This window comes from Pinus tabuliformis, chromosome J (genome assembly GCF_031772625.1).
Source record: "Pinus tabuliformis cultivar Carrire ecotype Pingquan chromosome J, CPIR1, whole genome shotgun sequence".
In the NCBI taxonomy this organism is placed as follows: domain Eukaryota; kingdom Viridiplantae; phylum Streptophyta; class Pinopsida; order Pinales; family Pinaceae; genus Pinus; species Pinus tabuliformis.
In genome coordinates, this window is record NC_142295.1 from 78846310 (window position 1) to 79423025 (window position 576716).

The window sequence follows — 576716 nt, forward strand, 5'->3', positions numbered from 1 at the left end:
GCTTGTCTATGATAGTTTTCTTAGTACAATACTCCTTGATCTATTGTATAACTTATATTGGAATGCATATGTTATGATCTCTCTTGTTGTTGTCTTTTGATCTCTCTTGCAGGTATTCAGACGCAAGGAATAGTGCAAAGGGAGCTTGGGAACTAAGGGATCAGGATCATCATCAAAGGTCGACTGCATAGGAGAGAGGCAGGCCATCTCCCTTTCTCATTTGTCATTCTGGTCTAGGTTAGGGAAGTCTGCTTGTTTTGTCATGGTTGTTACTAGACCCACACATTGGGTTAGAGGGACCGCTTCTATCTATAGAAGGGATTGCCTTGTTAACAAATTAGCGACTCCACTGGGGACTAACAAGTTTCATGAGGATAGTTATTTTACTATGTCAACCTCGTTAAAAAATGAAATAGGTGTCATGAGGATAATTCTTTTACCATGTCAACCTTGTTAAAAAATGAAATAGGTTCCCATGAGGATAGTTCTTTTACTATGTCAACCTCATTAAAAAATGAAATAGGTTCCCATGAGGATAGTTCTTTTACCATGTCAAACTCATTAAAAAATGAAATAGGTCCCCATGAGGATAGTTATTTTACTATGGCAACCTCGTTAAAAAATGAAATAGGTCGCCATGAGGATAGTTCTTTTACTATGTCAACCTTGTTAAAAAATGAAATAGGTGTCATGAGGATAGTTATTTTACTATGTCAACCTCGTTAAAAAACGAAATAGGTCCCTGAGCACAATTCCTTTTCTTGTGTCAAGCTCATTTAAAAACGAAACAAGGTGTCAGAGCAGAGTTCCTTTACTTGTGTCAAGCTCATTAAACGATAAAACAAGTTGTCATGAGCATAGTTCTTTTCCTGTGTCAAGCTCATTAAAAAATGAAACAAATCCCCTTCCAATTCGAGTCTTTGATTAGATCTCGTAAAATCTTAGTCGAGTTTTTCACTTGATCTCATAAGTGAGCCTTCATTCCATCCACCTATTAGTCTCCAGTAGTCTACTTAGGTGAATGAAATGAAGCTTGGGGGGCATGTATCTCGAATTAGGTCATTATTCTAGGGGCATGCAAACTTATCTCAAACATAGTTTATCTTTGTTTCAAGCTTGTGTAAAAATGAAACCAAACTCAAGCATAGTTTATATTTGTTTCAAGCTTGTGTAAAAATGAAACCAAATCCAAGCATAGTTTGTTTCTGTTTCAAGCTTGTGTAAAAATGAAACCAAATCCAAGCACAATTTTTTCTCATGTTTCAAGCTTGTGATAAAATGAAACTATCTTCAAGTATACTCAAGAATAGTTTCTCATGTCTCAAGCTTGTGTCAAAATGAAACCATTCCCACTTTACCTTTCGTGATTGTCATTTTTATAAACCTATTTTTGTTGGATGAGCCTTGGCTTTTTCATTCCATCGTCACCATATCTTTGGCTGATCATACGCTTTCACTTAGTTGTTTTACCTTTGCTTGAGGAACATATGCGATGAGTGGTCTTATTAGCTAGCCTCTTGACCTTTACATGTTTTGAGTAGTTCCATCGTCACCGGAACCAATTGCTATCCTTTTATACCACTTGTTCTTCCAAGTGAAGTCATCTTTTAGCTCTTTTCAGACTCCAAAAATATGAAAAGATTGTCAAGCACTTGTCTTTTTGAACTCGTAAAAGTAAATGAAAAGACGTATACTCAGTATAAGTTTAACCATTTTCCAAACTGAGATAGACTATTGCACAAAAAAGGAATACCTCGGTCACACGTTGCTAAGAGGTTCTCTTAAATATTGTTTTCTACATTTTCAGATTCGAGAGACTATCTACGAAAAGGGACCTTTGGAGTTTCCTTTTTGCCTCTTTTTCAAACTCTTTAAACATGAAAAAGACGTTGAGTTACCTCTTCGTCAGACTCGTAAAACTTAAACGACGCAAGACTTGTCACCATGACGAGACCGAGTTACTCCTTCCTAGGGATCGTTAAACTTACTAGGATGGATTCATCCAAAGGATGAACTTATACAACAAGCATATGGTATCCTCTTCAATCTTGTGATTAAAAATAAAGAGGTACTCGCTAGCAATAGCGGGGGGGAAATGGAAGTAAAGTGTGTTTTGTACCTTGTATAAAAGGCAGCATGTCACTCTTGAACATGACACTCATCTATATCTCATGTCGGGTTTGGGATATCCTCTCTTTTCCACTTGCCTTCCTGAGTTTGGGAAATCTGTTTGCCTCTTATTCGATCACCCATGTTGTCACCATGACCTCTAATCCCATTTTGAGTCAAATGCTGCCAAACTCCAGAGTCGTGTCGTCGATATGTTCAAGAGAAATCCTATCTGCAAAGTCAAACTTCCTATACTTATTTGACCCTCTCTGTAACAATACTAAATCACTCCTACCATTTTGAGATATCCAATGTTTCGTGTCGATGATGTGGGAAACTTTATGGCCCTTCCTTTGACGAATCACTTCATGTTGACTTCAGATCTTTATCTAGGAAGATGATTTAGAAATGCCCTTTCAATGCCTTGGAGCTTGCATGCCTCAATGGAAAGTTCTTCATGTTCAACCACAGGCTTACATCATTGGCCTTTGATCGAATGATTCTGTAAGTGTTCGACTTCAACGCACCTATTCACACTTGAAGATTGTACTAGTGTACCTTGAGGGTCATTGTCATTATTGGTGGTTTCTCTCGTGCCTGTTAATGGTTTACATTATTGACTAGTAATCAGGTGGTTTCTACCATGTTCGACGTCAACACATCTATTCACATGGTTAGATTCGTACTTTGGTCGGGATAGAGATGAAGACCCTAGATCTCATCTGTTAAAATCCAGGTTGCGAGGAGTTATTGAGTATTCATGATTGTATACATGATCCTTTTCATACGGATGGTTGTGTCCATGTTGTGGATCCTTAGACATGATCCTTTTCATACGGATGGTTGTGTCCATGTCGTGGATCCATAGACATGATCCTTTTTAGATGGATGGTTGCGTCCATACCATGGATTCATGTATTATATTTTGATGCCTATTCAGATGTATTATCAGGCATATGTATATATCAGAGATGTCATATATTGTATCATGTTTGATTTGCAGGTCTCCTGATGGTGGTCTTCCAAGTTCCTTGCCTTAACTGATAAATCACTTCAACCATCACTTCATGTTTTGCTTTCATGCTTTAGGGGGCATCTATTACACAATATTTTATCACATTCCCAACTTTGTACCCGAAGTGTCATCCTTTGTGCCACTGCCATCACAATGTCGTATAGCGACAAGAGATGTGTAAATTCATTCACCATGAATTATATGCTAAACACATCCCTGAAGAGATGGAGAACTAATGTCTTGAAGTAATTCTAGAAAAACTTGTGAAAAAACCTAATTTGCAAGACCAACACTACTTTTAGTAGGAAAATCCGTGTTGGTAACCTTTTTTCTAACTAGTGACTAGCGTTGGCAGTGCGACTTTTGATAGGAAAATCCACGCTGATCCTCTTCAGGCAGTTTCTCCAAAAATGGAGTAGAAGCTTCTCTTACTAGAAGCCTCGAGAATGATGAGATGGTAGTTGTTGGATGAAGATATGGTCGAGTACTCCCATTTAGAGCCCTTGATCCTACCTTTAGGTATATTACCTTTGGAATAAGGACCTTATTCCCCATTTGGTGGATCTCTAACTCCCTCTCCCTCACTATAAATCCATTCTTCACTTTCCTCAATGGGTTGGTCATTGCTAGTTGCCATTCTTCTGCTCAATTGTGCTTAGATGCTGCCATTTTGGTGAGAGAGGAAAGGAGAGCTTGTTAAGTTTGGCTTGGACTTGGAACCATATTGAAGGAGGCCTTCAACATCAAGGCACCGGTTGTATGCTTCCCTCTTTGATTTAATCATTATAAAGCATGTTTTACTTCCCATAAGCTTGTCTATGATAGTTTGCTTAGTACAATATTCCTTGATTTGTTGTATAAATTACATTGGAATGCATGTGTTATGATCTCTCTTGTTGTTCTCTTTTGATCTCTCTTGCAGGTATTCGGATGCAAGGAATAGCAAGGAGCGAGCCTAGGAGCTAAGGGATCAGGATCATCATCAAAGGTCGAGCGCATAGGAGAGAGGTAGGCCATCTCCCTTTCTCATTTTTCATTCTGATCTAGGTTAGGGAAGTTTGCTTGTTTTGTCACGGTTGTTACTAGACCCACACATTGGGCTAGAGGGATCGCTTCTATCCATAGAAGGGATTTCCTTATTAAACAGGGAAATTGCTGCAGCCCTAAACTCCTCCAACTGTCCACAAAAAGTCCCCTAAATAGTTGTGGCAAACCCTTGAAGGACACCACTTTAGCTACGTTGTTGCCTAGGATGGCTATCAACCCTTGAACTGCCCCTATGCAAGCCTTGTTGTGGTGTTATGGCCTGCAACCTAGCACACATCAATCTTGTAGCCTTTGGTTCCCCAAAACAGTGCCCAAACAAGTGTCCAAACCAGCAATGTTTAGCCCTTAAGTGCTCGACCTAACAACTAACAACCTCGGCCTTCATGACAGCAACACAGACCCCTGATTTAGCCCATAAATAGTCCCTCGTCTCCTCGTTGTTCCTGTCTCCTTATGTTGTGTCTGGGGCAAGAGATGTCCTCTTCCTCAACGAGTCCTTTCCTAGAGATTGCGATATTTTGGCAAACCTCAGATCTTATTGCAACAACTGATGTTAATTCTTCAGATTGTTAATTCGATTAAGCAATTTACTTGTTGTGTGCTACACAAATATCGAATTAAATATAGTGCAACCTTCACAAAATAAATATTGCGCGAAAGAAATAAAAATGTTGGAAGAATAGATGCACACACAAATACACAGTTATGTTTGGGCTAAAGTCCCCAGAAAAACCCTAACTCGAAAAAATCGGTGCAACAACTGAGGGTTTTAATATTATGCAATATGAAATATGAGCACAAGACTATGGATGCTCATATCTAGCAATCCATACAGAGAAATGATTGACAATAAATCTAGTGAGAAAAATCTCTCTCCCACTGGCGATTTGACACTCACCTTAGCTCATGTTGAGTTGCTCTTTGCTGCCTTTGCGCAGTCACTATGTTAGCCTGCGCAATACTGCATCCCATAACTCGGACCTACTTCTCTCTCGCTATCTGATCAGCTGTTGTCTGGAAGATGGATCCTCCTGGCCTCCAGACTCTCTCTCCGACTTCTAGCACTGAATCACTGCTTCTCCCCAACAAAATATGGAATCCCCTCTGAAGCACTACGTTGCCTCTCTGCAATGCACTCACTAGAGCTGGAAAAACTTCCTCCGACCTTGCTATCCATACCCCTCTCCCACTACTTCGAGCTCACTATCTTTCTCTTTGGCAACTCAACGTTGCTATTATGGAAATCAATTTGCCAGTGAAATCGAACTATAGGTGTGTTTTCTCCAAACCCCATCTAGTTTCTTCTTATAATCTCTCGTTAAGACATCAACGACCATGATTAAAACTTAATCGATGGCTAGATTAATTAGAACTCAATCCAAGTACTTTTCTAGAAGATTCTCACCATGACTTAATTAATACCCTTTAATTAATCATATTTCCTAAGTTTAGACTTAGGAAACATTAAAAATTGATTAATTATTTTAATTAAGTCATCTCTAGGTGGAATTTCTAGAAACGATTTATGGGTTTCGGAGAATACATGCATTCTAACCTCTCCACCAAATTTCGTGGCTAAAACACATATGATGCTACAAAACATAACACTCCCTCTTAGCAAGGAATGTGTTCTAGCGCTGCAACCCACTGAAGCAACACCCTGTCTCTACATCACCTCCCGTCACGTTGTTGATGTCTGGCTATTGCGGCCCACCAACTACAACGCAACTATGATATACGTTGCATCTGTGTTTCTATTGGCCTTGCATAACTACCGCTAACACTACATCTGCACTATAACTCCCTCTCCATCTATTATTGTTGCAACTGCAACAACTGCAACTAAAAAGCATCCAAATACTGAATCAACTGTGATCAATATGCTGCACCTATCTCCTGAGTCTCTTACTGCTACTAGTCTTTGCATTGTCACTGAAGCCTCTATGGTGGTGCTGACTTTGCTCTGTGCAACTCTGCACTGCGCTACCCAGTATCTGAGTGCTACTAGCCATTACTTCTGTCACTCTGGCATCTGACTACAACATATGTCACTGATCCATCCTGCTATTGAAATATTGTGGGCTCCTGTAGCAAGGTATTTATTCATGAGGTGGACCTCCTCAAAAATCCTACCCATCCTGTAACTCCATGGGGCTATAAAATCAAATCACCCTACCTCACCCCTAGAGGTATATCAGTGACCATGGAAGACTCTTCCTCCAATCTAGAGGACATCCTGTTGATCTCCGCGTATGTAGCCTACCAATCCTACTTATCCTCCTTGTCCTTTTTTAGAGGACATTGATTACTGTAGTGGCCAATCTCACCACATCTGAAGCATTTGACCTTCTAAAGGTCCTTCTTCCTCCTCAGCTGCTGCTGTTGCCCCTTTGATGTGAGGGCCACATTATCCTCTTCTTTCCCTTGCTTTGTCCCACTGCTGCTGTTGCTGTCACTGATGGTACTCTTCACCAAATCTCGCCTCGTCTCCTCTTGCTGCAGATCAACCCACACTCGATCCGACTCTGGAAACTTGTCTTTGCCCATAATACTCTAGATGAAGACCTGCTAGTGTTCATAAACGTTGTTTAGAGCTAACCACACGAATTTTGTAGGCTGGGGTGTTGACCCTACTACAGACAGATGGTCTCGGGCATCCTGAATCTTGGTGAGGAAGGGGTCTATGCACTCCCCTTTATGAATCCTTGTACATTTGAGATTCTCCTCAAGATACATATTCCGTTGCTCGGAAGATCCCTGGTATAGTGTAGCGAGAGCTTCCCATATCTACATGGCAACATCGTTGCTAGCTATGCGAGACACCACGTGAACTCAAACCCCATCGAGAATCAGCCTCTTTTCTTTCGCCATATCCTTGTTGTAGGCCTTCATCTGATTTGCATCCATGGGTATAGCTACCACGTTATCAATGTAGGCTTTGAAATCATCTCCATCTAGAAGATAGGAAATTATTGCCTTTTAGATCACGTAGTTGGAGGCTGTGTCCAACCTATCCTGATCTCTCAGCCTTGTTGATGCGATTTTTGCAAAAACTCGAACTCCTCCTCTTCTCGTCTACGCATTCCTTGCTAGAGTGGGCAAATCTGCTCATAACTACTGCTGCTCTGCAGTGAAAAATCAAACTTCTGGACTAGAAGTTCCCTGAGGAAAGAATTCCATCAATGTGTGTTCTTCCTTCCTCCTGACATTATTAAGCACTAGCAAATTGATGCAAAATAACTGCATCCTAGCTGAAGATCTACTCTGCAAGGAAAATACGACTTCTTCCTCTGACTATGGTAATCTTTGATTTGGAAAATTTCTTCTTTGTCGACTCTTTCAAAGAAATAAACTTTTCCTCAAAAAATTGACCCTCCTGACCAAGGATTGCGCTGCCTTTGAGGGTTTCGAACTGTTGCCTACGCAGAGCTTCGAAATTTCTCTTCCCTTCTGCTACTGAGCTCTCCGACTTACAATCTGTGCTCTGATACCATGTGAAAATTTGGCAAACCTCGAATCCTATTACAACAATTGATGTTCATTCTTCTAATTGTTAATTTGATTAGATAATTTACTTGTTTTGTGCTACGACAAATATCGAATTAAATACACTGTAACCTTCACAAAATAAATATTGCGGAAGAAATAAAAATGTTAGGAAAATAGATGCACACAGACAAATACACAGTTATTTTTGAACTAAAGTCCCCAGAAAAACCCAACTCGGAAAAACCGGTGCGATAGCTGAGGGGTTTTAATATTATGTAGTAGTAAATATGAGTACAAGACTATGGATGCTCAAATCTAGCAATCCATATAGAGAAATCACTGACAATAAATCGTGGGAAAAATATCACTCCCACTCGCGATCCAACACTAACCTTGGCTCAAGTTGAGCCACACATTGTTGCCTCTGTGCAATCATTGCGTTAGCCTATGCAATAATATGTACCAGAACTCCGAATTGATTCTCTCTCACTATTTGATCAGTTGTTGTTTGGAAGATGGATTCTCCTAGCCTCTAGACTCTCTCTCTGGCTTCTGGCAGTGAATCGCTACTTCTCCCCCGCAAAATACGAAATCCCCTTTGAAGCACTGTGCTACCTCTCTATGGAACTCACTGCCTCTCTGCAATGCACTCACCGAGTTGGAGAAACTTCCCCCGACCTTATTATCCCTGCCCCTCTCTCATTACTTCTAGCTCACAAGCTCTCTCTCCGGCAACTCAACGCTGCTACTTTGGAAATCGAACAGCTGGTGTGTCTTCTCCAAGCCCCATCGAGTTTCTTCTTATAATCTCTCGTTGAGACGTCAACGACCATGATTAAAACTTAATTGACGGTTAAGATTAACTAGAACTCGATCAAAGTATTTTTTCTAGAAGATTCTCACCATGACATAGTTAATACCCTTTAAGTAATTATATTTCCTAAGTTTAGACTTAGAAAACATTAAAAATTGATTAATTATTTTAATTAAGTCGTCTCTAGGTGGAATTACCAGAAACGATTTTTGGGTTTTGGTGAATACGTGTATTCTAGCCTCTCCACCAATTTTCGTGGCTAGAACACATCTGATGCTACAAAAACTAACAAAGATTGTGTTGCACAAGATGGATGATGGAATGACTCCATATCACCTCTTCTTTATACACATAAAGAGAGCTCCATGAATTATATGAAGAGTCATGTCTATTGGATGAATTCCTCAAACCGACATGACTTTTCTTGTCCAAATATTAATGACAACTTCAAAAATTCATAACTTCATTTCTAGAGCTATGATTTGAGCGACCTTTGGAGCGTTGGAATCGACACGCCAAGCTCTATCACCTCAATTTTTCTCATGCTCAAATTCTTCATGGTTTTGGCCCAAATGTCGTTGGGTGAAAAACCCCTACCTTGGGTTCCAAGCCCACAAGTGACTCTTGTGGCGCTTTGTCCTCCAAACCTTGAACCCTAGGACTTGGAGTACCTCCCAAGCTACTCAAAATCAACACTCCGTCTTAGTGAGGGAGTTATTTCCAAGACTAGGAAGTAACTCATCATCATCGTCACTGCTCGCAACACTTGCCCAACTCTTAGCGCTCACAATCACAACAATCCTTGTACGGTGAACTATGCCCTTCTCGGAAGTGTCGTTGTCACTAGAAGCATCCTGCTTCTTCTTCTTCTCCTGTATCACTTTCCAATCTCTCCATGATTCCTTCTTGGCAGTTGTAGGAGCACCCTTGCTCCCCAATGACCACGCACTCTTCTTGGGTTGTAAAGTCTCCCTCTAAACCTGCAAGCTCCTTCTCAAACTCGACTTCCTCTGAGTCTCTGGAACTTATACCTTCTTCTCGGGAAAGTGTTCCTTCTTCTCAGGAACCTACACCTACTCTCTGAAGTCTGCACGTGCACGTGCACCTGCTCCTACTTCTTTGGAACCTGCACTTGCTCCACTTCCTTCTTTCCATGATCCACAGGGTTTCCCGTCAACCTGTAGAGACCATGCTCTTTGACTCCAAGTATAATATCATTGGAGTTAGAGCCTCTCAGCCTGAGTCTTGCCTTCCCATCCTGGAACAAGACCTCAAACCCCTTCCTCTTGATCTTCGGCATAAAAATCACGCTATATGTGAGTCCTGGTACAATAGTACATCCTGGACTTGCATCACACGTCCTATCTCCATCCTGAATGGCACAAAAAACGATCCTCGAATATCCAAGTGACTCTTGTCACCCAACACCATGTGCAACTTCGAGTCCCATTTAGCTAGAGTCTCAAAAACCTCCCGTGAGTCTGTCATATGCTTTGTCGCACCATTGTTCACGTACCATCCATCCTCATTAATAGTACCCTTCGAGAAATGAGAAATCATAACAAAGTCCTCCTCTTCCAATCTTGGTGAGATCATCTATCTCAGTTGAAGTGGCAACACCAGTGACTTGCTTTCCTTTCCTCTTCTCATCATCTCCCTTATTCTTCATCAAACATCTTGAAAAATAATGACCCATCTCACCACAGTTGAAACATTTGACTTTACTCAAGTCCGTCTTTTGCTTACCCTTCATTCGCATTGCAAGTGCCATGTCATCATCGAAAGAATTCTTCTTTGGATGAAGATCCTCTTCTTGCAACTCTTCCTCAATAAAGTCATCCCGCAACCTATCCCAGTCTGACAGCTTTTCTCTAACAATGATTCCTTTTATGGAGGGCTTCCATTCCTTGGTCAACCATTTCAAGGAAATCCTTTCTATCAATTCCATTTCCTTAAAGTCACCAAGGAGGTTGAATCATATCATTGTAGCCTCTTGTCGCACGTTTACCCCGATTAGACAGTTACTTGGGTAGATGTGGGAGGAGGGTGGTTACAGATTTGTATCAAAGCGTGGTTGTGCTCTCCTTTGGTGAATGTGTTTGTCATGCATTCATGTCAGTTGCATGGGTGTTAAACATTCTTGTGGTCTAAATGCTTGTTGCATATGCATGGTGTCCGCCATGGTCATAGTGATGTCACCATGGGAATAAGGATGTCATTGGGTGAAGTGCATTGTCATGAGTGTATGAATGGTTACATGGTTTTTGTGCTTGCGTATTGTCAATGTACGTTGGTATGTTTGTGTTGTCATGCATGAGGTCATGGTATGTGTAGTTGATATGTTCATGCATTAATGACCGAACTCTAGCTAGGCTAATGGTTACATGCTTATGTATCATATGTATATACATTGTTATGATTATGTTATACACGTATCACGTTGATTTGATGATCTTGCAGATAAAGTATCCTCCTTGAACTATGCTAAGGTACGTTGGTTTATTGTGATTTGGTTTAGCTTACATAGTATGCCTTATAGGAAAGAGATCAAAATGGCTAGCAAGATGGTAGACTACAAAGACTCTCCCTATGAATCATATGAGTGGCATGGTGTTGGCCACTCTTCTGATTTGGCAGACACATTGAGAAGCTTGAAGGAATAAATAAGGAGTTGTAAGGCGGACAATGACAAAATCATGCAGGCACAAGAGAAACAAGCAGAGGTTAATGCAATACTACTTTAGAGTTTGTGAGAACCGTAGCGACAAGGACCACTTCGGATCAGCCATGAGTAGGAGGACAAAAGTAATGGGGCATATGGCAATAGGTTTTATGGTGGTCCGACTGCAGCAGGTCTTATGGTGGTCACAGGTCGGATAGAGACAACACGATCAGAGATGGCAGGTTGTTGGATACTCCGGATAGGAGAGATCATGGACACCAGTACTATTCTAGTTCAGGTTCTGACATTCATTATGATCGTCATCGCTATCATCCTTAGAAGAGGAGTGATAGGGGATACTTGTCAGATGAATTTAAGAAAGCAAATCCACCTACCTTTAATGGAGAGATGAAGAAATCATAGGATGCATATGCATGGTTGCTTGGTATGAGGAAGTTTTTCAGATTGCATGATTATTCAGAAAACATGAAAGCAAAGATAGCCACTTTCAGTCTCAAAGGTAAAGCATATATTTGGTGGGAAGATGTGAAGAATGTTAAAGGCATACATGAGGATGATCTGACTTGGCATGAGTTTGAGAGGCTCTTCAAGAAGAATTATTTGTCAGAGAGATACTTTGATGACAAAGCTAAGGAGTTTTATGAGTTGCAGAAGGGTTCCATAATAGATGATGAGTATACTAGCAGGTCCTTGGAGTTGTTGAGATATGTGCCTTACCTCAAGGAGGAGAAGGACAAGGTTCATAGATTCATCAGTGGATTGCTAGTAGCATGCAGAGACCAGATTGAGTTTGATGAGCCTAGATCATTGGAGGAGTCCATCCAAAAGTTGAAACATTATTATGAGCAGTCGAAGTGCAAAGTTGAGCCTAAGCGTGACTTGAAAGGAAATGAGAAAGCTAAAGGAAAATGGCCACCAAAGTGAGGAAGACCTCAAGATGCAAGTGAGAAAGAAAATGTAGTCCCTTACAAGAAGTTCAATACAACTAAGAGGGGACATGGAGAGCAACATACTAGAGGCGGTGGTAGAGAACCATTGCAGTGTTGGATATGTGGTAAGGATCATCGTAAGAGGGATTGTCCGCAGTATCAAAGTGGTGGTAGAACCTAGATCTATAGTGCTCATGAGGCACATACAGTTGGTGATGTTGGTCATAACATTCCTTGGATTTATGCAGTTGTGGACAACAGGCAGGCAGATCATCAAGCATCTATCATTGAGATGGATGGTAAGCTTTGTGATCAAGTTGTTTCTATTTTGATTGATCTTGGATCTAACTATAGTTATATTAATCCTGACCTGGTGGATAAGTGTGGTTTGAGAAAAGAAGTGCATGCAGAATCTTGGTTGGTACAGTTGGCTACAGGTACAAAGAAGAGAGTTCACCATTGGGTAAGAGATTGTGCATTTGAGTTAAATGGTATCCCTACTGTTAGCACTCAAATCTGCCTCAGGCTGAGGAAGGCAAAACTCGAGGCCACATCAAACCAAGCTCAGCCTCGTAGCTAGCCCTACGAGGACAGGAGAGGGCTCTCTTCGGGTCTATCTCGGCAAAAGGTCTTCAAAGGGGCTGAGATGACCTATAGTGAATGCTGATCTTAGGCTAGTAAAGAGATATGAAATGAGGTTTTAAATAAATGTTTGGGTTTTCTGGGCTGCATGGAGCAAAGAACAGCTTGAACAGAGAAATATAATAAAAAACACAGATTATCTCTTGAGGCAAGATAGGCAAGAAATTAAACATCAAGTTTGAAATAATGTGGAGTGGGTGAACTGTTTGAGAGGTTGACAAGGGCATAGAAGATGAATCCTTGTCAAACAGAAGAAAACATTTAATATGAACACTTCCTCAAGACAGAGCAAATAATTTGAATTCTGCCTTTCTCACTTAACAGTATTCATTTAGAAACGATTATGAAATGAAATGAAGACACAACAGGCTACATATGAAACAAAGGATGAGACAAATGTTAAATTTCATACCACAAGAATCTCAGGGGTCAGAGCTGCATTTTTTATTAAAATCCCTGTCAAAACTGTGCAATGAAACTCTGTCTTTTTCCTCCACCAGCTCTCAGAATTATCTCCCACCTTTTACAAATGATTTTTAATACAATATAAAGCTCAGGAGAAAACCGATCCATGAAAGGATGGAGCTGTTTCAACTGACATGATGAAAAATAGTAAAAAGCCACTCATCGGTTCTTAAAGAACAACGCTACATTTTTCATTCGAGACTTTCTGTGACCAATACAAAGGCGGAAGCTGTAGTGTGAACCCTCCAAATCATAACTGAAGACTAAGATAAGCAATCTGTCCCTATTTTTCTGCTCAGGTTGGTAATCTGCGTTTAATTTGGGTTTGACTTTACTCTGCCTTTGAATAAGAACTAATCTTTAATAAAAATAGCGCAACATCTTCTCCAATATCAGCGCATACATATCCAGCCATTCATAATTTCCCATAGTCATCCGCATGATCACCTTTGGTTGCCTAACCGATGTCACTAATGCGCCAGTTTGACCTTTCAATACACCGCTTCAGCATGGGAAACATGAGGAAAATCACCGTGAGAAACACTCATGAGAGTCTCACGATGTGTCCTAAGAATAGACAGTGTTATTTCACAAACTCTCAAAAATATACCCTCATAACCAGTAATGCCAAGACCATCAAGCATATTCTGAGTGAGTAAAAAAGGGACAAGTTCAGGTTTCTGTAACGGCAAACCTTTGTCAAAAAGACAACTGAAATCGACATGTACACAATCACCTATCGTCAAGTCAATATTTTCACCATGTCTATCCCCCAAACCAACAATATGACCAACCATGAACCAGACAGCAGTTATGTGAGCATAAGCAACCCTTGCCCGAAACCAAGATGCTGGTTCAGAAAATGTGTTCAAAAACCACTTATGGAGGAAATATTGGAAGAATCTTGATCTTGGACATTTCCACTTCTTGATTGTCGTGTACATTTTGTCATATATCTGTTTCATAGTCTGATTTGTCTTTTGCTTGTCAAACTTGCGACATGCAATGTACAAGTCTTGTAAAATATGCCTTAGACCTCGGGTATGAAGAACCCATTCAACCATTCCGCAATCTTCTGTAAGTGGAATAACAACAAAAATACGAATATAAAGCTTTTGCCTACGACTTTTTGGATCTTTAGACAATAAAAGATTGATAATTGTCGTGAATTCCATCATACGAGCATCTTTCCGCAGATCATCTTTTGGTTTGCAGAGAACAGGGTGGTCAGCTCCATCACTACCATGAAAAACAATTTTCTTTGGCCTCTGAGACTGTATGGGTAGCGCGCAAACCCAGTGCGTAGCGCACCCTTCTATGCGCAGCGCCTTTGTAAATTAACGCTGGCCAGTGCTGCCCAATGCGCAGCGCACACCTCCAACGCGTAGCGCACATCTCAACTCCGGTCTACAGTCCTGAAAACAATCCATCGCCCTTCTAATCTGCAATTTCGATGTCTGCTTCACACCTGCTGGTCTTTCCCACATAACAACGACTCATAGATTGGTGGAGTCTCTTTTGAAAGTTTCTCCACCATATACCTTCAACGATCAACGCTTTTCACATTCACGCATTCAAAATTTATTTATTGTCAAACTCTCCACCACCAGAACTACAACGATCAAGTGGTTTGCGCCTAAACAGAGTGTGGCACTACTATAAAACGCATCCAAACAGGGGACTGTTATAATGTTTCCAATGTAGGCTCACAGGGCTCGATTCTATAAACAAATAACGCTTCCTTCATGTTCCCATGAACAGTGCTATGAAAACCAGAATGATTGATAGGTTTTCGACAAAAATACCCACAAGCTTGACATCTAACCTTACAATAATGCACAACATTTGGATTTAGTGTGTGGAGATGCACACCATCATGGTATCTTTTAAAAGGTGGAATGGCAATGCAACAGTCCTTTTGCAGACCATTTTGTTCAGATAGATGTATATACTCAAAGGAACCTCTTTGGCCCTGAAATGAGCGTGTCTGTCGCATGAGTTCGGTGAAAATTTCACAAATGCCATCCGCTTCACATTTCTCAGGACAGATATGTTCATTACTTGTCAATTCATGGAAGTGATCTTTGTAACCGCAGCTTCTAGGACACCCCTCAATGATGCAATCTCTGGGACAAAACCTTTCATCACAAGCATGTTTTTCATGATCCCCAAGTTCAATCTGTATAACACACATATTTTTGCAGCTTGGAAGGGAACACTTTTTGTTACACAAATGTTGTGATGAACTGCACTTATGAGTACCTTCATGTCCAATTTTCAAACAACAAGATTTGCTGCAATTGGATGATTTGCCAAATAAAGAACATATCTCCACACATGTATGATTTTTCTTTTTGCAATCATGATTTCCTTCATGGCCTGCCAAATTCGTACATTTCTCCACTTCATTTTCTTGGTCTTGGTGTAATTCAAGAGAACAATACGTGCACCTCTCAGCACAGACATGGTTACCCATCCAAGAGTGATCAGAGGAATGACCTTTCTCTAAAACACATCGCCAAAAATAAACAGAACATTTGCAACCACATACAGAGAGGCCCTGTTTCAGTTCTGCAAGGGCTAAAACCGCCTCCAGCTGCAACTTTTGCACATCATCATTCCCAGAAAATTCTGCAGTGTTGCAGTGAAGCCATTTTTGAACTCGATCACAGCGTCTATCAGCCAACGCCTGATAGACGCTTTTCTACCCAGGACGCTTTCTAGTCTTGATCTAAGATGACTCAAAATATGATAATTCGATGTAGATTCTGTTTGTGCTTTTGCAGGGATAGGAGCTGCAGAAGTTGTTGCCATTTGAAGAGCTAGAGAATTTTGAAGCATTTTGACAAATTACATATTCTAAAAAACACATTTAATGATTTCTTCTTCAAAACAGGGTTTTGAAGAAGAATCAATCTCACATTATTGACGATGACATTCCTGAAAAACTTACTGCGTTATTTCACACTTCTGCAGACAAAACCCTGGACTCAAGACATAACATGACTCTTCTAATCAAAATGGCTTTTAATGACTGCCAGTGACAGGAAATGAACCTTGGTGAATTTGACTGCAGCGGGTTGACAAGACGGAGTCTAACACCTACATCAGCACATTTGAATGTACTGTCATTGGGATCGTATAGTATGCTTTTGGGTATGGATTGGTTATACCTTCACAGGACCAAAGTGGATTGCTTCGAGAAATCCATTGAGTGTGTGGATGATAGTGGGGAAAAGATAACTTTGCAGGGGAAGAAGAAGCCTATATCAGTGAGGATGGTTACCACTATGTAGGCTAAGTGTAGTTGCATAAAAGTTTGTTTGATGTTCGCAGTGCATATATCTAGTGACAAGGGCAGAGATGTTGAGAATGCAAAAACCTTCAAGAGGTACCCTGTATTGTAGCAGTATCAAGATGTTTTTCCAGCAGAGATTCCAAAGTTACCTCCTCACTTGGAAGTGAATTTCTCTATTGAGTTGGTGCCAGGGTCAACACCAGTATCAAAGGCACCTTCCAGGATAAGCACCCCGGAGCTAGTAGAGTTGAAATTGCAGTTAAAGGAGATGTTTGACAAGGGATACATTAGGCCAAGTGTATTGCCTTGGGGTGCACCAGTGTTGTTCGTAAAGAAGAAAGATGGTACTCTCAGATTGTGTATTGATTACAGGCAGCTGAACAAGGTAACGATTAAAAACAGGTGTCCATTACCGAGGATTGATGATTTTTTTGATAAGTTGAAGGGAGCAGTAGTGTTCTCTAAGAACGAATCGAGCTTGGGATACGATTAGGTACACATCAAGGAAGAGGATATCTTCAAGACTGCGTTGAGGACCAGGTATGGGCATTATGAGTTTGTTGTAGTTCAACTCAGTTTGACTAATGTTCTAGCTACATATATGTGTTTGATTAATAGTGTGTTACGTCCTTATTTGGACAAGTTTGTTATTGTATTCATTGATGACATACTAGTATATTATAAAAATGAGGAAGAACATGTCAAGCATTTAGAAACAGTATTGAGATTGCTAAGAGAGTATCAATTTTATACTAAGCTTAACAAGTGTAGCTTCTTTCAAATAGAGATGCATTACTTGGGACATGTTGTTTCCAAGGAAGCGGGCAGCTCCTAAGAATGTGGATGAGGTGAGATCATTCACGGGATTGGCAGGTTACTACAGGAGGTCCATCAGGAACTTCTCATGCATCGCATATCCTATCACATCATTGTTGAGGAAAGGTAAGAAGTTTGAATGGACAAAAGAATGTGCAGCTAGTTTTGAGTAGCTTAAACGGTTGTTGACACATGCACCAATACTAAATATTGCAGATCCGGACAAGGAGTTTGTAGTGTGTACAAATGCTTGCAAGAGAGGACTTGGTGGAGTTCTCATGCAAGAAGGACATGCAATGTTTTATGAGTCACAGAAACTAAATGAGCACGAGTAGAACTATATGACGCATGATCTTGAGCTAGCAACGATCATACATGCATTGAAGATGTGGAGGCACTATCTTCTTTGCAAGAGGTTTGTATTGATGAGCAATCACAGTGGGTTGAGGTATTTGTTTGACCAGTCGAATCTAAATGCCAGGCAAGCTAGATGGTTGACCACCCTCAGTTTGTTCGACTTCAAGATCATTTATATCAAAGGAAAGGAGAATTGGGTTGCAGGCGCCCTTAGCAGGAAGGTACAGGTAAATCATATAGTAGCTATGAGCTCTTATGGGACAGAGTTACAAGATAGGATCTTGCAGGAAAGACAACGGGATGACAAGTACATGGAGATCATGCACAGGTTACAATAGAGCACAGGTATAGGTACATGTACAGGTGATCAGGATGCAAACTGTCATCTCAAGACAGATGGTTTGGTGAGATTTAGGGACAAAATCTATGTGTCGAATTACAATGAGTTCAAGAAGCTTATCTTGAGGGAGTTTCATGTGAAGCCATACTCGAGTCACCCAGGATATCAGAAGACATTAGCGACAGTGAAGAAGTTCTACTATTGGTCTAATATGAAGAAGGAAATAGCAAATTTCATCGCTAGATGTTTAGATTGTCAGTAGGTAAAGGCAAAATTGAAGCATCCAGGTGGTCTACTACAACCTATTGTGATTCCAGAATGGAAATGGGAGGTCATTTCCATGGATTTCATTACAGGTCTTCTGAGGATAGTGAGACAACATGATTCTATTATGGTCGTGGTCGACAAGTTGAGCAAGGTAGCTCACTTCATTCCAGTGAAGACTACATATTCAACCAGTGAGGTGGCACAGGTTTTCATCAGAGAGATAGTGAGATTACATGGTGTTCCAAAGAAGATTGTGTCAGACAGGGATGCAAAGTTCACTTCCAAGTTCTAGAAGGAGCTATTTGCAGGTTTGGGTACAAAGTTTGCCTTCAGTACAACTTATCATCCGCAGACAGATGGACAGACAAACAAGGTCAACGGGATCATGGAGGATATGATGAGGATGTACGGGATGCACCACTAGAGGAGATGGGAGGGGTATATTCTATTGGTTGAGTTTGCATACAACAATGGTTATTAGGAGTCATTGAGGATGAATCCTTTCGAGGCATTGTATGGACGAAGTTGTAATACTCCCATCAGCTGGAGTGATCTAGTGAACATGGTACTTATTGGACCGGATATGTTGGTAGACATGGAATAGGAAATGCAAGTTATAAAGAAGAATCTAAAGGCATCACAAGATAGACAGAAGAGTTATGCGGACCAACACAGGGTATTTAAGGAGTTTCTGGTTGGGGAGCATGTGTATTTGTGCATCAAGCACAAGAAGAGCTCTTTGAGGATTGGATCACGTGCCAAGTTGGCACCATGATATTGCGGGCCTTTCAAGATACTTAAGAGGATTGGACCAGTGGCTTATCGACTTGCACTGCCTTCAACAATGAAAGTCCATGATGTTTTCCATATTTCATTGCTTAAGAGGTATATAAAGGATGTTGATCATGTTATTGATTGGTCTGTATTACAGGTGGAGCAAGAAGCGGAGTTCCATTCGAAGACTCAATGCATATTGTAGCGAAAGCTTCTCATGCTCAGGAACAGAACCATAGAGCAAGTTAAAGTGTAGTGGAAGTAATTTGGGCCCGAAGAAGCTACATGGGAAATGGCGGATCAGATGCGGGCCATGAATCCTTCATCGTTTGCCGGTTGAGGCAAATTAGTTTTGGTATCGTGTTTTGGTATATGTTTATATATATATATATATATATATATATATATATATATATATATATATATATATATATATATATATATATATATCTATATATATATATATATATACTGCCATGAGATAAGTTATAAAGCTCCAATATGTGGTGTGGTTGTTATCTTGTCATGTTGTCATGATGTTTTGCTTTTGAGCAGGTATTTCATTGTAAATATTGCAACAAGTTAAGTTATAAAGTTACACGGGTAGTATGTTTGCTTTTCAGCGGCTTTGTTGAGGTCTTGGTGTGGTTTAACACCGAGGGCGGTGTTCCCCGAGGGGGAGGGTTCTGTAAAAACCCTGGTGAAAGTTCATGTAATAAAAGTTAATAAATGCAAACTAAGACCATGGGAAAGGGACACATATTCCAAGCTGAATGTTGGGCAAAGATATCCTAGTGGGCATCACTGGATGTGTTCATGGCTAAGGAAATTGACAAAGGCTAAGAAAAGGGCATTAAAAGGCCAAAAGGAATTTTTGGCACATTTGATTATGAAAATAAAGGAAATTAGGAGAAAAGTAAGGTGAAAGGTCAGAAGTTGCATATGAGGAGGAAATTGAAGGAAAATAATCGAAAAAGAAGAAAATAGAGGCCTCATTAATAAAAACGCTTCTAAGGATTAGTTGGTAACCCTCTTTTTTTTTAGTTCAGTTTTAGAGCTCTCCCATTATTCTCTCTCTCTCTCACTCTTGGTTACTTAGAGTTTCCTTGGAGCACTCTAGCATTGGATCAAGGAAGGAAAAGGAAGGAAAGCAAAGATCAAGCAAGGAAGAGCATGATCAAGGAGCTTTAGCATGAATAATTGCAGGTAACATATTACAAGTGTGATTTCCTAGCTGGTTTTGACATGCATGGCTTTGCATGTTGGTGTATGGTTTTTTTGTTGTTGGTAGCATGGTTTTGCTGGGTTATGACAGTGGTTTTCAGTCTAGCCTTGCCTTTTCTGGATGCCATGGCGTGTTCATATGTTTTTGAGCTTTGGATTTGCTCGATGGATTTCAAAATCCAAGGGGGAGGTGGTCTCAAGGTTTATTCCCAAAGGCCTAGCAATCCCTTGACCGATTTTGGCGGGATACATGGTAAAGATCGAGGAAGGAGTCTCAGTTTAGGGCATAGTGATCCAGGTTTGGATTGCGGTAACGCTTGAGAGAATTGTCTCGATTTAGGGCCTAGTGATCCGGGATTGGATTACGGTAACCTGAGAGACAAGGAGACGAAAAATTCCTCAAGGATAGTGATGGATTATGGATGACATTCCAAGCTCGTATCGGTTTTGTGATCGGAGCACCAGTTTTGGTGTGATCATGGTTTGGTGAGGGTGGAGGTGGTTTAACCTCTGGATTCCCTTGGTTGTTTTTGGATTGGTTTATCCATGAGATCCCATATTCATGCTTGGAATATGACACGGGGGTGACTAGTTGAAAGAAAGATTTGGTTCAGCCATGTCTACAGTCGGGTGGTATGTGGAAGTCCCGAACCTGGTTGAATTTGCATATGATTAATGAAAGTTAAGTTCTCTTGCTTTTGTACTTATTTATATGTAGATTTAATGTCTATTATATCTATGTTATTTATATGGATTTTTGTTGGTTATAAGCATGGTTAATTGACTAGTTCATGTCACAGTTATTTCATGTATTTACTTGTAATTGTTAAAATGATGGATGCAAGTCATAATTGATGTCATCACAGTTCAAGGGAGAAGGTGGTGATCATTCTTGTCATGTTTCAAAAGAGTTTTCAGTCATTCATGCTCTGTCTTGTATCCTAGACCTATAGGTTGCATTGATGCCAAGTGTTTGGCAAAATATCAGTCTCGATTAGGGATGGTTAGGCCTAGTCGTGAAGTTTATTTTTGGTTTATTAGTCTTGTCTTCATGTCTTTGATGGATTCTGAAAATTACAGCAAGTTCTGGGTAGTGGCCGAAATTGTGGGTTAGAAAAGTGCCTTAAATTCTGCGGATGCTAGCACAGGTTTACTAAGAAAAGTCCCTGGACATACGCATGCAGGCCTGTGAGAGCCTCCAAAGGTCCCTGGACGCTGGCATGCCCATAACATGAGAGCGTCCAGAGGTCAAGAGGTCTAAAAGGTTAGTGGGACCCAGGGGAAAGATGTTTGAGTGGTTGGGATGTCTCCTGGGGGTGTTGTTGTTGATGTAGAATGTATGGTTGATGTGTTTCTGTCAATTCCATTTCCTTAAGGTCACCAAGGAGGTTGAATCATATCATAGTAGCCTCTCATCGCATGTTTACCTCGGTTGGTCGGTTACTTGGGTAGATGTGGCAAGAGGGTGGTTACAGTTCTCTTTAGAATTGAACTAATCCCATACAATTTGGATCTTCCAAGTGAACCTTAAGGTGGAACTATCAAAATCTGTTATTCTTACCCTACCTCATGAGAGTGAACTTGTATGGCCCCTATCACTATGCACTTGTAGCACTTCAAGGAGTAAACTTTAGATCATTAATACTCCAATTCATCCACTTTTTAATGGCATTTTTGTTACTTTAATTATACTTCTCAATATCCAAATATGGGTTTTTTTTGTAGAACCTATGCTTTGAGCAAGGTTTATAGAACAAGAAAAAACTCTAACTTGTGTGGTTTGTACTATCGAAATTTTAGAAAACCAAAATTGAATGCTTTTATGAGAGATACCCAGATTTTTGTCTTTCCAAGCCCATAAGTCCCATGACAATCCAATATCCAAAAGTGAAATAAATCATAATTGTTGCTACAAGGACTCTTTTTGAAGAATCCAAACCAAGGATCATTGACTATAATATCAAATGTTACGATCTAGTTAGTTGAAATAACACAAGAATAGAAAGAATAAGTAATGTAACACCTTGATAATGGCCACAAAATGAATGAATAACATCGCCACAAGAGGGGTTGACCTCGTTTACATATTAATATGTTTAAATAGCAAAGCCACTAAAGCAAGTGACCTCCTTTGCACCTTAACATGTTTATAAATAATGCTTGATGGTTTTTAAAACCATATCTCATTAGTTTACATAAGAGATAAACAGTACAATTACAGATAATGAGCCCGCCACTAATGATAATATTAATATAACAATAGTAATGTAATAGCCTAAAACCTAAAACTTAACTTCTCAACCATGAAAACTTGAGGAGAGTGATGTAAAAGAGAATTCCTAGATCCAAGTTGTTATTGTTATAGGTATTCTTCTTCTTAATAATAGTAATAATAATAATAATAATAATCCTTTAATATTTTGTTCAAGAAAGGTTGTAAAAAATGATTTCTTTCTTTTGTAATTAGTCATTAGGGAAATTTGTTAGAAAATTATATATTATAGAGCAATGGAACACATAAAATATTGCAGAAATATAAACACAGAAAATGCATAAAACAAGAGAGACACAGATATACGTGGTTCACCCACTTTGGGCTACGTCCACCTCGAACAACCAGTCCTTCCTTTTTATTATCGAGCGAAGTGAAGAGACACAACCTACAGCAGATCCATTGTAATATCCTTTGTTTTCTCTCACAGTCTCACCTATCTATTTCTCGCTCTGAGAATACACATCTATATCACAGCCTTAGCACAATACCCTCATAAAAAGAGAGGGGTTTCCTTCTAGGGCAAATAACCCTAAACTAAACATAAATTCTACCGTTAGATCATCCGCCTAATGAACGGCCCAGATTGACTAGAAATTACTATACTTTTACAAGGCAATTTTTACATCTGTTTTTAGCTTCAGGGGCGTTGCCCCCAAAACCCCCACCGGGGGACCACTGGCCCCCAGACCCCCCAGCCGGGGGGGATGGTCCCCCCCCCCTGAACCCCCACGGGGGGACAAGTCCCCCCCCCCCCCCCCCGCACCCCCCCGCATTTAGGGGTGTACAATCTTCCTGGGGTATACATCCGGCTGAAACAAAGACCTCTAAATTAGGATGATAATCATGCTCCACACCCAACAAAATTTACGAGTAGTAGGTGCGAGCAGGGTTATTTATAAACCTAGGGTAACAAAAGTGTACTCCTATACTTGGAGCCTTGGTACAACAACCAACAATGCGGCACAGGCTTGTGCATTACTTCGAGGTTTGAATTTAGTAGTGGCTCTCAACACCCCCAAAATAATCATGATTTGTGACTCTTCCCTAATAATCAAGTCCCTTAATTTCAACCTCGAGTCTCTAAATCATAGGCTTTATTCCATGTTGGAACAAATGAAGTAAGTGAAGGAATCACTGGCCCAAGTCTTTTATTTTCACATCCAAACATACTTAAATCATGAAGCTAATAAACTAGTTAATCAATTAGTGACACGAAAAATGTGATGTATTATGATTAACATCATGGATTATGATCAACTATTATCAAATCCACTCATCATTGTACATGTTTTGCATTGGCACACAGATCACAACATGAATATTAAACATGGAAAAGTTTTTGTCCTCCTCACATGCTCAATCCTGACTCCACTTTTGCTCATAATCCAATGTGTCTTGAATAAATGGGATGTGGGTGGGATGGAAATTATGGCACAAGGTGGCAAGTGGTGTCGCTGATCGAACCAAGCATGCCTAGATAAATATTGCTTTACAGGAAATTTGACTTTGGAGCCTCCTTGTTCGCTTAGACTCTCTTTCTCTCTTTGAATTCATCTATTCTCATTAGTCTCAACCTCCCCTCTCTCAATTGGGGTTGCCCAGGAACCCTTGGTCGATGTCTTGCCCTTGTGGTTATCAATCTCTCTTTAGCTCTGGTTGGGGACCCAACTGCGCTCGAGAATCACTTCGTCCTTTCGTTGGTAGAGGAATTCACGTGGAAGAACTCAAAATTCTATGAATTTCCCATCTTCTCTAGAGAATAATGACTTAAGGTATCTTAGAGCTCTACAAGGGAATTTCATGTAGCAATAAATTTCTCATAACTGAGAGCAATGAGAAGAACCCTAGCATGACATGAATATAACATAAATATACTAGACTAAGGTTTGTAGGACTTAGGAGTCATGGCAAATGAAGTTGTCATGACTATCCTTGTTCAATTAACTTGGCAATCTCAACTATGGGAGCAAAAAATAAAAATATTTCCTTCCTAAAGGACATTTGCTCAACTTTATCGTTTTTCAGTTAAAGGAGGCATCCAAGACCACAAATGACTAGGAATATCAGCAAGAGGTGTCTCCTCAGCATCAAACTCCTCTTCAACACCAATTCCTTCCTTAACATCATTCCCGTGACCAATTGGGATTTAGACCAATAAGCCAAAGCAATTATGATGAATGAACCTCCCCACTATAATTTCTAATGCATTTCAAAATTTGCATAATGTTAGGCATCTTTTGTAGAATCCATGTATCAAGGACTATTAGAAATATAAAACCTTGTAAATTGCCAAATGCCAAAATTCATAGATATCTGCACAGGAATAGAGATGTAGATAAGTTGTAATCTTGCCATGATAAGTTGCAGATGATTTATCTGATACTAATTCTCTAGCTCTAGTTATACATATCACCAAGGAAAGCCTCTAGTAAGCTTGACAACTCGGTATCCTTATATTTCAAAATTCATGTCGGGATTTAAAATGATATAATCTTATGTTGTAATTTCAAGATATTCCTTGTGGTCATGATTATTGAAGTAGTTTATGGCTTCACACAAAATCCCATGCATGCTTATATGTGTCTAATTCATGTTTTGCATCAAATTTAGCGAGTTTGTTTGATATTTATATGGTGCTTTGTATATTTAGTGCTTAAGTGTTTATATATAATAAAAAAAAATGTATGAAGTGTTGGTTTAGGGATTGGCATATAGATTCATGCATAATTCAATTAGTGTATATAAAAGTATTAGTTAACAAGTGCTACAAGGCAGCAGAATCTGTTAATTTATGGTATGTTCTATGCTTATCACAGTTTACTTCTTTTCTTATTATATTCCACAGATTAGCAATCATATGTACATAAAGTAAAGTGCAGATAGAACATTAAACGATCGACAGAAAACAAGCCAAGACAAGAGACACAAGATGTGGTGGCTAGCTAGGGACAAACCCCACAATGTGTGGGGAAACCCTTTGATCAAATCTTCTTTTATCTTCAATAATTCAGCAAAGAGAAATAGTACAACAAATCTGATTTATATCAGCAGTGGCAAACCCTAGATCAGCAGCATCAGCATTAGCGGCTTCATCATCAAAACTAGGGCAGTCGATATCTCACAAACCGACTATTGGATCAGCTTGATTCCACCACCAAAAGTTGTAGCCTTCAAAGGAGGTTCAAATGAACCTACATTGCAATTCAGAAGAGGAAGTTTGATGGTCCACGTTGGTCAAACTTTGGATTTGCAGTTGCAGCTTCAGTTTTGGCAGCTTCCTTCAAACTAGGGCAGTCGATATCTCGCAAACCGTCCGTCAGATCGACTTGATTCCACCACCAAAAGTTGCAGCCTTCAAAGGAGGTTTAGATGAACCTACAACACAGTTCAGAAGAGGAGGTTTGATGGTCAACGCTAGTCAAAGTTTGGATCTGCAGTTGCAGCAGCGTCCGGCTTCCCATGTGTGAGAGAGAGACCCTTTTCTGCGCAGTAGAGAAGAGACTCTTTTCTGCGCAGTAGAGAGAGAGAGATGTGATGAGATGAGTGAGTCCAAATGAGGAAAAGTCCTCCTGTATTTATACACAACTTTGGTGTTTGAATAGATGCGACTGTTGGGCTTCTGAGCCTATATGAATTGTAGGTCGGCTTGATAATAATTCCATAATAAAAAAAAATTCATATCTCCATGAATACTTATTGCAATCGGATGATTCTTTATATCAATCCTACACCTCTCGACGAGAGGAATCTAATAAAAATATTATCAGCCATGAATAAGATGACCCACATGAAGTTTGGCCCTAGTTGCCAATTTTAACAGAGTCCCTACCAAGTAGACAGATTCATAATGTAACCCATGAATCTTTAATTTATGGTTTTGAGATTATTTTACAGTTTTATAAATATGGTTTTATCCCTGTAAACTAAAAGTTAGAAAACTCCAATGGCCAATGATATATTTGTTGCAGTTGTTATTCAATATTATGTTTATACAAGATTTTTATGTCTTATCACACTCTATTTAATATTATCAGACATAGTTTTCAATGTAAAACATATGTGATCCGTTGCTCACGTATGGAAAGTCTTTCAAGTTAATCATCGTTATCAGTGTTTGATGTTTCAACAATGTCTTACTCGAGCTATTCAGGCCTATAATCCTAATAATAACTTCATCTTGTCATCAAAATGACTAAATAAATAATGTCAAAAGTGTTGTAATAAATTAAATAGTGCAGAAAGTACTAAAAATGAAAATGTTTGACCAAAAAAAGGTCATGAAATTTGTTGTTAATGCATTATATTTGTTGTTTGAATCAATATATTACCTTTGAAGCAGCTGGCATATCTTAAAAATTCACAATTTAATTATAAAACACAACAATTTGAGTTTTGCACTGATGCTTCTAAGCTTTCGTTGGAATTGATATGTTGTAATAATGGAAAAAACACAAACTTAGCATTGTCCATCATTTAAGCTCGTGAAGTTATTAAAAATTAGCAAAATATATTAGATTATCAATGTATGTAGATGAAAATACTTCGAAACCAAATAAGTTTCACCTATTGCAAAAGGTACAGTGTTATTATCTTCTGTAACTCTAGTGTTTGAAGCGAAAATTGTGCTTATTGGAAGTAATTACATCGCATGACTTGATGCCTCAAAGGTGCTTGTGTGTGTATTTCATTCAACGCAACATTATTGTGTAACCTAAATTCATAAGAAGATTGAAATTATTGTGGAACTAGGTAGTTTACACTTGGGCACACATGTTGAGAAACAACCAAGAACAATCATGATGGAAATGATTCATCATATGATTTTTCGATCTTCCTCATATGACCCTCTACCTTATCAATATCACTTGGAAAATGTGACAATTATACCTACGATTTAGAAATACATATATCTTTAATATAAAACTTATCTACCTAGAATTTTTGCAACAAAATTTGAAACCTAAAAGTGGTCAAACACCTTAAATACTTGTGTGTGTGTGTGTGCGAACTTGTTACAACTAGCACCCCCATTCATAAATGCACAATATGGAACCATAGATTGACATGAAATTAATATTTTTATGAGATAGGTCCAAGTAAAAAGGTTAAGCGGCACTAGGTCCACGTGAAAATGACATCAAGTCGCAATAGGTCCATGTGAAAATGAGGATTAAAATATGAATATTTTTATATTTATGCCTGCAGACATTGCCATTGAAAATATGTTCATGCTTAACAATTTTATCTTTATTGTAATTAGAAATTATTGTATGAAATTATGGTATGAATATTGCAACCGAATCCAAAAATTATGGCAGAAAATTTGTGAGGCACTTATCCACATGGCATTGGATTGTGCAAAGGTTGCAATAAGACCTACAAGTTATTGTCCAACCACATGTTTGAGAAATGACTTTTTTATTTATATTGAAAAATGTTGAAAATGCAACAAGAAAATCCTAATTTAATTTTGTCGACTTAAATTGGGAATAAAATTGTAATTCCACATCTCATGACAACTTGTATTAGTTAACTAAGTTAATTTGACTTAGCTGGCTCAGTTAATTCGATCAGTTAATTCGAGTTGATGGTCTAATTTGAGTCATGTAGAGTGTCTCCTACTTTATAGGAGCCCTGGATGAGTTTATTTTGAGTTGTAATTAATTAATTCATTTTAACTAAGTTAAATTTAGTTAAACTAATTCCAACTGTTGGAGGAACTAGTGGGATGCCTAGTAGTGTAGTGTGGTGTTGCACGCAGTGATCAACCAATAAAATGATGATTCACTCATAAATAAATCATGCTTATCATATTTGAGAGTTACCCAGTTTAGATTGGAGTTTAGGGAGAATGTACTGTCAGTTGTATAATCATCCAAATTGTACAGGCGATGCATGTAGAGAGGAAGGCCTATGAGGATTGTGCAATTCCAATTGAGAAATTTCCCTAATTAAAAGGGGGCTAATTCCCAAGGAAACAACGCAAGGAAATAGGGACTTGGGAAAGCGAGAAATTGGTTAAGTATTGGCCTATGTTTGTCTAGGAAGTTGTGAGCCAGATAGAGATAGTGCAAAGGTTGCTCGGGCTTGATCAAAGCATTGTAATCTTCTCATATTTTCTAACTAATGTAATATACAGATAGTAGGGGTTTTTAGCCGTGGCTTTCCCTAGGAAATCATTGTGTAATGTGTTGATTGAATTCTCTCTTGTATGCTTTGTGATTTCACATCGTTTAATTGTTTCCGTTGATGAGTAGAGTAGAGTATATTCAAGTCTTTTGTTTTAGCATATTACATAAGCAATTTGAATCTACAAGGAATTTCTACATGCCATCAGAGCACAAATCAATATAGAAGAGGAGAATATGAGTTTGTCTTTCGTAGGTGAAACTGAATATGTAGTATCATAATTCAGAGCCAGTAGGATGTTGTTCTATGGATTGAGATTTGAATATGCCCTTGAGGTTAGTTCGAACTATATTGCTTGGAAGGACAGGATGCAAGAAGTATCGGAAGACAACGAGCTTAAGGAATTCATAGACAAATATATTACTAAGCCTCCAACAACTGATGCTCAAGATGTGGTAGAATGGAGAAAATGTGTTGCAAAGGCGAGAAGGATTATCCTAGAAGGACTTCGAGATCATATTGTCTCGAACCTCCGCGGTAAGAGACTCCATATGCAATGTGGAAGGCCTTGACAAACCTGTTTCAAAAGAATAGTGACCAAAGGAAGTTGGCACTGAAGGACAAGCTTAAGAAGATAAAGATGGAGAAGGGCGACACAATACCAAAGTAATTGACCAAGTTCACCCAATGTCGGGACTAACTTGGAAGTGTCGGTGTTACAATTTTTGAAGATGATCTGGTCAGCTTAGCACTTCTAGGCCTTCCCAAGAGTTGGCACAACTACCAGGACTCAGTAAATGGGAGGGAGAAGCTACCAAAGTGGGAGTGTTTTTGGTTCGACTTGGTGCAAGAAGGGATTCGATGGAACACCAGAGATAGATCCTCATCCAAGCATGATGATGAGGAGAATTACGCCTTAGTTGGAAAGGCAAAGAAAGAGAAAGGGAATTCATCCCATTCCAAATTAGATTCCAGTCAGGGTGGCAAGAAGAAGGACACGTTGAAGATTAAATGCTTTCACTGTCACAAGTTGGGACACTATGCCATGAAGTGTGTGCACAAGAAGGCTGGCAAGAAGCCCTCAGGAGGAGCATTAGGTGAAGCTCTTGCTTCACAATTCGAGCTGAATTTCACCCTCGTCATTTGCATGGTGACATCAGTGATGGGTAGTGTGTGGTATCTGGATAGTGGAGCCTCATTCCATATGACCAACAACAAAGAATTATTCAGTGATTTGGAGGAGAAGGACCTCCAAATGCACATTGAAATGGGAGATGATGGGAGGTATAGCACGACTGACATTGGTACTGTTATCTTTCAAAGTGAGTCTAGTTCTCCTCTCACATTAAAATATGTCATGTATGTTCCAGGTTTGAAGAAGAATTTGGTTTCAGCTGCCATGTTGGAGGACCATGGCTAGGGTGTGATATTTAGCAAAGGCAAGGCTTTCCTTCATCACATAGCCTCTGAACAAGTGAAGCAGATCGGGGTTTGGGTGAATAACCTCTATAAATTGGATGTAGAAGATTGTGTTGCTTTGAGCATAAAAGAAGAGAAGGTCCAGAGTTGAGACATCAGTGAATTATGGCATAGAATATTGGGTCACTTGCACGATAGAGCTTTGAAGATCATGCAACAAATTTCTATAAGAATTCCCAAGGGTACACTAGAGTAAAGAGACATATGCACAAGGTGTACATTGGGGAAGTACACCAAATATACCTTTCATGATAAGGATAGTCAAGTGCAAGAGATCCTTGAAAGAATTCACTGAGATGTGTGTGGACCATTCTCGACAACCTCCACAACCAAGCACAAGTATTATGTAATATTTGTAGATGATTTTTCTCGTAGGTGTTGGATTTTCTTCATGCAGAAGAAAGATCAAACATTCACTAAATTTTGTGAATTTAAAGCATTTGTTGATAAAGACACTAGCAAGAAAGTTAAAGCTCTTAGGAGCGATAACAGTGGAGAATATGTGTCCAATGAATTCAAGAACTTATGTGCATCAGGAGGAATTCAACGGAAGTTAATAACACCCCATAACCCACAACAGAATGGGGTGGCTAAAAGGAAGAACAAAAGAATTGTGGGAGATTCACATGCGATGTTACATGATCAGGGTCTACCGTTGCACTTGTGGGCTGAAGCATGTGTTGTATGTGTGCAGAACAAGAGTCCTCATCAGATTCTCGAGATGAGTACACCAGAAGAAGTTTTTTTAGGTAAGAAACCAGATGTGGCACACTTCAGGATCTTTATTTCATCAATTTATTGTCATGTTACCAAGGATGCACGAAAAAAACTTGAGCAAACAACTGAGTTGGGTATATTTGTGGGGTACACTAATACACCTCACAACTATTGGGTGTACCTGTCATCTCATAGGATGATAATGGTTCGTAGATATGTGAAGATTGATGAAGAGAAGGCCATGAGATGTTTCCTTGAGAGGGATCTTCAATTGCATGGAGATGAGGAGCTTTTAGCTCCAAATGAAGAACCACGGGATGATGTGGAGAAACCACATGTAGAGGAGCAGAGAGTGGAAGCACCCACTCATGCAGAGACTTCCAGAGATGGGAGGAAGCACACCAGAGAGCCTAATAGATTGATGCATGGTGCTCAAGAGAATGTGGGAGCACCCACATCACAACACAGGGAGAGGAGGTCACCAGATTGGTACATTGGCTAAATGGCTCTAATGAGCGAGAGTGTAGAGATTAAGCCATCCTCATTTGAGGAAGCAATGCAGAAACCAGTATGGGTTGATGCCATGGTTGAGGAGTATGACTCCATTATTAGAAATAATGTTTGGGAAGTGGTACCAAGACCAGCGGACAAGTCAGTCGTGAGTTCTAGATGGCTTTACAACGTAAAACAAGCAACAAATGGGAGTGTGGAGAAACACAAGGCCATATTTGTGGCCAAAGGGTTCTCTCGGGTGGATGGAATTAATTACAAGGAGACCTTTGCTCCGGTACAAAGGTACTCTTCAAACATACCTATTCTAGCACTTTTAGCGCAAATGGGATGGAAGATACATTACATGGATGTGAAGACAACATTCCTCAACAAAGTGATTGATGAAGAGGTGTACATTGAGCAACCATAAGGATTTGAGACCTTCAACAGAGAGTCGCATGTGTGCAGACTCAAGCAAGCGTTGTATCGATTAAAATAAGCACCTCGTGCTTGGTACACCAGGATTGACAACTATTTCACCAGGTTGGGCTTCACCAAAATTGAAGCAGATGCAAACCTTTACCATATTGTGGTTGAAGGTAAATTGTTTATTATAGTATTATATGTCAATGATTTAATTCTAACTGGTGATGAGAAGCTGGTAAAATCTCGCAAAGAGGACCTTGCAAGAGAATTCGAGATGAAGGACCAGGGGCTCATGCATTATTTCCTTGGTATGGAAGTATGGCAATGATATGAGGAATTGTTTGTCTCTAAGGGCAAGTATGTCAACGAGATACTGAAGAAGTTCTACATGGAGAGCAACAAACCCATGGAGACTCCTCTAGCAAGAAATTGGAGGAAGGAAGATGCTACTTTAGGTGAAGTAGTGGAGGCTACTATTTATAGGCAACTTGTGGGTTCACTTATGTATTTGGTGAACACACAACCAAACATATGTTTTGCAGTTAACCAGCTTAGTCAAGCAATGGTTAAGCCAACCAAACTCTATTGGAAGGAAACTAAACATGTGTTGAGATACCTCAGAGGCACCACTCAGTTTGGTCTTTGGTATAGACGGATAGAGGGAGTGAAGCTTCAAGGCTTCATAGATGCAGATTGGGCAGGGAGTCCATCCGACAGAAAGAGCACATTAGGGTGAATCTTCAGTACCAGGTCAACAACAATTTCTTGGTAAAGCAATAAGCAAAGGTCAGTTGCACTCAATTTGGGAGAAGCAGAGTACATGACTGCTAGTCAAGCAACTTGTGAGGATATCTAGATGAGGAAGATCCTTTTTGGGTTATTTGGTTAGCAGATGGATCCTACAGTGATTTACTGTGACAATAAAAGTTGTATCAAACTCTTTGAGAATCCAGTTTTTCATGATCAGTCCAAGCATATCGACATCCGATATCACCATCTACGAGATTGTGTGCAGAGGAGAATCATGTTGTTGGAGTACATTCCTACATAGGAACATGATGCAATATTTTGATAACAGGCATTGTCAAGATGCAAATTTGAGTTTCATAGAGGCAATATCAAGGTAACAAATAATCCCTTTCTTGTTGAGAGGGAGTGTTGAAAATGCAACAAGAAAATCCTAATTTAATTTTGTCCTTGAATTAAATTAGGAATAAAATTGTAATTCCACATCTCATGACAACTTGTATTAGTTAACTAAGTTAATTTGACTTAGTTGGCTCAGTTAATTCGAGTTGAGGGTATAACTTGAGTCATGTAGAGTGTCTCCTACTTTATAGGAGCCCTGGTTGAGTTTATTTTGAGTTTTAATTAATTAATTTTGTTTAACTGTGTTAAAGTCAGTTAAACTAGTTCCAACTGTTGGAGGAACTAGTGGGAGGTTTAGTAGTGTGGTGCTCAACCAATTAACTAATGATTCACTCATAAATAATTCATGCATGTCAGATATGAGAGTTACCCAGTTGATATTGGAGTTCAGGTACAATGTACTATCAGTTGTATAATCATCTGAATTGTACAAGTGGTGCATGCAGTCAGAGAGGGGCCCATGAGGATTGTGCAATTCCAATTGAGGAATTTCTCTAATTGACAGGGGCTAATTCCGAAGGAAACAACACAAGGAAATAGGGACTTGGGCAAGCAGGAAATTGGTTAAGTATTGGTCTAGGCTTGTCCAGGTAGTTGTGAGAGAGATAGAGATAGTGCAAAGGTTGCTCGAGCTTGAGAAAAACATTACAATCTTCTCATATTTTCTGACTAATACAATATATAGATAGCAAAGGTTTTTAACTGTCCCTTTCCCCAGGAAATCATTGTGTAATGTGTTGATTGAATTCTTTATCTTGTATACTTCGTGATTTCGTGATCATTTAATTATTTCGCTGATGAGTAGAGTAGATTCAAGTCTATTTTTTTAGTAAATTACAATTAGTAGTTTGAATCTACGAGGAATTTCTACAATATCAACATGTAATGCCATAAAAAAATGCTCAACATATCTTGTTTTGTAGGCTAGAGATAAAGCCTTGATGTATATCTTGAATCCATTGCCACATAAAGTTGGTGGAACTTCTAGTGTTCTTTGTCCAAAGATGAAGGACCTGTCATTCTCCCAATCGAAAACTGGTTCATAAGTAGGTAGTGGGGATGCATCAAAATGTTCAACACTTGACTGGTGACATGAGCCATTTTTTGTCCTTATTGTCCAACTTGACATTTTAGCAGTTCATCCATGCACTTCTAATAGGTAGAGATTTGTTCTTTCGGTCATCAATAACAACAATGACATCTCAACAGGCTTGACCAAACAAGAAACATTATGAATCTTTATTAAAAAACTAGAAATGCATGATGATTACTAAGCTAAGTCATATGACAACTTGTTCACATCAAAGGGGAGAGAATTGTTGGTTGATCTGTTGATGATAATGTTAAGCTCATAAACATTATCATCAAGCTTCTCCTCCAATTCTATTATTCTAATATTGTTTTCATGTTGAGTGTTGCTGTTGTCAGTGAGAATGCAACCCATAAGAACTTTAGTGTGCCAATATACATTGATAGCCTATATATATATATATATATATATCTTGAGAAGTGCGAGTGGGTGGAAGTCCTAGTATTGAGAATCCAATCTATGGTCTTGGCATTGACATGATAGCCTGGAGTGCAACACCTCTCATGACATCCCTAGGCTTCGATTTGCTTGATTTCTTATCGAACTAGTTTGGGATAAGTTCCTCATAGGGGGCCATGGTTTCTTGCACTTATGCTTGAGCGCAAAGCTCCAAGGTAGATATGGTTGGTAGCCAAATTAGAAGTAGTAGAATGTCCCTCGCCTTTCCTTTGACGAGTTACAACAAATCTCCCATGCAACATAATTGGATAAGGGAAAGGGGCGACAGGGAGGTGACAGAGAGGAATTGCGAGAAAGAGCGTGGGGGAGAAAACATTGAATGCAATTGCAAAAAATAGGATGAACTCGAGTGTGATAGCTTTGGTGAGGCTGGGGTTAGGCAAAACAATGTATGGATTTAAAAACACAAATGAGGGGAGGAAAAATAGAGTCGTAGAGGAGAGAAGACCAAGCTGAAAAAAGTGTCATAACAGTAACACGGGGCATAGGAGGCCAACCTGGACTAGAGAATTCACAAAAGAAACACAAATTCAAAACCCATAGAAACCAAAGTTTAACCAATTTGTGTGCATAAAGACATGGAAGAAGTAAAGCTTGTTTGTAAAGATGCTTACCCTGAGTGTTAAGATGCCTACAACCGGGGCGACGCTACATGAACTTAGAGAAGCTGAAGAAAGACCATTAGTAAAAATAAAGACATTGCCAAAAAAACGCAACATGATTAGGGTTGAGTCATGTGCATGCTTTGGTATGCACAATATTACCCAATTTGAGTGGGTTCGCTTCGCCAAAACAAAGGAGGTGTCGGCAAATATAAGAGATGCAGGAGTGCCCTGAGTAACTCTGATAATAACACAATGTGCCATCAAGCTTAAGGGAAGGAGTCCCCATGATTACCATTTCCTAGGAAGAGTGAGCAAGAGTGCCCAAGAAATCTACAAGTGTGATCACGATGTGAGGATTATGGAGAGTTGCCATCGTTCATAAGTCATTATTGAAATTAGAAAATGTTTTTTCATTTTTTTTTATTAGGAACAAAAACTATTGGACTTTATTCATAGTTGATTACATCTAGAGTAGCTAGGTGCTCTACAACCTAGTAAGGGGGAGATGTTGTAACATAACAATAAATGTCAACAAAAAACTAAATAAACAAAAAAACAATTTAAATAAAAAAGAAGATAAATCCATCTTAAACATGTATCTATTAAGCACCAAGAGGAATCAAATTCTTTAAGGTGTACGCTTTTTTATAATTTAATATGAAGGAATTAATACATGATTTGAGATGAAATGATAAAAATTTTGATCCCTCTTAATGTTTAATAGATCCAAATTTAAAATGTATCCAAACTTGTTATTTTTTAATTATATGTACAATTGTGTATAAATGAATGGTAAATTTAATTTATATGTCTATTTTATCAACTTTATTTGTTACTGCTAATTTCAACTCATTGAAGATGTATCCAAACTTGTTATTGTTTAATTATGTGTAATTGTGTATAAATGAATGGTAAATTTAATTCACGTGTCTATTTTTTTAAGAAACAGGGAGTATTTTATATTAGAAGGAAAATCTAGATTTTGGGTGAGAACCCTTACATATTTCTTCATGATCCAAAAAAGTACTACATTATGAGGTCCAAAATATAGAGAGTTTGTTATTGTGACAAATTTTACCAACTATTCTAAATAAATGCATGTTATATACTCGACAAAAAGCTCCTAATAACAATATATATCTACATAACATCAAAGGGTTCATAAACTATTAGATTATTTGTCAGGAAGGTCATGATTCATTAGCTTCTTCATGTAGCTTGAGTCCCCATCCTTATCCCATTCTTCCTGCCTCCCGAGCACTTCTAACCTTCTTCTTCACAGTTCGTTGCTAGTCTCTTTCGCTTCCACAATGAATTTGATGTTGCTGCTATAGTTTCCCTCAAGCTCAACCACCATGATATCCAAGATTGTTAATTCATAGCTAATTTTTACTTGAAATTGATCCATTTTACTCTGCGGTAATTCATCTTTTGTATCCATGAGCAATTGATATATCTTTCGCTTTTTCTCCTTCAGAGAGCTCCTCTGCTCGAGGGTACTCAATATGTTGTGAAACCAGCTCAAGAAAAGATAGATCAACGCCTTAGAATTCAGCCTCTTCGAGAGGGAAACCTCCTTTACATTACATAAATCAACAATTCTTGGATGATACAAATGAAAAGACCTCCTTTCTATATATAGGAGTCTAAGGGTCATAACATAATCAGAGCCGACATAACAATAATAATGTAAGGGCACAATAATAACAATAGTGGGCTTCTATGGGGCATAATAGTAACAATATGGGCACTACATGGGTACATCAATATAATAAATGGGTTATACTAATAACAATAAGGGGTTACACTAGTAGTATAGGGGCCTAACATGCCCCTCTCTTTCAAAAAGCATTGTCCTCAACGCTTGAGTATTTCTTGATGCTTCTGTATAAAATTATTGTCCTCCCGTGTGGAATCTTCAGCGGGTAAGTTCTTCCACTTGATGAGATACTCTGAAATTGATTGATTCCGTAGCTGTCAGGTTCTTGTTTCTGTGACTGCTCCAGGTTCCAATATGATTTTTCCTTCCTCTTCAATTTCCGACAATATTGTTTCAATTGGGATCTTTTGCAACTTTTGAATAAGTGGCCATACTTCTTCGTCCTTCTTCCATTCATCCCTTGCTTGGTTTATCCAATCTGTTTGGATAATAGAAATAGCACAAAACAATGCTTCCACATCGTCATCCTTGAAGAGTCTTCCCATTCGGTAAGGTCGCCATTTTTTAAGTGCATGTAGTATTGCCCACATTTCCTTCTCATAAATAGCTTGCTTGAGATGTAGCAATAAAAATACCCAATCACCTACATCAAAACATTTTTCACTACGATGTTGATCTACCTGTTGTTTCGTTTGATTTTGCACCGAAGTGGCGTTATCCTTTAAAATTTGGAGAACTTGTTGTTGATGCTCGATGTGATATTTCACTGCTTCAACCTTTTTCTTCTTGATATGTCCTTCTATCTCTAGAGTTTTAGGAGTGGTAATTTCTTCCAATCCTTTACAAGATATGGTTGGATTCATTTCTTGATGCTCGATGTGATCTTTCACTTCTTGAACATTTTTCTTCTTGATATGTCCTTCTATCTTGATAGTTTGAGGAGTGGTAATTTCGACCAATGAATTACAAGATATGGTTGGATTCATTTCTTCTTTCTCGATGTGATCTTTCACTTCTTGCACCTTTTTCTTCTTGATATGTCCTTCTATCTTGAGAGTTTTAGGAGTGGTAATTCTTGCCAATGCTTTACAAGATATGGTCTGATTCATTTCTTCTTTCTCTAGGGTGGTGTCCTAGCGTATATCTTCTTTTTTTGATGTTTCTCGATCCTTTTCTTCCTCCTCTTCATATTCTATGCAAAATAATTTCTTCTCAGCATACTTATGACCTTTAGTGCATTTGCTATCACAATTGTAACAAAGCCCTTTTTCTCTTTTTTCTTCCAATTGTTGGGGTGTAACCCTTGTAGTTTGTGGAAGGCTAGAAGAAACAACACTTCCATCTTTATAGTTATGAGGGGTATGCTTCCTGGTTTCCATAATTTTGCTTTCCACTGTGTCACAAAGCCCTTTTACTCTTTCCAATTGTTGTGGTGTTGCTCTAAAGAAGGTGTTGCTCTTTGTATCCTCATAATGTGCTATCATTTCCTCCGTGAAAATTGACCACGTAACAAGTTGTTTACGAGAACAAAGCCCTTCATACCATAAAAATTGATTCGGTTCTAAATATGAAGATGCAATACATACCTTTTGTAACAGTGGTACACCATGTAGATCAAAATATTGCTCCATCTGAAGTATCCAATTTACCGGATCCTTGCCATCAAACTTCCTCATCTTGCTTTTTCTTGATTTTAGGAGCTTGATCTTGAAACCACTGTAACTCTATACTTTCGGATCTTTAAGTTCTGAAATTGCGACCTGTAATAGCCCTTTGTGTCCTCTTTCCAATGCCACCATTATGATCCAAATTGGATTCTCCAAGAAAGAGTTATGCACAATCTCCCAAGATGACCTGATTATAGACCTTTCCAGAAGAGCGAACTTGTATGAAGTGCCACGTGTCACTGTTTTGACCTTTGGCTCTGAAAACTATCTACAAGAAACTACAATCCGTCCTCTTTCTGTACCTTCTTACGAAATTTCAATCCGATGCTCAGAGAGAAAGTTATGACGATTTTCCCCTGGTCACCTATTTGTAATGTAATTCAGGAGTCTGCAAAAAGACCAACTTCCTCAGATCATATCTCCGCAAATATAGCACGAAAAGCTCTGAAATTCAGACCCAAGAGTCAGAGCGATTTCTTCTCAAATGGGTTTTTTTTTAGCTTCTGAAACATCGCAGAAAAAAGTTGTAGCGAAAATGCCACGATGATCTGTTTGGAGCAGCGAAACCCTAGAATCCAAAGATCTGATACCAAAATGTTATGAAACCAGCTCAAGAAAAGATAGAAAAGATAGATCAACACCTTAGAATTCAGCCTCTTCGAGGGGGCAACCTCCTTTAGATTACATAAATGAACAATTCTTGGATGAAACAAACGAAAAGACCTCCTTTCTATATATAGGAGTCTAAGGGTCATAACATAATCAGAGCCGACATAACAATAATAATGTAAGGGCACAATAATAACAATAGTGGGCTTCTATGGGGCATAATAGTAACAATATGGGCACTACATGGGTACATCAATATAATAAATGGGTTATACTAATAAGGGGTTACACTTCAACAAATTTTAGCAAATGTGCCAACAACCTATTTGTTTTGACTTGCTCATCCTCCTAAAACTGATCCCCCAATTATGTTAGAGTGGGACTATGGTGCTCCATGCTTTGGGCGTCAAGAGTTAAGAGCCCCTCTATCAACAATTTTGAACATTCGGTAGCAATGGAGAGTGGGATTGAAGAGCAATATAGAGCCATATATAACCTTGTCCATCTTTGAAATGCCAACCCAGATCCTTGAATTGCGAAGCTTTCAAACCCATGCCTGAATCACGTCAATTTCCTTGGAATTTTAATTGAATGATACAGAGAAGGAGAAGTATTAATGCCATTTTGATATGAATTGAATGCGTTCGCAGTGCCGAGGCTCCCCTCGCTTGAGTTTATTCCTTCTAGCCTTGAAATATTAAATCTGTATGCCACTTTGTGTACACAATTGACATCCTCCGGTCGCTAGATGTTAAAATGATTAAGATAGAGGTTCATCGCATTTGATCTATGTGGCTGAAAAATCAATATTTGCCACCATTCCTTTCATGCGAGCATTGAGTTATGAGTTGGGATCTGTGTGTGTGATGGGACAAATGTTAGGGCGAGATATTCCTTGAGAACTTGATCAATTTTTCTACTGAGGAAGCCTTTATAATCACAATTAAGGTAAAATGTAATAATATTACATTTTAATTAGTATTTCCCCCACCATTGACCACTTTTTATTGGGTAGGGGTGGTAATAAATATTGTAAGAAAGAAAAGAAAGAAAATTATTTTAACGTCCACGAGGCTAAAGATAGCCTATGGGACAAATTGCTTCTTCATCTAGTTGATGTATTCAACCCTTTTCTTGTGAAGCCTCACGATAAATGCTCCCAACTTCTCAATAAACCCCTTGCTAAATAGATTATACCAAGAACTAGCTGCCAAAATATCTGCATAACTTTCCCTGTTGTCTTTGAAGGCCTCACGTTCTAAAATGAAATGCTTTTCTGTAATATTATATTTTATCTTAGATTTCCCCTCACCAAATTCACGTTTTATTAAAAGTTTTCTTTATATTTGAGGTTCATAAGTAAACTTGACCCCTATGTAAACATCTGATCCCATTATGTTAGAGATGTTGTAATCTTTAACATTTTGACTTGGTAAAAATAAAATAAACCAGCTTAGATCCATCTCAATTCCGGATCTATCAAGCCGAGAGGGACCAAATCTGTTGAGATGTAAAAATATTTTAGAGTGAAAAGTGATTTGATCCCTCTCGGCGCTTGGTAGATCTGAAATTAAGATGGATCTAGGCTGGTTTTCCTCATCCTCAAATTACCTCCAATGTAAAATAAATATATTTTTCATTTAGAAATACCTAATTAAGCAAAACAAAATCAAACAATTAACCTATTCCAATATTTCAAAATCTAGTTCACTTAAATTTAATTTCCATATCGGTTAAACATATATTCTCCCAAAACTTATCTCATTCTATGAAATATTTCCTCCATCAAAAAATTCCTCAAATTATCTATAGTGCAAGGTAAGTGTATATTTCTTGAAAGTCCACTAAGTATATATTCCTCAAAGTTTATCTCAATTCAGTGTTATACATCTCTCTCAAATTACCTTAATCTTTGAATTTACACCTCGCTTAATCCGACACACCACATAAACCTGGGCCCACCCTTAACAACTTGCCCTCAACTTTGTGTACTTACCATCACTTCATGTAATTAAGGTAAAATATAATAATATTACATTTTAATTAGTATTCCCCCCACCCTTAACCACTTTTTATTGGGTAGGGGTGGTAATAAATATTGTAAGAAAGAAAAGAAAGAAAGAAAGAAAATTATTTTAACGTCCACGAGGCTCAAGATAGCCTATGGGACAAATTGCTTCTTCATTTGGTTGATGTATTCAACCGTTTTCCTGTGAAGCCTCACAATAAACACTCACAACTTCTTGACAAACCCCTTGCTAAATAGATTATCCCAAGAGCTAGCTGCCAAAATATCTGCATAACTTTCGTTGTTGTCTTTGAAGGCCTCACATTCTAAAATGAAATGCTTTTCTGTAATATTATATTTTATCCAAGATTTCCCATCACCAAATTCACTTTTTATTAAATTTTTTCTTTATATTTGAGGTTCATAAGTAAACTTGACTCCTTGTAAACATTTGATCCCATTATGTTAGAGATGTTGTAATCTTTAACATTTTGACTTGGATAAAATAAAATAAACTAGCTTAGATCCATCTCAATTCCAGATCTACAAGCCAAGAGGGACCAAATCTCTTGAGATGTAAACATATTTTAGAGTGAAAAGTGATTTGATCCCTCTCAATGCTTGGTAGTTCGGAAATTGAGATGGATCTAGGCTAGAACACTCAGCCGGCGTTAAGTAGGATTCATGAACACTCAGTCGACATTAAACATGGGAGGACCCGGTCTTCTGCCCTGGTAGAACATGCAGAAAAAACTAAACATCACGTATGCATTGAAGAGGCCCGTGTTATTGCCAAGATTGCCCCCTTTCATCACCGAAAGTTTAGGGAGGCCATAGAAATTGAAAAAAGGCCTAGAAATCTAAATAGAGATGACAGATGGAAGATTAACAGATGTTGGATCCCTACCCTTTCATCCTAGCCACCCCTGCCCTCCCCCGCTCCTGCCTTGCCCCTACCCCTTATTCTGTGATCTTCTCTTGTCTTTTGACCTTGGATTATCCCTCATCCTATCTCTGCTCTTGGATTTTAGTTTTATTTAACCCTTTTACTTTTTCTCTTATTATGATAAGATAACCATATATAAGGATAGTAATTTGATTCCTTTATCTAGTGCAGACAACATATAAGAACTCTATCATAATTTTACTACAACCCTCTCATATTCTATTAACAAGTTCTCAATTGAAGTTTCAAGTAATAAAAGAAATAGCAAAACTAACCCATGGTATGACAAAGATTGTAAAAGTGCGAGGAGAGCAATTAAGGAAGTTGTTGATGAATCTCTTAAAATTGAGAAGATAAAAATATACAAAGCCCTAACTAAAAGGAAAAAAAGGCAGTATATTCGTAAAAGACAAGATAATATCTTACACCTCTCTAAGGTAGCTCCTAAGAAATTTTGGAGGTAGATTCTAACTAGGAAAACTAAAGATAATAATAAAATGTCTTTACACGACTAGAATTCCTATCTTAAAAAGCTTTATGAATCTCCAAATGTCATGGATAACTTTGAAACCCTGCTCACTAGGAAAGAATTTTTCTCATTAGAAGACATTGATTTTGGTATTAATCGCTTGGCTAATGGGAAAGCCAAGGACATTGAAGGTTACCAGGCAAAAATCCTAAAAATTGGAGGTCCTGTCCTCATCCCCCACATCCATAAGATTTTCAATCAAGTGGTCGAGCAACGGTTCCCTAAACCATGGACTCAAAGCCTCATTATCCCTATTTTTAAAAGTGGGGATACAAATAACCCCTCTAATTATCGGACAATTATGATCAACCCTCTCCTAGCCAAGTTATATGGTATTATTTTGGAAAAGAAGTTGAGCATATGGCTTGAAAGTGAAGGTAAGCGGGCTAAAGGCCAAGTGGGTTTTAGAAGGTAACACTCAACAATGAACCACCTCGTTACGCTTAGGATCATTGTGGAGGAATGTTGCAATGATAAATCCAATCTCTTATGTTGCTTTGTGGACTTTAGAAAGGCTTTCGATACGGTTCCTAGAAACAACCTATGGAATAGATTAGAAGAGATAAAGGTTCCTTTTGACTTGAGAGCTGTCGCTATAAGGTTATACGAGAATGTAATTGCCAAGTTAAAGAGCAATGAAGTGTGGTCGAAAGATATTAAGTGTAATATCTGAGTTAAACAAGGTTGCCCCCTCTCCCCTACCCTATTTGTCATTTACAACGACAAGCTAGAAGGTTGTTTAGAGGAAGCAGGATGTGCTGGCACGATCTTAGCTGGGATAGTCATCATCCTTCTTCTCTACGCTGACGATATTGTTCTTCTCGCAAGGTGCCCATCTGATCTTGATAAGCAACTTAGACTTCTTAAGGATTTTTGCTCTACCATGGGTATGATTGTTAATATTGACAAAACAAAAGTTATGATTATCAAATCTAAGAAGGACACTTACGCTAATTTTATGTATGACAATAGTAACTTGGAGGAAGTGTCTTCTTACAAGTACCTAGGAATTGATATTCATCACAAGCTCAACTGGAACTATAGCATTGAGAAAAGGATTAATGGGGGGTGGAAAGCTTATTTTGGTCTTGAAAATAATTGTAAAACGACAAACCTCGTAATGTGGGATAGAAAGAAGTTCCTCTTTGAAACTTTAGTCACTCTGGTTATCTTATATGGATGTGAGGTTTGGGGTTGTAGCATCTCTAGAGAATCCTGGAGAAAGATTGAGCAAATCCAGAAGCGTTTTATAACGTATAACCTCAAAATTAAAAGCAACACACCTTATCCTATTCTCCTTATAGAAATGGGTCTTTCCCCTATCGAGAGCCTAGGTATGACTAGGCTTCTGTTGTACAAGCACAAACTCAATAACATAGGAGACCATAGACTTCCTAAGCTAGCTTTAAATTCCAGCCAAAACCACCTAAGGCTCAAGCGAGGCTGGTATAAAGACACCAGGGCCTGGTTAAACCATTGGGAGATCGACGAGAATGTTGCATTGCAAAACATTAATAACATTAAAAATATTGTTCCTTTAAGTTCAAAGAAAAAATGTGGTGTGAGAAAGATATAGCAACTAAAAGAAAATTAAGATATTATAAGGAGGTCATCAACCCCACCCTAGAAGATCAAAAGTATCTTTCTGTTTTAACTAGCTCAAAGAAGAAAATTAATATAGCCAAGATTAAAACGAACTCTCATGAGCTCCATAGTGAAACGGGTCACTGGGCAGTTCCTAAAACACCATGGATGGAAAGGTTCTGCCATCTTTGTGAGAATACGAACATCGAGGATGAAAATCTCTTCCTCTTAGAGTGCCCTACGTACAACCACATTAGATCTTAGTTTCAAAATCTCTGTTGCAATAATGACCTTCCTAGCCTTTTACGATGTCAAAATTATAGTGAGCTCGGAAGGCTTCTTTCCAAGCTTTTTGAGCATATGAATAAAATCTTAAATCAAACTAAATAATTTGTTTCTTTAGGTCCAATAGACCAAAGTTTGGTCTCAGTGGACGTTAACCATCATCATCATCATCATCATCAAGAGTCTCTTTAAGCCTTAGTTAATTAGCATTATTAACATGTTATTTTATTAAAGGATGATAAACTTTATTAATAAATATTCATTTAACCATTTAGAATTTCTCTTTAGTCCCTTAATAACCTTAAAATAATAATAATTGTTTAATTGTTTAGTAGAGTGAGCCCTTAATAAATAATCTTAATTTAATTAATATTTAACTGTAATAATATTTAGTTTACTCTCATTAAATAATAACAATTAAAAATTTAATCGAATGTAGCCTAATAATTTTAATAACCTTAAAATAATATATTTTTTAAGATATTGCCCCTTTCCTCTAAGTTAGACCCTTATTAGGTTAACTTTTTAATCTTTCTTATTATTTCCTTTAATATTAATAATATTAATTTAAATTTATACAACTTTAACATTAATAATATATATATTATTTTATACTCCTTAATTATATGAAGTTAAAACTAAGATTTAGTTAATCAATAATGTAATATAATAGGCTTCAAACTTAATAAAAAAAGTCAAAGAATGGTAGTTTCTTGAATATAAATATATTAGGATTAAAAAAAAAATTAAATTTACTCTAACTAACCAATTAAGTGAACCTTCTTGATTTATTATTTTACTCTCATAAACTATTAAATTTAATAATAAAATTAACCAAACTAACTTTTGAATTTCTCTATCCCTATCTCTCTGTCCAAGTACAGTTTCTTGGTCAAACTTAGTCGTTTCTTGGTCAAATATAGTCTTTCCTGGTCCAATATAGCGGTTGGATGATCTGCTCTCTCTATTTAATTTGCTGCCTTAGTCTGGTTCTTCAACTTATCACCATGAACCACACTTGTTGGTTCTAAATGCGTCAACAAATATCTCAGGATGTAATTTCGCAAAAAAATCTTCTCAACATTAATATGGATCACAAAAGCCTCAATAAATATATATTTGATTTAAAAATATCTAATTAAATAAAAACAAAATCAAACAATTAACCCATCAAAAATTTCCAAAATCCAGTTAAATTAAATTTAATTTCCATATCGGTTAAACATATATTCTCCCAAAACTTACCTCATTCTATGAAATATTTCCTCCATCAAAAACTTCCTCAAATTACCTCTAGTGCAAGGTAAGTGTATATTTCTTCAAAGTCCATTAAGTATAGATTCCTCAAAGTTTATCTCAATTCAGTGTTATACATTTCTCTCAAATTACCATAACCTTTGAATTTACATCTCGGTTAATCCGACACACCACGTAAACCTCGGGCCCACCCTTAACAACTTGCCCTTGGCTTCATGTACTTACCATCGCTTATGTTGTTAACATGTAGCGAATTTACCGCATAAACGCCAGTCAACCCTAAACCAGAAGAGGACAGAGACAACACTTGGTTTTTCATTATTAGCTAAATGGCGATTTCTTATTAAAAAAAATCCATAAATGTCTCCTCAACTCCCAGAAACAGATCGAAAACAAATCAAAAGCGGACCCAGAAACACAAAGCACAGCACTGATAACGGAATATAGTTCAATTCCTTGAATTTTTCTTCATCCCCTCAATGGAAAAAGCTTTAAACCATGTGGGCATCCCTATAATTGAGCTCCCACGTCTACTTTTCCTATTCTTCCGGAGCAGGACTGTGCCCGAGATCTTTGAGTGTGTTTTATATTGAAGAAAATACTGACAACTCTGCCATCTTATTTAAATCTCTGCTGATCAACTCGGGTTTCTTTCTCTCATTCTATTCCTAGGATCAGAGTTCATGTTGCACGAAATTAAAAGACTTGGGTTTCAGTCGAAATCATATCCGGTTTTGTTTTGTATGAAGTTTGGGAAGATTGTGTTGTTATAAAACTCGATATCATGGACACTAATCCAATGGGTAGCAGAGCTTTGGCTCCTCCTGCTTTCATGTCCAGTTTGAACGAAGTTTTGAATAGCAGGAAGCAGCATCGGGCAACAGGAGGTGAAGACACCGAGAAGAATTGCCGTGGTGGGAATGTTGTTAATGAAGGCAAGGATGATATGAGGCCTATTGTTCTTGTGACTAATGATGATGGCATTCAAGCTCCCGGATTGAGATGCCTGGTCGAGGCTCTGGTTAACGGAGGAAGGTGCAATCTCAATGTCTGCGCTCCTGATCAGTGAGTTCTCTCTAATCTCTTTTTTGTATTAGTTCAATACACACATATATTTGAGGGGTTTATGTATAGGTGACCGTAGAAAGATACCTTTTTTGGGTTTGGCTGAAATCCATCAGTTTTGTTTGGTTTTAAAGGTCACTGTAAGCTCTGAAAATAATGGATATTTCTTTTATTTTACCTGGATGATACTGTCTTTTATTTAGCCTGCGGTACACACATGTGTGTATGCAATTTTGGAAAACATCTACATCAACAAGAGAAAGTTTGACCAAGCTTGGGTATCTTTGCATCATTTCAGACTCAGTAATAGAAGATCCAGGGCACCCAAAGTTAATGGGAGTTAACCTGGTTTCAACTTGTTCTCTCGCTATAGAATTGAATTGAATGATTACTTAGGATTAATTTTGTTCTTATCTTATGTAAAACAAGGGGTACCTGCAAGATAGGAACATCAGAGGCAGTGACAACAAAGGGTACTGACAAAAGAGCCTCTCTTTGGTTGTCAATTAAAACTTTTCTGCACGTTTGGTTATCAATTGAAGAGTAGGACAATAACCTTAATGCAAGCCCTGATGAATTAAGCAAAGATAAACAGAAAATCTTGACAAGGACTGCATTCGTTATTCAAGGACACCGACTAATGCTTAAAATAAGCTAGAAAAAACAAGTCGATTTTGTCACAAGGAAAAAAATGCTCTTTTTCCTATAGTAATCGCAGATTGGATTTGGAATTTAATGTGTAACCTATAGCTTCCCTATTAGCAACGTGCTTTGGGTAGATGATTCAAACGATTGAACTAACCCTTGGGGTAAGCGATACTATCTATTTGTTTATTTTTTTCCAAGGAAGTCCTAGCGGGGAAATCTCTTGCCAGTTCAGCATTGTGTGGATGGTACCTTTTTTCAAGGAAAACCTCATGGGGAAACTCAAGTGATGTGTCCCCACATTCATGGATTGCATACCTAGCAAACCTGTGGGTGTAGATTAGTGCACCTCATCCAAAGGGATTTGAAGTTTGAACTGGGCACTTGCTGGCGTAGAAGCAGCCAAATGTCCAGACACATTGGTGACAACCAGTTTAAAAAAGGTCTTTAATATTTATATTCAGTATTTCCATTGTGAAATCGAATTTACATTGTTCCACCTTTTCAGGCACTATGGACATATATCTATTCTTAAAAACAAAACTGAAAGGCAAACTTTATTCATCTTAATAACATATGGTCTCTTACATAAATTACAACTTTAACATTGTCCCAGTATGATCAGAAATAAAAAAACAGACTCATCAAGCACTCCGGGAAATTTCTGAATATGAAAATTGATCTCCTACTCTGAACTCTTGTGCAGATAAGGCTTCTTCCTGAATCATCACTGCTTCCTTTGAGAGCTGATACTTTTTTGAGTTGAACCCTCTATAAATATGCGAAAGGAAATGTCTTCAAACCTTTTTTTCCTCCAAGACTTGAATCATGATTGGCGTTAACATTAACTTATCAATTCCGTTGTTATTGTTTTCCCAATCCACCAATAACTTGGAGTCTCCAAATACCTGCGAATATTTAAATCTTTCTCTGCTGCTGTTTTTGTTAGAATCCACAAATCATAAAATTTGGCTCAATTATTGGTTCCTTGCCCAGCAGCATATTTCAGAATCATATAATGAGGTTATTCGAAGAAGAGAATGGCTTCTGCTTCACATATTCCTGAATCACCCTGGCATGCTACCATTGAAAAAGCCCCATGTTTTTTTCATAATGATAATGGGCTCCTTTAGAATTATATGATGTCAGATGATTATCTTTCAGAGGTTTCCAGCGGCCTTTAAAGGTTGACCTGATTTTATGAGGAACCTGTGAAGGTGTCAAATCTAAAACTTTGAATAACATTTTGGTTTTTGATAACCAAAATCCTATATAAAATAGCAACGAAGAGCTATAAAAGCTCTTTCTGGTTTATCAGTTATCCAAGAATAAAGACACTCAACCAGAGTTAGCAGTTCCCACTTATTTTTCCCTGAAGAGATTTGTATCATTTCATTCCAAACAGATCTAGAAAAGGGGCAATTGACAAATAGATGATACACTATCTATTTACTATTTTTACATAAAGAACATCTACCTGGTGTTGATTTTACAAGTACAATAGATACAAACACTTATTTCTGAAACTGATAATTACTTCCAATGATATGGTGATTATCTTTAGCACTTCCAGTAAATCATTAAGCAATTATACTTCAGAATTTCAACCATAAAGCAGTAGGACAGTAGAGATCACAATGAAACAATGATACACAAAGACAACACAAGAATTACCCTGGGAAAACCCACTTGGGATAAAACCCAACAACCTTTTCCTTAGAGAAATTATTCAATTCAACAAGAGATACAACTGATCTTTTCTAGTCAAAATAAAGTCAAACAGACCAGCAAGAGAACCCTGGTCAAACTGTTTTTCTTATCAAGTCAAAATACTGCCCAATAGATTCGGCCTGGTCTGCTCTGCTAGGGCCGAATTTCGGCCTCCTTCTGCACTTAGAATATTCAGACCTGCTGCCAGATATGCCCAGAAACTCATCCACACGTGCGAAGTCAACAGAGAGAGAAAGACACACATGTGAGGTCAAACTAGAGGAATAAGATGCTGGATTTGTCTTTGTCCTTCTTGTCCTTTTTCTCCTTTGCTTAGATCAGAAGATGTTATGTCTTATGTGATCGAATGGTGCCAAGAGGAGGAGGTTGAATGACATATATATAGACTTCTTGGGAGGCTGAATGGGTGCCACAACAAGCTGGGCCGACTTGATCATGTGGAGGGCCGACTTGACTTTCTTGATGCCAAAATATTCAAATTTAAAAATTCAAATTCTTTCTTTTGAAAATGACATGAAGAACATGTCTTGAATTTAGTATTGCATATATATTTGAAGGGCTAAATTATTAAATATGAAGATCGACCATGTTGAAAAATGTAACTAGGTTTGGTCTTCATCACGGCATATGTAATCGTGATTTTATGTATTTAATGAAAAGAGAAAAAAAAATTTATTGTTTGTGTTCTTGAGGCATGGGTTTCATGCTCAAGGATTTTTTTTTTTGGTCAAGCACCCATTGAGTGCTTCTATGTTTGTCATAAAGTCAATTGAGTCATTGTCATGTATTGAAGACCCATTTGGGCATGTTACATATTGTAAAGAAAAATTTATGGAGTCAAAATAGAGTCAAAAGACCCCCCAAGACCTTGTCATGGCACAAAGATCAAGTCGGCCTACATGAAGGGACAAGTCGGCCTCAAGATAGCAATTTGTACCCCTCTCAAGCCTATAAATTAGAAGGAATTCAACCTCATTTGCTCGCTCACTCAAACAAGTTCAATCTCCTCAAGATAGAAGCTGGAAGAGGATGAAGAAGAAGAAGAAGATCAAGATCGAAGTTTTTGGGCCTCTCTCTCTCTCTTTTGTTAGGGTTTCTACAGTTTCTGGACTAGGCGAAATACTAAAGCTGCACCAAAGCTGTGAAGCTACAAGGTCAAAGCTATGAAGCTACAAGGTTGAAGCTGCAAGGTTGAAGTTGTGAAGCTCCCTCTAGATCGAAGCTGTGAAGTTGTTAGTTCGAAGTTGCTGAAGCTGCATCAAGGTAGAAGCTGCTAGGTCGAAGTTGCAGAGATTGTTGCTGGGGTCGAAGTTGTTGGGGAGTTGTTGGAAGGTCGAAGTTTGTTGCTGGAAATAAAGCTTATCAAGAAGGAAGGATGACTTGGTTTTGGAGGGTCTTGGTCAAGAGTTATAAGTCTTGGAATTCATTAATTGAAGTTCTATAAGAAGAGAAGGATTCCGGTGGGTTTTCCTCTCAGTTGGAGAGGTCTTGGCCCTGGCTGATCGCCTATATCTTGTGTCTTATTGTCTCATTGTTCTTTATGATTTGGTAGCTATTTGATGATAGAGAACACTAATAATAATAAAGGAAAGAAATTAATCAAGTAAAGTAAAAATACATCACAAGCAGTTATCAAAGTAAGAGAAATCACCTACACTTGTTGCCCCCTAGATTTCTCAACATGGTATCAGAGCTAAGGTGACTACATCAAGGAAGGGCAACACAAAGAAGGATACTCGAGGGCCAAAGTATAAAGAGATCATCTTGGAAACATCAAGAGCATCAATCATCAAGAAGGACTAACCCTCTCATCATATTGAAAGGGAATAATTAAGAGCATCAAAGAAGACCTCAAAACCCTAGCTCATCCAAAGAAGGGTTCCACACTTGAAGCGTTCTTGGGAATCTCACACATTCTACAATCATTATCACAAGGAAGGAAGAGTGAAGCACTTTTGGGTTTGTTTTTCTGGGCTATATTCTCCACACATGCAAAGTATTAAGACATCCTTCTGTAGCAACAAGTATCGAATTGTAGCCACCATCAAGGATCAAGTTTTGTGCCAAGAAAGGTCTCCTTTGCAAGCCGAAATAACAAGAAAAAGAAGTCAAGTCAAGCGAAGTAGAAAGGAGGCAAATTTGTCCATCTTTTAGCCACACGTATGATCTAGGGTTATTGCAGAAAAGGCCAAAATTGCATAACTGCTACAACAAGCCGAAATTTTGAAGAAGGGCCGAAATTTGAGGTTGTGAAACAAGTTTAACTAGCGTTGTCTTAAAGGAAGAAAAGCAGGAAAAAGTGTTGTCATCATCATTAAGGAATCAATGTGATCTCCTTTTGAGCCAAGGGTCACTTTTGAAGAAAGACATCTTCACCAAGAAGACATCTTCTATTATTTACATCATCATCAAAATCAAGAAGGCATCAAGTTTGAAGATTTCATCATCTAGGAGTATCTTCACTTGACAAGTAAGCATTTTATATCTATATTTGAATATGTCAAAATGACTTCATATTGCAAGGAGAGCAACAAATTGGTTGGGTCGTCACACTTTCTTGCATGGAGGAAAACGATAGATTTGATCCTCATGGAAAATGAAGTCGTTGGTCATGTTAAGGGTTTAATTGTCGAACCGTCGAAAGAAGAAGCTCAAGTTCTACAAGATGAAGATATCAAAAGAAGAAGGAATAACCTCATACTTTATGAGGGTGTCAGAAATAAGAGACCAACACCAAGAGTTGGGAAAAATAATGTTTGACAAGGAAATGACTACCATAGTGCTCATTACACTACCGGAGGAATGGGGCAACTTCACATCAAGGATCCACGGAAAGAAGGAAGCTACTCCATTCAACGAACTATGGTCATTGTGCAAAATTGAAGAAACCAGGCTGAAGGCAAAAATCGATGTAGGATCAAGTGAACAAGCCCAAGCATTTTCTTCCATGGCTAGAAGAAAAGGGAAGTTTGGGTCCTGGGAAGCTAGGTCCTCAGAACAAGAAGAAGAACATGTCAAAAGTTTGATGCTATGGTTTTCATGAATATAGGCACTACAAGAGAGTTGTCCAAAGTTCAAAAAGGAAAACAACAAAAGAGGAAGGGAAGAAGCCCATATCACTGAAGAAGTGGAAGACGTTGAAAAGAAGAAATCCAAGGAGGAAGTAAAAGATCTCTACTATGATTGAGATAGTCTTCCTCACCTAGTTCTTTTCAAGTTTTCTGTTGTAAAGTATAACTATCATGGTAGGAATCATTAGAAGCATGATATGATGCATCATGTTAGGAGATGGCATCATAGAAGCATACGATTGAAAGCAAGAGCTCGTGACATCATCATAAAGAAGCATGAAAGATAACTGAAATAGAAGTCTATGGTTGTCACCTATAGAAGGATGTAGCTCTTGGTAACCTCATTAGAAGCATAAGTAGTACTTATGGGAAAAAGAAAGTCATCTAGTATAGAGCTCATCATACATCATTCAAAAGGAGCATTTGCAAGATGAGGATGATCAAGATCATCTATTGGAATCTTCATTGGAAGGTTCACCTACTGCAAGACGCAAGTATCTCGTCAGGAATTCCAACTTGTATGGGATTCATGGGATGATAGTATGATGTCAAAAGAAGTGAAGCAAGTCAAAGGATTGTAGTTCTTTCAATCAAAGAAGCCGCCGAAGGAAGTCTAGATGACCAAATGAAAGGGATGAGATATGTATGCATGTACTCGATAAAATAGAGTCATGTCATATGGTTGTAGATATCATGAATGAGTGCTCTACCTCAAGAGCATGATCAAAAGAAAGGATCTCCTCTTGTGAAAGGATGCATGAAGGTATGGTTCACACATTGACTAGATGAAATCAACATTTCTCATATGAAATATGAGGTGCTTGACAAAGTTGAAGGAACTATGATTGGAAGTTCTTGGGAGGAAATGTGTGAATAAAGAAAAGGAAGAGATCATGAAAAATGCAACTATGGAGAAGGCAATCAACATCCAAGGACTAGAAGATTTGACTATGATATCTCCATGGGAAAGATATGAAGATCTTGATAAAGTCTGAAAAAGAAAGAGACCCTTGACGTTGTATATCTTTTTGGAGATGTGTTAATATATATGCAGGATGCTGATGCAAACAAGGATATGTCATGATGAAAGACCATCACAAAGGTATTTTTGATTTAATGTTCATTTTCTATTTTTGAACAATATCTGGATGGGCTAATGCAGGGTTACAACTAATAAAAGAAGAGTTGTAGCTGTCATCTACAACTAACACTCATGTGGTAGGATGAAAGATCTTGAAGGAAACATGATGCGAAGAAGGTAGCAAGGTATGAAGGAAAGGTCAGATATGGACTAATGGATCACTTTCCAATGAAAGAAAGGATGACATGACTGACACGATTCATGAATGAAAGAGATGGATGGTGATGCCCTACATAGAAGTCCCAAAAAGATGAAGACTCTTGAATAAAGAAAAAGAAGTTCATGACATTGAAAGGAGGAGCTCTTCAAGCAGCTGGTTGTCCCATGATCTCCACCTAAAGAGCTGCTGGAAGCAAGTCCCTGGTCAAGAGGGAGCTTGGTCAAGTCCCTGATTAAGAAGGAGCTTTGTGTACCTTCCTTTTATAGGAATGGATACATTCCTTCATTGGAATAGGCATATCCTCCCTAATTGAGATGGAGAGGTAGACACATCATTCTTGTCTTCACCTGGGAAGATATAATGGAGGATTGGGTAAGCATCTGGCATCTGATACTCTTCGAGGATGTGTTAGGGCATCCAAGATAAGAGTAGTTATGGAGTACTGATTTTCTTTGAGGACTGGGAATCTAAGATAAGAATAGTCCTGGTGGAACATACTCTGAGAGAACCCGGGTGGGGTATGTTCCGAGAGAGACAATGATGAGGGTGTTTATAAATCATTGTCTTGCCAACATTTTGCTCTGATCTTGTGGAGAGATAGAGCTGATAGTCAAGGCCTTGCTATGTGACAATGCTGGATGATATGATGCTATCCAGATAGGTTACCAATCCGACTCTTCTTATGAGAATTCTTTAGATTGAGAATGTCCAAGCACCTTTTATGAATTATGAATACCTCCCTAGTTAAGAGGGAGTGTTGAAAAATGTAACTAGGTAAGGTCTTCATAATGGAATATGTAATCGTGATTTTATGTATTTAATGAAAAGAGAAAAATAAATTTATTATTTGTGTTCTTGAGGCGTGGGTTTCACTCTCAAGGAAAATTTAATTTTTTGGTCAAGCACCCATTGAGTGCTTCTAGGTTTGTCATAAAGTCAATTGAGTTGTTGCCATGTATTGAAAACCCATTTGGGCATGTTACATATTGTAAAGAAAAATTTATTGAGTTAAAATAGAGTCAAAAGACCCTCCAAGACCTTGTCATGGCACAAAGATCAAGTTTTGCCTACATGAAGGGACAAGTCGGCCTCAAGATAGCAATTCGTACCCCTCTCAAGCTTGTAAATAAGAAGGAATTCGACCTCATTTGCTCACTCACTCAAGCAAGTTCGATCTCCTCAAGATAGAAGTTGGAAGAGGACGAAGAAGAAGAAGAAGATCAAGATCAAAGTTTTTGGGCATCTCTCTCTCTCTCTCTCTCTTTCATTAGGGTTTCTGGACTAAATGAAATTCTGACGCTGCATTGAAGTCATGAAGCTGCAAGGTCGAAGCTGCCTCTAGTTCGAAGCTATGGAGTTGCTATGTCGAAGCTGCTGAAGCTGGATCAAGGTCGAGGTTGCTGAAGCTGGATCAAGGTCGAAGCTGTGAAGTTGCTAGGTCGAAGTTACTAAAGCTGCTAGGTTGAAGTTGTAGAAATTGTTGCTGGGGTCGAAGTTGTCGGAAGGTCGAAGTTTGTTGCTGGAAAGAAAGCTCATCAAGAAGGAAGGATGACTTGGTCTTGGTCAAGGGTTATAAGTCTTGGAATTCGTCAATTGGAGTTCTATAAGAAGAGAAGGATTTTGGTGGGTTTTCCTCTCAGTTGGAGAGGTTTGGTCCTGGTTGATCGCCTATATCTTGTGTCCTATTATCTCATTGTTCTTTATGATTTGGTAGCTGTTTGATGATAGAGAACACTAATAATAATAAAGGAAAGCAGGCCGATTTGAGTTCAGTTCTGAGTTCTTAAAGGAGCCATAGCTCTCGGGGTTGGGCCCAACCTGAGAGCCTAAGGCCTCCTTCCTTTGTATTGTTATCTTTCTTTCAGCATCGTGTTTTTGTTCTTTTCCTTTACATGCATTTGGAAACGTAGTTTGCTGAGTTAGATTTCTTGGTGTGGTTAAGTAGGTAAATTTTATGAGACAGAGTTGCTTCAGCAGTTTTAGAATAGAGTAAAGAGATTTGAGTTAATAAGAGTTCCAAAAAAGGTTGACTGCACACTCATTTTCACCTCTGTTTAGGGGCTGGAATTGCAGACAGTGCCACCCACCAAAAACAACGTTTTACATGTTCATGCAATCTTTGATACAATGTTTTCGCTGTAATAGTTGTCCATGCGTTCAGATCTTGTGGAATGATTCTTTGCTTCAGTACCATGCATGATTTTCCTTAGAAATAACGTTGCTGTTCTTTGGTTTTATTAAACAGTTAGAATAGGATCATGATATTTCGGTTATGTGCAGGACGTGGATGATTTGTTTCGTTTACACTGTGCAGTACTACTCCCTCACTCTCTTATCCTTCTAAACCGTGCCTAGGCCAACTACTCATCTCCCAATTAGACCCCCTGTCTCTCAGCCATTCTATCACCCTCGTTATTCTACCTTTTCGGCCTTCCATTCCCTCTACCCTCTTCAAGACAACCTAGCTTAGCACACCCCCTCTTCATCTCATCTCTCTGTCACTGAGTCACTACAAACTCCTCCCCTACCTCCCTATCCATCCATGCAGCCTCTTCCACTCACCCATCACCCAAAAATCCGATTATAGGACATCCTGTAGGAATTACTGAACTTCCTGTAGAAATTCTGAACATCCTGTAGAACCCCTGCAGACTTCCTGTAGAAGCTCATAAACACGGTTGCGTGGCATCCAAACTTTGTGAAACTCTCTGAAAGGATGTTAGGGATTCCTTAGCTAGGGAGGTATTCATACAAACTTTTTTTTCTCTAAGGAAAGGTTGAATGAGCTAGCTATGTTGATGTGTCAATCCACTACCTATTGAAGGCATCCTTCATCAACATACTCAACAAGTCGTCACTTGGAGCAATTCACCAACTATCCAAGTTGTCACTTGGAACCTGGTCAATACCTATGACCTATGGTGAAATTCTGTGCAATTACCATTTCTGCATGCTGATTGAATGGTAACTCTCCTTCGCGATGCTAGTGGCACTCACTCGCCTACCTGGCCATTCTCCCTAGCCACATTTTATGGCCCCTGGTCAATACTTTGACTTGTCTATATCCTGACCTAGGGAGAATGTATGCCCCTTGATGCAACAACATCAACAGTCCCTCTCAACGAGGGAGGCATTCTCAACTACTCCAAGCTTGTCCCTGAAGTATACAAACTTTGCCCTAGGAAGAGGCTTGGTGAGAATGTCAACAACCTGCTCGTCTGTAGAGATGTATTGGAGCTTCACTGCTCCCTTCTATACCATGTCTCGGATGTGATGATACTTGATCTCGATGTGCTTCGACCTGTCATGAAAAACTGGATTTTTTGAAAGCTTCACACAACTTTGATTGTCACAATGAATCACAGTCGGATCTTACACCTAATCAAGCAATCCTGTAAGTAGCTTCTGAAGCCATACTGCTTCACAACTTGCCAAACTCGCTGCAATGTATTATGCCTCTGTAGTGTTGAGTGAAACATATGTTTTCTTTCTTCTTATCCAAGATATCATAGCAGATCCCAAGCTGAAACAACATCCTGATGTGCTTTTCTTGTCTTCCGCACTCCCTTCCTAATCAAAATCTAAGAATCCCTGTAGTTGTACTCCACTGTTTGAGACATATCTCAAACCATAAGTGACTGTGCCGCGTAGATATCTCAATACATGTTTTGCTGCAATCCAATGTACATGCCTCAGTTCCACCTTGAATTGACCCATAATGTTTGCTACAAAGCAAATGTCTGGTCTGGTATTAACTAGATAGATCAATGAACCAATCAGTTGTCGATATATAAAGGGATCCACCAAATCTGACGTAGAGTCTCTTCGCTTCTTCAGGTTCATCACCATGGGAGTAGACATGGACTTACATTCCATCATTCCAAATATTTGAAGGATTGTAATAATATATTTTCCTTGACCAAGAAAGATCTCTCATGGCTTCTGCCATATTTCCAATCCCAAGTAGTAATGCATCAAGCCTAGATCCTTCATATCAAACTCAACAATCAACTCCCTCTTACACTGATCAATGAGATTCTTTGCTCCTGTCATAAACAAGTCATCAACATATAATAATAAAATTACAGGCTCACCTCTAAAAACCTTGTAGTAAAGGTTTGGATCAACATCACTCTTGGTAAAACCAAGACTCAACAAATATCCATCAATTCGAGAATACCAAGCTCGAGGTGCCTACTTGAGTCCATACAAGGCTTTCTTCAGTCTGTTTGCCTCTCATGTACCTCAAAACCTTGAGGTTGTTCTATGTACACTTCTTCTTCAATCACCCCATTGAGGAAGGTTGTCTTCACATCCATTTGATGCAATTTCCAACCCATAACAAAAGCAATAGAAATGATAGTTCTAATAGAAGTGTACCTAGCAACTAGAGCAAATGTTTCCTCATAATCCTCTCCCTCTTTTTGGGAGAACCCTCTTGCCATAAATCTTGCCTTGTACTTCTCTATGCTGCCATCCACTACATGCTTGATCTTGTATATCCACTTGGAAGTTACCACTGACTTCCCTTCAGGTCTTGGCACAATATCCCACACGTCATTCTTCATGATGGAATGGTATTCTTCTAACATGGCATCTTTCCAAACATGCTGATTTGCTACCTCCTCATAGTTGGATGGCTCAGAATCAATGACACGACTCATTAATGCAACATATCCTTAGTAGTTCTTAGGACATTTGCTTTCTATGAATGTGCCACGAGGAGCTGCATGTCCTTCTGCTTCCTGTAAAGTACTGTTGAATGGTGTTGTCATTGATACCAACATTGGTCTTTAAACACTCTTAATATATGTCATGGATTACATTAGTAGGGAACTCCAATAGATAAGAAGCCCTAAAATGAAGCAAGGAAACCCTAGAAGCCCCACTTTTGATGACAAAGATGACTAGGCAATTCAAGGTTTTTGGGACCAAGATCATTATCATTTGATAGTCCTTGTTGTGTCGATTCCAACGGTATGTGGCACGCCACGAGGCTCCTCACGGTTTGAAAGATATATCTCTCAAAAGGTCAAAGTCCTTCCTTGTGGTCAAAGTCCCCAAAAGGAGATGACGTGGCAACTTATCATTAGCTAGAAATTTAATCAAATTGTGAGGCCAATAAGGACCATTGAAGAATTAATTTAAATATTTTATGGTGAAAGGAACTTTATTTTTGTGGCTCCTAATTAATGTAAGGCTCCAAGGCAAGTTAGTCTCCAAATTAAAATAATTTTGGCTCAAAAATCAAAATTCAAATTTGTGATTAAAAGGTCAATTCCCTCCAAAATATGCAGGTCCTGGTCGGCTCACCTCCCCTCTAGAAACATCCTCGACCTCTATAAATATAAGGTTGGTCTACCATCAAAATGCAACTTCAACAGACATATCTAGATACATCTACGACCTTGCGTAGTCCTAGAGATCTCAAGATTGGTCGAAGATTTGAAGCAGTGTGTGGGTGTTTTCTGTGTTTGCTTGGTTTAAGGGTTTCACTGGCTATTTTCTTTTTGTTGTAGGCATTCAACCCTCTAAGATGGGCATGCCTGTGCTGATTGAGATATGTTTTTTTTTGGAAGAGATCCATGCCCAATCACTCGAAGACACACAGACTGATCTCCGTAATTCTGTGGCAGCATACACCTTCATTTGTTGATCTATTCTATAACACATCCTGTCAAGAAGATATTGCATGATCTATGGTTTAAATTTGGCTTCTCTGTAAATCTAAGTCTGATCTCTGAGTCAAACAACATTAAGGGCACGAATTGGAGACACATTTTGGTGCATCTGAGGACTGTGACAATGGCGTCTTCTTGATATTTCAGAGAATACTTGAAGCATCTTGTGTAGAACATGTGATCTGTTCATTGGACGAATTGAGGAGTAAACATTGATTGAGCTCATTTCAATATCTAGTGCAAACTCTGCTCAGTAGAAAGTGCGATTGGAAGTACACCACTGTGCGTTGAATTATTTATGTGTTATATACCTAGGGGGGATAATATGGGGTACCAAGGGAGGTACCCAAGGTAATAATGTAATAATGGATGTGCCATAGTAATAAATAAGGTGGTTAACCCATATCATGTAAGGGACCACAAGTAGTTAGTAATAATGTAATGGGCCCATGGTATTAGTTTGATGGTATGAAGGAACCATGGTACTGACCCATGGTATTGTATGTATGAGGCCTATATAGAGGCTAGAGACTCCATGTCAAGGAAGATAGTGAAGGATTATTGTATGAACAGGCATATGGCTTGTGAAGTGTTCTTCTTCCTTAAGGAGTGAATGTATGGTGTTGCCCTACCTTAAGGGTTTGATAATAAAGAAGCATTTCTATCTATTTCAATCTTGTTATTCTTGGGTTTATTTCTAATATCATATATTTTTTGGGTTAGATCTATAACAAGTGGTATCAGAGCTATAACAAGTAGTATCAGAGCACTTTCTTGGGCACAAAAGTGGAGAATTTTTATTTTTATTTTATTTATTTATTTTTTTAATTTTTTGCAGGATTATGGGGGCGGCGAGTTTGCAGATCAGATCTGTACGTTTTGGTGCAAGATCTGCAAAATCTAATTGTAGATCTGGATTCTTTGTGAAAAAATAGCCAATTTCAAAAAAAAAATCGGTTGAATCGGAGTCCGGATGAAGGAGATATCGTTGATCTAAAAATCAATGGTGTTGTAGACAATTTTTAGGGGCAGCGAATTTGCGGCGCAGATATGGATGTCCTGGCACAAGATCTGCAAAATCTAATTGCAGATCTGGATTCTTTGTGAAAAAATACCCAATTTCAAAAAAAAAAATCAGTCGAATCGGAGTCCGGATGAGGGAGATATCGCTGATTTAAAATCAGCTCTTTTTTGCAGAAATTAGGGTGACGGCGGGAGAGTAGCAGCGCAGATCTATCCATTTTTTTTTCTTTTGGTGATGGCGGGCCTAGGTCCGAATTTGAGGGACTTGTATAATTTTGATGGCTCTCATCCAGCCAAATGGCTAGCACAAATGGAGAATTTTTTTAGATTGCATTACATTTGGGATGATGAGACTCAGCTGCGTATGGGAAACATATACTTGGACAATGAAAGACGACAATGGTGGCAATGGCATCAACGTTGCTATCAAAGGCCCTTGACTTGGGACATATTCAAAAAAGCTATTATGGACCACTTTGACCGTAAAACTAATCTTGTGGATAAACTCACACAGACAGACACACAGCCTAGCAAAGATTTTATTTTTACAGAAAAGAAGGAAACCAAGGAACCTAAAGGGTTATTTTCTGCTCGTATCTCCTTATTGCAGGTTCATGGATTGATTCAGAAAGAGAAGATCATTGTTTCTATAAATCTTAGTTGCAAACATAATTTCATCAATGTTAATTTGGCAAAAAAATTGAAAGTTCCAGCAAAACAAATTGAAAATACACAGGTTGATGATGAGGATGTTCAAATTTATAAGGATTTGAAGCTTTCTATGGATAAGTATGTGTTGCATGGTGATTTTTATACTTCAGAGATGGATAATATGGATGTTGTTTTGGGATATCCTTGGATGGAATCTGCGGGTACTATCAATATTAATGTGCAGAAGAAATTCTTGAAGCTCTGGTATAAAAAGAAGAAAATTACATTACAGGGTATTTCCATCAATAAACAGGCAGAGTACATGGAAGCTGAAGCAGAAGATGTTCCAGGGACTGACATATCAGATGATGAGCCTTTGATGACCGACAATCAAACACAAATAGAGGCTAAAGCAGAAAAGGTTACAGGTACATCAGATGAGGGCTCAATGGTTGAAGTCATATTGGAAAAGAAGACACCACAACAGCAGGGTGAATTAAAGAAAAAACCATCGTGGGTTAAAACTTCAACATATCATCACCCACATCAACCCGCAAGAAAACAACCAACAAGATGGCAACCAATTAGCCACAAGGACAACAACCCCCGTATGACGGATAGCGAGGAGCGAAGATCCACCTACTACACATCAACACAGAAGAGTTGCCACGATCAACTTCCATCTCAAGCGAGTGAGGCACCAGCAAGATCGAGGGTTCACCTTTCTCTTGGATGGCTAGATGCACGTGCATGGTACCAGTGGACTACTCTTTTGAGTAGATCTTATTATTTTTGTTTTTCCCATGTTTCGGGGACGAAACATGCTAAGGGGGGTGGAATGTTATATACCTAGGGGGGATAATATGGGGTACCAAGGGAGGTACCCAAGGTAATAATGTAATAATGGATGGGCCATAATAATAAATAAGGTGGTTAACCCATATCATGTAAGGGACCACAAGTAGTTAGTAATAATGTAATGGGCCCATGGTATAAGTTTGAAGGTATGAGGGAACCATGGTAATGACCCATGGTATTGTATGTATGAGGCCTATATAGAGGCTAGAGACTCCATGTCAAGGAAGATAGTGAAGGATTATTGTATGAACATGCATATGGCTTGTGGAGTGTTCTCCTTCCTTAAGGAGTGAATGTATGGTGTTGCCCTACCTTAAGGGTTTGATAATAAAGAAGCATTTCTATCTATTTCAATCTTGTTATTCTTGGGTTTATTTCTAATATCATATATTTTTTGGGTTAGATCTATAACATTATGAGTCTTGGACAAACCAACTAATATATCCATGTAAAGTATTGTTCGATCAAACATAGATTCAAATGAAATTTGCTTTGTGAACAAGTGAACAATTTAATTCCAAATTTCAATATTTGGTCCGTCTGATGAAGAGCAATGAGTTGAGAACTGGTATGTTTGCAGCCTTTAATAGCAGAAGGCTAAGTTTTGCAATTCTAGTTAGTGGTAGTCTTATTCAGAAGCAATGACGAACAATTGTTGATTGGTCTTTGTATGGGTGTTTGGCGAAGTCAAAAAAGCTATACGCACAAGAGCCCGGGTCCTGCATTAGATTTGTTTTGAAGTCTCGCGAAATGAATAATGAATGACCCTAATATCGTTCCATCGAATTTGAATAAGTATAGCTATGCCATGCGACCAACTATGAGTTCTTATGCAATTCTCCCAAGCATCATAAAGCATTGAAATTGCTAGCACACATGTATGTGTTGGGTCTTTCTGAACTTCTTTTGATCGACAACTCAATTTTTTATTATTTAACATAAGTTTCATTTTGTTGCATGGTTTGCAATATTTGGTGAGTATTTTGTAGCACAGACACCAACATTTGAGTAATTTGTAGAACAATGCCCAGGAAGTGTTATTTTGTAGAATGTTTTATAGTACTATATGGTCATAAATAATTTTGAGGGCGTCTAGACACAATTTTTGAATTCCGCAAGAAATGTCACAACTAAGGCTCTAGTCTTAGAGAATAAGAAGTCTTGATGTTTTGCTTTGATGATCAATAAATTGTTGTGAGAGCTTGTCATGCTGCAGGGTTTGCTAAGCAACAACTACTAGGGTTTTCATTGAGATGCCAATGCCATTAAATTTTTGTCAGTGGAATGTTTTGAATTGTTGAGTTGGAGATTGCATTGTAGAGAGGTAGTTGGCTTGGTATAGGACAAACATTAAAGTTGCTGCCAGTTGTTGAAGAATTCCAAGGCTGCAACATAATGCTAGTTTTGTACTATCATTGATCATAATTTTGATAAGCATTGCTGCTAGGGTTTTTGCTTAATGTTAAAGATGCCAAGACTTGATTGTATCAACACTTAGGGCTTTCTTATGGCCATAAGTTCTAGTGGTTGTAGATGCCCTCATCAAAGATAGACATTTGGTTTGGTGCTATTGTATGCAGAGAGGTATTTGATGTTATTGTAACTTGAGTAGAACCATTGTGGCAGTGCACCTAACGGAGCTCTTATCCTTGCAAAGGTGGAATAACAATATTGATAACATTGTTTTTGGTTAGTGTGGGTAGTTGATGAATGCCAAGGTTTTCAGTGCTTGGGTGGATGGTCGATGACAGGTTGATGTAGCTTGAGCAAAAGTTTTGTGAAGCTAGGGTTTGATGCATAGAAGTAGATTTGGTTGAGTAGAAATTATATTGTAGTTTGTTTATGTATTGATATTGAGCCTAGGTGGATCCAGTTTGTGTTGAAAAGTCTTGCGAAGAAGGTCCTTCTTGACTTATGCCTTAGTCAAGAAAGACCTCAAACAATCTTCCTTTAGCATGCACGAGTTCCTAGGAAATAGGACGAGTCATGGTGCAGTTAACTCATGTGCAGGTGCCGGAGGCTCAATTTTGTTTGTCTCCAAATGTGAGTTTACTTTTTGGAAAAGGACGAGTGAGAGTCTCACGATTTAGTTGAGGGTAGGATGAGTTACAAGAGTTAGTTTGACTCAGCTAACAAATCAGTGACAAGATTGAGTTTTAAATTTAAACTTGCCCGTTATAGTCGAGTCAAAAAGCTTAAAAGGAGGATGAAGGCACCTTGGTAATTCATTCTTGTATGCACATGTTGTTTGGGTGAGAGCATCTTGCTAGTAATGCATGTAAGGAGCAACCTATACACAGTTTTGAGAGAAGAGAATTTCCTTGTGTTATGCACTAGGATTTAGGGGTTTAGGTTTGCGCTAGGAAATAGGGATTTATAGCGCTAAGGAGTAGGAGCCAGATTGCACAAGGAAAGAGGAGTATGATCAAAGGTTCTTGCAGGGAGTTTCAACTAAGTACTAGCAGAGAGAACACTTGTGTTTTTCTATTGAAATAGTTTGTAAAAAAATCTGATTGCTCAAAACTTTTTCTCAATAAAATCTACAAGTAGAGGGTTTTCCCAGTTGGGTTCATTAGAATTTTTTTTGTGTCTCTTGTGTAATTGTTGTCTTTATCTCAGTGTGTAATTCCACTGCTTCTATTGTTGAGAAATTCTATGTCTTGGTGAAAAGAAGAGTAGTTTTAGATTGATCATCATAGCAGTTGTAGAATTTGAAGGAAATTCAACATGGTTTCACAAAGCAAACTTGTATAAAGATCAACACACCCACAAGAGCATTTCCTCTCAAGAGAAAACAGAGCCAAAGGAGTTGTATACCTCAGGGTCTGAGTTACAGGACAAAGGAGGAAGTTTGGTCGAGTTTTGTAAGGGTTATGTGGGTGATTTCTGTGCGTACAACCTATGAAGAATCACTGGAATAGGGTCCGAAGTTTTCTGTGCACAAATCCTGTCCTAAGGCTGAGCATATACTTCTGTTCAGAGGTTTGTATCTCCTTGTGTATGAGGCTGAGGAAGGGTCTATACTGTTGATTATTAGCTGAGTTCATGAGGAGGGGAACAAAGGAGTATAGGGCCATATACACAGGGTTCTGAGCTGTTGCAGAGAAGGTACAAGGGCCGAGTTTCCTGTGGACGTGTATAGAAGTTAGGATCAGTCTTGGACTGAAGTTTCTCACTGAACTGAGTTTGTTGAAAGGGGCTAGTGGCAACATTTTTCAAGGAAGAGGAGTGTTGGGTGGAAGGTTGTTCATAAGTCTTATGAACAAAGTTTTGTTTAGCAGGTTAAGTACATAATTGGAGGATTGTTAAAAGTTGCTATATGTGTCCTAAAGGACAATCCTTGTGAAGGACTACAAGGTAGTTAAGAGGGCAATTTTTTTTGAAGAGCATAATTGATAAGATTTGTGAAGAGCAAAGATCATTTTGTGAAGGAGAGCTCTTTGGGTAAGCAGAATGGCGTTCCAAGGGTTGAGATCAGATCATTGTTTAGAGGGAGCCTCTAACTTCGTTCCACGGAAAGGGAAAATCATTATAGTATTGGAGAATAATGGGGTAGGAGATTTTGTTAAGAACGCTATACCACCACCACAAGATCCCCAACAATTGACCCAACATACTAAGAATGATATCAAGGCAAGGAGGATTATTCTAGAAATGGTCATAGATCATATAGTTCCTCATATCCATGAGAAGAAGACAACTTTTGAGATGTTTAAAACTATTTTAGATCTATATCTGAGTACTAGTGATACCTAGAGGCTTGCAATTTCTGAAACAATGTAGGAATAAGAAAATCATCCCTCCTTTTGCTAAGATAAATCATAGACTATTTAATCATTATAATAATAAGTCGTTCTTGAAATTAAGTCTGGCCCTAATTCGAAGTGAAATTAAAAGAACCAGGGCAGCGTTAGACAGGCTCAATCGCTTGGCCCTTTCCTCCCATCTTAAACTAACTATGGAAATCAGCTTTGATCTTTGGAAAATTATTGATGCGAAAGCAGCATTGAAGGCCCAGTCAGAGGGTAGAATCGCCAGGGAAAGACAGTCCAGGAAGCTGGCCAAGTTAGAGGAAGGAGTGGGTTTATCTACTGTGGAAAGAGAAAACGTATATTCAACAACAGAATCAAGAAACAATGCGGACAGCGCTGAGAATGTTAGAGCTGAGAATGTTAACACTGTGAGCAAAAAGGAGTTAAACATGCCAATCTCCTGCGCTGTTCAAACCTCCTGCGCTGTTCAAACCTCCTACGCTGTTCCCAACACCAAAGAAAAAGCAGCAAAACAGGTGACTGTTTGGGCTACCTACGTTGATCAACCAGTAACATCCTACGCTGCTCCCTACAACAGCTGCGCTGTGAATGATACAAACTACGCTGTGGAGCATGCAGGCAGCAACAACAGCATCGTGGTTGATATTAGCTGCAATGAGGAGCACGCAGGCAACAACAACATGAACATGGGCTCCTGCGCTGTCCCTTATGGTGAGTCCAGCAGCAATGAGATGAAGCGCATTGAAGGCTGCCCTAGCACTATTAACATTGCCATCACTTCAGAATTCGTTGGTAAGGATGTTGAAATTAAGGATACCAAGATCATTAACGTGGATGATAAAAGAATCATGGATGATTATAATATATATAAGAACGGAAGCAACTTAGAAGGTAAAGATCTTGATGCTGGAACTAATACAAGCTATAGATTTATTAAGAATGATAATGCTACCAGTGATAATTCTGATAATGATAGGTTTGCTATTGGGAACCCCATTGCTCCGAATAAGCATGATAAGAGAGTCGTGAATCTCTCATCCATAATGCTCAACTCTGAAGAAATCAAAATCCTGAGCAAAGGATTGGGATTTGCGGTCTCACCTAAGAACATTCCTTTTGAAAGCATCATTTGCAACATTGAGAATGGGACTCAAGGTCTTTCAGCAAACGACAGGGAGATGTTAAGACAAGAATGTTCCCTAGCTATGTTGAGGTCTAAACACCCAAAGAGTAACCTGAATAAAGAGGGGCGAGAGGCTCTTAGATCCCTTCGAAATAATGATAAGATAGTTGTTCTTAACGCTGATAAAGGTGGAGCCACCGTTGTGTTAAATAAGGAAGATTACATTCATAAAATGAATGAGCATTTGAGTTGTGGAAGTTACAGAAGAGTCAACTCCAACCCTATTCCCAAGGTGATAAAGCAGGTCAAGAAAGCCATCATGGAAACCAACCTGGAGGATAAAATAAAAAAGAAGCTGATTCCCTCCTGTGAGGTTATTCCTAGAATCTATGGATTACCAAAAATCCATAAGGAAGGGGTCCCTCTTAGACCAATTGTTAATACCATTGGTTCCCCTACCTATGAATTAGCTAAGTATGTAGCTAAGATCCTAAAGCCTCTGGTTGGTAACACAGACTCTTTTATAAAAGACTCAAGTGATTTTGTAAAGCTTATTAGGAATAAAAGGGTCGATAAAGATGATATTCTAGTAAGCTTTGATGTCGTATCCTTGTTTACAAAGATTCCTCTTGATGAAGCTGTTCATGTTATAAAGATGGCCACCGACCCCGGAACAACGAAGCTTGCAGAAATCTGTTTGCGGTCCACTTTTTTCAGTTTTCAAGATCACTATTATGAACAAATTTCTGGAGTCGCCATGGGTTCCCCGCTCTCACCTATTGTCGCCAACCTATACATGGAGCACTTTGAAAGAAAAGCCCTTGACTCATTCCACTTGAAGCCAGCATGGTGGAAAAGATTTGTCGATGACACCAACCTAAATTGGACTCATGGTAAGGCAGAGCTTGAGAAGTTCTTCAATCATCTTAACTCTATATCTTCCGAAATCAAATTTACTATGGAGCTTGAGGAGAATGGTAAGATCCCCTTTCTTGATGTTCTGATCAGTAGAAAAGAGGATGGTACTTTGGGACACCAGGTCTACAGGAAGAAAACTCATACTGATAGCTATCTTCATGCTGACTCGTATCATCATCCATCCCAAAAATTTGGCGTCTTAAACACCCTAGCTGTGAGGGCTTTCAGGATTTCTGACCCTGATCACCTAAAGGATGAGATTGATCACTTAACCAATGTCTTCAAAAACATTGGATACAGGGAGTGGAGTATCAAGAGAGCTATAAGAAGGGCTCAGGATAGGGCCCTCTCTAAGCATCCCCCTAAAGACAAGAAAGAAAATCATGGGAAAGTTTACCTTCCATTCATCCAAGGGGTTACAGATAAGATTGCAAAATTTTTAAGGAAGAATAACATAGACACTCAGTTTACAACATGTGGAACGATAAGGCAAATGATGAGGTCGGTTAAGGATAACATTGATCGTCAACAACTCAAGGGCGTGTACAAGATTGATTGCTCATGTGGCAAGAGTTATATTGGGGAAACAGGTCGGTCTCTGAAAATAAGACTTAAAGAGCACGCTGCTGACATAAAGAATGAAAGATCCCGTACATCAGCCCTTGCTGAGCACTCGTCCAAGACCAAACATCATGTGTGTTTGGAAGACGCCAAGGTAATTGCTAGAGAGGACAACTATCATAAAAGAAAAATCAGAGAGGCCATTGAAATTATGAAATTCCCTCAGAACCTCAACAGGGACAATGGGAGTGAAATCAGTGGAAATTGGCTTCCCCTGATCAGACAAATAAACCCCTCCGGACCCTTCGAAGCATAAAGAAAAAAAGGGGTCTTTCATTTCGAAAGTTTAATTAATTAATTAAAACATAGTAATTAATTTAATTTAATTAATTATATTAAGTTAAGTTAATTAATTAATCTAATTTAATTTAATTAAATTTAATTAATTATATTAAATTAAATTAATGATTTAATCATATAATTAATTATATTAAATTAGAAACAAATTAATTAATTAATTAATTAAATTAAATTAAAATTAAATTAATGATTTAATTATATAATGAATTATATTAAATTAATTAAATCTTAATTAATTGACTTAAACAAATTAATTGATTAATTAATTTAATTGAATTATATTAAGTTAATTAATTAATTAATTTAATTCAATTTAATTAATTATATTAAGTTAATTAATTATATTAATTTAACTTAATTATATTAAGTTAATTAATTAATTAATCTAATTTAATTTAATTATATTAAATTAAATCAATGATTAAATCATATAATTAATTATATTAAATTAAATCAATGATTTAATCATATAATTAATTATATTAAATTAAAAACAAATTAATTAATTTAATTTAATTTAAATTAAATTAATGATTTAATTATATAATTAATTATATTAAATTAATTAAATTTTAATTAATTGACTTAAACAAATTAATTAATTAATTATATTAAATTAAATTAATGATCTAATTATATAATTAATTATATTAATTAATTAATTAATTAATTAAATTAAATTAAATTAATGATTAATTATATAATTAATTATATTAAATTAAATTATTGATTTAATTATATAATTAAATAAGATTGAATCAATTAAGGATCCATGATGAAAATAATTAATCCTGAACTAATAATGAATAATTAAATAATTAATTAAAAAGTTTTTATAAAACACTTAAATTAAAAAATTTAAGGAAATTAATTAATAAATAAGAAATCATGTGTCGGCCCTTACAAAATTAGGGTTCTTGGTTTATTTATATCCAGGTCGCAAGGCTCCCTTCTCTCAATAATCGTTATTCATTTTCTATCTGATTTGTCCTGATGATGGACCCCCTTTGGGGTTTGAAACGTCGGCAGAATGAACTAGAAACTGTGGGTAATCCGGATCATGACTCTACAAAAAACTTCCACAGAAGCCTGAAATCTAACAAAGCTAAGGAGTATTCGGATCAGTGTTAGAGAGCCCATCGTCACATATTTTTCAAAGTTCACTCACGTACGAGATGAGCTGGGTGGTGTGGGCGTGACTGTACCAGAGCATGACCTTGTGAGTTTTTCTCTTCTAGAACTTCAAAAGTCTTGGTATGGTTTCCAAGATGCAGTAAGTGGCAGAGAAAATTTTCCCATTTGAGAAAGGCTATGGACTGATTGTGTTTAGGAAGAGATCCGGAGAGGGATCAAAGATGGTAGATTGATGAAGACAGAGGATGAGGAGAAGTTTGCCCTGGCAGGCAAGAGCAGTAAGGTGAAGGGCAAGGAGGACCAAGGAGTGGTTGAGTCCAGTCAGAAGGGCAAGAAGAAGGATCTAAGCAAGATCAAGTGCTTCCATTGCCATGAATTTTGGACACTATGCCACTAAGTGTCCTAAGTGGAAGAAGGAGTACGATAAGGATCATGTAGCTGTGTCAACAGAGGTAGATGCATTTCCTTCCCAGTTCGAGAAATATTTCTCATTGATAGCTTGCATGGCAAGCTCAACATACAACAATGTATGGTATATTGATTCAAGAGAATTCTTCCACATGACCGGGAACAAGAAGAATTTCAGCCACTTGAAGGAGGACATGTAGTTTTAGATTGAGCTAGGAGATGATGGCATGTATGCAACTAGAGGAGTTGGTATTGTTAGCTTTCAGTGGGAGTCAGGTAATCATCTTCATCTCAAAGGTGTCCTTCATGTTCCAGGATTAAAGCAGAATCTTGTTTCGGTAGCTACCCTTTAGGACAAGGATTATGATGTCACCTTCAACGAAGGTAAGGCTTACCTCTAGCACTTAGCTTCTGGATGTAAGAAGCAAATAGGTGTAGGGAAGAAGAATCTCTACAAGTTTCAAGTAAAGACAGGTGCAGCCTAGAGCACAAGGTAGGGAGAGCTCAGAGTAGAGAAGTGATGGTTGAGGAGAGAAAAACTTAGAGGAAGTCCTTAGAAAAGAGCAAATTAGAGTACCTGAGAAGAAGCTACTCAAGATTGAGCCTCAACAAATATCTCAGTTTGAGTCTAAGCTAGTTGGTAGTTGGGCCGACTAGCAGGATGATGAGGAGCATAGCCCAGGGCAAGTGGAGGCAGCCACTCAGTCAGTGACTCCCAGTATAGGGAGAGTTCGAGCCAAGTGGGCAAAGGATTTGTTTAAGGGAGATCAGGAGAGAGTTGGATCTTCCAGTATCACCTTCAGCTAGAGGAAGTAGCCACAGAGGTACACAGGATACATGGCACTTATGACTGAAGTGATGGACTCGCAAAGCATGGTTGGAAAGAACAGGTCTTCAAATCAGATTCTGCAGAAGAAAGCAAGGAAGTATTCTAGTTCAGAGGAAGCAACTGAATCAGTAGAGAACGTGGTAGTGTTGGAGACAGATCCAGGTGGACGAGGTTCTTCCAGAAGCACCTTCCTCGCTAAGAGGGAGTGTTGTAAAGTGTAGCAAAGAAGGTCATGTTACCCACCACCAGTGGGTGACCCTTATTAGAGAAATTTCTTCTTAGAGTTGCTTCAGTCGACAGCCAACAGGCCCTTGTAGCCACATGATAGCTCTATGTGCTACTCTTATCCGTCGTTTGAGCCAGTCATTATGTGCCCTTGTTCATTTGTCGTGATCATATGTGTGATGGTGGGCCTTCCAACCCTGAAGTTATGATTTTTCATTATGTAATTGGGTGTTTATGCTTGCTTTTCTTGGGCACATTTGGGCATGGATTAGTGGGGGGATTTGGCGGAAAGAATGATTTTGACTTGTACTCTTGTTCCATTATCTCACCCTAGGGGTTAATCTCGAATTCTAGTCCCGTGGGATCTCCTCTATGAGCTATTAGCTTTAGGGGTAGCACTACATGGGAAACCCTGGTTTTAGTTGCATAGTCCTGCTTCCTGACACCATATATCTCACTCCCCTCTGCTCATTACAAGCCCTTTTTCACATTTCCCCATTTGCGTCCACATTTGTCCATTGGGTCCACAAGGTGTTAGCCACCCCCTCCCCTTGTCCACACCTTGGGTCGGGCTTGAAACGATGCCCTAGAGGTTGATGCAGCTAAAAGAAAGATAAATAGCATAATATGGCCACATATACCAGGAAATGTACCACAAAATGCAAAATATGGTTGGGACAAAAGAATTATTACGTGGGAAAAAGCCAAATATGTGCTCTGCCCCCTATCATTATTGCCATCACCCTGGTTCATAGGGCCCTTATGAGTGCCCCCTTGCATCATTAAGGAACCCATGATTGTCGCAACCCTTGGTGGGCAATGAACCGCCCCACCTTAAGGGGGTATTCACTGCTACATCTTACACATCATGCTCTCATCCCCTTGAGTCCCGGGCAGAAAAAAGAAGAAAAATCAATAAAAGGCAAAAGGCATATGAAGAGGGGTGGAAAAACAAAGGTCGGGGTAACTCATGTACCATGATTGCTCCCTCTTACATTCATACACCGAAGGTGCAAACTTCCTTTATCATAGTTACCCTTGTACCGTGGCATGTGGCCTGGAGCCTTCCCTCTTGCCCCGTTCCGTTCCACCATTATTTCACATGACACCTGCCATCTAATGGATGGACCATGGACTTGTCACTCCATTAGAGGTTGAAACCACCTAATAGGGTTCTTCATTAACTCCCTTGTCAAGAAAGGTAACATTAGTGCATGTCCAAAGCCCATTTGGAAGGGCATGTCACGATGAATAGTCCATCTCTGTCGTTGATTAGCAAGCTTATTTACTCAATTATACTAATGAATTATTGTACTTGAAGATGAGGAGATGCATTGGGTCTTATACAAGATTGCAGGTGGGTCATCATCTTGGACTCGACCTTTCTATACAGGAACCAAGCCCTCCAGAGGGTCATAATGGCACCTGTAGGGTGAGCATTGAGAGCCATGGGCGTCCACCCTTGCAGAGCATTGATTGCCACACCATGGGCTTCTTCAAAACCACCACATTGCTTGTTTGTGCCCTGATTATACAGAGATGATGATACACTTGGACCATGTTGCCTAGTCAGCTACACATTGTTCCTGACACTTCGCATCTGATCCAGGGCCCAGTGGAGGTTTTGTCTCACTTAGAGAGACATGGGAGGGCATCTGTCATCTTCTAGCCCTCATTGATGGAGCATCGACTTGATCTTGAGCCATTTGGAGACCCATGAGACCATTTGGAGCCCACTGAGCCCAACTTGGGGTTTGGAGATGTTTTGCAACATTTAGAGGGCATCCCCCTCTTATTCATCACTTTGGAGGCCCTCACCCTCATTCTTAGCACATGAGGCCTTAACGTTAACATTGGAGAGTACTTCGCATTAATTACATGGGCTGAAGGACAAATAAAATAATAATTAATGTAAAGCTATCTCGGTTGGCTTGTAACCTGTTGAATTTCCACGACCTTGGTGTCTAGGATAGAATCTTAAAATATTTGACTTTGCCAAACCAATAATCTCAACAAAGCTACTTTGCATAGCGGAATATAAACAACAGTAAATCAGACATGCAATATTATATACAACTTTTTACAAAATATTGTACAAATATGTACAACAACCCAATCTTCATTATCTTAAACCAACTGAATAATAACAATTGTCTAGGTCTCCCGTACTAGGGATAGTGGCCCTCAAATATCCAATGGTACAAGAATACAAGACACAATGACAATCTCACTGCTCTTGTGCATAATTAAAACCTCTATGTTGTATCTCGTCTTGCTGGTCCTTCGCTCCCGATCTGCAGCAACACAACTCTACCTCTATCAATGAAACAAGTCCATCTTCCCACTGAACACGACTCCACCTGCTCTAATGCTAACCGTAAGTCCATCTACACATCAATACATCCAGACTCTGTTTGAACTATTCAACTTTGTTTGTGAACGACTCCCTCTGCCCATTGCTGCTCCTCAGCTACTCAAGGTCTTCTTCACACTATAGCCTTCCACTGGTGCTATATGAAGGCTAACATAGGGTAGGAGGTCTGCCTCCTATCACTGCTACATGTCACTTTTGCTAGAATGAACATGGGCTGATCATCATCTGCTCATCTAGAGTGGCCAATCCTTGAGCTCTCAAACTGCCTCCTTCTAGTAGCTTCTTCTGTCCATCAAAGAGATACACATAGTCTCAACTCTTCACCCAACACACAACTGTCGAAGTCTGCTGCTTCTAGGGCTACTCTTGGGTCACCTACACGCTGCCTTCCAACAATCCACAAGGTACCCAATCCAAACTACATCCACATAGCAACAATTTCAACATAAAATCAACATTACCATACGTCAAATCTGGTGTCACTCTACTATAGGATAGGCTGGCTGGTTAGGGCATGATAACAGTCCACATTAGCCCTTTCTACCTTCTCCAAATGACCTCCTAATAGTTGCAACTGCCTCTTTCTTAAGTTTTGTCCCAATGTTCTTGAATTTTGCGCTCTTCTAGCCCTCCAAATAGGGCTGCAACTCCTTCACAATTGTGATCTAGGGCTGCGACCCTTCTCTGTTCTCAAGTACAGACTTGCGACACCCTGAAATGGAGACAATTTGCCACAAAACACATCCACAACCAACCCAGATTTGCTCCTTGAGGCTGCGGCCTTCCTCTGCTCCAACTCGGCCCCTGGGAAACACAAGTTCAGACCCAAAACTCTCCCCTTTTCCAAACTTCGGCCTCCTTTCCTGAGCTGCGGCTACCTTAGGTTGATTTACCATGAAATGATGCACTTGGATGGTGAAAATAACATCACATACACCTTCTATTTATATCCAGAAGAAGGGCTCCACAAATTCTCTAATAGACATGTCTTTTGGACATAACTATCTTCAAGCCTACATGACTTGAATGCCCAAAAATCAATTATTAACTTCAAAAATTCATCTCATGTTCTACAACTCATATTGCGATGATTTTCGTTGTGTTGGATTCTTCTCAACGTCCTCTATCATCTCCATCCATCACATGTAGAAAATGCCTCATTGTTTGGCCCAAACATCAATGGGTGCAAAACCCCAACCTTGGGTTCCAAGCACACAGATGACTTTTGTGGTGCTCCAACCTCCAATCCCCAAACCCTAGGGCTTGGAGTACCTCCCAACCTATCCAAAACTCAACACTCCCTCTTAGTGAGGGAGGTACTTCCAAGACTAGGAAGTAGCTCATCATCATCATCATCTCTACTCGTAACACTCGCCCAACTCCTGGCGCTCACAACTGCAACAATACTTGTAGTATAAACCACGCCTCTCTCGGAAGTGTCGTTGTCACTGTAAGCATCATGCCTCTTCTTCTTCTTCTCTTGGAATGTCTTCCACACTCTCCATGATTCCTTCTTGGTAGTTGTAGGAGCACCCTTGCTCCCCATTGTCTACACACTCTTTGTTGGGTTGCAAAGTCTCCCTCTGAATCTGCAAGCTCCCTCTAGAACTTGACTCTCCCCGAGTCTTTGGAACTTGGACCTTCTTTTTTGGAACTTGTACTTGCCCCTTTGAAGCCTGCACTTGCACCTGCTTCTCTGGAACTTGCGCCTGGTCCTCCTGCTTCTTCCCATGATCTATAGGCTTGCTTGTCAGCGTGTAAGACCATGCTCTGTAACTCCAAGCACAATACCTGCAGAGCTAGAGCCTTTGGGCCTGAGTCTTGCATTCCTATCCCGGAATAAGACCTCAAACCCCTTCTTCTTGATCATTGAGACATATATCACGCTATATCTGAGTCCTGGTAGAAACAATACATCCTGGACCCGCATCACTCATCTTGACTCCATCCTGAATGGCACAACTCCCGATCCTCGAATCTCCTTTTGACTCGTGTCGATCAACACCATGTGCAATTTCAAGTCCCACTCAACTAGAGTTTCGAATACCTCCTATGACCCCGTCATATGTTTTGACACAGCACTGTCCATGTACCATCCATCCTCATCGATAATACCCTTCAAGAAACGAGAGATCATAGCAAAGTCCTCCTCCTCCAACCTCCTGGTGAGAGCATCTATCTTAGCAGAAGTGGCAACACCTACGACCTGCTACCCTTTCTTCTTCTTGTCATCTCCCGTCTTCTTCTTTATTGGACATCTCGACGAAAAATGACCCATCTCGCCACAATTGAAACACTTGATCTTACTTAAGTCCTTCTTTAGCTTACCCTTCATTCGTGTTGCAAGTGCCACATCATCATTTGAAGCCTTCTTCTTCGGATGAAGATCCTCGTCTCGCAACTCTTGTTGAATGAAGTCGTCAACCTATTCCAGTCTGGCAACAATCCCCTTGATGAAGAGATTCCATTCCTCGGTGAATCCTTTCAAAGTAATCCTCACCATATCAGAATCTGAAATAGTCACATCAACAACAACAAGCTCATCTTTGACCTGAGACAACCTCGTTAGATACGAAGTCACTCCTTCACCTTGTATCATCTTGGCGGACTTCAACTTATCCTCCAATACCAATACTCGGTTCATGTTCTTATTTTGGAGCAAATTCTGAAGAGCCATCCACATCTCATGAGCGAAGTTCTTCTTAGACAAATGAGGTATTAGGGGATCCTTCACACCATCAAGGATGATCAATCTCGCCCTCGTATCCAATTCCTCGTACACTTCCAGCTCCTTAGGGTCGGTTGGATTCTTGATCTCTTTCTCGACAAACTCCCAAATCTTGTTGACTTGCAATACCAACTTGATCCTTTCCTTCCAAGGACTATAGTTGGACAACCCTTCCAACCTGTCCTCATACTGGAGACCAACCTGCAACTTCGACATTGTAGTGAGCCCTTCACCTACAATGTGACCAACTCCCTCTTAAGCTGTACTTCGTTGTGCACTCTTTGATTCACTGTCTCCCAAAGTAGCTTAGACACACTTTGATACCATGTTGAATTTCCATGACCTTGGTGTCTAGGATAGAATCTTAAAATCTCTGACGCTACCAAACCAAGAATCTCAACAAAGCTACTTTGCATAGCGGAATATAAATAACAGTAAATCACACATGCACAAATATATACAACTTTTTACAAAATATTGTACAAATATGTACAAAAACTCAATCTTCATTATATTAAACCAACTGAATAATACAACTGTCTAGGGCTCCTGTACCAGGGATAGTGGCCCTCAAATATCCAATGGTACAAGAATACAAGATACAATGACAATCTCGTTGCTCTAGTGCACAATCACAACCTCTATGTCGTATCTTGTCTTGTTGGTCCTTCGTTCCCGATCTGTAGCAACACAACTTTGCCTTTATGAATGAAACAAGTCCATCTGCCCAGTGAACACAACTCCACCTACTCTCACGCTGATCGTAAGTCCATCTACACATCAACACATCGAGACTCCGTTTTGTTGTTCGTTTGTGAACAACTCCCTCTACCCACTCCTGCTCCTTAGGTACTCAGGGTCTTCTTCCCACTATAACCTTCCACTACTGCTATATGAAGGCTAACATAGGGCAAGAGGGCTGCCTTCTATCACTGCCGCACATCACTTCTGCTACAATGAACATGGGCGTGATCATCATTTGCTCATCTAGGCTGGCCAATCCTTGAGTTCTCAAACTGCCTCCTAGTAGCTTCTTCCGTCCATCAAAGAGCTACACATAGGCTCAACTCTTCACCCAACACACAACTGTCGAAGTCTGCTGCTTCTAGGGCTACTCTTGGGTCACCTACACGCTGCCCTCCAACAGTCCACAAGGTACCCAATCCAAACTACATCCACATAGCAACAATTTCAACATAAAATCAACATTACCATACCTCAAATCTAGTGTCACTCTATTGTAGGATAGGTTGACTGGTAGGGCATGATAACAATCCACATCAACCCTTTCTACCTTCTCCAAATGACCTCCTAATAGTTGCGACTGCCTCTTTCTTAAGTGTTGTCCCATTGTCCTTGAATTCTGGGCTGTTCTAACCCTCCAAATAGGGTTGCGGCTCCTTCACAGCTATGATCTAGGGTTGCGACCCTCCTCTGTTCTCAAGCACAGATTTGCGACACGCTGAAATGGAGACAGTCTTCCACAAAACACATCCAGAACCAATCCAAATTTGCTCCTTGAGGTTGTGGCCTTCCTCTGCTCTCCAACTCAGCCCTTGGGAAACACAAGTTCAGAACCAAAAATCTCCTCTTTTACAAACTTTGGCCTCCTTTCTTGAGCTGCGGCTACCTTAGGTTGATTTACCATGAAATGATGCACTTGGATGGTGAAAATAACATCACATACACCTTTTATTTATATCCAAAAGAAGGGCTCCACAAATTCTCCAATAGACATGTCTTTCAGACATAACTATCTTCAAGCCTACATGACTTGAATGCCCAAAAATCAATTATTAACTCTAAAAACTCATATCTCTTCTTCTACAACTCAGATTTCAATGATTTTCATTGTGTTGGATTCTCCTCAACGTCCTCTATCATCTCCATCCATCACATGTAGAAAATGCCTCATGGTTTTGGCCCAAACATCGATGGGTGCAAAACCCCAACCTTGGGTTCCAAGCCCACAAATGACTTTTGTGGCACTCCAACCTCCAAATCTCGAACCCTAAGGCTTGGAGTACCTCCCAAGCTATCCAAAAATCAACATAGCCAAGGGTTTGTTACCTTGTTTTAACACTTTATGGGCTTCATAATTAGAAATTCAAACCTATGAGTCTTGTATAAATATGAGAGACTCACTCTCATTTGAATTCATCACACTTGGGATTTTCGACTACCTCATTAGAGGATTTTTAGCTTGCAATTTTGTGGAGAGATTTGGATGAAGCTAATGCATTTTGATATTTGGAAAAGTTCGTTTTCTATCTTGGAGCTTCTTTTTGGCATTCTTGTGGATGGATATACTCTTCATTGTCTTGTAAGTGCCTTTTAATGCTATATCTCTGGAATAAGGAATGTCTAATGCATGGAATTTTATTCTTATGGTTATTATTGTGCCCTAACTAATGAAAAATTATATCAGGCCTTAATACTATTGAAAATTTTGCATGTGTTACTCATAAGATGATTAATGAATGATTGTTCCTAGAGGATAATTTGCATTCTTGAAATTCCATAACAATTGCCATTGAAGTATAAAAGTCTAAAGTTGCCGTGTAGCTGCATCCATAGATAGTGAAGCTGCTTCTTTAGGCCTCCTTGAAGATCGAAGTTACCAAACCAAGATCATTTTTTTGACTCCAATCCTCCCAATTTCTATGCACTAGTCCTAGATCCTTGGTGATCACATACAATTGAAAAATCATACTTATTTCACCTTCTTTTACCTTTCTTTTTGGTCCCTTTAAGGATAAGGAAGCCCATTTAGGGCTTGGTGCAAAATTTTAGGGAAGAGGAATTTTTTGAATAAAGTCCAGATAAGACTCTTCCGTGGTGTCTCCTTGCATCCACGAGTTTTGAATGAATTCCGACAATGGAATTTCAATATAATTGATGCCCTAGCTATCACACCAAGTGGGAACCCTAGAAGCCATCCTTCAACTTGGGGATTCTTTGAAGGTTTGTACTTTAGTACTTGTTGAAGTATATCATTTGCAACCTTTTCTCTTATCTACCTTGACCTTGGATGAACGCTTATATCATAAAATTTCTCAACCCTAGGTCTAGTGTAATCTTTCTTTCAAGGGGTTTTCCTTGGAAAGTCTTCCTAGCTTCTCCCAAAGCTTTCCATTGAACCTTTCCATCGAATGAGCCTCCTTGCCACACTTACCAAACTTGGATACATCTATCACAAGTGAGGGATACTGGGACTCCTCCCATCGGTGAAAATCCGAGAAGGGGACTTAGGCTGTGGTGACAGTGGGCCTTTGTCCCAAATTGTTATTGTGCCCTCTAGCTTTAGCCTATTTACTAGGCCTGCTAGTTTGTGCAACAACAGGTCCTTCTGAATTGTGCCTTAGTCAAGAAAGACCACAAACAATTTTCCATTAACATGCACGAGTTCCTAGGAAATAGGATGAGTCATGGAGCAGTTAACTCATGTGCATGAGTTGGAGGCTTAGTTTTGTTTATCTCCAAGTGTGAGTTTATTTTTGGAGAAGGATGAGTGAGAGTCTCACGGTCTAATTAAGGCTAGGACGAGTTACAAGAGTCAGTTTGACTCCGTTAACAAATCAATCACAAGTTTGAGCTCTAAATTTAAACTTGCTAGTTGTAGCTGAGTCGAAAAGCTTGAAAGGAGGAAGAAGGCACCTTGGTAATTCATTATTGTATGCACAAGTTGTGTGTGTGAGAGTATCTTATATGCAATTTTGAAAGAAGAGAATGTCCTTGTGTTGTGCGCTAGGATTTAGGGGCTTAGGTTTGCGCTAAAAAATATGGATTTTTTTAGCGCTAAGGAATAGGAGCCAGATTGCGCAAGGACAGAGGAGTCTGATCATAGTTTCTTGCAGGGGTTTCAGCTAAGTACTAGAAGAGAGAACACTTGTGTTTTTCTATTGAAACAGTTTGTAAAGAAATCTGATTGCTTGGAATTTTTTCTCAATAAAATCTATTAGTAGAGGGTTTTCCTAGTTGGGTCCGCTAGAAATTTTTTGTCCCTTGTGTAATTTTTGTCTTTATCTCTGTGTGTTATTCTATTTCTTCTATTGCTGAGAAATTTTATGTCTGGGTGAAAAGAAAAGTAGTTTCAAATTGTTCATCATAGCAGTTGCAAAATTTCAAGGAAATTCAATAGTTTGAAAATTGTGAAACGTGTTGAAATTCTAATGTTCTATGCTGTAACAATTACTTATTACTTATTGCTGCAATCTCAATTAAGCAATTATAGATAGAACATAAACCAAATGCACAATAGAAGACAACCAAGAACAAAATGAGACACAAATAATTTAGGTCCAATGACCAGGGCAAAAATCCACTAGGGAAAGACCAAACCAGATTCTTCTTCTATTAGATATCAATTGTTCAATAAAGATACATAGTACGATGAGAGATCAAGAGAACAAGTAAGTTAACCAAATCTAAACAAGCAACAACATAAAGATCACTGGTAGCAACAACATATGCAAATATTGAATCAACTTTCATTTCAACTGAATCAACATTGAAACATTGAAACGTTGAATGAACCTTGGCTCACCAAACCCTGTTCTCACTCTCCAAGTCTCTCTCTCACCATCTTCTTCAAGTCTCTCAAACTCTCCCGCTCAAGTTCAAATTCTTATTTCACAATGCACAAGTAGTGAGGTGAGATGACATGAGGCACATATATATAGGAGTTGCAACGAATTCATGCCATAAAGGAAGTACAACTCGCATGCCATGAGGTAGGTGCAACACATGCCTTTTTGGGAAGAGTAACTTATGCCATTATGGAGAGGAAACACATGCCTTAGAGAAGTGTAACTTATGCCATTAAGGAGTGTGATCATTTTAGGAGAGAAATGTATGATGTAAATGAGGAGAGTGTAACATATGCATTAATGAGAGTGTAAGAGGAATCTTTCATGACATGCCTTTAATGATTGTGTAAGAGAGAGTATAACGTATCCATTAAGAGAGAGAGAGAGAGAGAGAGAGAGAGAGAGAGAGTAACGTAGTGCTATGTGAGTCATCTAGGAGAGAGGTGCGAAGTGATTGAGTGTCATGAAGGAACGGGGACTTGAATTTCCTTTTGATAATATCATAGTATCATAAAGGATAATAGTAATAATAATATTGATGATTAAGTTGAAATTGAACTATTAGGATTGATTAATGATAAGTTTATTTCCTTAAACTATACTTGATTACCCATTGACGCAAGTTAATTTACTATTTTTGGAAAGTCATACTTGAGATGCTAGACATGACTTTCTAATTTTAGAAAGTCACTCCAAAATTGTCAGGAATGAATTTTTATTTAAAGAAATTCATCCCTGAGATGCCAATTTTCAACACTCTTTGTTAGGGAGGAATTTCTGTCTACAACAAAAATCTCTGCTTTCTCTGTTCAACTCTGCTTTGGAACAATGCTATTTCAATCTAATGAAGAAGAATCATCATAGGGGAGATTCATCTATCACCCTATATCCATTGATCTTCCCACCTTGACACATACTTGGGGGGTTACCACTTGTCAACACATGATAAGGATCACACACAACCAAGTCTCATCTCATGACTTAAGTGGTAGAACACCTACATCCCCAGAATTTGTCAACATATGACAATAAGCAAGTCGCATCTTTGCTTGGGGGGATTATCACTTGTCAACACATGACAAGATCACGCACAACCAAGCTTTATCTGACCCATTGGCCAAATGAGTGGCAATCCTAACAAGCCCAACTTGTGGGTAGGATACATACTGGGGTATATGTCAGTTTTTGTAGCATAGGATGCGTTCTAGCCTTCAAATTTTGTGGAGAGGCTAGAATACATGAAATCTCCAAAACCCATAAATCATTTCTGGAAATTCCACCTAGAAATGACTTAATTAGATTATTAGCTAGTTTTTAAATATTTCCTAAGTCTAAACTTAGGGAATATGGTTAATAAATCAGAAGTCAAGGTGTGAATGTTCTAGAACTCACACAGATTGACTTCTAGTTAATCCTAGCCATTGATTAAGATTTAATCTTGGCCGTTGGAGTCCCAATAGAGGATTATAAGAAGTCGATGGGTACTTGGAGAGCACACTTGAGCAGCAGTTCCTTGTGCTGATCGAGCTAGCAGCAGTAGAGTTCGAGCCAGAGAGGGACGCAGTGTTAGTGAGGGGCAACGACAGTGATCCAGAGGAATATTTCCAGATTTGGAGAGGTAGTAGGAAGAGGTTGAGTTATTCCCAGTGCAGGAATGCATGGGTGCCAGGGTTGCTTAGGGAATATCTTTGCCAAATTTTCTTGCTGTTTGGATTGCCAGTTGGGTGTTCATAGATGTACTTAGATTTTGCTGCTGCTTAATAAAATAAAACCCTCATTGCTGCACCGGTTTTCCCAAATTGGGTTTTTCTGGGGACATTTGTCCAAAAATAACTATGTAAATTTATGTGTGGTTGCTAGCATTTCTTCTTCCGCAGTTTTATTTGTATAGGTTGTAGCTGTATGAAATAGTAAATAACTTGTTAATTAAAATAACAATTAGGAGAATAATTTCCCATTGCTGCAATAGGATTTGAGTTTCTGAATTTTCACATGGTACCAGAGCACAGATGATCAACCAGAGAGCTTAGTAGCGAAGACAAAAGGACTTTCGCTATTCTGAGTGGACAGTAGGTTGAAACCCCAGAGACAACACATTTACTTTGCCGAGAGGCTGAGTTTCTTGAGGATATTCGATTTTTCTGAGTGAGGGACAAAAAAATTCGATCTCTCTAGATTGAGTGATTCTAGAGGCAGAGGGAGCAGCCTAGTATTTTCATAGAGTAGATCTCTAGCTGGACGCAGTGGTTTTGCAACAGTTTGCTAGAGCAGAGCTAGCGTCGGGTGGAAGGAAGAAGAGCACACACTAAGGGAAAATTTTCCTCAGGGAACTTCTAGTCTCAAAAGTTCGATTTTCCTTGCAGATTGGCAGTTGCTGTGAGTAGATTTTCTCATTCCAGAAGGGAGTGCCAATAGCAAATTCAACAGCCGAGCAGAGGGAAAGAGGGAGATTTTTGAGGTTTATTTCTCTAGTTTTGAGTTTCCAGATTTTGCAGCTCTATAGGGATGGTTGTTCGAGATTGTTAGAGGAGGCTGTGTGAGTTAGCCATAATGCAGATGTGGGTAGCAGATCGACTTCTAGTTGCCAGAGGAAGTGTGAGCTGTCTAGTGTGAGTTGCAAAGGAAGGAAGGGTCCTAGCCAGTGACTAGGCTCGAAAGGAGATAGTGGGGCACCAAATCCAAGTGGAGGAGTATGAGACTCCGGTGTGCCAGACGGGCAAGGTCCAATGTAGATGCAACAAGGAGATCAACCAAATAAGTTCCAAATTGTTGCAGCGGGACCATCACCTTTGCTACAGGAGGCCACAATATCATAGCAACAGGTTCAGCGTCAACAGACGCAATCTGTCATTAGATAGTTGCAAATCTAGTTGTAGTAAGTACCCGAGAGATAGTTGCAGAGCTAGATGTAGTGGCACAGGCAATGCGAATTGCCCAGTTGCAGGATGCAGGTGTAGTTCCAGCCAGAAGATTCCTAGTGTAGAGCTATGCAGTCCAGTTTCCAGTACAAGAGGACAGTGCGAGTTGCTAGGAGGCAGTAGAAAGATTTCCCATAGGGAGATCGAGACTCAGAGGGAGTCTAGTTTCAGAGGGAGCAATCCTATGGAAGCTAATGCTTCAGGATATGAGAGATCAAACTCATTATTGCAGTAGTTGCAGCAGTAGTGTAGAGATAACAACAACAATATGAGTAGATCAGAGTCCCATAACTATAGAGATGGGCAGGCTCCTTGAGGAAGTCCACCTATTGGATCAATACCTTGTTACGAGGGCCCACAGTATTTAGTAGTAGGATGGATCAGTGAAAGTAGATGCAATCAGATGCCAAAGTGATAGATGCGGAGTTTAGTAGCAGTCAAATGTTGAGGAGCGCAGTGCAGAGTTGGCAGCAGTGCAAGTGGCACAGTGCAGAATCAACAACAATGCAGATTCTTCAGTGACAACGCGGATATTAGTAGCAGTAAGGACTCAGGTGAAAGATGCATCATACTGATCACAAATGATTCAACATTTAGGATGCTTTTTGTTAGCAATACAAATGCATAATTTGCTGTAAATTGATAATTAAACACTAGGTAATTCTGAATGTAATATGTTTATATATATCTATATATATATATATAAATTAGATAGTTGCAAATCTAGTTGTAGTAAGTACTCTAGAGATAGTTGCAGAGGCGGTGATTGATAAAAATTGAATGATGTTTACAAGGTTGAGGCGGTGCTCCTTAAATAGGAGTTGACTGGCCATGCCTAATCAGAGAGACATGTCCCTTGGGGACTGATGTCTCTTCATTTAACTAATTATTTGCTAATTAATTGATTATAATTAATAATTTATTTATTTAAATAATATTTTAATATTTTATTTAATTGTTATGATTTTAAGTTCATAACATTGCCTTTCCCTTAAGATGCTTTGTCCTCAAAGCATAGGTAGGCCTGGGTGTTGATGCACGAAACATTCTGATTCCCAAGACGAATCTTCCTCTGGTAACCTCTTCCATTTGATGAGGTATTCCTTTATTGTCTTAGATCGTAAAACCTTTTCTTGGGTAGCGAGTATACCTTCAGGTTCAAGGACTATTCTTCCTTCTTCATCGGTCTCTGGTATTTCTGTTTGTGCTGTTTGATTTTGCCCTAATACTTTTTTGAGACTTGATATGTGAAAGGTTTTATGGATTCCGCAGTTGTCCGGTAACTTTAACCCTTAAGCTACACTACTTATATTTTTGTTTATCTGGTACGGTCCATAATATTGAGGTGACAGTTTATTCTTCCCTTGTTGTTTTAGTGATAGTTGCTTATAAGTTATAAGGTTGGAGTCTAACAAAGACCCAATCTCCCTCGAACTCTCTTTCAGAACGATGTTGGTCAGCTTGTCGTTTCCTTCTATTACGGGCCATGGTTAGATTTTCTTTTAGTAAGTTGATGATTCTTTGACTTTCTCCTAAGTGGTCTTTAACTGCTGGTACCCTAGAATCAAGGAGTGCAAAGTCCTTCCACCTGGGTGGCTCGTAACCATATAAGGCTTGGAAGGGTGTCATCTTAGCTGACGTGTGGTATGCGGTATTATACCACCATTCGGCTAGGTGTAGCCACTGTGTCCATCTGTTTTGTTTATCTGTAACGAAACAACGAAGATATGTTTCCAAGCATTTATTAACGATTTTGGTTTGCCCATCTGTTTGGGGGTGATAGGCCGAACTCATATTAAGGGATATTCCTGCTTGATGGCAGAAATCCTTCCAAAATTTCCCTTTAAACCTTACATCTCTATCGTTGACTATGACCTTAGGAAACCTGTGTAGTTTGTAAATGTTTTTACAAAACACATCAATGATTTGTTTGGTTGTGTTAGTCTTTTTAATAGCCATAAAGTGGGCATATTTAGTGAGCCTGTCGACTACTACAAATATTTTATCCTTTCTGTCAGATGCAAGTAGTCCTTCAATAAAATCCATCGAAATCTCCTCCCACTTCTGATTTGGAATGTGTAATGGATGTAGCAATCCTGGAGTTGGAACATTTTCGCTCTTGTTTCTTTGACAAATATCACATTTTGCAACATATTTATGAATTTCCTTGCTCATACCTTTCCAGCAGAATGACTGTCGGACGTTGTAGTAAGTCTTGTAGAATCCGACATGTTCGGCTGCTGGTGAATTGTGAGACTCCTTTAGTATTTTCACCTTAAATTTGGATGCAGGTGTTAGGTAAATTCTCCCCTTGTACCATAAGATGTCATTTTTCCACTCAAAGTTGGTATATTGACTGATATTGTTAATCATGGAGTCACAATCCTTATCCTTGGCATATTCGGCTCGTATTTCGTCCAACCATTCCAGAACGACTATCATGGCAGCACATGTTGTGTGATCGTCATCTTTACGTGAGAGTGCATCAGCTACGACATTCTCCTTTCCCTTCTTGTGTAATATTTCTAAATCGAAAGCTGACAACTTCTCCATCCACTTCTATTGTTTTGTTGATAATGTCTTTTGCTGAAGTAAGAATTGAAGACTGTTGTGGTCGGTTCGGATTGAGAATTTACTTCCAAGCAAATACTGGCGCCATTTCGTCAGAGCGTGTATGATGGCGAGCATCTCCTTTTGGTATGTTGATTTTAAGCCTTCTTGTTTATTAAGTTTCCTGCTCTCAAATGCTATAGGGTGGTTGTCTTGCATCAATATAGCGCCAATTCCAAACCCAGAAGCATCACATTCGACTATGAACGGTTTGGAGAAGTCAGGAGTTGCTAGTACTAGTGTGGTTGACATCACTTCCTTTAATTTCTCAAAACACTTGTCTGCTTGGTCATCCCACTTAAAAGCATTTTTCTTTAACAAATTCGTCAGGGGTGCTGTCAGATGTGTGTAGTTTTTTATAAATCTTCTGTAATACCCTGTTAAACCCAAAAATCCCCTCAACTTAGATATGTTTTTGGGTTTGGGCCATTCTTTGATTGCCTTGATTTTGTTGGGATCCACTTGGACTCCTTCCCTTGATATAATATGACCTAGGTATTCAACTTCCTTCTGCCCAAATGTACATTTTGATAGCTTGGCGTAAAACTGGTTCTTTTCCAAAATAGACAACACTTCTTCTAGATGTTTGAGATGTTCTTTCCACGTCTTACTGTAGACTAAAATATCATCGAAGAAAACTAATACGAACTTCCTAAGGTAAGGGTGAAAGAGCTCATTCATGGTTGCTTGGAAGGTGGCTGGTGCATTTGTTAATCCAAATGGCATGACCTTGAACTCGTAATGCCCTTCATGAGTCCTGAATGTTGTCTTTTCGATGTCTTCTAACCTTACTCGTATTTGGTAGTAACCTGATCTTAGATCTAACTTGGAAAAATATTTTGCACCGTGTAATTCATCTAACATTTCATCAATGAACGGAATCAGAAACTTATGCTTAATAGTGATTTTGTTTAAGCCTCTGTAATCTATACATAATCAGAAAGATTCGTCCTTCTTTCTGACCAATACTACAGGTGCAGCGTATGGACTTCTACTCTTTGTAATGATTCCATGCTTCAGCAGGTCTTGAATTAAGCGTTCTATTTCTGTCTTGTGGTGATGGGGATAACGGTATGGCTTAACATTAACTGGAGTTGAGTTGGGTTTGACTTCGATAATGTGTTCAATTTGCCTTTCCGGAGGTAACTTCATTGGTAGATCTTGGAAAACCTTCTCGTATCTCTGGATCAAGGATGAAATCTCTGATGTTTGATGAGTCCCTTTTGTCGATAATAATTCCAAGTGCTGACATTGTGCAACAAATGCTGGTGCCCCCTTGCGAATAAGCTTCTTCATCTGTTGAGTGGAGATGACTTGTGTTGGTGGTGCCTGAAACCCGAACAACTGATATTTCCGTCCATCCCATTTGAATCTAATGAATTGTTTTATGTGATTTGCTGAATAAGTGCCTAGTGTTCTTAACCATTGTACACCTAAAACAACATCTACTCCTCCTAGGGGAACCGTATAAAAACTGGACTCCATTGCATAGTCGCTTAATTGCAACTTAACTTTATGGCACTTGCCAACTCCATCTATACGCTTTCCATCTGCTACCATAACTTTTAAGTCTGCTACTGGGTAAGCAAAGATGTTCAATCTTTTTGCAACATTGACATCTACAAAGTTGTGCGTACTTCCTGAGTCCACCATCACAATAACACTTTGCTTCTTGATGTAACCTTTAAGCTTCAGTGTCTGTGGTTGAGCTATCCCTGTGATGGCTGCTATGGAAATTCGTGGCATATCGTCTTCTGATTCTGGACTAGGGTTTGCATTTTCTTCATTTTCCTCTTCGTCGGAGCTGTCTTCTGAGGATTCCTCTTCTTGTTTAGCTTCACAGTTGTACAATTTTTGTGTTGCGCATTTGTGTCCTGCATAATACTTGTCTCCGCACTTCCAGCATTTGCCATCCTTTTTTCTTTCGACATTAGATTGTTGTTTTCCTTCACTTCGTAATGGTGGTGGAACGTACTTACTAGTATTTTCTAACGAGGGTTTACTTGCCTTTCCCTTGAAATAGCTGTTAGTCCTGTCGTTACTGACATACGGTGGTTTGTGAAGTTTATATTTTCGCTCGATAATTATGGCTGCATGTCTGGCCTCCTCAATAGTTTTGGGTTTATGCAATTTTAATTCTTCGCGAATGTAATCTTTAAGGCCACAACGATACATTTTTAGCAGCTCCTCATCTGAAAACCCTCTCTGCCTTACTGCTAATACTTCCCATTCGTGAGTGTATTCACTCACTGATCCTTTTTGCTTCAGGTGAACAAATCTCTCGTAGACATCATCCTCCTCCTCATCATGAAACCTTTTTAACAGAGCGTTTTTAAGGTTTTTCCAATTGAATGAGCAACCCATGCATTTAGATGACCACCACAAAAACCAATCGTATGCTTCTGCTTCTAAGTAGTTGGATGCAGTCACGACTTTTTCTTGTTCGCCGAGTGGAGGGTTTGCTAAAAAAATTGCATCCATCTTATTTACCCATACGACAACGCCTTTAAAGTTCTTACCATCATACTTCGGTAATTCATTTTTGATTTTAAGATGGTTTTTTCCGGAAGAATGAGTATAATATTGGCTTCCTTCGAAGTGAATTTGGGGTATTTGTTGCTTCTCACGCCTCAAGAAGTCATGCTTTAGAGAAGTCTCCCCTTCTGGAGTCTTGGGGCTATGTGTAACTGAAGGTGGATCGGTTTCTCCGAAGCGCCGACTCATCAAGTTTTTTAAGAAATATATATCGTCAGCCCTTTGGTCCTACTTACTAATTGACTTCCCGACATTATCCAGACGTTTATTCAGCTTGCTGATGTCCTCTTGAACCTTTTTCATATCGTCACTGTTGTTCGCCGCCATTTTATTATGTTTTTTTTTGAAGACCCAATTTTTTTGTTTTGTTTTTGTTTTTATTTTTTTTAAATATTGTTTTGTTACTTTGTTTATTATATATATCTTAATTAATTAATTGATTCACAAATATATAATATCGATATATTTCATATATATATATATATATATAAATTCTATATAAGGACTAATATATATATATATATATATATATATAGTTTGTCTTTTTTTTTTTAAATGTCGATTTGCGCGGAATTTTCTCGAACCGTTGTGGTCGCGTCCCCTGGTCACGCCTGTTGACCTGACCTCACCACGATGTGGCGTTTAAACACCGCGTCTCTCTGTTACGTCAACCCGTTGACCTCACCACGACCCTTCAGTGTTTAACCACCGTGGCTCTCCGGCTACGTCAACTTGTTGACCTCATGATGACCCTTGTTGCAGCGTTTAAACCCATGGACCTCACGACGACCCTTCTTGCTACGTCAACCTATTTCACACGTAGACGTCTTCCACGACAATGGAAACCGACAGCGGATCTTGGGGCTCCGCTTGCCAGCAAAATCCAAGCCACACCCACCGTGGCCTTCCTTCATTCAACCTGGAACCTGCGGTCACAATCCGTTTAGTCCGCAACAGTGACACAACCAAACAGGCTGGAAATGGGAGGCCAGTAGGGCCTAACGGCCAGCAAGCTATCATGGGTGTCACCAGACGGAGTCTGGCTCTGATACCACTGTTAGCAATACAAATGTATAATTTGCTGTAAACTGATAATAAAACACCAGTTAATTCTGAATGTAATATATATATATATATATATATTGATAAAAATTGAATGATGTTTACAAGGCTGAGGCAGTGCTCCTTAAATAGGAGTTGACTGGCCATGCCTAATCAGAGAGACATGTCCCTTGGGGACTGATGTCTCTTCATTTAACTAATTATTTGCTAATTAATTGATTATAATTAATAATCTATTTATTTAAATAATATTTAAATATTTTATTTAATTGTTATGATTTTAAGTTCATAACACTTTTCAATTGCAGATGTTGTAGTTGTAGCAACAACAAATGAGAGGGAGTTGCAATGTAGATGCAGTGTTGGCAGCAATTCACTAGCAGCACAGATGCAACGTATATCAGAGTTGCGCAGTGGTTGGTGGGCAACAGTGCCAGACATTAGCAACGTGATAGGAGATGATGCAGAGATAGGGTGCTGTCACAGGTTGTGCAGTAGAGCATTAGAACACAATCCTCGCTAAGAGGGAGTGTTAGTTTTTGTAGCATCAGATGTGTTCTAACTTTGAAATTTTGTGGAGAGGCTAGAATATATGAGATCTCCAAAACCCAGAACTCCTTATGGAAATTCCACCTAGAAATGACTTAATTAGATTATTAGCCAATTTTTAAATATTTCCTAAGTCTAAACTTAGGGAATATGGTCAATTAATCATAATTAATTAAGTCAAGGTGTGAATGTTCTAGAAACTCAGATGGATCGACTTCTAGTTAATCCTAGCCATCGATTAAGATTTAATCTTGGCTGTTGGAGTCCCAATAGAAGATTATAAGAAGAAGTTGATGGGCACTTGGAGAGCACACTTGAGCAACAGTTCCTTGTGCAGATTGAGCTAGCAACAATAGAGTTTGAGCCAGAGAGGGATGCATTGTTAGCTGGGGGAAGGGACAGTGAGCCGGAGGAATACTTCCAGATCCGGAGAGGTAGTAGCAAGAGGCCGAGTTATTCCCAGTGCAAGAACGTGAGTGCAAGAACGCGCGAGTGCAAGAACGCGTGAGTGTAGGAATGCGAGTGCAGGCAACACGAGTGGAGGAAGCGAGAGTGCTGAAGGATAAGAGGTTCTCCACTTGTCAAGATTAAGTCATCAACATATAATACCAAAATCAAAGGCACATCTTGGACTGTTTTGAAGTAGAGATTTGGATCAACATTGCTTTTGGTAAAACCAATTTTCATCAAGAAGCTATGAATGCGGGTATACCAAGCTCTTGGGGCTTGCTTAAGTCCATAGAGGGTTTTCTTTAGTCTACACACGGGTTTTCCTGTCATGTTCTTCAAAGCCTTGTGGTTGCTCCACAAATACTTATTCTTTGAGGAAGCCATGCAGAAAATCAGTTTTCACATCCATTTGGTGAAGTGTCCATCACTGGCTAGTAGCTAGAGCCATAATAGATCGAATGGTAGTACATCGGGCAACAGGTGCAAAAATCTCATCATAGTCTACTCCCTCTTTCTGAGATAAACCTCTAGCCACAAATCTAGCTTTATATTTTTCAATACTTCCATGTGCACTATGTTTAATTTTGTACAACAATCTAGAAGTCACAACAAACTTATCTTTGGGTCTTGGAATTAGTTTCCGTACATCATTATGTATTGTGGACTCATATTCTTCGACCATTGTATCTTTCCACACTTGATCTTTCACTGCTTCTTCAAAAGTGCATGGTTCATCTTGTATAATGTTGCTCATGGCTACAACGTATCCGTGGAACCGACACGGTTTCTTGCTTTTTGTAAGAACCCTAAATTCAAATATCATAATATATAATTTAAGCACAGAATTTAAATAATTTAACTAATGAATACCAACCTGTCTGCTCTGCTGCGAAGCTCTACTGCAATTGTTCAGCTGTAATTTTGTCCTGGCTGCAATTATTGTTCCGGCTACGTTACCAAAACGGCCAAAACCACTTTGCCGAACTGGGTACAACCTGGGTACACAGTGTCAGAATTTTTTCCAATCGAAGCAATCTGATCCCCTGTGCCCAAAAACTCTAGTACAATCAAGACTCAAGAGTGTCTGTATCTCTGTGTTAAAATTGTTCTCTGTTTTTCCTCCTCCCCCTTCTTAAGATTTCCTTCATCTTAATTCTTCGTCCACCGCCTTCCTCCCATTTCAGTGTCATTATTTTGCTACGTGTAATTTTATAAAATCAAATCTTATTTTATTTTGTTGATTTTATTCGGATATGGATATTTGATAAAAGTTTATTTATTATTTTAATAAATTAATTTGATTTATTTAATTTATAATTTTAATTAATTTATATTATTATTTTATTAATTTATATTATTTTTACTTTAAATTTAATTTGTAAATTAAAATTAACATTTTCTTTTAGTTTACGGATTTATCACATATATGATATGCTGGTGAGGCATTAATTCATTACTTTAATATATATCTTTTCTTGTAGTAACCATTTTATATATAGTGCGATACATGCGGGTCCATGCATACGTAGCTATCGTATGGAGGTCTTGTATGTATGCTAATATTCATATTTTATTTATAGTTATAGGTGGGTCATTACATACATCCCTCCTTCCAAAAACTTCGTCCCAAAGTTAGGGTTTCCAAAATATATTAGTGATTAGTGTGAGTATATAAGTCTTTGTATTTCGGGATTGAATTTGTTTTATATGGGTACTTAAAATTTGTTTTCTTGAATATTTTAAGATTTTACAACTATAATATTCATGTTCTGCCCCTGTCGGGTTCCCAAGCTATTCTAGAATCATCCTATCCTTCCTAATCTCTTTCACTTCCATCCTATCCGTCCTCTACTAGAATGTGCCATGGTGTCAGCTATACTGACTAACCATTCATAGGTTCTCAAGGGTATCAGCGTCGATTATATCAACCTGATTGCCTAGTAGGCATTTGGTAGTCATCATCACACGTCTAGGGGAGCGTGATTCGCACAGTCCTCCCATGACTCCAGGTTTTGGAGGATAAACAGTGGGTAATACCTCCACCCCTCCTAGTGGGACCTGAGTCAATGTTCTTTCATGGAACCTCATTGAGCCTTAATTGTACTGAAGTTTTTGTTATCACGTGGTCATGTTGGTAACCTGCAATGTAAACACTTGTCCATATATTATAACATATGCATCAATATTTATAAAATAAACAGTTTCTATATAGCTCATACATGTTGTTATCTACAGTATAACATACTTGGTCATGTCCTGCTCATGTTATTGGCTTTCATATTGAAATTGTAATCATTCTTTTATTTCTATCTCATTAATCGTATCAATATGCACAAATGAAGTAAAATTATAATATCTTAATTCATGACTTAGATTTTATAGGAAGGTTAATTTAAATAACATATTTCATCTTGGTATCCACGTACCAGTAGAATTAAGCAGATAACATATATCATATTTCAGTAACATAAAAATTCACGTTTATATGTGATCCTTCCAAAAATGGTTTTGAGTATTTGATTTAAAGTAAAGTAAATATATACAAAATATGGTTTAAAGTTTTTCAAAATTGACCCAAGTTGGGGTATTTTTGACATATGATTTCTGTATCTTCCCAAGTCGCTGATCCAGGGCTATACTTGTCCCACTGGACCTTAACTTGGTCTACCAGACGATTCCTGAGTTATCGAACCCTATGTTCTAGTATACGTAATGGTTCGAGCAAAATGATTCCTTCGTCCGATACCTGCAGTTCCTTCCATTAAAGGTTATGAGATTTGTCAGCTATGTAATGCCTTAATATAGTTACATGAAATACATTATGAACTTTATGCAAGTGAGGTGGCAGTGCAAGACGATAGGCGACAGGTCCAACTTTTTCTGTGACTTTAAATGGTTCGATAAATTGAGGTGACAACTTTGTCCCTTTTCTGAATTGGATAGTGCTTTCATTTGGTTTGATGCGGATGAAAACTTGATTCCCTACTTCATATTTCCTATCAATTCTGTGAGCATCAACATAACTTTTTTGTCTATCCCGTGATTCTTTTAACCGTTGTCTAATTTGTTACCTGTTCCTCCATCTCTTGGATTAATTCTGGCCCTACCATCATCCGATATTCTAACCTGTCCCAACTTAACGGTGTTCTGCAAGGTCTGCTGTATAATGCTTCAAATGGAGGCATTCTGATTGAACTATGGTAACTATTATTGTATGCAAATTCGACTAAGGATAAGTACTTTTCCCAGTGTGATCGCTGATCCATAACGTACATCTTCAACATATCTTCTAGTACTTGATTTACCCTTTTTGTTTGCCCATCAGTCTCAGGATGATAAGCTGTTCTCAAATTTAGTTGGGTTTCTAAGGATGACTGCATGCAAGTCTAGAATCTTAAAGTGAATCGTGAGTCTCTATCTGATATGACCTTTTAAGGTACTCCATGAAATCTGATAATTTCATTTATGAATACTCGAGCTACATCAACAACTTCGTAAGTATCTCTTATGGGAATGAAATGGGCGCTTTTTGTTAATTTATCCACTACCACCAGAATGGCATTGTGCTTTTGTGGAGTGAGAGGTAGTCCGACGATAAAATCCATAGAAATTATCTCCCATTTGGTCATAGGAATGTCGTGAGGTTGCAAGAGCCCTGCTGGGTGACAATGATCAACTTTCACTTGCTGACATTCAAGACATTTTGCAACGAATTGAACAATATCGCGTTTCATGCCTGGCCAGAAGAAGAGTTTCTTGGTATCAGTATACATTTTCTTAATCTCGGGATGTGCATAATACATTGCTTTGTGGGCTTTCTTAAGGATGGTGTCTCGGAGATTCCTATTATCAGGAATATATATTCTTCCATGAAATTGCGAGATTCCATTATCTTCTAATTCATCAAACTTAGGTTCTTTTGAATTTTTACTATCAAGACTAGATTTTACCTTTAAATACGAGCTATCTCTTATAAGATGTTCTAGTACTCGTTGCCTTAAGTCTACTTTGATAGGTATAAGGGAAAATATTCGAGGCCTTCTGCTTAAAGCATCTGCCACTACGTTTTCTTTTCCTTTAATGTATGATATTCCAAAGTCATACTTAGGAATTCACTCCATCGTTTTTGTCTAGCATTCAAGTGTTTTTGAGTAAACAAATACTGTAAACTTTGATGGTCGCTTTGAAGCATAAAACTCTGCTCTACTAGATAGTGTTTCCATATCTTTAAAGCTAGTACTACAACGGCTAACTCTAAATCGTGAGTGGTGTAGAGTTCTTCACGAGGCTTTAACTTTCTTGAAGCATATACTATTACTCTATCCTGCATTAATACTGCACCTAATCCTTGCTTGGATGCATCAGTACATACAATAAAATCTTTGTCCATATCAGGGACTCGTAAGATTGGTGCATTGGTCAACAGTCTTTTGAGTTCAGAGAATGCTTTATTACATTCCTTAGTCCATTCATACTTAACACCTTTACGTTGGAGGGTTGTAATTGGCTTTGCAATTTTGGAGAATCCTTCCACAAATCTTTGGTAGTAACCGGCTAGACCCATAAAGCTTCGCACTTCATGTGCATTTTTCGGTATTGGCCATTCCATGATTGCCTTTACCTTCTCGGGATCTACTGAGATTCCTTCACCAGATATGATATGACCTAAGTAATGAATCTTTTTCTGAAAGAAAGAACACTTGGATAACTTTCCATATAACTGGTGTTTTCTGAGGCAAGATAATACTATCCATAAATGGTTTTCATGCTCTTTCTCATTCTTGGAATAGACAAGAATATCATCTAAGAAAACTTGTACAAATTGATCAAGATATTTGCGAAAAACGTTGTTCATAAGGATCATGAATACTACTGGTGCATTAGTCAACCCAAATGGTACCACTGTGAATTCGTAATGCCCAAAGCGTGTTCGAAATGCAGTCTTAGAAATATCGCTTTCCGAAATCTTTAGCTGATGATAGCCTGATCGTAGATAGATTTTTGAAAAGACAGCAGCTCTTTTCATTTGGTCGAAGAGGTCATCAATTTGAGGCATTGGATACCGATTCTTTACTGTAGCTCGATTCAAGTCTCGGTAATCTATGCATAACCGTAAGGGACCATCTTTTTTCTTGACAAAAATTACAGGAACACCCCAAGGTGAAATACTGGGCCGAATGTGTCCTATATCCAATAGTTCTTTCAATTGAATTTGCAATTCTTGAAGTTCTGGTGCTGTCATTCTATAAGGTGTTTTAGAGATTGGTTTTGTACCAGGTTTCAATTCTATTGTAAGATCTAGGTTTCTTTGAGGGGGTAATCCTGGTAGTTCCTTTGGAAATACATCTGGAAATTCGGCTAACACCGGATATTGTTTTAAGGATGGTCCTTTTTCCTTGCTTACTTCTTGAACTGCATATGCCTGACAACCTTTCCTTAAGCAACGCTTCATTTGCATTGCTGATATGTAGCGTAAAGATACTTTTCTCTTGATACCTTGAATTTGGATCGTCTCTCCTTCATCATTTATACCGAGAATTCTTTTCCCATAACAGTCTACCCAAGCTTGATGAGCTTCTAACCAATCCATACCTATGACGAGGTCATAAGTTCCTAGGGTTGTGACATAAACTTTCAATTTAGTCGAACAGACCCCTAGATCAATTTTGCATTCCTCCACACTTAAGTCTATGGATTGGAGTTCTCCTGAGGCCATTTCTACCTGTCTGAAATCATTTTGTTTGCGAGCTACCAACCCACATTTATTTAATGCATATGACGAAATGAAATTATCCGTGGCACCAATATCAAATAAGATTTTGAATTTTATACTATTAATAATACTTGAGGATTCCACTACAGTGGATTGATGTGCTGCCTGATTGTTGTTGACTACTGCATGGATTTTATGATTGCCTTGGGTATTTGGTGTTGGTTCTTTTCCTGCTCTATGCAATATACTTGATGAAGCTTATGGACAATCACGTTGAAAATGCAGTCCTCCACATCCCCAACAACTAACTTGGGTCGATCCTCTTGAATCAAATTGTGAATTCCTAGATAAAAGAACTTTGTCCTCTCATGCCATTTCCTCTCACATTTCTTCCTCTATTAGCAGTTCCACGAGATTTCCATGGACTTGTGTTTGATGATTCAACAACTATAGTATTAACTGCCATGGGAGCTCTTGCTCCTACTCCTCTTGGGGTAAATCTATTACCATAAGGCGGTGGTCTTGAGCTACCTCCTTTGAAGAAGTTTTAGGGAGTCTTTCGTGGAAATCCTAGTTGTAGAGATTCTGTTGGCCCGACATCTTTTTTTATTCCTAGATGCTCTTTTGCATAACGACCACATTCTACTGCCTTGGCTATTGATGATGGCTTCCACATCCTAACCAAGGCCCTGATGCGAGGGTTTAACCCATATATGAAGCGTTCAACTTGACGTTCATCAAAATCTAAGTAGTGAATGTATTTCACAAGCTCCATAAACCTTATTTCATATTCTTCCACTGTTTTATTACCTTGGATTAATGTATGAAAGACCCCGGCTTGTTGTTCTTGAAAATATGGAGGTAAATATTTAGCACAGAATCTTTCCTTGAACAATTCCCAAGGGACATTATCCGTTGTGAGATGTAGTTGTTTTTCCAGATTTCCCCACCAAATCAAGGTGCTTTCCTTCAATTGAAATACGACAATTTTTGTTTTTGAAGAAGAAGAGTACTCTCTTAGTGTAAAACATCTGTTCATTCCTTCTAACCATGCCTCAGCACATTCTCCAGCTCGTCCTCCTGAAAATTCTGGGAGTTTAATTTTCTGCAGCTCCCTAGAAATATCTTCCTTTGATTGTCTATACTCAGAATTTTTTGGTTCCGCTGGATTTATTTCTTTGGGTTGAGGTTTCTCTTCTTTGGTTTTAGCCATTGTCGACCCTTTTAATGTTTCCAATATGGCTTCCAATGAGTGCATTATTACGGTCAACTTCGGTGCTGGAGCGATTGGCGTTGATGATGGTCTTGATGGTGGTGGTGATGGCGATGGTGATGGAGATGGTGATGACGACGGTGGTGGTGTTAGTGATGGCGATGCTGCTCGATCACGTCGTCGTCGTTGATATGTCCTTACCATCGTAGCTTTTCCTGTACATATAATTATAATTATGAGAATCTGAGGTATACTTTTAGATTTAACATGTATAATTTTGCAAATTCAAGCTCACAAATGGGTATATTTTTTTGCTATTTTTACCTGCTAGGCAGGTCTTACTGGTACCGAGGTCAAGGAGGGTGGTCCCACGACCTCCTTGTCCTAATGCAGGGTATTCTATCCTAATGCACAATAATACTTATTCTAATGCATGGGTTTTTAAATAGACACTTCAATCTATATAATAAACTAAATTTCTTTCAACTAGCATTTATTAATCAATTCAAAATTATGCTATGTTACAATGATTATAATAATAATCTAATTTGAATATAATGCTCCTACATTTACATAACATAATTATTGAAAATGATTTTTTTTGTTGCTCTTTTTGGGTTAACTACTATATAATTAATATAATCTACTCATTCCACTTTAAATTATATTTTCAAAAGTTGGTGTTTCGTAGATGACCATTAAAATGTTAATTAATTTATTAAAATGACTACTTTATAGAGAAGTCTAATAATATATATATTAAAAGAAATCCAACACTTTGTATACCACCTTCATATGTTTGGTAATTACACTTGAGCATGCTTTTTATTAAAGTTCCATTCACATGGACATGTCGGTAGCTCATTTCATTTCTACTCGTAACATATAAAAGTATTTAGTTTAATGTGTAGAATATTTAATTTATCATTCTGTAGTTTGCTTTTTTTGTTTGTTTGTTTATGACCTGGTATTCAATATAATAACAATAATTTAATATAACTTAAATTGATATTAAGATCATAACCTGACATTATTATTTTAGAATACATTTATTTGATGAATTCAATAATTCCATTTTAAACTTTATTAAATCAATAATTAAAATATGTAAAAATATTTAATAAATTTAAATGAAACTTATAATTCAAAAATAAGTTCCAACAAACGACAAATAAATAAAATACTCAAAATAATAAAACAAACATAAAATCTTATTATAATGAAATTTATTTATACCGACATTTAAAAAAATAAATATTTTAGTTCATGACATATTAATAAATTGTATCTGCTGGAATTTGTCCATAATAAATTCCGTCAATCAAGAAGATTCGATAAATAATATATGATATGGATTTGCCAACTTCATAAATAAATACAAGAGCTTTGGGTTAGATGAATTTGAACATAGTAAGCGCTTGGCCCAGGTCACGAAGTCCAAAACCCACCCACGCCTATTACATAACATATCCAGGTTTTGATCGATATCTGCGGAGTTGATTATCCCTCTCGAAAACGAAGTTTTGAAGCAGTTCATAATTTACAAGAAGTCGGTATAATCCACGCATTCGTGTACAAACCCGTGTGGACGAAATAACATGATTATCTCCGGTAGTCAGTCCATTTCCTTCAGCCGGCCGGTGGGAGTGAGAAGTATGGGCTCTGTCTGGTGTTTAATCCATCATTCATCCGGATCTACGTCGTATATTAACGGATAATGGTTTCGAGGGTCATCCATTACGGAAAGACTTCCCTCTGCGTGGATATGTAGAAATAATAATCTACACCGCTGTCACTATAATAATATAAAAATAAGTGGGAGGCGTTGCGTGGCATCGAATATATGTATGGATTAAAATTTAACTGGCGGACACGACTAATACCTTGCTGTCATGACTAATGCCTTGCTATAGGTACATAATATCTTATACCCAAATCGTATTAATCGCAATCCTTTCTTTATTTATATATATATATATATATATATTAATTTACTTGCAAGCTGTTTATTGACTCCTACAGAGTTATGCTATTGCTGCTGCAGGGCCGTGAGGATAGAGCGAAAGGAGGATGCAAGTTTCCTCCGTTGTTTAGATCAAAGATGCTGACATTGCAGTTGCTGAGCCGGATTCCTATCCCGTGCAAATCTTTTAAGCGTTTTTCGAACATCATGCCCTTGTGATTTAGAAGAGTGGTTGACCATTATCAGAGTAGCGAGGTCTCTTGATTACACCATTAACAGAGAATCATAGTCACCACTATCTGATCAGTTCATAAAGCGTGTTGATGAAGTTTGGTGTCACCTCCCAACAATATTTCTTTAGCTTTTATGACCTTCATCAGTAACTTCATCCGCCCACAACGATTCTTTAGCTTCTATGGTTTTCCCCTTTTCTTACATGTTACTGCGTCCATCCATGGTCGACAGTGACAGAGAGATTGATCAGATAGGTTACAAAGTTTTCATTTTTGACATGAACATCGTTAACCTCAACTGAGATGACTCATACTCTCGGAGTTAACACAATAGAAATTGCAATACATCAAAATCTAGCATCAAGCTACTGAATCCATGATTATATTACACTGTATAGGTTTGATTGAGGTTATTGGCATTTGCTTATTTAATTCCCGGTCCTGCCTCATTTCAACGAAAGAAACAGGAACAGAGGATTCATAATTTTAGATATCTGAATAGTTATGCAGTAGCAAGCGGACTACGGTACATTTGAATTCATTCCTAACCAATTTATATTTGAGAACTAGCTCACATTCTATCGAAAAGAATTAAATAAGAGCATTAAAACAGAACTACTGAAACTATGGTGAGGTCTGAGAGTTTGAACCTTCCCTCTAATACCAAATGTAAGAACCCTAAATTCAAATCTCAAAATATATAATTTAAGCACAAAATTTAAATAATTTAACTAATGAATACCAACCTGTTTGCTTTGTTGCGAAGCTCTACTGCAATTGTTCAGCTGTAATTTTGTCCTGGCTGCAATTCTTGTTCCGGCTACGTTACCAAAACGGCCAAAACCACCCTGCCGAACTGGGTACAACCTGGGTACACAGTCTCAGAATGCTTTCCAATTGAAGCAATCTGATCCCCCGTGCCCAAAAACTCCAGTACAATCAAGACTCAAGAGTGTCTGTATCTCTGTGTTAAAATTGTTCTCTGTTTTTCCTCCTCCCCCTTCTCAAGATTTCCTTCCTCCTTTTAATTCCTCGTCCACCACCTTCCTCCCATCTCTGTGTCATTATTTTGTTACGTGTAATTTTATAAAATCAAATCTTATTTGATTTTGTTGATTTTATTCGGATATGGAGATTTGATAAAAGTTTATTTATTATTTTAATAAATTAATTTGATTTATTTAATTTATAATTTTAATTAATTTTTATTATTTTTATTTTAAATTTAATTTATAAATTAAAATTAACATTTTCTTTTAGTTTACGGATTTATCATATATATGATATTCTGGTGAGGTATTAATTCATTACTTTAATTTATATCTTTTCCTGTAGTAACCAGATTATATATAGTGCGATACATGCTGGTCCATGCATACGTAGCTATCATATGGAAGTCTCGTATGTATGCTAATATTCGTATTTATTTATAGTTATAGGTGGGTGATTACACTTTCTTTGAAGGTTTCTTTGGGGGTAGCATGTCTATCTGCATCCTGTAAAGTGTCATGAAGCCATAATGGTCTCTTTCTAGCAGGGGGATCACATGGAGGAGGATGCAAGGGGTCCATGGGTTCATCAGCAAGATCAGGCTCAAGCTCAGGTTCTTGTGTATCCAAGGCATCATCCTGTCTTTCAATATTAGCAAGAGGAGTGTCTCAGGGTTTTCCAAGAGCTGCATCTTCATCAAATGTTACATCCCTGCTAAACTCTATAGTTCTTTGACCAGGCACGTATATTCTGTAAGCTTTAGAATTTTCACAGTAACCAACAAACGTACCTTTCTTACCTGAAGCTTCCAGCTTGGTCCTCTTTTCCTTTGGCACATGAAAGTAGACAGCGCACCCAAAGATCCTCAAGTCCCCAACCTAGGGCCTTTCACCAATGAAGACTTCTTCAAGAGTCTTGTTGTTTAAGGCTCAGTGTGGAGATCTTGTGAAAATTTCAACTACTGGAATTATTTCTTCCAACTGTAAATTAATTTATCAGTTTATTGTTACGACAACAACGAAATAATCACACTGCAATCTTCACCAAATTAAATTCAACGAGAGATAAAAATAGGAACTGAGAAATGCTAGCACACATAAAAATTGACACAATTATTTTTGGACAAATTTCCCCGGAAAAACCCAACTTGGGAAAACCGGTGCAACAACTGAGGGTTTTATATTATTAAGTAGCAGTGAAATAATCTGAGTACAATTTGGATGTCGAAAACTGGTAATCCTGTAGAGAAAACACTGACAAAAATCTAGTGAGGAATTTTCCTCACCCTAGAAGCAATCCATCACTGACAATTGGCCTTTGAAACACCTCCACGAATTGCCCTGCGTCACCCTCTGAGCTGCCTCTTCAGCTTGCCACTAACTTTGGAAATGTCTCTCCTAGCTTCTACGAAATTCTTCTGCCTCAAGAACTCTGAAACGACTTCTTGAATCTGCAAATCGAACTGCCTTGTAGAGGCTTTTGCACAATCCTTGCACAACCTCTCTATGGCTATCTCTGCCTCTCTACAAAGTACTCTTCGGATCTGGAAAATCTTCCTTTGGATCACTATCCCTGCTCCTCTGTCTCTGCTTCCCTTCTCTGGCTCGAACTCTTCCGACGATTGCTGCCGCTCTCTGGAAAATGAAATTGCCCAAGGAAAATCGATCTCAAGTGTGTGTGTCCTCCATCTACCCATTGACCTCATATTATCATCTCCAGCGGGGACTTCAATGACCAAGATTAAAACATAATCAATGGCTGAGATCATATTTGGATCGATCCGTGTGAACATATGTTGTGATAGGGCCTAGATACGCTTAAATTCAGTTTCTCCATGACTTACTTGTTCATGACATTTGATGAAGCCCTTGAATCAAGCATGCAATTGTGTAAAAGACGATCATTCACTATCAAAGAAACATAAAATGGTAGATGATCTTCGTTCTCCACTTAACAATTCATACTTTTCAATACAATTTCCTCATCTTCTGGTTCATCATTAGGCTTTTCTTCCCTTTGAGCAACTTCAATGGCACTTAATAACTCGGCCCTTCGAGATGGTATCTTTAAAAGTTCTGTCACTAGAATAGAAACCTTTGCATTATTCACCAAATTGCCCAAGTCAAAATTTAATTCTGAAGTAGGAGGATTTTTTTTTTTGTGATTATTCCAGTTTTGAATACCCCTTCTCTGATAAGTCATCCCTTTGTGTTTTTTCATAGCAAGAATCTGTCCAGATGTAGGCTTTTCCTCAAAAATATTAGTGATTTTGTCAAAATTTGCAGTCATATTGTCAACCCTAAGATTATTAGGCCTTATGGTCAATCTCTTGCTTTCTTTCAATGGTGTATACCTGATCTTCCATGGGGAACATATTGATTTGACCACTTGTTCCTACATGTTCATCTCCCAACATGCTATCTTCCATAATTCTCTTTACATATGGGCATGTGCCCTCTTCATGGAACTCATTACATGGCCTACAAAAATGGGGGATCTGATCTACCACGTTGGTGGATTCCAATGGATTTGGAGGCCTATAATCCTATTGAGGGCCTTTATTCTTTTGCCATCTATCATTTTGCCTTGGTTGGAATTTTTGCACTTGTGGTCTTTCCATGGCCACCAACTTGTTTTGCATGGCTTGCATTTCTTTAGTGTGATTTGCTTCCATGCTCTTGATGAGTTGAGTTAATTCTTTAATAGGATCACGTGTAGTCTCTTCCTTGGCCTTGCCTTTGGAATCATTAGATTTTGATGGCCCTCTATTGAAACCAGGAATTTCAGATTTTCCTGATTGCTTTCTAGCCCTTTCCATCTTCAAGGCCTCAGTTTGAGCTATACCCAAAGTTGCAGGCTCTTTCCTCCTCAACTCATAAGCAGTGTCAACACAAAAAGCCTCCAAATATGAGCATAAGAGAAATTCATCATGAGGTTTAATAGTATTTAAGCCTGCTTTTTACCAATTCATTGAATCTCTTATTAAACTCCTCCATGGTTTCATTCTCATTTTTCTTAATGTTGCTAATGGCACTGATTAGGTGACAATTTTTTCTCTTCTCTCCAAATTTTCTTATGAAAGCAATAATGATTGCTTGTAAAGAGTCATAAGAGTTAGCAGGTTGCTCAGTGAACCAATCAAGAGCATCCTCTTCCAAAGAGAGAACAAAAAGTCTCATCTTAACATCCTCATAGTCAACAACGTTACACCACTTAAAAATGCAAACATTAAAGTTCTTTACATGTGATGCAACATTAATGGCATTGTTACCTTGAAAAGAAGACAACCTTTCAATAGCCTTGTTAGGGATATTGTGAGGATAACCATTTATGTTAGTAAAATTACAAGGAGAAAAAAGATCATTCATGATGCTAGGCTCTACTTGTTCTTGAAAAAGCAAATGAATATCAGAAATAGCCTCTTGCCCAAGACTAGCAAGACTTCTACTATGAGATAGTCTATTTAACCTCTCTCTAAAAAGCCTTTCAGGCTCAAGAGTGGGGCTAACTAGACCACTTGAATTTCTCCTAGTAGAAACTCTTGCAAAATTTGAATTGAGTGGAGTCGCCACTTGAGCAAGAATCTAATCCTAAAGTTCCAATATGCTAAAACCAAAAGTTAGTCGATTTCCCAGGTACAAGAAAGCTTGTCCCCGACAACGGCACCAAAAATGTTATTCCTGCCACCTACGCCGACCTATAGGTTAGTGAGAAAATCCTTCAACCCCACAAGGTGTGGTTGGTGGCAGGGAACTCAGAGAAGGGGCTGTCACACTGTTCCCGACTCTCTCTGTCTAAGCTATCTCCTAGGTTAGCTAAAGGGGTGGTCCCTAATGAAAAGTTAAGTTAAAAGTGATATGAGGTTCTAGGAGAGTGTTATAGTGAAAATGGATTACTTTTAATGATCTATGAGCAAAATATGATATGAGCAATAACAATGAAAATCATTAACATGAGGAAACCATAAAACCAGTGCCTTATAAAGAATTTGCTCAACAAAATAAAAGATACATTTGCTCAAAGTAAAGATGGAATGCTTCCAATAATGAAAGAAAAGTAACCCTGAAATGCAAACAAAAGATGTTAGCACAAGATATTTGTAAGATATAAAATCAATTCATGAATCAAAACATATCTTGCCAAAACTCAACAATTAGAAAATTTACTTTAAAAAAAAAAGTAAAATAGGAGATGCTAAATGCCAAATTAAGATGTCAATATGGAATTAGTTTTGAGTATGAAATGAAAACACTTACTACCAAATTGAAGAATCACAAACTTGTTTTGAAATGTTTATTGAAAATAAACTTTGCAATATAACAACTCAAAACATCAAGGGACAAGTAAATGTGATGGAAGTGCTCTTGGTTAATTTTATTAGTTATCTCTACAACAAGATTGCAATTGAACTCATCAATCTTTAGGCTTCACCATTGCTCAAAAATATGGATCTCACAGTGAAGAGTCAATAGAGGAGTAGAGGTTCTCTAAGATGTCTACTTCAAACAACTTATATTGGAGGTAAAATTTTAATGAGACTTGTGGTCTTCCTATACTCAAATGCCTAGATGAAGTGAAAATTGTGTTAATTCCTCAATTAAAATAATGCTACATGCAAATGTTTGAAAGAGAAATAAGATAGTTGCAAAACTTGAGAGACTAGAATGTAAGTGAGCTCATATGTGTTTGCACCATTAAATGGAATATAGACAAGTAAAATGGAATAGATTGCTTTAAACTACAATTTGTTTCAAATAAATGATAGTGCTCCAATAGTTTCCTTGACATATAACATAAATTGACCAAGTAGTGAAGCATGTACTCGAAGAAATTATGAAACCAATAAAAATTGTCAAAGTATGAAGTGTTTACACATAAGATAAGATTTGCTCAAGTTTAGAAGTTTGAAGCTTATGCATGTGAGAATTGTTTTAAATACAAGATTAAGAAAAATTGCATGCAGAGTGAAATGTGTTAATTTTAAGCATGCACAAAGTGAAATTAAGTGCTAGAAAGTCAGGAGAATTAGAAGCAAAATTAGTCCACCCACAAGAATCTTTCCTCTAAGTGAGGAAGGGGGATGCCATGGGAAAAATCCCAAGCTCTCTCAAACAAATCTTTTATCTTTTATTAGCGTTTGAAAGGGGTAAAAATACTTCCAAGAGGGCTGCCCACAATATGAGAGAGATCTTTACAATGGTAAGAATTTAACAAAGCTAGATTCTCTCCCAAAAAATATAACAAGAAGCTTGAAGATGGAAAAACTCTCCAAAAGAGATTTACAAGGCTCAAAAGGCCCACGACCTGGATGAGTTTGCAAGACTTCTACTATGAGATAGTCTATTTAACCTCTCTCGAAAAAACCTTTCAGGCTCAAGATTGGGGCTAACTAGACCATTTGAATTTCTCCTAGTAGAAACTTTTGCAAAATTTGGATTGAGTGGAGTCGCCACTTGAGCAAGAATCTAATCCTAAAGTTCCAGTATGCTAAAACCAAAAGTTAGTCGATTTCCCAGGTACAAGAAAGCGTGTCCCCAACAACGGCACCAAAAATGTTATTCCTGCCGCCTACGCAGACCTACAGGTTAGTGAGAAAATCCTTCAACTCCACAAGGTGTGGTTGGTGGTAGGGAACTCAGAGAAGGGGCTATCACACTGTTCTCGATTCTCTCTGTTTAAGCTATCTCCTAGGTTAGCTAAGGGGGGTGTTCCCTAATGAAAAGTTAAGTTCAAAGTGATATGAAGTTCTAGGAGAGTGTTATAGTAAAAGTGGATTATTTTTAATGATCTATGAACAAAATATGATATGAGCAATAACAATAAAAATCATTAACATGAGGAAACCATAAAACCAGTGCTTTATAAAGAATTTGCTCAACAAAATAAAAGATACATTTGCTCAAAGTAAAGATGGAATGCTTCCAATAATGAAAGCAAAGTAACCCTAAAATGCAAACAAAAGATGTTAGCACAAGATATTTGTAAGATATATCTTGCCAAAACTCAACAATTATAAAATTTCCTTTAAAAAAAAGGTAAAATAGGAGATGCTAAATGCCAAATTAAGATGTCAATATGGAATTAGTTTTGAGTATGAAATGAAAACACTTATTACCAATTTGAAGAATCACAATACTTGTTTTGAAATGTTTATTGAAAATAAACTTTGCAATATAACAACTCAAAACATCAAGGGACAAGTAAAGTAAATGTGATGGAAAGTGTTGTTGGTTAATTTTATTAGTTACCTCTACAACAAGATTGCAATTGAACTCATCAATTCTTAGGCTTCACCATCGCTCAAAAATATGGATCTCACAGTGAGGAGTCAATAGAGGAGTAGAGGGTCTTTAAGATGTCTACTTCAAACAACTTATGTTGGAGGTAAAATTTTAATGAGACTTGTGGCCTTCCTATACTAAAATGCCTAGATGAAGTGCAAATTGTGTTAATTCCTCAATTAAAATAATGCTACATGCAAATGTTTGAAAGAGAAATAAGATAGTTGCAAAACTTGAGAGACTAGAATGTAAGTGAGCTCATGTGTTTGCACCATTAAATGGAATATAGACAAATAAAATGGAATAAATTGCTTTAAACTACAATTTGTTTCAAATAAGTGATAGTGCTCCAATAGTTTCCATGACATATAACATAAATTGACCAAGTAGTGAAGCATGTACTTGAAGAAATTATGAAACAATTAAAACTTGCCAAAGTATGAAGTGTTTACACATAAGATAAGATTTGCTCAAGTTTACAAGTTTGAAGCTTATGCATGTGAGAATTATTTTAAATACAAGATTAGGAAAAATTGCATGTAGAGTGAAATGTGTTAATTTTAAGCATGCACAAAATGAAATTAAGTGCTAGAAAGCCAGGAGAACTAGAAGCAAAATTAGTCCACCCACAAGAATCCCTCCTCTAAGTGAGGAAGGGGGATGCCATGGGAAAAATCCCAAGCTCTCTCAAACAAATTTTTTATCTTTTATTAGCGCTTGAAATGGGTAAAAATGCCTCTAAGAGGGCTGCCCACAATATGAGAGAGATCCTTACAAAGATAAGAATTTAACAAAGCTAGACTCTCTCCCAAAAAATATAACAACAAGCTTGAAGATGGAAAAACTCTCCAAAAGAGATTTACAAGGCTCAAAAGGCCCACGACCTAGATGAGTTTGCAACTCTCCCTCAAATGCTTACAACCTCCCTAGAAATCAGTGCTTGAATAGCATGAGGGGGTCCTGCATGCACACAAGTGAGTAGTTTTCCAATGCTTCTCCTCAAGCTCCTTGCTGCTCAATGCTCAAGCCTATGGGCTGCAAAACAAAACCAATTGTCAGTGTGAAACTAGGAAAAAGAAACGAAAACTAAACTACAATTTAATATACAAAATACTAGCTCAAGTAATGGGAGTGAACCCCCATACTTGCCTAGCTTTGGAAATGACTCTTGAATAGCAGATATAACTTTGAAAGAGCTAGAATCAAAGAAGTATTTTAAATTTAAATGGATGATCAAGTAGCTATAGAGTAAGAAAACTCCCTCTTGCTCTTCGTTGGATGGAAGACTTGGAGCGAAAAAATGGCTGAGTCTTGGATCGCTTTGACTCTAGGAGTGAGTTGATCTAATTGAGATTTCTCCCATTTCTAGATGGATTCTTGCACACAATACAAAAGATTTTTCTTACACACTTGAACAAGTATTAGTTTGCAAAGGATTATAGCAATATAATGAATAAGATAAACCAATCATTCCTCCTAAAATGAATTGACAAGCTTATTCTTAGAACACTATTCTAAATCAGTAATATGTGCGAGATAGCTTGCACACATCAATCCAAGCAAGATAACAAGTATAAACTAATATCAACCCAATATGCAAAAGAAATTAAACACAATAGCAATAGCATGAAACAACATCACCTCATAACGCCAAGAGAACACTAGCAATAATGCATGTGAGGATTGAACTTGGAGCAAATCCCAATGAAAGATAGGTCAAGTTCAATGTGGAGAAGATAGAGACACCAGAGCAAAATCGAATTCCATATGTGCACCTCAAGGGAAATCAAATTCCATATATGGCATAGTAAACTCATCCATGAGTGAATCCAAGCGATGAGACAACTCTAGTCCACCAAATCCAAACTCGAGCTAAGTGCTGACAACCTTAGATGATGATCTCAAAGAAAGCTCAGTGTAGACTCATAGGAACTGCGTGATCTCCTCCAAGGGAAACTCGTAATCCTCCAAGTGAAGTGCTAAGAGTAGAAGCACCCAAAATAACTGTGAGATGAGGCCCCACATAATCTTCAGTCCAAATATTCCATAGAATATTCCTTCAGTGCATGAGCTCCTCTAATAAATTCGATTTTCCACATGTGCAACTTTTGCTTTATCTTTCGGAAATTTGATTTTATGAAATAATGATGTATTTATGATGCGGTGTGCTCAGTCATCTTTCACATGTCCTTTGACTTAGGATAATTTCCAAATCATTTCCATGTCATTCTGTCACATGGAATAATTTATCTCTTTATTTTATTTAATTATAGCCTAATTAAATGCCACAATTTCCACTAAACTTAGGAAATGTGGGTTTTGAGAGTCCATAACTGTAATGGCCCACCTGCACTTACAAACAAAATACGAATATTAACATGCATATGGGACATCCATATGATAGCTGCATATGCATGGGCCCGCATGTATCGCACTATATATATACTGGTTAATACATGGAAATGTCTAGAATGAGCAAAATAAATCCCTATCTCACCAGAATATAATGGGTATATCAAATTAGATATTTGATACGAATACCACCTTATATACATGTATATGATAAATCTTTAATTAAAAGAAAAAGTTAATTTTAAATATACAAATTATATTTATATTTATATTAAAATTAATAAAATAATAATATAGTTTAATTAAAATTATAAATTAAATAAATTTATTAAATAATATAAATCTTAAATAAAACTAAATCCTACGTACTCAATAAAATCTTTAAAAATCAAATGAGATTTGATTTCATGAAAAGTTCCACGTAACAGAAATAAGGACACGAAGATGGGAGGAAGGCGGTGGGAGAGAAATAAAAGGAGGGGAATCTTGGGAGAAGGGGGAGAGTGCAGGGAGGAGAAAATTACGGAGAAAGTCACAGACTGAGAAGAGCCTCAATTGTTCTTAGGTTTTTGGGCACGGGGGACCGGATTGCATCAATTGAGAAGCATTCTGGAACTGAGTACCTAGGTTGTACCCAGTTTGGCTGGGAGGTTTTGGTCTTTTGGTAGTGGGAACGAGAGCAGGAACAATTCTGAAGCATCTTCAACTACAACAAACCAGGTAGGTACTCAACAACAAATTAATGAATTTTGATGTTATGAATTCTGGTTAAACTTTAAAGCAGGTTTCATATTCTGTTTAGCGTAAATATCTGATTAAATTGTTTAGAGTACTACAATAACACATTATTAACCCCTCAAAATGTGTCATAGTAGAAAGTTGAGGGTGAGAGGTGTAATTTTTATTACTCATACCCCATACAACTTCTCTAGACAACACTTATTACATTACATATACAATTTTTATTGCGATTTTTGACCTGCGGGAAATCTAAAAAATTAAAAAATGACTACCTAGACCTAACCAAATTCCACGTTTTTTTTTGTGTGATCTAGTATGGTAATATGCATCGACTCTAGACACTAGGACTCACCCAAGGCCTCACCATCAAGCTGTACTTTGACTTTGGGGTAAATTTGGAGGAAAAAACTCGATTAATTATTAAGTCTTGGTAGGGAGATGATAATTAACCAAGTGAAAAAAACCTTCCAGAGTAATACTCACTTGTTGGCAAGGTCCCAAGCTACCTAGGCCTGTTACAAACTCAAAACTCATCATTATTAGTATCACTTATTATAATTCCCCGCAGGGTGTGGAATTTGGGTACAAGAGAAAATGATGAGAAGTAGAAGTAGAGTTTAAAAACTCTGGTGATCCGATGATATCTAATGGTACAAGTGTCCTTTGGTACATGCTTGGGCATGGAGTCTTCATATAATCATCAGGTGCCACTCCAGTGGTCAACAGGGCCAAGTGCAAATCTTGGACGACTTTGATCAAATAGAAATTCCCCTGTTGTGGCCTCTTATCATAAGGGTGACATGCATAGCATGGTGGCACATGTCTGTCCTTTGAAAATCCAGAATAGAGTAGTTGCTGCTTCATGTTAACTGGAAGCACTCTGAAAAATATTTAAGGGCCATGAGCACATAGTCTAATGGATAAATGGCCCAATCGCTGGACACAGATTTCGATGTCCATTTTTGTACATTCCACTCTTGCAGTAGTGAATATCAGGATGGTCGCCTTTTCGATCTTGTGAGTGGGGGTAGTAGTTACCATCCAGGCTGGATACTGCTTGGAACTTGTGCCTAGGTTCTCCACATAAATATGTGTATATGTGTAGGCAATGCAAGTCTAGTTATATACGGTGCATGTTATTTTTTTGTAATTTATTTAAGTTTTATTAATAATATACAAAAAGAGTTACATGCAGTCCCTGATGTAACCTGTTTTCAGAGAATACAGGGCCACAGTACTTCAAAAAACAGACTATGGCTGTTCTGAGATTTGTCCTATCCCATAAAAGGAGTATAAAAATGTTGATAATAGCAAAAACTAGGAGCATAGCTTTCTTGAGTCAGAGGAGAACTACTTATGGCAGATAACATCCATGCATATATGTCAAAAGAAAACATAACTCAGCACTGAAATCTGGATTGACAAAGGCTAATCATCAGAGGCTGAGCCAATGTTGATGAAGTCGGTGTGCCCTCTTATTGACCCTGGCAGCTTCTTCATATTGAACTGCGGCCACATTGCCCTACTCTTCATTCAGCCTTGCAGGCTGCCCATTCGTATCCAGATCCACACTCCTTGCCTCAGACACCTGAGTCACATCCATACATATATGTCAAAAGAAAACATAACTCAGCACTGAAATCTGGATTGACAAAGGCTAATCATCAGAGACTGAGCCACCCTCAAAACTCCAAATCACATTGATCAAGTTGTTCTATTTCTGGTCCAACTGGTTCAGTCTTCATATGCCAATACATGTCCACCAGCTTCAAGAATTTGGTATCTCTGCTGTGAGAAAAGTCAGTGTCTGGAACTCATGGGAATATCTTCTCATCAACCTTAGCACTGGATGTCATACTGGTGTTCTGTAACCCTACTTTCAATGTTCTCAATTCTCTTCTTTACTTTCTCAGAAAAGTGACTCATATAGGCTGCTGCTACTTCCATTGCCAAGGACTGCGCCCTTTTCCTTGAATGAATTTGAAGTGGGGCTGAGTTCTCCTTACATTTCCTTGGCCTGCCTCTGCAAATTCCCTTACTGATACCACCTTGCTCCAGCTGCCTTTTGCTTGCGTTCCTCTCCAGCCAAAGATTTTGTGCTGAATCCCCCCTAGACAGATCGCGCGGTGCACCTACTGAACCTAGATTGATGACCAAAGACTAGGATGCTGAGAGTGCAAGTCAAATTTCAGAGAGCCAAATTCAAATGACCAAAATCAGGGCTCTTGACTAGCTTTCCAAAGATACAAACCCACCTTCATAGCATATCACCTTTTCCCTGCATGGTTGACCCAGCCCAGTTTCTGTGATGAATGCCAAATTTCCTGCCATAGGCCATCATGAAATCAACCGTGTCCATGCCACTTTACCATAATTATGTTGGTAAAGGCTTGTCCATACTTTAGTGTATGGAGGGCGAGCCATGAGGGCTCCAAGCTTCCACCATCCTCTCTGCTATCTCCTCATATCCTTCTCACATGCCAGATGTTGCCTCCTTCTGTACCCCCTCCAGACACACGTCATCACCAAGATATTGCCTCCCCGACACCCCGTCTGGGGGCTAAGTTACCGTGTTCGTGTTCATGTTCGAGTTTGGTGACTTTGAAGTTCGAATAAAGTTCGACACTTGAAATTTTGGCGATAAAGTTCAACATTAATTTGAATATATATATATATATATATATATATAAAGGATAACCATTACACTATATTTCCCTCACACAAACATTGTACTAGTTTGAATTATTTTCCTTGAATACCATTGTTTAGCTGCTAGCTAATACAATAGGCTTTCCATCTTCGAAGTGAAAAGGTGGCTTAATGAATTTACTAAGATGATTTGTTTTGGCGTTTCTGTCCTTTGGGTTGTTGAGAACATTCCAGTGAAGGGACTGGGATACAATTTCGTATATCTAATTAATGTAATTCATATGGAATTTATTGTTGGTATCTTGGTATCATGTTTATTCATGTTGTTAATATGATAATTATATGCATCTCATTGCATAGTCATCATATGCGGCATTGTATGAAATGTCTTAGAGTCAACTTTCAAGAGAATGCATTGTGGTCGCTGGTCCGCAGTTCAGGTAGATTCTGCAACAGTCTGCTGAGTGCTGTTTGGTAACTTTGTAATCTGTCGTTGTGCGGCTGTGCCTGTGGGCTAAGCGTTGTTATCGTCCCCATGTTACATCGATATCACTATAGAAATCTGCATAAACTCTGGGAGATATAGCTGTGCAGAACTGTCAGGGCGCAAGGGTTGAGACTCGAGTGTGGAGTGTGGATGCAGGCGGCTGTAAGATACCCCCTTGGAATACCTTGAAATTTCCCCTTTAATTTTCTTAGTTTTGTCTGAGTTTCCAGTGGGACATTTCGTCAAACAGTTTGAGTGTAGATGGCTGTAGGTGAACCTTTAATAAATTTTTACTCCAACAGAAATTCACAGTGGCAAATATACACCCAAACAAAGTTCTAAACAGCAGTATGATAGATTATATTGAGTTCAGAAATACACAGCCCCTGGTATATACATTTGCAACCACAACAAATTCAAAGGAACATAGCCATTTCATTAACTGGAAATTAAAGTTTACAGTGGGTGATATTTTAGAGGAACCTGATAAGTGTTTCAGCAGTACACATCAAGGCATGGTCCTCTTTTGACAACACCGGCAAGGTAATCTATGCTAAAGCCAGCACCCTTTTTCTCTCATGAATAACTCAACCTCAAGAATGGTGGTTCAAATTACCAGTAAGCATATAACTCGGCCCAGAAAAATGTTGGACTCAGCCCCACAAGATGACTGTGTATATCAGTCCATTCGATCAGCAAGATGAAGATGTTCGTGGTCTTTTACGCAGGTGAAACTCAGCCCTTTTGATGACAGCTCTCAGCCCGAACACAACAATCAACATGTCCAGCTTACCATGAAGAACTCGACCTCCTTGTCTATTACTGAAGTCGGCCCCTTTTTGACTGGTAAAACTCAGCTCTGAGATATGATGAAGCTCGACCCTTCTGAGGAAGCGGAACTCGGCCAGCCAAGAGAGAAACCCTTAACTTCTTGGTAGGGTAGTCTCAGCCTGAGATAAGAAAGGAATTCGGCCCCAAATCTACAGAGGGAAACTCAACCTCTAACCAACAGAAAACGATCAGCAGTATGGTGGTAATCTTGGTCTCAATGATGCACCAAGAATTAGTGGCTCGACCCTCTAAATGTGGCTCAAGAGCTCAGCCTTTTGATGGGTATTCCCAGCCTGTTCTGCTAATATCTTCTTCTCCGCTGAAGCACAATGGCGAAATATAAGTGATACAACTCCCAAACTAGCTAAGGTGTATAGTTTCAACACCGAAACTAGCAACCAGAATGAGGGTTTCCAAAAAATCTAGACTCTTTCTCAAGAACTCTCCAAATTTCTTTTTCTCAAGTGAACAAATGTAAGAATGAGGAGAGATCCCCTCATTTCCCTTTTTTATAACTCACTTGACTCTTTTGCCACCCTTTTTACCTTTTCCCTCCAATTAAATAATAAAAACACTTTTCCTTTCTTTATTTAATAAAGTGACTTTTATTAACTAATTAAAGTCACTTTTAACCCCAGAAAATGCTTAATTCGCCTCCATGATCACACCGGCCACCCAAAGCCCCTTTTCATCATCCTACCTTGTAGATTTTTTCATCCCAATTCCAACAAGCTATTACACTAAGGTGTTCCTCCAAATAATCAGACCCAAATAGCACCTTAAGTGTAAATAATTAAAATTTCTCTGTTAATAACCTCTTATACGGGAATCGTTGGAATGCAACGAAACAAAGAGTAAACCATGCAGAATTGATCCCGATGATGAAATATGGTAAGCGATCCCACTGGGGCCCCATAAAACGCCTCCAAACTTGTTAGGTTTGCCAGTGGTGTAATCTTGCTCCTATGATTTGGATGGCACATGCTTTGGAGATCTCACTTGACCATATCACACAAAAATCCAAAAATTTGGGACATTACAGTCCTCCCTCTCCAAAATTTCTTGTCCTCAAGCAATGTCATCACCGACTGACCCAAATTGAAGATAAGACTAGGGTTCCAAATATGACGTTGAACCACTCTAGAGTCTAGACTACTGTACTATTGCAACATGAATGGATATCATGATGTTGGTGTCCCAAACCATCCTGACCATCGTGAAACATTCCTTGCTCCCTCACTTCCCAACAAAACATAGACACCAGAGGCCTTGTGCACACTGTCAACAAGTAAAGCATCTCGATAATGCAAAAATTTGATCAACTCCTCGAGAAGCTACTCTCTTAGAAAACCAATCCCATGTACCTTAAGAGTGAACTCCTGAAACTTTGAAAGTACAATCCAACTTCTCCTGAAAAGGATCCTAGTCCACATGAACTAATCATGGCCTCTTCTCACTGATCACATTTCCATACGAGTGAGGCGCTCCAAAATATGAACGAATCACTGAGAAGTGAAACGCTCTCTGTGAAATTGAGGTCCAATGGAAGATCTGAGTGATCTCACCCTATAAAAACTAGTTCATCCCTAATGGTAGCTGAACTGCCAAGTCTTGTAATGTCAGGTGTGAAAATTCTGAAATCCTATTGCAGCAACTGGAAATTATTCTCCTAATTGTTAATTAAATTTAACAATTTATTTACTGTTTGCTACAACAAATACTGAATAAATCACACTGCAACCTACACAAATAAAACTGCGGAAGAATAAATCTAGAAGAAATGCTAGCACACACACATAAAATAACACAGTTATTTTTGGACAAAAGTCCCTGGAAAAACCCAACTTGGGAAAACCGGTGCAATAGTGAGGGTTTTATTTTATTATGCAACAGTGAAATCTGAGTACATCTATGGAAGCCCAACTAGCAATCCAAACAACAAGAAAATTTGAGCAAAACACTGAAGGGAATTACCCTTCTCCCACAAGCAATCTCTGGCTCAGATTTCCCTATCAAAACTTGGCCTCTTGAAGCTTTGCATCAGCCTCTGTGCTGCTCTGTGTAGCTGGCTGGACAACTTGCTTCGGATTGGCTCTGATGAAGTCGTTCTGCCCTTGGATGTTGAGAAAATCGTCTCTGTGGCCTTCTGGGACTCATTCTCGGCCTCTGGAACTGAGAACACATTTTCTTCTCTCCAAATTGAATTGCCTGATTGAAGCAACTGCACTGCCCCTCAATGCTGCGTCTCTGGAATAATTCTGCTCACTTGCTGTTGCCTCTTCGGATCTGGAAAATCTTTCTTACGGATCACTGTCTCTGCCCCTCAGTCACTGCTTAGATTTCACTGGCTCTCTCTCCGGCAACTGACTGCTGCTACTCTGGAAATCGATCTACTCATGAAATCAAACTTCTCAAGTGTGTTCTCCAAGTGCCCATCGACTTCTTATAATCCTCAGTTGGGACTTCAACGACCAAGATTAAATCTTAATCGATGGCTAGGATTAACTTGAAGTCAATCCGAGTGAGTTTTTAGAACATTCGCACCTTAACTTAATTAATTATGATTAATTGACCATATTTCGCAAGTTTAGACTAAGGAATTATTTAAAAACTGGCTAATAATCTAATTAAGTCATTTCTAGGCGGAATTTCCATAACGATTTATGGGTTTTGGAGATCTCATGTAGTCTAACCTCTCCATAAAATTTCAAGGCTAGAACACATCTGATGCTACAAAAACTGACACTCTCTCTTTGCGAGGAATGTGTTCTAGTGCTCCATTGCACCCTGTCTCTTTATCATCTCCTGTCACGCTGTTGATGTTTGGCCATGCTGCCCACCAACCACTATGCAACTCTAATATACGTTGCATTTGTGCTGCTGTTGACACTGCCATACTGCTGCCAACACTGCATCTGCATTGCAACTCCCTCTCATCTGTTGCTGCTATAACTGCAACAACTGCAACTGAGAAGCATCCTAAATACTGAATTGATTGTGATTAGCATGATGCATCTGTCTCCCGAGTCCTAACTGCTACTAGCTTTGCTTCGTCTACTGAAGACTCTGCGCTGCTGCTGACTCTGCACTGTGCCAATTGCATTGCTGCCAACTCTGCACTGCACTCCCCAACGTCTGACTGCTACTAGTCTTCTTATCTGTCACTCGGCCTCTGACTGCATCTGCTGCCACTAATCCATCCTGCTACTAGAAAACTATAAGCCCCCATAGCAAGGTATTGATCCATGAGGTGGACCTCCTCAAGGATCCTGCCCATCTGTAACACTTTGGGGCTACAACACCAAATCTGCCCACCTCACTCCTGGAGGTATGTTTGCAAGCATGGCGAAGTCTTCCTCCAACCAGGAGGACAACTTATCAATCTCGGCATGAGCGGCCGCCTTGTCCCGCTTCTCCTCTTCGTTCTTCTTCCTGAGAGGACACTGTGTACTGTAGTGGCCTAACTTGCCACAACTGAAGCAGTTGACCTTTGACAGGTCCTTCTTCTTCCGTTGCACCCCATGCCCCTGATTGGGACCCTTAGACGTGAGGACCACATTCTCCTCCTTCACCTGCTTCTATCCACTGTTGCTGCCACTGGTGGAGCTCTTTAGAAGAGATCCTCTCAACTCCTCCTGCTGCAAATTGACCCAAATCCTGTCCCACCTTGGTAAGGTATCTCTTCCCAAAATACTTTGGACAAATACCTGTCACTCCTCGGAGACACTGTTTAGTGCCAGTAACACTAGCTCTGTGGGTTGAGGCGCTGCCCCAACAACTGACAACTGGTCTTGGACCTCCTGAATCCTGGTGAGGAAGGAGTCTATGCCTTCCCCCTTCTGCATCTAGATGACCCTCAGCTTTTCTTCTAAGTACATCTTCCACTACTCGGAAGTTCCTTGGTATAGTGTGGAAAGTGTATCCACATCTCTTTGGCCATTCCCTTGGCCGCTATGTGTGATACAACATGATCCTGGACACCATCTAGGTTCAATCTCTTTGCCCGTGCCATCTCCTTTCTGTACTCCTTCAACCGATCTGCATCCTGGGGTACTGCTACTAGTGCAACAATATATGGCTTCAGGCCATATTCATCTAGAAGGAAAGATGTCCTTACCTTCCAGATGACATAGTTGAAAGCTCCATCCAGTCTGTCCTAATCTCAAAGTCCAATGGTGGCCATCTCAATAAATGTCGAAAATCTCCTCTTCCCTTCTGCTCAGCGATTCGCACTTCCTTCTGGAATGAGAAACTCTGCACACAACAACTGCTGATCTACAAGGGAAATCGAACTTCTTGAGACTAGAAGTTCCCTGAGGAAAATTTTCCCTTAGTGTGTGCTCTTCTTCCAATTGACGCTAGCTCTGCTCTAGCAAACTGCTGTAAAACTATTACGTCTAGCTAGAGATTTGCTCTGCGAAAAATATTGGGTTGCTCTCTCTGCCTCTGGAATCCCTCGATTTGGAGAGATCAAATTTTTCTGCTCCTTACTCAGAAAAAACCGAATCTCCTCAAGAAACTCAGCCTCTTGGCAAAGACTGCGCTACCTCTGGGGTTTCAAACTACTGTCCACATTGAACAGCGAAACTCCTTCTGTCTTTGCTACTGAGCTCTCTGGCTGATCATCTGTGCTTTAATACCATGTGAAAATTCCGAAAATCGGAATCCTATTGCAGCAACTAGAAATTATTCTCCTAATTGTTAATTAAATTTAACAATTTATTTACTGTTTGCTACAACAATTACCGAATAAATCACATTGCAACCTACACAAATAAAACTGCAGAAGAATAAATTTGGAAGAAATGCTAGCCCACACACATAAAATAACACAGTTATTGTTGGACAAAGTCCCCAGGAAAGGCCAACTTGGGAAAACTGGTGCAGCAGTGAGGGTTTGATTTTATTATGCAGCATTGAAATTTGAGTACATCTATGGAAGCCGAACTAGCAATCTAAACAACAAGAAAATTTGAGCAAAATACTGAAGGGAATTACCCTTCTCCCACAAGCAATCTCTGGCTTTGCTTTCCCTATCAAAACTCGGCCTCTTGAAGCTCTGCGTCAGCCTTTGCGCTGCTATGCGTAGCTGGCTGGACGACTTGCTTCAGACTGGGCTCTGATGAAGTCGTTTTGCCTCTGGATGCTAAGAAAATCATCTCTCTGGCCTTCTGGGACTCATTCTTGGCCTCTGGAACTGAGAACGGTTTTTCTTCTCTCCAAATCGGATTCCCTGACTAAAGCAACTACACAGCCCCTCAACACTGCCTCTCTGGGATAATTCTGCTCACTTGCTGCTGCCTTTCCAGTTCTGGAAAAGTTTTCCTCCAGATCACTGTCTCTACCCCTCAATCACTACCTCGATATCATTGTTTCTCTCTTCAGCAACTGGCTGCTGCTACTCTAGAAATCGTTTTGCTCATGAAATCGAACTTCTCAAGTGTGTTATCCAAGTGCCCATCGACTTCTTATACTCCTCTGTTGGGACTCCAACGGCTAAGATCAAATCTTAATCGATGGTTAGGATTAACTTGAAGTCGATTCAAGTGAGTTTCTAGAACATTCATACCTTGACTTAATTAATTCTGATTAATTAGTCATATTCTCTAAGCTTAGACTTAGGAAATATTGAAACACTGATAAATAATCTAATGAAGTCATTTTTGGGCGGAATTTCCAGAAAAGATTTCTGGGTTTTGGAGATCTCATGGATTCTAGCCTCTCCACAAAATTTCAAGGCTAGAACACATCTGATGCTACAAAAACTAACATCAGGGTTTGATGCTAATCTAAAAAAAAAGATTGCCATGTTGTCGCTGCATCACTTTGGCCATAAATAAGTGTCCATTATGGTCATACTGAATCCTCCTCACCTAGAACCACATGCCAAAGTATCTGTAAGGTTCGAATCCACAACCCTGAAGCAAATCTTGCCAAGGCATCTTAGCGATGTTAGAGTTTATAGGTCTACAACTAGACTCGATCCTGAGCAACAACAGTGAAAATCTGCATCGCACGTGGTGAAGGCCTTCACAATTCTCCATGTGTCAACCCCGACATCAACTAGATCTCTCGCTATCATATCCTTGCTCATCGTGAAGTGGAGTGATCTAGAAACCAACTGAATCCCTGGTTCCCATTCTCTACTGACTATTGCATAGTACTGATAGCTTTTGGAACCCATCCGTGTTTCTCGTCTGATCCCTGTAAGCAATCAACAAATGGACACCATGTATTGATAATCAACCTGGTGCATGCTAAATCGCCCCGCTCCTGCTAGATCACATGGATAAATTTGTTGGCCCGTCTCCTGATGATGCGCCCCAATATTGCTTGTGGAGCCCCATCCACTATACCTCATGCTCATATAATGCCTCAGAATGTCCCGCTGAAGGTGTGTCATGCAACTCCCTCATGATCATCTCCCCAAGTATGTACTCAAGGGCGAAACATATGTTGCCTTTGTAGTAGGTCACGCCATCCCTAATCCTGTATCTATCAACTCGTGCACCGACCATACACCTCAACTAGGAAGTCACTTTCCTTTCCACTATGCACTGTGTCTCATCCAACTATCTTAGGTGACCCCCCTGTGTCCTGCTATATGTGATGAGAGCATCAAAGAACAACAACAAAAGCCTCTGCAATAGTATGCAGGATTGGAAAGTGATAGATGTGTGGGTCAATCCCAAGGGCATGATCAAGAACCCATACAGATACCCAAGGGCAGTCTCTTCGACTCTGATCAAGTGATGTTCCAATCGAAGATCAATCTTCAAGGAGTGCAATGCTCCATGATGCTCATCTGTCCACTCATCGATCCTAGGTAAGCCAGACCCAATGGTATGCCTAACATCCCAATCATTCGGTCTCCTCGGAAGCAATGCTCCAAGATCCTGCTGTGCAACACCATACACCATTGCATACAACCATGCATCCCTGTGCTCCTCGTCATACCAATGCACACCGCGACATATTTCTATACACCACTAGATATTACCGCTTGCTGATGTACCACCCTGTCTCGTTTGGTATCTTGCATATACTAATGTATCTGTCACCCCACAAGTGAATCATCCCTCCTAACCTTCCCTGATAAATTTGAGTGGCATAACTCCTCACATGCTAGTTTGGGTGTCACTACTGCGCTGATCCTCAGTCTTGTGCCCAATATATCAGTGGAAGAACATCATCTCCATACAATGTCTTGCCTGGTGGCATATCAATGCCATCCCATTTGAATAACTCCTGCCAAGGCATACTGACCACCGTGCAACCCCATACATGGAAAATGTGCCACAACAACTCTCGGAGCCTGTACACTTCCATGTCAAACCAACTCACCACTAGGGCTAGCCGAAACTTTGATGGAAGTGTAAAGGAATGTGTGCACTTGGTTGCTGGGTTAACCACCCCATCAATGCCGTAGTCATCCTACATCTCTGGTATATGATGGAAAGCCCCACCTAGATCCCAATGCCAGCTTGGGCTTCCAGTATCCACTCCACTCTTGTCAATTGAACTTTGATCCCAAATGGATGTGTCCTCATCTGAAATATATCAGTCCCCACATTCTATGCATTCATAATTAGACCTCTGGGACATACCTCTCCACAAGTGCCTGTTCACCTGGGTGCTATGTGTGTTCAAATATCATAGGAGGTTCCTCTATCAAATCATGAGTGCCCCTAACATCCTCTTGTGTGATAGACTGTTGCCATAATTAACTAATTGTTTGCTATGGAGGATGAAGAATGTCCACAACTCAACCTTGTAGAAAGCTGCTCAACCTACAACTTTAATCCTTGAAGGGCCATTTGAGTGCGCTTCAAGGAATCTTGGGTAATCTCAAGCTCATGGGTAAGCCTGTCAACTTCCTCCTCTTTCCCTTCTAGCGCATCATGGTATATCTCAACAAGCATGAGTAAGTGATCTCTATTTGAAAGAAGGTGTAGATAGTTAGATTTCATCTCTACTAATGCCTCTTTGAGTGTTTGAAAATCTGTATGGAAGGCTCTCCTCCCAAGCTATCACGTGTCACTGCCTTTCTCCAACAACAATCTGCCACCAATGCCTGTGTATCATCAAAACACCTCATGACTGCAACAATCATGTCTTCACCTACTCTCAATTTCCCTAGCAAATGATGGGACTCGTGAGAACTGTTGATTTGTGGTAGCATCGGATGTGCTCTAGCCATGAAAATTGGTGGAGAGGCTAAAACACATGAGGTCTCCAAGACCCAGAATTAGTTTGGACAGATTGTATCTGGTTTGGGAGATATTAAAATAATTAATATTTTTAATGGAATTCCTAAGTCTAAAATTGGGAAAAATAAAATATTAATGGGTATTAATATAAAACTAGGTTAGAAGGTTCCAAAAGTCATGGATCAAGCCAAATCTAATCTTAGCCGTTGATTAGAGATGTAATCTCGATCGTTGAAGGACCAACGAGAAAAGTATAAGAGGAGGCTTGAGGGTCAGTTGGAGAACACACCAGAGTGATCAATCATTCATTTTGCTAGAGCGGGGTTGCTAAGCAAAAGTGAATCAATGATCAACAGCGAGGGGCAGTGAGTACTGGACAGAGAGGCAGAGACAATACTGAGAGACTAGCGCAAAAGTAGGGAGAGCAAGGGTAGCAACCAATTCAGGCCACGCAAAGCCCAACAGAGACAGCGAAGAGGCCAAAGGGACTGCGTCATCCACGCAGAGGCTGCTGGAGTGACGCAGAGGGTCCTAGAGGCTGCGCAGTGCCTCAGAGGGTTGACGTAGAGGGTCCTGGGGCTGACACAAGTCAGCAGGAGGTTGACGCAGATGCGAAAAGGGCCAACGCTTAGCTTCAGAGTCGCCGGAGAGGGTTTCGTGGGATAGGTTTTCTGAATACTTGTTTCTGAATATAGAGGTATTGCTGCCGTGTATTTTTCTCTGTCAGGTGAGCTGGTTAGGCACCCAATTGTACTCAAGGAATACTGCATAATAATAAACCCTCAGAATAGCTGCATCGGTTTTCCCGCATTGGGTTTTTTTGGGGACATTTGTCCAAAAATAACGGTGTCACTTGTGTGTTTGTTTTCTTTCAGCTGATGATCTGTATATGTTGTGACTGTATTGTGTTTATTTCGGTATTTAAATGTTTTAAATAACTTGTTCAGAATTCACAAGTAGAAGAAATAAACCAGCAGAATACAGATTAATTTTCTAACGGATAGACTTATAAAATTCAACATGGTAGCTAAGGTCATACCAGATGCAGAAGGGAGAGCAGATAGATGTCTTCCTTGGCCAGTTGAAGGAGATTCGTGACCAACTGACTTCCATAGGGGCCACGCCAAATCAAGAGTTGATGGTGAAGACCGCACTTAACGCAGTCTCCGAGGAGTGCGAGATATTTGTCCAAAGCATATTGAGCAGGGCGAGTCTTCTAGATTGGGAAGAACTGTGAACAGCTCTTCGTCAAGAAGAGATCAGATAGCTGACCAAGACGGGAAGCAGCAGCAAAGGGGTCAGGATCAAGAAGGAAGAGGAAGAGGATGTGGCTCTGGCATCTGCAGGAAAGCAGGAGAAGAGGAAGAAGAATGACCTCTCTAGGGTCAAGTGCCTCCATTGTGGGGAATTGGGTCACTATGCGAACTAGTGTCCGAGGAAGAAGAACAAGGGAGAGGCTTTTGAGTCTAAGGCAATGCCAGCGAAGGCGGAGAAAGAAGTCAAGGAGGATGACGATTGTGCCATGAGTGCTCATGTGCCACTTGAGAAGAAGTGGGGAGACATCGAGCTGTAGTCAAGAGGACTACAGGCGATGAGGGGTAGGATCCTTGAGGTACCCAACCTCTTGGATTATACCTTGCTACGAGAGCCCCGAAGAGGAGTAGCAAGACTAGCGGATGTAGGTAGAGACGGATGCGGATGAAGCAACAGAGAGTGCTACAGTGCAGGAGTCCCCGGGCAGTGCGAGGCTAGCAGGCTGCAACAGTGCGAGAGGCACGAGAGTGTTGCACCAGTGTAGGATGGCACAGAGAGGTGTGCAATGGTGCGAGATGCAGGGAGTTGTTGTAGCAGCGCAGAGGTTAGTGGAGGGAGCACTTGTTAGCGACAGAGAGAGCTTCAACATCGAGAGTGTTTCTAGCCTGACAGGGATGTCAAAAGTTGGGTGGATCAGTTACTTACTTCTTAGTAACTGAGTTGCAGTGCAATAGCAGTTTGCAGTAGCACGATTGTTATGAACATAAATTATGTAAAAATAAATAAAAATAGATAATAAATAATAATCATAATAATATAAATATAATAATAAATAAAAGTAAATTAACTAATGGTTAGTTAGTTAATAATGAAAAGGCATGTCTTAGAGACATGCCTGTTTGTGAAAGGGTACTTACTTGGCTATATATACAGGACCCTCATTCTCATTTGTACTCATCCTACATCAATTTTTTATATAATATACAATTTACATTTACTGTCCTACAATGGATGTATTTGTCTACAAAGTATTTTAATATTTACGTTGCGTATACGACTTTTGGTCGTTACATTGGTATCAGAGCTGTTCGATCCTCTGGTCGCTCAACTGCTGCACAGAGTCGTGTTCTCCAATCTAGGTCTTTGATCGTCAAATTCATCAACATTGTTGTCATTGAAGCGTTTCGCTACAAGAATTTGGAGTTTCTCCATTTCGCTATCAAGCATTTGGCCATTCAAAATATATATATATATATATATATATATATATATATATATGGAGAGAAAATAAAAAGTAAAAAAAAAAGGTAAAAAAATATAGAAAAAAAATCAAATTCAAAAAAAGAAAAAAAGAAAAAAGAAAATAAAATAAGTACATATAAAGATTAAAAAAAAGATTTAAAAATAAATAAATAAATATAGTCCGATGTAAATTTTGAAGGAGAACATTCATATATAAAAAAGGTTATACATTATTGATAAAAAGTGCATAATAAAGATAAGAGGTAATCTTTCCAAATATATTTAAAACTATACGTAAGAGAAGGAAGAGTAGATAATATTATCTTGATTCTTCATTAAGTGGTTTACAAGCCTGTGGTTATAGAAACCCATGGTAATTGTTCATGGTATTTTAAAAGTAAAACAAAAACAAAAGGAATACAAAATCTCTTTATGTGAGTTTTACTTTTTATGTGGAGAAGCCCGTGGTTTTAGAAACCCATGGTATTTTAAAAGTAAAAGAAAAACAAAAGGAATACAAAATCTCTTTATGTGAATGGTAAATTATACTTTTTACGTGAAGAGTAGATAATACTATATTGATTCTTCATTAAGTGGTTTACAAGCCCGTGGCATTTTAAAAGTAAAAGAAAAACAAAAGGAATACAAAATCTCTTTATGTGAATGGTAAGTTTTACTTTTTACGTGGAGAACATTAACTGAGTCAAAAGTACATAAGTGAACATATATTTTATAATATACGCCAAAGGTGAATAACTATGTTTCACTAGGGTTGTAACTTTTCAAAAAGAAAAAAAATTATAAATAAAAGGTATATAAAGAGAAGTATTATTTTATAAAGGGGTATTTAAAGAAAAGTTCAAGTCATAAAATTATTGAAAATATATATAAGTACAAAGTGGGTATTATTATAAAAGGTTACATAAGGAGAAAATATCAGTTAAGAGTTTACGTTAAAGTGAAGTTGAATTAAAGTTTAATGAGTTATATGAAATTTAAAAAATAAATACAAAGGACAATAAGATATTTAAAAGAAGCCAATTGAAACAATATTTAAATATTCTTTTTAAAATACAAAAGAAAAAAAAGCGTAAGTAGAATTATATAAAAAGAATACAAGGGAGTTTTGAAATATTAAGGATAATAGGAATTTGGATTAAAAGAGTTTTGAAGAATTATATATATATATATATATATATTAAAAAGGCACTTTTAAAGGAGGTTTGAAGTACAAAGTCCAAAGGAACTTTAAATATAATACCTTAAGTCATCTTGACAAAACAAATGGGATCAATCATTGAAAAAAAATGATGGAGCTCAATTCTAAAATGACGAAGGAAGAAAGGTTTTCCTATAATGGTCTTTCAGTTACAGATCACAGAGTAATTACATTAAAAGGAAGTATCCAAGGAAGAGAAGTTAATGTCGCCATCAACCCAAGCAATGATAAAAATTATATCAACATCAACTTGGCAAATCAACTATTAATTCCAGAGCTAAGCATTGGTGTAAAAAAAAATATTTTTGACCAAAATGAGTATAAAATTAGTGATCTACAAGTGACAATAGGTCATTATGACTACATATCTCAATTTCATGTTGTAAGGACGGATAAAAACACTAACATCATACTCGATCAACCCTGGTTTAAGGATTTGGGTACATTCATTTTAAACATAATGAAACAAGTTTTGACATTTCCTTATAAAGGGAAGATGGTCACGTTTCGAGACATAACAAGTAAATCAAAATCAATAAAATCTTCATTAGAAGACCTTAAGGATATTTCAGACTTTATGTTTCAAGATAACAAAAAAACGATAACAAAGAAGCAAAAAGAGCTTTGAAGAAGTCATTTGCAGCAAAGACAGAAATTTCGTGCTTCAGAGTTCACCAAGAAAAACTACTCAAACAAGTCAAGAAAGCTCAAGCATCAAAGAAGGAACTCAAGGAGCATTTATTAGAACAAGAAGAAGAAAATTTACGTTTAAAGAACCTTAACCAAACATTAGTAGTACAAATCAAGTGTTTAAAAGACGAGAAGCGTGAAGGCCAAAATAAAGTTGACTCAGAGAATGAGGAGTGCTTACGTTGCAAAAATCATAATCAAAATCTACTCAAACAGATTAAAAATCTTAAGGACGAAAAGAAATCATTCACGAATAGTTTCAAAGAACTTGTCGCAAAAAAAGCATCAAAATCTCCAGATGTAACAGTCCAAACTGAAGAAACAAACATCAATACCACTAATCTCGTAGTTCAGGCAAGTCCAAACCCTATTGAAGTAAAAACATACTTAGAGGTTGTCGTTCAAATAGAGGAGACACCAAATAAGGATTCAATAGTTAAGTCAACAACAACAATGCTTGATGGAAATCAGGAAACTGCCATAAAAACATTTAAGGAAGTTCAAACAAGAAAAATTCCTTATCTACATCCGAATCACAAGAGTAGACACCTTAATCAATCTACAAATCTATATCACGCAGAACATAAACAAACTTATGTTTCGAAGAATATTGAAGTGAGCTCAGTCCGGTCATACGATAACTATTCACCACACATCTCCAAGGATCAAAAGATTCCCCAAAAGATTAATTTAGGATGGTCTGATCCGTTTTCAGTACGACAATTCTGTCTATCGCTCAGAACATCATATCGTCTTGTATCAACAAAGATAAAAGCTCAGAACAAGAAGATATTCTGAACAACAGAAGATATCTGATTCTTCATCAGTAAGCTTTGAGGACAAAGCTTTTTGAAGGAGAAGGCAATGTTATGAACATAAATTATGTAAAAATAAATAAAAATAGATAATAAATAATAATCATAATAATATAAATATAATAATAAATAAAAGTAAATTAACTAATGGTTAGTTAGTTAATAATGAAAAGGCATGTCTTAGAGACATGCCTGTTTGTGAAAGGGTACTTACTTGGCTATATATACAGGACCCTCATTCTCATTTGTACTCATCCTACATCAATTCTTTATATAATATACAATTTACATTTACTGTCCTACAATGGATGTATTTGTCTACGAAGTATTTTAATATTTACATTGCGTATACGACTTTTGGTCATTACAACGATGCAACATGATGAAAGGGGGATGCAGTGTTGGGAGGATGGACCAGCAACAGCACAGATGCAGAGGGAGCTGCTGTACGTACGCAGCAGTGGCAGTGGCAGCGGCAAAGCCATGGGTAGTAGTACAAGATGCAGCAGTGCAGAGGATGTTGGACGGGGAGGCCTAGCATCAGCACAGGTACCGGTGCCAGATAATCAGAGTGATGCTTAGTGAGGAGTATTACTAGAACACATTCCTCGCTAAGAGGGAGTATTGATTTGTGGTAGTATCAGATGTGATCTAGCCATGAAAATTGGTGGAGAGGCTAAAGCACATGAGATCTCTAAGACCCAGAAATGGTTTGGACAGATTGTACCCGGTTTGGGAGATATTAACATAATTAATATTTTTAATGCAGTTCCTAAGTCTAAACTTAGGAAAAATAAAATATTAATGGGTATTAATATAAAACTAGGTTAGATGGTTCCAAAAGTCATGGATCAAGCCAAATCTAATCTTAGCCGTTGATTAGAGATGTAACCTCGGTCGCTGAAGGACCAACGAGAAAAGTATAAGGGGAGGCTTGAGGGTCAGTTGGAAAACACACCACAATGATCAGTCATTCATTTTGCTAGAGTAGGGTTGCTAAGCAAAAGTGAATCAATGATCAGCAGCGAGGGGCAGTGAGTACTGGACAAAGAGGCAGAGACAATACTGAGAGACTAGTGCAGAAGCAGGGAGAGCGAGAGCAGCAGCCAGTTCAAGCCACGCAGAGCCCAACAGAGACAACATAGAGGCCAGAGGGACTGCGTCATCCACGCAGAGGCTGCTGGAGTGATGCAGAGGGTCCCAGAGGCTACACAGTGCCTCAGAGGGCTGACGTAGAGGGTCCTGGGGCTGACGCAGGTCAGCAGGAGGTTGACGCAGATGCCAAAAGGGCCAGCACTTAGCTTCAGAGTCACCGAAGAGGGTTTTGTGGGATAGGTTTTCTGAATACCTGTTTCCGAATATAGAGGTATTGTTGCTGTGTATTTTTCTCTATCAGGTGAGCCGGTTAGGCACCCAGTTGTACTCAAGGAAATACTGCATAATAATAAACCCTCAGAATAGCTGCACCGATTTTCTCGCATTGGGTTTTTCCGGGGACGTTTGTCCAAAAATAACAATGTCACTTGTGTGTTTGTTTTCTTCAGCTGATGATCTGTAGATGTTGTGACTGTATTGTGTTTATTTTGGTATTTAATGTTTTAAATAACTTGTTTAGAATTTACAAGTAGAAGAAATAAATCGGCAGAATACAGATTAATAATCTAACCGATAGAAAATTCAACAAGAACTATCATCACGCTTCCCAAAATTAGCCTCCTCTTTGTCATCCTTCATGCATAACTCTTGAGAAATTAGATTAACATCCAAATTTTTATCATGATTAGGTGTTAACTGTTGGACACAGATTGTCATTGATGTCAATATGGCAATATTCAAGAGGAGGAGACAGAGCCATCAGAGGAGCAGACGGAGCCAAGAGGAGCAAATGGAGCCAAGAGGAGCAGACCAAGCCAGAGGAGCCACATTGGAGCAAAAAGGAGCTATAGGAGGAGCCACATATATATATGCCAAAGAAGAGGAGCTATCGGAGCAAGAGGAGTCATCAGAGGAGCAAATGAAGCAAACAGAGCCATATATGCCTCAGATAACAGATATCGGGAGCATACACAGCTATCGGGAACCTATCGGGAGCCATCGGGAGCAGAACTCATATAGATATGTTATCGGGCTTGTAAAACCCGTGTATGCATGCTTTAACATTATCGGCGGTTAAAACCCATATATATGCGTTATACAATAATATATGCATGCATCAACATTATCGGGAGCTGTTCGGGCGATCAAAACCCATATATGCCTTCATTAATACTATCGGGAGTTGTTCGGGCAATGAAAACCCACATATGCATGTATTAACGTTATCGGGAGTGTTTGAGCGCATGGCATTTCATATTTGGTTTATAATATATCGCATCCGCAGCATAAAGGGTCGGCCCACCCCAAATCCTCCGATTGCGATAACTCCACGTACCCGATGGTGGCATTAAAACTGGTTTATAATAATATCGCATCCGCTGTATGTCGCAATGTATATAGGGCCATCCACCCCAATTCTTCGAGATAAGTGGTGGCGGACCCGATGGAAGCTTTAAAGGGAATATATATTAACATCGCATCCGCGGTAATCGCCCATCCTATAAAGGCTTCCCATATCTAATCGCCGATAGCGATGAAAGGAGCGGACCCGACATATATATATAAAGCATGGTTAATGGCCATATCGCATCCGATCCATCGGATCGGCCATCGGCAATAGGCTATGATATATATGCGCAGATAGCGATAAGGGAGCGGACCCGACAGGCATATACAACATGATTCAATGTAATATCGCGTCCATAGGAGGATCGGCCCATCGGCCATCGGCCATTGGCGACTGCCGATTGCGATTACAAGGCGGACCCGATACATTATAGTTGCGGGTGAATTAAATTTGAAGTCCGCCTTTAAGTGTTTTTCGCCTGTTTTTCATATATTTCCTATGTAACTCAAAAATGGCTTGCGCGGGGTGTTTTAAGCCGAAAGGCTTACGATCGCTGTTTCGATGGTTCAGAAGGTTGAACGACAGTTGAATGGGGTGATTCATGGCGAAATCTATTGCGATTGGGACGTGGCTGTCTGTTAAGCTATCTTGACTTGTATATACCTGCAATCAATGGCAAAGCAGCGCTGTTACAGTCTTATGAATATGGTCCTCTGCGTTGACTCAGTGCTTGCCATTGATACAACGCGTCCTGCGAATATTGGAACACTTGTATAGACAGAAGAAGCAAAGGAATGGGAAGCTGAAGTGTCAAGCGAACATAGAAGATCAAGCGAGTCAGAGGAAACGATAGCGACTGAGGAGGAAGCCAAAGAGCCAGCATGTAAGAGGAAATGAATGGATAGAGGCATGGAATGTATAAAAATAGAAAACACAGAGGACTGTGTTGTTGTTGTTGTTGTGGTGAAAAAAACCAGAGAAGAGGCAACAGAACCAGCGGAGGGTGCAGAGGCAACTGAACCAGCGGAGGGTACAGAGGCAACAGAAGCAGCAGAGACTGTAGAGGCAGCAGAGGCAGAAGCAGCAGAACCAGTTTATACCAAGGTTGGGTTGGAGCCCAAGAGGTTGGAGCCTCAGAACTGAACAGGATTGAAGTCCTTGGGAGTTGGTGCTCCTAAAATCCAAGATTGGTGTCTTGGCAAAACAGAGTTGGTGCTCCTAAAATCCAAGATTGGTGTCTTGGCAAAACAGAGTTGGTGCTTTAGAGGTTGGAGCCTCACTGAAGTTCAAGTTGGAGCTTGGCAACCATTCATAGTCAGATATACTTATACTGTATTTATTTCATTGCACTGTATTGAGTCTTAATAAAAGCATTTATTCCAGCTGTCGATTTTTGTGTTCTGTGTATACATATACATATCTATATATGCTTTTGACAATCACTAGAACAAAAAATAATAAATATTGATTCACCCCCCCTCAATATTTCCAACAATTTGTATCAGAGCCAGCTTCTTCATTCTAGCCTAACAGCTTGAAGAAGGATCTGCAGCCATGATGAGAAATCACGAAGCATCAGGAAAACCTCCTCTGTTCGATGGCACTAACTTTGGTTTCTGGAAGAAAAGAATGACTTACTACTTAATGTCCCTTGGACCTGAAGTCTGGCATTTTTGTCAAACTGAATACCAAACGACTTCCACTCTTCCAACAGACCAAGACGACAGGAAAGCCTACATCGCAAATGCAAAGGCCATGAACTCCATCACTAGTGGAATCACTGATTCCGAGTTTACAAAAATCATGCACTGTACCTCTGCCAAAGAAATGTGGGAGAAGCTAGTTGGCTTGTACGATGGAGACTAAAAAGTCAAAAAGGCAAAGCTTCAAACTCAGAGAAGACAATTTGAAAGTTTGAAGATGGAAGATGAAGAAGATATTGCATCATACCTCCTTCGAGTAGCTGAAGTAGTAAATTCCCTGAAAGGATTGGACGAAAAAGTGGAAGAAAGTACCATTGTTCAAAAGGTATTAAGGTCTCTTCCAGACAGATTTGACTCCAAAATAAGTGCTATAGAAGAAGCAAAGGATTTAGATACCCTCAAAATGGATGAGCTTCATGGAATTCTCACTGCCTATGAAATGAGGAAAGGTGGCCCTAGCTCCAAAGATGCAGCATTCAAGGCCTCAAAGTCAAAGAAAGGGAAAGAAAGGAATGACTGTAGTGATGAGTCAAATGTGGAATTCGAATTGGCTCAATATGTATGAAAGCTGAAGAGAGGATCTAAGCTTAAAGGCAAGTATCCTCTTATCTGTTTCAAATGTGGTAAAATAGGTCATTATGCAGCAAAATGTCCTCATAAACATGACAATGATGATGAAGGAAATTCTAAAAGAATGGCACATAAAAAGAAAGGGTTCAATAAGAAAAACTTCTTCTCCAAGCAAGATGAGTCTGATGAGGATGAGTTTATGGTCATCAAAGAAAAATCAGATGAGGAAAGTGATCATGATGAAAGCCAAGAAGCATTATTCATGGCACTCACAGATGATGATGATGACTCGGGGCTAGAAGGAAATGTAGATGAACTGTTAATAAGCGCCATTGAAGAAAACGAGAAACTACGGAACAAAATCATTTCTCTCAAAGTGGAAAACGAGGAAATAAGAAGGAGAGAAGATCTCTTGGAAGCAAAACTTAAAGAAAAAGAAGAGACTTGTGAAGAACGTGAGGCCGAAATAGTATCTTTGAGAAAGGAGTTGGAGCAAATTAAAAAGGGTTGTAAAAGCTCTCAAATACTTGAGACTATTCTGAAAAATCAAAAACCTCAACATGATAAGTCTGGAATAGGTTTCAAGGGAGAATCCTCAAGCACTAAGAAAAGTGCGAAAAGCTATGCCGATGCACTTTCCTGCAATCCAAAAGATGAAAAAGTATGTTATCAAAAGTGCATCCCAGATTCCAAGAATGAAGAAAGAATTACTCCAAAGAAGAATGTGGAGTCGAATCATGGACACTACAGCAAATACAAACCTGTACTCCACCAAGGGCCCATCAAAAATCCAAAGGACGAGGGAGGAGTAATTCCCAGGAAGGAAATCGACTTAAACCGTGGTTGCTTCAAAACCATCTTTCTTGGACACTGTTTTCACTGTAAAAACTTCGGTCACCAAGCTAGACACTGTATGGCTCGCAGAAGTGAAAAGACAACGCAAAAGGACCGAGTAATCAACTCATATGCCCCCAAAAGACAGGGACAAATCAAAACCTTCAATTCATTTGATCCCTTGACTAAATTTGATCTGACTTGCTCTTTTTGCTACAATAATGGACACTATGAACAAGACTGCCCACTCAAAGGAAGAAAGACGAGTAGCAAGAACTCTGACATGGACAAATGTGGCCTGGCTCTATTTGCGCAAAATAATGGAAACCAGTGGTTTGTGGATAGTGGGTGCTCCAGACACATGACAGGAGACAAAAGGAAATTTATCTCACTGAGCAAAAAGGAAGGGAATGTGTTCTTTGGAAGCGGAACTGGCAAAATTGCAGGAAGAGGAACAGTTACTCTGATCAATGGAAAAGGAAAAGCTCAAGATGCTCTGCTGGTTGACGAGCTCAAACACAACCTTCTGAGTGTCAGCCAAATCTGTGATCAAGGACATAAGGTTGTTTTCAGCACCAAAGACTGTGAAATAAGGAACTCTACCTCAGGGAAACTTGTGGCAAAAGGGGTGAGAACACCAGACAACATTTACATTCTGAACAAGATTCAAGAAAATAAATGCTACTTGAGTCAGACAGATGAGAGTTGGCTGTGGCACAAGCGATTGGGACATACAAGCTTCGAAAATCTGATCAATATCAGCAAGATCAAAGCTGTACAAGATATCCCAAGGCTGTTCAAACCAAATCAAGCAGTGTGTAGTCCATGTCAACATGGAAAGTAGACCAGAACCAGCCACAAGACAAAGGAACACTGTACATCGAAGCCCTTGGAGATCATCCATGCTGATGTGTGTGGGCCAACTAGAAATCAAGCACTCCAAGGAGAAAGGTACTTTGTGTTATTTGTTGATGATTATACTAGAATGATGTGGATATATTTCATAAAGTATAAATCTGAAACTTTTGAGTGCTTTAAGAATCTAAAAGCCCTTGTAGAAAATGAAAAAGATTCAAAAATTAAGTGCCTCAAAACAGACAGAGGAGGAGAATTCACATCAAACGAGTTTAGTGAGTTCTGTAATATTCATGGAATTAAAAGGGAATTCTCGGCTGCTAGAACACCTCAGCAAAATGGGGTAGTTGAAAGACGAAACCAAACAGTTCAAGAGATGGCAAGAACCATGCTATTAGCAGCAGACCTACAGCCTAAATTCTGGAGAGAAGCAGTAGGGACAGCTGTCTATACACTGAATCGGACTCAATTAAGACCAAATTGTGACAAAACTCCTTATGAGCTATGGAAAGGAAGACCTGCTTCGGTGAAGTACTTCAAGATATTTGGAAGCAAGTGCTTCATAAAAATAAATGATGGCTCACCTGGAAAGTTTGATTCTCGGGTTGATGAAGGGATATTTCTTGGATACTCTCCACGGAGCAAGGCTTACAAGTGCTACAATTATCGACTGAAGAAAATAGTGGAAAGCATTGATGTAAAGGTTGATGAAGATCTTCCAGAAAAGGAAATTGAAGAACATGAAGATGATTTTCTCCTTGAAGAAGAAGAACTTAAAGAAGAAAAGATAGATGATGAAGAAGAAGAAGAGAAAAGAGAACCACCTCATACCCCTTCAAAGATGAAGTATATTGAAAGATATCATCTAGAAGAGCAGATCATTGGCGATAAAGATGAAGGTGTGCAGACCCGAAGAAGGATATCAATTACACCCAAGAGAAAAGTCATTGCCCTCCTATCTATGATAGAACCAGAAACATTTGCAGAAGCAAGTAAGGATCCTCACTGGGTAAAAGCAATGGAAGAAGAAATGTCCCAAATTGAGAAGAACAAGACATGGGAGTTGGTACCTCATCCAAAGGACAAAAACATAATAGGAACCAAATGGGTGTTCAAAAATAAAATGAATGAGGAAGGACAGGTTATCAGAAACAAGGCAAGACTTGTCTGCAAAGGCTATTCACAAATTGAAGGAGTTGACTTTGAAGAGACATTTGCACCCGTGGCTCGTATGGAAGCTATTGGGATGTTCTTGGCATTTGCTTGCTCAAAAGGATTCAAAATCTATCAAATGGACGTGAAATCAACATTTCTAAATGGGGAGCTCAAGGAGGAAGTCTACATGGAGCAGCCAGAAGGTTTTGATCTGACAGCAGGAAAGCACCTAGTCTGTAAGTTGAAAAAGGCCTTGTATGGATTGAAACAAGCTCCTAGAGCTTGGTATGCAAGACTGGATAACTATCTCCAACAAGGCTTAAAAAAGGGAGTGGCTGGAAGCAACCTATACATAAAGACAGATCAAGGTAAGTTAATAGTTACTCTTGTTTATGTCGATGATCTGATTTTTGCTAGTAATAAGGATGAAATGAGCCATGAATTTTCTCAAAGCATGGCAAAAGAGTTTGAGATGTCAATGATAGGAGAGCTGTCCCACTTCCTTGGACTTCAAGTATCTCAAACCAGAGCAGGATTGTGTATATCTCAAGCCAAATATCTAAAAGACATGCTCAAAAAATATGGAATGGAGGACTGTGCACCCGTGAGTACACCTATGACCACAAACTGCAAACTGAGCAAAGATGATGACTCCCCTCTAGTAGATGCAACTCATTACAGGTCAATGATTAGAGCCCTTCTATACTTAACAGCTACACGACCAGACATAATGCAAGCAGTGGAAATGGTGGGAAGATTTCAATCTGCTCCCAAACAATCTCATTTATTAGCTGTAAAAAGAATTCTCAGATATTTGAAGGGAACTTCTGATTTTGGTCTTTGGTACCCAAAGGACTCAACACTGACGGTAACTGCATACACCGATGCTGATTGGGCTGGAAGTATAGATGATCGGAAAAGTACTAGTGGAAATGCATTCTTCCTAGGAGACTGTTTAGTATCCTGGCTCAGCAAAAAACAGTCATCCATATCATTATCCACAGCCGAAGCCGAGTATATTGCTGCAGCAGACTGTTGTTCTCAGATACTATGGATGAAGGAAGCTCTAAAAGATCTCGACATATGTACATATCAACCGATTATCGTCTATTGTGACAACACAAGCGCTATTAGTCTCATCAACCAGTGATGCACTCAAGAACCAAACACATACCAATCAAGTATCATTTCCTCCGTGAGCAAGTAGCTGAACAAAACATCGTCCTGGAATATATCAGTACAAAGGAGCAGATAGCTGATATTTTCACAAAACCTCTTCCTCGAGAAGCATTCGAACATCTGCGTCAAAAGATGGGGGTTATTTCTTTATCATCACTCAAGTTCATTCATAAAGATGCAACAGGACAGGGGAAGCAGTTTGACAGGGGGAGTTCGTATGCATTCCTTTGCCATTGATGTCAAAGGGGGAGAGAGTAGAAGAATATTGCCATCAATAACAAAGGGGGAGATTGTTGGACACAGATTGTCATTGATGTCAATATGGCAATATTCAAGAGGAGGAGACAGAGCCATCAGAGGAGCAGACGGAGCCAAGAGGAGCAAATGGAGCCAAGAGGAGCAGACCAAGCCAGAGGAGCCACATTGGAGCAAAGAGGAGCTATAGGAGGAGCCACATATATATATGCCATATATATGCCAAAGAAGAGGAGCTATCGGAGCATATCGGAGCAAGAGGAGCCATCGGAGGAGCAAATGAAGCAAACAGAGCCATATATGCCTCAGATAATAGATATAGGGAGCATACACAGCTATGGGGAACCTATCGGGAGCCATCGGGAGTAGAACTCATATAGATATGTTATCGGTCTTGTAAAACCTGTGTATGCATGCTTTAACATTATCGGCGGTTAAAACCCATATATATGCGTTATACAATAATATATGCATGCATCAACATTATCGGGAGCTGTTCGGGCGATCAAAACCGATATATGCCTTCATTAATACTATCGGGAGTTGTTCGGGCAATGAAAACCCACATATGCATGTATTAACGTTATCGGGAGTGTTTGAGCGCAACACTTGTATAGACAGAAGAAGCAAAGGAATGGGAAGCCGAAGTGTCAAGCGAACATAGAAGATCAAGCGAGTCAGAGGAAACGATAGCGACTGAGGAGGAAGCCAAAGAGCCAGCATGTAAGAGGAAACGAATGGACAGAGGCATGGAATGTATAAAAACAGAAAACACAGAGGACTGTGTTGTTGTTGTGGTGAAAAAAAACCAGAGAAGAGGCAACAGAACCAGCGGAGGGTGCAGAGGCAACTGAACCAGCGGAGGGTACAGAGGCAACAGAAGCAGCAGAGACTGTAGAGGCAGCAGAGGCAGAAGCAGCAGAACCAGTTTATACCAAGGTTGGGTTGGAGCCCAAGAGGTTGGAGCCTCAGAACTGAACAGGATTGAAGTCCTTGGGAGTTGGTGCTCCTAAAATCCAAGATTGGTGTCTTGGCAAAACAGAGTTGGTGCTCTGGAGGTTGGAGCCTCACTGAAGTCCAAGTTGGAGCTTGGCAACCATTCATAGTCAGATATACTTATACTGTATTTATTTCATTGCACTGTATTGAGTCTTAATAAAAGCATTTATTCCAGCTGTCGATTTTTGTGTTCTGTGTATACATATACATATCTATATATGCTTTTGACAATCACTAGAACAAAAAATAATAAATACTGATTCACCCCCCCTCTCAGTATTTCCAACATAAACATGCACGAATCATCATAATAATCATTACTAATTGATTGGGAAACTTTATCATATGTATTTTCAACTTGTCTATCATATTCACTGCTGTTATTAGCCTTAGATGATAGCTCTAACAAAGTATTAAGGGTTGTTGTTTTGTCAGCCTCATTGCACACATCCTCAACATGATTAGGTGCATGCACTTCCATGACTTCATTCACTTCTTCAGATTTGAATCCCTCTCTCTCTTTCCAGCTGATAAGAGCAACTTCAACAATTTATGATGCTCTAAGAAAGGTTGTTAAATTCTTTTGATATCCTTGCATGACCTGTAAAATTTCTCCCATGAGTTCTTGATTTGTCTTCATCTTTCTTGATTTATATTATAATAATGCTACTTTAGTGTTTAATGCTATTTCTATTTCTGTCTTATTAGCAGTTTCTTAGACGAAACTTATTGTTTCTATTTCTTAGTAGAAACTTGCTGTTTCTATCTATGTAAATACATTTGTATTATTTATTGAGCTTCATAGCTCATTGTAAATCAATTCAATTCATTCATTGATTATGGTATCAGAGCTCGGGTATCTTTCGAAATAATTTTTCATTGCTTGAAAAATTTTGTGGTTCATTTCGAAATTGCTCTTGGAATCTGAAATTTTTTTGGGCATCAAATTTTTTTCTCTTTGGACGTCGTTGTTTACTTTGCGCCTGCGGGTTCTGACTACTCCGAGGGTTTCTTGATTACTGGAATATACTTTGGAGTCGATCCTCCGGCTGATCATCCCACTGTGTTGCACTACAACAACTTGCCGTCTATTTTTTGGGCTTTCGCAGTGATTTGAATCTGTGACGTCGACGGTGTTGGAGCCTCAGTTACTGCGTGTGCAGTTTACATTTGCAAGTGTGACCACCACGAGAGTGGGGCGTGTCTTTTATGCCGTGGATAGCCGCCGCTTCCATCTTCCTCAATGTCTTCTTGTTGGGTTCTCTGGGCAAGAGATCATACTTGCGTTTCGTTATCTTCTTCGCGTTCCTCACGGCGTTTTCTTGAATTGCCATTGCATTCACTTCTCTGTGGCAGCGCCAATTGGACCGTGGGCGATTCTAGGGTTTTTGATCTCGCTAAAAAGAAAAACGCGAGAAAATCAATAGAAAACACGAGAGTGCCAGACGCATATATGAGAGAGAGGGACGCATATATACGGTGCGAGTGGCAGCAACAATAGGATTGCAATAGCAATTTTGGGTATTAAGTCTTCTGTATTAAGCCAAGGCGATTCTCCCGTCCTTGCATCTATGTCGATTGTAAGCTGACACAGACACATATTGCCTTTGACTCTCAGCTAGATCTGCCTTGCCCTCGCCACTCAGCGTCTTTGGCAATTGCCATGTCATTTTGAGAATATCTGTAGCGGAGAATGGGCTGCGTCGGATCTTTAGAGAAGGCTGAACCGGTGTTTCCAGCGTACCTGTTTTTTGTGCAAGCGTGCTAAACGTGTGTTCGATCCTACATGGAGAAATCCACATTGGCATTTCTTCCTGCCTAGTCTCTCAGAACGATTTCTGATTCTATTTCATATTTACACCAGCATCTGTCAGAGTTTGACTGGGTTAGCTGGCATCTACATTGAAATTCGTGCCAGATTCATTTTGGTGTTTTCAGTTTTGGAAAACGTGCATATGGCTTCGCTAACCAATCTGATGTTGGAAGGAAGTCAGCGCTTTAATGGCACCAATTATAACATCTGGAAACAGAGAATGTTGACCATTTTTTAATATAGACGTCTTGACCAACTTGTTTTAGGAAAAGAGCTCAGTCCTGGTACACCTGGTACAGATCAGGATAAGTTTGATGATCGAAATCAAGAAGCTGTTATGCTTCTCAAACTCTCTGTGACTGATGATCAGTTACCACAAATTCCATTCGGCAAGACTGCTGTCGAAATTTGGCAACATTTGAAGGAATTGCATGAGACATCCGACAAGGGCAGAGCTTTTTTTCTCAAAAATCCGCTGTTCTCCATCATGATGGAAGAACATATGTCTTTACAGGAACATCTTAACAAGATTAAAGACATTCGAGATCACCTCGAAGCCATTGGTCGGACCATGGAGGAAGAAGATATGGTAGTCATCACTCTGAAAAGTCTACCAAAACCTTATGAGCACTTCATCGAAACACTCAACATTACCTCCACTAATGTTGATTTAAAGTTTCTGGAGTTATGCACCAAACTCATGCAGCAGGATTGTTGGAAACAACAGTTTGGTAGTGGTGCTTCATCAGCCTCCTCAGAAAATGCTTTTGCTGCCAAAAATCAGCCCTCTCAGTTTTTTCAACAGACAGGTTCTTCTCAACCTTTCGATCTCGCTCAAAAGAAAAATGTGCAGTTTAATTACTGTCACAAGTTCGGTTACATGAAGAAAGATTTCCGACAGAGGATTGCTTCTGAACAAAAGAAACAGGGAGGGTCCCATCAGACAGCAAATGATGCAGAACATTTCGAGCAGACAGAATCTGGCTTTTACGCCTTCATGGCTAAGAGGTCATCAGATCATGTCCCGTCTTCTGCCTGGTACATTGACTCTGGTGCGTCATGCCATTTCTCTCACAGGCGTGACTGGTTTATTGACTTCTCATCTTTCAGTGATTCCGTGGTATTCGGTGGAGGTGAGGAGTATACAGTAGTTGGCAGAGGTACAGTTCAGATCCAGTCTGGTGGGCGCACGCTCATCTTCCTGGTATGGAAATTAATTTGCTGTCTGTCATCCAGATTATGCGGAACTCTCCTCAGCTTGATGTGGTATTCAGTGCGCACAAGTGCTCCATTATTGACAGGGAGACTCGTCTTACGGTTGCCGTTGGCCCAGAGGATCATGGTCTATATAGGCTTCTTGACACTGGTGATTCTCCAGAAGTGGCTATAGCAGCTCGTGTTTCTCCCATCAGCACTTTGTGGCATCAATGGTATGGGCATCTAAACATTTAGTATCTTTCTCAGCTATCTCGGGAAGGACTTGTGTCAGGATTACTTGATATTCAGACTCCGCAGTTGGGAGTGTATGGCGCCTATCAAGCTGGCAAGCAACATCGGTCTTCATTCAAGGATGGAGAATCTTGGCGCGCATCTAAGGTACCCCAGTTAATTCATGCTGATATTTGTGGTCCTATGAATACATCTTCTATTACTGGTTGCAAATATTTTTTGCTTATTGTAGATGATTTCAGTAGAAAGATGTGGGTGTACTTTTTAAAACATAAATCTGATATTTTTAATATCTTTCAGAAGTTTAAGTCCTTAGTTGAAAAAGAGTCTGGCTGTAATATCATAACTCTTAGGACAAATAATGGGGGGGAATTTTGTTCTTCTGCTTTCTCCAACTTCTGTGATACTCATGGCATCAAACGCCAGTTAACTACACCCTACACTCCTCAGCAGAACAGTGTTGTTGAACGTCGCAATCGTACGGTTGTTGAAATGGCTCGTTCCATGTTACAACACAGGAGTGTTCCAAACAAATTCTGGGCTGAAGCAATGTTTACTGCTGTCTATCTTCTTAACCGATCACCTACTCAGGCTGTTAAAGGGAAGACTCCAGAAGAGGTTTGGTCTGGTCGTAAGCTTACAATCAATCACCTCAAAGTATTTGGCTCGATTGCATATGTTTATATTCCAGCTGCTAAGCGCTCTAAGATGGATTCCAAAAGCCAAAAACTCATGATGACAGGGTACAGTGATCACCACAAGGCCTATACGCTGATAGATATAGCCATTGGTCATCTTAGCTTCAGTTGGGACGTAGTATTTGATGAAGATAGAGGATTCTTTCAGTCTCCTTCTGAGCAGTGTTCTGAGGATCAGCCTCATAGTGTTTTTCTTCCGTTAGGTCCACATGATGGGAGGGATGATGCAACATCAGTTTTTGATGCTGCACTACCTGAGCTTCCTCCGGAACATAATCCTCCTCTTGCTGTTCCTCTTGCTCCTGAGTCTCCTCCACCTCCTCTTGATATTGGTTCCTCTACTCTCTGGCCTAAATGGTGGGTTAAAAGTATTGGTGATCTCCGAGATAATGAGCTCCTTGAAGGTAGGACTTCCAAAAATAAGAGCACACAGTAGTCTACAGTGATTTTTGCTCTTATGGCTAACCTACATAGTATTTTTGAGCCTCAAACCTATTCAGAGGCTAAGGGTATACCTGAGTGGGAATAGGCTATGGAAGCTGAATTCCAGAGTCTTTAGAAGAATCACACTTGGACCCTTTCTGATCTTCCTACAGAGAAGAAGCCCATTAGTTGCAAATGGGTGTATAAAGTGAAATACAAAGCTAATTGAACCCTAGACAAGTATAAGGCTCGCCTTGTTGCTCGAGGGTTCTCACAGAAGGAAGGCATCGACTATGAGGAGCCCATTGCTCCTACAGCCAAGATGAGTACCATACGGCTTGTCCTTGCCTTAGCAGCCCAGTTCAGTTGGAAAGTCCATCAGATGGATGTAAAGAGTGCTTTTCTGAACGGTGGCTTACAGGAAGAAGTCTACATGACGTAGCCTCCAGGTTTCAAGGTTGCCGGTCAAGAACAGAAAGTCTGTAGATTTGTCAAAGCACTCTATGGTCTGAAACAAGCTCCTCGGGCTTGGTACATGAAAATTGATAAGTACCTAACAGATCATGGCTTTCAGCGGAGCCCATCTGATGCAAACCTGTATATCAAGCATACTGGTGATGATATTTTGTTTGTGGTTGTCTATGTGGATGACCTTATCATTACTGGCAGTTCAACACATTTGATCCATGGGATCAAACAAGATTTGTGCAACACTTTTGATATGACAGATTTGGGACTCCTTCATTACTGTTTGGGGGTTGAAGTCTGGCAGACTAAGAACAACATCTTTCTCTCTCAGTCCAAGTATGCCAGAAATCTTGTGGACAGGTTCAGAATACAGGATTGCAACCCTGCCACGACTCCTATGGAACCAGGACTCAAACTTTCAGCTTAGTCATCCTCACCCCTTGTGGATGAAACTTTATTCAGGCAATTAGTGGGCAACCTCATCTACCTTACTGCCACTAGACTTGACATCAGTTTTGCAGTGAGCTACATTTCCCGCTTCATGTCAGCTCCTAAGGTTGATCATTGGATAGCAACGAAGCGTGTGCTGCGTTATGTTCATTGCACTCCTGGTTATGGACTTCTGTACACTCGGAGTTTCGATCCTATACTCAGTGGTTACACAGATTCTGACTGGGCCGGTTCGGTTGATGACCGTAAATCTACAGCTGGGTATGTGTTTATTCTGGTATCCTGTGTTGTCACATGGACTAGTAAGAAGCAACAGGCAGTGGCTCTTTCTTCGATAGAAGCAGAGTATCGGGGAGCAGTTAAGGCATCTTATGAGGCAGTTTGGCTTCGACGTATGCTTGCGGATATGCATGTTTCCCAGGCTGGTCCTACTCCTTTGTTCTGTGATAATCAGGGAGTGCTCAAACTTGCCAAGAATTCAGTCTTTCATGAACGAACAAAGCATGTGGAAACCCATTGTCACTACATTCCACAGCTTGTTGAAGACGGATCCATTCAGTTGTTGTATGTTCCCACAACGGAACAACCAGCAGACATCCTCACCAAGCCCCTTGGTCCTGATAAATTTGTAAAATTCAAAGGGTCTATAGGCGTTGTAAATAGATTGAGCATTAAGGGAGGGTATTAGAATAATGCTACTTTAGTGTTTAATGCTGTTTCTATTTCTGTCTTATTAGCAGTTTCTTAGACGAAACTTGTTGTTTCTATTTCTTAGTAGAAACTTGCTGTTTCTATCTATGTAAATACATTTTTATTATTTATTGAGCTTCATAGCTCATTGTAAATCAATTCAATTCATTCATTGATTAATTTAGACCTACAACTGGGTATAATCATGCTCCGATACCACTATAAGATACCCCCTTGGAATACCTTGAAATTTCCCCTTTAATTTTCTGAGTTTTCAATGGGACATTTTGTCAGTTTGAGTGTAGATGGATGTAGGTGCACCTTTAATAAATTTTTACTCCAATAGAAATTCACAGTGGCAAATATACATCCAAACAAATTCTCTAAACAACAGTATGATAAATTATATGGAGTTCAAAAATACACAACCCCTAGTATATACATTTGCAACCACAACAAATTCAAAGGAACATAACCATTTCATTAACTGGAAATTAAAATTTACAGCGGGCGATATTTTAGAGGAACTTGGTATGTGTTTCAACAGTACACATATCAAGACATGGTCCTCTTTTGACAACACCAACAAGGTAATCTTTGCTACAGCCTGTTGTCGCCTAAAGTGTACATCTAAGGCGCAACGCTCATAGTAGGGACTGTCACCTTGATCCCTACTCACTCCATTCTAGCTCTCTCCTAGACAAGTTAAGGGGGGTAGTCCCTAAAGATAGACGGAAGGGGGAAAACTTGTTGAAGCGACAAGTCCTAGGAGATCAAAGGGCAAGATCACTACCTCTCTAGACAACTTGAATTGAGATTAATTAGCAAGTGTGTTTATTGAATGAGCAAAGTATGTCTTAACAAGATTAAACAAATTGAGATCAATGAGACAATATCAAGATTATCGAATAGAGACCAGTGCCTAATGAACAATGCTCAAAATATATTATATCACTTGCACAAATATGAAAAGCTTCAAGTTACTAGACAAGTAGTGCTGCAAGAAGGATGTTAGTAGGATAGATCACGACAACCAGAAATATGAGCAATAAACAGTTTAAGAACAATTTGCAAGTGATTATGATTTACAAAAGAGTACAACAAACTTGCAATTATAAAATAAGCCCAGAATTCTAGTTATAATGATCAAGTGTTAATGCGTAATTTGAGTGCTCGAACATGATGAAATCTCCTCGCAAAAAAGTGTACTACTATAGGATAGTTGACACAGAGTGGTCAACACAGCCAACACCCTTTTTCTCTCATGAATAACTCAGCCTTAAGAATGGTGATTCAAATTGCCAATAAGCATAAAACTCGGCCGAAAATATGTTGGACTCAACCCCATGAGATGATTGTGTGTATCGGTCCATTTGATCAACAAGATGAAGATGTTCATGGTCTTTTACACAAGTGAAACTCAACCCTTTTGATGACAGTTCTCAGCCCCAACACAACAATCAACTCCTCTAGCTCACCATTAAGAACTCGACCTCCATGTTTATTACTGAACTCAACCCCTTTTTGACTGGTAAAACTTGGCCCTAAGATATGATGAAGCTCAACCCTTCTGAGGAAGCATAACTCGACCAACAAAGAAAGAAACACTTAGCTTCTTGGTAGTGTAGTCTCGATCGAGATAAGAAAGGAATTTGGCCCAAAATCTACAGTGAGAAACTGGTAAAATTGGCAATTAGGGCCAAACTCCATGTGGGTCATCTTATTAATGGCAACTGATATTTTTCTTAGATCCCTCTCATCGAGAGGTGTAGGATTGATGTAAAGATCATCCGATTCCGATAAGTATTCATGGAGATATGAATTTATTTGTGTTATGGGACAATTCGTCAAGGTCGACCAACAACCAAATAAACCCCTCATGTGCTCCACGCTTTTGTATAAATAAAGGTGCCTTGAATCATTTGAGAACACAACTCTCATGATCTCCCTCTCTCCACTTGTTTTGGGTTTGTCTTCTCTCAAGGAAGATGCAGTGGAGAGGGTCATCTCAACGTGTCCTAGATGTTAGCGCTTGGAATTTACCTAGGCTGAGATAGACAAACTCTCAAGGCTACATCAAACCATTTCACCTCGTAGCTAGCCCTACGAGGTATGAGAAGGCTCTCTCGGGTCAGATTCGGTAGATCTTTCAATAGGATAAGCTGACCAATTAGGGATAAAGATTTTAGGCTAGTAAATTGATAAGGGAGGTTGATTTAAAGATTTTTGGGGTTTTTGGTGGCAATTGGAGGGAGTGCAATTCAGGGTGCGGGGATTGAGCACAGTTTTTGCAGGGGGATCTTTGGGGCAAGGTAGGAATGAGCGCTGATGCCTTAATCTGAGATGGATGATCAGGGATGATAGAGGAGGAGCTAGAGAGGGCAAACAACCATTTTGAATCCTCTCTAGACAGTAGAAAACATAAATATTGAACAAACTAAAAAGCTGAGCATGTCAAAGCATGAATTCAAACTTTACCACTTCATCTGTCCAATTAGCAGCAAAGAAAGAGATGGAACACATAAACACACTTACAATAACATGTAGAGAACACACCATCAACACAACAATCCACAAGAATCCACAATGATGTCTGCAAAACCCTGGCCTTCATTTTCCTTAAATTGCAGTAATAGATGTACAATATGCAATAATACTTCTCCCACAAGAGTCCAACCATGAAAATGAGAAGGAGAGAGCATAATATAGACCATCTAACTCCTTTCCCCACCTCTAGGGGTCGAGCTCAGCTTCCTAGGGGCAGTTTGAACTAATTCTAAATTAAGCACTAGATAATAGGCAGTCCAACAACTTGCCTCTATTACTTAGCTAACTGATTCATGCATTAATTATTCACTTTTTACATCAAGGAAGCTTCTAGAAGGGTAAAGAGAGATAAAATCTATCAAAGTGCCATGAAAATATTACATTTATCCATCATCTACAAGTAAAAATGGTCAACCATAGTCAAAACAGTGTTTTTTGACAAAAAAGGTCAATTCTGGCAAAGCTGGCTCGAATGGTCGCGCCCCCTGTTCAAATGGTCGCGCCCCTTTGCAGCTACTTTTGAGTGGGTTCCACTGATCCAAATCAGGTGCAAGATGGCTCATTGGAAAGCTTGGTCTGTCTACTTTCCATCCCAAGTGGAATTTCTGAATTTGGAGTTGTTTTGCCCCCTCAAAAACCATTTCTCCCAAGGTCACTTTCTGCAACTCAAAAAGTGGGCAGAAAGTCATTTTTTTGATGTATTTTGAGCTTTTGGAGGCTCAAATCTCAAAATCAGGCTTCTCCCAAGTATTGGTAATTTTTCTCTTTGCATGCCCTTTCCAAAAATGCCAAGTTTTCAAAATTCCGAGCAGTCCTCCAAAATGGTCTCACCCGGGGTGAGACCATTCCAATGGCCTAAACCTGTAAATTGCACAAAAAATTCACAAATGACAAAATTTTCTCCAAATTTCTTGAAATTTGGGCTGGGAGTCCCCAATCAAGTACCATGCTCAGTCAAAGAGGCTTTGGCCAAAGTTTGGAGTGGATCGGGCGTTTTCCTTCGTTTTTGTGCTTTAGCCAACCGTCCTTGGAGCACCTTCGTTTCTCGCCGGTATTTTTGACATTTCTCTCAAACCATGACACCTGTGTAAAAAGTGAAAGAGGTTTTTCTTCTTTGGCATGTTATGGACAAAAACCTCTCTCAGTTTTCCAAAATTCATCTTTGATTGCTCTGGAACATCATTTGAGTGCGACTTGTCCCGATGTGTGAAGCAAGGAATTTTGTCGAAATGGAGCGAGATGAAGGGGATAGGGGGCTTCTAAATTCTTGGGGAAATTTGTGGGAGTGGGGAGGGATGTTAGGAAGCAGGAGAAAGTGGAATCTCAGTGACTGAGTGAGGGGAAGGGGTCGAAAAGGGCAAAACACAGGCCAAACCTAGAAAATTGCCAGGTTGTAGCTAGAAACTAGGGTTTGTGCAAAAATGAGGAATTTGGCGGATCTAAGGGATGGGAAGTGTTTGATAAGGTACTTTAAGGATAGGGGAAGGTGTATGAACATCAGGAAACAAGTTTTTCCGGTGATTTGGCCGCCCAAGAGAAATCGCCTTCAAAACCCTAGGAGAGGGAATTGACCTTGCCTGGGTGGCAACTGAAGCATGGACAAGGTGTGAAATGACTCATTAGACACTGACATGATAATGAAAACCCTACGAATGATGATAAACTCAGCTGAATGGTGACATGGACTGACATTTGGGCAAACCCTAGACCTAATGCCTAGTGACCAAATTTTGCTTGAAGACTCACTGAAATGACAAAATTTGACCTTGACACTTCAAAATCACTATGTAAGAGCACATTTGATCACTGGAGGAAGGCTGAAAAGACTGACACTAACATTGGCTCCAATGGGGATGCTAGCTCCTTGGAGGTGCCAAGAACCTTAGACCTCTGGGAGAGCAGACCAGTGCTTTATTCATTGGGCAATGGAGTCATAAACTCAAGCTGAAATGCATGACTGAAAACTGACACAAACTATCTTAACAACAAGACTAAAAATTGACTCATAAAGGACTCATGACTCAACTAGAAACTGACTCGATACTTAAACACAACAGACAAACTGACAATGATGCTCAAAGTGGAGCTTATTCATCACAACCTACTCTAACAGTTTCATTCATCACCTGATGAAGTGAAATGAAACAACCAATGCAACCAAGTAAGTATTCCGTCTGCCGTTTGAATCCTCCACAAGTGTTCGCTTATGAACAACAAGAGAGAACTACTGAAAGGCAACTCTGATGGCAACTTAGAAATAGATCCGTTGAATGATATGAACTCTCTATCTGCCTCCAAAAACACTGCATAAGGATCTTGAAATTCAAGCACATTGGAACTTAGCTCATACAATGGAGTACTTCTCTTTTCCTCATACCATGCATGCAAACTTTGATCTGAGCCTTGTGACGAGACCCCTGCTGAAAATGACGAAGAAACTGGCTGCCAGATCAAATTCATATCAACACATTTTTCAAGCTCACATGTAGTCAATGGAGAAAGATTTTGACTGCAAAACTCATCCAAAACATCAGCTATGGGATCATGAAAAACTTGAAAAGACTGCTGCAATCCCATTTCTATTGGTTCCATTGTGATTACATGATTGCCTACATGCTGCTCATCCTGTTCTTTAGAGATTTTACAAAAATTCTGCCTTATAAACTGAAATGCTTCGAAACAAAAGGGTATAGAATCTTCCTGCATCATCACATCATGTATTTCATCCTCCACAACTTCATCTATAATCTGACCTTCATCCTCAACATTAAAACTGAGTGATTGTTGATTTGTTATAGGTTTTTCATTTGAAGATGTACTATGCAATCGACCCTTCAAAAACTGAAATGATTCAAAACAGAATGGTACGGAGTCACCTTGAATTATTAAATCAGCTGCAATTTGACAATCAATGGCTTTCGAGGGTTGCAAATCTGAATATGAGAAGTCTTGAACAAAATTTTCATTGCCCTCAAGATGATCTAAATCAAGACTTGTTGACATTTGATTTCTGATTGCATGGTAGTTATCTTTGATGAACTGACATGAATCAAAACAAAAAGACAAAGATCCTTCACTTACTTCAAAATTTGCTGCACTTTCCTCGTCACTGTCATCGCTGATATATGATGGCTGAACATTGTATTCAAGCTGCTGAAAATGAACTTCTTCCTCCCACAAACGAGCTACTGATTTGTCTGCAAGATTAGCTTCTGTTTGGAGAACATAATCATCATCATACTCATCAAACCGAGGCAAATCATCATCGAACATATACATCATATCAACAGCTCTCTCTTCTCCTAGATGATCTACAAAACAATCATTATCAGTGCTATGACAACTAGGATGGGAAACAAAATGTTTTGGATCAGCAACTTGTTCTTCTTCAATCAGCGAGCCTTGAACATCATAAGCATTTCTTGAGGTGACCTTCTCCATCATCTTTTCCACTGCACTTACCAAAATATCAAGCTTCACCTCTAGAGATTCGGCCGGATCTATGTTTTTCATCTCTTCTTCCTTCATCCTTGCCCTTCGGATCAACAGATGAGCCTCTACACTTACTGCATTGTTTTGCATCTCGTGAAGTGTTGCAATATCCTTTTCCCTCAGCTGAAACTCCATCTCCGGATCAAAGGCACCCGGATAGTGTAAGAGAGCAGATCTAGGAGTAGGCCTTATATCAGCTGGTATTGAATAATAAACTTGATTAAATCTGGCCGAAAACTGTTGTACTGTCTCACCTGGCAGTCTTTTCAACTGGTTATACTCTTCTACAATCAAGAAAAGGTTCTGCCCGATCATCCACCTATCGAGAAAAACTTTGACGAACTGCTGGAAATCTGAGATGCTTGCATCAGGCAGGGTTTTGAACCAACTCTTCACTTTGGCTTGCAAAGAAAGAGCAAAAAGCCTAATACTGACATCTTCATCATCAACTTCAAAAAGATCTAGAAAATTCTCAAAATTCTGCACATGTTGCTCAGCGTTGACATCCTTACTTTCACCATCAAACCTCGGCAAGTATAGATCATAGTTTTTGGGGAAAGCATGAAGAACAGAAGGTAAAACAAGAGGTTTATACCGATCTGGAATTTTACAAGGTGTATGGGTATGTACAGCAGGTATAGAATTGGTCTTTTGAGGCTCATCAATTTGAAGATAGCCATCACAAAATTCGGAAGAAAGGTCTTGATCAAGCTCAAAGGTATGCAAATCTTTGGTATTCACAATCTTCAAAGGGAAAGAATCAACTGCAGGCCGAGGATCTCTTCTCAAATACAATATACTTTGCAAAGCAGTCTTGACATTCTTGGGAAAAGAGAAGAAATAATGTATGACAAAGAACAAGATGTCTTGGATGAAATTACAACTTGAGTACCTGATCTTGCTATATTCTCCTTTCATGTTTCTGCTGGTCGGGATCATCCTCCAGTGGAGTCTTTGGATCTGATCTTCAAAACTGATTTAGAGTCGCCAAGTGAATGATTTCAGCCTTTCAAGTGTCTGATCGTTGTTCACCATCAACAATCAGATCTGAACTTGATATATGTACTGGGGTAATAAAATGCAAATGAAGTGGTCGTATTCACAAGCTCACGGAGATTGACTGAAGCAGCGTTTATCTACTTGCGCTGATGTAAAACAAGAGCGTTTTCGAAGGCTTCTGGCGTAACTTCAGGCTCCGTCTAAGACTTATGAAACAAACACATCAATCAACAAAGGATTAGATGTTCTCCCCAGTATGGTCGCCACTATGTTAGCGCTTGGAATTCACCTAGGCTGAGATAGACAAACTCTCAAGGCTACATCAAACCATTTCACCTCATAGCTAGCCCTACGAGGTATGAGAAGGCTCTCTCGGGTCAGATTCGGTAGATCTTTCAATAGGATAAGCTGACCAATTAGGGATAAAGATTTTAGGCTAGTAAATTGATAAGGGAGGTTGATTTAAAGATTTTTGGGGTTTTTGGTGGCAATTGGAGGGAGGGCAATTCAGGGTGCGGGGATTGAGCACAGTTTTTGCAGGGGGATCTTTGGGGCAAGGTAGGAATGAGCGCTGATGCCTTAATCTGAGATGGATGATCAGGGATGATAGAGGAGGAGCTAGAGAGGGCAAACAACCATTTTGAATCCTCTCTAGACAGTAGAAAACATAAATATTGAACAAACTAAAAAGCTGAGCATGTCAAAGCATGAATTCAAACTTTACCACTTCATCTGTCCAATTAGCAGCAAAGAAAGAGATGGAACACATAAACACACTTACAATAACATGTAGAGAACACACCATCAACACAACAATCCACAAGAATCCACAATGATGTCTGCAAAACCCTGGCCTTCCTTTTCCTTAAATTGCAGTAATAGATGTACAATATGCAATAATACTTCTCCCACAAGAGTCCAACCATGAAAATGAGAAGGAGAGAGCATAATATAGACCATCTAACTCCTTTCCCCACCTCTAGGGGTCGAGCTCAGCTTCCTAGGGGCAGTTTGAACTAATTCTAAATTAAGCACTAGATAATAGGCAGTCCAACAACTTGCCTCTATTACTTAGCTAACTGATTCATGCATTAATTATTCACTTTTTACATCAAGGAAGCTTCTAGAAGGGTAAAGAGAGATAAAATCTATCAAAGTGCCATGAAAATATTACATTTATCCATCATCTACAAGTAAAAATGGTCAACCATAGTCAAAACAGTGTTTTTTGACAAAAAAGGTCAATTCTGGCAAAGCTGGCTCGAATGGTCGCGCCCCTTGTTCAAATGGTCGCGCCCCTTTGCAGCTACTTTTGAGTGGGTTCCACTGATCCAAATCAGGTGCAAGATGGCTCATTGGAAAGCTTGGTCTGTCTACTTTCCATTCCAAGTGGAATTTCTGAATTTGGAGTTGTTTTGCCCCCTCAAAAACCATTTCTCCCAAGGTCACTTTCTGCAACTCAAAAAGTGGGCAGAAAGTCATTTTTTTGATGTATTTTGAGCTTTTGGAGGCTCAAATCTCAAAATCAGGCTTCTCCCAAGTATTGGTAATTTTTCTCTTTGCATGCCCTTTCCAAAAATGCCAAGTTTTCAAAATTCCGAGCAGTCCAAAATGGTCTCACCCGGGGTGAGACCATTCCAATGGCCTAAACTTGTAAATTGCACAAAAAATTCACAAATGACAAAATTTTCTCCAAATTTCTTGAAATTTGGGCTGGGAGTCCCCAATCAAGTACCATGCTCAGTCAAAGAGGTTTTGGCCAAAGTTTGGAGTGGATCGGGCGTTTTCCTTCGTTTTTGTGCTTTAGCCAACCGTCCTTGGAGCACCTTCGTTTCTCGCCGGTATTTTTGACATTTCTCTCAAACCATGACACCTGTGTAAAAAGTGAAAGAGGTTTTTCTTCTTTGGCATGTTATGGACAAAAACCTCTCTCAGTTTTCCAAAATTCATCTTTGATTGCTCTGGAACATCATTTGAGTGCGACTTGTCCCGATGTGTGAAGCAAGGAATTTTGTCGAAATGGAGCGAGATGAAGGGGATAGGGGGCTTCTAAATTCTTGGGGAAATTTGTGGGAGTGGGGAGGGATGTTAGGAAGCAGGAGAAAGTGGAATCTCAGTGACTGAGTGAGGGGAAGGGGTCGAAAAGGGCAAAACACAGGCCAAACCTAGAAAATTGCCAGGTTGTAGCTAGAAACTAGGGTTTGTGCAAAGATGAGGAATTTGGCGGATCTAAGGGATGGGAAGTGTTTGATAAGGTACTTTAAGGATAGGGGAAGGTGTATGAACATCAGGAAACAAGTTTTTCCGGTGATTTGGCCGCCCAAGAGAAATCGCCTTCAAAACCCTAGGAGAGGGAATTGACCTTGCCTGGGTGGCAACTGAAGCATGGACAAGGTGTGAAATGACTCATTAGACACTGACATGATAATGAAAACCCTACGAATGATGATAAACTCAGCTGAATGGTGACATGGACTGACATTTGGGCAAACCCTAGACCTAATGCCTAGTGACCAAATTTTGCTTGAAGACTCACTGAAATGACAAAATTTGACCTTGACACTTCAAAATCACTATGTAAGAGCACATTTGATCACTGGAGGAAGGCTGAAAAGACTGACACTAACACTAGACACAGTCATCTAGGAGAGGCCTAGCTGTAGTCTTGGAGGAGATCTAGCCGTAGATCGAAGAAGCCCTAGTTGCAGTCAATAGGAGTTCCAATGCACAGCAAAGGGAGCCCTAAACCGCAACAAAGGGAAGGCTCTAATCCACGACAAAGGGAGCCCTAATCCGCAGCAAAGGGAAGGCTCTAATCCACAACAAAGGGAGCTCTAACCATAGCAAAGGGAAGGCCCTTATCCGTAGCTAATGGGAGCCCTAAACCACTGTCAAGAGGAAGCCCTAAACTGCTGTCAAGAGGAGCCCTGAGTCAAGGCCTTAGCCGCAACATAAGAAGGACTTCATCCGCAGCAGAAGGGACCTTATCATAGCATGAAGCAACGTGGGCATGGACAGCAGCAAGACAGGGAAGCCACAGTCACAAGGAGGAGAGATTCAGGGCTGTATATGTATGCGTTTGAGTGCAGGTAAGTGTTGTCAGCTTGCCCGAGTTCATGAGGAAAGAAACGCTGTTGTTTGGGTATCATTTGGGAAGGCGGAGTGCTACAACTAGCTGTTGTGCTAGGCTGCAAGCCAGAGCACACAACTGAGGTTGTGTCAAGGACTGTCAAGGGTGGACAACACCTTCAAAGGGCAGCGTGGCATGAGGGAAAGCTCTTCAAGATAAACTGTAGTCCTAAAAGGACTTATCTCCTGATTGTGTGGTAGCCCTAACCTGAACACAGTCATAACAACAATGGGCAACAATACATATGATCAGTATTGCTAGACATAGGTGCTGCAATGGGACAACATGGCAATGATGAGGTATTATAGCATGCATGGTAAAACATGATGCAACATGGGATAGTTGCAAGCATGAAGAATCATGGATAGCAACAGCATGGTAAAGCATGGATAGCTGCAAGTAGAGTGCTGTATGGGACAACAATATAGTACTTGATGCAACTAGGACACAAAGCAGCAATGGTGCAACAAGCACATGGGCATAGCATGGTGCAGCCGTGGCACTAGGTAAACACTGGGACAACAACAACATGAGGTCCAATATTGTGATGATGGGTGCAACATGGTGTAGCACGGTGAGGTGCAACATATGGACGAGATGCAACACATGATAGGTGAATGAGTCACCTTGGAGAATCAGTTGAAGCAACATGTCTTCAACTGATCTCATGTAGAGATAATATATTAGTCGAAGTATTGACTTCTGTTGTAAATGTACTATCTCTCTCTCTCTCTCTCTCTGCTGAACTATTGAAGAACATATAAGAAGAATTGATCAAGGGTTTCCCCACATTGGGGTTTGTGCCTGGCTAGCGCCACATCTTGTGTCCTCTTGTCTTGGCTTGTCTTCTGCAATTTATGTTTATGTTCTATCTGCAGTTTACTTTAATGCTGATGTGATCGCTAAAGATATTGAGCTAACTGTGAAAATTGAAATAAATTGATTTAAGCATAGAACATACGTAAACTTAAAAGAAACTCGGCCTCTAACCAACAAAAAATGATTAGCAGTATAGTGGTAATATCGACCTCAATGAGGCACCCAAAATCAATGGTTTGACCCTCTAAATGTGGCTCAGGAGCTCAACCTTTTGATGGGTATTCCCAGCCCGTGTAAGAGAGATAGAATAACACAAGTCAGTGCTTATAATCAAATGATAACACCACTGACTTACTTGTTCTGCTAATATCTTCTTCTTTGCGAAAGCACGATGGCAAAATCTGAGTGATCCCACTCCCAAACTAGCTAAGGTGTATAGGTTCAACACCAAAACTAACAACCAGAATGAGGGTTTCCAAAACCCTAGACTCTTTCTCAAGAGCTCTCCAAATTTCTTTTTCTCAAGTGAGCAAATGCAAGAATGAGGAGAGACCCCCTCATTTCCCTTTTTTATAACTCACTTGACTCTTGCCACCCTTTTTACCTTTTTCCTCTTGTTGTCGCTCAAAATGTGTATGCACTGCGACAATGACTCAGGTCGGGGACTGTCACTCTAATCCCCAACCTCTCCGTTTAATTTGTCTCTCAACAACAGGCTATTCGGGGTAGACCCTCTGGAAATATAATGAAGAAGGACAAGTTGAGAACAAACTAGTTTGAGAGACACAACTGAGTGGCATAACACTTGTTTAGATTTAGCAAGATATTAAGGATTCGATTGGATTTAGATATTTGAAACCAGTGCCTTTTAGAGTCAACACTCTTGCTTTACAAATTTTAATACCAAGTACCGGATGGACAACTGCTGCTTTAATGCATAACTATCTTATATGAAATGCAATTCCTAGGACTTATGTGAAATGCAAGAATCTTGGTTGATTTTACTTAAATGCCTAGTCTAAGTATGACTTTTGATATTTATCTATATTGAGCCTAAACTCTATAGTAAGTGGTAGAGAGAAGTCAAGGTGAAACACACGAGGGTGTGATTAACGATCCTTCTCCTTGAAATCTAACATACTCAGTGCCTCTGGCGCTGTAAACACTGTGGCTCTGTCGACTGCAAGGTCACTGTTTTAGATAGTAGAAAGGCTAGATTTCTCAAGAGAAGATGAAAATGTGTTCCTATCTCTCTATCAACCAAGCTTATGCTTGGAGGTAAATTTTAATATGCACGACTATCTTAGGATGCAAATGCAATGTGAAGTTAGAGGAAGATTATTAGAGGAAGATTGTTAAAGCCTTACAAGTACTTAGATTATGGTTTATCTTGAGTTATTTTGCCAAGTACTTATTTAAGAAATTTCGATTAGACAATCTCAATTATGCCAACTTTGAAAATGCCAACAAGATAAAATGGAAATCACTTAACTTGATAATTGAAAGATGCACAATTTGCCATAGATCCACAATAGAATACTTATCCAATCTCAATGAAAAATGCCAATGACAATTGCTTGAAATTTCAAAACCAATTATCTAAAAGATGCCCAATATGCAATTAGATCTCAATCAATCAATTATCACCTTCAATGCTACTTAGTCTTAGAGAGAAATAGATCTTTAACACAATTAACTTTCACAAATCAATGAAACAAGAATACTCTTGAGAAAATTAGAACATTAGATGCCCACAACTCCTTAAACTTATCTTCTTGACCAAGTATGTGAAACAAATGTACTTTAGGATGTGAGCTTGTGTGTGTGCAAATTTAGATCATAGAACTCAAAGAAAGATAAGAAACATCAATGCCAACAATTACTTTCAATCTTACTGATAATGCAAACAATTACTTTCAATCTTACTGATAATGCAAACAATTCTCTTTCACCAATGGCCTCAAAGTACTTTAAATTTCAAAGATTAATTTAGGGTAGCAGTAAGGTTCAATGATAATAAGAGCAACAAATAGACTTATGACAGTAGAGAATGCCTACTGCAAACAAATATATCAACTCTCTGAAAGCTTTTATGACAGTCACTTGAAAATTTACGAAAAAATTAATCAAGTAGATGCCCAAGTGTGTTTAAGTATTTTTCAATGTTAGGTGAATTTCAGTATCATTGTTATGCAAAATTATTTAACTGAAATGTCAAGGTAAGGGTTAGAAAAATGCACTACGAAGCCCTAGGGCTTGAAGACACCTTCAAGATCATCCAATCAAGTTACCCATGCCTCGGATCTGAACCAGAACTTGAAAAAAATCCGATTTCCCAAGAATTTGATCTTCCAGGGTCTCTTGTCAATGTAATGATGGCAAAAGGGACTGCGTCAACTTATGAGGGCTGCTACAGGTAGCAGGAGGTGTAATGTCCCCTAATAATAATAAAAATAATAAATAATATAATATAATATTAAAATATAAGAAAATAAATGATAAACAATAAAGAAAATATAATAATAGTAAATAAAATAATAATATAACACTCTCCACCCAACCGTAGGCTCAGTTGCACAAAATTTTTCTACAACTGGCCACCCTCGAGCCCTCAATCAACGTACTACTGCCAGGAAATCCTTTGTCTCACAACACTTTTCTCCCAAGAGAATGGATGATGGAATGATCTCTCATCTTCCTCACCGTTTATTAAATAGAGCAAACATTGGAAGGGGAACCACATGCACACACTCCATGTGGCAACATGCAACTTTACTGCTTTCTTGTTTTATTATTTTGTTTTTACTTTTTGGTAGCTTTACTGATTTTTATTGCTTTCTTGTTTTATTTCTTTTGTTTTTACTTTTTGATAGCTTCATTGATTTTTACTATTTTTTTGTTTATTTTTATTTATATTTATTTAGAGCTTTAGTATTGTTATTTATTATTTATTTACTATTACTATTTTTTATTTATTGTTTATTATTTATTTTCTTATCTTATATTATTATTTATTATTAAGGGACATTACAGGAGGCTGCGAAAGAAGGTTGTGTAAGGCAGCGTGAGAGCTTGAGGGAAAAAGGTGAAGGCTGAGAGGGAGATAGGAGGCGAGGAAGGGTCGAGTGGAGGCCTTGGAGTTGCGTTAAGGGAAGAGGAGGCAACGTGGAGGAGATAGAGGTAGCAGCAGGGAGATAGGGAAACGAAGAGGAGAAGGGAGCAGCGATAAAGGGAAGGAGCTGCGGCAAGATGAGTGAAAGAGCAGCGTGGAGAGGGGAAGAAGGCTGCGAAGAGATAAGGAAACCGGCCAATGTTTAAAGGAGGCCACGACAACAGGAGAAGAGGTTGTCGTGAGCGAGAAAAGGGAGAAAAGGAGGGCCGAGAGTAGAAAGGGCTGCGGTAGGTAGGAGAGGATGCTGTGTTAGGCAGTGGAGGAGCTGGATGAGGTCTGAGAGGGAGCGGAAGAGCTACGACAAGGAAAAATAGGGCCACAACAGAAAATTAGAGGGCAGCGTTAGGCCTCAAGGGATTTAAAAATTTGCCCAAATCTCACAATTTTTTTAAAACCCTAGATCTTCGCCTTCACTGAATAATCTTGATTTATTTGGCCCTGCAAACAAAAACTTGAGACTAGATCTTGCCCTCCAGGGCCTAGATCTGTCTCAAACCCCAAAATTTTCCTTGAATAACCTCTAATCTCTACCTGCACAAGTAAAAAAATAAAACACCCAAGACCCAATATATACAAAATTTGAAAATAAAATTTCAAAACCCCAAGGAGTTGGAAAATTGAAATTATTTTACAAATTACTTAGATCTGTTGTCACACAAAGTGTTTAGGCACCACAACAACGCTCAGAGTAAGGGCTGTCACGCTAATCCTTACTCACTCTGTTTAGACTTTCTCCTAGACAAGTCAAGGGGAGTAGTCCCTAAGGTAAATGAATGAGGAGAGCCTATGAAACACAGGCTCTAAGAGACTTAAAGATGGACAACTTGATGAATTTAGAACAAGTCTTGGTCAACTGAGATGGATAAATTAAAATAAGACACAACCACAAGATAAAAATGATTATAGACCAGTGCCTTTATATTCAATTAACCATAGACTAAACAAAAACAAGTTATCCAGAGCAATTTATAAATGTGGCAAAGCAACGATCATGAATAACTAAATATCAACATCCAAAACTTTATCATGCAAGAGTTTCTAGGAATTAAATCTCAAATCTTAGAATAATTTATCTTTCTCCTATAGTCAATATGATTTTTAAAACATTAATCGCACTTGACAATAGAGAAATCACTACCACAAAAAATTTAAAATTTTATACTTAACACCAAAGACACCAAGGAACTTTAAATTTGAATGTTAATTATCCCTTAGGTAAATGCTAAGTTTATGGAGCAAATTTTATGTCGCAAATTTTTTTAATGTGACCAAAAAAATAAAAAGCGAAAGGACTTTAATTAATTTTTTTTTTTTTAATGGGCCATAGACCTCTTAATTTTTTTTTTTTTTTTTGAATGTGAACGCATAAGTCCTTTGATTTAATTCACTCACAATTTCAAAGTCACAAAATGATTTTTTTATTTTTATTTTTATTTTTTTATTTAGATTTTTTAAATGTTTTTGAATGTTTTAAACAATACCAAATTGTCATAAAAAGATGCAAAGTAAAAAAATAAAAATAAAAATAAAATCAAAATTAAAATAAAAAAATATAAATTTTAATTTTTGAGTTTTATTAAATTTTGAAAGTAAAAAAAAAGAAATGAAACCTAACCCTAACAAACTAAAACGTAAACCATAAGAAGTAAGAAAAATGAAATTAGAGTTGCTTGATTTGTGCAGGGTTGGACGGCAGCGAGCAGACGAAGATTTTTAGAGGCAGCGAGTAGTCAATGGAGACTACGGATAACGAAAGGGAGGAAGGAGCCACGCATGAGGATTTGATGCATTGGAAAGGAATGGAATCAAGGAGTGTGGGGATGCTGCAGGGAAAAATATGCAGAGGTTGGCAGGAGCGTGAGATGTGGAAGGCTGTGGATGGACTTGGGCAGGAGGAGAGGGTAGCAAAGGGAGAGATTGCAAGAATGGAGCAGCGGGTTTGCAGAAATTAGATACTGGGATAGAGGGACGTGGGCAAGGAATAAGGACGTGGGAAACAACAGGAAGGGAGGAGGAGCCGCGGCTCAACGAGGGAGCAGTAGGAGCTGCGGGTAGGGACTGCAACTTTTGAACAAAGAAAGGCAGATCAATGAGTAGCATAGGAAATGAAGGACGAAAGCAACAAAGAAAAATTTCGAAATTTGCAGCAAAGAGAGGATGCAAATATGAGATGCAGAAAAACGCAGGCAGAAAGAGGATAGGGTTTCTAAAAAATTCAAATTTTTCCAGAGGAAAATCTCAGTAGAAAATGGTAGCCAGAAATCCTTTTAAAACATTTCCAAAATTGTTTGTTAAAGATTGTATTCTTCTGCTTCAGATTTATTCCTGAAACCCTTATAAAAACTTCCATATCTAAGAATTGTAAAACCCTTCCATATCCGTGCAAAGTGATATTGATAAACCCTAGAGATCCAGATCTTACCCTCCAGGGCCTAGATCTGGACTTTACATAAATTTCTTCCTCAGATCTGTAGTTGCACGACAACAAGAAAACACCAAAACGATATATACAATAATAAAAACTAAAACCCATAAAAACCCATGTTAGAAAAATAATTACGAAATTTACAAACTGCAGGCTCTAATCAGCGAGATCCATCATTATGATGCATAGAAATTAAAAGATTTTTTAAATTTTAATGGAGGTGCTAACTCGAAACTCTTTGTGTATCACCAACAAAATCTTATGATAAGCTCAAAGCTAAATCAGCTGGGCTCTTTAGGAACACAGATAGAGAGTTGGTTGGTCCAACTGAAAACTTCTCCTAATGCCCGAGAATCAATCAAATTTTCCTCGCAAAACTCAATCCAGCGATCAAAATAGAGCGAGAAAATAATAATAAAATTTGGACAAATAGAGATACATGCTATTACATTCAAAATTTAGATTATTATTCAAACCCCAGTGACTAAGCAAGATATCTGTTCTCAAACCAGTCTTCAGAATCTATCATCAATGGCTTTAGAAAAAATTATGCATGAAAACAACACATCTTATAGTATTCCCATGAAGAGTAACACCAACAGAATTTAACCCCAAAGTCTTTCTTTATTATCTAAAAATAAAATAAAATTACAGGAGCTTTTTGCTAAGCACACGACTCAGAGATCAGATGGATCGACTGACAAATGACTTCCTATTTAAAGATAAATCCTCTAATGGTTAGTTCGAGTGATTTTCGTCAAAGCAATCTCAACCGTTGATGAAGATTAAAATTCCTTTTAATTTCATCCGTCGAAATATTTAAATATTTGTGGAAATTCGAATTTTTTTAATTAAATGCATTTTAATTTACTCAAAAATTAAAATTTCGAGTTAATTTAAAAAAAAAATGATTTTGACTTAACCCTCAGGGATCAAAGGTTTAAAATTTGGTAAAATAATTAATTTACCTTAGTCTTGGGACCTTTTAAAATTTAATTTTTTAGGACCGACGAATTTTGCCTTTGGAGAATTTAAATTTACTTAGGACTTGGAATTAATTAAATTTCTGGCTTAGGATTTAAATTAATTTCTGGCCAGAAAATTTAATTAATTAATGTATGGGGGGATAAATTATTTTTCCAACCTCAAGACACTTTACATCATGATTTTCATATTTTTCTAGATCATAAAGGGGGAAAATCGATTTGTAATAGACCATCACAGACTACCTATTTCTGCGACACAAAACATCATGATTTTCATATTTTTTACATCATAAAGGGAGAAAACCCATTTGTAATAGACCCTCATAGATTACCCACTTCGGCGACACAAATATAATCTAGTAAACAAAGCAATTTATAAGAAAATAACCTAACCAAACTGTTAGGATTATTCCCAAATCACTATTACATAGACTCGATCTAGAACACTAGGACTCGCCTAAGATCCTAGTGACAAAATCCATTCCAGCTTTGGGGTAAGATTGGAGGAAAATTCTGCTGACCATCCGAGAATGGATCAGTGAGACAAAAAACATCCCAAAATGGAGATCGTCACTAGAAGGATAAGTTTACCTAGGTTGTTACATATATGACACGGTTCTGCTGAGATTATTTACATCATATACATGTAGAATGTGTTTACATTATAACATGATGACCAGGTTGATGATGATCACTGGATGGCACGGATATATCGATCAGGTGCTATCCCTTTTACGAAAAAAAGGGGGTGTACTGCTATCGGTTGTTGACACGTAGTGGTCAACAAGATCTATACAAATAAAATATAGGTTTACTAGATCTGAAGAGTATGAGTCCAACTCTGCTCCCACATTAGTAAAATCAAGCCCTTCCTAGCCATATCTATCAATTAAACACAATATATAAAAGATAAATAATTTTAAATGAGGCACTAGCCAAGAAACCTTGCAAGAGAAATTTCGTTAGATAAGTCTTGGGATTTAATCAGGAAGGCTCTTTAGTTCTTATGCCTTGGGAGTTGGCTAGTCCAACTGAGGACTTCCCCTCATGCCCAAGCTTTCAAATATAAAAGATCTATACATACTTAAATCAATTTGTTAGATTGATAGAGATATAAAATAACAATATAATCCTAAAAAATTAGAGATACCTACTAATTCAATTGAATTAAAATGCTATCTTAGATCTAATAACCTAAGCAAGATACCTGTGCAATAATTTATTCCATGAAAGATAAATAAATTATCCAAACAGCTAGTTGGCTTGATCTCGGTCATAATAATCTCGACAATTGATAAAGATTTGATTATCTTTTAATTTCCACATAAATTTGATTATTTTTGACGAATTCTCGAAATTTTCTTTTAATTCATTTTTGATTAGCTCAAAATTAATTATTTTGAGTCAATTTCCTCAAAAAATTGACTTTGACTTGACCACCAAAGCCCAAGGGTCCAAAATTTCTCGAAATTTTCAATATTCTCTTGGCGGGGGACCTCCATAAATTAATTTCTCTAGGACCCACGAATTTTTTATTTAAAGAATTTATTCTCCCAAAGACTTTAATTAATTAAATTTCTGGCTTAGAATTTTAATTTATTTTTGCTAGAGAATTTAATTAATTGACACGAGGGGATTAATAATTTTTTCCAACCCTCTAATATTTTAACACCATGGCTAAAATATTATTTACATAAGATAATTACATTTCAACCCTTAAAGAGGGAAAACCCATTCGTTATAGACCCTCAATCATTTTATTCAATTTTGCGACTCAATATGATCTAGTAGACCAAGTGATTTATAATAAAATAATCTAGCCAATTCGCTAAAACTATATCCAAATCACTTTTACAGAAGACTCGATTAGAACATTAGGACTCACCTAAGATCTTGACGATAAAATCCACCCTAGCTTTGGGGTGAGGCTAGAGGGAAAAACTCTGCTGATCATTTGTGTTTAGAAACACAGATGAATCAGTGAGATGAAAATCTTTTGAGGTTGGAAATTGTCACCAAAATAATAGGCTTACCCAGGTTGTTACATATATTATTGTCTTACTAAGATCATTTATATTATAAATTGCATATTGGGTTTATAAATCTGATGGACTGATGAATCCAGGATGATCTAACTGCTCAAACATGATGGAATCCCTTTGCGAAAAAGTGTACCGCTATAGGGTAGTTGACACAGAGTGGTCAACACCTCTAATTAAATAATAAAAACACTTTTCCTATCTTTATTTAATAATTTGACTTTTATTAACTAATTAAAGCCACTTTTAAGCCTGAAAGATGCTTCTCCATGATCACGTAGGCCACCCACAACCCCTTTTCATCATCTTGTCCTGTAGATCTTTTCGGCTCTATTCCAATGAGCTATTTCGCTAAGGTGTTCCTCCAAATAATCAAGCCCAACTAGCACCTTAAGCACAAATAATTATAATATGCCACTTAATAACCTCGTTTTACTGGAATCGCTGGAATGAAACGAAACCAAGATCGAACCATGCAAAATTGTTACTGATGATGAAATATGGTAAGCGATCCCAGTAAGGTCCCATAAAATTCCCCCAAACCTGTCAAGCTCACTAAAGGTGTAATCCTGCTCCTATGATCTAGTTGACACAGGATTTGAAGATCTCCCTTAACCATATCACATGGAAATCCAAAAGTCAGGGACTACAGTGGCAAGGGTCGAGAGTGCTCAATGTAGTGTGGCAGCAGGGGTTGAGAGTGAAGTTTGAGGCTGTCAATGTGACTACGGTGTGATTTAGCCTTTAGGGTTTTGATTTTGATTTTTAAAAAATTATCAACCACCAAGGTAACCCGAACATGAAGCCAAATTTAACCGAATTTAAGGTGATTTTTTATTTTATTTTATTGGTGTTCACATTTGTGTTTGAGTTCGGCTTGGGTTCGGGTTTGAGTTCACCTTAATGTTCGGCAAACCAAAATGAATAAATTCAACATGCGTTTAGTTTGACAAACTTCGAACTTGAAGGATTTTGTTCGTCGAATACGGTGACTTAGTCAGGCCCCATAAAACTCCTCCAAACCTGTTAGGCTCACCAATGGTTTAATCTTGCTCCTATGTTCAAATTGACACAGGATTTGAAGATCTCCCTTAACCATATGACATGGAAATCCAAAAGTTGGGGGCTATAGTGGCAAGGGTCGATAGTGCTCAATGTAGTGTGGCGGCAGGGGTTGAGAGTGGAGTTTGAGGCTGCGAATGTGACTACGGTGTGATTTAACCTTTAGGGTTTTGATTTTGATTTTTTTTAAATTATCAACCGCCAAGATAACCCGAACATGAAGCCAAATTTAACCGAATTAAAGGTAGTTTTTTATTTTATTTTATTGGTGTTCACATTTGTGTTTGAGTTCGGCTTGGGTTCGGGTTCGAGTTCGCCTTAATGTTCGACGAGCCAAATTGAATAAATTCAACACGCACGTTTGACGAACTTCAAATCTGAAGGATTTTGTTCGCTGAATACGGTGACTTAGTCTGGGGGATATAAGGTGCATGGTTGACTTGCATTTCACAGGCATCATATTGTAGTAATTAATTCCCTTTTTAAACTTGTAAAAGTTTAAAACCACTTTTGTTTGACAGCTGATGACTATTTCTGTTATAAATTTGAAATGTTTTGCTATCTTTGGCATGATGACTAGAAACAAAAGATCCATAAGAGTTTAAACATGAAATTTACTTTTTCATATTTTCGTATCTACAGGCTAGGATTTAAAGTTTTGGTAAATCCTTCTTGTATCTCGATTCTAATTCTCACTCTACTTGTTGGGGTCGGGTTTGAGTTTGTCTACAAAACTCATGTCATTCATCAAATTTAATTTTTTGCGGGTAAATATGATCTTTTCTAGTCCAAAGTAACACATTTGCATCTTAATATCAGGAGTTTATAGAAGCAACTATTAATTTTGTCCAATAAGCTTTTGAAATTTTAAAATGGTAGTTATTATGACATGAATATTGTGCCGAGAGGCACTCCCCAACCCAATATGGTAGAGATGTTGTAATGTTTAACATTTTGTCTCGGTCAAATAAAATAAAAAAATAAAAAAAAGTAACTAATAGTTATAATTATCAATAAAACATTTTAACTCAGTCAAATTACATTAAACTAAAAATAAAATAAAATAAAATAAAAAACATAAAATTAATAATTATATTTATAATTAATAGTTAAACGAACCTAGATCCATCTTAACTCCGGATCTACCAAGAGTCGAAAGGGATCAAATCTCTTGAGATGGAAACCTCTTTTAGAGTGAAAAGAGAATTGATTCCTCTCGACGCTTGGTAGATTCAGAGTTAAGATGGATCTAGGGTAGTTTTTAACTAAATGTTGTGTAGTTGAGTATAATGTTAAGTTGGAAGATAATGTTATAATTATGAAGGATGTCTGTTTTACAAATTGATTGCGATATAGTACTATTTTTGTTTTGGGGATTGAGTTTTGCATATTGATGATTTTCAAGTTGGATAATAGTACTTCACAAATGTGCCTTGTCACTTCCTGTTTGGGTTGGTGTTCTTCTCACAAATGTGGAACCTATTGTATTGTTTAAAAAATTCTTTTTGAGAGTTTTTTCTAATAATTGATTATACTTTTACAATGCATTATGGTTGTTTTTGCAAGAATCAATGCTTCAGATTTTCCATTTGTAAGCTTGTTTGAAATTAGGATTATATGTTTTATCTCCTTATTATCATAAGAATTTCTTTTTGATGCATCGATCTCATTGGCAGGGACAAATCTGGAGTAAGTCATTCTGCTACATTTCGTGAGAATCTTGTTGCAACTACCATTGACATCAAGGGAGCTACTGCTTATGAAGTTTCTGGTAAGCTTTTTGATTGTGTTACAGTAACAGTGGAGTTTTTAAATAGGCTTATGCCTATTGTGAGTGAAGTTAAACATTGTGTTACAGTGATTATGAGCTTTTTTCATAGCATTGTTCCATTTGTCAGGCTAAGGAATAAGTCCTCAATTTGATTGCATTTGCATTGATGAGAATAGATTTATATAACACACAAGGGTGACCCTTGGTTTTATCTTCCATGGTTGGTTCCTATTCTAACTGGTCATATTTCCTTTTATTTATATATTTACAAATTATTCACCCAATCCTTGAGGATTAGGTGTTTACCCCCCTAAATTTGAAGGGGTGTTTGTGAGTCCAAGCATTATTATAAATTTTTCAAACTTTTCCCTTCAAGTGCTTTGTTGAAGATGTTTGTACTTTGCTCATTTGTGGAACAATGTCTTAGATGAATAGTCTTGGCTTCTACATAATATCAAATCAAATGATACTTTGCGTTGATATGTTTGGTTCGACCATGGAATTTGGGCTTGTTGGCCAACTTAATTGCAAAAGTATTGTTAATCAAGAGGGTAGTAGAGTTCACTTATTTCTCCTGCAAGTCTTCAAGATTTTTCCGAAGCCACACAATCTTCTTTGTTGTTTCTGCAGCTGCCACGTATTTTGCCTTTGTCGTGGAATCTGCTGAAATTCAGGAATTTACTGTTTCCATGACCTCTAAGAGATAATTCTGATCCAAGACTCATAATATAACTTGAAGTAGACACTCCATTTTCCTTAACTTCGTCAAAGTCTGAATCATAATATCTAATCAAATTGAAGTCATCCATCTATGAATATTTGAGTCCAAAATGTTGAGTTCCTTTCAATTACTTTATAACTCTTTTTGCAACAGACCAATGTCTTTCACAAGGCTTTTGCATGAACTTGGAAATGATTCCAACAACAAATGAAATATCTAGTCTGGTAGTGGTGAGGTAGATAAGACTTCCCACAAGCTTTTTGTACTTAGTTGCATCCTCAAATTCATTCCCTTCTTTAGATGTGAGCTTCATATTTTGTTCCATCGGATTAGACATGATTGCATTCAACCATGCCAAACTTATTCGACAATTCTGTAGTGTACTTCTCTTGAGAAATGAATATATACCTTGGATGTTTGGTCACTTCAATGTCCAAGTAGTAGTGAAGGTGTCCCAAATCCGTCATCTAAAATCCTTTCTTTAGCTCTTTTTCTATGGACGCAATATAGTTCTCATTTCCCCCTTTATCAATAGATCATCTACATATAAAACAAGATAGACAACACATTTGCCAATTTTCTTGACAAATATAGTTGCATCATCAAGATTAAAGTGTTTGAAGTTTAATTTTAGAAGACGCGCAATCAATTTTTCATACCAGTCTCATGGTGCTTGTTTTAGGCCATATAAGGATTTGATGAGTTTGTATATACTTTCTGTTTTTGTCCCTTCACAATAAAGCCTTCTAGTTGAGTCATGAAGACATTTTCTTTCAAGTATCATTTTAACAAAGCAATCTTCACATCAATTTGGTGAACTTTCCATCCATTATGAGCTACTAAGGCAATGAGAGTCTAGATGGTGGCCTATTTTGTTGTGGGGGCAAAGGTCGCTTCATATACGACACCTTTTCTTGCAAATCCTTTTTCCGCGAGCCTTGCTCTATGCTTGTCAAGTGAGCCATCTAACTCATAATTATTCTTATAGACCCATCCACACCCAATCGGTTTGGTTCCAAATGGAAGGTCCACCAACTTCCATATTCCAGTCTTTATGAGAGCATCATACTCCCTCTACATTTCTTCTTTCTACTCATAATGAGAAGCAACTTCTTGAAAGGAAGTGTTAGCTTTTGTAGCATCGGATACGTGTTCTGGTCTTGATTTGTGTCAGAGGGGCTAAGAACACGATACCTTCAAAACCTAGAAAATGTTTCACGAGATAAGCTTGTGAAATGCCTTAACTAAATTAATTAATCATCATTTAAAACTTAGACTTAGGAAAACTGGTTAATTAATAGTAAAAAATTAAGGAAAGGTTAGGATGCTCTAGAAGTTCACACGGATTGAGTTTGAGACGATCTTAACCATTGATAGAGATCTAATCATGGTCGTTGGTTTGCCAGCGAGAGATTATAAGAGCAGGATGATGGGGACGGGGATAAACACATCAAAGGAGAGCGAGTTCCTTGACAAAGTGAGCTATTCAGCTGCAAAGGTCGAGCAAAAAAGAAGAGTTCGAGCCAGAAGGAAGGAAGAAGTGAAAGGGGGCAACAACAGTGATTTCCAGAGGATTTATAGTTCTGGAGAGTCAACAACAAAGAGGGCCGCATTATTCCTTAGTGAGGCTACGTAGGGCATGTGCAAAAGGCTTCAAAAGGCAATTGATTTAGTTGGAGAAGCGATCGATTCAGGTGCTAGTGGCCAAAAGAGGATTCATGAGGCTAGGCGAGTCATCTCCAATGGCTGAGTTGGACAAAACGACAAGATCATAGCAACTCCATAGGAAGTGCGAGTAGAGTCTACACAGAGGCTGACGTAGGGGTTTCGGGTGGCCCAAATTGAGCTAGTTTTGGAGTTGAGATCAATTGTCGGGTGAGTCAAATTGTCTCACTAATATTTTGGCTAGATTATTTTGCTGAGGATTGCTAGTTTGACCATCCAGATATTGTACTCAGATTTTGCTGCTGCATATAATAAAATAAACCCTCATCTGCTGCATCAGTTTTCCTAGTTGGGTTTTTTAGGAACTTTTATCCAAAAATATTGGTGTCATTTTTATTTTGTGTGTGTGCTCTATTTTCTCAGTTCCAAATTATTTTCCGCAACATAATTTTATCGTGAAGAAATTGCAATGTGATTTATTCGTTGTTTGCTATAGCAAACAAACTGCATAATTAATTAGTTAGAAGAATAAATTCCAATTGTTGCATTTCAAGGAATTTTCACAATGAATTGGTTCAAAGTTAGTAGGTAAATTGAATTCACCATCATATGGGACGTCCATATCATCAACTAATTCATAATCATCTATTTCACCTTCATTTTGTTTGTTGGAACTTTTGGTTCTCTTCTTTCCAACCTCATCAAGATGAACACTTTCAAGTGTTTTGGAGAGCCATTTTGGGGGGCCTTTCTGAGATGGTTTAGGCTTCTCTACTGATTGAAATGGGGTTTCATGAAGATTTAGTCTTCCAGTCCTCTCAATCATATCGCTCAAAGGGTCTTCCTGATTGGAAGAAGTGGTTGGAACTTCATGAAGGGGGAACAATGCTTCATAGGGAGATTCCATAGATTGATCCAAGATAGGGACCCCCCTTTATGAAGTGGAATCTCATTCTCAAATTCATGATAAGGTTTTGCATGATTGAATCTATACAAACGATAACGCTGCCATTCAACAGTGTTGTCAGTCTTGAAAGATTCAAGAAAATCACATCTCTAGACAAAAGAAACTTCTTATTTATGTTGATTTTTTTACAAGATACATAGTAGAAACCAATCTTTTGATTTAATAATTACTACCTAATGATCTTCAAACAATTTATCTAATGCTATTGATATCATTGAGCAATTATACATAGAATATTTCAACAATAAATACAGTAAAACCAATACATATCATAAAGAGACAACCATACACAATGGAGACAACAAATTTTCCCTAAGAAACCCAAGCTTGAGAGAAAACTTAGCTATTCTTCTTCTAGGAGAATTTATTCTTCAACAAGGCTTACAATTCCAAATTGTCTAGAAATTTGTGCCAAAAATCCAAGTCCAAACTTCAGTCAAATTCGTCCTCTATCTGCTCCCACATGTGGCTGTTATAGAAGAGAGATGATGATGAGTGAGTGATCAAATGAAGTCTCATATCATGTGTATATATACAAGTTGAATGGGTGCGTTTACCTCAAGGGCCACGTCCCTTCATGAGTTGGGCCGACTTGTCCTTTTTGGGCCTACATGAAGCCCAATAAAAAATGAATTTTTATTTTTATTTTCATAAATCTTCTAGGCCGACTTCGGAGGCCTCTTGGCATGCGGGAATACCTCCTGACTGTTGAGAAATTCATTAGGGAAACATTAGGGTTTTTTATTTATTAGATTTCTCCTTTACTTGACAATTCCTTGTGATTAGTAATTAGTTCTTCTTCTTCATTATGTTTTCATCATCAAGATAATTGTCAAAATTTCAAAGACAACAAAAGAACACAAGATGTAGGCACTCAGCCAAGGCAAAACCCCCAAGAAGGGGAAAACCCGGTCAAAATCTTCCACTATAGATTCAAATCAAGATGAGACAACCAAGACCTCTTTACTAAGATAAGAAGTCTTCTCCATCCACCAAATCGACCTCCTTATGACTACATAAATTTGCTTCAGTTAGAATCTTCGACCTGTTGACCCTGTCGCCTACACCTACCTACAAGTTAGTGAGAAAAGCCTTCAACCCCACAAAATGTGGTTGGTGGTAGGGAACTTAGAGAAGGGGCTGCCACACTAATCCCGACTCTCCGTTTGAGCTATCTCCTAGGTTAGCTAAGGGGGGTGGTCCCTAATGAAAAATTAAGTTAAAAGATGTGAGTTTCTAGGAGAGTGTTATAGTGAAAATGGATTACTTTTAAGGATTTATGAGCAAATATGAAGTGAGCAACTTGAAATAACAATGCCAATTATTAAGATGACAAAAACCATAAAACCAGTGCTTTATAAAAAAGTTGCTCAACAATTTAAAAATATATTTGCTCAAAGTAAAATGTAATGCTCTCAAAAGAAAAAGCAAAGTAACCCTAAAATGTAAACAAAAATTGTTAGCACAAGATATGTAAGATACAAAATGCTTTTCGAGATAATCAACTTTATAAATCAAAGCATGTCAAACATATCTTGCCAAAACCCAAAAATTAGTAATCAACTTGGAAATGCTAAACCAAGACATCAATATGCAATTAGACTTTAAGCATGAAAAGAAAGCACTTGTTTGAAAGGATTACAATATTTGTTTTTGGAATAGACATTGCATATGAAAACTTAAACCATCAAGAGACAAGTAAAGTAAATGTAATGGAAAGTGCTCTTGGTTAATTTTATTAATTATCCCTACAACAAGATTACAATTCAACTTTTCAATCCTCAGATCTCACCCTCGCCCAAAGATATGGATCTCACAGTGAGGAGTCAATAGAGGAGTAGAGGATCCCTAAGATGTTTACTTCAACCAGCTTATGTTGGAGGTAAAATTTTAATGAGGCTTGGGGCCTTCTTATACTAAAATGGCTAGATAAAATGCATGTAAGTTTTTCCCCAAAAGAGAGATTGATTTGCAATGCGTGAAAATGAAATAGTGTTCAATATAAGTTGCAACTATAACCTCAATTGGAGGAATAAAATTAGCTTACAAGTGCTGCATGTGTCTCATCAATGAATTAAAATGATACATATAATTTGCTTGAAAGTAAAATTTGTTTCAAATAGACAATGACAATAAATTGCTCCAATATTCAAGATAACAATGTAGCATCAAAATGAAGCATGTATTCAATTGCTCATGAAACAATTTACCTTGAAATGGTAACGAATCAAAGTTTGTTAAGAATATAAAATGCTTGCATGTAAAGGATGAATTGCCCAAAGTAAAGTGTAAGCTTGTAGCTTCAAGCAACAATGAGATAGAGAATGCAAAGCTCAAATGAAATTGTAACAAACTTTTACTTAATGAAATGTGATAGTGAGGTTGTGTTAATTCCCAATTAAAAGATGCATGTAAGTGAATGAAGTGTGAAAATTTAAACCATGCAAATGTCAATTCACCCAAGAGAAGCCTCCCTTTAAATGGGGAGATAAGATACCATGGGAGAAATCCCAAGCTCCCACAAGAAAATTAGATTTTTTATTAATATTACAATGAGAAGAGGGCCCTTCAATGTCCTCAACTAAACTTCAAGGAGCGTCTTCACAATAATTGCTTGAAACTTGGACACTAGACCTCCTTTCCTGAGAAAGTAATGACAAGATTTCACAAAACTTATGCAAGGGAAACAAGGTGAAAATTTCCTCCAAATGCCCATAGCTTAGAGAGGAAAATGGGCAGCCCTCTAGTGAACTCGATTTGGCCAAAATAAGCTTCAAAAGGGCTCATGACATTCTTGGAAATCGAAACCCCAACACTTGCCAAAGGTTCTGCAAACAATTGTTAGATGTTGTGGGAGGTCGCTCTTCAAAATATGCCACACAAGAGTTAGCAAACAATCCAAACAATGGCTGCAAAATAAGTTAAGTATTAGTGAAAAAATCAACAAGATAAAATGTGTATGTACAATTATAATCTACAAAAGGCTAAGCTAAAGAGTGAGAGTAAACTCTCGTCCTTGCTTAGCCATCTTTGAGCTCTTAGATAGCAAATGAAAGAAATGAAGTACAATTCTTTTTAAAAGAGATTTAAATTTAGAAGTGTTCGGCTCGGGTACAAGCTATGTGCCAAAGCCCCTGCAAAACCACTTTGTAAGATAAGACTATGAAGGCTCAAAGAACCAATGAGAGCTCCTTTAAGAATGTATCAAAAGTGAGTTGGTCTATCCAAAGACTTACCCTTACGCTTGATTTTGTGATCCCAACAAGATGTTCCCTCTACAAAACTTCAACTAAGAATTAGTTCCATATAGATTTAACAATAAACAATGATAAGGAACTCTAGAGATTTATTTAAAACCAACTAGAGCATATTTCTAAATCAAATGTCAATGCATGATAGATCTATATTAACAAATCTACAAGAGCATATGGAAACAAATTAGATCAAAGCATGAGTAAAAGGGATTATACCAATGATCAACAATTCATCACACTCGAAAAGGAGGAAAACCTCATGAATGAAACTCCAAAGTCTTTATTGATATTTTTGAAAGTGGACAAGGCATCAATGCTTCTGCAAGCACAATAGCTAGTAACAAGATCATGAAAATGAGAGCTCAAAGCTCTGTTATATAGAACTATGGGAGCCAATCCCAATGTAGAAGTAATTAAACAAGTGGCATGAGGTGACAATCCCAAAGAGAAACTCGAATTTGTTGAATGGAGCTCCAATGCCAAATGTAAAAATCGAATTCTGGCAAGTGGACATCATTTTCTTCTTCCCTTATGTGCCAAATTGGAATTTTATGATAGAATGACAAGTGTATATGGGTGGTAACCCATGTGGAGATAATTTCCCACAGAAATCTTCACCAAATATTCTCCCAAATCCTCCCAAATGTGTATTAACTTCACAAATTCGAATTTCCAAGTAAGCAACTTTCTCATTTAATGCCAGAAATTCGATTTTATTTGAGCACATGTCATTTCCTTGATTTTAGGAGTCCACATCACCTCGCGTCTTCACTTTAACTCCTCCATAATTTTCCACCTCATTTCCACAACATTTAGCATGTGTGGATATTTATTTTTCTCATTTATTTAATTTCTGGCTTAATTAATTGCCAGATTTCCCACTAAACCTGGGAAAAGTGGATTTTGAGGGTTCAAAACACATTTATAAACCATCAAAGTGTGTCATAGTAGAAATTTGAGGGCGAGAGGTGCAAATTTCATTACTCATACCCCATAGAACTTCTCTAGACATCACTTATTACATTACAAATACAATTTTATTAGTAATTTCCGCAGTGCGGAAAATCTAAAAAATTTAAAAATGACTACCTAGACCTAACCAAATTCCACAAAATTTTGTGTGATCTAGTATGGTAATATACATCGACTCTAGACACTAAGATGTATTAGGGGCTCAACTTTCAAACCGTCACACCGGCTTTGGGGTAAAACGTGAGTGAAAAAACCCAGAAAATTATTCGCCTCTGGAAAAGAAGGGATAATTAACTAGAAAAAAAACACTCCAAAGTGTACTGGTTTGTTGATCGAGTCCCAACATCTTAGACCTGTTACAGACTCAAAGCTCATCATTACTAGTATCACTTATTACAATTCCCTGCAGGGTGTGAAATTTGGGTACAAGAAAGATGATGGGAAAGTAGAAGTAGAGTTAAAAAAATCTGTTCACTGATGATATCTGATGGTACAAGTGTCCTCTGGATCATCCTTGGGCATGGAGTCTTCATATAATCATCAGGTGCCACTCAAGTGGTCAACACGACCTTTATTGCAACACTATTCCCTTGGTCTCACAATTCACATAGGTGGCAAAGTCACATAAATTGCGGCTAGGAACATTCTCTCTTTCTATTTATATCTCATCCTTCTTTTCTTCCTTTCAAAACCTCCTTTTCACACTTCAAATTGCAACTTTTCGCACTTCAAATTTCAGATGAACTTCATGAATCGAATCTCTAAAACAGGTCGAGCATGGTTGCTATATATACTGGTTGGAGTCTGTACTTTTGATGCCAACTTGGAGGAAGCCGACTTGGTGGAGGATAGACACAAAATAATTTTTCTTTCTTGACCTTAAAGAGCCCAAGAAGGGTCTCTTACAAAAATGACTTTGACTTTGACTCAACAAAAAATCTTGGAAGCCTTCAATGGAGGCTTGACCTATTGACCCTTGACCCAGGCATGAAACCCATGCTTTAATAAGTCAGTTTCTTTTATAATATAATTTTTTTTTCTTTCGTTTGACAAATACATTACAATATGACTCAAATACAATTATGAAGACCGACACTAGTTACATTCTTCAACACCCCCTCTTAACTAGGGAGGTGTTCATAATTACATATACACAAAGGTATATGGAAAATCTCAAAATGATATGCTCTATGAAGAGTTCGCAACACACATAGTGCTACAGATTAGATACCTGGCCAAGGTACTCTAATCGGGTGGGACTAAGGTGTACTGAAGCTTTTGCACTCTAGGTACCATCATGCTTTTAAGCTCTAAAACCAACCTAGGTATCTAGGTGCGTATCTAAGGTTGAAGCTCCATGACCAACGCCACCCTCCCTACTTCGGGATCTAGACATCAATACATAGGCCGGCCAGATGTCCTCCCAAGCATTTTGTTGCCACAAGATGCTTCATCTCTCCTTATCAACTAAACCATATATATCCACCAATTAAGCTTGCTTCAAATATTCAAACTTTTTACGGAGAGATCCTACACATTCACAAGTTACAACCCTAACTAGTAATAAACCTTCAAATATATATACAAGTCAACACAAACCTTCGGGGTCATTTTGATGCAACTTATATCATCATCAAGTTATCCAAACACAACTTGTCAAATTTTTTTTTTCTTGCACTTTTTCAGATGCACCAAATACAACATCAATACTTTTCAAATCTTTTGTTTTGCAAATCCATCTGTAGTACTTTCATTCATTCTTTGGTTTCATTCTTTCTTCAAGGTATTCACTATGGCTATCATAATATGCTCTCCCTCTTAACTGGGGAGTTATACCCTTTCTTCTATCCAAGCTCCCTCTCAACTCAACAACTTCCTTAGGGAGACCACAATCTTTCAAAGCTTTATTTCTTTCTCATGACATCAAGGTGATCTTCATCTTTCTTATAATTTCCTTCATCATGCTCATCATTATTATCATTTTCAATTACGAACATCTTCAACAACTTGAAGATTATGTACCTGGAAAACTTTAATAGCAAGTACAACCAGTTACAAATATACAGAAGCATGAAGTCAACTATATCAAAGTTATGTCATTACAAAGGAAGCATTAAAACATTCAAGCTTTAGACATCAAACACCTAAACCTAGTTAGGTTCATATTCAGTAAGGGTCACATCTTTTATATTTTAGTATTCAACAATTTGCTAGGGTTTTGTCACAAACCCTAGACTCCATTATCAAGACTTAAAGCAACTTAATCAAAATATCAGTCTGATCATAACACTATATATCTAGGGCTTCGATATTTTTTTTTTTCTCGGCAAAAAACTAGCTAATTCATATATTATATGTACAAGTGAAAATTACAGACAGTAGAGCATGTCTTCCAGGGCCTGTAGTAGCACCCTGGGATCTTTGACCATGATTCAGAAAGCTCCCTTGAAGGGGTAGCTTCACCAAAACATCATAGGCTCCCTCGCAGGGGCAGCACCGGACCAACTTTTCAAAACAGTTCCAGAAAAGATCAGACTCCCTGAGGAGCATCAGAATGAAGACCCAACGCATTCTTGCCCACGCAGGGGCTTACAACCAAAATGGACTGACTCAGAAACTCAGCTATTAACTTAGACCATTTGAAATTAAAACTAGACCAGAGACTGAACAAGATAACATATGGCGAGGATGTAAGCATCCTCTGCCAGCAAACAGTAAGTGATAACAGGAGATAGATACCCGCGTCCACGCTAGTCCTGGAGTTGAGTTGTCGAAGGAAGGAGAGCCGCGAGCTGGGCCTCTGCCTCTTCAGCAAGGCTTTTGTCCTCAACGATATACGCCCAGCCATCACCCTCTGGTCGTCCCTCCCATATCTTCCTCCAAACCTCTTCGTCGACGCCTGGAGGGGGTGGGCCCACTGGAGGAAAGGTGTCTTGCGGGTCTTTGTCTTCCTTGCTCCCAGCTTCAGACGCTGGAGTCTCCATGGCTGAGCCTTGTTCCGCCACCTCTTTGTCTCCTCTGTCAATTTCCTTCCCCTTGCCTTCCGGTTGCTTCTCCGACAAGCTCTGAGGGGTGTCCTCCCCATTGCCTTCCGGAATTGCTGTGAACATGACTGATATGTGAGCAGTGAGCCCTGGGTAGTTCTCAGAGCCTTGCAGGTTGAAAACCACCGAGCCGAAGGAGGGAAGCTCCAGTCTTCCTTCATTGGAACTCCCCACTTCCAAGAATTGCCTAATAGGGAGCGGGGTGGCCCTGACTCTCCTGTGACAATAGCAGCAGCAGCAGTGATGATGCTCATCTGCTGCAGGGGCGCGTGAGGAGGAACCTCTTGCTGGACCTCTCCTACATGGCTGTCGCTCTCGGAATTTGACCATGGTGAGTCCAATTCTTCTTCTGTAAACTTGTGAATGAGTTTGGAATGGATAACTGAACCAGTTGCTTTCCAGAACTCTCTCTTGCACCCAATCTTCTTTCTGCAATTCTCCCCTTGGTTGCAGGTTAAACCTCTTCCATAACTTGCGTTGCACTTGAGCCAATTGCCTGCGTCTGCTTGACCACCGACCTGAGTGGCAATCGCACCAGGTATCCGAGCCTCCGGGTGATAGTAACTGCCACAGCCACGGCCCTCTGTATTTCCGCGGCTTCCACCTCTCTTCAGGCAATAATTTCTTGCCCAATCCATCTTGCCTGTATAATACTGCCTCAATTCCTCGATGCAGGCGGACATTAACTCCGTTCTGCAAATCCATTTACTCTGCTCTCTTGCCATTAAATGCCTTCACTCAGCAAGGCTTCATTAATCATCTGCCGGCCTTCTTCAGGTGGGCAAGGTGCCGACACGGGGTAGCCCATGCGTGGCATGTGGCTCCCTGTCCTTTCCATTCCGCCACCCGCATCCGGGGCCTCATTGTCTCTATGGATGAGACTCTCACATTCCTGTTTGCATTGATTGTTTGGAATAATGTTCAGGTGTCCCTCAAGGAAGGGCTGGTCTGAGTCTACCCCTATATTGGCTAGTAAATCCGCTACCTTATTACCTTCTCTTTTAGTGTGATGAAAAGAGATGGCATTGTGGTTGCGCATTTCCTCAGCCATGTCACTGAGTCTAGCCTCAAGTCTCCAACTGTTGGTTATTTTCCTGGCATGCGATCCATTCTGAATTCGAATGGCCATGTTTATGAGAATTTGGGAGTCTCCTTCCACAATCAATGGTTGGAGCTTATGTCTCTTTGCTATGAGTAGTCCTTGCTACATACCCTCCAGCTCTGCTGAGTTGTTGGTATCCCAGCCTAAATTGCCAAAGTATATCTGTTGCAGAGTTCCTTGATGATCTCTGATAATTCCTCCGAATCCTGCCGGGCCAGGATTGCCTTTAGATGCTCCGTCAAAGTTGAGCTTGTATGAATGTATAGGCGGTGCTTCCCAGCTTCCATTTTCCTTCCCGTCGTGATTGGCTGCCTCCTGAGTAGTTGGCCCTTGTGGTATTTGCAGTCCCCAGTTTGTTAGAATGTTTTTCTCATTGTCTGCCGTGGGGAGATCTTGTTGTGTCCAATTCTTTAGTAGCATGGTTTCCTGGATGTTGGCATGTATTCTGTTCCATACGTCCTCCTTGGTCGAGCTGAGGTTTTTGAAAATGCGCCGATTCCTCTCCTTCCATATATTCCATAGAAGAATGCCTGGAATTAGGTTCCACAGGTGGTTGAGCAGTCCACTGTTGTAAGGGCTTTTTGGCCATTTCCGTATGGTGTTTATTATGTCTCCCATTTCTCTGCATCGCTTTTGACTTCTGAATTCTACCGTCTCCCACAGTTGAGTAGCTAGCTGACAGGAGTCCAGAAGATGCTGTAAGGTTTCCTCCTTTTGAAAACAGTTGTGGCAAACCGAGGGTCCATGGAAATTGCGTTTCTGCAATTTGTCCCATGTGAGAATCTTTTTATGCCCAACCATCCATAGAAAGTGAGTGATCTTGGGCCATGTTTTGAAGCTCCAAATTCTGGCCCAGAGAGGATCCTGAATGATGGGGGGGTCTTCTAAGAGATTGTAAGCTTCTGAAGTTGAGAAAGAGCCCTTGGGAAGATAGCCCCATCTGAGAATGTCTTCATTGATGTTGTATCTTATGCTTCTTTTTTTCAGTTCGATATCAAGGGCTGCTACTTCCTGCGTGCTGTAGGTGTTGGATATTTGATTGCTAGGTAGCCATTGTCTGAAGCCCGCTTCCATTTCCGGAGTCCAATATTGATGAACTTTGGCTTGCTGCTGCTCTTGCCTGCCTGGGATAGTGGCCATCGGTAGAGCAGTTGATAGTTTAGGTAGCTGGTTCCATGCATCGTGCCAAAATCTGGCAAGTTGACCGTTCCTTATTTCCCAGAAGCTATGTTTCTGAATCAACTGGTGATGCTGTTTGGCAGCATTCCAAATAAGTGAACCTGTGCTTGTGGGCGTGAATCTAATAAGCTCTTCTTGGGGCATGTTGTTGGTATATTTGTCTATCCAAATTTTGGCCCATGGTTTATCCGGATTCGTTAACCATTGCCACCAAATTTTTGCAGTCATGATAATATTGCTGTGCTCAGGGTCACGGAGACCAATACCACCTTTATGCTTGGGTTTGCATGTGGTTTCCCATTTTACAAGCGCCCATTTGCGGTTGGTAGCTGAACTACCCCACAGAAAATTGCGCTGCAGATTTCTCAGTCTTCTCAAGACCCATTTTGGAGCGGCTAGGATGGAAAATAGATAGAGGGGCATTGCTTGAAGGACGGATTTAAGGAGCACAGCTCTACTTGCCAGATTGAGGGAGCGGTGCGTCCATAGGTTAAGCTTGAATTCCAGTTTCTCAATGAGTCTTCTCCAAGCAGGTTGCTTGATGGCAGAGGCTGTGAGAGGTGCTCCCAAGTAAGTGGAGGGGAGAGAAGCAGTTTGAAAACCCAGTATGCGGGTGACAGCACGTTTTACAGTGGGAGGGGTGTGGAAGAAGAATATGTGGGATTTGGTATTATTGATCTGGGTTCCTGAAGCTCTAGAGAAGTCGTTGAGCAGAGATTTTAAACAAGATGCTTCCTGAGCAGAGGGATAGCCATACAGCATGGTGTCATCTACGAATTGCTGATGGGAGGAGGCAGGGGAGTTGTGGACTGAGATGCCCCGGAGATGGTTAGTCTGCCGTGCCTGCTTGATGTGCCGCCCAAGGCCCTCCGCCATTATCACAAATAAGAAAGGGGATAAGGGATCCCCTTGACGAATGCCTCTTGAAGGTTTGAAGGGGCGGGAGGGCAACCCATTGACTAGAATAGAGAAGTGGGAGGAGGAGATGAGATTCATTATCCATCTTACCCAAGTGGCACAGAAGCCAAAGGCTCTCAGCATGCTCTGAATATAGGCCCAGCTGAGTTTGTCGAATGCCTTGGATAAGTCAAGCTTGAGTAACATGCCCGCTTTTTTGGAGATCTTGAGCGAGTGAATGATCTCATGGGAAAGTATTATACCGTCCATTATCTGTCTGCCTTCCACATAGCCAGATTGCTCGGGAGAGATGATCTGAGGAAGAAGGGGCTTGAGTCTGTTGGCTATGACTTTGGTGATGACTTTGTAGAGAACATTGCATAGAGCAATGGGTCTAAATTTGTCAGGGGTGATGGAGTTCTCTTCTTTGGGGATGAGTGTGATGAAGGTAGAGTTAAGAGAGGGTAGCATCCAGCGGAGGGCCCTAGATTCCTCTACTATTTGCCAAATCTCAACCTTAATCATATCCCAGAAAGCATGAAAGAAATCAGTGGTAAAGCCATCAGGGCCAGGAGCCTTACCTTCTTTAAGTTGCGCCATTGCTTCATCCACCTCTTGGCTGAGAATCGGGCTCATAAGCAGATCGTTTTGCTCCTCCGTTATTATCCTGGGAATGTTGCTTGTGATTTTTTCGATAGCTGCCGTCCGGTCCATTGTCTGTTCTTGGTGAACTTGTTTGAAGTGATTGAGGAGGGTTTCCTCTATTTTCTCATGCTCCTCCTCTTTTCCTCCCTCCTGATTTTGGATGAATGAGATCTTGTTGTGCATTCTTCGTTGAACTGTAGTGTTATGAAAGAATTTGGTGTTGCGCTCCCCCTCTTTAAGCCATCTAATCCTCGATTTCTGTCTCCAATAGATTTCTTCTTGCTTTCTTCTTTCTTCAAGCTGGTTGTAGATATGCTTTTCTTTTTCCAGGGTTGCCTCTGTGTGCCCTGTATTGATGACTGTCTGGTGTAGTAATTTGAGCTCCTGATTGAGTTGCTGTTGGGCTTCAAAAATGTTCCCAAAGGTCTCCTTATTCCATTGTTTGAGGTGGCCTTTCAGGTACTTTAATTTCTGTTGAAGTTGGAACATTTTGGTGCCTTCTGGAGGAGTAAAGGAGGCCCAAGTAGTTTTGACGAAGTCCTTGAATGCCGGGTGGGTTAACCAAAAACTTTCAAATCGAAATGGCTTTTTGGTGCTGTTTCCTGGTCTTTGCCATTGCAGGGCTATTGGCCAGTGATCCGACCCCGAGTGAGCCAGAATCTCAGCGTTGAAGTCACCCCCGATATGCACTGCATTGTCTGAGATCAGGAATCGGTCTAGCTTGGAGGCAATCTGATGTTTCCCCTTTCTGTGATTGCTCCAAGTGTAGATTCCATTGCAGAAGGGCATGTCAATGAGTGAGGCATTTTGGATGAAATCCTTGAAGTGTTCCACCTCAGGTTCCAATCTGGTTCTTCCCCCTGTTTTATCCTCGATCTTGGTGATCATATTGAAGTCCCCTGCCACAATCCAGAGAGGGTGCTGTCTGTTGATGCTCAGGGCCTCGATAGTGTCGAGGAGCACTTTTTTGCTGCCCCCATCCTGTGGGAAATAGACATTGGTTAGGTTCCCATGTACCCTTGTGCCCACAATGTGAAAGGCAGCTTGTATGAGATGATGGGAAGCATGGAAATCAGTGAGTGCTATAGCTTGAGTGTTCCAGGCTATGGCTAGCCCTCCCGAAGCTCCAGTAGCATCCACAGCCACTGAGTGGCAGCCCGGCCAGGCCTTTGAGAGTATTCGTCCCAGAGTGTCACTGTTGCATTTAGTTTCTTGGAAAAAACATATGTGGGGTTTTTCCATCTTGATCATGTTTTTTAACATTCTGTATTTTGCAGGGCCGTTGAGCCCTCTAAGATTCCAGGAGATGAGCTTCATTGATAACTGATTTGAGAGGGGCTGAAGTATTTCGTAAGCTTCGCATAGTGGCCTGAATCCACTAGGACTTTGCCAACCTCTATTGTCCTTTGAAGAACTGTTTTCCTTCCTCTTTTTTTGAAATCCTTTGGACGCAGTCTCCCATCCCAAGTGCTTCCCGCTTGTATTCCTAGCTGATGTTGTTGGTAGGCTTTGGAGATTACTATTTCCAACTTTTCTAGATCTGTTTCAGCGATGGATTCATAGGCTTCTTTCTTGCATGCTAGCTCGAGCTCATTGATATCCAGTCCATGAAGGTCTACATTGTCAACTTCTTCCTCCATTATTTCAACAACATTGGTGTCCTCCTGAGAGGTTTCTGAGGTCTGAGCAGGCTTCGATCTCCCATCTATCTCCATGTTCTTGGGGGCGTTATCCGAGTCCTCCTGAGTTCTGGTTAGAATGGTTGGAATTGTGATAGGGGATTTCGAGTTGAGAGGGGGGCTGGAAGGGGGGGGGCGGCTTGAGGAGGAAGGGAGATCGGTTTTGCTGGGGTTTTCCAGGGGCTGGTCTTCCGGTATGTCGCTGAGGGTCTCAAAACTGTTCTTGGACGCTTGATCTTTGTGGATATTCTGCTGAGACTTATGCCCGTTGGCATTTTTCCTGTGCGAGTGCCTTCTGCTTGTTACTTTGGTGAACCCGTCTTGATTCGACTTGGCCGAGGGGTTCTGAAGACTGAGACAGATCTGGGACATTTAGAGGACAATCCCTGAATAAATGCCCAAGAGCGTGGCATCTTCTGCACCGGAAGGGCACATGCTCATAATCCAAAGGCTGGATCCATTCTTCATCCCAGTGGGAGAGTGTTATCGACTCTGGTAATGCTTCGTTCAACCTTATGAAGACACATATGCGAGCATATGATATGAACCTGCGTGTTTTGGTTTCTTCCGCCGTCCTGATGTATTCTCCCACTCCATTACCAATTCTTCTGAGTGAGTCTTCGTCCCAGTATTCATCTGGGAGTCCATACAGTCGAATCCATACTGGTGCCCAGGTTAGGTCTTCCTTATCTGGGTTGAATCTGGGTTTCCAGTCTCGCATGTACAGACCCGCTGCATTGAAGAAGTGTGGGCCTGTTCCCAACACTCTGAGTTTGTCTTCAACGCAGTAGAAGATAACTGTAAAGAAGCCTTTCGGTCCTAGTTGAAGCAAGACATCCCCCTTTGGTTTCCATTTGGCAGCTATCCAACCATAGAGGGCTCTTTCTGTAGGCCAGAGGCCTATAAATTTCCCTATGATGGCGTGCTCCTTCATGAACTCTATTCTGGCATTTATCAGGTGACCTTGTAGTTCGATTCTGGGTCTTTCTGCCGCTACAGGTTTGCAGGTGGCTGAGGTGACTTTTGGCGCCTCCTCCTTGTCTTTTTTCCCTTTGTTCTGTGATCCGTTGTCCTGGCCTTGCGGATCTTCCGATTTGTTGTTTTCTGGCTGTGATGAGCCGTCATTATTCAGGATCTCCCTACTGATCGATCCGAACAAGAGGTCATTGTCCTTCTCCTGCTACATTGGGGAGGGCCCTGTCGCCCCCCCTGCGGTGCTTCCATGGCGCCTGACTGGCGCAGTACTGATGCTCAGTTTTTTCAGAGCTTAGATTAGGCGAGGTTTGCAGGGAGCTCCGTTGTCTGGTAGCGCCGTCACGGGTTGCAGAGAAACCCTAGTCGCCTTGCAGAGCCGCTTCGCTTCCAATTTTCATAGATTTTCCTAGGGCTTCGATATTAATTCCTAGAAGTCATAACTAATTCTACTAAGATTTTGTTACAAACCCTAAATTTTATTAATCAATAATCAAGGTAGGATACTCGCATATACATATCTAGGATTTCATTATCATGCACTAACATCTCATATGAATATTTACTAGGTAAGCCCAAAAGACAAACATCGATACATCAAAGTTAAATATATAACAATTTTGACCAGACTAGGGGCAATCATACTGAAGAATGTACACCTAGGTTTTCATTCCTAAGATCTTTACTATAACTATTGCAAGTTTTTTTTTCATAAACCCTAATTCACCAAACCTTAAAAATCTGGGGTTTCATTATATAACCTAGACATTAACAACAAACCCTAAAGGACTAGGGTTTTTACCATGAGATTAACAAAACCTTAAACTTTAAAAGTATAGGATTTCATAATAAGTTCTAGACTTTATTAACAAACCCTAAGAAGACTAGGGTTTCATAATCAACATTGACATACCCTTAGCATCAAGAGGCTAGGGTTTTACAGTGAACCCTAAAGGTTAAGGTTTCACAAAAATGATCAAATGACAAGAGATAGTATAACGAGGGTAGATTCAATCTAATGATTAATCACCCTAGCAAGATTTTTTATGGTTCAAAACCCTAGATAAGGATGTCAGTGATGTAAAGCAAATTTTAAGTGAGGGTGATCATATCTTTTACAACAAAATTTGTAATCTAAGATATACCTTGAGTTATTCTTTAACAAACCTTGTAGGACATCAATTCTTGAAGTGCTGCCTCTGAATTTAACCATAATTTTTATACCTGCAATACTTATTGACAAATACAACCAAGCAAAATCTGCGATACTAAAAGCATGATGTTAATTCGACAATCTAGAGTTTCCTTGAAACAAAAGAGGATGGAATTCTAGGGTTTCGAATTACAAATCCTAGAAGACGAGTAATGAGCGATTAGGATTAGGGTTTCTATATGACTAGGGGTTTTCATGTGACATTTAGGGTTTTCAATCCTAGATAAGAATCTTCAATATAATGGAAACTACAAACCCTAGATTCATATGAAGCACTGAATCCTAAGACAATTCATGTTAGAGCCCTATTAAAATGAATATGCCATACCTCACAATTACGTACCTCAGTCCTTCATGATCATAGAAGCTGCTATAGAGCCTTCATTTGGATGCCAAGATTTCCTTATTGTTCTTCAAGACTGTCAAAAGTTGCCTTCAAGGGGTACTGCAATTTTATTGATGTCATGAACACTGCTAACTGATGTAGATTGATTCCTTCCTTAAGACAGAGATAGATTTGCTTTGAACTGGTTCCCAAGAAATGCAAAGAAAGGTCTTTCTCCTATTGATGCAAAAAGAACACCTGTAGTTCTTCCTTGTAGACTACTTTTAGAGATTGTAGTGAGTTCTTTGATAGATTTATTCTCTTCATCGGATCTTCAAAAAGAAATAATTGCACTGCTCCTTTTCCACTTCTGGTTAGGTCATAATTGTAGACTTCACACATTGTCTTCCACAAGGACTGCTTCCTTTACTGCTCTAGTTAATAGGGATGGCTCTCTTATAATTTTAATGCAAATTCAAAGGATATATACTAGATATACAAGAGGCTACTACAAGCATAACATATGTTTTTTTCTTGAGAGATAGTCCCTATGATTAGGGCTTGCTAAATACCTTACAAACTGACCTAACGATCTTCATACAATAGAGACATATTTTGGTTTCAAGAGACGTCCTGCAAGGCACTGTTAGGACTTGGATAAATATATGATCACATGTCTATATTTTGTCACCACAAGAGTCTCAGATCCCTTTTCTAAGTGACTGTTGCTATGAGTTAGACCTTGCAATGCTTCTTGGATAACTTGGTCTTGGATCCTTTCTTTAGGAAGATGTAAGAGGTACCTTAAAAACTAATTTGGTCATCCTATAACTCTGAGAAAGTACTAAAATTTTGGATCTCTCAAAAAGTGATTTCAAACCTTTTATTTTTATGCTCAAATCCTCGCTTTCTTTTTGCAATGGGCTTGGACTTGACTAGACTATCTGCCTAGCCTTTCTATCCTTAGAAACAAAGCTTCTAGGATCTTCTTTGTGATAGTTCAAATTTCCCTAGTTTGCAGTCAAATTGCAGAGGAAATGTTTTATAGTCATGCCTAGAAATAAGTTTGGTCTTCCTTCTAGATTCTTCGGTCTCCAATTGTAGATGTGAAACCCTTTCTTTTAATCACATAAGTGATCTTTAGCGGCCTTGACTTACTGATCTTACCTCTGATACCATGTTGAGAAATCCATTAGGGAAGCATTAAGGTTTCTTATTTATTAGATTTCTCCTTTACTTGACAATTCCTCTTCTTCTTCATTATGTTTTCATCATCAAAATAATTGTCAAAACGTAAAAGATAACAAAAGAACACAAGATGTAGGCACTCAGTTAGGGAAAAACCCCTAAGAAGGGGAAAACCTAGTCAAACTCTTCCACTATAGATTCAAATCAAGATGAGACAACCAAGACCTCTTGACTAAGACAAGAACTCTTCTCCATCCACCAAGTCGACCTCCTTATGACAAGATAAATTTGCTTCAGTTAGAATCTTCGACCTTTACTGCAAAACTGTTCCCTTGGTCCTGCAATTTGCATAGGTGGCAAAGTCACAGAAATTTCGGCTAGGAACATTCTCTCTTTCTATTTAGATCTCGTCCTTCTTTTCTTCCCTTCAAAACCTCCTTTTCTGACTTCAAACTGCAGCCTTTTCACACTTCAAATTTCAAACGAACTTCATGAATCGAATCTCTCTAAAATAGGTTGAGTATGGTTGCTATATATAGTGGTTGGAGTTTGTACTTTTGAGGCCGACATGATGAGATTGAGGCCGACTTGTGAGGAAGCCGACTTGGTGGAGGATAGAAACAAAAAATAAATTTTCTTTCTTGACCTTAAGGAGCCTAAGAAGGGTCTCTTACAAAAATGACTTTAACTTTGACTCAACAAAAAATCCTAGAAGCCTTCAATAGAGGCTTGACCTATTGACCATTTACGCAAGCATGAAACCCATGCTTTAATATGTCAATTTATTTTATAATAAAATTTGTTTTTCTTTCTTTTGACAAATACATTACAATATGACTCAAATACAATTATGAAGACCGACGCTTGTTACATTCTTGAACATTGACGCTACATAAAAATCAACATTCCGTCTTAGTGAGGGAGGTATTCTCCTTGGCTGCAACAGATTTCCCCTTAGCTGAAATTTCTCCTCCATAAGAAAAGTTCATGAGCTTGCTATGCTGACGTATGTCTAGACTCTATAGAGGTAAAAGGCTCCTTAGGAAAATGTATCAATCTCCTCTGGTCATAGTCCTTTATGACCTAGCCAAGTTCTTCTGGCAGCTAAGTCCTTCTGGTTTCTCAGTAGAGAATTTTCCCTTGGACCATTCACGCAACCAAAGTCCTTTATGACTTTTTAGGGGAATTACATCTATCTCCTTTGGTCACAGTATTTTATGTCCTAGCCAAGTCGTTCTAGCTTCTTAGGAGAAGATTTGTCCATTCCTGTCATTTGCCCTTGTAATTGCCTTGGGCCATTCACCTTTCTGGTTAACATCCTTTATGACCTAGCCAAGTCCTTTTGGCTTCACAGGTGAACGTATCCATCTTCCCTGGGCAAAGTCCTTTATAACCCATCCAAAGTCCTTTATGGCTTTAGGAGATGGTCTACCCTAGTTCTACAAAGACATCAACCCCCCCTCTCAACGAGGGAGACATTCTACATCACATCAAGCTTGTCTCTGAACTATACAAACTTCGCTCTAGACAGAGGCTTGGTGAGAATGTCTGCAATTTGCTCATCTGTATATATGTATTGATTAAGTGATTTGATCAAAGAGTCTTGCAAGAAGTATCCGAAGTCACACTTCTTCACAGCTTACTATATACTCTGATCTTGCTATACTGAGTGCAATAGTAGTCTGCTTTCAGATAAACCATGATATCGTAGCTGATTCCAAACTGAAGCAACACCCTGATGTGCTCTTTCTATCCTCTACACTTCTCGGCCCAATCTGAATCTATATATCCCGCAACCTCACTTTACCACCTAAGACATATCTCAAACCATATCTACTGTACCACGTTGGTACCTCAATTGTGCTTTGCTTCAACCCAATGTACATGCCTCGACTCAACCATAAACTGGATCAGGTTGCTCACTTCAAAGCAAAAAATCAACCCCGGTGTTAACCAGGTACATCAAGGATTCGATCAACTATCTGTACGTCATGGGCTCCACCAAATCTGAATCTGAAGTAGAATAACTTGACTTCTTCAGTTTGGAAACCATAGGTGTAGTCATGGACTTGCAGTCCATCATACGAATCTCCTCAAAATCTGGACAATGAAGATCTCATCTGATCTCAGCTACACCTCCAATCCCAAGAAATAGTGTATCTAGCTAGAATCCTTCATTTCAATGTCTAAGGTGAACTTCTTCTGACACTGGAGCAGGTCTTTGTGTGGAAGTCCTAGGTGCTCCCTCTGTTACGTAAGCAAGTCCTTTTGCTGTTGCTGCTCCCTTTGTCATGTAAACAAATCCTTCTACTATTGACATGGCCTCCTCAAAGATGGCATACTACTCCTAGGGACCTTCTGTCTTTGAGCATCTTGACAATCTCAACCCATGACATCCTCTATGAATGCTGCTTCTTCCACTCTTCCTAATGGTATGCTCCCTTGGAATTGGAAGCTCTTCCTGTCATTTGGCACTTCCTGGATTTCATATCAATTTGTACAATTTCTTCCTTGCGAACACCAAAAACTTTACTGAGTTTATCCTTGAGCCCTTAGGTCATCTAAGAACCTATCCATCAGAGACCAGAGCAAAAAATATCCTTGTACTCCCTCTTATTGGGAGAACCCTCTTGCCACAATCTTTGCTTCGTTCTTCTCAATGCTGCCATCTGCTGCCAGAATCATTGCCTTGGCAACCTTCACGATGTACTTGCAAACCTCATTCAGGAGGCCATGGAAGAAACAATTATAACCAAGCAAAAAATACAAAGACAAGAGGCTCACCAAGGAAAAATAACAATAATCAAGGGAGAAAGATATGAAGTACTTATCTCTTGATTAAGAAAGAAATTGTTGAGTGTTGTAGGGAATTGTCAACTCCCTCTTGATCCTTTCCTCCTTAATGAAGTCAATATCTAATCTCATCAAGCTTAGATTCCTTTGTTTCTTCATCTTGTGAATTAGGCTTAACAAGCCATTCATCGAGCTATCTAGCCACACCAAAGGCTTAACAACAAGCTAGCATCAACACAAAGTCATTCCACATGCTATCAAGGAGATAAACCAAGTACCAACTCCTCTTGCATTCAACACCCCAAGTCTTTCTCTAGGGTTTCATCCCACAAACCCTAGGACTTTCCAACTCTTATACTAGGATGTCCTTTCCACACAAAGATCAACTCCTTTTGATCACTGTTAAGTTGATCCTCACAAGTAGGCTTCTCCTTTAGTCAGTTGTACTATATCAATCATGGTGCTCCTGATTATATCAATCATTGTTTTCCAACTGCCACTGTACTGTTGTCAATGCTATCACCAATGATATAGCTCTCCCGAAAACTGCCCCTTTTTACCAAATCACGTCACTGCTAGCTTTTTCCCATGTGCACAATTTAATGTGCCACAGATCTATCTTGTACCCAACCTTAAGATGTTTGCATTGCTACCTTAGAAAACACAAGATCATCACACTCAGATCACTGCTTAGATGGCATATTTTATGCATTTTTATTGCGGTACACAAAGGTTGTAAACTCGTTCCAAATTGTCGATATTCTAATCCTACTACATTCCCTTGAACGTGTCACTGAAACTTATCAATACTCACTTATCTTAGGCTTGCATTGAGTTTCAGTCTGCAAGAGATGAAGATAGTAATTGCACAGGCCACAATTTATACACATGTCAAACTTTTCATAGGAGACTTTGTCTATAGGCAAAAGGCCAAGTTATAACACAAAAAATAAGGTCACACCCACATAATTACTTGGCCACAGTTCATAGGGCTCACAAGGTCACATCAGGATAGGTTTGTACCATATATTGACACTCATAATATACCACAATGAAGTGTGTATGATCACACGACAAAATACAAAATGACAGTACCACAAAGAGTATACAAGATTGCCTCAGTGAATAACAAAATATGTCTTTGGTCTTAAGATAATTACAGGAGTAATGCAGTGAATGTCAAAGATAGACATTATATGGAACAATACCAAGCACATAACCAACGTACAATAAGATGAAAATAGAGAGTATCCTCGGCCTAGGGTCATGCAGTGATAGGGTAGCTTCAAACTTCAAAGATTAAAAAAACTCAACATTTTTGACATATCTCATGCTGCTACAGGTGCGCAAATGAGTACCTTCAATTTGTTGAGAGATCAATATGTTGGTTTATTAGGTAGATTTCTCTTACTTGATAATTGCTTGTGAATGTTGTTGGCTTATTATTTCTTTTAATATGTTATTTTCATCAAACAATTACCAAAACATATGAAGATCACAAGAGGCAAGGAACACAAGATGTAGGCTCTCCAAGCTAGGGCCAAAACGCCACAAGGGGGAAATGTTAGTTTTTGTAGCATCGGATGTGTTCTAGCCTTGAAATTCTGTGGAGAGGCTAGAAGCCTAGAATACATGAGATCTCCAAATCCCAGAAATCGTTTATGGAAATTCCGATTAGAAGTGTCTCAATTAGATTATTAACTGTTTTTTAAATATTTCCTTAAGTCTAAACTTAGGGAATATGGTTAATTAATCAATATTAATTGAGATAAGGTGAGAGTCATCTAGAAACTCACACGGATCGATCCAGAGATGATCCTAGATGTTTATTAAATTTTAATCTTGGCCGTTGGTGCTCGAATAGTGGATTATAAGATGAAGTCGATGTGGCGATGGAGAAATCATTTAGTGCAGATACTTAGTTGCCCAGACGGTTCGATTTTCTCAGAAGCAACAGGTTAGAAGAAAAGATAAGGCTAGAGGGTGAGTAGCAAGTGGAAGAGGAGGGCAACAACATTCCAAGAGGAAGATTTCCAGTTCCTGGGAGAGGCAAAGGAAGGAAGGCTAAAATTTCCAGAGGGCCAGCGTAAGCTCTGCGCAAAGGGTGATGCAGGGAGCTCAATGCAGAGGCTAGGGAGGCAGTTTCGCAGGAAGAGAGTAACTGTGGGGTGCGAGAAAATTCTCTCGATATTTTTGCCAATATTTTCCTCAGATTAGATTGCTAACTGTGCATCTAAATTGTTGTACTTAGAATTGCCGCTGAAGATTAATAGTAAAACCCTCATCTGCTGCACCGGTTTTCCCAAGTTGGGTTTTTCCGAGGACAATTGTCCAAAATAACCGTTTTAAAATTATTCTGTGTGCACTAGATTTCTCAATTTCCAGTATTCTATTTTCCATAGTATTTTTTATGGTGAAATTGCAGTTGTGATTTTATTTGTTGTTTGCTGTAGCAAATAAATTGCATAGTTAAATTTTCAGTTAGAAGAATAATTTCTAGTAGCTGCAATGGATTAAATTTCACATGGTATCAGAGCACAAATGATCAGTCAGAGATCTCGGAAGCAAAAAGAAAGAATTTCACTGCTCAGTGTGGACAGTAGGTTGAAATTCCCAAGGGTTAGAGCAATCTTCTTGTGAGGATGTCGAATTGCTTGAGGAAGACTGATTTTTTTGAGAGGGGCAAAAAAATTCGATTCTTCTAGAGCAAGTGATTCCAGAGGCAGAGGGAGCAATTTTTTTTTGAGCAGATCTCTAGCTGGACGCAGAGGGTTTTTGTTGCAGTTTGCTAGAGTAGAGCTAGCATCAGGGTGGAAAAGAGGAGTAACACACTAAATTCTTCAACATAAGCCATGGACAGAAGTAACATTCAAGAGACTTCAAATTTGTCTTCTAGATTGGAGGATGAATTTGCTTGCTTAGCAAGATCAACTTCACAAGGAGTCTAGTATATAGACAGTGGAGCATCAGCTCACATGACAGGGGTTAGAGAATATTTCTCTAGCTACAAAGAGGAGTAGATGGACTTCCAGATTACTATGGGAAACAAAACGAAATGTACTCCAGTAGGGAGAGGTACCATAGATTTTCAATGGGAGTCAGGAGCAAACACTAGCGCTACAAATGTAGTGCATGTGCTAGGATTGGGTATGAACCTGATTTCAGTATCTCAGTTACAGGATAAGGGGTATGATATTCACTTCGTAGGGAAGAAAGTGTATGTCAAACACCCGAGTTGGAAAAAAGTAAGATAGATTGGAGTTCAAAGTAACAGTTGTACCGGTTACAAATCGATTCTCCAATGGCACTAATAGGCAGTGACTATAGCAGTGGGAAGGAGCTGAATGAGTTATGGCATAGGAGAATGGGGCATCTACACCATGGAGCACTCAAGATGCTCAGAGAAACGATAACAGGGGTTCCAGAACTTGCCACAGAATGCGATGATGTGTGTAGATGATGTGTACTTGGGAAGTGAGAGCAGTGCTGATGGCGTGTTAGGACTCATACAGTCAGATATTTGTGGCCCGATGTCCACTAGAGCTCTCAGTGGTGCTGGATATTTCGTCACCTTTATTGATGACCATTCCAGGAAAAATTGGATCTACTTCTTTAAGATCAAGGATCAGGTCTTGGATCGTTTCAGGGATTTTAAAGCTCTCGTAGAGAATGTGACAGGGAAGAAGATCAAGGTGCTTCGCTCAGATAATGGTGGAGAATATATTGATAAGGACTTCACAGATTTCTATGTGAAGGAAGGCATCAAGAGAGAATGGACAACTCCATATAATCCACAACAGAATGGTGTAGCGGAGCGGAAAAACATAACCATTGTTGGAGCTGCAAAGGCTATGTTATATGACTAGGATCTACCCATATTTCTATGGGTAGAAGCATGTAACACGACAGTATACATTCAGAACAGGACTCCTCATAGAGCATTGGGGAAGAAAACACCAGAAGGAGTCTTCACAAGGAAGAAGCTAGGACTAAGCCACTTCAGAATTTTTGGCAGCATTGCTTATTGCCACGTGCCAGATGATAAAAGGACCAAACTGGATCAGACTGCAGAGAAGGGGTTCTTCGTTGGGTACAACGAAACCTCAAAGGCATACAAAATCTACATTCCTAGCAATAAGAAGATTGTAGTAAGGCGAGACATGAAGTTCATGGAGGATCGAGCTTTCAGGAGATCTCTTGAGATGCCTGCCGGTGATCATAGTCAGTTAGTGGAAGCTCCTTTATTTCAGTAGTTGGGGCAACCAGTGGGGCAGGTAAGAGGACAATCACAAGGATCAAGCATTGTGACCAGTATCAATATTTCCTTAGGTGCAGGAAATCCGTGGAGTACTTAGTAGAGACAAGATGAGGAGGAGCTGGCAGAACCTCCCACGACTAGTGGTCGACCCAGCAAAGAGGTTCGTTAGACATTAAGAGATGCAGAGGAGTTTATTGGAACTCCTAGGATGAGCAAAAGACAACGTAGACAACCTGATAGGTACCAAGCATTGTTGGCTCAGGTTGCAGAACCGTCCAACTTTTAGGAGGCTACACAACATCAGGAGTGAGTAGATGCCATGGTAGAAGAGTATAGCACTATCATGACGAATGATGTTTGGGAGGTAGTGCCAAGGTCGGATGACAGAGCAGTTGTAGGTTCTAGATGGATCTATAGGATCAAATATGCGGCAGCCGACAGTGTGGAAAAGTACAAGGCTAGGTTCATGGCAAAAGGGTATGCACAAAAAGAAGGGATAAATTATGAGGAGGCCTTCGCCCTAGTTGCTAGATACACTTTTATCCGGTCAATGATATCTTTAGCAGCTCGGATGGGATGGCATATTCACTAGATGGACGTCAAGACAACTTTCTTGAACAGGGTGATAGAGGAAGAAGTGTACATAGAACAATTAGAAGGCTTTGAAACTCATGGGAGGCACATTCATGTGTGTAGATTGAAGAAAGCTCTATACGGACTCAAGTAGGTGCCCAAGGCATGGTATGGTAGGATTGACAGCTACTTGCAGTAGATGGGATTCGTCAAGAGTGATGCAGATCCAAAACTTTACCTGTATGATGGTAGAGGGTGAGCCACTCATTCTAGTTTTGTATGTGGGTGACCTCTTTTTGACAGGATCGTTAGGGCTCATACAGGATTGCAAGAGGAACCTGGCAACATAATTTGACATGAAGGATTTGGGGTTGATGCATTATTTCCTAAGATTGGAAGTGTGGCAAAAGGATGGGGAGATTTTCCTTGGGCAAGGAAGATACACTACAAATATTCTGAAGAGGTTCAGGATGCAGGATTGCAGACCCATGTCTACGCTCATGATCACCAATTGGAAGAAGATTGTTATGAATATAATTCATAACAAGTAAAATAAAATAAATGTAAATAGTAAATAATCAAATATTGATTAGGTTAAATAGTCATTATGTTAAGTGAAAAGGCATGTCTAAAGGACATGCCCAATCACGAAAGGACACCTGCTTAGGTATATATATGCGGGTCCTCATTGTAACAATCATCACTTGTACAATTTTTATATATATAATAAATTATTATTATTAAATACCTCATGTATTTTAACGTTTAAGTTAACAGGCTATTAGTTTTTATGTTTCATTGGTATCAAAGCCATGGCACACAATATAATCATGCGGGTCTTTGAACATTGTTCGCCGCACAATGTGCCATTACATTCACGTCCTGAATGCGTTGAGCAGTTTAGTAAAATTCAAGAAGCATTTCAGCATTTAGAAAGAACATGTGCAGAAGTTAAAGCATGTTGAAAGGAAATCAATAATAAGGAAGATGATGAAGATGTGAAGATCACTGATGTTGACTCTGATGATAAAAGAGAAGTGAAATGGATAAATTCTGATAATGGAGAGAAAGATACGAAGTCACATAGTAAAAGTGGAGGAAACAATGCTAATTATGGTGAAGGTGAAGATATCAAAAGTGTTGAGTTGGAGGGAAACAAAGAAGCTGACATTGATAGTGAGAGTGAGGAAGCTTTTCCCATGTTAAACAACACCTTTTCTCCTACTAATGGCTCAGAGGGTGACAGTGAAGGTCAGTCAGAAGATAGGTCCTCATCGGGAAAGTAGGAAGATGATGCTCCGACAACTTCACGGTCAGAAACATCATCAGATATTTTAGATAATAAGAGTGAAGACATTAATTGCATTTATGGATCAATGGAGTGTCTCGAGGACATATTGGACATATGGATCAGCGGATGGAGTTCTCCCTAGTTGAGAGGGAGTGTTAAAATTGGAAACTAGGGCCAAACTCTATGTGGGTCATCTTATTAATGGAAGCTGATATTTTTCTTGGATCCCTGTCATCGAGAGGTGTAGGATTGATCTAAAGATCATCCGATTCCGAGAAGTATTCATGGAGATATGAATTTATTTGTGTTATGGGGCAATTCGTCAAGGTCGGCCAGCAACCAAATAAACCCCACTTGTGCTCAACATTTTAGTATAAATAGAGGTGGCCTTCAAGTCATTTCAACACACTTGGGGATCTCTTACTCTCTACTTGTCTTTGGGTTTTAGTAGGAGGAGGGATCCTAAGGGATAATGCTGCACTAATCCAAAGGGCAAAAGCCGGAACTACCGGGAAAAGTCGGAATTGCTGGAATTGCTGAAACTGCCGGAATTGTCAGAACTATCGGAACTGCCGAGAACAGCTAGAACTGCTGGCACTGCTTGGAAGAGCCGGAATTGCCGGAACTGCTTGGAATAGCCGGAATTGCCGGAACTACTTGGAATAGCTGGAATTGCTAGAACTGCCGGAACTGCGGGGAACTACCGAAACTGCCGGGAACAACCGGAACTATCGAAATTGCAGAAACAGCCGGGAACAATTGGAACTGTCGGAATTGCCGGAAATGCCGAGAACTGCTGGAATAGCCGGGAAAGCTGACGCAGAGGGTAGAAGCTGGAACTGCTGAGAAAAGCCGGAATTGCCGGGAACAACGGAAACTACCGGAATTGCCATAACTGTCGGAATTGCCGAAACAACTGGGAAAGCTGACGCAGAGGGCAGAAGCAGGAACTGCTAGGAAAGCCGGAACTGCCGAAACTGTTGGGAATATCCGGAACTACTGGAATTACCGGGAATAGCCGGAATTGCCGGGAACTACCGGGACAGCCGGGAAAGCTGACGCAAAGAGCAGAAGTCAGAATTGCCGGAAATGCAGAAACAACTAGGAATAGTCGGAACTGCCAGAATTGTCGGAACTGCCGGGAAAGCTGACGCAGAGGGCAGAAGCCGGAACTGCCAGGAACAATCCGAATTGTCGGAACTACTAGAACTGCTGGGAACAGTTGGAATTGCCGGAACTATTGGAATTGCCGGGAATAGCCGGAACTGCCGGGAACAGCTGGAACTGCCGAAACAGCCAGAGTATTTGTCTCCGAAGGAGAGCAACATGGAAGGGACAACTAACTAACATTGGGACAGTTGTATGGTACTTAGCAGCAAATACACCAAGCATGCAATGTTACAGCTAGCATGCAAGGGACAACTAGCATGCAATAGCAAGCATGCTAAGGACAACAACATGCTAGGGACAACAAGCAAGCGAGATGCAACCAACACATAGGTCAGTGTGGCAACATGGTGCATCAATGGCACATAATGCAATACAGTGATGGGTATAGTCATGATTAATGAAGAGTGATGAGATGCAGCATAATGATGATGGGTGTAGCGTGGTGAGGTGCATCATGATGACGAAATGCAACACAACGATAGGTGAAGGAGTCACCTTGGAGAATCAGTTGAAGCAGCATGTCTTCAATTGATCTCATGTATCATCTTCTTAGAGATGATCTATGCTCTCATCTAGATAAGTCAAAGTGTTGACTTCTGTTTGTAAACGTACTATCTCTCTCTTTGCTGAACTATTGAAGAACATATAAGAAGAATTGATCAACGGTTTCCCCACATTGGGGTTTGTCCCTGGCTAGCGCCACATCTTGTGTCCTCTTGTGTTGGCTTGTCTTCTGCGATTTATGTTTATGTTCTATCTGCAGTTTACTTTAATGCTGATGTGATTGCTAATCTGGAAAAGGTATTGAGCTAACTGTGAAAATTGAAATAAATTGCTCTAAGCATAGAACATACCTAAAATTAACAACTAGGGAGGTATTCATAAGTACATACAAGATACATGGATACTCTCAAATTGAAATATTCTCATAGGAAGAGTTCAGATTGATAAGCATCATCAAGCATAGACATCATCACCAACATTGTCAATTGCAAAATAGCAAGGCCTTGGTTGACAAGCTCTAACTCTCCACTACATTATATCACAATGCTGGGAGGCACATGTTGATTTTTGGTAGCATTGAATGTGCTCTAGCCATGAAAATTGGTGGAGAGGCTAAGGCACATGAGATCTCCAAGACCCAACAATCGTTTGGGGAAATTCCACCCGGATGGAGAGATATTAAAATAATTAATATTTTTAATGGGGTTATTAAGTCTAAACTTAGGAAAATTAAAATATTAATGTGTATTAATATAATATGGGTGAGAAAGTTCTAAATAACGAAGATCAAGCTAGATCTAATGTAGCCGTTGATTAGGGAGTTAATCTCGGCTGTTGAATCGTCAACAGGGAAAGTATAAGAGGAGGCTTGAGGGTCAGTTGGAGATACACCAAAATTGATCAGTCAATTCGATTTTCTAGGGCAGGGTTTGCTGAGAAATCGAGTTAGTGATCTGTTGCAGCAAGGGGTAGTTCGGTAGGAGGCCGAGAATACATATCAGAGAGGCAGAGAAAGTGCCAGAGAGACAACATAGAGGCAGCCTGGGCTAACGTAGAGGCAGCCAGAGCTGATGCAGAGGCTTAGAGGGCCAATGCAGAGGACGCAGGAGGCCGAGAAGCTGACGCAGAGGCTAGCAGAGCTGACGCTGGGCTGAAGGAGTTGCGCTGTGGTGTTTCTGTGGGGCAGACTGAGAGTTGAGACACAGACGTAGAGCCATAGAGGGTAATGCAGTTCCAGAAGATAGCTTGGAGTAGCTTTCGCTGTCTAGCTAAGGAACAATTGAAGTTGCTGTGGGACCAATCATCTGGTTGTTGATTAGTCAGAATATCTGTCTCCAAAGAGAGGTACTACTGCCGAGGACAATCTCTGAAGGGTGAGCCATTTCTGGCACCCTAGTTGTATTCAGAAAACTGCATAATAATAAAACCCTCATATCTGCTGCACCAGTTTTCCCACATTGGGTTTTTTCGGGGACGATTGTCCAAAAATAACAGTGTCCTTTGTGTTGTCTCAGTTTATTTCAGTTGCTGATCTGTATATTTGTGAAGGCTCCTATTGTGTTTATTTCGATGTTTATATGATTAAATAACTTGTTAATGTAAAGAACAAGTAGGAGATAATAAACCAGAAATAACAGTAAGGGATTTTTAATGTGTTAGATTCATAAATTTTCACATGTTATCAGAGCGATTGCAAATCACAGAAGGGCTGAAGACACCAGCAGAAGAAATTTGGAAAATTTGCAGCAGAAGCAATTGTCCCGAGAGACAACGCTGTTCTAGAGCTGAAGCGGCAAGAGGAGAGGTGACACAGTGCTTAGAGGGTGACACAAAGGCTCACGTAGAACCTGCGTCAACATTTCGAGCTAGGAGAGGGGCCAAAGTAGAGGCAAAGAGGGGAAGATTAGACCTACGCTGTGCTCGTTCATCTTTCTCAGCCAAGAAGGATCGATGCTGTAGCCAGGAGGAGCAGATTCTGCCCAAGATGTGATTGCATAGAGCCTGAAGGGCTCAAATTCGTTAGTTGCCGGGGCTAAGGGAGCTGTGCAAATTGTTATTTGAGGAGATGGTGGGATGCTGTTTTTGTCTATGCAGAATAGTGTCTAAGGAGACGAAACCAAGGTAGAGGGAAGCACTACCTTGACGAATTTCTAGCCAAGAAATCCAGATCTGAGTTACAGCGGCAAATGAGGATTGGAGAGGAGTGATTTGACAGTTAGTAGGAGGATTTTCAGGAGGGAAATCGAGACTCAGAGGGAGTCTAGAAGAGGAGCAAAGATGGCAATGAACGGATTGAGGGTGTTAGTGTCGGTCTTGAGCCCTCCATCGGTGATCAAAAGCTCTTTGCATGTGCATAGGTAGGTGTCTCATCAGTATCAGTTTTGCATCCCGTTAGGCATGCCATGAAACTGATGGAGGAGCTGGTCCTTGTTCCCTTCTTGGCTTTGCTGGATCAGGACATATCATTTAATGATCTTGTGTTACACTTGTTTTATTTTTGTCTTGAAGTCCCAAGTCTTAGGTCTAGGGTTTTGGTCAAAAATCACTGCAAGGTCATGAGTCAGAGGTCTAATAGTCCCCAGCAAGCCGGAAGGAGGTATGTAAATATGTTCCATTGATATTTTTCATCAGGTACAGCTCATTTATACCTTGGATTTAAAAACCCTGTTTTTAAACCCAAGGTCATGTGAAATTTGCAAAAAATAAGGAAAATTTTTAAAATTCATCAAAATGCCGGCAATAACCCTGGTCTACTCGCCAGAGTCCATCAGATGGTCAACCTGCAAAAAGAACGGAGTTAAAGCACTCAAAAGATCAAATTCAGGACAAAGTGAACTCAAAACAGTGTTAAAAGTGAATGTCAAAACAAAAACATTAGAAAGTGGGTTTGGTAAGTTAATTTTTTCAAATTGGGCCTATAAAGAGTAAATTTCCCTCTAAACAGCCTCATTATGCATTTGAGAGCTTGCAAAAACGAGTGAGAGGTCAAAAGAGGCGATTTGCAGAAAGTTGGAGTCATTCTCAGGGGCGCGACCACTCAGGCTCAGTGCGCGACCAGTTGGGTAGGGCACGACCACTCAGCGACCCCTCTGCAGTGTATTTTTCTAAAGGGCGCGACCACTCAGGCAGGGCGCGACCACTCAGAGCAGGGGCGCGACCACTAAAGCTGTCTTCTACAGAACCACTCCAAATCGACTAAATCACCCTCTTGCTTGCTCAACTGATCGAGGTAGGGTCTTCTAGTGCGTTTGAATGCTTGAAACATGAAATGATGGGCTTGCATATATATGTTTATCACCAAGAAATGTAAGGAGAAATGGATTTGGGTGATTGCTTTTTCATGTAGGCATTATGCTAGGGTTGATGTTTTTTCAAGGTTTCAAATCCCTATTTATTCCCTCCTTGTTTCCTATTAAATTCACAAATGTCATAATATGTTTATATCTTATCTCATTTGCAATAAATACTAAATCTCTCATCCCAAAATTCCTAAAACCCTATCCCTCCCCCAAATCCCTTTACAAAACCCTAATGCCCTTTCATGTATTCTACCCAAACCCTAATACCCTCCACACGGCAAGGAAAATAAATGAACAACAGCAAGGATAAAAAATGTTATGTAAAAAAAGAAAAGAGCAATAATATGGCAAAATGACCAAATAAAAAAAAGATGTTGCTGTGCATAGTCATTGGAAAATAGAAGACACACTGCTGTTGCATATCCATAGCAAAAACAAGAAAAATGCAGCTGTGTATATGTATAAAATGGACATATTGCTGTAAATATTGTTTGCAAAAGAATATTGTTGTGTCTCCCCAAAACAAAGCCCTGTTTTCCTCTCTAACCCTTCCCTAAAATCCTGTTCAATTAAGATCTCTTTTCCCTTATGACAAGATGTAAAAGAAGCCTTGTTCCCCTATGACTAAATGTACATAAAATCCTTTGAAAAACACTGTTTACCTTATGATGTACATTGAAAAAACAAAAAACTCAAAGGAGCAAGCTATCTATGCTGTCCTATACTCCTGTTGCAAATGCATGTCCTTTCCCTTGATGACTATCATACGTATTTTCCCTAATAAAGTATTTCTTTGCAAATGATTTCCTAATGATGGAAGATGAGATGATATGTTTGACATTTTGTGAATTATCCCTTAAAAATCCCTGTTTTTACATATTTTCCCATTCCTTATTAAGAATCCCTCCCCTAACATTTCCCTTATGATTTTTTCCCCTTGAAATCAGCATACTTCTCAGCATTTTTGCAGGCAAGGGCAGCAGTTTACTCTATCTATTTGCTTCACTTTGCTCAAAAGCACCATGTCAACCACTGAAACCTATGAGCAAGGTGATGACCGGTCTTCTTCCACAGAGATCGAGGTACAACAGAGGCCTCGTAAGAGTGGCAAAGGTGGTCATCATAGGAGAGAGGAACCCACCTCTTTGGCAGAATTGCAGGCCTGTCCTATGGCAGTGAATTGTTTCCGTTATATGTCATGTTTTCAGTTCTGTGAGAGGCTTGCCTAGATTCAGCACCACAGGGAGTTGGCCCGCTTATTTGTTTTGCACCTTCATGATGGGCAGGTCACTCTTGCAGGGGTGAATTTTGTACTATCTCCGGAGGTGATTTCAGAGGCTACCGGGATACCAAATGTGGGTGAGGTGTGGCCCAAGCGCAAAATGCTGGATTATGTTTATTTTGAGCCATATGTCAGGCCAGCATTCATGAGCCACTTATCGGGGTTCTTTCCTTTCAGATTCCTCCGGGGGGAGTATGCTCCGATCATGCGGCTTATCATGCATTACTTCACATGTGAGGGGAGATTTTCACAGGTCTTCTCTTGTCACATTCGCCTGTTGATGCACTTTACCCGAGTGAGGATGATGAACATCCCGGTTTTCTTCTTCCAGGACATTCAGAGGATGGTGTCCGTGTTTCAGAGGCGGTCCCCAGCTCAGCAGCATAGGAGTTTGTGCCATCATGGTCTCATCCAGCTCATTGTTTCCCATCAGTTGAGTCAGCAGGGCATTCCATGGGCAGACTTCATTTCTCATGAGTTCTTTACAGTGCCACCACAGCCACACCCAGAGCCAGAGGTCATTTATGAGGAGGGAGGTCCATCTCACCAGCCCGAGATCATTGTTCCGAGACAGGTTGCTTCCTCACCTCAGGTCACCTACCAGAGAGGTCACAGGACCTTGTTTGCAGCAGCTCGACGAGTACTTTCTCCACAGCAGGTGGAAAGGGTCTCGCCATCATCATCTACAGGTCAGCGAGTGTTATCTCCACACCAGGTGGAAGGGGCCTTGCGTTCTCCATCAGCAGTACGGGAGGGCAAACAGCCCATGACAGAGGAGGAGAGAGCCGGTGACACACAGGTTGACATCATTGATCTTGATGCTCGCTCCCCCACTTCAGATTTGCATGAGATCATCCGACAGAGAGAGGCGGAAAACCGCTTGTTACAGCAGAAGCTCGACATGGCCCAATGGACAATAAACTATCTTGAGCAGCGCAACAAGCAACTTGAGGATGAGAAAGAGTTGGATGAGCTGTGGAGGATTCGAAGTGACCGAGTCATCAACCGTAGGAGGCCCGGTGACTTGCTGCCCAAGGAGAGGGAATCCATGCTTATCCGTGTGAATGCACACTTGCAGAGACTGTTAGAGAAGGCAAACGAGGACAAGAGGTTGCTACGGAACATGAAGAATCATTATTGGGCGAGAATGCATGTTTGCAAAGCAAAGATGAAGATACTCCAAAGGAAGTTGTCCGAGGCCCGCAGGAGGAAGAAGAAGACCAACCCGCTCCGTATCTTGGCTGAGGCCTCTCTCACTCACCATGATACTCATTAGCCTCCTCCTAGCAGCAAACCCAAGAAATTTTGAGAGTTTTGAGACATTTTTGGCATTTTTGAGAATTTTACAGGTTTTGGCCATTTGAGTGGTCTCACCCCGCGTGCGACCAGTCATGGGGAAAGCTCAGAACGGGGAAAACTCTACATTTTTGGAATTGTCATGCAAAGATACACTTTCCTATGGATGGGTTTCAGATTTTATGAAGATTTGGGCTTCCAAAAGCTCAAAATACATGCAAATTTTGACTTTTTGCCCCTTTTTTGAGTTGCAGAAAGCTGTCTTGGGAGAAATGACTTTTGAGGGGTCAAATCAACTCCAAATTCAGAAATTCCAGTGGGGTTGGAAAGTAGACTCACAGACCTTTCCAACGAGCTATCTTGCACCTGATTTGGACACCGGGAAGGCCCTCAAACAGAGCTGTCAATGCGCGCGACCAGTCAAAGTGAGGGGCGCGACCACTCAGGGAAATTTCACTGTTTTGACCAGTTCGGCCAGCAAAACAATGTTTTTACTTTGGTTGACTTTTGAGGCATGTAAATGATGGATTTTTGTGTAATTTTCATAGCACTTGGACACATTTACTCTCCTTTGACACTTCTAGAAGTTTCTTTGATGTAAATAGTGAATATTTAATGCATGGATATATTACCTAAGTTTTAGAGGCAAGTTGTTTTGACTGCCTATTATCTAGTGCTCAGTGTAGAATTAGTTGAAACAGCTCCTAGGAAGCTGAGCTCGACCCCTAGAGGTGGGGAAAGGAGTTAGATCATCTATATTATGCCTTCTCTTGCTCATTTTCATGGTTGGACTCTTGAGGGAGAAGCTCCTATTGTATATTTTACTTGTATCTCTGCAATTTGAGGAAAAGGAAGACCAGGGTTTTGCAGACATCATTGGGATTCTTGTGGACTCTTGTGTTGATGGTGTGTTCTCTTATTGTAATTGTAAGTGTGTTTATGTGTTCCATCTCTTTCTTTACTGCAGCTTATTAAACAAATGAAGTGATAAAGTTTGAATTCATGCTTGCCATGCTCAGCTTTCAAATTTGTTTAATGTTTATGTTTTCCACTGTCTAGAGAGGATTCAAAGTCATTGTTTGCTCTCTTTAGCTTCTCATTTTTCTTCCTTGATCATCCATCTCAGCTAAAGGCATCAGCACAAACTCCTACCTTGCCCCAAAGACCCACCTGCAAAAACTGAGCTCAATCCCCGCACCCTGAATTGCACTCCCTCGAATTGCCACCAAAAACCCAAAAAAACTTTAAATCAACCTTCCTAATCAGTTTACTAGCCTAATATCAGTGTTAACTTGTTGGTCATCTCACCCCATTGAAAATTTGCCGAGATAGACCGGAGAGAGCCTTCTCATACCCCGTAGGGCTAGCTACGAGGTGAAATGGTTTGATGTTTCCTTGAAGGTTTACCTTCCTCAGCCTAGGGTGAAATCTCAAGCGCTAACATAGTGGCGACCATACTGGGGAGAACAAATTAATCGTTTGCTCATTGACGTGTTATTTCATAAGTCTTAGACGGAGCCTGAAGTTACACCAGGAAGCCTTCGAAAACGCTCTTGTTTTACATCAGCGTTAGTAGATAAACGCTGCTTCAGTCAATCTCCGTGAGCTTGTGGATATAACGCTTCATTTGCATTTTACCCCAGTACATGTATCAAGTTTAGATCTGATTGTTGATAGTGGACAACGATCAGACACTGACCAGGCTGAAATCATTCACTGGCGACTCCTTCACTGAAAACAGAGACCTGTGCTTCATGGTGACTTCACTGTAGGAAGATCAGTGGCTTTGAGATTTTCAAGATGGATCAGATCGCAAGAAGATATGCTCCCTTGAGCCAAGATCACATTCCAGGTTTTCCGAATAAGATTCCCAAGGTAGATTGGTCAAGGAATCTGCCTATATTTAATGATGATGGTAAGAAGGATGCTGCTCTACATCTGGTTAGATTTCACATGCATATTCGCAAGTTGAAGGTGGATTTTCCTGAAGATTGCTTAATGAAGATATTTTTGGCCACTCTGGAAGGTGAAGCCCAATCATGGTATGAAGGTTTGCCGCCTGCTTGTATTTATTGTTTAAAGGATTTTCATGCTATGTTCATTGAAAGATATAAGGACTCTTATCCATCATTGAATTTAGTTCAAGACTGTTGCAAGCATGCCTATAGTTTTATTGAAAGTCTTGAGAAGTTTTATGAAGATGATAATTTTATGGATGAAGAGATCATGGAAGCTCTGTATGAAAAGCCATTTCAACAGCACATAGAAATCTTAGAGGATACTTGTCAAGATCAGCAGGTTGAAGATGGCCATATGGCTGTAATTGATGAAAGAGAAGAGCTTGTTTCAGATCTGCCCACGGAAGAGGACAGCATGCAGGGAAATCAAGTTTCAATATTAGAATGTGATAAAGTCAAGTCAGCTATTTCAGATCTAAATTCAGATCGTGATGATCAAGACTACCTTGTTTTGAATCCCATAAAGGAGAGTTTTGTTGTTGAGATCATGGACAAAGTTCTTGATCCAAATGTCCTTATGCCATCAGAACAGAGCCTGCATGAGGAGGTAATTCAGTCAGCTCATGAACAACAAGATGAGATCTTTGTTCAAGTAAGTGAAAACTCTTTTTTCAATCATAATTTGGATAGTTTGATTGCCATGTCATATGAAGATGAGCAACAATGTTTCCAAGTTTCAGAAGATCAGGATTGTCATTCAGATTTTTCATGTTTTGAAATGTTATTTCAAGAAGACAAGACTTGTTTGAGCAAAGGGAAACAGAAAGTCTTATCTCCTTTGTCTGAAGAGGAGATAGATCAGCTTTTGAAAGGTCCTTCTACAACCCAAGCTAAAGAAAATCGGCAGTGTGCACATGGTCACGAAAGTGTTGGTGAAACTTCTTCCTCTTTTGAAAATGATGACAGTCTTGTAATTAGTTTTATAGATCAGCAAACAGATAATATTTTCTTTCATGAAGATGATGAGGCTATCATGTTTGATGATCTTGAGGATTGTTTTCTGTTTAAGAATGACCTAGACCATGAAATTGAGGAATATAAGCTTGAAAGAGACAATATGTCAAAATTTCTCACGGTCAAGGAATTTACAGCCAACACTCATATGGCAGAAGCTTATACTTCTCTGTGCCTTCCTATCAATCAGCAACCCACTGTTCTTTCAGATCAGAATGAAGCGAGTACTTATATTTTTGCAGCTGGATCTCCAAACAAGGTAGTGCTTCAGGATTATCAAGATCCCTTTGGCATTCTTCTGCAAGCATTAGAAAAGATAAATGTTGCCTGGTTCATTATCATAAGCTTTGGTTTCAGTGGTTATTTTGAGTTGCCTACAGGTTCATCGTTTCGCCTGCTCGAGATAAGCAAGAGCAGAAATTTGGTATGTAGCCATCTGCTGGATTGGTTACATTGGAAAGCTCATTATACATGATTGTACATATTTCATTAGTATGCAGGTGGTTGTCATCATGATTCCAAATCTTGATGGATTGCTGCCATTTTTCCAAAAGCTTTGTAAAGTTTTGTTTTAAGTCGGTCATGAGTCATTTGTGTTTGGTCTATTGAGTGAGTTTTTTCAAGTTATTTCAGTTTGCCATCGAGTCAGTTTGAGTCAAGTTCCAGTTAAGTTTCAGTCAGTTTTCAGTCAGGTTTCAGTCAATAAATGAGTCAAAGTCTTGTGTCGTTTGCCGAAATAATGACTCCATCGCCCAATGAATAAACACTGGTCTGCTCTCCCAGAGGTCTAAGGTTCTTGGCACCTCCAAGGAGCTACCATCCCCATTGGAGCCAATGTTAGTGTCGGTCTTGAGCCCTCCATCGGTGATCAAAAGCTCTTTGCATGTGCATAGGTAGGTGTCTCATCAGTATCAGTTTTGCATCCCGTTAGGCATGCCATGAAACTGATGGAGGAGCTGGTCCTTGTTCCCTTCTTGGCTTTGCTGGATCAGGACATATCATTTAATGAGCTTGTGTTACACTTGTTTTATTTTTGTCTTGAAGTCCCAAGTCTTAGGTCTAGGGTTTTGGTCAAAAATCACTGCAAGGTCATGAGTCAGAGGTCTAATAGTCCCCAGCAAGCCGGAAGGAGGTATGTAAATATGTTCTATTGATATTTTTCATCAGGTACAGCTCATTTATACCTTGGATTTAAAAACCCTGTTTTTAAACCCAAGGTCATGTGAAATTTGCAAAAAATAAGGAAAATTTTCAAAATTCTTCAAAATGCCGGCAATAACCCTGGTCTCCTCGCCAGAGTCCATTAGATGGTCAACCTGCAAAAAGAACGGAGTTAAAGCACTCAAAAGATCAAATTCAGGACAAAGTGAACTCAAAACAGTGTTAAAAGTGAATGTCAAAACAAAAACATTAGCAAGTGGGTTTGGTAAGTTAATTTTTTCAAATTGGGCCTATAAAGAGTAAATTTCCCTCTAAACATCCTCATTATGCATTTGAGAGCTTGCAAAAACGAGTGAGAGGTCAAAAGAGGCGATTTGCAGAAAGTTGGAGTCATTCTCAGGGGCGCGACCACTCAGGCTCAGTGCGCGACCAGTTGGGTAGGGCGCGACCACTCAGCGACCCCTCTGCAGTGTATTTTTCTAAAGGGCGCGACCACTCAGGCAGGGCGCGACCACTCAGAGCAGGGGCGCGACCACTAAAGCTGTCTTCTACAGAACCACTCCAAATCGACTAAATCGCCCTCTTGCTTGCTCAACTGATCGAGGTAGGGTCTTCTAGTGCGTTTGAATGCTTGAAACATGAAATGATGGGCTTGCATATATATGTTTATCACCAAGAAATGTAAGGAGAAATGGATTTGGGTGATTGCTTGCTCATGTAGGCATTATGCTAGGGTTGATGTTTTTTCAAGGTTTCAAATCCCTATTTATTCCCTCCTTGTTTCCTATTAAATTCACAAATGTCATAATATGTTTATATCTTATTTCATTTGCAATAAATACTAAATCTCTCATCCCAAAATTCCTAAAACCCTATCCCTCCCCCAAATCCCTTTACAAAACCCTAATGCCCTTTCATGTATTCTACCCAAACCCTAATACCCTCCACACGGCAAGGAAAATAAATGAACAGCAGCAAGGATAAAAAATGTTATGTAAAAAAAGAAAAGAGCAATAATATGGCAAAATGACCAAATAAAAAAAAGATGTTGCTGTGCATAGTCATTGGAAAATAGAAGACACACTGCTGTTGCATATCCATAGCAAAAACAAGAAAAATGCAGCTGTGTTATATGTATAAAATGGACATATTGCTGTAAATATTGTTTGCAAAAGAATATTGTTGTGTCTCCCCAAAACTAAGCCCTGTTTTCCTCTCTACCCCTTCCCTAAAATCCTGTTCAATTAAGATCCCTTTTCCCTTATGACAAGATGTAAAAGAAGCCTTGTTCCCCTATGACTAAATGTACATAAAATCCTTTGAAAAACACTGTTTACCTTATGATGTACATTGAAAAAACAAAAAACTCAAAGGAGCAAGCTATCTATGCTGTCCTATACTCCTGTTGCAAATGCATGTCCTTTCCCTTGATGACTATCATACGTATTTTCCCTAATAAAGTATTTCTTTGCAAATGATTTCCTAATGATGGAAGATGAGATGATATGTTTGACATTTTGTGAATTATCCCTTAAAAATCCCTGTTTTTACATATTTTCCCATTCCTTATTAAGAATCCCTCCCCTAACATTTCCCTTATGATTTTTTCCCCTTGAAATCAGCATACTTCTCAGCATTTTTGCAGGCAAGGGCAGCAGTTTACTCTATCTATTTGCTTCACTTTGCTCAAAAGCAACATGTCAACCACTGAAACCTATGAGCAAGGTGATGACCGGTCTTCTTCCACAGAGATCGAGGTACAGCAGAGGCCTCATAAGGGTGGCAAAGGTGGTCATCATAGGAGAGAGGAACCCACCTCTTTGGCAGAATTGCAGGCCTGTCCTATGGCAGTGAATTGTTTCCGTTATATGTCATGTTTTCAGTTCTGTGAGAGGCTTGCCCAGATTCAGCACCACAGGGAGTTGGCCCGCTTATTTCTTTTGCACCTTCATGATGGGCAGGTCACTCTTGCAGGGGTGAATTTTGTACTATCTCCGGAGGTGATTTCAGAGGCTACCGGGATATCAAATGTGGGTGAGGTGTGGCCCAAACGCAAAATGCTGGATTATGTTTATTTTGAGCCATATGTCAGGCCAGCATTCATGAGCCACTTGTCGGGGTTCTTTCCTTTCAGATTCCTCCGGGGGGAGTATGCTCCGATCATGCGGCTTATCATGCATTACTTCACATGTGAGGGGAGATTTTCACAGGTCTTCTCTTGTCACATTCGCTTGTTGATGCACTTTACCCGAGTGAGGATGATGAACATCCCGATTTTCTTCTTCCAGGACATTCAGAGGATGGTGTCCGTGTTTCAGAGGCGGTCCCCAGCTGAGCAGCATAGGAGTTTGTGCCATCATGGTCTCATCCAGCTCATTGTTTCCCATCAGTTGAGTCAGCAGGGCATTCCATGGGCAGACTTCATTTCTCATGAGTTCTTTACAGTGCCACCACAGCCACACCCAGAGCCAGAGGTCATTTATGAGGAGGGAGGTCCATCTCACCAGCCCGAGATCATTGTTCCGAGACAGGTTGCTTCCTCACCTCAGGTCACCTACCAGAGAGGTCACAGGACCTTGTTTGCAGCAGCTCGACGAGTACTTTCTCCACAGCAGGTGGAAGGGGTCTCGCCATCATCATCTACAGGTCAGCGAGTGTTATCTCCACACCAGGTGGAAGGGGCCTTGCGTTCTCCCTCAGCAGTACGGGAGGGCAAACAGCCCATGACAGAGGAGGAGAGAGCCGGTGACACACAGGTTGACATCATTGATCTTGATGCTCGCTCCCCCACTTCAGATTTGCATGAGATCATCCGACAGAGAGAGGCGGAAAACCGCTTGTTACAGCAGAAGCTCGACATGGCCCAATGGACAATAAACTATCTTGAGCAGCGCAACAAGCAACTTGAGGATGAGAAAGAGTTGGATGAGCTGTGGAGGATTCGAAGTGACCGAGTCATCAACCGTAGGAGGCCCGGTGACTTGCTGCCCAAGGAGAGGGAATCCATGCTTATCCGTGTGAATGCACACTTGCAGAGGCTGTTAGAGAAGGCAAACGAGGACAAGAGGTTGCTACGGAACATGAAGAATCATTATTGGGCGAGAATGCATGTTTGCAAAGCAAAGATGAAGATACTCCAAAGGAAGTTGTCCGAGGCCCGCAGGAGGAAGAAGAAGACCAACCCGCTCCGTATCTTGGCTGAGGCCTCTCTCACTCACCATGATACTCATTAGCCTCCTCCTAGCAGCAAACCCAAGAAATTTTGAGAGTTTTGAGACATTTTTGGCATTTTTGAGAATTTTACAGGTTTTGGCCATTTGAGTGGTCTCACCCCACGCGCGACCAGTCATGGGGAAAGCTCAGAACGGGGAAAACTCTACATTTTTGGAATTGTCATGCAAAGATACACTTGCCTATGGATGGGTTTCAGATTTTATGAAGATTTGGGCTTCCAAAAGCTCAAAATACATGCAAATTTTGACTTTCTGCCTCTTTTTTGAGTTGCAGAAAGCTGCCTTGGGAGAAATGACTTTTGAGGGGTCAAATCAACTCCAAATTCAGAAATTCCAGTGGGGTTGGAAAGTAGACTCACAGACCTTTCCAACGAGCTATCTTGCACCTGATTTGGACACCGGGAAGGCCCTCAAACAGAGCTGTCAATGTGCGCGACCAGTCAAAGTGAGGGGTGCGACCACTCAGGGAAATTTCACTGTTTTGACCAATTCGGCCAGCAAAACACTGTTTTTACTTTGGTTGACTTTTGAGGCATGTAAATGATGGATTTTTGTGTAATTTTCATAGCACTTGGACACATTTACTCTCCTTTGACACTTCTAGAAGTTTCTTTGATGTAAATAGTGAATATTTAATGCATGGATAGATTACCTAAGTTTTAGAGGCAAGTTGTTTTGACTGCCTATTATCTAGTGCTCAGTTTAGAATTAGTTGAAACAGCTCCTAGGAAGCTGAGCTCGACCCCTAGAGGTGGGGAAAGGAGTTAGATCATCTATATTATGCCTTCTCTTGCTCATTTTCATGGTTGGACTCTTGAGGGAGAAGCTCCTATTGTATATTTTACTTGTATCTCTGCAATTTGAGGAAAAGGAAGACCAGGGTTTTGCAGACATCATTGGGATTCTTATGGACTCTTGTGTTGATGGTGTGTTCTCTTATTGTAATTGTAAGTGTGTTTATGTGTTCCATCTCTTTCTTTACTGCAGCTTATTAAACAAATGAAGTGATAAAGTTTGAATTCATGCTTGCCATGCTCAACTTTCAAATTTGTTTAATGTTTATGTTTTCCACTGTCTAGAGAGGATTCAAAGTCATTGTTTGCCCTCTTTAGCTTCTCATTTTTCTTCCTTGATCATCCATCTCAGCTAAAGGCATCAGCACAAACTCCTACCTTGCCCCAAAGACCCACCTGCAAAAACTGAGCTCAATCCCCGCACCCTGAATTGCACTCCCTCCAATTGCCACCAAAAACCCAAAAAACTTTAAATCAACCTTCCTAATCAGTTTACTAGCCTAATATCAGTGTTAACTTGTTGGTCATCTCACCCCATTGAAAATTTGCCGAGATAGACCGGAGAGAGCCTTCTCATACCCCGTAGGGCTAGCTACGAGGTGAAATGGTTTGATGTTGCCTTGAAGGTTTACCTTCCTCAGCCTAGGGTGAAATCTCAAGCGCTAACAGAGGGATGAAGATAGATTGGACGGGGCTTCCAATTTTGTCATCTGGAAGGCCAGGATCCTAGCAATCCTGGATAAACATCGCATCAAGGACTATGCCTTGAAAACGTAGCTGTCTCAGTTGATCCTAATGCTAATGAGAAGTATGAGGAGGCCCAGGCGAAGGCAAAATGCATGATTCTAGACGGGGTCAAGGATCATGTCATACCACATATTGCTGAGAAGAACACAACAAGAGAAATGTGGGAGACCCTGACCACCTTATACCAGGGCTCTTCCGTGCAATGGAAGATGTTGTTAGAAAATCAGCTGAGGTCATATCAGATGCAGAAGGGAGAGGAGATAGATCCCTTCCTCCTCAGGTTGCAAGAAATTCGGGACCAACTTATTTCCGTGGGGTCTACACCAGATCTAGAGTTTATGGTCAGGACTGCTCTGAATGCAGTCTTCGAGGACTAGGAGATGTTTGTTCAAAGCATTTTGGGCAGAGTGACTCTCCCCAGTTGGGAGGAGATGTGGGTAGCTCTTCGATAGGAAGAGATCAGGAGGTTAACCAAGGCGGGGAGTAGTGGTAAGGGAGTTCGAGTCAAGAAAGAGGAGGAGGAGGATGCGGCTCTAGCATCTGCGGGACAACAAGGGAAGAGGAAGAAGAAGGACATCTCCAAGGTCAAGTGCTTCAATTGTGGGGAGCTGGGACATTACGCATCTCAGTGCCCCAGGAAGAAAAACAAGGGAGAAGCTTCTGACTCAAAGGCAACTCCAGCTAAGGTGGAGAAGGATGTTGAGACTGATGACGATTGTGCCATGAGTGCTCATGCACCTCTAGAGAAGAGGTGGGGAGACATCGAGTTGTAGTCATGAGGATTACATACTAGGGGTAGGATCCTTGAGGTGCCCAAACTCTTGGATCACATCTGCCTACGGGAGCCCTTAACGATAGTAGCATGATGACAAGTGTCGGGGGGAGCAAAGTGTGGTGGAGCAGCAAGGCAGGGCTAGAGTGCAGAACTCTGTAGCAACGCAACAGAGGTTGCAGCAGTGCGAGAGGCATAAAGGTGTTTGTAGTAACGCAATGGCAATAGAGAGAGCACAGGATAGCAACAAAGGCAACTTCAGCATCACGAGGCTTCCAGTTTGACTAGGATGTCAGTATTCGGGTGAAGTCAGTTACTTACTTTTTGGTAACCGAGTTGCAGTGCAACAATTAGCAGTGGCAGTGCTATGGGCAGCATGTTGAGAGGGAGTTGCAGTACAGATGCAACAGTGGCAGTGGCAGTGTCATGGGCAGCACTACAGGAAGCAACAATGCATTGGATGTGAGGCAGCGGGCCAAGCATCAACACAGGTACTTATGCAGAAGATTAGTGTGATGTTTCTATGGTGAAACTTTACTAGAGCTCATTCCTCGCTAAGAGGGAGTGTTGATTTTTGGTAGCATCAGATGTGCTCTAGCCATGAAAATTGGTGGAGAGGTTAAGGCACATGAGATCTCCATGTCCCAGAAATCGTTTGGGGAAATTCCACCCGGATGGAGAGATATTAAAATAATTAATATTTTTAATAGGGTTCCTAAGTCTAAACTTAGGAAAATTAAAATATTAATGTGTATTACTATAATATGGGTGAGAAAGTTCTAAATAACGAGGATCAAGCCAGATCTAATCTAGCCATTGATTAGGGACTTAATCTCGGCTGTTGAATCGTCAACAAGAAAAGTATAAGAGGAGGCTTGAGGGTCAGTTGGAGATACACCAAAATTGATCAGTCAATTCGATTTTTTGGGGCAGGCTTTGCTGAGAAATCGAGTTAGTGATCTGTTGCAGCAAGGGGTAGTTCGGCAGGAGGCCGAGAATACATATCAGAGAGGCAGAGAAAGTGCCAGAGATACAACGCAGATGCAGCTTGGGTTGACGCATAGGTAGCCAGAGTTGACGCAGAGGCTGAGAGGGGCCAGCGTAAAAGACGCAGGAGGCCGAGAAGCTGACGAAGAGGCTGAGAGGGGCTAGCACAGAGGACGCAGGAGGCCGAGAAGCTGATGCAGGCAGATGCAGAGGCTAGCAGAGCTGATGCTGGGCTGAAGGAGCTGCACTGTGGTGTTTCTGTGGGGTAGACTGAGAGCTGAGAGGTAGACACAGAGTCGTAGAGGGTGATGCAGTTCCAGAAGATAGCTTGGAGTAGATTTTGTTGTCCAGCTAAGGAACAGTGGAAGTTGTTGTGGGACCAATCATCCGGTTGCTGATTAGCTGGAATATCTGTCTTCGAAGAGAGGTACTACTGCCAAGGACAATCTCTGAAGGGTGAGCCATTTCTGGCACCCTAGTTGTATTAAAAAAACTGCATAATAATAAAACACTCATATCTGCTGCACTGGTTTTCCTGCATTAGGTTTTTCCGGGGACGATTGTCCAAAAATAACGGTGTCCCTTGTGTTGTCTCAGTTTATTTCAGTTGTTGATCTATATATTTGTGACAACTTCTATTGTGTTTATTTCGATGTTTATATGATTAAATAACTTGTTAATGTAAAGAACAAGTAGGAGATAATAAACCAGAAATAACATTAAGGGATTTCTGATGTGTTAGATTAAAAAATTTTCATAGAATACATTTGGACACCACCACCACCACCTTTCAAGGCACATACAACATCCAGATGTTCTCCAGGTATGTCCTTACAAGACTATTTTATCTTGGATTCCCAATCCTCAAAGGATATCTGTCCTCTTCAACTACTCTTATCTTTGATACCCTGCGCTATCCTCAAAGGGTATTGGTCCTCGAGACCGCTCCTATCTTGGATTCCCAATCCTCGAGTATCGGTCCGAAATGCTTATCTAATCCTCCATTCTCACTACCATTGCCTTCACTAGACTTACAACTGTTAGTCCTATCCTAGTGCATGACACATGGAGAATACGGTGTCCTCCATCACTCCCTCTCAACCAGGGAGGAGATCCTTACTCCCTCTCAAACAGGGAAACATAACCACAAGCCTCAACTTGTCTCATTTATCAGCTACTTATTCTTCCGTGGAGATCTTAGTAGTAGCTTGCAGGGCTTCTTGGCTCCTAAATCATATCGAACTTCGACCTTCCTAGATCTTGACAATCTTCATGCAACTTTGTCATCAAATGGTTTATCTATCATCTTCAAGGAGCCAAACTTCCTCATAGCTGCTAGCACATGCCTTCTTCCTTACATAACAAAATTCTGCCCTCATGCTCTTCCAAGCCATCATCAATGTTGTCCACTCAATCCATGTGCCCTTGAATCAAACAACTGTCGATACAATATCATCAAACAAGTTATCTCAATTGCTATCTTTTCAACCTCTTGACATACTTTTGCAAAATGTCCTTTCAGGGAGCCAAACCTGTTGGTTTGATTTGGGTTGACCCAGGTTCGATCTATACTGCGCACCAACAAAACCCTCAATCACTAGCCCTTTCGGCAATGACCTGTAATCAAATCGCAGTCTCACCTGAAGTGACTATGGGAGGATGCAAAACTAGGTTTCTGTAGCCTTGAAGGATGTGGAGATGTGGTATTATTATGTTTTCTTACACTTAACATTCATACATCACTTCGCCACATTATATTAATCATTTAAAAATATCATATAAAGCCATAAATCATCACTGTACTGAAATAAAGTGCAATTGTAATAAACTACTATGCTACAACAGATAGTAAGCAAATGTACACACGAAGGCTACGTCCACAAGAACTGTTGCTTATAATAAGAAATCTTGTACAACAAACAGTTCTTGACCTGCGCACTCAGCTACAGGTCATTTGCGCACTTAACGACAGACTCAAGCCTCTGTGCTCTCAGCTGCAGACTCAAGCCTTTGTGCTCTCAGCTACAGAGCCTCGCCTTCTTTTCCCTAACAACAAATCACAAAAGTTCCACCATAACATAGATTTGGATCACAAGATGATTTTCTTCTTATTATTTGACCCTATATGTACTATTACATCGAGGGTTACATCGTTACAATACCATGGACTCCCTAATACAAGCAGCAATGGTCCCAAAAACCATTAATCTTTTTCATTAATACAAAAAGAAGGGGCTTCGCCCTATCCCGAAGCCCTTATACCGCTCGATATATTCCAACTGCTTCCCTGTGCGGTCCACTTCACACTCCACTGCATTCTCCACTGCGTTCTCCACTACGCGCTCCAGTCCACAAAATGCAAAGTTTTTGCTAAAAACTAGGCCAAGTTGGGATGCACCCAACAAAACCATATCATTATCAGAGTTGCCAAATCACAATAGCATCTAGTCAAGGTGTGGGTTTCTTCATATCAAATTCTTGTTGCTTGCTCCCTCTGAGGTGAACATTCTTTTTGCTTGGTCTATTTTCATGATGCAATAGAGTTTTGCTTTATGCTCTTCAGCCTCCAATCATCAATCAATGTGTTCTTGGAACGAACCAATCAGTTGCTTGTACAACAACATCAAAACTCTTCAACTTCTTGTTCTCTAATCGACTTCTTTGATGCAAGCTTCAAACTGCTCCTTTTTACTTCATCTTCATGCTTTGCCACGTTCTTCTACTTCTTCCTTTTGCTAGTCCTTTTTTAGATAAATATTGCCTTGACCTACAACCTTTATTAGAAGACCATGAAAGATAAAAAAGGACAAAAGGACAAAGCACAAAGATAATAAATAAGGAGATATAAATTATTTATCTATTGAGAAGGATTAATACCCTCTTAATCGTGGACCTATTCACCAACCTTATTCTCACATTAAACATCAAGGGATAGATTTATTTTTAACAATAAACAAGATTAGTTTTTCTCTCAGGGTTCTTTTTGATCCAATCTATGCTAGGGTTCACTAACCCAAAATGCCAAAAGTCTACGAGACCTCAGAAATTGCAAGGTCTACAAACCCTAGATTCTTAAGGTCTTCAAGGTTTGATATGCAAAAGGATCAAGTGAAAAACCCTAGAGACATTATTTCATTTCTTGAAATCTATCCTTTAACGAAATACTTGGAGTACTACCATATCAACAATCTCTTATATATCACTGTCTCTAATCTATATCTATGCAGACTCTTCTGCTATCTTACAAATGATCATCATCATGACCTAGTAAATGAAATGCACACAAAAATAGTACATACCTTGGTCCTTTATAATATTGCCTTACCTATTCTTTTGCAAAGATCTCGTCCTTTGACTTATCTTTTAATTGTCAAGTGTCAATGATCAAAGGTGCTTCAATTCCTTCATCCACAAAAGTATTGTTGAGCTTCTTGACTTGTCCTGGTTCCATTAGTTGACATATATTAACTTCATTCAAGACTACTTTTCATATTCGTAATGCAGAGATGATATTCATCAAACTTTAGATATAATTCTTCCACAGTTCACATAGTCTTGGTCAATTTGCGCCTCAAAGATGTGCTCCAAGTACTTCAAATTCGAGGGATAATCTTGATTTCTTTCTCAGAGTTTTGGTTCCTTCTAAAGAGGTCGACTTCATGGTGAAATTCATCCTTCTTATATGCAGAGAAAAGAAATCTCATGGCTACTACACATACTTGTCACAATTGTCATAGAGGTGGTGTCACAATTCACAGTCATGAGAACACTTCACAGTCCATCACTGCCATACATTGTAGTTGTAGATCATAGGTATGTCATACATCTATATTACTGTCATTGTGAGTACCTTTTGTCATATGACAAGGTCACTATCACTGTCATACATTGAAGTCACTGTTATGCAACAAGATAAAAGATCACTGTGTTACTAGGGTTACTACCAAACTACATTAGGTCACTGTCATCATAAAACATATGTCATGGCCATACAACTTGGTTATCATAAGAGACTTTGTAATACATGACCTGCCAACCAACTGCCTTATATCATGAGGAGACTTTTCATGTATCTCTGTCATGCAATTGAGTCATGTTATCATTATTATATAGATCACTGTCGGACTACAACGTCACTATCCATACATCATAACGCGAGCCATAGAAATAAAAATGAGTCACTAAAAAATCAAATGCGTGCTAGAGAGACAAATGTGAGCTATAGGAAGATGGTGTGAGCCTTAGAGAATCACAAAGATATATAATCAAACCTCAGAGGTAAGTATGCGGGCTACTTTTGTAGAATGCAAACTACATAAGAATATGTGAGCTACTATAAAATGCAAGCCGCAGATATTCTGCGAGCCACGAGTTACAAAGAATAACAAGCCATAGTGAATGGAACGAACCACAAAGATGTGTCAACAAATCTTTACAGAATTCGAGCTCCTATCACAAAGTATATAACATAGTGCGAGCCATACTATAAGCCTTTTAGTTTTAAATTGCAAACCTTAGATCTTAGACATGATAATTGCTACAACAACGAGTCTTCTTCAAGAATTTCAATAGAATGTGATCTTCTATTTGCCATTCATTAACCTTACCTCTGATACCATGTTGAGAAATCAATATGTTGGTTTATTAGGTAGATTTTTCTTACTTGATAATTGCTTGTGAATGTTGTTGGCTTATTATTTCTTTCAATATGTTCTTTTCATCAAACGATTACAAAAACATATGAAGATCACAAGAGACAAGGAACACAAGACGTAGGCTCTCCAAGCCAGGGCCAAAACCCTACAAGGGGGAAAACCTAGAAAAATTCCTCTTCTTATAGAATCAGATCAAAGTGAGATATTCAAGACCCAAGATTGATACAAGAATCCAACCTCCAAGAAGCCATGTCAAGCCCTCCAAATTCATCATCTTAGTCACAGGAAATAACAACAATCTCAGACACAGTAACTTGCATCAATCACAATGCATATGCCACAGGGAATTTGCTTTTATCTTAGCCATAGAGAATTCACATTTCTTTTCAGACAATTTGTCATATAGAAATTCACATCAATTTAAGACAATATGCCACCAGAAACTCGCATCATTCTTAGAAATACAACCTTAGAAAATTTGCATCATCCTTAGGAAACTCGCAAATCTTTACGAGAATGTAGCCTTTCAACTTCGCATATCTTCACCTCAGAGCTCATCACAAAAAACCACCAAAAGTGCTTGCCTAATGGTGGAGGACGTATGCCAATATATAGTTGTTTTCATATGTGAAAAGACACATCTTTTGAGTGAACCAACTTGACTTCTTGAGGTGAATTGACCCAAATTACATTTATGAAAATTCTGCTTTTTCCTTTTCTTTACAAGAAGTCCAAATAGGACTTTGACTCTTTGACTTAATAAATCTATAAGCATTAAGATCATGCTTAACTAATGAAATAATAATAATAATTTTTTTTTCTTCGTTTTTCTTTTTACATAAAATACATAATGATAATTATGAAGACCAAAGCTAGTTACACTTTTCAATAGGATTAGACCTAGATTAGAGTCAGAATATTAACCAAAACAACCTTGAACAACCTTAAAACAACTCTAGACCTCGGTGCTTGGAACAAGCTTTATTGGCCTTAGATCTCGGACTTTTGACAACATTGAAACTCAGCCTAAAATAGACTTCAAAACTCGGCCTTGAATAGCCTTAGAGGTTGGCCTAGAATAGGCCATAATCAACGAGATGTTGACCTATGATATGCACTAGAACAAGCCCTCAGGGCCTACGAAACTCGGCTTTAGATCAGGCCCTCGACCCTCTCAAACTAGGCCTCGACTGCCCTTGATTTTCTCTCTGTCCAAGCTTGCGGCCCTCTGCAGCCTAGACCACAGCCTAACTCAAATGACCTCAACCTACTCTGTTCCACTCTTTTCTAGCTTGTGGAAGCCTCGACCCATGTTCTTTTTCCTCGAACAACTCTCTCTCTTGCCGCAGTCAGACTTTCTTCTCCAAACCACAAAAACCTCTCTAAAGTGACTTCCTTAGCTAATTGCGACTTTCCTAGGGTAAGTATTCTTCCACAAAATGAGATCCTTTTCACTTGTCTTTAGTGGTTGCTCTCTCAACAGAGCTATGAAACCATGTTGATTTTTCTACAAGATATTGTAGAAACCAATTTTCTAATATGGTAATTACTACCTAATGACCTTTTTACAATTTATCTAATGCTACTGATATCATTGAGCAATTATACACAAAAAATTTCAACAATAAATACTGTAAAAACAATAAAGATCATAATGAGACAACCGTGAACAATAGATTCTAGAGACAACAAATTTTCCTTGGGAAACCCAAACACTTGAGAAAACCCAACAATTCTTTTTATAGGAGAAATTATTTTTCAGCAAGGTTTATAATTCCAAATTGTCTAAAAATTTGTGCCAAAAATCCAAGTCCAAACTCTAGTCAAATTCATCCTCTATTTGCTTCCATGTGTGGCTGTTATAGAAGAGAGATGATGTTGAATGAGTGATCAAATGAAGTGTCACATCATGTATATATATACAAGTTGATTGGGTGCATGTACCCCAAAGGATGCGTCCCTTCATGAGCTAGGCTGAGTTGTCCTTTTTGAGTCTACATGAAGCCCAATAAAAAATGAATTTTAATTTTGTTTTTCAAAATCTTCTAGGCCAACTTAGGAGGCCTCTTGGCATGCGAGAATACCTCCCGATGCTACACAAAAATCAACAATTTACCTCATCGTAAAGATGATATGCTTTGGTGGTATCTGAATACCCTAAGAAGATGCATTTTTGACTCCTTGCATCAAGCTTGCTTCTTTATTCCTTAGGAATGAAGGCATAGCAAGTGGAACTAAAGATTTTGAGATGCCTTACTGAAGGAATGTGGCCATACCACATTTCATAAGGAGTCTTATTTTTGAGAGCATGAGATGGACATCTGTTTTTGACATATATTGCACATAGAACTGCATCAACCCAAAACATCAACTTCACATTTTTGAAAAACATCATTGAGTGAACCATATTTAAGATAGTCTTGTTCATTCTTTCAGCTACACCATTTTGTTGAGGATTGTATGGAACAATAGTTTGATGTTGAATCCCATGTTGGCGAAGATAGTTTTCAAATTCATTAGAAGTATATTTTGTATATTCTTTCCTATTATCAGTACAAAGGGAGCTAATATGGGATTATGCATCATTTTCAATCCATGCATGAAAATTTCTGAAAGTTTCAGAAGCTTCTGATTTACGTTTCCACAAGCATAGCCAACGCAACCTAGTGTAATCATCAATAAAGGTCGTCATATATCTATTGCCATTTGCAGAAGGAATAGGCATAGGGCCTCACAAATCAAATTGAATCAATGCAAGTTTTCTACGTGCTCTGGAAGTAGAATCATGAAATGGTTGTTTGCTATTTTTTTCTAGGATACAAGCAGCACATTGCTATAGTTCCCTTGGAATAGTATGCAAACAAAAAACGCCATTATTTTTCAACAAACGAACACTGTCATAATTAAGGTGTCCAAATCTTGCATGCCATGGAAGTCTGGATGGTAATGTACTTTCATTGTATTGAGAAAGGCATGCAAAGTTCTATGCATGAACAAATGTTCCTTGCAGCTTCAATAGTCTTTCCTTTTCTACTCCAGTCATGACAATTGTGTTTCCTCATCTCTACTTTCCCATCAAACATGTGAATAGAGTAGTGTTGTTGGCGAATTTTGTTAAAATTGGCAACTAGGGCCAAATTCCACGTTGGATAGCTCATTTGATGGAGATGATTATTGCATTGAATTCCTCTTTTTGAGATGACCAAAATCGACCTAAAGATCATGAAATTTGGATAAGCAGAAATGTGTTTTTGAATTTATACCTACACATGTGCAAATTGGCAAGGTCAGCGTCATCATCATGTAATGGACATGTCACTTGAGCCCCAACAACTTGTATAAATATGAGAGACCTAAAACCTCATTTGGCATCATCTCATCTCACACATACTTCTCTCTCCTCATCTGATTGGTTCGTACAACTTATTGGGCTTCTCTTTTCCTCACATGTGTGGCAACAGAAGGATGAATTACAAGGCCAAATTTTGAGAGTTTGTTGCAGTTTTGACCAACATTGACTAGGGGTGTTTTGACCACATTTGACTGCAATTTTTGGGTCAAAATTTTGTGTTTAGTATGCCACATTTATTGGAACAGGGACTGAGGCATTCTGTTGACTTTGCCTGTAGACCAATTACAAGGTTGACTGCAAATTTTGACCAAGTTTGACCACTGTTTTCATCACTGTTTTGGGCTGACTTTGACCAGCAAAGAAGCCGAGTTTGACTGGGTATGACCAAGCTACTTTGAGGACAATTTGCTGCTTCTTTGACCAACGTTGACTTTCTGGTTGGGGGTGTTGACTACTGCAAAAAATTCAGATTTGACAAGGTTGCTTTGATCATCATTTGGCAAGTCAATTTTGACTTTATTGTACTCTCTCTCTCCCCTGAACATTTGATATAATAATAAGAAGAATTGATCAAAGGCATTTCCCCATCTTGGGGTTTTTCCTTTGCATTTGCCAAATCTGGTGTTCTCTTGTCTTGGCTTGTTTTATTGTTTATGTTCTGTGTTCAATTATTGTCAATGTGATTTCTATTGGAAAACTAAATTGGAAATTGTCATTGCGCTGCTAAAAGGACATTGAAGTAATTGTGCTAAGCATATAACATAACATTGTTAACTAAAATTAACAAATGTGAACAAGGGACAACAAGTTTCTCTTTAGTTCTGGGTGGTAGAGTACATCATGCAAAAGAAAATCAGGAAGTCTAGGCAGTTTAAGTTTGATAATGCCAAGTCCGGATGGCTTGAGACTTGACTTGTCTGCAAAATACACTACTCCATCTACATTGTCATTGAGTTCTTCAAAGAAGTCTTTCCGAAAAGTCATATGGTAGGTTGCACTTGTATCAAGTAGCCGTGTATCTCTCCAAGAAACAAATGGAGTATGAAACAAATCTTTAGTTACTCCAACATTGCAACAAACAACAATATAATGAGCAGATTCAGGTGCTTTACCTTTGGATGGATCTGTTGTTCCGCCTTAATCTTCTTTCTAGTTTTGACTGTCTTTGATTCTCTCATAGGGGATTCTACATGTTGTTGCATCATGTCCATCTTTATTGCTACAAATGTAGTGGAGATTAGATCTTTCTCCTTGATGGTTTTTACCCCCGTGGCCTCTGAAGTTATTTCTTCCACGTCCTCTTATGTTGCCACTTCCTTGAGGAGAATCACGTGGTTGATTCTTCTCCTTTTGAGCAAGGTACGCTGCTCCATTGGAGGATAGAGTTGTTGTCTTCCTATTCCTGAATGCTTTCTCTCATTCTGCAAATTTCAAACTTTTCCACCAGGGTGTCAAAAGTAATGGCATTGAGTTGCACACTAGTGTGTAGGTATTAAATGTAGTGAGAGTATGTTAGGATATTCCGACACATAGGAAATAGTTAAGTATAACTTGGTCTAGTGTAGAGTTAGGTAAAGTGTGTTTCTTTACTATGTACTTTTGTAACTTACAATCCGAAGGTCACGATATGTTCTAGACATGAAGTGATCCGACGGTTCGTTCTCTCCTCGGTATTACAGACACTTGATCCGTGGCTTAGCACCCGATTGGTCCATGATCTCTATTTAAAGAGCATGGAGGGTCATTTGTAAGGTGACCGTTCATGAGAGAAGCTTATGTAAATTTTCTTTTTTTATTAATAAATTGCCTGAAGTGGTCGTGTTGGCTCAGGCTGTACACTATTTCCCTCTTTGAGGGTTTTAACCACGTCAAGAATACTAGTGTATTGATCTGTGATCTGTTTGTGAGCGGTGTCCTTTGGTGTTCTATCTGAGGAACTTACCTTGTAAATTCCTACATGGTATCAGAGCTATTTGAGGGCCGCATCCGTTGGTGATCCAAATTCGAAAGCAATACAACTGCATCCGACTGTCGTTTCCTAGATCTCTCTTTTTTTACCGCTTTTGGGTTGAGAGGACTGCTCTATTGTGTTAGGAGCATCTGTTCTAATGAGGAACCCCTTTCGTTTCACGCGAAAAGGTTTTCGATAGCCCTAACTATGTCATTTTTAAGATCTGCAGGTATACAGTCTTTATTTGTAGTTTTAGTTATTTATTTCTCTGTTTATTTTGGTTTATTTATCTCTTTGTTTTTTATTACCGGATCTATACCTTTCATTTCTATGTATGCTCTTTGCCGCGTGACTTTGTGCGATCTGGGAAAATCAGAAATAGAAAGGAAGGATTTTTCTCATGCGTATGCTCTTTTCCGCCGCGCCTTAGAGTGATCTCAAAAAATCAGAACATTGAGGAACCGCCGCGCCTTTGTTTTTTTTTGCATGTCCGTGTTGGGTTGTGTGGTTTTTTTGTTTTGTAGGCAAAAAAGAGTTTTTTCAAGTAAGCACGCACCCCAAAGCTTCAGTGACTAATAAAAACCCCTTTCCTCTTTTCCAAAAATTACTAACCTTTTAAACTAGCTCACTTGGTCCAAAGTTACTTTATGAGAATAGAGGTCTTGGGTCCAAGTCTTTCTTTTGGGTTCATGTTTTTCTTTTTGTTGAGTTACTTTTTCAAAAAGCACATTTAACTTATGTTTTAAAGTTACTTTATGTAAAAGTGTTCTCACCCATTATAAAATGTGAGTCACTTATAATTCTAAAGTCTCTTTATCTTTTATTTTAGTTACAATTTAGTGGGTGGCTCATAAAGTACCATTGTAAAAGTGACTTTCACTTGTTTATAAAAGTGAGTCACATAATTTTTTTTTATAAGTGAGCTAATTAGATTAAGTTTGGAAAGAGGGGGGATTTTTAAAAAAAGTATAACATTATCATTCACTTCCGCACATTCACATACTTCATTGGCATCTTCAACAACTTTTCTTCAAAACGCCATAACTTCTTCATCCGGAAGCCGTTTTTTTTTTAATCGGCCTAATTTTTCAAGATCTTTTCATTGGAACACTTAGTTTTAGCATCTACAGCTTCAGTTTCTGTTAAAATGGAAAGTCCATGCCAAGTTATTCTTGACAGCACCAACTACTTCCAATGGGTGTCCTACATGGAGGATTTACTTAGAAGTAAATGTCTTTATAGAATAGCCTCAATCCAATAGTCTAAACCTAAAGATGAAGATAAGGCAGTCAAATGGGAAAATAAGCAAGATCAAGCATGTGGGTTGATAGGGATGTCTATTTCTCCAGACCTTAGATTCCATATCGCAGAACTTGATACCCCTGATGAAGCAATGAAACAGTTCAATAAAGTTTTTGGAATTAAAAATGAAATTAGAGCCCATCAACTCAAAAATGAGTTTCTTACGTTGGACCCCAATAATTTTTCTTCCATTGAAGATTTTTTGTCCAAGTTCAAGACCCTTAGACTTCTCTTGGAAGGTGTTAAGGTTAAAAAAGAAGATGATAGCCTTATCTATTCCATCCTTACCAAGTTAGGACCAGCCTACTTTGTGTTTGTTTCCACCTTCCATTCTACTAGAGAAGCCTTTATTTCTTAAGGACAAGCTTACAAGTCCCCCTCTTTTGATGCCTTTTGTGATTCTTTAATAAGAGAACAAGAAAAACTCTTACATCTTGGTCTTCTTAATCTTGGAAACTCTTCTAAGAAAGTCTTAGTGTTGATTTGGGGTAGCATCGGATGTGCTCTAGCCACGAAAATTGGTGGAGAGGCTAAAGCACATGAGATCCCCAGTACCCACAAATGGTTTGGGCAGATTCTAAACAGTTTGGGAGATATGAAAATAATTAATATTTTTAATGGAGTCCTTAAGTATAAACTTAGGGAAAATAAAATATTAATGTGAATTAATATAAAACTGTGTTAGAAGGGTCCAAAAGTCATGGATCAAGCCAAAGTTAATCTTAGCCGTTGATTAGGGACTTAATCTCGGCTGTTGAATTGTCAACGAGAAAAGTATAAGAGGAGGCTTGCGGGTCACTTGGAGAACACACCGAATTGATCAACATTTTGATTTTCTGGGGTAGGGATTGCTGCGGAAGTCGAAAGAGTGATCAGAATTGCAATTGAGGGGCAGTGAATACAAAAGCAGAGAGGCAGAGATAGTACCAGGAGGATTAGCGCAGAAGCTGAGAGAGAGGGACGCAGAGCCAACTAGAGGTTCACGCAGAGCCAGACAGGGCTCATGCAGAGCCAGCCAGGGCTCATGCAGAGCCAGCCAGGGCTCACGCAAAGGCAGCCAAGAGTTGTGCAGTGCCTCAGAGAGCCAGCATGGGTGACGCAGAGGCTTGAAGGGCTGACGTAGTGCCTCTAAACGCTGACGCAGGGCGAGCTAGGGTGACGCTAGGCAGACGCTGGGCCAGAAAGGGCTGACGCAGTCCCTAGAGGTTGACGCTAGGGTTTTCGTGGGGCAGATTGGAGTTGGGAGCTGTCAGAGTGTTTATTCGAGGTTTCAGCCGGAACATCTGTCTCCGACTGAGAGGTACTACTGCCGAGATTATTCTCTGTTGGGTGAGCTGGTTTTGGCACCCAGATTGTATTTTGAAACTGCTTAATAATTAAAACCCTCAGATAGCTGCACCAGTTTTCCCGCATTGGGTTTTTCTAGGGACATTGGTCCAAAAACAACGGTGTCACTTGTGTGCTTGTTTTGTTTCCTTCAGTTGATGATCTGTAATGTGTTGAGCATGTACTTGTATTTATTTTCAGTATTTACATGGTAAATAACTTGTTAATTAATCAGAACAAGTAGGTAGAAATAAATCAAAAAAGTACATGAAGGGTTTCCAACATTTAGACTTAGAAATTCCAACATGGTATTAGAGTGTGGTCGCAAATCATAGGAGAACTGAGGACATGAGCCGAGCAGAGCAGCAACAACAGAAAACAGTTGTCCCGAGTGACAGATGTTGTTCCTAGTAGAGAAGCAGCAAGGAAGGGGTGATGCAGTGCCTCTGTCATCAAGTTTGAGCCGGGAAGAGGATCAACGTAGTGGCAGAGGGGAGCAGACTCGACCTACGCACTGCCCAGTCATCTTTCTCAGTCAGGAAGGATTGACGCCCATGGCTAGGTGGTGTGGATTTTGCTGGTGCCGGGATTGCGCAAAGCATAGAAGCTCTAACCTTCAGTTTTCTGGAGCTTGGGAGGTTGTGGGTAAGTTGCAGAGTGAAGCTGGTAGGGTACTATAGTCAGAACAGTACCTAACAGGGCAAGACCAAGGAGGAGGGAGTTGCTATTGAGGATTTCTAGCCAAGCAGTCCGGATTAGTGGTGCAGTTGCACTAACAATCAGAGTGGGGGCATCTCGACATTGGCAGAAGGGTTTCCAGGAGGGAAATCGAGGCTCAGAGGGAGTCACACCAAAAACTTTCAGAAGGGAAGTAGAGGAGCAGCGAGATGGCAGTGAACGGGGTAAGAGACCTGGATAGACTGGGCGGAGCCTCAAACTTCGTAGTCTGGAAGGCCAGAATCTTATCCGTTATAGACAGGAATCGTCTCAAGCAATTTGCCTTGAAGACAATAGCGGTCCCAATTGACCCGACTGATAACGATAGGTACGAGGATGCAATGGCGAGGGCCAAGAGCATCATCCTTGACGGGGTCAAGGACTATGTAGTACCACATCTTGCCGAGAAGAATACGACAAATGAGATGTGGGAGGCCCTAACAAAGTTGTATCAACATACTTCTGTGCAGAGGAAGATGCTACTAGAAAATCAACTGCGGTCATACCAGATGCAGAAAGGAGAACATATCGATACCTTCCTCGATCGATTGAAGGAGATCCAGGATTAGCTGACTTCCATAGGGACCACGTCAGATCAAGAATTGATGGTGAGAACAACCCTGAACGCAGTCTCTGAAGACTGGGAGGTGTTTGTCCAGAGCATATTGGGTAGGGCGACACTTCCAGATTGGGAGGAAATGTGGGCGGCTCTTCGCCAAGAAGAGATCAGAAGGCTGACCAAGGCAAGAAGCAGCGACAAGGGGGTCAGAATTAAGGAGGAGGAGGTGGATACTGTCCTAGCATCTGAGAGAAAGCAAGAGAAACAGAAGAAGGACCTCTCCAAGGTCGAATGCTTCCACTGTGGGGAATTGGGTCATTATGCGACCCAGTGTCCAAGGAAGAAGAGCAAGGGAGAGGCTTCCGAGACCAGGGTTGTGCCAGCAAGGGCGGAGAAGGAAGTGGAGACAGATGATGACTGTGCCATGAGTGCTCACACGCCACTTGAGCGGAAGTGGGGAGACATTGAGCTGTAGTCAAACGGGCTATAGGCGATGAGGGGTAGGATCCTCGAGGTACCCAGCCTCTTGGATTATACCTTGCTACGGGAGCCCCGCAAAGGAGTAGCAGTATTGACCGATGTCAGTAGAGACGGATGCGGATGGAGCGATAGAGGGAGGTATAGTGTAGGATTCCCAGGACAGAGTGAGGCAGCAGTACGAGATGCATGGAGTTGTTGCATCAGTGCAGAGGTCAGAGAAGGGGCAATTGTCAGTAACAGAGGGAGTTTCAGCATCGAGTGTGTCTCTAGCCTAACAGAGATGTCAGAGTTGGGAGATCAGTTACTTACTTCTCAGTAACTGAGTTGCAGTGCAACAGTTAGTAGTGGCAGTGCTATGGGCAACATGATGTAGCATGATGAGAGGGGCTGTTGTAGATGCAACAGTGGTAGTGGCAGGGCCATGGGTAGCAGTACATGATGCAGCAGTGCAGAGGATGTTGGGCAATAGGCCTAGCATCAGCGCAAGGACCGATGCCGGATGATCAGGGTGATGCTCAATGAGGAGTATTACTAGAGCACAGTCCTCGCTAAGAGGGAGTGTTGATTTGGGGTAGCATCGGATGTGCTCTAGCAACGAAAATTGGTGGAGAGGCTAAAACACATGAGATCTCCAATACCCAGAAATAGTTTGGGCAGATTCTAAACAATTTTGGAGATATTAAAATAATTAATATTTTTAATGGAGTCCCTAAGTATAAACTTAGGGAAAATAAAATATTAATGTGAATTGATATAAAACTGTGTTAGAAGGGTCCAAAAGTCATGGATCAAGCCAAAGTTAATCTTAGCTGCTGGTTAGGGACTTAATCTCGACCGTTGAATTGTCAACAAGAAAAGTATAAGAGGAGGCTTGAGGGTCACTTGGAGAACACACCGAGTTGATCAAGATTTCGATTTTCTGGGGTAGGGATTGCGGAGGAAGTCGAAAGAGTGATCAAAATTGTAGCTGAGGAGCAGTGAATACAAAAGCGCAGAGGCAGAGATAGTACCAGGAGGATTAGCGCAGAAGGCGGGAGAGAGGGACATAGAGCCAACCATAGGTTCACGCAGAGGCAGCCAGGGCTCACGCAAAGGCAGCCAGGAGCTGTGTAGTGCCTCAGAGAGCCAGCGTGGGTGACACAGAGGCTCTAAGGGCTGATGCAGGGCAAGCTGGGCAGACGCTGGGGTTTTTGTGGGGCAGATTGGAGCTGGGAGTTGTCGGAGTGTTTATCCGGGGTTTCAGCCGGAACATTTGTCTCCGACTGAGAGGTACTACTGCCGAGATTATTCTCTATTGGGTGAGCCGGTTTTGGCACCTATATTGTATTCTGAAACTGCTTAATAATTAAAACCCTTAGATAGCTGCACTGGTTTTCCCGCATTGGGTTTTTCCAGGGACATTGGTCCAAAAACAATGGTGTCACTTGTGTGCTTGTTTTGTTTCCTTCAGTTGATGATCTGTAATGTGTTGAGCATGTACTTGTATTTATTTTCAGTATTTACATGGTAAATAACTTGTTAATTAATCAGAACAAGTAGGCAGAAATAAATCAGAAAAGTACATGAAGGGTTTCTAACAGTTAGACTTAGAAATTCCAACACTTAGCCGCCCAACAACAACCAAGTTCAAAGAATCCTAAGAAGCAGCATCCTAAAAAGAATGGTCCTAAACCAACCAAGGGTCCTAAGCACTTTCAGTCTTAAAATGAAAAATCAATTCAACAAAATGATAAGGCAAATAAAAACAAAGGGAAGAAGACTGGTAGACATTGCAACTTATGTAATCGAGATGGCCACTTACAATCCAAATGCTTTAAGAAGATGAAAGCCTTGGAAGCAACAATGAAGAAACATAACATCCATTTGGAGCACTCTTCAACTTCAACTTCATCTTCAGGAATAACACTTTCTGCATGTGGTTATCAAGCATCTTGATCTGGTTATGCACTAAATGTATCTTCTTCTCATTCTCATGAATGGCTCATTGATTTCGGAGTTTCTTATCACATGGCCAAAAACAAAGCCATGTTTTCTTCTTTAAATGATTGTAACACCAAAAATATATATGTTGGTGATGATAGATCTCTTAGTGTTGTAGGGACTGGAACTATTCATCTAGACAATGGTCAATTTAATGATGTATTATGTGTTCCAACCTTATCCTACAACCTTCTATCTGTATATTAGATAATTCATTCAGGTGAAGGTAAAATCGTTGAATTTTCACCTCATGATGTTATAATTAAGGACCTAAGAGATCCTAGATAGATTTTAGCTACTGGCATTGCTGATGATTCTACAAGGTTGTATAAGTTTAACAACTTTGGGTCATCACATCTTCCCTCAGTATTTGTTGCTCATAATGATGAAGTGAGCAAACTTTGGCATGAGCGATTTGGTCACTTAAACTATTGCTCCCTTCAAAATCTATGTAAAGAAAATATGGTGATAGGTCTTCCTATGGTATCTTACAGAGATGGTGTTTGTTCTGGATGTGTACTCAAAAAACATCATCGGGATAGTTTTGAAAAATGTGCCTCTTGGCACGCCTCAACCCCTTTACAACTTGTACATAGTGATTTATGTGGTCCACTTCCAGTTGTTTCATTCTCTGGCTGCAAGTATTTCTTAACTTTCATTGATGATTTCTCCAGACGCACTTGGGTATACTTCTTAAAACTCAAGAGTGAAGTATTTAACATGTTCTTGGCCTTTAAGGCCTTTGTTGAGAAACAATCTGGACATCAAATTCTTAAGCTAAGATCTGATAATGGCGGAGAATATGTCAACAACAAATTCATCAACTTTTGCACTGAGCATGGAATTCAGATGCAACATACTGTTCCATATACTCCACAACAAAATGGTGTAGCTGAAAGGAAGAATCGCACCTTAACGGAAATGGCTAATTGTATGCTTCAATCTAAAGGACTTAGTCTTAATTTTTGGGCAGAAGTAATTAATTGTGCAAATTACATAGTAAATCACATTCCTACTAAGGTTTTAAAGAATATCACTCCAGAAGAAGCATGGAGCTCAATTAAACTAGATGTAAGTCACTTTCGTGTTTTTGGAAGTGAAGCATAGGCCCATATTCCAGATGAGAAACATAAAGAGTTAGAACCTAAGAGTGAAAAATGTATTTTTGTTGGATATTCTGAAGATGTCAAAGGATATAGACTTCTTTCACCTAAATCCAAAAATGTTATCATTAGAAGAGATGTAAAGTTTGTTGAAAATATATCGGCCTATGAGCCTAGTTCGGCGGATGTGCCACCTCTCTCTATCCCTTCTACTTCTGAAAATATTTCTTCTTCAGATGATGACAGCGAGGATGGCAATCCTCCCCCACCTTCTTAGGATCCTCCTTTAGCTCCTCAGCTTCCACAATGGGTCCGTGCTACTCGGGATGCAGTAGGTTCTCTTGCAGGTGATCCTACAGATCAACGACGTACACATTCTCAGTTTGATAGAGCCTCTTCTTTACTAGCTCAAGCTTCAGTGAATTATGATCCTAACACCTTTGCAGAAGCTTCAGGCCATCCAGATTGGGACACAACTATGAATGAAGAGTATCATTCATTATTGGCAAATGTTACATGGGATCTTGTTCCTCTTCCAAAGGGAAGAAAACTTGTTAGATGTAAATGGGTTTACAGAACCAAGTTTGGACCAGATGGAAAAGTTGATAAACATAAAGCTCGTCTTGTTGCTAAGGGCTTTTCACAAGTTGAAGGCATTGACTATATTGAAACCTTCTCCCCTGTCGCCAAAATGAACTCTATCCGCCTTGTTCTTTCCCTTGTTGTCTCTTTCAAATGGGAAGTCCATCAAACGGATGTTAAATTTGCCTTCTTGCATGGGGACTTGCATGGGGAATTGCATGAAGAAATCTATATGGAACAACCTCCTGGCTTTATACGAACAAACTCCAGCCTTGTATTTCTGCTTAAGAAATCCCTCTATGGTCTCAAGCAAGCCCTTCGGGCTTGGTATGCCAAAATGGATAGCTTTCTTTTAGATACTGGCTTTTCTAGGTGTCATTCTGACAATGCTGTCTACACCAAGAAAGTGGGTAAGTCTCTTATCATTCTTGTTCTTTATGTTGATGATCTTATCCTTACTGGTAGTGATCCCAACCTTATAAACCATCTGAAGTCCAGCCTTAAAAAGCAGTTTGAAATGACAGACTTTCCCAGTCTTGCAATCCAAGGAAGGTATTTCCCTTTCCCAGTCGAAGTATGCCTGTGATCTTCTGTGCCACTTTCACATGGAAGACTATAAGCCAGTCCCTTCTCCCTTTCAATCTGGAGCCAAACTTTCAGTCACTTGTACTTCCCCTAAAGTTGATGCTACCTTATACTGTCAGCTTGTAGGAAAACTTTTGTATCTGACCCATACCTGTCCTGACCTTTCCTTTGCTGTTGGCCTTATTGCTCGGTTTATGCAAAACCCACATGAAAGTCATTGGAAAGCAGCTAAAAGAATATTTCGTTATGTTCGAGGTACAGTTCAGTTTGGGATTCATTACAGTGCAGAACCATCTCCTCTATTGGTTGGTTTCATTGATTCCGATTGGGCTGGTGACCCTGATGATTGGAAGTCTACTGCAGGTTATGTCTTCACTCTTGGTTCTGGACCTATTACATGGGCTTGCAAGAAACAAAGTGCCATTTCTCTTTCTTCAGCAGAAGTAGAGTATCATGGTGCCATAGAAGCTAATAAGGAAGCCTTGTGGCTTCGTTAGATCTTGTCAGAGTTTGGATTTCAACAACAACATCTGACTACACTTTGGTGTGATAATCAAAGTGCCATTCAACTATTCAAAGATCCAGTCCAACATCAGCGCAGCAAACACATTGAACTACACATGCACTTCATCAGAAAGCTCATTCATTACCATGTTCTTGAAGTGCAATATTGTTCAACTGATGATCAAGTTGTAGACATCTTTACAATGGCTCTCATAGAGGCAAAGTTTACTAAACTTCGATTTATGGTTGGAGTTCAGGAAGTTGTCACTAGGGGGGGTAGGCTCTAATGCCTCCTTCCTTCTCCTATTGTGTCATATTTGTACATCTTCAATCCTATCCCAAGTTATTCTGAAGGGGGGATGCTAGGATATTCTGACACATAGGAAATAGTTAAGTATAACTTGGTCTAGTGTAGAGTTAGGTAAAGTGTGTTTCTTTACTATGTACTTTCGTAACTTACAATCCGACGGTCACGATATGTTCTAGACATGAAGTGATCTGACGGTTCATTCTCTCCTCGGTATTACCGACACTTGATCTGTGGCTTAACACCCGATTGGGCCATGATGTCTAATTAAAGAGCATGGAGGGTCATTTGTAAGGTGACCATTCATGAGAGAAGCTTATGTAAATTTTCATTCTTTTATTAATAAATTACCTGAAGTGGCCGCGTTGGCTCAGGCCGTGGACTATTTCCCTCTTTGAGGGTTTTAACCACGTCAAAAATACTGGTGTATTGATCTATGATCTGTTTGTGAGCGGTGTCCTTTGGTGTTCTATTTGAGGAACTTACCCTGTAAATTCCTACAGAGTAGATAGGATAGAGGGCCTTGACAAAGGTTGTGAGAGGAATGTTGATTTTAACTCCGTCGTGCATCATAGCTCTAATATTTGAGGCTAAGGCCAAGGGGTCATCATCTTTTAACTCGAGGTTGAAGAGTCTGACCATCAACTGAACAACTTCCAATTCTAAATGTGAGTCATAAATATTTTAACTTCTTCAATGCAACATAAGAATTTGTAATTGAAACTATATGAAGACTCACCTCATCACTTATATAAGCAACAATCAAGGCATAGGCATTGCTATCCTTGTTCTCCCAAATGGCTAGCTCGTTATTTGATGTGGGCTTGGTGGGTGCATTGTCATGATCTCCTTCACAAATATTTCTCAATAAGTCATTAAAAATAAGGGTGTGCCTGATCTTTTTGGACCATTTTCTGTAGTTATCTTGCAAGTTAGCACAACACTATCTATAGACATGAGGGAATGCATCTTCAACAAGAGTTTTAAGCTCCAAGCCACGATTTGAGCAAGGATCAAATTCTCGCAGTTTATTTGCATGATGAATGCAACATTTTCTTATATTGTTCTTTGACAAGTTTGAGGAAGTATCTTACCACACTTTGATATGGCAAACAAATACAACCAAGAATGGGGCACAATGTCTCCTGCACCTCACATGGAAGTAAAAAGAAAACTGTACCATGTAATTATATCAGGAACCATAAAATTTTAAATGTGAGAGGGGTCATGGAAATATAAGCTATTCCCACGGCTACACAAGAGTCATCATTAGTTAATGAACACTCATAAAATAAATGATGTCTAAGGTGGCCAAGCCACGAGAAACCCCTACAATGAAGCAACATAAGCTATGCTCAAATTCCAACTCAATTTTCCAAATCCATGGATTCCTGCTTCGACTTGAGCTCCTTGATAGGTTTGCGGGCTAAGCCAAGTTTGATTTGCCACATGAAGGGGAGAATGGTTGAAATAGCTTGAAAAAAAGGCTCATGTTCATGTGGCCTCTGAGTTAATTGTGTTCACGCAGCCCTCAGAGGTTTCTGACAGTGGGGAGGGCATGACCTAGAAGTATATGTAGACTGGAGAATTGAACCAGCTGCGGATGAGCAGGACAGAAGCATCAAGAAGGGAACTTGACCTCACGAGGAAAAAATAGACACAAATAGAAGGGTATACAAAGGTGCTAGGTTTTTTCTTTCTTATTTTTTATTTTCTTTATGTGAAAGAACCGACAGAAGACTAGACATTAGGGTTTTTGTCCCAACATAGACAGGAGTATTGAAGATTCAGAGAGAAGGGCATGCAGATGGGGGAGTTACAGTTGAGCAAAGTGGAGGGATGGGCTGGATAGAGTGTGAGCATAATGCCAGCTCTGATGAATGCTTAGAATAATGCTCAACTTAGACAAACAGGGATGGTGGGGAATTGACAGTGAAAGGAGTTACAAAGAGTGGCCAGAATGCCTAAATTTGGGTCTGTTACCATGTTAGGCCAAGGAATAACTCCTCAATTGGATTGCATTTGCATTGATGATAATAGAGTCTAGACTTATATAACATACAAGGGCGACCCTTGGTTTCTTCTTCTAGGGTTGGTTCCTATTCCAAGGCCTAATATCTTGTTAAAATGGTATTGGTTTTGGCAGTGTAGCACTAAAGTTCCATAATGTATAAGCTATCAAGAGAGAAAAGCATGTGGCTTTGGGGTGTTTATTTATTTTCATGATAGATCAATTGCGTTGCACGTAGCATGCTATGTCTATGTTTGCCCTATTTTGTAGGTTAATTTCCTTTATCAATGTTAAAAGTACTTTATCTGGTATGCAGCATGTTCAAAGACAATTAGTTAAAAATAATATTTGTTTATCCATCACATTGTTAAGCTGTTGTGCCTTTGCCAACATAAGTAAGTTTGTGTCAAGCTTTCTAGTTGATGTGTACTTGGTACTGGCAGGGACGCCATCTGATTGTGTTTCACTGGGTTTGTCTGGAGCACTTTTTCCTGGGTTAAAGCCCGCCATGGTAATTTTCTTTATCCTGACTTTACTTTGGGTTCTTCTTGGTTTGAAGTAGATGGTTAAGCAAAAAGTATTTTCATGTCTAAGATATTACCTACACTACGCTAAAATGTTAAGTGATGGGAACAAGGATCATAAAAAATTGAGTTTTGATGTTTTGACATAAGCAGGTAATCAGTGGAATCAACAAGGGATCTAACTGTGGACATCAAATGTATGTTGAGTATCTCACTTTTCTATGAATTCTGTGCTATTTGTGTCTTTGTCATGTGAGGACACTGCTTGTGTGTATGGATCATTGTAAATGCAGCCTGTTCTTTTTTTTTTTTTTCAATTAGAAAATATAATCCAGGAGACTGCATAATCCTTCTTTTATTATGCTATGTGGATCATTCTATTAGTGTTTCATCATTCCTTATTTTCCTTAATAAATGGGCTGTAGAGGCTGGTTATAACTTTTTACCTAACTATTTCTCATGTTTAGAATCCTTAGCATCATTGTTAAACACTGCAAGCTGTAATTGCAAGCAGAGAAACAGGGTGCACTCTACAGCGCACGTGAATCAGTTGTGTCATGTTGGTCTGTCACTGTAACATTAGAATTAAAATAACACAAAGTTGAGCTCTACAAAGTTTAAATATATATATTCTCCATGGAAAATGCCCCCAGGGAAACCTCCAGGGGCTTCCTCACATTTCGTGAATGGCATTGGAGTAAATCCTGTCCAAGTACATGTACTTTTAATGCAGAGGGACTTTACCGCACTTGAGGTCATGACCTCTCAGTGATCTCTGCCTTGAAATTGGTCTGTTCAAACTTTCAAAGTTCAAAACATTTGAGCTAACCCACTGGGCTCCTTTTTTCAAACCCTGTGGTCACTGGGATCTCCTCCTTTTCCTTGGAATATCTAGATGGTGGCTCAACTGCCAGCCACACTATTGCTGGTAATTCTGAGGGACTCGACCGGTTTTGGACCTGCAACTTACAACCTCCCTGTCGGCAACCTGCCTTGGGCAGATGGTTTGACTGATTGAGCTAACTGTTGTGGCTATATACATATTGAAGCTGGGTCATTTTATGTTGTTCCAAAGGCTTATCAATTGATGGCAGCTTGGCTGCAATGTGGCAGAGCTGCAGTAAGGCCACATCCAGCCATCCACCACACAGGGTGAGGGCATGCCTACCACGATTTGAACCTGTGTCTTCTTTTTGATCCCTTTTGGTGCTCAATAGAACTGGGGTTAATATGGATCTATGCTAATATCATCTGTTTGATAAAAGCATGCATTGTTCTGTCAAATTTTGCATTGAAATATGTTCAAGCCAATATATCATGTTGTCATTTTAAAGTTGTCTATTTATTCATGAGGCTTTTTATCTGTGACAATCTCTACAGCATTTATTCTGGTACAGTTGCTGGAGCCAGAGAAGCTCTTCTTAATGGAGTTCCTTCTATAGCGATTTCCTTGAATTGGTAAGGCTTCATTGGAAATTTCTCTTTGGAGAGGGTTTTCACTCTTTTTCAAAATGCTTCTCTTTCTAATGATGCTTGATAAATGATTCTCAGGAAGAAAGCTCAAAGCAGTGACACTGATTTTAAGGAAGCTGCTGAAATCTCCCTACCTTTAATATATGCAGCACTGCGAGATATCCAGAAGGGTGTTTATCCCAAAGACTGTTCTTTAAATGTTAATATTCCAACTCGTCCTTCTGCACACAAGGTTAGTGACGTGTAGGTATGCCCTAGCTTTTATGTTCTGTGCTCACTGTCTGTTGGTATGAACTTTGGATGTAATATGACTATTACAGTAGAACCTTCATAGACAAGGAAGGAAATTGTTTATTTTGAATTGATAAACCTGGCTGTTGACACGGGACTGATTTTTGCTATGGTAATCATATGAAAGGTATTGTAAGAAATGTTCCTGATATGGAAACGTTTCTTGGAGAAAGAACTTCAACGGGCTAATTAAAAATAGTCTTATAGTGGTAAATCAAATTTAACTATTCGTTTCAGTATCATACACATGTACCATATTGTATCTACTAACCCTAAATGGAAGAGTATTTTGTACAAGCACTGTGTTTCATCATGGTTTTTAGCAAGCAGACTGATTTTTTTGATTGATTTTACCATTTCTAGGACAATTGTACATTCTCGTGACAGTTTTTACCAGTGTTGGAAATATATTCATTTTCTCCCAATATTTCTGATTTTTCCAAGTTTTTCAGGTTGCCGATATTTCTGAGTTTTTTGGGTCCAAGTTTGTGCTTGTCGATTTTTTCTGTTGTTTCCAAAGGTTTCTTTTCAGACTTGATACTGCTGGGGGACATTAATTTCCACAGTATTTGTTTTAACAGAAAGCCAAGGCATCAGTTCATATAACAACTTAAGCCTTATATAGCAAAACATTAGCGAAACAAAATTTCCAAATGAGGCCGAGAAGCAAATTCCTAATTGCTTCTAAAGAGTTTATCTGGCCCTCATCTTCTGTGCGGAGCACTTAATGCAAATTGTGTATGGTCTTAGGTTCCCTCTGGTTTTGTTGAGAATGAATTCTTACCAGCTTCATACTGCGGCAAACAACCATATCTCTTGACAAGATAGGATCTGTTGACATTGTCTTCATGAGGTCTCGTGACATTGATGACAACTTCATCTTCAGGTGTTCCTTCTAGTGATTGATGTGCGGTAGATATTACAGAGTTGTCGTAATTCTTTCATTACCTTGACTAAAGATGCTTGCCTTTGTTCCTCAGAGAGGTGGTTACCTTTTCACAGCAGGCCTGGCATGGTCCCTCCAGATCCACCATTCTGATTTTACCCTTCCTTCATCTTAGCCCAACTAGTGGGAGTGTTAACGTGCCATGGAGATACTATGGATCCTGTTTTAACCTTGGTAGATGATGCCTTCTCACGTGGGCTGCCCTACTACATACTTTTGAGCATAGTTACCAAGTTCGAATTGAAATGTGAGTATGATTTTGGTACCATATGAGAAAAAAAGTCTTAAAATAATCCAATACAAAAAAATATTCTGATGTATACATCTCACTTAGACAAAAATATTTTCTTCAAAATTTCAGAATATTATTAAATTTAAATATTTCAAAGTCTAAACTGTAAAATTAATGTCAGGCCAGGGTAACTCCAAAATAGACAGAAGAAAACTGACTACATAATTCATTAGCTAATCTATCATTTATATACAGAACTAGGACGGATCAGTTCATCTTCTTGATGACTGATCGCGTTCCAGTTCACCCATCCGTTGAGGATTAGGTGTCAACATTCCCCCCCTTAATCTGAAGGGATGTTGGTGAGTCCAAGCATCGTTCTGAATCTTTCAAGCTTTTCTCTTCCAAGCGCTTTGGTGAAGATGTCTGCAATTTGCTCGTTTGTGGAACAATGACGGAGATGGATTGTTTTGGCCTCAACATGATGTCGGATCAGATGATATTTAGTATTGATGTGCTTAGTACGATCATGGAACTTTGGGTTCTTGGCCAACTTTATTGCAGAGGTGTTATCAATCATGAGTGGAGTTGATTGTATTTGTTTTACCTGCAAATCTTCAAGAATTTTCCTGAGCCACACAATTTCTTTCGTTGCTTCAGCTGCTGCCACATATTCTGCTTCTGTTGTGGAATCTGCTGGTACTGATTCTTTGCGTGATCTCCAGGAGACAGCTCCTGATCCAAGACTCATAGCATAGATACCCCAGTTTCTTTGTCTCCATCGAAGTCTGAATCAGAGTATCCAATCAAGTTGAAGTCGTCCACCTGTGTATACTTGATTCCAAGGTCTTGAGTTCCCTTCAAGTACCTTAGAACTCTTTTTGCAACAGACCAATGTCCCTCACAAGGCTTTTGCATAAACCTGGAGAGGATTCCAACAGCAAATGAAATGTCTGGTCTGGTAGTAGTGAGGTAGATGAGACTTCCTACAAGCTGTCTATACTTTGTTGCATCCTCAAATTCCTTTCCTTCAATAGATGTGAGCTTCAAGTTTTGTTCCATTGGAGTAGAAAGAGGATTGCACTCTGTCATGCCAAATCTGTTTAACAAATCTCCAATGTATTTCTTTTGAGAAAGAAATATGGATTTTGGATGTTGGGTTACTTCAATGCCAAGATAGTAATGAACATAGCCCAAATCAGTCATTTCAAAAATTTTTCCTAATTCTTTCTTTATGGATGCAATATAGCTTTCATTGTTCCCTGTCATTAAAAGATCATCTACATATACCACAAGATATACAACTGTTTTGCCAACTTTCTTGACAAATAAAGTTGCATCATCAAGATCAAAATGATTGAAGTTGAGTCTCAAAAGATGCTCAGTTAGTTTTTCATACCAGGCTCGTGGTGCTTGTTTGAGGCACTGTTGATAATATCGGCGATATATCGGCGATATTCGGAAATATCGCGATATTTTCGGCAAAACGATATATCGCCGAGAAAATATCGCGATATTTTCTGTTTTGAAAATATCGCGATATTTTCAAAATATCGGCAAATATCGGAAAATATCGGCAAAATATCGCGATATTTTGAAAATATCGGCAAAATATCGGCTATATTTAAAAATTTGAAAAAATTATTTTTTATGCTTGCCGATATTTGCTGATATTTTGCCGATATTTTCGCCGATATTGCCGATAAGATATTTTCTGGACCCTCGCCGATATTTTGCCGATACCGATATTTTCAACACTGGTCTGAGGCCATACAAGGACTTCACAAGTTTGCATACTTTATGTTCATGTCCTTTCACAGCAAATCCTTTAGGCTGGGACATAAAAACATTCTCTTTTAGATCTCCATTCAAGAATGCAGTTTTTACATCCATTTGATGGACTTTCCAACCGTTCTGAGCAGCTAGTGCAAAGAGTGTCCGGATGGTGGCCCATTTTGCTGTGGGGGCAAAAGTTTCCTCATAATCGACCCCTTCCTTCTGTGCAAAACCTTTTGCCACAAGCCTAGCTTTGTGCTTGTCAAGTGAGCCATCAGCTTTGTATTTGTTCTTGTAGACCCACTTGCAGCCAATTGGTTTTGTTCCAAATGGAGGATCAACCAGCTTCCAAGTGCCATTCTTTATGAGGGCATCATACTCCTTCTGCATCGCTTCTTTCCATTCATCATGAGAAGCAGCTTCTTTGAAGGAAGTTGGTTCAAAATCTGTAGACAAGTTCAATTCACAATCATAAGTAACATCCATATCAACAGGTGAATTAGAGTTATCTACATCACCTCCATCTTGTCGGTTTGTATTTCTGGTTCCTGTTTTTCCAATTTCATCAGGATGAACACTTTCAAGTGTCTTTGTCAGCCACTTTGGGGGACCTTTCTGAGATGGTCCAGGTTGCTCTGTTGATTGAGTTGGGTCTGAATCAAGATTGAGTCTCCCAATTCTATCAATTACATCACTTAAAGGATCATCCGGTGTTGGAGTTTCATGCACGGGAGATTGTTCTTCAGAAGAAGATTCCACATGTTGATCTAGTATAGGAATCCCCCCTTCAAGATGTGGAATCTGATTATCAAACTCTTGAAATGATTTCATTTTTGTGAATCTATCCAAGCGATCAAGTTGCCGCTCAACATCACTGTCAGATTTGGATGATTCAAGAAAAATGACATCTCTAGATACAACAAACTTTTTATTTACTTCATCATAGAGACGGTATGCTTTAGAGGTGTTTGAATATCCCAGGAAGATACACTTACGACTTCTAGCACCAAGTTTGTTTCTATGTACCTTTGGTATTAAAGCATAACAGGTGGAACCAAAGATCCTGAGATGTTTTACCGAAGGAACATGTCCATACCAAAATTCATAAGGAGTTTTGTTTCTTATAGCACTAGATGGACATCTATTCTTTATATATGCAGCACATAGAACAGCATCAGCCCAAAACATTATCTTTACATTTTTGAAGAAAAGCATGGATCGTACCATATTCAAAATTGTTCTGTTCATTCTTTCAGCTACACCATTCTGTTGAGGATTATAAGGCACAGTTGTTTGATGTTTAATCCCATGTTGGCGAAGATAGTGTTCAAATTCATTTGATGTATATTATTTTCCATTATCAGTGCGAATAGACCCAATATGAGATTGTGCATCATTTTCAATCCATTTATGAAAATTCTTGAATGTTTGAAAAGCATCAGATTTGTTCTTCAATAAATAAACCCAACACATTCTGGTGTAATCATCAATAAATGTCATGATATATTTATTTCCATTTGCAGAAGGAACAGGCATTGGACCACATAAATCTGAATGAATGAGTTCAAGCTTCCTATGTCTCTTGAATGTGAATCATGAAAAGACTGTTTGCTATGCTTTTCTAGAATGCAAGCATCACATTGCTTATGTTTTCTAGGAATGGTAGGCAAACCAGCAACACCATTTTTCTTCAACAAGCGGAGACTATCATAGTTTAAATGTCCAAATCTAGCATGCCATAATAAACTTGATGGAAGTGTACCTTCTTCATGATGAGAAATATATGAGAAATGTTGTGCATGAGCAGAAGTTCCTTGCAGTTTAAGAAGTCTTTCTCCTTCTATACCCCTCATGACAAGTGAGTGGTCAAATGCCTTTCTTACCTCAAGCTTGCCATCAAACATATGAATGGAGTGACCTTGCTGGCGGATGTGGACCAGGGACAGCAAGTTTCTCTTGAGCTGTGGGAGATATAGAACATGATCCAGAAGAAAGTCTGGAAGACCAGGCAATTTAAGCCTGATTGTGCCAAGCCTTGATGGCTTGATTTTTGACTGATCTGCAAAGTATACTGCTCCATCAACATTGTCAGTGAAATCTTCAAAAAAATCTTTCCTATGAGTCATATGACAGGTTGCTCCTAAATCAAGCAACCAATCATTTTTCGAAGAAGCAAGTGAAGCATTAAACAAATCTTCATTTACTCCAATGTTACATTGTGCCTCAATATAGTGAGCGGATTCAGGTGCTTTACCTTTGTCTGTGTCATCAGTTTTACCTTTCTGCTGATTTCTTCTCTGCTCAATTTTGTCCCATGGTAGCTTGCATGTAGAAGCATCATGTAATCCATTTCGTTTGCAGCGAATGCAATGTAGATCTGCCTTTTCTGCTTGAGAATGTCTGCCCCCCCTGCCTCTGAAGTATCTTCCTCTTCCTCTTCGTCCACCTCTTCCTCTTGTAGAATCTTGAGCAGGATGCTTTTCTTTATGAGCAAGGCAAACAGTCTCTTCAGAAGATTCAGGGACTGTCTTCTTTCCAAAGGCTTTCTCTCTTTCAGCAAACTTTTTCACAAGAGAGTCAAAGGTTATATCTTTAAGATTTCCATTTGCTTGTAATGACTCAAGATAATTGGAGTAGGTAGGATAGAGTGCTTTGAGAAAGGCAATAAGAGAGATATCCAGCTCAACCTTAGTGGATTTAATATCATGCATTATAGACTTTATTTCAGATGCAAGAGCAAGAGGATCATTATTTTTCAGTTCAAGAGTGAAGAGTTTAATCATGAGCTGAACAACTTCAAGTGCAGAATGTGTATCATAGAGTTCTTTCAGCTTTTGTAAAGCTTCAAAGGCAGTGGAATAGGATGAAATATGACGACTTACTTCTTCATTTACAGATGCTGCGATCAATGCATAGGTTTTGCTGTTCTTGTTTTCCCAAATGACAAGTTCTTTATCTGATGTAGGCTACACAGGGTCTTTGTCTTCTTCTCCGACACACACTCCTTTCCACAACTCATTGTAGATGAGGGTGTGTTTTACCATCCGAGACCATTCAGAATAGTTCTCCTTGCCAGTGAGAACTATTCCGACCATAGAGATGATTGAATGCATTCTGTAAAAAAAATACTTCTGCTGATAAAAAAATATTTCTGCTGATATACAGTGAAAAAGATTTCTGTGGGAAATAACTTTGGTTGTTTAAAAATAATCAGTCATTTACCGCGAGCTCTACAAAGTTGGAGCAGCAACGGTATTAACCGCGAGCTCTACAAAGTTGGAGCAGCAACGGTATTACAATTTCAAAATTCACTGAAAAGACTAAAAAATCACCATAAATCCCTTTGATTCTCTAGACCTGAGCCCATAACCAGATTTACTCTCAGTCCTTAAAAACCCCGCATTATGTCAAGTTACACTCATAAATGATGTACTCACTAAAAAAAAACGTTCAATGCAAACCATCCCTGTGGGTGTTAACAGTACATAGCAAACTCACATGCCGCAACATAAATGAATTTTAAATCACTATGTTCAATCAAATCGGCATCATCACTTGCGCCAGGGATTCAAAGTTTATGATAAACTTTGAGAACTCTAGTTAACGGGTTCAATACCCCGCATCTCCACCTTCATTATGAAATATGGTCCATCAATCAGCATTGCGTGTTTACAGACTTATGGAATGGAAGCACATGGCTATATTCCAAATGTCGTAACATTCAGTACCCTCATCAAAGGGCTTTGCAGGACAGGCAGAATGGAAGATGCTATTAATCTGTTCAAACAAATGGTGAACAAACGACAGCTTCGTAATCTTTTTACATATAGCACGCTAATACATGGGCTATGCAAGAGAGGGAAAACTCACGACGGCGCCAGCTCACGAGGCTTTTGGATTGATAGCTGTTATGCTGCAACAGGGTCTTCACACAATAAAACACTCTGCCAGACCAACAGGCTCACGGAGGCAGTGGAGACCTTCAGCCATCTGCTTACAGCTAAATCTATTCCCACCATCACCACCATCGAATCTTCGAGACGGAGGCCGCCTGAAACCACGCGTTTTAATGCATTTCTGGTTTCTCGATGACAAAGAGCGGGGCACGATAACGTTGGTTGAAAACACCCGTATCAAGAGAAGGCAAAGAGCGGGCCTCCCTCTGTATCCGCCAGATGTACAGCTCCAGAATTCAAATCAAAAGGCTCCACAAACACCGTCTGAGCCTAATCATATAGATTTACCATATGAGAGTCGCCCTTCAAATAACCCTTTGATCTTCAGCTCTAAGGTTGAAAACACATAAAATACTTAGTCACGCTGAGCTTCGAGGAAATGGTTGCAGCCAACATGGATTGGCTTCTGGAAACCTTCGACGGGGCTGGAGAAGGGCATGCGGAAGAGTTGAATAACGCAGAAGGGGAGATGAATAACGCGGAAGGGGAGGAGAGCGAGAGCAGACCGTAGGACAGTCAATGATTTTTATTTTTTTTAAACCGATGCGCAGGTATTCTGACACGCAGGACAGAGGTAGAAACGCTCAGGTATTCTGACACGCAGGACAGAGGTAGAAACGCCCAGGTATTCAGCGCAGAGAATGAAACGCATGACAGAGGCAGCGCTCAGGTATTCATGCGCAGAGAAAAGGAGTTACGACTATTCTGAGGACTGGGACCTGTGCTCTGATACCATGTCAGGCCAGGGTAACTCCAAAATAGACAGAAGAAAACTGACTACATAATTCATTAGCTAATCTATCATTTATATACAGAACTAGGACAGATCAGTTCATCTTCTTGATGACTGATCGCGTTCCAGTTCACCCATCCGTTGAGGATTAGGTGTCAACAATTAATATAATATAATATCACTAATATTACAATATATAAAGCATGAGATTATATTATTTTATCTAACCTAAATTAAATCTTTACCCAAGGGCCAATACCATTTAGTATATTGATGACTTTTTTGTGTTGGGATGGCAATATAAACATTAATCCTTATAACTCAAAGCTTCCTAGTAGGTGGCCACCTCAGCCTCCACAACTGTAATCCGCGTCGTCACCCTCTTGGAGCTGCCAAGTTTAAACTGCTGTTCCACTGTTTTCACTTGCAACTTTGTCCTCAGTGCCCAACAATGCATAGTTTGAGCACTAGATATGGAGGCAACGTTCCATATTCTAAGATGGGGAGAACAACTCAACTAGACCAGTGCAGGCTGCCATAAACAAAGCAGTTACTAAACAAGCGGAGTAGCACATGAACTTTGGAAGAATGATGTTGTTTTTGTGGGTTTCGGTTTTCATTGTACGGTACTGCTATTGACCTGAATAATATGGCCAAACCAAATTGTGAGTAAATTTCCATACTAAAAACTCCAACATGGTCAAATTTGGCAACTATGTGTGTCACATTATTTGTTAGATATGGGGGCTTATGCCTCCCCCTGTTTTCCACACAAAATTTTATGTGGGCAGGAGCAATCACCATAGACTTCCCCGTTTTGATGCTTATCAACCTTGGAATCTAGGAGAGCTTTTGTGTAGAGCCATTGACAACTTGTCTCTACTCGACAAACTCCCTTTAGTCCAGACTCCAGGCCTTTCAGAAATGTCTAATTTCTCGGAAGGTCGTGGTGGACTACTACTACTGGGAGTCTCCTCCCGCATAGTCGGATGACCAAGTACCTCTCCGCTCAACCATCTGTGCATTGATGAAGTTGTGGGTGGCCCCACTGTCAACTAAAACTGATACTCGCTGGCCACGTACTGTCCCCCATACGCGCAGCGTCAAATACTTGGGAACTCCTCGCAATGCTGCAAGGGCTCCTCCGGTAGGTGCAAAAGCTGCACCACCTGCTGGTGGTGGTGGAGGCGGCAAGGGACCCTGCATGGCATGACTATCTCCTACCTCCACATCATCCTCCTCATCCTCTTCCCCGTTGCTCTCGGAGAAGACCTCAATAAAATGTGCTTTGCCAGCAGCACATCTATGTCCTGGTGCCCACGGCTCCTAACAGGTGAAGCACAACCGCTTCTTCTTCAACTCCCTCCTGGCATCATCATCAATCTGTACTCGTCCTGGATTCCCCTTCAGAGGTGGAATCCTCACATCCTTCCCCTTAGGCTGAAAAGCCTGTCGCTGGGGGTAAGGTGTCCGGGTCCTGGGTAAGACATCCTGTAAGTCCCGGGTCCTGCTAATAGCATCCTAAAGGGTGGTTGGTCTAGCGGATTTGACTAGACCTCGAAGTGGCTCTGCTAACCCCTCAACATACATGTAGATCTTCTGTGCTGTGGATAGATCTGGCACCATCACTGAAACCCTCAAAAAGTCCGCAATGTAGGTCTCTGGGCTCCTTGTATGTTTGAGCCTCGTTAGCTCAACAAAGTGCTATTCCGGATCCCTCCGGTCAAACCTCTCCATCAATCTCCTGGTGAACTCGGCATACGTCGTCACTGTGGAATGCCCGAGTGTAACCATCCCATGGAACCACCAATCCTGGGCCTCACCATCCAAATGTAATGTCGCCACCTTGATGGCCTCTGTCTCTGACATCTGGTTAAGCTGGAAATAGATGTCCAGCTTCTCCACCCAAGACCTTGCCGAACTGTTTGATGAGCCATCAAATGTAGGCAAGTGAAATCTACTAGCAGTGCGGTGGGTGTCTCCATCATGATAATGCCGGTATCCTCTGTGATGGTCGCGGGGTCTACTATCCTGCTGGAGCTGAACAAAGTCTCTGAATGAGAGAGCATCCCTGAACTCCTGCCCATAGGCTTGGTACTCCGCAAAATAATCGCCCATATGACCGGGCTCTGCCTCCTGCTGTGCTCTGGCCCCCGTATCTGCTCCTAGGAAAGTGGGCATGGTAGAGCGTATAGGGGCATGTGAGGCCACTTGCTGAGTAGTATCACGCTGAGTGGCACCCTGCTCTGGCAAATGGTGAGATGCACCCGATCCCTCTCCAACCTGGAAAACTCGTGGGCTCTCACGCTGCCTAGCCTCCATTGCCGTGAATCTCTACCCCATCACCTCGATCTGCCTCAACAAATCCTGCACTGATTTGAGGAGCATGTCCACAAATTTCTTCCCGTCATCATCTGCCATCGGATTCTCCTACTCTGTGTCCACCACAGGCTCCTCCTATCCTGCATCCACACAGGCTCCTCCTGTCCTGCGTCCACCACAGGCTCCTCCTGTCCTGCGTCCACCACAGGCTCCTCTTGTTCTGTGTCCACCACCGGAACACAGTCTCCCTCTCCGTAGGTGTTCTCCAACCTACGCCCAGCGTCTCTGTATCTCCTTCCTCTGTAACAGATGTAGGGCTTTTCCCCTGGTGTCATAGATTGCTAGCTCCACAGGCTGAGCCAGATCTATGCTCTGATACCACTGTAATATCCCGTTTCAGAGATTTTCCCCCAAACCCCAGTAAACTCCAACCAAATATGCACAAATAATATAATAACCGGGAAACTCAAAATGATAAAAATAACAATGGTGTAACATATAATAATATAAGCATGAAATATAAGCAGATACTCGAGAAATGCAAAGAGAAATGCTAAGCCATTTTATTATACTGAGCAATGTTTTACAAAACGGACTCGGATTCGGACTCGGCCGAGGATCGACTCGGAAACGGAAACGGAAACGGCAATGACTCGGCCGGCTCGATTTCAATGACTCGGTCGTTGTAAAAAATACATTAAATATTTATTTTTTTTATAAAAAAACATAATTTTAAATATTTTAAACATAATTTTAAAGATTTTCATTCAAGTTTCCAAACACACAACATTATAATATACATGGAAGACAACATATGATCAAAGTAGGCTCATGAACCAATCCATTATATCAAAATGGTACGGTGTACCCAATGGCAATAGTAAATACATAGTCAACTGTAGTCTGTCTGTGTCATACATGATCAAAGACTCAAGAGTCAAAACAAAATACAAATAACCAAGGAGGCTAGTAGCTACTGGCTACTGCCAGAGGAGCCAAGATCATCTCGACCAATCTCTGGATCATCATCATCAGAGCCAGACAAGGAGCCCCATGGCTCCTCCTCATCATCATCGTCTCCAACTGCAACTGTAGAAGTGGTGCCAGTACCAGTACCACTAGGCTGTGAAGCAGATGCAAGCTGAGATAGAGTACAAATGCGGCTGCGCTTCTGTCGTGGCTGAGCAGAGGAAGGCGAAGCACCTACAACTGGAGTCCTACTAGCTGGCTGTGAGACTGAGGCTGGTGGATTGGGATCTGCATTCAACTGAACACGCTGCAGTGGATCTCCAACATCAATTTCATCAAGATCCTCATCAGGATCAAACTCTGGTAGACGACTCTCCACTACCCAATCTGATGTTGGATCAATGTCTTCCAACACAATGGGATCTGAATCAGGTCTTTTGTTCAGCAATTGGTTCCGTCTGAGCCGAAGGTTGTATTGGACAAAAACTAGATCATTCAACCGTTTTTGCTCCAAACGGTTTCTCTTCTTTGTGTGAATCCTCTCAAAGACAGACCAATTGCGCTCACACCCAGATGCACTGCAAGTTTGACTCAAAATACGAATTGCAAACCTTTGCAATTCAGGGCACTGGCCACCAAAGGCCTCCCACCATTGTGCTGCAAAAAACATAGGAGTGTAATGAATTATGAGTTAGATGAAGGCTGAAGCTCAACAAAATTACAAATTATATCTAACTTGAAATTGAGAAATTGAAAATTGAAATTTTTGTTTACCTGGCTCATCTGCTTCTCTTGCAATCTTTGCTAGGTTCTTCCCAAAGGTACCTGTTGCATTGCTGAAGGATGTGACCTGCTGATGTATCAGTAGCTGATCAGACTTCGATGGGACCATGCGCTCAATGCAATCAACCAGTCCATCTCTGACCTCCCCCCTCAAAGCTCCTGACTCCTTAGCTTTATAATGATACCGTGGGTTCAAAAAATACCCAGCTGCATGTATAGGGCGATGGAGTTGATTGTTCCATCTTTCATCAATGATTGCCCAAATGGGCCCATACTTTGCCACTCTATCCTTGTATGCTGCCTTTATTTGCTCCTTTGCTTGATCCATAGCCTCATAAATGAAGCCCATAGCCAACCTTTCCCCATCCACCAACCGCAACACCTTAACTAGTGGCTCAGCAACCTTCACAATCTCTGTTGCCTTTCTCCAAAAAGTTTCATCATGGACTTTCCTTCTCAATTCTCTGCCTTCTGGTTTGTTAGACCAACTGCTATTATTCCAATCATCACTGGAAAACATCTTTTGCAAGTTTCTATGTTGGGAAAGCATAGATTGCAATGTCAAAAAATGTGTAGCAAATCTAGTGATGGCAGGCCTAATAATATCCTTGCCTCCAGTGTGTTTCCTCATGATACTCAAAACCAGTGTATGATTGTAGATAAATTTTGTTATGCTTTTGGCATTATCTACAGTGTTTCTGACCCAATCTAATTTCCCAATATCCTCAAGCATGAGGTCTATGCAATGTGCAGCGCATGGGGTCCAAAAGATGGTCTTGTGTTTTTCCTCTAACAGTCTACCAGCAAGAACATAGTTAGAGGCATTGTCTGTGATGATTTGAACAACATTAGCCACCCCCACACCCTGAATAACCTCATCCAATAGCTGAAACAACAAGTGGCCATCTTTTACCTTATCAGATGCATCAACTGATTTTAAAAACATGGTTCCCTGTGGGCAGAAGACAAGAAAGTTTATGATGGTATGGTTTCTTTGATCAGTCCATCCATCTGACATGATGGTACACCCTGTTCTTGCCCATGATTCCTTGAAATCTTGCAAATACTCATTAATTGATGTAATTTCTTTCTGCAAACGAAACCCCCTTAGCTCTTGCATAGTAGGGCCTTTGAAGCCTTTTCCAGCAGCATGTATGGCCTCAAACATAGGCTCATAATATGGTGAACGAGCAGCATTAAAGGGGATATCAGCATCATACCACCATCTAGCTATGTAGTCACAAGCAGTCTCCCTCAATTCTTTCTTCCAATGGTCATCTAAAGTGGGCTGAGAAAGACCTTTACTAACTTCAGGACCATGTGCATCTGATGGAGAGGAGCCTGAGTGAGTGAAAAAACTTTTGATAGTCCCATCACCCTTCATTCTACCCTTTCCCTTATCTTGAACAGAAGCAAAAGAGGGAGGAACATAACGGAAAGGGTTTGATGCATCAGTGTGAGGGATAGAGGAAGAACCCTCAAACTCATAGTGGGGGTTGGCAGCCATCATTTTTTGTATCTCCCTCTTCCTCCCAATTTCAGCCTGTATCTCTTTTTGCCTAGTCTTTTCTTCTTGAAATTTTTCAAAGCTTTCCAACAAAGTCTTTCTAATCTCCCCAATTTCGGGGGATTTACATGCAGTAATATTGCCTTTAATCCCTGCCAAGTGTTGTTTCAGCCTATGAATCCCCCAGGACCTGACTTAATTTTCCTATGGCAAAACTTGCAACACATCTCATCATCAACCATTTCAACATATGCCCAAGCAGCATCTTTTGCTCTAGGTGCCATTTTTTGACTAGGAAAACAATCTGAAAATGAAAAAAAAAAATAAAAATTGATTCAATGTTCATTTATTAGACTAAAAACACTCTCTAAGCTATCTTTATATGCACCTAAAATTTAATAAGTAAAAACAGATTTATAGAGGTGGAAAAAAATACCTCCAGGCACAAACTGCCTCCTCAAACTTGCTCCAAAAATCAGCTCCTCAATGCTGCTCCAAATGGCTGCCCAAGAAGCTCCTCACTCCAGCTACAATGCTCCTCCAAGACTCCTCACTGCTGCTCCAAAACAAGCTCAAGAACTGCTCACTAACTCTCAAAGAAGACTCTCACTCAAATGCATAAGACTGCTGTGAGTGAAATGAGAGCATTTGGCTGTCTTAAATAGAGTTTGGGAGGGGGAAATGGACCCCAAATGCATTTAACTAATCACATAAACCTTTTCATGTCCACAAACCCTAACTAAATCAGCTCCAAATCAGCAAAAAAGTAATTTTTTTTAAGTGAAATCGCTGCCCAGCCGGTTCCAATCGGTACGGCCGTTTTTTGACGTGACCCGGCCGGGTTGACCGGGTCATAGCTGACCCGGTCACCGAGCCGGGTCAATGGTGGCTGACTCGGCCGGGTCATAGCTGACCCGGTCACCGAGCCGGGTCAATGGGCCGTTTTGAAATTTTTTTGTTCAACCCGGATCGAAACGGCCGTTTCGGAGTCAACCCGGCCGTTTCGTAAAACACTGATACTGAGTAATGGAATGAGTACAGGAGGTGATCAGAAGGATGGCACCTCGACTTGCACCAAGCAAGTGAAGAAATACACTTAGAATAACAAAGGAATGGCCTCTGCGTGGATGCTGCTGGAAAACTGTCGTGCTGCTGCTACTGTTGGAAATCAAATGAGGATTTGGGGCTGTTCCCCTCCTCAAAAAACGCTAAAACTCTGGAATCCGCCCCTACTCAGAAAACCCAGAAAAACCTAGAAAGCTTTTCTGAAATGGCCGACCCTCGAAAATTGCCTCCTTGGGGAATCACGCAATCCCTCAAGGCCCAATGCTGCCACTGAGTAGAATCCTCCAAAATATGCAACAGCTGAACCCTTGCTCAATATCCCAGCTCAACTCCTCCACAAATCCTCAACCCGGAACTGCTCCTAGAAGAACTGCGTCCCTCTCTCTCAAGACTGCGCAGTCTTCCAATGCTCAGCTCCACCTCAATGCCAAAGATCAAAACCACTGCAAAAGACTGCTGAAATACCTTGCTCGAGTAGGCACTCGAAGTCCCCCGGGGCTAAGGGTGAGATCTTCGAACGGAGACACTCAGTGCACTAAACAGTGCTGCAAACAGGCTAAACAACCAGCGTGCTCCAAGTCAAAGTGACTAGCTCAAATGCTCATAATCGAATGACAAAATGAGGGGCTCCTCTCTCCTTTGTAGCATTGGCCTCTTCCAATCCCAAGGCTCACCTCCTCCAACGTAATCCCCTCTTGCCACATGTTCCCTTTCCATCTGCGCAGTCCCTCCAAGTGTCTGCGTGGGCCTCATCTCTGCGTGGTCCCTTGGCCCCCTTGGCTCCCCTTTAAGTCACAACGTTGTGCTACTAGGAAGTGACTTTTTATTCTAAAAGTGAGTTATGTCCCCTTTTCCTCACCTTTTTATTTACAAATAACTATAGAAGGCAAAATTGAGCAAAATCGAATATTCTAATTAGCCATGGCTAATTAGGAATATTACAGCACTGTGCCAATTGCACTGTTGTCAACTCTGCACTACGCTCCCCAGCATCTCACTGTTGCTAGTCCTCAACTAACTACCACTGATCCATTGCGCTATTAAAAACTGTGGGCCCTCGTAGCCCGGTAATGATCCATGAGGTGGACTCCTCAAGGATCCTGCCCATCTGTAGCGCTTTGGGGCTACAACACCAAATCTCCCCACCTCACTCTTAGAGGTATATTTGCTAACATAGTGAGGTTTTCCTCCAGCCTGGAGGAAAGCTTGTTGATCTATGCAGAAGCTACCTATTGGTCTTGCTTCTCCTCCTTGTCCTTGTTCCTGAGAGGACTCTGGGTATTGTAGTGACCAAGTTCACCACACCTGAAGCATTTAACCTTTGATAGGTCCTTCTTCTTCTTCCTTTGCTCTCCTTGTCCCTGACTGGGACCCTTTGATGTGATGGCCACATTCTCCTCCACCGTCTTCGATCCGCTGTTGCTGCCACTGATGGAGCTCTTCAATAGAGTTCTTGTCAACTACTCCTGCTGCAAATTGACCCACATTCTATCCCAGTTTGGTAGCCTATCTCTGCCCAATATTATTTGGACAAAGACTTACCACTCCTCTGAGACACTGTTGAGTGCCAATCACACTAGCTCCGTGGGTTGAGGTGCTGCCCCAATAGCTGACAACTGGTCTCGGACCTCCTGAATCCTAGTAAGGACGGGGTCTATGCCTTCCCCTTTCTACATCCAGATGAGTCTCAGCTTCTCCTCTAGTTACATCTTCTGTTGCTCGGAAGTACCTTGCTACAACATAGAGAGAGCATCCCACATCTGGTTGGCAATATCTTTGCCAGCTATATGTGAAACAACATGATCCCGGACTCCATCTAGGATCAACGGTTTCACCCGTGCCATCTCCTTCTTGTACTCTTTCTACTGATCTGCATCTTGAGGTGTGAAAATTCAATTACCCGAATCACGACTGCAACAACTAATTAAGTTCCTTCTATTTGTTAATTACTGAACAAATTATTTACTGTTTCCTACAATAAACACGGAAACTAATACATTGCAGTCTTCACCAATTAAATTATAAGCGGAAACAAGAAACCGAGCAAGAAAGAAATACACAACACATTACACTGTTGTTTTTGGACAAAAGTCCCCAAAAAACCCCAATGCGGGAAAACTGGTGAAACAACTGAGGGTTTTATTATTAAGCAGTAGTAATTCGGAGTACAATTCGTTGGATGCCCAACTAGCTATCCGATACAAAGAGAAACTAGGCAAAACAAATAGTGAGATGATCTTACCCTATCACTGGAAGAACCGACTCTGATCTCACTGGAAATGAGCCTCTTTGCCCCTTCTGCGTCAGCCTCTGCGCAGAACTGCGTCAACCCCACGCACTCTTTGTGTCACCTCTGCTAGGACTGCACTGCCTCTCCTTCTAATCCTCAATTGGTTGGAAACTTCAGCTCTTAGCCTCTCGATCTCACACCTCGGCTCCCGGCTTCTAAAACTCAATTTCCTCAGCAGAAATTCGATCTCCCTCTCAGGCTTTGCACTGCCACAACATAGCTTTGCGTGGCCTAACGGCAGCCTCCCTAGACGTCATTCTACCCTCTCTACCTTGTACTCTCTGGCCCAGGAAAAGCTTTCCTCCATATACTATCCCTGCCCCACACTGCAAAAGATCACTTCGAATTCCTCTTCCGACAATTGTTGTGCTTTAGAAATTCGATCTTCTGATCTCCACTCGATGTATATTCCAAATACCCATCAAGTTTCCTCTTATAATCCTTTTGTTGAGAACCAACGACCCAGGTTAGATCCTAATCAATGGCTCAGATCATTTTGGCTTGATCCTTGTATTCTTCTAGAAGTTTCACCCATAGTTAGATTAATACCCTTTAATTATTTTAATTCCCTAAGTTTAGACTTAGGCACCCATTAAAAAAAATAATTATTTTAATAAAATTGAATCCGGGTGGAATTTCCCAAAACAATTTCTAGGTATTGTGGAATACATGTTTCCAAGCCTCCTTGCAAATTTTGAAGCTTAGAGCACATTCGATGCTATCAGAAATCAACATTAGGAACCACCACCACTGCATCTATATAGGATTTCAGGCCATATTCATCTAGAAAGAAGGACATCCTTGGCTTCCAGATGACGTAGTTGGAAGCTTCATCCAACCTATCCTGATCACGAAGCCTTGCAGTGGCCATCTCAATGAACTATCAAAAACTTCCTCTTTCCTTCTGCTCGGTTGCTGCTCTGTTATTCGCACTTCCTACAGGAGTGAGATATCTGCTCACAACTTCTTGAGACTAGAAGTTCCCTGAGGAAAATTTCCTTCTATGTGTGCTCTTCTCTCTTCCACCCCAATGTTGGCTCTGCTCTAGCGAACTATTGCAAAAACCACTGCATCTAGCTAGAGATCTACTCGACAAAAAATTTGTGCTGCTCCCTCTGTCTCTAGAATCACTCGATCTAGAAGGATCGAATTTTTCTACCCCTCTCAAAAAATTGGTCTTTCTCAAGCAACTCAACCTCTTGGAAAAACGACTACACTGCCCTTGGGAATTTTGGCCTGCTGCACACACTAAGCAACGAAATTCCTTCTTTTCGCCTCTGAGCTCTTCAGTTGATCAGCGGCGCTCTGATATCATGTGAAAATTCCAAACTAGAACCCTATTGCAGCAATTGATATTATTTCTCCTAATTGTTAATTAATTAACAATTTCTCTGCTACGACAAATATCGAAACAAATACATTGCAACTTTCACAAAGAAAATTCTTCGGAAAAATAAAACACTGGAAGCTAAGAAATGCTAACACACATGAAATTAACACAATTATTTTTGGACAAAAGTCCCTGGAAAAAGCCAACTTGGGAAAACCGATGCAACAGTGAGGGTTTTTATTTTTATGCAGCAGTGAGAAAGTCTGAGTACAACTGGATGCTAAAATATGGCAATCCTACAGAGAAAAATACTGGCAAAAATCTAGTGAGGAATTTTCCTTACCCCACAGGCAATCTCCCAGCACAACTTGCGTTCAGAAACTTGGCCCTCTGACCCTTTGCGTCAGCCTCTGCGCTGCTCTGCACAACCTAGGTTCAGTCTTCATAATGACACATTCCAATGAAGAAAGTGTAACTAGGTTTGGTCTTCATAATGACACATTCCAATGATGTAAATCGTATCCAGCAAAATATTTTTGTGAATTTGAGTCATGGGTTTCATGCTAAAAAATGTATTTAGTAGCTCTCATTATGAGCTCTAGGCTAGGTGATAGGTTTGTGTCATTGATGTAAATATTTACACTTGAAAATGTACAAGTATGACTCCAAGATCAAGGGTAGAATCATGTGGCAAGACTCCTTCAAGGTCAAGAACAAAAGGCTAACAATTGACTCCTCCAAACGAATATAAAAGAAGCAAAGTATTTTCGGCATAAATATATATTTATATATGAGTGTTCATGTCGGCTTCATATCATGTTCAAGTCAGCTTAAAGGTATGGCATGTCAGCTTAATGAACAACCCTCATACACTATAAATATAGGCCTCTCCTCATCTATTCGAAGACACCATCACAACACTTGAATTGGGTCTCTCTCCTATGCAAAGAAGTCTGTCAAAAGGTGCGAAGAAAGGATCATCTCAAGGAGCCGCAGGTCCATAAGTAGAAGGTCTGTTCTACTGTCTATAACCACAGGGATTCTGTGCAAGGCTAGGGAATCACTATATGTGCTCTCATCATCAAAGAAAGAGTTCGATTTTGGGTCTGTTTGGAGGACATATTTGCTTGGAGAGCAGAGACATCAAGAACGAAGTGTTTGGAGGGCTAGAAGAGCCATAACCCTATCACACGTGCGAAGGAACAGATCACGGTTAGGGTTGTGTTACAGTCCTAGGTTATCTTAATGATAGGGATTAATTCTAGGCCTAAAGAGTTCAGATATTTGACTAGAAGGAAGCTCCAATCATAGCGAGGCAAGAGGAAGGCTACAAGAGCAAATAGCTCACTCCCACGTGAGAAGACAGTGACATTTTCAGGACTACGGCTAGGGTTTCTGAGCAGTCCAGCAGATCACATTGTTTCAAGGCAAGCATTGAGGAGATCCACTAGGCTAGTGGACCATCTTGAGCAAGGGAAGCTTGGAGGAGGAAGAGGGAGGAAGAAGGAAGCCAGATCATCCATTCTTGGTAGCAGATCTGATCCATGTTGCAGCAAATCAGAGGACAACAGTAAGAGAGGATTCTAGCCTTGATCTTGGAGTCACTTAGTCAAAGGGTCTTTGTATTGGTCTTGGAAATTTTGTCAAAGTGAAGAAACTATAAGAAGAATTACTGTGGGTTTTCCTCTCAGGTTTGGAGAGGTTTTGCCTTGGCTGTTGCCTATATCTTGTGTTATTGTTCTTTTGTGTATTATGCATGGTAGCTGGTTGATGAAGTTAATGATCACTAACATATAAAAGATCTTGTTTGAATTGTCTAAAGAATGAAATTACTTCACAAGCAGTTATCAAGATAGAGAAATCATTAATATCTCAAGCCCTCAGATTTCTCAACAATATGTACCCTTGTTGATTTATAATAAAATGGCTCAAATGGTGTAATTTTTTGGTGCATTTATGGACATTTAATTTTGTGTGGGTTTGTATATTGCATGTACCATTGTATGCTTTGTTTATCACTGTTAATTTTCCATTAGGAATATTACGGTGGTATCAAGGCTCTAATCTTGGCTTAACTGTGGGAATATTTCTATGACCTTGGAGGACAGACAAAACATGACCTATCTTATTGATGTAGGGAAAGAATAAGGATGGTACGTTGAGGATGTGCCCTTTTCGTGCTTTGTATGGGTATGATGCTTTGTCTTTTGTTGACCTCATTTTTGCAGACAACCGGGCCCCAAAGGCCAAGGATTGGATTCAGGAGAGCCAAGACATACTTAAGCCTCTCATAGACAACCTTCAAATTAACCAGAATCAACAGAAAATGTGCGTAGACATACACAGGGTCAAGAGGCACTTTGAGGTGGGAGACTTGGTGTTTTTGCACATCCAACCATACAGATAGTCCACACTGAAGCAAAAGGGGGTTGAGAAGCTGCAACCGGATTTTTATGGGCCCTACAGGTTGGTCAGATGGATTGGAGAGGTGGCATATGTGTTGGAGCTTCCTCCTGGAAGCAAGGTTCATAATGTTTTTCATGTCTCATGCCTCAAGAAGGTATTGGGACAGCATGTGACAACAACCACTGGGCTACCCCCATTGGACAATGAGGGGCATTTAGTACTTGAGCCAGAGGCCATTCTGGAGACGAGGGAGAGAAGGCTGAGGAGCAGGATTATCAGAGAGTATTTGGTCCGGTGGAAGAATTTTCCAGAGGAGGATGCCACATGGGAGGGTGAGCACATCTTACAACATCCGACATTGCAGTTGTTTGGGGACAAGCAACATTTGGGAGCGGAGGATTGTGATATTCCCGCTTAGCAACTATTGCTAGGTGAGAATACAATTTTGTTCAATTTTGATAATTTTGGATTTCCAACTTAGGAGAAGTGGGTTGGAGGACCCCACTTTCAATTTTTGGCTAAGGAAGACACTCACATAGGGAGAAAGAGGAAAATCGAATACTTAGTGGGTTGTGGGGGCCACCCAAGAGGGAAATACACACCCCTTGGGCAATTCGTGCTTTTTGGATGGAGGAGTTCGATGTATGGGTCCCACATGAGGAGGAGGAAGCCCAAGGATAAATAGAGGAAGCACACATCATTTTGGGACTTTTTGACACTTAGACAAACTCACTCACCTAGCATGCTTGAGTTGTTGAGCCAAGTCTGCAAGTGTTGTTTAGCACAAGAGGTTTCCAGGGAGAAATCTCAACTCTTCTTCGGTGGACTTCGAGTGCCATCCTAGGAGAGCCATTGTTGTGTGGTGGAGTTGTTTTAGAGGAGATTTTCTAGGTAGATTCTTGGTTATTTGGAGCAGTGAAGGCGCAAAAAAGAACTACACATTCCTGGGGAAAGCAGGTGACATTGCAACTATCTTCTCGGGCTTTGAGGGGTCATCATTGAGGTGAATTAGCAGCCATTTTGCAGGGTTTTGTTGGGCTTTCGGAGAGGCCACACTTTAGGCCGAATTTCTTTTTTCTGGGCAATGCAGTGGTGTCTTGTCTGGGGCCTATGTAGTGCTTGGTGGAGATTGCTCATTGTGGAGGTTGGGCTGGTGGTTTGGGAGCTAAGTTGGTTGGGAAATTTGAGAAAAAATTTGAGGGGAATACTCAACATTTTTGGGAGGTAGAAATAACTTAGCAGCCATTTTGCAGGGTTTTGTTGGGCTTTTGGAGAGGCCACACTTTAGGCCGAATTTCTTTTTTTTGGGCAGCGCAGTGGTGTCTTGTCTGGGGCCTATGTAGTGCTTGGTGGAGATTGCTCATTGTGGAGGTTGGGCTGGTGGTTTGGGAGCTGAGTTGGTTGGGAAATTTGAGAAAAAACTTGAGGGGAATACTCAACATTTTTGGGAGGTAGAAATAACATATTTTTCAGGTGGGTCGAATTGCCCAGCAGTTGGAGGAGGATGCTGGAATTGGGGGTAATTTTGGGGGTTTGAACTAGACCAAACCCTTTCTGGGTTTTGGGGGGTTATTTGAGTGCGGGGTTAATTTGCCGGAATTTTTTTAGCACTAAAAGTGGGTCAATCAACAGTGCTACTACATCCAGCAGTGTAGTTTTACTAGGGCCAGCGCAAAACTCAGAGGGGATTGAAGCCTCGGGATCTGAGCACTTATCTCTTCCACCTGGGACTTGTTTAGCTTGCCTTGTGCAAGCCCAGGGGCACTCATTTCATGCTTATATGTACCCCTATTGATTTATAATAAAATGGCTCAATTGGTGTAACTTTTTGGTGCATTTCTAGACATTTAATTTTGTGTGGGTTTGTGTATTGCATGTACTATTGTATGCTTTGTTTATCACTGTTAATTTTCCGTTAGGAATATTACACCACAAGCATGCTAGGTAGGTTAACAGAGTTTCGAACTTGGGTGGGTCCACAATATTGATCAGTGAATGCTTTCCGATGTGTGACGTCCATTGTTCAGCCTAGCCCAATGGGCTAAAGCAACAAAAGGCCTTAGAATACTGTTGATGAGTCTCCTTAAGGATAACTCAAAGAGTAAAGCTTTGATTAGTAGTCTGGGAAGCCTACTTGAACTTTGACTTTAAGGTTATCTCGTTCCAACAACTATGATAAAGACATTTGTCCCCAGACTTATGAATAGGATCAATGTGTTTCAAGTCTCAAGGAAAGACGAAACATACTACCACATTAAAGAGATCTATGGTCAGACAAGCCTATCCCAATATGTTGCTTTGCTAACGCTCAATTTTTGGAAACCCTTCTTGATGTGTTTAGGTGTGAACAAATAACAGGAAGTGGGGGGAGAGTAAACAATCACTAGACACTGATTGGTAGTGTAATCAAGTGAGGTGGCATGGGAGTCCAAGCTTGAGAGTATGTACACATGGGGTAGGCTTTTCCTTGGATGAGGGTATGGTAGGTCTTAGGATATGTGCAAAGGATGGAAAGAAGTTCATACCTTACTATCACAAGGAAATCCATTTCTCACATCAAAGGAGGACGTGGCACTCACTTTAAATGGCAAAAACCTAGGGCAGATCACAGGTTGGAATAAAATGGAGATGTTTATGCACAAAGTTACACTCGTTGTGTCGGTTGTTCATAGGACACGAACCATGAGGGTGAGTGGCATTTGGGTATTTGCTAGAATTGGGATAAGAGTAGAAGTCTGCTATCTAAAGGATATGAGACAAAAACCCATACATGCTTGAATTGTTCAATGCACACGAATAAACAACAAAATGAACAAGGAGAAGCCTTGATTGATTTATTGTTAGAAAACAAGTGAGAACTTCATTGTCACATATAGATAAAGCTCAAATTTGATATGTATGTTTAATTATAATTCTAACCTTCCTGTGTGGAACTTGTTGCCTATATGTAGTGGTTTTCTGTCAAGGTTCTTTATTGAGTTGTTGGATATAACTTTGTTGAAGCATATTCTTTGTTCTTTGTTTTGTTCAGATCTAGTGGTTAATTGCAACGATTACTTATAAATCATGATGCAACTATAGCTTGAACCTGTAAAGTATAATTCAATGTTTATGACTTGGGGGCTCATAATGCCATGTAAAAATGTTTCAAGTCATTTCCACCATTGGCCTTGTTGTTGTTACCGCCTTGCACACACACCTAAGTTGGTGAGAAAAGCCCTTAACCACACAAGGCGTGGTTGGTGGCAAAACTAAGAGATTGGGTTGTCACCTATTCCCAACTCTCTCCGTTTAAGCTCTCTCCTAATTAAAGCTAAGTGGGGTGGTCCCTAATGGAAAGTTAATAAAGGAAAAGTGAATTTCTAAGAGACTAAAGTTAGATGGAGATGCTTATCAAAGATAACTTGACTCCAAGATGTTAACAAGCATATAATATATGAGCATTATTCAATGATGTATTCAAAGTATAGACATGTGCCTCAAATCAAATGACAATTGCTTGCCCAAAATGAAAATCAAGATACAATGATAGACAATCTTGCGAAATCAAATGTTAAACCAAGATGAGCATATAAACATCAATTGCAACTATAATGAGATAGTACTTGAAAGTAGATGCTCAAATGACAAGATAGTGACATCAATTATTCATGAGCTAAATGATCATCATAGCAACAAATATATGAAATAACTTGAAATAGAGTTGCACCAATGAAGGATATTTCAAGTACAAGAAAGCTAATTGTTGCAAAAGTAAAAGATCCAAATATTTGCAATATAAAACAAATGCTTCTTGGGAAAATGATGATATTTGCAAATATGACTCAAATAAATTCAAGATAACATATATAGGAGAATTGCATTTGCAGGTAAAGTAAAGTTGTGATGTAGAGATGCTCTTGGTTTATTTTATTAGTTGTAATCTAAAACAAAGTTTCAATTGAACTCTGGTCCCTAGACCTCATCCTCGGCCGGAATCTGGATCTCACAATGAGGAGTCAATAGGGGTGGAGGGTCCCTATAGTCTATACAACCAACTTAAGTTGGAGGTTAATTTTGGAAATGTCAATTAGTAATTAAATGTGACTAAGTGAGATGCATGTAAGTTACTTGCTCTTGAAATCTTGATAGCAATGCTTCTATAAATGAGGAAATACCCAAAGTAAAATTGACCAATGACTTCTAAGTAAAAAAATGGTAGCTTAATGTGAGCGAGTGAATTAAAGTGATTCAAGTAAGTTGTTTGAAAAATAAATAGTTTCAAATAGACAATAACAATATAATGCTCCAAGGAAATATCAACAATACTTAAAATAACAATGTAGCAAAAGTTGACAAAAATGAAGCATGTACTCAAGTAGTCATGAAACAATTAAGTGAATTAAAGTGATTCAAGTAAGTTGTTTGAAAAATAAATAGTTTCAAATAGACAATAACAATATAATGCTGCAAGGAAATATCAATAATACTTAAAATAACAATGTAGCAAAAGTTGACAAAAATGAAGCATGTACTCAAATAGTCATGAAACAATTTACCAAGCTTAATGGAAATGAACAAAATCAAAGCTTGACAAGAATGTGAAGTGCTTGCATGTAAAGTAATATTTGCTCAAAGTAAAACATTAACTTGTAGCTCAAAGCAACAATGAAATGAAGGATGCAAAGCTCAAGTAAAAATGTAGCAAACTTAATCTAGTAAATGAAATGGAGTTTTGAGGTTGTGCTAATTCCCAAAATTTATCATGTGTGAATGAGTATTAGCAAATGAAAAGTGCATGCAAGAGAAACTAAATTGTGAAATTAAAGAATGCAAATCAATCCACCCACAAGAGTCCTCCTTCTAAATGAGGAGGTGGGATACCATGGGATGAATCCCAAGCTCCCTCAAGCCCAAGAAGATTATTTTATTAGAGGTATTACAATGAGGAGAAGGCCTTAAAAGACTGGCTAAAAGATGAAAGAAAAACTTTTACACAATCGGAACTATAGGAGCTAGATTCTCCTTCTTGTACAATGTGAAAATTTGGCAACCAAAGTAGCTAATGAGACCTCCTCGAAATCTGAAAATTACAAGGGGAAAATCAGCCTTAAGAGGCCCACGACCTAGCTTTATGTGCAGCTCTCAAATGAACTTGGCCTTGCAGAAAATGAGGGACTCCAAATGCTCACAACCTCCTTGGGAAATGATCCAATCATGCGCCAATGGGTCCTGCAAACACTTGTTATGAGTTTGTAGAAAATGTCCCTCAAAAATCTGCTCCAAATGAGTTATCAAATCTTCCAAATATGGGCTGCAAAACAAGAAAAATATTAGTGGACAAAAATCAGCTAGATGAAGTGTATATGTACAATTATAATTTACAAAGGACTAAGCTAAAGAGTGTGAGTAAACTCTCCTCTTTGATTAGCCATTTTAAGCTCTTAGATAGCAAATGAAAGCAATTGGAGCACAATGTTTAATAAAAGTGATTTAAATTTAGAAGTACTTGGCTTGTGTACAAGTTATGTCCCAAAACCCTTGCAAAATGGCTTTGTAAGATAAGACTATGAAGGCTCAAAGAACAAATGAGAGTTCCTTTGGTAATGTATCAAGAGTGGGTTGGTCTCTCCAAAAACTATCCCTCACGCTTGATTCTTTGATCCCAACAAAATGTTCCTTCTACAAAACTTCAATCAAGAATTAGTTCCATATAGATTAACAATAAACAATGATAAGAAACTTTAGAGATTTATTTGAAACCAACTAGAGCATTCTATCCCTAGAGCATACTTCTAAATCAAATTTCAATGCAAGATAGCTCTACATTAACAAATCCACAAGAGCATATGGAAACAAATTAGATCAAAGCATGAGTAAAATGAATTATACCAATGATCAACAATTTATCACACTCCAAAAGGAGGAACACCTCATGAATGAAACCCCAAAGTCTTTATTGATATTTTTGAAAGTGTACAAGGCAACAACGTTTTCGCAAGCACAATAGCTAGTAACAATGATTACATAGTGAGAACCCATAGCTCTATTATATAAAAGTTTGGGAGCCAATCCCAAGACAAATAGGTGACACTCCCAATGCTCCTTCATGCAAATTCGAATTTCCCAAGTGGCAACTCAATTTGTCCTTTAGAAATCCACGCAATCCTTGATCAGGGAGCTCGAATTAGATGAGGTGACATGTGGGAGAGTGAAGTGGATAGTGGTATCCACTTCACTCTCCCACATGTCACCTCATCTAATTCGAGCTCCCTGATCAAGGATTGTGTGGGCTTCTAAAGGACAAATTGAGTTGCCATTCACTCAAGTAAACTGTAATCCAATCTCAAGTCAGCTGATGATATCTTCTTGAAGCTTGAGTTAACTTCCTCAAATTGTGGATCTTATCATTGGAACTCATTGTCTTCTCCACAAAAAATTTGATTTGCTTGATTTGTGGCTTATGTGGAGTTCACATCACTTGGTAATTCAACTTTGACCTTTAATGAATTTCCACGTAATTTGAGCATGTGTGGATATTTTTTTTTCTCTATATATTTATTTGTTGGGCTAATTTATTGCTACATTTTCCACAAAACCTATGAAATGTGGGTTTTGAGAGTCTAGAACTTATTTTTTACCCCTCAAAGTGTCATTATAGAAAGTTGATGGTGAGGAGTGTAATTTTGAGCACACATACCCCATACAACTTCTCTAGATATCATTTATTACATTTTATGTTCAAATTTCCACCCTGTGGGAAATTAAAAAAATTTAAAAAATGACCCTTAGACCTAATCAAATTCCACGAAATTTTACAAGTGATCTAGTATGGTAATGTACAATGACTCTAGACACTAGGACTCAACCAAGGCCTCACCATTAAGCACACTCCGACTTTGGTGTTGTGATACATGCTAGATAGGAAGTGATAGTATTCAAGAACTTGGAATCTGCATCCACCAACAAAAGACATATATCAGTAGCGTCTGTTCAAAATATCATCATATAAAATCAAATACATAAAATTGATTTTTTTTCTAAGAGCATAAATGACAATTTACTCAAGAAATGAAACTACTTAACCATAGTGACAAGAATAAAGTTAGAAATACAATACAGAGATGCCCCATGGCATCAGATGTCTTTGGTGAAATCCATCTTGAGAACCTGTCTACTCACAGGCAGATCCATAGGTTCCTTCTTTGATGTGCCCTGTCCAATTCTGACTATCTTGGGACTTTGACTTGCCCCAATGTTAACCTGTTTGTGGCCATCAGATATACCAAGCCTCTTCCTTTTCCCTTTTCAACTATTGATTTGTTGAGGCTTGATCCTGCTAAAAAATGGTGATTCATTTTTTATGTCTTTTTTCTTTTTTCATTTTTTTCTTTTCTTCTTGGTTAGTTGCGATGGTGATGATGATGCAATTACTGTCAATCCTACTGCCTTGTCTTGAGAATGCTCTGATGGAAGATTCAAAGTACCCAAGCTTTTGGTGTTATGCCTAAATTCTTCATTTTGAATCTGCTCTGTTGGGGGGGGGGGGGAGAAAATTTGTCAACACTGCATCACTTCCTGGCTTGTATGACCCATAGATAATCTCATTGTTGGGTTTCCTTGGATCCTCAACATGATATCTTCACTCTAATTCCCGATCAAGCCTGACAAAGGTATTATCAGGCATGGGGATGGTGGCATATGATAAGTCCATTTGAAGGCTACCACCTAAATCTGATGCCCATTTCCTTGATAGGAGCATTCCCCATGCATCAGGCACATCTATCACAACAATATCCATAGTCATTATTTTGTCTGAGTATGCAGCTAGGAAAACCTATAAATCTTTAATTATCCCACACACTTCAATTCTTTTGGAATCCATTGAACATATGTTCTGATAGAGCCTAGATACCCTCAAGTTCAGTTGCTCCATGCCTTGGTCATGGCATTTGATGAAGCCCTTGAATCTAGCATGTAGTTGTGTAAAAGACGATCATTCACCATCAAAGAAACAAAAAATGGTTGATGATCTTCATTCCCCACATAACAATTCATATTTTTCAATATAATTTCTTCATCTTCTTGTTCATCATTAGGCTTTTCTTCCCTTTGAGTAACTTCAATGACACTTGGGAACTTTGCCCTTTGAGATGATACCTTCAAAAGCTCTGTCACCAGAATAGAAACTTTCACGTTATTCACCCAATTGCCCAAGTGAAAATTTAATTCTGAAGTAGGAGGAGAAAAAATTCTGTAATTCTTCTGATTTTGAATATCCCTTCTCTAATAAGTCATCCCTTTGTGTTTTTCCATAGCAAGGATCTAGCCATATATAGGCTTTTCCCCAAAAATCTTAGTGACATTATCAAAATTTGCAATTATATTATTAACCCCAAAATTATTAGGCCTATGGTCAATTTCTTGATTTCTTCCAATGGTGTTAACTTGATCTTCCATGGAGAAGATATTGATTTGACAACTTGTTCCCACATGTTCACCTTCTAACATGCCACTTTCCATGCTTCTCTTCACATATGGGCATGTAACCTCCTCATGAGACTTGTCACATGGCATATAATAAGGGGGAACTTGATCTACCATGTTGGTGGACTCCAATGGATTTGGAGGCCTATAATCATGTGGAGGGTCTTTATTCTTTTGCCATCTATAATTTGGCCTAGGTTGGAATCTTTGCACTTTTGATCTTTTGATGGCCACCAACCTATTTTGCATGGCTTGCATTTCTTTAGTGTGATTTGCTTCCATGCTCTTGATTAATTGGGTTAACTCCTTGATGGGATCCTTATCAACTTCCTTTGCTTCAGCTTTCCCTTTATGTTCATGAGATTTTGATGGCCCTCTACTAAAACCAAGAATTTTTGACTTTCCTGATTCCTTTCTAGCCTTTTCCATCTTTGAGGCTTCAGTTTGAGCTTCACTTAGATTTGTAGGTTCCTTTCTCCTCAGCTCATATGTAGTGTCACCACAAAAGGCATCCAAATAAGAGCATAAAAGAAACTTTTCAGGAGGTTTAACATCATTAGGCATGCTTTTCACCAAGTCATTAAATCTCTTGTTAAACTCCTCCATAGTTTCATTCTCATTCTTCTTCATAAAGCTAATAGCATTGATCAAGTGTCTATTCTCTTTCTTCTCTCCAAACTTGTCCATAAAAGCAGTGATGATGGCTTGCAATGAGTTATAAGAGTTAGCAGGTTGCTCAGTGAACCAATCAAGAGCATCCTCTTCTAAGGAAAGGGCAAAGAGCCTCATCTTTACATCCTCTTGGTTAGCAGTTTTACACCACTTAAAAATGCAACTATTGAGATTCTTCACATGTGATGCAACACTAATGGCATTCTTGCCTTGAAAAGAAGGCAACTTTTCAATAGCCTTGTTAGGGATTTTGTGAGGATAGCCATTTATGTTAGTAAAGTCACAAGGAGCAAAAAGATCATTCATGATGTCTTGATGTACTTCTCCTTAAAAGAGCAAATGGATATCATAAATAGCCTCCTGCCTAAGATTAGCAAGAGGTCTACTATGAGAGAGTCTATTTAATCTCACTCTAAAAACCCTTTCAGGCTCAGGAGTGGAGTTAGCTAGACTGCTTGGATTTCTCCTTGTAGAAATTCCTGCAAAATTTGATTCAAGTGGAGTTGCCTCTTGAGTAGGAATCTAACTCTAAAAATCCATTATGCAAAAACCAAATGTTAGTCGATTTCCAGTACAAAAGGGCTTGTCCCCAACAACGGCGACAAGAATGTTGTTGCTGCCGCTTTGCACACACACCTAAGTTAGGGAGAAAAGCCCTTAACCCCACATGGTGTTGTTGGTGGAAAAACTAAGAGATGGGGCTATCACCTATTCCCAAATCTCTCTATTTAAGCTTTCTCCTAGTTAAAGCTAAAGGGGGTGTTCCCTAATGGAATGTTAATAAATGAAAGGTGAATTTCTAGGAGACTTAAGTTAGAGGGAGATGCTTATCAAAGATAACTTGAGTCCAAGATGTTAACAAGCATATAATATATGAGCATTATTCAATGATGTATTCAATGTATAGACTAGTGCCTCAAAGAAAATGACAATTGCTTGCTCAAAATGAATATCAAGATACAATGATAGACAATCTTGCGAAATCAAATCTTAGACCAAGATGAGCATATAGAAATCAATTGCAACTACAAAGGAGATAGTACTTGAAAGTAAATGCTCAAATGAGAAGATAGTGACGTCAATTATTCATGAGCTAAATGATGATCAAAACAACAAATATATGAAATAACTTGAAATAGAGTTGCACCAATGAAAGATATTCCAAGTACAAGAAAGCTAATTGTTGCAAAAGTAAAAGATCCAAATACTTACAATATAAAGGAAATGCTTCTTGAGAAAATGATGATATTTGCAAATTTGACTCAAATAAATTCAAGATAACATATATAGGAGAATTTCATTTGCAAGTAAATTAAAGTTGTGATAGAGAGATGCTCTTGGTTTATTTCAGTGTTGCGGGGGAGCGCCCCCCCCCCCTCGCTCCCGCTCCCGATCCGCGCTCCGGGCGGGAGCGACTCGGGAGCGGGTCGGGAGCGCGCTCCCTAAAAAAAATTTCGCTCCCTGCCTTTTCGGGAGCGTTTTGCCTTTTTTGCATTTTTTTTTTTGTAGTAATGTTCGAAATGCAATTTTTTTTGAAAAAAACAAATAGTTTTTGAGTGGGGAAACTTAATGATCAAGTCTAGGCCCTAGTATTGATATGCTATTCATGGTAATGTTAAATTCTTAAAGTAAAAGTGACATTTTCTTTAATTTTCATTTTCATCCTTTTACTTAAATTTTTAACATTACCATGAAATGACTCAGGATGTTTGAGAGTGGTTTCGTCCTCATTGGATTTCATATGGAGAAAGTAGAATTTTAGATTTCATTCAAAATCCAGCAGACTTATCAGTTTTTCAGGATTTCAGGATTGGGGGATTGCAATGTTTCCATTGAATTTTGTCATGTATTAGGGTATGGAACTCATATTTAATCAAGAGTACCAATCCCTCTATGTACCTTGATGTTAGTGACATTGGTTGTCGAACTCCTCTATCATGACCCTTCTAAAAATGTACGCATCACTCAAACAAAATCTTGACTTGACATGCTATGCTTTTTCTATCTTATGTTAATGCTTAGAGGGTGATATTAATGACAAAGATCCCTATACAGATACAAAGGTAATGACAAAGATACCTCTGGATATTAATGCTTGGAGGGTGATATTAATGACAAAGATCCTGATTTTGCAACAAGACTAAAAAATTAGACATTTCTCGTGGTGGCAAGAGGCCCAAGCATAAGAAATAGATAATAGATTTATCATTTACTTCTCTTTTCTAGTTTCTAGTAGCTTTTATAACTATTGACTCTTTCATATTTATTATGATATTTTTTTAAACAATATATGACAATTTAAGTTTGAAGTTGGCAATTATAACTCATTAGTAATGAATTATGAATATGATGCTTCATGAAAGTTGAAAGTTGTTTCATTTCATTTCATGTTAGATATTATTTGTTGTAATGGTTACACTTAGCTTACAAGTACAACTTTGGTGATCAATGATGATAAATGTTATATATTGAATTTTGAAAGCTTGAAACTTTAAGATTGATGAATCATGAGACTCAATATGTTGTATGTTACTATGTTACTAACTTGCGGACGTGGTTGATGAAGATTATAACTTCTAGATGATTGTTGTTATATGGTTCAATCTATGTTTTTTTATGTTTTTTATATCTAATTCATCATTCTACATGTTTTTGTTGACATATATGTATCAAAAATTAAAAAATATAAAAATATATATATTTTTAAAAAATCGCTCCGGGATTCGCTCCCAAACCGGGAGCTTCTGAAAATGGTCGCTCCCGCTCCCGTTTTCGCTCCCGCTCCCAAGTAACATTGGTTTATTTTATTAGTTGTAATCTAAAACAACGTTTCAATTGAATTCTGGTCCCTAGACCTCATCCTCGGCCGGAATCTGGATCTCACAATGAGGAGTCAATAGGGGTGGAGGGTCCCTAAAGTCTATACAACCAACTTAAGTTGGAGGTTAATTTTAGAAATGTCAATTAGCAATAAAATGTGCCTAAGTGAGATGCATGTAAGTTACTTGCTCTTGAAATCTTGATAGCAATGCTTCCATAAATGAGGAAATACCCAAAGTAAAATTGCACCAATGACTTCAAAGTAAAAAAATGGTAGCTTAATGTGAGCAAGTGAATTAAAGTGATGCAAGTAAGTTGCTTGATAGTAAAATTGCACCAATGACTTCAAAGTTAAAAAATGGTAGCTTAATGTGAGCAAGTGAATTAAAGTGATGCAAGTAAGTTGCTTGAAAAATAAATTGTTTCAAGTAGACAATAACAATATAATGCTCCAAGGAAATATCAACAATACTTAAAATAACAATGTAGCAAAAGTTGACAAAAATGAAGCATGTACTCAAGTAGTCATGAAACAATTTATCGAGCTTAATGGAAATGGACTAAATTAAATCTTGCCAAGAATGTAAAGTGCTTGCATGTAAAGAAAGATTTGCTCAAAGTAAAGCATTAACTTGTAGCTCAAAGCAACAATGAAATGAAGGATGCAAAGCTCAAGTAAAAATGTAGCAAACTTAATTTAGTAAATGAAATGGAGTTTTGAGGTTGTGTTAATTCCCAAAATTTACCATGTGTGAATGAGTATTAGCAAATGGAAAGTGCATGCAAGAGAAACTAAATTGTGAAAGTTAAGAATGCAAATCAATCCACCCACAAGAGTCCTCCTTCTAAATGAGGAGGTGGGATACCATGGGATGAATCCCAAGCTCCCTCAAGCCCAAGAAGATTATTTTATTAGAGGTATTACAATGAGGAGAAGGCCTTAAAAGGCTGCCCAAAAGATGAAGAAACTTTTACACAATCAGAACTATAGGATCTAGATTCTCTTTCTTGTACAATGTGAAAATTTGGCAACTAGAGTAACTAATGAAACCTCCTTGAAATCTGAAAATTACAAGGGGAAATTAGTCTTAAGAGGCCCATGACCTAGCTTTATGTGCAACTCTCAAATGAACTCAGCCTTGCAGAAAATGAGGGACTCCAAATGCTCACAGCCTCCTTGGGAAATGATCCAATCATGCATCAATGGGTCCTGCAAACACTTGTTATGAGTTTGTAGAAAATGTCCCTCAAAAATCTGCTCCAATGGAGTTATCAAATCTTCCAAATATGGGCTACAAAACAAGAAAAATATTAGTGGACAAAAATCAACCAGATGAAGTGTATATGTACAATTATAATTTACAAAGGACTAAGCTAAATAGTGTGAGTAAACTCTTCTCTTTGATTAGCAAATTCAAACTCTTATATAGCAAATGAAAGCAATTAGAACACAATGTTTAATAAAAGTGATTTAAATTTAGAAGTACTTGGCCTATGTATAAGCTATGTCCCGAAACCCCTGCAAAACCACTTTGTAAGATAGGAACACTTAAAGAACAAATGAGAGCTCCTTTCAGAATGTATCAAGAGTGGGTTGGTCTCTCCAAAGACTTCCCCTCACGCTTGATTCTTTGATTCCAACAAGATGTTCCTTCTACAAAAATTCAATCAAGAATTAGTTCCATATAGATTTAGCAATAACCAATGATAAGAAACTCTAGAGATTTATTTGAAACCAACTAAAGCATTCTATACCTTGAGCATACTTCTAAATCAAATGTCAATGCAAGATAGCTCTACATTAAGAAATCCACAAGAGCATATGGAAACAAATTAGATCAAAGCATGAGTAAAATTAATTATACTAGTGATCAACAATTCATCACACTCCAAAAGGAGGAACACCTCATGAATGAAACCCTGAAGTCTTTATCAATATTTCTGAAAGTGTACAAGGCAACAATGTTTCCACAAGCATAATAGCTAGTAACAATGATTACATATTGAGAGCTCATAGCTCTTTTATATAGAAGTTTGAGAGTCAATCCCAAGACAAATTATGACAATCCCAAGACAAATCACTGGCAATCCCAATGCTCATAGCAAATTCAAATTTCCCAAATGGCAACTCAATTTCTCCCTTAGAGGCCCACGCAATCCTTGATGTGGGAGCTCAAATTAGATGAAAGGACATGTGGGAGAATGAAGTGGAGTGGTAGGAGACCACTCTCCACCTCACTCAAGTAAACTCTAATTCAATCTCAAGTCAATTCTTGATATCTTCTTGAAGTTCAAGTTAACTAACTCAAATCGTGGATCTTGTCACTGGAACTCATTGCCTTCTCCACAAAAAATTTGATTTGCTTGATTTGTGGCTTATGTGGAGTCCACATCACTTGGTAACTCAACTTTGACCTTTAGATGAATTTTCACCTCATTTCCACATCATTTGAGCATGTGTGGATATTTATTTTTCTCCATTTATTTAATTGTTGGGCTAATTTATTGCCACATTTTCCACAAAACTTAGGAAAAGTGGGTTTTGAGGGTCTAAAACTTATTTTTTACCCCTCAAAGTGTGTCATAGTAGAAAGTTGAAGGTGAGAGTTGTAATTTTGAGCACACATACCCCATACAACTTCTCTAGACATCACTTATTACATTTTACATCCCTCAAAGTGTGTCATAGTAAAAAGTTGAGAGTGAGAGTTGTAATTTTGAGCACACATACCCCATACAACTTCTCTAGACATCACTTATTACATTTTACATTCATATTTTATTCAAATTTCTATGCTGCACAAAATTTTAAAAAATTTAAAAATGACTCATAGAACTAATCAAATTCCAAAAAAAATTACGAGTGATCTAGTATGGTAATATACAATGATTCTAGACACTAGGACTCACCCAAGGCCTCACGAGCAAGCCACACTCCAGCTTTGGGGTTATGCTTGGAGGAAAAAACTCAATTAAACATTCCATGCAGCAGAGTCGTTGTTTCCCCTTATACCTATTGATATGTCGTCACAGTAACGACCGTAGTCTAATTTCATTTATCTACACAGGTGAAGGGCATAGAGATCTAACTGATGGAGAGCGATATTCATAAGTACAGGGGGAAGTAATTAAGTCCCCGTAAGAACCTAATAATTAACCAAGTGAAAAAAACTTCCCGTAGTAGACTCACTTGATGACAAGGTCTCAAGTTACATAGGCCTGTTACATTACTCAACTCATCATATTAGCATCACTTTATATCATCCCCGTAGGGCTTGTGGAATCTGAGTACAATAGAAGAAGAAGAAATAGAGTTCAAAAACTCTGATGATATGGTGTACTCTTATTGTACACAAAGCCTCTGATACATCCTTGGGTACACTTCAGTGGTCAACTGGCCTCAAAAATATTGTTGTAAGTGCATATGTATTCAATGGAATGCAATTGGGTTCAAACAGATTCACAGTAAGTCACAGAAAATCAAATCCATTTAAAATGGGTTTATTCACTGGTTACTGCTTCAACTCTCACCTATTAGATTATGATTTATAATATTTGTGCTTGTTTGAATGCTAACTTCTCCCAACCATCACAATGCTATATCCTTGTAAATATCTTATCTAATTCACTGATATTAACCTACTATAGCTTCTTTGGATATCTTGTTATAGCATATACATGTTTTTTGGTGGAAATTCTACATTAACTGTATCTGATTATAGTGGCATTCGTTCTTAATTTTCGGACAATTTTTCTTCTTCCAATTACTTTTGAAGTCTCCTGAAAGCTGATTTGTTTATTTTGGGAGCTCAGGGATTCAAAGTAACCAGACAGAGTACGTTAAAATTCTTGGCAAGCTGGCATGCTGTAACTGCACAGAAACATTTGTCTGGGAAGTTTATGTCCAGGGAACAGAGTCTCGGTATTCAGTTAGCACAGCTGGGTCGAGCTGCTTCTGCTGCGGTGAGTGTATGACTTAGCTTTCATAGTAGCTTATTGACCAATGTAAATAATTTTGTACTCAGTTTTTACTATTGGCCATGAAACCCTGGTGCTTCTCTGTGCTCAATAAGTTATCGGAACTCATATATGATGCTCATGGAGTTATTTGAAGGATTCAATAGGGTTTGTATTGTTTTTCCATTTATAGCATTCTAACTTAAGGTATTTTACCTTCTTTTTCTCCTCGTTAGAAAACTTGTTATCCATTACAGTTCCTACTTTTGGGATTTATACAGTTATTTGGCTAAATTAGTCACTGCGCTATCTTGAGAACTTTTAAAATTAATTTGTCGACTATAAATCCAGAAGTCTGGCTATCTAGAATCGACACACTTATGGGTAATTACTTGTAACACCTGAGTAGAGGTTCATCTTGACTCCAGCTTGGTTAGGTAATCAATATTTGATATTGTTTTAACTTCAATGCCATTAGAGCCCTGTCAATCAGGCTTGAAGTTATTCATCTAAAGATGACAGTTGCAGAAGAGTTTGTTGTGCTTTAATGCAAGGTTCTATTTCTTCATATGATATGCTTCACAATGCATTTTAAAGTTTACTCTGCAGGTTTTGTTGAATATAATAGTATATTTGCAGGAATATCTGAATACAATGTAGTTAAGTTGCAAGTTGTAAAAAGTCACATCATATTCTTGTTTACCCAAAGCATCATAAGTTGCTTACTTCAAATTGTCTGTTTGAGGCCAACTTTAAAATATTGACTCTAATGTGAAGAAAGTTAGAAATTTCTGTGAAGGGTTAATTGCTTAGGATTTCTCTTTTGCATCATTTCCCCTGTACACATGGCTTAAATGTTGAAGTACTTAGAACTGTTATGGCTCATGCCAGAGTTATCTGTTTCTTATTCAACTCAAAGAAATTGAATAATTGGATGCCCTGGCTAATGATTGCTCTGGGGTTAAAGGACAGAGAGCTGGAGAACTAGCAGTGAAACATTAAGGTGGCTTTCTAAGTATGCTTTGCTTTTCTCTGCCTATAGGGAGCAGCTCGCCGTCTGGCTTCAGTAAAGAAAAATGTAGAAATAGATTCAATTGCAGCCTGCAAACCTGGCAAACAAGAATCTCAAAATGGAGCAATCAAAAAGTACTTCTGTGTTGAGGTATGTGATGTTAGTTTTTTTTTTTGGGTTTGTTTTTCTATAAACTTATTTTTGGCATATTGCTTTATCATACTTTATTATCAATTTTAAAGTTGAATGTTGCTATTATTTTGTCCAGAATCAGTTTAGAATCAATCCAAGCATTGGTGCATGATACTGCAAAGTTAAAATAATCAAACAATTCCTTTCAATCATGTTGACTATGCTTCATCTTTAATCAGTAAAAGTGATTAACTATGTTATTTCTACAGGGTTTTATTTAGACTTTCAGTGTTGCCTTCATGATGATTGACATGCACAAGTACATAGTATATGTGGTCGGATTCATATATCAAAATATCAAATCCTATTTGTAAGCATATTTACTAGGAGTTGAGTCAAAGTGTTCTTGGATCTACTTTTCCTTCCAAAGGAGATATTCTGTGGAGCTCACAAATGTGGTTGTATAGCTTTTAAAACCTATGGTACAAGCTATCTGAATTTAGGTACCTTTTTGTTTGGAAATTTGAGGGGTACAAGTTAGAGAACAAGAGACCTGTAACAGCTATGTAGCCATGACACAGGAATTGAACTAATTTGTACCTTCTCCCAACATCCAAGAGCTGTTTGACTGCCACATGGCACTGGTTTTTCAGGATGGGAGAATGGCAGGGAGGGGGGGACATGTCCAAAAATGGGTGTTTATTGCACCCCTTGAGTTATTACCATTACATAGGATAAACTAGTCAAGCGGATATTGTTAAAATTGGCAACTAGGGCCAAACTCCATGTGGGTCATCTTATTTATGGCAGCTGACATTTTTATTGGATCCCTCTCATCGAGAGGTGTAGGATTGATCTAAAGATCATCCGATTCCGATAAGTATTTATGAAGTTATGAATTTATTTATGTTATGGACAAATTGTTAAGTCGGCCAGCATCTTACGTAGGCTCAGAAGCCCAATAGACGTGTCTATTCATCATCTACGTTTTTTGTATAAATATGGAGGACTTGAAATCATTTAGCGATACACCTCTTCATGTGTAGCCTCCTCCTCTCCACGTCTGGGTTTTTGGTGAAGGAGAGAGAGACACCAAAGAGTGATATGCTGGTCTTCAAGTGATGCCCTAATTCCAGTCATGGAGGAGACATCAAGATGCAGAAAGGAGGAAGAGGCTCCCAGCGATGTGAAGCTCTAAAACACCATGATGAACTACTGACATATGCAGCCCTAATCGCAAGTACCTATATGCTGTCTAAACAGTCCTAATAAAGGGTAGCCGCAGAGGAAACCGTTGTAGGGTATTGATTGCACCATGGTTTTAGGTGCAGTCATGGCATCCTGTAATGTTCTCGGACCTGGCAGCATAGATCAGGCTCCATGTATAGTGGATCTGGCAGCGTAGTTACACACACCATTTATACACAGTTCATGCAGAGATACGCTGCTCGTGGAGATATATATACACATCAACGTAGTCATGATAAAGGTTGTTCATGAGGCACATATACGTTGTCCTGAGGTGTAGCCACTGTCAATACATGGAGCTGCAATCACGAAGAAGAGGAGCCGTAGTCCTGAGGTATAGCCGCAGTCAACGCATGATAGCCATAGTCAACGCATGGAAGCCACAATCACGTAGAAGGAAGCCACAATTGGATCCACATTGAGATGAGATGTGTCTAAGGGTTCAAGCTGCCTCCTTGGATGGGTTAAGGAGCAGTAGAACCAAGGTTGCTCACCCTCTCAGCATACCTGTAGATTGAAGGTATTCTTGTATGGAGAGAGCAGCAAAGAAAGGATGAAGTCTGAGCATCTCAACATATCTATCTCGGATAGATGACAAACTTTGGATACTCCTGTAGCAGAGTCTTGGTGATGATCACTGTGGTATTACTTCACAGTGAGCAATATGACTTGGATCTATATGTCTCAGCATACGAAGCAGTGTTACAGTCTATAAGGAGAAGCAGTTCTAATGTTCAGCATAATAAAGAAATAATATAGGCATGGGCATCATAATGATGCATGATGATATGAGCATGGGCAGCATGATAGATGAGATCATGGGCAACATGATGAATGGGCAGCATGATAGATGAGATCATTGGCAACATGATGCATGGGTAGCATGATGTTTGAGATCATGGGCAGCTCAGTGATGTATGAGATCATGAGTAGCATGATGGTACTAAACGGTAAGGTGTAGCAAATGGACGAGATGCAACACTATGATGGGTGAAGGAGTCACCTTAGAGAATCAATTGAAGCAATATGTCTTCAATTGATCTCTGCCGATATCTACAGTCAAAGTGTTGACTTCTATTGTAAATGCTCTCTCTCTCTCTCTCTCTTTTTTTGCTGAACTTTGAAGAACATAAAAGAAGAATTGATCAAGGGTTTCCCCACATTGGGGGGTTTGTCCCTGGTTAGCGCCACATCTTGTGTCCTCTTGTCTTGGCTTGTTTTCTGCGATTTATGTTTATGTTCTATCTGCAGTTTACTTTAATGCTGATGTGATTGCTAATCTGGCTAAATGTGAAAATTGAAATAAATTGCTCTAAGCATAGAACATACCTAAAATCAACATGGTATCAGAGCTGAGGCGAAGACAATGCCCAAGCAAGAGTGAAAGAGCAATCACCAAAGACAGTTGGGACAAGGACAAAAGGATCAATGGGTTCCTCATCCCTCTTCAAATTCACCGAGGGTGAAGTGGAAGCAGAGAATATTATCAGAATGGTGTAGAAGAAGTTTCTGATGGCCTTTATAAAGATCACTTCATTGGGAAGTACGGATCTAATGGTGGAAGAAAAGGTAGATGCCTTGGTTGCAATAAGTTCGGCCATCATACAAAGGAGTGTCCAAATGGCAGAGACACATCTCTTGATGAAGATAGCAAAGGGACATCTTCTATGATCAAAGGAATGACTGGTAATGCAGGTCATCAAGGAAATGGTTGACTCTTCAAAGAAAGCAAGGAACCCCAGAATCTCTTTTATGTACTTGATCGCAAGAAGGACCTGGTGTCCATCTTGGAAATGGAAGTCTAAAGTTTCAGGGTGGCACTCATCGATGGAAAGGTACATGTTTGAAAATAGATTTTTTCAAAGATGTTTTAGAGTTCAGGGTTGTATCAAGTCCACTGGGGACCATGTCCATTGACTTAGCACCGGAGGTCTGTGTGTCAGATGTGACTGGGGTGCCTGAATTCAAAAAGAGCATGAAAGTACATGTCTGAGATGTACCAAAGGAAAATATTTCAAGGGGGCCATTCCCTCATGTAACAGGTCCACAAGTGTGGAACAACCCGTGGAGTTAGAGATTCACAAACAGGAATCTCATGTATGTAGGTGGAAGAAAGCCCTCTATGGCTTGAAGCAAAACACCCCGGACGTAGTATGAAAGGATTGATAGTTGTTTGATGAAGCTGAGATTCACTAGGAGTGAAACCAATCCAAACCATTACCCGAAGGCTGTGGATGATAGACCTCTCATACCGGCACCTTATGCGGTTGAACTATTTCTGACAAGTGTAAACCCTCTCATTTGCAGAAGTAAGAGGGAGTTGGATTTCGGACATATGTTTTGCGGTTAGCATGGTGAGCTCATATTTGCCTGAGCCTCACTGGATTGGTGCCAAGAATCTTCTGAGATATCTTCGGGGCACAATCTCTCATGGATTGAGATACACTGTCGAAAATATGAAAACTGCATGATTATTCGAATGCTGACTAGGCAGACAGTGTGGAGGATCACTAGAGCACTTTTCAGTGTTGGTTCTCTTTGGATTCTGCTTCGATATCATGGATGAGCAGGAAGCAGAAGTTGGTTGTTATAAGTACCGCTGAGACCGGATACATAACTACGAGTATGACCTCGTATGAAGTTGCCTGGTTGTGGAAACTCTTCACTGAGTACACATGATGAATACCACTGTGATTCTCTGTGACAACCAGAGGTGGGATTCGATTATTGAGGAATCTCGTATTCAATGATTGCTGCAGCAGACAGACATCAGATACTGCCTTATCTGGGATATGGTAAGTAGATGAGCAAGGAGGCTCCATCGCATTGAGATGATGTACAGGTTGCTACACTTTGTCAGAGCCCTGGGGAAAGATCAAATTTATGATTTTCTTGAATGACTTGGAGTCGTCGAGAGACCCTTGTAAAAGGGTCTTACATGTTGCATACATTGAGCTCTGGGAGCTCTGGGGGCTTGCAATTCTTACCGGAGCAACATATGACCACAGGGTGACTCACCCTCCCCTGGTGGTGCGCACTAGGACAAGATGATTCACTCTCTTGTGGGACAGGACGATTCACTCTCCTGTGGACAGGATGATTCGTTCTTCTGTGAACAAGATGATTCGCTCTCTTGTGGGACAAGATGATTCGCTCTCTTGTCGAACAGGATGATTCGCTCTCCTGTGTAGTAGGATGATTAGTTCTCCTGTGAGGTCTAGATGATGTGTTCTCCATGACGACTATGTAGCAGGAAGATTAGCTCTCCTGTGAGGCCTGGATGATGTGTTCTCCATGGCGATTATGTAGTAGGATGATTAGTTCTCCTGTGAGGACAGGATTGATTAAGTTCTCTTGTCGAGGCATCCTACCCATGCAGTCTGGGACTCATGGGAAGTACCTCTCATTTGATCAATGAGCAGGGAAATGAGGATAGGGACCATAGTATTACCGATGGACGCATTGTTGTATCTACCGTACTCCCTATGCTAGGATGACCTTCATTGATCTGGGATCAATGATACTGGTCTGGGACCAGTTGTAGGAGTTGTACGTACTATGACGCTGACTTCGAGTCAGTTGAGACTGGTCTGGGACCAGTGTTACATACTCTGAGACTGACTTCAAGTCAATGGAGGACTGGTCTGGGACCAGTGGTAGGAGTTGTACCTACTATGACACTGACTTCGGGTCGGTTGAGACTGGTCTGGGACCAATGGTACATACTCTGAGACTAACTTCGGGTCAATGGAGGACTGGTTTGGGACCAGTGGTAGGAGTTGTACCTATTATGACACTGACTTCGGGTCAGTTGAGGACTGGTCTGGGACCAATGGTAGGAGTTGTACCTATTATGACACTGACTTCGGGTCGATTGAGGACTGGTCTAGGACCAGTGGTACACACTCTGAGATTGACTTCAGGTCAATGGAGAGTGGTATGACACATTTTCGATAAATTCTTCTTCTTCATGGTTCAGCAGAGCTAAGTTGAGCAGAGCAGAGCCAGCAGAGCAGAGCTGAGCAGAGCAGTGAAGGGCACTGATGGTAGAGATAGTACAGTCAGACATATGGATCAACGGATGGAGTTCTCCCTAGTTGGCAACTAGGGCCAAACTCCATGTGGGTCATCCTATTTATGGCAGCTGATATTTTTATTGGATCCCTCCCATCGAGAGGTGTAGGATTGATCTAAAGATCATCCGATTCCGATAAGTATTTATGAAGTTATGAATTTATGAATTTATTTATGTTATGGACAAATTGTTAAGTTGGCCAGCATCTTACATAGGCTCAGAAGCCCAATAGACGTTCTATTCATCATCTACCATTTTAGTATAAATATGGAGGACTTGAAATCATTTGGCGATACACCTCTTCATGTGTAGCCTCCTCCTCTCCACGTATGGGTTTTTGGTGAAGGAGAGAGAGACACCAAAGAGTGATACGCTAGTCTTCAAGTGATGCCCTAATTCCAGTCATGGAGGAGACATCAAGACACAGAAAGGAGAAAAGAGGCTCCCAACCACGTGAAGCTCTAAAACACCATGATGAACTACTGACATATGCAACCCTAAGCGCAGGTACTTATACGCTATCTAAACAGTCCTAGTAAAGGGTAGCCGCAGAGAAAACCGCTGTAGGGTATTGACTGCACCATGGTTTTAGGTGCAGTCATGGCATCCTGTAATGTTCTCAGACCTGGTAGCATAGATCGGGCTCCATGTATAGTGGATCTGGCAACGTAGTTACACACCATTTATACGCAGTTCATGCAGAGATACGCTGCTCGTGGAGACATATATATGCATCAGCGCAGTCATGATAAAGGTTGTTCATGAGACACTTATACGCTATCCTGAGGTGTAGCCACTGTCAATACGTGGAGCTGCAGCCAAACAGAAGAGGAGCCACAGTCCTGAAGTATAGCCGCAATCAACGCATCATAGCCATAGTCAACGCATGGAAGCCGCAGTCACGTAGAAGGAAGCCACAATCGGATCCGCATTGAGATGAGATGTGTCTAAGGGTTCAAGTTGCCTCCTCGGATGGGTCAAGGAGCAGTAGAACCAAGGTTGGTCACCCTCTTAGCATACCTGTAGATTGAAGGTATTCTCGTATGGAGAGAACAACAAAGAAAGGATGAAGTTTGAGCATCTCAGCATATCTATCTCGGATAGATGACAAACTTTGGATACTCCCGTAGCAGAGTCTTGGTGATGATCACTGTGGTATTACTTCACAGTGAGCAGTATGACTTGGATCTATATGTCTCAGCATACGAAGCAGTGTTAGAGTCTATAAGGAGAAGCAGTTCTAATGTTCAGCATAATAAAGAAATAATATAGGCATGGGCATCATAATGATGCATGATGATATGAGCATGGGCATCATGATGATAAGAGCATGGGCAGCATGATAGATGAGATCATGGGCAACATGATGAATGGGCAGCATGATAGATGAGATCATGGAAAACATGATGCATGGGCAACATGATGTATGGGCAGCTCAGTGATGTATGAGATCATGAGCAGCATGATGATGCATGATGCAGCATGATGGTACTACACGGTAAGGTGCAGCAAATGGACGAGATGCAGCACTATGATGGGTGAAGGAGTCACCTTAGAGAATCAGTTGAAGCAATATGTCTTCAACTGATCTCTGCCGATATCTAAAGTCAAAGTGTTGACTTCTATTGTAAATGTACTCTCTCTCTCTTTCTCTGCTGAACTTTGAAGAACATTAAAAAAGAATTGATCAAGGGTTTCCCCACATTGTGGGGTTTGTCCCTAGCTAGTGCCACATCTTGTGTCCTCTTGTCCTGGCTTGTCTTCTGCGATTTATGTTTATGTTCTATCTGCAGTTTACTTTAATGCTGATGTGATTGCTAATCTGGCTAAATGTGAAAATTGAAATAAATTTCTGTAAGCATAGAACATACCTAAAATCAACAGATATGTATTGTTCCCTTCCAGAGATTACTCAAAGTTTTTGAAAGGAACTCTGAGTTTATTCCAATGTTTTTAAAACCGGAACCGGTGATCGGACCGGTCCACCTAATGAACCGGTTTACCGACCGGAACCGGTCTAACCGGGACTGGTTTGGTCTAAACGAACCGGTTTTAAAAAAATACATTAAATAATTAATTTTTAATGAAACAAAACTATTTTTAAGATGTAAAACCATGATTCCAAGCCAATAGAGACAAAATATGCAAAGTTTGCTCGTTTATATACCATGTAAAAGTGAATATATCAAAATGGCACCGAGTGCAATACATATCATCAACAAAATAGCAAAATACATAAGAAATGAGGCTCTAAATGGCCTATAAAGTCCAAAAACAATGCTGCAAGCTATGAGGCCATTGGCCTACTACAAGTCTACAGTGTACACATGATCAATCATCAAGTTCATCACCACTACTAGACACAAGATCATCATCAGGAGCTACATAGACATCATCTGGTTCAGAGTCTGAGGATGCCTCAGCCTGATCTGCAACCTCAGTATCAATGCCACCAATGACAATAGAAGTGGACCTAATGGAAGCACGAGTTTGTCGACCTGCATGACTAGTGCCTTCCATTGGTTCTTTGCCTTTCCTTGATGCCGCTATTGATCCTGGTTCTGATGCCACCACATAATCTGCTTCATCCCCTGCCAAAGCCATGTCGATATCAAAATCAGCCTCAAACACAGGTTCTTCAGTCTCCTCCACCCATTCTGATGTTGGATCAATATCGTCCAACACAATGGGATCTAGATCAGGAGTTTTTCTCATCATTTGGAGCTCTAATTGCATTTATTGTTTACCCCCAAACCATGAAATCCTGAAAACCATTAAGTCTGCTGAATTTTGAGTGAAATCTAAAATTCTAGTTTCTCCATATGAAATCCAATGAGGTCGAAACCACTCTCAAACATCCTGAGTCATTTCATGGTAATGTTAAAAATTTAAGTAAAAGGATGAAAATGAAAATTACTTTAAGAATTTAACATTACCATTAATTGCCAACATTGTTAGGGTTGAAACACCCTTAGTTCCCCCCCAAAACCCCTCAAACACAGTCAAAAATATGTTTTTTTAACTTTATGGTGGGTGTGCCTAAAACCGGCCGGTTTAGGACAGAACCGGCCGGTTTGTTACAAACCGGCCGGTTCCGTCCTAAACCGGCCGGTTTTCACCGGTTAGGGCAAAAAAATGGAGAAATCAGCATTTAAACCGGGTTTTTTGGCCGGTTTAGACCGGCGGGCTTGCTAACCGGCCGGTTAGACCGGTAACCGGTTTTTAAAAACGGTTTTTAAAACACTGGTTTATGCTTAAAGTTTCAGTCACACCTTTTTTCAAACAGTTTGGTAATATACTGCTGTAGGTGATCTATCATAAATCTCATGCCCAGAATAGTTTATTTAGTGACTCAATATGCATTGACTGATTTTGTAATAGATTTACTATGTTTTGTAATTAACTCAGGAAACTATCACACTGCTGATATAATAAAATAACACCCATAAGACCACATTTTTCTTAATTTAAGTGAACATTCAGTGAGCAAATAATGGAAGGATGAACTCGTTAATTGGATGGCAACCAAAAAGAGTTACGTACACATCTGTTACAGATCACTAGGAGGACTTTCAGCTTGAGAAGTATACGACCCAGGTACCAAATCTCATTCCAGATTTCCAGATTGTGACAACTCCTCCAACCAGCAATCAATGGAAGATGTAATCAGCTGAAATGAACTCACATAAGGGTCAGGATGGGAGAATGGCAGGTAGGGGGGACATGTCCAAAAATGGGTGTTTATTGCACCCCTTGAGTTATTACCATCACATAGGATAAACTAATCAAGCGGATATGTATTGTTCCCTTCCAGGGATTACTCAAAAAATTTCAAAGGAACTCCGAGTTTATGCTTAAAGTTTCAGTAACACCTTTTGTCAAACAAGAGTTACGTACACATCTGTTACAGATCACTAGGAGGACTTTCAGCTTGAGAAGTATACGATCCAGGTACCAAATCTCAGTCCAGATTTCCAGATTGTGAAAACTCATCCAACCAGGAACCAATGGAGGATGTAACCAGCTGAAATGAACTCAAATAAGGGTCACGGTTCCTCCAACGTTACAGCAACAGCTCCAGACTTAATGCAGTCAGCAGTGGACTCCCAAATCGAGCCTCTCCAGGATGACATACAGCCTCGTGCAGTAGGGATAGTGGCAGCCTTCAAACCGCAGTCAAACTCCTTTTATTTTGACTGTAACTTGGCCCAGAAAAGGTCCAGCTCTCGTCCAGAATTAGCAGTGAGGGGATTCGACCCTCTTCCTTGGAATCATGCCTAGACTTAAGAAATTCGTCCATCCTCAAATATGATGACTCGTATGTTACCCAATCTCCAAGAAAATCGTTCCTCTGCCTTCAGTAATGCTTGGCTTTCAGAATGAGCAGGAGCAGAACTTCGATTCAGCGAGGGAATGTCTAACTTGACCTCCAGTAGTCAGTAACTTAATTTCCTTGCCCAGAACTCTTCTATGCCTTTATTCTTCAAACTTGACCTCACAGCTATGTGGAAACTCGATCTATGAGCAGAGTGACTCGTTCCTCCAAGGATTAGTGCATGCAATCTTTAATGGCTTCTCTTCCCACATGGAGAAACTCCAGATTTATCCATGACTCTCACCTGTAAGAAAGATTTGCAGAGAACACAATATCAATGAATAAAATCAACTGATAAAACCTCAATAACTCATTATTCACAAAAAACATTTTACTCCATTGATCTGAAATTGATCGGTGGATGATCAAGGATCTAGAAAAGGCCAAAAATTCAAAGTTGTTGGATTCAAGCAAAACCAGCGCCATCGCGTAGAGCTTGCAGAAACGATCCAAGCACAACTTGAACGGGCGAAAATGGTCTCTGTATGAAGGAGAGAACGCACTTCGAAGTTTGTGGCAAACAGGGAAAAAATTGGGCCTTTGCAGGCCAAGTGGCAGTGTTCAGCATGACATGTGGCAGGTCAAAGTCAACGCAGGTGGTCAAATTCAACGTAGGTACAGGTCAACTGGAATGGGTCGGAGTCGAACCCACGACCTCCGTTGCATTATCACAAAACCTTACCAATGGTCTATGCATGTGTTTTATTAAACATTGGCGGAATATTATTTATTTATGGTTTGTAAAGGTGTAAAGGGGGTAGGGTTGGCGGAGCTTGCCATATTCAACGGCTCTGCCAAACCCGAGTCAAATTATCAACACTCCAAATATGTTATAGCGCACATTCAAACGACATAATGGAGTCTTGAATACAACACAACCATATACCAAAGTTCACATGCCACGAAGTTAACAACTTATGCCACGGGTTAGTATTGGTATTGCCGCCGTTTAAATTCAAACTATATGTTATATTGGTTAGATATGCATTGCCGTCGGTCCAATCCTTTGCCACCATATATGTTATATGGTTATAACATATAAATAACATGCGCTATATTAAAACATTGGTTGCAATGATACCATATGGTTGCGCCACATTAAATCAATACAATTAAAACAATTGGTATTTATTGCCATGTTGTTATAACCAATTTTTATCACCATAATATATATATATATATATATATATATATATATATATATATATATATGGTAATGTAATGCCAAGGAGGGGATATAAGTGAGAGAAGAGCTTTGGAGCAGTTTTGAAGATTTGGAGGCAAAACTTTGAAGGCACTTTTTGGGAGATCCGGGAAGCCTTTTTCAGAATCGAGAGTTGCTACAAGATCCTGAGACAGAGCAAATTGCAGCTAGACTGTTCAGGATTGTATCTGACGCTATTTTCTTTTTTTTTTTTTTATGGTTTTGAAGTTTTTAATATAAAGGCCTCCCTGCTGAAGATCAATGCCCGGAGATGTACGCTTGAAGATAGTCAAACTCCATTAACAAACTTTTGGTGTCATTGTGTTAATGTGCTCGCTGTTATATTTTCTGAATTGCTGCAATTTCTATTTTCAAGTTTTAAAGCAATTTGATTGGTGTTTTCAAAAGTCATGCATTAACACTTTTTTAAAAGATAATAAATCACATTTCAATAAAAGATCAGATATGGGATCATCCATTGAAGCTCAACAGTGAAATTTGGGTGACTTCACTCTCAAATGCATCTAGGGTGTCTAGTTTCAACACCAATGTTTGCGATGGCGGCTAGGGTTCCAAAGCCTTAAGCTTCTCTTTCAAATTCTCTCCAAGAGCTCTTTCTCCAAACTCACAACTGCATGAATGAATGAGGAGAGACACCCTCATTGCCCTTTTTATAATTCACTTACCTTTTCCATCCAATGAAATATTTAAAAGCACTTTTCCTTTCTTTATTTAATAAAGTGACTTTTATAAACTAATTAAAGTCACTTTTAATGCAGGAAAATGCTTAACTCGCCTTTGTGGTCATGCTGGCGACCCAAAGTGCCTTTTTATCATCTTGCCTTGTAAATCTTTTTGCCCCGATTCCAACAAGCTTTTACACTAATGTGTTTCTCCAAGTAATTAACCCGAAACAACACCTTAAATGTAAACAACACCATAAATGTAATTAATTAAAATATGCCTCTTAATAATGTTGTTTTACGGAAATCATCGGAATGCAACGGAACTAAGAGAAAACTGTGTGAAATTGATCCCAATGATGAAATATGGTAAGTGATCCTAGCTGGACCCATAAAAATCCTCTAAAACCCTCTGGACCCACCAATGGAGTAATCCTGCTCCTATAACCAGTTTGACACAAGATTTGGAAAACCCTCCTAACCACCTCACTAGGTAATCCAAACTTAAGGGACATTACAGTCTCCCTTCCCCAAAATTGCTTGTCCTCAAGCAATGTCATTGCATGTTGCTGCCCCACAAGTTGATCCAAACTAATACCAAGATCCCAAACCATCCTGATCATCGTGAAGCATTCCTCGCCCCACGCACTCCCCAACAAGGCATAGATACCAGACGCCCTCTGCATATTGCCAATAAGTAGAGCATCTCGAAAATGAAAAATCTCGGCCATCTCCTCGAGAAGTTGCTCTATCGGAAAACCAACCTCATGCACCTCAAGAGTGAACTCTTGGAAGTACAATCCAACTCCTGCTGAAAAGGGTCCTTGCCCACATAAACCAAACACTATCACCTCTGATGCCATCAACGAATCACTGAGAAGTGAAATGCCCTCCGCCAAAATAAAGTCCAATGGAAGATCTGAGTGATGTTCCCTATAAAGAGCATCTCACCCATAATGGTAGCTGAGTTGTCGAGACCTGTAATGCCAAGGCCCCATGCTGGTCTTAAGAGGAGACTGCCATGCTGTCGTTGTGCCACTCTAAATCATAACTGACTAATGTGGCGAAGCACAACTAACTGTTGGCGCCCATCCGTGCCTCATCTCTAATCCTTGTATGCAACCAATAGATAGACATCATGTATCATGAATCAATCTGGCACATGCTAAACTGCCCTGCTCTTGCCAAATCACATAGTGAATTATGCTATCCCATTCCCTGTTGATGTACCCAATTACTACCTGGAGCCCACACGCCTTCCTATAAAAAAGGTATGTTGTCCACTGTTCCCCATGCTTGTACAATGCCTTGAAATGTCTTGTCGAAGGTGCGTCATGCAGCTCCCTCTTGATCATCTCCCTAAGTGTGTACTCGGGGGAAAAACATGCGTTGCCTCTGTAGTAGGCCACGCCATCCCTGATCCTATATTTTTCAACTCACGTTCCGACCATATGCCTCCACTGGGAAGTCATTCCACTGCCCATGTTGCACTGTCTCACCCAGCTATCTCAGGTGACCCCCATGTGTCCTGTTATATGTGATGAGAGCATCAAAGAACAACAACAAAAGCCTCTTTAATAGTATGCCATACTGGAAAATGATGGGGGCATGGATCGATCCCAAGGGCATGATCAAGAACCGATTTGGATACCCAAGGGCAGTGTTGCAAGTCTCTTGCTCTTTGACCCTGATCAGGTGATGTTCCAATAGAAGATCATTCTTTGAAGAATGTAGTGCTCCCTGACTCTCATTCATCCACTCTTCAATCCTGGGTAAGCGAGGCCCATTGGTATACCCGATGTCTGAATCAATCGGTCTCCTTGGAAGCAATGTTCCAAGATCTCGTTGTGCAGCACCATACACCACTGCATATAGCCATGCATCTCTATGCTTCTCTGCATACCAGTGCACACTGTGGTATATCTCTATACGCCACTAGATACCATTGCTTGCTGATATACCACCCTGTATCATCTGGGATCCGACATATACTAATGTATCTTTCACTCTACTAGTAAACCCATAATGGTGTGAGTCATATCCACTCATCTGTTCTGGTAGACCTTGTGAAAATTCTATCACTGCAGCGATTGATTTACTTTTCCTACTTATTCCTCAATAAGTTGTTTATGAAATTACTTCAATAAACATTAAAATAAATATTGTTGCAGATATCACACCATAATACAGAAACAAACATATGCACAAGAATCAACACATTGACACAAATATTTTAGACAACAGTCCCCGGAAAAGCCCAACTTGGGAAAACTAGTGCAGCAAAGGAGGATTTTATTATTCAACAATTTTTCAGTACAATAGGGTGCCAAACTGGCTTACCCACAAAGAGAAAAATTCTCCACCACTTCTCCTGATCCCAGTGTCAGCCCAACTGACCTCTGAGTGGCTCTCAGACACTCTGCGTCAGCCCTGCTTGACTGTGTCAACCGTGGGCCTCTCTACGTCACCCACGCAGGCCCAGCTAGTGACTGCGCCGTCTCCTGCTGCCTCTGCGTCTGCCTCTCCTGCCTCAGAGCTTATCTCCAGTGGCTGATCCCGTCTCTCTATTCCGTACTTGCTGCCTCCTGACTGCTCACCAGACGACTGGTTCAATTTCTCAGCTAACCCCGCTCCAAAAATTGCACTCACTGGTCTCCCTCAGTGTATTCTCCAAGTGACCCTCAAGCCTCCTCTTATACTTTTCTCATTGACAAATCAACAGCTGAAATTAAGATTAGATCTGGCTTGATCCATGACTTTTGGACCATTCTAACACAGTTTTATATTAATTCACATTAATATTTTATTTTCCCTAAGTTTAGACTTAGGGACTTCATTAAAAATATTAATTATTTTAATATCTCCCAAACTATCTAGAATTTGCCCAAACCATTTCTGGGTATTGGAGATCTCATGTGTTTTAGCCTCTCCACCAATTTTCGTTGCTAGAGCACATTCGATGCTACCTCAAATCAACACTCCCTCTTAGCGAGGACTGTGCTCTAGTAGTACTCCTCACTGAGTATCACCCTGATCAACTGTCATCGGTCCTTATGCTAATGCTGAGCCTCCCTGCCCATCATCCTCTGCACTGTTGTATCCTGTACTGTTGCCCATGGCTCTGCTACTACCATTGCTGCATTTGTACAACTCCCTCTACATTCGTGTTGCTATCACTCCCATTTCTGCTTCTGAAACGGGTTCTTTACCATCTCCATCTTTTCCTTGAAGTAGTCAAACTTTGTCCTTCCAAGGCCTTGGTGAGGATGTCCGCCACCTGTTCTCCTGTAGGAGTGTAGCTCAATTGTACAACTCCTCGTTGGACACAGTCTCTGACAAAGTGACACCGGATATCAATATGCTTCGACCTATCATGAAACACTGGATTCTCAAATAGCTTGATGCAACTCTGATTATCGTACATGATCCTGATCACCTCCATATTCCTTCTGAATATGTTCACAAGCAGTTTTCTGAGACATATGGCCTCACACGAAGTTGTGCTTGTTGCCATATATTCTGCCTCAGATGAGCTCAGAGCCACGGACTTTTGTTTCCTACTGCACCAGGAGGTCATTCCTAATCCAATGTTGAAACAGTACCCAAAGGTACTTTTCCGATCCACTGAACTTCCTGCCCAATCTGCATCAGTAAATCCACTCAAACTGATATCCTTACCTTTAGTGTACAAGAGCCCATAATCGATTGTTCCCTGTAAATACCTGAGAACGTGTTTGGCAGCTGCCTAAGGTGCCCTCTTTGGTTCCACCATGAACTGACTAAGGGTGTTGACAGTGTAGCAAATGTCTAGCCTGGTATTGACCAGATACATCAAGGACCCTATGAGCTGTCTGTATAGGGTGGGATCGACATCCTTGTCTTCTGATGCATCAATCTTCTTCCTGTTGGTGATCCTTGGTGTAGCCATGGGTCTACAGTCCTCCATCCCTAATCTTTTTAGGATTTTTGTTGCATACCTCCCTTCACCAAGGAAAATTTCTCCCTTCTGCTGCCAGACTTCCAACCCTAGGAAGTAATGCATTTGTCCCAAATCCTTCATATCGAATTTTGTGGCTAGATTCTTCTTGCAGTCCCCAATGAGTCTGGATGATCCTGTCAAAAAGAGATCATCCACATATAATACTAAGATTAGCGGCTCGTTCTCTACAACCAGGTAGTAGAGATTCGGATCCGCGTCACTCTTGACAAATCCCATCTTCTACAAGTAGCCATCTATTCGACCATACCATGCTCTCGGTGCCTGTTTCAGCCCATACAAGGGTTTCTTCAATTTGCATACATCAAACTTCTTCTCATGAGTCTCAAAGCCCTCTGGTTGTTCAATGTATACCTCTTCTTCTATTACCCCGTTTAGAAATGTCGTTTTGACATCCATCTAATGAATCTCCCATCCCATCTGTGCTACAAGAGATATCACGGTCCTAATAGATGTATACCTAGCTACCAGGGTGAAGGTCTCTTCATAATCAATTCCTTCCTTTTGAGCATACCCCTTAGCCACAAACCTGGCCTTGTATTTCTCAACACTGTCGTCTGCAGCGTATTTGATCTTGTAGATCCATCTTGAACCTACCATTGATCTGTCTTGAGGCCTTGTCACCACCTTCCAAACATCGTTCACCATTATGGAGTTGTACTCCTCTACCATCGCATCTAGCCAAACCTGACGTTGAGTTGCCTCCTTGAAACTAGCAAGCTCTCCATCTTGAGCTACTAATGCCTGATATCTATCTGGTTGTTTTCGGTCCCTCTTATTGTTTCTTGGCGCACCAATGAAATCCTCTGCATCTCGTACAATCTGACGAAGTTCCCTGCTAGTTCTTCCTCTGACAGCAGGTGCTTCTGTTAGCTCCTCCTTCTCATCCTGAGAATCTTCCTGTGCTAAGGAAGAATTCTTTTACTTATGTTGGTTGAAGAGGCTTAACCAGTGGCTCCTCTTTCGACTACTCCTTGGAAGGCATCTCACGAGATCTTCTGAAAGCCCTGTCCTCCATGAACTTTACATCTCATTGAACTACTACCTTCCTGCCTCCTGTAAGATAGATTATGTATGCCTTAGCGTTCTCGCTATATCCCACCAGATATCCCTTTTCCGCAATTTGATCCATCTTCTTCCTCTTTTCTTCGGGTATGTGGCAATATGCTAAACTCCCAAATATCTTGAAATGACTGACTTCAGGTGTCTTCCCTGTGAAAACTTTCTCTGGAGTAATCTTGCCCAATGCCCGATGAGGAGTCCTATTTTGAACATAGACTGCTATGTTGCATGCTTCCGCCCATCGGAATTTTGGCATATCTTGATCATACATCATGGCCCTAGTTGCTTATACAATAGTCCTGTTCTTTCTTTCTGCTACTCCATTCTGCTCTGGATTGTAGGGAGTTGTCCACTCTCTTCTGATGCCCTCCTTAGCGCAAAAATCAATGAAGTCCTTATTGACATACTCTCCACCATTATCTAAGTGCAAAACTTTTATTTTCTTCCCAGTCAGATTCTCCACCAGAGCGTTGAACTCCTTGAATCGATATAAAACCTCCTCCTTGGTTTTCAGAAAATAAATCCAAGTTTTCCTTGAGTGGTCATCAATGAAGGTAAGGAAATACTCGGCACCACTGAGAGCTTTGACGGACATAGGTCCGCAGATATCTGAGTGTATCAATCCTAGTACACTCTTGGCCCTGTGTTTGCTCCTAGGAAATGTTGCCTTGGCATACTTTCCTAGAGCGCATCCCCTGCATACATCATCTCGTTCCGTACTCAGATCCGGAACTCCTGTTACAGTGCTCCTGAGAATTCTCAAAGCTCCATGGTGCAAGTGACCCATTCTTCTGTGTCATAGTTCATTCAAGTCAGTGTTGTGGGGGAGCGGCCCCCCCCGAACCCGCTCCCAATCCGCGCTCTGGGCGGGAGCGGGTTGGGAGCGCGCTCCCAGGAAAAAAATTTGCGCTCCCTGCAAAAACGGGGAGCGACTTCGAGAGCGTTGCTCCGGGAGCGATCAGGGAATAATCGCTCCTGATCGCTCTCGAGCTTTATTTTTCGCTCTCTGAGCGACGCACGATGCCGCCGGGAGCGAAACTGACCAGAAAAAAATAAAATAAATAAATAAATAAATAAAAAATAAAAAAATAAAATAAAAATAAAAAAATAAAAAAAAATTAAATTATAAAAAAAAATCTGCGCTTAAAAAAAATGTTTTAAGAAATCTTTTTGTTACATAAAAGCTTGGAGGGCTTTTGTAAGTCATTGCGACTTGAGAGAGTTGGAGGAGAGCCAAGGAGCGAGGAGCAAGCGCCGAGGAGCAAGGAGCAAGCCTGCAAGGAGTCTTGGATTTGAGGTAGGTTAGTAACTTAGTAACTTATTTCTAGAATGATGAATCTAAATAAATAAAATTAATAAATAGTTCCTTTTCTGGTTATTATGGTGCTAGAGAGTAGGAAAAGGAGGGGTCAAAATGAAGAGGGGGACAAAGTGGATTTGATGAAAACCCCAGTGAGGAGGAGCTAGAGGAGGGTGAACATGATTCAACAACTGAAAAAACTAAACAAGACCAAACCCCATTGTGGAAATATGTTAATAGGCCTGAAGCAGGGAAAGGAGGTGGAACCACTAAATTTCATTGCCCCCATTGCAACAATAATTACACAGGTTCATACACCTGTGCCAGAAAACACCTCTGCGGGAAAAGGCCATGGGATGGAGATAAACAAATAGGAATCAAAACGTGTGCAGCTGTGTCAGCAGCAGATAGAGCCAAATACATAAGGGAAGAGGAAGAAGCCCAATACAAATCTAAAAAATCAAAGGGTTTCTTTGAACCAAGCTCACAATCACAAGTACAAAGAACTCCTTCAGCATACTCCCAAGGCAGTGGATATGGAGGCATAGGGTCACTAGCTTTAAGGCGTAGAAGCATATTAGATTTCCTTGATGAGGGGTGTAAGAATGATGTGGATTCAAAAGTTTACAGGTTTCTCTATGCATGTGGGATACCATTCAATGTTCTTCGCTCACCTTATTGGCACGAAATGGTTTCTGCCATAAATGATGCCCCTAAAGGATACAAGAGCCCTGGGTATGACAAGGCAAGAACCGTTGGACTTGATCATGAAAAAGCAAAAATATCACATTCTTTGAATAGAATGACAAGTTCTTGGACTGACCATGGGGTGTCCATTATATCTGATGGATGGACAAATGTAAAAGGCAAGCCATTGATAAGTGTTCTTGTTGTGTCTGTTAGTGGTGCCATCTTTCTAAATGCATATGATTACTCAGAGAAGTTCAAGACCGGCATCAACATTGCAGAAGCATTACTTGAAACAATTGACCGTATTGGGCCATACAATGTCATCCAAGTCATCACTGATAATGCTCCTAATTGTAAGTCAGCGGGAGCAATTATTGAGGATAAATACCCCAACATATTTTGGTCTGGGTGTTTGGTTCACACATTGAACCTTTTGATGCATGATGTTGTTAAGAACAAAAATGAACAATACAAATGGATTGGTGATTTGTACAAGAAAGGCAAACAAATGATAAAATTTATTACAAATCATAGCAATACCCATGGCCTTTTCCGCAGTCACTCAAGATTGGAGTTGTTGAAGATTGCAAGGACTAGATTTGGTAGCTATTACCTCACCTTCAGGCGCCTTTTGAAGGTAAGAGAGTCATTGGCTAGCATGGTATCAAGTCCACACTGGCAGGTATTAAAGGAAAGGGCTACAAATGCAGCTGACAGGCGAGGTTTTGAACTGGTGGAGGAGGCCGCTCTTGATGGTATGTTTTGGGCAAGTGTGAGGCAAGTATTGGATTTCACCAAGCCCATTTATCACATGATTTGGTTTGCAGATACAGATAAACCAGTGATTGGCAAGGTGTATGAGCAGATGGATACCATGTTGGGGCAAATAAAAGATATTGTTCATAACAATGATCCCGACTTGTACAAACTGATTCACAATTGTGTGTGTGTACGGTGGAATAAACTTAATCTTCCACTACATTGCTTGGCGTATATCCTTACGCCAAAATACTACTCTACATCTTGGTTGGGCCAACCTACACCAAGGGGTGGGGTTAGGACCAAACCCCATTTAGATGAAGAGGTATCTAGAGGATATTTGGCTGCATTAGAAAAGTTGATACCTGACAGGGAGGAATGTGCTAGTGTGCGCCTTGAAATAGGCAGATACTTCAATGGCAGTAGTTTGTTCGGTACCTTCCATGCAATGGAAGACAGAGACAGATTTGATGCCCTCACATGGTGGGAATCATATGGTGGCCAGGGACTTTTGCCAAAATTGGCAAAAAAAATTCTATCACAAGTTGTAAATACTTCTTCTGCAGAGAGGTGTTGGAGCACCTACAGCTTCATACATAATGTGAAAAGAAACAGACTCAATGAAAACTGGGCAGAACGCTTGGTTTATGTGCACTACAACTTGAGGTTGTTGAGTCATTACTGTGATCGGGCTTATGAGGATCCAACATATAAAATTTGGGACAACCACCCAGAGGATGACAATTTGGAGGATGGCACTATACATCTTGAAGAACTGGAAGAGGAACTTATAAGGGATGAAGATGAAGCAGCTGCAGCAGCCATGCCACCTCCACCATCCAGTAGCAGTGCTCGAGTTCCGAGTCTTATTCTTTTGCTGCCGCCACCTCTATCTACACCCTCACGTGGAGGGCATGTGCCTTCTAGTTCTGGACGTCGGTATGTGCGGGGGACTCCTAGAAGACCACCATGACCTGCACATACAATGGACTCTCGTGGCAAGGGCCACATGCAGTAGTAGATAATAGATTTACAGTTTACTTGTCTTTTCTAGTTTCTATTAGTTTTCATAATTGTGGAGTCTTGAGTCCTTGACTCTTGACCTAGGTTGCACGAAACAGGGAAACGGGTACGAGTTTCCGAAACGGGAACCGATACGAAACGCGACCTCCCCAAATTTTGGAAATGGGGAAACGCGAATATATATATATATATATATATATATATAAGGACATTTAAGAAATATGTGCAATCATAAAGCATATATGATACATTCTAATTTATTACATTATGATAAAATTGTCAATTGTCAATGCATAAACTATAAGTCTCTAAATTTACATCACATTTACTCATGAATGATCACATAATGAAAATAGAAATATCCAAAATCAGCCACAAGACATTTCTAATTTCTTGTCTCGTGCTTGGTTGGGAGTCTCCCCTGCATAGAGGGCTTGGTTCTCTTGATTAAATACAAGTTCCATACCCTAGTACATGATAAAATCCAATGGAAACATTGCAATCCCCCCAATCCTGAAATCCTGAAAAATAGATAAGTCTGATGGATTTTGAGTGAGATCTAAAATTCCACTTTCTCCATATGAAATCCAGTGAGGGCGAAACCACTCTCAAACATCCTGAGTCATTTCATGGTAATGTTAAAAATTTAAGTAAAAGGATGAAAATGAAAAATAAAGGAGAATATCTTCTTAAACATTACCATGAACTTCATATCAACACTAGGGAAAAAGTTCACTTTTATAACTTTAGACAGGCATCTAGAAGCAACTAGAAGTCACTAGGATAACCTAAAAATAAATTAGAAAACAAATTAACAAAAACACAAGTAAAACGCTGAAACGTGAGTCGTACGGCCCTGAAACGCGTTTCAGGCCGTACTGGCCACGTTTCAATTTCGTGAAACGTGGTAGTATGGCCTGAAACGCGTTTCAGGGCCATATCATACGCGTTTCAACGTTTCGTACCCGTTTCCATACGGAAACGCCCCCTTGTCCTACGGTTCCTACAACATAGCTCTTGACTCTTGACTCTTTCATATCATAATGATATTTTTTGTAAACAATATATGACTGTGACAATGAAAGTTTGAAGTTTGAAGTTGGCAATTATAACTCATTGGTAATGATTGTGAATTATGAATATGATGCTTCGTGAAAGACTAAAGTTGTTTCATTTCATTTCATAATTCATTTTATAACATTTCATTTCATGTTAACAGTTAGAAACTTAGATATTATTTCTTGTAATGGTTAAACTTAGCTTACAAGTACAACTTTGGTGATCAATGATGATAAATGTTATATATTGAATTTTCAATTTTGAAAGCTTGAAGTTGAAACTTTAAGATTGAATTTGATGAATCATGATTCACGAGACTCAATATGTTGCAGTTGTAATATGTATGTTACTAACTTGTGGACGTGGTTGATGAAGATTATAACTTCTAGATGATTGATGTGATATGGTTCAATGATCAATCTATGTTTCTTTATTTTTTTTATATCTAATTCATCATTCTACATGTTTTTGTTGACATATATGTATCACAATATAAAAAAGATATATATTTTTAAAAAATCGCTCCGGGATTCGCTCCAAACCGAGAGCTTCTGAAAATGTCACTCCCGCTCCCGTTTTCGCTCCCGCTTTCGCTCCCGCTCCCAAGTAACATTGATTCAAGTCCTTGCCTCCATGACTGCCTATTAGTGCCATTGGTGATTCTAGTTGTAATCTATACAACCTATTACTTTTGATCCCGATTTGCACTTTCTTTTTCCAGCTTGGGTGTTTGACGTATACCTTCTCCTTGATGAAGTAGATGTTATAGCGCTTGCCTTGAAGTTGCGACACGGAAAGTATGTTCATCCTCAATCCTGGTACATGCAACACATTTGTAGCATGGAACTGTTCTCCCGATTGGGCCATACAGTGGTACCCTATGAAAAACTATGGTACCCTTCCCTACTGGAGTACACTTTGCCTTGTTCCCCATGGTGATCTGAAAGTTCATTTCTCTTCTCGATATTCTGAGAAACATTCCCTGATTCCCATCATATGCCACGAGGCTCCACTGTCTATATACCACACTTTTTATGATGTAGAGCTAGTCATACAAGCCACTTCTTCTTCCAGCCTGGAAGCCAACATAGAGAAATCGAAGTCTCTTTCTCTTGTGCAATCTTCTGAAAATCTGTGAGAGTCCCCTGACGTGGATGCCTCTGCATCGTGGTCTCGACCCATAACTGATTTTCCCTTCCTATCTCTGATTACTTGCTCTGATACCATGTGAAAATTCTATCACTGCAGCAACTGATTTACTTTTCCTACTTATTCCTCAATAAGTTATTTATGAAATTACTTCAATAAACATTAAAATAAATACCGCTGCAGATATCACACCGTAATGCAGAAACAAACAAATCAACACATTGACACAGATATTTTGGACAACAGTCCCCGGAAAAACCCAACTTGGGAAAATCAGTGCAGCAAGGGAGGATTTTCTTATTCAGCAAATTTTCAGTACAACAGAGAGAAAAATTCTCCAGCACTTATCTTGATCACAGCGTTAGCCCGACTGACCTCTGCATGGCTCTCAGACACTCTGTGTCAGCCCTGCTTGACTGCGTCAGCCCTGGGCCTCTCTGCGTCACACACGCAGGCCCAACTAGTGACTGCATAGTCTGTTGTTGCCTCTGCGTCTGCCTATCCTGCCTCAGAGTTGATCTCGTCTCTTTGTTCCATACTTGTTGCCTCGTCACTGCTCACCAGACCACTGGTTCAATTTCTCAGTTAACCCCGCTCCAAAAATTGAACTGACTAGTCTCCCTCAGTGTATTCTCCAAGTGACCCTCAATCCTCCTCTTCTACTTTTCTTGTTGACAAATCAACGGTCGAGATTAAGTCTCTAATCAACGGCTAAGATTAAATCTGGCTTGATCCATGACTTTTGGACCATTCTAACATAGTTTTATATTAATTCACATTAATATTTTATTTTCCCTAAGTTTAGACTTCGGGACTTCATTAAAAATATTAATTATTTTAATATCTCCCTAACTGTTTAGAATCTACCCAAACCATTTCTGGGTATTGGAGATCTCATGTGCTTTAGCTTCTCCACCAATTTTCGTGGTTAGAGCACATTTGATCCTACCTCAAATCAACAGACTTGAGTGGCATAACTCATCACATGCTCATGGAGATGTCACTGTTGTGTCGATCCTTTGTGGCTCCTATGCCTGATACATCAATGGAAGTGCAGCGTCTTCATACAATTCCCTGCCTCGTGGCATACCAATGCCCTCCCATTTGAGTAACTCCTACCCACAACCCCGCACAAAGACTTTGTGCCAGGATGTCTCCCAAAGTCTGCTCATAAACTGACTGTCCACTAGTGCTAATTGGAACTCCGCTAAAGAATGTGTGTGCTCGGTCACTGGGTCACTGGGTCAACCGTCCCACCAACATTGTAGTCATCATGCACCTCTAGTGTTGAAGTTTCTAAGTTTACTTAGTTTAGAAACCCTTCATGCACATTTCCTAATTTATTCATACCTTCTTGTTATTTTTCTTTAACAAGGTATTTACAAAGTAAATACTGAAAATAAACACCAATGCATGCTCAACATATTACAGATCAACAACTAAAAGAAACAAGAACAAACACGCCACATGACACCATTATTTTTGGACCAATGTCCTCGGAAAAACCCAATGCGGGAAAACCGGTGCAACTATCTGAGGGTTTTCTTATTAAGCAATATCAGAGTACAATCTGGGTGTCGAAACTGGCCTACCCAACAGAGAATTTCCTGGAGAGATATTTCTTCTTTCGCTTCTCCTGCTTTCCCTCAGATGCTAGGGCCACATCCTCCTCCTCCTGCTTGACCTTGATCCCTTTGCTGCTGCTACATGTCTTTGACTGCCATTTGATCTCTTCCTAGCGAAGAGCTGCCCACATCTCGTCCCAAGGTGGGAGAGTCCCTCTGTCTAGGATACTCTGAACAAACACTTCCCAATCTTTTGAGACAGCATTCAGGGTTGTCCTCACCATAAGTTCCTGATCCAGTGTCGCTCCTATAGCAGTCAACTGGTCTCGGATCTCATTCAATCCTCCGAGGAAGGTGTCAATCCATTGACCCTTCTTCAGCTGATACGACCTCATCTGGTTCTCGAGCAGCATTCTTCTCTGCACAGAAGTATGCTAGTACAGGGTCTTGAGAGCCTCCCACATCTTAACTGTCGTTTCCTTCTCGGCTATATGTGGTACCACATGATCCTTGACCCCATAAAGGATATTGTACTTGGCCCTCTCCATTGCCTCTTCGTACTTGTCGTTATCATTGGGGTCCACTAGGATAGCTATAACCTTCAAGGCGAAGTTCTTGACACGATTCCTATCAAGCATTGATAAGATTCTGGCCTTCCAGACTGCGAAGTTCGATGCTCCATCCAGTCTATCCTGGTCTCTTACCCCGTGTAGTGCCATGACACTCCTCTACTTCCCTCCTGGAAGTTCTCTGTTTGACTCCTCTGAGTCTCTACTTCCCGTCTGGAAGTTCTCTTCTGGACTCCCTCTGAGTCCTGATTTCCCTCCTGGAAATCCTTCTGTCGCTTGTCGAGATGCCCCCTACTCTGATCGTCTTGTGCAACTGCACTACTGATCCAGGTTCCTCGGCTAGAAACCCTTGGTAACAACTCCTCTGGCCTTGCTCTGTCAGGTATTGTTTTGACTACAATACCTCACCAGCTCCACTCTGCAATATTTTTGCAGCCTTCTAGACTCCAACAACTGCCTCTCTGTGAATTGCATCAGGCCCTCTCTGCCTCACACTGGCTCTACGTCACCCCAGATGGGTCTGCATCAGCCCCAGGATGCCCTGCGTCAGCGCTCTGGCCCTCTGCATCAGCAACGCTAGCCTCTCTGAGGCTCTGCGCAGCTCCCAGCTTCCTTTGTGTGACTTTGGCTGGCTATGCGTCACACTTCTTGGCTTTTGCGCTACTAGAAACAGCGTTTGTCACCTCCAGATAGTGGTTTTCTGCTGCTATTGCTCCGCTCAGCTAATGTCGTTTAGTCCTCCTGTGATCTGCAATCATGCTCTGATAGCATATTGAAGGTTCTAAGTTTACTTAGTTGAGAAACCCTTCATGCACTTTTCCTGATTTATTCCTCCCTACTTGTAATTTTTCTTTAACAAGTTATTTACAAAGTGAATACTGAAAATAAACACCAGTGCATGCTCAACATATTATAGATCAGCAACTAAAATAAACAAGAACAAATACGCAACATGACACCATTAGTTTTGGACCAATGTCCCCAGAAAAACCCAATGCGAGAAAATCAGTGTAGCTATCTGAGGGTTTTCTTATTAAGCAATATCAGAGTACAATCTGGGTGCCGAAACTGGCCTACCCAATAGAGAATTTCCTTAGCAGCTATACCTCATAGTTTGAGAGAAATCTCTTGGATGAAACCCTGGAAAATCCTTCTAGCAGCTCCTCAACACAAAACTACTTTGCAACCCCAGCGTCTGCCCAATATGGACTCCATCAGCCCCTCTCTATCTCACGTTGGCCCTGCATCAGCCTTTCTTGCCCTGCGTCAGCTTCCTGGGCCTCTACGTCAGACACGCTGGCCTCTCTAGTGCTCTGCGCAGCACTTGGTTGCCTCTGCATGGCCCTGCGTGAGCCGTTGCTGGCTCTACGTCATTCTATTGGGCTACTGCGCTGCTCTCTCGGCACAATCTTTCCCTTCTTTGTTTCTCTTTACTCAATGCCCCTCAACTGCTCTCCCGATCACTGATACTATCTCTCTTAGCAAACCCCACTCTAGATAATAGAATGACTAATCACTCTGGTGTATTCTCCAAGTGACCCTCAAGCCTCCTTGTATACTTTTCCTGTTGACATCTCAACGGCCGAGATTAAGTCCCTAATCAACGGCTAAGATTAGATCTGGCTTGATCCAGGTCTTTTGGACCACTCTAACACAAATTCATATTAATACACATTAATATTTTGTTTTCCCTAAGTTTAGACTTAGGGACTTCATTAAAATATTAATTATTTTAATATATCTTGATCTGTTTACAATCTGCCAATCCCTTTCTGGGTATTGGAGATCTCATGTGCCCCAACCTCTCCACCAAATTTCGTGGCTAGAGCACATCCGATGCTACCCCAAATCAACACTGCCTCTTGGCGAGGACTATGTTGTTATGTAAAAAATTAGTTAAATTAGGTTATTATTTAATTTTCAGTTAAATTAGATGAAGGGGCACGATCATAAGATCATGCCCTTTCCCCAAAGGGTGTTCATGGCGATATATAAGCCAGGCACCCGCAATTGTAATATCATCATCTGTAAATTCATCTTATTAATAAAAGATTTATATATCTATTCTGCGTATCAGAAATTTTCTGCTCCATCTGGTATCAGAGCGGGTTCGTTATCCCCCACTTTCGTTGTGCTCATTGTTCAGCACCACTGCTCACGCCAATTTCTCATCGGACATACCATTCTCCACCCATACCTGTCCACTCCAACACTCTCCGCACGCTGCCGCTGTCCATTCCGTACGCTATCTGTTGCACACGCATCTGCATTCTTTTCCGCCCACCGTCTGCTGTCACTACGCCCACCGTCCACTGACCCTGACCACACGTCGATTGATAGATTGATAATTTCGATTTTCCCTAAACACTGTGCGATTGCATTCCATGATCGGACTCATTCCGTAAACCTCCTCGACGGTGTTATCTGCTCAAGGATCGGTCGAACGGTTGTGCCGTTCCATTTTTTATATATATATATGTAAATTATATTAATTAACTATATATTATATAATTATTATATATAATTTATATATACATATAGTATATATTTGGAAACGATATCGGTCAAACCGTGGTTATATATATTTATAATATATATATATAGTTATATTATATATTATATACCATACAAATAATTTAATTAATTAAAATTTATATGTATAAAATTTATTTTAGCTAACAAAAAAAAGAGGGAGGAAAAATATTTTAGCTGGCAAATAAATACACGCCCCCGCAAACCCGCTCAATGTCGACAATGACAATGGCAGATTTCCAAAAAAAGTTGTTGGATGTAGAGCATAAGATAAATAGCAACCACGATGAGGTCAATAAAAGATTAAATGAATTCCAGATCAAGCTTGGGGAGCAAGCTGATGAAATCAAAAATCTTCACGATACGACAAAACGAATAGAAATAAAGATGGAAAATTACCATGTCCAGACAGAAGCAGGGATCAGAGAGGTCTTAACAATGCTGAAAATTCTATGTAAAAGGTCGAATTGTACACCCGAACAACTACTAAAAGAAGGTAAAGAGAATCAAGAACACATCTCATCAGATTCAACAAAGTCCACAGACTCTCATGACAAAGTTGAATCCCAAAAAAAATCAGTGACACCCCACCAAGAAGCAAGTAACACAGCCTTTAGAAACAAGCAACTCTGGGATAACTTTACCAATCAACACCCTTTTTTCGCTCAACCAATAGCAACATATCAGCGAAGGGCAAAAGTCGAGATGCCTAAATTCGATGGAAACGAAAAAAACAATGTTGCATGGATAAATAAAGCAGAAGAATACTTTGAGATATATGACATCAATGACGATGACGAAAAGCTCAGGCATGCATCCATGAAAATGGAAGGAGAAGCATATAACTGGTATATGTGGTGGAAAAAGACAACACACGTCATTAGCTGGAGAAATTTTAAAGATGCATTCTTCAAAAGATTCCAAGGTGTAAAGGAAGAAGAATTCTTTTCAAAACTCATCAAATTACGACAAAAAGGAAGTGTGGATGAATACACTCAAGAATGGGAGACCTTAGTAACATGAGTACCTGGGTCATCAGAATCTCGTCTAATTCAGTGATATATCTCGGGACTCAAAACCCATTTACAAGCAGAGCTTGAGATGCATGACATTACATCTATAGAAGTAGCAAGACGAAAAGCAAAAACAACCGAAAAGAAATCCGAACCAATATTTTGGTCAAAAGCGGAAAAAACTTATGCAAGACGAAGGATACCCCAGTATGTGGACTCAAATAATACAAGATATGTTCCACCACATTGTCGTGAAGATGAAAAATCTAATGTGGAAATGCAAAGGATAAAAGAGGGTAAATGTAAACGCTGTGGTGAGAAATGGGACCCCAAACATAGATGTGCTAAAGGAAAAGAACCAAAGAACCTATATAATTGTGAAGCAACCAATGATTCAAATAGTGAAGATTATGACATAGAAGACACAGAAGACGCCCCAGAATTCTCACCAGAATTAGATGACGGAAGTATTCCGCAAGTGTCATTATCAGCTATGACAGGTATATTACAACCTCAGACCTTAAAGTTAAAAGGACACATAAAGAAGAACAACGTAGTGGTTCTCATCGACTCTGGAAGCACACACAATTTTTTAGATGCAACCGTGGCAAAGAGACTCAATATCTTTTCATTTCCCTTACCAAACATGAAAGTGATGGTAGCTAATGGTAAGAAGATTGAAAAGGTAAGGAAATGCCATAAGGTCAATTTGCAGATTCAAGACTTTAATCTAGAGTCTCCATTCTTCACAGTACCGTTAGGAGGAGTAGATGTAGTCTTAGGTATCCAATGGTTAAGAACTTTAGGTACTTATGCCGCCAACCATCAAGTACAATTTATAAAATTCAAATGGGGAGGTCAGAAGTACAAGCTACACGAATTCCAAGCACCGGAAAATCAAGTTGTATCATCATCTCAGATGATGAAACTAAGTCGAAAAGGAGCACCCGCTTATGTAGTACAATGTCACGAGTTAGAGATGTTATCTGAAAATATGACCAGAGAAGAGTCACCAGAGATACAAGATTTGATTCGGAAGCATGAAAAAGTATTTCAAGACCTACCGATGAAGATGCCACCTAATAGGGAAATTGAGCATATAATAGAAGTCAAGGCAGGGTCAGACCCTGTCAACATCAAGCCATACCGATATCCACATCACCAAAAAACAGAACTTGAGAGATTAATCCAAGACCTTTTAAAGTGTGCGACCTTGATCATCTTAGAATATCTGATCAAGTGGAAGGACTTACCCGAAGAAGACGCTTTCTGGGAGAATGAATCATTCTTCAACAACATCCGTCGTTACTTATGCGTTGAGGACAAAGCATTCTTTCGAGAGGAAGGCAATGTTATGTAAAAAATTAGTTAAATTAGGTTATTATTTAATTTTCAGTTAAATTAGATGAAAGGGCACGATCATAAGATCATGCCCTTTCCCCAAAGGGTGTCCATGGCGATATATAAGCCAGGCACCCGCAATTGTAATATCATCATCTGTAAATTCATCTTATTAATAAAATATTTATATATCTATTCTGCGTATCAGAAATTTTCTACTCCATATGCTCTAGCAATACTCCTCACTGAGTATTACTCTGATCATCCGGCATCGGTACGTGTGCTGATGCTAGGCCTTCTTGCCCAACATCCTCTACACTGCTGCATCCTGTACTACTGCCCATGGTTCTGGCACTGCCACTACTGCATCTGTACGACAACTCCCTCTGCATCCATGTCGATGATAGTCCTTACTCCCAGCACTGCATCTGCACTGCACCTCCTCTCATCATGCTGCATCGTGCTGCCCACTGCTGCACTGCAACTCAGTTACTAAGAAGTAAGTAACTGATCTCCCAACTGACCTCCCTGTTGGGCTAGAAACACCCACTGATGCTAAAGCTCCCTCTGCCGCTGACAAGTGCTCCCTCTCTCTAACCTCTACGCTGCTGCAACAACTCCCTGCATCTCGCATTGTTGCACACCTCGTTGTGCCTTCCTGCACTAGTGCAACACTCCTGTGCCTCTCGCACTGTTGCAGCCTGCTAGCTCTGCACTGTCTCGAGACTCCTGCACTGTAGCTCTCTCTACCGCTCCATCTGCATACATCTCTACCCACTCATCCAATCCTGCTACTCATCGGGGCTCCTGTAGCAAGGTCTAATCCAAGAGGCTGGGTACCTCGAGGATCCTACCCCTCATCGCCTGTATTCTGCCGGACTACAGCTCGATGTCTCCCCACTTCCGCTCAAGTGGTGCGTGTGCACTCATGGCACAGTCATCGTCTGTCAAAACTTCCTTCTCTGTCCATGTTGGCGCTGCCTTAGTCTCGGAAGACTCTCCCTTACTCTTCTTCCTTGGGCAATGGGTCGCATAATGACCCATCTCCCCACAACGGAAGCACTGGATATTGGAGAGATCGTTCTTCTTCCGCTTCTCCTGCTTTCCCTCAAATGCTAGGGCCACATCCTCCTCCTCCTGCTTGACCTTGATCCCTTTGTTGTTGCTACCTGTCTTCGACTGCCATCTGATCTCTTCCTGGCGAAGAGATGCCCACATCTCGTCCCAAGGTGGGAGAGTCCCTTTGCTTAAGATACTCTGGACAAACACTTCCCAATCTTCTGAGACAGCATTCAGGGCTGTCCTCACCATAATTCCCTAGTCCAGTGTCGCTCCTATAGTAGTCAACTGGTCTCGAATCTCATTTAGTCCTTCGAGGAAGGTGTCAATCGATTGACCCTTCTTCATCTTATACAGCCTCATCTGGTTCTCAAGCAGCATTCTTCTCTGCACAGAAGTATGCTGGTACAGGTTCTTGAGAGCCTCCCACATCATAACTGTCGTTTCCTTCTCGACTATATGTGATACCGCATGATCTTTGACCCTGTCAAGGATAATGCACTTGGCCCTCGCCATCGCCTCTTCGTACTTGTCGTTATCATTGGGGTCGACTGGGATAGCTATAACCTTCAAGGCGAAGTTCTTGACACGATTCCTGTCAAGCACTGATAAGATTTTGGCCTTCCAGACTGCGAAGTTCGATGCTCCATCCAGTCTATCCTGGTCTCTTACCCCATGTAGTGCCATGACGCTCCTCTACTTCCCTCCTGGAAGTTCTCTGTTCGACTCCTCTGAGTCTCTACTTCCCGTCTAGAAGTTCTCTTCTGGACTCCCTCTGAGTCCTGATTTCCCTCTTGGAAATCCTTCTGCCGCTTGTCGAGATGCCCCCTACTCTGATCGTCTTGTGCAACTGCACTGTTGATCCAGGTTCCTCAGCTAGAAACCCTCGGTAACAACTCCTTTGGCCCTGCTCTGTCAGGTATTGTTCTAACTACGGTACCTCACCAACTCCGCTCTGCAATATTTCTGTGGCCTTCTAGACTCCAACAACTACCTCTCTGTGAACTGCGTCAACCCCTCTCTGCCTCATGCTGGCTCTATGTCACCCCAGATGGGTTTGTGTCAACCTCAAGATGCCCTGCGTCAGTAATGCTAGCCTCTTTAAGGCTCTGCGCAGCTCCCGGCTTCTTTTGGCTGGCTCTGTGTCACACTTCTTGGCTTCTGCGCTGCTAGAAACAGCGTCTGTCACCTTGGGACAATTGTTTTCTACTACTATTGCTCCGCTTGGTTGATGTCTTTTAGTCCTCTTGTGATCTGCAATCATGCTCTGATACCATGTTGAAGTTTCTAAGTTTACTTAGTTTAGAAACACTTCATGCACTTTTCCTGATTTATTCCTACCTACTTGTTATTTTTCTTTAACAAGTTATTTACAAAGTAAATACTGAAAATAAACACCAGTGCATGCTCAACATATTACAAATCAGCGATAGTTTTAAAAATCGGCCTAGTTAACCGGTTACTGGTCTAACTGGCCGATTAGCAAGCCCACCAGTTGGAACCGGTGAAAAAACCGAGTTAGAGAGGCTCTGTGGCGAAAAAAGTGACCTAACCGGGCGGCTTAGGACGGAACCGGCCGGTTTGTATCAAACCGACCGGTTATCAGTCAAGCCCACCGTGAGCCCAGTCAGCGCATTTCTCAATGTCTTTTAGGGGTTTTGGAGGGAAACTAAGGGGGATTTCCCTCCAAAAACACCCTCTCCAAGCCTTTAAGAGGCCCCTCTCCCTCTCATTTGTCTCACACATCTGATTTGAAGTGTTTATGAGTGTTTGTGACCTTGGAGAGTGTTGAGTTTTTGCTGGAGTAGTCATCTTGGAGTTGGAGTTGGAGCTATTTTGGAGATAGTTTGTAGCTGTCAATGGAGTTGCCATCTTCAAGAGGAGGCTAAGGAAGCTAGTTTGCATTTCCAGGTAAGGATTTTCACTTGAAAATCCCTCATTCGACTGCTGTCCATGAATTACATTTTTTTATGTGTTATAAATTTATAAACTTCTCACTTCTATCATCTATGCTATCAAATCTCTAGCTCTATGTTATCAAATTTTGTAGTTTGCATGTGCATTTGTTTTCCTACATTTAGCTTTGGTTTTCCATGTTGCTTAGTTGCAATTTTTTTTTTAAATGGCAGATTTCTTTGCAAATTGTTATTATTTCAAGCAAACATGGCTCTGAAAGGAAAGGACAGTGCATGGGCTCATTGTGATGTAATTGATGGAAAAACGATATGCAAATTATACCATAAATCTATTGGAGGTGGGGGTATTCTTAGATTGAAACAACACTTGGCTGGGGTAAGAGGCCAAGTAAAGCCATGTGATGCACCAAATGCAGTGTTAGGTCCTATTAGGGAATAATACATTTCCAAGCTTGAAAAGTTTTATGAGGATAATGCTAGGGAGAAGGCCATCCAAGATGACATTGCAAGGAAGAGGGAATTATTAGAAGCCATGAAAGGGAGTGGGTATGATGATTATGAGATTCAAGACTCAACTTCTATCCCTTCCACCAATGACCCCTTTCACTATCTTCATCCTTCTTGTGGCCAACCATCAAAAGGAACAAAGAGAACAAACATCCAAAGTTTTTTCTCATCTTCTGCCAACATTGCCTCTTCTAATCCCATTTCCTCCCAGCCAAGTCGTCAACCCACTTTGGATCGACATTGGAAAAAAGAATGCAAAGAAACTTCTCATCAATACATTGCTAGATGGTGGTATGATTTAGATATTCCATTTAATGCTGCTCGCTCACCTTATTACCAAGCTATGTGGGACTCTATTATAGCTGCAGGAAAAGGCTTCAAAGGCCCTAGTATGCATGACTTGAGGGGAGCTCTTTTGCAAAAAGAGATATCTTCCATTGATGAGTATTTGGTTGACTTTAAAGATTCATGGCTCAAAACAGGTTGTTCCATTATGTCAGATGAATGGACCGATGGAAAGAACCGCACTATCATTAATTTCCTTGTTTCTTGCCCTCAAGGAACCATGTTTTTGAAATCAGTTGATGCATCTGATAAGGTGAAGGATGCAGCCCTTCTATTTGAGCTTTTGGATAACATTATTCAGGAAGTTGGGGAGCAGCATGTTGTGCAAGTCATCACCGATAATGACTCAAACTATGTTCTTGCTGGAAAGATGCTTGAGACCAAATATAAGACCATATTTTGGACTCCATGTGCTGCACATTGCATAGATCTCATGCTTGAGGATATAGGCAAAGTGGAGTGGGTAGAAAACACTGTAGAGCATGCCAAGTGCATTACAAAATACATTTACAACCACTCATGGGTATTGAGCCTAATGAGGAAAAACACTGGGGGCAAAGAGCTTGTTGGGCCTGCAATTACGAGATTTGCAACTCACTTCCTCACGTTGCAATGTCTCAATGGTCAACATAAAAACTTGCAAAAAATGTTTTCCTCTGAAGAATGGTCTGAATCTCGGTGGGCTCGTAGACTAGATGGAAAAGACACCAAAAAGAAAGTGTTAGACAGTTATTTTTGGAAAAGGTCTGTAGAGCTTGTGAAAATTACTGAGCCCCTTGTTAAGGTGCTAAGGATGGTGGATGGAGAAAAATTGGACATGGGCTACCTTTATGAGGCTATGGATCAGGCAAAGGAGCAGATACGGGCAACTTACAAGGACAGGTTAGCTAAATATGGCCGTATATGGGAGATGATTGATAACAGATGGCAATCAACTCCATCATCCTATACATGCAACTGGGTATTTTTTGAACCCAAAGTATCATTATAAAAATTGGCTAGGAGATCTGCATGATGGGGAGGTCAGCGCTGGATTGATTGATTGCTTCGAGCACATGGTCCCTAGCCATGCAGACCAATTGGAAATACATAGACAACTTACTGTTTTCACTATGGCAGGTGGTACTTTTGGCAAAAGCTTGGCAAAGATGGCAAGAGATGTGGACCAACCAAGTAAGCAATTCCAATTTCCAATTTGTTTTTCTTTTCAATTTAAAATTGTTTACGTTCTTTACAATTCAAATCATAAACTAAGTTACTAATTAATGTATTTTTCTTTGCAACACATTGGTGGGAGTCATTTGGTGGCCAATGCCCTTAATTGCAGAGGTTTGTAATTAGAGTCCTCAGTCAAACTTGCAGTGCTTTAGGTTGTGAGCGCAATTGGTCTGTTTTTGAGAGCATACACACGAAGAAGAGAAACCGTTTGGAACAAAAACGGTTAAATGATCTTGTTTTTGTGCAATACAACCTTCGACTGAGGAGGAACCAAATGATGAGCAAAACACCTGATCTAGATCCCATTGTGTTGGACGATATTGATCCAACATCAGAATGGGTGGAGGAGACTAAAGAACCTGTGTTTGAGGCTGATTTTGATATTGACATGGCTTTAGCAGGGGATGAAGCAGATTATGTGGCGGCATCAGAACCAGGATTATTAGTGGCATCAAGGAAAGGCAAAGAACCAAGGAAAGGCACTAGTCGTGCAGGTCGACAAACTTGTGCTTCCATTAGGTCCACTTCTATTGTTATTGGTGGCATTGATACTGAGGTTGTAGATCAAGTTGGGGCATCCTCAGACTCTAAACTAGATGATGTCTATGTATCTCCTGATGATGATCTTGTGGCTAGCAGTGGTGATGAACTTGATGATTGATCATGTGTACGCTGTAGACTTGTAGTAGGCCAATGGCCTCATAGCTTGCAACATTGTTTTTTGACTTTATAGGCCATTTAGAGCCTCATTGCTTATGTATTTTGCTATTTTGTCGATGATATGTATTGCACTCAGTGCCATTTTGATATATTCACCTTTACATGGTATATAAATGAGCAAACTTTGCATATTTTGTCTCTATTGGCTTGGAATCATGGTTTTAAATCTTAAAAATAGTTTTGTTTCATTAAAAATTAATTATTTAATGTATTTTTTTAAAACCGGTTCATTTAGACCAAACCAGTCCCGGTTAGACCAGTTCCGGTCGGTAAACCAATTCATTAGGTGGACCGGTCCGGTCACCGGTTCTGGTTTTAAAAACATTGAGATCAGCAACTAAAAGAAACAAAAACAAACACGCCACATGACACCATCATTTTTGGGCCAAAGTCCCCAGAAAAACCCAATGCGGGAAAATCGGTGCAGCGATCTGAGGGTTTCCTTATTAAGCAATATCATAGTACAATTTGGGTGCCGAAACTGGCCTACCCAACAGAGAATTTCCTTAGCAGCTATACCTCACAGTTTGAGAGAATCTTCTCGCTAAAACCCCGGAAAATCCTTCCGGATGGTGGATGGGGAAAAATTGGCCATGGGCTACTTTTATGAGGCTATGGATCAGGTAAAGGAGCAGATACGGGCAACTTACAAGGATAGGTTAGCTAAATATGGCCGTATATGGGAGATCATTGATAACAGATGGAACAATCAACTCCATCGTCCTATACATGCAACTGGGTATTTTTTGAACCCAAAGTATCATTATAAAAATTGGCTAGGAGATCTGCATGATGGGGAGGTCAACGCTGGATTGATTAATTGCTTCGAGCACATGGTCCCTAGCCATGCAGACCAGTTGGAAATACATAGACAACTTACTGTTTTCACTATGGCAGGTGGTACTTTTGGCAAAAACTTGGCAAAGATAGCAAGAGATGTGGACCAACCAAGTAAGCAATTCCAATTTCCAATTTGTTTTTCTTTTCAAGTTAAAATTGTTTACGTTCTTTACAATTCAAATTATAAACTAAGTTACTAATTAATGTATTTTTCTTTGCAACACATTGGTGGGAGTCATTTGGTGGCCAGTGCCCTTAATTGCAAAGGTTTGTAATTAGAGTCCTCAGTCAAACTTGCAGTGCTTTAGGTTGTGAGCGCAATTGGTCTGTTTTTGAGCGCATACACACGAAGAAGAGAAACCGTTTGGAACAAAAACGGTTAAATGATCTTGTTTTCGTGCAATATAACCTTCAACTGAGGAGGAACCAAATGATGAGCAAAACCCCTGATCTAGATCCCATTGTGTTGGACGATATTGATCCAACATCAGAATGGGTGGAGGAGACTAAAGAACCTGTGTTTGAGGCTGATTTTGATATCGACATGGCTTTAGCAGGGGATGAAGCAGATTATGTGGCGGCATCAGAACCAGGATTAGTAGCGGCATCAAGGAAAGGCAAAGAACCAAGGAAAGGCACTAGTCGTGCAGGTCGACAAACTCGTGCTTCCATTAGGTCCACTTCTATTGTTATTGGTGGCATTGATACTGAGGTTGTAGATCAAGTTGGGGCATCCTCAGACTCTAAACTAGATGATGTCTATGTATCTCCTGATGTACACTGTAGACTTGTAGTAGGCCAATGGCCTCATAGCTTGCAGCATTGTTTTTGGACTTTATAGGCCATTTAGAACCTCATTGCTTATGTATTTTGCTATTTTGTCGATGATATGTATTGCACTCAGTGCCATTTTGATATATTCACCTTTACATGGTATGTAAATGAGCAAACTTTGCATATTTTGTCTCTATTGGCTTGGAATCATGGTTTTAAATCTTAAAAATAGTTTTGTTTCATTAAAAATTAGTTATTTAATGTATTTTTTTAAAACCGGTTCATTTAGACCAAACCAGTTCCGGTCGGTAAACCAATTCATTAGGTGGACGGTCCGATCACCGGTTTCGGTTTTAAAAACATTGAGATCAGCAACTAAAAGAAACAAGAACAAACACGCCACATGACACCATCATTTTTGGGCCAAAGTCCCCGGAAAAACTCAATGCGGGAAAATCGGTGCAGCGATCTGAGGGTTTCCTTATTTAGCAATATCATAATACAATTTGGGTGCCGAAACTGGCCTACCCAACAGAGAATTTCCTTAGCAGCTATACCTCACAGTTTGAGAGAATCTTCTCGCTGAAACCCCGGAATATCCTTCCCGTGTCTCCTCAGCACAAAACTACTTTGCAACCCCAGCGTCTGCCCAATCTAGACTGCGTCAGCCCCTCTCTGTCTCACACTGGCCCTGCTTCAGCCTTTCTTGCCCTGCGTCAGCCCCAGGAGGCCCTGCGTCAGCTTCCTGGGCCTCTGCGTCAGACACGCTGGCCTCTATGGTGCTCTGCGCAGCACTTGGCTGCCTCTACATGGCCCTGTGTGAGCCCTTGTTGGCTCTGCGTCACTCTCCTTCGCTGCTGCCCTGCTCTCCCGGCACAATCTTTGCCTTCTCTATTTCTTTGTACTCAATGCCTCTCAGCTGCTCTCCTGATCACTGATTCTATCTCTCTTAGCAAACCCTGCTCTAGAGAATAGAATAACTGATCACTCTGGTGTATTCTCCAAGTGACCCTCAAGTCTCCTCTTATACTTTTCCTGTTGACATCTTAATGGTCGAGATTAAGTCCCTAATCAACAGCTAAAATTAGATCTGGCTTGATCCATGTCTTTTGGACCACTCTAACACAGATTCATATTAATACACATCAATATTTTATTTTCCTTAAGTTTAGACTTAGGGACTTCATTAAAATATTAATTATTTTAATATCTCCTGATCTGTTTAGAATCTACCCAAACTCTTTCTGGGTAATGGAGATCTCATGCACCCCAACCTCTCCACCAAATTTCGTGGCTAGAGCACATCCGATGCTACCCCAAATCAACATCTAGTATATGATGGAAAACCCCACCTGGATCCTAATGCCAACCTGGTCTCCCAGTATCAACTCCACTCGTGTCAATCGAATCTAGATCCAGGATGTATGTATCCTCATCTGAAATATATCTGTATCCACATCTCGCGGGTGTATAATCAAAAACCTTAGGAACATACCTCTCTGCAAGTGCCAGATCATCTAGGTGCTCCTCGTGCTCCACTATCACAAGAGGCTCCTCTATCAAATCATGAGTGCCCCAAATATCCTCTTGTGTGATGGTTGTCATAGAAGAATGTACACACTTCAATTGCATACAAAGTTATGTTGAGAAATCAATGCTAATAGAATTAGGGTTAGATTTTTCTTTCTTGATAATTACTTGTGAATTATGTTGGCTTCTTTTACTTATTTGTTTTATTATCTTTCATCAAGCAATCACCCAATTATGTGTGCATGAAGATCACAAAAACACAAGACATAAGATGTAGGTACTCTATCAGGGAAAAACCACTATATAGGGGAAAACCCAATGAAAATCTCTTCCTTCAATAGTTTTTCTTAAGACTCTTCAACCTAGACACAAACCTCTTCCACACCAAGCCAACCTGTTCTTCTTGACCAAACACGCACTCCTTTTTTCCTCCGCCTTTGCACTTTTCCCAGCTTCCAACTTCAGATATTGAACTATGTGTGAGAGAGTGAGATGCTCCAAATGAATTCGAATTGTCGTGTATATATAGCCTTCCAATGAGGTTGAATTACCCTTCTTGAAGTCAACATGATCTTCTTGAGGTCGGCTTGGTGTGGAGGTTACATAATTCATCTTTGACTCAAAAATAATTCTTTTTACATTGTTCGAAAGCCCAAGAAGGGTCTCATAAAATATATAATGACTCTAATGACTCTATTAATTCTAGGAGTCCACAATGGGAACTTTGACGAAGAAAATGATGACCCAAGCATGAAACCCATGCTTTTATAAGTCATTGTAACAATAATAAAAATTCTTTTGACAAATACATTTGATGAAGACCGAACCTAGTTACATTTTTCAATACTCCCTCTTAACTAGGGAAGTATTCATACGGAAGATCTCAAACTATATGAACTATGAAGAGTTAAGGCCAGTGTTGTTAAAAGCGCGATTAAATCAAAAGCGCGCTTTTTTCCCTAAGCCGATTTAATCGCGCGTTTTATGAGAAATAAGCGGCTAAAAATTTTTTTGCCGTTTTTTTCCGAAAAAAGCGCTGGGTTGCCAGGACAGCACGATTTTATAAAAAAAATCTGGTTTTTCATTTGGTCATTTGGGTTTTTTCATGCAATTTTTTTGGAAAGAAACAAATAATTTTTGAGTGGGGCAGCTTAATGATCAATTCTAGGCCCTAGTATGGATATGCTATTCATGGTAATGTTAAATTCTTAAAGTAAAAGTGACATTCTCCTTAATCTTCATTTTCATCCTTTTACTTAAATTTTTAACATTACCATGAAATGACTCAGGATGTTTGAGAATGGTTCCAGCCTCATTGGATTTCATATGGAGAAAGTAGAATTTTAGATTTCATTTAAAATCCAGCAGACTTATCAGTTTTTCAGGATTTCAGGATTGGGAGATTGTAATGTTTCCAGGTGACACCACCTGCTCGGGCTACCCCTACCACCAGTAGAGGACGTGGTCTACCTCCTATAGCTCCTACTTCTAGTTCTTCAGCTTCTAGAGCACATCAGACTGCACTGCCATCTCCATCAACACAGGCACCAGCATCTACATCTAGAGGGAAAGGGAAAGCTGTGGCATTTTCTCGCAAGAGGGGCAGAGGAAATCAATAGGATTAGACCTCATTTTATTATATATGACATTATGACATGATGAGATACATTATCATATTTTTTGTTGATATTTTGAGGCTGAGCTGGGACTCAAGAGTCAGGACTTACTATTCAGGACATGATTCAATGTTATGTGTGATTTTAGCGCTAGAGATGATATTAAACATCTTATATATTAGTTTTTTTTATCATATTTATGTGTCAATGTATTTATTTTATGTTGTAGATGGTTTAGATATTAAAAAAATTGGAAAAAAATGAAAAAAAATGAATATTTTTGTATCAAACGCTTTTTTCCCGCTTTTTTCCCGCTTTTTCCGATTTTTTCCGCTTTATTCCCGGCGCCGATTTAATCCCGCTCGCGCTTTTAACAACATTGGTTAAGGCACCACAATGCCATGGACTAGATTCTGACTAGGGCAATCTATCCAAGGTCTCTCAACAGTTTAGGCACCACAATGCCATGAACTAGATTTGTAGGAATTTAGAGGGTAAGTTCCTTAGATAGAACACCAAAGGACACCGCTCACAAACAGATCATAGATCAATACAACAGTATTCTTGATGTGGTTAAAAACCTCAAAGAGGGAAACATGCCATGGCCTGAGCCAACGCGACCACTTCAGGCAATTTATTAATAAAAGAAAGAAAATTTACATAAGCTTCTCTCATGAACGGTCCCCTTACAAATGACCCTCCATGCTCTTTAACTAGAGATCATGGACCAATCGGGTGTTAAGCCATGGATCAAGTGTCGCTAATACTGAGGAGAGAATGGACCATCGGATCACTTCATGTCTAAACATATCATGACCGTCGGATTGTAAGTTACAGAAGTATATAGTAAAGAAACACACTTTACCTAACTCTACACTAGACCAAGTTATACTTAACTATCTCCTATGTGTCGGAATATCCTACCAGATTCCTGACCAGGGCAATCTCAATGTTGCACGAAGCGGAAGCGAAGCGGAAGCGTTTTTTGGAAGCGGGGACGCCGAAGCGTCATTTTCCAAAAATCTAGGAAGCGAAGCGTCCGCGGAAGCGTTTGCTATATATATATATTTTTTTATATTTTTTTGCATTTATACTCAAAACAAACATCCCAAATACCAAATTAATTGTAGAAGACATGAAAACATGCATATTTTTGCATAAATCAAGATAGATATAACATCCATTGTACATTAATGATCTAGAATCTAGATTCTTCTCCTCTTGTCTAGCCTTTGCCTCTACCTCGATTGTCTAGGGATATTAGTCAACATTGCCCAATTTTGATCAAACTACCTAATTCAAGACTTAAAATATGGTAGAAAAAGCTTAACATGTTTGATCGGTGATTTTGACTTGATTGAAAGGTAATTTTTTGCTAAGGGCGTGCCACGTGACAAAGGAGTTCAACAATTAACACCACCAACACCAGGGTACATATAGGGCTTGGTGCTCTTGATTAAATGCTAATCGCATACCTTCATACTTGATATAATCTAATGAAATGCCACAATCCCATTGATCCTGAATACCTGAAAACTGTTAAGTCTGCTGAATTTTGAATAGGATATGAAATTTTATTTTCTCCATATGAAGTCCAATGAGGCTGGAACCACTCTCAAACATCCTGAGTCATTTCATGGTAATGTTAAAAATTTAAGTAAAAGGATGAAAATGAAAAATAAAGGAGAATGTCACTTTTACTTTAAGAATTTAACATTACCATGAGGGAGCATCTGCTATATTTATATTTTTTTTGCCTTCATTCGTCACCCTAACCTAAGGTGGACCCACCCCCAACAAGCAAACTCACCTAAAATTTAAAAAAAAACGATTTTCTAAACGCTTTTCCGGAAGCTTTTCTGGAAGCGTCTGGGAAGCGTACGCTTCCTCCTCCGAAGCGCCGTACGAAGCGCGCTTCGGCGCTTCGGAAGCGACGCTTCCGTACAGCGCTTCCAAATTTCCAGGAAGCGGCGCTTCCGTACGGGACGCGCTTCGGGGCTTGGAACCGGGGGGGGGGCGCTTCGTGCAACACTGGGCAATCTATCCGAGTGGAACTAAGATGGACTAAAGATTTCAGTCTCTATAGGTACCATCAAGCTTACTTGCTAACCATCAACCCAGGGATCTAGGTGTGCATCTGAGGTCAAAGCTCCATGACCAACGCCACCCTCCCTACTTCGGGAACTAGACATCCACACAAATTGTCGGCCAGATGTCCTCCCAGGCAATATGTCTTACACACAAAGCCTCAACACTCCTGATTATTCCAATTGGTAATAAATCCTCCCCAATCAAACAGATCAGCAACAAATCTCTCTCGATCAAACTGATCGACAACCCTAAGCATGTAAAACATGCTATCAAACCTTCGAGAGATTTCCCTATACAAACACAACCCCAATTAGTAACAAACTTTCAAATGTACATAAATAGATACAAACCTCTAGGGTCTTCTAGACAACTAGATGTTGCTTCTCAATTTATCACAGTAGGACTTTCAAATGAATCTTGACAAAAGATTCCTCAATCATACATCATTCTTTCCTACTTCACATGCATCAACATATTCTACAAACAGATCTAGCTCGTCTTATCTCAGCAACCCTTCAAAAATACATTCTCCAATTTCAAGGTGTTCAACATGACTATGATATGACCTCCCTCTCAACTAGGGAGATTCCTTTCATCCAAACTCCCTCTTAACCAGTGTTGAAAATATCGGTATCGACAAAATATCGGCGAGGGTCCAGAAAATATCTTATCGGCAATATCGGCAAGCATAAAAAATGCATAATATATTCATTTTTTTTCAGATTTCTAAACATATAAAGCAATAACAACATGAATTAAACACATTGGCACACAAATATGAAGAAGGCACTGATATATATGATGTCAAATAGAAATGATACATCAAACTTCAAAGGTGATACCAAATCCTGTTGATCCCTGATAATTGTCCAATCAAGGACTCAAACAAAATAATATCACATATATAAAACTTTAAAAGTATTTCATCATCATGAGTTATAAACTTATATGTAGCAAAAGTTGCAAAACAAATAAAACTAGCAGCTATCTATCTGAGACCATTGGCCTCTCCCTAGCAGCTTTCTTTCTGTCTTGTTCAGCAATTGCTTCAAGAGCTTTTTGTATAACCTCTGCATTAGAAACCATACCAGGCATTACATCTGCATGTGCAGAGAGTCTAGCCAGATGGTATTTCAATCATGTAACCCCTCTTAACATCTTGGTCCCACACAATTTGCATGATATATATGCCTGATTTGCCCCACCAACAGCCTCCCCATACTCCCAAAATGGGTCCAAGGCTTTTGGCATATTTGACATTTGTAGTGAACTAATTCAAACCTAGGGCACAAAAAAAAAACAAAAAATTGGCATTAAACGCCCCCAACACAAAATAATAAGTAATAACCACCTCATTTAAAAAAAATTACTACATTATTTGCATTTTGCAATGCTTGCTGTCCAAATTTGGAGAAAACCCTTGCATTGGCTCATGCTCATGAAAATCATAGCAAATGGAAAAAAACAAAGAAACAAAATGTTGTAGGCAAAGAGGCAAGCAAGCATAACCCTAAATCTATTAAAAAATCATTAACATAGGGGTTTTGAAGAACATACCTGTTAATGGAAGAAATGAAGTTTGTCTCACTATTCTTCAATCTTTGATCCACAAAAAAATCTTAGTTAGGGGTGATAATCGTTGTTTGATCCTCAAACCCTCCTTGACAACCACCACAAAATTCTTCCCCTTCCTTCTCCAACACTCAGAAACAAAAATGAAGGAAAAAATGTGATTTGTCCTTTTTCTAGCCGCAGCAAAACACACCCGGCGATATTTTATATCGTCTCACGATATTTTGCCGAGATATCGCCGATATCTCGGAAATATCGCGATATTTTCGAGAGCCAAAAATATCACAATATTTTCTCGGCGATATTTCGACTTGCCGAAAATATCGCGATATTTCCGATATTCAGCGATATATCACCGATATTATTTTCACTGCTCTTAACTTGGGGGCTCAACTTCTTTTTTACGACATCAGAGAATCTTTCATGGCTTCCATCCTTCTTATCAGAGTTATCATGACATCATCATTCACATAACTTTCTTTATCATGCTTATCATATCAACTTACTTTACGAACATCTTCACCATCTTGCAGATTATGTACTTGCATAACTTAGATAGCAAGTACAATCAAATCTATAGAAGCATGAACAATCAAGTAATAATAGAAGCATTTAACTTTGGACATCAAATATCCAAACTTGATTACAGACAAGAGACACATACTTTTCAACTTCTTGCTAGGTTTTTTGTCATAAATCCTAGACTATATCATCAAGACTTTCAGCGTTTCATACATAACAACCTTCATTACACCCAGGGTTTCAATGTTTCTTCCAAAGGTATGACATACCCTACTCTAAACCCTAGAAGCAATTTAAACAAATATAGTTCTACAATGCATCTAACAACTTTAGACCTCATGTGTTAGACTTCCACTAGCATTTAGTGCAGGATCTTAGATTTCATACATGAGCTTTAACAATCAAAACCAATCATAGCTCAATTCAAAGTAGCAACATGACTAGCTTCCACTAAGGTTTTTTGTAAACCTTAGATTTTTCTTAACAATCACGAATCATAACTCAACTTCAGATTTCAACAAACTTACACAAATCTGAAATTATCACATTGTCATCATATATCAGAGGCTTGGACTTCTACCAGAGTTTTGTTACAAAACCCTAGAATACAATCATCCTAGAGAATCAAACTTCGACTAGAGCTTAGTTCCAAACCCTTGGACTTATGACCATCAACAATTAGGTCAACTCATACATCTAGAACTCCATCATCATGCACAAGCATATCATAACATGTGTTAGTCAAACCCAAAGACACAAACATCAATAAAAGTTAGATATATAACAAACTTGATCAGATTAGGGTTTGAACGTGCAAACACACACATGCCAAGGATTTGACTTTTAGTACATTATAAGGGTCTTTCTTACACACCCTACCAAACCCTAATGATCTAGGGTTTCAATGCCTAAATTGCCAATATTTCAAAGTTTTGGGATTTCAGATATTACCATTCAACCCTAACAAGTTAGGGTTTCCATAACCATACCAAAACCCCAAACATCACTTTATCAAAACATCAAACATTTTCTTTTGACTTAACAATAACCCTAAGTAGACTAGGGTTCCACACACAATTATCAACATACCCTTAAATTAGGGTTTTTCACAAAGGACCTTTCTAGGGTTCCACAAGAGTAATCAAAGATATGAGGGTATATTTATCTAATGATGAATCACCCAATCAAGAATCTTTAAGATTCAAGAAGCTAGACACAATGATGTTAGTAATAGTTTATCAAGAATGAATATGGAGAGAGCAAAAACTTGCAATTCAAAACATACCTCTTTTTTCTTAACAAACTTTGTAATTCCAATACTCTGTCTTGTGAGGCCTTCTTCCTTGAGCATTCGACAATTTTTTCCTAAACAAGGAAAATATGAATATAAATGTGATTAGTATTTAATGCAAACAAACTTAGATAAGTGAGGAAAACTAAAAATGAAAAGGTAATAAGATACTTATCTTTGGAAGTTGGTAAGGGCTCCCTCCAATCTTGAGGGATACTTAGAGTAGAAGGATATGCAAGGGATAGAGTCCTTAAGAGTTCCTAGCAAATAGGTCCTTGACTTCGGGTCCTTCCATCATGTTCTTTGGTGAAACTTCTTTGGCAAAGTTTGCTTGATCCTTGTTCTTTCTTTCTTGGCCCTTTAGACTTCTTGATTTTGTAGACTTCTTCACTTTTCCTTTTACCATATCCAAGACTTTATTCTTTTCGAGGATGAGATCTATCCTCTTCTTCCAAGCATTGTAATTGGATGCTCCTTCTAATTTGTTCTCTCCCTTTATTGTGTTAGACATTGTCCTTGAAGATAGTAAGATTCTTTCCTTATAATGTCTCTTTATATGATCCTTTAATCAACTTCTAGAGGTTCCTTAGATTCCTTTCAATAGATCCTTAAACTGTCTTTTTCCTCCTTCTTCACCTTAGCTCCATTCTCCAGCTTTAATGATGTTGATCCCAAGCCTCTAATAACATAGTATTTGTTGTCTCCCAATTCCGCTGTATGAGAAGATGATTCCTATGATAGAGTGTGAAGTTGTTTACTCTTCCCTGTTATATGCCTAGATGCTTCACTATCAATAATCAATGTGTTATCATCATTAAGTGACCCTGTAAGTGTAGCCAAGAACCCTTGACATTTTGACTTTGTTGAATAAGTAGTAGAAGATCTTCTTGATACAACTTCCTGCAGTATTGAATCTTCAATCTTCTTTGACCTTAGCTCTAATACCATGTTGAGAAATCATTGCTAGTAGAATTAGGGTTAGATTTCTCTTCCTTGATAATTACTTGTGAATTATGTTGGCTTCTTTTACGTATTTGTTTTATTATCTTTCATCAAGCAATTACCAAATTATGTGTGCTAGAAGATCACAAAAACACAAGACACGAGATGTAGGTACTCTGCCAGGGAAAACCCAGTCAAAATCTCTTCCTTCAATAGTTTTTCTTGAGACTCTTCAACCTAGACACAAACCTTTTCCACACCAAGCCAACCTTTCCTTCTTGACCAAACTCGCACTCCTTTTTGCCTCCTTCACCTTCGCACTTTTCCCAACTTCTAGCTTTAGATATCGAACCATGAGATGCTCCAATTGGTGTGGAGGTTGTTGAAGAATCTAGGGCAGTTAGAGTTAGAGTGGTTCTTCTTAGCATGATAACAATTTGTGAAGTGCTTTTACAATTTATCTTAGCTTGATTTTCTTCTTATTATTAGTGTGTGTGTTGGCTTTTTGCCAGGGCTAAAACCTCTCCCTCTTAGAGAGGAAAACCCGCACACAATTCTTCTTATAGAGATTCCAATTGATGAACACCAAGACCTTGACACTTGACCTACTAGGCCACTCCAAGACCATGACATCAATCCTCATCTCACTGTAGAGATAATCATCATCATTATTGCTGCTTCACTGAGATCATCATCATAGTACCACAAAGGTTCTTGTAGTTGCACCATTGCTTGTACTTCCTCCTAGATCATTGTTTTATCACCATATCGACGAGGTATTTTATACTTGCATGTAAGTTGCTCCGAGATAGTGATCATGACCGAGACCATCATTGCTACTTCACCTTGATCTTGACTGTGTCTGGAATGCTGTAATGAGATCACTGGTAAGTATGCCGAGAGTATAGTGACACCTAGAGAGTAGGTCGAGACAAAGAGTGTTACTTTAGGACCCTTCCATTCACAAGTATGTCAACACTGTTATGTTGCTATGGTGATGACTATGACACTGTAAGGAGGTCGAAAATGTGGTGGAATGACTTTCGAAATACATACTATCACAGCGCTTCAAAATATTGGAAGTATCCGAGATTCCTTCCTGCAATCATCCCTGAGACATCTGAGATCATGTACCTCCTGTACTTCCTGCACCTATCAAAAGTTGAGAGAGACTCTGAAATTATGTGTTTCCTGTGGTGACTTTAGCCGCCTATTTATAGTGGTTAGGTCTCTGTAAATAAGCCGACATGTCACCTTGAATTGTTGTGTCTCTTTATTGAACCGACATGACATTTATGTATACTTTTAGGGCGACATGATTGTCTTCTACCTCGCTTTGCTTGCAGACTTCTTTGTGCTTGTCTTGAAGGATTGTGCTTGGTCTTGGAGGGTTGCTCTAGGCTTGTATACATTTTGCATAGGCTCATGAAGAGTTCCTTATTCATGACTTTGACTCTTTGACCTTAATTATATATCCTAAGGCTCTCAATGGGAGCCATCTATAAAATAAACCTCTTGCTCATGAAACCCATGCAACAAGGAATAATAACTTTATTTTCTTGTTTTACAAAAATCATAATGTCATGAAACCGAACCTAGTTACATTTTCTTCAACAGAGATTACATAATTAATCTTTGACTCAAAAATAATTTTTTTACATCGTTCGAAAGTCCAAGAAGAGTCTCATAAAATATACAATGACTCTAATGACTCTTTATTAATCCTAAGAGTCCACAATGGGGACTTTGACTAATAAAATGATGACCCAACTCGACCTGCAACTTTGATTCTTGAAGGGCCATCTGAGTAGTCTACAAGGACTCCTGGGAAATATCAAGCTCATAAGTAAGCATGTCAACTTCCTCCTCTTTCCCTACTTGCGCATCATGATATATCTCAGCAAGCATGAGTAGGTGATCTCTGTCCGAAAGGAGGTGTAGGTATTTAGATTTCATCTCTACCAATGTCTTTTTGAGGGTCTAAAAATCTGCAAGTGAAGGTTCCCCTCCTAAACTGTCATGTGCCGCTGCACTTCTCCAACAATATTCTATCACCAATACCAGTGTATCATCATAATGCCTCGTAGCTGCCCTAATCCTGTCTACGTTCATCTTCAATTGGTCTTCAAAATTATAGGCATGAGTAAGCTTGTGATGGTTATCATAGAAAAATGTACACAATTCAAATCCATACAAAGTTGCTCGACCTACAACTTTGATTCTTGAAGGGCCATCTGAGTGCTCTTCAAGGACCCTTGGGAAATCTCAAGCTCATAATTAAGCTTGTTGACTTCCTCCTCTTTCCCTACTTGCTCATCATGATATATCTTAGTATGCATGAGTAGGTGATCTCTGTCTGAAAGGAGGTGTAGGTAGTTACATTTCATCTCTGCCAATTCCTTTCCGAGGGTCTAAAAATCTGCAAGTGAAGGCTTTCCTCCTAAACTGTCTTGTGCCGCTACACTTCTCCAACAATTCTCTGTCGCCAATACAAGTGTATCATCATAATGCCTTGTAGCTTCCCTAATCTTGTCTACGTTCATCTTCAATTGGTCTTCCAAGTTATAGGCATGAGTAGGCTTGTGAGCAACATTTACCTCATCAATCGATGGGACTGGGTTTGCACCATCAACTACCTATGCGTTATCATCTTTGCACACCTCTTGAGAATCATCATCAATTGTCGTGGCCTCATGATTTTCTTTGTACTCATCATCTAACTCAACAATCTCGCTAAGTGATGACAAGCATTCTGTAGCAATTGCTGACTCTCCTTCATCCCAACGCCTTGTACCAACCTGTTGGGGTGGATCTGTGCTAGTTTCTTCTTCAATGGCTAGGAATTTTCCCATTTCATCCTGGGAGGTTTGGTCATGGTCTTCACCTTCAACTACAAGCACTGTTTCTTTTGTATGAGTTAATACTTTTCTCCTGTCCTTATTTGAACTATTATTTTCCTTTGGGCTCCCTTCAATCCTTACATCTTGGTCCTTAGCTATCTTTTCATCTTTGGATCTGCTCTTCTTTTTTTATTTGTTGCCTTCGATGACACTCATGCTTCCATTTGCTCTATCACCTTTGCAAAGGTTTCGTTATAAGTTTCAATTTTTTGGGCAAATAGTTCTTCTTGACTTGGAAACATTTTTCCCTTGTTATAATCAGTCATTTAAACCCAATAGCTGCCCAACAACATGCTCTGATACCACTGTATTGTTCCCTTCCAGAGATTACTCAAAAAATTTCAAAGAATCTGAGTTTATGTTTAAAGTTTCAGTCACACCTTTTGTCAAACAGTTTGGTAATATACTGCTGTAGGTGATCTATCATAAATCCTAAGTTACCGGATCTGGCAGAGGCAAGAGGAATATTGCCGGATCCACGGATCTGAACTGGATCCGGATACGATACACCAAAAATACGGCTAAAATACTTATTTTATAAAATACAGTTTTTGGAATCGGCAAATTTTCCCAGGATACGGATCCCGCTGGTGGCTGCCGGAAACAGTGAAATGGTCGCCGAAAAGTCAGCACGCAGCACGTAGCACCTCTGCTCACGCTGCTGGCCCCTCTGCACGCAGCACCGCAGCACTTCTGTTCACGCTGCTGGCCCCCCTGCACGCAGCACAGTGACACTCAGCACTGACACTGTTCACGCCCGCACACAGTCAGGCAGTCAGGCAGCACACAGTCGCCGGGTTGTATTTAAATTTTTAATATTCATTTTTTGTGATATAGTGTAGTGTAGACTGTGTATTTAATTTAATTTTATGCATAGGATAATATATATTATGTACAAATGTTTAATATTCATTTTTTGTGATATATAATATATATTATGTACAAATGTCAAATATAAATTTAAATCATTATAATTTATAATATTTAGTAATTTATATTAATATTTGACTATTTAAATTTTAATGTATTTAAAATTTAATGTATTTAGGGTGCAATGCTATTTAAATTTAAATACATTTACAGATCATCAAATGGATCTAAATAGCATTTATCATTCAATCTTCATATTTATCATTCAATGTTCTAAAAGTGTTTGATGGTTTCATGGAGTATTTGATTTTTTAGCTCTAAGGTGCTTTTTAAAATTTTAAATATATATATATATATATTGTACGTGACGTATCCTTGCTGTATCCGGATCTTAGATTTGCAAAAAACTAGCGGATCCGGATCCGTATCCATATCCGTATCCGAATCCCATGCCCATAATAGCTTATTTAGTGACTCAATATGCATCAACTGATTTTGTAATAGATTTACTATGTTTTGTAATTAACGCAGGAAACTATCACACTTTTTCTCATTTTAAGTGAGCACACAGTGAGCAAATAATGCAAGGATGAACCTGTGAATTGGATGGCAGCCAACAAGAGGTACATACACCTGTTACAGATCACTAGGAGGACTTTCAGCTTGAGACGTATACGACCCAGGTACCAAATCTTGATCCAGATTTCCAGATTGTGACAACTTGTCCAACCAGCAATCAATGGAAGATGTAATCAGCTGATATGAACTCAAATAAGGGTCATGGCTCCTCCGATGTTACAGCAACAGCTCCAGACTTGGCTCCCAAATCGAGCCTCTCCAGGATGACATACAGCCTCACACAGTAGGGATAGTGGCAGCCTTCAAACAGCAGTCAAACTCCTTTTATTTTCACTGTAACTTGGACCAGAAAAGTTCTAGCTCTCATCCAGAATAAGCAGTGAGGGGATTCAACCCTCTTCCTTCCTTGGAATCACGCCCAGACTTAAGAAATTCGTCTAGCCTCAGATATGATGTCTTGTGCATTGCCCAACCTCCAAGCAAATCATTCCTCTGCCTTCAGGAATGCTTGGCCTTCAGAATGAGAAGGAACAGGACTTTGATTCAGTTGAGGAATTCAGAATGAGAGGGAGCAGGACTTTGATTCAGTGAGGGAATGTCTAACTCGACCTCCAGTAGTCAGTAACTTCATATTTCCTTGCCCAGAACTCTTCTATGCCTCTATTCTTCAAACTCGACTTCACAGCTATGAGGAAACTCGATCTATGAGCAGAGTAACTCGTTCTTCCTTTGATTAATGCATGCAATCTTTAATGGCTTCTCTTCCCACATGGAAAAACTCCAAATTTATCCATGACTCTCACCTGTAAGAAAGATTTGCAGAGAACACAATATCAGTGAATAAAATTAACTTATAACACCTCAATAACTCGTTATTCACAAAAAATATTTTACTCCATTGAAGCTCAACAATGAAATCTGGATGATTTCACTCGCAAATGCAGCTATGGTGTCTAGTTTCAACACCAAAGTCTGCGATGGTGGCTAGGGTTCCAAAGCCCTAAACTTCTCCTTCAAACTCTCTCCAAAAGCTCTTTCTCCAAACTCACAAATGCACGAATGAATGAGGAGAGACCCCTCATTGCCCTTTTTACAACTCACTTACCTTTTCCCTCCAATTAAATATTTAAAAGCACTTTTCCTTTCTTTATATAATAAAGTGACTTTTATAAACTAATTAAAGTCACTTTTAATGTCGGAAAATGCTTAATTTGTCTTTTTGGTCACACTGCCACCCAAGGTCCCTTTTTATCATATTTCCTTGTCGATCCTTTCGCCCCGATTCCAATGAGATATTACACTAAGGTGTTTCTCTAAGTAATCAACCTGAAAATCTAGTTAATTAAAATATGTTTGCTAATAATGTTTTACGAAAATTGTCTGAATGCAATGGAACCAAGAGAAAACCATACAAAATTGATCCCAATGATGAAATATGGTAAGTGGTCCCAGTTGGACCCATAATACTCTAGAACCCTCTGGGCCCACCAATGGAGTAATCCCGCTCCTACGACCACGCTGACACAAGCTCTGGAAAATCCTCCTAACTACCTCACCAGGTAATCCAAAATTAAGGGACATTATAGGTTATTATAAGATTGAAATCATGGAATTATAATTGGACAATTTCTTCATAAAATTTAAAGTATAAGATAACTCTTGGAGGGTACATAAATTGAACTAAAAAGCTCGTGTTGAGTAGGATAAGTATCTCAAATATTATGTTATATGTTGATTTGGGGTAGCATCAGATGTGCTCTAGCCACGAAATTTGGTGGAGAGGTTGGGGCACATGAGATCTCTAATACCCAGAAAGGGTTTGGGCAGATTCTAAACAGTTCAAGAGATATTAAAATAATTAATATTTTTAATGGAGTCCCTAAGCCTAAACTTAGGGAAAATAAAATATTAATGTGTATTAATATGAAACTGTGTTAGAATAGTCCAAAAGACATGGATCAAGCTAGATCTAATCTTAATCGTTGATTAGGGACTTAATCTCGGTCGTTGATATGTCAACTAGAAAAGTATAAGAGGAGGCTTGAGGGTCACTTGGAGAGTACACCAAAGTGAGTTGTCATTCTATTCTCTAGAGCGGGGTTTGCTAAGAGAGATAGAATTAGTGATCGGGAGTTGCAGCCAAGGAGCATTGAGTACAAAGAGACAGAGAGGCAGAGATAGTGCCAGAAGAGCAGCAAGTAGCCAGAGAGAGTGATGCAGTAGCTGCCAGGGCTCACGCAGAGGCAGCCGGGAGCTGCGCAAAGCCTCAGAGAGGCTAGCATTGCTGATGCAGAGGGCTAGAAGGCTGACGCAGGGCCTCGTAAGGCTAATGCAGACCCATTCAGGGTGACGCAGGGCCTCCTAAGGGTGATGCAGACCCATTCAGGGTGACGCAGGGCCAGCGCTGGGCAGAGAGAGGCTGACGTAGTCCAGAAAGGGCAAACGTTGGGGTTTTTGGGGCAGATTGGAGCTAAGGAGCTGCCGAAAGGATTATCTGGGGTTTCAGCCAAGAGATTTGTCTCAAACTGAGAGGCATTATTGCCAAGGAAATTCTCTGTTGGGTAAGCTAGTTTCAGCACCCAGATTGTACTCTGATATTTCTTAATAAGAAAACCCTCGGATAGTTGCACCGGTCTTCCCACATTGGGTTTTTCCAGGGACATTGGTCCAAAAATAACGGTGTCATTTGGTGTGATTGTTTCTGTTTCCTTCAATTGTTGATCTGTAATATGTTGAGCATGCACTAGTGTTTATTTTCAGTATTTACATTGTAAATAACTTGTTAAGTAACGGAACAAGTAGGTAGGAATAAATCAGATAAAGTGCATGAAGGGTTTCTAACTAAGTAAACTTAGAAACTTCAACATGGTATCGGAGCGTGATTGCAGATCACAAGAGGACTGAGGACATGAGCCGAGCGGAGCATTAGCAGCAGAAAACAGTTGTCTCGAGGTGACAGAAGTTGTTTCTAGCAAAGCAGCGACAAGGGAAGGGTGACACAGTGCCTGCATCATCAAGGGTGAGCCGGGAAGAGGCAGCGCAGAGGCTAAGGAAGGCAAAGAGAGCCTCACATAGAGCCACGCAGAAGCTGGGAGGGCTGACGCAGTTAGCTGAGGAGGTCGGGTTGCTAGTGTCAGGATTGCACAGAGCCTAGAAGCTCTCACCTTCAAGTTGCTAGGGTTTAGAAGGTTGTGGGTGTATTGCAGAGTGGAGCTGGTGAGGTACTGTAGTCAGAACAGTACCTGACAGAGCAAGACCAAGAGGAGGGAGTTGCTACCGAAGGTTTCTAGCCGAGGAGCCCGGATCAGTGGTGCGGTTGCACAAGACGATCAGAGTAGGGGGCATCTCGACAACGGCAAAAGAATTTCCAAGAGGGAAATCGAGACTCAGAGGGAGTCTAGAAGAGAACTTCCAAACGGGAAGTAGAGACTTGGAGGAGTCGAACAGAGAACTTCCAGGAGGGAAGTAGAAGAGCATCATGGCACTACACGGAGTAAGAGACCAGGACAGGCTGGATGGTGCGTCGAACTTCGCAGTCTCGAAGGCCAGAATCTTATCCGTACTTGACAGAAATCGTGTCAAGAACTTCACCTTAAAGGTTCTAGCTATCCTAGTCGACCCCAATGATAATGACGAGTACAAGGAGGCAATGGCGAGGGCCAAGAGCATCATCCTTGACGGAGTCAAGGACCATGTAGTACCACACATTTCTGAGAAGGAAACGACATATGAGATGTGAGAGGCCCTCAAAAAATTGTACCGGCATACTTTTGTGCAAAGAAGGATGTTACTTGAGAATCAGTTGAAGTCGTATCAGATGAAGAAGGGAGAACTGATTGACACCTTCCTCGGAGGACTGAATGAGATCCGAGATCAGCTGACTGCTATAGAAGCCACGCTGGATCAGGAATTGATGGTGAGGACAGCCTTGAATGCAGTCTTAGAAGACTGGGAGGTATTAGTCCAGAGTATACAGGGCAAAGGGACACTTCCACCTTGGGATAAGATGTGGGTTGCTCTTCGCCAAGAAGAGATCAGACGACAGTCGAAGACGGGTAGTAGCAGCAAGGGGATCAAAGTCAAGCAGGAGGAGGAAGATGTTGCCCTAACATCTAAGGGAAAGTAGGAAAAGAGGAAGAAGAAGGATCTCTCCAAGATCAAGTGCTTCCACTGTGAGGAGTTGGGTCATTATCTGACCCAGTGTCCAAAGAAGAAGAGTAAGGGAGAGTCTTCCGAGACTACGGTAGCGCCAGCAAGGGCAGAGAAGGAAGTTTTGACAAACGATGATTGTGCCATGAGTGCACATGCCCCACTTGAGCGGAAATGGGGAGACATCGAGCTATAGTCAGGAGGGACTACAGGCGATGAGGGGATCCTCGAGGTACCCAACCTCTTGGACTAGACCTTGCTACGGGAGCCCCGAAGAGGAGTAGCAGGACTGGCTGAGTTGGGTAGAGATGGATGCGGATGGAGTAGCAGAGAGAGCTATAGTGCAGGAGTTCCGAGACATCGCGAGGCTAGCAGGCTGCAGCAGTGCGAGAGGCACAAAAGTGTTGCACTAATGCAGGATGGCACAGAGAGGTGTGCAACGGTACGAGATGCAGGGAGTTGTTGCAACAGCGCAGAGGTCAAAGAGGGAGCACTTGTCAGCGGCAGAGGGAGCTTCAGCATCAGTGGGTATCTCTAGCCCAATAGAGAGGTCAGTTGGGAGATCAATTACTTACTTCTCAGTAACTGAGTTGCAGTGCAGCAGTGGGCAGCACGATGCAACATGATGAGAGGAGGTGCATTGCAGATGCAGTGCTGGGAGAAAGGACCAGCAGCAACACGGATGCAGAGGGAGTTGTCTTACAGATGCAGCAATGGCAGTGGCAGAACCATGGGCAGCAGTACAAGATACAGCAGTGCAGAGGATGGTGGGCAACTGACCTAGCATCAGCACAGGGACCGATGCCGGAAAAATGATCATTTCCATGGTTTAAACTGAAATACATGCCCTAAATATCCCCAAAATCTACCCAAAACATCCCTGAATCTGTCATGAATGCCCCTAAAATATGCTGGGAATGTCTTGGGATCGACAGCAAGTCCCTAGGTCCCTGATGAAATCTATAGCATTTTGTGGGTGTTTTTGAGGGTTCTCCATGTCCCCAAAGTGTCGGAATGGAGGGTTCAAGGTTTTTCTAGGGGGACAGGTCCCCTTGCAACATAGTTTGAATCTGATATGGGACAAGAACTAGTGTCTACTTTGTCCTAATTTATTAAAGGATGCAATTTAAGCAGAGATAAAATTTAGTAAACAAGGGTTGATGAGATAAGACTAAATGACATTGTTACTATGTTTGCACTATGTTTTTATATTATGTGTAAGGTTTCCTATCCTTCATTGAATTGTAATGGCCATTTCAAATTAATTATTTGGTTCATCACAAGTCCCCTTCTCTTAAGCTCCTTTGGTGTCAAAATATGGGTAAGGAAGCTATGCTTGGAAAGACTTGTTCACCTATGCTTCCTCTTTAGGTAAGTTTTCCCATTTGACTAGGTATTCTATGATTCTTTATGTTGCAAGGTTTTTTAGATGATCCAAAATTCCTTTAGCTTCAAGAATGAGCAAATTTGTTTGAACTTGACAACAGGGATTCAATTTTCTCCAATCAAGACACATGACAATCTCTTTCTTTTTCTTATTTGGCAGGTCTAGGACCTATGCTACCTAATCCTCTCATTTATGATTTGAGAGGCCTATAGAACATTGGGAAAACCTCTCTTCCTCTCTCTAGTCATATTTATGTGGTTGGAATCAGACATTAACCCATTCTCATTCATTAATTTTTCTTTCTAGATGGTGTTTTATCCAAGCCTTCTAGTTCTAGTATCATTTTCCTCTAAAAATAGGTATTTTCTTTTCTTTGGCATGTCTAGGACCTATGCTACTTAATCCTTTCATTTATGATTTGAGAGGTGTTAAAATTGGCAACTAGGGCGAAACTCCACCATGGACAACTCCTATGATGGAGATGATATTTTTATTGGATTCCTCTTTTGAAGAGGTGCAAGATTGATCTATAAATCGTCTCATTCAGACAAGTAGAATTAGAATTATGAATTTATTTCTTCTATGGACAAATTGTCAAAGTCGGCTCCAGTCTAACATAGGCTTATGAAGCCCAACAGATGTGTCTCTTAACCCTCAATGTTGTGTATAAATAGGAGAGACCTTTTTCCTCATTTGGACATCATCACTCAACACATCTTTCTCTCTCCTAATCTGGAAATTGATATTGGGTTAATAAGAAAAATTGAAGTAAATTGCTCTAAAGCATAGAACATACCATTGTTATCTAAAATTAACATATTAACATGGTATCAGCGCTGAGGTGAAGACAAAGCCCAAGAAAGAGTGAGAAAAGCAATCACTAAGATTTGTTGGTCAAGGACAAGATTCAATGGCCTCCTCATCTTACTTCAAATCTGATGACAAGCTCAATGATAAGTTTGATTATCATGCATGGAAGATGTCTTTTGGCTTGACTTTGGAAGAGTATGATGCTATGGACTTATGAGCAAGGAAAGATTGTTGAACCTCTTTCAAATGCACCGGTTGCCGCTAAGACAAAGTACAAGAAAGGTGAGGTCAAAGCCAAGAAGATCATCATGGATTCTATTCACAAGCATTTAGTTGCTTACATCTCTGATCTGGGCACATCTAAGGAGATGTGTGACAAGTTGGTTATCATGTTTAAAGCTAGAATGCAAACCAAGTCCTCTTTCTCAAGAACAAGTTGAAGGACATAAAGAAGGGAAGAGGAGAAGATATCCAATCCTACTTCATGAGGATCACCGAAATCAAAAATGATCTATCAATTGGAGAATTTATTGTTGATAGGGAGCTCACTCTCATTGCCCTTGGAGGTCTCCCTCGTGAATGGGATGTGTTCAACACTACTATCCTCAACAATGGTCGGATTCTACGTTTTGATGAATTGTTGACTAGATGTACTCAAGAAGAAACAAGGATGATAGAGAGAGACATGCCTTCAAATAGGAATGATCCTACTATATTCTCCACTCATGCAAAAAAGAAGAACAATGCAGGTTCAAAGAAGCAATGTCAAGGAAGACTGGGATTCAAAGATGGAAGAAAGGGTAGATGCTTCGTTTGTAACAAGTTTGGCCACTATGTTAGGGAGTGTCCTAATAAAAGGGATAAACCTCGGGATGATGACAACAACAACCGCAACAATTTCAGGGGCAACAACAATCAAAGGAATGGCAGGTTCAACAACAAAGGAAAAAGGAATGCTCCTGCTACTCAATATGGAAATGGTCGACCTCCCAAAAGATCAAGAAACTCTAGGTATGATGAATCTAATGTTGTGGATAACAAGCAAAAAGAATTTTATATTATAACTACCCTTTCTACTACCTCTACTTCCGATACCTTGGGAAATTGGTTGATTGATAGTAGTGCCTCAAGGCACTTCACTAGGTATTAGAGGCTCTTTCAAATATGATAGAAAATGATACAAATTTGGAAATCATTCTTGGAGACAATGTCGCCTATCCCGTGAAAGGAGTTGGGAATGTTACTCTTCAATTGAATCAAGGCAACACCATTCACCTACAAGAAGTATATATGTGCCCAATCTAATGAAGAACCTGGTATCTATCTCGGCGATGGAGGACAAAAGATTCAAGGTGGCATTCATTGATGGAAAGGTACGTGTTTGGAAAAGAAATTTCAAAGAAGCATTTACTCTTGGATTCAGGGTTGATAGCCTATATCAAGTTGGAAGAAGTCCATTGGGAGCTATGTCTTGCGATACATCTCTTCAATCCGAATTATGGCACCGAAGATTTGCTCATCTTCATTATAAAGCCCTACCCGATGCAAGGAAGATGGTGACAGGTATGCCCGAATTTAAAGTAGAACATGAAGGTGTTTGTCAGGGATGTGCCGAAGGAAAACATACAAGGGGACCATTCCCCTCAAGTGATAACAAGACTAGTGACGTTTTGCAATTGGTTCATTTTGATCTATTTGATATGTTGCTCGTGACATCTTTGGGAGGATATTTGTATTATGCTATCTTTGTGGATGACTTCTCTCGCAAAACCTGGATTTATTTCTTGAAGGAGGATGAAACATTCCAATGGTTCCGCTCTTTCGAAGCCTTGGTTAAAAATCAAACAGGGAAGAAGATCAAAATATTGAGGACCTATAATGGAAATGAATATAAATCAAATGAGTTCAATGACTATTGTAGAGAAGCTGATATTAAGAGGGAGACTACTACCGCATATACTCCTGAGCAAAATGGTGTTGCTGAAAGGAAGAATCGTTCTATTATAGAAGCCACTCATGCCATGCTTCATGATCAAGGCCTTCCGAAGTTCCTATGGGGAGAAGTTGCCAACACTGCCATGTATGTTCAAAATAGATGCCCTCATCAAGCATTGGACTCCAAAACTCTCGAAAAAGTTTTCACCGGTAAGAAAATTGATGTTTGTCATTTAGAATTTTTGGTAGTCTCGTGTATTTTCATGTGCCGAAAGAAAAGAGAAGCAAATTGGATGCATCTGGGAAGAAAGGAACATTTGTGGGCTACAATGAAACTTCAAAGGCATATAGAATCTATGTGCCTGGTCAAAGAGAAGTGGAAATAAGTCATGATGTCACCTTCGATGAAGATGTTGCCCTTGGGAAGATTAGGAACCTTCCTATTCCAAGGAAGGACAAAGAAGAAGATACAGGAAAGCAGGGAGAACCGCAGGATGAGCCGATGCCCGATGCTAAAGGACCGATGGATCCCATTGATCCACCTCCCCATGAGCCCTCCTCTTCAAAAAGGAGACCCTCATGGCTTAGGGACACTCTCAAAGATGCCAAGAGACATATTGCACCAAGGGGGACATTTCATGAAAGTAAGAAGCTGAATAGGTACCAAGGGTACTTAGCTGCCATGAGCACCATTGTTCAAACTGAGCCTTGCACATTCGAAGAAGCTGTGAAGCACCAAGTTTGGAAGGATGCTATGAACGAAGAGTATGAGTCAATTATGAAGAATGATGTCTGGGATGTGGTCCCTAGACCCAAGGACAAATCTGTTGTCACCTTGAAATGGATCTACAAGATCAAGCATGGAGCTGATGGAAGTGTTGAAAAGTTCAAGGTCAGGTTTGTGGCTCGAGGCTTCTCTCAAAAAGAAGGTGTGGACTATGATGAGATATTTGCACCAGTTGCTCGATACACCACCATTTGTATGATCATTGCCCTTACTGCCTCTCAAGGATGGAATTTACATCAAATGGATGTCAAGACCGCCTTCTTGCATGGTTCACTTAAGGAGGAAGTCTATGTAGAACAACCCGAGGAGTTCAAAGTTCTAGATCAAAAGACACATGTATGCAGGTTGAAGAAAGCCCTCTATGGGTTGAAGTAAGCTCCCCGGGCTTGGTATGAGAGGATCGATAGTTATCTGATGAAGTTGGGTTTTACAAGAAGTGAAGTTGATTCGAACCTTTATTTCAAGGTTGAAAATGATAGACCTCTCATCTTGGTACTTTATGTGGACGATCTCTTTTTGATAGGTGCAGACCCTCTTATTTATCAATGCAAGTGGGAGTTGGCTTCCGAATTCGAGATGGACCTAGGATTGATGCACTACATCCTAGGCTTTGAGGTCTGGCAAAACCAGGTGAGATTTCCTTTTCCAAGGAAAATACATTGTGAAGCTACTTGAAAGATTTAGGATCGTAGATTGTAAGTCCGTGACTTCTTCGATGGAACTTAACTTCAAGAAGTTATGCGAAAGTGTTGCTGGGCTCGATTTGGGAAATCCTTCTGAGTATCATCAACTCGTGGGGGCCCTGATGTTCTTGGTGAACTCCAGTCCAGGGATATGCTTTGTAGTGAATACATTGAAAAATATCTATTAATTGGCTAATTAATCTAATTAAGGCATTTTCCTTAGAAAAATTTTTTGGGTCTTGGAGATTCTTATCCTCCTATGTTCCTTAGCCACATAGACACCAATAGAGACTAGAACACTTATTCGAGCTACACAAAAACTAACAAAATCCATAATCATTAGGTTGATTTCTACATGTTTGGGCAACAGATTTACCCCCATCCATTCATCTTTTCCAGCCCTCTTAGAAGTCCTTGACTCCAAATTCGCTCATTGGATATTTGGCACTAGTAATGCACCATCAACCACCTCTAAAATAAACCTACTTAATCTTCCAAAAATCTCTTTTATTAAAACAACTCTTCACATCACCTTCAACCATTTAGTCCATGCCTTTGTAATCCACTGCTAGGGACACACCACTTGTATTGGAGAAGAGTTGGTCGTAAGTGAGAAGAGGGTTTGTAACTTTGTTGAGGTGATACCATGATAGTTACATGCCTCTTGAGTTATCCTTGGCTTGCATCTGCTTTTTGGACTTTGGATTTCAATTGCAAGATCAATTAGTAACATTACTAACAAACGTCGTAAGCACTGGCAGGAATATTTGACGAGCCAAGCCTTCCATCCTTTCTAGGTAAAGTGCGTGTATGCCAGATCCCTTTGCCTACCCACCTTCCGCTAAAGAACACACTGAAGAAGCATATCTATATCTTTTTGTACCATATACTAGGAGTAAAGAGACAATACTTGTAAAAACATTACTTACAGCTAGGGTTCTATTCATTACAGTGATGTGGCAGCTGGCCTGGAAGAAAAATGTTGTGAGCTGCCTAATGTAGCCACTTGCTTTCAATTTTGCACTGAATCTAGACCAATTGAACCTTTTATAGGTACAACAATTTCGAATGGGATCCCTAACTAGGACAATGTGCCCTGTGGTGGGATGAGTTTACATCTCACATCAAGCCAAGTGATAAATTCTTTTCTCACTCACAATGATAAATTCTTTTCTCACTCATAATGACTCAAATGTATTTAGCAAAAATGCCAAAGCAACACACTACTGTTAGGAGAATCATTGGATAGTTATGGAGTGAGAGCAAAGTCATCAACAAAAAGGACATTTAATAGTTCCTCTCCACTGGGAAGGGAAATTAATGTGGATAGAAGCTCCACAGGGATTTGTAGGAAACATGTTGGGAGTGTGTTAAAATTGGAAACTAGCGCCAAACTCCACATGGGTCATCTTATTTATGACAGCTGATATTTTTTTTTGGATTCCTCTCTCCGAGAGGTGTAGGATTGATCTAAAGATGATTCGATTGTGACATGTACAAATGAAGTTATGAATTTATTTTGATTATGGTCAAATTGTCAAGGTCATCCAGCAAACTTATGTAGGCTCAGAAGCCCAACAGTCACGTCTATTCATCCTCAACGTTGCATATAAATAGAAAGTGACTTAGCCTCATTTGGACACACTCATCTTCACACTTCACTCTCTCTCCTCATTGATTGGGTACGTATTTTTGGACCTCTCTCTCTCCACACGTCCGAAATTTCAAGGGAGAAATTTCAGGAGTCTGAATTTCTAGGACAGTTTGACCATGCGTTGACAAGCAGCGTTGACTCCTTTGACTTCGTTTTGTGACAACTATCTCTGTTTGGGCAGGCCGCATTTCTGAGCACAAAAATCGAGGCTAAACGTTGATTTTGACCAGCGTTGACTACTGCTAGGGCTGACCGCAGGTGGGCTGTTTGACCAAATTTTGATTGGGCTGAATTTGATTGTTTTGAGGGTTGTTTGGAGGTCGAAGTTGACTAAAGTTGACCAATTTGTTGAGGGTCAAATCTGCCCTGTTGACCAGCGTTGACTTTTCTGGTTAGGGCTCTTTTGCTATTGTTATAAATTATTAGATTTGTAAATTGTACTATCTCTCTCTCCTGAACTATTGAAGACTAAAAGAAGATTTGATCAAGGGTTTCCCCATATTAGGGTTTGTCCCTGGTTGGTGCCACATCTTGTGTCCTCTTGTCTTGGCTTGTCTTCTACTATTTATGTTTATGTTATATCTGCATTTTACTATCATTTTGATGTGATTGCTAAACTGGATATTGATATTGGGCTAATAAAGAAATTGAAGTAAAATTGCTCTTAAACATAGAACATACCATTATTGCCTAAAATTAACATGGAATCAAAGCTGAGGTCAAGACAAAGCCCAAGCAAGAGTGAAAGAGCAATCACCAAAGACAATTGGGCAAGGACAAAAGGTTCAATGGGTTCCTCATCCTACTTCCCGGCTGAAGACAAGCTCCATGATAAATCTGACTATCATGGATGGAAGATGTCTCTTGATTTGACCTTGGAAGAAAAAGAAGTGATGGACTATGTGCAAGGTAAAATCCTTGAACCTCCTTCAAATGCACTGGCTGCTGCGAAGACCAAGTACAATAGGGCTAAATTCAAAGAAAAGAAGATTATCAAGGATTCCATTGACAAGCATCTAGTGGCCTACATCTCTGAATTGAAGACCTCCAAGGAGATCTACGACAGGTTGGTCGACATGTTCAAGGTTAGTAATGCTAATCAAATTCTATTTCTCAAGAATAAGTTGAAGGATATTAATAAGGGCAAGGACGAGGATATTCAATCCTGTTTCTTGAGGATTACTGAGATCAAGAATGATCTACTCTCGATTGGAAAAGTCATTCTTGACAGGGAACTTACTGTAACCACCCCTGGAGGACTCCCACCTAAGTGGTATGTATTTAGAACCACTATACTCAACAATGATCGAATTCCAGGGTTTGAAGAATTGATGTCGAGATGCATTCAAGAAGAAACAAGAATGGTGGAGCAACAAATGCCTTCTAATAAAAGCAACCCCATTATATTCTCCACTCATGCCAAAAGGAGAAATAATGCAAGGTCTAAAGGTCATTTCTATGGGAAGCCTGGATCTAAGGAAGGAAGGAAGGGTAGGTGCTTTGTTTGAATTAATTTTGGCCACTATGCAAGGGAGTGTCCAAATAGAAGGGACACATCGCATGATGATGATCACAATCATTCTAGGGGAAACTTCAACAACAACGATCAAAGGAATGGCAGGTCCAATGGCAAAGGAAAAAGGAATGCGGGACATCAAAGAAATGGTCGACCCTCCAAGAAATGAAGGAACTCCAGGTATGAAGAATCAAATGTTGTTAACAATAAGCAAAAAGAGTATTATCTTATATCGGCCCTCTCCACTGCCTCTCCTCCAGACACTTTGGGAAATTGGTTGATTGATAGTGGTGTCTCAAGGCACTTCACCAAATACAAGGAAACCCTCTCTAATCTAATAGAAAAGGAGACAAACTTGGAGATCATCCTTGGAAACGATGCCACCTATCCCGTGAAGGGAGTAGGGAATGTTACCCTTCAATTGAATCAAGGTAACATTATTCATTTGCAAGAAGTACTATATGTACCTAATCTCAAGAAGAACCTGGTGTCCATTTCAGCCATGGAGAACAAAGGATTCAAGGTGGCATTCATCGATGGAAAGGTACGTGTTTGGAAAAGAAATTTTAAAGATGCTTTTACTCTTGGGTTCAGGGTTGACACTTTGTATCAAGTTGGAGGAAGTCCATTAGGAGCCATGTCTTGCAACACATCTCTACAATCTAAACTATGGCATCGAAGGTTTGCCCGTCTTCATTATAAGGCCCTACCCGATGTGAGACAGATGGTGATAGGTATGCCCAAGTTCAAAGTAAAGCATGAAGGTGTATGTCTGAGATGCGCTAAAGGAAAACTTACAAGGGGACCATTCCCCTCAAGTAATAGCAAGACCACAAACATATTGCAATTGATCCACTCCAACATATCTGGTATGATGCCGTAAACTCTTTGGGAGGAGACTTATATTATCTCACCTTTACGAATAATTATTCTCGCAAGACCTGGATCTACTTCTTGAAGAAGAAGGATGAAGTGTTCACCTAGTTCCGACACTTAAAAGCCTTGATCGAAAACCAATTCAAGAAGAAAATCAAGCTATTGAGGACTGATAATGGGAGTACGAATCTAATGAATTCCAAGATTATTGCAGAGAAGTTGGCATTAAGAGGGAAACTACAACGCCATACGCTCGCGAGCAAAATGGTGTGGTTGAAAGGAAGAATCGCTCAATTGTAGAATTTGTTTGTGCCATGCTTCATGATCAAGGCCTTCCAGAGTTTCTATGGGCTGAAGCTGCCAATACCGTTGTGTATGTTCAAAACTGATGCCCTCATCAAGCATTGACTCCAAGACTCCTAAAGAAATATTCACTGGTAAGAAACCCGATGTCTCTCATTTTAGAATTTTTGGAAGCCCCGTATATTTTCATGTGCCGAAAGAGAAAAGAAGCAAGTTGGGTGCATCTAGGAAGAAAGGAATCTTTGTGGGCTATAGTGAAAATTCTAAGGGATATATAATTTATGTGGTTGGTCAAAAGGAAGTTGAGATAAGTCATGATGTCACTTTCGACAAAGATATGGCCCTCAGGAAGATCAACAACCTTCCTATCCTAAGGAAGGACAAAGAAGCTGACACAGGAAATCAAGGTGAAAAAGAAGACGAAACGATCCCTGATGTTGATGAACCTATGGATCATATTGATCCTCCTCCTCGAAAAGGAGACCCTCATGGCTTAGGGAGACTCTCAAAGATGCTGAGAGGCACATTGCACCAAGGGGGACTTTCTATGAAAGCAAGAAGCCGAACAGGTATCAAGGATATTTGACCGCCATGAGCACTATCATTCAAAATGAGCCTTCATCATTCAAAGAAGTCGTGAAGCAACAAGTATGGAAGGATGTTATGAATTAATAATACGAGTCAATTACGAAGAATGATGTCTAAGATGTGGTACCTAGACCCAGGACAAATCAATTGTCACTTCTAAGTGGCTCTTCAAATTCAAGCATGGAGCAGATGGAAGTGCAGAAAAGTTCAAGGCTCGCTTTGTTGCTCGAGGCTTCTCTCAAAAGGAAGGTGTAGATTACGATGAGATATTTGCACCTGTTGCCTGATACACCACCATCTGCTCGATCATAGCCCTTGTTGCCTCGCAAGGATGGAACCTACATCAGATGGATGTCAAGACCGCTTTCTTGCATGGTTCGATCAAAGAGGAAGTCTATGTGGAACAACCCGAGGGGTTTGAGGTTCATGATCGAGAATCTCATGTATGCAGGTTGAAGAAAGCTCTCTATGGGTTGAAGCAAGCACCCCAAGCTTGGTATGAGAGGATCAATAGCTATCTGATGAAGTTGGGATTCACTAGAAGTGAAGTCGATCTGAACCTTTACTTTAAGGTTGAAAATGATAAACCTCTCATTCTGGTACTTTATGTGGACGACTTCTTTATGACAAGTGCAAACCCTCTCATTCTCAAATGTAAGAGGGAGTTGGCTTCTGAATTTGAAATGAAGGACCTAGGACTGATGCACTACTTCCTAGGGTTGGAGGTCTGGCAAAAGCCAAGTGAAATTTTCCTCTCTCAAGGAAAATATGTTGTGAAGATATTGGAAAGATTTGGGATGGTGGACTGCAAGCCTGTGACTACTTCGATGGAACTTAACTTTAAGAAGTTATGTGGTAGTGTTGTTGGACCTAAATTGGGAAATGCTTCTGAGTATTGTCAACTCATAGGAGCACTGATGTTCTTGGTGAACTCCCGTCCGGACATATGTTTTGCAGTTAACACATTGAGCCAATATATGGTTGAGCCTCATCATATACATTGGATTGGTGCCAAGAATCTTCTGAGATATCTTCAGGGCACAATCACTCATGGACTGAGATACACTGTTGGAGATGTGAGGCTGCATGGTTATTCTGATGCTGATTGGGCTGGCAGTGTGATGGATCGCAAGAGCACTTCTAGATGTTGTTTTTCTTTGGGTTCTGCTTCGATATCCTGGATGAGCAGGAAGCAAAAATCAGTTGCCTTGAGCACCGCCGAGGTTGAATACATAGCTGCTAGTATGGCCTCTTGTGAAGCTGTCTGGTTGAGGAAGCTCTTCAGTGAGCTGTTTGGACATGTGTTGGATACCACCATGATCCTCTGCGACAACCAGAGTGGGATCTGATTATCAGAGAATCTCGTGTTTCATGATCGCTCCAAGCATATAGATATCAAGTACCACTTTATCCAGGATATGGTACAACGAGGAGCAATAAGGCTCCATCACATTGGGACTAATGAGCAAGTTGCCGATATTCTGACAAAGCCCCTGGGGAAGGTCAAGTTCTTGGCCTTCCGAGAACGACTTGGAGTCGTGGAGAGACCCTCTTATGAGGGTCCTATATGAGATGGACATTGAGCTCTGGGAGCTCCAGGGGGCTTGGGGTACTTCTTGGAGCAATGAGCAACCATAAGGTGAGTGGTTCAGCCCTTCCCTGTGATACCTCTTGGCAACATGTAGGCAGGATGAGTGATTCATCCTTCTCCTGCTAAGACATCCTACCCATGCAGTCTGGGACTCATGGGAAGTACCTCTCATCTGGCCAACGAGTAGGGAAATGAGGATAGGGACCATAGTACTAGTACCACTGATGGACGCATCGTGTACTACCATACTCCCTATGCTAGGATGACTAATATTGATCTGGGATCAATTGGAACTGACTTCGGGTCAGTAAGAGTGGTATGAGACACTCTCTTTTGATTGGAACTGACTTTGGCTCACTAAGAGTGGTATGAGACACTCTTTTTATTGGGACTGACTTCGAGTCAGTAGAGAATGGTATGATGCATTCTCGATCACTTATTCATCTTCATAGTTCAGCAGAGCAAAGCAGTGCACTAATGGCAGAGATAGTACAGATTGGCAGATTGAGTTCTCCCTAGTTGAGAGGGAGTGTTAAAATTGGAAACTAGGGCCAAACTCCACATGGGTCATCTTATTTATGACAACTGGCATTTTTCTTGGATTTCTCTCTCCGAGAGGTGTAGGATTGATCTAAAGATCATCCGATTCTGACATGTATAAATGCAGTTATGAATTTATTTTGATTTTGGTCAAATTGTCAAGGTCGGCTAGCAAAATTATGTAGGCTCAGAAACCCAACCGTCACGTCTATTCATCGTCAACGTTGCATATAAATAGAAGGTGGCTTAGCCTCATTTGGACACACTTCTCTCTCTTTCCTCATTGATTGGGTACAGATTTCTAGGCCTCTCTCTCTCCACATGTCCGAAATTTCAGGAGAGCGAAATTTCAGGAGATCGAATTTCTGGGACAATTTGACCATGCGTTGACCAGCAACATTGACTCCTTTGACTGTATTTTTGTGAGGGCTATCTCTGTTTGCACAGGCCGCATTTCTGAACACATAAATCGAGGCTAAACGTTGACTTTGACCAGTGTTGACTGCAAATAGGTCTGACCGTAGGTAGGCTGTTTGACCAGATTTTGACTGGGCTGAATTTGACTGTTTTGAGGGCTGTTTTATCTTGCTGTTTGGAGGCCAAAGTTGACTGAAGTTGACCAATTTGCTGAGGGTCAAATCTGTCATGTTGACCAGCGTTGACTTTTCTAGTTAGGAGTCGGAGGACTATTTTGTTGCTCTTATAAATTATCAGATTTGTAAATTGTGCTATCTCTCTCTGCTGAACTATTGAAGACTAAAAGAAGATTTGATCAAGGGTTTCCCCACATTGGGGTTTGCCCCTAGCTGATGCCACATCTTGTGTCCTCTTGTCTTGACTTGTCTTCTATTGTTTATGTTTATGTTCTATCTGCATTTTACTATCATGTCGATGTGATTGCTAAACTGGATATTGATATTGGGCTAATAAAGAAATTGAAGTAAAATTGCTTTTAAGCATAGAACATACCATTGTTGCTTAAAATTAACAAGAGTGGCAATATTATATATCATAAAATTAAAAATAAATAAACCAAAAAATAAAGAGGGGAAATTTCCATCATTGATGCATAGTTTCTTGGTTTAGGTGTTCTGCCTACAAAAGACTTGTGTCAAGTCTAATAACCAGAAATCCTAAACTTTTGCTACAGACTTATGTCATCTTAAATGATTTGTGAAATTTATGGACGCCAGTATCATGCCTAACTGAAAAGCAAGGAGTATAATTATTTCATGCCTAACTCTTCTGTACCATTTTACAGAATCTCCTTGTGCATTTAAAGCATTTTGATGATTTGTCTGGACTCCTATCAATATTTTACTGTTGGGACTTTGATTTCTGATGTTATGCTATCTTTATTTTTGGAGGTTCATATTTTCAACGTATTGTGAAGGGAGTTGTTTTGATCTCTTGTAAGTCTTATTATAGTGAGACTTAACTAAACCATTTATGATATTTACCTTGTTTGTTTCTTGTGGAAGTCTGTGAATGAGTTTATGACCCTGATCTTTCTAGTACTTTGTAAGTGGTGGGCAACATTGTCAGTAATGTTACAGTTTGTTGAAACAAATCCTTCCCAAAGTTACTTGTAAATAATGGGTTTCTGTGCTTGACGATGGCTTTACTAAAACCTGTGCTGCTTGTATATTTTTTAATAAGCACAACAACAATTTCTCTTGTAGTGGGCTTAGTTTGCATGCCAGTGAACTGGGAGTACTTCATTAATCAATTTACCATTACAAGCTCGTTTACCCTCGGATATTGGTAAGCTTGTACTAGAATTTATTGATAACTCCTCTTTTTTGTTCGGGGAAGTGAAATTGCTGTAGTAGACCTGCCAATGCCAAATTATTGTTTTTGTTCTTTGACATTTATCAAATTCTACCATATGTTAGGTGTCATTGTTTTTGCTTTTAGCCCTCCCAGTATAGGAATATCACAATAGAGTGAAGCTAGAATAAGATAAGATAATTTTATTAATGTCCAACAAATGACCGCAAAAGTAGGTCAATGGGACTGAAGAGTACAATCAGTATGAATACAATATGGGAGTGCCAGTGCAACTCATAGAACACTTGAAAGAATCCCTTGGTCAAGAAACTACAATTGGGGAGGATATACTTTGCCAAATATGTCCAGGGCATTTGCTTGGCCCCATCCTCATTTAGGATAGCTTATGTAGATGAGACAGCCCACTTACATAGGCAAGATGTGGCCCACAAGGGGAAAACAAGCCTCTGGGGGATTTTAGCTTTGGTGGGGGTTACAAAAAGCCCCTGCATTACTATTGAATGAATACTCCATCTATGGTGGATCTCATTATTTATTCTGTCCGAGAAGGATTCTTACATGTTATAACTTATAATGTATTTCAAAATATCTCATGATCATCTCTAGGGACATTGTTGACTTGATTATTTGTTCTATAAAGATGTCAGTGTGAAGTGTTCTTTTCTTATATGAAAAATTCCTATTCTTCTTTCCTTTAAGTTACTCTCAATGTCCTCAACGAGTTTTCCATCTCTTGATTGTTTACATAGTTGGCTTGAACACTGTCTGATCACTAGGGAATGATGGTGGGAGTGGAACATAGGTTTTCTTTTTCATTTGGTTGTTTCCCTCTATGAGAGGTGTGTCAGCCAAGATATTACCTTTTTACTTTTTCATAAAGGATCTCAAAATAGAGCTGTTGGTTTTTGCTATCCAATATATTTTGCTCCGATGATAGTGTGGTTGTTGTAGGAGTTATGATGGGAAACTGTTATTGGCAGCCCTTTTTTGAAAAGTTTGCTACTGTAAAGATACTGACTCAATTTTCTAAAGTGCATGCATAATCAGAGGCATTTCTTTATTGTATGAAGATTAAGTTTTTCTTTCTTCTTGACTCTTTGACTCTGAAAAGCAATAGGATGACGATTGCATGATAGTTGCTCCTATGATTTGGCTAGATGCAGTAAATATACTGTCTCTAGATTCTATTGTCTAAGACTCTAAGTGCATGCATAATGGTGGGCATTCTCTTATTGTATGAAGATGAAGTTTCTCCTTCACCCTGACCTTTTGACTCTGAAAAGCAATAGCCTATAAGCAGAAGTCAATAAGTAACTGTTGAGGCCTAAAACATCATGCAATTTAGGTACATGCCTTAAATTTGGCCATTTAGTGATTGCCTTGATTTCATTGCATCATCACTCGTTTTGAAATGACATGGCCTGAATATTTACTCTCTTCGCAAAGTTGCATTTAAATTCAGCATGAAAAGTTTATTTTCTTCAAGTGACGTCCTGCTTGCTCTAAATGTAACTTTTAATTTTTGCTATAATTCAAAATGGCATAAAAAATAGAAGGGATGAATTTCATAGGCAGGGGTGGAAGACCTTATTCAGGGCTACCTGGAAAGTTACTGGGATATTCGTTGGACCAAAAGGCATGACTTGCTCATGGAGACCCAAAATGCAATTTTGGTATATAGTAATATACTTATCTAATATCCAGATTGTAGATCCAATGTTGTATATTATCTTCACAAAGTTGCATTTAAATTCAGCATGAAAAGTTTATTTTCTTTAAGTGACGTCCTGCTTGATCTAAATGTAACTTTTAGTTTTTTCTATAAATAAAAATGGCATAAAAAATAGAAGGGATGAATTTCATAGGCAAGGGTGGAAGACCTTATTCAGGGCTATCTGGAAAGTTATTGGGATATTTGTTGGACCAGAAGGAGAATTGGAAATCTATTGTTGAAATTTCTAAGTCTAACCTTTAGAAATTTTATCAATATTCTTCTAGTTTATTTCTCCTACTTGTTAATTACGAACAAGTTATTTAAACATATAAACATCGAAATAAACACAATACAGTCTCAACCATATACAAATCAACAGCTGAAAGAAATAGCAAACACACAAGTGACACCGTTATTTTTGGGCAACTCGTCCCTGGAAAAACCCAATGCGGGAAAACCAGTGCAGCAATTTTGAGGGTTATTTACTATGCAATATATCCTTGAGTACAACTGGGTGCCAAACTGGCTCACCCGACAGAGAAAGATAACTGGCAACAATACCTCTCTATTCGGAAGCAAATATTCAAAAAATTTGTTCCATGAAACCCTCTCCAGCTCCATTGAAGCACTGCGTCAGCCGTCCTAGCCTCTGCGTCAGCCTCAAAACCCTCTGTGTCAGCCCTTTGAGGCACTACACTACCTCTACAGCCCTCTGTGTCGCTCCTGTTGCCCTTTGTGTGGATGACACAGGCCCTTTTGGCTCTGCGCTATCTCTGTTGAGATCTGCGTGGCCTGCTCTGGCTTCTGCATTTGCCTCTCTGCCTCTGCGTTGGTCTCTCGACACTATCCTTGCCTCTCTGTCTTGTACCCACTGCCCCTAGCTGCAAACTGATCACTGATTCGACTATCTCTTAGCAAACCCCGCTCTAGAGAATCGAATGACTGATCACTCTGGTGTATTCTCCAATTGAACCTCAAGCCTCCTCTTATACTTTTCTTGTTGGTCCTTCAACGGCCAAGATTAAATCTCTAATCAACGGCTAAGATTAGATTTGGCTTGATCCATGTCTTTTGGAACCTTCTAACCCAGTTTTATATTAATACCCATTAATATTTCATTTTTCCTAAGTTTAGACTTAGGAACTCCATCAAAAATATTAATTATTTTGATATCTCCTTAAGCGGATAAAATCTGCCCAAACCATTTTTGGTTCTTGGAGATCGCATGTGCTTTAGCCTCTCCACCAATTTTCATGGCTAGAGCACACCCAATGCTACCCCAAATCAACGCTCCCTCTTAGCGAGGGCTGTGCTCTAGTAATACTCCACACTGAGCATCACTCTGATTATATGGCACTGGTACTTATGCTGATGCTAGGCCTCCCTGCCCAACATTCTCTACACTGCTGCATCCTGTACTGCTGCCCATGGCCCTGCCACTTCCACTGCTACATTCGTACGACAGCTCCCTCTGCATCCGTGTTGTTGCTGGTCCTGTCTCCCAACACTACATCTGCACTGCAACCCCCTCTCATCATGTTGCATCGTACTACTGCACTGCAACTCAGTTACTGAGGAGTAAGTAACTGATCCACCCAACTACTGACATCCCTATCAGGCTAGAAACACTCCCGATGCTAAAGCTCTCTCTGCTGCTATCAAATGCTCCCTCTACTGCCTCTGTGCTGCTGCAACAACTCCCTGCCTCTAGCACCACTGCAAACCTCTCTATGCCATCCTACACTATTGCAATGTCCTCCGTGCATCTCGCACTGTTGCAGCCTGCTAGCTCTACGCTGCCTGGGACTACTGCACTGTAGCACTCTCTACCGCTTCATCTGCATCCGTTTCTATCGACATCTGCCAGTCCTGCTACTTCTCACTTCGGGGCTCCCGTACCAAGGATTTGATCCAAGAGGTTGGGTACCTCCAGGATCCTGCCCCTCATCGCCTGTAGCCCTCCTAACTACAGCTCAATGTCTCCCCACCTCTTGTCTAGAGGTACATGAGCACTCATGGCACAATCGTCATCCTCCTCTACCTCCTTATCTGCCTTCGCTAGAGCTGCCTTAGAGTCAGATGCCTCTCCCTTGTTCTTCTTCCTCAGACACTGGTTTGCATAATGGCCCAGTTCCCCATAGTTGAAGCACTTAACCTTGGAGAGGTCCTTTTTCTTCCTCTTCTCCTGCTTTCCCGCAGATGCCAGAGTTGCATCCTCTTCCTCTTCCTTCTTGATCCAAACTCCTTTGCTGCTACTTCCCATCTTGCTCAGCCGTCTAATCTCTTCTTGACGAAGAGCCACCCACAATTCTTCCCAATCTGGAAGATCTGCCTTGCCCAGAATGTTCTGGACAAATGTCTTTGACTCCTCGGAGACTGCATTTAGATCGGTCCTCACCATCAACTCCTGATCCAGCGTGGCCCCTATGGAAGTCAGTTGGTCCCGAATCTCCTTTAATCTACCGAGGAAGTGATCTATCTGCTCCTCCTTCTGCATCTGGTATGACTGCAGCTAATTCTCAAGTAACATCTTCCTCTGCACAGAAGTATGCTGGTACAATTTCTTCAAGGCGTCCCACATTTCCTTTGTCGTTTCCTTCTCGGCAGCATGTTGGACCACATGATCCTTGACCCCATCAAGGATGATGCATTTCGCCTTGGCCATTGCCTCCTCGTACTTTTCATTATTAGTCGAGTCAACTGGGATTGCCATTGTTCTCAAGGTGAAGGCCTTGATGCGATGTCTATCTAGAATGGACAGGATCCTGGCCTTCCAAACCACAAAGTTGGACGCCCTGTCCAGCCTGTCCTGATCCCTCAGCCCATTCATGGCCATCTCTCTACTCTTCTTGTTGACTCCTCCGAGTCTCTCTACTTCCCTCTGGAAGTTCTCTCTTCGACTCTTGTTGAGTCTCTCTACTTCCCGCGTGGAAGTTCTCTGCTATACTCCATCTGAGTCTCGATTTCCCTTCTGGAAATCCTCCTGCCAATCGTCAAGTCGCACCTCTCTGATCTTCTTTGCACCTCCAACATTGATCCAGATTCCTTGGCTAGAAATCTGCCTCGGTAGCAACTCCCTCTACCTTGGTTTTGCCCTGTTAGGTACTATTTTGCCCACAGTACCCCACCAACTTCACTCCTCACAAACTACCCACAGCTTCCTAAACCCCAGCAATCGAAGGACTGAGCCTTTAGGCTCAGCGCAATCTTGACACTGGCCGAACTGCTCCCCTAGCCAACTGCGTCAACCCTCCTGGTCTCTGCATGGCTCTGCGTGAGCCTCTTTCTGCCCTCCTCAACCTTTGCGTTGGCCTCTCTCTAGCCCGAATTGATGACACAATCCCTCTGCGTCAACCCTTCTTCTGTCGCTTTCTGTAAGGAATAGCTTATGTCACTCGGGACAGTTGTTTCTACTGCAATTGCTCTGCTTCAGCTGGTGCCTTCAACTCTCCTGTCATCTGCAACCACGCTCTAATACCATGTTGAAATTTCTAAGTCTAACCATTAGAAATTTTATCTGTATTCTTCTGGTTTATTTCTCCTATTTGTTAATTACGAACAAGTTATTTAAACATATAAACATCAAAATAAACACAATACAGTCTCAACCATCTACAAATCAACAGCTGAAAGAAATAGCAAACACACAAGTGACACCGTTATTTTTGGACAACTCGTCCCCGGAAAAACCCAATGCGAGAAAACCGGTGCAACAATTCTGAGGTTTATTTATTATGCAGTATATCCTTGAGTACAACTAGGTGCCAAATTGGCTCACCCGACAGAGAAAAATAACCGGCAGTAATACCTCTCCATTCGGAAGCAAATATTCAGAAAATCTGCTCCACGAAACCCTCTCTAGCTCCACTGAAGCACTGTGTCAGCCCTCTTGGCCTTTGCGCCAGCCCTCTGAGGCACTGCACAACCTCTACGGCCCTCTGCGTCACTCCTACTACCCTCTGCGTGGATGACGCAGGCCCTTCTGGCTCTACATTGTCTCTGTTGAGCTCTGTGTGGCTTGCTCTAGCTTCTAAGTCTGCCTCTCTGCCTCTGCGCTGGTCTCTCAGCACTATCTCTACCTCTCTGTCTCGTACTCACTTCCCCTCGCTGCAAACTGATCACTGATTCGACTATCTCTTAGCAAACCCCGCTCTAAAAAATCGAATGACTAATCACTCTAGTGTATTCTCCAACTGACCCTCAAGCCTCCTCTTATACTTTTCTTGTTGGTCCTTCAACGGCCAAGATTAAATCTCTAATCAACGGCTAAGATTAGATTTGGCTTGATCCATGTCTTTTGGAACCTTCTAACCTAGTTTTATATTAATACCCATTCATATTTTATTTTTCCAAAGTTTAGACTTAGTAACTCTATTAAAAATATTAATTATTTTAATATCTCCTTAACCATGAGAATCTTCCCAAACCATTTCTAAGTCTTGGAGATCTCATGTGCTTTAGCCTCTCCACCAATTTGCATGGCTAGAGCACGTCCGATGCTACCCCAAATCAACATTTATATCCTATAACGTGGATTTGTTTGATTCATGGAAGATGACATTGAGTTTGAACTGTCCACCTTTCCTTCATACCAACTATCACTAGGGAGGCCTAGGGGATTTTGCAGTGTGATGAAACCACATTCAAGAGATTCACGAATGAGGCATTATATTTCATTTGTGGTGTGGATGATGACATATTTTGACATTGTTGGGGCATGATCCTGGTTCTAATTTGACCTCAATGTTCTGTGCAGGATATAACCCTACCTATATGTTTTGAAAAACAATACATCATCTATTTATCAAATCCTGTTGTGGTATTATTGATCTCTTGAATTTAGTCGTTTTGAATTTATGTGGCTGGGCAGTATTTATTTGTTTTGTCAAATTTCCTGCATTGATCTTCTAAATTTGTATAATTGAAATTTCAGTGGAATATATAATCAATTACAAGGTCAGTCATCTCCTTCGTTTGGTCACCTTACCCTTCCTTGGAAGAACGTGTCCTACCTTTTGATCAGTTTCTCTATTCTATGAGATGATGCTAACTAGCTAGGTTGACACCGGCTGGAATCCTTAAAGTTTGTAAAGTTCCATTTATCAGAATTCAGTGAATTTTTTCTTGAGACCATTTGAAAAGTGCTAATATTTGTCCATTGCTCCTATTAGAATGTCCACCCCTCCTATAACCATGGCATTGGGCATTTGAAGTTGTTAGTCTTCCACTATTTTTTATTTTCCTTGCAATATCTGTCACATTAGATGGTAGTATGGTACCTATCATGAGGTATTCCCGCATGGCTAAAGGGGTCTCCAAGTCAGCCTGGAAAAATTAAAATTTAATTTAATTTTGGAGTGACATGACAGCCCAGGAAATCAAGTCAGCGCAACCAAATGAAAGGGTGTGTGTCCCTTGGGTTATTTTACCCCCATTCAACAAGTATATATAGATGATGTGACATTTCATTTTTACCACCAAGCAAGAACAAGTCTTCTTGAACAGAAAAGGAAGGGAGCTGCAGCTAGCACCAAAGGAGGCCGAGTAAGGGAACCAAGGTCTGTTGGAGGGTTAATTAGAGCTGGCCGCTGGCCGCAGGCTGCAGCGCTAGCTGCAGGCTGAAGTTTGGACAGGCTGCTACAGGAGTGCTATGACGCTGACAAGAGTACTGACAGCAAGAAGACAGAGGACTGTGAAGTGCCAAATGTTGAATTTGACCAGGTTTGGCTGGTACTTGACTTGAATATTGGCACAGATTACTAAACAAAGTTGTTGATCTGTAAACCTTGCCGAAGAATAATTTATCCTAAAGAAAAGTTGCGGGATTTTTCTCCCAAGGTTGTGTTTCCCAGGGTAAAATTTGTTGTCTCTATTGTGCATGGCTGCCTTTCTATGATCTTTATTGTTCCGCTGCATTTACTGTTGATATTTGCTGAAGTGTAATTGCACAATGATATCCGTGACATAAGAAAACTGTATGAAAATCATTTGGAAGTATTTATCTGGCAGAAAATTGTATTCTAGTGTGCATCTTGTAGATAACTCAATTTGGTTAAAACTTTTTTCGAAATTGCTATTTATGAAGTTTGGCTGTCCCCAATTTCAGTAAGCAAAGTTAGCTTTACATTCTAGATGTACCCTTGTAATTTCAATATTTTGGTTATGCCTGTTTTAGGTACTATTGGAATCATGGCAGAGATTCTTCATCGTGGTTTCCTTTGCTACTATTTCCCACTTTTTCTTGTTGATTCCTCTCAATAATTCTTTATTATCATGTTCCGACTTTTCCTTGTCACTGCAACCCAAGAATTTCCTGCTTTTCCTTATCGCTGCGACCCAAGAATTCCCCACTTTTCCTTGTCGCTGCCTGTTTTAGTGAGATACCTTTAATTGAGTGAAAGTAAGGAGGTGGAATTGGTGAATCGTTGAGGTAAATTGATTGAGGAATGCTATGTATAATAACAAATATTGCATTTCCCCTATACTTAATCATTGGCTGGATCAGGGTAGTGGGTAAGTTGCTGGATCAACGTATACTTTGTTTTATGTACATGCCCTTGTTCTCATTTTTTATTGTACTTGTGCAACTAATTGATGAACCTATGGTAACTATGGCAGTATTTTAGGATGTATATATTTACCATTTGTCTTGGCTTTTCATGAGTACAAGATTGGTGCTTATATCTTTGTACTTTTGTTTCTGCCAGTCTTGTTTTTTGAATAGTATTATTTCATTTTTCAACCTTCTGTCTTATAATGCATAATTACTGCAACTCATGTTTAGGGCTATTGTGGAATTGAGTTGGCAGGGACTCCTACCAACTCTGCCAGTTGATGTAATTCTCAACATGTACAGTTTGTCTGGGAAAGTTAACTAATTACAGAAATATTCTTTGCCAGCATTCTTGCATCTCTTAAAAGAAATGTAAATTGTCTGCTTGCTGCAGGATTTTGATGAAACCTAGTTCCTTAGCCAACTGGAGGTTCTAGTTTTTTCCCCTGGGGAAGTAATCTCACTGATTCTCAACCCTCCCTCTCACACTCAAACAAAGAATGGATGTGGTACCATTCTAGCCCTTATGGAGCTCGCCCCTTGTTCCCTGAAATCCAGATGGAAGGTGGATCAATCACCAGCCACAGATTACTAGTAACCCCAAAGGACCTGATGAGATTTGATTCCAATGCCCCTGTGGACTTGGCACAAGAGCATCTACCAGTTGAGCTAACACCTGGGGCTTCCAAAGGTTCTAGTTTTATACAAGACATTCTCATTTTAGGGTAATGTTAATCTTTCTTTGTCCATGGTGGCAGTGTCAGAGAGGTTATGGATCTTGTGTGTCCATTCTGGCTATTTAAATGCATTAAAGGATTAGACCAAACACACTGTTAGGTACCTGCTGGCTCATTTGCTTGCAGCCATGCTATGGAAGGTGCCAATGTGGTTGCCTTTGTTAATGCCATGGAGAACACAGATGCCATTACTTGCATGGTACATACTTGCTCTAATGTTAAGAGCCTAAAATTAAGAACTGATCTTATGATTGAAATCTCGTATGAATGCTGCTGTTATTTGGAGATCTGATATCACAGTTATGAGTTCAAACTCGATGACAGAAGATGAAACTGGTTTGTAAGGGTCCCTGCTGTTAGGGATCTCAGGAGTTGCACTAACAACAGTCTAGCAAATTGTAACAGCAGGTCTAATGCAACTCAATACTATTAAAATAGCAGCAATGATTTGGCAAACAGATCCTAGAATTTAACAGTAGTAAGGCAAGTGACGTTAGCTATTGTAGACAATTCTTATTTTTTATGTTTGAGAGTACCTCTTTCTTGTTGTAAGATATCCTGTAGGAATACCATATAACCGGAACCAAAACACCCATTTCTATGCCTATGAAAGGGTGCCCTTAGACAGCAATCATTCCCATGTGAGCAACTTTTACCATATTAAGATTTATGTGTTGAATATTAATAGTGATTTTTCCTGTACATTGAAACATCAAATGTTCGGCTGACCAAAATCATTATGTTAACATGAACACTTTCTGCCATCTGGTAATGACAGTGATATGAATTCATATGACCTGGAGAACATAGTATTTTAATTTTTCTCCAAAGAAATATCCCCCCTCTTTTTTTCCTTTTACCCTACTTACCCTATTCAGGCAAATTATATGTTTTGTTCTGGTGGGCAACTTTTCCTAAACTATTGATACGGGAAACTGTTTTTAACCTTAGTGTTGTAACAATGGTTGGAATGAAATTAATTTTGTTTTTTAACACCTCTCCTGCAAACTCATTTGCAGTTTTCTGAAAGTGAATATGGAGAAACAGATGATGATCTTGACTTTGGAGCTTTGGAAGAAGGATTTGTAAGTTTCCAATTACACGTTTTGTCTCTTGTCAATTTTGTGGAATTTACATGGGATCAATTCACTCTTGCACTCTTTAACTAACCATGGCTTCTGTAACTGTCAGGTAACTGTAACCCCATTAGGATTAACTTCTAACGTTAATGTGGAGACACTCACTTCTACAGCTTCCTGGATTGCCACCGTATTTGGTCGTGATTCATCAGAAAGCCTTTGATTGGATTGGAGTATATTTAAACTCGTGGTAATATGGAGTGAGATTATGGTTTGTCTGATGCCAAGACTTGAGTTTGTGTGGATATCCTCGACATTATTTTGGTATTGACTTGGAACAGAGTATAATGACCTGAATTTTCCATTCCATCATTCATGCGTCCCTTGTACATAATTGATTTCCCTTGCTGTAAACATTTTAAATTGCAGTGAAATGCAGAGGCAATACTTAATCTTTGAGAGGTAGATTGATGAACCCTTCTGCCTCGGCCTCTTTAATTTATGTCATTATTTCCAACTTCTGTCAAATGCTTCAGAAATTATCCATCAATGAATAGCTGAATATTTGGCAGCACTGAACTTCCTTGTGCCTGATCGAAAGCATCATTTATCAGAATGGTTACAGCAAGAAATGTCAGGAGTTACAATCTCCAGCAATGCGGTGTTGCTGTGTTTCACATACTGTATGGATTCTGGAATGTAAGGACACTGAATTGGTTAAATTATTCTAATGCCGAACAGTTTTGTTCTTGGTCTGCATGCACATCATGTTTATCTTACCTTTGCCTTTTTAATGACATGGCCTTCGTTTGCTTTAACCATGCTACACTTCATCTCAGATTAGCCTTGAATCTTCATTCTATCAATTTCTTGCTACACGATTGGAGTGATTTTATTTATATCAGGAAAAATTTAGAATTTTTTCAGGTATCCTGGATTTACCTTTAAGGGCAGCATAAGGATTCTATCATCTGAAAATCTTATAAAACCGTCCAATGTGAATGATGGCTTTGTGGCAAGACATACTTGGGCACACTGCAGGTCTTGCCAGATTCTCCTGGTCACCTGTAGTAAATGTTCGGACTCAACTGAGTTGTAGTGAACCAACCAGAAACAGTTTTACCTGATACTTCATCAGGAAAAAGGTGGTTTAAGCCCTTAACCATACTTCGACCTGATAGTAGTAATTTTATTTTATCAGGAAGAATTTAGAATTTCGTCAGGTATTTGTTTAAAAATTTCAACACCAGATCTGATTTAAATTCCGAGCAATGTATTTTATGCCCAGAAAATATATTTAACCCAGTAAATTAATTTTCTGAAAATTGTTGAATAAAAGTACACTGGTATTTTAACTTAAATAATTTGCAGTGGAAATTTAAATAGAAAATTAGTCACAAACATAGCAAAATTTTTACCCTCCAAATTCTCCTTCAGTTTTTATTACTTAGGAAAATTAAGGACTTCCTTAACAGGAGAAATGACCCTCAGAGAATACACAGAAAATACAGCGAATGGAACTTGACAAAATTGGACCCCAGAAATTTGTTCTGCACTTCAGTTGTTTGCCTCTCACAAGTTTGGCCCTCCTGAGGCTGCTTGGCCCCTACACTCATGCAGCCTTAATCCTCTCTGCCTTCCCACACTTGCAGCACACCTGCTTGAACTCAACCTTACCCTCTTAGCCTCTCCAAGCTCACAGCACACTCTTGGCCTCAACCCCAAAGTAAACATCAGCCCTTCACTTGTGTGCGCCACCTGCAAGATTCATGTTCACTTGAACTTGCAGCTCCACATTTTTCTTCTCCCTTAAGTCTTGAGTCTCCCACTCTTGAGAAATTTTCTCTCCCAATGAAATTGATGTATCTTCCACCTCTCCTTTAGGCTTCTTTTTTAAATTCTCCTTGAGCGAGATCTCAAACCCTTGGTCTCCTAAGTGATGAATTGTCAGGATTAAATCCTAAGCCTTACTTGAAATCAATGGCAGAGATTAGGTCTAACTCACTAAAGTAAATTAATTTACTTTTTATTAGAAAACCTTAGCCCAATAGCCAACATTAATTAATAAATCAACCAATGTATTTTTCCTAAGCTAGATTAGGGAGATCATAAAATTCACTCACTCAACATGAGCAAATACCTTAAGAGGCATTTGGACATCTTCTGCATGCTTGACACCTAGCCTATAAGACTGAGCTATCATCATCAACACTCCCTCCTAGTGAGGAAGGTATTTTGCACCACCCCCATCTTATCTATGTAGAAGACAAACCTCCCCTTCACAAGGAGCTTGGTGGGAATATCAACAACCTGCTTATATATGGAGATATGCTAAAGCTTCACAACTTTTTTCTAGACCATGTCTTTGATGAAGTGGTATTTAATCTCTATATGGTTAGACCTGTCATAGAACATTTGGTTCTCCAATAGTTTGATGCAACTCTAGTTATCATAGTGAATCACAATGGGATCCAACTCTAGACCAAATAACCATGTGAGCATCTTGCGAAGCCAAATGGCCTCACAACTCACCAAACGCATTGCCATGTACTTTGGCCTCTGAACTTTGTTTCCGACTAAACCATGAAACCACAGCTGACCCAGGCTTAAATAACACCTTGAGGTATTTTTCTTGTCAATTGCACTCCCAACCCATCTAAGTCTGTATAGCCCCGCAACTGTATTGCACTCCTGAAATATCTCAGCCCATACTCCACTATAGCTCATAATTACTCGAGCATATGCTTTGTTGCCACCTGATGTACCCTCCTTGGCTCCACCATAAACTAGCTTCAAATAGTCACAACAAAGCATATATATGGCCTAACATTGACCAGATACATAAAAAAATTGATCAAATGCTTGTACAATGTGGGATCCACCAACTCACTCAGAAGCATTCATCTTCTTCAAGTTGGTAATCATGGGTGTAGACACAAGCTTGCGATTCACCATCTCAAATCTCCTCAACATATCAACTACATATTTTCTTCGTCCCAGGAAAATCTCACATCTCTGATGCCACACCTTCAACTCCAAAAAAGTAGTGCATCATGCCAATGTCCTTAATTTCAAAGTCTGTAACGAGACTACACTCACATAACTATGAGCTTCTCTAAGCTTGTGAGAAGTTGATCATCAACATACAACACCAAGATGAGTGGATCATCTCCATCAATTGTGTAATACAAGCTGGGATCCACCTTACACTTAGTGAAGCCCATACCTAGTAGATACCCATCAATCCTCGAGTACCATGCTCTTGGTGCTTGCTTGAGTCTATATAATGTCTGCTTCAACCTTCATACATGGAAATCTCTCCCATGCACCTCAAAGCCATATTACCCAATGTACACCTCAATTGCCCGATTGAGGAAGGTTATATTCACATCCATCTGATATATCCTCCTCCACATCTCTGAAACAATAAATATAACAAACTTGATAGAAGTATACCTCGCAATTGCACTAATTGCTTCCTCATAGTCCAATCCCTCCTTCTAGGAGAACCCTCTTGCCACGAACCTAGCCTTGTGTTTCTTAATATTGCCTTTCACAACATGATTGTGTAGGTTTTAACCTTGTACAGAAATTACCTACATACGAATTCTAAAACACAGAAGATAAACAAAGCGAGATCCTAACACATAAAACACATATACACATAGATTTTCCCTAGGATCCGAAAATCAGGACTACTAGATTGATTTTGCATTATGTTTCTTTCAATGTTACAATACATATATATACATGCCGAAGCATCCAATACCATGGACCGAAAACCATTGCGCCCAAAACCATGTGCGAAAACCATGCACAAAACCATAGGAAGGTCTGCCCACCTAATATAGGGTCCAAAAAAAAATTCCCCGAGACACTGCCCTGGACCCCGTAGAGGGGGGCTATCCACCCCGCTCAAACCCCCTTATGACCTCCTTGTTGCGCAACAAAGGGGGGGCTCCGCCCCCCTTTTACCCCCTAGTTAACTAGGGGTGCTAGTCATTGAAAGAATATAACACAACCCAACAAATTGATCTTAAAGATCCATCTTAAACTAACCATTGATTTCCCTTTTGGCCTCTACACAATATCCCACACATTGTTTTTCATTATGGAAGCATACTATTTCACTATGGCATCCCTCCAAACTTGTTGCTTCCTCATAATTGCTAAGCTTGAAACATTCATGACTGCCACATAATTAGGAAACACTATCTCTGTTGTTGTTATGAATATTGCCACACACATGATAAGGGAAAAACAAACCAAAAAAACTCCTTATCTACATCTGAATCACAAGAACAAACATCTCAATCAATCTATGAATTTGTATCACTCAGGACATAAACAACAAACTTATGTTCCAAAGAACACTGAACTTTGCACAATCCAGTCCTCTTATAGCAATTCATCACAAATTCCCAACAACCGCAAGATTCCACAAAAGATTGATTTAGGATGGTCAAATCTCTTCTTAGTTCGACAATTTTATTTATCACTAAAAGGATCTCATCATGTAACAACGAAGATGACAATTCAAAGAACTCTGAAAAATACGAAAAGATTAAAAGACAAATAAATAGATGACACACCTTGTCAAGCAATAAGCTTTGAGGACAAGGCTTTCTGAAGAAGAAGGCAATGTTATGAATAAAATATATATAAAACAATACAAATATATGTAATAATGTTAATTATAATAATTATTAATTAACTAGTGGTTAGTATAGAAGACACATGTCTTTAAGGGCATGACCATTCGTGAAAGAGTACTTGCCTAACTATATATACGGGACCCTTATTTGTAACATCTCATCATCTCATATCTTTTATACATTCTTATATAAATATATGTCCTATCATGGATATTTATATATTTCAGATCTTCCGAGTATTCTACTATGTTTATGAACTTTATTTGTAACAGTGGTCTACTCTCCTTAAAAGTACTCTTAGAAGCCTCCACGTGCTCCTAAGTATCTCTTAGTGTCTGCTCAAGCCATCTCGACCTCCTCCTAATAGAATTAAGAGCCTCCATCTCCTCCTGATTTGAAGGTTGATTCATCGCTGCCAGTGGTGTTGATCTCTCCTCAATCTTTGGAGCCTCTTGCTCCCTAACCTCAACCACTATTGAAAGCGGTTCATATGACTTTCTAAAGGGTTGTCTCTCCTCAAACTTGACATCCCTACTCACCATAGTCTTCCCCTACAATGGAATGTATTCCCTATATGCCTTTGAAGTCTTGTTGTACCCCCTCAAAGATGCCCTTTTGTGTTGACGGCTCCAACATTGTCCTCTTCTTTGAAGGTACATGGATATAAACTGGACACCCGAAGATGCAAAAATGACCCACCTTCAATTTCACCCTTGTGAATGCTTCCTTGGGAGCTTTTCCCCTGAGAAATTATGAGGACTCATGTTCTCAATGTACACTACCATGTTGCAAGCCTTTTCCCAATGAAACATGGGCAGATCTTGATCATGGATCCTTAGCAGTTGCAATGATGGTTATGTTCTTCTTGTCCATTTTGTTGTGAGTTGTAAGACATTGTTTGTTCCTTCTTGATTCTTGCTTCATTGTAGAGGTTCTTGAAGTCATTGCGGGTATACTCACCCCCATTGGTTGACCCCAGAACTTGGACCTTCCTCCTTGTTTGGTTTTCTATGATGGCTTTAAACTCCTGAAATTGACTGAAGATCTCGTCCTTAGTCTTCATGAAGTATATCCACATCCTCTCGAAGAAATCATCAATGAATGTCACATAATAGTTATATCCACTCAAGGATGCCACTGACATAGGACCACACACATTTGAATGTACCAGATCCAATATGCCCTTGGACTACTTGTCATTGCTAGGAAAGGTCAACTTGGCATACTTGCCAACTCCGCAACCCTTTCATACATCTTACTACTCTACATTAACTTCGAAAAACTAGTGACAATCTCCCTCAATATGAGTAAGGCTCTATGGTGCAAGTGACCCATCCTCTCGTGCATAATTCACATAAACTATCATTGCCATGAACCATGTTACATAACCCTTTAACATGTACAAGTTCCCCTATCCACTCCCAACCACTCGTATTATGCTTGAACTAGAAGCTCCTGGCATAACAAGTACTTATCCATCTCAGAAGTAAACCTCGTATCCCTTGTTCCATGTCTGAGACTGCAAGAAGGTTCTTAGAGAACCCTGAAACATATAGTATCTTTGTCACCTCCAAAGGCTCTCCTGACTCTAGCCAAAACTGAATAGTCCCAACTCCCTCTACAACACACTTGCCATTATTTCCAATCTCCACATGTACCTCTGAGTCATCCTCTGAAACACTGGTGAACAACTCTTGTGATCTCGTCATATGACAAGAAGCACTAGGGAATAGGATAAGAGTCAGGGATGGTTGGGGAAAGAGAAGGCATCAATCTTTATTCATTGTCCACAAGCCAAGAACCTTTCACTATGGTGCCAGAAAGACAAGACACCAACGAGAACTCCTCGAACTTGGTGGCAAACTCACTAATTTGTGAATTTGTTGAAGTTACAGGTTGTTCATTTCCCTTTCCCTTCTTCTTGTTCGAACATTGACTTGCACAATGGCCAACTTTATAACTTGCAAAGCATTTTACTCTGCTCATGTCTTTCTTCTTTTTAGCTCCTGAGGCAGCGTCTCCTCCTTAATTCTTCTTGGTCTTCCACTTTCCCTTTGCTTGTTTGACCAGCGAGGACAAGGTTCTCATCATCACTTATTTGATGGCCACCATGTAGAGACTCCTCTTGAATCTCCTCTTGGATGAAGTCATCCCACGATCTCTCCCATACTAGAAGCTCCTCACATGCCACGATACCCTTGATGAAGGGAGTCCATGGCTTAGTGAAGCCATTCAAGGCCGTCCTTACCAAGTTTTCTTTTGACATGACCTCCCCCACTGTAACCAACTCATTGTGAACTTGTGTGATCCTGGCAAGATAAGACGTTATTGTATCTGATCTGGAAATCTTGGTGCTCCTCAACACCATTTTCTTGTTGTGATTGTCACTCTAGTGCAACTTTGTCAGATCCTCCCACATATCCATGGTTGTCTTCTTTCCAGAAAGATGAGGAATCACATGATTATTCAACCCATCCAAAATAATCCTCTTAGCTTTCACGTTCTTTTGGTTATGGACGACCAATTGTGTAGTATCAACAGGAGGGGTGAGTTGTTGATCAAACTCCCAGATCCCATTCTCCATCAACACCAATGTTGTCCTCTCCTTCCAAGATCTATCATTGGATTCTCCCTCCAATTGGTCTTCAGACCTCAACCTAGTTGCAGCGATCCTCACAACCTCCAAATCAAATACTCGCCCTGAAAAATATAATTGCTGGAAAATAATTATTTTGTTGAAACCATTGAAAAGCACATAGAAAAGTTTCAACAATTGGATTCCAAGGCAAGACTAACTCTTCACTTAAGGCAAAACTGCATATCAAAATTAGGTTTAAAAATTAGAATATATGTATGTTTAACCTAATTCTCTATAGAAATCCATTATCGCAACTAAGAGGATAAAATGTCATGTTGAAGCATTTTAAAATAATTATCTTAAGGTAGGAGGGATAATGAAGAAGCAATTATTGAAACTTCATAGTTCATAAACCTTGTCCAACCCAAAATTCAAAAACTTTCCCAACCCAAAATAAATGTTGCAAATGCTCTCTACCCTTCTCTAAAGGGCATGTTAGTACCCCTACAAAGCATCATATGATTGGAGATTTATGCTAACCTTACCCAAATTTCATATTTGATAGAGATAAAGATTTTGGCCCAAAAGACCAATCCACAATAAATGTTGCAAATGCTCTCTACCCTTCTCTAAAGGGCATGTTAGTACCCCTACAAAGCATCATATGATTGGAGATTTATGCTAACCTTACCCAAATTTCATATTTGATAGAGGTAAAGATTTTGGCCCAAAAGACCAATCCACACCACAAGTAAACATTTGAGAACTTTCCATATTCCTTACTGCGAAGTTGTTTAACTTTGCACCCTCCCTTCTCATAATAGTGATTTTATAGTAGAATTGTTCAATGGTTTATTTTGTAACTACACTTGTTATTTTATTGACATACTACATTTAGTTAGCTTATAGTTTACCAGTATAATTATGTAAAACATCCACACATTTTTTAGTTGTAGAACATTCGAAAGGTTGAAAGCCAAATGAAAATATCAAATTTGATAATTTAATGATATGAGATCCACATAAAACTATCAAATTTTGGTCATCAGATGTTATTGACATATTAGAATACACATTCTTGAGTTGAAGGTTGGTAAGGGTGCAAGCAACATAATGAACTTTTCATCTAAGGGACTAAGCACATGATAATGGAATGAAAGCCAAAACTTCATTTAGCTTTATAAGATAAGTAATACTTTAGCCTCCATTCAATTTTCCCTCATTTTGCTTTCATTTTAACAACTTGGGGAGCTACATTAGAGTGGCTAAAAGTTCAAACTAAATAGAGACTTGTCTAAGAATTATAATAAGCAACAAATTCATTGTGAATTATATAAGCTTTGGCTTAAGGTCAATTGAAATGCTTAGTTTAAACTAGCATTCTTACTAATCATGTGTTATTCTACGATGCAAAATTTACCATATGCCTTTAATACGCTATGATACCATAGAGAAGGGGTCATCATTGAAGCAACAAGATTAAAAGTGCAATAATATTATCACTTACCTATATATATGTACATTGTCATACTTCAGACAAGTGTGCCTTTGTGCATGGGAAAAGGTACGTAAGACAGTAATATCATTTGAGCTACTAGACCATCTTAAAAAGGTTATCCCAATTCCAAACTCAAATCTCAATTGGCCAATGACCCAATAATTGTAGAGTTGAAGTGCATGCACAATTGTGCACATCGAGAGAGATAAATATTGACAAGAAATGTCAAGGATAACAATGCAAGGGTGTATTCAAACAAGATGCAAAACTATCACTAAAGGGCTTGCAAGCAAAATAGAAGACATGTCATTTGCATTTTATAATCAAATACATTTATAGACTTTTCAAATCAAAATGATCAATGATAATGATAAGAATGCCATTGAAGTTGCATCCAAATGTAATTATGCAAAACAAATATAAAGAGTAGCTCAAAAAACTATAAACATCCTTAAGGTTGAAAATATTATGCCCCCATATCAACACAATCAACATGGAATAGAATATGTGATGAGATTAGGGGCAACATGAGGGCCTATAAATGGAGAAGGAATCAATCCCAGATAATGTATCAAAATGTCCCTTAAGCATCAAAAAATGTTGAGATTAATAGCCCACATGCCTAAATAAAGTATGGGGAAGCTAAGATACAAAGGAAATAATCAATTTGGGGAATAAAAAGTTGAGATTGGTAGTTTACATACCTAAATAACATATAGGAGGCTAAGATATGACGGGGAAAAACCAAAAGAGACTCTAAATTCTAAAGAATTACTTTTTAACTTTCATATTAATTGTGACTTGGAGCTTTGACCTCAAGGTGCCAACACATGATTAGGGTAAACTTTGAGAACAAATATAGGTTGATATGGGTAAGCTTCACTAATGATTTTGTTAAAATATTCATTGTTTTTTAATCCACTTTTAATATATGTTCAACCTACGTTCCTTAGGTTTAATAAGGTCTAAGAGCGTCTATTTTTAACATTGAAAAATGATTTTTTTATTTCATTTGTTAGAATCTATAAGACCAAATGTGACATCTAACTTAACAAACTAATCAAAATTTTCATTTCTATGATGTCATGAGCAAGAATGCACCACAAGCCGTAATAATTAGAGATTAATATTACCTATGGATAAAGAAACCATGTCACAACATGAGAGATGCACCAAATACACTAATCAGATCATGGAAGCACACTCTTACCAAAACTTAGTGAGCTTGACTATGAATATATACACACCTTGGAAAACCAATTTTGATGTAAGAGCATCAATTTCTCTTACTTCGTTGATATTCGCTATAGTTATAGTTGTGGATGTTATTATGGTGCTTGATTACATCATTGTCTCAAATAACAATCAAAAGAGGGGTGTGAGGGTTCATAGTAGTTTGAATGGCTAACACAAAGACAACGTGTGTTAAGACTCTAGAATTATTTCATGCCATATAGACATTGGCCTTATGCATGTATAACTAAGTGCTCTATAGTGTCACCAAAATTTGTGATATGAAAATATATTCAATTTAGTTTTAGGAAGTAGAACTCTCATTTAGAAAGATATATATGATTTATGTATTATTCGTAGGTAGCACATAATTTTCCTTAGTTATCTTAATAGGTGTTTTTGTTGGCACAAGAAGAGTTCTAACTTAGTTATTATGGTAAGGTCACCATGAGTAGCACACTCATGAAAATTTTAGTTGGTACTATTGTAATTAGGATTAGTTCCAATCAAAATATAATTGAAGTATCAAAAATTAAATGGTATGGGGTGACATATCATGTAATGTAAGGAGTTTGCTACCTTTCATTGAGTGTTTTGCACAAGGATCTTTGCAGCTTACTTGATGGAGTGGGGAATAAGTACAAGGGAGAGGAAACTCGTGATTTATTAATGAATTATATTTTCAAGCATATACCTCAATTATTACTATCAACGAGTTTTATCATTAATAAGGATCAATTCACATGAGCCAAGAGGTGGGTTGAAAATCAAGTTGATGATGGCAAGTGATAAGGACCACCTTGCATCGGCTTTACTCTGCTCGGAGTTTGGGATTAAATCATGGATCCCTATGTTAATATGCATAGGGATAACAATGGTAGTAAGGAGAATGATGTATTGGAGAAGGTAAGGTTAAAGAGGTGCTAAAGAAAAAAATTCATAGAAAGAGAAAGCAAGATAAAAATGATCTAAATACATGTTGAAGGGAGAGGAGAAACGTGATGTTTATCAAGCCAATGAGATGATCAATAATGGGTCTTGTTATATCCCTTCATAAATATCAAAATGAACCCCCCTCATAATGAGATCAATTAAATGAATATTAAAGTGTAAATGTTATAAACAATATTGTAAATCAAAATTTTTCAATCAATTATGTTACCATAGTTCTAAGAAAGAGAAATAATGTAAACAACCATATATACATTCATAAAGAAAATAGGCATTGAGGAACTTACATTAATTCCTTCACACCAACATGCCACCTTACCTGATCCACACTCCCTCAAACATGAACTCATAATACAAAAACAACTAAGAGCTATGTAATAAAAAGTAAAAACAAACTAGAAAAAATCTACATTGTGGGACATAGTGTCTATTCCATATGGAATCACATTGATCTCAAAGTGTTGCATTGTTATTCCCTACCTCTTAATATCATTTTAAATGCTAGATAATATTAGGTCAATAATCAGTTAGATTAAGGAGTTACCAAAGAATCATAATGTTTCCCACTGACCAACCTAATTTCAAAATGTATTTATATTATCATATGAATAATAACTTAAGCTATAGTTAAATACATCACTAAATTTTTATTAACATGTTACATGTGCCCATATAGGTGGGTTGTGTAATTGAGGGTGTGGCATACCAAGTCAATTTTATTATTGCACAACGACATGCAACACTTTGGCTTGTAACAAAATAATGTCAAGACAAATAATCACCATTCAATCTATCACACAACAATTTAGAACCAAGTCATACAATGTAGAGTCAATATTCTATTGATTCTCATCAACTCACAACTGACTCTAATACCCACTAGTTCATACAACCTAATGGGTTATATATTTGAAAACAAGGTGTGTTCACATAGGTCAAACACTCTAAGAAACCACTCACACAAATAGATCAACGATCAATATACCAACGTATTATGTGGTTAAAACTCACAAAGAGGGAAATAGTGCATGCCCTGAGCCAATGAGGCCACTTGAGGGAATATATTAATGCAAAAGGGAAAAGAATGCATATGAGTTTCTCATAATTTATCATCAACAAATGATCATCTATGCTCTTTCAAAAGAGATCATGGACCAATCAAGTGTTAAGCCATAGATCAATATAGCCATTAGTGTGGAGAGGAACATAAACCATCAAATCACTTTATGTCTAGAACATGTTATCATTGTTGAATTACATAACTACAAATGCATATTTTGGAAACACACTTTACCTAAACACATGTTAGACCTATTGATCTTAATTGACTCGTAAGTGTCTAAATATCCTAACATCCTCTCTTATGAACAACTTCAAATAGGATTGAAGGATTTACAAATTAGTTGATGTAATAGAAGAAGGAATGAGACATTAGAGCCTATCCACCATCAGTGACAAGTTCCTAGACTCCTAACATATAATCTCAAAGTTTGGAAAACTTCATTTTTGTAAGATATTTTGCAAAAATATTTGCAACTTGATCATCTAGATGGAAAAAGAGAACTTCAAGAATGAGATATTGAATAAGGTTTCTGATGAAGGGCATGTATATCTCAATGTGCCTATTGTAATATGTTGAACTATACATTTGGTAAGATTGATGGCACTTTGATTGTCACAGCAACGTGTGGTCAAGTTTCACTGCTATAATCCAAATTTTGAAAATATCTATTGAAACCATAATGTTTTTTTACTTGCATTAATTGTTGTTGTATACTCTACTAGTTAAGAAAGAGAAAAAGTTTGTTACGTCCCACAAGTCCAAGTGATGGGTCTAGCACTGAGACTAAAAATGTAACCTTCAATAGACTTGTGATCATCAAGTCACACCCTATCTACACTATTTCCCTAAGTCACACACCCAAGACCTTGCTTATCTTCTTATAACAGTTAGTTATCTTCGCGTAAACAGATGCCTTATATTATATTTACTTATTTAGCACATTCATATGAGTTCGCACAGTAAATAAATAGTAAAATTGCAATTCATACCCAATAATACATAAACCAGGAAAAGATACATAGAAATATGGTAACACTTCTCTTTTATTAATTATTCCCACGGTTACAAATGCGACCTGCCCTGCACACTCAGCGGAAAACTACTAGGCCTCTACGCACTCAGTTGCAGAGCCTTCTCCTACTTCTACGACCCAAAGACACAATTCTACACCTCGACTCAATACTTCATCGGTTTCTTAGACTCATCCATGCTTCCTCTCTTTCTACACTTAGAGCCTCACTCTATTTATACAATCCCATGGTTTGCGAACCATGGGTAGATCTTTCAAACCGACATTACATTACAAAAACAAGGGCGGACAACCCTATGTCTCTTTTACACCTCCGCGCTCTGCGCCCACAATTCGCGAAGTCTTTAGAATGGACTTAGTCAAAACTTGGGCTTTAAGCCCCAAAACATGCCTTGGGGGGGATTCCATGCCGAACAGGCCCCCAACACAAACATTGTGACTCGCCCTCGAGTCACTCTATCGGTGCGGAGACCCTCCAACTCTGCTCGAACGGCTGCAAGGTCGGCAATGCACTGAACAGTTGCCTGCTGAATCTCCTATACTCGTTGTTCCAAGACCGCAGTGTCAGAAGTGCTCCCCTGCATCTGTTTATAGTCTCGCGCCTTCTTCTAGCTACTTGGAGTGCGAAGACTGTGCTTATGTCGGCTAGTCAGATGACCGAGCCACCCGTGTATGGCTTCAATCGACTGCCATTCACTTTTCCTGGGAAAGGTTCTCCATTTAGCTTTACCAGCTGCACCGCGCCTCCATCTATGACCTCCTTAACAACATACGGTCCCAGCCAATGCATTTTGAACTTTCCTGGGAATTTATCAAACTTACTGTCATACAGTAACACCAAATCATTTACCTTGAAGGTGCACAACTTGATATGTCGATCATGCCAGGCCTTTTCGCGCTGCTTTTGTACCTGTTGATGGAATCCAGCCAAAAATTGTTCCTCTTCGAGTTCCTCCAACTGCGCGAGCCACTCCCCCAGGGCTCCGTCGTTTGTCATACTTGTGAGTGCTGTTATGCACAAACTAGGCATAATATACTCCATTGGCATTACAGCTTCCACTCCATTTACCAACCGGAACGGTGTCTGTCCCGTCAGTTTCTTGTAGGTTGTCGCATAAGCCCATAATACCGCTAGTATGCGCAGGTCCCAATCAGTCTGCTGCACATCATATACCTTGTTCAGCGCTTCGCACACTTTGTTAAAGGCTTCTGCGTGGATAACCTTTTGCACACTCGTTCTTTCCATACTCCGTTGTTCCAACCAGAGGGGTTGTTCGCGTAATTGCCTCACACGCACATGCTTATTGACCATGTCTCCTAACGCGAAGTCTGTGTACATTTGGACAGGTGTGCGTGTGGATCATTCCGTCCGGCAATCTTGTCTGTTAATCACATTTGAGGCTTCCCAAACCACATGCGCATCATTCTCCTGCATTCGCATCAGTCCTCAAAGCTTCCTTGGTGCGTGCCCCACCACCTCGCGGGCATAGCACGCAGTACCCATTTCAAAGCCTCGAAACATTGTTGTTCTGGCACTTCTCTTTCGAATCTGTTCAAGAAAGCATCAACCTTGCTTAACCCATCATACGTAGGCAGATCTCTTACTTTCATTGATACGCAGTGCAACGATCTTGTGATCATGTTGTAGTTCAGCGTGGTTACCTCGTGTAACCGGTTCTGCCATCGCTCTATCTCTTCATCTGAATTCGGCGTACAGGAACTTTCACGCTCCCATGAGATTTGCCCATCTACGGTGGGATTTACCAGTCTTGCTCTCACGCGGTTATCTTATACATGCAGTTTAAATCGTCGTCGCTTTCATAGTTGTGCACTGGCTCCGTGTAGTGCGATCCTTCTGCAGGGTCCAAAGGTACAACTACACGCAGAGACTTTTTCTCAAAAATCATCTTGCACTTCTTCATATTTATCACCTTGTTCATGTCAGTGGCCCAATCGATTCCTAATAGCGTAGGGTAGGGATTGCTGTCATCAACAATCTCTATCACTACAAACTCTGCTTGTGCACTTGCTCCTTCGATATCTGTGGTGATTCCCTGCAATCTCCCCATAGGTATTATCTTTTGTTGGTTTGCCATTCACAGCTGGATAGGAGACCATTGTAGCGTAGGCCTCCCCATGCGCTCCCATGTCTGCTTCAGCAGAACGTTCGCGTCTAATCCTAGGTCCAGAATCACTTGGTCCATCTCATATTCTCCAATCTGCGCGGTCAATCTCATTTCTCTTCCCATCCTCATCGCGTGCTTTCCAATCTTCCGGACTACGCACAGTTCTCCTAGCGCGGTCCCAACACATCTATTAATGAGTTCCTGCAATCCCTTTACAGCCTTACTGTCGCGCAACAGCTTCATGCATGTTTCTAGGAACATCGTGAGCATCGATGGGTCCATTTCTGGCTCTGGTCTGTCTTTGCTTCCTGAAGTGGAGGCATCAGCGAAGCTCTTCCTAGCTTCCATGAAGATTTCCTTAGCGCACTCCAAATCAAACTCTGGTTCTTTCGTCGGAGCCTTGCAAACCCAAGTACTATCTTCAGATTGCTTGCAATTATCATCAACTATCATAATTCCACTTCGGAGCACAATTTTCACATTAGGGTCTTTCTCGCGCAGCTCATACCTCATCATTTGTAGGTTCTGAGTCAGGGGAGATTGGAGCGCTCCCTTGTCACGCAGCCTCGGTATCAGTGTGGGGCAATCCTCTGCCTCATGATCAAACAATGTACAAAAGAAGCATGAGGGGCACGTTGGATTCGTACAATCACGGGCATAATGTCTTGGCCCCCCGCAATTGTAACATATCAGTTGTCTGCGACCTCTTCCAGGTCCTCCTCCACCTCGGCCTCGTCTGTGCCCCTGAAATCTGGTTCGTGCCACTCCTGCGTTCTGGTCAAGGGGCCGCATTTCGGCCTGAACTCTGTAGGTGGGAGTCTTATCCATCATCAGCTCATAACTTCTACAGGTGCGCTCATCATGTCCCACTGATCTATAGAAATTACAGAACAATTGTTGTGAATTCTACGTGTACTTCTGCAACAAATGGCAGCTGTTCGTAGCATGCTTTCCTCCTATTTGAGAAATCGCGCACCACAACGCAGGCGCCATGCTAGGTCCTGCTTGGGCTTTCGGTCTTAACAGCGTCGGTCCTCCTCCCGCAAGGTAATTTGCGAACACTGGGCAGTGGTACTTGTCATGACCTTGACCCTTACATTTGACACACTAGGCCGCATTTCGGCCTGAACTCTGTAGGTGGGAGTCTTATCCATCATCAGCTCATAACTTCTACAGGTGCGCTCATCATGTCCCACTGATTTATAGAAATTACATAACAATTGTTGTGAATTCTACGTGTACTTCTGCAACAAATGGCAGTTGTTCGTAGCATGCTTTCCTCCTATTTGACAAATCGCGCACCACAACGCAGGCGCCATGCTAGGTCCTGCTTGGGCTTCCGGTCTTAACAGCGTCGGTCCTCCTCCCGCAAGGTAATTTGCGAACACTGGGCAGTGGTCCTTGTCATGACCTTGACCCTTACATTTAACACACCATACCTCGTCGCGCACTTCTGGGCGAGTTGTCCTATCCTATTTCAGACTCTGCATCTCAAGGCACAAGTTTTTCAACTGCGCATGGATCTGCTGAACTCCCAAGTTAGGATCCTGTATCGGGGTTTCATGTAGCCTCATCGCGATCTCCAAGGCCTCGGCCTGAGTTGTTAGCCTCTGTTGTGACAGCGTGTTCCTTAAATGCGGCGTTAGCGATGCTACAAACCATTTGCGGTGTTGTCCATCTGTCAAAGTCATATTAGCTTCACGAATTGTGCACTTCAGTCTCTGATCCAACTCCCAAGGAGTCTCGCTTGGTAGCATCATGATCTCCTTGAACCCAATGATTGACTACGCCTCTGACTTCGGTCTGCTAAATTCTCTATTCAGCGCAGTTTGGATGTTTGTGATCCCCGCATTCAATTGTCATTAGAATGCTTAATATACCAGGTCAGTGCGTGATCCTGCAGAGCGCTGACTAACGTCGCTTTCTTTATATTGTCATCTGTAACTCCCTGCGCTTCCCATACAGCTTTTATCACGAACCAAAACTAGTCTGGATCTTCATTTCCTACTCCCTTGAACACCGGCAACTTTATCGCGCTTGCCATATTGACTCGCGGTGGTGGCGGAGGTGGTATGGGCGAAGATGGGGGTGAAGGCGGTGAAGCTGGTGATGGAGTGGGTGGGAGTGGTATGCATAGAATCCTCTGCCTTATCAAATTGATCGCACTTCTTGGTGATACCTTCGGGAGCTCTTCATCATTCCCTCGCCGAGGTGAAATCAAAGGGCTAGTTTCTAGTTTTGAACTACCTTCGTTTCTGTAAATTCTCCCACTTCGCGTAGCCCCGAACATCAATGTATTCGCATAACCCGATTTTCACATAGTAGCATTTTAATCCAAGTGTTCAAAGACTTAACGTACTTACCTCGCAGTCCTTTGAGGAAGCATCGCTCTGCCTCGCTATAGTTGACTGAAGTATCTACCACGAACTCAATGATGAATCCTCCTATAATTCGATCGAGCCAGTGATCAACAGCACGCGCGATATTATCCTCCGATGATTTCAATCTGCGCACCAACTCTGGGGTCCACACAATAGGACTATCGAGCTTGCACCTTCTTTGGCTATCTGCTAGCTTCGCAATCCACTCGTACAACTCAGTATGGAAAGATGCGAAGAAAATTCCGTGGATCTCTGTGTACAAGTAGCAGTCTAACCACTCTTCTTTTGATAGTCGCGGATCCCTGTTCTCCTGCACCATGAACTCGTGAATTCTTCTGTCCAACCAACCTTCAATTTCTTTCTTAGTTGGATTCCAATGATACGACATCAGACATCTCTATGCAGATCTCGATCTCGGCAACGGAACCATTTGTTGGCTTGTTGGGGCCTGACCCAGGTTCAGAGTTAATTAGCCAAACAAATCCCTGTACTATTGGCCCTTTCAGCAACAGTCCGCGGAGCGCGGACTGAGGTCTCACCCGAAGTAGTATGGGTGGTGTTGGAACCAGGTTTCCGCACTCTTGAGATGTATGAGGGGTTGATTTGGTCCCACTGAAAGTCCCTTTGCGCAGGTTACTTCGCACACTTTCCTCGCCTTCGTGCCCTGATATATTCTCCTTCGTGTAGCCCTAACCATGGGTTGTGGGGCTTTCACACTACTCGAACAACGATTTGCACTATTTCCCTAAGTCACACACAAGATCTTACTTATATTCTTATAACAATTAGTTATCTTCGCGTAAGCAGATGCCTTATATTATATTTACTTATTCAGCACATTCATATGAGTTTGCGCAGTAAATAAACAGTAAACTTGCAATTCATACCCAATAATACATAAACCAGGAAAATATACACAAAAATATGGTAAAACTTCTCTTTTATTAATTCTTCCCACGGTTACAGACTCGACCTACCCTACGCACTCAGCTGCAAGGGTCCGTGCACTCAGCTGCGAACTACTAGGCCTCTGCGCACTCAGCTGTAGAGACTTCTCCTACTTCTATGACCCAAAGACACAATTCTACACCTCGACTCAATACTTCATCGATTTCTTAGATTCATCCATGCTTCCTCTCTTTCTACACTTAGAACCTCGCTCTATTTATATAATCCCATGGTCCGCGGACCATGGGTAGATCTTTCAAATTGACATTACATTACAAAAACAAGGGCGAACAACCCTATGACTCTATTATGACTTCACGCTCCGCGCCCACAATTCGCGGAGTCTTTACAATGGACTTAGTCAAAACTTGGGCTTTAAGCCCTAAAACATGCCTTGGGGGGGATTCCACGCCCAACAAATATCACATGCATACTTACACCCCCAAAGGGAAAATCCTTTGTTAATTTGCAATACTTGGAGGTGGCCAAGGAAATAATGCAAATAACTTAAGTTCGTCTTTTCAAATTTCTTACTAAGTTTGGATTCCACACAGTTTAAAAATTTGGAGTCATTACTAGTGAGAATAAGTTTATCACCATAAAAAGAAAAAAAAATTAAAAATGTATTATGAGATGGTTACCTACTTTCTTCGTATAGATATTAGGGATAGAGCGACATCCAAAAAAAATCAATATAGAAATCTATCCATTTTAGCATATTGAGCTTAAGGAGCTTGTTTAAGGCCATACAAAGATTCCTTAATATAGCAAACAAAGATGAAATAATTTTGAACATAGCAGTGGTTCCATGTAAGTTTCTTCTTACAAATCCCCATGTAATAATGTGGGTTTAACATCCATTTAATGGACCCCAAATTGATGTGAGATGGCAAGGGATAAAACAAGGCAAATGGAATTCATTTTTGCAAGGGGGAGGCGGGGATGGATTTCATACAAACAATTCCTTCAACTAGTGAAAATCCTCTGATAACTAATTAGGTATTTTGTCTTTGAACACTCCCATCTAATACATATTTAGTTCTATACACCCATTTACATCTAACATGTTTTATTGTTCTTTTTCTTTTCATTTTTTAAGAAGAGGTACAAGATCCTGAATATTGTTCGACATTAAGGAACATCACGGAATAATATTTTTCATTCATTATTGTGTCCCAATGTAGATGGCTAAAAGCTTATGTGAATGTTTTTGGATCATCGATCTTTGAAACTTTAAACAAATGAGAGGAGGCTCACTAGAAGTATGAACATGTATGACATTGATCTATAGGATCGTTAACAAGATCACTAATAGCTTATCCTGTTATATGGACCCATTTGAGAAGGGGTCGTGTTGGTGCAATTTCATGTTCAATAGATCTAGTTGGAGGAAGGTGAGTAGGAAAAGGTGGTTTTTAATCCTCACTTCATCATTTGAAGGAGAAACCAAAGCAAGATCATTAATAGAAAAGTTGGGAATAGAAGATGGTTTCATTGACAAGGTTGGAAGTCCGCCAACATAGGGGGGTCTCCCTGGTATGAAGTCTCAACTAGAGCTCACACCATTTGGAGTAGGATACCCATCCAGATAATAGGCTTGACCGCCATAACTTAAAGGCTTGCCTTAGAGCAATAAATAACATAAGAGAGTATGCACATAACGTTTGAAACAAGAATGTTGACATTGTGTGGCATACAATTGCAATGTATATAAGGTACTTTCACAAAAGGGAAAAGAAAGAGTGAGCCTCTAGAAGAAAAGTAATGGTACTATCATAAAAGAAACATACAAGAGCAAAGAATGACTCATTAGTTAGCTTGCAAAATAATTCACAAGATAACAATGATCATGAAAGAAAATAACAACACATGTTCAAAAAGATATTTACCAAAGCCAATGAAATAGTTCATTTTCTTTAGTATGTATGAACGAAAACATATACCGCAAACATTAAAAGAATAGTCTTACAATATCCACGATATATGCATGAAAGTGTGTCGGCTCTGATAACATCAAATATTAAGTGGAAGTTCCAAGATACACAATTACAACAATGCAACACTAGCCCCAATAGCATAACATTAAGTCACCACTTGCTACTCCAAATAATGATCTTCTCTCCTATGCCAAGCTAGAGAAGTCGAGGTGAGAAAGTACTTTTTCTTGAGTTACGAGGGTGTATTTATAACAAGAGAGGTGACTCTCCACCTCCCTTGTGACTCATGACCTCCCTCATGACTCTTGAGCTTCTATGTAACCTTCGAGCTCCTACATGACTCAAGGACTTCCTAGTGACTCTTCATGTTCCATGTGCTACCCTTCGGCTTCCGCACATTTTACATTTTCTCATTTTTTTGAAATTGCATCATTACATTCCACCAATAATGTGGCAATAATACATGAGACAAAACAACACCCTTGTGTTGACACTTTTAGGAGCCATAATTTGGTGACTATGACATGGACTTCCTTGTAATGTATCAATGGTAAGTTCTTCTCTTTGTTGCTCAGTCTTGAAATTTTCATACTAGATTTGATTTGTACTTCATCCTCACCCTCTCTCTATCATAGTCCAAGATTCCTTTACTCCTCCATGGCAGTATTTGTGTGTCTTGTCTCCACGAGTGTCCTTGTAATCTCTTCTTGTTAACCTCCTTGAACATCATCTTTCCATGATAGGGTGATAACACCTGCAAATGAAGTTCACTCATGACAAGACAACATCAGCCCAAAAATCACTTATTCTATCTTCATTTGCTCATGTGAAGCTAATTGTGATGGGACAGTGCACAAGGATTGAGAGAGGAACTTGGGGATGCGCAATGCACAAATTCAGGAGGCAGGGAGTGAAGGATTTTGCACTATGATTTCGCAATGTGCAGTGGCAAGGGAGAGGCAAGACATGAATTGCACATTGGGCAAGTCTAAGAGGCAAGGATCACAAGCTTAGGCAATATGACTGCGCAATGTGTAGTGCTTGAGAGAGAGGATCCATGTATTGCACAGTTGAGCTCTGCAATGGCTGAAGGATGGCCCTCATTTCCATTGTGACTACGCAATGCACAGTAAGGGAAAGGTTGGTCGAGGCATTGTGCAATTGAGCTTTGCAGGAGACAAGAATATAGGCTTGGGGACTGTAATTGCATAGTGTGTAGTGGCTAAGAAAGTAGCTCTTGGGATTGCGTGGTTAAACACTACAAGGGTTCAAAGATGACTCCAATTTCCACTAAAACTACACAATGTGCAATACAAGGCAAGATGGGTCAAGGGTTGCGCAATGGGAAAGTGTAAGCAGCAAGGTTCAAGCGTTTGTACTTTGAGGTTTCTCAATGCGCAGTTGGAGGAGGTTTTCCTCAAGATGGGCACAATGCGCAAGTCTAGGAGGTAAGGGTCTCATCACTGAGGCTTAGGAGTGTGCAATGCACTCATTACTTAGCTAAAATGTTGAGTGTGCTCATGACTTGTGCAAGATGTGAGGATAGAGAAGGACTCCAAAATTGACTTAGTGTGAGATGAATGAGATAGGAGAGTGAGAGCATATAACAAGTCTCGAACGTGACCACACACACATATACACCCAAGCACATGACAAGAAGACACACAATACCCAAAACCAACAAGCGTACAGTGAAACAACGGTAAAACGACACTTATCTCCAAGTGCGACACTTTAGATGTACTTTTACGACACAAGCGTCGACTACAACCAAAAGGTGTGTTATGCCATAAGAATATGTCCAACACATGTTCTATTGATAAATAACATCAACTAGTGCAAAAGAGTGTGTTGGAGTTGCCTCTAGAAGATGTGTCATGGTGCTCTTAAGATGTGTGAAAACAAGTGAAAGCAACACATGCAAGAGTGAAAGTGACACATGCAAACACAAAGAAAACACAAATGACACAAGCAAGAATGAAAAAATGCAAAAGTGACACTTGCAAAAGATAAAACAAGCAAAACAACACATGTAAGAGCAAAAGAAAGTGAAAGAGGCACTCACTCAAAAGATGGACATTTGCAACCACGAGTGAGAGGATGCTCCTTATACTCCAATAGTGCATAGAGCTCAAAAGAAAAAGATGAAAATAAGTGATCCAGGAGGATCTCGTCAGATCAGTTGCACAGGTCGTTGTCAGCACTCAGTTCAGTGTCGTCAGTTTCAACAGAGTTGATTATAGTTCAGGTTATCCAGGTGATGTTTATGGTTTTTCATGGTGTTTCATTGATGTGGTGTTGTACCTGGCTGTAGACATGTGGTTGTCAGTTCTGCGAGGATTTGGTTGTCGACATGTGTTTGTCATACGCCTCGCAGAATTTGGTGTCAATATGGGTTGTCGTTGAGTAAGGTTTGGTTGTCGTCATCATGTAACAAACGTCGTAAAGTTCACTCTGCGACACTTTGATGTAAAAGGTTATTTTTTACCTAATCCTAAACCTAATCCATACACTAAATACCATTAACCTAACACCTAAGCTCTAAACCATATTACAAATGTAGTCAAATACATTACCTAAGTATCAGACCATACTCCAAACATTGTTATGTGTTAAACATTACACATAAAAACCTAACCCTAGCTCTAAACACTCTCGGCCTATGTTAATATGTTAAAACATTACAAATAACATATCAATCACATAACCGCAACCAAGCCATGTGACTAGATGTGTGTAAACGTCAGAGTTTAGAAATTAACCGCCATCCTTCACCGCAGCAGGGTCATGCCCATGTGAACAGAGAAGCAGATATGTTAACCGTGGAGTTAGTGTTTGCAACAGAGAGTTAACATTAACTGCAAAGGATAAACCGTCGAACAGTTGACATGTGAACACCCAATAACTTCAAACCGGAACCGCTGGAGGTGGCAGCCTGTAGTTAGACCGCGGCTGGTGTCACATAACCGTCAGCCCCTCCGCCCGGTCAACCTAACTGCCAATAGTTAGAGATTTATTATATGATCCAAAATGGGTTTTTGTTGCAGTCTTGGTTAACAAATTAATTCGAAGACCATGCAAGCCATCCTATGTGTCATTGTACAACTAGACCAAGGCTCCAAACCCATTTAGAATGCAACCAATTCATCTCGAATTCAACCAAAGGAGGTTTGAATGTACCTGTAGGCCTATAAGAGGCGGGTTTTTGTTCATTGAAGTGGGGATTAGTGGTTTTGATTTTTGTATGCAGATTCTGGAGGTCAAAGGTAGTTTTGTTTTCAGTGTAACAGGAGCATCCGGAGTCAGAATTGGGAACCGTGACAGGCGTTGGAAAGCTAGTTCAAAGAGCTTCCTTTTTACAGTGATCAGAAGTGTCTGCGTGCACATTCAGTCTAGTCTATTCTATGTGTAATCGAACCTCTATTGTTTCAATCCTAATAAAGCGGTCGCCCATCTTGAAAGCGGACCCGGAAACGTAGTCCATCAGGGACAAACTCCGTAATCAACTTTGTTGTTTGGTATCGTTGTGTTTTTACTGTTTTCACTTCTGTTATGCATCTTACTTATGTTTAATCAGTTGTCGTAAAATCTTTCTTCTCAAGCAGTTTCCTCGATTTCCGCACTTTCAGTTAACAATCAATTCAATAATGGCTAATCAATTCTACATCATTTTTAACTTATGGTCATTTCAGATCAATAAGGATGAGATCCAGACTAGACTCTTTATATAGGGGGGAGCAAACATGCAATTAGGCTTAAGATTGGTGAATGTGCTTAGAGCATTTCGAGAAACTAGGAACCAAGAGTGAATTAACTGACTTGAAGAAGTACATTTTCACTGTCAGCATAGAGTGTGCAATTACTATTTATAGAGGATTCCCTCATACTGTCACTATCCATAAGGATTGTATAGTCTCTATCTCTAGGAATTGTGCAAGCACTAGCATCAAGGATTGCGCAAGCACTGTCCACAAGGATTGCGTAAGCACTGTCATCAAGGATTGCACAGTCACCATTTCTAAACACTGCACAGTCACTGTCATTAGGCATTGTGCAATACTTGACTTCCAAGGATACACATTGACTGGTAGGCTTGCTTAGAAGAAGTTTGTTATGCCTGTATTACAAGATAAGCATGCAAAAGCAAGTCGCTTTGACACTTAGAATGCTTGAAGGGAGACTTGAACAACATGACCTAACACAACCTTAATGGCTTGAAATGAAAGATGGCATGACCATAAGGAGGCTCCAAAATTTGGATGCAAGGAAAATTTTGGAGTGTTTGTTGCAACAACAAGAAGTTCTTTTACTCAAGATAGCACAAACATTGGATTAGTCTCATAGAATGAGAATCTGTCATCCAACTTCACATTTCTCCCAGTAAAAATTTCAATGAAATTAGGTTGAAGAAGTCTATAACCATTTACATCTTCAAAATTACAACAATAATGCACTACTTACTTTTAGGTTGTAATGCTTTTCTTTTCTCATCAAGAATGTTAGTTCACGCTTCACTACCAAATGGAGGGAAGTGGTGTACAATTGGTTTAATTTCACTCCATGCTTCTTCTAATGTTATAATTTTCAAAATGAAAATGTGATTGACCATGTAATTCGCACAATTAATGATGTTCACCTAGAAATGAAGACTTAATCACTTAATCCCTTAGATTGGATAATACAATTTATCATTTCCTTTAAAGTTTAATTCTCTCTCAACAACACAATTTCATTGTTGCGTATATAGAACAATATGTCACATCTAAACACCCGCTGCAATTTAGCAAGTGTAAATTTGTTGTTAACATATTCACCTCAATTATATGTTTTTAACTTGTGTAGTCGATGTTTAGATTGTTTCTCTGTAAAGGACTTGTAAGCCAAAAACATGACAAAGACCTGGAAACAAACTCGAGAAGAAGGAAGTGGATCACACAAATATGACAAGAGGCATGTTTGTTAAAAACTATCCCAACGATATTTGTCAAGAGCATCATTGGTATGAGCACCATCTCTAATTGAAACAAGAGGAAACCTAGTCACCATATTTTGATTACACAGCTACTTGAATGAGCCACAGTTTAGATGTCTATATCACTCATGCCAACATTTGCTTAAGTCGTCGCTATGAGTGATGAAAACTAATGTAAAAGATGATGACTCAGAGTTGTCAAATCTATACATCGTAACAGTATATCAACAATTCCAATCGTTGGGACATGCTTATAATCTTTTAAATCCTTGATTATAACTCAATCAATTGAAATCTCTATTGTTTTACCTTCACCTTAATGAGTGATTTGATATACTAGTAGGATATTGAAATAGAGACTTGGAACACATAAGATATCATCAAAATGGCCATGATTCATAATTGCATTGCGTTAGACCCTACAATAGTAAGAGATATATCATCACTAACAAATGTTTAAGTTTGATGTTGCATTCATTAAGAGTAGAAAAAATGACTTTATCCTTCGTCATACGATAAGATGTTCTAGAATTAAGAAGTCGTTTATTATAAGTAGTAAATATTGCATTGAAAGAAAAAACGTAAGCAACAAGTGCCATTCACAAGAAGAAAAGTTGGGGAAAAAAGAATCAAGATTGATGTTGTGCTTCTTTTAAGACCTACATTTATTCAAAACAATTAGACTCCAAATGGCCATGTCGCCTACAAAAACTACAATGTCTCTTAATCTTCTTACTTTTTCATTTTGTTCCTTCGTCACCATTCGAAGTTGGTTACTACAATGACCTTTCTTTTGTTTGTTGTAAAGATATTTATTTTGTAGAAGCTTAGATTTAATCTTTTGTTGGGTTACTAAAGCTCTATTAAACATACCTATAGTGTTGATCACAATAAAGTTATTGACTTAACAAGAGTATATTGAGTTCTTGTTTGTTTAAAGGTCACATTTAGTGGCTATTTTTACCTTCGTTTCAAAAAATGGTGTTATTGATAACACTGTTTTTCGAAGTTTGACTTTAAAAAATTACCACTGTTATCTACAAAGTTGCAAATAAAAAAAATTCAAATGACCCCCTCAAACAAAAAGTCATGTTTATAGTAGTACCATCTTCTTCTTTTTTCGGATTAAAATTAATGTGGTTAAAACCATGTTCTCAACAAGCACTACCACTTTAAACAAAAATATTAATCAAGCCTAAAAACTAGAAGTAGCACCCCCTTTTCTTCTTCTTCAAAGCTAGTGTTACAACTTGTTTTAAACCATAGCCTTGAAATTTGATATCGTTGTGAACCAAACTCATGGTATCAATATTCAAATCAAAACATTGTAACACATTTGATTTTTCTTTCACAATTAAAATTGCACTTTCTTTAAACCAACATTTAGAAAACCAACACATTTTTTTCTATCTAGTTCACGAACCCCGGAGATTAGTGACCGCTACGTCCACGAAATATTTGTACTAGGGACATCCACCCAAAAGGATCACTCCCTACCGGCCCAAACATAAAGCCTAACCCCGAAAATGGCGAAAAAATTTAACCTATAATCTCTAAATAGCAAAGATGTTTTAATTGCAGAGACTCAACCAATTGAATTTAACCTTTAAGCTACAAAACCAACACAATTACAACTAAAATCATAAAATAAAAATAAAAATAATTATATATATAATCTAATTTTAAAGACAACCAAATCAAACAACAAAAGGTGTATGGGACCATTTTTCATATAGCAATTTGACTATTAAAATTTACAAAAGTTTTCAAGTTATGACCTTATAGAAAGAAACAAGTGTTATAAATCATTAAGTTAGATCAAATTGTATCTATATATAAACCAATTTTATTTTTAAAAAAAAGTGTATATAATTATTTTTTTAAAATTAAAAATTATACCAATAAATCTCAAATAACCATTATTTAAATTATATATATATATATAACTTAAATATTAATGATTGTCATCGAACAAATTTAAAAATATAGTAAGATTTATTTCTTTAAAAAATGATTAAAAAAGAGTGATCCTTTAACGACACACATTTAATATATATAATAATGACACACATTCAAGATCTCAATTAACAAATGGAAGTAGTTATTCATAGAGTTTACCATTATGCTTAATAACCCAGATATTTTCATAAGTTGAACGTGAGTAGTTATTCATACAGAGTTTACCATTATGCTTAATAACCCAGATATTGGATTTTCATCATTCTTCAACCCTGATGATGGATCCCACTTGGGATTTGAAACGTTGGTGTAAAAATGTTCATACTGTGGATTCTCCGATCACTGATTCAAAAAAACCCAGATATTTTCACGAGTTGAACACATTCAAGATCAATTAACAAATGGAAGTAGTTATTCATACAGAGTTTACCATTATACCCAGATATTTTGACAAGTTAAACACACATTCAAGATCAATTAACAAATGGAAGTAGCTATTCATAAAAAGTTTACCATTATACTTAATAACCAAAATATTTGCGATTCGCAAGTTGAACACACCTCAGACAACCATTCACACAACCAAATCAAAATCAATGCATTGATATATTACATATAGTTAAAATGCTCAAAAAGTAGGACAATCCACAATATTAAGCAACATATCAATGTAACAGGACAAAAGAATTACATAGAAATTTCTCACAATCAGTTAAGAAAAGAATTACATATAAATTTCTCACAATCAATTTTCACATAACTGTATTATCCCTTTATTAAAATTTTAAATTCGCCAGGAATGCAAAGCTATCATTGAAAGTGGAGCAAACAACAAGAAGTCAAGAAAAGAATTACATACAAATTTCTCACAATCAATTTTCACATAACTGTATCCAGGAATGCAAAGCTATCAGTGAAAGTGGAGCAAATAACAACACGAAATTCTGGGCTTTACAATGAGCTCCCACTATCCAGGAATGCAAAGCTATCAGTCAAAGTGGAGCAAATAACAACACGAAATTCTGGGCTTTACAATGAGCTCCCACTCCTCGGCCACTTTTCCAACTGTTTCTATTTGGTCAATCAGAAGTGGATTCCTGGCCTTGCAAAGAGCTCCCACTCCTTCCCCTCCTTCCCAATGGTTTCTCTTGGGTCAGTCAAAAGTGGTAGTTAAAGATGAGGAGACAGTTGAAACTGCTTATGAAAACACAAACCTGGCCTTCAGCATTCAGGTGGATGCCGAGCAAGAACACTCAATTTGCACGTTTTCTTATAAAATAAATCTAGGTTTTTATGCAATGCGAGGCTGTTTTGTTAGCCCACTTTATATGGTAATAGGCTGTTAGTTATGTTGAAAGGACTACGGGCATAGCCTCGCAGTTATGTAATTTTCTGAAATTTTGGGGGTTCATGAATTCCAGGGCTCATTGTCCTGTAAGTGCGTCCCCAGCTTTCCTTCCGTTTCGGTTTTTAAAATAGAACACCGACATCAAATATAGAATGCAGCCACATGGTTTGTCAATGTTATTGTTACATGGCATTAGCTTTTGTATGACACGTGGCAACATATCCACGCACTTCTGGTTAAATTCATAAATTCGCAAAATATTTTATCTAGTATTAATATTTTATCTACGATTTGCCTCTAATCATTCCATTTCTTTAACAATTCTATTTTATTTGAAACTTGCAAAAACACACTTTGAAATTTGAAATTGGAATTTTAAAAAAAAAAAATTTAATGGAAGAAGGTAAATGGCCCAAAGTTGATTTTTAATGATAGATTGTGTAAGAGCAAAAAAAAATTAGACGCAGCAAAATAACAAATGGTTTAGTAAATGGGGTATTTGTTTGAACGCGTGTCCCATAAACAGCGAAGAGATAAAAGTTTTTGTTATGGAAAAGTTCCACAAGCATACATGGGATAAGGAGCTAAGAAGAAAGAAAAATTACTATATTGAAGTGTTTAACCCCACTCATAGTCATCAACCAAAAGCATACATAGAGGCCAATATCTCTTGGAAAGCCAAAATTCTTATTGCTCAGTTAACTCCGTTGAGAAACAGGGCGCTGGAAAAGGCCAAAGGAAGTGTGGGAAGAAAGAATATGCATTTTTTGTTCTTCCGAAAAAGTGGAAACAGAAAAACATTTCATTTTAGAATATGAGGCTTTCACAGACAACAGGGAAAGTTATGCAGATATGCTGGCAACTAGCTCTTGGGATAATCTATTTAGCGAGGAGTTTGTCAAGACGCTGGGAGCATTTATTTTGAAGCTACACAGAAAAAGGACCGAATACATCAAGCAAATGAAGAAGCAATCTATCCCATAGGCTATCTTTAGCCTCGTGGACGTTAAAATTCTTTCTTTCTATTTTGCCGAAAAAATTTGGAAGAAATTTGCAGAATTTGGTTACATAGTCCACAACCGCTTTAAAAGCAGTTAATAGCAACGGGAAATCCAATGAACCAAGTTCCTGTAATCTTTGCCATAAACGGAGTCATCCAATGATCAATATTCGTTTTAGAACACGGATCTTATTTACAGAAGAATAGTTTTTCTGTTAAATGGCCCAATAGGGCATTTTGTTAGCCTCCTCTCAATAACATGAGTCCACTACCCTAAGGGGTATTGAAAAAATTTTAATCCAGATTAGCAATTAGCATTTATAGTAGTCCGTGTTCATTTCCAAATCCTGAAATCGTATACTCCATGACATCCTACTTGGAAGTTCTCAATTAAATCCTACATAAATTTACCAACTAGACAGAATTTCGCCGAATGCCCCACTAGCTATTTTGCTCAGGAGAATCTACTTCGACTCTAGAATTCAAGGACAAGAACCAATGTTGGAAACAATCGGACATGGCAATTCTAGAAGGGAGATCCGCTACCCTTGTTCTGCCCAAGCATTACATCCTTTGCCTCGTTAATTTTCGAGGCTAGATAGTCGCTTCCACCACTGTCCGGATGATTTGCGACCATTACTCTTCTGTGTGCCTCCTTGATCTTTTCCATAGCAACTCGTTCCCTGCACGCATATAATTTACCATAAAGTTGAGAATACAAGAGAAAATGGCATTTTAACTTCAAAGCTAAATCACTTCCACGCGACAACAGTTACTATAAAGAGCTCGCTTTGGATCAGCTATTTTAACAGAGAAAATGCATACATGGAAAAAACAATCTACGTAATAGTCATGACTCACAAACTCCCCTACGATGCTTCTTAAATTGCCTTGTACAGCTTCTTTACAAATTCCACAGATTCAAATTTACCTTACTCCAAGGATTAAGGCGGCTTCTCTTCTTGTCATTACAGGTTGGAATCCACCTTCATAAAATTTTCTCATGCGAGGAACAACCGGGCGTGCTTTGAATGCTTGCCAAGCTTCTATGGCATATTTGCTTGCCAAGGCAACAGCTGCCACTGAAACTCCAGCAGCAAGTGGATGAACCTGCAACACAACATTCAGAAACTCTTTTCAATGCAATCTTAACAAAATTGGTTGAACATCTAATTATTCCGAAAATTTTAAATATGCTAAATATGTCTAAGATTAATCTGGTCATTTTAACTTTAAATAAGATCAGTTAACTCAATTTATTGATAACTCAAATTATTGATATGATAGATGAGTTAACTCAATTTATTGATATGATAGAGACTCTTAATAACTTGAATGAAGAAAAATGATGAAATAAAAATTTTGAATGCAAAGTGACAGTGTAAGTGTTGAATGATAGAAAATGTGAATAATAAGAATATAGTCAATCACAAATAGCCTTCATTGTGATCAATCTCAAACTATTTTCTTCTACTGTTCTTATAGTCACACCTGTTAGTTTTGCTAGTTTTTCATATTGATCATATAAAAAGTGTAATTGAAATCATAGACTTTACATTGTCTGAGGTTTAGATGGTTATTTATTATTTTAAATCATGTCATTTTTCTAGTATCATCATGTTTCCTACAACTATATCATAATTTTTCCAAATTAATCTCACTTCCTCTTTCCTTCCCATTAGGCCCTACTGTCTCAGTTCTCACAGTACTATCATCCATCACTAAAACACCCCTCCTAATAAACACCTTCCTCCAGTTCCCCACTATGACTAGATGCAAATATTCTAAGAAACATATAGCCATACGTGAATACTCTACCCATGGGAATCTAATTTAAGGACTATCTTGTGTATAAAAACAAAATTTAGAATGTAGAAAAAAACTTACCATTTTGAATGAGTTGAAATTGCTCAATGTATTTGAATATGACTTGAACCTTTTTGCAAACACGTCTAACCTACAAAATGGAAGAAAAGATGTTCAATAAATAAATCAATTTAGTCCTTCAATCAAAAGAAGGGTTACATGACACTCTATTATGCTAATTATAACAGAATAAAAACTAACTTAAGAAATAAATTCCCAAATAACACAAATTTGAGAAATTAATTGTAAGTGATATAATGATTCAATTAAGTAATACTTATGCAATCAATACTTGTCAGCTAAACAATTATTTGCATTAAAAGATGCAAACAACGAACATCGAGATATAATTTATGAAACACATAAAATTAAAATTACGAGAAAAATACATGAACATAGATGTTGACAATGGCCTCTAGAGTCAAGGGCGATGGGAGCCGGGAGGGGTCATTTCTGATCCTGGAGGTTACATTGAAACCAGATGCTCTTGAAATCTTCGCAATGTTACCAATAATCAACCTCAGGCCTACACTCTCCCACTGGGTTTTGAATTGGCCTCCTCCCTCGGTGTTCAAAATCTGAACATCATGGGTGACCCTAAAAATACCATCTGATATGTGTTTATATGATAACCCCATCAATTTGTGTCATTGAAATCCATTTTCTTTAGGATCCAACTCTTCTTCTCCTCTTTTTCTAAGTTAGCCCTCTTCCACGCCCCTAGATCCAACAAATGACAAGACTTTTATTTAAACTGTGATGTTCCAAATTTTTGTGCATGCAAAAATCACTTGAGTTTTGCAATTTTTTGGATAATATTAAAGGAGGAAAAATATTATTTTGTGAGAGGAGGAAAAAAATATTATTTTAATGGGATGGCAGCAAATTATATTTTATTGGAGGAAGGCAAATTATTATTTTAACAGAATGCCTCAAATTAATATTTTATGGGAGAAGGGAGGCAAATTATTATTTTATTTGAATGGCGGCAAATTAATATTTTATTTAAATGGGGGCAAAAAGTGGAAAATGACCCCACCAATAAAATAATAAGGAAAAAGGGTTTCTTTGAAAAATCGTCGATGCGGAAAAGCAGCGCCGCCACATCCCAAACAAATACGCAAGGATTTTCTCTTGAAGAAAGATCGCAAATTATATCTATTGACATTAAATGCAAGTTGAACGACTATGGTCACAGGGTTGATAATCAACGAAGAGTCTCCTGGGTCGAATGTGCAGTCAGGAGATTGCGGTCCCTGAAGCATTAACAAGGTCGAGTCACCATTTAGGGTTTGGACAAGTAGTTCGTAGCCCTGGGCAAGGACCGAACACCGGAAGCTGATTTGCGCACGTCTAGATAGGGTTGTCGCGAGTAAAAGCTCCAGTAATATCATCATTCTTAAACTTCGATAGCCTAAATTTCAGATTTTGTAGTAAAGATTGAAAATTATAGTTTCGAATTTTGTGTAGAGTTGAGTCAATTGTAGACGGAACTTGCAAAAAATTTCTCTTTGATTATGGATTGTCAGATTTTTGAGTTGGGGTATTCCATGCATGTTTAATCTAAGTTGAACGTGGATGTTTATTTGTGGAAATATAAATTAATTCTATTGATAGTGATTGAAGCTTCTTTGCCTTACTGTGGACAGGTTGATGATATTGAATAATCTATTATTCTTTTAAAAATATGGCATTATTACTGAAGGAATTCAATTAATTGCATCAATTACTAGAAAACTTTGCAAACCCTAGTATTTTCATAAATCCAAAGCCATAAAATTTTCTTACCCTATTAAAATGGTATCAAAGTGCAAAGCATCCTGCGAGCTGTGAGTACATGAGCTTTGTATGCTTCCTGCATATACAAGCAACGTCACTGTAAGGAAAAAGAGGAATAACCATCATTCCGCCATGGGAGAGAGAACAAGGCAAGGTGAACATGACCCTGGTATTCTACTTCAGGAATTGATACAAGGACAGCAACAGATGCATCAACAGTTGCATCACTAAGGGAAACAAATGATTTAAGAGCAGCAAAAGATAGCACAAGTATCGACCCAAGGGCAACAACAAATCGCAATGTTGATCACTCACTTCATAGGACAGCCAAATGTCACTACCACCAATAGAACTATCACGGATGGAAGTGGAAACCATAATCCTAGTTTGCCAAACAACCAAGCAAACAGCAGAAAGAGCAGTCAGCCACTTCTACCACAATTCACAGATAACCATGTGCCAACAACCCAAGAAGCAGTTGAACCAAATCAACTCCTTAACAATTATGTTTAGGATTATGCAAGATTGGAAGAAACTACTCAAGCAGTGATGACCTTCAACTAGTATAACAACTTTCGATACAGGAATAGACCCCGAGGACAGCGTAATGGAGAATTAGCTCGCAAGGTGAGTAAACTTCCTTTACCCTCATTTGATGGATCATCTAAATGTACAGCAAGGGCTTGGGTGCAAAAATTGGACACCTACTTCAAGCTCAATCCTATGGCCGAAGCAGATGCAATCCAATTTGCCACATTACATTTAGAAGGGGAAGCACATGAGTGGTGGTATCATGGTCTAGTGACTCTAGAACATGCCAACATCACTTCTTATGAAGAATTTACACAAGGATGATAGAAAGATTCGATCGAAAGAACCTAGAAATCCACTTCAAATAACTAGCACTACTTAAACAAACAATGTCACATAGAGAGTTTATTGCAAAATTTGAACGTACCACAGTTATGGTAACAAATATATATGAAGAGAAATTAGTTATGCTTTTCACTGAAGCATTAGTTGAACCCCTACAAGGATGGGTCAAGGCATTCAATCCCACCACTCTTCAAGAAGCCATCAAGAAGACTCGAGACATGGGAAATGCAACCGCTAAAGCTAAGGCTCCATCCAAGCCTTTCATTCCTCCAAAAGATAAGGAGAAGAAGTCTTTCCAATGTGATGGGCCCAAGAAGGACAGACTAGATGAGGAAACTCGAAGTGAACTAAGGAGAAAAAAAACTATGTTTTACTTGCAGGGAACCATGGGAACCTGGACATCGTTGTTTAGGAAAGGGGAAGATTCATTACATCGAAGTGCTCTCTAACGATGAAGAAGAAGCAGAGGCCACTCCAAGAACCAATGAAGCGCTACCACAAAAGGAAGCAAAGGAAGAAGAAAAGGCTAACGGCCCCAAGGAAGAACTGCCACATGAAGAAAGAACCAGTGAAGAAAAGAAAACACGACTGCAAGTACACCTTTCGGGTCAGGCCCAAGTATTACACCTTCAAGGTCAGGGGAGTCGACAAGGGACAACGCATCATAGCCCTAATTAATGGTGGAGCCACGCACAACTTCATCAATGCAACACTAGTCGCTAAAAGGGGGCTTCCCACCGAAGAATTCGAGGGATTGGATGTGATAGTTGTGGATGAGTACAACTTGGATTGCATACAAATAATTCCAAGTTTGAGTCTAACTCTTGGTAACTATACTTTTACTAGTGAATTTTATGTAATAGATCTTGCAGACCTCAACATGGTATTGGGGGTTCAATGGTTGTATTCGTTGGGCAAGCACACGATGGACTACCAAGCATTGGAAATGGAATTCAGAGCACCAAATGGTAGTAAGGTTGTATTAAGAGGCATGTCAAATGGCAGCCCATAGGTCATGTCAGCTAGGAGGATGGAAGCCCTATTCAAGCATGGGGATATAGCATATGCAGCAGAATGTAAGGTCATGACCCAAAAAACTACCAACAATGACAAACCACAATACAGGCTAGATATTCAACAAGTATTGCACAAGCATGCTTCAGTGTTTGACGACATTCCTCTAGGATTGCCTCCTAAAAGAGGATTTGAGCATATTATAAAATTGGAAGAAGGAGCTAAGCTTGTGATCACCACACCATACAGATCCGAAGAAGTTCAAGGACGAGATAGAAAAAACAATATAATAATTCTTAGCCATGGGCCATATCAAACCCAACTCAAGCCTGTTTGCATCATCTAGAGTCTTAGTGAAAAATAAAGATGGCACGTGGAGAATGTGGATTACCGAGCTCCCAACAAGAAAACCATCAAAAACAAGTACCCCATTCCCAGGATCGACGAATTGTTCGATGAACATGAGGCAACGCAATTTTCGAAGATCGATTTATGATTCAGATATCATAAATCATATCACTACGGACACTTTGAATTTTTGGTCATTCCGTTTGGTCTAACCAATGCCCCTACCACTTTCCAATCATGCACGAACAGTATCTTCAACAAGCAACTAAGGGAAGTTTTTATTAGTGTTCTTTGACAATCTTCTCATCTACAACAAGACATTGTATGATCACTAGGAGCATTTGAATCAAATCTTGAGCATCATGCAAGAACAATCCCTTTATGCCAAGGCATCAAAGTGCGAGTTCGAATTGACAGAAATCCTTTATTTGGGATATGTGATTAGCGCAAAGGGGGGTACAAGTTCATCAAGAAAAGATCCATGCAATAGTAGATTAGCCTACACCTAAAACCCTAACAGAATTACGAGGGTTCCTTGGGATCTGCAGCTACTACCGACGATTCGTTAAAGGGTTCTCCCAATTAAGTGCACCTCTAACGAACTTAACCAGGAAGGGAGCATTTAGGTGGACAGAGGAATCTGACAGGGTGTTCAACAAGCCCAAAGAAATAATGGGGTCCAGTACGGGCTCTTCCTAACTTTGGTCAACCATTCATATTGGAGTGTGATGTGTCAAAAGGAATAGGGGTTGTCCTTATGCAAAAGGGTCATCCCATCGCATTCAAAAGCCGAAAACTGGAAGATTCTGAAAGACTCTACTCCATATATGACAAGGAGATGCTAGCTATCATGCACGCATTAGCGAAGTTCAGGCAATATTTGGTTGGCAACAGATTCGTAATCAGGACAGACCACAACAATCTACGCCATTTCTTGAGTCAAAAGGACCTGAATGAACGACAACAGAAATGGGTAAGCAAAATCCAAGCTTACGACTTTGAAATTAAGTGCGTGAAAGGGAAGAAGAATGTTGTGGCCGATGCACTCTCCAGGAAACCAATTGCATGTGCTCTCATATAAATTATAGAAGACTGGAAGGCAAACATCTCAGCAGAATATGCCAACCAGTTTGCTTGCCACCCTAATCGACAAGATCATCTAAGATGACAAGTACAAAATAATTGATGAAGTCATTTATTATAAAGACAGGATATATTTGGTTCCTAAATCTACACTTAAGGAAAAAATCTTATGATATTCCTTCAGCTGGGCATCAAGGATTCTTCAAGACATATCGCCAGATTCGGGAACGATTCTCGTGGAAAGGGCTCAAGGAAGATGTGATGAAATACATCAAGGAATGCATGACATGTCAACAAAATAAGGTTGAGCATACACATCCTGCAGGTCTCCTCCAACCGTTACCAATTCCAAAACAAAAATGGGAAAGCATCTTGATGGACTTCATCACAGGGTTACCCAAAGCCCAAGGAAAGGACTGCATATACACAGTGGTAGATAGGTTGACTAAATTTGCACACTTTTTTTCCATCTCAGTTGATTACTCAGCCAAACAAGTGGCAAAATTGTTCTTCAAAGAGATCTTTAGGCTACATGGGCTACCAAAGAACATAGTTAGCGATCGCGATAGTAGATTTATGGGCGCATTTTGGCAAGAGCTTTTCAGGTTAGTGGGAACCGAATTGACCCCTAGCACTAGCTATCACACGCAAACCAACGATCAGACAAAAATTGTGAATAAGTGGATTGAAGGGTATCTGCGCAACTATGTGACAGGTCAGCAGAAGGCATGGATTAAGTGGTTGTACCTTGGGGAACATTGTTACAACTCCACCTACCATTTATCCATCGGGATGACAAATTTCAAAAGGTCTGTATGGATATGATGCACCATCTTTCATAGACAAGGTTTTTGGTGACAGCAAGGCACCCCTTGCCAAAGACTAGATAAAGGCGAGTCAAGAGATTCTCAGGGTACTCAAGGAAAATATACAGGTTGCTCAAAATCGACAGAAGTTGTACGCAAACCAACATCGGACGGAACGCAGCTTTGCGGTACGAGATCTCATTTTCTTGCGATTGCAACCTATAGACAATCTGCACTCAAGAAGAGCAGCGTAGAAAAACTGAAGCTGAGGTTTTATGGGCCCTACAAAGTTCTCCGAAGGGTTGGCGAAGTGGCATATGAGTTGGAGCTACCTAGTGACAACAGAATCCACAATGTATTCCATGTATCATGCCTCAAGAAGGTTGTGGGTCAGCAGAACACCACCTCTATCGAGTTGCCACCATTAGATGAAGAGGGGGTAGTTGGAATTGATTCTGGAGACGATCATGGTAGTGCAGGAAAGAAGTTAAGGGAAAGAGTAATTCTGAAATACCTCATCAAATGGAATAATTTACCGGAGGAGGATGGAACGTGTGAAGGAGAACGAATTTTATAGCACCCGAATATGCAATTGCTTGAGGGCAAGCAATTTCGGGCAAGGGGGACTGTAATGTCCCTACGACTAGGGAACAAATGGACTTAGTAGCTTATCCGTCCCTATAAGCTATAGTCCTTTATAAAGGGGATAAGAACCCAAAATACCCATTGTTGGGCAAGTTTTGGGTCAGTTGGGGTTTTGAGTAAGATACACTCAACCAATTAAGAAGATGAAACCCCTCAAGGAAGTCTATAAATAAAGGAGGATTGAATTCATTTGGATCATCAAGTGAGGATCATTTCATCCAATTTTGAGCATTAGCTCTGAGGATTTTAAGACCCCTTTCTTCTTATCAATTTCAGTGGTTAAAGATTCCACCCTAGTTGACAGTGTTTGCATTTCTCTTATCTATTCTCGGTACCGGAAAGCATTCTGGATACAGCGAATTATTTGTGGTTTATTTGGGCACAAGATCATTTTCTAAAGCAACGAGTGTTTGGTTTAAGATTGGCTTGTAGGTCTGGGCACAAAGTATCCACAGCAGCAAATTCTTTGCATTTAAGGTAGCTCGTAAGCCTAAGCACGGAAAACAACAGGGGCAGCGAAGATTATCTGTGACGTCCTTGCTTACGGTCTGCAGTCAAAGTTCACTCTGAAAAATCGTCGAGTGTTTCTTTGAACAAATCAGACGTGGAAAAGCAATGTTGCCACATCTTGAACAAATACGCAAGGATTTTCTCTTGAAGAAAGACTGTAGATTATATCCACTGACATTGAATGCAAGTTGAACAACTATGGTTATTGAGTTAATAATCAACAAAGAGTCTCTTGGGTTGAATACGCAATCAGAAGATCGGGGTCTCTAAAGCGTTAACAAACTCGAGTCACTGTTTAGGGTTTGGGCAAGTAGTTTGTAACCCTGGGCAAGAAGAGAACACCGGAAGTTGATTTGTGGACGTCTGAATAGGGTTTCCACGATTAAAAGCTCTAATAGTATCACTGTGTCATTCTTAAATTTCATAGCCCAAATTTCGGATACTGTAGTAAAGCTCGTAAATTATAGTTTCGAATTATGTGCAGAGTTGAGTCAATTGCAGATGGAACTTACAAAAGATTTCTCTTCAATTATGGATTGTATGAGTTTTGAGTTAGTGTATTCCGTGCATGGTTAATCTAAGTTGAACATGGATATTAATTTGTGGAACTATAAATTAATTCTCAGTTTTGCAAAAATCGGGATTTTTTCCGCATGGCCATTTAATCGGCGAATTCTTCCAAAATAAAAGAAAAATGAAAATCGTAAAAAAACATGAAAAAAATCACCAAGATTTTTTCCAAAATGAAAAAATCACAATAAAATCGTAAAAATTGCCAAAGAATCGTAAAAATAGTCAAAAAAATCATGGATGCTTTTGATACTAAAAAATTGGAAAAAAATAAATAAATTAAAAATTAAAAAAAATAAATAAATAAATAAATAAAAATTGTATTTTTTTTAATGTTACCAATGTTTTGCCGATTTTTACCAATTTTTACAATTTTTTGCTTTTTCGGACTCTTGTCGATTTTATCGCGATTGCGATTTTCGCAACATTGTTAATTTCGTTAATAACGATTAAAGCTTCTTTGCATTACTGTGGATGGGTTGATGATATTGAATAAACTATTATTCTTTTAAATAGTTGGCATTATTACTGAAGGAGTTCAATAAATTGCATCAATTACTAGAAATCTTTGCAAACCCTAATATTTTCAGAAATCCAAAGCCATAAAATTCTCCTACCCTATTACAGGAGCACATTTCACCATCAAAGTCATAACTTTTTCTATGAACCTCCAAATTGAGTGAGACCTAAAATTTTGGAAATAAGACATTTGTTACTATCTCAGGTCAAAATTTCAGTTGTGTGGGAATCTAGGTGGTATAGTCGATACAAATTAGGGTTTTGACCTAGTTTGGAAACCTTGATAAAACTAGTAAGTTTCACTAGATCACACACATGTGAATATTTTGAAGTCCAATTACAGTAAAGATCAATGGCACATGGTGATGAAACACATAAAAATATTACAAATCCAAATTTTTGTTGTTCAAACTTCAAAATTCCATCAGATATGAGGCATGCAACACAAGGTTTTCCACCAATCTTGAATCTTGTTAAAACTAGTAAGGTTCACCGATATACACATATTTGAAGGTTCCAACATCCAATTGTGGTAAGACCAACAAATTTGAAAGTAAACATAAAAGGGTGTTAGTGGTCCAACTTTTTTGTACAACCTTGCTCTCACAACAAGTCTGGGAAATCAACCATGACTTCCTCTTGGAACATCCAAATTGAGTGAGACCAATGGAATTTAGGAGTAAACATTTTAGATTGTTAAAATTCAATTTCAACAATGTTAAAAAAAATTCTCAGATATATAACAGGTGTTGAACAATGCCCATAGAAGAGTCTAAAATCGGAAGCCAACTTAAAATGGTAATAATTTTCATTGGAATGTCAAATTAAAGAGATTCATTTGAATTTATGGATTTTGACTAGACTCTACATGTTTGAGGCAAGAACTAATGACATTGACACCATGTATTAGTGGAGATTGTTAAACACACATGGACAGCAAGAGAGATATGAAAGATAAAACATGCAATACATTTTTTATTAACATGAGATATACATTTATAGTACAATACGTGACTCTTGGGTTTCAGATCCCAAGGTCTCTTGGACTGCTTTGGTCTGTTCGGCTTCCACACTAACCCATTTAGGATTAGGTGTCCAACATTCCCCCCCTTAATCCGAAGGGTTATGTATGAGTCCAAGAAGAGAGCTGTAATACAAAATGTGCAAAAAATGCATGGCAGCACTAAGCTGAATGTGCTCTATGAAATGTTGGTATAAAGGGCGGTGGTTTAAGGATGACCACCAACACTGGAACGCTTAGTGCAGTTCCCGGAACTCTTCCAAAACTGGCAAGAAACTGAAGTTTTCTGCTAGAGGAAGTGATCCTATTGTTTTAAAGAGGGAAACCTTCAACCATAAAAGGGAGGTCTCACCCCGCATAAAAGGTAAAACTTCAACCTGAAAAGGGAAGTCTCAACCTGTGATGGTTTAAGGATGACCAACAACTCTGGAATGCTTAATGCAATTCCTGGAACTCTTCCAAAGCTGGCTAGAAGCTGGTGTCTTCTGCTAGAGGAAGTGTTCTCAATTTTGTTCCCGGAACTCTTCCAAAACTGGCAAGAAGCTGAAGTCTTCTGCTAGAGGAAGTGTCCCAGATTGCCAACTGAAGGCATGTTCAGGCATCTTTGTCTCTGGCTACCACTCTGAAACTGGTGTGGCAGGTTGTGGCTCAGGCTCGCTTGATGTGGCTTTGAAGCTTGTAGATGACCATCATTTCCCCCCCTGTCAAATACAAGGTGAGATGATGGAGAAAACTCAACTGCAAGACTGTTCAATATTCTGGAACAAGTTCTGACATGTGTTTGGAATATCTTCTTGGCTGTTGATGCCCATTGCCAAGAAGCGATCCATCCAAGATGAATCTTTGTTCTTGCAAGACGTTTGTTTTTGAAGCATCTGTGTGAAGAATGGCTAGTTTTATGACAGTGCTTACATGGATGAAGATCAAAACAGTGATCTTTCAAATGGCCAACTCGGTCACAGTGTTGGCATTTCACGATCTGTTGTTTTTGTTGTTGTTGTTGTTGTTGCTGTGGAAGAGGGGCAAAATCTGGAACAGCTGAAGTTGAACTGTCATGAGGAGCAGGTGAACTGTCATGAATGAATCCGGCACTCTGAAATTGAATGGGCTTTGAGTAGTCTGGAATATGAAAGGACAAGTCTTTGTCATATCCAAGACCAGTTCTGTGCTTATTGTGGACAAGCTGTTCCCAAGGTCTGATGATGGGCTTGGGAAGTGCACACTGAGTTTCTGCATCTGCATGTACAACTGTTGCTTTATCTGAATGAACTGTAACATTATTGACTTGTTGTTTATGGGAGTCTGTTTCAATCTTCTGAACAGAAACAGGTTCAGAATGATGACTCCATTGTTGTAGTTCTTCTTGCTGCAGCTTTGTCTCAAGCTGCAAAAACTCAATATTTTCATGTGCATTTTGGAGACAAATTTTGATATTGGAAAGAGAGGTTTTGTTGATCTTAACCATCTCATCAACAGTGAAAAGTATTAAATTATTCAGTAGTTTCAATACATCATCTATTCTATCCATTTCAAACCAATATAATCAGAGAAGTGATGTTATCTTCAGCTACAAATTGGTCTATAAAATAGTAAATAATTGCAACTATTAGATGAGTAGCAGGATGCCAATATCACCAAGTCACTGTAGCAGACAGCACAATACCAATTTCAATGTAGCAAATGACTCGCTGCTTTAATGTACTTCTCAAATTATTCAAACTACTCACACTGTTCGAATGCATAACCGAGAATTACTTCTCAAGAACTTTCATACGTTGATGCAGCAACCTGTATTTCCCGGAATCACATTGCTTGATCATATCAAAATACCATTCAATCACTTGTTAAGAAAATCCACTTCTGGCAAATTCAACTACTTTTGGAAACTTCTTTGTACAAAACAATAATGGTTATAAAACCATGATTAGTACAAATTATCCCAAGTTTTCATCATAACTTCCATTTTTATTTTTTTTTTTACAAACTTTCACCCTGCGCTCTTACAGTTCAATCCAACAATTCGATTTCATTTCAATAGTGTCCAGGAATAGAGCAACTAGCAAGACTTTTCAAACCTGCGTCCGGTTTCCACTTGCAACTTCATTCTTGTTTGCAACTCCTACATCGTATTTAACGTTTTCTTCAGCAAATCATCGTCCACAGGAATTGCATTAACATGCTTAACCTTACAAATACTCTGGCAAACTGCGTCTTCAGCATTTCTGTCCACGCTGTCAATTCAGATTTAATTCATCAAACTTTTATCAACTCTGGATCGCACCTTCTGGCATGTCATTTCTGGATTATCAAAACGCTGTTTGCTCTCCAGCAGAACTCTGATGATCGATTGCAAATGAACCGATACATTCTTCAACATCCAGAAAAACCGTTACATTGCTTCTCCACTGCGCTTTTGACCTGTGATTCAATTCTCATCAGGCAATCAAACAACGGGTGAACGCATTGAACACAATCATTATTAATGGCAATGGCTTATCGAAGGCATCATTACAAATTCAACACCACTGCAGAAAATGCTTTAATCGATCTTGATATACATCGATTTTCCCACAGTACCAATTTATCACGCATTCAACTGCATTCAATGTGTTATATTATTCAATCAACAGCGCCATTCATAATTTAAACTGTAATAAGTTACAAAGACTACCTACTCTGGTTTAGCGTGCCCATTTCCAAGGTAAAAAATTTCTTAGGCTATACCAGAATATGGAGGACCAACTACTTATGTGGGCTGGAATTATATGCCACCCAATATACAATTTCCTTGGAGCTCCTCTTAGAGAACCCTTGAATCATATCGGTTTTGGAATTCGCCGGTGCCAAGGAGGATTAGTTCGCTTATAGATATGCCCACTTACTCACCAAAGCGAGAAGAGAAGGCTGGAAGAGGCATCCGAACCATCTCCAGTATCCACGGACTAGTTGACCTTTTTAAAAGGTTTTGGGTATGGAATAGGCCCGCCGATCGTGTTTACTCGGCACAGCCAACTGAAATAGTAATCGATCAGGCTGGCACACACCCCCAAAACATCTCCCACATTTCCAATGACTCGCCTGCTATCTCCCAAAGTAAGCAGGAGAAACTGTATGCGCCTCAGAAGTTTCCTCTTGGCCCTTTTTATCACAGACCTGACTTAGATGAGTCAGAAATAATTAAAGGCAGTCTCATCTATGAACGCTATGAAGACTGTTATTTCAAGGAGTTGGTGAACAACATGAGAGTTGATGTGTTTACGAGTGAGCTTCGAGTGAGCTTCGAGCTTGGTATATTCGGTTGCAATGTCCTTTGATTAACGAAGAAGGCCGGCGTCGGAAGATGGATCTTTACAGTGACGATGACCTAGCTCGGATGATGGCTCGGGATGGCTTATTCCTTCTGGAATTCTTGAGGTTTTTAGGCGGTTTACACCAGCGTAATGCATCTCGAGGCCGATTTAACCGCCGAAAAACCACAGTCTTGTTTCTCGAGCAATAACCACAACTGTAGTTGCTCATTCAGCATCCGCAGACCATAACGACTCCATACCATCAACGCCTGAAAGTTTTACTGTCTTTTTTTTTTTTCAGAAAAATGAAATGGCTCCTTCCACCATTCACGCAGCCTCAGTTTGAAGAATCTCAAACTTTCACCATGTCAGGCGTTAACCAACAGATGCACAATAGCAGACAGATGCGTTATGGCAGAGTATGGGACAGAGGAGTTACAAGTCACGCCAAAAAAGGAGCCTGGGACCTGTGCTCCGATACAGCGTGCCACAGCGTTCAAGTTTAATGGCTATTCAATCACATTCAGTAACGCAGGTGAGAATAATCATGTGAATTGTCAGGCAGTAGAGGCGCAGGTGTAATGACGTTCTTTTTTTAAACGTTTATGATAGTCAGAGAGCGATTATTGTATTCAGAAGAACTGGTAGGCAGAATTAATGGAGCGTTACAGGTAATGAAGACAAGGCCAGCACTATTCAAGGCAGCTCAGACCGGTTGCTCAGGGAATAACAACATCTCATTTTTTTAACTAAAGGATAAACCCTGAGGAAGAAAACTACACAGGCCACACATCATGGCTCTGATACCATGTTAAACACACATGGACAGCAAGAGAGATATGAAAGATAAAACAAGCAATACATTTTTTATTAACATGAGATATACATTTATAGTACAATACGTGACTCTTGGGTTTCAGATCCCAAGGTCTCTTGGACTGCTTTGGTCTATTCGGCTTCCACACTAACCCATTTAGGATTAGGTGTCCAACAGAGATAAAGATGACGTAGATCCTAACAAATAGTCAAAGTTGTTTGGAAATGGATAAATATGGATTTAACCAATCTATTTTTATGGTGAAGCTCTTAACTTGTGAAGTAGTATCCATAGAGACACAAGGTTAGCCTAAACATGGGAAGACTTTGAACAAATCATCTCAAATGGATTGATAAAGAAAACAAGATCAAAGGAATAAATACCCTTTGTGTTGAACATGAGGGTAACATGCAGAAACAAAAGATGAAATAAATGAAGCAAAAGCACTTCAGAAGAAAGATGTTGAAATATTCAAATCATAGATAGACAAAGAAGAGAAAAATGAGCAATAGTCTAAGCTACAATACCTTGGTCAAATGCTTCTTAAAGAGATTAAGAACTTAAAAGTGGGAAAGGTAATACAATGAAAGAAGGAAAATGATGACTGAAAGGAAGAATTGGCTAAGAAAAACAAAGAAATAAAAATGGACATGTGAGCTTAATCAAGATCCTCTTAATGATAATAATAATAAGAAAAAAAACATCTACATCAGGAAGAAGTAAAGACTATATATGAGGAGATCAATAAGAGATCTGAAAAGGAAATATGTAAGATGGTTGAAGAAGCCCTAAATATTGATGAGGTCAAGCCAAAAAAGGCAAGCAAGGATTGAAAAGGTTGAAATAAATAGTTGGATATCATCATCCTTTAGCTTCAAAAGAAAAGAGGAGAAAACATAAGAACGTCGTCGAAAGCGAAATAAGGACCCTAAATATTGATGAGGCCAAGTCAAAAATGCAACCAAGGATTGAAGAAGGGTGAAACAAATAGTTGGATACCATCACCCTTTAGCCTAAATAGAAAGGGGGAGAGAAAGCACAAAACGGTCATCAAAAGATAAATGAGGAAGTTGACATCTTTCTCAAAGAGGTAAAGTCCCAAATAGAAGACTAAAAAATGTGCTTAATGATATTCAAGAACAAGAACAAGCACAACAGATAGAACACCATAATAAGCTAGAAGAAATAATTGAAGATAAATTAGAAGACAAAGAAGAAAAGTCTACTACAATTCAATCGTACCGACATCCCCATTTTAAAGAAAGGTTTCAAGCATACAAAGAGGTGCACATTCTCACTTCCATGGAAGAAGATGGCAAAATCAACAATATTAATAAAACTAAAGGTTGAGGGATACCTTTGAACAAGATATCCTCAAAGGCCAACAACTACAACAAATTAACAAAGTTATAGTGATGCATGGAATTGAAAGAAAAGAAACTATTTGATGATCCTAAGGTTTGATACCAGAAATTATCCATTATGGATGGATAGATAATCAACAGTGGAGAAAACATAAAAAATCTAAGTAAATCTTATTACTTGATTTCATCCCCATGCAAAACCCTAAACTACGGAGCTTTAAGGGGTGCTATGTTATGACCATAATGGACGATATCTAAATGGTCAAATGTAGATAGTAGGTTGAGCTCGTAGTGAACTTACATGGGCAAGGATTGTGAACTAGTATATATAAGAGGTCAATATTGTCAATAATAACTATTGTACAATATTAAAATTGGCAACTAGGGCCAAACTCCATGTGGGTCACCTTATTTATGGCAGTTGATATTTTTCTTGGATTCCTCTCATCGAGAGGTGTAGGATTGATCTAACGATCATCCGATTCTAACATGTATTCATGGAGATATGAATTTATTTGTATTTCTTGACAATTTGTCAAGGTCAGCCAGCAAGCAAAACAGTGTTTTACACCCCCATCTTATCCTCAACGTGGCATATAAAAGGAGGAGACCTTGTGGCATTATTCCCATCATCTCATCATCTCATTCTTCTCTCTCCTAGTCTGATTGGGTATGCATAGGAGGAGCAGGTCACTCACACGTGGGAAGAAGGAAGGACGCAGGTCTGATCTAGGGCAACGTTGACTTGGGTTGACCGTGGAGCAGCAGGGCTGAGTTTTGACTGCGTTGACCAGCGAAGAGGTTAGTTTGACTGCGGTTTGGGTTGGGCAGCCTCTCCTAGGCTAGCCGCATTTCTGGGCAGCAAAGCATTGACCTGTTTTGACCATACATTTGACCAGCGTTGACTGTTGAGGGTTGACCGCAGACCTGCACCTGTGTTGACTATTGTTTGACCATCATTCTTGGACTGTTTTGGGCTGCCTATCATTGTTGTTGGAGGCTGAGTTGACTAAGGTTGACTTGAGGTCATTTCTGACCTGTTTGACCAGCTTTGACTTTGTTGGTTAGGGTTTTATTGTTGCTGTTATAAAATCACAGATTTGTGTAATTGTACTATCTCTCTCTGCTGAATTATTGAAGAATATAAGAAGAATTGATCAAGGGTTTCCCCGCATTGGGGTTTGTCCCTAGCTGGTGCCACATCTTGTGTCTCTTGTCTTGGCTTGTCTTCTATTGTTTACATTTATGTTCTATCTGCATTTTACTATCATGTTGATGTGATTGCAATTCTGGAAATTGATATTGGGCTAATAAGAAAATTTGAAGTAAATTGCTCTTAAGCATAGAACATACCATAATTTAACATGGTATCAGAGCTGAGGTGAAGACAAAGCCCAAGCAAGAGTGAAAGAGCAATCACCGAAGACAGTTGGAAAGGTCAAAAGGCTTCATGGGTTCCTCATCCCACTTCCCGGCCGAAGACAAGCTCCGTGAGAAGTCTGACTATCACGGATGGAAGATGTCTCTTGATCTAACATTGGAAGAGCAAGAAGTGTTGGACTATGTGAGGGGAAAAACTTTGGAGCCCCCATCAAATGCATCGGCTACTACAAAGAACAAGTACACTAAGGGTGAAGTCAAAGCGAAGAAGATTATCCGAGACTCAATTGACAAGCGTCTAGTGGCCTACATTTCCGAGTTGAACACCTCCAATGAGATCTACGACAAACTAATAAGCTCGTTTACATTTATGTTCTATCTGCATTTTACTATCATGTTGATGTGATTGCAATTCTGGAAATTGATATTGGGCTAATAAGAAAATTTGAAGTAAATTGCTCTTAAGCATAGAACATACCATAACTTAACATGGTATCAGAGTTGAGGTGAAGACAAAGCCCAAGCAAGAGTGAAAGAGCAATCACCGAAGACAGTTGGAAAGGTCAAAAGGCTTCATGGGTTCCTCATCCCACTTCCTGGCCGAAGACAAGCTCTGTGAGAAGTCTGACTATCACAGATGGAAGATGTCTCTTGATCTGACATTGGAAGAGCAAGAAGTGTTGGACTATGTGAGGGGGAAAATCTTGGAGCCTCCATCAAATGCATCAGCTGCTACAAAGAACAAGAAAACTAAGGGTGAAGTCAAAGCGAAGAAGATTATCCAAGACTCAATTGACAAGCATCTAGTGGCCTACATTTCTAAGTTGAACACCTCCAAGGAGATCTATGACATACTAGTAAGCCTGTTTAAAGTTAGTGATGCAAATCAAGTTTTGTTCCTCAAAAATAAGCTAAAGGATATTAAGAAGGGCAAGGACGAGGATATTCAATCCTACTTCTTAAGGATCACTGAGATCAAGAATGATCTTCTATCGATTGGAGAAGTCATTCCTGATAGGGAACTAACTATCACTACCCTTGGAGGGCTCCCATCCGAATGGTATATATTTAGAACCACTCTTCTCAATAATGACCGAATTCCGGGATTTGAAGAATTAATGTCAAGATGCATTGAAGAAGAGACAAGGATGGTGGAGCAAGAAATGCCTTCGAGCAAAGGCAACCCCACTGCTTTCTCCTCTCATGCCAAAAGGAGAAATAATTCTGGGTCTAAAGCTTATTTCAAAGGAAAGCCCAGATCAAAGGGTGGAAAGAAGGGAAGATGCTTCGTTTGCAATAAATTTGGCCATTATGCGAGGGAGTGTCCAAATAGAAAGGACACATCACATGACGATGATCACAATCACTCCAGGGGCAACTCCAACAATCAAAGGAATGGCAGGTTCAATGGCAAAGGAAAGAGGAATGCGAGAAATCAAGGAAGTGGTCAACCCTCCAAGAAAGCAAGGAACTCCAGGTATGAATCAAATGTTGTTAATAATAAGCAAGATGAGTATTATCTGATATCGGCCCTCTCCACTACCTCTCCTCCGGACTCGTTGGGCAATTGGCTTATTGATAGTGGTGCCTCAAGGCACTTCACTGGTTACAAGGAAGCTCTCTCTAATCTGATAGAGAAGGAGACAAACTTGGAGATTATTCTTGGAGACAATTCCACCTATCCCGTAAAGGGTGTAGGGAATGTTACTCTTCAATTAAATCAGGGTAACATGATCCATTTGCAAGAAGTCTTATATGTACTTGATCTCAAGAAGAACCTGGTGTCCATTTCGGCAATGGAAGACAAAGGCTACAAGGTGGCATTCATCGATGGCAAGGTACGTGTTTGGAAAAAGAATTTTAAAGATGCTTTCACTCTTGGGTTCCGGGTTGACTCTTTATATCAAGTTGGAGGAAGTCCGTTGGGAGTCATGTCTTGCGACACATCTCTACAGTCTGAACTATGGCACCGAAGGTTTGCCCACCTTCATTATAAGGCTCTACCCAATGTGAGACAAATGGTGATAGGGATGCCCGAATTCAAAGTAGAGCATGAAGGTGTATGTCCGGGATGTGCCGAAGGAAAGCTCAAAAGGGGACCATTCCCCTCAAGCCATAGCAAGACCTCCGACATTTTGCAGTTGGTTCACTCTGACATATCTGGTATGATGCCCGTAAAACCTTTGGGAGGATATCTATATTATCTCACCTTTACAGATGATTATTCTCGCAAGACTTGGATATACTTCTTGAAAAAGAAGGATGAATTGTTCACCTGGTTCCGTCACTTCAAAGCCTTGATCGAGAATCAAACCAAGAAGAGAATCAACATTTTAAGGACTGATAATGGGACCGAGTATAAATCCAATGAGTTTCATGACTTTTACAAAGAAGTTGGCATTAAGAGGGAGATCACAACACCATACACTCCTAAGCATAATGTTGTGGTTGAAAGGAAGAATCGTACAATTGTGGAAATTGTTCGTGCCATGCTCCATGATCAAAGGCTTCCGAAGTTTCTATGGGCCGAAGCTGCAAATACCGCCATATATGTTCAAAACCGATGCCCTCATCAAGCATTGGATTCCAAGACTCTCGAAGAAATGTTCACTGGTAAGAAACCTGGTGTCTCTCATTTTAGAATTTTTGGAAGTCCCATATATTTTCATGTGCCAAAACAAAAAAGAAGCAAATTGGGTGCATCTAGAAAGAAGGGAATCTTTGTGGGCTGTAGCGAAAATTCTAAGGGCTATAGAATCTATGTGGTTGGTCAAAGGGAAGTCAAGATAAGTCATGATGTCACCTTTGACGAAGATATGGCTCTTAGCAAGGTTGACAATCTTCCTATTCTAAGGAAAGATAAAGAAGTTGACACCAGGAAGTTGGATGAGAAGGAAGATGAAACGATGCCCGATGTTGAAGAACCTATGGATCCTATTGATCCCCCTCCGCAAGAGCCTTCCTCTTCTAGGAAGAGGCCCTCATGGCTTAGGGGGACTCTTGAAGATGCCGAGAGACATATTGCACCCAGAGGGACTTTCCGTGAAAGCAAGAAGCTGACCAGGTATCAAGGATACTTGACCATTATGAGCACCATCATTCAAAACGAGCCTACATCGTTCGAAGAAGTCATAAAGCATCAAGTATGGAAGGATGCTATGAATGAAGAATACAAGTCCATCATGAAGAATGATGTCTGGGATGTGGTTCCCAGACCCTAGGACAAAACAGTTGTCACCTCGAAATGGCTTTACAAAATCAAGCATGGAGCTTATGGGAGTGTTGAAAAGTACAAGGCTCGCTTTGTTGCTCGAGGCCTCTCTCAAAAGGAAGGTGTGGATTACAATGAGATATTTGCATCAGTTGCTTGATACACCACCATCCGCTCGATCATAGCCCTTGCTGCTTCGCAAGGATGGAACCTACATCAGATGGATGTCAGGACCGTGTTCTTGCATGGTTCGATTAAAGAGGAAGTCTATGTGGAACAACCCGAGGGGTTTGAGATTCATAATCGAGAATCTCATGTATGCAGGTTGAAGAAAGCTCTCTATGGGCTGAAGCAAGCACCCCGAGCTTGGTATGAGAGGATCGATAGCTATTTGATGAAGTTGGGATTCACTAGGAGTGAAGTCAATCTGAACCTTTACTTTAAGGTTGAAGATGATAAGCCTCTCATACTGGTGTTGTATGTTGATGACCTCTTTCTGACAGGTGCAGACCCTCTCATTCACAAATGCAAGAGGGAGTTGGCTTCTGAATTTGAGATGAAGGACCTAGGACTAATGCACTATTTCCTAGGGTTAGAGGTCTGGCAAAATCCAGGAGAAATTTTCCTATCTCAAGGAAAATACATGGTGAAGATATTGGAGAGATTTGGTATGGTGGACTGTAAGCCCATGACTACCACGATGGAGCTTAACTTCAAGAAGTTATGCAATAGTGTTGTCGGACCTGTATTGGGAAATGCTTTCGAGTATCGTCAACTCATAAGAGCATTGATGTTCTTGGTGAACTCCTGTTCGGATATATGTTTTGCAGTCAACAAGCTGAGCCATTATATGGTTGAGCCTCATCACTCACATTGGATTGGTGCCAAGAATATTCTGAGATATCTTCGAGGCACAATCACTCATGGACTGAGATACACTGCCATAGATGTGAGGTTGTGTGGTTATTCCGATGTTGATTGGGCAGGCAGTGTGGTGGACCGAAAGAGCACTTCCTGGTGTTGTTTCTCTTTGGGTTCTACTTCGATGTCCTGGATGAGCAGGAAGCAAAATTCAATGGCTTTGAGCACCATTAAGGCCGAATACATTGTAGCGAGTATGGCCTCCTGTGAAGTTGTCTGATTGCAGAAGCTCTTTAGTGAGTTGTTTGGTCATACGCTGGATACTATTGTGATCCTCTGCGACAAAGTGGGATTCGTTTATCAAAGAATCTTGTATTTCATGATCACTCCAAGCACATCGATATCAGGTACCACTTTATCCGGGATATGGTACAACGAGGAGCGATAAGGCTCCATCATATTGGCACTGATGAGCAGGTCGCCGACATTCTGACAAAGCCCTGAGAAAGGTCAAATTCTTGACTTTCCAAGAACGACTAGGAGTCGTGGAGAGACCCTCTTATGAGGGTCCTGTATGATATATACTTTGAGCTCTGGGAGCTCCAGGGGGCTTGGGGTACATCTTGGAGCGATGAGCAACCATAGGGTGAGTGGTCCAACCTTCCCCTAGTGGTTTGTTGTGTACAGGGTGAGTGGTTCAGCGTTCCCCTGTGATACCCCATGGCGACATGTAGGCAGGAAGAGTGGTTCATCCTTCTCCTGCTAAGACATCCTACCCATGCAGTCTAGGACTCATGGGAAGTACCTCTCATCTGGCCAATGAGTAGGGAAATGAGGATAGGGACCATAGTAGTGCCGATGGACGCATCGTGTATCTACCATACTCCCTATGCTAGGATGACACTGATCTGGGATCAATTGGAACTGACTTTGGGTCAGTAAGAGTGGTATGAGACACTCTTTATTTGGAACTGACTTCGGGTCAGTAAGAGTGATATAACTCACTCTCTTTTGGAACTAATTTCGGATCAATAAGAGTGGTATGACACACTCTCTTCATTGGGACTGACTTCGGGTCAGTAAGAGTGCCATGAGACACTCTCTTTTATTTGGGACTGACTTCGGGTCAGTAGAGGATGATATGATACATTCTCGATCACTTCTTCATAGTTTAGCAGAGTAGTGCATTGATGACGGAGATAGTACCAACAGACAGATGGATTAGTAGGTGGAGTTCTCCCTAGCTGAGAGGGAGTGTTAAAATTGGCAACTAGGGCCAAACTCCATCTGGGTCACCTTATTTATGACAGCGGATATTTTTCTTGGATTCCTCTCATTGAGAGGTGTAGGATTGATCTAACGATCATCCGATTCTGACATGTATTCATGCAGATATGAACTTATCTGTATTTCTTGACAATTTGTCAAGGTCGACCAACAAGCAAAACAATGTTTTACACCCCTAGCTTATCCTCAACGTGGCATATAAAAGGAGGAGACCTTGTGGCATTATTCCCATCATCTCATCATCTCATTCTTCTCTCTCCTAGTCTGATTGCGTATGCGTAGGAGGAGCAGGTCACTCACACGTGGGAAGAAGGAAGGACGCAGGTCTGATCTAGGGCAGCGTTGACTTGGGATGACTGTGGAGCAGCAAGGCTGAGTTTTGACTGCGTTGACCAGCAAAGAGGTTAGTTTGACATAAGAGGCAACAAAGTGTTGCCCTGTTTTGACCATACATTTGACCAGTGTTGACTGTTGAAGGTTGACCGCAGACATCCACCTATGTTGACTGTTGTTTGACCATCATTCTTGGACTATTTTGGGCTACCTATCATTGTTGTTGGAGGCCGAGTTGACTGAGGTTGACTTGAGGTCATTTCTGACCTGTTTGACCAACTTTGACTTTGTTGGTTAGGGTTTTATTGTTGCTATTATAAAATCACAAATTTGTGTAATTGTACTATCTCTCTCTCTCTGCTGAATTATTGAAGAATATAAGAAGAATTGATCAAGGGTTTCCCCGCATTGAGGTTTGTCCCTGGCTAGTGCCACATCTTGTGTCTCTTGTCTTGGCTTGTCTTCTACTGTTTACATTTATGTTCTATCTGCATTTTACTATCATGTTGATGTGAATGCAATTCTAGAAATTGATATTGGGCTAATAAGAAAATTTGAAGTAAATTGCTCTTAAGCATAGAACATACCATAATTTAACATACACACTATTAATTTTAGGTATGTTCTATGCTAGAGCAATTTATTTCGATTTTCACAGTTAGTTCATTATCTTTTCCAGATTAGCAATCACATCATCATTAAAGTAAGCTGCAGATAGAACATAAATATAAATTGTAGAAGACAAGCCAAGACAAGAGGACACAAGATGTGGCGCTAGCCAGGGACAAACCCCACAATGTGGGGAAACCCTTGATCAATTCTTCTTTTATGTTCTTCAAATTTTAGCAGAGAAAGTGAGAGAGATAGTACATTTACAATAGAAGTCAATGCTTTGACTTTTGATATCTACAGAGATCAGTTGAAGACATATTGCTTCAACTGATTCTCTAAGGTGACTTCTTCACCTATCATAGTGCTGCATCTCGTCCATTTATTGCACCTTACCGTGTAGCACCATCATGCTGCATCATGCATCGTCATGCTGCTCATGATCACTATGCTGCCCATACATCATGTTGTCCTTGATAGCATACATCATGCTGCCCTTGCATGTTGCCCGTGATCTCATCTATCAGGCTGCCCATTCATCATGTTCTTATTCATCATCATGCTGCCCTTTAAGTCCATGATCATCATGCTGCCTGTGCATCATTCATTAAGCAACTAGACTTAGGCTCCTCTTTACAGTGGATACTTCTGTCCAGCAATATGGATTTATCATCTACAGCAATATGCCTAACACAGTCCACGTTGTCATCTACAACAACATGCTTAACACAGTCCACGCTGTCATCTACAGCAATATGGATTCATCATGACAGCGGCTTGGTGACTGCAGTTAGGTTGCGTATTAGATCTCCTTCAGGATTGCAACTAAGTCTTCTTATGATGGTTGTTAGGACTGCCTTTGACCAGCGGATTAAGTCTCCTCCTGTAGCTACGTATTAGAGTCAAGTTCCTGCGTAATAGGATCATTTTCTAGCTGTGAATTAGGGCCCAATAGACTGCAGATTTAGGGCACCTCTGTTTAGCGTGTAAGGGCCTCTTTGGACAGTGTATAAGGGCTCTTTAGAACTGCGGATTTAGGCCTTCACATACTGCTGGTTCAGGCCTTTCCAACTGCGGCTTAGATAACCTTTATGACTGCGGCTAGATCTCTTTTAGGGTTTCCTTTGACAGCGTTCAAGCCTCCCCTCACTGCGTTATGGAAGCCTCCTTGACTGCGTAGATTAGGGCTGCTGATTGACCTGCGGCTAGGGCACTTGGGCTCCAATCAGACTGCGGTTATGCCTTCTTTGACTGCAGCTAGGGTAAGGCTAGATCAGCCTCTAGAACAGCGTATTCTCCTCTAGATCTCTCTGTCCACAAAACCCAAACACGTGGAGAGAGATCACAAGAGATGTGTGTATCAAATGTCTTCAAGTCCTCTTCTATTTATACTAATAACATAGAGGCTGAATAGACATGACGTTTGGGCTTCTAGAGCCTACATAAGTTGCTGGCTGGCTTGATAATAATTCCATAATCAAAAGAAATTCATATCTTATCAGAATCGGATGATCTTTAGATCAATCCTACACCTCTCGACGAGAGGGATCCAATAAAAATATCAGCTGCCATAAATAAGATGACCCACATGGAGTTTGGCCCTAGTTTCCAATTTTAACTTACTCAAATGTATTTGAGGTTTGGGCTATTTAAGAGTTATTGTCCTAACGTACAAGGCATTATTTTGTAACTCATCATAATAATACTTTTCCGCATTTTACTCCACATACATATTTGGTGTACATTGTGTGCATGCAAGTTTATCATGCTGATCAGATATTGGTTCTTCACATTTAGTCTTGGAGTCATCCCCATGGGGGTCACATAAAAAACACAAGTGCCTTCCAAAACATGAAGCCTATCCAACCAATTCAAAACCAAGGAGGGTAAGTTTAATGCCAATACGAAATAAGAACATGTGTGATGGGCACAATGCTTTAGAAAATGACTCAATCAATTCCCACTCATTTCTATGTGAAGTATCTAGCACACAGGTATATACCACAAAAAAGTAAGCAATTGTTCATTATGAGATCTGATAGAATATAATATTTTTCATGCATTATTAGAATGTTTTGCGTTGTATTGTTGAGCAATTTTCATGGCTCACATCGAGGTCCAATAAGCCAATGGATCAAAAGGTTGAGGACATCTTTCCTCAAGCCAAACAATCTTCAAATGTATGTATTGACATAGTTTTGCCTAACTTGTTATTTTAAGTTAAAGAACTACAAATATAATAAAAATTTGGCTTTCAATGCCTTCAATTCAAACCTATGTTGCACGAAACACCTACCTAGGCAACGTACTAGTACTGAAAACGTATCAAAATGCCAAAACTCGGTTGAAACTTCCCAGAAACATTGTCGTTCGTACCGTATGGTATTTTGCAATTCTGAAACACCATACGATATAGCCGGTGGTGTTTCGGAGCCGTTTCAGCCGAAAACTACAACATTTTAGAGAGTTATGTGATTGTTTTGAGCACACTCAAGCGGCAAATAAGGGCATGGGTCCCTTCTATGGCCCTAAAATGCTTAATTAAATACTTTTCATAAGGTTTATTTCACTTCTAAGCTAATTTCATTAAAAAAGTTACACACAGAGCTCTTGCTACTCTTGATATTAGTGGCAATTCAAGCGGAACTAGATGTACTAGTAGAATTGCCTCTTATGTTGGACAAGCATCTTGTTATATTTTTGTTGATGAGGATGAAGATTGTTATGATTACTAATATACAGTCAATATTTAACTTATTTCATGTTTTATTTCAATTTTAGCACATATAGCCTCATGTATAAAGGTTGGTTTTGGAACCTTCAATGTACAACCTCATCTATAAAGGCTAATTTTGGATTTTTGCATCATGTAATCATCTATGAAAATTAATATAGACTTGGTTTTCCTTCTAAAATGTCATTTATGTGTCTCATTCTTTCTTTTCTTGCAAGATAATGTGTTATATATATATATATATATATATATATATATATATATATATATGATGTTTGGCTCGATGTTTTGGGCAACATTTCCATTTTCCAAGGGTGACATTTCAGCCATACATATAGCCTCATGTATAGATCTTGGTTTTGGAACCTTCAATGTGCAACCTCATATATAAAGGCTAATTTTGGATTTTGCATCTCATATATGAAAATTGATATAGACTTCGTTTTCCTTCTAAAATGTCATTTATGTGTCCTATTCTTTCTTTTCTTGCAAGATAATGTGTTATACATCTCATCTATGAAAATTGATATAGACTTGGTTTTCCTTCTAAAATGTCATTTATGTGTCCTATTCTTTCTTTTCTTGCAAGATAATGTGTTATATATATATATATATATATATATATATATATATGATGTTTCACTCAACGTTTCGGGCAACGTTTCCATTTTTTGGGTGTTGAAGAATCTAGGGCACCTAAGTTATAATGAGTTTCTTCTAGCAATGATAACAATTTGTGAAGTACTTTTACTTTTCTTGCTAACACAATCTTCTTATTATTATTATTAGTGTATGTTCTCTTACTTCATCAAACAGTTACCAAAATACAAGAGACAAGAACACAAGATGTTGGCTCTCAGCCAGGGCAAAACCTATATCTCTTATTAGAGAGGAAAACCCTTCTTGAAATTTCTCTTATTGAAGCTTTTATTGAAGAATACCAAACCCTAGACCCTTGACAAGAGGATCCTCCAAGCATAAGTCAATCCTTTGTCCTTCTTCTTCCGGCACTTCGTCCTTCTTCTTCCAGCACTTCGTTCTTCTTCTGGCAACTGATAGCAACCCTAGTTATGCTTGCACTAGAAGAGATATTTTTCTTTGTTCCTTAGTAGACTCCTTCCCTTATGAAGAGTACCTTGTCCCTCTTACAATCAAGCTCTTCCTTGTGATAATTTTGCAAGTCTGATGTAACAACAATGTGGCCTTTCAAAAAACTGATGCTAGATTGCTCTCCTTCCTTCTTCTTCTTCACTTCAGTGAGAGGCCTAATAGGCACTCCTTTCTTAGCCCAACCAACGAACTTTTATGACTGTAATAGGAGGGTTGTTATGACAGCAGAGAGAGCCTCCTTTTCTTCGCATGTGTGACTATAATAGGCCCTAAGACAACCCTATTAACTTCGGTTTTCTTTCTTCTTCGCTGCACTAGAGGCTCCTTCTTCATCCTTTTTCATACCCTATACTTGTCCTTTTCCTTCGCTGATTTCAGAGGTGAATTGCATTGCTTTGGAGGGGTGGAATGACCCTTATATATAGAGGTCTACTCCTTTATGCTGACTTGATGACTTGAGGCCGACTTGACTTCTATGCTTTGGATTGCTTCCTTTTGTGATGTCGTTGCATGAAGGCTTATGACTTGGCTTGGAGGTATTTCTTGGACTCTCATACATAAATATACATGGTGTAACATGCCCTTAAGGGTCTTCAATATTTCTTTTGACTCTTTGACTTCCCTATAGCACTTTGACATGTGCTAGACCTATGCAATGAGCAAGAAACTCATTGATATAAATAACAAAAATAATATTTCTTTTCTTTTATAAATACAAAGATCAAAATTACATTTATGAAGACCGAACCTAGTTACACTTTCTTCAACACTCCCTCTTAACTAGGGAGGTATTCATAAATCATTACAAGGTGTTTGGCTATTTTCAATCTGAAGAATTCACATAAGAGAAATCGGATTGGCAATCCATCTATTATAGCATCATAGTAACCAACATTGTTTCCACAGCAAGGCCTTGACTAATAGATCTATCTCTCATTAGATCAGAGCACAATGTTGGCGAGACCAATGACTATAGACACCTTCATCATTGTCTCTCAAGGTACATACCCACCCGGGTGTTCACTGAGTATGACCTTCTAGGACTATTCTCATCTTGGGTTCCCAGCCCTCAAAGAATATCGGTCCTCTTGCCTACTCTTGTCTTAGATGCCCTACACATCCTCAAAGAGCATCGGATGCCAAATGATTACCCAATCCTCCATTCTTTCTTCCAAAGTGAAGACAAGAATGTTGTGTCTATCTCTCCCTCTCAACTAGGGAAGATATGCCCATTCCTTGAAGGAATGTACCCAAGCTCCCTCTGATCAGGAACTTGCCCAAGCTCCCTTTTAATCAGGAACTTGTTAGAGCTCTCTTTTAGCTAGGGACTCTTCTACACATCAACAACTTCTTCTTCGTGGGTCCTTCAGCTGCTTGATCAACTTCTCTCCTTGATGTCATGAAATTCAGTTGAGCTTCTTCTTTGTAGGGCATCAGCCATCGATCACTTTCCTTCTTGGTTTGTCATGTCATTCCTTTATGGAAAGTGGCCTTCTTGATACATGTCTGGATCTTCTGTCATATAGCTACTTCTTTTTCATCATGCTTATGTCCGGAATATTCATCATATGAATGCTTAGTTGTACTTGCATTTTCAATACTTTGTTCTAGTAGCCCTGCATGACTTCATCTCGATATTACTCAAAAATTAAATGAAATAGTACTTTGCTAGATGGCTTTCCATCATGACATCTTGTTGACTTGAATCAGTATCCTATATCTTCATATCTCCAAGGCCTTTCTAAGTGTCAAGGGTCCTTTGATCTTTTTCTTCCTTTGTCAGAGTTCTCGAGCCTTCTTTCAGGAGATGTCTTCAACGAATTTGTCAGATGATGATTCCTAGTGACCATGGTGTTCTTTCATCTTTGATCTCTTTTCTCATATGCTTCTTCATAGGTTGTTTAGTCAACCACCTCATACTTCTTATGAGGGAATTTCTCATGTTGACCTTTATTGGTGTGTAAATCATGCCTTCGAGCATGTTATTAATGAAAGAGATCTTCCCTATTCTTGACCATGTTTTTAGAGCCATCCCTCATGCTCATTAATACATATGATGACATGACTTTTAAACTGAAAACATAGATGCATACATACCTCATCTTGACTATTTCCTTGATCATCTTTGCTTCCTTTGATAGCTTTTTGAGATTGCCTCTTTGTTTTGCTTCATTTTTTCTTGCCTGCATATCATCCTTTCTTGAATCCCATGAGTGGAATTCCTATCGAGACATCTGCTTTTTCTGAAAGTTATGAATCTTCTATTGAAGATTCCACCAGAGGATCTTAGTAGTCCTCATCCTGCAAATGCTTCTTCTTTGTTGATGATAGTGGCTTTCTAAGATTTTATCATGATCATTTCCTTTCTGCATTGATGAGGTCATTCAATAGCTACATCCTTTCTACATGAATATCTTTATCTGAGCTATCTCTACATTATGCTCCTATATTCCTGAAGATGCCATTTTTCCTACTTCTACATGTCCCTATGATACCCAAAACTTTGAAAGAAGACTTATGTAAAGAAGTTGACTTAGTCATAGTATAGATCTGGAGGGTCCTCCTTTTTCTGCTTCTCTTCTTCTTTCACTTCTTGAGTAATGTGAGCTTCTTCTCTTTTCCTCTTATTGTTGTCCTTCTTAAACTTGGGACAATCCCTTTTGTAGTGTCCATATTCTTGGCAGCCAAAGCATTGGACTTTGGACATATCTCTGTTACTTGTCCTTCATGGACCAAACTTGCCAAACTTTCCTTTTCTCTTGGCCATAGCAACAAATGCTTGCTCCTTTGATCCCACATCATCTTTGGCTTTGAGTCTAGTCTCCTCAATTTTGCATAGAGACCAAAGTTCATTTAGTGGGGTAGCTTCCTTCTTGGCATATATACTTGATGTGAAGTTGCCCCAATCCTCAGGTAGAGCATTGAGTACTACAGTTGTCATTTCTCTATCAGACATGACTTCTCCTAGCTCTTGTAGTTGATCTCTCATCTCAGAGATTTTCATGAAGTAGGGAGCTATTCCTTCCTTGGATATCTTCATCTTGTACAATTCATTGCGTAATGATATCACTTCTCCAGTTGTGCTAACTGAGAATAGCTCTATCAATTTATCATAGATTTCTTTCGATGTTTCAAGTTTGGAAACATAAGGAATGAGAGAGTCCTTGATGGATTCTATTAGAATCCTTTGAGCCCTTGTTTCATCCTTATTATATTTTGCTAGGGCTTGAGTTTGTTCCTTAGCAGGGACAGTGATACTCCCTTTGATGTGTTCTAGAAGTTCATTCTCCTTGAGAAGTAAATCAGTCCTCTTTTTCCATGCAAGGAAATTAGCAGTCCCAACCAATTTGTTGCTTTCCTTGCAAAAAGACATTGTGATATGTTTAGAAGAGGACATACAAGTACTTACTTGATAGTGTTGATGATGAAGAAGTCTTGCTCCTTCCTTGAAGATTTGATGATTTGCCTTCTTGGATCTTGGTGATCTTCAAATTGCTTCCTTCAAAGAGATTGCTTGGTGATGAAGACTTCTTTGAATTGGAGTGCTTTTCTTTTCTTGAAGATGATGTAACTTGATGTAGATTCTTCTTTTAATGGATCTTCTTGTAGGTGCCTTTATATGAAAGGCTCTTCTTGCTTTGTAGTCTTCCTTGATGGATCTAGAAGAGTAGATGATAGACCTCCTTGTCCTTGATGGATTTGAAACCCTTAGCTTGTAGAGTTGATGCTTCAACCTTGTATGTGTTCTTGAGATGCCCTTCCTTGATGTGTCACCTTAGCTCTGATACCATGTTGAAGAATCTAGGGCACCTGAGTTATAATGAGATTCTTCTAGCAATGATAACAATTTGTGAAGTACTTTTACTTTTCTTGCTAACACAATCTTCTTCTTATTATTATTAGTGTATGTTCTCTTACTTCATCAAACAGTTACCAAAATACAAGAGACAAGAACACAAGATGTTGGCTCTCAGCCAGGGCAAAACCTCTCTCTCTTAGAGAGGAAAACCCTTCTTGAAATTTCTCTTATTGAAGCTTCTATTGATAAATGCCAAACCCTAGACCCTTGACAAGAAGATCCTCCAAGCACAAGTCAAGCCTTTGTCCTTCTTCTTCCGGCACTTCGTCCTCCTTCTTCCAGCACTTCATTCTTCTTCCGGCAACTGATAGCAGCCCTAGTTATGCTTGCACTAGAAGAGATATTTTTCTTTGTTCCTTAGTAGACTCCTTCCCTTATGAAGAGTACCTTATCCCTCTTACAATCAAGCTCTTCCTTGAGATATAATTGCAGGTCTTATGTAACAGTAGTGTGGCCCTATTTCTTCGCACGTGTAAGGGGACTCCTTCAAGAAACTGGTGCCAGATTGCTCTCCTTCCTTCGCTTGAGTGAGAGGCCTAATAGGCACTCCTTTCTTAGCCCAACCAACGAACTTTTATGACTATAATAGGAGGGTTGTTATGACAGCAAAGAGAGCCTCCTTTTCTTCGCACGTGTGACTGTAATAGGCCCTAAGACAGCCCTATTAACTTCAGTTTTCTTCCTTCCTTCTTTGCTGCACTATAGGCTCCTTCTTCATCCTTTTTCATACCCTATACTTGTCCTTTTCCTTCGTTGATTTCAGAGGTGAATTACGTGGCTTTGGACGGGTGGAATGATCCTTATATATAGAGGTTTGGTCCTTCTTTAGGCCAACTTGACTTCTATGCTTCAGATTGCTTCCTTTAGTGATGTCGTTGCATGGAGGAGGCTTGTGACTTGGCTTGGAGGTATTTCTTGGACTCTCATACATAAATATACATGGTGTAACATGCCCTTAAGGGTCTTCAACATTTCTTTTGACTCTTTGACTTCCCTATAGCACTTTGACATGTACTAGACCTATGCAATGAGCAAGAAACTCATTGATATAAATAACAAAAATAATATTTCTTTTCTTTTATAAATACAAAGATCAAAATTACATTTATGAAGACCAAACCTAGTTACACTTTCTTCAACACTAGGGGTGACATTTCCAGCTATACCCATTTTGGAAACTTCTAGACGTTTCAGCGTTTTGTTCAACTTAGATTCAAACCAATGTTGCTAACATTGGCATTGAGATAAAATTAACAAGGGTCCAAAAAAACGATATATCGTAAAAATCGGCAAACATCGGCAAAATTATGATATCACCAAAATATCGATAAAATTTGACAAACATTGGCTACGCCAAAAATCGTGATTCTGAGATTTTATCACGATAAAAATCGAGATGTTTGTACCATTGATTCAAATAACCCATTTAATTCATCCCATTATTCTTTTGATGACTCTTCCAAATCAAGGTTATGCAACTCAAATAAGATATAGTTACTCCCATAACTAGCTTAGCCTTATCATCCATACACTGCCAATCTATAATTTTGTCTTCTCGTGTGGGTATGGGCACAATCCCCTTGGCTCCCTAATGAATTTTGTGCTATAAATGTAATTCGTTTTTTACATCTAATAGATGTGAGCATTAAATTTCTCCAAAGTGGCTTCCATCTTTTTATGAGAGAACTAAGCTTTTTATGTACAAAATTTATAAACAAAATACTTGTGTATACTATTTTCCCCTTTGCATTGCAAAGAAACTTCAAGAATAAGAAATAGTTTTTAGAAAGTAACAAATCACCTCTAAGTGTGTAGTTCCACTGAGAAATTTGGCATTGTCTCGTATATTATATTTATTTTTTCTTCTTAGAACTCTACACTTCTTGCCCAAAATCATGTTTTCTTTAGAAGCATTTTGTGTTCGTTCTTTAATGGTTGACTCTTCTTCAATTGTCTTTTGCTTACAAGACACATGAAGGTGTTTGTGTGTTTTATGTTGTTAAATTTTGGTATGTTCTATGCTAGAGCAATTTATTTAAATTTTCACAGTTAGCAATCACATCAGCATTACGATAAACTGCAGATAGAACATAAATATAAAACGCAGAAGACAAGCCAAGACAAGAGGACACAAGATGTGGCGCGAGCCAGGGACAAACCCCACAATGTGTGGGGAAACCCTTTGATCAAATCTTCTTTTATCTTCAAAGTTCAGCAGAGAAAGAGAGAGAGAGAGAGTACAATTACAACAGAAGTCAACACTTTGACTTGTCTAGATCTAAGCATAGATCATCTTCTATAACAATGAGATCAGTTGAAGACATTCTGCTTCAACTGATTCTCTAAGGTGACTCCTTCACCTATCATCATGCTGCATCTGGTTCTCTTGTTGTACCACTCATACTGCACCATACTTCACTGATCATGCTGCCCATGATCTACATTATCTTGTAGTCTTGCTGATCATGCTGCCCTTTACATCATTACTCATCATGCTGCCCATGCCTATCATGCTGTAACACTATTACACTGCCATATGCATATCAGCCTTAGCTGCTTGCTATGGCTTGCAGCCTAGCAAAGCAGCTAGGCTATAGTTGCACCCTCCTACTAAACAGCTTCTCCCTCAGTCCTCTAATATAGAGACAACTGCTATCATACATAACCCATGCTTGAGAACAGCAGTCTTTAATATCGTTGCTGCTAGGATTCCTGTGCTTTGACTGAAGGCTATATTCATCCTTGATTGCAGCATATCTTCACATTAGGACTGCGTCCTTTTGGAGCATTCATAGATAGAGTATATGCGCATTAGGGTTGTCCTCTTTCATGACTGAGTTAGAACCTTTTTAATGACTGTGTTAAGATCATCTCCTAGGGCTATTGGTACAGCGTATTAGGGCCTCCATTGACTGTGTTTAGGGCTGCTGGGAACAGCATATTATGGCCTCCATTTGACTGCGTTTAGGGCTGCTGGAAACAGCGTATTAGGGCCTCCCTTTTACTGCGTTTAGGGCTGCTGGAAACAGCGTATAAAGTCTTCTCCTCTAGAGCATTTAGGGCTTCACGTGGCTGTAGTTTAGGGCTGCGTAAACCTTCACACTTTGGCAGCTACAGGTCTCTTTTTGACTGCGGCCAGATTATTATGACTGCGGCTTGACCTTCATATTACTGCAGCTATCCTTCATATTACTACGGCTGCATTTAGAGCTGTTTGGACAGCATATTAGTACCTGCGTTTAGGTGTATTAGGGCCTGCGTATAAGGCTACAGGTCAACGTATTAGGGCATCACTTGACGGTGTTCAGGGCTGTTCCATTTACTGCGTGTAGGGACCTTCATGACCTGTGTGTCTTCATTTACAGCGGATAAGATTAGGGCAACATCTGCAGCTAGACCAACGTATTCTTTTTGGTGTCTCTCCTTCTCCAAAAACCCAAGACGTGGAGAGGAGGAGATCACTTCAAGAATATCTCCCCAAATGACTTCAAGTCCTCACCTATTTATACTAAAAACAAAGATGATGAATAGACACGTCTATTGGGCTTCTAGAGCCTACATAAGTGCTGGTCGGCTTGATAATAATTACATAAACAAAATAAATTCATATCTCCATAAATACTTATCGGAATCGGATGATCTTTGGATCAATCCTACACCTCTCGACGAGAGGGATCCAATAAAAATATCAGCTGCCAGAAATAAGCTAACCCACATGGAGTTTGGCCCTAGTTGCCAATTTAACATATGTAAAGGGAGACTTGCATCATGATAGGTGTTGTGACTATAACCCCAAGGGTGGCAATTTCTTTGCCTATGTGTGTGTGTCTTGGGGGTTACGGGTGAGGGGGTGTACGTTATTATCATCAAGGGATTTTCTCTATATTACTTCAATATTACAATGTCCATCAAATAAACTTCTATTTTGCTTCAAAATTATAGACATTAAAAGAATGTCTACCTAATGCTCATTTTAAATAATCACATCTTGCCTTTTTATTTTCATTTTCACCTTGACTTTGCATAATCTTTTGAGGCTCCCCATGAAATTTCTCACACTCCATACGTTCTTGCCCCAATACCATGTTGGTGTATGGAGATGTGCAACCATATAAGATAGTATTATATATTGTTATGGTTGAGTGTTATATATATTGTTATGGTAGAGTGTTATATTTTTCCCTCGTATATATATATAACAGAGTGTAGAACTTCATATGTGCAAGCCCACTTCTGGTTTTGTGGGTTGCTCATAAGGGTTTAGGCCCACATATGTATTAATGGCCTCCCTTACTCTCAAAGGAAGGAGAGATTACTTTCATGATCATTGTATCATGATGATGTTGCGTGACATATAAGGAGATGAGCATGCATCTGTCTCTCTCTCTCTCTCAATATACTTCACTTTTTTTATTTCTCTCTTATCTTGGAGACACTATGGTTTCAGAGCTTTTGGAGTAATAGGGTTAGGGTATCATCCCTTGGAGAAGTTGGAGGAAGGGGTTTGGGATAAAACCTTAGGTTGTACTTGTTGAAGAAGAAGAGGAGAAGATGTCTAGCCAAGGAGGTTTGCTACGTTGATACTAGCTTGTAGAGAATCTTTGGTGGAGCTAGTGTTTTCTTGGCTTTCCCTAGCTAGGCTTTTGACCAGTTAGAGTATTATACTAGACTTGGCATGAGGCTATGGTTGACTTCATCTACATATATATACATTAAGTTTTTCGTTATCCAAATTTGTCTTATTGCATATTTGATTTCCAGCTATCTTTATCTTCGTGGTTTGGTAATTTCAAGCACTTGTATATCTTGCTGATTGGACATAAATTAACACTGAAATTTTTAAGTGTTTTAACATTAATCTTGAAGAGGATAGGGCAGGTAAGAAAGTGAATTTCAAATCTGGTTTATACTTTTGATTAGATTGCCCTGGAGGGCTGACACTTGCCGGCACAAATTTGGTATCCTTGCTCTTGGATTGCCTTGTTGATTGGGTCAAAAAGGAGTGAAATATGGTCCACTGTTTGCTGCTGTAAAAGTATATTCCAGATCAGCCCTGAGGTTGTAAATTCACAGGGTTAAGATCTGGGATACCTCCAGGAGAGAGGTGAAATTACTGAAATTGCATTAACGCTTGAATTCACAAAATTTCTACACCCATGACCCTCTTAACAACACTCTAGTTATTGTCAACATTCTAAACATAGTGGTACCTCTCTAACAATTTAGTGGGGACTAAAAGAGAACATTTTCACTGGCATTGTAACATTTGCACTACCATTTAGATTGCTAACTCGTGAGATAAAGAAGCATACTAGGCACAGTTGTTTCTTATGATGTTCACAAACGTTGCACATAGTTGGTATAGAGAATTTCCCCCAAATTACTTGAGGAATGTAAGAAATTAAGGGATGATTTTAAAAAATGTCAATGTAGGATGATAATTAATATGCAGATGAAATCTACAATATATAACGTGGGGAAAATGTACGGCATTATAATTTGATCAATTAAATCCTTCATCAAGAAAATAGATATGAAAGTGAAATTGCTGTCCTAAAATGGTCCCTCTTGGGAGGACTATTCCCTGAGTATAATAAGATGAAGTTCGTTGTCCCTGTCATCCTAAGAGGAAGGTATGAACCAAGCACTTTACTTGGAAGTGAATATCTAAGTCTCCAACATGAGGTGATGAAAATGCTGAACCTTCTCTAATCAATGCTTCAATAGAAGATATGCCTAAATTGGTTTGGAGGAGAATAGAATGTGTAGTTTATTTTTTAGTGGACTTCATTCTTGATCTATGAAATCTTGGTCATTACTTGGATTGAAATTTTAATATCAAATGTAACTTCCAAGGAGAAAGACCTAAAGTGGTCACACATCATTCCAAGCCCATTTTCACACAACAATAAGGGACCGAGTTTTGTGAGATTCACATTTGCTAAAGTTGGGTCAAGTTTTTTGGAGTACTTAAGCAATGGACAGCACAAGCAAGCAAAAAGCAAGGCAAACAATAAAGGCACTCAATCTCCTCACTAGCATAGCCAATAAGGAATCATGGATACAGCTGGGAACCATCAGCAGGGTTTAGAGATTTTAAACCACGTCACTTGTCCCTCTAGCACTAGCAGAGAAGCCAAGGGAAAAATAAGATTCTTATTGTACAGAGGCTTTTGCAAAGTTATGAGCACCCTATTCTTCATGGCTTGGAACTGACACCTCATTGGATGTAATCAAGCTCTATGCCTTTATTTCTTTGGCAGTGTTTCGTTCAAACTAATATAGAAACTTGTCAATTCCAAGAAACTTGTTTTGCACAACCATTTAGATTTCTAACATGTGGGATGAAGAAGCCTGCTAGGTAAAGTTGTTTCCTACAATGTTCACGAGCATTGTACATGATTGATATAAATAATTCCCCTTAAATTACTTATAGATTGTAAGCAATGAAGGGATGAAAAAAAACAAAAAACAAAAATAAGGTTGTTGAGAGATGATAATGAATATTCGGATGAAATATATAACATGAAGCAAGAATAGGGACCAAATGGATTTATAATTTGAAAATTAAAGCCTTGACCTAGAAAATAAAGATGAAAGTGAGAAATGGTGAACCCTGAAAGGACTATTGCCTAAGAAAATGACTTTGGTTCTTCCAACATCCTACGAAAAAGTCACCAACATTGGGTAATGATACTGTTGAACCTTCAGCAAAAGATGCTTTATGAGAAGATATACCTAAATTGATTTGATCGAGCATAGAATATCTTGCTTATTTTTTAGCGGACTTCATTCTTAATCTATGAAATCATGATTATCCTTTAAACTTATACCATCAAATGTAATTTCCAAAGAAAAAGGACCTAAAGTAGTCACACACCTTTCAAACCTGTTTTTAGACGACTTTAAGACACTGGGATTTGTAAGCTTTCAATGTTGGCGAAGTTATCCATACAGTTTTTGGAGTAAAGCTACATCAATATTTTTGGAGTATTCAAGCAAAGGGCAGCAAAAATGCACAAAAGACAAAGCACTCAATCCTTTCAATACCATGGCCAATCAATGGATCATGGATATAGGCTTATAGGTTGGACAAGGTTTAGAGATTTTCAACCACACCAATGGTCTCTCTGACAGTGAAGGCAGGGGAAGTAGGTTTTTTACTGTACAGATGCTTTTGCAAAGTGGTGAGAACCCTATTCTTTATGGCCTTAGATCTGACAATTCATTCATGATGTACTCAAGTTCTATGACTGGATTGCTTTTGAAGTGTTCTGTTCAAATTGAACTGGAGAAACTCAGTTTCAAAAACTCTCTGATTCAGGATTCCTTATATATTCCACTTTTGCCCTAATTTCTAGAAGCACCCGAATTTAGAAATGAGATTCATTTAAACGGTCTTGAAATGCCATGATAATAGCTCAAACCAAAGCTGAAAAGAAAAATAGCATACAGAATTGGTCAGAACCTCAACAAATCAAACAATCTATAGAATGACCTAAAATCATTTTTTCTTAGGCATCCATAAATTCAGCAAATTCGAAGCTTCAAACTCTTCGCCCATTGATAATTTCATCTAAGCTCCCAATTCAAACTCTGTCTTTTACCAAGCACCAAATGATTCGTGTAACTCAACATCCTTTCATCACACGAATCCTAACCGTAATCTTTTCCAACCATCCAATAATCCATCTAACAAGACCCTAATTTTTCTCAGAACAACCCTGACTTAACGAAATGCAAAACCCAATATTCTCCAAAAACATCGTTAAGTTAGTTTTGTTCAAACCTTATTTCTTCTAACCACAATTAGTCTAATTCAAACCTATGTTTTTTGGTCTGAAATCCCATCCTCTCCTAAACATATCAAACCATCCTTAAATGCATCTAATTCAAACCTAGTTTCGACATAAAACCCTAATTTCATTAAATGTTTATTAATTCATAAAACTCAAACTGTAATCAAGGGTACTGCCATGCTTGAATGACTACCTAGTAATCCCTACGAGAGATGACGATAAACGTTATTGCCTTTGTTTACGATAAACGCTACAGACACCTGAAGTAGAAAGAAAGAAAGAAATTATTTTTAACGTCCACGAGGCTAAAGATAGCCTATGGGACAGCTTGCTTCTTCATCTGCTTGATGTATTCGGCCCTTTTTTTGTGAAGCTTCAAAATAAATGCTCCCAGCTTCTCGACAAACCTCTCGCTAAATAGATTATCCCAAGAGCTAGCTGCCAGTGTATCTGCATAACTTTCCCTGTTGTCTTTGAAAGCCTCACATTCTAAAATGAAATGTTTTTCTGTTTCCACTTTTCCAGAAGAACAAAAAATGCATACTCTTTCCTCCCACATTTCCTTTGGCCTCTTCCAACGCCCTGTTTCACAACGTAGTTGATGAGAATTAGTCCTTAACTGAGCAATAAGAATTTTGGCTCTCCAAGAGATATTGGCCTCTATGTATGCCTTTGGTTGATGATTATGAGTGGGATTAAACACTTCAATATAGTAATTTTTCTTTCTTCCTAGCTCCTTGTCCCAAATATGCTTGTGGAACTTTTCCATAACAAAAGCTTTTATCTCTTTGCTATTTATGGGACACACGTTCAAGCAAATACCCCATTTACTAAACCATTTGTTATTTTGTTGCATCCAAGTTTTTTTGCTCTTGCACAATCTATCATTAAAGACAACCTTAGGCCATCTACCCTCTTCCATTTGCTCATTTTTTTTAAATACCTTATGACTCGCACCATAGCAATTGCTTCAATAGGAGCGGTCCTTGTTTCACTTAGCAAGATATCGTAAGGAACTGCACTTTTAATCTTAAATTGGTTTGTAATCAAACGCTTCTGAATTTTCTCAATTTGTCTCCACTGCATGTCGGATGTACTGTTGGCCCATAGTTCACAACCATATAGAATTACCGGAATCACTAGAAGCCCAAAAAGAGTTTGAGTGGCGTTCCAATCCCATAACTCTGCCTTTCTACACCTATTTTGAAAAGCATAATATGCTTTCCAACCCCCCAAAGTTCTTTTCTTTCTACAACCATTCCAGCTTAGATTTTTGTTGAAGTCAATTCCGAGGTATTTGTAGTCCGCAACTTCTTCCAGAATGTTGCCTTCAAAGTAAAACTTATGTTGGTTATGTTTTCTTTTCTTAGAGAAGACCACTACTTTCGTTTTGCTGATATTAACTTGCATCCCCACAGTTGTACAAAAATGCTCAAGGGATAGTAAGTGCTCTTGCAAACCAAGAGCCGATTTAGCAATAAGAATAAGGTCATCTGCATACAAAAGAAGCCTTATAACAAACTTGCCCAAATAGATACCATCACCCCCTTGTGAATTTAACCACTCCTCAAGCTTGTCAATATATAAACCAAAAAGGGTAGGAGACAGTGGGCAACCTTGCTTGACCCCGATATCGCTTCTAAAACTTTCAGAAATGCCTGCTGAAGTTCTAATTTTGACTCTCACCTCTTCATACAACCTATGCACAGCTGCTCTCAAATGTTTAGGAACCCCAAGTTCCTCCATTTTGTGCCAAAGCTTATCCCTAGGAACCGAGTCAAACGCTTTTCTGAAATCAACAAAGCAACAGAAGGCTTCTTCCTTTTTCTCCCACATTTTTCTATGATGTGCCTTTAAGTTATACAATGATCAACTGTAGAATGTTTAGGTCTAAAACCTGCTTGCCCTTTAGCACGCTTATCTCTTTCTTCTGCCCACTTGCTAATTTTGTTTTCTAGCATGCTTCCAAATAGCTTTGCAAACAAAGGGTTTATCATGATGGTCCTATAATTGGAGGGATTATTGACGTCACCGCTCTTGAAAAGAGGTATTGCCAGACTAGTTTTCCAATCTGTGGGGAGCTCTTGTTGTATGATGTTGTTGAAGATTTTTGTAATGTGAGATGCAAGAATTTTTTAGCCCCACTTTAGATATTCTGCTTGGAGTTCAGCTAAATCTTTTGCTTTTCCAACACCCAACTTCTTGATACCCATCTCTATCTTTTGTACCGTGAAGGGTTCAGTATCAGTGTTGACTAAGGGAGGAGGATCAACCTTGAAAACCTGTTCATATAGTTGTCTTGCATAGTCAAACCATTTAGAAGCTGTAATATTATTTCCAATTTGCATCTTTTTCGGTTGGAGTTCCTTCCAAAATAATTTGAGATTATTTTTCCCAAGGAATATTAGTTCTTCCCTCCTTAAAGCCATGAAATCGGTCTTTTTCTTGCTTAATAATTGCTTGTAAGCTTTGAGCTTTATGTTACCCTTGTCTGACTCTTTCCATATTATCCTTGCCTTTTTGCATTCCTCGTCAAACCATGCATTAACAGGAAAGCAATTTGTTTCAGACTTCTTAATTTTTGCTCTTTGCACTTTGCAAGTGCACATTGAATTAAATGTGTTAATTCATGACTATCAGCGTTGTGAATTGTAATTTTCTCCTTCCCAAAGAGCCTCTCTAGCGTCATTTTGAAGGTATTACAATTTTCTAGGGTCAAAAGAATTCTGCCCTGTGGGAGATTTTGTTAAACATGTTGAATTTTTTACTCTAACTGTTTCTTTCCAATCCAAGAGAAACATAGAGAAATTGGCTTGTGATCTGATTTCAAGTCCCACAACTGATCTCCAATCAAAACTTCCTCCATTTCTCACACAAACCATGTGAGCAAATTACATAATCTACCACACTTGCTCTGTTGTAAGTACTGTAAGTGAAATTACTGGAGTTTGCCCATCTAGTCAAGCCATTACAAATGACTAAATCAAAGGCCCCACATAGAGTAAGCAATTGTTTACCAAAGAGATTGCAGCCCTTGTCCTCATCTCTTGCTGCCCTAACCTTTAAAATTTCCTCCCTTCTTTCCTCATGTTGCTTTATATAGTTAAATCTTCTTCTAGGGAAAAACGAGAACCCCTCAAGATATGTTTCTTGCTTAGAATGGTGTATTTATAACCCAAGCTAGGCATAATGACTTTTATGGGCCTGGTTCTCTCCCCGTTAAGCTTACCCACCCTCCATGCTTGGCATATTTGTCCTTGCCATAGCAACTTGTCTTTCAAGAAGTCCTTTGCAAGGTCAAGAGTACTTTCATTTTTCCCATATTCTTTCACCCCTTTAATAATTATGTTTGCTACCCTATTTTGTCTTTCCTTGCCTTCACTATCTTGCATGTTGTCAACCTTAATATTTGTTTCTCCTTCCTTATTAGCATAATTGCTAATAACTTGAGCCCAAGTTTTGGAAACTTTGGTGGAATCTCCTTTCGTTTCTTCTCTTGCGTTCTCTTCATGGTTGTTTATTTGGGCAATTATTCTCCCTTTATCTCGGGATGGTTTCACATTCACCACCTCTGTACTTTCCACTACAGATTTCTTTATGTTTTGCACCTCCGCCTTCATGCCTTGCCATTTTGTCTTCCCTATCAGAAGAGCTTCCTATAGCAATACCACTTGTTCTTTTAAAACTCTATTGCTTTCTGTTAAAACCTTGTCCTCAGCTGTTATTATATGAATTTTATGATCTCTTTCCTGCCCTTTAGCTTCTAAGGCCTCCAACCTTTGTTTTGCATTTAACAATTCTTTCACATAAAGATCGGATGACCAAGTGAGAGGTGTGGATGTGGGACTATATAAGCTAGAATCATCAGTGCTTTTCCTCTAGGCTTCTTGTTGCCACGTGCTTGTAGAGGAGACTTGTTTGGGTGCTTTTTGCGAAAGGCTCGAGTACTTTTCTTCTTAGATCGTTTCTTCCTTGTTTGCTCCCAATTTAGACGGACTACTCTTCGTTTTAAAATGCCCCGATATTGTTTGGCATTAACCCAAACCCACTTCTCAGCTTTGGCGGATGAGGCAATTTTCACTTGTCCTAAATCATTTGTCTCCACCTGCTCTGAAATTTCTTGTTCTTTTATCATGTTTGAATGCATTTGCTAGCTCAATGCTTCTGTTGCATAAAAGATCCCTGCTTTTGCACTGCTCGCTGCTCTCATTGCTAACCACACTGCTCGGACCGCACTCTTGATCGATTGATGATGAGGCGGCTTGATAATACCTTGGAGTTGATCTCGGTCGATGGATGGATGCCTCTAATATATGCCCTCCGCAATGGTTGAAGTGGGTTGTTAGAGACTCCAAAGCGCTTGTTGCTTGCGGTTGAATGTCTAGTCAATATCCTTTTCATAAAGTTGATAAACGCAGCGATTCGAGCCCTCGAGAAGCCTCTAGATTAAACCGGACTGTCGGAACCACCTTGATTTATCGCCCACAACCATTTTCACTTCATTTCATCTGCTCATTTGCATTCAACCAAGAACTTTCGTAGTGTTTTTGAAGTTGCTGGTATCGATATGAAAAGTGGCATAACAACATGGAAATTGGCCGACCACCCTAAGCTCCCGAAAGGTAAGCTAGTAGCAGTGGTAGTACTGGACGGATGGGGCGAGAATATATCAGACCAATACAATGCAATTCACCTCGCAAAGACTCCCACCATGGATTTCCTCCGTGGACAGTTATCTCTCTTCACCGTATTTGCGACTGGTTGCATGATCGCATTCTAGAGTGTTAGAGATGCCACCGGACAATGCAGCCTGGCCAAATATGCGACTATGCAACCTTCACCAGTAGCAGTTCCTTTGCACTGAATATGCGACTATGCGACCTTCACCAGTAGCAGTTCCTTTCCACTGTATTTGCGACTAGTCGCAAAATCGCGCATTTTAAGTCTTCGAGATATCTCATTTTTGAAGAATTCTTCAGCGAAAATCACATGGAGAAATTTTTGTCGACACGTTTCGAACCAACCAGTGTGGTTCATCGTCAGGATAAGTTGAATGAGCAGATCTGGCTATGCACTTTATATAGACAAGGCAGAATATCCCCGGAAAATGTGACCTGGCCAAAAACGCGACTATGCGACCTGGCCGAATATACGTTCCTGCTGCTGGAGTACGCGGGAGGTACGCGGGAGGAACAGTGGATGCCCGCAGTCGAGGTGAAAATTGATTATATACCCGAAGTTCAAAACTAAGAGTCTAATGCATGCGAACTTATGAATGTATTACTCGCAACCCAGCTCAGCCCGGATAGAATTAGGTATTACGACAGGAACCCACTCGTCGCAGAAGACACAATCCTACTAGAAACCCTCCCAAATAGACACCAACTTTACACTGGAAAGGAAAAACGCAGTAAAATAAAGCGATATTACAAGACATAAAGGGAGCAAAAGAACCTGGTGTATTTTCCAGCGAATAAACCTTCCGTTCGAATGCCGATGATGCCGATGATGAAATCCCGGGTGGCTCTGAAGGAATGAATGTTTAATTGATGAGTCTTCTGCTCGTAAATGATGAACAGCACGAACCTAGACTGCTCTCACATATACTCGTCTATGTTTATTCCAGGGCATCCGCATTTCATTGTGCTCTGTTCATTGTGACTGATAACTTGAAAGACATGTCCAAATAGTAGTCATTGCGTACTTCTCAAGAAATCTCGAAACATTTAGATAATAAAATTCGATTTTAGTTATATATTTATATTTGACACGTATATAAATAAGGCCATGTTTTCTGCTGTTACGAAATAAAATATAAAAGCTATGCACTGTAGATCGAGCCCACAAAACGCACCTTTCCAATTCCCGGTAGCGCGAGCGGTTCCCTGAGTTTTTGGTTAAAAACAATTACCAAATATATAAACGTAAGCATTCCATGTAACTTATTTTCTTTCTTTCTGTTTAAGAGGAAAAAAAGGTTTATTTATCATAGATAAAAAGGAAGTACATTTGTCACTTTTTTATTTTATGTTTACAATTATTTATCATAAAATAAACTCGTTTTCAAAAATGTCAAAAATGGTTCTAACCCGATCTCTATCTTAGTTCCATCACCAACCTCTCAACGAATGAATCCCAAAAGCCAATGCAAGTTTTTCATCATGCTACACCAGATGTAGGAGGCACATGTTTTCTTCCTGGCACCATTCCTAAGCCAGGATGTGAACATTTGGCCATACATATACTTATCTCTAATAATTAGTGACCATATTTCAGATCCTGACATAGCCCTCCACATATTTTTGATAATTAGAGCCTTGTTAAAAGTTGATGGGTCTATGATCCCCCATCCACCTTCCTCAATTGGCTTGGCCAATGTTGCCCATCTAATTAAATGAATCTTCCCCAAAAGGTTGGACCCAGGTAACATAAACAAATGCATCTAGTATACCGATATATTTTGTAGCACAAATTTCAGCATAATAATTATGCTTCCCATCGACAACCATTTGTGTTTCCACCCATCCAATTTTTTAAAAATCATGTCGATCATCTAGTCTTCGTCCTTAATGCAATACCAGTTTGGTTTCAATCTCAAACCAAGGTATACAAAGCCTTCATCGTATTGAATGGATGCAATATCAAATAGCTTAATAATGTCCCTGGTCATCAAATCCTCTCTGTCGCCATATACCAGGATAGATTTAGATTTTCTCATCCATAATCTTGTAGTCTCTCCAAAAGTCTTGATAATCCTATGTATATGTGTCCATTCAACAAGAGAGGACTCGCCACCAAATAATAAATCATCTACAAACATTAAACGTGTGACGACATATTGTCTGGTAACACATACCCCAAAGATCAGTGCTTTGTCGCCCGCATCTCTCATCTTGCAGCTCATACAATCTATCACTAGGAAAAAGAGGAGAGGAGATAGAGTACATCCTTGTCTCAGCCCCCTATAAGCTCTGAATAATTATGTCGGCAATCCATCAATAATCATTGTAAAATTAGCAATATCGATGCACGCCAAAATCTATTTAATGTTTTAAGGGGAGATACGAGTATTGATCAATAACAGTTTTAGGAACTCCCAGTCCACACAATCATATGCCTTGATCAAATCAACCTTGAGTAGACATGACTTTTGTTTATGGGATTTCATTGTATGTAGGACCTCCTGTGCAATGGCAGTGGCATCCTAAATCTGCTTGCCGTCCAGAAACCCAAACTGTTCAGTGGTTATGTGCCTCGACAGTACCAGCTTGAGTTTGCAGGCAATTAATTTGGAGATCATCTTATACACAGAGTTGCAAAGGGAGACCGATCTATAAGCTGCAAAGGTCCTAGGGTTCTCCTTCTTAAAAATCAAGGCAATGAATGTGGCATTGATGACCCCTGATATGAACACATGTATCCTTAATTCCTCAAGAACCGCCAGGAGATCTAGAATCATCAACTCAAATCAATGTAGAAATATTTATACCCCCCCACCCATCCAGTCCAGGGCTCTTTTCCTTCGCACGGTCCTTCAAAACCTTTGTCAGTTCTACTCGAGATATCTGCTGACCCAACATATCATTTTCCTCCTCAAAGAACATTTTAGGGACAAGTGTTATATAATCCATTTGGGAAGAAAAATCAGGGTCTTGTGCCTTGAATAACTCACTAAAGTGCTTGAGAACATCTAGTTCAATAGTCGATTGTGAGTTTTGAATTTTCCCATCTTCATCCCCAATCTTCCTAATCGCATTTTATTGCTTCCTAGGATTAGCATGGATGTGAAAAAATTTGGAATTTTTATCCCTAGCATTAACCCATATAGCCTGACTTTTCATTCGAATATCTTCCTCCTAAGACAGGAGAACCGTTCTCCTTTTTTCCTCCAGATCTATAATATAGGATCGGTATAAATCTGAGAAGAATAGAGGGTCATCAGGGTCATTATAATTCCAAATTATATTATCAATGTCAAATAGGGCTTTATGTTCTTCCTCCCTCCTTCCTTTGATCCATATACAGACTCCCTTTTTCAGGGCTTTTAATTTTTGGCATATAGAAGACATGTTGATGTGAGATATGTTATCGTGTGGCAGTATATTATAATTAATACTTAGATAAGTTAGAGCTAGCATTCCATGGAGAACAAAGTTAGAGCTAGCATTCCATGGAGAACAGAGATTTTTATTACTCAAATAAGAACTAACTCGCATTAACTTTGGTGTGAAATAGGATTGTGGAAAAAACCTAAAGAAACTTGGGAAGAATGGGTGTATACTTTTTGCACTTCTCGGGCACTAGAATCAAGAAAACATTTCATTTTGGAATGTGATGCTTTCATAGACATCAATGACAGTCATGGCAATATGTTAGCATCGATCCCTTGGCATTGCCTTTTCATCAAGGGCATTGTTAGAAGGATGGGCCAACTTATCATCAATTTGAATAAGAAAAGGATTGAATTGCAAAAAGTGAAAAGCAGGGAAACTGGTGGTCCCATACACTATTTTTTATCTCGTGGACATTAAAATATCATTCATTCATTCATTCCATTAGTTTACACTATTTGAATTTGTTTTTTTTTTGTTATTAAATTTTATGCAAATTTTAGATATTAAATTAAATGTCTTCGGGTGGTAGCACAATTGGCAAAAAACATGTTGGCAAGTCCTTGTGTATCCCGGTGAAAACCTTTTATTATAGTGATCGGCCTGGCCATTAGTTTGCTCATACACAAATATTTTCCTCCTCTCTACATTTTTTTTTTTTAGATTTCTAAAGTATACATTAGGTTTTCAAGTCCCTGGGCAATGACGTCAGCGACCTACCACCACCAAGGCTCTAAAGCCCAGGGTGTGATGTCACTATTGTCCTTGCCCTCCATTCTTTTGTCTGACTATTTGAAATGTATAGTGATCATTGTTGATTTGCGTGTATATTAATTTTTTACCTGTTCCATTTATTGTTCCTCTAGTTATACGACACATGATGCAACCTACAATGTGCTCTCCCTAACTAAATACGTCAGAGTCGAGATGCTTACCTTAAAAACCATTCGAAACCATATATAAGATCATCTCACCCGCCAAAAGTAGCTTGTTGAAGAATCTAGGGAAAATTAGGTGTAGTGTGATTCTTCGTTACTTGATAACAATTTGTGGAGCATGTTTACCTTTTCTTGTTAGCTTAATTTTCTTCTTATTATTATTAATGCATGTGTATGTGCTTCATCAAACTACTACCAAAACATAGGACAAGAACACAAGATGTTGGCTCTCTGTCAGGGCTAAAACCTCTCTTCTCTTGAGAAGAAAACCCTTTCATGAATTTCTCTTATTGAAGCTTCTATTGATCAATGCCAAACCCTAGACCCTTGACAAGAATATCCTCCAAGCACAAGTCAAGTCCTTCCTTCTTCCACCACTTTGTTCCCCGACACTTTGTCCTCCTTCTTTCGACACTTTGTTCTTCCAGCAACTAGTGATAGTCCTTGTTATGCTAGCTCTATAAGAGATACATATCTTTGATACTTAGTGAAGTATTTCATCTATAAGGATACCTTCCTTCTCTTGTCCAATTGAGCTCCTTCTTGATGTGCAGTTGTAGACTTGTTATGACTGTAGTGCATCCCTAGTCTCTCGCATGTGTGGGAGGATTCCTTCCAGATTCTTATGATAAGGTCTTCATTTCTTCCTCGCTTGAGTGAGCCTCTCCTTTGCTTGAGAGAGAGGCCTTATAGGCCTACTTTGATAGCCCAAACAATGAGAGATATGTAACTGTGATAGCGTTGATGTAATGATCGCAGATAGCCCTCCTTTTCTCACATGTGTGACTATAATAAGCCCTAGAACAGACCTCTAAGTCTCGTTGTTTCTTCCTCCTTCCTCATTGTCCTTGGAGACCCTTTTCTCGTCCTTTTTTTACCCTTTACTTGCCTCCTTACTTCGCTGATTTCAAAGCTCCTTAATTGCATTATATTGGAGTGGACAACCTTTATTTATAAAGGATTGTCCCTCCTTTTAGGCCAACTTGTTTAATTGTTTGTAGGCCGACTTGTTGAGTAGACTTCGAATGGTTTCTATGCTTGAAGGAGCTTCTTTGATGGTGCCTTTGCATAAGAGGAGACTTGACTTTGCTTGTAGGTATTCTCTTGACTTTAATACATATTCATACATGGTGTAACATGCCCTTAAGGCCTTCAACATTTCCTTTTGACTATTTGACTCACCTATAGCACTTAACATGTGCTAGACCTATTTCAATGAGCAAGAAACTCATTGACATATATTATAAAAATAATATTTCTTTTCTTGAATAAAAACAAATATCAAAAGTACATTTATGAAGGTTGAACCTAGTTACATTTCCTTCAACACTCCCTCTTAACTAGGGAGGTATTCATACAACATTACAAGGTGTTTGGCTATTATCAATCTTGAAGAATTCACATAAGAGAAACCAGATTTGCAATCCATCTGTTATAGCATCATATCCATCAACATTGCCATAGTGCAACGCCTTGACTAACAACTCCATCTCTTCATGAGATCGTGAGCTACAATGCTGGTGAGACCAATGATTTATAGACACCTTCATCATTATCTCTCAAGGTACATACCCACTCGGGTGTTCTCTGAGTATAACCTTCTAGGACTATTCTTATCTTAGGTTCCCAACCCTCAAAGAATATCGATCATCTTGCCTACTCTTGTCTCGGATGCCCTATACATCCTCAAAGAGTATCAGATGCCAGATGATTACCCAATCCTCCCATTCTTTCTTCCCAAGTGAATACAAGAATGTTGTGTCTATCTTGTGTCTACATTTCCATTCATGGCCTTCATCTAGACTTAAGGTTGTTAGTCCTAGTCTAGTGCATGACCCATGAGATGGAAAAACACAATTTTCACTCCTTTGTAATCAGGGGTGATCCAAAACTCCCTCTTAATTAGGGACTTGTCAGAGCTCCCTATTAACTAGGGACTCTTTCATTCATCGACAACTTCTTCTTCATGGGTCCTTTAGCTGCTTGATCTCCTTTCTTGCTTGAGGTCATGAAGTCTTTGTACGAACATCTTCTAGGTAGGGCACCATCCATTGATCACTTTCCTTCCTAGTTTTTCATGTCATTGCTTCCTTTGTGGAAAGTGTCTTTCTTTCCATACATTAGCTTTTCTTGTCATTTGGCTACTCCATTGTCATCTATCCATGCTTCAGAATACTCTTCTCATGGATGCTTCGTTGTACTTGCTTGTTTACATGCTTCGACCTAGTAGCCCATCACGACTTTATCCTAATATTGCTTCAACATTACTTTTCTTTTGTTGGATGGCTTCTTCATCAAGACATCTTTGTAGAGAAGAATCAGTTCACTGCATATTTCATATCTCCAAGGCCTTCATAAGTGTCAAGTGTCCTTCCTTCCTTTGTCAGAGTTGTGCTACCTTCTCTCAGGCGATATCTTCAAAGTATCTTGTCAGACAGTGATTCTCGGTGATCATGTTGTTCTTCACATGCTTGATCTCTTTCTTCGTTTGCTTCTTCTTAGATGGATAGGTCAACCATCTTATGCTTCTTGTGGGATCTTTCTTCCTTGCTTGTTTCCTGGACTAGTCAACATTTCTTCTTGCTTCATAGTCAACAACCTTATACTCCTTATGTGAGCATATTCTTTTGTTGACCTTCATTGCATTCTAGTACATGACTTTGAGCTTGTACTTGGTGAAAGAGATTCTTTCATACTTGATCATGTTATAGAATTGTTCCCATGACTCAATAATACACAAATGGTAGCATGACTAAACTTTGATGCATACATACCTCATCTTGATTCTCCATTGATCATCTTAGCTTCATTTGGTTGTCCTTAGTGTGGCCCCTCTTGCTTCATCTTAGCTTGCCTACATATCATCCTTTTCTTGAATCCCATGAATGAGATTCACAATGAGACATTTGCTTAGGTTCATGAACCTTCTTTTGAAGATTCCATCATAGGATCTTAAAGACCCTTGCCTTGCAAATGTTTCTTTTCTTTTGATGATGGAGGTCTTCTAAGATTTCTTAATCATGATCAATTTTCTTTCATTGTGGATGAAGTCCTATACTAGGTATGCTCCTTCTACATGAATATCTTGAGCTATATCTACCAAGCTCCTATATTCTAGAATATGATTCTAACCATGTATTTTGTTCTTATTTATAAATGCTTCTTCTACATGATTATTTTGAACTCTATGTACACAATGCTTCTAGATTCTAGAGGATGTTTCTAGCCATGCAATTTTATTATATTCCCACATGCTCCTATACTACTCAAAAACTTGAAAGAAGACTTGAAGTAAATAGTTTGACTTAGTCATAGTAGAGATCCAGAGGATCTTCCTTCTTTTGCTTCTTTCCTTCTTCTTTCACCTCTTGAGTCATGTGAGCTTCTTCCCTCTTTCTTTTGTTGTTGTTGTCCTTCTTAAGCTTAGGACAATTCCTTTTTTAATGGCCATATTCTTGGCATCCGAAGCATTGGATTTTGGATATTTCTTTGTTGTTTGTTCTTCGTGGACCAAATTTTCCCTTTCTCTTTGCCATGGTAGCAAATGCTTGCTCCTTTGATTCCACATCTTCCTTTGCTTTAAGCCTGGTTTCCTCTATCCTGCACAGAGACCACATTTCACTGAGTGTGGTTGCTTCCTTCTTGGCATATATGCTTTATGTGAATTTGCCCCAACCCTCAGGTAGAGCATTGAGTACTACAGTTGTCATCTCTCTATCAGACATGACTTCCCCAAGCTCTTGAAGTTGATATCTCATTTCAGAGATTTTGATGAAGTAGGGAGCTATTCCTTCCTTTGTTATCTTCATTTTGTACAATACATTCCTTAGAGATATTACTTCTCCAGTTGTGGATACCGAGAATAACTCTAGTAGCTTATCATAATTTTCTTTTGATGTTTCAAATTTGAAGACATAAGGAATGAGAGAGTCTTTGATTGATTCTATTAGAATCCTTTGTGCTCTTGTCTCATCCTTATTGTACTTAGCTAAGGCTTGAGTTTGTTCCTTAGAAGGGATATTGATATTCCCTTTGATATGTTCTAGAAGTTCATTCTCCTTGAGAAGTAGATCAGTGCTCTTCTTCCATGCAAGAAAGTTATTGGTACCTACCAATTTGTTGCTTTCCTCGCAAAAAGACATTGATGTATATTTAGAAGGGGACATATACTTACTTGATAGATTTTTTAAATTTAATGGATTTGATTTATCATTGAAGACTTGATGGCTTGTCTTCTTAGGATCTTGATGTTCTTCAAGTTGCCTTCTGCAAGTGGACTTGCTTGATGATGAGATTTGCTTGATGACTTGTAGCTTGATGTAGGTCTTGCTTCAATCTGATCTTCTTTGTAGGCGCCTTTATGTGAGGCTCTTCTTCTTTCTATGTAGACTTCCTTGATGAATGATGGATTGGAGACCTTCTTGTCCTCGAAGTGATTGATACATCTAGGCTTGATGCTTCAACTTTGTAGATGTCCTTCCTTGATAAGTGCTCTTGAGATGCCCTTTCCTTGATGTGTCACCTTAGCTCTGATACCATGTTGAATAATCTAGGGAAATTTAGGTGTAGTGTGATTCTTCGTTACTTGATAACAATTTGTGGAGCCTTTTTACCTTTTCTTGTTAACTTAATCTTCTTCTTATTATTATTAATGCACGTGTGTGTGCTTCATCAAACTGCTACCAAAACATAAGATAAGAACACGAGATGTTGGCTCTCTGCCAAGGCCAAAACCTCTCTTCTCTTGAGAGGAAAACCATTTCATGAATTTATCTTATTGAAGCTTCTATTGATCAATGCTAAACCCTAGACCCTTGACAAGAATATCCTCCAAGCATAAGTCAAGTCCTTCATTCTTCCGACACTTTGTTCCCTGACACTCTATCCTCCTTCTTTCGGCACTTCGTTCTTCCAGCAACTGGTGATAGTCCTTGTTATGCTAGCTCTAAAAGAGATGCATATCTTTGATACTTATTGAAGTCTTTCATCTATAAGGATACCTTCCCTCTCTTGTCCAACTGAGCTCCTTCTTCATGTGTAGGTTGCAGACTCGTTATGGCTGTAGTGTAGCCCTAGTCTCTCACACATGTGGGAGGATTCCTTCCAGATTCTTATGATAGAGTCTTCCTTTCTTCCTCGCTTGAGTGAGCCTCTTCTTCACATGAGAGAGAGGCCTTATAGGCCTACTTTGATAGCCCAAACAATGATAGATATGTGATTGTGATAGTGTTGTTGTAATGACCGCAAATAGCCCTCCTTTTCTCGCATGTGTAACTATAATAAGCCCTAGAACAGACCTTTAAGTCTCGTTGTTTCTTCCTCCTTCCTCACTACCCTTAGAGACCCTTTTCTCTTCCTTTTATTACCCTTTACTTGCCTCCTTACTTCATTGATTTCAGAGCTCCTTGATTGTGTTGTATTGGAGTGGACAACCTCTATTTATAGTGGAATGCCCCTCCTTTTAGGTCAACTTGTTGAGCAGACTTCAGATGGTTTCTATGCTTGAAGGAGCTTCTTTTATGGTGCCTTTGCATAGGAGGAGACTTGACTTTGCTTGGAGGTATTCTCTTGACTTTAATACATATTCATACATAGTGTAACATGCCCTTAAGGGTGTTTTCGAATGAAGTTTAAGGACCTGAACGCTGCTCTGCAATTGATCATCTGCGCTTGAGATCGTTGACTCGGCCCTGTGGCTGCTTCGGAGGGTTTCCTGTGCAACTTTGATCCTACGTGGCGCCTCCTTTCTACACGATGTTCCCATCCTGAGTGGAGCTCCCTTTCTGCGCGGCGATTCGGCTCTCTGATCTAGTTCTACGGAGGTTCCTTTTCTGGGTTGGCTTGAAGGATTATAAACACTGGGATTTGTGTGCGCTCGCTTCGATCGAGCTAAGGCGTCGCTCCAATGGAGCCACCCCTGCCTCCCCTCTCTGATGCTGAGGCTTTTCTTAAACTGCTGGATTCTCTCCCAAAGAAGAAAGTGACCGAGGCTGCAAAGTTTGTCAAGCGTCAGGATGACATCCCTGAGATTGAGCTCCCTCCGGAGGGGCCGATACAGGTCGCCCTATCATTGGCAGAGCATGCTTTGGTTAGACAGTTCACTGGACTCTGGCCCTCCCCCAAAACCACGGAGAGCTGGGTAGCAAGGAATTGGGCACCGCTGATCAAAAGCAAAGTCACTTCGTATTTTCTAGGGAAGGGATTCTTCCTATTTGAATTCTCTGAAAAGGATGATAAGGATCTGATATTCCGCAACGACCCCTATTTCATGGGCCCTCAAGGGCTGTATCTAAATAAGTGGACACCCGATTTTGACCCAGCAGTTGACGTTCCCACAGCTGTCCCTGTGTGGGTTAGATTGCCCAACCTGCCAGTGCATTGTTGGAATTGGGAGTCTCTTAAGCACATCGGAAACACCTTGGGCAAGTTCATTGATTGAGCAAACAACAAAGACCAATACGACTGTGCTAGAATCTGTGTTAAAGTTGACCTTGAGGTCGGTTTTCCCGAGGCAATAAAGATTAAGGTTGGAAATTGGACGCATCTCCAAAAGTTGGACTATGAGCAGCTTCCGTTCAAGTGCAGGAAATGCCATGTCTATGGCCATTTTGCTAGAGGTTGTCCAAAGAATAGTGAAGGGGAGAAAGGCAAGGAGGAAGGATGGACTCAGGTCAAAAGGACCAAAACCGCTCACAAAGCCCCTAGAACTAGCAATATAAATGGCAAAGTCCCCTAGGCAAGCTATGGGATTCAAACACCTCTCATGGAAGAACAAGGAAACAAATATACGTTATTAAGCTCAACAATAGAAGACCCCCAAGAAATAGAGATGCAGAAAGAAGTATCGCCCCACAAAGAGCCCCCCTCGGGACCAAAGCAAGTCGAAAGTAATGCAAACAGACCGAAAGAGATACCCACAGAAGAGGCTGAGGAAGTGCAGGGATCGAGGATTCAGAAGAAGAAGGTGAAATAGGGGATTCACAAACCTCGGTTAGAAGATCATTGAGAGGCCGAAAATCTGCCCATGAAAAAAGAGAACAGGAAACTTATAGAGACAAACTCCAAGGAAGCCAACCAACCCTCGAGAAACTCTTGGCAAAAACTCTGAAGACGACCAAAAACCAGTCCCAGAGCTCTAAAGGAGCTCTCCATTCAAAAAGCAAGTGATGAAGATTGTCTCTTGGAACTGTAGGGGTATGGGGAGCAGAATAAAAGAAGAAGCCGTCAAAAGCATGATAAGAACCGAATCTCCTGATATACTCCTCATCCAGGAGACTAAAATGGAGGACAAGGCCTTCCTCCATATCATCAAAAAATTGTGGAAGAGAAGTGAAGGGCAAGCTGTTTCAGCTCGTGGTGCCTCAGGAGGCCTGGGCACCCTTTGGAACGCAAACAAATTCTCAAAGATCAAAGAGGTCGCCAACACCCATTGGCTGCTCTCTAAGCTGCAACATGTCGATTCAGATGAGACTCTCTGTCTCTTCAACATGTATGCTCCAGTCAGCGCAGGTGAGAAAAAGATCTGTTGGGAATCCATTAAAAGTATGGCAGATTCGGAAGATTTAGAGAACATCACCATTGCAGGGGACCTTAATCTCACCCTTTCTCTAGCTGAAAAGCGTGGAGGAAGCATTGTAAGGGATCCGACGCAAGAATGGGTTGAGGATCTGCTTCAGGATTGGGACTTGAACGACATAAAACATTCATCGGGCAAGTACACTTGGTCCAATAAAAGACTCGGTCCGGGACACATCGCTGCAAGATTAGATCGATTTTTTGTTCAAAGTACTTTCCTTCTTCTTGGTTTAGAGTCTAGAATGCACATTCTCCCTTGTAGTGTCTCCGATCACAGACCCATCAAACTTGATCTTCTGGCTCATATGGATCAAGGTCCTATCCCTTTTAAATTCAGTCCCCTTTGGGTTAAGGAACAGTCCTTTATGCAATTAGTAAAAGATACTTGGAAGCAACCAGTCAACGGCTCTGCCTTCTTTGTTTGGGAGGAAAAGCTCAGGAGAGTGAAAGCTGCATTGAAATCTTGGGTAAAATCCCTTCCTAACCCAGCAGTGGAAAGGAAAAAGATCCAAGAATGTCTCGAGATTCATCATCTGAAATCGGAAAATGAAGAGATCACAAAAGAAACTCTATATAAGGAGGCTGAACTTCAGAAAAAATTTCTCAAGGCAAGCCTGGCCGAGGAAGAGTATTGGAGAATTAAGTCTCGTAGGCTTTGGCTCAAGGTTGGAGATAGGAACTCTTCCTTCTTCCACAAGCAAGCCCAAGCCCGGAAAAGTTTCAACTCCATCTCAGAAATCAAGGAAGAGAACATTAACCACAGAGACATACAAAGTATAAAAACGCTGCTTTCCTCCACTTCAAAAATTTGTATAGTGAAAAAGAGGGCCTGGGGCACACATCAACTTTAGTGAATGAGGTGCCCTCTCTGATTACTGCTAAAAAGAATCAGTTTTTGGAAGCAGAAGTCACTAATAATGAAATAAAAGCCGCCTTCTCTGCAATGGAGCCAGATAAGGCCCCGGGCCCAGATGGCTTTATTGCCAAATTCTTGCAGAACAGTTGGCAGATTGTGGAAAAAGACTTATGCAGAATGGTCCGGAAATCTCAAGCTTGTCAGAAAATTGGGGGAAGCACCAATTCGGCTTTCTTGGCCCTTATTCCTAAGGAAAAAGGCGCCAATTCCTTCACTAGATTTCATCCTATTTCCCTTTGCAATATAGGCTACAAGCTGATAACAAAAGTGATCGCAAACAGACTGAAAATCATCCTTCCAGACATTATTCCTGAGAATCAGGGAGGATTTATTCAGGGAAGACAGATTGTAGACAATTTTATCCTGGTCCAAGAGGCGATCCATTCAAGCTTGAACCGGAAAGAGAAAGGAATGGTTATCAAGCTAGATCTTGAAAGCGCTTTTGACAGGGTGAGACACAGATTTCTGTTCGATGTCCTGCACAAATTTGGTTTTGGCCTCAAATTTATCAACTGGATCAAGGTTTGTATTAGTGAGCCTTGGATTGCCCCTTTGGTGAATGGGAGGGCTACTGAATTCTTCAAAGCCTCTAGAGGGCTGAGACAAGGGTGTCCTCTCTCCCCCTTGCTCTTTGTCCTCCAAGCTTCTGTTCTCAACTTCCTCCTAAATAAAAAGCAGACTGATCAAGAAATAATGGGATTGAACATCGCAAGAGGTGTCAAAAACATAAACCATGCGCTATTTGTGGATGACTCTCTTTTGCTGGGTATAGCCTCCTTGCCCACATCTAAAAAATTCAAAGATGTGGTGGATGCCTACTGTGAAGACTCTGGAAGCAGCCTCAACAAAGGTAAATGTCACATCTACTGTTAGAATTCTACTGCCAGATCGCTCCAAGCTATCTCCAACTGTTTCGGCTTCGCAGCCTTCTCTTCATGGTCATCTTTCAAGTTTTTGGGGCTCCCTGTTTTCCATAAAAGGGCCCTCAACAGAGATTGGTTGCCTCTGTTGGAAAAATTTAAGTTCAAAATCCATTCCTGGGGCTTCAATTGGCTCAATTTGGCTAGCAAGACAGTGCTTATAAAAGCTGTCTTGAACAGTCTTCCCATTTACCAATCTACAGTTATGATGGCTCCTATTGGCATCATGAGGAAAATGGAGGATTACATAAGGAATTTCTTCTGGAAAGGCGGCAAAGCAAATGAGAAAAAAATACCTCTATTAAACTGGGACATAATCTCCTTGCCCAGAATGGAAGGTGGCCTGAATTTCAAGAACATTAGTAAGCAAAATATCGCATTGGGTGAAAAACTACTATGGAGGATAATTGCCCCAAATCCGGGTTGGGCTCAGCTAGCGTTGTGGAAAAAATATTTCCATGGGCAGAGAACACGCTGTCTGGACAATCCCAAATCAATATCCGGAACGATGATCCACAAACTGTGCGCCAAAGCTTCCTCCTTAATTAATCTCCATGCGCACTGGATCCCTGGAAATGGCAAGCGCAATAAAATATGGGATGACCGTATCATGGGTAGTGATCCCCTATTTGAAGATCGCTCCCTGGTTCTGTTGAGAGACTGGATGGACAGAGCGGGTCTTAAAACTCTGTGGGACATATCACATTGGGAGAATGGCGATTGGCAGAGTTGGGTAAATCTAGAGGTGCCTCAGAACCTTTCCAAAGATTACGCCATCTTCCTATCCGTCTTAAAAGGCAAAGCTCCAATGAACAGCAGAAAATCTGACACTCGGGGATGGGGTCCGACCCCTGGGTGCTACTCAGTCGCGCAGGGTTATGGGTAGATCTCTCTGCAACCTCATGTTCCTCCTGATCCGAAGCCCTGGCAGGGAATCTGGTCTCAAATAACGATCCCTAAAATCGACTCATTCTGCTGGCTTCTTTGTCACTAGAGAATTTTGACTGACGACAGGCTTCGGAAAAGAGGCTACATGGGGCCCTCCCATTGCTCGCTATGTGGGGACGACGAAGAAAACACCTCCCATCTGATGCTCTGCTATAATTTTACTGCTGAACTGTGGAAAGAGGCCTTAAGCCCATGGAGCGTAGACTTCGCCCTCCCTAATCGCTGCTCTGATCTGTTTTCAAACTGGAAGCTAAGGTACCCGGGTAGCACTCCTCAGAACACTCATATCAAAGAAGCCTGGCTCACCCTTCCCAAATTAATCTGCTGGCATATATGGTTGGGAAGAAATCAAAGGATATTCAGAGCCAAGAAGAGCGATCCCAAGATTATCTGGGTAAAAATCAAAAGCCATCTAAAACACTGTTTGGGAGATCAGCTTGACGGGGCAGATCTAAGTGGACAAGAAGCTGAATGGGGCGCTTCTCTTGATCTCCATTTCATTGAGATTGCCAGGCATCCCTCTCCTCTAAACAAATGGCAAATATGCCTTGAGGTTGTAGAATTCTTTGAGTTTTGCATCAAGAAGGCAAGAAATGCTCTCTTTTTTGACGGGGCAGCAAAAGGTAATCTTGGTATATCCGGTGCAGGTGAAGTAGTCAAAAGTGCAGAGTGCAGAACTGAATTTAGATATGCCTGGGGAGTGGGCTTCAATACCAGCATTCAAGCCGAAGCTCTGGCTCTTCTCCAGGGTCTCAAACAACTCATTTTTCTGGGTATCAAAGAGGCAATTGTATTTGGGGACTCCCAGTCTATTATAAAGGCCATTGTGGACAATTCTTCTCCTTCAGATTTAAGGTTATCAAGATTGATGAGCAGAATTAGATCCCTGATAAATTCCTTTCAGAGTTTGGAATTTCTTCATGTTAACAGAGACAACAATAAAGAAGCTGATGCTGAAGCCAATAAAGCAGTTCTCCTCCCTCTCGGAGTTCTTCTAAGAGACGGAGACGAAGGCTGGGATCCCATCCCTTAACTGTCTGTTTAAAATGTTTTACTGTCTTTTATTGGAGCAGTTTGTTTGTATCTGTAAATCAGGAAAGATAGAGAAGATCACTCGTAATATAGTTTATAGAATTTGCAGGCTCACTAGGGGGGAAGCCATTTGGTTCCTGGCCGAGGAGAAATCTGAGCTCTGCCTATCTCTTTGTAACCTGAAATGAGGCATTTCTACCGAGAATCAATATATCAAACTAACCGTTTCTGTCAAAAAAAACATGCCCTTAAGGCCTTCAACATTTCTTTTTGACTATTTGACTCACCTATAGCACTTAACATGTGCTATACCTATTTCAATGAGCAAGAAACTCATTGACATATATTATAAAAATAATATTTATTTTCTTGAATAAATACAAATATCAAAAATACATTTATGAAAACTGAACCTAGTTACATTTCCTTCCACATAATTGAACTCTTTTATTTGTAAGGACTCTAAAATACTACCCTATATATACTACCCTATATAGTTAAAAATTATGAGTCCTCCTCTAAAACAAAGATCTAGACACAAGTTGAAAATTTATATTCGACTGAAATTCCTATGCACAAAACTATCATGATACTTTAACTCTTCAACTCATCCAATCAAGTCCTTCACCTTCAGCTTCGTTGATATTCTTTTACAATAAATACATTCGACGTTGAGGAGCGTGGCTACTTTTAAAATGAATTATTATATTATATCAATTTTCATTTTATTTTTCTATCATCATACATTAATTTGGTGTTAAGTTATATGGTTACTTTAAAACAAGTATGAAGTATTCACGTATGTATTAGTAAAAATGAATATTGATTTTTTTAATAATTAAAGATAAATTATATAACAATTTTAAATGTTATTTAATTAATAATGCAAAAGTGTGTATGCTTGGTATTAAAGTACTTTTTGGACTTCATCTTAATCTATAACATGCTTAGTCCCAAACAAAATTTAGTGAATAGTGGAGTACTAAAGGTTCCGGTGAAAATGAAGTGAATGGTGGACATTTTAAGATTATTATTTTTTTAAGTTATTAAAATTAGTTTAGTTAATGGTGGTTAGTACTAAAGGTCCCAACAAAAATTAAATGAATGGTTGATGAATTTAAAATTATATAAAACATGTATTTATAGTTTCAAATGCGACATTCAAATCATGGAGGATGTATTCATAACATAGGTGGAAATTTAAGATACAATAAAAATAAAATGATACAATCAAGAGTTTCATTTCTAATGGACTAGAGATTCAAATCTCACGTGGCAAGCGTAGAATTCAAATAAAATAGTAATATAAGCATGTAGTGGGCGAGCAGCGAAGGGCGAGGGCAAGCAGCGAAGGGCGAGCAGCGAGGGCGAGGGCAAGCAGCGAAGGCTTCACGGGGTCTTGCAGGTAGGGGGAGCAGCGAGGAGGGCTTCACGGGGTCTTCCAGCAAAGGAGCAGCGAGCAGAGCAACGAGGGCGTGCAGCGAGGGCTACACGGGGTCTTGCGTTTAAGGAGCAGCGAGCAGAGCAACGAGGGCGGGGGACTTGCAGGTAGGGGGAGCAGCGAGGGCTTTGTCTGCGAGGAGCGTTGGAGCACTGAGGGGTTTCAGCGTTGGAGCAGCGAGCAGAGCAACGAGGGCTTTCTCTGCAAGAGCGTAGTTCATCGAGCGGGAGGTAAAGCAGCAAAGGAGCAGGGGCGGAGAGCGGCAAGAGAGCGAGCGGGAGGTTTGAACGCAGCAAAGAGCAGGGTCGGCGAACAGGAGCGGGAGGTAAAGCAACAGGTCCGAGGGTTTGAGGCCAGCAGGAGAGGTGAATCTGAGCGGGAGGGTTTGTGCGTAGGCGAGAGGGAGCAGGAGCAGGGGCGGGAGGTTTTTGTGCGTAGGAGAGAGAGATCAGGAGCGAGAGGGAACAGGAGCAGGAGCAGGAGATCCGGGAGGAGCAGGAGCGGCAGATCCGGGAGGAGCGCGGCGAATCTGCGGGGCTTCTCCAAAGGCGATCAGGGCGTGAGGAGCGGGCTCCCTTGAGTCAGGCGGAGAGAGGCTAGCAGAGGGGTTTTTTCCTACAGGCTGTTTTCATCTTCTGGTTTCTTAGTCTTCTCTGAGCGGGGGCGAGGCGGCGGCTTACCATGCCGCCTCTGCCCCCTGTTCTCGCCTCTGCTCCAGTGGGTCTTCTCCTTCTCGGTGGCAGTTAGGTTTGTTCTGGCCGCAGAATATCCTTTGGAGCGTTGAGGGAACTATGGGCTTTGCTCTGTTTCGTGCCGCTACTATGGTTTTTTCTGTTGGTCTTTCCTGCAGGAAGATGCGGTTGATTGTGGCTGTGATCTTGTTTCTCGTCTGGTTCGAGTGGAGAGTTTGAGGGGGCGGGGAAGGAGTGGCTTCTTTCGCTGCTCTCTTCCTCATTTCGTGCCTCTCCTTTTGAATTGGGCGGCCAGATCTTGCGCTTTTTTCCGTTGCTTCTCTGTTCTATGATTTGGTGCCTCTTCTGCACCTTTCAGATGGGTTCGCCTTGTTTTCAGGGCATATTGGCCTTTCGGGGCTTTATCTGGTGATCTGTTTATGCAGATTTGTATGTGGCTCGGTCCACGGTTTGGCTTATGCTTCTTGCATTTGCATTATGTAATCATTTCTTTATATGAATATATATTGCTTTTTATTTTGAAAAAAAAACAATAAAGTGGACAAATCGTGATGACAAAAATTTCAAATTCCATCCATGTGCAAGTGACAACAATTTTTGTGATAATATATGATAAATTAACAAGTTGTTTTCATCCTAATTTAAATTTATCATAATTTCAAATTTATTATATATTAAAAAGTTCAAATCTTTCACGATGTAATTTCTTTTTCTTCCTCCTAGATGAAGCACACCAGTGAAATATTTGAATGGTTAAGACCATATCTTTTCTTATAATAGGTCATAGATTCAAAAGTAATTATCTTACCGTGCAAATAAGTCTCATAGATCAAGTTTTCTTTTCTTAAGTTGAGATTATTATTCTTATCAATAATATGTATCCATTTTAACTTATAAAAAAAGAAATCTTTCAAATACAAATCTCTTTTTAAAAATTTAATCTTTAAAAATTTATAATAAATACAAAATTAATTTAAATATAAATTCATTTTTAATATATACATATTATATACCCGGATGCGGGTGATTCATTTCATAGTTAATGAGCTCATTTATGAACGCCGGCATAGTGTCCTGCAGTCTGAAGCGGAGCGCTCATCTCCAGGTTAGCGCAAGGCCCAAGCAGGTTCACATTATGTGTATTCAAATCATCAAGCAGGTTGATTTAATGCTCTTCCTTGATAGTTACATGGTCCAGATGGTTCTAATCAGGCCGTTTGCAGCCCCTCCATTTACGGTTTGCTATCGGGCTTTTTGTTGTGGTCCATCCCTTCTGAAGCATCCTCACAGAGGATACACCTCTGCTATTAGTGATAAGCTCAAGCATATTTAGGTACCTGACTTCCATCGCTATTTCCCATCCGGTCGGCCCTGCTCTGGGCATGCGAGCTCTATTCTTTGTTGTTTGTTTCGTCCCGGTGTTCCTACTTGGTCCATTATTCTTCGGTTCTGCAGAATAGCCATGGTCCGACAGAGATTGCTGAGTCGTCGTGGTGGGAGCCGAGGAGGAGGAGGTCGCAGGTGATCTCAGACTTCTTAGCCCGCCCCTCAAGATATGACGCCCCCGTCTAGTCCCTCCCGCAGACCACTCCCGTATCATGCTTTTCAGAACTTCCATTTCAGGTTCCAGAGCAGTTTAAATCGGCCAATCATTTCTGCTAACATTTCCATTATCTTCACGAAGGAGGAGTCTTCTAACCCCGTCTCTGCAAGCGACATGGCAGATTCCTCTCAGGAAGGTCTCAGAATCATGGGTGGCCATGGCGCAAAGCAATAGCAGGGCAATATTGGTCAGACAAGCAAGCAAGGTGGATTGCAGGAAGCAGATAAGGGAATTGAAGGCAGTTCGAGCAGTGATCCTCTGGATATGCAGCCAGGTGGTAGCATCCATGGCGCGTCGGCATCGTTGGAAGATGACGGAAGTTCAAGCAGCTCTCCTCAGGCTCTGAATCCCCCAGGTGGCAGCGGGGAGGGCGAGGCAGAGCATGGTGAAGATATATGGTATGGCAACGAATGTCTAGTGGAGGAAGTGCAGCTGGACCAAGATAAGCTCATATGATGACTCTTGTTTGCCTTCTTAGCACTCTTTTTGTTTGTTTTTGGGTCCAACGATTATATGGTGTTGTCAGCGCGGTCAGGAGTTTTTCACTCTGGTTTTGTTTATGCACTTATGGTCTCGAAGTTGGAAGATCTTACTCCAACTTGGATGTATGTTCAATGTAAATGGTCTCCCAAGTATGGGATAGTTTTGTCAGTTTTGGAAGCATGCAGGTCCTCTCTGTTGAGGCTCAGTCCTCCTTGTAATTTTACTGTTACTTTACTTTAATAGATTTAGCATTTACTGAGAAAATACATATATATATATATTACATATTATATATCAAATTTATATTAAAAATATTATGTTCACACATAAACCCATGTCATTCTTGCAAAATAAACTAAATCCATGTGGTGGCAATGTGTAAAACAACAAGAGTAATTGTTTTTAAATTTTATATTAAAGTGCATTGTTTCAATATGTGATATGGCAAATTGTTAACATAGTTGTTTAATCTAAATTATTATTATAGATTTTTTTTGCAAAGAATCCATATCAATATTTTGATAATTACAACAATGGATAAATGCAATTATGGAGATTAAGGCAGGCTCAAATGGACAATCGATAGGTAGACTTTCCACTTTGAGAGGCCATAAATGCAACGAAATCAATAGAAAGAGGCGTCTTTATTACAACGAAATCAGTTAAAAGGCGCATGTCTTTAATTTGAGAGATATAAGATCAACCAAAGACCCAAAGACCTTATCACTCAATGATCGATAGCCAAAAGGTTGATCTACCATGGCAAGTTGTAAGGAAAATTCCCATTAGTCAAGAAACATATCAGGTTAGCATCGGGGTTGGTTAGAAGTTCCACTCATCTCAATCATTGGACATCTTGATGTCTAATACCCACATCCTAATCACCCAAAGGCCAATACACTTTAAGCATCTAATGGGAATTTCTCCATCCACCAATGAACGTATCAGGATCTATCATCATTAGGGGGTTTGTGCAATCATTAGTCGATGGATTTCCTAACATTTGGGGCTTGATCTCTCAAAATCCAATAACATGGGTCTCTATACCCCATAGGCACTTGATAAAAACCTCTCCATCAATCAATAAATGTTTATCGGGAACTTAGTTCAATGGTAAGACATAGTCGATACTCCAATGTCCCAACGTCCCAATAAGTCAATACACCAATATTTCAAAGGTTGGTCTCATAAGGCTCAATAGCATACCATCAACTAATAAACTAATCTCCATTAACTGCCAGATGTATTGGGATTTGTCAATATTGAGGGTTTTCAATAGATAATAATTTGATGTATTCTCGACCCTTGACTCTTGATATTCCAAAAGCTTGATACTTTGCCTATGAACTTAAGCACCTTTCGACTAAGTGCTTGGTCACAAACCCTATTATACCATATGAATAGAGATTAAGGTTAAAGGCTCCAATCCTTGAAATTCAAGGGGCCATCACTGAATTTTTATAACTTCTGAAATACCTCTTATACCTTTCAAAGGTTTTAAATTGATTTCAATAGGAAAAAACCTACTCATAAGACTTCTAAAAGGCTCAGAAATCTTCTCTAGCCTGTGAAGGAATCCCAAAATATTATCTCCAACTTGGCATCTTCTCGATAAGCTAAAATATGGGCAGTGCTCAAATCCACAACTTTCAGATAAGAAGAGCAATGATTGCATTTTTATCTTAATGGGAAGACTTAAAGGTTCTTCTTTACTTAAGAGACTTTGTTCCTCTAGAAATAACCTAAGACACTAGCCTTTCTATTTATAAGTATTTGAGGTAGAAAGTTTGAAATTGTAGTCCCAAAGGAGTGAGAGTATCTCATTTTAATTGGGCACAACTAGCCTAGGAAAGGTTATCCACATTATTGAATAGGTAAAGAGTTGGGTCAAATAAGTGAACAAAGTTTAATCCAACAATTTTATTTTTTAACTAGTACAACAAACCTTTAACATTAACCAGAACAACTCATTCCTTCTCTTCTGAGCCTATTCAGTCCAAGTGCTAAGCCTTGACTTTGATATCATTTGTAACATACCCCAATGCCCTTGTAGCGTGTTTAAGGATGCAAGGTACCCAAACTCAACCTCCTAGGTCACCTTAAGAAAGTGGGGTTGTCAAAGTTTTTCTTTCTTCAACAACCACAAATCTTATTTTTTAGACCACCATCGTCTTCTACTTGTCGGGAGCTTTCTAGCGATATAAATTTCATCCAATTCTAAGCTTTGAGCACAATGCCCATTTGAAAATTTGTGCCCTAAGCGCCGTATCAGCTTTTGTACCATTACCACGTGATAGGCACATGACAGTCCCTATGCCCACTATTGAAAAGTGGGCAACAAGAAATGCTAAATTTAGAAAGTGCTAAAAATAGAACTCCTAAAAATAGCACTTCTAAAAATAGCAGTTTGGCCACCCTGGGTGAGAGGTGAAACTGCTAAAAATAGAATCTTCTAAAAATAGCATTTCTGGGTCCCTTCCTATTTTTAGCAATCCCTGGTCTAACTTTAGGAAGTAAAAACGAATTTGGTCTTAATAGCAGTTTAAAATATAAATTAATTAATCTCCATGAGTTAATTAATTATGGAAAATTAAACTTGAAGTCTTTGTGAGATCATGCAATTATTTTCTCCCTTGATTTAGGAATTTATCCCTTGATTAAAGGAGATAAGGTTCAGTTCTATAATGAGAGAATCAGTTGACTTAGTTTAACTTAGTCAAGTCCAGTTAGATTATTTTAACAAGTTGTTAAAATAATGAAATATAGTTTGTTAATGCTTGCATGCATGTGACAACTATTATTTCAGATAACTGAGCATTCCCTCATGGATAACTGATGCATGTCAATTCAGACAGAGACCCAGTTGAGATCAGATAAGGGACAGTGTACTATCAAATGCTTGGATATTTCTAGTAAGTATTCTTTGCATGGAGAAGGATCTATTTCCAAGAGAAATACGTATTATAGGAGATTGGAGGACTTGTGGCCTATATATTGAGGCCTAGGTAGTCTATGATCTTCATCATCTTCTAATTATAGAGAGAGCAAGATAGCTATTGAGTTGATTCTTTTTGTATGTTGTTGAGGATCTCCACTTGATTGATAATACAGTGTTGGGGTTTTATGCTGGTGCTTTCCCCAGTGATATATTATGTGTTATGTGTGATTGATTCCTTCTTATGAGTTACATGTGTTCATGCTTGATATTGCTCATGGTTGAATAGCTTCCGCAAAGTTTATGGTAGATGTAGATCTAGTATTATGCTTTAGTACATTACATATATCAGTTTGATCTGCAGGTGAAATTTCTACATGATATTAGTGAGCTAGCTGATTTGTAGAGAAAATTCTACACCCACATGTCATATAAATTCATGTCAGCTTGCCATGTAGATGGCATGTGACACTTCCTTCTGCATGTCACCACCATACAAAGACACATCAAAACCTACCACACCAACATATCGCGTCAACTTGCCACATCAAAATCTTATTGGGTTTCTACAGTATCAGGAGAAAAATCCTATAACGGAGGTCCCAACCATTAGGGTATTTTTGAGGTCTAAAATCGGCCTCCTAAGAAAATTATAAAATAATAGTGGAAATAAAAAATTAGATTAGATTACATCATCAAATTTTAGAGGGAAAAAAGAAAAAACTAGTTTTTCAACTTGTGTTTTCAACTTGTGTTTTCAACTTATCTCCTTATGGGTTTACTCAAATTTTGAGCGGTAACACTTGTTGGAAGCATAATTTCATTCCTCATCCAATAGTACCAATGTTGCATACTTTCGATGGACCATGCTACACGAAATATGAGAAATACATGAAAAGCGTGATTGCAATCACGTTTTTCATGTATTTCTCATTTCTCGTGTAGTAAGGTCCATCAGAAGTATGCAACATGGGTACTCCTTGGATGAGGAATTAAATTTTGCATCCAACGAGTACTCCCGCTCGAAATTTGAGTAAAACCTTAGGGAGATAAGTTTAAAATATGAGTTGAAAAGTATTTTTATTATTTTATTATTTTTTAATATTTTTAGTTTTTTACTCCAAAAATGGTGAATCATCCCCCATGATTGACATCATCATCTTGAATCCTATTTGTTCTTATAAAGTTTATTTTGGTTGTACATTTTTCTTAGGAGGCCCATCTTAGACCTCAAAATTCCCTTAATTCCTCCGGATACACCAATATCTTGACATCTAATCAATTGGTCGAGTTATTGTAATTAAGCAACTCTATTATTGAGAGGTCATAGGTTTAATTTATCTCGACACTCTCGGGGCTAGGCTCTGTTTGAGCCAACGAGAAATGATCCCTTTTGGTAGATTTGTTGAATGATGTTGTCATTGATGCTAACATCAATCTTTGATCGTTCTTTCTCTTGTTGTGTCAAGTACAAGGGACATAATATTATAACTATTGCTTTGTCACAAGTACCTTCTAATTTGCTCTTCATCTTATTACAAAATGGTATAATTTCATGAGTACTGCAAACCATATCGTGGTTTTTATTGTGTAAATTGATGCAGTGAGTGATATCTTCATAATATATGTGGTCTATGTATATTTTGTATGAATGCATCGCTTGGGTAGTATAGTGTGGTTGATTTGTTCTGACACATGAAACTGGGTTGATGTATGATTCAAGGGCACAATCATCTCCGATCCAGTGTATCCTCAAATTCTGAACAGTGAATTCTGTTTTTATTTGATATGGAGCGATTGTATAATGGTCCTTCAATGTGATGGTTGTCTTAGAGATCTAATAAAGGCATATCTGAATGTGGAGCAATGTGTAAATATGATCAATTGTGATAACCTAGAGTGTTTATAGATAATATTTTGAAGTGATATAGCATGATCGATTACATTCATTTCTGTAAACATGTGACACACATTCTAGTGTAATGTACTGCTGCAACAACTTGTGATCCAATTTGTTAACAATTCTAATCTAGAGTTAAGTGTGATATAGTGTTCTAGATTTTTGAGTGATGAATTGTGAGATGTGGTTAGGGCTTGTAAGTGATTGACAAGGCAAACTTGTGATAAATTAGATTTCTCAAGTATTGTCACCCGAGGCTAAATATCCTGACTGCAAAGATTGTAACCTGTCATAAGGCTTATCTTCAGAATATATGACAAAATTGTTAAAGCATGTTGAATACACTATCCATAAAATGTTGAGCTCACACAAAAGGCAGAAACACTAGGCAATTTGTATTTGTTACTAATGGCCACTATTAAGTCACTGGAACTCATGATAGTAGAAATTGTTGCTTTGCTGAGAGTAAGGCTGCAATGTCATCATTGTGTGACAAAGTTATTAAGGGTTGTTAATTTATGTGACAGCGCCAAGAACAAAGTTTGTTGTTTGACGAGTGAGTCTGATATATTGTTTGTCATAGAAACTGTATTGAATGTAGATTGATGAACAAAGAGGGATTTGGTTTGTTAGTGAGTTGTATATCTGAGAGTTTATATATAGCTGCAAAGTATTGAGAAATCAAAGTATGTATAGGTTTGAGAGCTTTATTGATATTATGTTTAGCTGAGAAGACCGTATTTGTATCGATATTGTTGTTAGAAGATTGTCAATGAGTTGTATCACTGCATTAGGGAAGTTTTGAGGCCTAAAATGGGCCTCCTAAGGAAATGATAAAATAATAGTGGAAATAATAAAATAAGATTAGATTATATCATCAAATTTTAGAGGGAAAAAAGAAAAGAAAAGAAAAACTATTTTTTCAACTTATCTCCCCATGGGTTTACTCAAATTTCGAGTGATGGCATTCGTTGGATGTAGAATTTGATTCCTCATCCAAGGAGTACCCATGTTGCATACTTTCAATGGACCCTGCTACATGAAAAATGAGAAATTCATTTTTTCATGCATTTCTCATTTTTCATGCAGCAGGGTCCATCGAAAGTATGCAACATGGGTACTCCTTGGATGAGGAATTAAATTTTGCATCCAACGAGTACTTCCGCTTGAAATTTGAGTAAAACATCAGGGAGATAAGTTGAAAATATGAGTTGGAAAAATAATTTTATTATTTTATTATTTTATTTTCTTTGTACTTTTTAACTCCAAAAATGGTGAATCATCCCCCATGGTTGACATCATCATCTTGAATCCTATTAGTTCTTAAAAATTTTATTTTGGTTGTACATTTTTCTTAGGAGGCCCATTTTAGACCTCAAAATTCCCCTAATGGGGGACAACGTTTGTGAAATTCAAAAGTATGCATACTGCTACATTTTGAGAATTTGTATGATTAAGGCCTGGTACTACTAGGGCTTGAAAGAGACATGTATATGTTTGAGCAGGGTTGTTGAGATAGGGTTAATATTTGGTATAGTTATTGTATGGCAAAGACAATGATGGTTGTAGGTTGACGTAATGACAGGGACAATGTCAAATCTTATTCAATTATCTTTTATTTTCAATGTGGTTGGTGTTGAATTTCCACGACCTTGGGTCTAGGATGAAGTCTTAAAATATTTGGCACTACCAAACCAAGAATCACAACGAAGCTACTTTGCACAATGGAATATAAACAACAATAAATCACATATGCACAAGTATACACAATTTTTAACAAAATTGTACAATAATGTACAACCCAATCTTCATTATATTAAACCTATATGAATAATACAACAATCTATGGTATACAAGATACAATGACAAACATGTTGCACATACCCAATGTCGTATATTGTCTTGTCGGTCCTTCGCTTCTGTAATTCTCACTAGCTACCCCTAAGTCCTTCAAAGGATAGCACATCGAGACTCCGGGAGGGCTTCCACCTAACACTGCTGCAAGTCACTTCTGTAGCATGCACACAGGTTGATCCAATCTATTCTCTAGGTAGGCCTAATTCCCGAGCTCCAAACTGCCAAGCTAGCGGTCACTTTTGTCCATCAAGTTGCTGCACTTCGGCACCAATATTCACACAACCTTCAACTCCTCTTTGTCACGTCAAGATAGCTCGTTTAGGGCTACTTTGGGCTATCAACACATTGCCCTTCACCAGGCCAATGGTGCCCCATCCTTCACTGCGGAATCTGCTCCTAATTGAATTCTTTCTGACACCCAAGTCAACTCCAATACACGGCTTCCACATGCTGCAATATCTATCCAAATCTGGTCAACAAACTATGACCCAACATAAAACACAAGTACTGCTCCAACTCACTGTTTAAGGGTCTTCTTGACTGCTGCAACTCTAGATCTGTTTAGGGAACTAAACATATTCCTAACAGCCCTCATAAAAATGTTGCAACAATCCTCCTTTGGTTTAGATTCCCTTCTCTAGCAAGACCTTAGCTCCATGATGCCTGTTCTCTGTTGCAACACCCTTGAATAGGCATTATGACCCTTCTGACTTGCCTAGAATAAGCTTGTTGTGGCTCTAGGGCCTGTGGCCTCCCTAAACAGGGATCTCCACCCTCAAAACATCCCTTAAAACAGTCCCTAAGGCTATGGATTCTCCAAGAATGGTACTCAACCCTTCTCCAACTCGCGGTCACCCTATACAAGCTAAAAAAACCTCCTTCTCCCACGCTGGTTCAGCCTCTCCCTTGCTGCAAATAACCTAGAAAATACCTTGCCATCACCGAGTTATTTACTTGTGTTTTTTTTCACAAAGGATGAGAAATAAGTCCTCCACTCCACCTCTATATATACACATAAAGAGGGCTCCACGAACTCATTCAAAGAGACATATCTCTTGGACCAAGACTACATGTCTTGACTGTCCATAATTAATTGTCAACTTCAAAAATTGGCATAACTTCGCTTCTAGAGCTTTGACTTGAGTGATCTTTGGAGTGTTGGAATCGACACGCAAAGCTTTATCACCTCGAATTTTCTCATGCTCAAATTCTTTGTGGTTTTGGCCCAAATACCAATGGGTGCAAAACCCCAAGCTTGGGTTCTAAGCCCACAAGGCCACGTGTGGAGCTCCTTCCTCCAAACCCTCAATCCTCAAGGCTTAGAGTACCTCCCAAGCTACAAAAATAAACACTCCCTCTTAGCGAGGAAGGTACTTCCAAGACTAGGAAGTAACCATCATCATTGACGACACTAGCCCATTTGGCATCCATCACTACAACATACCCTGTAGAATGAATATGGAAATCTCGGTAGTGCCTTTGCCTCATCATATATGAACCTAAAGATCCCAAGCCTCCATAGGGTTGCTCCCTCTTAGGCTAGACTCCCTCTTAGCCTATACGATCTCCAATGGCTCAGTCCTGCAAGCACTCATCTTCCTAGAGCAAATACCACTTGTGCAAATCCCTCCAATCTCGGATATGCAACATCACGATCCGATGAAGACTCTAGCCTGCCAACCTATAGTCCATCACATGAAGCCATCTTGATCAACCTAATCTCGTTCAAGCCAAAGAAACCCTCGAGCTATCCCAACCATCCATGACAATTCAATGGAAGTCCATGATCAACAATTTTCCCTACAACAAACTGTTATTCACCAGGCTCACCACCAATCCACTAGAACTCCCAAACAATCTCGATGCCAGGCCATTCAAGACCACATCTCCATGGCTTCATCCGAACCCTCTTCTACATGATCTAGACACCCACAACTCCCTTTGAGTTGCTTCGTTGTGCACACTTCGATTGACTGTCCCTCAAAGTAGCTTAGATACGCTTTCATACATGTTGAATTTCCACAACCTTGGGTCTAGGATAGAGTCCTAAAATATCTGACACTACCAAACAAAGAATCACAACGAACATACTTTGCACAACGAAATATAAACAACAGTAAATCACATATGCACAAGTATACACAATTTTTCACAAAATTGTACAATAATGTACAACCCAATATTCGTTATATTAAACCAATCTGAATAATACAATAGTCTATGGTATCCAAGGTACAATGACAAACATGTTGCGCAGACTCAATGTCATATCTTGTCATGTCGGTTCTTCGCTTCCGTATTTCTCACTAACTGTCCCTTAGTCCTTCAAAGGACAACACATTGAGACTCTAGAAGGGATGCCACCTAATAATGTTGCAAGTCACTTCTGTAGTGTGTACACGGGCTGATCGAATCTGCTCTCTGGGTAGGCCTAATTCCCGAGCTCCAAACTGCTAGGCTAACAGTCACCTTTGTCCATCAAGGTGTTGTACTTCGGCACCAATATTCACCCAACCTTCAGCTCCTCTTTGTCACGTCAAGATAGCTTGTCTAGGGCTACTTTGGGCTATCAACACACTGCCATCCAACATACCAATGATGCCCAATCCTTCACTGTGGAATATGCTCCTAATTGAAGTTTTTTCCGACACCTAAGTCAACTCCAATGCATGGCTTCCACAGGCTGCAATATCTATCCAAATCTTTTCAACAAACTGTGACTCAACATAAAACACAAGCATTGCTCCAAGTCATTGTTTAAGGGTCTTCTCGACTGTTGCAACTCTAGGTCTGGTTAGGGAACTAAACACAATCTTGACAACCCTCATAAAACTGTTGCAACAGTCCTCCTTTGGTTCGCATTCCCTTCTCCATAAATCCCTTAGCTCCATGTTTCTTGATCTCTACTACAACACCCTTGGATAGGCCTTACGACCCTTCTATCTCGCTTAAAACAGGCTTGCGGTGGCTCTAGGGCCTGTGGCCTCCCTAAGCAGGGATCTCTACCCTCAAAACATCCCTTAAAATAGCCCCTAAAACATCCCTAGGGTACTCGACTCTTCTCCAGCTCTCGGTCACCCTAAAACAAGCTTCAAACAATCTCCTTCTCCCACATTGGTTCTGCCTCTCCCTTGCTGCAACTAACCTAGAAAATACCTTGCCATCACTAAGTTCTTCACTTGTATTTTTTTTGCATAAAGGATGAGAAATAAGTCCTCCACTCCACCTCTATATATACACATAAAGAGGGCTCCACGAATTCATTTGAAGAGACATGTCTCTTGGACCAAGCCTACATGACTTGACTGTCCATAATTAATTGTCAACTTCAAAAATACATAACTTTGTTTCTAAAGCTTTGATTTGAGTGATCTTTGGAGCATTGGAATCGACACACTAAGCTCTATCAACTTAAATTTTCTCATGCTCAAATTCTTCATGGTTTTGGCCCAGATCCCAATGGGTGCAAAACCCCAAGCTTGGGTTCCAAGCCCACAAGGCCACTTGTGGAGATCCTTCTTCCAAACCCTCGATCCTCAAGGCTTGGAGTACCTCCTAAGCTACAAAAATCAACATTTGGGTGGTCAAGGTGGAGATTGAAGTTTCTTTTAGGTTGGAGCCTGAAAACACTTCGGAGTGGTAGGGTTGTGTGAGGGCAAGTTGGAGCTTGCAGGGTGTTGGAACATCCTTTAAATTGGAGTTGATAAAACTAGGGGGTCAGAGTCTCCTTCTAGTTGTAGTTGGTAAACTAGGGTGTTGGAGCATCCTTTTAGTTGAAGTTGATAAAACCCAGGGATTAGAGCTTCCTTCTAGTTGGAGTTGGTGAACCAGGGTATTGGCACATCCTTTCAGTTGGAGCTGATAAATTAGGCGGTTGGAGCCTCCTTCTAGTTGTTACTGGATGATTTTAGAAGGCTAAGACTTACATTGAAAGCGTTCAGTGGTTCTTCCCCTAGAAGGGTTTCCACCTAAAAGTATCTTATCTACTGTCTTTGATGTTGTGCATTATTGAATAGTGTTATTACTTGTTTAATGTTTACATGACAATTCAAATTGTTAAAATGTGCCCAATACTAATTCACCCCCTTAGTATTGGTGAATATTCCAACAAACCACCTAGAACAATATTTCATGGATGTAGCGATTCATCGATCTCAAACCATCAACCACATAAAAATAAATAAAAATAAAAATAAATTATGTTATCTAATTATAAATATGTAATATGTAATATTATTATTATTATTGTTTATGTTAAGATTATTTTTTATAAGATTGGTAGGACTACATCTTCATCATATCCAACTTCTCACCCCGATCTCGGGGATAGCACAAGATTTGAACCCAAGACTTCCAGTTCGGTGAGAAACCATTTCCACAACCATTGCCAATTGAGCTATCCCAAGCGAACATCGTTTAATTACATGATACCAAATAATTTTTAGAGTATTTTATTGAAAAAATAAATAAAAAAATACATGTATTATAGTTCATTTATATTATGTAATGTTTGTTTTTTTGTAACTAGACTAGGTCTTGGGTGGGGCCTATATTGTGTAATGTTATGGTTATGATTAATATGACAATTTTTACCTATCAGTTTATTGTAAAAAGTTTTTGAAACCCTCAATTAACATTTATGATATGTTATATTGTTGACATTTACAATTAGATCTATCCAATTGTACTTCAATATCGAAGCTATCATATTGTACTTCAATATTGAATGCATTGAGTAGTCACCATCCAAAAATGCATAAATTGATTTTTATGACAGTTTTTGAAGCATCATTGAATAAAGTGACTTTTAAACAAGGTATAAAATTTACTAAATCTAATCATCTACAAAGAGAGCTAACAAAAAAATATTAAAGTATAAACAAGGGCAACTGCGTAGTGGTAGTCCCTGCCTATCTTTATCCATATGCCAAAAAAACATGTGTTGCAAAAATTTCGGTGCAGGACAGGGAGTTCAGGGCGACTCATATTTAGAAAAAGGCGAGGATCTGTATGTCTTTATTTCCAATTAAAGTAAACAATAAGGACTGGCATGGCCAATCTAACTCTTCCTGTAAAAACCTATATGTCAGTTAAAAGATTCTAACAGAACTGAAGGCAACATGATATTGGGGACGCACATCCTGAAAGCGTAAGATGTGGGCAAACAATTAATGTTGAAGTATTGACAAGGGAGCATTGTCCAAACGTCAATTCCAAATTCCTCCAATCCATAAAAGCGTTTTTGTTATTACAAATGTTTTTAAAATGCGCAGAAATAAGTACAAGAATTATAATCGAAATGTTAATTTCATATTCGTAGAATCCCACAAAAGCGTTCAGTGTCACAGATGGAGATATGTGAAGCATTAAATTACGTATACACATAGATAAAATAATAAATATACGATATTTATCAAATAACTCTTTAATTAAGTATGCATATTTATATTATTGAATTATAAAGTAAGTTTAGTGTATATATTATTCAATTATAAAGTAAGCGTATAGTGAATGCATTTTTGGTGGCCGGAAGGTAAATCAACCTTGCATGAATGCCAGGTGTCTCAACTATTGATTCCCAAATTTTGATGTTTTATCTTCCGGCCACCACAACCTTCATAGCCAGAAGTGTTAGGCTTTGAAACGGATGTTGTGTGTGGGCTGTGAGCCTTTTTTTCCTCTCTGGAAGATATTGCCGGTGTGCGTGTTTTCCTTTTCTGAAACGAATGTTGTGTCTGTTTCTCACGACACGTTATATCACAAGAACGTCGGCCACGATTCTTTCCTGCTCTGAACAAAGCAGGTGGCTATCATTGTCTGGGATCTGGAACCGCTAAGTTGCAGAGTTACACATAACGTTTGAACTTTGAAATTTGACCGATGCTTTGGGAAAATGGATCCCCATACCCTTATACGCCCAGCTTTGTTCGAATCTCTAGCCATTTTAGCTAGAAGGTCCATCAAATGCCTATGGTTTGAAAATCAAATACGGTAAAATGGGTGAGGCTTCATTCATGGCCCTGGAACAAGAAGGGAAGAATATCCGAGATACGCCCGGAAACACGACGAAAGACAAAGAAAGAGAATGTTGCATGTGTGGCGACGTTGGATTTCAGGAACTCTTGTTCAAATGCCACAGATGCCACCACCGATTTCAACACCTGTGAAACTCTGTCTCCTAGTGATTTCATCGAATACAGTCATTTTCTCTGATATTCTGTAAAATAGTTATTTTAATTCTGATATGTGAACTGTGTGAGCACTCTTGCAGATATTGCAGCAGGTTAAATTCTGATCAATCACATTTAGATGACGCAAATGTATGTGACTGGTGTCTCCATTTCCAAGCAAAAGAGAAAATTCAGAGCCAAAAGAAGAAAGTTGAATTGCAGGAAATGGGTAGTAAGAATGCCAAGAAGCTACCTGAAGAAACCCAGAAAGGCTAATGCTAAGCCTAGTAGTCTTAAACTCGACATCAAATTTGGAGGGAGCAAGAAAAGCCAATTTGGAGGAAGCAAGAAAAAACAGCTATCCGGTCTCTTACAACACTGCAAGGCAATCGCTGAACCCTACATTAAAGTGCCCCGTACAGCTACCTGACAAGCCCCAACAAAGGCAGATTCTGTCGACGGTATAAGCTTCTCTCGGACGTGCTACACTCCTAAAGCTAGGGTTTGTTATGTGCTCCGAAATAGAATTTCGTGGTTCCACATTTCTCCTCAGATCACTATATTCTATGGCTCTAAATAACAATATATTCTAACCGTCTTAGCTAGATTTCTTAATCCTGTGTAACAATTATACATATCACAGGTATTATTCTGAATGTTGATGGTTATGTAATTGGAATTTTCGTTGCTAATTCCATAATATGATATTGTATTCTTCATTTTCATTTACTCTCAGCTGCAGTGTTAGTTAAAATTTCATTAGCTATTAGCAAAACTGAACGTGTCAGACACATTAATATTGCAGCCACAGCGGTCCAACAATTTTTATATATCATTTAAATTACGACTGACATGGTTGAATGGTGCCTGTCATTACTTTGATATATTGCAAATATGGAATTAATGCATCTCTTCTCTGTACATGCTTGTCGATTGATCTGCGTGCAGTAGCAATAGTATGTGATGGCCGAAAAAAAAAAAACCATTCGGTACAATTTAAAGTTCGTGCTACAAGCAGATTTTACCGGATGGACTTTTGGGATGGGTTCGAATATTTTACAGGATGGCTTGGAATCTGTTGATCATGGTATAGTTGGAAGGAAATTTATTCAATGTGAGCAGTAAATCCTAGTTATTTTCGTCATGTAGAGTAATCTTTGACCAGTGTATCAACAAGTTATCAAGAAGGCTAGGCTAAGCCACTTCAGATTTTCCCCCAAAATAAATAGTTAGCAACAGCATAAGCAGTGTTGTTAATATAGAGGAGGCAACTAAGACTATGAGAATGTCAAGTTAAAATGGGCCCTGAGGGATACCTTCGACAGTCAGGTTAAAAACGGGACCTGAGGGAGACCTTCGCTGGACTGGCGGGAGGGCACGCCATGCTTTTAAGAAGTGTTTTCTACCAGATTTCTCAGATTCTCGGCACCACGGTTTCCTCTAGACTGCTCAAGTATACCACCAGTAACATGGTAAGCCATTTCTCTACTTGCTCGTTGCTTGTTTACTTTGTATGCCTGGAAATAGTATAAACAAATCTTGTTGACCTTTTCTGCCTGCACATCTGCCTGTTCTTCTTGTTCTGGTAAGTTTTCTGTTATCCAAATTGAGTGGAATTCGGAGATGGCTTTTCTGCCAGCAATAGGGCAGAACTTACAATAGTGGAATTAGCATAGTTGACCTTCTCCATTTGCAGGGTCATTCGAGGCTTCTTCCACCTGATCGAGCTTTCTCCATCTGCATCTACAACGTTCTCCATCTACATCTGCAGGATTCTTCTTCCTGATAAAGGCATCTCTATCTACAGGTTATAGAACCTTCTCCCCAAGCAGGGACGTACTATGGCAGCGTCGGTTGTTGAACTAATCCTCAGGCGCCCCAACGTCTTTGCAGTGGAAGCTAGAGGTCGTTTATGTTACAATAATCCCAAATGCTTCAGCGCACGACTTCATCCTCGTAGAGAAAACACACCTGGACAAAGATCAACACGGGAATGAAGAGTGGATGCACTGCAATGGACAATCTGTGTGCAATGGAATGAAGAGGGGCAACAGGGAGCGGGAGGGCGGTGGACAATCTGCCTTCAATGGAATGAAGAGGGGCAAGAGGGAGCGGGAGGGCGGTGGAATGGATAGATAAGAAGACAGGTGGTGACAACTATAAACAATCATGTCAGCACACAATGGTGACAAGTGTAAACTAAGTTACAAAAACTTTGTATAAAATAATTTCCCGAACCTTATTACTTTGCATAAAATAACTTGATCGACCTTTGTTTTAAAACACTTAGGATAAAATAACTTGCACTCACTGGGTAGGCAAGGCCGACAATAAGACCTCCAAACAGAAACATTGGATAAAAATGTTGAGCCGAACATTTTTTTTAAAACATTGGTTTGAACCTCAAATGTACGGGTAATATTATTTGGTCAAAGCGAATTAATAGGAAGTCAACAATTGATCGATCACTATAGTCCTTGCTATGCCGGAGGCAGGGACTAATGAATTAATAAGAACCTTTATAAAAATCGAAGAGAATACTATTCCTAGATTTTTATGATTCAACAGTATGATTTGATAGGAAAAATAATATTTTTTTTAATAAAATTTGTTTTCTTTTCTTTTTATTATAATTATTATTTAGTTAAATTGTTTTGATTTCAATTAGTTTACAAAATTTGATTTTTTTTTTTTAAAGTTTACTAAAGTCCAGAGGGATAATTCCAATTTTAAATTGAATATTTTAAAGTTAAAAGATTATGTTTGAAAATTTTAAAATATATATTTATTTAATTGGTTAATGCATAAGAATAGATGCTTATGAGCATAGAATAAATGGTGATGGGTATATTGTTAAGGCACTCTATGATGTGAAGGTCATCGGTTTGAAATTTCATGGGCAAAAATCCAGTCATGTTAAGGGTTGTTGTGGCCTAGGCCGAGTGCGATCCCCTGGTGATTTTGATGTCTTAGATGCCCTTGGGTTGTGGTTTCTCAAGCCAAAAGTTAAGCATGTAGTCATCTCAAGACTCACACAACTTAACAATGATAAATAAATAAATAAATAAATCACAAGAATAAACAATTTTTATCTCGTTTAAACCTAATTGTTAAAAAATAAAAATAAAAAAAATCATTGTGAATTGTCCTGAAAATTATTAAGTCCTGACGTGGCATGTTGATGTGCTACTAACATAGTGCTAACATGTCACAATGACATGGCATGAAGAAGGTATGGGATGATGTGGCTCTCTGATGTAGGAATGATGTAGTGTATCAACGTGACATGATGACATCGATCTAAGTGCACAGTGGCCGAGACTTAGCGAAAAATCCCTAATACTAATAGATCACAAACTATATATTGGCTGACATAGAACTTTTCCTTAAACTAAATGGGCCATTCAAGCTATGTTTTTGGACACCTTTAAGCTTTTTGTAAAATCTTTGACATTTTATGCTTGACTTGCTTATGAATATATGTAATTTAAGGAACTTGTATTATGAAACATTTCTAAACAATTTCTCTCTCTACAATGACCCTTATTTTGAAATAGTAATTTGTGAAAACATTCTTTTGTCAGAGGTTTCTGAATTTTTTCTAAAATTTCTAAGTTTTTAGGTTTTTAAACTATGCTTGCAAATATTTGTTGATGTGCATCCCCATTATTTTTGTAATCTCAAGTATGTATTTGCACCCTTGAAATCTTTTGAATCACCAAACATTACTCTCATTGATATTCAAATATTTAAAGATATAAATAGATAAACATGAGAAATAGTAAAACAAATGCATTGAAACTCTAAAAATTGTCTAAATAGTTCTTTTTACCTTGTACCAACAATAATGTCACTAAGAGCAAAGTAAATTTCAAATATATTTTTATAAAATCCATTTTTATTCTGAAACTTAACTTAAACCACTCTTTTCAAAAAAAATATCAATATTTTTGAAGCAATAAACAAACTTCCACCAGCTTTACAATTATATAGGTTTTCCTTGGGCTTGGTAAATAACATCAACAATTAAACTTATGCATGTTTAACATCAACAATTAAACTTATTTATATGTAAAAAAATTAAATTAGAAAAAAGGAATTTAGATTGTAAAGAATTAATACTTTGTTGAATTGAGGCTTCTGTGAATACTTTCTAACGTTCAAAAAAGGCTAATAAGGAGTTTTCTCATCCATTAATTGCATTGCATCAGCCTATCGAAATATAGACTATGAGAGCGTGAGGCATCATGTACCCAAGAATATTTCAACTAGCTGCAAATGTGAATCCCAATCCCCAACACTAAGGGAACCCGACGATGATTGTCAGCTAACAAGGAATTTTCCCATCATCAATTTATGATTTATTGGCTATCAACTATTGGGCCACAATCTATCACAGGTTGAACATAATACTAAATAACAATTTTTAAAAACTAAATGATTTGTATTGACACATTAATGCAGCGATACCATATGATATATAATACAAAGATAAAAGAGTATTTGGGAAGTTAGTCTTTTAGATATTGTCCAACATTTAAAATTATTTTTTAGGTTTTTTTTTTTCTAATAATTACATAAATATAATATAGAAATTTCTTAATATCCTCGATGGGGTGAGGAACGGAAAGGAGGATGTTCTTGAGGGAACGTGTGGGTGTCTATGGTAAGCACGTGGCTACAGGATGGTTGGTTGGCTTCACGAACCTCCCATATTATCTTTAGTACGAGAAACAATAAATACCGGTGTGGGAAACCTCAAGACACATTGGGTCTTGCGGAGGGTGGTGAGTGCATTAACATTATGGAGGGTGGTGGGGGTGTTCGATGGTCATTCTGCAGCAGAGAGAGTTTTGGAGCTTGTGTGTGGAGTGTTGGGAGAAGAGGAGGGTGTTGCACAGGTGCTCCGAGCTAGTTGAAGGGTCGATATTGTCATAGAAGGTTCTGCCCCTGCTGGTGGGTGTGGGTAGCTTTCAATTGCTGAATTGGGATTGACAAGAGCAAGTCTGCAAGGAACGTGGTGTATGTGTGTCTGACAGGGGTGGTTTGTTATGGCTTCTGGTTTGTTTGGTGCGGTTTCAGTCTGGGCTGGTTGCGAATTTGCCTTTGGTGGAGCAGGATTATAGAAGTGCGCCTCCCCTGCTAATGCACAGGGTCTTGGGTTGCGAGGTGGTGCCATTTGCGAGCTTGTCATGGGTTTTGGTTTACTAGAATTGTGAGGGGTCACTTTAGAGGGGGTGTATGTGATGAGCCTCATCATTGAGTAATTATATGGGCCTTAATTGTCCTTAATTCACCTCCTAGATTAGTCAAACCAACTATTCTCATAACTTATTTGCGTACTTTTGATTATATTTTGTTTATGAAATGAATTAGAGTTGGATATTTGGCTTTGTGGTCTAATGTGCATTTAATGCAGGAATAAAGGATAAAAGCAAGGAGAAATGCAGGTATAAAGGGTAAAAGAAAAACTATGGCAAAGACCTTGGTAAAGACTCGAATGGGACAATGGAGGGTAACCATAGGAGGTAAATCCTCCTCATTTACTACCCCTCCATTCGAATATTCCACCATTAGCTCGGAGTGCACACAACCATCACCTTAAAGACTAGAAGACAACCAAGCAAGTGAAAGGGACAAAAACCAGTTTTTCTTGAGTTAGAGGCGAAGCCTCCCTAATGGGAAGGAAGTTGTTAGAGACTTCAGATGTATAAACAGAGAGGCTTAGGACCTCATTAGGATTCAGACTTCTATTGTAAAAACTTTGTTTTATTTATGAGCTGCAAGAGACTTGTGACATTTTGTTCTGTAATCCATGGTTTTCATAATAAAAATGAGTTATGTTTAAGCCAGCTCTGAGTTAACTTCGAGGGCTGAAGCTCTTGGGTTAGGGCCCGACCCAAGAAGCCACAAGTCCTCTTTACTGTATATGTATGCTAGCATAGAGTTCTGTTTTGTTTATTTGCTTAAGTAGTTTCATGGTTTTCTATTCATTTGCTTAAGTAGCCTTATGGTTTTCACTGTTTATTTGCTTAAGTAGTTGCACTTTCATTACAGCAATATAATGTATATTATTCATGGTTTTCCTGTTCATTTGCTTCAGTTTACTTCCATTTATGCCTTCTTTTAGTTCACAGGTTAGTTAGAGGAAAAAGATCACTATCAGGTTGTTCACAGGTGTCTCGACCTCATCTCCTCCCTCTGGGACCATGACTTAAGGAAGAGGCCCTTCAGCAACCCCAAAAACACAGTTTTTGGTTCTCGCATGAGCTATGGAGTTCGCTGTTTAATGCAGTTATTTGTTCACCTTCACTGGTTTTCTCTGTCATTTTCATTTGAAACTACCTTCAGCACGTTCCTCCTACATCGCTTCCTCATCGTCCGATCACCAACAAACCTTCACAATCACCATCTGATTCACTATTTTCTCCAACTACGGCCTTGCGTGGAGTCCACCACTAGCTTTATGAGCTTTAAGTCCCCACCGTCGATCTGCCTCGCCTGATCTGATAGATATCATGTCACCTCCACACTTTTAGGTGCTTTAAACACCCACGGTCGATCTGCCTTCCCTGATCCGACGACTATCGCTTCACTCAATCGCCAACTAGCTTGGCTGATCTCCACTGTTGATCAACCCCGTCTAATCCAACGGTTATCGCGCAATCTTGTGCGGATTAGTGCACGAACGTTATCCACCCGAGATCACGCGAGAAAAGTGGTTTTCTCGTGCTATGTGTCACGTAGTAAGGCTAATCGTGTGAAATTTCCAAATACTACTTACAGCCCGAAGGGCGCGTGAGAAACTACTTACTGCCTTGTAAACCCGCTCCATCATTTCCGCACGTTTCTTTTTCCCACGATATGATCTCCGTCTCCCATCTCTTGACTTCACCCGCACGATCAGAGCTCAGTCGTTCATCGCTCCTATTAGCCTCGTCTGTCCATCTCTTGACTTCACCCGTGCGATCAGATCTCAGCCGTTCATCGCTCCTGTTAGCCTCGTCCGTCTATCTCTTGACTTCACCCGCGCGATTAGATCTTGGCCATTCATCTCCTGTTAACCTCGTTCATCCATCCACTCACTTAATCCCTTGCGATACGATCTTCGTCGTTCATCCTGTTCATTAACCCCATTCATCCATTTATTTGCTTAAGCCTTCGCGATAAGATCTCCACCATTCATCCTATTAGTTAACCCTGTTCGCCCATCTATCTACGTAACCTCCTGTGATCCGATCTCCGCCGTTCATTTTCCTTTCACCCGACTGATCCAATAGTTCTTATGCACTGTTGTTCCCTCACGTCCTCCTTTCACTGATTTCGTCCTCCCACTGCTCTTTCACTTGAAAGCCGGGTTAGTTTAATTTTTTGCTTACACTTTGTATAGTTTTGATGCTCTTTACTTCTGCAACTTAGATAATTAGCATTAGGTTAGTGTTGATTTAGAAATTCTATTTAGGCATAACTATTTAACTGGTTAGCTAGGGTGTGATGTGATTTAAGCATTACATGTTGATTTCTTCACTACTGTAGTAGAGTAGCTCTCCCTCAGGATAGATTTGCTCTTATTCCATCAAAATCAGGCTTCTTCTGACCCTATAGAAGTATGGCTTGGAACCCCTTTGGTCTCTTGCCAGATGAACAGTGACAACATGCAGTACCTTCACTTTTACTTGTGCATATAGCATTGTCATCTCCAAGTTTGTACGAACCCCGGGTTGATAACTAAAGCTGGTAGCCCTAGGAGTTGCAGCATTATTGTTGCAATACCTAGGCTCATCACTTTTTGGCACCGTTTCCGGGGAGGTGTCTAAGTAGAAGTAATTACTGCTTTCTTCTATTTCCTAGTCTCCAACTTTCTTTTCTTCTACTTCTAGTCTTCAATTTTCTTCCATTAGTTTATTTCTGCAAAAGTAATCTAGTTTCTTTCTTTCTTTCAGTTGTCATTATCTGCTTTCCTTTCCATTCTGCAAGTACTTTCTAGCTTTAACAAAATCTTACAAAAACCAACCCAAAAACATTTCCTTTCATGCCTCGTAGGAATAGGGATAATTCAGGTAAATTCTTGACAAATACCCCCACTACATCCAACAGTCAACCTTATCTCTTCTTTGGTGACTGTGAAGTGGATGAACCTTTAGGTGAGAAACCCTACATATTTGAAGAACCTACAAGGGAAGAAGAAGAGGAAGAAACCATTCGTACTGAACCAATGGCTGGAAACCAAAATGATAGGGGAGATAGAGAGAGAATTGAGAGTGCCTTCCCCATCAGGGAAACCAATGGGGACACTAAGATGAAGAATATAAGGCCCTCTGCTCTACCTCATTTCCATGGCCTGACCACAGAGGACCCTGACACTTTCCTATTTGAGTTTGTTGTTATATGCCAAACCTATGACTATACAAATGATGAGCACAAGTTGAAACTGTTTCCATCTACCCTCAAGGATGCAACATTGCGTTGGTTCATGGGTTTACCTGGAGATAGCATCACAACTTGGGCTCAGATGCAGGAGACTTTTAGCAACAAATATAGGGACTACTGTAGGTCAAAGGAAACTAAAGAAGAGATTTTTAGGATGAACATAGGCCAGGATGAATCCTTAGAAGACTATGAAGAAAGATTCCAGCTCAATTACAAAAGGGCCAGGTGCACACTTGACCTTGAGTCACTAAAGCTGGTCCTACTTAGAGGAGTAAGGGAGGATCTTCTGGATACCTTACATATGACAGTAGAAGGAGATGTCTACTAATTACCCTATGAGGATATTAAGATTGTCTTTAGAAACCATTCTAGGTTAGCCAAGAAAAATGGTGGGGGTAGTCAACCTATGGCTAGTACATCATCCTCCAACTTATCCATCAAGGGTGAAATTGGAAATATGTTGGAAGATTTCAAAAGTGATATGCTGCAAACCCTTTCCTTGCAATTAGAGACCATTAACATAAAAAGGAAGCAAGAGGAAGCAGAGAGAGCCTTGGCCATCTTTTGTCCTAGATGCACCAAGAGGCATCCTAGGAATGAATGTCCATTGAACTGTATTAAGATTTGCTCAGTTTGTGAAGAAAACCACTCCACAGACAAGTGCCCTTCTTTACCTGGACTCAAAGCTGTATATCAAGGGGCTGAAGGGGTCACTGAGCAGCTTTGCTATATCAACCAAAGGAGATCTCCTGGGCCTAGACCATACCAACAGGGTATGCAAGGGCCATCCCATGCATACTACAAACCCAACCAAGCCACAACTATACCTTCTTGGGGACCCCCTGCTCATCCTTCCTGGTCTACACCCCCTCCTTGGTCCTATGCATCTCAGTATCAATCCCAGCCCCGCTAGCCGGTCATTTCAACCTTATTTTCAGCAACAACATCAGTGGAATACCCCACACCAGGGGTGGAGGCCCCAATTCAACAATGTTCTAGCCCTATTGCCTCCACCACCTACCCAACCATAACTCCTACACTCTACTCCACCTAAGAAATCCTAGATGCCTGCACAGCCAAATCCGAACCCAAACAATATGCAGGCTCAACAAGCATACAATGGAGAGACATCATACCCAGCTTACACTGTAGAAATCTAGGAAATAAACCTAAGATCTGGGAGAATTCTCACGGATAACCAACCTCCCTCTCCACATAGGGAAGTTGAGGAAGAAAGAGAGGAAAGCAATCTGAAAGTAAATCCACCCTTTCCTGAGAGATTAGCCCAACCACCCCAGCCTACCCCAGAAGAAACTGAACTTCTGGGAGAATTGAAAAATCTATGTGTAAAAATCCCCCTTCTCCAGGCCATCAAAGATGTTCCCATTTACAACAAGTTGATTAAGGAGAAGTGCTTCAAGCATCCAGGAGGAAGAAAAAGGGATTCCCCTACCATTAATGTCATTGGGCAGTTGTCTGACGTAATGTTGGGGCGGGTAATATGTCCAAAATATTTAGACACTGGAAGCTCTGTAGTAGATGTGCACATTAATGGCACCATTGTCCCACACACTCTGATTGATCTGGGGGCTGCCATTAATGTGATGACTAAGGACACCATGCTCAAACTCAACCTCCAAGGGTCGTTGAGAAAGACCACAATAGTTATTTAAATTGCAGACCGTTCCACAATCACCCCTGAGGGAATTGTGGAGGATGTGATGGTCTCCATTGATTCCTGGGAGTACCCTGCAGATTTCCTAGTTCTCCAGCCTAAGGCTAAGCTTACTAGTTACCCTCTCATCCTTGGGAGGCCATGGTCAGCCACAACTGATGCTTACATTAGCTGCAGAGCTGGGAATATGACCATCAAGAATGGGCATATGTCCAAATAGTTAATCCTATAACCTCCTGCTCAACCTACCCTAGAGCATGATTTACCTTTATGGTTGGAGGAGGAGGAGGAGATGAGGGTTATTCTGCCCAACTTTATACTTTGGAAGCAATCATAGGAGGAGGACATCAAGATGAGGATGAATTAATTGAACACCTGCTCCAAAGTCCAACTCCTAGTTCATTACCATTAGAAGAAGAGGTAAGGGAAACCCAGAGCAGTCATCCCATTGACTTATGCTTGGCCAATTCCAGCCCACTCCGTGTCAAAACCATAGAATTTGGCCTAGAGAGAACTTTGAAAATCAACCCATCTCTTTCTACTTTAGAAGAGGAAAAGCTATGCAACATGTTAAGAGAACACCTAGAAGCCTTCGCTTGGAATTACAAGGAAATGAAGGGAGTACACCCCTTAGTGTGTACTCACCACATATACATCAAAGAAGGTTGCAAGCCAGTCAAACAACCACAAAGGAGGATGAATCCAGCTCTTAAAGACATAGTCAAAGAAGAACTGCAAAAACTATAAGATGCAGGATTCATTTATCCTATCTCAGACAATGAGTGGGTCTCTCCTTTAGTGTTAGTTCCCAAGAAAAATGGTAAGTGGAGGATTTGTGTTGATTATAGAGAGTTGAACAAAGCCACAAAGAAGGATCACTTCCTCCTACCCTTCATTGACCAAGTGCTAGATGGTTTGGCAGGGAAGAAGTTCTTTTCTTTCCTAGATGGATCCAGTGGGTACAACCAAATCCAAATCTGCCCAGAAGACTAGGATAAGACCACATTCACCTGTCCTTGGGGTAATTTTACCTATAGGGTCCTTCCTTTTGGCGTATGCAATGCTCCTACCACTTTCTAGAGAGCAGTCTTGAGTGTTTTTGCTGAATTAGTACATGATGCTGTGGAAATCTATATGGATGATTTTACACCTTATGGCTGTGATTTCTAAGAAGCCCTGACTAACTTAGGCAAAGTATTACACAAATGAACCTGTCTCTCAATCCAGAAAAATGTGAATTCTTAATGACTGAAGGGACTGTGCTAGGTCATTCAATATCTTAGCAAGGACTGCAGGTGGACCCAAACAAAATAGAAATCATCCAAAGGGTCCCACCTCCACAAAAGCAGAGAGATGTCACGAGTTTCTTAGCGTTAGATGGATACTACCAAAGGTTCATAAAGGACTTCAGCAAGTTGGCCTCTCCTTTTTTTGGGCTTTTGGCCAAAGATTATGAGTTTATATGGTCAAATAGCTGTCAAGAGGCCCTAGACATTCTAAAGGGTAAGTTAACAACTGCACCAATCCTTAGAGGCCCAAATTGGGCCCTCCCTTTTCATATTCATGCTGATGCCTCACACAAATCCATAGGAGCAGCCTTAGGTCAGGAAGAGGAGAAACTGCCCTATGCCATCTATTTTATCAGTAGGAACCTATCAAAGGTTGAGCTAAACTATTCTATGACCGAAAAGGAACTCTTAGCTGTTGTGCATTCATTAAACAAATTTAGGCATTACATTAAAGACTGTCAAACATTTGTGCATACTGATCATGCTACAATCAAACATTTAATGAATAAACCAGATGTGAATGCTAGAATCATAAGATGGTTGATTTTATTACAACAGTTTGATCTAGCTATTGTTGATAAGCCTGGTAAGGAAAATGTTGTTGCTGAATTTCTATCTAGGATGAATCTGCCTGCAAGTGAAGAAGGAATGGTGGATGACTAGTTACTAGATGAGCATTTGTTTGCTATTTCAGTTCTCTCCCCATGGTTTGCTGATATAGCAAACTATCTGTATCATCATAGTTCCCACCAAACTTGCCCTCTAAAGAAAAGAGCAAGATAGTCAGAAAGAGCACCCCTTCACCTGGATTGGGGGTAATCTATTCAAACTTGGCCCAGATCAAATCTTAAGAAAGTGTGTAAGGGAAGATGAAGTCTTTGACATCCTTCTGACCTATCATGGTGGGCCTTGTGGAGATCACTTTGCAACAGAGAGGACAACATTCAAAGTGTTGAAAGCAGGCTATTATTGGCCTACTCTTCGCCAAGATGTGAAAAAGTATATTAGTCAGTGTGATCGGTGCCAGAGGATGTGAAAGCCTACTCTAAGAGATGAAATGCCCCTACAACCTCAAGTGACTTTTGAGCCATTTGACAAGTGGGACATGGACTTCATTGGGCCTATCAACCCTCCTTGAAAGAAAAAACATCACATCATTGTGTGCACTGATTATTTGACTAAGTGGGTTGAAACCAAACCAATTAAGGCAGCAACAGAAGAGAAGGTGGCTGAGTTCCTAAGGGAGAATATATTCTACAAATTTGGGTACCCTAGAGAGCTAGTCACAGAACAAGGCAGCCAGTTTACCTCTAGCATGATTGAAGAACTGCTCAGCCATCACAGAATCAAGCATAGGACCTCCACTCCCTAACATCCACAAGCTAATGGGCAAGTGGAGGTGACCAATAGGGCACTGGAGAACATCTTAACCAAGGTAGTGAGCAGCAGTAGAAAGTATTGGGTAGAAAGACTAGTTGAGGCCACCTAGGCCTATAATACAACATGGAAGACCACCACTGGATTTACACCCTATGAGCTAGTCTATGGGAAGAAGGCTTTGTTGTCCATTGAGTTTGAATATAACACATTAAGGATGGCAGCCCAACTAGATTTGGATCTCAGTCATGCACAGAAAGAAAGGTTGTTACAGTTGAATGGCTTGGATGAATTCAAAATGCAGGCCATCCTACATACAGAGATAATTCAGCTTCAGAGGAAGATTTGGCATCACAAGCACATCAAGGAGAAGCAATTTTAAGAAGGAGACTGGGCATTGTTATATGATTCTAGGTTTAAAGACTTCAAGGGCAAGATAAGGACAAGATGGCTCGGACCTTATGTGGTGGAAAGATGCCATGACAATGGTTCAACGCAAATCAGAACTATTGATGAAGAAGCCATTCCGTTGCTAGTTAATGGACACCGATTGAAAATGTACAAGAGGCCTTTATCAAAACAAGAGTTCATTGATAATATCAATAAGATAGTGACGATGGTAGAGCAATTTCCAACTCCTCCCTCATCAGGTCACTGAAAAAGCAAAAAAGAATAATGATTCAGGTGAAAACCTCCATGAGGCGCTTAAGTCCCATCTTTGGGTTGAAAACCTCATGAGGCAGCCCAAGGATGAGAAAAAAATGAAAAAGAGTAAGAAGATCCTTGGGTGAAAACCTTCCTTGAGTTGCCCACGGCAGATATCTAAGGTGAAAACCTCTCTGAGGCAGCCTAGGTGTTTTAAAAATATATATATAACAATAAAAAAAGAAAAAACATAATTGTTATTTGCAGGTGGGTGAAAAAGACAAACAAGGAGAAAAGAGAAGATCTAAAGGGAACCCTGCCTCACATATATTCATCTCCTCCACTCCTTACCACGCATCCCTCAATCAATTCTATTGTTTTTCACTTCATTGCTTCAATTTAGGTGACGATTGTGTTTTCTAACAGAATCACCTCAACCATTACCATCATCCCTGCATCCACATACACTCCTACTCCCTCTGTCCATTCATTACAACATCCTCACAACACCATCCAGCAACATGATCAAGAAATTCTAAGGGAGAAACCAAACATTGCCAAGTGATAATCCAGGAGCTCCACAACAGCAGTAACAACAGATCCAAGAGCTCCACAATAGCAGCAACAACATCAGATCTTCAGTCACAAACACCTGCAAAATCTAATAAACCATCAGAAGACAGTAGAGGAGGAAGAAGAATGACCATCAACAACACCTCTAATCTTTGACAACTGTAGCATGGAATCAAGACCACAAGTAATTATCCCACTCACTCACTCATATGCATCATTTGATCAAAAGTTGTAAAGGTTAAGAGGTATTTGGTTTATAAGTGAAAAGGTGGCAAAAAGGAAATTCTTAAGAGAAAGCAAGAGTCCATAGATATAGTATTATTATGGCGACCATTTGAGAATGATTGAAGAATTAAGACTTGGGGTAGAAACACCAGTTCACCAAAGACTCAACATACCCTATTTCTTGATGAAATCACTCATATACTTGTTGTGGCCACAACCACCACCCTATTAAAACCTGCCTTGATAGAAATTTTTAAATGGGTCCCCTAAAAAAGTTGACTTTTCACCTCTCCGAATGATATGTTTTATCCTAGAGACTTCAACTCGTTGCCAAGTCAAATCTTCAATGCCTAATGGTTAAGCCCCCCATCTTCAAATATCTACCGCATGGTTCATCTCTAACCCTTTCTAGCCACTCATTCATACCCTCCATCGGGACCCTTTCGACCCTCATAAACCTTCTATCGCACCTTATTTCCATTAGAACTCTTTATAATGGAAATGCTTCACAAACATACATAAATCACCCCTTTTCCGCCTATCACAATCAATTCAACGCATACCATAAGGCACCGAACCCGACGGCATTATTAACCACATTATATATATTTCGGGTCTAGAGCCCCATCGTATATCGCAATCGACAAGATTCCCAGGTTATATAGATATATATATATATAAGGCCCACATGACTTCCAGGATCGATGTCATTATTAACCGCAATATATATATATCGAGTCTGGAGCCCCATCGCATATCGCAATCGACAAGGTCCGTGGCCTTTATATAAGACACACCGCTACCACTCTGGACTCGACAATGATTATAGACCAAGATGCATATTATTTCAAGTCTGACCTTATGGCTGGACGCGGTTTTTCCCGTATATTCCTGTGTTTTTCGAAAAGTATTGAGGTAGGGGTTTTTCAAAGGGAAGTCTAACGTCGAGTCTGGAGCCCTATCGCATATCGCAATCGGCGAGTTCCAGGGCTTATATATAAGGCACACCACTATATACTGGACCCGCTGATAACTATCAATTTGGGTGCATAATTTTTCATGTCCGACCCTATGGTCGGCCGCGGGTTTTCCCATGTATTCCCTTATATTGCGATAATACGTTGGGGCCAGGGTTTTCAAAAGGGAAAGCTTATGTTGTGGATCTGAATGGATTATTAAACGCGACTCATAAGATTTGAAGTCCGATTGTACGACCAGACCACGGGGTTTTCTGTGTTTTCCTGTGTCAAGTCCCTCCATTGTTGATCTACCCTTCGTGGATCCAATGGTCCACGCAGATTTTGGGTGAACAAGTAGCTCGAGGAATACCAGCCCGAAAAGCGATATCCTCTTTCCTCCTAACTGTTATGTGTCACTTGAAGAGTGGAATTGGAGACCTTCCTTGCAATACTGGTTACCACTTATATCCCTTCCGAAATACCACTTGGGGTACGGGAAACCACTTCCTCCCTACGCCGTTGATATTTTGCTTTTCGATGGATTTACTCTTAAACACTAGTCTCTCTGCTCTTCGCTGAAGCAATGTGTTGCCTAGAATATTTCAAGTCCAGATTTCAGATCCGGTTATGTGTTATGCAATGGTTTTCAGTGTAAATCGGATTTTCGCTTGTGGGACTTAATCAATGCATGGGTTAAAAAACTAGGGGATGATTCTTTCATGCTTGTCCCTTTTGATGTTATAAACGCTTAATGAAGGCAAGATCTGTGTTTTTAAGCATTTTTATCATATTTGCATAATCATCGCTGATATGAATTATTTCTGCAGGCAAATTCGAGCAAACCTGGTAACGGATAAATGTAATTTATATCAAGATGACACCTCTGCACCACCGGTGTCGATATTGCAAAACACACTCTGCAAAAGGGAATACGGACTGCCATAGTGCATAATGGAGGCACTCTCTCAGTTCAGTAGAAGCACTCATGACAACGCTGATCCATCAAGATGTCATCACTTCCAGATACATCAAAAAGCTTGCAAGATGTGGGATGATGAGCTCAGCATCTTCAGTTTCTTTCAGGAAATGATAGAGAATAATAGCCACTCCACACAGGTGTAAAGAAATGATACGCAGTCTTTCTCTGTTCCAAGGGCATCCATTCATTCCCCCAGGAAGTAGAACGCTTCGACAAAGGTGACCTCGACGTGTTAGTAGTTTCACCAACCGTTCTTATCTGTATATGCTGATCTGTGTAATGAAAAGAGGGGAAATGAAAGGTCATGGAAGACTGAGAGTCATTCCCTGCTGCATAAGTATTACCTCCGGATAGGAGAGGAGGGTTTTTTTTTGGAGAAAACAACCTTGATTTATTATGAATAAAGAAGATTGTTTGGTTCAAGCAAGAGCCCGTTGTTTCAAACTTATTTCCCTTTTCTCTCATATGTTTTGAATCAGTGTGTTGTGGCTGGTATAAAGACAAATGTGATTTGCTTTGTGCATATTGATAACTAGCATTTCATGGTTGTTCTTGGTTATGTGAATGTAATTCAATAGCATTGATAATTCATGAAAGCTTGCTAATTTGAGACTTTGTTAAACATCAGTTGCAAGTGTTATTTGTATGGAAAGGAATATATATTCCTGTATAAGTAATTGGATTGCGATTAGGATTTAATAAAACCATGTTCTTATGTGGACCAATAATTGATTCATGTGGACTTGGGATTTATATATGATGTTTAACCTCCTTTTGTTTTGCTCCCGCAGGATAGAATAGGATAGTTAGGACTAGATTAGAGTAGTTAATAGTAGTGTAGTTAGGATTTGATACATATAGGTTAGCTGTTTCTTTTGTTGATTTAATTGAAGTCTTCCTCCAGGAAGCAATCTCTCAACACCTATAACAGTTCATGGGGTCCTTTAAAACCCGTTGGAACTAGCCGCTCCAAATGAAAGCAGATCTAATTGGGGTCTGTGATCAGGTTAGTTCCCCTTGTTGGTATAGCGAAAATTCGCCATGTTAACAAATTGGCGCTAGAAGGAGGGCCTGAACCACCGTCCATAGCTTTTTTTGATTTCATCTATAAATGTCGCGCATGGACTCTAAAAGATTAATGCATGGATCATGAAAGTTGAAAAGACCCTTCCTCCCATTCTGAAAAGCCTCATTTCGAAGAAGAGACACTGTGGGAGTATCCTATCACTCAGGAACAACCAGTAAGAATACTTACTCAGGCTTATGCCCGTTCCCTCTCTCAACTCCCCATCTTTCACTTTCTACCTCCGACAACTAAAAGAAAGCCAACGATCTGTTCCATAAACGAAGAGACATCTGCAACCCCATCTCTTGAAGATATTGTGCTTGAATCCCTGCAAAGTGTCGACACTCTCTAGGAAGAAATTCCTGAAGATCCACTCTCTGAAGGTAACCCTTGGCCTGATTTGGGCAATCCTAATAAAGAACGCCTCAAAGAAACCTTCAACCAGAACATCTCTATCCACGATATGGCTAACGTTCCTCTTCTAGGTGGGAATCGGCTTCAACCAGGTGGAAACCAACTCCCACCTCCTCTGGTAGCACTCCCTACCTGGCTCGCTCAGGATGCCGTAGAGGTACCTGGGCAGCAGCATCCCTTACCTAAAAATGTAGAAAGAGTACTACCTAAATTCGACCCTGAGCGGGGAGACACCGCTGATAACCATAGTCACTCTTTCTTCTTGGCCGTGCGCATGTTGGGGGTAGCCGAAGAAGATATAGTATGCCGCCTATTCCCTTTTACTCTGATTGGTGCGGCCTCAACATGGTACTTTAGTTTGAGAACAGGATCGATCACCTCGTGGGCTGCCTTTCAACAGGCCTTCCTAGACAAATATGGTGATGACAAAACACCTGCGACCTTAGTTTTAGAACTATCCCGTTTGAAAATGGAAACCAAAGAAAAGGTCAAGGATTTTAACATCCGGTTCAACACTTTGTTCAACAGTGTAAGGACTAGATTCAGACTATTTACAATTTTTTTTTTTTTGTTAACAGCAAATACAACGAGAAAAGAAACGCATTGAAATTTCAAATTTATTTAGCACACACATTCCTGACACTCATTTCAGGAAAACATATCATAACATTTACATACGTTTAACTAAGATCAATAGTAATGAAATACATGTGTACCGTTCACCAGAAGGCGAGACTCCGCTTGCTCTGCTGTTACTGGTATTCCCTTGTAGCCGGTCACCTCCGCGAGTGAATGATGACGCACTTGATCCGAATGCGAAGACCCACCGGTTAACCTCCCAGCCTACTCCTTGGGTACTCTTCTTCCCCGCGGACCCCCGAGCTGCAATGGGGTTGTACAATGGAGGAAAACACTAGCTGGTAGAGGAGAGCACACCTTGGCTCAAGAGTCCCCTCTCTAAAATCCTCTACCTCACCAAACTCACTATAGCTTCGTAATCACTGCTTTGACATCATCTCATCCATCAACAATAGGGTTCCCAAAAGTCCCTTCTCCCATGGCTTGCCCCTTCTTTTATAGGTGTCCTCATAGGTGACACTTGTCATGTCATGCATAATTAATTATTTTTTTTATAATTCAGTAGCTTGATTATTCACCCACCCATGTGTCATTCTCACATCAAGGGTCTCCCAAAATTATTTACTTAAATTTTTATTTAAAACTAATATTTTCCTCACCTCAACAAGATTCCTATTTCTCCTCCTAGTTGTCTCTTTATTCCCCCCTTTTATTCCTTAATTTGTGTTCATTACTTGAAGTCAATTAATGAGTCAAGATTTTATCCCCAATCTACTCCCTAATTTAAATCAGGTTATCTCCTAGATGGATATTCTTATGATGGTTGTCGACACATGGAGCTTCTCTACATTTCTCTAAATTTAATTTATTATTCTCATTTTAATTCACCTTCCTCTTTTCTTAATTAGGTTTAAATTAGTTTTAGGATTAATCTTTATCCTTACAATTATGTTTGTCTTTCTCCTTTTTCCTAATTAAACCACATAATCTTTCTAGTATTTTCCAACATGGGAAGGGTAGAGTTTTTAAGGTACTCTATTTTAATTCTTCCTATGATCCTCCTTATTCCAAGTTTTATTTTTGATTTAATTACATTGGTTTCTAATCATCATTTACCCTTGACGTAAATTTACCTAGTTTTCATTCCTTGCTTATATTTATTTATTATTATTTATTTTTAATGATTCCAAGGATGCCAAGTTTGGTTGTGCCCTTCAAGAACTTCCTTAGAAGTTCCAAGGGTGCCACACCTAATAGTTTATTTGTGATGCCAAGGGTGCCAGTTTGGTTGTGCCCTTCAAGAACTTCCCTAGAAGTTCCAAGGGTGCCACATCTAGTAGTTTATTTGTGATGCCAAGGGTGCCAAGTTGGTCGTGCCCTTCAAGAAATTCCCCTGAAGTTCCAAGGGTGCCACACCACTTACCCTTCAAGCATCCAGTGACTACGAGGGGAAAGTATAGTGCAACGTCATAGACCACTATCATCTCCTATGTTGCCTGCTATAGTGAGACTAATGGTGTCGGGGATCAAGGAATCCGCCTTGATGCGCGCCCCCCGATAAAGTCCTCATGAGCGACCCAACTTTGGGACCTGCCCTCATGGCATCGTGATCTTCAAGGCGAAGGTGTTTCAACCCTTCCAGCCCAAGTCACGGTGGGAGTGCTAGTGGGTGAGATCAGGGACACTGTCCCACCCCTCCCATGTAGTTCCATCCACCTGTACAACCCCATCACCCATATGTGAGTCATTCGGTCAAGCAACTCATATGTGCCTGCAACCATTACCATATCATCAGAATATAGATAAACATATATAGCAGGTTTCAAAATTGATTAGAATTTCAAAGATAAAATAATATAATTTTTCATCAAACCGGTGTCGTCAACTCGTCATGTGCGAGTGCCTCTGGTGGTTTCCTGCCATACTCAATAATAATCAGTAACCAGGTTTTTCAGTGTTAGTCATTGTCATAATAGCATTATTAACAACTCCTAGTCATTCACATCATTGTTCATCGTGAACTAGAACTAATATAAGTAGCCAACGTAAGGAGCACGTCCATCATAGATATCATCAACATAACATCAGTAGAAATAATACATATACATCAAAGATATCATCATCATAATATCGAATAGGAAATAAACACATCCATCACGTCCACTAATAGTAGAGTTAAGTGTTTGGATCCCCGACCTGAGGTCCCCAAAGAATAAAGTGTGGGCCTTAGGGCTAAATAAATGTTAATGACATATCATTGTCAGTCAACTAGAGCGGGGCACTACATACACCCCCTCTTAATAATGGACTTCGTCTCGAAGTCCTTGGAATAGGTAAGGAAAACAATGACGCATCTCTTTGGTGTCCTCCAAAGTAGTTACCAGAATTCCATCAAGAGGGCACCATTTGGGTTCTTATATGGAAGATTCTGCAGAACACCTCTCAGTTGGGACCGACTAGAGGATCGAGTATTAATGGGACAGTTTGTGGGACCTTTTGAAATCTTAGAAAGGAAAGGGTCGGTGGCATATAGGCTTGCCTTACCTCCATCTTTAGAACATATGCATGATGCTTTTCATGTTTCTGTTTTACGTCATTATATTTCAGATCCTTCGCATGTTATTGACTTTGGTCATTTACAGCACCAAGCTTGTTTGAATTTGAATTTACAATGATTGGTAATCACATAATAGTAATAAGCACAGAAAAAACAGGTTATATCTTAAAAATAGTTTTAGGATTCATGTTGGTGAATCATGCTAATTATGAATCACTAACAATTAGTTTGAAATGATTCTTCCTTCATTATCCATAATAGTGATTCTCTTTTAAAAAGAAAAATTCCCCACCCCTCATATTTGGCTATCAATGCAGCGCCTTTGTGTAAACCAAAGATATTCATAGTAAGGAATTACATTTTCACTTGTAACTTACTAGTCTTCCACCAAGTCAATATTAGTGTTTCTTAGACAAGAAATACTCAAATGTGACCTCTTACCAAGAATTTTCTCTTGCTAATGAATACTCTATTTTTTATTTTTATTTTTTTTATATCACTTTCCTTTTACTTTTGTCTATTTAATGCTTCTAACATGGTTGCTCTTAGAATTTTAGTTTCCTTTTAAATCTAAATGAAACAAACATGTTTTATTATTTTAGTTTAACTTTTTATTGACTTTTAAAAATTAACCATATTAATCAACAATATTTATATTAATTTACATACTAAAATATTTCATAAAATTACTTTTACATATAAAACTCCAAACCATCATTCAATAAAATTAACCATATTACTTAACAATATTCCTATTACATTACATATTAAACAAAAAAAAACATATTACTTAACAATATTCCTATTACATTACACAAAAAAAAACATAACCATGTATCACTTTATTTATCCTCATTCAATAAAATTAAACATACTTCTCAGTACATACTAACAAAATATTTCATAAACATAACTTTTGCTCATAAACTTCCAACTCTCGTTCAACAATGTTCATGTAAACTTTCATTAAATAAGCATTTAAACTAACAAATATATTCCTTAAATTTATATAACTTTGGCAAATACTTCCAAGCCATCATTTTCAACAACTTTCATATAAACTTTAAATAAACATTTAACAACCTTCATGGAAGCTTCCTTTAAATACAATTTGGGCTAAATAAAAATTTCGTTGACCACATTAGGGATTCTGCACTACATACTGAAAGACAAGCACTTCAAAAGTAATTATATGGACACGCTAAAATCTCTTTTTCTATTTTTAACATTATCTAGACCTAAAGTTCAATATATGGTTGCATGAGTACATGAATACACTTACATGAACACAAATGCAAAATATCTAGAGATATATTGATATCTCCACCTCTTCTCATCCGGTCTTCTTCGTTTCTTTCACCATGTTTCGTTTTTAATAACAACTCACAATTTCAACTAAAATTTATTACAAAATTCCGAAAAGAAACACAAAAGTTGCACCAAAATTGTATTCGAAGAGTATGTGTGTTTTTTTTTTTTTTCACGCATTGCTCAAAACCTTGTAATGTGCCTGCAACATTATCTAGCCATTTGCAAAAATTACTCTTCAATAACAGATATATATATATATATATATATATATATATATATATATAGAAGAAAACCAAAATGGCCATAACACACAAAAGACTTGTTAAATCTTGAGAATTTATAAAATTGTTATAATATAATCACCCAACAATAGAAACAATATATCAAAAGTCAAAAAAGTCTTAACTAAACAAAACTGAAAAGTTTTTATAAGAAAATACAATTCTAAGTGTTGACACCTTCTAGCATAGATGTCAAGGTATATGTTTCAAATATTCTATGGTAGAAAGGCAAAATCAAGAATATTTTACTCAAGATTACAAAATCTTAGTTTAATTGATTAAGTTAGATAGAAGTTAACTTCCATCCACTCCAAATAAACAAATTATAGTAATACGACATCACATTTGTAACATAGAGATAAATTATATTGAAAAGACTATAATTCCTATTTTATAAAATATTATATGCGAAACCCTCATTATATTAAATATCGTTACTCTTTTTTGAATTATATCATAAGTGTATTGAAGTATATCATAAGTGTATTACCATATGCTTGGAATAGACATACAACAATATTATATTGTCCAACGATATTTCTTCCACATCTTTTTTTTTAAGCAGTCTTTAACTCCTATGGAAGGATGCCTCACTTGAGTTGTGTATAAATACACAAATCAAGCTTTAATTTATATCACCTCACCATGTGATCTTATTGATTAATTATAAGCAGTCTTATTTTACCTCTTGGGCATGTTTGTGCAATTCCATTTTTATACACTTATACTTGGCTTTTAAACTCTCTTTAACATACTAGATGTAACTCTTTAGCACACTTACGTGGATTGTAAATTTGGAAAAGATTTGGTTTGATCATTAACCTAAAAAAATTTAGGCCCTTGTGTCATCCATCTTGTGATAGAAAATAGGAGAAGACATGTTTTTCTTTACACACCAACTTGAATCATGATTATATTATTCAATCATGAACTAATACAATATAAATGTATATAAACTTTTTGTCTAAAACCTCATACCATATCTTAACCACATCAATAATCTGTTGAGAAAATGAGTCAACCACACACACCACTCCAAAAGTTAATTAGATGAAAATCTTTCATGTCCAACGTGATCTAACAAGAACTCATGCAAAGAGATCATCTCTACCTTACGATATTAATAAACTAACCAACACCTTTGGGTATGATGAATAATCCCATTAACAATAAAACAAGAGTGAGTTAATATCTCTAGCACCCCTCATCATTATAAATACTTGCTGTCTAATTAGTTAATTGTTTTGATCAACATCTCCAGCTATTTCAAAATATGGCAAATTTCAAACTGCATTAGGTTGTCACGTATTTTTATGAAAGATAGAGTCTCTAGACTATAACGTCATTTTTTTTTTATTTTTTTTTTTCAGAACCATTAGACACTATTAACACTTGTCTTGTAACGTCTTGTAACAGTAACACTTGAAATGTCTTGTAACAATAGTAAAAGTAATCACCACAAGTATGTCTAATAAGTCCAATGAAGAATAGTTTCTCCAATCTTCCAATATCTTTGACCATTTAGAAACCATCCAACAGTCCATGGACAAGTTACACTTAGACTCATTACACTGGCCTCTCTTCTTCCATACACAAGTTGCAGTTAGACTTTTCTGTCAATGACACACCAACATGGTGACTTCAGCAACACAACAGTTTAATACGACCACTCTAAATTGGCATTTTCAGTTTAATCTACAGTAGAGAGGGATCCAACCCTCTCCACAGGCAACTGGCAATTCATAACCTTCATTTGACTTTCTTGCGGCCAAGTTAGTCCCCGAGCCAATAAAAGAACAGCTGGCCTGCAAAGGTTTTACATAGGGCCACACTGTTCACTGCCACCGACGCGTTAAATGGCAACAATCTGCACTTGTCTGTCGACGTGTTGTAGTCAGAAAGGCTCCCCAGCAGCTTCGTGACACATGTGAAATAAGTAACACAAAACAGATAATAAGCATATGTGAAAGAAATCCATGCCAGAAATTATGATTGCGTCCAAAGCTCAGAGAACTGACAAGTGGAAAGTGGGACGAGATTTTCACTGTTATTCGAATCTATCGTTCGTTCAAGGTGGCCTCTAATCGAAATTGGATTGAGGCAGTAAGCCATTGTGAGAACATTGTCGAGGTTGAAAGCTTGCAAAAGCCGCTGGAGCCGAGTCTGCCCAATGAAAACAATGGTGAAATTAAGGATTTCGAGTTTCAAGTTATCGACAGTGGAGTGACTTAGAAGATGATCTGAAATTTTCATTTGGCAAAAGATGGAGGGATAGAAAAACTGCAGCTTTACAAAGGCTCACAACTATGCAACGTGTCTACGTCCAACCAACCAACCAACGTGCGTGTCAAGTGTCCAACATCCAAGATGTCTATCGCTATCACATAGTTCCAAGCGCATTTAGGGCTACGTGTTATCCTCCAAGTGCATACACTCCTGCTCCTATGTAGTACGTTCCACTTCTGTTTTAAAAAAAAAAAACCAACTCCCCATATTTTGTGCGCAGAACAATTTAGTCATCATGCCGATTAAGATTAACAACCTTGTATATATAAGGGCATCAAGAAACCACCCAAACTGAGCCATCTATTCGTCCCTGAATCAAAACTAAGAGACTAAAAGATCGAGTGCTCTCCTGGCTAGGTGAAAACACTTTTGGTGTAAACCTCAAAAGCAACATTCTAGTGGATAACCCCTTAAGTCCATGTGCTGCAGGATGGGAACTTAATAATTCTGATTAATAGAGGTATAAAGCGCCACATTAATTTTCGACTGACCATACTTGTAGCCTGAGTGTTTTATGGGTAATTAAGAACAGAAGAGATAGTTGAGAAACCCATTGAAAGCTGTAAAAACACGAAAAAATGAACAAACGGGGGCAGGAACACATACTAAAGGTACATGTGATAAGAAACCCTGAAAGGGAACGCTGTAGAATAGCAGAGGGCGCGTGGTAATCGAACCGAGGCATGTGGATTACAGTGGCGTGCTGTTCCCATGGCGTAATACCTTTGCCCGCTTCCTTTAAGCGATCTTGCTCATGCTGTTCGAGATAATCATCCATTCCCTTAAAAGTTTCGTGCTCCTCTGGTCGTCGTGTTTAAACCATAAACCCTTCAATTTCAGTGCTCACTGGTCTTTACTAAACTCTGCACCCTTATATTTGAACTTATCTGTGTATGACAAATTGTACGTGTTAAATTTTGTGAGTGAAATCTCATCCCACAGAGAACAACTTAGAAGAGACTGCGCGGATTATTAGGGACAACACCGAATTATGGAAATTGCCGATTCCTGAAATCTCGCATCAAAGTTCTGGATATTGTCAATTGTCAGTTGTAATATTAATAAGGCGATTCCAACTGCAGTTGAGAACTCAACAGATCTGTGGTAACAGATGAGATTGGATATTCACTAGTTTTGTGATTAACAACTCCGACAGTTTCGCTTTGAAGCATAGAAAACGCCAAATTATTGTGGCATATCGAGTTAAATGGTTGATTCGATATTGGACAACCAGATCTGGTGACTATCCATAGTGTTATATTTTGAAAATAGCGATTTGGGAAAATCGATGATTGACACCATATCAGCGCAGATTGAAGGGAGCGTATACCGAGTTGGTGTGATATTGCATTGGAATAGTTAAAACATAAACTTGGGCGCATACTGAATCTCCAGGTGTGAACGAATTTAGCTGGCGGAACCAGACCTGTGGTAGCGATATATATAATATCTATTGATTAACAGCGTTCAACACTGTTATGAAGGTTTTATGTTAGATCTGCGTTTTTCTAATTCAGAGAATAGAAATCTTCCCGGATTATTAACAGTCTTGATTCTGATTCATATAAAGGGCTTTATTCATTAGATTGTATTACTTATCTAAGGTGAATTGGGAGTGTTCTTAAAACTAATAAAGCTGCTGCTGCGTCAAGGTTGATCTCTTCCTCAGGGGAAAAACTGCACACGATTGATGGGAAAGGGCTAAAAACTGCAATAATCTTCCGCAATTTAAGAATCTCCTCGAACTACGAGTAAGGAATGAGAATTCTTTGTTGAGATTTCAAACTATAAAACAATACACATGTCATCAGGCAGGAGAGTTTGCTATGACCATGCCTATGAACACTTCAGTACGAACACAATAGTCCGTTTTAGTGCTTGGATCAGTCCATAAGTTGAAAGTATGCTTGTATGGAAGTTCTAATTATAAGAATTTATTCAATGGTTTACATCCGTGAGATTCATATAAAATAGCTCAATTTAGTACCCAGAAGCAAAAACCTGAACGAAAAAGCAGCAGCTCTACAATCTTAAACAAGCCATGTCAACAACAGCTTATGCACTACGCTGCTAACCAGCAGCACAAGTGGAAATATATAGGCCTCTGCCCCAATGTTATTTTACAATTTCGGACTATTTACGAAATGCACAGTATATACTCAGAGTATACAGTCACAATCAGTGTGTCCTCTCAATTTCAGATTTTTAGAGACCCGTTTAAGAGGACCAGGCTGGAGATTAACGAGTTCTTACAAAACCACTACAACGTAACCATGGATTACCGACAAGGGATTTGGCAGGACCTGTCGCAATCTCGGAATGAATGGTCCCGCATATTCCATGCTCCTTATTCATTGAGAAAAGACCACACAAATTATTCGCTTCGACTTTGAATTGTATTCTAACTCCACCTCTTATGTCTACTCAACAGTTAATATAAAACAGGGCAATGGTCCAGCCCCAGTGTACACCATATCCTTTACGTTGGTTTTATACTGTAAATGAGAATCAACAATTTTGCGCATGCCACCAAAATTGTACCGAAGGATACTTACCATGCATGTTGCGTGCTTTGCTGTAAATATAGGTAACTAGGACAATGACAGAGTTTAGTCACTCATTGAAATTATTGAGGTTACACGTAATCATAATGTCCGGCAGCGAGTCCTTTAGAAAAGCCATTAGCCTTCAATTTTCGAGGTCTATGGAAAAGCTAGAGTAAAAAGGAAAGTCGTATCAATACAAAATTTTATAATTGGCAAGTTGGTTGAATAGACAGATGTACAACAATTAATCTGCAATTTTCTAGAGCTATGGAAAGCCTCTATAAAAAGGAAAGGTGGTATCAAATTTTATAATTGACAAATCCTCGAGATTGAATATTATGTGTCGTTCGGAAATGGTCAGTTGGAAAGAAACTTTTTTTTTTTTTTAAACTTGAGTAATTTGATTTTAGAAAAATACCCACATATAGAAAACAAAACTAGTCATGCATGCATGGGCCCATAGGCCTCAAGGGTTCAACTTGTGCTCTGATACCAAGTGTAAGGACCAGATTCAGACTATTTACATTTTTTTTTTGTTAACAGCAAATACAACCAGAAAAGAAACGCATTGAAATTTCAAATTTATTTAGCACACACATTCCTGACACTCATTTCAGGAAAACATATCATAACATTTACATACGTTTAACTAAGATCAATAGTAATGAAATACATGTGTACCGTTCACCAGAAGGCGAGACTCTGCTTGCTCTGCTGTTACTGGTATTCCCTTGTAGTCGGTCACCTCCACGAGTGAATGATGACGGACTTGATCCGAATGCGAAGACCCACCGGTTAACCTCCCAGCCTACTCCTTGGGTACTCTTCTTCCCTGTGGACCCCCGAGCTGCAATGGGGTTGTACAATGGAGGAAAACACTCGCTGGTAGAGGAGAGCACACCTTGGCTCAAGAGTCCCCTCTCTAAAATCCTCAAAGCCTCTATAAAAAGGAATATGTTCACCCTTGGAACTTCAGGGGAATTTCTTGAAGGGCATGACCAACTTGGCACCCTTGGCATCACAAATAAACTACTAGATGTGGCACCCTTGGAACTTCTAGGGAAGTTCTTGAAGGGCACAACCAAACTTGGCATCCTTGGAATCATTAAAAATAAATATAAGCAAGGAATGAAAACTAGGTAAATTTACATCAAGGGTAAATGATGATTAGAAACCAATGTAATTAAATCAAAAATAAAACTTGGAATAAGGAGGATCATAGGAAGAATTAAAATAGAGTACCTTAAAAACTCTACCCTTCCCATGTTGGAAAATACTAGAAAGATTATGTGGTTTAATTAGGAAAAAGGAGAAAGACAAACATAATTGTAAGGATAAAGATTAATCCTAAAACTAATTTAAACCTAATTAAGAAAAGAGGAAGGTGAATTAAAATGAGAATAATAAATTAAATTTAGAGAAATGTAGAGAAGCTCCATGTGTCAACAACCATCATAAGAATATCCATCTAGGAGATAACCTGAGTTAAATTAGGGAGTAGATTGGGGATAAAATCTTGACTCATTAATTGACTTCAAGTAATGAACACAAATTAAGGAATAAAAGGGGGGAATAAAGAGACAACTAGGAGGAGAAATAGGAATCTTGTTGAGGTGAGGAAAATATTAGTTTTAAATAAAAATTTAAGTAAATAATTTTGGGAGACCCTTGATGTGAGAATGACACATGGGTGGGTGAATAATCAAGCTACTGAATTATAAAAAAAATAATTAATTATGCATGACATGACAAGTGTCACCTATGAGGACTCCTATAAAAGAAGGGGCAAGCCATGGGAGAAGGGACTTTTGGGAACCCTATTGTTGGATGGATGAGATGATGTCAAAGCAGTGATTACGAAGCTATAGTGAGTTTGGTGAGGTAGAGGATTTTAGAGAGGGGACTCTTGAGCCAAGGTGTGCTCTCCTCTACCAGCTAGTGTTTTCCTCCATTGTACAACCCCATTGCAGCTCGGGGGTCCGCGGGGAAGAAGAGTACCCAAGGAGTAGGCTGGGAGGTTAACCGGTGGGTCTTCGCATTCGGATCAAGTGCGTCATCATTCACTCGCGGAGGTGACCGGCTACAAGGGAATACCAGTAACAGCAGAGCAAGCGGAGTCTCGCCTTCTGGTGAACGGTACACATGTATTTCATTACTATTGATCTTAGTTAAACGTATGTAAATGTTATAATATGTTTTCCTGAAATGAGTGTCAGGAATGTGTGTGCTAAATAAATTTGAAATTTCAATGCGTTTCTTTTCTGGTTGTATTTGTTGTTAAAAAAAAAAAATGTAAATAGTCTGAATCTGGTCCTTACAAACAGACTCCCGGCTAACGCTAGACCTACTGAAGAGGTGCTCATGGAATTCTACATCACTGCTCTCCCTATCCCTATTGCGATGTGGGTTAAGAGGAGTAACACACAAACCTTACAGGGTGCTATCGATGAAGTAGTAAAAGTCGAGAATGAAATGATCAGTCTCACAGCATGTCATCAAACAACCGGAGAAAAGAAATCCTCTTAGTCATCCAAGAAGAATAATGGGAGTGATAACAAAGTGGCCGAGGGCAAAGAAAGGGACACCACAGATGTCGAAGGTTTGCATCGGATCATTAAGAAGTTGACAAACACAGTCATCGATATGAAAAGGAATTCTGGAGAGAGTACAAGTGGGAATGGAGGAGATTATAACAACAGAAAACCTTTTAAACCATTCTACCGCAAAAATATAGAAGGTGGTCATGGTCCACTTGCATTGCCTGTTCCACCCAATGAAGGGAATTTAAATACAGAAGAGCTGGCTCTTATCGGATCGCTCCTTAACCAAGAAGAACCAATAGCGGAGCTAGAGACAGAACAAGAAAATGAGGAAGAATACCAAGTAGAAGAGCCCTTGGAAGAAGAATCTCAAATCAATGTATTGTGGGATTTCTACACAAATGAGAACGATGATGACCAAGGAGACAGTATGGCAGAAATCCACACTAATGAAATCCACACACGAAGTAAGGGGCCACTTGCGAGTGTGATGAAGCCTGTAGACTAGACCAAGAAAGATGTTTGCCCTGTGAAGGCATCTGCTCCCAAAGTTCCTGTCGAGAAGGGTAGACCTAGTAGTGAGTCCAAGAATACTCCTGTTGCAAACTATCCAGAGAAAGAGAATACATCTCTGACTGCAACGAAGGCGAATCAAAATGGTAAACCCCCACCTAAGAATGGAAAAACCAGTATGTTTACTCTGCCCTACCCTGTTTATAACATTGATTACAACATTGTGGATGATCTTAAGAAATCTAGGGCTAATATAACATACTTTGATTTGCTAAAATTAACACAGCAAAGAGATTTGCTCTTGAAAGCTATGAATGAGCGGAACTGCAAAACTCCCACCATCCCAAGCAGCCAAACCAAGAAGTCGGTGTCCAGACCTGTTAGTACCTCCAGTACATCCCAAAAGCCACTAGCCATGGAAGCCACTCTGTCAAAAATGAATCGAACCCCCAAGATGTCAGTGCGGCCATGATAGGAAGGAAATAAAAATCCATGACTCCCCCTTTCCTTATCACATTTGAAATCTTCAACATGAACATACACAATTGCTTGGTAGACTCAGGTGCCTCGTCCACTGTGATGCCTTACGCTGTTGCTAAAAGACTTCATGCAATACCTGAGAAAACTGGAACTCGAATCATGCAATTAGATAGGACAAATGTGAAAGTAATTGGGGAATTGAAATATGTATTGATTTAGATGACTACTAAACCACAAAACACACAAGTCATTGATATAGTTGTAGTCAACATACCCGAGGCTTATGGAATGTTGTTAGTAGGGACTGGTCAGCAAAAGTGAATGGATACTTCTCAACTAATTGGTCCCATCTCTTGTTGCCTCAGAAGGGAAAAGGTGATATGTTGAGAGTTGATCGAGAAAGATACATGAAGTATGTAGTGACGGAGCTAAACGGTCCCAATGAACCTGTAATGTTTACCAACTCTATCCTTGGGAATTATAGTTTCAATGTTTGTGCCACAGAAACCTATTTTGGAGAATTCCATGCAGAAACAATTGAAGAAATTGCAATAAACACACAGTTGGAAGCTCTCCCCTGTAATCCAACTGATGAACCACCTTGTAATATAGTAGATAATAGAACTAGTTTCGTAGGAAGCAATTCAATTGATGTAACACTAGACTCTATATTTTGGACACTCTATTTTGATGGCTCTAACTGCCTTGAAGGTGCAGGTGTTGGGAGTGTTCTTGTTGATCCACAAGGGAACCAACATCTGATGACCAGCCGGTTGGAATTCACATGCACCAACAACACGGCATAATACGAAGGTTTGCTGCAGGGCTTGAAAAAGGCCATTGCTATGAAGGTAAAAAATCTTAAAGTTTTTGGTGACTCTCAGATAATTGTGGACCAGGTAAGGAAGAGGATACACTACAATTCGCCACACCTGGTAAGGTACCAACATGAGGTATGGAACTTAATTGATAGCTTTTATTATTTTAATATGACATACATACCTCGAGGAAAAAACCAAGATGCTGATCTGATGGCTGGTATGGCTGCAAAACTTTTGCCTGATTTTAGATTAAAGAAGAATAAATGTTATGTTGAATTGATTTTCAGACCATCTGTGCTTGATAACATCTCAAATTGGCAAGTGTTCAAAGATGACGAGCAAATCCTTGAGTTCTTGCACTGCGAGAAGACATTCAAGAATGAAATCATTGATGAAAAGGAGCACGATAGGCTTATGAATGAGAGGGAAGATGAGGAAAAGGATTAGTCCAATATGATTACCAAGGCAGCTATCAAGATGGAGCGCTTGTATGACTTGCATGATAAATTCAAAAGGTCGACCAATTGCAAAACACATAGCTCATCCATGAAGTACAAATTTATCAACCTTGGAACCAAAGAAGACCCAAAAACTGTTAATGTGGGCTTGGGGTGCTCTCCACAAGAAAAGGTTGCTTTTGTGAAGTTATTTAAAGAATACAAGGACATCTTTGCATGGACATATGGAGACCTAAAAACCTTTGACACCAGCGTTATGCAGCATGTAATTCCTTTGGAAAAGGAGGCTAAGCCCTACCAACAAAAGCTTCGCAAGATGCATCCAAGCCTGGAACCATTGGTGAAGAAAGAATTAAACAAAATGATGGATGATAAAATCATTTTTTCGGTCAGACACACCCGTTGGGTAGCCAATCTCGTGCCAGTGAGAAAGAAAAATGGAGACATCAAGCTGTGTATCGACTTTAGAAACCTGAACAAAGCATCGCAAAAGGATAACTATCCTGTCCCTTCTATGGAACACATCCTTCAATGCATTTCTGGGTCTGAAATGTGGTCCCTATTAGATGGGTTTTCAGGGTATAATCAAGTGTTGGTATCTAATGGGGATCAGCTAAAGACAACCTTCAACACTAAATGGGGCACTTGCGCATATCATAAAATGCCTTTTCGACTTATTAATGCAAGCGCCACATTCCAGAGAGCCATGGACATAGCTTTCCGAGGATTGATCAACAGATCAGTAGTAGTGTACATGGATGACATTACTGCGTATTCATATCGCAAAAGGGATCATATTTACCACCGGAAACAAATTTTCGAAAGATGCCGAAGATATGGAATATCGTTGAATCCCAAGAAGAGCGTCTTCGCAGTCACAAAAGGGAAGCTTCTAGGTCACATCCTCTCTAAAGAAGGGATTGTTATTAATCCTAAAATAATAGAGACCATCACGAGAATACAACCCCCTGCCAATAAAAGGGCAATGCAGTCTTTCTTCAGGAAGATCAATTTCGTTAGGAAATTTGTCTCAGGTTTCGCAAAAATAGTGCGCAACATGCAGCTAATGATGAAGAAAGACGTGGTGTATAAGTGGAGCGATGAAGCTAGGAAAGCATTTCAGCGAATTAAAGAGGCCATTGCAGAAGCCCCTGCGTTGGTTAGTCCCGATTTCGACAAGGAATTCCTCTTGTACACTTTCGCTTCTGATGTTTCATATGCCGCAATCCTCACCCAAAAAAATGACGAGGGCAACGAAGTCCCCATTTCCTATATGAGTTCTAATCTCCAGGGAGCATAACTGAACTACCCAAACGTGGAGAAACAAGGCTTTGTGGTTTTTAAGGCCATAAAACATTTCCACCCTTATTTATTAAAATCCAGGACTAAAGTGATCGTTCCCCATCTTGCTGTAAGAGCCCTCTTCGTGCAAAAAGAAATGGATGAACAGAGAGGAAATTGGATAACCGCACTTCAAGAATACGACCTCGAGATTAAGTCGGCGAAGATAGTTCGAGGGCAGGGACTGTGTGAGCTCGCGGTAGAAGCTTTGGCGAAGAAAGTAGGGGCGTTCGAAGAACCAGAAGCGCAGAACTTACAGAATGCACAAGTGGAATTCAGGGAGGATCCGTATGGATTAATAAAGCGCTGATGTGTGAGCGTGAAACGTCGAAAGCCCTTTTGGATCTTGAGTCATGGTATTATGACATCCGCTTTTATCTTGCATGGGGGTCATGTCCCGAATGCACAGATGCATCACAACAGAGAGCGCTCGAATGAAATCTAATCAGTATCATTTGGCCAATAACACATTATACAAAAAAAATTATGACGGAATCTGGCTGAGGTGTTTGGAAAAGGATGATGCCTACCATGTCTTGAAAGAAATGCATGACGGCCCAGTAGGTGGTCACTATGGCGGAGAGACCACTGCTCACAAAATATTAAGAGTCGGATATTATTGGCCCACAGTGTTTAGAGACTCGCATGCCTACGCTCGGAAATGCAAGGTATGTCAAACTGCCACAGGACGAGAAAGAAAGCCAGTTGTTCCCCTTAGGCCCATTATGATTTATCACCCATTCCAGCAATGGGGCCTGGATGTCATAGGCAAGATCACTCCAAACTCTTCACAGCAGCATAAGTATATACTCATAGCGACCGACTACTTCACCAGATGGATCGAAGCCATCCTGCTTCGGAAGGTGAATGAAGATGAGGTAATATCATTTATTGAGAAATTCATTATCAACAGGTATGGCATTCCTGACGCTCTCATATTTGATAATGCTTCTTACTTTTCATCACTGAAATTGACTGAATTTGCTATTGATAAATCAATTCACATAAGGTATGCATCGAACTATTACCCCCAGGAAAATGGAGTTACCGAGTCCTCAAATAAGAACCTCATACTAATCCATAAATCTGTCGCTGACAACCAGAGGAACTGGCACAATGCTCTAACAAATGCCCTTTGGGCCGATAGGGTCACCCCAAAAGTGGCCTTAGGAAACTCCCCATACTTCCTCGTCTATGGACAGGAAGCCATCTTGCCTCCAAACGTTACCCTGCCCACTTTATAGCTCTCCTAGGCTTCAAGAGGAATCCCTTCAGCCTTACTTCAAGAAAGGATCAACCAACTGGTGAGGTTGGAGGAATTGAGAGATAAAGCCAGAAATAAATTCAGAAATCACCAAATGATTGTGAAGAGGTGGTTTGATCGCCATTTGGTAGGAGATAAAGATTACCCAGTAGGAAAGCTAGTCTTGAAATGGGACAAGTTGAATGAGCCAAAAGGTAAACACACAAGATTCCAACACTTATGGCTGGGCCCATTCCAAGTTGTGGAAAAAATTGGTCAAGGAACTTACCGGTTGAAAACTTTACGGGGAGAAACTGAAAAACTCCCTGTTACCAACATTTGAAGATATACTTCCAGTAGCCACCACATGGTGGTTACCTCCTGAATAGGTTAGGATTCATTTTATTTTTTGCCGCTAGTTTAGTTACATTTTCGTGTTTTCCTTTCTTGTTTTTCTGTAAAGTTTATTTTCCTTTTGTTTTGAATTGCAGTCCTTTTCAGCCAACTGATTTCGGTCCTCTAGTCTCATTTTACCTTTTCAGATTGCCCGCATTTGCCACCTTTAGCTTTCACCTCCTTCATTAACCTATTGATGATTCTGTTGATCCTAAATCCATCATTACCTTGCAAATCAAACAAATTTTCAACTAGCCCATGAGAACTGGAAACTCAGAGGTATAATTCAAACCGAAGTCACTCATTAACATCTGTTGGGAACTAGGCGAGATCTATTGATAACGTGGATACCTAGAGCATGTAGGGGCTTCTTTATAAAACGAAAAGTGTGTAACTACAACTAGACTGGCATGGAGGAATGCTGCATTTTGAATAAATCCCACTCAGACCTAGCCTATACTTGCTTATAAGGTTTGCAGTCATTCTCCATTGGTCCCATCCACCACACTAAATTGTCCAATACCTGTTATCTACAAGTAAATCTCCTTTCATGGGCTAAACTCACTGTCATATACCATGTGGAAAATCCAATTGTGCTCTAGTCCTTGTGCCTGAAACTGGAAGGACTTATTTAAAATAAAATGAAATGTCAAGTCCTTGTGCCAATCTAGAAGGACAGGTTGTTTGGGAAGCCAGTTAGAGTAAGGACTGTTGTTGGGCTCAGAGTACTGGTTGACACAGCAAGCCCAACCTTGCTTAAGCAGTTTAAAAATATGGCATGATCCATGACTGCGCCCCATTCAATCATATGAAAATATAGCACTGAAATTATCATATAAAGTGCAGATAAACATATCTACATCAAGTTTGATGAGCAATAAAGAGCTAAGGTACACACCTAAATAGGTATTGACAGACCAGTGATGGCCCTGGAAGGATTTTTGAAAGTAGGAAACAGGCAAAGGAAGGTCAATAAATTCCATAATATTACCCTTGGAGAATACCTGTCAAAACCCTATCAGTAAGTAGAAGCTATTTGTCTTTATCCCACCTGAAGAAATTAATGTTGAAGTGGAACCCATGCCTGTCCACCTGTATAGTTTTCATTTCAAGTTTATCTTAACACCCTGATGTCTTATTGATCCAAGGTTTACTTGGAAACAGAGATAACTGGTTCACCCAACGGTTCGCCATTTGTTGTGGCCACAACCACCACCCTATTAATACCTGCCTTGATAGCAATTTTTGAATGGGTCCCCTAAAAAAGTTGATCTTTCACCTCTCTGAATGATCTGTTTTATCCCAGAGACTTCAACTCGTTGCCAAATCAAATCTTCAATGCCTAATGGTTAAGCCCCCCTCTTCAAATACCTACCGCATGGTTCATCTCTAACCCTTTCTATCCACTCATTCATACCCTTCATCGGGACCTTTTCGACCCTCAAAAACCTTTTATCGCACCTTATTTCCATTAAAACTCTTTATAATGGAAATGCTTCACAAACATACATAAATCACCCCTTTTCCGCCTATCGCAATCAATTCAACGCATACCATAAGGCACCAGACCCGACGGCATTATTAACCACATTATATATATTTCGGGTCCGGAGCCCCATCGCATATCGCAATCGACAAGATTCCCAGGTTATATATATATATATATATATAAGGCGCACATGGCTTCCAGACCCGATGTCATTATTAACTACAGTATATATATATCGGGTGCAGAGCCCCATCACATATCCCAATTGGCAAGGTCTGGGGCCTTTATATAAGACACACCGCTACCACTCCAGACCTGACGATGATTATAGACCAGGATGCATATTATTTCAAGTCCAGCCTTATGGCCAGACGCGGGTTTTCCCGTATATTCCTGTGTTTTTCGAAAAGTATTGAGGTAGGGGTTTTTCAAAGAGAAGTCTAACATTGCGGACCCGCCAATGGTATATATATATATATATATATATATATATATATACGTCGGGTCTGAAGCCCTATCGCGTATCGCAATCGGCGGGTTCCGGGGCTTATATATAAGGCACACCACTCCAGACCTGACGATGATTATAGACCAGGATGCATATTATTTCAAGTCCAGCCTTATGGTCGGACGCGGGTTTTCCCGTATATTCCTGTGTTTTTCGAAAAGTATTGAGGTAGGGGATTTTCAAAGGGAAGTTTAACATTGCGGACCTGCCAGCGGTATATATATATATACGTCGGGTCCGGAGCCCTATCGTGTATCGCAATTGGTGGGTTCTGGGGCTTATATATAAGGCACACCACTATATACGGACCCGTCGATAACTATCAATTCGGGTGCATAATTTTTCAAGTCCGGCCCTATAGTCGGCCATGAGTTTTCCCGTGTATTCCCTTATATTGTGATAATACGTTGGGTCCGGGGTTTTCAAAAGGGAAAGCTTATGTTGCGGAGCTGAAGGGATTATTAAACGCGGCTCATAAGATTTGAAGTCTAGCTGTACGGCCCGACCACGGGGTTTTCCGTGTTTTCCTGTGTCAAGTCCCTCCACCATTGATCTACCCTTCGTGGATCCAACGGTCCACGCAGATTTCAGGTGAACAAGTAGCTCGAGGAATACTCACCCGAAAAGCGATATCTTCTTTCCTCCCAGTTGCTACATGTCGCTTGAAGAGTGGAATCGGAGGCCTTCCTCGCAATACTAGTTACCACTTAGACTCCTTCCGAAATACCACGTGGGGTACGGGAAACCACTTCCTCCCTACGTCGTTGATCTTTTGCTTTTCGATGGATTTACTCTTAAACACCAGTCTCTCTACTCTTTGCTGAAGCAATGTGTTGCCTAGAATATTTCAGGTTCGGGTTTCGGATCCGGTTATGTGTTATGCAATGGTTTTCAGTGTAAATTGGATTTTCGCTTGCGGGAATTAATCAATGCATGGGTTAAAAAACCAAGGGGCAATTCTTTCACGCTTGTTCCTTTTGATGTTATAAACGCTTAATGAAGGCAAGATCTATGTTTTTAAGCATTTTTATCATATTTGCATAACCATAGCTGATATGAATTATTTATGCAGGCAAATTCGAGCAAACCCAGTAATGGATAAATGTAAGTTATATCAAGATGACACCTCTGCGCCACCGGTGTCGATATTGCTAAACACACTCTCCAAAAGGGAATACATACCGCCATAGTGCATAATGGAGGCACTCTCTCAGTTCAATAGAAGCACTCATGATAGCGTTGATCCATCAAGATGTCATCACTTCTAGATACATCACAAAGCATGCCAGATGTGGGATGATGAGCACAGAATCTTCAGTTTCTTTCAAGAAATGATAGAGAATAATAGCCACTCCACACAGGTGAAAAGAAATGATATGCAGTCTTTCTCTGTTCCAAGGGCATCCATTCATTCCCCCAGGAAGTAGAATGCTCCGACTTCAGCAGTTTCACCGACCGTTCTTATCTGTATATGTTGATCTGTGTAATGAAAAGAGGGGAAATGAAAGGTCATGGAAGACTGAGGGTCATTCCCTACTGCATAAGTATTACCTCCGGATAGGAGAGGAGGGTTTTTTTTTGGGAGAAAACAGCTTTGATTTATTGTGAATAAAGAAGACTATTTGGTTCAAGAAGGAGCCTGTTGTTTCAAACTTATTTCCCTTTTGTCTCATATGTTTCGAATCAGTGTGTTGTGGGTGGTATAAAGACAAATGTGATTTGCTTTATGCATATTGATAACTAGCAGTTCGTGGTTGTCCCTGGTTATTTGAATGTAATTCAATAGCATTGATAATTCATGAAAGGTTGTTGATTCGAGAATTTGTTAAACATCAGTTGCAAGTGTTATTTGTATGGAAAGGAATGTATATTCTTGTATAAGTAATTGGATTGTGATTAGGATTTAATACAACCATGTTCTTATGTGGACTAGTAATTGATTCATGTGGACTTGGGATTTATATATGACGTTTAACCTCCTTTTGTTTTGCTCCTGTAGGATAGATTAGGATAGTTAGGACTAGATTAGAGTAGTTAGCAGTAGTGTAGTTAGGATTTGATGCATATAGGTTAGCTGTTTCTTTTGTTGATTTAATTGAAGTCTTCCTCTAGGAAGCAATCTCTCAACACCTATAACAGTGCACGGGGTCCTTTAAAACCCATTGGAACTAGCCACTCCAAAGAAAACAAATCTAATTGGGGTCTGTGATTGGGTTAGTTCCCCTTGTTGGTATAGCGAAAATTCGCCATGTCAACAAGACTCCAGCTGCAAAGTAAAGGAAGGGAATTCCAAACAATTGGCTCACCATGGTTTGATCAGGATCCTCATTAAGGATTCCCTCCAAAACCTCAGGATCCCTATAAAATGGTTAGTCTTCAGAGACTTACCAGAAGAGGATGACATCAAAACCATCATCTATGATGCTAGTCCTTCTATAAGTGAGGAGGAGGCAAAACAAGAAGAAGATACAGAGCTAGATGGGATGAGATGAATGAGGAAGAAGCTAATACAGAGGAACATACTGAAAGAAGACAAGGAGGATGATGCTGAAACAAGAGGAGTAAACAAAGGAAGAAACTGATGGAGATGTGAAAGGACAACAAAAGGAAGAAGATAAGAAAACCAAAGAGGAAAACTGCAGGAAAGGAAAGACCAACTAGCATATATGGCCAGCCTCTCCTTGGATGCCATCTAGTGTAGGACGATAGCTAAATCCTATGCTCTTTACCTTAGAGAACAATGGTTGCAAATTTAGATTAAAACACTAGCACAAAGGAGCACCATGCCATTTCAGGACTGCAGACAATTTGTTGATCTTTGTGATCAAAGTACACTAAAGCATGAGACCAAAATGGATGAGCTTTACTTGCATAACATGGCCCTCACATATATGAATATTTGGGACCCTAATGCATAGCTAGGAGATCTACAATTAATGGCTTTGGCATCATTGATGAACCATGAAAAGTCAAGGGCTACAGAGATGAAAAGAATATTGGCCAGAGAGCAAAATAAACCTCTTTTTATCAGAGTTGAACAATCAAATCCCATGACCCTAATCAGCACCCATAATCTAATTGCAAATGATCCTCAGCTGGCACCTAGATATCTTACTGCCCAAGAGCAAGCAATTTCACATTTTGAGGATATGTTTAGGCTGCTAAGATGATAATATACATGCCTACTAAAGGAGATGGAACACACTGCCACACAGCTTGAAGATCAGAGAATATCACTCCCCTCAAAGGTTGAGAAAAGAACTCAACAAAACACCTATGTATAAGCAATCAATGCAAAGGTTGAAGGTCAATTGGGTAGGCCTAAAACTCAATCCACCACTACTCTTAGGGATGCTAGAAAGGAGAAAAGAAGAAGAGGAAAAGAGGCAGTGGGAAGAAGTAGAAAGCAAAGCAGTCTTCTATAAACAAGAAGAAGAGACCACAATAGAAGCATGGGATGTCAGAGAGGCTACCAGAGCCATGAAGGACATGGACATTGACTAAGTTGCTCAGGGGATGAGCAACACTTTCCATAGGGGGGTGATGACGAGCCTCATCATTGAGTAATTATATGGGCCTTAATTGTCCTTAATTCACCTCCTAGCTTAGTCAAACCAACTATTCTCACAACTTGTTTGCATACTTTTGATTATATTTTGTTTATGAAATGAGTTAGAGTTAGATATTTGGCTTTGTGGTCTAATGTGCATGTAATGCAGGAATAAAGGATAAAAGCAAAAGAACTATGGCAAAGACTCGAATGGGACAAGGGAGAGTAACCATAGGAGGTAAATCCTCCTCATTTACTACCCCTCCATTCGAATATTCCACAATCAACTCGGAGTGCACACAACCATCACCTTGAAGACTAGAAGACAGCCAAGCAAGTGAAAGGGACAGAAACCAGTTTTCCTTGAGTTAGAGGCCAAGCCTCCCTAATGGGAAGGAAGTTGTTAGAGACTTCAGGTGTATAAATAGAGAGGCTTAGGACCTCATTAGGATTCAGACTTCTATTGTAAAAACTCTGTTTTATTTCTGAGTTGCAAGAGACTTGTGACAATTTGTTCTATAATCCATGGTTTTCATAATAAAGATGAGTTCTGTTTAAGCCAACTCTGAGTTAACTTCGAGGGCTGAAGCTCTTGGGTTAGGGCCCGACCCAAGCAGCCACAACTCCTCTTTACTGTATATGTATGCTAGCATAGAGTTCTATTCTATTTATTTGCTTAAGTAGTTTCATGGTTTTCTATTCATTTGCTTAAGTAGCCTTATGGTTTTCACTGTTTATTTGCTTAAGTAGTTGCACTTTCATTACAACAATATAGCGTAGATTATTCATGGTTTTCCTGTTCATTTGCTTCAGTAGCTGCATTTGCTTCAGTTTACTTCCATTTGTGCCTTCTTTCAGTTCACAGGTTAGTTAGAGGAAAAATATCACTATCAGGTTGTGCACAGGTGTCTCGGCCTCATCTCCTCCCTCTGGGACCATGACTTGAGGAAGAGACCCTTCAGCAACCCCAAAAACACAGTTTCTGGTTCTCGCATGAGCTATGGAGTTCATTGTTTGATGCAGTTATTTGTTCACCTTCACTGGTTTTCTCTGTCATTTTCATTTGAAACTGCCTTCAACACGTTCCTCCTACATCGCTTCCTCGCCGTCTGATCACCAACAAACCTTCACAATCACCGTCTGATTCACTATTTTCTCCAACTGCTACCTCGCATGGAGTCCACCACTTGCTTTATGAGCTTTAAGTCCCCACCGTCGATCTACCTCGCCTGATTTGACAGCTATCACGTCACCTCCACACCTTTAGGCGCTTTAAACCCCCACCATCGATCTGCCTTGCCTGATCTGACAGTTGTCGCTTCACTCGATCGCCAACTAGCTTGGCTGATCTCCACCGTTGATCAACCCCACCTGATCCAACGGCTATCGCGCAATCTCGCGCGGATTAGTGCATGAACGTTATCTGCTCGAGAGCACGCGAGAAAAGTGGTTTTCTCATGCTACGTGTCGTGCTATAAGGCTAATTGCATGAAATTTCCAAATACTGCTTACAGCTTGAAGGGCACGCGAGAAACTACTTACCGCCTTGGAAACCCACTCCATCATTTCTGCACGTTTCTTTTTCTCGTGATATGATCTCCGCCATCCATCTCTTGACTTCACCCGCACGATCAGATCTTAGCCGTTCATCGCTTCTGTTAGCCTCGTCCATCCCTCTCTTGACTTCACCCGCGCGATTGGATCTCAACTGTTCATCGCTCCTGTTAGCCTCGTCTGTCTATCTCTTGACTTCACCCGTGCGATTAGATCTCAACCATTCATATCTTGTTAACCTCGTTCGTCCATCCACTCACTCAATCCCTCACGATACGATCTCCGTTGTTCATCCTGTTCATTAAACTCGTTCATCCATTTATTCGCTTAAGCCTTCGCGATAAGATCTCCACAGTTCATCCTATTAGTTAACCATGTTCACCCATCTATCTATGTAACCTCTTACGATCTGATCTCTGCCGTTCATTTGCCTTTCACTCGACTGATCCAACAGTTCTTATGCATTGTTTCTCCCTCACATCCTCCTTTCACTGATTTCGTCCTCCGACTTCTCTTTCGCTTGAAAGCCAAGTTAGTTTAGTTATTTTCTTACACCTTAGTCTAGTTTTGACGATCTTTACTTCTGCAGCTTAGATAATTAGAATTAGGTTAGTGTTGATTTACAAATTATGTTTAGGCATAGCTGTTTAACTGGTTAGCTATGGTATGGTGTGATTTAAGCATTACATGTTGATTTCTTCATTACTGCAATAGAGTAGCTCTCCCTCAGGATAGATTTGCTCTTCTTCCATCAAAATCAAGCTTCTTCTGACCCTATAGAAGTCTGGCTTGGAACCCCTTAGGTCTCTTGCTAGATGAATAGTGACAACATGCAGTACCTTCACTTTTACTTGTGCATATAGCACTGTCACCTCCAAGTTTGTATGAACCCCGGGCTGATAAGTAAAGTTGGTAGCCCTAGGAGTTGCAGCATTCTTGTTGCAATACCTAGGCTCATCAATATGTTTTTGGTTCGAGGTGGGAAATATCTTTGTAAGTTGTGGGTGTCTGACATCGGAGGGAGAGGAGGTTCAGCTGGAGATGGTGGTCTTAACCCCTGCTTGGATTGTTTGGGAGCTATTGTAAGGGTGGTCTTCATCTCACTTAGGTGGTGTTGGGGTTTCAAGCATGCGGTTGATTCCTAGTTTAATATGGTCCTCAACCTAAGTTTCGCCTATAGGCCAAGCGTGGCTAAGTCCTTGCCTCAGCTTGAGCTAGTGTCTGGCAATGGTGGAGGGAGTCCGGAAGGTCTAAGTGTAGAGGGTTTGATCCACGCGACTTCAGGAGGCAAAGGTGTTGGTCGGTCAGGGCATTCTAGATGCGTGGGGTCAACACCTCGAGGTGGTAGATGCAAGGACTCAGCTGGGATTCGGGGTCGCCTCGCTCTACCCATTTTGCAGCGAGGGGGTTATGTTCATCGTGGTGGTTCCAGGCATTGTGTGCCGGTGCGTCAGGGTGGTCACGGTCAATGACAAGGTTGTTGCATGGAGAACTGTCGAGATGTGGTTCAGTCAATTCTAGATCGTCTGGAGAATTTAGAGCGGGTTAAACATTAGGAGCAGGTTGAATTGATAGAAACCTTGAACAAAATGCATTATTTCCAATGTCATACTCGAGAGCGTGTTATGGTGGTCTGGTGCGGCCATAATTTGCTATCAAAGAAGGTCGAGAAACTAGAGGCCTGGATGGCCCATTTCGAGGAGCATGTCCAATACTCCTTTCGTCCTCTACCACCTCCTGGTATAGCTCCGGACAACCCAACTTCCATCACCTCTGACGACTAGCATGGATACAGGTGTTTTATATGTTTTATCTATTTACTGGGGCCTATGGCCTTTGAAATTATGGACTGTGTCTCTCTTTGGTTTTTTGTTTCATTGTCATATGCTTTCGACGGTAGTCAACAAACCTGGTCAAGGTGAGACTACCTGCGTTTTTCCTCTGATGTATTTCCTTTTGAAACTATGAATAGAAATTTGACTTACAAAAAAAAACATAGAGACCTCCTAGTATAAATCTTATAAAATTAGATTCAACTCAAAACTATTTTGCAAAACATAGATAAACCTAAAAGTAAACAAAAGCATACCCATTGTGGACTTCTTTGATGGCTTTTGTTGATTGCTTGGCCTCCTAATCCACATGTTCCATTACTGAATCCCCTAGTGCTTGTTGGAATGCTTCTTCATATTTTTCCATGTCAAGGACATGCCAAACTGAGATCCTTGGATGTGATACCTTAAATTGAGCATTGCTAGCTAGACCTAGGACTAGTTGATACAACAAAGCATAGTCAACCTCCATCTTCTCAATTTGTTTTTTTAATGTTCACTCATAAATTTTAAAAATTTTGTATGCCCTATTTTATGAGCTTCATTTTTATCAGAAAGTCTATTATTCATAAGGGAGATAGTTACCCGATTCTTAGTAAGAACTCTATCATGCCTTATTAGAATTCACTATAGTTCCAAAGCCTCACATGAGAAACATCGTCTAGGTTGATTATGTTTCACCATCCTCCTCTTCCAGATATTTCTAAAGAACATGTATAAATCACCATTAGTCCAAACTCAAAGAAGTATTATGATTGCCCAAGCTCAACCCAATAGAAAGGAGGTTCTTGTAGTACAAGAAGAGAAAACCCAATTCCAACATGATTTGAAAATGTCTATATAGCATAAATTAAAAGCCCACATCCAACATAGTTTGCAAATGTCCACAACAAGGGAGAAATATAGACCATGATATTCTCTTACTCCAATATAGACCAAGGTAAGACAAAAATTTTTACCAACAAAAACAATACCACTTCACAAGTCCATATCCAATCCTCTCTATTTAAGAGCCTCAACGTCACCATCAAGAAGAGTATTTGAAAACGTACTCGATAGATGGGTGGTTTTAATACCCATTTTTTAACTACGAATGCATCACATCAATTTCCTAGAAGTAAGTTCGCATTTTTCTTAGATTTAAAGAAACAAGTTACAACTAATGTGACATACCCAACCCTTTACTGCCTAATTAAGGATATAAGGTGTTGATATGCCAATGTAACTAACGAGATTCGTAGTTTTTAAAAACTAAATGAGTTGTATTAAAAAATTGATGTGGATACACTATATAATATATAATACAAAGATAAAGTTAGTCTTTTAGATATTGTCCAAAATTAAAAATTAGCTCTTATAGACTAAATTATTCTAACTATTACATAAGCATAACATAGAGGCCTCCTCATATAAATCTTTCTAAACTAGATTCAAATCAAAACTATTTTGCAAATCATAAATAAACCTAAAATCAGAGAAAAGCATACCCATTGTGGGCATTTTGGATATATTTTGTTGATCGCTTAATAATTATGTATGGCGCGTTTTCTAAGCTTTATCTTTATTAGACATTGTATTATTCACAAGGGAGATAGCTATTTGGTTTTTAGAAAGAAGTCTGCATTGCTCCTTAGAATTCACTATAGTTGCAAAGCCTTGCATGAGAAACATCATTTGGGGTGATTATGCTTCATTATCCTCCTCTTCTTCCTATAACACACCTAGCCCCTCAATTCCTAATAAAGGATGTGGAGTATCCAGACCTGACCTCCAAGGTCACTTTAAGGAGGTGGGCTTATCAAAAATCATATTCCTTTAATGACTTCAAAACTCATTTCCAAGACCAACATTGTTTTCTACTCGTCAAGAGCTTTCCGACACTAAAGTTCATCCAAATCAAGCTTTGGACACAAATTTATACCCATTTCAAGATGATTCTCCAATGCCGCATAACATGCATACCATTTTCATGTAGCAAACGTGTGGCATCCCTTGCCTAAATGTCGCTATATATAACACCACATCACTAACATGTGGCAATATTCATCATGCCCTCTCACTACATCATCTACCACTCTGCATGCCATGTCAAGATCCTTCTTGGGTTTCAGTAGTTTCAAAAGGAAACCATAATAGCTTTTTCTCAACCTCTCAACACCTGATACCCAAAAAGGACGATAGTTGATGTACCATAATTAAATAACAAAAAACCAATCTCTAATAGTTAACATGAATTTTGAGTTATGTTAGTATCTAAGGGTAAGCCCAATATAGAGGTCCCAACCTCCTGAAATCATGACAGCTAACAATAGTTCTCCCAATAGCCTTGAACTCCTGTATCTAATACCATGTTACCTCTACCTTGATTTCCACTTGGTAGCCATCTTAGCGCTACTACGCACTTCAATCCACGTCATCTTGCTACGTTGACATGCCACATCAACACCACGACAACATGCCATGTCATCAAAGACATGCTTCGAGCCACATCATTTCACCAAGTCATCAAAATGTTAGCATGCCACATCACCAAAACATGTCATGCCAACATGCCACATCCATCACCTTAATGAGCGTTATGAATATTGGGAGGAAATTTCCGATAATTGGGTCTCAACATACCAATACCCTACCTCTGAAAGTCTAATATCTTGATATTGGACATTACAACATTCCAATAGTGAATAATCAATATTGTTTGTGCCAATAACAATCATTGATTCATGTGTAAATAATTATCAATATTTATATATGTTTAAAATATATATTAAAAAAATTGTGGTACATTTTAAAATAAAAATGATACTTCTAAATTTTAAATCACAACAATTTGAAACCAATTTTTTCAAATTTAAATTACATCTAATGTTGATTTATGGATTTTTAAGTAAAAATAAACTAAGTCATGTCAAAGTCAAGTTAATATTTTCATTTTTAATTTAATATTCACTTATGGCTTTCAGTTAAAAGCAATTTATTTTTGACAGATTGTAACTTAATTCTTATCGTAATCTTTTAGATTCATCACATGTCAAAGACAGTGCACCACTACTCATGTCTCTCTCCTACTCTTATCTACAAATTCTAAAAAAATGAGATGCAGGGCTATTATCACTTATCATTTAGATAGTAATATATTCCACTACTATGTAAGTTTCCACGTCTGAGTTTTTGCTTGCACTTATTTGTTTATGTACATCTCCAATGTTTTTTATATTCTAGGTATGTTCTCTTCCTATGAATCATCAAATGTCACTGTCATTGATATTCAAGATTCAAACATATAAATAAATAAATAAAAAAATGAAATATGTTCTCTTCCTATGAATCATCAAATGTCGCTCTCATTGATATTCAAGATTCAAACATATAAATAAACAAAATTGAGAAATAGTATTCCATAATATAAACAAGTTATCTACATGCTAGTTGTTCTTTGCGTACAATAATGTTATTACCAAAAAAACAATTCTAGATACAATTTTGTAAATCCAACTTTTCTTGGAAAGTTAAAACTTAAATTACTCCGATCCCCACTATCAAGAAAATACAGATTTCGCTAACATCATTGAGAGAAAGGTCTCAGAAGCCCAAAACTGTGAACTGGACAAAGAAATCTCAATAGAGGAGGTTGAGTGGTCAATCAATAGCATGCCTCTTGACAAAGCACCCGGGCCGGATGGCTTCACGGTGAGCTTCTACAAAACACACTGGGACATCATCAAGAAAGACTTCATAAGAATGGTGAGAAATTTCCACTCAAAAAGTAAAATGGGCAGCAGTATCAAATCTTCGCATCTAGCTCTAATTCCAAAAGAGCCCAACCCTCAATCCTTTGACAGGTTCAGACCTATTTCATTATGCAATGTCTCATACAAAATCATCACAAAGATTCTGGCAAATAGGCTGAAAAAAATCCTTCCCTCACTCATCTCGGACAACCAAGGAGGATTTCTCCCCAAGAGACACATAACAGATAATGTAATTCTGGTTCAGGAGGCGATACACAGCAGTGTTGCTAGAAATGAGAAGGGTATGATAATTAAGCTGGATATGGCGAACGCCTTTGACAGGGTAAACCACACATTTCTGAGGACTGTGCTTGCAAACTTCGGGGTTTCAGAGCATTTCATCAGCAGGATTATGGAATGTGTTTCCCAAAATTGGACAGCTCCTTTAATCAACGGTAGGCCATGCAGAGCCTTCAAGAGCACAAGAGGCTTGAGGCAAGGCTGTCCTCTTTCCCCCTTCCTCTATATCATCATGGCAGAGACATTAAGTTTGCACTTGGAAAACAAGCGAAAGTTAAAGGAAATAACAGGAGTGGACATCATCCGAGGAGCCAAGGGGATCAATCACTCCTTATTTGCAGATGACACCCTTTTAATAGGCGGTGCTTCAAGCCTCATGGCCAGGAGATTCAAGGCCATCCTGGACCTCTTCCTTCAAGCCTCGGGGGGCAAATTAAACAACAACAAATGCATGATTTATACCTGGAATGTTCCTAGATACATAACCCAAAGGATCTCTATAATTATGGAAATCCCAGCTCAATCAAGCTGGTCTCACTTCATGTATTTAGGACTGCCTCTGGCCAAAGAGACAATCAAAAACGAAGTTTGGGTCAAGCTAATTGAGAAGCTGAGGGGGAAACTACAGGGTTGGGGGATGTATTGGCTTAACCTGGCGGGCAGAACAATCCTCATCAAAGCAATCCTTTCAGCCCTCCCTATCTACCAATTTGCCATTACCCTCGCCCCATCAAGCATTCACAAGCATATGGAGCTGATCTTAAGAAGCTTCCTCTGGAAGGGAGGAAAGCAAGATACGAAAAAATTCAGTTTAGTAAAATGGGAAAAGGTCATCCTCCCCATAGAAAATGGTGGACTAGGAATTAGAGTTCCCAGGCTGGCAAATTTGGCAATGGGCTTTAAACTAACCTGGAGAATCTTAAAAGAGAAGGGATCCTGGTGGGCAGAGGTTCTCAAAAAGAAATATCTGAGTGGGAGCAATAGCAACATCCTCTCTGATGTAATCACAGAAAGGCAATGTACCCCTGTTTGGAAATTGATCAAAAAAACCTTACCCCTTCTCAAGTCTCATATCTCTAAAGTCCCAGGTAATGGGAAACATATCAGCATATGGAGGGATAGAATAATGGGTTCGGAAGCCAAGGAAAAGTCCATCAATTTGAGGCCACTGCAGCTGTGGATGTCAGAAGCTAACCTTAAAACCCTTTTCGACATCTCACTTTGGGATCAAAACAGCTGGAAAGGATGGAAAAATATGCACCTACCTAAAGAATTAGACGACCTATGGAACGAACTTAAGCTATCTCTTGCAGGGGCAGCCCCTACAAGCAGAATGAGAGATGATAGTTACGCTTGGGATCCAACTGGAGGCAATTACACAGTCAAGGAAGGTTACAAGGCGCTTCAAAACCTAGCAGCACCCAACAATTGGCAATCCTACAAAGCAGCTTGGAAAATTGAAAGTCTTCCGAAGATCAAACTTTTTAATTGGACCTTGCTTCATGGCAAAATCCTAACAGCAGAAAACCTAAGGAAAAAGGGTATTCAGGGTCCTTCAATTTGTTTTATGTGCAGGAAGGCGGAGGAAAACATCAACCATCTCTTCATTGAGTGTCCGGTAGCATGGTCCTGCTGGAAACTCATAACTAGCCCTCTAGACATAGGAGATCTACCCAATCAGATTTCTCTACTTCAGAAAGGTTGGGGGAAACTCTTCCCTTATGCAAGCAAGAACATGATCCTCGCCAAGAGATTATGGACCAGCATCCCTTCAAACCTCTGCTGGCAATTATGGTTAGCCAGGAACGAAAGTATATTCAAAAACAAAAAACCTAGTATAACAAGTATTCTGGCTAAAACAACTGCGCTCATAACAGAGACTATTGAAGCTAATGGGATCCATCATGCTGACCCGGTTTACACAGATGAGAGGGCGAAGGAATGGGTCCGAAGATTCAACCATAAGCTAAAAACAAAAAGCAAATCAATAAAAGGAACAGGGCAGAAGGAATGGAAACTCAGAGGGACAAAGGAGGAAATCAATAGTTGGATCCAAAATCAAAAGAGGTCCACGCTTCACTTCGACGGGGCTTCAAAAAACAACCCAGGCAGAGCTGGAGCAGGGGGAATAATTAGAGATCCTCAAGGGAAAACAATCGTCACTTATGAGTGGAGTTTGGGTACCATGTCGAACAATAAGGCTGAAGCATACAGCCTCCTATTGGGGACCTCCATTGCCCTGAAGCTGGGCATTCATGATCTCTTAGTGTTAGGGGACTCTGCAATTCTCATAGCAGCCATGAATACTGGGAAAGACTTCAACCAAATTGCTTTAAACAGAATCAAAGGAAGAATAGCGGACCAGACCAGGGGCATCAACAAAGTGACCTTCAAGCACGTCCTAAGAAGCTACAATTCGGAAGCGGACGAGCTGGCCAACAAGGCCACGGGAAGACCCACGGGTAAGGTTAAGGAAAACAATGAGTTCTATGACAAAGATATTCCATAGTCAACACGCTATCCCCTTGCACCAGATTACCAGTCACCTCAGGCATCCGCTTCAATACTGCTGGCCTGCGCAAACTCGATCCTCTCCAAACCATATCCTTCTCGACTGCCGAAGTTGGGGATATAGGACAACGTATCGGCCTCCGGAATCGAGGAATGCAGGAAAAGGCAGGAACTCATCATTGTACACCTCAGATAAAATCAGAGGGCGTGATCACGCCCATGCTGGCTTCAGGCCCCAAGGACGGGTAAAAATCAACTCAAAGGATCTCATGACAGCCAAGATCAGATTCACCACTCCTCGTTACAAACGTGAACAAGCCCACTTCGCTCTTATAAAGCACAGCGAGTCTCTCAGCGCTTCCACAATCCATTGCAATCTGAGACAGAGGCGAAGAGCTCTTTGGAGGCGGGGACAACGGTCAAAAGGCCCCTTTCAAGGCTGCAAGATCAGTATCTGGGTTAAAGGAATCACCGAGCTCCTCTCGGTTGGCAGCAATCATCAGACTCCCTCTGCTCACACTGCCCTCTCTAATACCAAGCAACGTTCGAAGACGCCCTTCCCGTCCCGGGATTCAGTTGACACTCTACTGTCCAGGGTAACTAACTCCTTTTATTTCTGTGATTTTACTAGTGCTAATAATTTGGTTTATGTTCTCAGCTGCGCCCTCACACAGCATCTGAGCCTCCCGTCTCATATTGCTCCGATCAAGCAGCCCGGTAGCAACAACCTTACGCCTTCCATAACTCCTGACACTTCTCGAGGCACTGTTGAACCTGTTTCATACAAGATGGCTGAGCAGCACAATCAGCCTGCCAATCAGCCCCAGCCTAGAAACTCTATGGGCAATATTTTCAACAACAAGGAGTGTCACATGTGCAAAGCACATGTAGTCATGATCAATGCCCTGAACAAGCAAGTGAAGGAGCTGACTGAGGATTACCACGCTGACAGAAACTCCAAACGCAAAAAGCTGGAGAAAAGGAAGAAAGAGATCGAAGATTTAAAGGATCGCTGCATTCATATGGAAGCTGCCATAGACCATCTTCGTTCCCTCACCGAAAGCCAGCAAGCTGAAGCCTCAACTAGAGTAAGCAGGAGGGAACACCTCCCGGATGACTCGGTCACACAGCACTCTCCTTAATACTTATGCATTGTAAATTTAGTTGGCTAGGAGGCTCGTTCGTCAGGCAATATAGCCGTTGGCTTTTAGTTTTATGTTTAATCAAGAGAAGCTTTGAGGATTATGGGTCTGCGCACCCACTTTTGAACCTCAGCTCTCAGAGCTTTTCCTTTTTTGTACTAGATTTCTGAACTGATGTTTTATAATATACAAGTAGACGACTCTGTTAAAAAAAAAAAAAAAAACTTAAATTACTCCTTTCAAAATAAAAATTTATATGCACATTTTTTAGGCAAAACAACTTTATATTGTTATTCCTTGGAGTCATAAAATAACATCTACAATTAAAATTTATTCATATTTAAAAATTTAAAATAACAATAAATATAAAAATATTGATAAATCATTTGATAAAAGAAATAAACATTATTTTCTTATTTACATATAACCAAACAAATTTAACATTCTCAAAGTGTAGGTATAAGCAACTTTGTCTCAGTAATAATGCAATGTGATAAAATATGGTTGTTAATGGTGTGATAAAAGACAAAGTTGTTGTTAATTAGGTTTATCTTGAGTGGTTGGGAGGAATAATTGGGATTCTCCCCACCTAGATTCAATTCATGTAAGTGGCATGATGAACTTTTATGTAATGGACCAGAACATCTACATCCCACATATGGTATATATGGATATTTATTTGTGTAAAAAATAAGGAGAAACAAGTCAAAGTTGTTATTTCAATTATAGAGTAAATTTGATGGATTGTATGTGTTTCAATTATGGCATCATGACATTATATCTATGTTTGTTTGTTTGTTACATTCAAGAGAATTGATCACTAATCAGGACTATCTAGGAAAGAAATAGGGAATTGATCCTAAGGTGAAATAATCCACAAGCCACACCTAGTAGGAAACTCGAATTTCAACCTAAAGTTAGGATGTCCCAAATGGGAGCACCTACCCTTTCAACTAAGATACAATGAGCCAATACATATTTGGGATTTGAACTCGAGTGGGAGAGTACGAAACTTACATCCCAACCATTCAAGTTATTGCCCCTCAATTGTTGTATTTCTATTTGTTAGGCATTATCCATATCTTTTCTTAATGCGCATGTAGATAAGCATGTGAAATAGGTAATTTGGAAAGCATGTAAAAGGGGTATTATAGAGTATCCTCAATTAAGGAATTTCATTTCTTGATTTTTTGTGAGACATATGAGCGAAGAAGGTTGAGTGAGCGTACTTTCCTTGCAACCTATTAATTGTCATGTTAGTAAGAGGCACTACTACCTTGTAAATGCCCTCGGGATCATGGCATATTGGGGCATGTATGTGATCGTAGACCATTTATCTAAAGAAACATGGTATTGTAATTTTCTAGGTAGGAGGTTTTTTATGTTGTAGAAACAACTTCCTCATAATTATTAGGTTTATCCATGTAATTCTAACCCTCATTAAGATGTTTAATGCAACTAAACTATAATAACAATATTACAAAGAGAATTACAACAAAAAATAGGGACGAACAAGAGTCTGATCCAAGATCATGGTCTGTGGAGATATTGGACTCATCTAGACTTTGCCCCATTTTCCCCTCCTTGTACATTGCATATCTTTATATTGTCAATCTCTTGATCTTATCTCTAACACATGTTAATCTTAACAAAGTTACCAACTTTATGAGAACCCTTCAACATTCCATCTTTTTAGAGGTCACATTTAGTGGCTATTTTTATTCTCATTTCATATAATGGTATTATCAATATCATCCTTTTCCTTTCAAAGTTAAGCAAACGTCATATATAAAATTGCAAACAAAAACCTTAAAATCAATCCCCAAAAACAAAAACCAGTGTCCCAACATAATCCCTTTTTTCTTCAAGGTTAAAAGAATTACGTTTTGGTGAAATTGTGGTATAACCAAATAGTATCATTTTGAATAAAATCCTTAAAATATACCATGAAATGAAAAGTGATTCTAATAGTAACACCCTGTTTTTCCTTTAGGGTGAACATTTCAGCTTATTTGAAAACATAATGTTAAAAATCAAAATCACAGTGAACCAAAACCACAAAATCAACTTTCAAATTGAAATAACATATTTATTTTTTTTCAGACTCAAAGAAAAAAATAAAAATAAAATATATATATATATATATCGTACTAAGGATAGGAGGAAACTACTATAATAACCCGACCTCCAAAGTCCAATTATGGAAATGGGGACTAAATTTTCCGAGACCTTTCCAACGATATAAAGTGTGTTCCAATCCGACTTCCGGATCAAAATATATGGTTGTTCAAAGATCAACCTATTAGATGGTGGCAAATCATCCAACTTTCCTACGGTGCCCACGTGGTCTCCATGTAGCACCCATGTCACTGCCCAAGTCATGGCCTTGCCACTACCCACGTGGGGTTCCACACAGCTATCGACCCGTTCACACGATGTCTTGTATAATCCCTTTCCTATGGTCCACGCGAACTAACTTATAACAAATATGTGTTGAAAAGTGTAACTAGGTTCAATCTTCATAATGACATGTAAATATCATTTTATGTAATGAGATGTGAAAAAGAAAAATAAATTTATTATATTGACTTGCTTCATGGATTTCATGAGCAAGTGATTTTTTTTCTTGAGTCAAGACTCCCATTGAGAGTCTTTAGGATTTATTTGTCATCTAGTCATAAAATGTTAGAGCCATTGTCATGTAATGAAGTCATGTTACACTTTGTAAAAGAGTCAATCTTGTCTATATAAAGTATCCTCCAAGACCTTGTCACCTATCCTCTTCAAGTCGGCCTACAACGATGGGAGAAAACTGCTAAATGAAGTAGGCCTAACCTCAAGTGAACATGTTGTCCTAAAGGACATGTGTGGAGGTGTATAAATATCCCAAATCGGCCTCACTTGAAGACACACATTCGATCAAGCAACTCGACCTCACTTGAAGACACACATTCGATCAAGAAACTTGACTTGACTTCGGTGAAGGAAAGGTGAAACAAAAGTGCGAAGAAGAGGTAGAAGGGAAGTGCGAAGAAAGTTCAACGAAAGAGTTTCCTCTGGGGTAGCGAAAGACATTCTTCTGGGGCAACAAAGAAGGGTTCTTCTGGACCAACGAAGAAGAAGGTTTCTTCTGGGTAACGAAGAAGAGATTCTTCTGGGGTAGTAAAGAGGAGGCTTCTTCCAGGGCAGCGAAGGAGAAGTTTCTCCTAGGGTAGTGAAGGAAGGATTCTTCTAGGAGATCGAGATATAGATCTAGAGACTGAGATTCTCTAGAGGAAGCCAGTGATATCCTAGAGACTGAGTTTCTCTAGAGGAAGTCAAGAAGGAGTGTGAAGGATAGAGACCGAATTTCTCTAGAAGGAACCAAGGAGAGTAGTTTAAGATCAAGAAGAAAGGCGAGGAAGGGAAGCAATGGAGCATTAAGGTTAGTGACAAGATTCTTGGGAGGATACTAGAGTCAAGGGTCTGTGTCATGGTCTTGGTACTTATCAATTGAAGATCTAGAAGAAGAATTTTGATCAGGTTTTCCTCTCAAGAGGTGAGAGGTTTTGGCCCTGGCTGAGAAGCCTACATATTGTGTCACTTGTCTTTTATTGTGCATATTGGTAATTGTCTTGATGAAGAGAACACAATAATAACATAAAGAATAAAATACTATAAGCTAAGAAGTAAAAGTATATCACAAGCAATTATCAAGCAAAGAAATCTTTTAACTATCCATGCCCTAGATTTCTTAACATGGTATCAGAGCTTAGATGCTGAAGACACGAAGGGGAAGTCAAAGCAAGTAGACATCAAAGAAAGTCAAAGAACACCAAGCAAGATATCTAGATCATCATCAAACCGAAACCCTAGAAGCACTTCAGAGATCATCACTTATACATCATCAAAGGAGTAGAATCTCTTCAAATCTAAGGAATATTAGATCGAAAGGCAATCTTCTCTCTATTGAAGCAAAATAGAAGGCAATCTTCCCTCGCCGAAGTAAGAATCTTCTTAAAGATTCAAAGTAAGAAGCAACAAGTTCATCATCAAGTTGAAGATTCGATCTTCACAAGTAAGTACCTTTTTATTATAATCCAATCTAGTAAAAATGACTTCATGTTTCAAGGAGAACCAAAAGTTGGTTGGGATATCAAACTTCCTTGAATGGAAAATAAGAATAGACATAGTCCTCGAAGTAAATGAAGTCATTGATCATGTTCATGGAAAAGTATTCAAGCCATCCGAAGAACAAGCATTATCTGAGTACATGGAAAGGGATCTAAAGGCTCAAAAGATTCTCAAGGAATCCATCAAAGGTCTTCTACTTTCCTATGTAGCCAAGCTGGAGACATCTAAAGAAATTTATGATAAGTTGGTAGAAATTTTCTCTGAAAGAACGATAGGAAAGACCATATCACTTAGATCTGATCTATACAAATTGAAGGTGTCAAAGGATGAAGGGATATCGTCATGTCTTTCAAAAGCATCTCAAATAAAAGGTCAATTGCAGGATCTAGGAGAGATGGTATCTGAGAAAGAAATGATCTCCGTTATTCTAAATGCACTAACTAATAAACAAGGTAACCTCATATCTACTGATGAAGAGGAAGCTATCAAATTATGGTCTCTTTGCAAGCAAACAAAGAAAGGATGAAGAAAGAAAGTGACAAAAAATCAGATAGACGGGAACAATTAGTGACAAGACGAAAAGGAAAATTTGGAAAGTTTGGTACTCCAAAGAAAAAGAAAAACATGGCTAAGGAAAGATGCTATGGTTGTCAAAATCTTGGGCACTATAGAAAAGACTGTCCTAAACGTAAGAGGGACATGGAAGAAGACTATTCTACTAAGGAAGTGAAAAAACCTGAGACAAAGAGGCTTAAGAAAGAAGAAGCGAAAAGATCTCTACTATGATTGAGATGATCTTCTTCACTAGAAGGTACTTTTCACTTGTAAGTTATAGATAGGATGCAGTGTAAATAAAATAGAATGCATCAGATTAGAAATAGCACCATGATAGAAGCATTAGAAGTAAGAGCTCGTGACATGGGAAGCAAAAAATATGTCTAGTACAAATTCTACTGATTACAAAGAATGGGAGCTCTTGGAAAAACCTCATTGATACTTATAGAAAGAAACAAAGGTCATCATCGACTGGGATCATCATAGTCAATAAAGAAAACATATGTCAGGTGAGGATATGAAACATCCTCAAGTTTCTCTGATGGAATCCTCATCAAAGGATTCATTGATCTAGAAAGGAAGCAAATGTTTCATCAGGAATTCCAATTCATGGGATTCAAGGGATGATGGTATGATGACATAACAAGAAAGCAGGATAAAGTTCTTTCGAATAAAGCCACTACATGAAGTCTAGATGACCGAAAGGAAGATGAGGTATGTATTTGTTGGGTTGTGTTATATTAGGTGGGCGAACCTACCTATGGTTTTGTGCATGGTTTTTGCACATGGTTTTGGGCGCGATGGTTTTCGGTCCATGGTATTGGATGCTTCAGCATGTCTATATATGTATTGTAACATTGAAAGGAACATAATGAAAAATCAAGCTGGTAGTCCCGATTTTGGGATCCAGGGGAAAATCTCTGTGTATATGTGTTATGCTCTCGCATTGTTTATTTTCTGTGTTTTAGAATTCGTATGCAGATAATTTTTGTACGAGGTTAAAACCTATAGTATGCTTACATAGGATATTTTGATAGTCATGTCATATGGTTGTAGATAATATGGATCACTCTCTTGGGAAATATGATCAAGAGAAGAAGGAATCTCCTCCTCCAAAAGATTGCAGAAAAAGCATAAATCGCACTAGATGAAATCAACATAATATGTTCTCATATGAATCATAAGGAAGTTGACTACAATTAAGGAACTCTGATTGGAAGCTCCTGGGAATGAAGTGTGTGAGAAAAGATAGGAAGAGATCGTGATAATATGCAACGAAGGTAGAAGGCATTCAACATCCGAAGTCCAAGAAGATTTGACTAGAAGATCTCCCGGAAGGATGTGAAGACTCTGATGGAAGTTGGAAAAAGATAGAGACCCTTGACAATGGATATCAATGGGAGATGTGTCAATATGCATGCAGGATGTTGATACCTATAGGAAGATGTCATGGTGAAAGATCATCACAAAGGTAATTTTGATTTAAAGTGTTCATTTATTTTTGAACTAATATCTGGATGGGCTTATGTAGGACTACCAAAGGGAAATATGTGGATGAATTCCAAGCAAACCATATAGAAGGATGTAATGTCCTTCCAAAAAATATGGCATGAAAGCAAAATGACATGAAGCAAAGCCATATGGAAAATTTGATGGATCACTTTCTAATGAGTTAAGGACATGACTAACTCATGGATAAAAGTGATGGATGATTTGTGTCCTTATGTAGAAGTTCCCAAAGATGAAGACTCTTTAACGAAGAACAAATTCATGACATCAAAGGAAGGAGCTCCTCAAGAAGCTAGTTGTTTCAAGATCTCCACATGAGGAGTTGTGATAGGTCCTTGGTTAAGAGGGAGCCTGAAAAGAAGTTTCTTACTTGGAAGAAACTTGGAAAATTCCTAAGCAGGGAGCTTAGGTACATTCCTTTGTGATAGGAATGAGTACATTCCTTTAATGGAATATGTCCTCCTGGTTTGAAAAGGAGAGATAGACATGTCGTTCTGGTCTTCACCTGGGAAGACAAAATGGAGGATTGTGTAATCATTTGGCATCCGATACTCTTTGGGGATGAGATAGGGCATCCCATGAAAGAGTAGTCATGGAGGACCAATATTCTTTGAGGACTGGGGAGTCCAAGATAAGAATAGTCCTCATGGAGCATACCCTGAGAGAACCCAGGTGGGGTATGTTCTGAGAGAGACAATGATGAGTGTGTCTATAAATCATTGGTCTCACCAGCATTAAGCTCAGATCTTGTGGAGAGATGGAGTTGTTAGTCAAGGCCTTGCTATGTAACAATGTTGGTTGATATGATGCTATACAAATGAGTTACAAATCTGAATTCTTCTTATGAGAGATTCTTTAGATTGAGAAATTCCAATTACCATTATGAATACCTCCCTAGTTAAGAGGGAGTGTTGAAAAGTGTAACTAGGTTCGATCTGCATAATGACATGTAAATATTATTTTATGTAATGAGATGTAAATAAAAAAAATAAATTTATTATATTGACTTGCTTCATGGGTTTCATGAGAAATGGATTTTGTTTTGAGTCAAGACTCCCATTGAGAGTCTTTAGGATTTATTTGTCATCTAGTCATAAAATATTAGAGTCATTGTCATGTAATGAAGTCATGTTACACTTTGTAAAAGAGTCAATCTTGTCTATGTAAAGTATCCTAAAGGACATGTGTGGAGGTGTATAAATAGCCCAACTTGGCCTCACTTAAAGACACACATTCAATCAAGCGACTCGACTTGAATTTGGTGAAGGAAAAGTGCGAAGTAAAGGTGAAACAGAAGTGCGAAGAAGAGGCAGAAGGGAAGTGCGAAGGAAGGGCAATGAAAGAGTTTCTTTTGGGGCAGCGAAGAAGGGTTCTTCTGGACCAACGAAGAAGAAGGTTTCTTCTGGGCAGCGAAGAAGAGATTCTTCTGGGTAGCAAAGAGGAGGCTTCTTATGGGGTAGCGAAGGAGAAGTTTCTCCTAGGGAAACGAAGGAAGGATTCTTCTAGGAGACCAAGATTCTTTAGAGGAAGCCAGTGATATCCTAGAGACCGAGTTTCTCTAGAAGAAGTCAAGAAGGAGTGTGAAGGATAGAGACCGAATTTCTCTAGAAGGAGCTGAGGAGAGTAGTTCAAGATCAAGAGGAAAGGCGAGGAAGGGAAGCAACAAAGCATCAAGGTTAGTGACAAGGTTCTTGGGAGGATACTAGAGTCAAGGGTTTGTGTCATGGTCTTGGTATTTATCAATTGAAGATCTAGAAGAAGAATTTTGATCGAGTTTTTCTCTCAAAAGGTGAGAGGTTTTGGCCCTGGCTGAGAAGCCTACATACTGTGTCACTTGTCTTTTATTGTGCATACTGGTAATTGTCTTGATAAAGAGAACACAATAATAACATAAATAAGAAAAGACTAAGCTAAGAAGTAAAAGTATATCACAAGCAATTATCAAGCAAAGAAATCTTTTAACTATCCATACCCTAGATTTCTCAACAATATGTAGCATATACAATGTATGCGGATGCGGGCCCTCCATGGCACATCACCCTGGGAATAGAATCCTGGTGGGTTTCATTATTGTCTCCCATTGAAATTGTTGGGGACAACCTTCCGAGGCTATGTGGCAATATACACCTTGCGACAAAGCTTAATCGCCCCCTTGACTTATACATAAAAGCATTTACGTCACGTGACACTTTTCCCCACTGAATAGGCCACACGTGCCAAGTCACCCCGTGACTTAAATCCTGAGAGTCCTACCATGCCCTTTGTCCAAAATATCTGGGGTCCAAGGTGACCATTGGTCCTAAACGTCGAGGTGATGTCATCCATCGTCACACCCTTCACGTGGCCTAGGTCCCACATAACTCTTTGAACCCCTGCAATTCATAGTTTTTCATATTATGTGTGACTCGGGGGTTCTCCACCTTGACGCGCCAAACACTTAACATCCGACCCCACCCTACCACATTGTCCTGACACTTCAATCCCAATAGGACTTGCTCAACCTCTCGTTGAAATATATGGGGTACCAAACCTTCAGGACACGTGGGTGGCTATAGGTGTTCATCTCTCGATGACTTGGATCTCTCCATTGTTTAAGCGTTAGATCATTGCACCTGGTCATAGGATCGAAGAGAGTTAATCCATTTCCTTCCGAAGTCCTATGCTTCAGATTTAAGAATTTTAGCCCCACGCTTAGTAATTGTTATCACACATATAAGAGTCTTTGCCAAGGCCACTGACATGTAGTCTATAAATATACAAGGGTATAAGCAAGCTCTTCTGAGGTTGTCCCTCCTAAGATTTACTGAGACTCAACAATGGCCTTTAATCCATTGTTTGTACATATAAATGTATATGTGTACGCATATGTATATAAGTAATTACGCTATCTCTTCTGAGCTTATGGATAAATACCGACATGATAGCCAAAACATTTGGATGCAGTCATTCATTGATTAACATAGATTAATCCATCTCTTCATACACAAGCCATTTAGACCAATTTGTAGGCTCAGGATGGAGACAAGGACAAACCCATTCCTAGGAAATTATTCATGAAGCACTTCTAACGGAAAAATCAAATTCCTTATTATTGTTAACATGAACAATTTATCAATATAGTGATCAAATATCCAAACATGTTAATGCATTTATTTAATCATTAACAAAGATTCTTGTCTCTTCATGCTTAAGCATTCCTAGGTTAATTTCAAGCTCAGAAATATCCACATGAAATGAACCATTCCTCGAAATATTTACATAAGATACTGATATTCCTCATTCATGCAAGAAAACAACACTCTTTAACATAACCATGACATTATTTCACCACAATAAATAGAGATATGGTAATCACAGGCACAAAGACACAAAAGTATATTTAACTTTCCACCCAACCTTAGACGAGTTGCATCCAAGTCTTCAACTCTCCACCCAACCTTAGATGAGCTATAGCCAAGTCTTTCTTGCAACTGTCACCCCCCAGCTAGATTCTAGAGCTTGAGGATGGAGTGTTAAACCATGTAAGGTTAATAATTCTAGATGAAACAGGGCCTCCAAGGTAACCCACCTTTACCCACTAGCCAATTAAATAACCAAATGCATAAGGACTTACTCTCCTCAACTACTCTCAATAGCTTCCCATTGTCACATCATAGACCCTGATCTCGATCAGTTTCATCGCATGGGTTGTTTATATCACATAGAATCACATATTTGAACCAGGAGAGAAATCTTATTATGTCATGGGAAGGTTCTTTAGTGGCAAGTTATTGATCAATCACTAGGTTCTTCATACCACAAGATTCCCAATGGTTTCTTCACTCCTAAGGCAAGCCACACTTGGTGGTTTCTTCATCCCCATGCAAGCCACTACTCGATTAGCGGAGGAGAAGCGCTTGACATGCAAACATGGGACTTAAGTCCCGAGAGTCCTACCATGCCCTTTGTCCAAAATATTTGGGGTCCAAGGTGACATCATTGGTCCTAAATGTCGGGGTGATGTCATCCATCGTCACACCCTTCACACGGCCTAGGTCCCACATAGCTCTTTGAACCACTGCAATTCATAGCTTTTCACATTATGTGTGATTCGGGGGTTCTCCACCTTGATGCGCCAAACACTTAACATCTGACCCCACCCTACCACATTGTCCTGCCACTTCAATCCCAATAGGACTTGCTCAACCTCTCGTCGAAATATATGGGGTACCAAACCTTCAGGACACGTGGGTGGCTATAGGTGTTCATCTCTCGATGACTTGGATCTCTCCATTGTTTAAGCGTTAGATCACTGCACCTGGTCATAGGATAGAAGAGGGTTAAGCCATTTCCTTCCGAAGTCCTATGCTTCAGATTTAAGAATTTTAGCCCCACGCTTAGTAATTGTTATCACACATATAAGAGTCTTTGCCAAGGCCACTGACATGTAGTCTATAAATATACAAGGGTATAAGCAAGCTCTTCTGAGGTTATCCCTCCTAAGCTTTACTGAGACTCAGCCATGGCCTTTAATCCATTGTTTGTACATATATATGCATATGTGTACACATATGTATATAAGTAATTACGCTATCTCTTCTGAGCTTATGGACAAATACCGACATGATAGCCAAAACATTTGGATGCAGTCATTCATTGATTAACATAGATTAATCCATCTCTTCATACCCAAGCCATTTAGACCAATTTGTAGGCTCAGGATGGAGACAAGGACAAACCCATTCCTAGGAAATTATTCATGAAGCACTTCTAAAGGAAAAATCAAATTCCTTATTATTGTTAACATGAACAATTTATCAATATAGTGATCAAATATCCAAACATGTTAATGCATTTATTTAATCATTAACAAATATTCTCGTCTCTTCATGCTTAAGCATTCCTAGGTTAATTTCAAGCTCAGAATATCCACATGAAATGAACCATTCCTTGAAATCTTTACATAAGATATTGATATTCCTCATTCATGCAGGAAAACAACACTCTTTAACATAACCATGACATTATTTCACCACAATAAATAGAGATATGGTAATCACATGCACAAAGACACAAGAGTATATTTAACTCTCCAACCAACCTTAGACGAGTTGCATCCAAGTCTTCAACTCTCCACCCAACCTTAGATGAGCTACAACCAAGTCTTTCTTGCAATTGTCGCCCCCCAGCTAGATCCTAGAGCTTGAGGATGGAGTGTTAAACCACGTAAGGTTAATAATTCTAGATGAAACAAGGCCTCTAAGGTAACCCACCTTTACCCACTAGCCAATTAAATAACCAAATGCATAAGGACTTACTCTCCTCAACTACTCTCAACAACTTCCCATTGTCACATCATAGATCCTGATCTTGATCAGTTTCATCACATATTTGAACCAGGAGAGAAATCTTATTATGTCATGGGAAGGTTCTTTAGTGGCAAGTTATTGATCAATCACTAGGTTCTTCATACCACAAGATTCCCAATGGTTTCTTCACTCCTAAGGCAAGCCACACTTGGTGGTTTCTTCATCCCTATGCAAGCCACTACTCGATTAGCGGAGGAGAAGCACTTGACATGCAAACATGGGAACGTTCTTTAGTGGCAAGCTACTAATTATTCGTTCTTCAAACCACAAGCTTCTTAGTGGTTTCTTCAGTCCTAAGGCAAGCCACTCTTAGTGGTTTCTTTAGCCCTAGACAAGTCGTTACTCACTTACAAGAGGAGGAGAGCTTAATATGCAAATATTAGAAGGTTCTTTAGTGGCAAGCTACTGATAAATCAATAGGTTCTTCAAACCACAAGCTTCTCGGTGGTTTCCTAATGCAAGCCACACTCGGTGGTTTCTTCAGTCCTCAGGCAACAACAAGTAAATGGGAGCTTAACATTGGAAGGTTCCTCAGGTGGAAAAACTATCATGGGAGCACAGAGATCACCCTTGTTAGGTATTTCTTTAAGGAGTTCAAGCACCAATGTTCCTAGCCTAGGGCCACACCTGGTGTTTACTTAGTCACCCCAAGTACCTGAGTATCTCCGTCTCCTGGCCAATACCTTCATCAGTCCACAAGCTTCCCAATGGTTTCTTCAGTCCAAGGCAAACCACTCTTAGTGGCTTGTTCAGTCCTTGGCAAGCCACTACTCTTTATCCTCAACCAGTAAACCCCCTTGGCTTCATCAGCGAGTCAGTTTTCAATCTGACTTCTCCCTCCTTAACGAGTTTCCTCTTTGTATTTCCTTCCTCTTAGTGAAGAATTTCTTGCTTTCTTTCCCCTATGTTGACTTTGCCCCTTCCGAATTAAAGAATGTTACCAAGAACATCTTCGCCTTTCATCACTTAACAGGAGCCTCTTGGTCTCCAATTACTTCCTCTGTATGCACAGAGTCTTCTGCCTGTGCGTATGCAAATCATGCATCGCTTCGATTTCCAACAGGAGCCTCTTAGCCTCCCTTGTTTCACTATGCATATGAAACAAGTAAGATTCACCAGACGTTTCTGACCTCCACTTCTTGTGGTTGTTCTAACTACCTCGAGGAGTGCCTTCTCGTCATTTTCCATAGACCAATCGTCTATCTTTTCATGCCCTCGTGGCCAGCACAACCCATACTTCTTCATTAATTTTTTGTCCTTTCTTGGCTTGGAATTTTTTCCCAACAAGAACATGGGCATGTCCTTTTCAACTGAATTTAATACACCATCTACGTTATTAAAAACCACTTAGTCATCCCTTGATTGATATTTAAAACAACCAAGGCCTCAAGCAATCTCCCTCCTTAAGCATTGGAATATGTGTCCCTCTCTCAGCCATTTTAAATTTTATAGTTACATAATTACAAGGAAAGTGTTTTACAAGGGAAATTAACCTACAAGGGATGTCACAATCCCACCCCCTTAGAGTAACATTGTCCTCGGTGTTCTATGACTGAACATAAAGAAAACATGCTTAACCCAAGCATAAATGAGTTAGAGTTTTATATTTACAACGTGATTACAATTGTAGTTCACATATACAATTGTTTTCCCAACAACTAAATAAACATGGAAATTATCCTTGGATAAACCACTTTATGTGGCTCCTTTGTAGTCTTCTTGATGCTTTTGTTGCACACTTTGATATCATCAAGTTGTTTCTTGTTTGTCCTGCAACCAACTTCCTTCACCCAGACTAGAAAATTCCCATGCTCCCCTCTTGATGTGTCCTTTCAAGGTGCTCAAACACTCACACACACGTCATTAACAAAGCCCATTTATCAAGTGTTCTCAACAACTCCTTGTTGTTACACCACCGTCAACATTTCCTTGTCATTTGCACGATACAACATGAGCATATAAAAGCCATATTCTTATGACAATAAGATCATCAATCAGCCAAGGCTAATTCTTGCCCAATTGATTCCTCACACAACCAAGAATAATGTTGGACAACTTCTCATGTCACCCCGACTCGCATTAAACAAATACAAGTCGTCATCCTTACACAAGAATGACTCCTAACAAAACTTGCTAATCACAATGGCATTTATATAGGCATATAAACATTAGCATTATCATGAACATATCACATATATAAATAAGGTCAAGAGAACTTCCTTTGTCATTTCCATGACTGCCATAGCCTTGTCCATTATCCCATGGACCAAACACTGGGTTGTCATACTTTTGTCCACCCAGTTATGGACATAACATGCATTGTCAAATGTTAAATAAAATTAGAGCTTTAAAAACTCTCTCTATTTAAGCAAAGCAAGCATTGACCAAAGGGATTCTTTTACCAAACTCAACATTAACTCAAAATCAACCTCTTGACCGAGGCTATTATTATCAGTTTAAAATCAGCCTTCTTTTCCAATCAACATTATAAATTTTAAAATAATAGTCGTCTTACTAAGGCCAACAATAGCCATTAAGTTCAGCCTCTTCACCAAGGCAATCAATCAATGGAGTATGTAGTCTCAAAAGGTCAATTATCATCATTTGTCCTCTTTATAATGTATAATAATCGCATTTGTAAATGCATCAAAGACATGCATGCAATCTTAACACATACCCATTCCACTACAATGCTACACCCAACATTCACTTAATCATGCAAAAAATCAACACCTACAACAAGCAATTATCAAACCACTTGACTCTCTAATAGGGTCAAACATTATACTTGCAATCCGTCGAGGCTCTATATTATACAACATATAGACCATGGGATTCTCTCATCCAATCAACATATACACAAATATATAAATTTGACAGGAAACAATGATGCTATGCAATACAAACAACACAAGGATTTCCCCAATCCATCATCCTACGAGCATTCACATGCACATTCCTATGCCATTGAGTATGGGAATAGGGGTTGGCTGTGGAATAATAAAAGACAGATCACATCTTGGTATACAAGATGGCTCTCTTAGGGAAGATTAACCCTAGCAAAGGTGTTATTAGAGGCAATCCTTGGCTTCCATCCCAAATGGGTTTTGCACAAAATCATGTGAGATCTTTGGATAGGGAAGGAGAAAAGAGAAGATGGCTTTAGTAAGATGGGACAGGGTAGCAAAAGACGAAGAAGGTTAGGGCATGGGGGCTCAACAACATTTTGGGACGACTCTTGTTGCAAAAAGCTTAGGAAAGATGATGATTAGTGAAGAGTTGTGGAAGAAGGTGATTGTGAGGAAATATATCCATCCTTTATGGTAGAGTGGATTAGAAACCCTAACAAGGGATGTGGAAAGCATTGACTCAAGCTTTCTCGATTGTGGGAAACTAGCTGGCTTGGAAAGTTGGGAAGGGCACCTTGGTCTTGATCTACAAATTGCTTATGAGAATGAATATAAGTCATTTGATGGTTTGCATTAAGGAACTACAATATGTCAACCTTGGTATATGTGAATATGTTGGTAGTCTCAAATTTTTGGTGAGGATGGGAGGAGGTAGAGCACCTAAAGCTTTTGGATTAAGAAGCAGAGACATAAGATGCTTTTGTTCATAGATTGTCATCAACTTTTAGGGGGTTTTACACAATAATGTTAGGATAGAAGCAATGTTTTCTTATGGACAAGCTCCGTCATCCAACAACGGTGAAAGAAGGAACGAAAAATTGGGCCATTACTTAAACAAGGTTTTTCTCATGGATGGAATTATCCAACTAGGTTCTTACATGGGATGTTTTACTTGAAAGATCACTTGAAGGCCTCAGTTGGTGCCCCATGTGTAGAAGTGCCTTCAAATAAATGGCTCACATGCTTGTAGGATGTCATTTTTCTTCCATAGTTAATGGGAGAGTGGATTAGATACCCTACAAGAGATGCGTAAAGTATTGGTTCAAGCTTTCTTGAGTGAGGGAAAATAGCTTGCTTGGAAAGTTGGAAAGGGTACCTTGGTGTTGATCCACAAATTGCATGTGAGAATGAATACAAGTTTGATGGTTTGCATTCTAAATTAAGGAACTACAATATGTCAACCTTGGCAAATGTGAATATGTTGGTACCCTCAAATTTTTGGGGAGGGTGGTGGGAGGACGTAGAGCACATAAAACATTTGGAGGAAGTAGAAGAATGAGTTGGATTGGATTAGTTCATAGGTTGTCATAAACTTTTATAGCCCTCAAAGGGGAAGAGGATCATTGTTAGGGGGTTTTATACGATATGGTTAGGATAGATGCAATGTTTTCTTATGGGCAAGCCCCCATCATCCAACAATGGTGAAAAAAGGCATGGAAAATTGGGCCATTGATTAAACAAGGCTCTTCTCATGAATGACTCTATCTAACTAGGTCCTTACATGTATGTTCTACTTAAAAGATCATTTGGTCTTGGTTGGTGCTCCATGTGTAGAAGTGCCTCCAAATCAATGGCTCATATGCTTGCAGGATGCCATTTTTCTTTAGAAGTCTAGTCTATTGCATCAACTAGGAGCCTAGTGGTAGGATATATGCTCTACAATTAATTGTTTGTTGAGCTTTGTCCAAAGCAAGTAATGAAGTTTCAATGGACTCTCCCCTTTAGATTTTCTACAAAATTCAATATTCATATATGATTGACTTAAGAAAGAAATTCCTATCAAAATTATGAGGCAAGTGGAGGTTGAACACACCGATAAGAATCAATCTTGGTGCTTATGTGGGGAATTCATGTAGGTGTTGAGTGAGAGTACAATACATTTTTGGAGAATCAATATTGAACTTCAACTTGTGGTTTTGAGGTATGGGAACAACAAAATGTTTGAGGTCAAAGTGATCCTCATTTTAGTTGGGATAATAGTGGAAAGGGGTCTCTTAGAGCAACAAATTTTCAAGGATTCAAAGTTGGCAGTGGAGTGGATAAATAGTTAGATGAGGGATCTTGATCTAGGTATTATCATCTCATTGGATAGGATTTGTCCAAACAAAGAATGGATGCTCGAATAAGCTAACTTAAGATCACCAAAACAAAAGATGTCGTTTTTATAATCTAATTAAATTAAATTTTATTATTTAAAAATAACCATAAATAATTTTTGCTTTTATTCACAATGTAAATAAAACACATCACAATTAAGTAAAATCGATTGCATGATAAGTTGTAAAGCGTGTGGTCTCAAACTTCAACGATATGTTAACCATGCATTAGTTTTTAATGTGTACATTTGGACATTAACATCTTGGTCAATCATAAAAATACATATGTATAATCTCTCACACACATCATGCATCTCCAAAAGCAGCAGCAGGCATTAAAAATTTGGCAAGCTAAATTATTTATAGTAGAACATTACAATGTTCTATATTTGACCAAGCAGATTAACAAAATTCGCTTGCATTTACGAAATAGAAGACTTGCAAAACTGAAACATATGTTATACTGATAAAAGCTGGGCAACCTACTCTCAAATGAACATTTAAACTCATTGACTGGTTTATGAGTGCAGGAAACTAAAACATACAGAAAAGAGAGAGTAAAGTAAGCAGAAGTAGCTTCCAAATTATGCGCAAATGGAGGAAGCACTGGCATTGCTGGTTGAATGGGAAAAAAATACCTTGAATGTAAAATTGAAATAGAAGCTGCCATTATTACAGGTGACAATTACAAAGAAAACTCCATAGAGAAAAGAGATCTTCTCTATATACAACCTATAGAATTACCTCAAAAATATAATGCTACAGCCCTTATCACAATCCAGCGGTTCAACCTTGAAAGGCCTCTCTTTGAAACCTCTCATTTCAATACAGTCTTCAGAGAAATTGTGAAATTTCCATTCCAGTCAAGAGATTGAGATCACGTGCAAACATGATGGACAACGTATGAAAACTATGGACTATAGCTACATATGCTCACAGTAGCTAATGAACAACTGGCTATGATGCTGCAGTATCACTTTCCTCGCATTCATCAAAATTGATAGGTTTTCCAGAAAAAGTTTTCCTGCAGTGACATAACCATTAGTCACCAACATTCAATAAAAACAAAAGTAGATTATTCCAACCCCATGACCCAGACTCAAACACTAGTGAAAAAGCTCAACATAAAACTCGGCTGTAAAAATCCCAAAAATACAAGACGATTCAGAAAGAAATGAGATTACTTCAAATAAAAATAAAGGCATGAATGTTTAATTGTGCTGAGGGTACCTCTCGAATCCGCCTTCATTGGAGAGTGCCTTCTCTAATCTCTCTTCGAAAGGTGTAGTGTGCCAACTTACCTTCTGATCCTGCAAAACAGTCAGGAGAAAATTCTTGAATAAATTTTGTCCATACTGACACAGACTACCAAGTAGTATGGCTTAACCATTCCCCCAGCCCGCCAGACTTAAATAAGAAGAAAACCAAACATACCTCTTTATATTTATTTGTTGAGTTTGGTATTCCCTTTCCATCCCACCACTTGGGAGACGTACTTTGCTTATCATTCCAGTGAGCTGCAACCATCCCTATAATAGGTCTGTCATCATCTCCACTAGTTTTACTTGATGGTGATGATCTTGCCGGGGATGTATATTGTAACTGCTGAATCGATAAGGCTCCTAATATAGGTTTGTCGTCAATACTTTTACTTGAAGGTGAGCTTAGCATCTGTCGAACTCTCGGGCTTGAACTGGAAGGTGACAAGATGCATGATGTTTTAGCTTCTGAGTTTGGAGTTTCAAACTGTTGATTAGCATATGGTCCCGACATCCCTTTAGACTGTCCAACATTGCCGTCTTCAATTTGTGGTGTTTTCAGCCAGTGAGATAGGCTAGAATTCACATGCAGTATACGTGATGGTGGTGTCTCCTCAGGGATATGATGAAATTGCCCTGCTGATTTAGGTGTTTTAGAAACTGGATCAGGAGTGATGGTAACATGTTTTCTCTTTTGGCTCAGTTCATCAACTACATCCAAAGAATCAGGCGTGAGTTTAACCTCTTCTTCACTCAGAAAATTCTCTTTACTCATTGAATCTGCTCTTGAGATTGAATAGCTACAAGGAAGTTTTGGGGTACCATTATCTGTGGCTGCCCCTTTTGATCCTGGTGTTTGTAGAATATCAGACCATGATTTGCTCTTTGGCTCACAATCCTTGAGAACCCCTTTTTTAAGTTCCTTCCACTGTGATAGGTTTTCAACAGGATTTAGAACAGGATATACATATTGTGAACGGATTCTAGCATTTTTGTTCACACCTGCATTCTCGAGAGTCTTTGCACATCCTGTCCATGGAGTGTTCATGTTACCTGTAAGCCTTAAAGGAGTAGACTGTGGGGAATAAGTTGACTTGAAGAGAGGAGGGGTTTGTGGTTCTAGACTAGCTTCCGAATCAAACTGATTGAAACTTATGTTCTCATGCTTGGCTGCTGAATCACGGGATGCAATTGACCCTGCATCCGAGAACGAATCACTGTCCTCTTCAACAGTCAGGTAATCACCATATCTCGAGTGCTTATGAACTATAGGTTCAAGCAATTTAGATGACATAGGACTTATTGGTTGGAAATGATCTTCATTTTCACTAACAAAGTAGGACCCTGCTGATGAAGAGGATTTAACATCCCCGTGTGCAGTCTTCTCTTCTCTGTTTCCTAAATGTCCATAATCTTGTTTGGTATATTCATTATCCTCGTTTTGATGCATTTTATCTTCAAACCTGCACATTAGGAGCAACCATTAGCAATTCAACTATGAAAGTATCCCCAAAGAAGTATGAAAAACTTGGAAATTTTTAACCTTGTAGAAGGCTGCTTTGGAACATGCAATATCGAATTTGGAGTGGGAATCTTGCAAAGTTCCTCATGCAGATGAGCAGGTGGTGTGGGAGACTCTCCAGGTGGACCATCCCACTGAATTTCTCGGACTGGAGGATGAGGAAACCATGAGTGCCATTCAGAATTGACATTCTTATCATATTCAAATGGAGTTCTTTGCCTTATAGATGCTTCACGAATCTCAGATGGAGTTCTCAGAAGTGTTCCACATGACTTAAGGTACTTCACCTGTTGAAAAATGGCGGATTATCCTTATTCTACAGATGACTTAGAAAATACCTAAACCTAATTTGATAAAAACAATTAGTTACAATTATCGAATCAAACCTAACAAACGGTGTTTTATTGAAAACAGTGCTAGCAATGTCATGCAGAAACAACAGTGCTAACAATAATTTGAGATGAGGCAAAATACATACAAAATGTTGACGATTTCCTCTTAATCAATTGATATAAACCAAGGAATTCTGAAAAAATTAACAGACCTCATCATTGAACTCCCTGTTGTCCTCCTCTTCGCGAAGATTCCTAGCCTTCGCCAAACTACGGGGAGGCGTGCCAGGTGGGACAAATTCAGGACTCGGACCATTTAATGAAACCTTGGGCTCTGGAACAGCAGAAACTTCGGCAGGGGCAATCAACTGCGATGTCCACTTTATGCTATTATTCCTTCGACATAAATTTTCTGTTTTCTTTCGTTCTGTGCACTCTGATAATGCTATTTTAAAGAAATAAGCAAAATTTTGATCAGAAGGGCAAATTATGTACAAAGATCATGAAACAGAGATGTGTAGAACGTTCTGGAGCAATCATAATACTTGCCTGTGAGGAAGGGTGAAGATCCAACAGTGTCTTGGGAAGAACCACTGAAACGGCCAGACTGAGACTGGTTATTTGCAATCAGAAGTTCCTGAATAAATTGATACAAACAATATTCTAAGCACCACTTAAACACCAGTGTACCGATGAGGTTGTAATTCAAAAAATAGAGGTTAATAGCATATTAATTCAAACAGAACGACACTGCTAAAAAATAGAATAAAATAGCAAATTAAGCCAATAGAAAAAATTGAAATTTCTACCTGAGGATAATATATTGTGTTTATCTATAAGGTTTTAAAGAGACAGATCTAAAACCTGAAATGTACAACAGCTTGGCTTAAAGAAAATTCATGGTCTCCTCGAATCTCATATTACTGACGAATTTCATTTACCAAACAGGTAAACATTTGATGTTTTAACCTACTGATAGCCCTCAAATTTTACACTGCAAACCCTAAGAAAACAACGACGATAGAATCGTCGAAATTCTGAATTGCGATGCAAGTGATTTTCGTTAACATGAGCGAAAAATACTGATGTAACTTTAAATATCTTCAATGGCGTACTCAGATTATCATTGGAGAAAGCATTGCAAAGTTGAAGTAAACCGGTTCAATTCTCTGATAGAATGTCTAGGAAATACATTTTATTATATGAATAAAAAGAATGACAATATTTAAGAGCTCAAAACAGTCGTCGCTTCTCCTTAAATATTCGCAGGAAGATTGTTCCTCAAAGCAGAAGATTCTATCTGTTCGAATAGGCTTCAAGTCCTCACAGATATCATAGTCTATGGTTCAATAGAAAAGAATTTATATGCCTTAAACACGGAATAAAAAGCAACCGTATAGGTTATAAGTCAGCCGGCTTATTTATATTGAGAGAAATTCGCATGCCGAATAACAGACTTAGGAAAGGAAATCGCTGACAATTCCCCTGGGAAGACATTGCTGCTATGTAACGGAAATCCGCCATTTAAAACGGCTTAAATCGCCCTCTGAATGAATTTACGAATAAGCGATTCAAATCCACAGTCAAAGCGGCTGAAATTCTTTCAAAGATATTCAAATCCACGAAAGGAGCCATGTGCATCGCTCAGAACAGTTCCGGCTTTCTTCACATAGATCTATAGCAAACAAAAGCAAAATCCGTTCCTCTAAATCTTCTCAAAGTTAAGCATGCGCAAGAAATGAAGGCATAAGGGATTCAAAATAGAACGAACTTTCCAGCAAGAGATTTTCCTGCGAAAAGCGCCAAAATATACAGTTCTAAAGGCTCAAAAGCTCAGAAAAATGCCATTTGCACGGTAAGAATGCAAAAGCATGCATCTCTAGTGGCTCAAACTTGCAAAAGCCACAACAACGCGCTTCCAGCAACTAAAAATGCGATCTCGGCACCTCATCGGCCTTCAAACAAATTTCCAGGCCACAAAAACACAGATCGAGACCTCTAAAGCTACATCAATACAAAAGAAAAGAAAGCCAAAAGCAAGAGCCGTACCCTGCTCTTGACAGGCGGCAGAGTAGCTGAAACGTTGCCGCGCGGTCGCTCCTTATCTTTAACACGAAAGCATCCGAAAAAGCACCCCATTTTAGCTCCTCGAAAGTGAACCTTTAAACACAAACTCTCCAGAAAAGCCTTTCTTTCGTCCTCTGGCAAGAAGAAAGCACCGCACTAAAGGAAATCAAAATGAAGCCAGTCCTCCCCTTCCTCTGTGGCCGCAATGCCATCTCCTGCAAGCACCATACCGGAACAAGAGTACCAACAGCAAGAAGCCAATAGACGAGGGTTTGATAAAATTATAAAACCTAGCGGAAATCAAAAACTGGGTCCAAACCCGAGCATTATCGCCCGCGGCCGGGCAGAAAGCAGGGCGAAACGCTCCATGTACGGAAGAAGGCGAATGCCGGGGGAAAATATGCCGTCTCTTGACGGGAAAAATCTGGAGGCCTGCTTTACACGGAAGGCAATTGGAGCGAGCGAGACGGCGAGGTAGACGGAGTTGTTAAATTTAGAGCGTTTTTTGTGTTGTTGTTTTCAGTGTGGAGCGCGCAGGCAGGGCCCTCCTTCCGTCTCAACGGCAATTGCGGAAGAATGAGGAGGAACACAAGGACAGAGATTTTGGGGTTTGAAATTCGAATAGGGTGTGGGAAATCTGACCGTTAAAATAGAAAGAATATCCAATTGAAGGAAGCTTGCAGGTCACTCTGGTTTTGATTTGGCCTTTTTTAATAAATAAATTTTAAAGTGGATTAAAAATACAAATGTTTGAATGTGAATTATTTATTTAATATGCAATTATGCTTAAAAAGATAATTATATTTAAAATACCATTTATATATTTATAATTTATTTACATTATAATTAATTAATTTATGGTTACATTATCTTAATTTTATGGCTTTTATATGCCAGCAAAGTGTCCACTCAAAACATAAATGAATGGAGTGTACGCTTAAACTCATATAGAATCCAATTTGCAAAAAGCTCCCAACATTATTAATTAATAATCTTTCATCATATTTAATTAATAATATTTCATCATATTGAAAGATTTTAATTGATTTTGTTAATTAAGTTTAGTTTGAATAATTAAGTAGAGAAGTTTGTTATTTTTTAATTGGGTTTAAATTTTGGTGGTTACACTTTATTTTTTGTGAGTCAATTAGTTAGTAAGGTAGTGATAATCTCACTTTTATTCAAGTGTTTTAGGGTAAGACAATATGTTTAAGTTAGTTTAATCAATTGATGTTAATATTGTTGGGTTTGGATTAATTTTGTGTTAATAAGTGTTTGGTTTGAATCTCTTTGTGTTAGGTGCACTAGTTTATGTGATATTTCCATTTAGTAATATTGCTAAAGGAAATATCAATTTTGTCTTATTTCATGTTTGTATTTAGGAGATGTGGGTTCACAGGACTCACATGAATTTTAGGATTAAGTGGGGGCCCAAACATTAGGAAGGAAGGGAAATATTGCGGCTCTAGTGGTTCCTGGGGCCACCTCATGGAGAATTATGGCCCACATGTGGAAGACACTCTTATTGGAGAGAAGTTGGCATGGAAAATCGAGTTGGGCCCACATGGGCATCTTGGAGGCTCTTTGATAAATAGAACAAGAGGCACTCATTTTGGTCATTCATTCATCTATTCATAAATTGTGTCTTTGACATAGCACGTTTGAGCTGAAGCCAAGTCTACAGTGTTGTTTAGTACACGAGTGTCTCCGAGCGAAGATCTCAACCCTTGCTTCAGTGGACTTCGAGTGCCAGCTCAAGGAGAGAGTCCTACTTGTACCAGTTCGTCCCAACAACAGGGAGTGCGAGTTTGTGGAGAGGATTGGTAGCAACAACTCAAGGTCTGTGTAGTTCTTGGAGGAGGCACACTTGGAGGTTAAGGAGTGAAGAGAGATAGGGGCTGAAAGTTGAAGTGGAGTCCAGGGAAGTGTCGTGGGAGATTTTCCAACATTTTGGCGGAGCAGCAAACACAACATTTGCTACAGGTTACATCTTCTGCTTATGGATGAGGCCCAAGCAATTGGGGGTCAATTTTGGAGCGTCAAAACTAGGACAAACCTTTTCTCGGTTTTCATATGTTTATTGAGGAGAGGCCAAGATTAATTTGGCAAAGTTTTTTGAGCAGATTTAAGGGGTCAAACAGGGGCCCCAACTCAGTTAGCGACTACATTCCCTAAGGGAAAATTGGGCCTAAATTCCAAGGTTAATATTTGGCCAATTCCTTCGTAGGTTTTTTTGGGTTATTGGTGGAGAGCTTGGGGTTAATTTCTAGGAATTTTCTGAGCATCCAAGGAGGCCTTAGTAGTTGTTCTTTGCAGCCAACATCGTATTTTCTGGGTAGTTTCAATGCAGAACCAGGAGAGAGCAACAACATATTTGAGAGGGATTTATTATTGTTCATTTGGGCTTAGCTAGCTTGCCTTGAGCAAGCCCAGGTGCACTCTTTCCAGCACCACATTGTACCCTCTTATTTATTAATAAAATGGCTTAGATCAGCGCAGTTCATGGAGATTTACGGTTGTTAAATGTGTTGTAAATTTTTGTATGTGTTTCTGCTATGTTTGCTTTGTTTAACATTGTATATTTCCATTAGGAATATTACAGTTTACTCAACACTTTTATTAGGATATCATCCACAAATATGGAGAGGCATCCCTTGGATTTTAATATGTTGCTTCTCTTGTGGAAAAAGAAAAAGAAAATATCAACACATCTTGCTTATGGTCTCTTGGATATTCTTGGGTTATATTGGTAGTCAATTTGATCCTAAATCCACATACAATCATTATGATGAATTTGTTGGACATTGGATAAACCAACACTCCCCGTGTGTTTCCCAACATGGACTAACCGCCTCTCATGGATCCTTATCTCTGGCGATGTGATTGTTGACTAACACATGTGGGTTTGGGTCTAATGACAATCGTGATTCCCAACAAAATTAACAATTGACCATGGTTAAAAAATAATTAAAATAATTATCAACCTCCTTATTTAACAACGATGATGTTGATCACAATGATGATCTTGATCACAATGATGATCTTAATCACAGTGAGAATAACAAGATGTGTCTACATCACATTTTATTTGTTTTTGTATGCTTAAAATTTTATTGATAATCCACAAAATTACATAGTTCAAAGATGGTTGTTCATCAATTGGTCTATTGCACAGGAACCAAATAAATAACAAAAACAAAAGACCATTGGTGTAATGTAGATTTAGAGCTAAAATAAAACATAACAAATAGTAGTGTTTATGAGTTATCCAATGCTTGGGAGGACTAGCTCACTACCATAATTTTTCACAAAATCTTGTTCCAAATGTCATAAAAAAATCTAGAGAGGACTATAACATAAAAATTAGGAGGACAACCAGGTTTCCACCTCAATTGGTTGAGTTGTGTCCTTATTGTTTGTGCTAGGGGCCAAGCCTAAAGCAATGCTTACTCTAATATGAGCCAAACATCCCTTGATGTCAACCAATTGTAGCTTAATTACCTTGAGCTTTGTCATGATTTTATCTTGCATGTGATGGCATTCCAATAGAACCTTACCAAGGAGTGCTTTTAAGTGCCAATATAGGTCTATTATGTGGAGCTCCTAGTTCTGCCTGCTTCGTGTGCACCCAATATCTAGCACAAAGGCTGCAATCTCCTTGAGCATTTTCATGTTCGACTAACTCTAATGCTCTTGCCGAAATATTCCTTCAAGACATTGAGCTTAAGATGCACCGCTAGAGGAGTCTTGTTGTGATAGAGGTGAAAAGATAATTCAACATGAAACTAAGCTCTTGCACCACCCAAAGAACCTGGTCCTCCACCACCCTTATGACATCTTTCGCATTGGCGAGTCATGTTGATAGAGGGAAGGAAGTAGCACGAAGGGTTAAAATACAAAAGAATCGAGGGGGTGAGAGTATGCAGCCATGATAAGACTTTAAGTCCTCCTGAGCCAACTAATAGATCTGAAAACGTCTCCCATAGAGCTTGGCCTCCAGTCAATGAACAACTGAGAGAATAAGAGGAAAGAGTAGAGGTCAACAGAGAGGGTTGCAAAGAGAGGTGGATCACAAAGAAAGTCCATATCAGATATGGAAAGAAGTTGGTCTAAAAACATAACAACAAGGAGCATACAAATCTGAAGAACAACCATCACCAAACCACAAGCGAACTCTCTAGAAGTGAGACCTTCTTGTTTGCTATGACGAGAAGCCATAAAACTTAATGCATGCACAAATCAATGTTAATGGCCCTTCCTGTTGGACATGCCACATTTGTCATGGGTATTGCCTGTGGTGACGATGGTCTGACACCTTGTCACCTCCATCTCTTCATTAATCACTTATATCGAGAAATAACACAATCTTTGTTGCAATTTATTTTGAAATCGATTAAATTTATAAATTTTAATAATAAAAATAAACTAAACAACCAAAAAAATCCTTTTTTTTAATTATACTATCTCAGTGTCTAAAATTTATAATTAAATAATGATAAAAATATTCATACTCTTATAAAAATGATTGATTTAATTTATTAGATAAAAAAACATGTATTCATTATCTTACTTAAAAATAAATTAAATTTCATGAAAAAAATAATAATAAATATGGAAAAAATAATTATTCATAGCCTAAAATAATAATTATAATATATATAAATTTAACATATATCCATATTATATATTGCTTGTGATCAATTAAACATGGAGGAATTTATAAATCATTTATTTTTGTTTAAAATAAATTTAAAATAGATATATTCATTATCAACCAATTTATCTTTTATCCAATGAAAAAGTTGATCTTTGATTTCAGGTCCAATAAACAATATAGGTTTAAAAGGTCTTGTCATGTATTATCTTAAATGGTCATTCCAATCAAATCTTGTGTATGAGAGAATAGACAATATGATTTACATTTGCATTGTCATCTTTCCTGGGAACATATTAGGAAAAGTTTGGATTGCTTAGCACTAAAACAGAGCACTTGATGTAATGATGATTTAAGTTTAAAGTTGGTCAAGGATGTTCTTCTATGCTCAAAAGGATCCATGTTAACATGGAACAAATGGATCAAGTTAAGTGTAAGTTTTAATTAAAATTTAATAAAAAATATTAAACATGGTGTATCCAATAAAATATGGCACTTGTTATAATGATGACTAGGGCTCAAGTCTCTAGAAACACGGTTGTCCATGACTAGGGCTCAAGTCTCTAGAAGCACGGCTGTCCATGTTTTTAAGGACCCATATTAGTTTTAGGCCAGTAATTGAAGTCATATGTATGTTTTAAATGATATTATAAATAAAAAATAACTTATATTCTCTTTCAGTGTGGACAATGATTACAATTATTTGTATTTTTATTTATTTTAATATAAGGAAAAATTGAATTAGGTATAATATTTAGGGGTATCGAGGGATATTAATATTATATTTATTTTTTAATATTTGTATTGGGAGACGCTTTTTAGTTTAGCATAAAAGAGATGTTGTCATATCTTGTCCTGTCGTATTATGTTATATAAACATTTTGACTCGGTTAAATTATAAAAATAAAATAAAAAATAATAATAACTAATTATAACATTTTGACTGTGTCAAATTTAATATATATGAAAGGAAGAAAATTATTTTAACGTCCACGAGGCTAAAGATAGCATATGGGACATAATGTTTCTTCATTTGGTTGATGTATTCAGCCTTTTCACTGTGAAGCCTCACAATAAACGCTCCAAGCTTCTCAACAAACTCCTCGCTAAATAGATTATCCTAAGAGCTAGCTGCCAAAATATTTACATAACTTTCTTTGTTGTTTTTGAAGGCCTCACATTCTAAAATGAAATGCTTTTCTATTTCCACTTTTCCGGAAGAACAAAAATACATACTCTTTCCTCCCACACTTCTTTTGGCCTTTTCTAGTGCCCTATTTCACAATGGAGTTTATGAGAATTAGTCTTTAACTGAGCAATAAGAATTTTGGCTCTCCAAGAAACATCGGCCTCTATGTACACTTTTTTTTATGATTATGAGTGGGATTAAACACTTCAATATAATACTTTTTCTTTCTCCCTAAATCCTTATCCCAAATACGCTTGTGGAACTCATCAATAACAAAAGCTTTTATCTCTTTACTATTTATTGGATACATGTTCAAGCAAATACCTCATTTAGTAAACCATTTGTTATTTTGTTGCATCCAAGTCTTCTTTCTTTTGTACAATATGTCATTAAAGACAACTTTAGGCCATCTGCCCTCTTCCATTTGCTCATTTTTTTTAAATACCTTATGACTTGCACCATAACAATTGCTTCAATAGGAGCAGCCCCTGTTTCACTTACCAAGATAGCATAAGGAACTGCACTTTTAATTTTGAATTTGTTTGTAATCAAACACTTCAGAATTTTCTCAATTTGTTTCCACTACATGTCTGATGTACTGCTGGCCCAGAGTTCACAACCATAGAGAATCACCAGAATCACTAGAAGCCCAAAAAGAGTTTGAGTGGTTTACTAGTCCCATAACTCTGCATATCTATAGCTATTTTGAAAAACATAAAATGATTTCCAACGCCCCAAAGTTATTTCCTTTCTATAGGTGTCCCAACTTAGATTTTTGTTGAAGTCAATTATGAAGTATTTGTGATCCACAACTTCTTCTAGAATGCTACCTTTAAAGTAGAACTTATGCTGGTTATGTTTTCCTTTTTTAGAGAAAACCATTACTTTTGTTTTGCTAATATTGACTTGCATCCCCACCCTTCTACAAAAATGCTCAAGGGATAGTAAGTGCTCTTGCAAACCAAGGGCAGATTTTAACCAACCTAGATCCATTTTAACTTTGGATCTATCAAGCACCGAGAGGAATCAAATCTCTTGAGGTGCAAACCTCTTTTAGAATGAAAATGGATTTGATCCCTCTCGACACTTGGTAGATATGGAGTTAAGATGGATCTAAGCTAGTTTATTTTAATAATTGTGTCGAGAGGCACTCTCTAACCTAGTATGGAAGAGATGTTGTAATGTCCTATTATGTTATGTAAACATTTTGACTTAGTCAAAATAAATGTATAAAATAAAAATAAATGAAAAAATTGGAGAGGACAAATTATTTAAAATAAATTAAAATTAAAAGGTTATAACAAACTAATGTTAATAAATGTTGTTATGGTAGTTCATGGAAAATTGAGGTCATAGAGTCAATTTACCATTGGCAGTTTTCGGACTCCATTTTTTGACAACCCATGCTTTTTCCAATGATATTCTTATGTAATATAGTCTAGTTAAAGACGTGAAATATATGTGTGCTTGCATGTGTGTGTTAACCAACCTAGATCCATCTTAACTTTGGATCTATCAAGCACCAATAAGGATCAAATCTCTCGAGGTGCAAACCTTTCCTCAATTTTTGCACTCAAAAAAGAGGTTTGCACCTTGAGATATTAGATTCCTCTCGGTTCTTGATAGATCCAAAATTAAGATAGATCTAGATTGGTTTAGTATTACTTGTTTTTAATAACTATTCGATCATCCATTCAAAATTTTGAATGTTTTAAAACTTTATATATAATTTATAAGACTCACTTAATTATATTTATTTTTATCAAAGATTATATAAGATTTTTACTTGAATTTATTTTTTTGAATTATAGTAATTAATGTTGTAAATCATTTTCCCCAAAAATTTGCATCCAATTGGATATTACGAAAGTATAATAATTAAGGGTGTCATTTAATGAGAGCCATACTTATATTATATATAATAGGATTTGTGACTTCTACAATTAGTTTTGAGTTATATATATATATATATATATATATATATATATATATATATATATATATATATATACTTTAAGGGCATAAATACAAAAACTAAACACGAAATTAGACCTACAAAATTAGTTATATATAATTTTGTATCTATGCCCTTAAAGTATGTGTGTATATATATATATATATATACTTTAAGGGCATAGATACAAAAACTAAACATGAAATTAGGCCTATAAAGGGAGGAGAGCCTCTGAGTTCTAGAATTGTTGGGGGCCTTTAAGAATTGCTTCATTGAGGTTTGGGGAGAGTATAATCCACCTTTGGTGAGGAAGTTGTAGCAAAAATACCTAGAGAGGAGTGCCACTAGAAAGTGTGGTGATGTACCACACGAAGTTATGATAACAAACCTCATAATATGCCAATTTCATCTTAGAACTAGGTGATTAAATCTTTGTGTTGGATCATAATCTCCATTTATTGTCTGACTTCTAAATTGGCCAATTGGATGTGCATGGTGTGAGAGGATGAGTAGAGGTCTATGATGTCACCTTTGTGCTAATCTAGAGCATTCTTAATAGGTGGGAGGCTACGAATAGCCATATTGACAGACTAGGCTGGGGAACGACAAGCTTGTAGGGAGTGAAGGTTGTGGGAGACAAACGAATCCAAAGAGTGAACAAACAAGGGTGGAAGCATGGATGAATGATGGGGAGACAATAGTGCTAGGAGGCTTAAAGAAGTTTGAGCACTAGCTCCCTATACTTGTTAAGACAAATCCCACACAAGGCCATAATTGAACAATTAAACAACCATGTCCTTCCTTGTCTACAAAATCCCACAACAATCCAAATTATAGTGTGGGGAGAATATATCATGTGAGGCAAGGCATAATGGAGGCATAAGGAGTGATGGGAGAGGCAACCTTTATATGATTCGCTGGTGACAAATGACATACATGCATTCCTTGGGAAAGCAAGGGAATTTAAATGAGAGTCTAATTATGGGATTGCATGAGTGGAAAATTTCATATTGATCACTTGCACCCCAATATGACAACCATTTCATTTACCTTGACTTTTTAATGTGACTGTAATGCCAACATGGGCACAGGAGCCATGATCCAGGTGGATGTTGGTGGCCACCCACCTATCCCATTTGGACCCCCACAACTGTCTCTTTCAGTTTTTCAGTTTCCTTAATTGTAGCACAATTTACTATTTTTAGTAGTTTTTTCGGGTCATGAACTTTTGGAGCCGTTTTGAGGCCCTAAACGACGTTTTTTGGGAAATTTGGGGGCAACATGAGTCACCTTCCCAAAGTTGTAGTGCTCGGATAGATCTTTCTAATGAGCTATTATACGCGTCAAACGAAGATCGTACGCCATAGTTACGACCCCGGGAAATTGATGTACCAATTTACCAAAATGAGGCCCACAATTTGGTGTTTCATCTTCTAGGGTTAGGTTTTGGGATGTGAAGGGTTTTACATTGTTTCTCAACAATAAAGAGGTCTTCGAGCCTCATTGTAACACAATTCAAAGGCATGTAGCCACCACACATCTCTTCTCAGAGATAAGCTACCATCGCCCTAGCTGGTTTATTTCCATTACTGTTTGTAAGCATATCTCAGTATTTTACATTAATGAAATGAAGTATTATTTCCGCTGCATATATGTGTTTATGGTTATCTCTGTAATTTGTTGCGTTCCTGTTTAAGTCCAGATCAAGCCATGGTTGGATGATACAATGTGTATATAAAACATTTAAATATCATTGTCAACTAAAGGAGGGGATGACTTTTTGGATCCCAATGTTTGAGGGAGCTTGCTTGAAACGTCATGAATACTGCATGTAATTGTTGAAGTTAATGAGTCATCCACTGGCAGACCTGGCCAAGCTAACTTGTCAACAATTAATTATGTGATACGACTAGGGGAGAGCTACTCATTGACAATCAAAATATGAGATGTGATTGGAGTTGGTGGAAATAGAGGACAATGTCCATTCCCATAACATATAGAAGAGACGGGTCTGTAGCCTAACAAACACAACAAAATGCCAGGAATATTATAGAAGCACGCACAACTGAAGAGGAGTTCTCTCTTGGGCGTTGGATACTTTTTGTGTGAGAATTCTTGGCAGAATGGTCTTGTGGGCATTTTGTTGATCATTGGAATGTGTGGACATGGTCGGGATTTGGTAGTAAACAACAAAGTGATGTTTGAAATGTTGTGTAGAGTCTTATGCAAGAGTTAGACCCTTGTCAACTTTGGTGAAATCCCCGTGAACTATGTGAGCCACTAGATTGTGTTGTCTAAGCCTGTGTGGTTAGTGGCAAGAGAAGTGGATGATTGAATCAATGTGGTGCTTACTGATCAGCTAATAAAACACCAGGGCAGTGGACATTAGACCCTTGTGGTGCTTGTTATGAAAAAATAGTTGATAAACCATCGAGATAGTGGATTCCTACTCCTGAGATTGAGAAATACTCCATTGGAACCTTGGGTGAATCCCTGTGTATGAAATCAAATTAAAGAGTAAGTCACTATGGTACTTAGTGCTAGGAATAACTGATAAATCACCCTGATGCTTGTTGTAGGTGTTGAGAAATCTAGGGCAAAGCATTAGGGATATGATTAATTGATTTATCTTATGTCTTTGGAAATTTCTTGTGAGTTAGGTTAATTCTTTGGCATCATATATTAATTATTTGTATCATCAAGACAATTGCCAAATAGAAGATCACAATGCAAGCAGAAGAAAGACACAAGAAGTAGGCTCCAAACCAAGGAAAAATGCCTCCAAAGGGGAAAACCTAGAGAACTCTTTCTTATAGAATTTTCAATGAATACTTCCAAGGACAAGACTCTAGAATATCCTTTAAGAGACTAGGCAAGCCACCCAAACAAAATTTGTTCCTTTCTTCACAAACCCAGATTTGAAGTAGTTTGTCCTTCCAAGGAGAATTTGATTTCCAGAGAGAGAGATAAATCAATACCCAAAACAAATTTCCATATTTTCTATCCTTCCTCCTTCTCTTCGCACTTATGTTCCACCTCATATCTTCTTAAGAAAGTTGAATGCACAAGTGCGTGTTTAGAGGAGGAATTCCTCTCCAATATATAGTCATTTGAGTGGGTCCTTAAGCCTCTTCTAGGCCGACCCTTAGGGCTAGCCAACTTGATCTCTTGGACAATTTCTAAACAATTTCTAGACACTTTCATGACACGAAATATTTTTCTTTACATTGATATAAGAGCCCTTTAAGTGGTTTCACATTATGACCTTTGACTTTGACTCTCTAAAGCACTAAATGGGTGCACAAACTAGGACCAAAACCATGGGAAAGAAACCCATGTATAAATAATTTTCCTTTTTACAAAAATAATTTTCTTTCTTTTAACAATTACAATGATTACATCAAGTCATGACATCATAATTATGAAGACCGACACTAGTTACATTTCAAAACTCCCTCTTAACTAGGGAGGTATTCATAATTGACAACAGGTACACGGACAAAACTTCCATTGAAAATTTCTCATAAGAAGAGTGATCTGAAATGATCATATGTTAAACTGAAGTAGAATTGATTAATGCCATCAATGAACCGAATGTTAACTTAAAGTGCTTTAGTGAGAATCAATTGAAAAGGGATGAATTGCCAACAGAATTAAAACATAAGAAAGATGTAAACAGAAGTGAAAAGCAACAAAAATACAACGATACCAAACAACAAGATTGATTATGAAGTTTGTCCCTGATGGACTACGTCTTCGGGTCCGCTTTCAAGATGGGCGACCTCTTTATTAGGATTGAATCCGAGGAGGTCGATTACACAGAAAATTAACCAGACTGGTTGTGCATGCAGGCACTTCTAGTCACTGCCACAAGAAAGATCTCTGAATTATCTTTCCAACACCAGTCACGGTTCCTAATTCTAACTCTGGATGCTCTTGTTACATTGAAATCAAAACAACCTATATCCTCCAGAATCTGCATACAAAACTCAAAAACCACTCTCCCTTCACTTCAACGAGCCAAACTATCTTTATATCCTTGCAAATGCACTCTAACCTCCTTAGGCTGAATTTAGTAGTGAATTAGCTCAAAATAGGGTTTGTTTAGGGTTTAATTAATGTCACTTAATGACATTAGGTCTAGGTGTAATTAAACAATCCTAAATCCTAACAAAAACCCACTTGAAAACCTTATATTAGCCTGTAGATTGTTAGTGGTTAGCTAACCGGGCAGAGGATGTTGACAACGCATGTGAGCAAGCAACTGAGCTCAGGGTTAGAACATCGGCAATTCCGCTAACTTTTGGCCATGGCAGTTGACGGTTGGCTATCCCAACACTCACATGTCACGGTTTCCTGCCTGATCGCAACTACCACCAAACGGTGCGAAGATACACCTGACTGCCTGGTCGATGGTACTATGTTCACATGTCACTGGTTCCCTGATTTATATCCACTACGGTTAGTTACTGCCACGGTAACCCCGATGACTTATCCCCTTATCTGCTCACATGTGAATGAGGCTAAGGTTCCGACGCGGTTAGAAAGCTGCGGTTAGGGACTTATGAAACACATTGTAATGTTTATTCATATGTTATGTGATTTCATGGCCCGAGAGGGTTTAAAGAATAGGTTAGATACATGGTGTAGTTTATGGGTTAAGTTTTCTAGGTGTTAGGGCTAGGACTTAGGTTATACATTAGGGTTTTAATATGATGTCTTTAGAGTTTAGTCTTTTGAATTTTGTCATATGAACAAAAGAACTATTTTTACAACAATTGTCACAATGTGACATAAAAACCCCACAAGATGACTTGTTCCATCCCTGACAACCAAACCCCTGCGGAACTGACGACAACCAGGTACATATCCTTAGAACACCATGAAAACCATTGACATCACCGAACAACCTGAACCATAAACATCACTGTTGAAGCTGAAGATACCGGACACTGAATGCTGACGACAAATACTGGTGAAGCTGATAAGTTCAAGACCTCATCGACCAATGATCATTTGATGATCACTTTGATGTTGAACCACTGAAGACTCCGCTCATGCTGGACTGACAAGATCCTCCTGGATCAATCCTCTCCACTTGAAAGCTTTTGGACCACAAAAGTTTGACTAGATAGATAGCAGATGAGGGTAGAGCTCCCTCACTCTCCACCTTGCCTTGATGATGTACCAATACATTTGATCAACCACCTGAAAGTGATGACCCTGATGATGTTGATCATGGCACATTTTGAATCTATCAACTGTTCCATCCATCTGCAGTATGCACAACTTGCGTAGATAGTTAAACAGCCTGTTATGAACATGGCAATTGACTTCTTTCCACGAAGTACCATGAATTAGTGATTCATAAACATCTCTGAAAACAGTCTCTACAAGATATTGTTCAATACTATTGAAATGTATTAACAATCTATTTTGCGGAATGACAAAAACATTCAAATACATTCTTGACATCATATTAGCTACTTGACTTGATGTACTTTCCTGAGTCCTGATTACTAAGTGAACTTGCTGAAATAAACCCATCAAATTGTAATGTGAAGACTGCTGCAACTTAGTTTGACTTTGAAAGTATTGAAGTGGTTGTTGGCTTGTTTGAATCACTATTTCCTCACCCATTAAATGATGTTTCCATTGATTAAAACTTTCCCTTAATGCATAAGTTTCACTTTTATGTATTGGATACTTTGACATTGCTTTAGAAAAGGTTTTGACATGAAAACAAATGGGCTTCCTCTCCACTTGAAAAGAGGCTTAAAAACTGTTTGAAACATGAAATGGTGATACAATACAAGAGAAATGTAACACTGACTTTCCCCAATACTAACCCACATCCCTGTAACTTATAACTTCCAAACTTGGACTGAATTGATTCATTCTGACATTAGGAAGAGGAACTTTAGGCATCGACTGTAACTCATGTCGTATTCCCTGCTTATGAGTAAGACGTTTGGTTTCTTTAAATAGAACTGAAAAAAGTTTCAACCTCTTCAATCAAACTATCTTTAAACTGGGACTCATAACCTAAATAAGTATCATGTTGATTCTTATGTTGTTCTTTTACACACATGAGTACAAATATCCTATTTGAACTTATTAATCACTTCATCTGATTAGCAACAACTAAATTCAAGTGGATTTTACTTTGATGTGCCCTGACAATTAATTCAACCCCATCTTTCTTAAGGTGATATTTATGCTCTCTCCTATAAAATAATGCATCACAATCATAAAGATAAGGACTTCCTAAGACAACTCCACATATGTCTACTAGAACCACATCTAATTCCACTTCATCAATGTAATTAGTTATAATGGAAAATCTTAATCGACATTGTTTTGTGACTTTTATCTAAGTTGATTTATTTACCCATCCTAATGGGTAAGGTCTTGGATGATTCTGCATCTCCAAACCCAAGTTCTTAACTAAATATTCAGATATTAAATTTGCATGTGATCCACTGTCAAACATTGTATCTATCTTTGTGTGCTTAGAAGTTATCCTTATGTTAAATAGTTCAACTCTCTTAACCTCATTTGAAGGATTTATGTTTGATGAAGATGCAATAGCATTCGAACTTGAACCAGTGTCAGAAGTTTTACTTGTCGAAACTATGGCAGTTATCCTCCTTCCATCTCCTGAATCGGAACCTAGATCTTGTTGGATTGTTGCAATTTCTTTCTTTTCATCCTTCTCTTTAAAGAACTTCTTGGGCTTAATTTCAGGATGAAGTTTTCAACACCTAGATTCATCATGACCTATTCTCTGGCAATGAGAACAAGTAGGTCTTTCCTTATGAGTTGTCGCTGATTTCTTTCTCTTCGAATTTGTTAAACACACATGGACAACAAACAATATGAAAGATAAATCAGTGAGTGCATTTTTTATTAACATAAGATACACATTTATAGTACAATAGGTGACTCTTGGGTTTCAGATCCCAAGGTCTCTTGGACTGCTTAGTCTTTTCGAATTCCACACTAACCCTTTAGGATTAGGTGTCCAACATTCCCCCCCTTAATCCGAAGGGTTATGTATGAGTCCAAGAAGAGAGCTGTAATACAACATGTGCAAAAAATGCATGGCAGCACTAGGCTGAATGTGCTCTATGAAATGTTGGTATAAAGGGCGGTGGTTTAAGGATGACCACCAACACTGGAACGCTTAGTGCAGTTCCCGGAACTCTTCCAAAACTGGCAAGAAACTGAAGTTTTCTGCTAGAGGAAGTGATGCTATTGTTTTAAAGAGGGAAACCTTCAACCATAAAAGGGAGGCCTCACCTCGCATAAAAGGTAAAACTTCAACCTGAAAAGGGAAGTCTCAACCTGTGATGGTTTAAGGATAACCAACAACTCTGGAATGCTTAATGCAATTCCTGGAACTCTTCCAAAACTGGCAAGAAGCTGGTGTCTTCTGCTAGAGGAAGTGTTCTCAATCTATTCACGGGCATCTTTGTCTCTGGCTGCAACTCTGAAACTGGTGTGGCAGGTTGTGGCTCAGGCTCGCTTGATGTGGCTTTGAAGCTTGTAGATGACCATCATTTCCCCCCCTGTCAGATACAAGGTGAGATGATGGAGAAAACTCGACTGCAAGACTGTTCAATACTCTGGAACAAGTTCTGACATGTGTTTGGAATATCTTCTTGGCTGTTGATGCCCATTGCCAAGAAGCGATCCATCCAAGATGAATCTTTGTTCTTGCAGGACGTTTGTTTTTGAAGCACCTGTGTGAAGAATGGCTGGTTTTATGACAGTGCTCACATGGATGAAGATCAAAACAGTGATCTTTCAGATGGCCAACTCGGTCATAGTGTTGGCATTTCACGATCTGTTGTTTTTGTTGTTGTTGTTGCTGTGGAAGAGGGGCAGAATCTGGAACAGCTGAAGTTGAACTGTCATGAGGAGCAGGTGAACTGTCATGGATGAATCCGACACTCTGAAATTGAATGGGCTTGGTGTAGTCTGGAATATGAAAGGACAAGTCCTTGTCATATCCAAGACCAGTTCTGTGCTTGTTGTGGACAAGCTGTTCCCAAGGTCTGATGATGGGCTTGGGAAGTGCAGACTGAGTTTCTGCATCTGCATGTACAGCTGCTGCTTTATTGGGTACTGAATCTAAATGAACTTGAACAATATTGACTTGCTGTTTATGGGAGTCTGCTTCATTGTTCTGAACAGAAACAAGTTCAGGATGACTCCACTGCTGTAATTCTTCCTGTTGTAGTTGTGATTCAAGCTACAAAAACTCTATCTTTTCTTGTGCATATTGTAAACATGTCTGAATTTCTGAGAGAGATCCTTTGCTGATTTTTAATGTGTCATCAACAGTAGATAATATCAAAGTTTTAAGGAACTGTAATACTTCACTGGTTCTGGCCATTTTTTCTTCAATGTCTGATTTACACCTTAAAAATTGATCACAACCAGCAATATTCTTTATAAATATGCAGCAAATGATTAGTGTGCAACCATGTACAGTTTTCAACAATGTACAGTTTTCAACATATAACTATTGCAGAAGGACCATTTAACATTGTATTCACACCATTCACCGCAGTCACAAACCGTGGTAATGAACCAGTCATTCAACGCACTGAGCTATTAACACCAACACATGAATCAATACACAATACAAGGGTCTGACTTGAGAGAACACCAAGCTCAGGCAACAGGCACACAAAGAATGAGATAATGCAGCATACGCCCAGTCAAGTCTTCAAATCGAGGGGTTCAGTGTGCTAGAGAAATGTACAATCGTCTCCTAGCATTGCCAGGTCCAAGTCTTGACTTTTACAAACACTGTATTACATTTGAGTTACAACTTGCAGCAGTTGGTTGTGAGGAGGCTGCTCAAAATATGTGCAAACTATATGATTCTGCCTTGAAGCTTTATGATCAGAACATAGAATTATGGCTGGATTATTGCGCAGAAGAGTTAAAGGCTGGAAGATCCAATGCAGCTAGTTCAGTTTATTGGCGTGCAAGAAAGACACTCAACGATTCCTCAGCTTTTATTGAGGCATTTCAGTCACTGCAGACTTGAGTTATTAGTATTTTTGCCCCCCTTGTAATATTCAGTTGCAATGGCAACGCATTGTAGCTTAGGATACATCCTCTATCTTTAAACATGCTGTGATTCTTTCTCCCCAGCACGTCAGATAAGTGCACTGTAGATTGATATTCCCATTTCTACTATCTTTGAAGGGTTTCGGTGTGTATTTCTACAGCGTATTTTAATGTATGGACAGCGTATTCAAAATGGACAGCGTATTTGAATAGCGCATTGATGCTTTGATTCTCACAACCGGCTTTTGGAAAAACGAGCTTTGGAAGGCAGCCCTTGGAACATTATTATATGTGTGAACTAGAGACAAATAACCAACAAAATTCAAAGGCGGAGGTTTTTTTTTTTTTTGGAAAAGTAAAAGACTAAATATCAGGTACGACAGCTACTATATAGCAAATATGAAAGCCCATTCCAGGCAATCGCTATCATTGACGTCATTGGTCTCCATCCTGTTTATCAACTCAGAGGGCTGGAACAATGAGGTGGAGATATCATCCGCGCACCTTCTAGGCAATCTTATCATGAGCTTAGATATGGACGCCTTTTGTCATCTTTATAGAGATAGTCTAACGGTAGCACACGCGCATTGAAATCTCCTTCCATCTTCAAGGAGCGTTCACATTTAAAAGTTAAATCATTCACATCAGCGCATCTAAAAAGGCGTAGATTATTTGGAAAAGTAAATAATCAAAAATCGGAGAGTGCAGACCACCCTATTGATCTCAATCCTTTCAGTATCTCCGAGTGGAAGAGCCGCACATTTTCATTGAAATTGCTTCCATTTTCATCGAACATTCAAATTTTGGAAAAGTAAAAGACGCGTATGGAAAATCACATAGTGCAGTCGATTGGTCTCGGTCATTGGCAACACTTATATAGACTTGTTTTAAATGTGAGTTGACCACGCAAAGACCCAAAAATTTTGTAGCTCATACACAGAGACCATAAAATTTATAATCCGCAGATCCAAAACGTCAGACGCACAAAGGCTTTGATACTATAGGCAGACAAAGTAATGATACATCCACGGAATCACAACGTCCTGTGAATTTGATATGCAATGATCTTGACAATGCGAATGAACCATGTGAGAACTATTCAGATGAAGAGAGTAGAGCTTCCCGGAGTCGACGCCTTCGTAATGTTGAAGAGGTTTCCCAATCTCTTCAAAATGACCCATGCATGTCTTGTATCGATCTTCAACAGAGAGCAGACTAGTGATCTTTGGAAACCGACCTATAGACTGGTAATGACCCCGCGCCTCTTCCACAGTGATGAAAGTTTCGACGGAGGCCGTGGCGAGCAGAGTGTATAGGCAAAAAATGCGCAGTCTCTCAGAGGAAACGGATGCGCAGTCAGGTCAGAGGCAGCGCAGAGAGGGGCAGCGAATCGACAGAGTATATGGGCAGAGCGCAGGAGGTGCAGAGAATCACGCAGAGGACAGAGCGCTGGCAGAGGTAGAGGACAGAGCGCTGAGAGGTGCAGAGAATCACGCAGAGGACAGATGCGTTATATGGCAGAATTAATGGAGCGTTACAGAAGACTAGGCCAGCTCTAGTCAACACTATTCAAGGCAACTCAAGGCAACTCAGACCAGTTGCTCAGGGAAAAGAGGCCACTCATCATGGCTCTGATACCATGTTAAACACACATGGACAACAAACAATATGAAAGATAAATCAGTGAGTTCAATTTTTATTAACATAAGATACACATTTATAGTAAAATAGGTGACTCTTGGGTTTCAGATCCCAAGGTCTCTTGGACTGCTTAGTCTTTTCGAATTCCACACTAACCCTTTAGGATTAGGTGTCCAACAGAATTGTTCTTCCCCTTACTGTCATTGGAATCCTTGATTTCCAACTCTTTGGATGATTGCAGTGAAAACTTGAATGGTCTGCCACCTGATTCAATATGTATGGCTTGAACACACACTTCATCAAAATCATCAAGATTAAACATCAATAATGTATGCTGCAAATATGAATGTAAACTGTCAATGTATTTTAATAAAGTTTCACAGGTATCCAATGAAATACCAAGCGCCAATGATTTCTTTCTGAACTCCTGAGTAAACTCCTAAACACTCTGTCCTTTACCTTGCCGCAAGTGCTGCCAATCAATAACATCTTGTTGCATGTATCCTAAAGGATAGAATTGTTTCCTACGAGATTTTAAGAACTTATACCTTGAAGAGATGACTTTACCTTTTCGCTTTGCATCTATCTGAGTTTTACTTTCCCACCAGATTAAAGTTGTTCCCCACATTCTAAGTGTAGCTAACTGAATTTTCGTTTTATCGTCAGAAATGTTATGAATACAACAATACAATTCTAACTGCTTAATCCAATTATCTAACTTTTCAGGATTCATTTCGCCATCATAAACAGGTAACTCAAATTTTACATCAAGTTTCAAAAGAGATGTTTTCTTAGGTTTCTTTTCTGTTTCAGATTCTGAACTGGAAGAAGAAGAAGATGATGATGATGATGGAGATGATGGAGGAGAAGGAGGTTTATCAGCCTTGCCTTTACCTTTGTCCTTCTTCGATGTCTTTGAAGAAGAAGCTGCATCTCTCGCCTTCTTATCTTCGTAGAGTTCTCCCAACATCTTCTACATGCTCAAGAATGCTTGCTGAAACTGTTCCTCGCTCATCTTAGTTTTTGGAGTTTCACCTACATCAGATCCTATCATGATCAACTTATGAGCGACTCTTCGCTTTCCAATCTCTGGATCAATCTCCTCATGGATTCCTTCTCCATGTTTCGACTTAGACTTGGTTAACATTCACTAGAAAAATTCTACAAACACAACCCGCTCTGATACCAAATTATATGATTTGAAATGATCATATGCTAAACTGAAGTAGAATTGAATAATGCCATCAGTGAATAGAATGTTAACTTAAAGTGCTTTAACCATGAGAATCGATTGAAAAGGGATGAATTTCTGACAGAATTAAAACATAAGAAAGATGTAAACAAAAGTGAGAAGCAGCAAAAATACATTGATACCAGACAACAAGATTGATTACGGAGTTCATCCCTGATGGACTACGTCTCCTGGTCCGCTTTCAAGATGGGCGACCGCTTTATTAGGATTGAATCCGAGGAGGTCGATTACATAGAAAATTAACCAGACTAATTATGCACGCAGGCACTTCTAGTCACTATCACAAGAAAGCTCTCTGAATTATCTTTCCAATGCTTGTCACGGTTCCCAATTCTGACTCCGGCTGCTCCTGTTACACTGAAATCAAAACAACCTATATCCTCTAGAATCTGCATACAAAACTCAAAAACCACTCTTCCTTCACTTGAACGAGCCAAACTGTCTTTATAGCCCTGCAAATGCACTCTAACCTTCTTAGCTGAGTTCAGGAGTGAATCAGCTCAAAATAGGGTTGGTTTAGGGTTTAATTAATGTCACTTAATTACATTAGGTCTAGGTGTAATTAAACAATCCTAAATACGAACAAAAACCCACTTGAAAACCTTATATTAGCCCGTAAATTGTTAGCAATTAGCTAACCTGGCGGAGGATGCTGATAGCTCATGTGAGTAGGCGACTAAGCTCACGGTTAGAACATCGGCAGTTCCGCTGACTGTTGGCCATGACGGTTGACGATTGGCTATCCTGGCGCTCACATGTCACAATTTCCTGCCTGACCGCAACTACCACCAAATGGCGTGGAGATACCCCTGACTTCCTGGTCGACGGTGCTGTGTTCACATGTCACCGGTTCCCTGATTTATATCCACTGCAATTAATGCAACTCCCCTGCAGTTAGTTATTGCCTTAGTAACCATGACGGCTTATTCCGTTATCTAATCACATGTGAATGAGGCTAAGGTTCTGCCACGGTTAGAAAGCTGTGGTTAGGGATTTATGAAACACATTATAATGTTTATTCATATGTTATGTGATTTCATGGCCCGAGAGGGTTTAAAGCATAGGTTAGATACATGGTGTAGTTTATAGATTAGGTTTTATAGGTGTTAGGGCTAGGACTTAGGTTATACATTAGGTTTTTAATATGATGTCTTTAGAGTTTAGTCTTTTGAATTTTGTCAAATGAACAAAAGAACTCTTTTTACAAAAATTGTCACAATGTGACATAAAAACCCCACAAGATGACATGTTCCATCCCTGACAACCAAACCCCGGCGGAACTGACGACAACCATATGTCGACAACCAGGTACATATCCTTAGAACACCATGAAAACCATTGACATCACCGGACAACCTGAACCGTAAACATCACTGCTGAAGCTGAAGATACCAGACACTGAATGTTGACGACGAATACTGGCGAAGCTGATTAAGTTCAAGACCTCATCGACCAATGATCATTTGACGATCACTTCAATGTTGAACCATTGAAGACTCCACTCATGCTGGACTGACAAGATCCTCCTGGATCAATCCTCTCCACTTGAAAGCTTTTGGACCAAAAAATTTTGACTAGACAGATAACAGATGAGGGTAGAGCTCCCTCACTCTCCACCTTGCCCTGATGATGTACCAATACATTCGATCAACCACCTGAAAGTGATGACCCTGATGATGCTGATCATGGCATATTTTGAATCTGTGAAATGTTCCATCCATCTGCAGTATGCACAACTTGTGAAGATGGTTAAACAACTTCTTATGAACATGGCAATTGACTTCTTTCCACGAAGTACCATGAATTAGTGATTCATAAACATCTTTGAAAGCAATCTCTACAGGATATTGTTCAATACTATTGACATGTATTAACAATCTATTTTGCGGAATGACAGAAACTTTCAAAGACATTCTTGACATCATATCAGCTACTTGACTTGATGTACTTTCATGATTCCTAATTACTAAGTGAACTTGCTGCAATAAACCCATCAAACTGTAATGTGAAGACTGTTGCAACTTAGTTTGACTTTGAAAGCATTTTTTTTTCCCGTGGAAAAAGTCGTAATTTCTATTAATGATAAGAAATTACATTTTGTAGATGCCATAGCATATGCATATTGAGGTTTGATATCTTTGAGTTTTATCAAACCCAAAAATCATGGCTCCACGCAGGGAGCACTTGTGTAAATATCCAAAAAATGGTATAGGTATTAAGAAATATAAAGTACATTTGGGGAGAAAATTATACTTTTCTCCCTTTTTTCTTCTCGACCTTTCGCTACTCCCCTTGATTCGGCAAGGATGAAAACAGTACGAGAGAAGTGTCCTCGCAGGGCGAGGATTTTCCTTGTCTGAATCTGAGTCCATCAGTTCATGTGATACCAATTCCTCAGTTTCTAGTTCCTTTTGTGTCTGGTTGTTCTCTTTAGGAATGGCCTGTTCCTTTTCCTTCTCTTTCTCCTCGTCATAGACATTGTCAGGGTCTGGTGAAGGGAATTGCCATCCCTTTGGCTATTTTCCTACTTTCTTCTTCTTACGCGTGTCTTTTTTGGCCTCTGGGCATGTATTTTGAAGATGCCCTGTTTGGCGGCAAATTCTGCTTCTGAATGCAGTATTTTCATAATCTAGTATCTGGGTCCAAACACTATTTATACTTTAGTTGTATTTGGTCTGGAAGTCCTTTGCTGAGGTCTACTTCCACACATATGCGCGCAAAAGTGTAGATTCCTTCCTCTGTTATTTCTGTATCCATTTTGATAAATCGCCCAATGGTGTTGCCTATTCCAGTCAGGACTTGAGGACTCCAGAAGTGTAGTGGTAGGTTGTGTAGACGGACCCATACCGACATCCACGATACAACTATTGTATTTGGACCAAATTCTGGGAACCATGGAGTAATGAAGAGATCCGTGGATCCCATGAACCATGGTCCTTCCCTCATAATGACGTCTCTTTCCTCTACTATACAAAATTTGACAATGAAGAATCCTTTGGAACAAAGATGAATGTCACATGAATTGTTCCATGTTCTGAAGACCCAAAGGAAAAGGTCCATAGGTTTGGGCCAAAAATAGTTGAATCTACATATTAATGCCTGTTTTTCAAAAGAAGAACAGTACTCGTCTATTTCTGGTGTATCCAATTTTAATTCTGGGGTATAACTCAGTTGTTCCACAATGTATGGGGTAGGTGTTGTGCCTGCTTGTTTTGTTGCTATTGTAGCTAGTTTATTTCCTTCAAGAATGTCTTTGAAGGTTAACCCTGCACTTTTTTGCTTTTGATGTGTTTCAGGGGTTTTTGTTGTACTGCTTCCTATGCCACTACCTGAGGGATTTGTTTTGCGGGGGTCTGCCGCACCTCCCCTCAGCCTCAAGTTGAGTGTGATAGTGGATTCAGGTGATATATTGTAATCCATAAGAGATTTATGGTCTTGGAGTACTCTGCCTCCAAAAATCAAAACCTGTGATCTTGCAGGATAACCAGTTTGCTGGAAGATGTGGTTTTTCAAAAGCTGTACTGATTTGGTTCTCTGTACCCAACCCAGATATGTCTTCCCAGAAGGGGTTTTTATAAAAATTTGAAAGGGTAAAGGGTTTACCTGCGATTCAGGTTCTGGTTCTAACTGAGAGTAACTTTTCCCTTCTGCAATTGATTCGCCACATATCCTTGTATTCCTAGAGATTCCCTTACGGGTACGCTGAGTGTGTGCTGAGGGGGTGAAATATGGTCACAACTGAGTTTCTCCAGTTGTCAAAAACCCTCAATCTGTTACCCAGGTCGTCCTATTCCATACCGCTAATTCTTCGCTTTTCAGCTTGCCTTTCAGACCGTTTTCTGCTTGTGGGTCAGGATAGGGTTTTATTTCTACGCTTATTTGCTCCCAGATCTGAACTTTCGTTAGTGAGATCAGTCCCAGATCTATTAGATCGTATACAGATCTAAGGGTTTTTTCTCCTTTCTTGGCATTATCGATTGGCCTAGTTGCATACAAAACCCATCTGAAGCGTAGATCCACGACGATATGCATCCTTAGGTCAGCATTGATAAATCCTTTCTTGTCCTTGAGGTCTGGTTTACTCAGAAGCCCGTCCTTCTTCTTAGTCTTGGAGTCCACCCTGCTGCAGTCCCTGCCCTTGGTGACATCACTTGTCCGCACTGCAACAGTGGATGCATTGTTTTCCTTAAGGGCGTACAGGTTGCATGCATTGTTAGCTTCAGATCCAAGTTTCTTCTCCAGCAGAGGCAGGGTTTCAGAGTACCGGAGCTTTCTTTGAGAGGAGACGTGCTGCCCTCTAGTTCCTATGGCTATCCACCCTGCGTGAAAGGGCAACGAAGGCAAAGCTTGCAGGATGTAGGTCGCGGTGTTTCTGCCAAGCTTTTCTGTAACTACGTGATCTGAAGCCATCGCATCTCGGGTCCGTGTCCGATTTGTGAATATTACTCAAACTTTGAAAGTATTGAAGTGGTTGTTGATCTGTTTGAATCACTGTTTCCTCACCCATTAAATAATGTTTCCATTGATTAAAACTTTACCTTAAAGCATAAGTTTCCCTTTTATGTACTGGATACTTTGACATTGCTTTAGAAAAGGTTTTGACATGAAAACAAATGGGCTTCCTCTCCACTTGAAAAGAGGCTTCAAAACTGTTTGAAACATGCAATGGTGATACAATACAAGAGAAATGTAACACTGGCTTTCCCCAATATTGATTTGCATCCTTGTAACTTATAAATTCCAAACTTGGACTGAATTGATTTATTCTGACATTAGGAAGAGGAGCTTTAGGCATCGACTGTAACTCATGTTGTATTCCCTGCTTATGAGTAATATGTTTGGTTTCTTTAAATAGAATTGAAAAAGTTTCTACCTCTTCGATCAAACTATCTTTAAACTAGGACTCATAACCTGAACAAGTATCATGTTGATTCTTATGTTGTTCTTTTACATACATGAGTACAAATCTCTTATTTGAACTTATTAATCACTTCATCTGATTAGCAACAACTAAATTCAAGTGATTTTTACTTTGATGTGCCCTGACAATAAATTCAACCCCATCTTTCTTAAGGTGATATTTATGCTCTCTCCTATAAAATACTACATCACGATCATAAAGATAAGGACTTCCTAAGACAACTCCACATATGTCTACTAGAACCACATCTAATTCCACTTCATCAATGTAATTAGCTGTAATGGAAAATCTTAATCGACACTGTTTTGTGACTTTTATCTGAGTTGATTTATTTAGCCATCCTAATGGGTAAGGTCTTGGATGATTTCGTGTCTCCAAACCCAAGTTCTTAACTAAATATTCAGATATTAAATTTGCTTGTGATCCACTGTCAAATATTGTATCTATCTTTGTGTGCTTAGAAGTTATCCTTATGTTAAATAGTTCAACTCTTTTATCCTCATTTGAAGGATTTATGTTTGATGAAGATGCAATAGTATTCGAACTTGAACCAGTGTCAAAAGTTTTACCTGTCGAAACTATGGCAGTTATCCTCCTTTCATCTCCTTAATCGAAACCTAGATCTTGCTAGATTTTCCAATTGCTTTCTTTTCATCCTTCTCTTTAAGGAACTTTTTAGGCTTAAGTTCGGGATGAAGTTTCCAACACCTAGATTCATCATGACCGATTCTCTGGCAATGAGAACAAGTAGGTCTTTCCTTCTGAGCTGTCACTGATTTCTTTCTCTTTGAATTGTTCTTCCCCTTACTGTCATTGGAATCCTTGATTTCCAACTCTTTGGATGATTGTGGTGAAAACTTGAATGGTCTGCCACCTGATTCAATATGTATGGCTTGAACACACACTTCATCGAAATCATCAGGATTAAACAACAATAAGGTATGCTGCAAATATGAATGTAAATTGCCTATGTATTTTAATAAAGTTTCACGGGTATCCAATGAAATACCAAGCGCCAATGCTTTCTTTCTGAACTCCTGAGTAAACTCCTAAACAGTCCGCCCTTTACCTTGCCTCAAGTGCTACCAATCAATAACATCTTTCTGCATGTATCGTAAAGGATAGAATTGTTTCCTAATAGATTTTAAAAACTAGACCATGAAGAGATGATGTTACCTTTTCGCTTTACATCTATCTGAGTTTTACTTTCCCACCAGATTAAAGTTGTTCCCCCCATTCTAAGTGTAGCTAACTGAATTTTCGTTTTATCATAAAAAATGTTCTGAATACGACAATACACTTCTAACTGCTTAATCCAATTATCTAACTTTTCAGGATTCATTTCGCCATCATAAATAAGTAACTCAAATTTTACATCGAGTTTCAAAAGAGATGTTTTCTTAGGTTTCTTTTCTGTTTCAGATTCTGAACTGGAAGAAGAAGAAGAAGATGATGATGATGGAGATGATGGAGGAGAAGGAGGTTTATCAGCCTTGCCTTTACCTTTGTCCTTCTTCGATGTCTTTGAAGAAGAAGCTGCATCTCTCACCTTCTTATCTTCATAGAGTTCTCCCAACATCTATTGCATGCTCAAGAATGCTTGTTGAAACTTTTCCTCACTCATCTTAGTTTATGGAGTTTCACCTGCATCAGATCCTGTCAAGATCGACTTATGAGCGACTCTTCGCTTTCCAATCTCTGGATCAATCTCCTCGAGGATTCCTTCTCCACGTTTTGACTTAGACCTAGTTAACATTCATTGGAAAAATTTTACAAACGCAACCTGCTCTAATACCAAATTATATGATCTGAAATGATCATATGTTAAACTGAAGTAGAATTGAATAATGCCATCAACAAACTGAATGTTAACTTTTAGTGCTTTAACCATAAGAATCAATTGAAAAGGGATGAATTGCCGACAGAATTAAAACATAAGAAAGATGTAAATAGAAGTGAAAAGCAAGAAAAATATAGTGATACCAGACATCAAGATTGATTACGGAGTTAGTCCCTAATGGACTACGTCTCTAGGTCCGCTTTCAAGATGGGTGACCGCTTTATTAGGATTGAATCCGAGGAGGTCAATTACACAAAAAATTAACCAAACTGATTGTGCATGCAGGCACTTCTGGTCACTGTCACAAGAAATCTCTCTGAATTAGCTTTCCAACGCCTATCACGGTTCCCAATTCTGACTCTGGATGCTCTTGTTACACTGGAAACAAAACAGCTTATATCCTCCATAATCTGCATACAAAACTCGAAAACCACTCTCCCTTCACTTCAACGAGCCAAATTATCTTTATAACCCTGCAAATGCACTCTAACCTCCTTAGGCTGAGTTTAGGAGTGAATTAGCTCAAAATAGGGTTGGTTTAGGGTTTAATTAATGTCACTTAATGACATTAGGTCTAGGTGTAATTAAACAATCCTAAATCCGAACAAAAACCCACTTGAAAAACTTATATGAGCCCTTAGACTGTTAGCGGTTAGCTAACCGGGCAGAGGATGCTGACAACTCATGTGATCAGGTGACTGAGCTCACGGTTAGAACGCCGACAGTTCCGCTGACTGTTGGCCATGGCGGTTGATGATTGGTTATCCTAGCGCTCACATGTCACGGTTTCCTGTCTGACCGCAACTGCCACCAAATGGCGCGAAGATACCCTCGATTGCCTGGTCAACGGTACTGTGTTCACATGTCATCTGTTGCGGTTAGTTACTGCCATGATAACCCCGACGGCTTATCCCCTTATCCGCTCACATGTGAATGAGGCTAAGGTTCCGATGCTGTTAGAAAGTTGCGGTTAGGGACTTATGAAACACATTGTAATGTTTATTCATATGTTATGTGATTTCATGGCCCGAGAGGGTTTAAAGCATAGGTTAGATACATAGTGTAGTTTATAGGTTAGGTTTTGTAGGTGTTAGGGCTAGGACTTAGGTTATACATTAGGGTTTTAATATGATGTATTTAGAGTTTAGTCTTTTGAATTTGGTCAAATGAACAAAAGAACTCTTTTTACAACAATTGTCACAATGTGACATAAAAACCCCACAAGACGACTTGTTCTATCCCTGACAACCAAACCCCGGCAGAACTGATGACAACCAGGTACATATCCTTCGAACACCATGAAAACCATTAACATCACCGGACAACCTGAACCATAAACATCAATTTCGAAGCTGAAGATACCGGGCACTAAATGCTGACGATGAATATTGGCGAAGCTGATTAAGTTCAAGACCTCATCGACCAATGATCATTTGATGATCACTTCGATGTTGAACCACTGAAGACTTTGCTCATGCTGGATTGACATGATCCTCCTGGATCAGTCAGATTAGTAAGTCATCTCTTTGTACCAAACCAACCAGCATTGTCACCTAGCAAGGCCTTGACTAACAGGTCTTTGACGGATAGACACCATCATCATTGTCTCTCAAGGCACATACCCCACCATGGTGTTCACAGGGTATGTCTTTCCAAGACAATTCCTATCTTGGAATACCACATCCTCAAGGAATTTACTTTACATATACTCTTATCTTGGATGCCCTACCTCATACTCAAAGAGTATCATATGCCAGATGCTTACCCAATCCTCCATTCTTTCTTCACGAAGTGAATACAAGAATGATGTGTCTTTCTCTCCCTCTGAACTAGGGAATATTTACCCATTCCTATTAATGAATGTACCTAAGTTCCCTCTTATCCAAGGACTTGTCCAAGATCCCTCTTAACGAGGGACTCGCTTCCAAGCTCCCTTTTAAGCAGGGACTTGTTTCCAACAATGACTTTTTGTTTATGGAGCCTTCATCTTGTAGGGAATCAACCATCCATCACTTTCCTTTATGAATCATATCAGTCATGTATTCCTTCTTCATCAGAAAGTAGTCTATTAGTCCACATCTCACTTTTCTTCATACAACTACCTCTTCCAAATCATGTTTTCTTTCAGGATCTTTGATCCAATCACATAAGTGCTCGTTGTAGGTGACATCTACAATTCTCTTTTTGTAGCCCTGTATTAACCCATCCAGATGTTGTTCTTAGATAAAAAATGAACATCAAATCAAAGTTACCTTTTGTGATGGCCTTTCATCATGGAACCTACTTCTTACAACATCCTACATAAACACGTCTCCAAGACTTTCAATGTCAAGGGTCTTCTTCCTTATTAGGGTCTTCATACCTTCTCTATGGAGATGTCACAACCAATTCTTCTAGTAATCAGATGTTGACCATAGTTGTAGCTTTTGTGATCTCATATTTATTTCTTCACATATTGCTTCCCAAGAACTTCCATCCATAGTTCGTTCATCTTTATCAACTACCTCATATTCCATATGAGGTCATATTATGTCGATTTCATCTTGTCAATATGTGAATTATGCCTTCATGCATATTTCCAATGGAAGATATTCCTTTTATTCGATCATGATAATGAGATAGATCATTCACCCATGCTATCTGCAACTATCTGATGACATGACTTAGTCTATCAAATACATACATACCTCTTTTCTCATTTTGATCATCTATATTTTCTTTGGCAGCTTCCTTTCCTTGTTTGAAAGTACTTCAACCATGTTGCACTCCTATGTCATCATACCATCATCGTTTTAAACAAAGGAACCCACTCAAGGGGGAGTGTAAACCATCAGTGAGACACTTGCTGGTGAACATTCTTATTAAGATTCTAGTAGAGGATCTCGATGATCCTCGTCCTACAAATTCCCTTTTATAATGATGATGAAGTATGCTGATATGTATTTTTATCATCCTAGATGACATTCTTCCAACCATATATGCTACTTATTTGGTTTCCTTATCATGCCTTTAATGAGGATATCATGAGCTACTTTCTTTCTATCATAATGACTATTGCAACCATGTAGACTTTTACTTCAACTATCTTTCAAGCTTCTACAATGATGTCATAAGCTCTTTTTTACTTCAATCACATGCTTCTCATATGATGCCATCTTCTCAACATGATGCATCATGCCATAATTATAATGCTTGACTACAATCTTTTAACCATATAAGAGGTTTTTTCACCTTCTACTTCTCCTTTCTATGTACCAGGCATCCATATTTCCATAGTTATTTCATGAACCTATCATAGTGCCTGAGGATCCAAGGGTCCGTACAATTCCCTCCTTCCATCATGCTTCTCAAAACAGAGGATCAACCCATCCACCTTCCTTTACTTCCTGTACCTACAACATTCATTGAAAAGTATCCCCAAGCAAAGTATATAATAACAAGAGCATGATATCTATATGATAATCTAGGGTTACCATGAGACTTAAAGGTTGTACTTCTAGGGTTTTAGGTGCCAACCCTAGACCAGGGGTTCCAACCTTATCCATGCTCATGAGCACTAGATTGCTAAACCCTAAAAGACCTAGGGTTCAATTTACTATGAGGGAACAAGATTAGTGTTTTTATATGACTAGGGTTTCACTAATTTCAAAAAACCCACTACAATCAATCAACCCTGGTATATTGTATGTTGGACCCTTAACAAAAATATGGCATACATACCTTATGGTTACATACCTCCAATTTCAAATGTCATGGTATCTTCACAAAGGTATTTCAATCTATATTGATATGTTGCCATCTTCAAGAATTCCTACCAATGAGACTTCAAACAGGGACATCATTGTTCTTCCGATAGGACTTTCTTTTCTAAGTGTTCCTTTCAAAATATCTGGAACAAGTTTGTTGCTCTTTTTGCTTCAGAATTTCAGGACATGGACAATATGCTACTTTTATTACTAATGTCTAGAAGACTTATTAATAGATATTCAGACAGGGATTTATCCTTGATGTATTCACTTACTACCTGTAGCTCCCCTTTCTTCCAAGCGTGACCAAATATTCCATAATGTCTACACCCTAAGACAAGGGTTTCAATATAAACTCGTATTCAACAATTGCTATTGTAAATTTTGAAAAATCTCCATAGGTCGACTTTAACTGAGAACTAAGTATGTGTGTGTGTGTGCATCATTATGCTAACCACATCATTATAGAAGGCACACATTATGGAGACTTATATTATCTCCATGGGTTAGAAATACTCCTATTACTGCAGAATGTACATATTCTTATGTGATTGAACTTAGAGCAAGGTGATCAAATGAAATGATCAGCTTAATGACCCTTTGATCTAGGTCTTCCTTTATGCACAATCACGTAATAGGAGTCTCAACTCCTCTTCCTTGGGGACTAATGCTCAATTTTTTTATGAAGAGGGATTCAGATCTCATACTCAAGTACATAGAAGATTTTTTTGACATTGAGACTTATGCTTCAAAATCTTCAACATAATCGTTCTTGGATTATTTGCATAGGAGAAGGAATAGAATCTTGATTCTACTTATTAGGGCATACCATAGAAATTTCAAATGAATTGGTTCTTTTCTATGGATTTTGATGGAAACCTTAATATCACAGATACTTCAATTTTGATAGAGGGTTTGCTTCCTTTATGGCTGGTGGATAAGTTCAATAAATAGGCTTTTGATGCCCTCCAACACTTGGAACAAATTTTCCACAGACATAGATCATACATACTAGAAATGACTTCAGAAGATTGGAGACTTTTATATACCTTATGGAGACACATTTGAGCTTCGCTCCAATTCGAGAGAATGTGGCTTCCTTGCGGCTACTAGGCAAGGCTCTCGATTTTGATAAATAACATTTTTATGACCTCATTTTGGAGAAGAATTTACACGGCCTTATGACAGGGATTAGGGCTAATAGTAATGCCCATAAAACCTCAATCTGCTTTCCAGAGAGTGTGTTCTTGGGAGAGTTGTTCACTATTAATTTGGTCTCTTGAAATAGAGCTAAAATTATCTTTTAAATACCTTCACTACCTTGATGAGACTTGCAACCTAGATTCTGAAATTAAGCCTTGATAATGTGCCCAGAGGTTCGATCTCTACATCAATGGAATCATCCTCCTATCAAGCTAGTCTTTTGACACTTTAGAACAAAGATGATATGCTCTTTAAGACCTTCACTCTCTCCTCTTCTGACTTGTAGCATTTACACAAAGACTAGGGCTTTTATATGTGCCCAAAATTTGAGTTATTTCCTTCAAGGAGCTTGGTCCTATAAGTCAGAGTTCTCCTTATCATTTAGAATCCTTTTATGATCTTCCTCTTTCCCTTAAATGAGTGAACCTCACTCTGATACCATGTTGAGAAATCTAGGGCAAAGCATTAAGGATATTATTAATTGATTTCTCTTATTCCTTTGACATTTTCTTGTGAGTTAGGTTAATTCTTTAGCATCATAGGTTAATCTTGTTTAACATCAAGACAATTTCCAAATAGAAGATCATAGTGCAAGTGCAAGAAATACACCAAAAGTAGGCTCCAAGCTAGGGGAAATACCCCTTCAAAGGGGAAAACCCAGAGAACTCTTTCTTATAGAATTTTCAATGAAGACTTCCAAGACCAAGACTCTAGACTATCCTTAAAGAGATCAGGCCAACCACCCAAACAAAATATGTTCCTTTCTTCACAAATTTGGATCTGAAGTAGCCTGTCCTTCCACTTAGAATTCGACTGCTAGAGAGAGAGATAAATCAATACCCAAAACAATTTTCCAGATTTTTTGTCCTCCTTCCTTCTCTTCGCACTTCTGTTCTTCCTCAAATCTTCTTGAGAAAGTCGAATGCACAAGTGTGTCTTTGGAGGATGAATTCCTCTCCAATATATAGTCATTTGAGTGGGTCCTTAAGCCTCTTCTAGGCCCACCCTTAGGGCTAGCCAACTTGATCTCTTGGATAGTTTCTAGACACTTTCATGACATGAAATATTTTTCTTTACATTGATATAAGAGCCCTTCAAGGGGTTTCACATTATGACCTTTGACTTTGACTCTCCAAAGCACTCAATGGTTGCAGAGCCTAGGACCAAAACCATGGGCAAGAAACCCATGTCTAAATAATTTTCCTTCTTACAAAAATAAATATTTTTATTTCTTTTGACAATTACAATGATTACATCAAGTCATGACATCATAATTATGAAGACAAACACTAGTTACATTTCAACAGTAGGTACAACTAATAAACCACCTTGGTGCTTGTTGTTAGAGAGCAATTGATAAAACACATAGACATTGTGATCCATCTTCGAAGTGTTTAACCAAGCTTTTGGTGTGAATTCCCTAAGCAAGCATTCCTCAAACATTGGATCTAGCGCGGGGGTGGTCAGCTGTATGAAAGTTGTAGCATACCTAGCCTATGGTTGGGTGGAGAGTGGAAGTTCCTCCTTCAATTGCTAACCAGTTTGAGACATACATATAAGTATATTACATATGCATATCTGAATCACAAACTATGACGTTCATTGTTATGTTTATGACTAGTCTAAACCTAGTGTGTGTATGATTTAAATGAATGTCTGAATTGTGTTGTTCAATGTTATGTCCATGACTGATATGAGAAATTGTGTGTTTATGCTCTCTTAGTTGACAACAAGGGCTTATGTATATAAGTTCAGTTCGTTCATAGGATTAGCAATGTCTAATATATAGACAACAACTCTTCTTATTTAATTATGAGAACCTTTGTGTTCATGCATGGTGAATCGATAATCATATCCCTTTAAATAAGTTTAAATAGATCGCAAGTTGTGCAAGGAACCAACGGTGGTTTGGTTAAAGTTTCAATGAATTGATGAAACGAACACCGTCATTGAGATAACGTGATTCTATGTAAAATCTTGTGAATGGTGCATATGGGATTAATTATTAATCATTTTTTATTAAGACGTTTAATTCAGTGTTAAGCACTATTTAATTGATGTCATAAACCTACCACCCATGGATTATAGTGCCGAGGAAATGGTACCTAGGGAAAACAATCTTAAGGGAAATGATCCGAGGGAAAGTGGCACCTGAGGATGGCAAACGATACCAGTTCGGGGACTGTACTATTGGGAACTATAACAACTACTGACCTAAGCATTGTAATACTAGGAAATAGTATCGTGGAAGTGATCATGAGGATATATGGAACCAGGGGAAGTCTTTAAATATTGGCCCAAGAAAGTGTAGTACCGGAAACACAACACTAGGGAACTGAAAGAGTGTGGGTGCTGCATAGGGTTATCAGTCCTTCGGGCAAGTTTAAGTGGAGAGGTATCGGGGACGAAAGGGTTCGATCTTATATGAGATGTGTTGGATGGACCCCACCGCGATGTCGGACATTGAGCCAACAAGAGTTGGAAGAGTTAAGCAGGTGTATGATAGGCCTAATGTTGATGGTCTGATACCGACCTTCGACCAAACCTCATTAGACATCAATATACCAAGCGACTCGATTCACAATGACTTGGGTGCCCTATGGACCCCACATGGTGGTGGTGTGGCACCACATGGGCCAAGCATGGCACATGGGTGCCACATAGGGTTCTAATTGTGACATGGCTTGCTTAATGGGATAAATTTCTAAGGGGCATAACTTTCTACTTGGAACTCAGATTGATGTAAAATTTATATCCTCGTAAAGCTCTCAATGAGTAGAATGTAACAGTTGCATTAGTTTCAGAATTGAATACTTTGAGGAAAAACAGGTTGTTGTAACCTCATCTTCATAATAAACCTTAGAGATTGGGTCAAACAAGTAACACTCCCACAACTCGGGATGATTAAAGGGGGTGGGAGGTGTTACACCCAACATTTTCAAGAAGAACTTTATTTGCTTGCAGATATGCAAGAGAATTATTGGATTGGGGGAGTATGGAAGGGGAGCTTAGAGAAAGAGAGAAAGAAGAGTCAAATATGAAGGGAAATAGAATTCAACAAAGCTTTAGAAGGTTTAGAGACCAAACACTGATGTCGAATGGTGTTTTGGGAGTCCCCACAATGATCAAATTCTACACACTAAGGAAGGAAGCCAATTTGTTACTCACCATAAGAGCATAAGCTTCAACTTGATTGCTCCCCCACCCTTGCTTCTATCACTCCTTAAATCAAAATTTAATTTTGATGACTTAACATTTTGTTAATATTCTTTTTTTTGTGGTAAAATTTATCATAATTTAATTGTCCATTGGTGGTGAGTATAGTTATCTATATGTACTATTCCCAAGTACTAGTTAATTCATCAACCTTATTTAAGGAAGACCATGCCACTTGAAATGATCCACTAGGTCCTCAGGATGTGGTCCAACGGTTAGGTGGGGAAGTTTGGTCTCCACAGGTCTTGTGGTCCAATCTCGGGAAGGAGTATGCCTAAGAAACAAACAAACAAACAAAACAAAACAAAAAAAGAAACAAAACAAAACAAAAAAAACTTCCACTCCTACCAAATGCCTCTAGGTCTTGGATTATTAACTAGCGTTCTTACGTTTAACTAGGTCTTGGATAATTCAAAATCTTACTCCAAAACCAAAAAATAAATTTAACATAATATCCACAAGAAAACTCATATCCTTTATGCTCATTACTAAAACTATAAAATCATATACTTTCTAATACCATGAAACCAAATATTCTTACCTACATTTTAGCCTCTTACCCACTCAAGAACACTTCATTAATTTCATTTCAAAGGCAAATTCAAAAAAATATTAAAAAACCAAAACCCAAACTCAAAAAAAAAATCCTAACATTTGCACTTAAAACCTAGCCTTAGGTTGGGTAAAATAAATAATTAAAATAAAATATCTATTTTTAAAAATGGTTTTTTAAGGTATAATTGAACCTCACATTGGAATAAAACAATCGTGGAGAGCTCTTTACCATTTTGAATATAATTGTGCCGTAGAAGGAACCAATAATTACCGAGGCTTTTAAAATAATTAAAAAACAACTGAAATCTGTTTAAATTTAAATATAACGTAATGTGCAAGGAACCAACAATCTGGTAGCTTGTTCACCAAATATGACAATGAGATTATTTAGTAAATTTTTTCCAATAATTACCGAGGCTTTTAAAATAATTAAAAAACAACTTAAATCTGTTTAAATTTAAATATAACGTAATGTGCAAGGAACCAACAATCTGGTAACTCTTAGAATTATTGTTCACCAAATATGACAATGAGATTATTTAGTAAATTTTTTCCAATAATTACGGAGGCTTTTAAAATAATTAAAAAACAACTGAAATCTGTTTGAATTTAAATATACTGTAATGTGCAAGGAACCAACAATCTGGTAACTCTTAGAATTATTGTTCACCAAATATGACAATGAGGGGGTGGAAATTTTGCGTATAATAATTATATTTAGTTTTAATTTGTATTTATATTAATTATGTTAAGAGATGTTGTAATATCATTAATGTGATGATATATTTTGCATTAGAACATCATTGCAGACATTTTCAATTGTTTGGTGATTCAAAAATTGTGTGTAATTGGCTCAACAATGCATCACACTGCAATGCATATACTTTGAGGCATATACTAGGAGAAGCTCGTAGATTGATAGTCACTTTTGACTCTTTTGTCTGTCGACATATTTACAGGGAACAAAACTCGGAGGCTGATCAACTTTCAAAAGAGGCAGCGCATCTACAGGGCAATGACTGGTTGATTCAGGAGGAAATTGATGGTACTTACCATCAATATTACCACAGACCTTTTGTAGAACATGGACAAATTGGGCTATAAGCCCAATATTTTGTTGATCTCATTGTATAAATTATGTTTTTCTCATATCTATTTTAACGGCTGTATATACAACAGTGTTGGTTTCGGTACATAATATATCTCTCTCTGCGCAGAGATGATACAATTTTGAACCTTTTTCCCTCTTTTTGTTGAGGGAAGTTTTGATACAATATGGTTGATTACAAACTCCCTGCGTGGAGTAACAACGATTAGCAGTTAAGCTTTTTTCAGTATCTAGACAGTTTCATGTATCTTGATAGGCAAACATGCCTCCATATGCATATGCCTCGGCATCTACAAATTGTAATTTCTTATAAATTAATAGAAATTACGACTTTTTCCATGGGAAAAAAATCATTAATGTGATGTTTTATAAATATTTTGATTTTTCAAAATAAAATAAATTAGCAATTATAATGGTGTAGTCTAACTTATAATTGAAATAGATTTTTTTCATTGTAATTGGTAAAACACTTTCATGAAAGAATGAGATTTTTTGTTATTTAAAATGTATTTTTGAATGCATAAATAGATTCAACACCGTGAAAACTTTTGGGGGCACTCAAATTTTACAGATTAAACAACTTAAACTTAATTCATTATGGATCACATAAGCCTGAATACAGAAATTACTACCTTATACAGAAGGGCCACTGCTATTAAAGTTTTGAATGGTCTCGTGTAAGGGTTTCCAAGTTGAAGATAGATCTGGATTTTCTAAAACGATGTAGAGACTCTTCCTTTGTTCCTTCGTTCCTTCAGATTAAGTACCCTTTAATAATTCTAGTTACTTTCGTATTTTTCTTAATGTCAACATGGCATTGGTTCGTTTGGAGATTGGCAGGGTGAGAAAGGTTTTGGATTTCATTTCTCGTGATTTGTTGTCTCTCCATTTGGAACTTTCAAATGAGATCTCTGCTCCCCTTTGGTCAAGGATTGAGGCATGCTCGGCACTGAAATCTACTCGTCTGGAAGAAATATGGAAAGTAAAGCAATCCAAGAAGTTCAGTAAGCTCTCAGAGAAATTGATCTCGCAGCCTAATGAGTCTAGTTGCTTTCGTGGTCCTTCCAGAAGCATAATTAATTCTAATCAAATCTCTGCTCTCCGATCTTGGGTTGACGGTGTTTCTCACCCTTCTGCCATCAAGGGTGAAGCTGGAACGGTCTCGTGTTTTGGCTGTAATAACTCTACAAATTCACCGGGTCAGATTCCCTCAGGTTTGTTGTCCATTAATTCTTCTTTGGTTTCTGTTGGTTTCGAAAATAGTGGAAGTGGTTCTATTAATAATAATATTCAATTGAATAATAATAATAATTTGTATAATAATAATATCACTGGGCTTAATAATAATAATAATATTAATGAGGTTAGTGACTCTGTTTTCAATTCTGATAATTGTAATAATAATAGGATTGGTAATAAGACTCTAGGTTTGGATAATATTGTTTGTTCTAATTTTCTTTCCTCTTCTAGTAATAGGGTTGTCAATCTCTCTAGCTTTTCTTTTGATCCCCCTGTCTTTAGTCTTTTGGAGAAAGGTTTAAATTTTTCTCTTGCTCCTAGAAAGATCCCGGTCGACGATATCATCTGTGACATTGAATATGGTATTAGAGACTTACTGACATCACTAAAGATATCATTCGTCAAGATTGTGTGGTTGTCCTTAGAAAGACAAAGCCTCCCAAGAACAACATCAACAAACCGGAGTTTGATGCTCTCAAATCATTAAACAATAATAAGAATATTTTTGTTCTCTTGCTATAAAGGATAGTAGCTCGGTCAACTCATTCAGCGATAAGCTTATTGAAAGTTTCCCTCTTACCCCCAGAATCTATGGTCTGTCAAAGATTCATAAGGAAGGGGCTCTGCTGAGACCCATTGTCAACATGATAGGAGGGCCAACTTATCTTCTTGCTAAATATTTAGCCCAGAAGCTTAAGCCCCTTGTTGGCCATACAAAATCCTTCGTCAAGGACTCTGCATCGTTTGTTAATGAGTTAAAGAGTTTCAAGATTGATCTAGATGACAAGCTTGTGAGCTTCGATGTGGTCTCCCTTTACACTAATATCCCTATAAACGAGGCCATCGAAGTCATCAAGCACATCACGGATCCTGATACGACTTATTTAGTTGGTATTTGTCTTATTTCTACTTTCTTTTCATTCGATGGGGAATTCTATGAGAAAACTTGTGGTGTCGCCATGGGTTCCCCCCTCTCCCCTGTAGTAGCTAATCTATTCATGGAGGATTTTGAATCAAAGACCTTAGCTTCTTCTCGTCTTCTACTTAAGACGTGGAAGAGGTTTGTGGATGACACTTGTGTCATTTGGTCCCATGGTAAAGAAGAGTTGGAACTATTTTTCCTCCATCATAATAATGAATCTAGTTCGATAAAGTTCACCATGGAATTTGAATGTAATGGTAGTCTGCCCTTTCTTGATGTCCTCCTCTCAAGGAATTATGATGACTCTTTTTCTCATCAGGTATTTCGTAAGAAAACTCATACGGAACAATATCTTCATGCTAATTCTCATCATTTCCCAGCTCAAAGGCTTGGTGTTCTCCATACCTTAGCGACTGGAGCTTTAAGAGTTTCCGATGACAACCATCTCAATGAAGAGAAAGAACACCTCCTAAGTGTTTTCTTTAATGATGGGTATAGTAGACACCAATGTAGTAAGGCTTTCCTCAAAGCTGAAAAAGGTCATAGTGCTAAGAAAGATACCAAGAATCGATTTTCTGGTGTTCATCTTCCTTTTATGCAAGGGACTGCAACAAGATTGCGAGGATCCTAAGGAAGCATAATGTGGCTTCAATCTTTAGGCCTTTAAATACCATCTAGAGCTCCCTTAGATCTGTAAAATACCCAGTGGATCCCAAGAATATGAAAGGTGTTTATGTTATCCCATGCTCTTGTGGGACTACCTACATTGGTGAGACTGGTCGCTTGATTAATCAAAGGATTCGTGAGCATGTCGGTGACATCAAGCATGTTAGGACCCGCTCCTCTGCTTTGGCAGAGCATGCAGATAAATCTAAGCATCACATCTCGATTGAGGAGGCCCAAGTCGTTGCTCGAGTTAGTCATTTCCTTCATCGTAAATTGAGGGAGGCCCTAGAAATTGAAAAAAGACCCAATAATTTGAATAGAGATGATGGTTGGAATATTAGTAGAAGTTGGGTCCTTGTCGTGTCCTCCTAGTTTTTAGGCTTCTTTTTGGAATTTATTTTGTTTGTTTGTTTATCTATGTAGGTATTGACGTCCTTTTTATAATATTTGTTGTTGATTTATTCTTCATTAGAGTTTAATTTCTTGATCCTTCATGCTTTTTATGTATTTTATCATCCTATTCGTTCTTAACTCCTTTTAGTATTTTTGTTATTTGTTTAATGGGCTTCAACCCCATATTTTATTGTTGACCCTCTTTTATTTATTGATTACTTTTCTTTGGATATATATATATATATATATATATATATATATATATATATATATATTTTTTATTTTATTTACTTATTTAGTTATATATTTCTTTTGACTTGTGTATATTTTTGTTTTATTTTATTTGTTTTTCCATTAATTATTTTCAATTTAGTTTATTTTATTTTCATTAATTATTTTATTTATTAAATGATCTTGTCTCGATCAGGGTCTTGACTCGTTTTTATAATTTTTTACTTCCTTCCTTTTTTAGAGTTTGACTTTGATTTATCTTTTAATAAATTAATTTAAATATTATTTTTCAAAAACTAGTCGTTCAAAAAAACATTTGACACAATCCCTAGGGATAACTTGTGGCGTAGAATGGAAGAACTTGAAATTGCTATGCATTATAGAGTCATTGTCCATAGACTTTATGGAGAAGTGAAAGTCAAAATTAGAACCTCACCAGGTATTTCAGAAAGCTTTAGAAGTGACATTGGATTCAAGCAAGGTTACCCTCTATCCCCTACTCTTTTTGGTCTATATATTGATAAATTGAAAGAGTGGCTAAATCTGCAAGGTGGAGATGGTGTTCGGTTGGTGGAGTTTGTGATAAAGCTTCTTTTATATGCTGATGATATTGTATTGATTTCTAAATCGGCCGATGGATTGCAAATGCACTTACATACCCTTGAGCATTTTTGTAGAGCAGTGGGAATGCAAGTTAATACTAGCAAGACCAAAATAATGATTTTCTCTAATAAAATGAAGCAGAGCCAACATACTTTCTTCTTTGAAGACAACATTCTTAAAGAAGTAAATGAGTACAAGTACCTTAGGATTGATTTCAACAACAAACTCAATTGGGAGGACTGCAAAAAGAAAAGAATTTTAGGAGGGTGGAAAGCATTATATGCCGTTCAAAAAAAATGTAGAGAGGTAAAGTTATGGGATTGGAAAATGATTAAAGTGATTTTTGGACTCCTAGTTTGTCCAGTGATGCTATATGGGTGTGAATTGTGGGCTAGCAGCACTCCTGTCTCAAAATAGAAATAAATTGAGAAAATCAAAAAACGCTTGATCATGAGCAAGTTCAAAATAAAAAGTTTAAATCCTTATGAGATAATGTTGAGTGACACAGGAGCAACTCCCATTGAAGCAATTGCTATGGTGCCGCTCATAAGATATCTAAAAGGAATTGAGCAAATGAGAGTAGGTAGATGGCATAATGTTATCTTCAATGAAGGCATGAGTGAAAGAAAGAAAACATGGAGGAGACAAAACTACACATGGATGCAAAAATGGAATATCTACCTCAATTCCTGTCCCACAAATAACAAGGAGCTAAAGGATTTTGTTATGGAGAAGTTTCGTAAAGAGTTATGGGAAAAGAGTTGGGTAGAAAGAAGAAATATTGCATCGAGGAATTCAAACGTACGTGTGATCTACGACAAAATGAGTTCATTGGAGCTATCATTTCATGGAGGGAAAATGCTCTTATTGCTCAATTAAGGACCAACTCACATCTGTAGAAATTCTGCAAATTCTCTACAAATCTCGCTCTCAGACCTATGTAGAAAATCTGACTGTAGATTAACTCGATAATGCAATATTCCAAATCAAAATACTATAATCTACTTCTACTATCAATTTGCAGAAGCTTAAAATTGAGCAAGATCGAGCTGAACACATATAACCAGAAGAAGAAGAATCAATACACATGAAACACAAAAAATACTCAGGGGAAAGCCTCAGCTAAAAACCCCACTATCTGTATTATCATACAAGGTGGAAATACGTCAGAATTATAAAAAGCCTTAGCTCTCACAGCTAGCCAGCTCTCAGTACAATCCTCCTAGATGCTCACAGGCAATCAAAGCTTCTCACAAGCCTTCTCCTCTGCCCTCCAAGCTCCTATTTCCTTGCGTTGTTCCTCTGGGATGATCTTCTCCAACCAAGTGGAAAATTGATCTCTCACACCCTATATGAACTGCACAATCCTCAAGGAACCTTACCTTTACTACATGCATGAGTTTCCTTTATAGGAAAACACATGCAACTGATAGTACACTGTCCTTGACATTTAGCTCAACTGGGTCTTTCTCAGAATAGACATGCATGAGTTTCTGATGGGGGAATATTCAGTTATCTAGAGTACATTCAGTTATCTAGAGTACATTGGTTGAATGCATGCATGCATCAACTGATTGATAACTCACAATTAGTTCCTCAAACAGTTTGGAACTAATTTAACTGGACTTAACTCAGTAAACTGAGCTAACTAATTACAACTCAAATATAACTCAATCTTATCTCCTTAATTTAAGGGATAACTCTTGCATGACTTCAGAAAGACTTCTAACTTGAATTTCTCCAACTAATTAATCCATAATGAATTAATTAATTATTTCCAAGCAGTTGGTGAGACTAAATTCGATTTTAATTCACAATTTTAATTCAAGGACAAATTAAAATTGGAATTTCTGGATTCTATTTTTATCATTTCTTGTTGCTATTTTCAACACTCCCTCTCAACAAGAAAGGAATTCAACTCGATCCCGATCGTGAACCTTTGGAATGTTATGCATGCAACACTTCTCTCAAGTGTTGTTGCTCTAGCAACTCCAGAAACAAAAAAACATCCAACCTGAATCAGTATGATGCATCTGTCATCAAAGTCTCTAACTGCTATTGCCTCTGTCAACTAAAAACTTTGTGCTTCTGCTGACTCTGCCTTTTTGCACTGTTGTCAATCCTTCTCTGCGCTCTTCAGTATCTGACTGCTCTAGCCTCTGTCACTTTGATCTCTGACTGCATCAATCCCATTGATTCCTCCCGCTACTATGTACTTTGGGTTTCCGTAGCAAGGTACGATCCATGAGATAAAACATCTCAATGGACCCTGCCCAATTTTAGCCTTCTTGGGACTATCACTTCACATCGCCCCACCT

The 576716-nt window shown here is 39.4% G+C and overlaps 3 protein-coding genes across 4 annotated transcripts; 1 reads left to right on the plus strand and 2 right to left on the minus strand.

The window, feature by feature from the left end:
- Positions 1–45929: 45929 nt before the first annotated feature.
- On the plus strand, positions 45930–354535 carry LOC149225599 (uncharacterized). Its single transcript, XM_089377186.1, has 10 exons — positions 45930–46700; positions 166022–166116; positions 234929–234996; positions 235163–235206; positions 236390–236467; positions 236561–236714; positions 272860–273009; positions 274046–274165; positions 353717–353782; positions 353889–354535. The coding sequence occupies exons 1-10, from the start codon at positions 46420–46422 to the stop codon at positions 353997–353999; spliced, it is 1167 nt and encodes a 388-aa protein (XP_089233312.1). The 5' UTR covers positions 45930–46419; the 3' UTR covers positions 354000–354535.
- Positions 354536–383563: 29028 nt separating this feature from the next.
- On the minus strand, positions 383564–428859 carry LOC149225600 (mitochondrial import inner membrane translocase subunit TIM14-2-like). Of its 2 annotated transcripts, XM_089377188.1 has the most exons (5): positions 428601–428859; positions 387110–387176; positions 385343–385412; positions 384387–384565; positions 383564–384138 (listed from the first exon to the last, which is right to left on the minus strand). In XM_089377188.1, exons 3-5 carry the CDS (start codon positions 385343–385345, stop codon positions 383982–383984), a joined length of 339 nt encoding a protein of 112 aa, XP_089233314.1. In that variant the 5' UTR covers positions 385346–385412; positions 387110–387176; positions 428601–428859; the 3' UTR covers positions 383564–383981. The 2 variants fall into 2 exon arrangements, with proteins under 2 accessions (XP_089233314.1, XP_089233313.1); XM_089377187.1 differs by lacking the exon at positions 387110–387176 and having other exon boundaries at positions 428601–428858.
- A 100585-nt stretch (positions 428860–529444) lies between these two features.
- LOC149225601 (uncharacterized) lies at positions 529445–534617 on the minus strand. The gene is made up of 7 exons (XM_089377190.1): positions 533961–534617; positions 532461–532548; positions 532124–532356; positions 531601–531866; positions 530233–531520; positions 530029–530108; positions 529445–529822 (listed from the first exon to the last, which is right to left on the minus strand). Exons 1-7 carry the CDS (start codon positions 534048–534050, stop codon positions 529756–529758), a joined length of 2112 nt encoding a protein of 703 aa, XP_089233316.1. The 5' UTR covers positions 534051–534617; the 3' UTR covers positions 529445–529755.
- Positions 534618–576716: the final 42099 nt, after the last annotated feature.

Bases quoted from the DNA above. Each gene is read 5' to 3' on its own strand.
- LOC149225600 (XM_089377188.1), bottom strand. The intron at 384,139-384,386 runs GTAAATTTGAAT...ATATGCGTGCAG, and splicing joins GCCTTAATCCTTGGAGTAAG to GGAACGAGTTGCTATGGAAA.
- LOC149225601 (XM_089377190.1), bottom strand. From the start codon at position 534,050: ATGGGGTGCTTTTTCGGATGCTTTCGTGTTAAAGATAAGGAGCGACCG. The intron at 532,357-532,460 runs GCAAGTATTATG...TCTTTAAAATAG, and splicing joins ATCTTCACCCTTCCTCACAG to CATTATCAGAGTGCACAGAA. The intron at 531,521-531,600 runs GTTAAAAATTTC...CCTAATGTGCAG, and splicing joins CCAAAGCAGCCTTCTACAAG to GTTTGAAGATAAAATGCATC.
- LOC149225599 (XM_089377186.1), top strand. From the start codon at position 46,420: ATGGACACTAATCCAATGGGTAGCAGAGCTTTGGCTCCTCCTGCTTTC. The intron at 234,997-235,162 runs GTAATTTTCTTT...TGACATAAGCAG, and splicing joins CTGGGTTAAAGCCCGCCATG to GTAATCAGTGGAATCAACAA. The intron at 236,468-236,560 runs GTAAGGCTTCAT...AATGATTCTCAG, and splicing joins ATAGCGATTTCCTTGAATTG to GAAGAAAGCTCAAAGCAGTG.